Below are 418,594 nucleotides of genomic sequence, written 5' to 3' on the forward strand. Positions count from 1 at the left end.
AGAAGAACACAGCCTTCCATCCACAACACAAAGGTGATACTTTTAATTCATCAATATCAGAGCTGTATGGGTGAATTTCAAGCCTGGAAGCTCCATCTTCCACACTGTCATAAAAACAGAATGTATCTGTATTTTCATGCACTTTAAAAATGATGTTACATACTGATTTGATAACATGGACATGATAAACACCTGAATACTACAATTTATAGCAGTAATTTTCACATTTCATACCTCAAAGATGGTAATGTGACTCAAATTCCAAGTAAGTGGTGGGAGTGGAGAAAAGAACTATTATTAGGTGACATGATACACATTAATGTACTTGCACATTGATAGTTGCTTGTATTCCAACATCATGACCACATGAGAAAGATAATGGAAAATGGCTGTACTATTCCACACTCTGGCTTTTCACAAAATTATTTTAACTGAACTGTGACACCATGGAACAATACTTCACATTTTAAAATAACATTTTTTTCATATCAAAATTATTCTTCTGACAGCAAACACTAATTAGTTGTCACAGTCCAGCCCCCACAAATTTATTATTTGAGTCCAAATACGTTCTGATTTTTCCATGTGATTTGTATAAATAATGAAGTATCCACAAATTGAATGTGAGAAGATCTATTTGAAGAAAGGAAAACAGCATGAAGGAGTAACTGCCAGGAAACACACACACACACACACACACACACACACACACACACACACACACTTTTTTATGAAAAAAAGAATACTGGTCTACGTAATTAATACTCATCTGGAAATCATTGATTCACTGCATTATTATAAGTAAACACAAACTGTCTTGTGTACTGCAGGTCTTTTATAATAATTCAGTTCGCAGATAGGCTATCCAATCAAGTTGTTAACTCTCAGCACAGCCAACAGAACACACACAATATATATTGGTGCTTCCCACTATGTGTAACACATAACCTACTTTCACACATTCCCATGTCTTCCATTTATTATCTCTTTTCTGCCCTGAAGAACGAATTTATGAAATGGGATGACTGTCATTTTCTATTTCTGTGTGTCTGTTGGCTGTATTGGGAGTTGCACTTCCTGACGGTAAACTGTGCACATGTGAAATTTCTCCACAGAATTTTTCCTTTTCTATTATTTTGAACTCCTTTTGTTTTGCAGCAGTAATTCGATATTCACATTTGTAAAACTGCCACAAACTCTTCTTAATGTAGGTGATTATTTAAATGGATGACAAATAACACACAATTATACATTGATACAGTGTGAATTGTACACTGAAAAGTTCTAGGAGAGAGAGAGAGAGAGAGAGAGAGAGATGCCCAACATCTGTGTGTCTGTTTCTGACAAAGATTCGGAAATACGTTAACAGTTTTATTGCAATAAATAATTTAAAACTTACCAAACACAAGTAATGAACACACTTTATAGTTTGGAATCTACTTGCCAACAGTTCCATATATTAAAACTGTATGTACATAATGTATACATATGTAGTAAAAATTTGCTAACTCTAGAAACACATCTGCATTAATCTTTCTTCTTTTCTTCTTTTTCTTTTGGTTTACTTGGATAAATCACAAAGAGTGACAGCTGAATGGCACTCAATACGAGAGCAACTGCATTCTGCAACTAAACGGAACATAAAAATTAACAAATGGCACTTCAACTGAACAACAAATTACAAAATATCTCTGTTACACAAGGAGAACCAACTTACTGGCGGGAGGGTGGGGGAAATGAACACACAAGGCAGTCTCTTTTAGCCATGGAGCAGGAGGGTGGTGATTCAGATAAGAACTACTTGTTAAGAAATAACAATTTGCAAATAGAAACTAAACATTACATTACATTACAAGCAGGAAAGTAAAATACACCTGGGCAGCTGTGGTGAAATGTATGATAATATATTTTAAGAAAATTAATAATAATAATAATAATAATAACTGCTAGCCAACTGGAAAATGATTTAAATCCAAATAGAGGTGTTTTGCAGGATATGCTTCCTGCAACCACCCTAGAAGGAAAACAAAGACAGAGGATGAGATGGTCAGATAAAGTTAATAGACACCTCATGTTCTGTTATTACCAAGCAACAAACCTAGGAACCAACACAACTGGATACAGATCACAAGTATACACAACATTTATTACCAGATACCCGGAATTAAAATTTTTAACAGAACAACGACTAGCTGATCAGATCCGTAACAGGATACCCCAGTCAGAATTAGAAAACATCAAACAACAAGTACAACAAATACTGGAACAAAATAATGTGCAATTAGAAGAAGAAGAAAATACAGTAATGGACTCAAACATCTCAGAGAAAACAAACAAAGAACAACACGCATCAATTAAACAATCAGAGGAAAACGAAATCTTAAGACAGCCACCAGCACAAGCACAAATAGAACATGAAGTGACGCACATGTTAGATATAGAAGAAAAATTTCAGTTGACATATATAGAATACAAAGACACAAATACAGACATTAGACCATTCTTGCATAGACCACCAAATAACCCACAAGTCGAAACAACAATAAAAACTATCAACACAATCATACACAACAAAATAAATGAATACACAACTATGGAAGAGTTACAACTACTGGTTTATGTAGGAGCACTCACTACACTAAATATACACACTAGGCAGAGATCAGAACCAACCAACACACAGAAGAAACCCACAAAACCAGCATGGCAACACAGGCTACAGATCAGAATAGAAAAACTGAGAAAAGACATCGGACAGCTAACACAATTTATAAGAAATGAAATATCAGACAAAAAACGAAAAAGGTTAGGTAAAATCTCACAACAAGTAGCAATAGAGCAATTAGATTAAAAGAAGCAGAAATTACAAGCATTGGCCAAACGACTTAGAAGATACAAAAAAAGTGAAAATAGAAGGAAACAAAACCAAACATTCAACGCAAACCAAAAGAAATTTTACCAAACAATAGATAACACACACACACAAATAGACAATCCACCAGACATGGAACACTTCTGGAGCAACATATGGTCAAACCCGGTACAACATAACAGGCATGCACGGTGGATACAAGCAGAAACAGACTCATACAAGATGATACCACAAATGCCTGAAGTGATAATTTTGCAACATGAAGTCACCCGAGTAATTAATTCTACGCACAATTGGAAAGCCCCTGGAAATGATAAAATAGCAAATTTCTGGCTCAAGAAGTTCACCTCAACACATTCACATCTAACTAAATTATTTAACAGTTACATTGCAGACCCATACATATTCCCTGATACACTTACACATGGAATAACTTATCTGAAACCTAAAGATCAAGCAGACACAGCAAACCCAGCTAAATATCGCCCCATAACACGCCTACCAACAATCTACAAAATATTAACTTCAGTCATTACACAGAAATTAATGACACATACAACACAGAACAAAATTATAAATGAAGAACAAAAAGGCTGCTGCAAAGGAGCACGAGGATGTAAAGAGCAACTGATAATAGATGCAGAGGTGACATATCAAGCTAAAACTAAACAAAGGTCGCTACACTACGCATACATTGATTACCAAAAAGCTTTTGATAGTGTACCCCACTCATGGTTACTACAGATATTGGAAATATACAAAGTAGATCCTAAATTGATACAGTTTCTAAACATAGTAATGAAAAACTGGAAAACCACACTTAATATCCAAACAAATTCAGATAATATCACATCACAGCCAATACAGATTAAGCGTGGAATATACCAAGGAGACTCATTAAGTCCTTTCTGGTTCTGCCTTGCTCTGAACCCACTATCCAACATGCTAAATAATACACATTATGGATATAATATTACTGGAACATACCCACACAAAATCACACATTTGCTATACATGGATGATCTAAAACTACTGGCAGCAACCAGTCAACAACTCAACCAATCATTAAAGATAACAGAAGTATTCAGCAATGATATAAATATGGCTTTTGGAACAGACAAATGTAAGAAAAATAGCATAGTCAAGGGAAAACACACTAAACAAGAAGATTACATATTGAATAACCACAGTGACTCCATAGAAGCGATGGAAAAAACAGATGCCTATAAATATCTAGGATACAGACAAAAAATAGGAATAGATAATACAAATATTAAAGAAGAACTAAAAGAAAAATATAGACAAAGACTAACAAAAATACTGAAAACAGAATTGACAGCAAGAAACAAGACAAAAGCTATAAATACTTATGCTATACCAATATTGACCTACTCATTTGGAGTAGTGAAATGGAGTAACACAGACCTAGAAGCACTAAATACACTTACACGTTCCCAATGCCACAAATATAGAATACATCACATACATTCAGCAACAGAAAGATTCACATTAAGCAGAAAGGAAGGAGGAAGGGGATTTATCGACATAAAAAACCTACATTATGGACAGGTAGACAATTTAAGAAAATTCTTTCTAGAACGAGCAGAAACTAGCAAAATACACAAAGCAATCACTCATATAAATACATCGGCTACACCACTGCAATTTCATAACCACTTCTACAACCCTTTAGATCACATAACATCAACAGATACGAAGAAAGTAAATTGGAAGGGGAAGACACTACATGGCAAGCACCCGTATCACCTAACACAGCCACACATCGATCAAGACGCATCCAACACATGGCAAAGAAAAGGCAATACATACAGTGAGATGGAAGGATTCATGATTGCAATACAGGATCAAACAATAAATACCAGATATTACAGCAAGCATATTATTAAAGATCCCAATACCACAACAGATAAATGCAGACTTTGCAAACAACAAATAGTAACAGTAGATCACATCACAAGCGGATGTACAATACTAGCAAATACAGAATACCCCAGAAGACATGACAATGTAGCAAAAATAATACATCAACAGCTTGCCTTACAACATAAACTTATGAAACAACACGTTCCCACATACAAGTATGCACCACAAAATGTACTGGAGAATGATGAATACAAATTATACTGGAACAGAACCATTATAACAGATAAAACACCACCACATAACAAACCTGACATCATACTCACCAATAAAAAGAAGAAATTAACACAACTAATCGAAATATCCATACCCAATACAACAAATATACAAAAGAAAACAGGAGAAAAAATTGAAAAATACATCCAACTGGCTGAGGAAGTCAAGGACATGTGGCATCAGGATAAAGTTGACATTATACCAATTATTCTATGAACTACAGGAGTCATACCACACAATATCCACCAGTACATCAATGCAATACAGCTACATCCAAACTTATATATACAACTACAGAAATCTGTGATTATTGATACATGTTCAATTACCCGAAAGTTCCTAAATGCAATATAACATATACCGTACAGTTAAAAGGAAGTCACGCTTGATCAAGGTCCGCGTCACTTTCCATTTTTGACCAGACATAACGTCTGAGAAAAGAAAGAAAGGTAATAATAATAAATACTAGCAGCAGCAGTAGTAACAATAATGATAATATACATCAATAAAACAAAAAATAATGAAAAATACCAATACAGGAAATAGGTTCTCTTAAGAGAGAAGGAGAAGAGACACTGTTAAATAATGGTGAAACTGTGGAAAGACAGTAGTGTGTAAACCCCAAACAAGTGTCTGGTGAGAACGAGGCTCCTTTTTGATATTGCATTGCCAAATCCGAAAGTGTCATGAATATTAGTGCTAGAGAACCAAAATGGTTTAAGTACCCATATTCCTGCAATTATTTTCTGTATCACATCTTCTGATCAAGATACCTTTCGGCAACTCAGAGAGGGTGAATGGTTTGTGGCCATGCTAGTATGAAATGCTGGACAGAACTTTTCATTCTGTTGATAAATCACACTAGTCTTCTTATTAATTTCTATCTCCCTGATTATGTACATTATGTGTTGGAGTATTTCACACTGGCAGAATGCGTGGGGCTTATCTTTCAAAAGGCCATCTCACTTGTTTAAGACTTACTAACAAGGGAACCTCCAAATCGCACCCCCCTCAGATTTAGTTGTAAGTTGTCACAGTGGATAGGCCTTGAAAAACTGAACACAGATCATTCGAGGAAACAGGAAGAAGTTGTGTGGAACTATGAAAAAAATAAGCAAAATATACTAACTGAGTAGTCCATGTGGAAGATAGGCAACATCAACAATGATGTGAGCTTAGGAGCGCCGTGGTCCCGTGGTTAGTGTGAGCAACTGCGGAGCGAGAGGTCCTTGGTTCAAGTCTTCCCTCATGTGAAAATTTTTCTTCCTTTATTTGCGTGAAGTTATGATCTGTCCATTCGTTCATTGATGTCTCTGTTCACTGTAATAAGTTTAGTGTCTATGTTTTGCGACCGCACCGCAAACTTACAGTTCGGAAAATATTCATTGACCTTGTTATTGAAGTCGCGAGCTATATTTGCCGGATTCATATTGGCCACGGAATACATCTCACGTATTTAGTGCACTCCCGTCCAAAGTAGCGAACAGTCAACTGCCAGCCAGGGAGCCTCGTTAGTAGGAATACTCTCTCTTCCGTGCGCTGTCGTCAACCGACGTCGTGTGTTTCGATGTTTGTTTAGGTTTAGCATCCTCATGCTACGGCGCAGTTACCTCGCATCGGACGGACGGACAGATAATTGTCTGAAAATTAAAAAAATAAACTCTCCACTCGAGGGAAGACTTGAACCAAGGACCTCTTGTTCCGCAGCTGCTCACGCTAACCACGGGACCACGACGCTACCGAGTTCACGTTATCCTTGATGTTGCCTATCTTGCACATGGACTACGCAGTTTGTATATTTTGCTATTTTTTTCATAGTTCCACACAACTTCTTCCTGTTTTCTCGATTGATCTGTGTTCAGTTTTTCAAGGCCTATCCACTGTGCCAACTTATAACTAAATCTGAGGGGGGTGCGATGGGGAGGTTCCCTTGTAAGTGTATGACATGATTATTTTTGAAAGGTGTAGAAAGGATTTTTGGCAATGTTTATCTCATTTCCGTGCATCACTCATGGACACCCCATCTTGGATCTACATTTGTACTCTGCAACCTACTATGAAGTGCATGGCAAAGAGTCTTTCCCATGTACCACTTATAGATCGCACACTATAACTTTGCCACTCTCCAGTTGGAGCAAGTCGGCTGGTTTCATGTCACTCCAGAATGTATGTCCATTGCCTACCTTAGCTACATGAAGGTAGTGTGCACAATAGCAATACACAGTCACTAAGAATGTAGTGTTTATTTGTGTGCAGTGTTGTGCATAGCAATTTTTAGTATTATTTACAAAAATAAGCAAAGAAGGTGTACCTGGTCCTAGCAACCAGTCAACATTTGTGTCATTTCTATTACACATTAATCCATTACAAATTTGTTTCTTTTATAAGATATAATATGGCTGCTCTAGGAGGAGGTGTGGCTTGTCCCGGCAGCCAATGTGCAACAAGCCACTCACAAGATTTTGCTCTCAGCATCCTCTGCTCAGGGGCCAACTTAAAGTGTGTGTTATCTGTTTAATGACTTCTTCTCATTCCATTCTCATATAGAGGGCAAGAAGAGTGACTGCCTAAATAAATCTGTATGTGTTATAATTAGTCTAATCTTGTCCTGCAGTCCCTAAGTGTGTAATACATAGAGTGTTGTAGTACAATATTGGAAAATTACAAAATCCCTTGACACAAGTGACTAAGATATGCCATACTTGCAAAGGACTCAACAAGAGAGGGCAGTTAATGCAATGATCAGATGCACACCAAACCAGGAACCTCGTTATCAGCCGCAAATGGTGCACGTTTCACAGCAGCTTTCCACCTAAAGAGCCAGCAGCAGCTGGTTTTCCATATCGTAAAGAGCTCTGTCTGTGTCTGCAACACGGTTATCACACTGCGACTGCGCAGATGTGATATGTTTGTGCAATTGACAGCGTTTGAGCGAGGGTGTTTAGCAGGTCTGTGGGAGGCTGGGTAGTCATATTGTAGAAATGTGATACATGTGGAGCAAGAGGTCTCCACAGTGCATCAAGGTTGTTGCCAGATGTCAGCAGAAGGTGCACATGCCCGTCAGCCTGGGTCCGGACAGTGGCAATGCACAGATGCGTGCCACAAGGCTGTCGCATTTTACAAAGTGCTGTATCGTACTGCACTACAACTTCACAACAAATTAGGAACACTGTTGCTCCAGGAGTATCAGTGAGGACCCTTTGCAACCATCTCCATCAAGCAGAGCTATGATCCTGTGTCTCATTAGAGCATCTTCTGCTCACACGCCAACATCGTGTAGCAACAGGCACTTATGGGCGATCAAATGGGAACTTGTCTTCAGTGATGACAGTTGCTTCTGCTTAGGTGCCACAAGTGGTCACAGGTGTATTTGGCATCGTGTAGGTGAGCACCATCATCTGGAGTGTACACAACAGAGGCACATAGGGCCAAAACGCGGAATCGCGGTGTGGTGAGCCATATCTGACAATGGCTTTTCTCTTCCAGTGATCACGGAGAGAACATTGAACAGTGGAGAGAACTCCAAAACATTCAACCCTTCATGCTACCATTCATGCACCAACAAGGTGATGTGGTTTTACAACATAACAGTGCACATCCACATGTATCCTGTGCCACCCAACTTGCTCTCCAAGGTGTGCATCAACTACCTTGGCCAGCACGATCCCTACATCTTTCCCCCACTGACAAGGGAACCTCCCCATCGCACCCCCCTCAGATTTAGTTATAAGTTGGCACAGTGGATAGGCCTTGAAAAACTGAACACAGATCAATCGAGAAAACAGGAAGAAGTTGTGTGGAACTGAAGAAAATAAGCAAAATATACAAATTGAGTAGTCCACGCGCAAGATAGGCAACATCGAGGACAACGTGAGCCCAGGCGCACCGTGGTCCCGTGGTTAGCGTGCGCAACTACGGAATGAGAGGTCCTTGGTTCAAGTCTCCTCGAGTGTGAAAAGTTAAAATTTTTATTTTCAGACAATTATTATCCGTCCGTGCGATGCGAGATAACTGCGCCGTAGTATGGGGCGCTACACCTTAAACATCGAAACACACGACGTCACTCGACTACAGCGCACGGAAGAGACAGCATTCCTGCTAACGAGGCTCCCTGGCTGGCAGTTGACTGTTCGCTACTTTGGACGAGAGTGCATTAAATACGTGAGATGTATTCCATGGGCAATATGAATCCAGCAAATATAGCTCGCGACTTCAATAATAATCGCACGGTTCTGCGGTGCGGTCGCAAAACACAGACACTAAACTTATTACAGTGAACAGAGACGTCAATGAACAAACGAACAGATCATAACTTTGTGAAAATAAAGACAGTAAAATTTTCGCTCAAGTGAAGACTTGAACCAAGGACCTCTTGTTCCGCAGCTGCTCACGCTAACCACGGGACCATGGCGCTCCTGAGCACACATTCTTCTTGATGTTGCCTATCTTGTGGATGGACTACTCAGTTTGTGTATTTTGCTTATTTTTTTCATAGTTCCACACAACTTCTTCCTGTTTTCTTGATTGATCTGTGTTCAGTTTTTCAAGGCCTATCCACTGTGCCCAGCTATAACTAAATCTGAGCGGAGTGCGATGGGGAGGTTCCCTTGTGAGAACATCTGTGACTGTTTGAAACATTATCTTGCAAGGTCTACGAGACTGTCAGGATATCTGGCCCAATTGAGGCACCAGGTAGTATTTGCAGCGTAGGCCATTCCACAAGATTACATTCATCACCTCTATAATCATCCCCATGGGAAAACTGCAGGCTTCACTTTTGCAAAAGGAGTGTATACAGAGCACTAGCACTGGCATTTGACTATACATGGATGTGTATGGCACTGTCTGTGTGATTGTTGTTGCTGGTTGGTTTAACAATCAAAATGCCCAAACTACAAACCAAAACTGCATACCAAAAAAGGTCAAGTGTGTGAAACACAAGGAAAGAAAACCCCAAGGTCCAACAGAGCCCTTCAAAGGCAGAAAGTGCCACGGGGGATACACCCCTTTCCACTTACAAGAGGCACCCCATCCAACAATAATACACAGAAAAAAACTAGTTACAGGGACAAGGCAAGAGAAGCACAGTAAACATAGGAAGAACACAAAGTAAAAAAGAACATGCAAGAAGGGGGGAGAAGAGTGAAAGAACAAGTTGGGCAGACCACCAAGCCCAGCCAGATAGCTATTGTCTAGTCAAGGCAGAGGAGGTAATAGGCCATTCTGCCAACTCTTCAATGGGCTGACAAGGCTGAGGCACCTTCCATTAGATAGAGTGATGAAAAGCCCCTTCACAAATAAATCATAAAACCAGGTCAGAGTCTACCACAGAATGGTTAGGTTAGGACAGCCCAGCAAAATACGAACCACCATGAAACGGGCACCACAACAACAGTGGGGCATCCTCAGACAGAGGAGATGACCATGAGTCAACCAAGTATGGCCATTGTGGAGTCCTTGTGAGAGGCCTCCATAGGGGACCTTCACAAATTCGTTGTATCCTTTATTGCCTGTAGTTCATTCAGTGAAGTCAGAGTATACAATTCCATATTCCATATCATTAGAATTTGGTAGTATGATACAGAGCAAAGATCTATTTCCAGAATACTGATCTCAAGAGGTGGCTTGCCAGTAGCCAGTTTGTCCAGACTGTCGGCGACTTCATTCCTCAGGATCCCGATGTGACCCAGGGTTCACATAAAGACCACCAACAGCCACACTGAGGGCAAAAAGGTAATCCTGGACAGTCAGGACCAAGGGATGATTAAGCTTATAAACTGCTCAATGAGCCACTACAGTTAAGGAAGGACTCTCCAATGCAGTAACAGATACGCTCAAGAGGACAAGAGATAGCTACCATCTCTGCAGTGAAAACAATGCACCCATTTGGCAAGAACAGGAGTTCATTACATAGTGCATGAACATAAACAGAGCCAGGGTGACCAGAAACCATCAGTACAGACTACTTCTGAACCACGAAATGCGCCAATAATGGAGAAGAATTGGCAGCAGATGGCTTGAGGTGGAGCCAAGTCTTTCGGATCTTGTCATAGGTCAAGAAAGAACTGTGGATGGGGCATGAACCATGGGGTTGTGTGTGAGATGGCCCAGCTGGAGTTCTGAAAAAAGGAACTGGATGCAGATGGAAATTTTAACCCCAGCCTGGGTTATCAATGTTTGGGGGGGGGGGGGGGGGCTGGACCTCTATATCAGAGGAGATGGTAGTTCAGATGCTCTGGGGAGCAGTTGATACATAACACATAAGCAATACACTGTTGTTGGTGCTGAAACTAATGGTGGAACTCCAGCCTCTGCTCCGGATGATCATGGGGCTAGTCCAAAAGGTCTCAGTTGCCAGTCTTCTCACAACAGTGTATCAGGTCCGGCATCTGTAGCATCAAAGGTGATGCTGAGCCATATGTGAGATTCCCATAATCTAGACAGAACTGGAACAATGCTTTGTAGAGCCGGAACAGAATACAGCGGTCGATGCAGCAGTTGGTAGTGCTGAGGCATCGAAGCGTATTGAGTTGCGAACAACATGTCTGCTTTACTGACAAAGTTGGGGAAGCCATGTCAACTGGGAATGAAAGACCAGTTCCAAAAGACCAATGAGAGACCAACACATTCAGGGACTGTGTGTCAAGGTACAAATCTGGATGGACTGCACTCTAACATGACAACAGAAACTTCTAATGCACATCTTGGCACCTGAAAATTGGAAACCATGAGTGAGAGCCCAAGATTGCATTCAGTGTATTGCTCCTTGGAGTGTGTTCAGCCACATCCACTATGGTAAGAAAAAATGCATGCAAAAGTCATCAGCATACAAAGAGGGAGAGATCGTACATCTCACAGCCACCACCAGATCACTGATAGCCATTAACAGTGAGGGACACTTAAACCAGAACCCCATTCTCCTGCAGATGGAAGGTGCTATGGGAGGTGCTAACCTGTACCTCTAAAGAAAAATCACGAGCAGGCACCAGAGGCCCCATTTACGCAATGTGGCAAGGCTGTTTTGGCACCACGTGGCATCATAAGCTCTATGCAGATAGAAGAAGACTGCGACAAGGTGTTTACACCAGGCAAAAGCCATTCGGATTGCAGACTCAAGGTAGACTAAATTATCTGCAGAACAACTTCGGTGAAACCACCAGGATTGGAGCCAAAATGTCCTATGATTCAAGGATCCAATACAACTCACTATACATTCAAGTAACCTGCAAAGGACATTCATTAAATGGATCGAATGATAGCTGTCCAGCTGAAGAGGCAGTTTACCAGATTTCAAAACTGCAACAACAATACTTTCTTGCCACTGGGAAGGGAATCCCCCTTGCTCTCCAACAAGTGTTTAAGCATTTGGCTGTGCACCTAGTCCAGTCAAGAAGCCGTGTTGGGGCAGATAGCACAGGTGCTAGCACATTCCCACTTGCTACAGGGGCATTGGCTCCAAGTGACAAGGTAAAAAAGATAAAGGGAGTCATTCCCGACGGTGTTTGAGAAGATCGAATGCGGGCAGATAGTTGATGGATGCCAAGGCCAAGGTGAAATGCTGAGTAAAATGTTCAGCGATAGAGTCTGTGTAGGTGAGGATAACATCGTTCAGGAAGATTTCCGGGACACCTGCAGGAGGATGGTGGCCAAAAATGCACCTGGTCTTTGCCCATACCTGCTAAGAGAAAGTCGCAGCCCTATGGCAGTGACATATCGTTCCCAACAAACATGTTTCTGGCGTTTAACTAGGTAACAGGACTGGGCATGAAGCCATTTAAAGGCCAAGAGGTGGTCCAGAGATGAATACCATTTGTAGCATTGGAGGGCACAACAGTGGTCTTTAATAACTGCAGCAATTATGGCATCCGCCAAGGGACAGTCTTCTATTGGGGTGAACCTGAGGAAGAGGCAGTCGCTGAAGCAACAGCTGAAAGGATGCCGTCACTCTAACTCTGTAAAGACTCATCAGTGCCACCATGTGGTGGAGCAGGTGGGATGGCAGCCAAGAGAGAGACATCTCAATTCGCATTAGTAGAGATCCACCTGGAAGGGCATTCAAGTGACTGATGCTGAAGGGAAGATACAACACTCAGAAAATGATTGCTGTCACACAAGTCATCATGGACTTCCCTTTGAAGAGAGGAGAGGAATCCAGAGCTACAGATGGAAAGATAAATGGCCGCAGAAGTGCCGCATGTCACATTAAAGTGTTCAAGAGCTCTGGTGTTGAGGAGGCAGGTCTTCAATCCTGCCTCTGTCAGTGCTCACAGTACCATCCCCAAGGAGAAGGAAGGGGGCTGTCAAAGGAGGCCAGAATGTGTAAGAGGCCAGGCTGTGGGGAGACAGACTGCATATTGTTACTACCCAGTCTAAATGGATCTGAACAACCACCATTTCCAGTGCAGTTTGAGGAGGAACCCAGGAGCTAATAATGTCAGTTTAGATCAATTTACAGACACCACCGGAGGCTTTCAAGGCCAACCTGGTTCCAGTAGAAGGCTTGGAAACAACAAAAATTTGCAAATTAGAATCCATAAAACGATATTCCTGCAATACAAAAAAATCTATGAGTTAGAGAGAAGGAGGAGACTGCAATTCCAGAAAATGATGACAAACATTATAATTCTATTGGTCAGATGGACATCAAACAGGCCAGAATTGATAGTTGTGCCGAGTCGGTGTCCATCACAGATAAGGAAGGAGGGACATCCATGAATTTAGATCGGTTGGTGATTGAGACGGAGAGGGCGACACTCCTAAGGATGTCAGAGGGGCCTCGTCCCGAGACCACCTTCCTCCTTTGGATGGCGAGAGGAGGTGTGGTCAGGAAGAGAGCAAGTCACAGCAGAATCCAGATCCAAAAGAGAATGAGCGGCCTTGAGGCCCACAGACTATGGATCCTGCAAATTGAGACACTGGAAACAGTGCACGGGAGGTGGAACATAGGACTTCAAGTCACACTGGGTAAACAGTAACTGACTTTTTACAGAGGGGTATCCCCCCCCTCAAAACCCAGGATGAAAGTGCAGTTATCACCAAGATTGGACTAGCCAGATGAAACGGACGCCATGCTGCGACAGATTAGTCCTGAGTTTCTCATCAAATTGAAGGAGGTGGTCCCGGTGGAAAATAATGTCCTGTGTCATATTTAAGAATTGATGAGGAGTAATGCTCACTGGGATGTCTCCTAAGGCCTCACAAGCACAAAGACAACTCCACTTACTCACTGAAGAGTTTTGTTTATCAGTAGGGAACCAGATCATATCTTACTAAGGGAGTCAACTTCATCAAATTTATTTTCAATGTGTTCTACAAAGAAAGAGCGATTTGGTAATGGCGAGAGGCTCTCCATCTGTCCTGGAAAAAAAAAACCAAGTACCAGGGAAAGTGTTTTGCCCCAAGCCAGTGTCCTGGCCCTCCTCACAGGGAGTGGCAGGCAAAGGAAGCAAAAGTAGAACCAGAGAGAGAACTATTTCTATCTAAAGAGACAGCAACAGAAGAGTGGCCAGAAATATGGAGCTCACCATGCTTCATGTCTGGAGTGTCTGCTCTGGTACCACCCACTGCAATTGGGTTCACCCTGTCGGTGCCACTAAGAAACATCAAGGGCCACCTGGCACGGCGGTCATCGTTGGGAGTTCCGATAAGCAACTTCTCCTAGGCGTACACGAGGTGGTCATAGCTCAGGTGCAAGAAGTGTGATCCCTGTGTTGTCAAGGGGCTCAACCATATGAGTAAATAACAGCCCACCAACAGTACTGGCTTGTGACCTAGCAGGAGAGAGGGGGAGGACACTACAGTGGGGAAATGAGAATGAGGGGGAGAGGAGAGGAACTAATGCCAAAGAAGATAGGAGTTCTTCCCGAAATGGCTCACACTACAGAAACATATTTGAAAGGGAGGCCAAACCCCAAGAGGGGGGGGGGGGGGGAGAAGGAAAGGGGGGAAGTTGAAAAGCAAGACAAGACATAAAGCAATAGTAGAACCAAGGGAACAGCCGAGTTGTAAAGGGAAACACCAAGGGAGAAAGAGGGAGGGCAGGAGGGGAAAGAACGGAATGCAGCCCATGAGGGAAGAGAGACTGCAATAGCCCGGGGCCCTGTGTGCACCACACACACAACCCCAAAAGAGCTGTGGGATCCCTGGGGGGGGGGGGGGGGGCACTGTCTGTTGTAATCATCCTCAAGAGTGGATCAACAAAATTTCTCTCCGAGGGTTTGATTAATTCATGGTGTTTTTTCCATTTACCAGTAATGTAGATTCCTCAAAAAGCTTGTTCCTAAAACTTTTTATGTACACCTCCATTACGGTGTCCACCATTAAGCATATGCCAGTCCAAATTTTTCAGCATTTTGTGACCCTCTCATGGGTCGCACAAACCTGTGACCATTCATGGCTCCCTTCTTTGGAGTATTCAGTATCCAGCAAAAGTCTTATTTGATAGGAGTACCACTCATTTGTGCAATATTACTATTGTAAACAGACAAGGAAAAAAATCCCAGATTTTCCCCACATTTCCCAATTAAAAATACACTTTCCCTTGGCTGAGAAAATATTTTTTTCCATGTTAAGTGACAATATATTTTCCCTCGGAACTATAAAACTTAGCAATCCTTTGAATGCTAAAGATTAAAAGTACTGTCCAACACTATGAAATATAACCTAGAAAAAGAATTTGAAAACTACTTATACTTTCTGCCACCATTATGGCGTAATTCGTAATCTACTAAAGAACTAAAATCAATATGAAAAACAACCTTGAAACTTTTTGTTTTTGTTTAGCGTGTGTTATCCTTTAAGATATAACGCACACAGGTCTGCCTGTAAAATTTTAAATAATGGATGGTATTCTAGGCCCGAAATTTTTGTAAGTGGCTGGTGCTCAAGTATGAGACCCCATCACACATTCAGAAATGGAAATTTATTTGAAAGTAAAGCTTCTCAAACCACCATTCACAATATTTTCCCACAACCTGTTAGAAATGTGAACAGTTGTGATGTCATGCTGATCGTAAACAGTTTATTGTTACAAAGTATTGCATAGTCTTTGTTCTAAAGCCTTTGACACATTTTGCTGTCAGCAGACACTTGTGTGTGCACTGTGCTTTGTTCTTGTAAACGGCACATTTTCTTTGCAATTAAAGTTTTATTTTGCTGTTATTCTCTACAGTATTTAACTGAAAACTGTAATAATGAAAAATCCCTGGAATTTTTTAAAATTTCTGTATTTTTCCCAAATGAAAAAATTCTCACATTTTTCCTGGATTTCCGGATTGCTCCAGGGCATAGACACCTGTAAAACAAGTCTTATGAGTTATGTAAGCGGTCTCCTTTGTAGACCAATTGCATTTTCTCATAATCCTATCAATAAGCAAGTCTGGCACCTGAATATTCCATTTAATAATGCTACGAACTGTTACACCCCCCGCATTTCTACACATTGTGATTCATTGATACTGAAGTGACAGGCTATTATGTTTTTCGTTTTATGAAGTGCAAAATTTTACATTTTTTTAAATATTTAAAGCACATTGCCAATCTTTGAAACATTCTGAAATCTTATAAAGTTCTGTCTGAATATCTGTGCAAAATTTTAAATGTGTGGCAGAATTCCCAATCCTCCAAACTGTTAAGTGCAGTCAGTAATAATGATTTTGTTGGGGGGAAAAGAAACTGACTGAAATTTATTGGCAGCTGTGTGACGTGTATGGAAACAAAATCACTGAAGGTGGAGTGGGCCAATGTTGCATTACATTTAAAGGTGGTAAAACTAATGTTTATGATAAAGAGCAAGGTGGACTGTGACTGGTTAACTGGTTGGGAAAGTCAATGAGAAGATTCCACAAAACTGCCTATTCCAATGATGAAGCTCTTGTTGAGGTTCCCACAAATTTTATGACTCTTGCTGCATTGGAATGTTGCACAGAAGCTAGGCTATCATAACTTTTGTGCAAGACGGGTATCAAAACACTTGACAGAAATCCAAAAGAACAAATGCATGGTTACATCACTGACATTTCTGGATTCTTACAAAACAGGTCATGACTGACTATCAGATCTTAACTGGAGATGAGACTTAGGTTAAACATATGAACTGTGAGACCAAATTGCTGTCTACGGAGTGGTGGCACACAAATTCCCTGGAAAATAAATAAATAAATAAATAAATAAAAATGCTTGCAAACAGTCTGCAAGAAAGATTATGGAAATTGTTTTTTTGGACAGGAACAGTGCGCTTCTTGCTGATTTTTTGAGTGTGACACAACAATAAACTCAGTGGGGCATTGTAAAACTTTCGAAACTTAAGAAGAGCTAGTCAGAATGGCTGCCAGAACAGTCACTTCGGCACATTAAATGTGGTCTCCAGGAAGACATATTGAATGCCCAAGATAATCTTTCTCTCCCTTGTTGCAATTGCCTCAAGTGGTACATTACACACCTACATGTTTGATCTATTGCTGATTAACTGCCCCACGCTTCCTTGACAATGGACACAACTACTTTCACAACAGGCAAGATGCCTCTCACTGGCTCGTGGTCAGTTTCAGCTAAAGAAAGCACCTCCTATTGGGTAGGAGATGGGTGTAGTACCCAGAGTCCTCAATGGCCAATGTCTCTTCCATGGAGCAGCTAGATCTACCACTGATATGCCACTCATTATCAAGGAGATGAGAGGCAAAAGATCCAATATTTCCTGCACAGGAGATGATATCCATTGGAGATCGGTTGGCTGGTTTGGGGGATTCAAGGGACCAGACTGCTACGGTCATCAGTCCCTTTACCCAAATACTAAAAATACCCACAGAGAATAAAAAAAAAAAGTTCAACAGAATAGTAGACAGATGACACAGAACAAGAGAAACGTAGACAAAGACCAGACAAAACGAAATAAAATCACACAAGAGTGTGACGGTGGGTGGCCGACCATAGGAACAAAAAAAGAAGCAGCCAACCACCGAGAGAGACATTAAAAACTCAGTTTAAAATCTTAGCCCAAAGGCCCGAATCAACACAAAAACAAACACTCAAATTAAATGATAAAAAACCCCTGCCCGAATAAAGCATAAAACTAAGCATGCCATGGCAGAGTCATCAGTTAAAAGTGCAAGGAGCGTATCAGGCAGCACAGCTAAAAGGGGACAGGCCAACAAAATGTGGGCCACTGTCAAAGCCGCCCCGCAACGACATAGAGGAGAGTCCTCCCGACGCAGTAAATAACTGTGTGTCAGCTGGGTGTGGCCAATGCGGAGCCGACAAAGAACAACTGAATCTCTGCGAGTGGCTCGCATGGATGACCGCCACACACCCGTCGTCGCCTTGATAGGACAGAGTTTGTTTGGCGTGGGCAGATTGCGCCATTCAGTCTCCCAAAGCGAGAGAACTTCGCGGCATAAGACTGCCCGCAAATCAGTCTCCAGGAGGTCAATCTCCAGAGATGGTTTACTGGTGGCCTCTTTCGCCAGGCGGTCAACATTTTCATTGCCGGGTATCCCAACATGACCGGGGGTCCACATAAAGACCACAGAGCGCCCGCAACGGGCAAGAGTATGCAGGGACACCTGGATAGCCATCACCAGACGAGAACGAGGGAAACACTGGTCGAGAGCTCGTAAACCGCTCTGTTGAACTTTTTTTTATTCTCTGTGGGTATTGAGATAATGAAGGACTCACCTGAGCAGGAGCGGATATACTCTAGGGCTCAAAAGATGGCGACCAGCTCAGCAGTGTAAACGCTGCAGCCAGCCGGCAATGAACGTTGTTCGGAATGGTCCCCTAGAGTTAGCGCATAACCAACACGACCAGCAACCATCGAACCGTCAGTGTGAAACACGCCAGAGCCCTGATACGTGGCTATGATGGAAGAAAGCGGCGGCGGAAGGCCTCCGGAGGGACTGAGTCCTTCGGGCCCTGTGCCAATTCAAGCCGAAGGCAAGGGCGAGGCACACACCACGCGGGTGTATGCAGAGGGGCCCGGAAAGGAGGTGGAACAGGGAAAACCCCTAGCCCGGAGAGAAGATCTTTGACGCGGATGGCGATCACACAACCCAACCGGGGCCGACATTCTGGGAGATGGACGACTGACTGCGGGAACAGGAGACGATAATTTGGATGCCCAGGCAAGCTAAAAACATGGGCAGCATACGCAGCCAGTAATTGTTGGCGCCATAACCACAGTGGAGGGACACCTGCCTCCACAAGTATGCTGTCCACAGGGCTGGTCCGGAAAGCACCAGTGGCAAGGCGTATCCCGCTGTGGAGGATTGGGTCCAGCACCCGCAACGCAGATGGGGATGCTGAGCCATAAGCCAGGCACCCATAATCCAGACGGGACTGGATTAACACCTGGTAGAGCCGTAACAGGGTAGATCGGTCGGCGCCCCAGCGGGTGTGGCTCAAGCATCGCAGAGCATTTAGATGATGCGAACACATCTGTTTAAGCTGCTGAATATGAGGCAGCCAAGTCAACCGGGCATCAAAAACCACCCCCAAAAACCTATGTGACTCCACCACAGCAAGAAGTTCGCTATCAAGATAAAGCCGCGGCTCCAGGTGAACAGTGCATCGCCGGCAGAAATGCATAACGCAGGTCTTGGCTTCCGAAAACTGGAACCCATGAGCTACAGCCCAAGACTGCGCCTTACGGATAACGCCCCGTAGCTGACGTTCAGCAGCTGCAGTGCCAATAGACCTATAGTAAAGGCAGAAGTCGTCAGCATACAGGGAAGTGGAGACAGAATTTCCCACTGCTGCAGCGAGCCCGTTTATTGCAATTAAAAACAGGCAGACACTGAGGGCAGATCCCTGTGGTACCCCGGTCTCCTGGACTCAGGAGGAACTATGGGAGGCCGCGACTTGCACGCGGAAGGTACGATACGACAGAAAATTTTGGATAAAGATCGGCAGAGGGCCCCGAAGACCCCATCCATGAAGCGTAGAAAGGATGTGATGCCGCCATGTCGTACTGTACGCATTCCGCATGTCGAAAAAGACAGCGACCAGGTGCTGACGGCGGGCAAAGGCAGTACGGATGGCCGACTCCAGGCTCACCGGATTGTCGATGGCAGAGCGGCCTTTACGGAACCCACCCTGAAACGGAGCCAGAAGGCCCCGAGACTCCAGTACCCAATGCAAGTGCTGGCTCACCATCCGTTCAAGCAACTTGCAAAGAACGTTGGTGAAGCTAATGGGACGGTAGCTGTCCACCTCCAAAGGGTTCTTGCCAGTTTTCAGAATGGGGATAACAATACTTTCCCGCCATTGCGACAGAAACTCGCCCTCGACCCAAATACGGTTGTAAAGGTCGAGGAGCCGTCGCTGGCAGTCCCCTGAAAGGCGTTTCAGCATCTGACAGTGGATGCGATCTGGCCCAGGAGCGGTATCAGGGCAAGCGGCTAGGGCACTGCGAAATTCACACTCACTGAATGAAACATTGTACGATTCTGGATGGTGGGTGCGAAATGAAAGGCTCCGACATTCCATCCGCTCTTTAATGGAGCGGAAGGCCAGGGGGTAATTCGCAGAAGCGGAACTCAGAGCAAAATGCTCTGCCAAGCAGTTTGCAATGACGTCGGAGTCAGTACAAACTGCTCCATTCAGTGAGAGTGCTGGGATGCTGACAGGGGTTCGATAGCCATAGAGGCGTCAAATCTTGGCCCAGACCTGCGATGGAGAGACATGGAGGCCAATGGTGGAAACATACCGCTCCCAGCACTCCTGCTTGCGTTGGCGGATAAGGTGACAGGCCCACGCACGCAGCCGTTTGAAGGCGATGTGGTGTTCTATGGATGGATGTCACTTGTGATGCTGGAGCGCCCGCCGGCGATCTTTAATCGCTTCCGCGATCTCCGGCGACCACCAAGGCACAGTCCTCTGCCGAGGGGACCCAGAAGAACAGGGAATGGCAGATTCTGCGGCAGTAACGATGCTGGTGGTGACTGAGTGAACCACCGCATCAATGTCGTCATTAGAAAGAGGCTCAATGGCGGCAATGGAGGAGAACAAGTCCCAGTCAGCCTTATTCATAGCCCATCTGCTGGGGCGCCCAGAAGAGTGATGCCGTGGCAGTGACAGAAAGATCGGAAAGTGGTCACTACCACACGGGTCGTCATGCACACTCCATTGGACAGACAGTAAGAGGCTAGGGCTGCAGATCGAAAAGTCAATGGCAGAGTACGTGCCATGTGCCACAGAAGTGTGTGAAGGCACCATCATTTAAAATCGAAAGATCGAGCTGCGCCAGTAAGTGCTCAACGGTGGCGTCTCGACCTGTTGCCACTGACCCACCCCACAGAGCGTTATGGGCGTTGAAGTCGCCCAGTAACAAGAAAGGTGGCGGCAATTGGGCTATCAGCGCAGCCAGGACATGCTGCGCGACATCACCATCCGGTGGAATGTAAAGACTGCTGACGGTAACAGCCTGTGGCGTCCACACCCGAACAGCGACAGCCTCTAAAGCTGTTTGTAGAGGGACAGACTCGCTGTGAAGAGAGTTAAGGACATAGATGCAGACGCCACCAGACACCCTTTCATAAGCTGCCCGGTTCTTATAATAACCCCGATAGCCACGGAGGGCGGGGGTTCGCATTGCGGGAAACCAAGTTTCCTGAAGAGCAATGCAGAAGAAAGTGTGAAGGCTGATAAGTTGTCGGAGCTCAGCTAGATGGTGGAAGAAACTGCTGCAGTTCCACTGGAGGATGATATTGTCCATGGCTGAGAAAGGCGTGAAGGGACCGTGAAGGCAATTTACACCGCTTGTTCACTCGCTGCCACCGATTCAGTACCCGCGCGAGTGACATCCATGGCGTCTGAGGGACCGGCGAGATCCAGGTTGTCAGCGGATGCAGAATCTCCACCTCGTCCTCAGACGCAGAGCTTTTAGGAAGCGGTGGGACGGGTGCCACCGCAATGTCGTTATTCTTGGGGACTTTCTTCTTTTTCTGCTTCTCTCGCTGTGCCTTCGGTGGTTCAGGCTTCATGGGCTTCACTGGGTCAGTCTCAGTGACGGACGACGACCGTGAGGCCCTACGACCAGGGACTGGTGATTGTTTCAGCCACTTGCGGGTGTACACTTTTCCGCTGGTCGGAACTTGCGAATGGAGGTCCCCAAGGGACCCCTTCCTGGCGAGAGTAGCCGAAGAAGTCTTATTCTTCTCCAGCCGGGAAGGGGGAACTGATGTCCCCGATGGTTGGGTAGGTGTTGCTCCTGAAGAAGATGGAGCAGGAGCAACAGGGTGTGAAGTGGCTCCCACAATCAAGGAGGCTGATGGATTCTGACCAATAATAGATCCAACCATACGGGACGACACAGGAGATGGGAGAACCGTCATTGCAGCAGCAGCGTAGGTTGATGAGGAATATCCTACAGTCCGGCGAGCAGGCGGAATGGTGTTCTCCGCAGTTAACACAGATGGGAGGCGCAGCACATGGAGTATTGGGATGCGAAGGACGTCCGCAATCTCGACATGTGATGCCGGAAGTACAGCAGGATGACATGTGCCCGAACTTCCAGCATTTAAAAAACCGCATCGGAGGAGGGATATATGGCTTCACATCACAGCGGTAAACCATCACCTTGAGATTTTCGGGTAAAACATCACCTTCGAAGGCCAAGATGAAGGCACCGGTGGCTACCTGATTATCCCTCGGACCCCGACTGACGCGCCGGACGAAGTGAACACCTCGTCGTTCTAGATTGGCGCATAGTTCATCGTCAGACTGCAGAAGAAGATCCCTGTGGAATATAATACCCTGGACCATGTTTAAACTTTTATGGGTAGTGATGGTGACGGAAACATCTCCCAACTTGTCGAAAGTGAGCAACCTCCGTGACTGGGCAGAGGATGCTGTTTTGATGAGAACTGACCCAGAGCGCATTTTGGACAAGCCCTCCACCTCCCCAAACTTGTCCTCTAAATGCTCCACAAAAAACTGGGGCTTGGTCGACATAAATGATTCCCCATCAACTCGCGTACACACGAAGTACTGGGGTGAATAATCTCCACTGCCTTCTTTAGACATATGTTCCTCCCATGGAGTGGCCAGGGAGGGACATGATCTCTGATCAAATTTCTTTCCATTGAGGTTAGACCTCGATCACTTAGAGAGTGCTGGTGGAGGCCCACCAGCGAGAGATGATGTACCACGCTTCATTGCTGGTCACCCACCCTGATGCCACCCACTCCGACCCGGGGCTCTCCCCACGGGCGCCACCCAGCCACAGCAAAGACCACCTAGCAGGATGGCCTTTTCTGGGAGTCCCGATGCCCCAGAGGGATAGGCATCTACTCCTCGGCATATGTGGGGAGGTAACAGCTCAGGCATCAGCAGTGCGATCCCTGTGTAGTCAGGGGGCTACCACCAAGAGGGTACATGACGACCCCACCAAAACGAACTGGCTACCGTGCTGGATGTCGGGTGTCGAAATATCCATGTACATCGCGAGGGCAAAGATGGAAGTGCACAATGGAGGGAATGTATGCTACCCGGAACACACTGCAGCAGATGGGGCCGGAAGCTCAGTGTCAGTCCAACTCCATGACAAAAACGAATATGCCAGATCTTAGGGCAAGATGGATATAGAATGCACCACGTAAGGCGTCCTTTCCCAAATGGTATGCACTAACTGAAAAATTTGGAAATAGAGTGGTCGAACCCCTTAGGGGACCATCACATTAAAGGCCGAAACAGTTGAGACTCCTTTTAGTGGCCTCTTACGACAGGCAGGAATACCGCGGGCCTATTCTTACCCCCGAACCTGCAGGGGGAGGGGGGGGGGGTATGCATTGGAGAGGATAGCACTCGAGGTACTTTGGTATCTCAGTAGCCTTCCTAACACACCTATTCACAGAAACTTCCAATCTCATGACAGCAGTCATGGCAATTCCAGCTGCTTATGAATAGCAACTGACAAATCTCGTGCCCAAGAACAACATTCACAGTGGGGCTGCACTCTGTCTGGTGCAATGTGTTACAGAATAGTACAAAAACAACTTTAAACTGAGCATGCTGATTCCGCTTTTAATTTATGGATTTGTTATGTTACGAGGATAGCAATTTCCCTTTACAAACTGAAGCAGTTAACACCCAACAAATATTTCTCTCATTACGTGAGAAAAACCTGGAATAAAATTTACTGATCCCCTGGAACTTCGGTGGAAAGTAACTGCAGTGACATGCAAACTTTTTTCACCACACAAGTCATCTGGATGCCCATGGCTGAAGGAGTACTTCTAAACTTCACCACTTGGGACCTGCTTACCAGCACACACATCGATGAGCCAAAACGTTATGACCACTCCTTAATAATGTGCTTGTCCACCTTCAGAATGAAATACAAAAATATTCTACATGGTACAGATTCAACAACTACTTGGTAATTTCCAGAGGTATGTGGCAGTTTATATCTACACACAGTTCCCATTAATTATGGACCGGTGGTTGGAGGATGCTGAGCTGGTCCCATAGCATCTCAGAAGTGTTCCACTGGTTCACGTCAGGTGAATTTGGTGCCCACGATATTAATGAGTTCTCTGTTGCAATCCCCAAAACACATAGTTACCCCCCAGAAAAATGCCACTGCTGTCTGAGAAGATATCAAACAAGAAGAGATTGAAGTGGTCTGCAGTAATGTTCTTACAGTTCGCAGTGCTCATGGTGCCTTTGATAACTAGCATAGGTCCCCCAGAAGTGCAAGTTAATGTCCCTCATAGCATAATGCTGTCCTCAAAAGTCCATGTCTATGGCGGTATGCATGTTTCGAGCAATTGTTTGCCTGGGCAATGGCATACTTGAACATGACCATCAACTTAGTTTAATAAGAAACATGCTTCATTTGGTGAGATGATACATTTCCATTAATCCATGGGCCATCATCTATGATCTTGCACCCACTGCAAATCATAACTGACAACATTCGGCCACCATGGGAACATGCAGGGGTCATCTGCTGTGGAGCCTGATGTTCAACAGTGTGTATTGAACTGTGTGCTCCAGAGCACTTGTGCCTGCACCAGTATTGTACATTCTGTGAAGAGACATCTATGTCCAACACCTTGTTGTCTACTCATGGTTCACCATCTTTCAACAACTTTCCATAGCTGCTCAAAACGAACAATAACATACAAACAGCAAACCATCTTTGCAATTTCTGAGATGCTTGTTCTCAGGCACCAGGCATTTTGTCTAGATACTTTCATCACTGTGTCACGTTTGTGCAATGCCACTTCTAAGCATTCAGTCTCATGGAAGCCAGTGGTCATTGTTTGTCTCATCCATCATGGGGTCTCCATTTAAGTTTGATTTTTCCTTTATTAGTCTTTGCTACTTTCTTCTCAACACTTTCTTCTTCCAACTTGCTTGTGCGCTCTCTCTCTCTCTCTCTCTCTCTCTCTCTCTCTCTGTGTCTGTGTGTGTGTCTGTGTGTGTGTGTGTGTGTGTGTGTGTGTGTGTGTGTGTGTGTCACACACCCCCACCCCGTCCCCTCCCCTCCCACTCTCAAACTCTCATATCTTTCTCTTTCCCCTAACTCCTAATTCATGGTTTGGAGCAATTCTTACTTTCTTCTGCAGCTATATAAATAATCTTTCTTTCACTTCTCATGATAACAGACAATATGAAACTAATTTGTTGCTTACATTTTGACTGTAGACTGAATTTTTGGGTTTTAGTCTCACCTTATTTTTATGCTGAATGGTATTTTGAAGCAATAAAGTTGAGAAAGGCACCCAATACATCTTATCTGCTTGTAGTTTGTATGTGAAAATTCAGTAAGTTTTTACAAATCACACCCCCACCCCCTTTCAAGTGGAGGGGACTGCAGTTGTGAATGTCTTATCTTAACATTATTTAATATGGAAAAATAAATCAGATCTAAAATGCTTTTAATCCTGACAATGGAAGGGTATATTTAGCGAGTGCATTCAGCATACACTGTAATTTTTATATACAAAATAATAATGACATTCCATTGGCAATTCCATTGTCATACCATTACAACAAGCACAGGCTGCTAGGGAAACAACATAGAGATGCATTGAATGTGCATGAACACAAGGCATTCCAACAGCTATGTGGAAATTGATTAGACATTCATAATGATCCCACGGGTGCACAACACAATATTAGTAAAATTGAAAATGTGAGTGCCAATAACTATACTCCAACAGTGTGCTAATATTTATAATACTTACCTGAATGAAATGATTTTTAATTATAATGCCGTATAAAAGCCATTCTGCAGAAACTACTGTCCCCGACAGTATCAACGGAAATGGTAGAGAAGCACTGCTTTTACTTCTTATGATTTCACCCTAATAACAAAAAAGAACCACCACTAGCAAATCATTATATTCAACATAAAATATGGACAAAAATTAAGCTACAAAGAAACGAGTGCACTAGTGCATACAACATTAAGCAAAGTACATTGAGATGGTGATGAGTATGCAAAAAATTTTGATCACTTTCTGCAAATTCTCGTAGTGATTCTTGTAGCACGCCACTAGGCAACAGTAATAACCACAAGACTGTGGTATGCAATGTAATAATGTAATACTGGAATTCTATGCAATAAGAGCAGCTGGGTTTTCTTTTCTGTAAGTCAACTACCTTCTAGCAAGGTAATCTATGAGAAAACATTTTACTTGACTAAAAAGAGTGTTATACAGCACCAAACATCCATAACCCTCAAGTTTTTCCATAACACGAGCAGGCGCGCGGCACACTTTGTACACATGAAAAGAATAGCTTACATTATGTTAGCAAGGTCAGTCAAGTATGATCAAAATCACAGTTTAATCTTAGTTTATTTAAACAAGGAGAAAATAAACTTACATATTATGAGTTAAACTACTGTTTTATTAAACAATAATGAAATAAATTTTCACTATAACTCTCTGTTGCCAAGAACAGGGAGACAGTAATGATGCATTCGAAGCATTAAGTAGTGCAGTTTCATCAGATATCTGTCAGCTGCTTATTCGATCACTAATTATCTTGTAGACAACTGCCTCAATGTGGGATTATGTTGCTAGTTCATGTTTTTGAACTGATCACAAATTTTTTCTCACCTAGCTCGCTTTGTATTTTATATTACTGTTGCTCACCTGGACATACGACAACACAATTTATCGCTGTTTTATCTGAAGCAATACTGAAGGAATAGGTATAGGTTTGCGCTTGTGAAACAAAAATGGATCCGCACAAAATCATTTTATTTTTGGTTGGCGCACTTTATACACAGGTGCGCCCGCTCGAGGGTTAAATGAAACCAGTAACATGCACTTAGGCTTTGGTAAGGCAAGTAGGAGGCACCCTTAACAGTGCAATTAGTGTGAGGCACACTCCAATGCCTTATTTGGTGGAAAGTTACTTATGTGAGACAAAGGTTCAAATACGATTTCAAGTATGGCACATAGCATAATCTGATAGGAAGACTTATTGCAGTGTACATACCACAATTAAGGTGAAAATCTTAATAAGATTTATGGTATCTCTTCTTGGTTACATCACAAAATTAAAGATATGTATTCATTCAGTTTTGTTCCTTAAGCTATTAGTAACCTGACTAGAGAAATCTATGGTCATTTTGTCAACAATTCATCAATCAAGAAGACCTATTAATGCTCTGTTGGTGTGCAAGCACAAAGTAGTGACCTCAATATCTTTCCAGTCGCAAAAACAGCCACTGGCTGGAAGAGCAGTGTGCTGACCACACAACCCTCTGTATGTGCATCCAGTGACACCGTAGGCTGAGGCTGGCACAGCAGTCAGTCAGCACCATTGTGTGTTCTGAGATATATTCGGATGGAGTTTAATTTTTATAATAGATGACTAGAGATTTGGGAGCAGGGTGAGGGGGGGGGGGGGGGAGAAGGCTTAAAGGATTGATCAACCAGGTCATCAGTCCCTACGTCAGATGATTGCCCATGTAGAGTGACATCTGCCAGAAGTTTGACAGAATCGTGACAGTATGTATGAAGGGGGCAAATCAAGGCATACTGATGGCAGAGATGATAAATAATTTAAAGAGAGGTAAAAGTATAATATATGTCCGGCTGGTAAGCAGGTCAGAGAGCAGTCAAGGGCTTCTGCAGGACTCATTTGCAGTGAGAGAGACTTCATTCACTCGCATCACTCACTAGTCAACCCATTGAAGGACTAAGACAGTAATACAATACAAACCATATAGCAGAGATGCTGAGTCTCAGATAGGCACAACAAAATGACTTCACAATTAAAGCTTTCAGCCATTGACTTTTGTCAACAATAGACGCACGCACGCACACACACACGCGCGCCCGTTCTGCAATGATTTACTGGTAAAATAATTCAAAGCTAAAGAAAAAGTGACCCACAAAACTATCCTGTAGTATCCTCAACAACTACTTGTTGCAGAATCTTGGAACATACCCTGATTAGCCAAAACATGTGCGATATGTGATTAATTCATCTCATTACATACAATTTTCAAATCATTTGATTTGACTGGTCACCACAATGTTGCATGCTGCCTGGTGGCACTACAGGCACATGACGCAGTAACAAAAGTATGAAACTGGAGCAGACATGGAGGGGGCATAGCCCTAGTGAAGAAATGGGCTGCAAATGGGGAAATCCAATGAGATAAGTGACTTTGATAAAGGGCAGATTATTATGAAGCAGAGCCTGTGAATGAGTATCTTGAAAATGTAAAAGCTGGTCAAATGTTCATGTGCTACTGTCATTTTTTATTTATTTTATTCACACGTCAAGTTCCGTAGGACCAAATTGAGGAGCAAATCTCCGAGGTCATGGAACGTGTCAGTACATGAAATTACAACATAAAAGTAATAACAGATAAAAATAAATATTTATGAACCTGAAAAGTCACTCCATAAGTTTAAGTAAATGAAATCAACAATACAATAAGAACCAACTTAATTTTTTAAGGAACTCCTCGACAATAGAAGAAGTGACCCATGAGGAAACTCTTCAGTTTGGATTTGAAAGCACGTGAAATACCTGCTAAGATTTTTGAATTCAAGTGGTAGGGTATTGAAAATGGATGCAGCAGTATACTGCACACCTTTTTGCACAAGAGTTAAGGAAGTCCGATCCAAATGTGGGTTTGATTTCTGCAGAGTATTAACTGAGTGAAAGCTGCTTGTTCTTGGGACTAAGCTAATATTGTTAACAAGAAATGACATTAAGGAATTTACACACTGAGAGGCCAATGTTAAAATACCCAGACTCGTGAATAGGGGTCAACAAGAGGTTCGTGAACTTACACCACTTATTGCCTGAACCGCCCATTTATGAGTCAAAAATATTCTTTTAGAATGGGAAGAGTTACGTCAAAATATAATACCATACAACATGAGCAAATGAAAATAAGCAAAGTAAACTAATTTTCGTGTCGAACGATCACTCACTTCTGATACCGTTCGAATAGTAAAAATGGCAGTATTAAGTCTTTGAACAAGATCCTGAATGTGGGCTTTCCATGGCAGCTTACTACCTATCTGAACCCCTAGGAATTTGAACTGTTCAGTTTCACTAATCATATGCCCGTTCTGTGAAATTAAAATGTCAGCTTTTGTTGAATTGTGTGTTAGAAACTGCAAAAACTGTGTCTTACTGTGATTTAGCGTTAGTTTATTTTATACAAGCCATGAACTTAGGTCATATAATGCAAAATTTGAAACTGAGCCAATGTTGCACACAACATCCTTTACTACCAAGCTAGTGTCATCAGCAAAGAGAAATATTTTAGAGTTACCCGTAATACTAGAGGACATAACATTATGCACTATGCTTAAATAAAAGATCTCTATCTCTGTGCCTAGCAACCATTCCAAAACTTTCCTCAACTAAACAGCTGTTTGTGGAGTAGCCAATACAACTATTTTAACCTCTAACTGGGAAGGTAACTGGAAAGGAGCAATGGCTTCACAATAACAATAAATATAAGTGTTGCATCTAGTCTATTCTGTGCAACCCTCTTCACATCTACATAGCTATTGCAACCTACAATCCCCCCTACCCTTCCTCTTCCTCCTCTCCAGCACCATACATGTACTCCCCTCCCCCCAATTACCAGTGCCACAGGATGTGCCTTGTCAACCGAGCCCTTATTTTAGTCAAGTTGTACCATACATTTGTGTTCTCAAAAAATCAATTCACCATCTCAGTATTTATCCAATTGACCAATCTAACCTTCAGCATTCATCTGTAGCACCACATTTTGAACGTCTATTCTCTTGTTTTATGAATTATTAATCATACAGTTTTCAGTTTCTCACTCTAAACAAATACTTTCAGAAAAATGATTCTTAGTGCTGAAACATATATTTGACATTAACAAATTTCTCTTTCTCTCTCTTCCCCAAAAAAGGGGGAGGGGGCAGAGGGAGGGAGGGAATGCACTTCTTGTTATTGTCAATCTACATTCTATGTCCTCTAGTTTGGATATCCTCAGATATTTCGCTGCCCAAATTCAAAGCTATTTTTAGTACCGCATTTCTGACCAAATTCTCTTTACCATTCCTCGATTTAATTCAACTAAATTCCAATTCCCTAGTTTTACTACTTTTGTTAATATTCATCTTAGAATCAAGACACTATGAACTGCATTTAGTTGATCAACCAGATACTTTACCATCTCTAATAGAATTACATTGAAACTGTTGACAGTGATCAGTCAGGTGGGGATGTTAAGCTCGGAGAGAGGACGGGGGGTGGCTCGGTGATATTCAAGAGGAGCTATGTGCTAGCACCACATGTCAGCCTCTCAATTATCTCATCATCACCTTCCACAAGCATGACACTATACTACACACTTACTCTAGAGTCACCTACACTTCTCAGATACACACATCTCCCAGCCAACCATGTCATATGAATACTTTTTACTTTCTGCAATGCTTTTATATTACTTACAAGTGAAAAAAGTGGTGATCCAATAAGAAGAAGCAGTAACACAGTTACAATTATTCCAAATCTATGTTCAATTAAGTCTGGATCTTCCCACCAGGCATATGCCACAAAAACAGCACATATCAAAAAAGCATTCCATATGTGTTTCAGAACAGATTTCTGAAAGAAGACAGTTACACAGTCATTAAACTCAAATTATCCTCAAAATAATGCCAAGAATTTAAATAAAGCCTGCCTCTCTTTGAATTTTGCTTAATTATATATCAATCTGTAAACATTCAAGTAAATGAAATTACCTTATCATGTGTATATAAATAATAACACAACAAGTAACAAACATTGAGCGTTATTCCAGCGACGTTCACCGACACCATTGCTGGATCATTCAAGATTTTTGCATAAACATACATAAGAACAGAACTGCAAAGAAAAAAAAATTGATATTAGTCCATTTCCTCTACATATTTTCAAAAGCAGGCAATATAGAGATGCATACATTCATAATTTACTAGGGTCAGGGTTGTCAGGTGATATTTGGCCTTTAATCACAACTTAAATATTCTGAAAATAACATTTCTCATGTCCAGAATTCTGCAGACAAGGCTTCCAATTTTTGGAGATTTGTCTAAGTAGAAATAAAAGGTTGTGTGAAACAATTCGCAAACTCATTTCATTTGCCATTTAAAGATTATACACGGCAAATTTTTCATTCATTTAATAACAGCAATATACTGTATTTAATTTAATATTTAACACAATCCAAACGAAAACGGAATCGCCCATACTTACACGGCAATACCGCCGATGAATGGTGTGTCTGCCACATTTTCTGTTGATCCCTTTTTTACTATGTCCTTGCAAATAAATCTGTAATAATTACGTTACATTAATGAAACTTTCTAAGATCTTGAACAAGAATTCAATTAAGTTCAAAAGTACATACGTACACTCCTGAAAAAAACTGTCCAATCGTCGTAATGCTAGCGCATGTGCCAACTATATCTTTATAATCTTCAAGGGGCATCGTCGATTTATTTCTCTCCTATAGTTTTTCAATAGATGCAATGCTCGTTGTATTTACGTCAGCTTACACACGTGTTGCCGCGCTGGTTGTAATGCAACTTTCTACTCTCAAAATTGATGCACAGCCGCTGTCCTCACAGGCCAGCGTATCTGCTATGCTATTTAAACTGGTCCATCATGTTGTACATTTATCTAATCAGCTGCAGCCTTGACGATTCGTTTCGACATTATGCAACGTCGGTTCCTCGAACAAGGTCAATTCACCCTCCAAAGCGGCAAGCGACCGCGATTAAGTTTTCCGGCTTTGGTACCCTTTCCCCCACCCCTACCAATCCCAGCAACATTCGATAAAGATTGACAGATGTTTTGCGCCATAACCTCCAGTTGTTTAAAACTACATAGCGATAAATGACTTGTATCTAGTAAAAACTTTATTATATGGTCGAATGATTTACAGGTTTTTTATGTACACTCTAAATGCTCCCACATGACGAACCCGCAGTTGGCAAAAATATAACCCGGTTTCTTATCTGTGATATCAAACTAATTTTGAAGCGACGTGAGTAGTAGATGTAAGTTCAGCGGTATACATCTCTCTTCAAAATGGAGAAATATGGTGCAGCAAAACAGTTGTTCATATTACAGCTTTTTTTGCTAACTGTCAAATTGGTATTAATTCTGCAACTTGTGTGGCAGTAATCGACAGTGGATTGACTATCGACCTTACCAACTCGAGCGAGTTCTCCGAGGCTGAAGGACTTTGGAGTGGACAGTTCATTCTCGAACTACTTACTACTTAGTATGCTCACGCTGTTTAGTGTTTATAGTGTGTTCTGTAATCTATAGTTAATAAAACGTGTTTATATGCAGTAGCGGTATTTCTGTTAAGATCTATTCACAATGGCCGTCGTGATAGTCTCACGTCACGTCACGTGATCTCAACACCCCATCCCCGTTTATTTCGTCGGAATTACAACCTTTGTTTACATGATTTTCAACTGTTTTTAAACGTGAGCCGTGAAGTGCACAGACCTTTGACCATAGATACTAATAGACTGGGCAAGCAGCATGGAGGTAAAAATAAGAGGAGTTGTCATGACGTCACAAACTTGAAGCCAACCCAAGTGAAGATCCGCCATGTTAGCTACCCCAAAACATTCGCTTCTGGTGGTTTGATTTTGTGTAGTTGTGAAGTGTTTTGATAAAAAATGCCGGCTTGCGTCGCTTACGGGTATACTAATCGTTCTGATTGTAGTCTAAAGTTTAAACAAATCACATTTCATTCGTAAGTGGACTTACTTAAGCGCTATTTCCTTTTATACACTTGAAATTCTGATGCACTGTAAAGTTTTACAGTTTGGTTTTATTTATGTGATTTGACTTCAGATTGCGGAAATACAGAAGCGTCCGATCTTACCCGTCGGCTTTGACCCATGACGTCACAAATACCGCGGAAACGACGATAAACAATTCCAATATGGCGGATATAAAAACATCGAATACGTATTGTAAACACTGAAATACACAAGTTTCACAAAAAGCCTAATGACTGTAACGGGACAAGCGTGGGAAATTGGGGGTTTTTGGGTGGGGAGAAACTAAATATGTCGTTATGCGCTGGGGGGAGTCTGCAGTGCCCCCCCATCCCCCCACAGGCTTCATTAGTGTCAAATCAATATTTTCGAATCATAGGCGGCCGCTGCCGCGGCCGCATTCCAAAAAAAAAACTCCCAACCTAACCTCAAGTGGGCTACGCTACAGATCAATATGTTCATCAAATTGCTTCATATTACGTATACATGTTCTTTAAACAAGAGTACATCAAACCATGTATTAGGTTTTCCCCGCCGTAATGACGTCACACACGACACACGCTTACGTCACGGGTCAAAGCCGACGAGTAAGATCGGACCTTTCTGTTGACCCCAGATTGCCTATCAATCTAACACGAAGAGCTATCTGGAGGTGAGCAGTACACTTGATTTTCAGTGTTTGGTTATTCCCAAGTAACTGAAAAGTTCTGGCAAGGAATATCCTGGAAATGGGGACTAATGTTTTAAAATGCGTAATTTTATATAAAAGTAATGTAATTACATGTAGTTAGTTAAATATTCAGTAAAATGTGTGGAACACCTGTTACAGTCGATAAATTATAAGTACTTAAAGGGTTACATATTTGTTAAAGCAAAGTTCCCTATCTGGGATAAGTCCAGGATATTTGGATCATTACATTAATAACTGTGTTGTCCTGTTACTCTGTAAGTTGCTGTTATTTGCCACACTGAATGTCACTTGGTAGGTACAATTTATGAACAAAGCAGATGTGTAAACTACAATGGGAGACAATCTTAAATAACGTTCTTTTCCTTCGTAATTTAACGAATCTTTCACTTTGTTGCCATGACAGCTGGCTTGTTTATATCATCCCTCCATACATCTATGAGACTCCAAAGGAAATATGGTAAGTTTCTTGCAAATTTCAACATTTAAAATTTGCATTTTACTTGAAAATGCAACGAATACAAATCGGTGCCTCTAAACTATCAATCATTGCTTTTGGAGTTCTGCTTTATCAATTACCGACACAAACACAATGAAAGTGAATAGAAATGGATTAAGAAAGCACGCTTTTCATAGCACATTTTTATTATCTCGGTTCTTCGAAGTGTATAAACAAAAAGGAATTACAGCACTAAGGCCAGAAGCGTCATATTTTCGTGTCGTACGCATTTAAGACCAGAAAAATGTTTGAAGTTGCGTTCCTTATGCTTTGTTGTTCACCAAAACAGTGTAACATTTACTATATAAAATAAATATCGCGTGCACAAGACAGAAATAACGAACAAGAAGCAATTATAAACACTCGTTCGCTAATGTTTTGGGGGATCCAAGATGGCGGCAGGCCCCGCCCACTGGCTTCAAAACAGGAGGATGCCAAGTTCAGGTGCGTCTCGCGGGCCCCGAGGAATCGCTTCATGACGTCATCAACAAGGCTGAAAGCGTGACAGCGCTGCCTGGTGACTAGACCTGTAAACAACTCTGTTGACGTAAGTGACGTCACACGTTAGCTACAGTGTTTATACAGACTTGCCTTCAGCTGTTGTTTTGGAATGTCAAATTAATCCAGATTGTTTGAATGAAGCTTCCGTTAACAGAATAAAATATAGAAAGAAGGTTTAAATGCGAATAATCTGTATTATGGTGACATGATAAATCCGCAGCGTAGTCAAGGTTACATATTAGAGCCGTACGTGATTTATTGAAACCAACTCATTACAAATTATTGGTCAAAAGGCAGAGTGATTTATAGCATAACACATATTACGCATTACGGACAATGAGTCTAAATGTTTTTAACGCATTAACTGCTGCTTACTAATGTAGGCTAACTACCACTGAGACATTTGCAGCACGAATTTGTCTTTGAACCCATACCAGCGGAAAAACGAATCAAATATGGTAAAGGATGCGTAGTGGAACGCCCATTGCATTTTTCCAGTTTGTGTACGATATCTGTATCAAAACACATCGGATGCTTGTTCATTTTCTAATATATGTTTTTAGGGGATGACCAAGTAGTTTTATTTTTTTTTTATTATGAGAAATGCGTTAAATGTGGGAAAGTGCATTTAAATATGCCACAAACAAATATTAGGCAAAGAGACACGTCTGTCTGTTACCACAACCTTTATTTCTCATTCGCTGAGTTCCACAACTGTCAACGAAATTATCGCTTTTCAACCTAATGTAGACCTCAGACTATGCTACAAATTATTACTCCAGTCAAGGTTTCTAGGGAAAAGGGGGCGAAATCCAGTATAGTGCTTTTGTCCAGATATGTGCTCTTCCCCTGTGTGCGTTACCGATATGCTTACATTTTGATCGTTGTTTTTCTGTAAACAAACAGCTATATGCCAATCACATCTTCCTGTACGTAGTTTCTCAAAAATCCAGTTTATGTGATCTTAAAATAAAAAGAGCTCAATGAGGGAATATTAATAGATCGAAGCAATACTGACATCTCCAAATTGTAAGACTGCTATAAATGGAAGTCACTGATTGTCAGAGTGTGTCAGTGGGACAAAACATTTGAAGTAAATCACGAAGCTTTAGGTTAGTTCAACTATTACTTCTTAATGTAGTAGGCAGTCACAATTTTCTTCCGTATTTTTATGTCTATACATACTACACAAGCAACCAAATGGTACCGTTCCACTCGCAAATAGAGAGAGGGAAGAAAGGCTGTCTATCATCCGAGCCCTGATTTCTCATGCCTTCTAAATTTTCTCAATAGTGTTATACAAAATAATACTCGCACATAGTTTGAAACTACTGGTAACCTATCTAGCATCAAGCCTCTGAGTTGCTTCAATGTGTTGCTTAAATCTGACATGGATCTCAAACTTTGGAGCAGTACTCATGAATGTGTCACATAAGTGTTCGATACGGGTGGTCTAAGTGATCTTCCCCTCATTTCCAGTCACAAAACATATTCATCTTCCCAGAGGAAGGAAGTAAGGACCCTGAAAGCTAGAAATGGTTTTTTTTTATTCGGTGCTGTTTCTCTCATACTTTGTACAAAGCATTTCAGAATTTTACAATGAGTACTGGCAGCCCTACATATAATGGTAACATTAAAACCCTGTTAATTTGAACCTTAGTGTTAACTATCATATGCATCCTTGAGTAAGAACATTACGTTTAATTATAATTATAGAAGGAGAGGCTAGTAAATTAATTTTTTTACTTTGTATTTTATTAATATCTTAAGATTTTCAGTTTGCTGCCTGATGTGTTGCAGCAACCTCTTAAAGACTTTCAATCAGAATGTGAAATTCCATTTCCTTCCAGTATTTTGCAAGTTCATTTCACTGAACAGAGTAAAATTACCACTATTATGGACAACAAATACTATTAGGGAGTAAATATGTTGACATGTAAGTGAAAGACTCCGAAGGCCCTGAAGAGACTTCTGTAAGAAGCTGCACTATCGATTTTACACAATAATTTTACTCACATGGATCAAAAGTTCTGTTAACTTGCCATATCAGATTTGAATAATATCGCAAGCTTTTCATAACAGCCTCCATCACCGTCACCAGTAATGGTACTGGTATGTAATGGTATGGTGTACTGTAGCAGCACATTAAAAGTGTTTCAATTGAACTGATTCTGCATTATCTCTCTTCCCCATGTCCTTGACATTAATGCTACCAAGTTATGTTCTTGTACGGTAATTAGTTTCCATGTTATTTTATTTATTTATCGTGTCAGAAGCAAACTAAAAAAAACAATATTAGATACATTACTACATACATACATACATTATGGTTTATAAATTAAACTAGTCAAGAATGAAATAAATGATTAGACACAGATTGTGTTGTCAAACATAAGGTAATTTTAATCTATACAGTGGATGCCCAAAAATTTGCAACGTCCAGTGCACTTTGTGTAGCATTTACGAGGTCCTCCATGGTGCACACAGTTGGAGGTAATGTGCATTGTAGTAGATGTGTTGATGTCTGCATGGCAGCTCTGCAGTCACACTGGAGAGAGTCCACCTGGAAGCCCCACCCCTCCAGATTACTCTTGGATCTTGTGACAGAAGAACGCAGGTGGTTGAGTGATTTCCAAGTGGACCATTTCTCTGTGTGGCGTGGGGGAACCACTTCTTGCGGGATCAGCCACTCCTGCAGATGCTGGCATCTGACCTGCCATCTCTTCTCCCGGTGTTGATGTGGAGTTTCAGTGAGTAGTTCTGTACTGTGAAGGAAGCTCTTTGTAGACACAAGTCTTTGCTGTGCCAGTTGGTGGCCATGTAGTGGGTGGGCTTCGGATGTTAATGCCTTCTTCATTTCACTCCGTGCTGCTGTATCTCTTCGGATGTCCGGGGGGGCTATGCCGGATAAGCACTACAGTTTTTCCACAGGTGTGGCTCTTAGACAACCCGCAGTGATACGACATGTCTCATTCAGAGCAAAATCAACTTTCTTTGTATGTGTAGATCTGCACCATACTGGGCAAGCGTACTCAGCTGCAGAGGGCTAATGCAGATGTGCGCACTGTGTCTGGCTGTGCTCCCTATGTTGTTCCAGTCAGCTTCCTAACCACATTGTTCCTGGCAGCCACTTTTTGCTTTGTTTTTAAGCAGTGTTCCTTATATGTAAGAGCATGGTCCAGAGTGACTCCGAGATATTTTGGAGTCTTGCAGTGTTCTAAAGAGGTTCCTTCCCAATCTATCTGCAAGGTTCTACTAGCCTGTCTGTTTCGGAGGTGGAAAGCACAGGTCTGGGTCTTACAAGGATTTGGTTTCAATTGATTGTCCCTGTAATAGGCAGTTAATACTTTCAGAGCATCAGTTAGCTTCCGCTCCACCCTCTCAAAGCTGTGATCTTGTGCTGAGATTGCTCGGTCATCTGCATATATGAAGCTTTGTGTTCCTTCTGGTAACGGCTGATCATTAGTGTATATATTGAAGAGGGTGGGTGCCAGTACACTGCCCTGTGGCAACCCATTTTTCTGCTGCCTCCATCTGCTTCTTTGTCCTTGATATTCCACAAAATATCTTCGGTTCTGCAGAAGATTTCTAATTAGACAGGTTAGTTTATAGTCCTTGGTGAGGTTGTATAGCTTCAACAACAAGAGTCTGTGGTTGACAGTGTCGTAGGCGGCTGAAAGATCTATAAACACTGCTCCTGTTATCTGCCACCTTTGGAAGCCGTCCTCTATATGCTGTGTCAAATTCAACACCTGTGCTGTACAGCTCTTCCCTTGTCTGAATCCTGCCTGTTCTATCATATCTGTAATTCTTTGGAGGATCAACCTTTCCAATACCTTATACAGGTGGCATAGGAGGGAGATTGGCTTATAGCTTTTGGGGTCATCCCGGTCTTTCCCTGGTTTATGTATAGCTATAATTTTTGCTTTCCGCCAAGATTTTGGTATCTTGCCGCTCTTGACACAATTATTCATTAGCTCGAGTAGCCAGCACTTTGCGCCTGGACCAAAGTTCTTGATCTGTTCACTTCTTATGTCATCTACCCCTGCTGCTTTTCCGACTTTGCACTTATTTAGAGCTGAGTCGAGCTCATTCAAACTGAATGGTCGAGACAGAGTGTTTCCCTCTTGTTCGGGCTCCCTTTCCAGGGTTCGTCTCCCGATTTTACTGGTATGATCAGGTTTACCATTTTTCAAAAGCTGGTATGCGATCTGGTCTGCCTTCACATTTGTATGTGTATTGGGTTGGGAGGGATCATTGTTAAGGTGTCGTAACAATCTCCAGGCCTTTTGACTTCTTCTACTCATCTCACATTCTGTCATCAGTTTAATCCACTGGTCTCTCTTCGCCTCAGAGATTGAGGAGAGAGTATTTTGTGTAGCCAGATAAGTCTCCTCGCTATAAGGGTTTTCTTCATATAGTCGATAGTATCCGTGCAGCAGAGCAGCTGTTTCAGGTGTCATACCCTGCAGATACATTGTCCTGCACCCTCTTTGAATTGATGCCCGGGAGCAATGTTTGACAGTTTGAACAAAGCTGTCGTACCCTTCAGGAATAGGTCGCACAGACTTAATCTCCTTGTCCAGAATCTTAGCAAATTTTTTCCAATCAGCTTTCTTGAACTTGTATCTCCGTTTGAAATTCACCTCCTGTGGCCTTATTGCTGGAAGAACTTGACACAGTAGTGGCCTGTGTTGCGTCTTTGGTATGGGCGAGCACACTGATTTGGAGCAAAGCTGTGTGATGTCTTCACTCACAAAGAGGAGGTCAGGGTTAAATCCACGTTGCCACCTGCCACTGTTGAAGGAAGGGGGGTAGCTTGCTGTCATGTATAAGAGACAACTGGCAGGATTCAGCCCAGGAGAGGACTGCCTCCCCATTTTCGTCATCTTCAGAGTATCCCCACAAATGACTATGGCTGTTAAAGTCACCGATTACTACAGACGTCTTGCTGTTATGGAAGTTCCTGGGTGGTGTGAAGGAAAATGCAGCCGAAGGGGGCTTATACACAGAGGTAGCCACGCAGTTACTCAGCTCCACTGAAATGACTTGGATGTTATTTTCTACGGTGCAGTGAGCACTGATTATCTGAAGCCCTGGTCTTACAAATATAGCACTTCCATACTGAGAGTGCGGTGTTTCTGCAGCTAGTTTCATGCCCGGTATTTTTGGTCGTCTCTGTCGCTCATCTCTATGCGTCTCTTGTATACACAGGACGTTGCATTTTTTGTCACGGCATAGGTTGGATAACAGATGTTCTTTGGCTGATGATATGCCTTCAATATTTATAGATATGATAGTTAAAGTTGGCTCGGATAAGGACCGTTTATTTCCATGTTATAACATGTTAAATATAGAAAGTTTAACTGTAACCAAGCAGTAGTTTTCTTTGGTGACAATATCAGTTCCAGTGCACAACTGAATTTAAAAATCTGTCTTGTGGGGTGAAAATCCGTTACTGCTGCTATCTTGTGCTGACAATGAGATGACTTTCATAGAAATACTGAGTTATTTCATTTGTAATACAGTTTCATAGTTTAGTTGCCCACGATCTTTACACTTGCATGCAATGGGTGTAGCATCAGCATACAGAACTATCCTTGAATTTGAGGAGCAGTATTTTGTCATTTACACAAATCAACAAAAGAAAGTATCCCAGTACAAAGTCCTGGGTACCCTGTATTACCTATCAGTAATGTTAGATCTGTGTGTGCCACTCGCCATCCTTATGAGTGAAAACTGATTTGTGTTAGATAAAGTTTTATTAAACTGTGAACAATTATCAGCATAATTACCAGCCGTTTTCCCTTAGTATTTACTATCTCTCTCTACAAGCAACTGATAGAGATTAGCTAAAACAAATCTGTAATTTCAGATGGAGGTCTGTCTATATCTAAAATGATGTTTCCTTTCCCATCTATAGCTTATCACAGAAAGTTGAGTAACACCTTCAACACGTAGGAATTACATCTTTGAGCACCAATTATTGCCACTTTTTGCAACATCACCATAAGGTTTGATATCCCTACTGAAAGATGAGCAGAAATTCTTTGTTAATGGGTGCATAATAAGATTCTTTTTTGGTATACCAATGCTCAGTAATAACTGAAACATCTGGTTTATTAAAACATGCTACTATGTCCAAATCATTGTGCTTATTTCCTAGGCTCGTAAAGTTTTGGAGGATGATCTTGGTTTGCAGGTTGCATTGTATCCAAATATTTATTTATTTATTTTTTGTAACCATAAATATCCCCATTAAGCAAATCAGATGTGCTTGTCAAACTGGTAAGAGGAAACAAAAAGGCCACACATGTACAAAATAATAATAAAAGGAAAAATTCCAAAAGAGTTCCTGACAGCAAAATGTAAAACTTAATTGTTTTTGGATATATTACTTCTTATATCCTTCATTCAGAAACTTAAGAAGGCTGTTAGTTTAGTGTCTTCAAGGCATAATGCTGTTTCATTGAGCATCGCAACAATCAAGTCTGAGATAGTAGTGTACTATGATACTACCTATGAAGAAATTGATGCACTGGATGTGAAGTGCACAGTTTAGTCTACCCAGCAGAAGATGGCCCTGCACTGTTCTATACCATCATGAATATACCTATACATTAGTGATATATTCATCACTGACAGAAAATTGAATAATCACATTTTTGCTTCAAGTTTCTGAAATGGCAGTTGATGAGATCATATCTGAAGAGACAGCTATCAACCCACACTTTCAGCATGAGGTAGGACTAGCAATTACCAGAATTCTGAAATGTGGATCTTGTAAACCTAGAGTTGCTCTAGGAAAACAAGTAAGATGTGACACGTGTTCCAGATCAAAGATGAGAAAATAAAAGGTTGCTGTATTAGTTATAGCATACAAATATGCAATGAATAAGAAGTGTGAAATGACTGTGTTCGCCGGCCGTGGTGGCCGAGAGGTTCTAGGCGCTACAGTCTGGAACCGCGCAACCACTACGGTTGCAGGTTCTAATCCCGCCTTGGGCATGGATGTGTGTGATGTCCTTAGGTTAGTTAGGTTTACGTAGTTCTAAGTTCTAGGGGACTGATGACCTCAGAAGTTAAATCCCATAGTGCTCAGAGCCATTTGAACCAACCATTTTTTGGCTGTGTTGAAAGCTATGTAGACTTGTTTAATTCCTGGTTTAAGTAATTCACATTATTTCATTGCTGTTTCCTGCTGTCATCCATTAATGTCTCAATGTCAACAACTACTTTGTTACTTTAAAACCTTCAACATGTTCACTGTGGCTGACACAAAGGTCAATAAGAGCTACTAACACCATGTTTTTAAGTGTCATCCACAGTGAAAGTGCAAAACAAGAACATTTTTGCAATTTAATTGAAAGTCCTAATTCAGCTTCCTTTTTCAGGCATGTTTATTTTTAAATATTAAAACTGATGAGAGTTTCATTACTAGACCACTAATTTTGAAATCTGGATGACATCATCCCAGCACTGTAACAAAATGTGCACCATATCCAACAGGTTAAATGCAATCTCTCCTCTCCACAAATTTGCGCCTCAGATGTGTTGTATGTCATATAATACTACAGTTAATTTTCCATATATCTGAGCAAACCCAGTTCTTGCGTGTCCAAGTTTATTCATCTAGGCATTGCACCTTTCCCTTAACTTTAGTGTGCTTAACAATAAAATTTGTATGAAAAGTTTTCTGTGTAAATTACCTATTCTACACCTACAGCTAATGCTTGTATAACCCAGTGTGCCATTCAGGTGGTTTACTTGTGTGTCAATATAATTGTCAGGTTTGGTATGAAAGGGTTTCTTGAAATATATTCCCAAATAAATTTTTTAGTATCCATTCTCAGTTGCAAAATATATTACGCACTGTCAGTGCCATTTCAATGCAAAAATTTTAAATCATGCTGGGGAATATACCAATAACACAGTTCCAGCACACCTCAGAAATTTGATTTTAGTTGCTTCAACCAATGAGAATTACGGACCAAGTCTTGCACTGCCCTGTTTTGTGTATTAACCCGTTGGCTGGCATGAATGTGGGGGTGGTCACAGCAGACTGCTCTGCTGGGGCCAGCAGTGATATGGTAACAACCAGGTATCAGCAATTTTACACTTTTATCTTAATGAGGAAAAATATTTACTTATATTTGATATTCCTTGCCATTTCCAGACTATTTTTGGGTGTGCAGTATTTTTATTTAAATGTCTTACAAAACCAAACGATTAAATGACTACAAAGTTATTCATGAATTCATTTTTAGATACATATTTAACTGTCTAAAGGATAATTCCTGAAACAGTAATTACCATTCTAGCTGTTCTTTTATCCACAACTGTACAGATGCATATACTTCACATTCAAAGTTCCTAAATGCCTGCTTAACACATTGACTACCATGCTGCTCACAGCAGAGCAGGACACTTAATGCTGTATGCCTAACATGGTGGTGAAACATCCATTACTAGTCATGTAATGTCATGTCATGTCATGCAGAAGATAATCTCTCAGGGAGTACTATAATCTAAAAACGTAAAATTATAACTAAAATGGTCATTTCCAATTATGTCTACCAAGCAAATTTCTTTTGCCATAAATGACTAGCGAACACACATGCCAGAGGATGGTAAATATTCGTACTTTGCCTCTGACAAGCAGCAAAGCCATTAGAAACAGCTATGCACATAGTCCAATTTATGTTGAAATTATCACCTGGGTATTTTAATTAAATTTGGTCTACTATAAGCAACATGATAAAGGAATCAAAAGAAACACACACACACACACACACTGAATTAATTTCTTTATTAACAACGCTCGGATTTCCACATCACCATAGAGGTACCAAGCTTGATGCGTTACTCGTTTTTTTACATGGCGAGTTTCCCCAGTAGGCCTATAAACCATGAAACAGACAAAAAGCTACTTCTCTCGCTGTCTTCTCTTCTTTGGATTTTCACTTCAGAAACTGAAACATCCATTACAAAAACAGATTACATCACTCACAAATCTGGATTCAGTCATTGCAATTCATACCTATTTTATTGTAAAAAAAATACTGACTATGATGAATGATGTAATTTTGAACATTCAAAAGTTTTCAAATGTGCAGGTTACTGACGTTAGAATACAGTTACTACACACTTTTTGATCAGGAAAAAGTTACGATGATTGCAACTTAAATACCGAAGCCATTTGTTATGAGAATACGCCATTACCACAAATAATCCACATAGATGCATTGAAAGAAACTTTACTGGGTAACATAATGCATCAGAATACTATAGGCACAAAGAATGAAATTTCTGTAGATTTACCATACACTTTACTTTTCTTGAGCATTATAAGATTACTAACGGAAGTTACTGACCGTCCATTATCTGGAATATAAACTATCCTTTCTCCTCTGCAAACATCTGCTTTTGCAGCAAGTATTATCAATTTTTTTTCCGTGATTGAAAAGCTTTAACGCACACAAATCACAAAACCCGCCATTACACACACACACACACACACACACCACACACACACAATGCATTAGCATGTCATGTTCAAAGAATATCCGCGTTTCGAAAACTACCAGCGATATTGGCTAGCGTGAGATACGACGTCATGTCATGATGTGACGTCATGATTCCTCGGGGCCCGCGAGACGCTTCTGCTAAGTTCACCCAACCTGGATATAATGTGACGTTATTATGACGTATATACGCTTTAGTCGATTAACACACCTATCGACTTTTACGAACGTTCGGGATTCTAAACTGTCGTCAGCTAGTGGTTTGTTTTGACACGTGCGATTCTGATAACAGCTCAGTGTGGCAGCGTATATGTATTTCGCCAAAATAAAAGTAAAAGAGCTGGATATTAATAGAAATATTCCTGACCGTGGACTTGAAAACACCACGGACAACACGTTTCGTTAAAAAGTGAAGTCTTCTTATGTCCCGACCAGATTAGAGTGTGTGATTGTTGTATTGAATGCTTACGCCGAAAATAATATTTATTTATTATCAATATTTTAGTATGGTTTCATACAATTGGTCTTGTCAGTACATATTAGATTGTACCAGCATACTCTTGCTGACTTTTTTTTCTTAATTTATATAGCTGAAAGAGAACTTGTGCAAGTTTGTTAGCTAAGTAATTTATATGTCCATCCCAAGATAGTCTTTTATCATGGCTGTTGATATACTTTCCGGGATGTGAGGTCGGCAAGACTCAGCGGAGCAGCGCCTCTGAGGAAGTCCAGCGCAGTCCTGGACGAAACGTAAGGAGCAGAAAAGTTCTTGGACCACGACCTCACATCCCGGAAAGTATATCAACAGCCATGTCACCCGGTCGTGAAAGCCTTCATTCTACAGTCTTTTATCAACCATAATTCCAAGTAATTTTACACTCGGACCGCAGAGACAGCTACCTTAGTGTCCAATAATGACTGGTGTGTAGAATGATTGACTTTCGAACTTAAAAAGAAAAATATGAGTCATTGTCGAAAAAAAATCGTCGACCGGAGATGAAATACGAGGGGCAATGGATTTTTCAATGTAATCTTAACCAAAGGTTAGTGTCTTGACGCATCTGAAGATTTTGGCTGCTGAGTGCTTCTTCTCACCGAGTAGGAATAACCGACGCACTTCAGCTGGGTCAGAAGTACATCAATTTCTGCTTGAGATTCACAATAACCACGCAATTGCCCGTCGTCATCGATGCTGAACTCTTTCAGCTTTTCTCTCATTAGTCTCTCGAATACTGAACACATAATTAGAGACGAGCAAACGAAAAGCAACGCACAGGACGCAAACACAGGACAATACACGATTTAAACGCAAGGAGCGCAAAACACATTTAAACGAATGGTGCAGAGCACAGCGCTACCCTGTCACAACCTCTCGAAAGTTCACAAAAGTCGAATAGTCGATATACGGTTTCTATCGTTTTCGATGTAGCGTGTATACGTCATAACGACGTCACATCGTATCCAAGTCCGGTGAACTTAGCATCCTCCTTCAAAACAACTTACAGCGTAAGTCTGTAGCGCCATCTCCCCTTATTCTATCTCCATGGCAAGCAGTGAAGCGGCTATACATCTGGCGTGGCTGCAACATAGAATCACGTGACTGTTGGCAGAACGTCGGCGGGTCAAGGCAGCATTCTGATTTCACTTCCAGTATTTCTCAGTGGATTTCCTGCTAACCTCACCACATTAAATGTAGCTTATGTAAACACAGCTAGAAGTGATAAATTATTGCGGTAACCACAGTACAAATTTAGTTTTACAGCCATTACTTCACAATGAACTTTGTGAACTGCTGAAAGACTTTCGATGTTCGGCAATATATTCGCCGTGAATATTTCAGTGTTATCAATTATGAGATGCATTCTCTACTAACAATACGCTTTATGCACTGCATAAAATGTAAATATTGCATGCGTGTGTTTTAGTGCCTTGGTTGGAGAAAGTGTTATAGACTTCATAAATCGGCATAAACAATGAAACCTGTAACGTAAACACACGTGTTCACATCGAATGTAACGAACTCCATTGTGTCGTTCACCCACAAAACGTAAAGGAGTTTCATTTGAAAGCTCTTTTTGGTTTAAACAGTTTGTTTCGTAGATGTATCAAATAAGATAGAATTTATATCTACAAAATCAGTACCTACTTACATAAATACTTGTTCCATAGATCATGAATACGATACTTCGCAATGATGTGTCAGTTTAATGAAATGTAGACCTATCATTACTTGACAATTCTTTCAATCACTTATTTATATCGAAAAAATCGTCTACTGAGCAGGAGCTGGCATTCATAGATTCTTTTAGTTTGATTTTAAGTGTTGGTTTTCTATCTGTCAGGCTTTTAATGCTTTTTGGTAAGTGACCAAAGATTTTTGTAGCAGCATATTATTAACCCCATACATTACAGCTTATTATCTGGAAACTAACATAGGCGATACAATTACCTTTTTGCAAATGGTATTCAGTAACTGTTTTTGTTTTTCATATATTTTGGTTCGATTCCCGGGTTCGATTCCTGGCGGGGTCAGGGATTTTCTCTGCCTCGTGATGGCTGGGTGTTGTGTGATGTCCTTAGGTTAGTTAGGTTTAAGTAGTTCTAAGTTCTAGGGGACTGATGACCATAGATGTTAAGTCCCATAGTGCTCAGAGCCATTTGAACCATTTTTTTCATATGTTTTGTAACTAGGAAGTACAAAATAAAACTAAACCCTGAGGAGAAAGGAAACCCCTAACTTGTTTTTGCAAATTATTCTTTATTATTTAAAATAATGGCAACATAATTCACCCCTTTTTGTACCTAAGTCAGGTTTAATCCAGGATAGTAAAAATAATCCTTTCTTCTTATGTAGTAGCAATGGACATTGCCATTGCTTTTGGAGTGGGAAGGGTTATTGGTAACAAATCTCTCTCTCTCTCACACACACACTATATATATGTAAAAAAAGATGATATAACTTACACACACACAAAATTCAAGCTTTCGCAACCAAAGATTGCTTCATCAGGAAAGAAGAAAGGAGAGGGAAAGACGAAAGAATGTGTGTTTTAAGGGAGAGGGTAAGGAGTCATTCCAATCCAGGGTCCGGAAAGACTTACCTTAGAGGGAAAAAGGGACAGGTATACACTCGCACACACACACACACACACACATATATCCATCCGCACATAACAGACACAAGCAGGCAAAGAGTTTGGGTAGAGATGTCAGTTGAGGCGGAAGTACAGAGGCAAAGATGTTGGTGAATGACAGGTGAGGTATGAGCAGCGGCAAAATGAAATTAGCGGAGGTTGAGCCCTGGTGGGTAATGGGAAGAGAGGATATATTGAAGGGCAAGTTCCCATCTCCGGAGTACTGATAGGTTGGTGTTAGTGGGAAGTATCCAGAAAACCCGGACAGTGTAACACTGTGCCAAGATGTGCTGGCCGTGTACCAAGGCATGTTTAGCCACAGGGTGATCCTCATTACCAACAAACACTGTCTGACTGTGTCTGTTCATGCGAATGGACAGTTTGTTGCTGGTCATTCCCACATAGAAAGCTTCACAGTATAGGCAGATCAGTTGGGAAATCACGTGGGTGCTTTCACACGTGGCTCTGCCTTTGCTCATATCTCACCGGTCATTGAACAGCATCTTTGCCTCTGTACTTCCGCCACGACTGACATCTCTGCCCAAACTCTTTGCCTTTACTTATGTCTGCTTGTGTCTGTATATGTGCGGATGGATATGTGTGTGTATACCTGTCCCTTTTTCCCTCTAAGGTAAGTCTTTCCGCTCCCGGGATTGGAATGACTCCTTACCCTCTCCCTTAAAACCAACATCCTTTCGTCTTTCCCTCTCCTTTCCTCTTTCCTGATGAAGCAAACTTTGGATGTGAAAGCTTGAATTTTGTGTGTGTGTTTGCGTTTGTTAGTGTCTCTACCAACACTTTCGTTTGGTAAGTTACATCATCTTTGTTTTTAGATATATTTTTCCCACGTCGAATGTTTCCCTCTATATATATATATATATATATATATATATATATATATATATATATATATATATATATATATATATATATATAGTGGTACTGTGAATATCCTTAGCTCCTTGCAATTCGAGACACTAATATGAAATTCCAACTATCTGTTACTTAACATTTAACTGGCACAGCCCAAATAGCAAACATTTAAGTTATTCTTTCTCCTGCAAAGCATGTTAAGAGTTTTATTCTTAACTGTCTATGGCAATCTGTTACTAGACTAGGAATATCACATCTTCAATGACAAAGGCATGAGCATAATATAATTCACATAAATTTTTCATAAAACATTTATTTTGCAACACAATACAGTATTTACAACAAACTCAGCACTGAACAAATTTCTATTTTTTTAAAAAGTAGACCAACACTACGCACAAACCATTTAGTGTTCCTTAAATAAAATTGTTTTTGTAAGCAAGCTCCTTACACATCCTTTCTGAAAGGTTTCTGTTACAGTCTTCTCCAAATGGTGATTTCTGATCTTGAAATACTCAAATAAAATGGATTTTATAAATGTTGAACGATGGTTTTCTGTGGGGTGAATGTTCGTTATATGTTCATTGATAGATGTAAATACATTGCTGTCAATTTCTGTCATAGCAGATGACAAGAGCACAAGCATTACATTTTTTTTTTGTCAGCATACCCTTTGCCTGCTGCAAATGATAGGCTTGTTCTGCTACTTTACAGATTTGAATAACATCCCTGGAAGTTGTTACTAAACCTCCCATATTCTTTCTCGTGAGTAGTTCATTATCGCTGTCTAATAAGCCATATAAAGAATTTGCACATTCAGTACAATATATGGTTTTCTTCAACTTACGTACTATAAATCCTGCAATGTACACAACAACATTTGTCACATACTTTGACAGTTGTTTAAAACAAATAGAAGGGATACTGTAACAGTGATCATGAGACACTTTGTCAACATTAGGAATTTCAGCTCGGTAATTTGTGTATGAAACAAATGGGTTTGTTTGTACTTTACCCAGTGCTGAAGATACATTCAGAATAGAACACTCTTCAGTGTCTAAACGAGTTCCAAACTATAAACCCCTTACTTGCTGATGTATAAGTTACCTTTTGTAAGCAGGTTTGAACTGAGTGGCTGTAGGGATGTTGTTATCACCACCATACCTCCTGATTGAACTAAAAAATGTCTCAATGGGATATTGTAACAACTTGTGTGTCAGTAAGAATTTGAGTTGTGGATTAGGACTGCTTATTAGAGAATTGTATAACCTTTTGAGACTTTGAATTGACACAATAAAACCAAGGAAACCAGTCTTTCTGTTTGTAAACAAAACAGAGGGGCAATTTGCATCCAGTCTTAAATTCTTTATATATTGTTCAGCTTCATCCAGTAAAGACAAAATGTGGCTAGCAGTCTGCAATGACAGAGGTGTTTTATAACCTTTTGCAAACAGATTTCTACTGTTGAAGCAATCAAAAAATTGTTCATAATCCTTATGAACCTAACTCTTGGTTCACAGTCTTTAAAATCGTCTAGCTGCAAATCTTTGCCAATAAATTCAAAGGCATTAGCTACACTATTACTCAATGTCTGTGCAGCTATTATGACATTCATTTTATGGCGATACCACTCAACATGCTTCATTCTTACTTTTGTAGCAAGATGAAGTGTCTCCCCACATTGCAAATCATGTAACTTGAGTACATAATCCCATTTAATAGGATTTCTATTGCCATCAAAAATTGTGCCCTTACCAGCTAAGGTATTATGTACTAACATTAGCATGTGACAAGAGTCAAGGAAAACATATATTTCATCATTACACAATGGGTGCTTAAAGAAAGATTTTATGTTAGATAAAGAAAAATAAGCTCCTAGCTTTTCTATCATTGCAGTATTTACATGTGTTCCATCAAAAGTTACTGATATCACATCAACACCAGCATCAAAAGTAAACTTTCGAGCCTCATTCAATAGGTTAGATTTTTCTAGTGCAGTTAGTCCATTGACTAGAAAGTAACCAATTGGCAGTTTTCAAGAACTGTTAACAGCAGTTACCATAAATGTTAGTGCCTCATTTGCAACAGGAAGGTTATCATCATCAAGCTCTGCCCCATAATCTACATATCCAACAAATTTATTTTGACAAAATTCAATGTGTTTCCTTATGGCAATTTCGTCAAATGACATAGCACACAGCAATTTCTTGCCCTTGTTCATGAGCTCTTGACTCTTTATTCTGAGAGCAACTGCTGCTTCTTTGCTGAAACCTTTGGCACAGAAAGGGGTGAATTATACTGGCACTAAAGTCTTTGGTCACTTACCAAATAGTATCAAAAGTCTGACAGATAACCAACAAGTATTTAAGAAGAAATTAAAAGAATTTCTGAATGACAACTCCTTCTACTCCATAGAGGAATTTTTAGATATAAATTAAGAAAAAAAGAAAAAAAAACAAAAAATATAAAAAATAAAAAGTAAAAAATAAAAAAATAAAAAAACACAAAAAATAAAAAAGTTGTTATATTAACTTAAGTATATTGTTAAATTAACTTAATTATGTCATATATTGGAAAATTTGACTCGTTCCACATCATTACGAAATATCGTATTCATGATCCATGGAACTAGTATTAATCTAATCTAATCTAATCTAAAAGTACAAAGAGTAGAGATAACACATACTTCAAATAGATCTAAACATTTAGTAAAACACTTATCAGAACCAAAATACATTAATATAGGGGTTCTGCAAGGTAGCATATTAGGACCAATACTGTCCCTGATATACATAAATGACTTTCCCAGTAGTGTTACTCATGGTGAAAAAATCATCTTCGCTGATGACAGCAATATTATAGTCACTGAGAAAACAAGGGAACCCCTTGCTGAGAAAGCAAATGAAACTCTCAAGGAAGTTTATGATTGGTCAGTAAGTAATAAAGGGATAGTGAACATATAGATAAATAATGCCATGAATTTCAGTTTGAAGAGGAAAAATGACAATGTTAAATTAAATGTAGATGGCACCTCTATAGACTGTGTAACAAATGCAAAATTTCTAGGAATGAATATTCATTCTCAGTTAAAGTGGTGTGAACACAGAATGTCGTCAACATGTTATGGCCTTAGAATCCTATCATCAGTGAGTAATATGCAGCGTCTTTTAGTTACATATTATTCATATGTACACTCAATTCTTAGCTATGGAATTCTTTTTTGGGAAACAAATGCACTAAATATGAACACAACTTTAAACCCCAGAAAAGAGCCACAAGAATAATAACCAAAAATACTAGTCGAACTCATTGTAAAGATCTGTTCAGAACACTGGGGATTTTAACTGCTCCATGTGAATACATTTACCAGTCAGTTGTACATATCAAAAATAACATTGGTAATTACTGCACATACAGCTCTGTCCATGGTCATGCAACAAGAGATAGACTCAATTTACATTTACCAAGAAAAAATAAATACAAAACTCAAAACAGCATTTTCTACCAAGGAATAAAACTCTACAATAAATTACTAAAAGAGATTAAAGAAATTGCCAAATTACACTTATTTAAAAAAGCAGGTAAAAAGTACCTGTTATGCAATATATTCTGTACAATGAAGGATAAATTAGCTAAAACAGAGTAGGGGTTTGATAAACAATGTTATACAAATAAAAAAATAATAATATTATGAAATATCCAACATTCCACAAAACACCTTCACTTTATGTTTTTGTCCTTCTTTTTTTCCCTTTCTAGAAATACCTACACCCAAGCTATGCATAGCACAATACTAACATGTCTTCCTCTTTCTAGGCTCAACATCTCACTCATTATGGAAGGATGCTGACTCGGTTTTTCAGGATAGCAAATGGGAAGCTACAGTACAGAAAATGGCCCAGAGATCACCTGTGTGTGTGTGTGTGTGTGTGTGTGTGTGTGTGTGTGGTGTGTGTGTGTGTGTGTGTGTGTGTGTGTGTGTGTGTGTGTGTGTGTGTGTGTAGTGCGTGAAGGATTATGAAACAATGTGTGTATAGTGTGTGCAGTGACTGATAGTGAGATATGAGTGAACAATGTGGCATTACACTATTTAATAAGTTATTTGTAAAAAAGTATTGTATATCAAGAGTAAATCTAATGGTTGTCTCCAACTAGAAGTCTGTAAATATATGTGTATACGAATTAGCTTATTTTAAATTGTTCTAAATTTCTAAATACTTTGACATGTCCTATACCCTTGTAAAAAGAGATCTATGGATGAATAAAGCTACTACTACTACTACTATTACATATGTGGATGCTGTAGTGCACATATGTACGAAAATGACATTTATTGAAATGAAATGGTTTGCAGCTTGCAGCGATAACTTGCACATTAGATAAGGAAGGACTAAATCGAAAACAAAACAAAAAGGGTGTAGATACGAAAAATGTTATTATATGGTACAGAAGGGAAATTTCAAGGTTTACCGGATTCTTTACATCTTCTAATAGTTCAAGGGCCTTATTTGTGCTTGGGCTACCTAGTGAAATTACGTAAATATGACCACTGAGATTTGCAAAACTATTTCACACACAATCCACACAGCTATGTAACAATAAATAAGCTTGCCACAAATGCTTACTTAAACCATTAGCACTATATGTTGCCACATGGCAACATTTGTCACACTTTTTTTTAAAATCGCCGTTTCCATAATATCAATGAAGCGAGAGTGTTGGCATTACTTGTAAGACTGTAAAGATCACTACATTTCAATAGTTTCAACAATATAATTAAAATTTATGACCTATGCAGTGCTGGAATTCATCATTTGCAGAATGAAGAAGGAAAATTGAGTATAACTTCAAGTAAGCATGTTCTACACAGTTATACATGAAATATGATTTTTTAATATAGTTATGCTTTATATAGTCAACTATATATTCTTTGAAAATTATTGCTTGTTGTGATACGAGTTACACTGAGTTATGCCGTTGGAACTTTGGTGTTGCCGTATGGCAACGCCAGGCCCCTTTATTCGCTAAAATGATGAATTTTTGCTTTTTTGTTTTAGAAGAGGTTTTTAGCTTGCTGAGGCCCTGGAAATTCCTTATAATGATCATATTGTAAGTGATGTGTTTGTTGAGCTGCCAGATCCAGAAGTAGACATGGATGAATAGTCAGGAAATGAAGATATTGGTGGGTAAGTAGGCCTACCACTGGTTTGTTTTGAATTGTCTGTTTACTGCTACTGACTACTTTATGATTTTTTTATTCGATTCTGTATTGTTACAGATTAGTAGACAACTTGTCCTCTTGACAGTTACGAGCTAATGCTGAAATAAGGCTGTCAACTAACGAAAGGATCGGAGTTGATCACGAAGACCATGACTCACTGACTCAATCAATGAACGCTGCACAAGATCCAATTGGACCTGAACTAGCTGCACCACATCCAAGTGTACCATAGCCATGTGTATCTGAAGTAAGACTACCTTATTCTTGGACAATATTGTGAACTGGTCTTCTGATAGAGATACATGTGGGTGGTAGTGCGAGAAGGGAGCTGACTTTGAGATTCAAAATCTCTCTACATTTCCAAGGCCTGGTACTCGAGTCACGAAAGCATGTCGATCATTGATACATTTGAACTTTTTATTGAGCAGGCAGTTATTGAACATTTGGTGAAACAAACAAAGCATAATGCATTATGTCTCAGTTGTCAAGAACCAAAAATTGCAGCAGACGATATGCAGTGTTTATCTCTATTTTGTGTGTTAGTGGCTAAAAGGAACTGTTAGGACTCAGAAGATAACATTAAAAACTTGTCTGTGTCTCAATCTATGAGAAGAGACAGATTTCTACAAATATGTAGGTTTCTACACTGTGCACATAATATTAAGATCGATCAAAATGAGAACACATGGATAATTCATCCAGTTATGGAGATGTTGAAGAAGCATTGCATTGAGAATTTCATACCTAAGAATACCTTTCATATGATGGATATATGGTGAAGTACTATGTTGAAGCTGCCACATATGCAAATAATTAATCCATGGTAATCCTATTAGGTTCAGCTATAAAATTTGGAGCCTCAACACCAAAGATGGATATTTGATCAATTTTGAACTGTATGAGCGGAAAGGTCATAAAGCAAATGCAGTTTATAAGTTTTTTTGGCAAGGTGGCATGTCTCTCACTTGTTTTGTTAGATGAAATTCCTGAAGTGTAGAGAGACCTTTGCTACAGATTCTACATGGACAATCTCTTTTCAGGCCCATCTTTTTTTCATTTCTCAAGCACTGTGGATACTCTGCAATCGATAAAATCAGAGAAAACATAACTCAAAAGAACGTCCATTGGAAAACAAAAAATGATTTTCCAAGAAAGATCGTAGACATCCTGAGGCAGCAATAGCGAAGAATGGTGGATTATTGTATGTGTGATGGGTGGACAACTCAGCTGTCACAGTGAGGTTTACTCCATGTGGTGCTTGAGAAGTTGAACAAGTTAAGAGATTTTCACAATTAAAAAAGCGACAATTAATGATTCCTAGGCCAAAACTGGTAGCCAAATATAATGCATATATGGGATGTACTGACAAGATGAATCAGAATCTAGCGTGCTAACATACAGGAATGAAGAGCGAAAAGTGGTATTGGTCTATCTGTACATTGATGTTAGATGTCACCATACAAAACAATTGGATTTTGCATAGTAAAGGAAGAAAGCAAAATGTATCTCAGCTGGCATTCAAGACGGAAGTAACAGCTTGGTACTTGCGGAGATACCATGCTTTAACGAAAGGAGCTGGAAGATCTGCATCAAGGGCATCTTCTGATAGTCGCATATCAGATTCAATTAGATTTTATAAAACTGGCCACCTCGTCCAACATACGGAAGAAAAGAAGAAGAAGTGGTGTACTCACAAGGACTGTAAATCTATTTTGAGAACATTGTGTTCCGAGCGTAATGTGGGGCTGTGTATAGATTGTTTCATTCCATTTTATGTACTGTAATGATGAGTGGAAGTATTTGATTCCTTTATCCATTTATCTTGGTCAATTGTATTCTGTTATAAAATATCAATTATAAGGGGGTAGTTTGAATTGTACCCTGGATGATAATTAGGCGAAATATTTGTCAGGATTTGTAAGCAGTAGGTCCTTGATGTAGGGCAATATACGAACACGAGAAGTAAGGTTAAACAGTGTCATTAACAAAGGTGGATCATAAAACACGTATGTTACGCGCACGCACCTATCATCTCTGTGTCTGGCTGTCGAGCGCGTGTTATGTACCGTACGGCTGTGTGCAACCCGTAGACCCTTACACAATTCTATGACAAAGAATTTATAATAAATTTACACAAAAAACTTAAATCTAATAAGAACTTTCAATTACTGAATATTTTGTTGCAGAAGTAATCCACATAAATTTACCTAGGGAATGCATCTAACATTGTCATACAGCAACATCAAATACGTCGCTTAAAGATGGTGATTTCCTTTGTAAAAACAATTATGTGTAACTTAAAAAATTACAAAAAAATTCAAGTGAAAATAAATTCAGGCACTAATGGGTTAAACAAACAACTCTAATACATCACTTGATATATATTTCATAAAAAATTATTTTATCTCTGTCACAGTGCCTGAAGGTTTCAGTCCATTTCTTTATGAAGCATTACAAATGCCTGACAACATAGAAATAAATTGCACTTACTAATCTGTCAGATTACATTCACAGTACTTTTTTCACTTCAGATTGTGGCTATATTTCAATCCTTGTAAAATATTAAATATGGCACCCATATGTATAGAAACCTATTTTATAAATGGAGTAGATGGCAAATAATTTAGTACACTCATGTCTTACAGTTCAGATTGCTATCTCATTCCTTCAATTGATCTTTCATCATTTATTATAAAATTATAAATTTTAACAAAAGAAATATCGAAAAATAACAATTTACAAAAAAATGACAAACAACAAAAACCTGATATCAGTATGAAAACCATGACAAAGTGAAATATGGAGACGTGCACATAGCTGTGTATCACGAGGAAATGAGCTCGAGGCTTCAAGTAATCAACAATGGATAAATGACGTCCACCATCCGAACCTTCTTTCTGACGAACCTTGACAGTGATGTGACAGGACGACCAGTGTGTATGTCGCAATTTGAAATGCATTCCAGAATGTTTAGATGTGATGTGATGACCCATGTGAATTGGCCTTTATACCTCGGTCGTGTGTCAAACAGGAATACCCACAGTTGTTTGAAATAATTTACTAGGCAAGAATGATTATTTTAAACGTTTTTTTCTAAAAACTGTATTATAATATGTAGATACACAAAAATTGGACGAAGGCCAATTCACTCTAGGGATCCATGGAACATCACCTTACATTGTCAACAAATCAGGGTGTATTACACTGGATGTCGTCACAGTATGTCATGTCAATTCGATTAACAGTTCAATCTAAAGGTACAAGTGAGGTTATCAGAAACCATTTGTGACACAGAAAGTTGGAGTACAGTCTCAGAATTGAAGAGGTAACAGCGATAAGATATATTAATGGCGAAGGCAAACTTCGTAACATATGTTGTTGGTCAATTCCGTGTGGTAAAGTGCTGAGAAGTGAAACAAGGTTTTGAAATATTTTTATTTATTTGCTAGCGAAAATAGATACCAAAAAACGCATAAACTTATGTTTGTAAAGCGGCAAGTAGAGTTTGTTTATCTTTTCCATCATGATTTCTTACATCCGTAAAGGCCTGTCCATACAACAATCCGTACACAACGATCTGTCAGCGCAGATATCTGCGTAAATGTCTGTATAAGCGATAGATCGATCCAAATGTGATGTGTTCACAGGCCCCAAGGTCCATTCTATTCATCGCCGCCATCTGTCGATGTAGTAAAGAAGTTTCAGTGGCAAGTGACACCTGTCCTACACTCTTATACAGTAACCTCAAACTTTCTTTAATTTATTGAAAAATGGAGGAAATTCTGTGTTCACAACTTTTCTTCACAAACAAATGCAAACAAAATGGGAGAATCAGAAAGACAGATCAAATGGTCTTATCAGTGGCTCCTTAAGTGAGGATGTTTTCGAACGTAAATTTATTTCACAAGTTGCAGAGTGAGCTCGGTGACTGCTGTAATTATTTGAGGATGGATTTAGAGATGTGTAATTGTATTTTAACACTCATAACTCCTACTATATAAAACTTGTATGACAAGAACAAATCCGCCAAATGATAGGCTGACAGTGACGTTAAGATTCGTGGCGTAGGAGCTACAAGAATCTACGACTTCCTACCGAAGTTTTGAAACAAGCACAGAGTGTAATCATACCCACCACACATGAAGGTATATACGCATCCTGAAGGATGATCTCATGAAAGCAAGCAAAATAAAGTACTGTAATTCTGCCAAGTTACAGATAGGATTTTTTATACTTTTGCAGGTGTTTGAGTCACAGTAGATTCTTAGAAGTTGTATAAGCAAGTCGAGATTTCCAAGTTCCTGCTGGAAGTCTACCAGCAACTTTTGCAACAGAAATAAAATTCCATTCTCTATATCTGGAAAGTTTCACAACTTTTATTGTGCTAGTGAATTATACAGTTCATCACGATGAACCACATCTCATATTAAGAAGTGAAAGAAGTGTAATAATAACCATGTCCTGAAGGGGGTAACCAAGGTCTTCCATCATCAGCATAACACAATATTCTTACTCCACTCTTCTTCAGAAAAAAAAACAGGACGTACTTTCTTCTTCCTACACTATCACAACTCACATTAAATTACGGCATCGAACAGGACAGGACTCAGTGGAAATGTGCTAGCAATCTGCCCCCCCCCCTCCCCCCGCGCATCTCCGCTGGCACCAGACCGAAAAGTTGCTTAGCCGTAAACAGTCTGCATCGAATATTTTTTTTGTACTTTTGACCTGTTTGCCTTTAGGTCAACTTCTCGTAATTTCTCTGTTAAAGAATTATTAGCAGCTCCATCGTATACCTATAGTTGTATTAGCTGCTTTTAATTTTACACAAACATGTCTTCTACCAGAAGACTGATGTGTATCTGCCATTTTAAAATTTACTATACATGCACAGACGAGAAACACCTGATTGAACAAATGACTGACTCAAACACGTTTTCGGCGACCTCCTGTCCACACCCTTCAACGTATCTGCACAGATGTGATTTGAACACAGAGATTTGAGTAATTGTCCTAAAACCTCCAATTCCAACTTTTATGCTTGCATACATCTCATATCTACGCTAATCTCTTGTTCACAAGCAACATTGTCCACACAGAACGATCGTTGTATTTGGATGGGCCTTGACTAATAAAATCATAAACAACAGTATTTTTCCTGAAACTTCCTGGTAGATTAAAACTGTGTGCCGGACTGAGACTCGAACTCGGGACCTTTGCCTTTCGCGGGCAAGTGCTCTACCATCTGAGCTACCCAAGCACGACTAATGCCCCGTCCTCACAGGTTTACTTCTGCCAGTATCTCGTCTCCTACCTTCAAAATCTTGAAGAACTAGCACTCCTGAGAGAAAGGGTATTGCGGAGACATGGCTTAGCCACAGCCTATGGGATGTTTCCAGAATGAGATTTTCACTGTGCAGCGGAGTGTGCGCTGATATGAAACTTCCTGGCAGATTAAAACTATGTGCCAGACCGAGACTCGAACTCGGGACCTTTGCCAAGTTCAGTCTCGGTCCAGCACACAGTTTTAATCTTCCAGGAAGTTTCATATCAGCGCACACTCCGCTGCAGAGTGAAAATCTCACTCTAGTATGATTCCCCTTCAACAGAGCTGACTTTACCACATAAAAACGTTATTTAATGAACATTGGTTAATCAGCTTTTATGTTCTTATGATTACATACTGTAGGGGTCAGCTCTGTTCTGTTACTGTGAAACATAAACCATATTTCGCTTTAAAATAACTGAACTCACTTGTGGAAGAACCCACACTGACATGGAACATTTGCAATTTACCACGAAAACAAAGACAAATAATAAAATAAAGATTAAAAACCAATTCATACTCGCCATCACGTCAAGTCATTTTACATCAAAACATCTGGCAAAGCGCTTCAAAAGGCGGCATCCACACAGGCCATTGTCCGCAGCTCGTGGTCTAGTGGTTAGCATTGCTGCCTCTGGATCACGAGGTCCTGGGTTTGATTCCTAACAGGGTTGGGGGTTTTCTCTGCCCGGGGACTTGGTATTTGTGTTGTCCTCATCATTTCATCATCATCATCATCATCATCATCATCATCATCATTCGTGACACTGGCTAGATTGGACTGTGTAAAAATTGGGACTTCATATGGGTGCTAATGACCGCGCAGTTGAGCGCCCCACAAATCAAACATCATTTCACAGGCTGAGAACAGCCCATCACGTCAAGTTACGTCAAAACTTTCCACAATGCGTTTCAAATAGCAGCTTCAGATAGAAAGTCAAAGGACTCTCACATCACGTCACGTCAAGGTTTTCGGAAAAAAAGTTCTGACGGAGTCGTCCTCTGCTAACATCAGAAGTTAACATATTTTCGCGGCACTCACTCATGTTGTAGTTGTGGGTTTTAACTTTTGTATCTTCTTAAACTTAATTTTATTTATTTTTTTATTGTTGCGCTTTGTTTTCTTGGATATAATGTCAAATGATTATTCTTTCACAAGCGAGGTGAGACATCTAAAAATGAAAAAACAGGGTGTCTCTCCGAAGTGTTGTCAGGCATATTTTCTCTGGTGTTTATGCAGATGGTTGAAATTTCTTTCTTGCAGTATGTAGCTGGAGTTGGCCCAAAAAAAATATTGCTCATCATATCTTTCATGCGACGCCCAGTGTCGATTGAAAGTGTCGGTTTGTCTCCCATTACGAACAAAATGAATTTTACAGCAGAATTTTATTTGCCCATTCGATACATCGGTCCGAAATTAGTCTAGTGCGAGATTCCTCTTATCAGTGTATAATAACAGGGACAGTAAAACGTGAAGAACGTTTCAGCAGTGACGGCAATGACTTCGCCTGTACTGATTTCTGCCAACATGTAGTAGCACTCCGTTCAGTCATTGCTGGAGTACTGGTTATACTTCCTGTTCTGCTATCCCTCTTAATTCATATCGACAAATTGGCGCACTAGACTAATTTTGGGCCACTTTATCGAGTATATATGTAAAATTCTGCTTTCAAAACCATTTTTCAGATAACAGGAAACTAATGGACGCTTTCTATCGACACTCGGGATCCACGAAAGACATGATGAGCAGCATTTGTTTGAGCGGACTGCAGCTACACATTAAAAAAAAGAACAGGGTGAACATCAATAAATCCGACAAACTGCATGGACGGATTCCTGATGAAAATTGAGGAAAAAAAGGTCCTGCAAACATGTGCATGGAAATGCATCATTGCCGCAGTAGATGGCGCTGACGTATGAAAGTTCCCCTGAACATGTGCCTTGTGTTCCTTGTGGGTTGCAGTTGTGTGATTGGCGCAGCGTACTGTAGGCAGCAGAATGGTCCGGTATTTATGTCAAGAACAGGCCGAGATGGTGTTTGTGTGTGGCTAAGCAGATGGAAACAGTCAAGAGACTGCGAGTCTGCATCAAAACAAATACTTTCATAGACACTACTGCATCACACATTTCAAGCCCTTTTAGGGCGTTTGTGTGATCATGCGTCCTTTCAAGGAGATCAACGGGTAGGGAGGCAGCACACTGTGTATAACCAGACCTGGAGGACCAGGTTCTGTATCTCAAGCATTTCCATCTGCTTTGCCACACATAAATACCGTGTTGGCTTGTTACTGACATGAATACTGGACCATTCTGCTGCTTATAGTACACTCCATCAGTCACACAACCTACAACAAATGGCACTTGGTCAGAGGAATTGTCATTCATCAGCGTCACCTACCGTTGCAATGACGCATTTCCAGGCACATGCTCATAGGAAATTTTTTCCTTCGTTTCCTGTTAGGAATATTTCCCGCCCTGTAGTTAGACGTTTTCACTAATATATATATATAGTTCCTTAAAACCCACATCCTTTCGTTTTTCCCTCTCCTTCCCTCTTTCCTGATGAGGCAACAGTTTGTTGCGAAAGCTTGAATTTTGTGTGTATGTTTGTGTTTGTTTGTGTGTCTGTCGACCTGCCAGCACTTTCATTTGGTAAGTCACATCATGTTTATATATATATATATATATATATATATATATATATATATATATATATATATATATATGACGAACTACATGGTGGGAAGGTTTACTGACAGGAAATGGTGGAAAAAAGTTCCTATGACCATGTGCCTGGAAATGCATCATTGGCAAGGTAGATAGTGCATATGAATGACAGTTCCGTTGACCAAGTGCCAGTGTGCCTGTGTGATAGAGAGAATGTAATGTAAGCAGCAGAATGGTCCAGTATTCATATCGGTAACAAGCCAACACGGTATATGTGTATGGCGAAGCAGATGGAAATGGTGGAGAGGAAGAACATGGTCTTCCATGAAACAATAGGTCCTAGATGAAACAATAGTGTCAGTAATTAGGATCTGTTCACTTTTGTAATACTGTAAATGAATAAACAAGTAATATTCTTGTATAAAACACTTTTTAATTTCACACTTCATCTATTTAACCACAGCCAAAATAGTAAGCTCTTCAGTGTAAACATTTTCCCTAAATCGTTGGATTTTTACAAATACATATTATACAGCTGTAATGGAGACATGTCCCAGCCTTGTCTCCTCATGTCTGTCCACCAACAAAATTTTATACTGACCCTAACACATGTGCCTTTATTTGCAAATCGGTAATGAGAGGTACTGTGGCTGCACTTCTTTCAAAGATGTACTTTGGTTGAAGCATCTGTGTGAGGACATATTGGCTTTTGTCAAGTTCATAATTGGTTTGTCTTATATTGTAGCTACATTATAACTTAATAATGTCTTTACTTTTCTGTCGATCGTCATGTTATTTAAATATTTCACCCTTTTCATGCATTCAGTCCCTTCGTCTCCAATGTTTTTAAGATGATCGGTATAACAGTTGTAGATTACTTGGCCTAATTTCTCAGCATGATCTGAAGTCTCACTTGAGTCACACTGTGAAATCTTCTAAGTATTCAAAACATTGAGAACTGACATAGCCAAAATTGTACAAGATTGGGTACTGGCGAATTTGGTAGCTTTGCACACGAAATCACTTACAGTGTTCAGAGTGCACGTAGAATAACGTGGCCGATAGATGTACAATCGTCAGGGCATGTATGGGGAGAGCTGGTGGCCATTCAGAAAGACATATCACATCTGTTGTAGTTAGTACCTAAAAAGAACTCTGCTGAAAATGCAACAACAACAGCGTTTTATTTTCGCCTGGTTTGTTAATCATTTGTGGCGAATTCTGAGTACAGCCTTCGCATTCGTCTCATTGTCATGGTAAAATTTGCTTCTTTTGCCAAAACACAGCAGAGTTTACGAGTATCACCTCACTAATATATTGTGCAGACGCAAGTGCGAGAGAATTCTGAAACAGCAACTTATTAACTTTATTAAGTGAGGAAATGGAGAAACTTAAGGGCAGCAGCTTGTGAAAAAGCACATCCTCGGTACAAAAATAAGCGTGTAATGTCTTTACTGGTGTGGTTCGAAAATCCATAGCATTTGTTGTTTCACCAACTATCGATGAGCCTTGAGAATTATATTCGTTCATTGAAAAAGCCTGTATTTAATGGAATAACACACCAGATAATTGGAGTTTTGCATAATAACTGTGTGGAAAAATACTCTACTCTTTGCATGTTATCATTTCCAAAATCTCTTTTTGATATATTAAACCATATCAGAAATATGAGAAATGTTGTGGAGATTGTAGTCTGGCTTTATTGCTGGCATGCACAATCACAGATGAGTGTGCAACATAAGATCACCCCCCAAGTCTACAGAAAAACTGGATATGTTAGTTCAATTTCATATGCAGCAACATACTATATAATGTGCACCAAACGAAAAATCATAGCGACCTCCATTTTTCATTGTAAACTTTTTCGAATTTTGCGCAGTGTCTTACTTACATACAAACATAATAATATGTGTTACCATTAACGAAATGATGGGCACATCATTACGTAGCTGATATATAAAGCTATAACTAACGCAAAAATTATTTTTTTGCCGAATAGTTTCTTTAAAATTGGTCGAGAAAGAGTGCAATGTGTGCACCTCGATTCTGTCATCGAAGACCAGACGAAAGGGGGCAAACACAGTCGGCCTCCCCTTCCAACAAACAAATGTACTCACCCAGCACTTTGGACGAAAAGTGATCACTGCACATTGGCCTCCTTATTCTGCACGAAATCTACCATACACACCAAAAATTCTGAGGGATAGGAGAAAACATTACACTCAGCTTGTTTAAAAAAAATCTCCATTAATGAAGAATTACATTTTTCTTCTTGACTTAGACTATGACATGATTCGCAAGTAACTCCTTTTCTAACCTCCTACACAGTAAAAACACAGAGAAAAGCAAGTGATGCAAGTTTAACACATGTAACAGAATAAAGACATTAGATTTATTTTTTAATGACAATATTGTTATAAATAACACCATCATCAAACAACTATCACTAATGAAATTTTTTGAAGAGACTATGTGTACCTTGGGGCTCATTACGTTTCTGCAGGATTTTTGTCACTGTTTCTGGTATCTTAGGTATCACTTCCGATGAAACTGGCTCAGATGACTTGTCGCAGCTAATAACATTCATCTCTCAGAGCACAACGATTTCGTTGTTGAAAAGGAATTACTATCTTCAAGATTCTATTAAGGGCAAGGAATGTAGCTCTTGCGTCCAGCATGTCGTTGTTGTCAGAAGTTCTCCTGCGAAAGAACATTTCTATAGAATGTTAGCATGAAATGAAAGTTCAGTGGCAATAAGCATTGAACACAGGGTACTTAGAAAACTACAGTCAACCGAAATGCTCTGTAAGTCTTGTTGCTAAGGAGAAACACTCCTTGTACATGGTATGCCTTTTTGTATTCTCAAAATGCATAAGGACCTCATTTTCCAGGCAATGAAGCCTGTCATCATCAGTGTTCTCAAAATGGATCTTGGAAGGACAAAACGTAGCGAATTTGTATGCCCATCCTTTTGACTGGAGGCCTTCTGGACCACAGTCGTTCCCCACTGTAAGAAAATGAAACGCCTACAGCCGTCCTTATCATCTTATTTATTGTGCAGCTACCAGTTTCGGTGCTTCAGTGCGCCATCTTCAATCCATAGTTGATGCTGAAGCGGTTAACACGATCCATATACACACCACATCAGTGGCCAACATAACAGTGGCCAAACGTGGTTGGAGTGCTGACACCAATGTTTACAGATAGTCTGCATAACCATTTATGTTGGCCACAGATTGGGTGTATATATGGATCGTGTTAACCCCTTCAGCACCAACTATGGCCCCAACATAGCACACTGAAACGCTGAAACTGGTAGCTATACAATAAATAAGATCATAAGGAGGGCTGTAGGCGTTTCATTTTCTTACAAAACTTAGCATTGTCATAACTGCTAACATCGTGGGTGTTGAGCTATGTCTGTATCATTTTCATGAAATATATTGTTACTGTGCGGTCTTGGATGTCCAGAATATGTTTGGAGATATTCCAGAGATATTAGTGATGTAGGAAAAATATCCCCCAATCCCTTCACATCATTTGTTGTTATGGCTTATGTGTTTTTGAGTCAAAAAGTGGACAGATTTTACGACTTGATTTGTCTTCAGTTCATAGAGGGTTTTCACGCGACAATCACTTACTTCGTCTTCTCTGTCAAATATGATCTCCAAAAATACGTGTCTTGTATTTTTAAAAATATGGCACTGATCAAACGCAAGAAATAGTGGTCGCTTTGGATCATTTGGGTGAATAATTTGTGGCTTCAAAATTTTATCGTTGCAAAGGCGCCTAATCATTGTACATTGGTCTATAATTCTCAGTAGCTAGACATACTGTAAGTAATTTACACTCCTTGATCTCTCTGTTAATGGACGGTGTCAAATTGTGTAGTTCCTTGCCTGAGATTCGTTTGGCGAAGAACAACACAGTAGATATCGAAATAGACGACAGAGGGATAGAGAAACAATTAAAATCGCTAAAAAGAGGAAAGGCCGCTGGACCTGATGGGATACCAGTTCTATTTTACACAGAGTACGCGAAGGAACTTGCCCCCCTTCTTGCAGCGGTGTGCCGTAGGTCTCTAGAAGAGCGTAGCGTTCCAAAGGATTGGGAAAGGGCACAGGTCATCCCCGTTTTCAAGAAGGGACGTCGGACAGATGTGCAGAACTATAGACCTATATCTCTAACGTCGATCAGTTGTAGAATTTTGGAACACGTATTATGTTCGAGTATAATGACTTTCCTGGAGACTAGAAATCTACTCTGTAGGAATCAGCATGGGTTTGGAAAAAGACGGTCGTGTGGAACCCAGCTCGCGCTATTCGTCCACGAGACTCAGAGGGCCATAGGCACGGGTTCCCAGGTAGATGCTGTGTTTCTTGACTTCCGCAAGGCGTTCGATACAGTTCCCCACAGTCGTTTAATGAACAAAGTAAGAGCATATGGACTATCAGACCAATTGTGTGATTGGATTGAGGAGTTCCTAGATAACAGAACGCAGCATGTCATTCTCAATGGAGAGAAGTCTTCCGAAGTAAGAGTGATTTCAGGTGTGCCGCAGGGGAATGTCATAGGACCGTTGCTATTCACAATACACATAAATGACCTTGTGGATGACATCGGAAGTTCACTGAGGCTTTTTGCAGATGATGCTGTGGTGTATCGAGAGGTTGTAACAATGGAAAATTGTACTGAAATGCAGGAGGATCTGCAGCGAATTGACGCATGGTGCAGGGAATGGCAATTGAATCTCAATGTAGACAAGTGTAATGTGCTGCGAATACCTAGAAAGATAGATCCCTTGTCATTTAGCTACAAAATAGCAGATCAGCAACTGGAAGCAGTTAATTCCATAAATTATCTGGGAGTACACATTAGGAGTGATTTAAAATGGAATGATCATATAAAGTTGATCGTCAGTAAAGCAGATGCCAGACTGAGATTCATTGGAAGAATCGTAATGAAATGCAATCTGAAAACAAAGGAAGTAGGTTACAGTATGCTTGTTCGCCCACTGCTTGAATACTGCTTAGCGGTGTGGGATCCGTACCAGATAGAGTTGATAGAAGAGATAGAGAAGATCCAACGGAGAGCAGCGCGCTTCGTTACAGGATCATTTAGTAATCACGAAAGTGTTACGGAGATGATAGATAAACTCCAGTGGAAGACTCTGCAGGAGAGACACTCAGTAGCTCGGTACGGGCTTTTGTTAAAGTTTCGAGAACATACCTTCACTGAAGAGTCCAGCAGTATATTGCTCCCTCCTACGTATATCTCGTGAAGAGACCATGAGGATAAAATCAGAGAGATTAGAGCCCACACAGAAGCATACCGACAATCCTTCTTTCCACGAACAATACGAGACTGGAATGGAAGGGAGAACCGATAGAGGTACTCAGGGTACCCTCCGCCACACACCGTCAGGTGGCTTGCGGAGTATGGATGTAGATGTAGAGGTAGAGAGTAGGTAGCCTGTACTTCGTACATAAACTCGCTATCATGAAAATAGTAAAATTTGATGAAAAACTTGAGCAAATGTACTGATAAGGTGGCAAATATGGGAGGGCATGCGAAACACAAAACGTACATCGGATTTATGCAAGCTCTGTAATGGTTTCTTAAAACAAATTACTACAGTTACATATCACCTTATAACGAAATAAGTCCACCATCATCCCTTAATCACACCTCAATAGCGTACTCTCGCAAATCTAGACAGGGAAACGACAAAGCTTAATTTTTACTGCGTTTGCACTGTTGGTGCAGACATTTTCCAGCGCACTTCACATTACTAGCGCCACAGCGGCGAAGGTGGTAACTCCGAGATGTTTGCTGAATTGTATCCATGCCGAGCGAAGTATCTAGGCTGGGAGAAGCCTTGACAACAGAGGTGGGTGGGTGTTTCCGTCAGAGCGTGCAAAAATTTAATAGGCATAGAGGATGCTCCACTGAACCATTTGAGGTAGGGAACCTAGGGGTGGTGAAGCCAGCTTAAGGAGATAATAGGTATAAAACCACAGTACTGTGAACTTTTTTATTTACATTAATTACAGTTAACTGCAGATTCCATCATTGACACAATAAAAGTACCATTTGTACTGTATCTTACAAAATGTACTGAAACTGATAGCCATCAGCCTCAATGCAAGCATGACATCGGCGAACAAGATTCTGACGCACTCTGACAAATATTGCTGGCGCGTTTCGAATCAGATCACAGGCAGGTACAATTCTGGCAACTAATTCCGTCGTCGTATCCACTGGGGTCTCATACACAAGTGACTTTAGATACCCCCACAGGAAATAATCAAGGGGAGTCAGGTCAGGTAACTTTGCAGGCCATAGAACAGGACCTCTCCTACCAACTCAGTGATCAGGAAATGCTTCTTAGTAACCTCCTCGTTTCCATGCAGGAGATAAATAATGTACATGTAAATAAACAGCACATTGCATGTTAAGTTGTACGCATGTTAGTTGTAAATAAGGTGGAAAACAGTAAAACTAGACAAAGCGGTAGACAAGTTTACTTCGATATTCCCTTAATCTGTCTTCTTCGACCCCAGGTTCCCTATCGCAATTTGATCAGTGGAGCGTTCTCTATGCCCTGCTACATTTTTGTACGCTCTTACGGAAACATCCTGTATTCAATTTCGTCATATGATGACATGGTTGGAGACCATGGCTGTTATTTGAAGACAAAAGTTGATGGTGTTGAGACAGCAACCAGCCACAAATTTATTTTCAGTTCCTTTATTCAAAAGGTACCTTTACCGGTTTCGAATCATTACGATTCATCTTCAGATGGTTTTCACACTTTCATTACAACATGTAGAGCGTTTTTTTACAGATTAATTGTCCTAAAATATAAATAATACATAATACTCCAAACCGACATTTCATGTAAGTCACATTCAATGCAAATATGTAACGCAACCATCTGTGTGGCGTGCTTATAATTATGTATTATTTATATTTTAGGACAATTAATCTTTAAAAAAACGCACCACATGTTGTAATAAAAGCCTGAAAACCGTCTGAAGATGAATTGTAATGATTCGAAACCGGTAAAGGTACCTTTTGAATAAAGGAACTGAAAATAAATTTGTGGCTGGTTGCTGTCTCAACACCATCAACATAGTGTGTATTGAGACCTTCGAGACAGCTTAAGTATGTCTTTCACCCTGTTTGTATGTGGCTGCCAAACCCAGATTTCGTAAACCGATTTCTCAATACCGCTTGTGGGTGGTCATCTAAACACTTTGAAATACAATTAAAATTTCCCTGAGACATTTAAGCCTCAAATTTATCTCCGATAACGTTGGGAGCTGAAGAAGTTATTTTTTAATTTGTGCTGCAGCCAGAGCTCAAATCCAGGTCTTATTACTTACTGGGCAGATATGCTGACCATTACACCAACACAGCATTACAATCAACATAGCTACACAAATCACCCAAGTCAAATACCCTTCCCAACACAAACTCCAATTCACATCTCCTCTTCTACAGTCACTATTACCAGTGCTCTCAGACATTGGAATAGCACTCCAGCATTGGACATAAAGGGGAAGTGCTGTACTATATGTGATCATATAGATCTTAAATTAAATTTCCTGAGACATTTATGTCTCTTATCTATGATAACGTTGGGAGCTGACGAAATGAATAAAAATTTGTGCTGTGGCCAGGACTTTTTTTTTTTTGTTTTAAACAATACGCAAAACTTTATTCGATTCACAGGTATATAGTAGATATAAGGTAAGTTTTAAAATTCATTACATTTCGTTTTCAGTTTTCCATTTTCGTAGTTATTGTTTTTATTGCATTGCTGTGTTGAGTTCGTTTATTTAATTTCTAAAACCTTTTCCGTTTGTATTTAAATTTTTTGTCGAATTTGAGTCTTTCTGGGTCACGATAATGGACTTGACCGTTCTTAATTATAAGTTCTTGGCAGCGATAAATGTGAACAATATTTTTCTAATGTATTAGAAAACACAAAAACATATAATTGGCAATTGATTATGTGCTTATTATTGATTTGGTGTAAGAAGGGTGATTTGTTGCTTTTGCTTTCACTTTAACTATTCCCAGCGAGGGCATTGGTGTAGCACTGAACACAAACAAACACTGCACTAGACACTGAAAGAGAGCTTCACAGAAGCACTTTGACGGTTTTTTTGGAATGGCTGGAAGGTGTGGCGCTGGCTGCAGCGGCGGGCTGGAGCGGCGGTGGGCGTTGCCGTGGGCCGCTGCCCTCCCTCAGCTGGGCTCCGTCCTCGGCGGTCGGGCTGACAGTGACATCAGGGGGCTGGTATGGCTCTCTTGAAGGCTGCTTCTATGGTGATTCTGAGGAAGTTCGAGAATTCTTTTTTGTACCCTTTGGATCTCATGGCTTTATTGTTTTCCTCCCATAAGTATGAGAGGCATTCCATGACATCTTTTTGGTTTTGTTCTACTACTGCATACAGTGTTTGACCTAAAATCCAAGTGGTGGCTTGTTTCTTTGGTCTGGGGAATGGTTTAATGTCCAGGGCGATTAACAATTCGATGTTTATCCTTCCAGTTGTACTTCTGTTTATCAGTGCCAGCATAGTTTTGCATATCTCCCACATTTGTTTCATTTCTACGCATTGGAAACGATGTTCCAAGGTATCGTTTTCATTACAGGTCTGACACTTTCCTGATGGCCTGAGGTGAATTGCTGATAACCTTTCATTTGTGGTTACAGTGTTGATTATTGCTTTGTACCACGTCGCTCTGACATTCGTACTGAGTGTGCTTTCGTGCAGGTTGCGCCACACTTGTCTCCAACTGTGCGCGGGTTTCTTTGCTTCAACCTTGTTCCGTTTCATTTCTCCTCTCAGTTCCGTATACAGCATTTTGGTCGTCCTCGTTCTTGTGTCTACTGCTGTGTCTAGTACGTAACCTTTTTGGATGGAGTATTCCCTGAGGTATTTTAATTTGTAGGGTACTGCTGATACGTTTACTGGTGCTTCTTCTGAGGCTGGTCGATACGTATTTATCAGGGCAGCTGTGAGGCAGTTTGGGTTCTTCTCTGCTATAGTGTTCAGGCGGTGTATCAGCAGTGCGGCGCGTTTTCTCTGGACGTCGATCAGGTCTACTCCTCCTTCGTGGATGCCTAGCATGCACGTGGAGCGCTGCACTTTGAAAATTTCTTGGCGCCAGAGGAGGTAATGTATTGCACCTTCAATGGACCTTGCTATTTCCTTTGGCGGGTAGGACACTTGTGCTAGGAACCATACTTTGGACAGGAGTTGCTCGTTAATGAGCCTCGCCTTCTGGAACAGGTCCAGCTCTCTATTGCTATTCGTTCTGGCGAGTCCTCTTATCGTGTGCAACACTTCCCTCCAATTTTGTGCCACCATTTTCATCGGGCACGAGTGTCGGACCCGGGTCTTCTTGCTTACTAGGCAGATATGCTTACCATTACACTACCGGAGCATTATGGTCAACATAGCTGCACGAATTTTAATTCACTCCTTCAGCTTCCGACGTTATCGTAAATTAGAGACTTAAATGTCTCAGGGAAAATTTAATTTAATTTATTTAATTAATTTAATTTAAGATCTATACGATCACATGTAGTACAGCACTTCCCCTTTAAGTCAAATGCTGGGGTGCTATCCCTGGTAATAGTTCGTGCAGCTCTATTGACATTAATGCTGCGGTGGTGTAATGGTCAGCATATCTGCCTAGTAAGCAAGAAGACTCGGATTCGAGTCCCGGCCACAGCACTAAATTCACTTCCTCAGCTTCCAGCTTTAAAATACATTCTGGAAAATTCGCTTCTAGTTGCCGGTTTTCCAATTCCACAATTGTTTTTCGCTCCCATGAAAACACAACCGGTTTGAAACGTGCTTAGGTTGTCCAGTTACGTCTTGTTTTCAGAATATTCGGTTAATATTGATTTACTGTGCAGTGAAGGAAAAGCAGAAACATTAGACTGAACACGAAGCTGTCTACCTGTAATATTTAAGTGAAGAGAAATAACAATTGTGTTTACTGAATCATTAACTGGATCAGCTGTTTTCCAGAGGCCATATTTAACTAGGCTCGCAAATCCGCTTCAGAACTTAACATGTAAAAACGACATCGAAAAACGGTTTCCAAAACCCGGTTTTCGCCGTTCGAAAGATGTGTTACATGTAAACGTAGTGTTTGAGAGGAGTGCTGCCACAGTACCTCTCGTAATGTAGATAGAAATAGGACACCCTTTCGAGGTACATCATCTGTTGACGTCACATTTTCAACATTTGTAATTCACTTTAGGGGCATTTCCTGACATCTGCGTCATGTTTCATGTAGTAATTACTTGTCAGAGCTCTGTCTATGTGGCTTCAGGTGTTTTTAAACGTTAAGAAAAATCATCATGTATAGAAACAAAGGCACATCTACAGAATGGCACACAGTAAAGAGGGGTTTACACATGCTACAAAGGCGTCGCCACAGCTAACAGCATACTGCAGTTGCATGTGCAACTCCCAGTTTTCAATGGCTCAGCTTCAGAGGTGCAACTTCTGTCATGCCACAAAAAGTTCAATTTGGTTTTACTTTTTTATTTCACTTGCCAAATTGTGAAACAAAACAACTACATTAAATTAAAGAAAATCCGGGAAGTCCACAGCAAGTTTATCACCCGCATATTACAAACTTCAAAACAAAACAACTGCATTAAATTACATAAAATCCAGGAATCCACGGCAAGTTTGTCATCTGCAGATGACAAGCTGTAAAACAAAAAAACTGCATTGAATTACACAAAATCCAGGAAATCCACAGCGTGTGGTAACAAGGTATACATACAAAATGTTGTCTGCTTTTCAAACACGTAAATACTGTTTTTAAAAACTCAAATTTATTTGTGCACCAGTAGTAAAAAGCTTTTTTCTTGTTTTTTAAGGTAACAAAAAAATCATTGATGACGCTGAAACTACAGCGAAATATGTATGGGGAATAAAAATAAAAAAACTATGTTTTGTTCAAGGCACAACCTCTCCAAAAACAAATCTATTTGCACATTATATGCGGGAAATAGCCCTGAGTGTGATATGGCATCTGTTAAACTAAAAAATAGTTTTTCGAAATGATTAAATCAACGAATAGCTTACAATGAGAGTCTAAATCTTGGAAGACTGAACTGTCTGCAGATGGTATTTACATAGCAGTAAGTTGATGGTTAGTTCGCCATAGCAGGGAGAATTTTCGTCTTCGAATGTTATTTCTTTTATAAATATATTTGTGGCCCCTAATTTATCCCTGCACGAAGTCTCTCTTCAGATCTAGCATTTGGGTTTCATCTTCTTCAATTATTTGATGGATGTATGACAATCTCTGTTTGATGAATTAAAGTCACCCAACCCAGTTGACATAATCTGCCTCTCTGAACACCATGTGACCACTGGTATAGGAACTAGGCCTAAGCACAATGAGAAACTCAGACAGGATAGTACTGCAAGTGTTAGAATAAGTAAAGGTTATCATAAAAGTATAATTAAAAATAATGTAAGTATATTTCATCAAAATATTGGGAGTTTAAAGAATAAAGTAGATGAGCTTCTGGTTTGTTTAGAAGATTTAGAAGCTGAGAATGAAATAGATATACTATGCCTGTCTGAGCATCACATTGTTACTGATATGGATAAGGTAAATGTAAGTGGATATAAGCTCTCTGCACATGTAATGAGAGAAAATATGGAGAAAGGAGGAGTTGCCATATATGTCAAAAGTTATCATTGTGCAAAAAGTATAGAAACAAAAAAAGTTTTGTATAGAGAAACATATAGAAGCATGTGAGTGAGCTTAAATTAAATAAAGGCACATTTATAATTGTAACTGTATATAGGTCCCCATCAGGAAATTTTCATCTATTTCTGAAAAATTTGGACTCCTTGTTGTGCTATCTATCAGACAGAGGAAAGCAAATTATTATTTGTGGGGACTTCAATGTAGATTCTCTTAAAGAGGTTTATAGGAAAAATGACCTTGAAGTATTACTTGGTTCTTTCAATTTGACACCCGTTATTGATTTTCCTACTCGGGTGGTAAAGGATAGCAGCTCACTGATAGATAACTTCTTTATAGACCAAGATAAGTTTAACCAGATAAATGCTCAGCCTGTTGAGAATGGTCTTTCTGATCATGGTGCACAGCTAGTTACAATATATGACATAGCTCCATTCAGCAATACTAAACAGTCCTCCAAAGTAGTACGTTCAGTCAACGATTTAACAATTGCAAATTTCAGGGAAAGCCTACAGCAGTTAGACTGGGATGAGGTGTACCGTGAACCTGATGCCAATTTAAAATATAATTTATTTCATGACATTTTTGTAAATGCATTTGAAAACTGCTTCCCCAAGAAAATAGTTAAATATACTCGTAAGAAGCCTTGTAACAAACCATGGCTTACTAAGGGTATAAAAATATCTTGTAACCGGAAAAGGGAAATGTATCTGACAGCAAGAAAGAGTAGTGACCCAGAAACTATCAAACATTATAAAAACTACTGTTTTATATTAAGAAAAGTTATTAAAAAATCCAGGAGTATGTGTATCATGTCTGAAATCAGCAACTCTGATAATAAAATTAAAACAATTTGGAATATTATTAAACGAGAAACAGGTCAACCAAGAGCAGAGGAAGACAGTATTACCATCAAATTGAATGAAAACTTTACGAACAAAAAGTCAGAAGTTGAAAATATTTTTAATAATCATTTTCTAAATGTTGTGGATATAGTAGGATCCAGGTGTTCATTAGAAGATGCTAGGCTGTTAATGGAAGAGGCCATACCTATGCAATTTGATACAATTGAAATCTCACCCACTTCTCCCTCTGAAATTAGGAAAATAATAAACTTGCTTAAAAGCAAAAACTCACATGGAATTGATGGCATTTCCAGCAAAATACTAAAAGCTTGTTCTCAACACATAAGTAAGATTCTCAGCCACCTGTGTAATAGCTCTCTGGAACAGGGCATTTTCCCTGATAGACTGAAATATGCTATTGTTATACCTTTGCATAAAAAGGGGGATAGATCTGATGTCAACAATTACCGTCCAATCTCCCTTCTAACAGCTTTATCCAAAATTTTTGAGAAAGTAATGTATTCAAGAGTAGCTTCACATATCTGTAAAAATGAAGTACTAACAAAATGTCAGTTTGGTTTCCAGAAAGGTTTTTCAACAGAAAATGTCATATATGCTTTCACCAGTCAAATTTTGAATGATCTGAATAACCGAACACCACCCATTGGGATTTTTTGTGATCTCTCAAAGGCTTTTGATTGTGTAAATCATGAAATTCTGCTATACAAGCTCAAGTATTGTGGCATGAGTGGTACAGTGCACAAATGGTTTAATTCGTACCTAACTGGAAGAGTGCAGAAAGTTGAAATAAGTAGTTCTCATAACATGCAAAGATCAGCACATTCCTCAAACTGGGGAACTATCAAGAATGGGGTTCCACAAGGGTCAGTCTTGGGCCCTTTGTTGTTCTTATTATATATTAATGACTTGCCATTCTATATTCATGAAGAGGCAAAGTTAGTTCTCTTTGCTGATGATACAAGTATAGTAATCACACCTGACAAACAAGAATTAACTGATGAAATTGTCAATACTGTCTTTCAGAAAATTACTAAGTGGTTCCTTGTAAACAGACTCTCACTGAATTTTGATAAGACACAGTACATACAGTTCCGTACAGTGAATGGTATGACGCCATTAATAAATATAGACCTTAATCAGAAGCATATAGCTAAGGTAGAATATTCCAAATTTTTAGGTGTGTCCATTGATGAGAGATTAAATTGGAAGAAACACATTGATGACCTGCTGAAACGTTTGAGTTCAGCTACTTATGCAATAAGGGTCATTGCAAATTTTGGTGATAAACATCTTAGTAAATTAGCTTACTACGCCTATTTTCACTCATTGCTTTCATATGGCATCATATTTTGGGGTAATTCATCACTGAGGAATAAAGTATTTATTGCACAAAAGCGTGTAATCAGAATAATAGCTGGAGTCCACCCAAGATCATCCTGCAGACATTTATTTAAGGATCTAGGGATATTCACAGTAGCTTCTCAGTATATATACTCTCTCATGAAATTTGTTATTAACAACCAAACCCAATTCAAAAGTAATAGCAGTGTGCATAACTACAATACTAGGAGAAAGGATGATCTTCACTATTCAAGATTAAATCTAACTTTGGCACAGAAAGGGGTGAATTATACTGGCACTAAAGTCTTTGGTCACTTACCAAATAGTATCAAAAGTCTGACAGATAACCAACAAGTATTTAAGAAGAAATTAAAAGAATTTCTGAATGACAACTCCTTCTACTCCATAGAGGAATTTTTAGATATAAATTAAGAAAAAAATATTTAAAAAAATAAAAATAAAAAAATAAAGAAAAACAAAAAACACAAAAAAATAAAGTTGTTATATTAACTTAAGTATGTTGTTAAATTAATCTAATTATGTCATGTATTGGAAAATTCGACTCGTTCCACATCATTACGAAATATCGTATTCATGATCCGTGGAACTTGTATTAATCTAATCTAAACCTCTACATTTTTTGCCCTATCTTCCTGTTCCTTTCCTCTCCGATTCTGCACAGAACCACCTCATTCTTTACCTTATCAATGCACCTAATTTTCAACATTCATCTGTAGCACCAGACTTCAAATACTTCAATTCTGTTGTTTTACAGTTTTCCCACAGGCCATGTTTCACTATCATACAATGCTGTACTCCAAATGTACAGTCTCGGAAATTTCTTTCTCAAATTAAGGACTATGTTTGATACTAGTAGACTTCACTAGGCCACAAATATCCTTTCTGCCAGTTCTAATCTGCTTTAGATGTCCTCTATGCTCTGTCCATCATTGGTTATTTTGCTGCCTAGTTAGTAGAATTCCTTAACTTCATATACTTTGTGTCCATCAGTCCTGATGCTAAGTTTATCGCTATTCTCATTTCTGCTACTTCTCATGAGCTTTGTCTTTCTTTGGTTTACTCTCAGTCTATATTCTGCACTCATTAGATTGTTCATTCCGTTCAGGAGATCATGTAATTCTTCTTCACTTTCAATCAGGATTGCAATGCCAGCATCAGTGAATCGTATCATTGATATCTGTTCGCACTGAATTTTAATTTCACTCCTGAAATTTTTTTTAATTTCCATCATTCAATAGATTTATTAATTCTCAAAATCTCATCACAAAGTTAGGTACATGTGTTGTTTTTAATAAGAGTAACACAATGACTCATGAAAGAGTAAAAATCACTAGCTGCTCTGATGTTCTAAGAATAAATGTGGCCTGTCGCTGCAGGCGTATTAACGCACTCCACGCGGTAAAAATGCTCAGCATCTAGACGATGTTCTTCTGTCTTCGCACACACTTGAGATTGGTGTGAGTGACTATCGCACGTGCCGCACATAGTATCAGCGCAGTCTGGTATCAGTGTGTACTAGCAGTCACATAAAACAAAGTTATTACACTTTGATAGTTTACAGAGTTTGACTGATATTGGTACAATCCAACTGTGATGACTTTTATGTAGAAGATATTACTCACATGATAAGTACATTTTGTAAAATGTTAACTATCATTTATTTTTTAAATGTCTCTTTTCTAACAGATTTTCAGAACTTGTATTGGGCAATAATAAGCTTATTTACTGATGGCTGGTATAGAGAGCAAGACTGATAACAGTGGATACTTAATGTTTTCAGAAAATACGCGAAAATAAGAAGAAACATTTCAAACTGTCAAGAAAAAAAATAATGTGAGGAATGGAATTTCAAAAAATAATTACCACACATTGTAATCGATTCAGAAACACACAGAGAAATTCATTTAGAAAATGCCAAGAAATATCATCAGAATCAGAATGGTATTGAGAGGCTCATTTTACACAGTTGTATCATTACCCGCTACTGTACACATATCAGAAAAGTATATGTTTGTTACAGTGCGACCATCAGCAGCAAATAACTAGAGATCTCTGCTCTTAGTTCGCATTTGTTGCTGCAGAGACTGGCAGGGGCCACTCCACTATGCTTTGGACATGCGTGTGTTTGTCTCCTGCATCCTTTGACCCACAATGGACACTCCAGCCACCCTGTCATTTACACCATTCCCTCCTCTGTTTGTACTATCACTACATGGAGCAGCCCACCACACTATGTCCACTCTTCCCTTCCAACAGTACGGTCACCATTTGCAGTTACTTCCTTACCTACACTGCCTTTCCCATGGCCTCTTCTACATCTTCTACCACATTCTTTGCCTATCCCCCACTTCCAACTTTTCCCACACCACCCACCTCCTCAGCAACACCAGATAAATAACAGCTCATTGAGCTACCATTGCAAAGCCTGAAACCACATTGCAATTAACACGTGTTCGAACCTACTTGAGCCTGCAGCAAGGACCAGCACTACACCACATCCTGCCTCCTCCAGTTCCCTAACCCCCATACTATACCAAAGTCAATAAAAAACGACAAAAGTGCCCTAAACACAGACTCCACTACTAGCAACATAACCAAAAAGTCACAAACAACTCCTGACCCTACGGAGTGCATGAACACTGCTGTTTCCCCTGCACCTTCTCCCCTGGCTGTTTCTACTTTCCTTACCTCCAGCCCTGATCCAAATTCCTACATCCCAAATCCCTCATTTTAAAAATATGAAAATACATCCGTCACACCCTCATCACTCAAATCATCCAACCCCCTGCAAAGATTCTATCCTCATCAAACCCACTAATGTCAACTCCGACTCCGACTTCCTCTTCAAAATCCCACATGTTACCTTTGGCCCTCATGCCTCCCTCACTCCCTTCAGCATCATTTCACATCCGAACAACCACAGCCGCCTCACTGTCCCTCAACTTCACTGCTGTAATAACAAAGATTGGCCCTAAGATCACAGCAGAAGATATGGTTTCTGAACTCTATTTGAGTCTTGCTTTAGATATCCATAAAACCTGCTGTATCTACAATGCCCTGTGTCCCACCTATCTCATGTGAGTCTTCATAGAGTCTGCCCCCTACACCGATCACCACCTCACAGAGGGAGCCCTGATTTACAACCACTGGCCTAAAGTCGAAATCCCCTCGCTAGTCTACCATGTCAAAAATTCCTCATTTATAATGACCACCTGGCTCCTGACTAAAAATTCCAGCCTCCTCACCTGTTCTCACTGTAAAGATTCCAACTTTTACAAAAACTGTCCCAACCTTATTTCCCCTCCCACCAGCAACACTTGTAATGACCTACTTCGTCCAGTGCTAGGCTAAACCCCCACCCGTCAATCCAGAATTAACAGTACCCATCCATCCTACTGATCATGCTATCCATCCAAATGATTCACTCTGCCCAACTCCCATTGCCGAAGACATCATCAGATTCCTCACCACTGCCCTCCAAAATATCCACCCCTTCCAATGACTGCATACCGTACAACAAATTTCTAAACTGCCTGCTCTGTTTTCCACCTCAGCACTCAGGCCACATACTCCCAAAACCCCTGGCCAGAGGTAGAGTTGAATTGGCCACAACACTACTCAATACTCCCACTGAATGCCTTATCCTTAGCCTCTTCTCCAAAAACTTGTGCTAATATCTACATCTAACCTAATAATCCTATTCCCTACGATTTCCTCACCCACATTGATCGTACCTTTTCTCCCATATTATTGCCGCTAACCTCAACATCCATAGTAGATCCCAGAATTCCAGTGATTGTGTCAGCTTACCAACTTCTTCCTAAGTGACATTGTCCTGATCTCACAGCACACCTATCCCGAAAGCAACACCACCCCATATGTAGTCCTTGCATTTCCCGGCCTCCTTGGATACCTCACTGCAGAAGTCCTTGATCCAATCTGAAGTGACCATCTACCTGTTCTCCTCACCAACTCCTACACACATAATCATTTCCATGCTCCCCATCCCAAACTCCATCCAAATGTCAACCAAGGCTACTCCTGTATCAATCTGAAAGCGTATGGGGCATCTGTAGATATCTAGATTGGAAGCCACCCCCTATTCTTCCAGCAACCTGATGATATCTCGCATGTCAGGGTCTTCCCGCAGCACACTTTGTCGGATGCAACATCTGCCCCCATAGCTACTAAGGACATATATTCTCATCACCCCACTCTTCCTCCAAAAGCTACTCATTCTCTGAGAATTGCATTGCCAATAATGCTTCTTCTTATAGACTCATGACTGGGATACACACATCCGCCACTGGCAAATACAGAGACACACCAGGAACTCACTTAATGCTGAAAGACACCAGGACTACTGCCAGACATGCACCAAACTCAATGCTACATTCCTTGTTAACTCTTCCAAGTACTGGAAAGCTTTCCATCGACTCACTGCCAATAACCCAATACCTCATTACCTGATCCTTCTCAACAACCTTCCATTACTTGACAACCAGAGCAAAGCTGATACTTTGCGTCCTATCTCTGCAACTTATTTTCCACCCCTGATGACCCTCAGTTTGATTACTCCCTCTTCCGTACCATCTACGAATGTACTAACACTGCTCTCCCACCCTGGCATCCAGCTTCCAATACTTGGATAAAATACCACAAGCACAATTAAAGACACCAGTCACAGCAAGACATAAACAAATACTTCATAGCAAATGCAGCACATCTCCCTGGTCACAACTGCATCACCTATCAACACCTTAAAAGAATGTCCCCTCTCCTTTCTCATCACCTTTGCAACCCTTTATGCCACTGTCCACTCCACAGGTTACTATTTTGAGCTGTGGAATGCCCCCAAAATCCTAATATTCATTGAATAACAGAAACCTCCTACTGACACCTCTTCATACCACCCCATCTGCCTCATCTCAGTGTTCAGCAAAGTCTTCAAATCCTTCCTCTCCCAACGTAATCTTCAATACCTGTACCAACACCAACACCTTCCCATTAACCAGTGTGGCTTCTGTCCCAGCTTCTCTTCTGATGACCAGCTCCAGCTCCTGCGCCTCACCTGTCTCCATTCCCACCCATTCAACACCCTTAAATCCACTATTTTTGTCTCCCTATACCTAGAGAAAGCTGATGACTGTCTAAGGCATTCCCATATCATTTACAGACTCCAAACTTACACACTTGCAATTAATTACGTCCACCTTATTGCATCCTTCCTCTCTAATTGCCCATTCTTTGTCACCATTAACAACACCATTCCTCACACATACCACCCCACTGCAAGTGTGCCCCAAGTCTCTGTCCTCTCTTCTCTCCTCTATTTCCTCTATAAAACCGATGTGCCCAAACCATTCCCACCACTCCAACTCCTTCAATGTGCTGATGACACCACTTTCCTCATTCTCTATCCTACACTCCAGAATTCCCAATGATTCCTGCAAATCCACCTCATTCAGTTTACTTCCTAGTGTAACCAATTGTTCCTCAAGATCACCCCTTCAAAAACCCAGACAATTATCACAGGACACACCATCTGCACCTTCCATCTCCTTAAGTTCTATCTTACCATTTATGACCGTCCTATTTAGATAGCTAATACACTAAAATTTGTCTGACTAACAATCGACCAGCAAGTATCATGAAAACCTCACCTGCTAACCATCCACCAGAAAGCCCACAATTGACTGAAATTACTAACTGTCCAAACTTGGGGATTGCACCCCATCACTCTCTTCCACACCTATAAATCCTTGATCAGTCCCATCCTTTGTTATGTGAATGTTGGACGGATCTCTGCCCCACCTAAGTTCTATCAGCCCCTGCAGATCCTGGAATGCCATGCACTCCGCCTTGCTTTCTGTAACTGTTTACCCTCCCTAACAAGAATCCTTTACCAACTCCTCACATTCCCACCTCTCCTCACTCACACTTAACACCACTGAAGAATCTACATGATCCACAAATCTGAGCCCAATACTCCTATCACTTCCTCTCTACTTTCCAGTCCTTGTATCCTGCCTTGCCTTTACCAATACATCCCTCCACCTACACACCATCCACATGCTCTCCCAAAGAAATTTCTAACATCTTCCCCTCCTAGATCATGAACTCTGCCCTGACATTTACCCATCCTACCAGCTACAGGTCCACCCCACCCAATCAACTTTATCAGGGCTTCCTCTCCCTCCCCTCCCCTCCCCAAATTTCCTCAACCCCCTGTTTCCCCAACTGGCTTTCTTTCTACACCACCTTTTCCCCAAAAGTGTCACCACTTCCCCTTTCGGCTCCACCCCCTCTTCTGTCCCAACAGCTGCCCCTATTCTATTGCTGCAGTGACATAGTACTCCATCCTTACACCAACACATTCCTACTCTCCTCACCGACCAACCTTTTCCCCTCCAACAGCTGACTCCTTATCCCATGATAGGTCCTTCCAGTTTCTAGTGTCAGGAAAAGGGCTTATTTTAAATATCTGTGTTTTAGCCAAATGTTTTAACTGTTTTAAATGTATGTTTATTGCATTTCATTATGTCTTTTATTATTGCTGTTTTTTAACTACCAATGCAAAAATTCATCTATCTTATCTCTAAAAGTGTCCATTTTATTTTTCACCTTTACATTCAATGTAAATATATTCACTATCTGTTTCTTGTTTATCATCTTCAATTTTTTACTGTCAATTGCCTGTACTGCTGACAGACCCCCCCCCCCCCCCCTCCCACCATAATGGGCGTGGGGGGATGAAATAATAATAAGAAGAAAAATTAACACAGCATCTGGATTTGCGATATTCCAGCTACAAGTAGCAGCATCAGAGGAGTTGCACCTGTGTCCTGTCTGCAAGTGACGAACTCCTGCTACAAGATACTACTAGAGATGGCCAGCTGCTTCTATAAAATGGTGCCCATAAAACGTAGAATATTGTAACTTAAGAGTATGGCAGCAAAAATAGCTTTATTTAAGAAAAAATCGTGATAAGGTGCGCCGTGCATGAAATATACGGAGGGAAAGATCTTAATATAGAATCTCATAATTTACATCATCAACTACCAAGGTAATCTGACAATTCCTTTGAATGTACGCAGATCAGGAGAAATACATTTGACATCTCATCAATGTATTAAAGACAGGTGTTCGTTATGTGAACACAAACTTTCATCACCTGATAAGTGTATAAGAATGATTGACTAATGTAAGTATGGGAAAATGAGTTACTTTCCCTTGAGGTATCCATGGTGTAATGGTAGCATCCTTGGCTACTAATCTGGATCCGCATGGGTACTGGGATCTTGTCACCTGTTCTGTGTACTAAGTTTTGTCTATACTCTTTACACTGCATATCAACATAAATTTTTAAGGTCTTCCCAAAGTACTTGATTTTTAATTGTATACACACTTATCCCAGTATTTCAAAATTTTAAATTCCTAGCTCACGGAACAACAATGCACCTTTAGTGATATTTTTATCGATTTCTTTTTAATTTTTTTTATGTTTAAGTTTTATTCAGAAAGCATGGTCTTACTGATACCTCATTTGCCTTCCTAGTGTCTTATGCTCTCAAGATGTCCTAATTTAGTACTTGATTCAAAGGAAGACTTTCCGACAGTTAAATGTCACACATATGTGTCTTTGTAATGTGCAGAATAGCTAAACATGGAGGAGATGGGCTTTTTGACATTTCATTTACATAGCTGGCACCAGCTGTTTAAAAAATATTTCTATTTACCCTCAACTAACAATTTTTTTCATAATTACCTCCATTACTTTCACATAATTAAATATTTGTCTGCAAAATTAGACATCAGGCTGGTCCATTTAATAGCCCGTTGTCCATTTCTCATTCTTAATTTGGCTATGAAATATAAAAACCCATTGCATAATTTATAGGGAGTCTTGTTTTCACTCCGCTCAAACATTTGACCAAAATGTTTCAAGCGTTAATGAAACAGCAAAATATGTCCTCTTTGCATGCTGCCGTTTGCAAGAACCCTTGTATTGATATCTTGCACCATTCATGAAAAATGACAATTTTTTACGACCACATGATTCTGAATGCGCAGGAAAGGGACTCACTTCACCTGTTTTGTCCAGTGTCTGGAGAAGGCAAACACAACAGGGTAGGGGTCTATTAATCATTGGCAGTACAAACATATGGTGAATGATGATACCCCTTAAAGAAATGGCAGCAAGGGACAGGAAACGACACCAGGTGCACTCAGTGTGTATGCCTGGGGGTCTCATTCATCATGTTGAAGAGGCTGTTCTGGCAGCCATTGACAGAACAGGTTGGAACCAACGGCAGATTGTGGTGCATGTTGGAACAAATGATGCCTGTTGTCTGGGCTCCCGCGTCATGCATGGATCATTCCAGCGACTGGCAGAGAAGGTTGAGAAGACCAGCCTCGTGCGTGGAGTATCAACGAAGCCCACAATTTGCAGCATTGTTCCCAGAACTGATTGTGACCCTTTGGTTCTGAATCGAATGGAAGGACTGAACCAGAGTCTCTGAAGGTTCTTTGACAAGCTAGGCTGTGACTTCATGAACTTGTGCCATAGGGTTGAGAACTGTAGAGTTCCTCTAAATAGGTCAGGTATGCACTTCACAACAGAGGCTGATACTCAGGTAGCTGACTGTGTGCGGGTACACACTAGGATTTCTTAGATTAGGCAACTCTCCACCCAATCCAGATGATAATAGCTGTAGGAAACCCAAAAGTATCAGTGTAAGATGGAAAGAAATGTCTCCCACAGGTTAAAGTATTAAAATTCGAATGGTAAAATGCTGAAGCATTTGCACCAAAGTGCCCGAGTTTGAAGCACTCATGAAAAGCAGTGAAGCTCACATAATACTAGGTACAGAAAGCTGATTGGAACCTGAAATTAATAGCAGTGATATTTTTGGGGAAAATTTATGTGTATATTGAAAGGATAGGCAAATGGGAAATAGAGGTGGTGTATTTGTCACAGTAGACAAGAAACTCAAATTCACCGAGGTAGAAATTGAAGCTGCATGTGAGACTGTTTGGGCAAGACTCAGTATCAGGGGTGGACGTAACACGATAATTGGATCCTTCTGTCATCCACCAGATTCATCTTCTGATGCAACCAAAAACTTTAGAGAAAACCTCACTTTAATTGTACATAAATTCTCCCGTCATACTGTAAACATTGGCGGAGACTTTACCATCCAACAATTAACTGAGAAAATTAGTTTGTTAGTAGTGGACATGATAAGACATCCCGTGAAACTTTACTAAATGCCTTCTCTGAAAACTACATAGAACAGATAGTTAGGTACCCAACTTATGACAGAAATGTATTGGGTCTAAAGGCTACAAATAGACCTGATCTCTTGGCAGCAGTCCACATTGAAACTGGTATTACTTGTGGCCGCAATGGGCAACTAAAACAAGCAGAAAGATATATATGTTCAGTAGTGTCATATCTCAATGAGGAACTTGAAACTTCCAGCACAGGGCAGGAGCATGTAGAGGAACTCTGGCTCAAGTCTAATAGAGTCCTTGACCATGCACTGGATAGATATGTGTCCAGTAGCGCATTCCATAATGGTATGGAACCTCCATGGTATAAGCCACTGTAAAGAAATGTCTAAATAAACAGAGATTACTGCATAATTGGTGTAAAACAAAACATGGGGCTACAGATAGAGATATGCAGAATGAAACATGTTTGGCTGTCAAGAGAGCAATGCGTGAAGCCTTCAATGACTACAGCAGCAGAATATTGTCAAGTGACCTTTCACAGAACTCAAAGAAATTCTGGTCATATGTAAAGGCTTTTAGTGGCACCAAAGTCAGTGTCCACTCCTTAGTGAATGAGGTGAATGAGACAGGAACTAAAATTAAGGCAGCAAAGCAGAAGCTGAAATGCTTAAGTCAGCTTTCAACTGTTCCTTTACAAAGGAAAACGAGGGTGAATTGCCCAAATTTAATCCCCAGACCCCTTGAAAGATTAATGAAATAAGTGTTAGTGTCAGCAGCGTTGAGGAACAGTTGAAATTGTTAAAATTGAACAATACTCCAGGCACCTATGGTATCCCTTTCAAATTCTACACTGAACTTGTGGCTGAGTTAGCCCCTCTACTAAATATATCATAGATCCCTAGAATAAAAAGCTGTGCCTAGTTCTTGGGAAAAGGCACAGGTCACACCCATCTACAAGAAGGGCAGTAGAAGTGATCCACAAAATTACCAGCCAATATCCTTGGTGTTGATCTGTTGTAGTATCTTAGAAGATATTCTGAGCTCAAACATAATGAGGTATCTTGAACAGAATGACTTTCTCAATGCCAAACTCCATGGATTTCGGAAACATCGATCAGCTGAAACCTAACTCGGGTTCAAGGCAACCAGGTAGATGCAGTATTTCTTGATCTCGGAAAAGCATTTGACTCAGTACCGCACCTATGATTATTGTCAAAAGTATGATCATAAGAGGTATCAAGTGAAATTTGTGACTTGATTGAGGACTTTCTGGAAGAGAGGACACAGCATGTTATCTTGGATGGAGAGTCATCGTCAGATGTAGAAGTAAATTCAGATGTGCCCCACGGGAGTGTGTTGGGACCCTTGCTGCTCATGTTGTACATTAATCACCTTGCAGACAAGATTAATAGTAAAATCAAGCTTTTTGCAGATGTTGAAGTTATCTATAATGAAGTACTACCTGAATGAAGCTGCGTTAATATTCAGTCAGATCTTGATAAGCTTTCAATGTGGTGCAGAGATTGGCAACTTGCTCTAAATGTTCAAAAATGCAGAATTTTGCGCTTCACAAAATGAAAAAGTATTATCCTATGACTATAATATCAATGAGTCACTGTTGGAATTGGCCGACTCTTGCAAATACCTGTGTGTAACACGTTGTAGGTATAGGGAATGGAATGATCACATAGGTTCACTTGTGTGTAAAGCAGGTGACTTTGGTTTATTGGTAGAATACTGGGGAAGTGCAATCAGTCTACAAAAGAGATTGCTTACAAATCACTTGTGTGACTGGTTCTAGAATATTGCTCAAGTGTGTGGGATCTTTATCAGATAAGACTAACAGGGGATATTGAACATGTACAGAGAAGGCCAGCATGAATGGTCACAGGTTTGTTTAATCTGTGGGAGGATGTCACAGAGATACTGAAGGAAATGAACTGGAAGACTCTGAAAATAGACATAAAATATCATGAGAAAGTTTATTAACAAAGTTTCAAGAACTGGCCTTAAATGATTACTTTAGGAATCTACTACAACCCTCTACATATCACTCAGGTACAGTGGGACATACCCTCTGCCATGCACCTCACGTTGGTTTGCAGAGTATAGATGTAGATGTATATGTAGTCTGGAGCTTTCCCTATCGGTATGTCACTGGGCCTGGTCCTCAGACAGAAACACCGTGCACTTATCTTCTATACTCTACAGCTGAGTGTTTGGGTGTTTTATTTTGAGTTTCCTTTCGAGTTTCCATTCGGTATTGTATACACAAAGGATCAACGAGTGTTGCTTGTGTTGAACTATGCAAAAACAGAATTTTATGTGGAATATTGGCTTGAACTCATATGAAAATTTCCTGGTGTGCATGTTCCCAACAATTCGACAATATGCACATTAGTGAAGAAATTTCAAGAGACTAGATCGGTGTTACAGAACCTATAGAACCAAGTGTTTTAACTGAAAATAAAGCAGATGAAGTAGGGGAGGCCCTGGAAAGGAGTTCGAAAAAATCTCTGCGTCATTTGGCACTTTTAGAGCATCTACTCACAGAGCTGTGCACAAACTGAAATTGAAACCATACAAAATAATGGTGCTGCATCATCTGAGGAACTCGGGGTACTGTTGCTCGACGTTGTTATTGCAACTGGCTGTTACAGTCTGTGCATGATGGGAAAGTTGATCCTGAGGCTGTTTTTTTCTGATGAAGCATGGCTGCATTTGTCAGGGTACGTAAATTCTCAGAACAATCAACATTGGAGCTCCAAAAAGCCTCATGAATGACAACAACCTCTGCATGATGTGAAAACAGGAGTGTGGTGTGCAGTAGGTGCAAGATGAAATACTGGACCAATCTTTTTCCATGAAACAATACATTCTGACAGGTATGTGAGCAATATATTGAATCCTTTATTTTGAGAACTGACACTGAACAAAAATATTTACGGTATTTCAAGCAGGACAATGCAAAACCCCACATCGCCAATGCTTCTGTGACAGCAATATGAAGTGTTTTTGATGATAGGATAGTTGAGTGGCCTCCTTGTTCTGCAGATGTAAATTTGTGTTATTTTTATCTTTAAAAAATGTTAAAAGATAATTTGTATGCAGCCAATCCCCACATGGTTGAAGAGATGGAAGACAGGGTTTGGCTAGTCATTTCCCAGAGTCTGGCAGCCGAGCAGCTGAAATTCGTCAAGTGTCTGCTAATATGTTCAGGAGATGTCAGGCTGCTCTTACCACAGAGGGACATCATTTTGAGAACCTACTGTAAATAAAGGTAATCTGAAGTTGATCAGATGGCAATGTTGTTTATGCTTAACTTGGGAAAAGTGCACATGCAGCCGACTACCAGCAGATTAGTGTCCAAAAGTTGGAGGTTGCAGTGGCTGCCAGATGCGGTGGCAGCGGGCAATGGCTGCGCCGCATGATCTGTGGATCCCTCCTAGTCATATATCGTGATACACCCTGTATACATATAGTCTATGCAGTTTGATGCTACCTATGCAAATTCTTCAAAATTTCATGCAGTCATTTACTTAGTTGCGTGCACCACAGTAACTATGATGAATAATGAAAAGATATTCAGTCATTTGCACAGAGAAGATATTAAGCAGCAAGACACAAAAGAATCAAATTTTTTCATCTAATAGTTTTCTTAAAATTGGATGATTAGTATTTCATAGAAGCTGCTGCATCCATTCCAGTGCTTTGTCGAGAAGACTCATAGCTGTTGCTGTCTGTATTGCATATGCTGCAAGGGCAAAATTACAAAAACGTTTGAATTCAAACATAGCCAGCTGTAGTGGACGGTCAGCAGTCGCACAGACTTTGCCAACGTACGACACTTTCGTATCTATAAAAGAAAGTAAGCTACCTTGAGAATAGGAAAGTGGTCAATGGATAGAAAAAATACTTCATGGTGCAGGGGATAATGCATCTTGATATGAAATGTTTAGGTACCCCCTAGCAAGGGAGGACCTGGGCCATAAAGGAAGTAAGAAAAGATAAGGGGAGAATATCACCACATTTCTGCAATAAGCGGTATGTCCAACAGTCTGACAATGGTACGATGTCGTTGTTATTCGAAGGCTTACACCAGTATAGCAAGGTAGAAGAATTTACCTGCAAAGTGTAGCTCCTTGAAGCTACATGATATTTGATATTTGGCTAAATGAATAAATGACGACGTTTTTGGTTGAGCTTCCCTGTCTACATAAGGCACAGGGAACAGGAGTATTAGGTAAGGAGCAACAATGAGTTGCATGTTGCTTTTGGCCTGTAACTCGTTAAGAGAATGATTCATTGTTATGTAAGTAATGTCATGCATGTACAACTTGGTCACTTACAACCTTAGTGTAATATGAGTAGTAGTTGGATTCTATAAAAAAAAAATGGAAATGATCGTATGGCATTGTTGGCCTGGAGGCCCCATTTGGGGGAGTTCGGCCGCCGTATTGCAAATACTTTTTAGTTGACGCCACTTCGGCGACTTGTGAGTCAATGATGATGAAAATGATGCTGAAGGACACATAACACCCAGTCCCCTGCTGGGAATCGAACCTGGGCTCCCTGCGTGGTAGGTAGTAACACTACCACTGCGCTACGGAGGCGGACGGATTCTATAAAGTATCAAATTAAGCCACAAATTTATGAATATGTAATTACTCCTTTTCGTATTTTCTGTGGGCTAGTGTATTTAAACAACCTGGGTAACAGGACTAATTTTCTATACTGAAGGACCATTTACCTGTTTCATGAGGAACCAAGGTGAACAACTAATAGCTGAACCTAGAATGTACTTGATGGATAATCTTATGTGAGTACAGCACACATATTCCTGATAGTAAACATAAACAGGAATCATGGTATGAGGAACAGTAGACTGGAAATAGAAAATTTGTTACTGGATTTGCAAGTTAAATCCATGGACTGATGTAAGCACATGTAAGGGTTAGAAACCATGCTAAGATGATTCAAGGTAATTTAAAACTTAAGAGAGTAATTCACTATTAAGTAAGGTGTTATAAAGTATAATTTCTAGTTTGGGACGGAACACACAAAAAAATAAAACAACAGCAACAACAACAACAATAATAATAATAATAATAGTATTGTCACTGTTACTTAATGAAGATGTGAGTTGAAAAGTAGTTAACACTGATTTAGTTTACCTGTAGGATAAGATCATTGCAACATCACCCATCTAAGCAGTAGACCATGGGGTGTAAGAGATTACTTTGGCTTAAATCTATGTGTTACACCTTGCTCTTTCAATACAACAAATGATGTCCATGTGTTTTAACAATAATTTTCTTTTTTAGTTTAATAAATGTTTACCATCCACCTTCTGTGCATAGAATTTTTGTTTTCTTTGTACATGTACCATGTGCTGGGGTGAATGCAGCGTATCAGTGAAATGGGGCAGTGATACAACAGTGCATTGCAGCACTTGCCGCAGCGAGCGATTATTCCAAGCTGCTTGTATTCCACATACGAGATATGCTCCAGTCCATGGAAGCCCCAGGAGTTGGAGAGGAAAATCAGTTGCTGGTTACAGCCCTGACGTACTATAGATGCTGTAAAAAGCTAATGTTGCATAACTGTAAAAATGCAGTATACCCGTAACAGGAAATGAATTTGTGTACTGACAAGAAGAAGAGTCTGAAATCATTCAGCAGTCATTGGTCTTTTAAGCAACCTCCCAGGCTGAAACAAGCATCCCAGCAGAGAAAAAGGAGTATCAAGCCCGGTCCACTGTATTTCTGTAACTGATTCTAAGTGTAAGAAGGTAAAGGTTGTAATTTACAGCGACCATACAATATACACACAAATAGACCATGATACATGCAAAGCGGAGCTCTATTTGATTATATTCATTTGATCCAAACGGTCCTTTTCTACACAGGTCATCAGAGGTAAACAAACAAAGCCCATTTCTGTTATATGTGCGGATATTTGGTAACAGAAGATAAATTAAACTTTCATTTATTTCAAAATCTGTATGCAGTTCTGAAAGTTATTTCAATATATTTCTCTTACTTTGGAATTTGATGATTTGTCGCTCCCCTGAATACACAGTCGCTCTCACAATTGAGTGTACTCCATGTTCAGTACGGTACTAGTATAAAAAATAAGCTTATTTACCCAGCTTTCACAATGTGTTGACTAGTTTCAGGGACAAATAAATATATCACAAGCATTTTTTGTAACTAAACAATTTTTTGTTCAAATAATGGAAAAATTTTGAGACTGCTCATGAATATTGCTGTTGCCACACTAGTGAACAACACATTTTGACCTTACATAACTGCATTATGTCCCAGTATCACTGTACAGTCATTTATTAGAAAACTAAATTTACTTGTATCTATTGTCTACAATTTTTGGTGATTTGTCACTGTTATACCTGGTATTTAAATTTAGTGATGCTTTCTGAGAATGCACTGAGGATATCTTATGGTAAATTATGCCAATCCTTTACTTCTCCACCAACATACGAGTATATACTTGAATTATTGTTTCACGATTTCACACTTGTTTGTATTGATGGTCTCTTTTTCCCTCGTATACATCCACTGGTCTACGTCCTACGTCAAGCAGTTCCACCTCTGCCCTATGGGACAGGGGCAACTATCAGCTCATTTGTGGGCAAGTGCAGGTAGCATAGGCTATCTGCAAGATGGCCAGACTGCATGCGTTGTGTGCACCCATGTCATACTCGGCCACCCCCAGCCACCTGGCTTGCATATCCCGCAGCCCAGCTGTAGGCCTGCCTGCATGTCAGCCATTTGGTTTGCTCATCCCTCCTTACCTGCCTGCCCCCCCCCCCCCCCCCCAATGCTGGCCCCTTCTCCCAGTCGAGCATGTGAGCTGCAGCAGCCTAGCTTTTCTTGGTCTCTGTGTGAGACTACCACATTTCAAGTTCTTATTTATTTCTGTGACATTATTTGTCCTCCTATAGTCTCCTAATATATAAAGGGCTGGCCTCTGCTGCAGTATTTCTGTCTGTTCTGAAAGGCATTCATGCTAGTTGTCCCCAATCCCTGCAGCACAATCCATCTAGGATCTCACAAGGAGCAAGTAGGCTTCTCCTTGTACCCTTGCTTGCACCCTTCGAAACCCTCAATAACATGTGCAGGGACTTATTTGCTTTGTTTGCTGTCTAATCTATGTGTACTTTCCCAGAAATTTGAAACATGCAGCAATAATGACGTTACACAATAAAGATTTCTTGAAACAATGTAGGAATTGCTCTAAATTCAGCTACAAAATCTAAAATAGACTTAAATTTTCTGAGTATACAGTATGGAATTTTGTGATTATTTACCATTAAATAGAAAGAAAAACACTCAAATTGAACAATATTTTATTTACAGTTTTATCAATGATTCAATAAGTTAAAAGAAGCTCTTTCCTCTTATCTATATCCATTCCCCTAGTCCACTGTGAATCACACTGCGGAGAGCGTTTCCCATTAAGTATTTCTTCCTGTACCATACAAGGGTGGAGTGCAGGAAGAATGTCTACTTCAATGCCTCTACGTGTTCTTTCACTAGCTTAAAACTGTCTTCTACATCCACATCTGTGTGATTACTCTGCTATTCACAATAAAGTGCCTGGCAGAGGATTAGTGAACCAACTTCAAGCTGTCTCTCTACCGTTCCACTCTCGAATGGCACGTGGGAAAAATGAGCACTTAAATTTTTCTGTGCGAGCCCTGATTTCTCTTATTTTATCGTGATGACCATTTCTCTCTAGTTAGGTGGGTGCCAACAGAATGTTTTCGCAATCGGAGGAGAAAACTGGTGATTGAAATTTCATGAGAAGATCCCGTCCCAACGAAAAACGCCTTTTTTTTTAAATGACTGCCACTCCAATTCACGTATCATGTCTGTGACACTATCTCCACTATTTCGCGATAATACAAAACGAGCTGCCCTTCTTTGTACTTTTTCGATGTAATCCATCAGTCCCATCTGATGCGGATCCCACACTGCACAGCACTACTCCAGAAGAGGGCAGACAAGCTTGGTGTAAGCAGTCTCTTTAGTAGACCTGTTTCATCTTCTAAATGTTCTGCCAATGAATCGCAGTCTTTGGATGGCTCTACCCACAACATTATCTATGTGATCGTTCCAATTTAGGGTATTTGTAACTGTAATCCTTAAGTATTTAGTTGAATTTACAGCCTTCAGATTTGTGTGACTTATCACGTAATCGAAACTTAGTGGATTTCTTTTAGTACTCGTGTGAATAACTGCACACTTTTCTTTATGCAGAGTCAATTGCCACTTTTTGCACCATACAGATATCTTATCTAAATAATTTTGCAATTCATTTTGATCATCTGATGACTTTACAGGGCAGTAAATGACACCATCATCTGCAAACAATCTAAGACGGCTACTGAGATTGTCTCCTATGTCGTTAATGTAGATCAGGAACAATAAAGGGACTACAAAACTTCCTTGGGGAACGCCGGATATTATTTGTTTTACTCGATGACTTTCAGCTTATTACTACGAACTGTGACCTTCCTACAGGAAATCATGAATCCAGTCGCACAACTGAGGCGATACTCCATAGGCAAGCAGTTTGGTTGGAAGACGCTCGTGAGGAACAGTATTGAAAGCCTTCTGGAAATCTAAAAATATGGAATCAATTTGACATCCCCTGTCAATAGCACTCATTACTTCACGAGTATAAAGAGCTAATTGTGTTTCACAAGAATGATATTTTCTGAATCCGTGCTGACTGTGTGTCACTAAATCGTTTTCTTCGAGGTACTTCATAATGTTCGAACAGAGTATATGTTCCAAAACCCTACTGCAAATTGATGTTAGTGATATGGGCCTGTAATTCAATAGATTAATCCTACTTCCTTTTGTGGGTATTGGTGTGACCTGAGCAATTTTCCAGTCTTTAGATACGGATCTTTCTGTGAGCGAGCAGCTGTATATAATTGATAAATATGGAGCTATTGTATCAGCATAGTCTGAGAGGAACCTGAGTGGTATACAATCTGGACTGGAAACCTTGTTTTTATTAAGTGATTTAAGCTGCTTTGCGACACCAAGGATATCTGTTCCTATGTTTCTCATCTTGGCAGTTGTTCTTGATTGGAATTCAGGAGTATTTACTTCGTCTTCTTTGGTGAAGGAGTTTCGGAAAATTGCGTGTAATAACTCTGCTTTAGTGGCACTGTCATCAGTGACTTCACCATTGTTATCGCGCAGTGAAAGTACTAATTGCGTCTTGCCACTGTTGTGCTTTATGTATGACCAGAATCTCTTTGGGTTTTCTGTCAGATTTTGAAACAGAGTTTCTGTTGTGGAAATTATTGAAAGCATCTCACATTGAAGTACGTGCTATATTTCGAACTTCTACAAAGCTGCTCTATAAGAGTGATAAATTGGAAACTGTAACATATTCCTATATCCCTCAATAACGATTCCTGAAACTTGGCAAGTAAGCTTTTGTGGTACAGTTGGCACCTATTTACATGTGTCTGTCACTTCAGGATTTTCGATATCTCTGAGGCACTCTCTCATTAGTCAAACAAAATTGCATCCAACTGTGTTGCTCTCCTTTTGCATATACTGAATATCCCCCTGTGAGACCTAGAAGCATCAAGGGATCAACAATTTAGTATTGGAGGGCAGCGTGGAGTGTAAATATCATAGAGGGAGACCAAGAGATGAATAAACTAAGCAGATTCAGAAGGATGTAGGTTGCAGTAGATACTGGGAGATGAAGAAGCTTGCACAGTATAGAGTAGCAAGTGGAGCTGCATCAAACCAGTCTCAGGACTGAAGACCACAACAACAACAGACTTAGTTAGTATAGACCCTACAAATCACAGCAAAATTGGAAGAGAGCACACAACAGGTTTCTGTAAGCAATCTTCTTTGTAGATTAATTGCATTTCCCCATTATCCAACCAATGTATCATGGCTCTGTCACCTACTTTACCTACGACTGAGCCTAAACGATGATTCCATTTCCTACACCCATGAATTGTTATACTCATATATTTATGGGAGTTGACTGATTACAAATGTGACTCACTGATATTGTTAAGTCATATGTTTGTGTGTTTTTTTAAATGCACAATTTGGCATTTCTGAATATTTAAAGCAAGATGTGAACCTTTACACTACTTAGAAATGTTATGAGGGCCTGGCTGAATATTCATATGCCTTTTTCAACTATCAGTTGATTTTAGATAATTGTATCATTTGCAAAAAGTCTGAAGTTATTAAATTGTCTGCCACATCATTAACATACAACAAGAGTCCCACACACTTTCCCAAGCAATGTCCAAGGTTACTCTACAATGTTCAATGGCTCTCGATCCAAGAAACTCTGCCAACTTTGCTAGGCTTACCGTTACTGATGCCTGGGACCATTCTATGCCACGTCGGTCACTGTGTGCAACCTTAAACATATGACAAGTCATCACTGAAAAATGCCTGAACTGAAATCATTTTAATGTAAAATTGATAGGCTTTGATAACAAATAACCACTGTTTACTCAAAGCATAATGCTGTATGAAATTAGTCTTTTAAAAAATCAATGCTGACAGACCAAAAAATGTGTGTGTTACAATGCTTTCAACATTATTAGAGAATTAATTAAAAAGAAACACCTTTGGGCGAACAAGATCACAGCTCCATTAGAAATTCTAACATACTTGTTGACTCACAATTAAGCAACCTAAAACAACCGCCCATAAAATCAAGGGCAATAGCAAAGTATCTCAAGATTAGTGACAGTACTGGAGGTTTCACCTACCAAGCAACAAACACAACTCCATGCTCTATGCCAGTTACCTCTACAGGGTCACTTCAGAAGCAGCAGTTCTTCAAAGCAAAATCACAGAGTGATTTGTATTAAAAGGAGTCAAGTATCTGCTTCAGTAACATATGACATTCCCAGCTTTTTGTAGTAGAATTAGTTTCTCTCAAAATTATAGCGAAATTACTACCATGATATCAGAATGTTACCAACACAAAAAATATAAGCATTTATTCAACAGCAATGAGAAACACTCAAAACTGAGACGTAAGAACTATTCGAAGGTACCTAATAAACTTTAGGAATCACAAGCAAAAAAAATTTAAAGATGATTAAAAAATTTAATTGTAGACAAAAATACAATGAACAATTAAAAAATATATAATTGTTGCCGGAACTATTTCACTAAATAAATAATTATAGTTTAAATAATGAGGATTTTTTCATTTTCGTCTTGACTTCTTGTTTCATCTCTTGCGAAAGCCAATCAGGAACACGTTTTTTGGTGCCCTGCACTGTGCTTTCACTGTTATGAAGTTCCTGATGTTCACTTGACTTCTGGTTACTTTGACTGCTGTTAGGAGGATTGTCACTTGTTACAGATGACTGTTCTATTCCACTTATTTCACTTTCCTTTGGACACTCATTTTCGTCTACAGTAATAATCCTGTCTTTGTTATAGCTGTCATTTTCATTTTCACACATTTCTTCATGCCTTGCACCCTTATGTTTTATGCTACCATCATTGAAGCTACCATTATCTGCAGCAGAAGAAATTTCATGTTGAGGAGAATAACCTTTAAATGTCGCTTCAAATGCACTTCCTGATTTGCATGATAGTTTTTCAACTTTTTCTAAATGTTCTAAATCATCAACATCAAAAAGTAGTTCATCACCATCTTCCCATCCACTGGAATCCTGCGATGCTGATGGCTTTGCACAAATCCATTTGCCATCATCCTCATCATGTGGAGGCGAAACCTGAAACTTTTTAACCTGATGCTCATACTGTATGTCTGTGGTCCGTTTAAATTCCTCCAACATCATAAGAAAGCTGCCACCTTTTGTAGTTCCATATTTCTGGGTCAAAACAGCAACAGCTATTTTAAGGTGTTCCCAAGAAATTTCAGTTGGACAATTTTCTTTGATTGGACGGAGTCTTGATATATCTGCAGGGCAGAGTAAACATATTAATACAATCTTAAACAAAAAATACTGAGGTAAATATTCAAAACATGGAAAGTCCAGGATAAAATAACAATGATATAGAAAGGTCGAATAGATGCTTACCATATAGACGAGGCACTTACTCGGAGATAGGCTCAATGAAATGACTAAAATAAATAAGGTTTCGGACAAACTCCTTCCTCCAAGATAGAAAACACATTCTCACTCACACACACACACACACACACACACACACACACACACACACACACACACACACACTATTTCAGGATGCTGGAGCCCAACTCTGACTGTATCTGACATGAGCAGCCATCTTCTGGTGTGTGTGTGTGTGTGTGTGTGTGTGTGTGTGTGTGTGTGTAGGTGGGTGGATGGATGGGGGGGAGGGGGTAAGGAGGTGGCATGGGGTGGGGAAGGGGATGTGGCTGCTAGGTGCAGTGTTCAGAAAGCTGTGCTGAGGGACGAGGCTGAGATGTGCTGAAGAGAAAAATGAGAGGAGAGGAGAGGAGAGGAGAGGAGAGAAATATAAAAACAGGAAAGACTGATAGGTGCATTGATGGGATAGAAGGTGTATGTAATGCAACAGTGGGAGAAGGGAAGCAGATATTTAGGTGAAGGACAGGGCTAGTGAAGGTTGAGGCCAGGGAGCTCATGGGAATGGAGAGTATGTTGTAGGGAGAGGTCACACCTGTGTACTTCAGAAAAGCTGGTGTTGGTGGAAAGAATCCAGATTGTGCAGGTTGTGAAGCAGTAATTAAAGTGAAGCAAATTGTGCTGGGCAGCATGTTCAGCAACTGGATAGTCCAACTGTCTCTTGGCCACAGGTTGTTGGTGGCTATTCATGTGGACAGACAACTTGTTAGTCATCATGCCCATGTAGAAAGTGGACAGTGGCTTCACCTTAATTTGTAGATCACATGACTGCTTACACATGTAGCCCTGCATTTGATGAGGTATTAGATACCTGGGACAGTACCAGAGGAGGAGGTAGTGGGAGGATTTATGAACATATCTTGCATCTAGGTGTATTGCAGGGATATGAGTCATGAGCCAAGAGGTTGGAAGCAGGGATGGGATAGAAATGGATAACGATATTGCTAAGGTTCTGTGGGCAATGAAATACGACTGTGGGAGAGGCGATGTGGTTAGTGGGAAGGATATTCCTCACTTTAGGGCAAGATAAACGATAGCTGAAATCCTGGTGGTGAATGCGATTCTGTTGCTCCTGTCCTGTGTGGTTGGTTGGTTTAAAAGAGGAGGGAAGGGACCAAACTACAAGGTCATCGGTCCCTTGTTCCAAAGGAAACAATGCCACAAGGGTTAGAATAAGACAATGAGACTTACAACACAAAACAGAATGAAAGGAAAAACTACAACAACGACTGAAGGGCAACAAACACTTACATGGACAAAAGGGGAGAAGAAAACCACAAAGACACAACAAACAGGTAGAAGAGGTTAAAACAAGAAGGAAGGTTACCATGGCTGGCTGACCAAGAGGATAAAAAGGAAAAGCCAGCCACTCTGCAACACATTAAAACCTCCACCCTGAAAGCACTAGAGTGAGAAAGTTAAAAGTCCTCCACTGCAGAATGGCTAAAAGTGGGCAGTCCAGCAAGAGATAGACGACCGTCAATCGTCAGCCACAGCGACACTGAGGTGGGTCCTCGCAACGGGGGAGGTAACCCTGTGTCAGCCACGTATGGCCAATGCGGAGCCGACAGAGGACCACAGAGTCCCTATGAGAGGCACGCACGGAGGTCTTCCACAAAATCGTAGTTTCCTTAATGGCACGCAGCTTGTTGTGCGTACTGAGGTTATGCCATTCCATCTCCTAAAGCCGCAAAACCTGGCGGCATAATACTGAACACAGGTCAGTTTCAGAGAAGCCGATCTCCATAAGTGATTTCCATGTAGCCTGTTTGGCCAGCCTGTCGGCAAGTCCGTTGCCTGGGATTCTGACGTGACCTGTGGTCCAGACAAACACCACTGAGCAACTGGACTGTTCCAGGGCATAGATGGACTCCTGGATGGTCACTACCAAAGGATGATGAGGGTAGCACTGGTCTATGGCTTGTGGGCTGCTCAAGGAGTCAGTACACAGGAGAAATGCCTTGCCTGGGTATGAGCAGATTTGCTCAAGAGCAGGAGATATGGCCGCCAACTCTGCAGTGAAAACACTGCAGCCATCTGGCAAGGAGTGCCGTTCTATATGTCCTCCATGAACATAGGTGAAGCCAACCTGACAATTGGCCATCGAGCCATCGGTGTAAACCACTTCATGGCCCTGGTACATGTCGAGAATAAAGAGGAAGTGATAGTGGAGAGTCGCAGGTTAACCGAGTCCTTAGGGCCATGTGAAAGGTTCAGGCGAAGCCGCGGCCTAGGTGTATACCATGGAGGTGTTCGTGAATGAACTTCAAGTATAGGTGGTAAAGGCAAGGACTCCAGTTCGGAGAGAAGGGATTGCACACGAACTGCAATTGTACGCCCTGACCTGGGCCACTGATGAGGGAGATGAACCTCCGTGGGCAGAAAAAGAAGACGGTAATTCAGATGTGCAGGAGAACCACAAACATTTGCGATGTAACTGTAGAGCAATTGTACACTCGTAACCTGAAATAGAGGGACTCCGGCCTCCACCAGGACGCTGGTCACTAGACTCGTCCTAAAAGCTCCTATCGCTAGGTGAATGCCAGTGGTGCACTGGGTCGAGTACACGCAACGCTGAGGGTACCGCTGAACCATAAACCACACTCCCATAGTCAAGGTAGGATTGAACAAGGGCTCTGTAGAGCTGCAGCACCATAGAGTGATCTGCACCCCAGTTGGTGTTGGCCAGGCAGCAGAGGGCATTGAGGTGCTGCCAGCAATTCTGCTTAAGCTGGCGGAGGTGAGGAAGTCAAGTCAATTGGATGCTGAAAACCAGTCCTAAGAATCATATGTCTCCACTACAGTGATGGATAGTCATTAAGGTAAAATTCTAGTTCCGGATGAATGGTACAACGCCGACAGAAGTCCATAACACACGACTTTGTCGTCTAAAACTGGAAACAATGGGCTAGAGCCCATGACTGCGCCTTGTGAATGGTTCCCTGTAGGTGCCACTCAGCAACACCAGTACTGGTGGAGCAGTACGAAATGCAGAAGTCGTCTGCTTACAGAGAAGGTGAGACGGATGGCCCTACAGCTGCTGCTAGACGATTAATGGCCACTAAAAACAGAGATACACTCAATACGGAGCCCTGTAGGACCCCCATTCTCTTGGATATGGGGGGAACTATAAGCGGCACCAACTTGGACGTGGAAAGTACGAAGCAACAAGAAATTGTGGATAAAAATCGGGAGTGGGCCTCAGAGACTCCTCTCGTATTATGTGGAAAGGATATGATGTCACCAGGTGGTGTCATATGCTTTTCGTAAATCATAAAAGACAGCAACAAGATGTTGGCGTCTGGAAAAGGCTATTCAGATGGCAGGCTCGAGGGACGCAAGATTATCAGTGGTAGGGCGACCCTGGCAGAAGCCGCCCTGACATGGAGCCAGTAGGCCACATGACTCCAGGACCCAACTCAACTGCCGACACACCATACATTCCAGCAGCTTACAAGGAACGTTGGTGAGGCTGATGGCCCGATAGCTATCCACATCAAGCGGGTTTTTACCAGGTTTAAGCACCAGAATGATGGTACTCTCCCACCATTGCGATGGAAAGACGCCATCGCACCAGATCTGGTTGGAGATGATGAAGAGATGTTGCTTGTAGTCAGATGAGAGATGTCTAATCATCTGACTGTGGAGATCCAATCTGGCCCAGGAGGTGTGTTGAGGCAATGTGCAAGAGCACTGAGGAGCTTCCTCTCTGTAAATGGGGCGTTATAGGGTTAGTTCTCCGATGCAGAGGCTCGAGCATAATGTTCGAGCCAAGTGTTCAGAAATCGTGTTTGTGACGGTAGATAACACACCACTGATGTTAATGCCAGGGACTCCTGTTGGCGTATGGTGCCCAAAAAGGTGTCTGGTCTTCGTCCAGACTTGGGAAGGTGTCAGCCGATTAACTACCATGAGCCACACTGAAATGTGTGGCGGCCCCAGTATTTAAGAGGCAGAGGTCGAACTGAGACAGTAAAGTTTTGACATCTCTACCTCAGCCAGTAAGCATGGTGCCACACCACAAGTGGTTATGGGCGTTAAAATCTCCCACAAGTAGGAAAGGTTTAGGGAGTTGATCAATCAGTGCAGCTAATACATTTAGGGGTACTGCACCATCTGGAGGAAGATATACATTGCAGACAGTTATATCCTGTGTCGTCCTTACTCTGACAGCCACAGCTTCAAGAGGGGTTTGAAGGTGCACTGTTTCACTACAGACTGAGTTTAGGACATAAACGCAAACTCCACCTGACACTCAATTATAGTCACTACGGTTCCTGTAATATCACTTACAGCCACGGAGGGCAGGGGTCCGCATAGCCAGGAACCAAGTTTCCTGGAGGGCAATGCAGAAAGCAGGTGTGAAGCTTAAAAGTTGCCATAGCTCAGCCAGGTGGTGGAAAGCCGCAATTCCACTGGAGGATGACATCATCGTGAGACTGGGAAGGCATGGAACATTCAAAGAGGCAGTTTACGCCTCAGGGTCACCTGCTGCCACCGACTTATTGCCCGAGCAGTCTATATCCATTGTGTCTGAGGGTCCGGCAAGATCTAGGTCCTCAGTGGACGCCTGAATCTCCACCTTATCCCCAGACGCAGACCCTGCAGGTAGCAATGGTGTGGGTGCCACCGCAATTTCCTATATCTTAGGGGTCTTCTTTTTGGACTTTTCTTGCTGCTCCTTGGCTCTTTCTGGCTGTGAGGGTTTCACCGATTCAGTCTCCGGAACTGGGGATGATCATGAAGCCCTACGATCAGCTGCTTTTAGGCACTTCAGCCACTGGCGGATGTCATCTTTCCCATTAGCAGAAACCTGGAAAGGGAGTGACCCAAGGGACCGCTTCTTGCCGAGAGGAGCTGAAGAAGACTTATGTTTCTCCAGCTGAGAAGTGGGGACTGTTGTCCCCGATGGTTGGGGGTGGGGCAGTGCTCCCAAGGTAGGTGGTGCGGGAGCAGGGGGGTGGGGGGTGGGGGTGGGGGGTGGGGGGGAAGAGCCCCCCCGCCATCATGGGGGCAGGTGTAGCCTTCTGGCTCTGAGAGCCGACTGGAATTCGCGGAACTGATGGGCTACAACTGTTCTCATAGCAGTGGCATATGAGGAAGTCAAAGCCACAGGATGTAGGTGCTCATATTTTCTCTTAGCCTCAGTGTAGGTCAGTCGGTCCAGGGTCTTGTATTCCATGATTTTCCTCTCTTTCTGTAAAATCCTGCAGTCTGGCGAGCCAGGTGAATTATTCTCTCCGCAGTTGACACAGATGGGAGGCGGGGCACATGGATTATTGGGATGTGATGGATGTCCACAATCTCGACATTTGATGCTGGAAGTACAGCGGGAAGACATATGGCCGAACTTCCAGCACTTAAAGCACCACATCACAGCGGCAGACCATCACCTTGATCTTCTCGGGTAAGGTGTCACACTCGAAGGCCAAGATGAAGGCACCGGTGGCAACCTAATTATCCCTCGGACTGCGATGGACGCACTACATGAAATGAACACATCACTGCTCTAAATTGGCGGGATGGTAACAGAAACATCCCCCAACTTGTTAGAAGCGACTGAAGTCCGTGACTGGGCAGAGGATGCTGTTTTTATCAAGACTGACCCAGATCGCATTTTGGACAAGCCCTCCACCTCCAAAACTTGTCCTCTAAATGCTCAACTGTGGCTTCATCGAAACAATGGAGCCCCATCAGTTCTCATACACATGAGGTACAAGGGTGAACAAGGTTTGCTGCCATCCTTAGCCTGGCGTTCCCTCCCATGGTGTGGCCAGGGAGGGGAATGATTTAGGGGCATACTTTCTTGCATTGTACTGAGACTTCGAACGCTTATAAACTGTTGGTGTTTGATCACCAACAAGTGTTGACGTACTACGCTTCATTGTGTGTCATCCGCGCTGATGCCACCCACTCTGATCATGGGCCCTCCCACGGACGCCACCCAGCCGCAGCAAAGGCCACCTGGCAGGATGGCAATTGCCGGGAGTCCCAACGCCCCACGATGATGGGCATCTACTCCTTGGCATACATGGGGAGTTAACGGTGCAGGCATCAGCAGAGTGATCCCTGTGTTGTCAGGAGGCTATAACCAACAGGGTACTTGGCGGCCCCACCACAACGGACTGGCTACCGTGCTGGATACGAGTTGTTAAGAATTCCGTGGTCCTTGTCGGCACAGAAAACGGCACTGCATAGTGGGTGGAGGAAAATGCACCCAGGAAGGTGTCCTCACTCACTAGATGGAGGATGAGCGGGACTGCAGTGCCACAACAAGAAAGTGGGCTAAAGATCTCAATGCACGATGGACATGATTCACCATGTAAGGTGCCCTTACCCAATTGGCTCGCTCTTTGGGAAAATTTAGAAAGGTGGAGGTCAAACCCTACAGGGGACCATCATATAAAGGCCGAAAGGTGAGAGACTCCTTTTAGTCGCCTCTTACGATAGGCAGGAATACCTTGGGCCTATTCAGGCCCGCAGGGTACTGACTGGTACTGAGTTACAAGGGAAGTGCTCCTTTATGGCCAGGTGGTGGGAATGTGCGAGATAGTAGGTGACTGGAGAGATAAGGCACAGAAGATCTATTTCTGTGCAAGTTTGGGAGGGCAGTTTCGATGAAGCCCTTAGCATATTTGGACAGCAACTGCTCATCACTACAGATGCAATGACCACAGGTGGCTAGGCTCTATGGAACAGATTTCTTGTTATGGAATGGGTGGCAGCTGTCAAAGTGGTGGTATTGATAATAGTTGGTAGGTTTGATGTGGATGGAGATACTGATTTAGTCATCCTCGAGATGGCGGTCAAAGTAGGTGACTTGTTGGGTTCAGAAGGTGATGAGGTCCTGCAGGAACGCAGATTGGGCATCCTCATTCTTGGTGTAGATCATGAAAATGTCATAAATGAATCTGGACCAGATGAGGGGTTTTGGATTCTGGGTGGTTAACGAGGGTTCCTCTAGATGGAGCATGAATAGATTTGCATAGGGTGGTGCCACGCCGGGTGCCCACTGCTATATCACGGACGTGTTTGTATGTGAAGCCTGCAAAGGAGAAGTAATTGTGGGTGAGGATAGTTGGTCACAGTGACCAGGAAGGAGGTTGGGTCTGGAGTCAGTGGGGCATGGGGAAGGTAGTGTTCAACAGCAGTATGGCCACAGGTTCTGGTAGTGTTAGTATCAGGGAGGTGGCACTGACAATGATGAGTAGGCTGCCAGGGGGTACAGGAATGGAAACTGTGGAGAGCTGGTGCACAAATGGTTTGTGTCTTTTCATGTAAGTGGGTAGGTTGCAGGAGCACATTAACTGGCCTCAATGGGGCATCATGGGTGATTGGGTTTACAGACTTTAGGAAGCATGTAGAAGATAGGACCTAAACCTCAACACTTTCTGCTCCAGTCACTTCACTTGGTCCTCCTCAACTAAACAAGCTACCTTTCTCGACGTTGACCTTCACCTGAAGGTGGCTACATCAGTATCTCTGTCCACATCAAACCTACCAGTTACCAACAAGACCTCGACTTCAGCTGCTGCCACCCATTCCCTACCAAGAAGTCCTTTCATATAGCCTAGCCACTGGTGGTCGTCACATCTGTAGTGACAAGCAGTACCTCTCAAAATATGCCAAGGGTCTCACTGAGGCCTTCACAGACTGAAATTACCATTCCAACCTCGTTCAGACACAGATCTCCCTTACCTTGTTATTTCAGTCACCTACTACCTCCAACAGACCCACTATCCAGTCAGAATAGAAAACCTCTCACATGACTCATGGAGCAACTAAATCATATTCTTTGCCAGTGTTCTGATTACCTCTTGTCATGCTCTGGAATGAGGAATATCCTCCCTATCCCACACTTGAACTCCACTGCCCACTGAACCTAAGCAATAACCTTGTCCATCCCTGCTTCCAACCCTCTTGCCTCAAGGCTCATATCCCTGCAACAGATCAGATGCAAGACCTGTCCCATACATCCTCCCACTACCACCTACTACAGTTGTCATGCTTCACCTGTTACATCAATGGCAGGCCACCTCTGAAAGCTATCATGTGATCTACAAACGAATCTGTAACCACTGTGGACAAGAGACATAACAAGATGTATGTCCACCTGAATGGCTACCACCAAACTGTGACCATCAGACAGCTGGACCTTCTAGTTGCAGAAGATACTGCCCAACACAATTAACTTCTCTTTAATGACTGCTTCACAGCCTGCACCACCTGGATTCTTATATTAACACAAGCTTTTATGAATTGCGCGGGTGGGAACTCTCCCTAAAACATGTCCTTTGTTCCCATAGCCTCACTGACCTCAACCTTTGCCAAACCCTGTCCTTGAGCCACCTATACCCTTCCCTGCAACTACTTTGGCACTAAACAAGCCTTCTATCCCACAAATGCAGTTGCTTGAATTTTCCCCCTTTTTATTTCTCCCCTCTCCATTTCCCAAATCCTCCTAGCACAGCCTCCTGACATTCCACCTAGCAGCCCTATTCTGTCCTAACCATATCCCTGCATGCTCTCCCATGTAGCACAACATCTTCCCCCAGCCAAACGTTGTTATCTGTCCTCTTCTCTTTCCAATGCCTCCTCCTTATCCCCAACACCCACGTCAGCAGATTGCTGCATACATCATAAACAATTTTAGTCAGGCTCCAGTGCATGAAGACAGTTGCTATATGTGTACAAGTTGCGAATGTGTGTGTTTTTATTTCAGAAGAAGGATTTTGTTTGAATACTTAATTTAAAGAGACTTTTCAATGTGCCTGTCTGCGACTCAAAGCCTCCTCTAGGAGGTGAGGTGAAATATTCCATTTCTAATGAGTGAGGCTCTAATAACTGTTCCACCAATGCAAAAGAAATTATGTTTACTTACAAGTAAATTATTTTAGAATCTATGGTGCTGCTGCTTTTAGTTGTGATGTAAGTTTTATTTTAGATTAATAACATGCAAAATTTTTAGCAGTAATATATTTTCCCACCTACAGGCCATGGACCTTATCATGGTGGTGTACCTTGCATTCCTTAATGATAGAGGTAGCCATACTGTAGATACCACCACATTGGGGGAGGGGCAGGGGTGTTTCTGTGGCGATGCAATACTAACAGATGGTCCTCAAGATGAAGCAGCCGCCTTTTCAGTAATTGTAGGTGCAATAGACTCTGGGTGACTAGACTGATCTAACCTTGCAATATTAACAACTAGGGTCTTGCTGTGTTGGTACTGTAGAATGACTAAAGTCAAGTGGGAAATAGAATGACAGTCGTTTCTACGGACAAACAACTCTATCATTGGCTGTATGATGGTATATTCTTGAGTAAAACATTCTGGAGGTGAAACAGTCCCTTATTTCGGATCTCCAAGTGGAGACCACTATGGAGGCTGTTGTAATTAGGAAAAACAAATCTGGCATTGTACAGGCTGGAGCATGAAATGGAAAGACCCTTTTATGTCTTGGGAGGTTTGAGAACTTGAAGAGAGAAATGGATAGGCTGAATTTGAGGATACTGGGAATTAGTCAGATGAGGAGGCAGGAAGAATGGGATTGTGGTCAGGTGAGTAAAAGGTTTTCAACTCAAAACTTAACAAGGCTATCACAGGAATATCTCTAATAATCAACAAGAAAATAAGAATGTGAATGAACTACTATGAACAGCATAGTGAATCTATTGTCATAACCACAGAAGTCAACATTCACCATAGCAGTAAGAATTTGATGGTAAGAAAAGGAAGAAAAATGCTACTAGAACATGGAAAGGGGGGGCGGGGGGGGGGGGGGGGGGGGGGGAGCGATTGAAACCAGAAGCCACCTGGTAGAATTTTGCACAGATTATTATTTAATCATTGTTAAAACAAGCTTCAAATGTCATGAGATGGGTTAGCCATTCTATCACTTTCCTTTCTTCCTGTTTTATCTTGAACATAAAGGAATTTATCCCATCATTACAATTGTCTTGGATAGAAATGAGTGACCATGTTTAGGTTATGATAAGTAAGATATGGTGCCGCTGATTTGTGTGGTTTTCACTTTAAAAAAGTTGTGCAGAACCTTTACACCATTTTTATTTATATCTTACTTTTTATCTTTGCTTACTGAATGCAAACACAGTGTGTTTGTTACTTGGTCATACATGAGTGAATGTTTTTGTTCATAATGTAAAGTAGTTAATACCTTTTGCTTTATAAATATGTGGAAGATGGTAAGAAAAGCACTTCCATCAACTATCAGTTGGGAACAACATGTTATTATGGCTGTACTAGAAAGGTCACAGCAGGTCATGTAACTATGAAGTTGCAAGATAATTCCTAGTAACCAACTTTTCCTTTCACCTATCACTCCAACAAAACAGCAATTGTGAATATCTTTTAAGGGTAGCTATTAGTAAATCTGTGCTATTTCTATTGTACTAAAGATATGAAATTTCGGTTTTATACAGATGTTACAGGTGTAAATAAAAAAGGTTAAAACCCCAACTAGTGCAACAATTCTAAAATTAAACAATGGAAACTTCAGGTAGAAATATCAACAATGTAGGAAAAAACATATTGCTACTTACCATAAAGAAGACATGTCAAGTTGCAGAAAGGAACAATTAAAAGATGCTTATATAAGCACACACAACCACCAACTCCAACATCTCGTGCCGGAATGCAACTGTCACGTGGGATGCAAGCAGCAATCTGGAGGGGACAGGGAAGGGAAATGGATAGTAGTGTATGGGTGGGGAGAGAGACAAATGCTGTCTGGCAGGGTGTGCAGGGACTAGATTGCCAAAAGGCGCAGTGACAGGAGGTTGTGGGGCAGGAAGGTCAGGAAAAAGGGAGAGGAGGGGGGAGAGACAGGCTGATGCATTGGCAGAGGGCTGCAAATAAACAGGGTGGGTGATGAGAATGGGGAGGAGACAATAGGATAGAGGGTATGGAAATTGTTGGGTGGAGTGTGTGGGGACAGTATGTTACCATTTGTTGAGACCAGAATAGTTACGGGAACAGTGAATGTGTTGTAAGCATAACTCCCATCTTCGCAGTTCAGAAAAGCTGGGTGGATGGAAGGATCCAGATGCCTTGGGTAGTGATGCATGCAATGAAATCAAATGTGTTATCTTCAGCTGCATATTGTGCCACAGGGTGGTCTATTTTGCTGTTGGACATGGTTTGGCGGTAGCTGCTCATCCTGGTGGACAGCTGGTTGGTAGTCATACCAATATAAAATGCTGTCAAATGATTGCAGCAGAGCTGGTAATGACCTGGTAGTTTTCACAGGTGGCCCAACCCCTGATGGGATAGGATAAATCTGTGACAGGACTGGAATCGGAAGTGCTGGGTAAGTAGATTGGGCAGGTTTTGCACCTGGGTCTTCCACAGGGATATGAGCCTTGTGGCAAGGAATTGGGATTGGGAGTGGCATAGGGATGGATTAGGGTGTTGTGGAGGTTGCACAGGTGATGGAACACCACTTTAGGAGTGGTGGGTAGTATGTCCCTCATTTCAGGGGATAATGATAGGTAATCAAAGCCCTGGCATAGGATGTGGTTCAGTTGTTCCAGTCTGGAGTGATACTGGGTGATGAAGGGGACACTCCTTTGTGGCTGGTTCTTGGAGGTAGTGGATGGATTGGTGGTGTGAGGGGAAATGGCATGAGAGATCTGTTTGTGGACTAGATCTGGGGGATAGTGCCTGTCTGGGAAGGCCTTGGTGAGAACCTCAACATACTAAGCAAGGGAGTTTTTGTCACTGCAGATACGCCATCCCTGGGCGGCCAGGCCACATGGGAGGGATTTTTAGGTGTGAATAGGATGACAGCTGTCAAAATGCAGATACTGTTGGTGGCTGGTGGGTTTAATGCTGACAGGGGTGTGGATGGAGTCATCAGGTAGGAGGAGGTAAACATCTAGAAAGGTGGCACACTGGGTTGAGGAGGACTTCTTGAAGTGGATGGGAGAGAATATGTTGATGTTGTGAGAAGGAATGAAGATAGGGTGTCTTGGCCTTGGGTCCAGATCATGAAGATATCATCAATGAAACTAAAACAGACTAGGGGTTTGGGGTGGCTAGGAAGGTCTCCTCTAGATGGCCCATAAAAAGGTTGGTATAGGAGGATGCCATGTGGGTGCCCATGGCTGTGCAGTGGATTTGTTTATATATCTTCCCTTCAAATGAAAAGAGGTTCGGGGGTTAGGATCAAATTAATAGATGTATGAGGAATAAGGTAGAGGGTTTGGAGTCTGAAGGACACTGGGAAAGGTAGTGTTCAATAGCAGTAAGAACATGGGCCTGAGGGATGTTGGTGTATAGGGAGGTGGTGTCAACAGTGATGAGTAGGGATTCAGGAGGTAAAGGGATGGGGATGGCTGAGAGTTGGTGAAGGAAGTGGTTCATGTCTTTGACATGCAAGGCTAAGTTATGGGTAAGTGTTTGGAGAACTGAAATTCTTTCAATGGGGGCACAATAACCAACCACAATCGGACATCCAGGGTTGTTGGGTTCATGGATTTTGGGGAGCATGTAGAAGGTAGGTATGTGGGGTACCATAGGGGTCATGAGGGAAATGGATTCAGGGGAGATATTCTGGTAAAGGCCTAAGGCTAAAAGCAAGGGTTGGAGTTTTTATTGAACTTCTGGGATTGGATCACTTGACAGAGTTTATAGGTGGAGGTGTCAGATAATTGGCAGAGGCCTTCTGCCAGGTAGTCACTATGGTTCATAACAACAGTGGTGGAACCTTTGTCTGCAGTTAGGATGATTAGGTCAGGATTTGTTTTGAAGTTGTGTATGGTTGTTCTTTCTTCTACTCAAAGGCTGGAGTTCTGAGGAAGGGATGTGGGAAAGGATGGTGAGGCTAAGTTGGAGGTAAGGCATTCCTGGAAGGTGATCAGCAGATGGTTGCGTGGGAGGGGGAGTGGGAGGATCATGAGTGGATGGTGGTACCAACTGGAAGAGACAGTGTTCAATGTTGGAATTAGGGTGGTTTTGGTTGGAAGGACTGGTGGCAAACAAGTGCTTCCATTGCAGGGATCAGGAGAAGAGGAGTAGGATTTTGAAAAGTTCAGCATGGTTAAATTTGGGTGTAAGTGTGGTTTGATTGTGCCTGTCTGCAATCTGATGTGTCTTCTTTATGGTAAGTAGCAATTCTAAAATTAAAATATTTATCGAAGTGCAGACTGTATTATTGACCATGTGTACAACACATGTATGGAATATTGATTACAATGACAGGATTTGTAGAGAAATCACTGACAGCTAGTATCTATAAGTCAAACAGTCACAGTTGCTGGTATCTATAAGTCAAAAAGTCACAGTTAATGTCTTGTCAAAGGGCAGTCTATCAGAGAAAATTTCCAAAAATGTATCTGCTGGAAGAGCCATTCTGATTAACTGGTCCACTCCAAACTCACTAATGAGTCAAAATCTTAGTTCACCTAATTTCTCTGACAAAGAACAACACAAACAACTCTTTAACTGGATTAGTTAATGTAGAATCATACTGGCAGTGCCTAAGGGAATACCTGCCAAAACTTATTTCACTATCCCCATCTGGTTTCCAAACACAAATACATCATTTTTCACTACAGACTGACAATTCTCTTTAGTAACATGACAACATAAAATCAAAATAAAAAGCATAGCTATATTAGCAGAAATTCAAGGGTTCAAAAATGCCACAAAGTAAATATCAGAAAGAATTATTTTTGAGTTTCAAGTTAATTTGTTGAGGGTTTATTATTTCAAAGTTAATGAGTGAAGATACAAAAACAACAACATGAAGGGCACTTAAAAGTACACTGAGACTGATTAGTTATTTAACTTACTGCATCACGAATGCTCAGAATGGAAATCGAGCTGCATATTTCATTATTAAGCTCTACACTTCTATGAAATTAATTCAGCGCAACAAAAGAGGTTAATTAATATGTCAACTGTGAGGCATGAATGTGGATGACAGGGCTGCAAGAGAGAACAGATCACTTTCTCCTTTCACTGCAGCATTGCTCTCAGCAGACACTAACTGAATTGAGAAAGAAGATATTTAATTAACTTACTTTCTCATCAACTACTAAAGAAGGAAGGTATTCTGCAGTGACTTGTACTGTAAAACATCTGTTGTTTATTGTGCTCCTGTATCACTGTATTTCATTAACCATGTGATTTATTTTCAAAAATGACTACAACATGCCCTTAAGCTTAGTTATAATATCAGATAACTTATTATTATGAAACAGGGAGAGGGAAAGGGAGAGGGGGAGAGGGAATGGGAGAGGAAAAGGGAAAGGGAGAGGGGGAGCGGGAGAGGGTGGGGGATCCTTAATACATCACTTGTCTTTAGAGCAACTGCTCACCTGAACCTAATGCAGGAGACCGAACAACATTAAGCACCATTTCTAGCATGTCGTCATTAACACCAAGTTGTTTATGGTCCACAGGCAAGCCTGAGCGAATTGCCTCTGCAAGATGACTGATTACTGTTGATAGCTGGATTTGCCTGTTCAAACAAATGTAAATTAAAGCATAGAAACAGAAAACAGAATGCTGTATACTTGCTAGTAATGATTCTGATAATGCAAAATATATGCTCTAGACACATGAACACCTATTGTATATCAGCATGCACAGTTACACTTAAATGACAACATAAAATTTTAAATGTTGTTCAATAACTATGTACATATGTAACTGGAGGTAGCAACGCATGGTGTAGGTGAGATGTCAAATCATCAACAAGCACACACAAACAAGACAGACTACTGGTAAGCTTTCGAATGAAACCTTCTTCAGAGCAAATAGAAAATGAAAATAAACACACACACACACACACACACACACACACACACACACACACACACACTAGAACAACATGGCCTCAACTAATGAATTAATGTGCCTGGAAATGAGGAACATCTTACCACAATCCTTTCCACTCCTTTAAAAGTCATATTACATCACACACACAATCTAGATGATACCCTCGTCTTTGCAACATATCCTTCAACCCTGTAATCCTGCTGGCTTAAGCCTCTCCTAGCCCCTGCTTCACGACCCTGGCTTCGCTCATCCGGCACCCACACTGTCCTCTCCACAGTCTCCCACTTCCTCTGTTCCATCTTCCCCTCCCAATCCTCTCCTCCACGCCACTGAGTGACGCACAAAGCCCCCAACACTTGCACCAGAGTGAGCTCAATGGTTCTACATCCCTATCCTAGGTGGTCACTGCCCCCTCTCCTAACTGACAGCCACCCTTTCCACCAATCCTCCCCACATCCTTTATCCCCCCCGTCCAGTGCACCTGATACAACCACTCACCCCAGTTCCAGATTAAATGCAATGTCAGTAAAATATAGCTGTGTGCATATGTAGTTGTTGCACTAGTTATCTCTCAAGAATGATTATGTCCAAAGCTTAGTAACTTTTTCCTTGTAGTTTGTGTGTCCATTGATCACTTGAAACTTCAGCTATACAGTGAGTTGTTACCTTTACTTGTTCCATTATTTTTAATTTCAGACACAACATCTGGTGGCACAATTAAGTTTCACATCTTTTCAGGTATGGGGAGAGGTGTCTTGCCATTATGTAGGCAATATATTGAATAAATGTTTACAATCAAAACTTTTGTCCTATCTTTTTCCTGTGCAAAGACAAAACATTTTCATTGGTAGAATACTGGAAAAAGGGATCTGTTTACAAGGAGACTGCTTATGAAACATTCACCCATGGAATATATCCAAGAACACTGCTCAAATGTGTGGTACATATACCAAATAGCACTAACAGGAGATACTTAATGTTATGAAAAAGGGTGGCACAAGTTGTCTGACCAAGGAGACAGTGTCTTGGAAAGGCTGGAATATACCTGAACTGGCAGATGCTTGAAGATAAGACGTCAACTATCGTGTGAAACCCTACTTACAAAGTTTTGAGAAATAGTACTCGGTGAGGAAAATAGGTATATATGAGATCTCTCTAGGTACTCTTCCATACGGAGTGTGAAGAGAATACTCGGCTTATTGTACTGCATACAAAAGTATTTAAGCTATTGTTCTTCTTCCTTCATTTCATAAGCAAATGAAACAGGGAGAAATGCTAATATGCAGTGCAAAGGTAAGCACCCTCTGCCATGCACTTCACAGTGGTTTCCAGAGGGTAGATGTAGTTCTAGACAAAAGATGTTACAGCCCAAGAGATGGTGGTACACAGCAAAATTATGACAGTCAGAGAAAGTGTAAAAAATGGTAATAAATTGCAGGACAAATACAGGAAAACTCCGTGCATTAGTCTCTGAAGGATCAAGAATGAAATCAGGAATAGCCTTTTCAGAATAAACCAGTTGCCTTGAGTAATTTATGGAAAATGCGGGAAATCTAAACCTTAGCTTTTGGAAGGTGATTTAGATCCTATTGCTCCCAAATTTAATTACTAATCACAGCCAAGTTGTGGAAAGCATGCCAGGACATGTTGCAACATATAGACGGCTACTGTAGAACATTTGTGCTCCTTAGTGTAACTTGCCTGATAACTGCATGTCACCATCAGTTTCCATGTGGAGATACATAAAGTTACAGCCTCGATGAAAACATGTCTTTTGTTAATCAGTACTTACAAAATAATATAGGAGTAAAGGCGACCACTCACCAAATAACAGAAACATTAAGTTGTCGAGAGGCACACACAAAAGAGAATGAAAACTTTGCTAGCTTTCAGAATAATTCTTTTGATGAGATGGTGTACTCACAGACACAAGTGTAACTACATTTTGGTGTCTGAACATACAGTTCAGCAGGTGGACTGGGATGAGAGTTGTATCAGATGGGCTGGGTTGAGGGAGAAAGAGGCAGGAAGCAGGAGAAGAGGTTTGTGACACGTAGCGAAAGGCTCAGCAGGAAGCAGATGGTATGCAGGCTAACAATGAGGGAAGGAGAAGTGGCAGGTGACAGGCTAAGCATGTCACACTTACGTATCAGAGCTGGTGAGATGCAATGCATCAGGAAGATGACAGGACAGAAGAAGGGGAAATGGTTGGCTGGTGGGTTTGGGGGCAATGAGTTAGCAGAGATTGAGGTCAGAAGAATTACAGGAGCAAAGGATGTGTTGCAAGACTAACTCTCACCTAAGTAGTCCAGGTTGTGAAGCAGCCATTGAGCTTGAACATGTTGTGATCAGCAGCATATTGTGCCGCCAGGTGGTCAACTTGTGTTCTTGGGCCCAGTTTGGCAGTGGCCATTAATTTTGGTAGACTCTTTGGTGTGTGCCTCATATACAATCTGAGCATGTGCTCTGTCTCTATAGGCCTCATCACTGACAGGACACTAAAATTTAATTCTCCTCCACAAAACTTCTGAGACTAATTCATAGAGTGTATTCATAATGAAATGTCTTTCTTCCATTTTCCACATGTTTTCTCAACTTCTCCATCTTGCTGTGTCTGCCAGGTACCACTAACACCATCTGCCGTGCTGTGATATCTTTTGTCTACAAATACATCTAGAAACCATTCTGAAGGGCACGACAGAGGGTACCACATATTTGTGTTTTTTCCTGTTGGGTTTGTATATGCAGTGCTGGAAGAAGAATGTTTGCTTAAATGATTTTGTTTGCGTTACAATAAGCAGTGTGTGTGTGTGTGTGGGGGGGGGGGGGGGACGCGCTCTTCCAAAAGCTCACAAACTTTTCATTCTCTTTGGTGTGTGCCTCTCGATGACTTGGCCCCTCTGCTATTTGGTAAGTGGTCTCCTTCACACCTAAATTATTTAATCAGCGTTTGATGGCTGTGGAGCCAGTTTTGAAGAAGACGACTTAATATGATATTGTAATAGCACAGATTTAAATGAGTATGTGTAACAGCATTTCCAACAGGGTCTAAACTAACACTGAATGAGAAACATTGAGAAATATGCAATGATGTCACGAACTGTCTGGACATTTGACAGGTCAGCCATCATCATCATTTCAACAAGAGGAGTAAATTGAGAATGCAAGCAAAGTCTCCTACACTGCAGAACCGGCAAACTGATAACTACAAGATGGTCAGTTCCATCAACCTCTGAGTTCCCTTCTTTCATAGCCACCAATGACAAGCTTCTCCCTCAACACATGACAGTAAGTGCACACTGTTATCTTAGTGGCATTTTAGCTACCACTCACTCTGCATGATAACAAAATGTTACCAAGCATACAACCACTGCTGACACACTTTACATAGTGACACAGATACCGACAATATAGCTTGCCGATGTTCAACAATACATTATAGCTGCTAAAGTACTGATGGATCAAAAAACTGGTGGGTGGCTGTTGAAGCAAATGTACTATTTACATGAAGACTTCATATTTTTGTCAACAGAGAGCTATAGCAAGTGCACGACAATAGGGGAGCATGTCAAAAGAAGGGGGTGGAAATGACTACTTCTGCACTGGTCTGATGCTACCTGACAGTGTGCACAATGCTGTGTAATAAAGTAATGTGTGTACAGTGATCGGCAATGACAAATGAACAGTGTAGCACTATGTTTCATGTTAGTAAACAACTTCTTTGCAAAACAGTATAGCACACTAGAGATACACTGAATGAGGTTGTGCTATTTAGATGGACTTGCCTTATATTCAACAGGATAGAGACTCGAATTCCATCTGGTCATTCTTACTTGGAACCAGAATGGTTCCTGCTATATTGCCATGGCCAACTACCTGTGCCATTCTTGTTTAAGCAGATTTGTGCAAATGCCCATATATGTCAATTAAGATTTCTTTTGTTTGTTTTTTATCAAACAATAATACTATGAAATGTCCAATACCCTTTAAAAGTGTCTGCAGATGAATAAAACTACTACTACTACTACTACTACTACTACTACTACTACTACTACTACAACAACAACAACAACCACGCCCCTCCAGTCATCACTTTTGTTACTTCTTAAGTATAGTGCTATAATTTCATTGAGACAATGTGTAATGGCAATGGCAGTAACTTTACATGAAAAGATTTCTCCTGATAACATCACATCATTGAAATACTAAATTACTTGAAAGTATTGATGTTATTAACAAATAAGCTGCAACACAAACCTCTCTGATGCTATACGATCAGGACTTTTTCCCTGACGAAACAGACTGTACGTTACATTTGCAGTCTGTGAAATTTTTTCAATAAGATCTTGAGTTGTCACAATATCTTGAGGGACACCATGCTGTTGGCAAAATTTTGTTACCTTCAGAACAATAGCTGGACCAAATTTCTCTACTTTAGCTCCTGTGAAACCTTCCACTGAAAAGGAAAATCTGTTATTAAAATAAAATATAACAAGGCCTGGATCCTAAAACCACGGCAATTATCAGAGACACGCTAACTGGTACAAAATCAAAAGTAAAGTTCAGAGGAGAAATTTCAGAATCCATTGAAATAAAAACAGGCGTGAGGCAAGGTGATGGACTCTCTCCGTTGCTATTTAACTGTGTTCTAGAAAAAGTAATACAAGAGTGGCGCGAACGAAAATTGGAGTTCAAAATTGACCAACCAGTGAAATTAGGACGAACAAATATTCGAATAGACTGTTTGGCCTTGGTTATTCTAACGCAGGACATCCAAATTGCTCAGAAACAAATAGAAATCCTTAAAGAAACAGCAGAAAGAGTAGGTCTCCAAATCTCATTTGAAAAAACACAGTATATGACTAGCAACAAACTGGCACCCAAACTTTTGGAAACTAAGTATGGAAAAATCAAAAGAGTTTCGCAATTCAAATATTTAGGTGAAACAATCTCAGAGACTGGTCTAGAAAAAATTGGAAATGAAATTCGTTGTCAAAAGATGGAGACAGCTTTTAGACTTACAAAAGACATCTACAACAAAAAATGTCTCTCGAGGTACTCTAAATTGAGACATTACAACACGGTCATAAAACCAGAGTGCCTTTATGGGGCTGAAACGCTAATTTTAAACAGAAAAAAGGACATTCAAGAAATCCAAAAAAGAGAAAGAAAAGTAATCAGAAAAATTCTAGGTCCAAAATATACTGAAGAAGGAACATACAGGCTAAGAGCAAATAGTGAAATTCAACAATACACCAGCATATATTCAGATATGAAAAAACGCAGATTAAAATTTTATGGGCATATTAAAAGAATGGATGCTACCAGACTAACTAAACAAGTAGTGGAATTCTACGAAAATCGAAGTAAAGCTAAATTTGAGACAATAAAATGGATTGCTGCTATAAAAGAGGACATGAAAGAGGCAGATATAAAACAAGATGAAATTCAAGACAGAAAATTATTTAGGCAAAAAATCCATGACTGGGTAGTTGGTCAAGCTGAAAACCCAAAGAAAACTGGAACCACATGGTCTGATGAAAGGAAAAGAGCTCATTCCGAGAGAATGAAAACAATTTGGGCAGAGAGAAAGTCTAAAAGAAAATAACTGAATGCCCCGTGATTGTACTTCGCGTGGTCCAGTAGGGCCCAAACGTGAATAATAATAATAAAATATCTTCTCACAGATTCCTAACAGAAAAACAACTAAAATTCATTTACTCATTCATTCATTCATTCATTCACGGAAAGTCAAATAATTTCTGTGGCTAGTTATTTAGATGCCTGGATAATTTTACTATTTTGCATAGTTTCACTGAGAGATTTAAATACGAGGTATGTCCACAAAGTAAGTTCCTCTGGTTATATAAAACAAACATGTACAGATACAGGAAAATATTTATTGTACAAAAATCTACAACTGTTAAACTACTTTTCTACATAGCTTCCGAAATTTTGTAGACACTTGCCATAGCGTAGCACAAGTTTTTGTATGCCTTCTTCATAGACGATTGCTGCCTGTGTATTCAACCATGTGGTAACATGTTCTTTCAGCTCATCATCATCGTTGAAGTGTTGACCACCAAGGTCTGATTTTAGGTCTAAGAAAAGATGAAAGTTACTAGGAGCGAGGTCTGGGCTGTACGGAGGATGATTAAACGTGTCCCAGTGAATTTCAAATAAGAGTTGTTTGATCACATTCGCTATGTGAGGTTGGGCATTATCATGGAGAAAAACAAAACCTTTTGATTGTAATCCTTGGTGCTTGTTCTGTGCTGCATGGCGCAATTTCTTAATGGGCTCGCAGTAACCATGTGCATTGATTGTTTGGCCATGTGGTAAGAAATCAATCAGCAAAATGCCTTTTTTGTCCCAAAAACAGGTGCACATGACTTTTCGAGGTGTCAAGATTTGCTGAGGCTTAACCTTCATTGGGGATGAAGTGTGCCTACATTCCACTGATTGCAGTTTCATCCCTCGTGACTATCTGAGGAAGGAAACCATCGCCTCCTTCATTGTAGCGTGTCAAAGACTGAAGTGCATTGCCCATCCATTGTTTTTAATGTTGTTCAGTAAGAATTTTGGGTACCCAACGTGAGGAAAGTTTTCGAAATTTGAGTTTTTCAGTGATAATTTCATGAATTAGTGATCGTGAGATCTGCAGAACTTCCGTAGCAAGGGCACTAGGTGTAAACTTATGGTTGTCCTTAATCTTCTCTTCAATTGTGTGAACCAGTTCATCAGTAACCCCAGACGGGCGTCCACTTCATTCTTCACTGTGCACTTGATCATGTCTTTCACTGATCAGTCTGACCTGTCTTCTAACCATTGAATCACTCATTGCATTTTGTCTGTAAACCTTGCAGATTTGCCAATGAATTTCCTTTGGTTTAACTTTCTTTGCATTTAGAAAACGAATCGCAGATCTGATTTCACATGCAGCGACATTTTCAACTATGGCTGACATCATAAAGAAGCACTACAAAGCACACGTTGGCAGCAGCGATCTGAAAATGGCATACATGTCTTCTCCTTGAGTCAGAGTAACTGCTGCAAATGCCCAGAACTGTGATTGTAGCACTGCCATGGATAGAAAAAGAAACGGAACTTACTTTGTGGACGACCCCCATATTTACAGTGTGCACCACAAGAGCAACATGCATCGAATGAGAAAGTTTTGGTATTGCTAGCTTTTGATAACTTGAAGGGTGCTAAAAACATTATAAATAGTATTTAGCATTAGTACTACACACACACACACACACACACACACACACACACACACACACACACACACACACACACACCTTAAAGCAAGACACAGTCCTGCACTCTTTTCTGTGCCAACACAATAAAACAACTCACACTTTTTGATTGCTTACCCCGTGATAACTGAGCTGTAGAGCTAGGTCGGACTCTGGCAACATTGAGCAGCATCAGGTTACTTGCAATCATGTAAGGTGCACAACCATTTTCGTAAGCCAGATAATTTCGTAGTGACAGCAGCTCACGATGCAAAAGACCCTGTTCAAAACACAATAGTTACAATGATGAAATGAATTCAATGAAGGTGCAATGATATAGGTGGGAATATCAGTGACCGGCTTGAATACAGGATCAAATAGCTGACAGGTTAAGACAGCTGCTCAAAATAAGCAGAAAAATGGTGTTTGAGTCCCATTCTGGAAAAAGGTTTCAACTATATATTCATTACAATAAATGCATATAAACGATATTAAGGTGACATACAATTTAAAAAATTAACACAAACAAATGAAAATATTTAAAATAATTAATAACAACAATCGTTCAAGCATTCAAAATTAACATAAATATATAGATAAATAACATAATTTCCACTTCCCACATTTACACCAATAATCACTCTTGCCTGGATGAGCAATCAAACAATTTTTTTCAACAGAATAGCCTTGAAACACAATGAAATTGTATTTAAAAGTAAAAGATCATATACCAACAGATAACTGAAGAGCCACTTTGAGAATAAAATTTGAGTAAATAGTGCAAATCATATAAAAAGTAAGATGGCTGTAAGCATCTCGTCTGGTACAAGTTAGTGTCACATTACTAAAGGCGTACTAATAAGGAAAGAGGGAGTGGCTTTATGTGCAGGTCACTGATCTCAAGCAATACTAAAGTGACAGTTCATTGAATGCAGTATTTCTGTAATAGACTTTGAAACATAAACATAGTGTATTGCTGACCAAAAGTAACTGATGTCCAACTTTGATTTGATACCCACAGCAACATTCCAAACAAGAGTAGAAGCACGTAGCACAATAGTACTTCATTATTTCAAACTCCATTTGTCTTCCATCAATCAGAAGTGAGCCCTGTTGTAAACGGTTTTGCTGACCATGATGGTCAAATGGCAGCAATAAAGCATCTCCAGCAATCAGATTTAATTAAAAAGGGAAAATTACCCACAATGAATTTTCACTGTGTTGCAATGTGTGTGCTGATTTGAAACTTCTTTGTATATTAAAACTGTGTGTCAGACCAAGAACTGAACCTGAGACCACTGCCATTAGCAGGCAGGTGCTCTACTGACTGAGCTATCGAAGCATGACTCTCAGCTCAGCCTCACACCTTAACGTCTGCCAATACCTCTTCTGCTGCCCTTTAGATTTCACACATGTTCCCCCACATACTTTGTGGAACTAGCAATCCTGGATGAAATTATACTGTGGAGAAAAGGTTTAGCCACAGCCTAGGGGATTGTTCCCAGAATGAATTTTTACTCTGCAGTGAAGTGTTCCAGCATTATGATATACTTCACAGAAACTAGCTACAATTTTCTCACAAGTGCTGTGAGACAAAGTGGCCACTGAGTGCACTTAAACACTTTGGGAGGTCTTAACCACAATGTTATTATTTCAAAATGCCTTAAGCTTTTTAATTTACTTCATTATCAAAGGCTATGAAAAATACAGTGACAAAACTGTTATCAACATAAGTTCAAAACATGTTACTTTTCACCACGAACTCCTCTCCTGTGCCAAATCTTCACTTCATAGTAGCACTTGCAGCCTCTTCAATTTACTCTCAATCCATATACTGTACTCATTATACTGTTCATTCCATTCAGCAGATCCTGTAATTCTTCTTCACTTCCACTGAGGATAGCTATGTAATCAACGAATCACTCTTGAACCTCTCTTTTATTTCCAGCATTGCTTCTTTGATGTATAGGTTGAACAAAAGGGGTGAAAGACTACGTTCCTGTCCTACACCCTTTTTAATCCAAGCACTTTGTTCTGGATTTTACACTCTTATTGTTCCCTCTTGGCTCTTGTACATATTGTATATTACCTATCTTTCCCTAGAGTTTACTGCTATTTTTCTCGGGACTTTGGACATCTTGCACCATTTGACATCATTGAGCACTATTTTCTGGTCAACAAATCCTATGAACGTGTCTTGATTTTTCTCTATCCTTGTTTCCATTATCAACCACAACATCATAATTGCCTCTCCTGCACCTTTACCTTTCCTAAAGCCAAACTGATTATCACCTAACAGATCTTCAATGTTCTTTTCCATTCTCCTGTGTATTATTCTTGTCAGCAACATGGATGCATGAGCTGTCAAGTGCATGATTGTGAAATAATACTTGCACTTGTTGGCTCTTGTAATCTTCAGAATTGTGTGGATGATGTTTTTTTTGGAAAGTCAGATGGTATATTGCCAGACTCATACATTCTACACACCACTGTGAATAGTCATTTTGTAGCCACTTTCCCCAATGATTTTAGAAATTCTGATACAATGTTATTTATCCCTTCTGCCTTATTCAAACTTACATCTTCCAAACCTCTTTTAAATTCTGGTTCTAATACAGGATCCCCCATCTTTTCTATAGTGACTATTCTTTCCTTCTTCTATCATGTCATTCAGACAAATCTTTCCCCTCACAGAGGCTTCAATGTACTCTTTCCATGTATCTGCTCTCCCCTCTGCATTTAACATTGGAATTCCCATTGCATTCTTAATGTTACCACCACTGCTTTTATTTTCATCGAAATTTGTTTTGACTTCCCTATATGCCGAGTCAGTCCTTCCGACAATCATTTCTTTTTCCATTTCTTCACCTTTTCCATGCAGCCATTTTGTCTTTGCTTCCCTGCACTTCCTATTTATTTCATTTCTCAGTGACTTGTACTTCTGTATTCCTGAATTTCCTTTAACATTTTTGTATCACCTACTTTCATCGATCAATTGAAGTTTTTCTTCTGTTACCCACAGTTTCTTCAGAGTTACCTTCTTTGTACCTACATTTTTCTTTCCAAGTTCTGTAATTGCCCTTTTTAGAGATTTCAATTTCTCTTCAGCTGAACTGCCTACTGAACTATTCCTTTTTGCAGTATCTATAGTAGCCTCAGAAAGCTTTTAGTGTATCTCTTCGTTCCTTAGTACTTTTTTATCTCACTTCTTGGCGCATTCATTCTCCCTGACTAGTCTCTTAAACTTCAGCCTGCACTTCACCACTACAGTTGGAGTCATGAACAATGGTGGCGGAGTTTAGGCTTTTTCTGCACACCTACATCGCACATTCTCCGACAGCCAATGAGTGTTCAGAAGTGTTTTGAGCACTCTGCACTGAGTGGCGTAGCTAATGCGAGAATTACATTTTATCATAATGACTTGTTTGGAGAATTTTTGCTCCATTTGTTGTGAGCTGTCATCGCTCATGTTGGTGATAAGTGATACATCCCACATAAGGAAGTGAGAGACTTAATTTGCAGGATATACGCTTTCTTGAAGTGGAAGGCACATGCATGTGCATGTGCATACCGCAACTGTTGTTTGGAATCATCAACGCAATCCTCATCCATGCCTCAGCATGCACCAACTGCCATTGTTCGTGGATTCCACTACAGTAACTTGTGATCTGAGTGTATATTTGCTCCAAGGTACACCTCACAAACCAGTATTTGATTTTGGAATCTTTGCCAGACCATGATGTAATCTACCTGAAATCTTCCCATACATCCTGGCCTTTTCCAAGTATGACATCTCCTCTTGTGATTCTGGAACAGAGTATTTGCTATTACTCTCTAAAATTTATCGCAGAACTCAGTTACCCTATACTTTTCTCACCAGAAATCCTTGTCTTCTTTCCACTCCACTTCACTGACTGCCACTATATCTAGAGACTGAGTCTTAGCACTTCCCTTTTCAGATTTTCTTGCTTTCCTTACATGTTCAAACTTCTGACTTCCTCACCTTGACTTGTAGAACATTGTCCTTTCATTGATTATTCAATTTTTTCTCATGGTCACTTCCCCTTGGCAGTCCCCTCCCAGAGATCTGAATGGGAGACTAGCCTGGAAACTTTTGCCAATGGAGAGATCTTAACACTTCTTCAATTACAGGCCACATGTCCTGTGGAACCATGATATGGAAAATAATGTATGGGTTAAAGGTTGCCAAATACTTCATGCAATTATTACGAATGAATGGAAACTTGTCCAAATGGATACATGGTATCTAGTCAACATTGCTTAACAAGAGGCAAGTGAAAACTGCCTTCAAAGATCAAGAATGCTACAAGTAGAATAAACTGCTAGGTGGCACTTAGCACATGTTATAACAACTGTTTGTTAAAAAACAGTAAGTGATTTAACCAATTGTATCGCATAAATAATTGCATTTATGTCCTCTCCACTGGTGCAAATATTACCAAGCAGCAAGTCAACTGACATTCTGTAGCCATGAATGTGCACAAAATTTAGGCAATATGACGTCAGCACCACTTCTAACATGAGGAGCACGAGTGTCGCATGGCTTTTTGTGTCAGCCGTGGTTCCAGTCTCAATGTTGAGTTTGGCAGTAAATAGTGCTGCAAAGAGATTTTTATGAGGCTTATATCTGTGCAAAATATGAAAGACTTTAAATTTCATGCTTTGTGTTGAGATGTATTTTACATCAATCATCATTCACAAGTGACAGCTGTTCGGAGACAACAACACTATGGTGAATTGAAACAACATGCTTTTCAGTGCGTCGTGATGTGTTACCATGAACCAAAGGCTGTTTAAATTAATTTCTTGTGAACTAGCAGAGCTAACGAGAAACTAAACCAGATATTACTGAACAGTTTTCTCACAAATTTTCAATGATTACACAATGATTTAATGAATTTCAGTTTCTGATCTTCATGAAGTTAGGGAGCTTTGAGATTTTGAAATTAAATTTCCACCTGTGACGGTTGCTCAGTGCAGGAGTTTGCTGTGTTCTGATCTAAGGTGCTGCTAGCAACAAATAACAAGATGTCTATTTGCATAAATGGCCACTGCAAAACTGTGCAAAAGAGACAGCTGGACCACCCAGCTACTGAACATGCCATCCCAACATGATGTGCTTCATTTTAATGACTGCTTCACAGCCCATGCCATCTGGATTCTCCCTACCAACACCAGGTTTTCTGAATTGTGCAGCTGGGAACTCTCCTAACAATATATACTTTGTTCCCGTACTCCCTTTCTCAAAACTACCTATTCACTTCCCTGCCCCCACCCCCCACTCCAGTACTACAACACACGTCATCTGTCCCACATTTACAAGTCCTTTCCCCATCTCTGCTTATCTCCTCTTTACTCTCTCTTTCCCCCCTCCTGCACAACCTCTCAATGTTGCACCTAAAAACCTTACCTGCGTACTCTCCCAGGCAGTAATAGCAAAACTTTTCCCTCTCTGTCTCAAGCCTTCTCTTTACCCTCCCCTCCATACCCAATTGCTCCCCCATCAGATGCAGTCGCACTTGGGCTCTAGTGCCCTGACACAGTGGCGAGTGTGTGCGCATGTGCATGCGCACGTGTGTGTGTGTGTGTATGTGTGTGTGTGTTTTCTACTGTTAAAGTTTCAATATTTTAGAAGTCTTTTTCATTTTGCCTGTCTGAGACTCAATACTTCCACTATTTTGCATGTTGCCATCTGCCCTTTCCATATTGTCATTAATAAAATATTAAGTTTGTTTTTCAAGCATATGATATTTTGGTGTGTGATACTAATTTATTTATTCTCCCAGCATTTTAAATTTCAGTTATTTTCATCCCTTTTAGTGTACGATTTTCTCAGTTTACAAACCTTCCCCTTCCTATTAAGGTATAGGCCACACCATTCCATTTTTTTCTCCTGATAGCATCAACCTGGTCAGCTACAGCGTGAACTCTCTCTGAAGTCCTGCAAGCTCTCAGTTTCCTGATAGCTCATTGCCCAATTTTTTAAAGCTAAGTCTGCGGTTGACACCAAAGAGACATACATTTGTGAACATGGTTGTTGTTCCTGTCATGTCCAGGTCACTCCTGAAGCTGCACCTCACATTCCTGGCCAGATTGTTACCTGCTTCCCCAACTAACAGTACCCGATCTTTCTCTTTGAAATCCCTAGTTAATGTCTCAAAGTTCTTTATGAACTGGCAAAGGTTCATACTCAGTTTCACAATACTTGTGACGTGGAACCATGACCCCTTCTTTTCCTTCAACTGCTGCCCTACAGCCCTCGCATGACAGCTACTTAGCAGTAAGATTTTTATTTTCCTGTCTGATTTAATTTTCACCCTAACTGAAATCTTGTTCCTGCTGAACCCTGTTTTCATCTGCAGCTTGAAGAGACTCTTCCTCTCCTATCTCAGGTAACAGTTCATATTTATTATTCAATTTGAGCCCGAATGAGCTATGAATGCTAACCCCCGCCTTTGCCTATTTCCTGTTACCTTTTCACATGTTCCAGTTTATTTTCCCTCCATTAAAATTTTCAGCCTTAAGTTCTGCCCAAAGGGCACACATTCTAGCCTCTGCTACAGTGCCTTTTCTGTCTCTGCTACAAATGCTACATAACCATTGACATAGTATTCCATTTTCTATCCCACTGCATATAAAATCAGGATTTACAGGACACACAGAACACTCTGACTAATCTATGGTTGCATCCACATTTATCACCAATGACAGTAGAACAATTAGATGACACTAGTGGTACATAGTTACCAATGACAGTACAGCTGTTAGATGATACTAGCGGTACTTAAGTTACCCACACAGTTTCCACCAAAAAATGTGGATAGAATCTTCATAAGATTTTTTCAACCTTATTAACACAAGAATTTGCATCTGTACACAATATGTCACTGATATAGTTGTAATAGTATTCGTGCAATATTTAGAAACAGACACTAGAGTGATCCAGATATCTCACAGAGTAACACGTTACACTAATAGCTTAATCAAACAATGGAAAATCCAGGATGGAATATAATGATATTATGAAAAGGATAGCAACTATCCTTTTGAGAATATTGTTACATTAACAGCTTACACAACCATGTTTTCATGACGAAGTTTCACACTGCAGTGGAGAGTGTGCTGTTATGAACTTTCCTAATAAGAGTATATATTTACAATTGAATAGGGTTGAAGGCTCGCAATCTCCATTTGGAACGGTATTTAATTACCATCCATTCATCCACCCCTTCCTCCCTACCACTGCAAGGTCTCCCTGTTTCACTGTTCCTGCAAATACAGTTCACATATCATCCAATGAAATGTAACATAAAGGGTATAAACAAGCACTTACTATTGTTTCTTGCTCCAAGTCATTCTGAGTAACATTTGGCAGCTGGCTGCTTCCTTCAACTGTTTGGTCTTCAGTATCATGCCAACCAGCTGATGACCTGTGAACATAATTGAATCATGCTAATGAGCATTACAAGCTGATATCATGTTTTGTGACCGTATACAATATGTGGTTCACACTTCTGCAAATACATCTGTAAATGTCAATAATATATTTATGTTGCTGCTCAAATCATTTATGCCTTTTCTGCAAATACTTGCCTGGACAAAAGTTCTTGTCAGTGGTTTAAAGTATACTGAATTATTTAAGCTGTCAAAAAATTTGTACTGACAAATAAAATCTGTATTATATGTAACCGACTCAGTAACAAGTAAATATCTTAATTCTGGGTCAAAAACTTTCTTCTTTAGGATTAAGGAGGAAAAAATCAGGTAGAAATGACTGCAGCGTGGCGGCACAGTTGATGAAAAAAATTCTATTCTGATATCACAGATCAAAAAGTAAATAGTACATGAGAACAGAACAAAAAAATGGTGCAACAGGTAATGTAATTTTCCTTTTGGAACAGTTTTAGATAAAGCAACCATACCTAGAAAAGAAATTAATGTCAAGCCAAGATTAGTAGGACTTTCATGTAGAAGAAAAAAGGCAAGAAGAAAGGGGAGGGGGAGGAATGATGTAAGAAAGTAAGTTACTGAGTAAATAAACAGAACATCAAATCCAACAACTGATCTAAAAATCAATCTATCAGTTTTAGAAAACTTTTTTTCACTTATTTAACTAATACAAGCTCTCCTGAAATTTGTGTTACACAATACCTAAGTGACAGTCGGTAATGAGGTCATTAGAGATGAGGCACAATGTAGGTTTGTGGATTGATAGGGAAGGAAGTTTGCTGTGTCCTTTTAATCAAACCATCTCATCAATGACCCCAAGTCATTTATGGAAATCCTTGAAAACCTAAATGTAAATCGACAGACAGGTAATGATGAATGAGCAGTACTTCATTTTGTAATGTTAGTAGTTAAATGCTGCTAGTCTCCACTCCCCTCCCCCAACACATGTACATATTCCATTGTATTACTCACACCAATGCCCCAAACCCCAAACCAAGGACATGTAGGTGCAACCGTAATGGAGGAGTATCTGTTGAGAGGCCAGACAAACGTGTAGTTCCTGAAGAGGGGCAACTGCCTTTTCAATAGCAGCAGAGGCAACCGTCTGGATGATTGATCTGGGGTTGCAGTATTAATCAACATGGTCTTGCCTGTGCTGATACTGCAAATGGTTGGAAGCAACTACAGCCATTATTTCTTCTAAGGGCATGCAACTCTACTGTGTGGTTAAATGATTATGGCATCCTCTTGGGTGAAATATTTCAGAAGTAAAATAGCCCCCTTTCAGATCTCCAGGTGGGGACTACTCAGGAAGACATTTCCATCAGAAAAAAAAAAAAAAAACTGGCACTCTATGTGTAGGAATGTGAATGCAGATCCTATAATTGAGCAGGTAGGTTAGAAAATTTAAGAAGAGGAATGGATACATTGAAGTTTGATATAGCGGGAATTAGTGAAGTTCAGTGACAGAAGGAACAGGACTTCTGGTCAGGTCAATAAAAGGTTGTAAATACAAAATTTAAGAGTGGTAATGAAGGATCAGGTTTAATAATGAATAAAAAATTAGAAATGTGGGTAAGCTACAATGGACAGCACAGTGAACACATTATCATAGCCAAGATACATACCAAGCTCGCACTAGTACAAGTTTATATGCCAATTAGCAGATATTGAAGAAATGTATTATGAGATAAAAGAAATTATTCAGATAGTTAAGAGACAGAAAAATTTAATTGTGATGAGGGACTGGAAATCCACAGTAGGAAAAGGAAGAGATAAGGAAGCAGTAGGTGAATATGGACTGGGTGAAAGAAATTAAAGAGGAAGCTGTTTGCTAGAATTTTGCACAGAGCATAATTTAATCAACACTAACAAATGGTTTAAGAAACATGGAAGAAGATGTGGAAGAGACCTGGAGACAATGGAAGGTTCCCAATTGATTATATAATGGTTATACAGAAATTTCAGAACCAATTTTTAAATAGAACACATTTTCAGGGGCCAATGTGGACTCTGACCACAATTTATTGGTTATGAACTGTAAATTAAAACTAAAGAAACTGCAAAAAGGTACAACATTAAGGAGATGCGACCTGGATAAGCTGAAAGAACCAGAGTTGTTCAGAGTTTCAGTGGGTGCATTAGGCAACAATTGACTAGAACAGGGGAAAGGAAGTGAAAGATGAATGGGTAGCCTTGAAAGATGAAATAGCAAAGGCTGCAGAGGATCAAACAGGTAAAAAGAAAAGGCCAAGTAGAAATCCTTGGATTTGTTACTGATAGGTTCAAACAATATGCAAGTATTACAGAGATGGCTTGGGAACCTAAATGGGACTCCCTGGAAGGAAGGCAAGGGTCTTTTAGAGGAACTCTTTTGAGCAAACCGGCATCTGAAGCTGACTGCAAAATGATTTTAATGACGCCAACATACATTTTGTGAAAGATTAGAGAAATTAGAGCTCTTACAGAGGCATATAGACTTGTTTTTTCCTCACTCTACTTGCAAATGGAACAGGAAAGGAAGTGACAAGTAGTGGTACAGGGTACCTGACACCACACATTGTACGTTGCTTGCAGTGAATGTATGGTATGTATCTATGTATGTATGAATGTAGATGTATACGTGCAATATGACTGAGGAGGAATGACTAGAAGGTAAATTTAAGGATTGTGAAGCATGTTTCACTAGGAGAAAAACAGATACTGCCTACTGGAAAATTAAAGAGGCCTTTGGAGAAAAGAGAAGCAGCTGTACGAGTATCAAGAGCTCATATGGAAAACCAGTACTAAGCAAAGAAGGGAAAGCTGAGAGGAAGGAGTATAAAGAGGTTCTATACAGGGTAGATGAACTTTAAGAATTTGACAGAGCACTGAAAGACCTAAGCCGAAGCAAGGCCCCTCGAGTAGACAACATTTCATCAGGACTACTGATAGCCATTACAAAACTATTACACCTGGTGTGCAAAATGTACGAGATAAGTGAAATACATTCACACTTCAGGAAGAATGTAATAACTCCAAATAAATAAATAAATAAATAAATAAATAAAAAACAGGTGTCTGTAGGTGTGAATATTACCAAATTATCAGTTTAATAACTCATGGTTGAAAAATACTGACACAAACTATTTACAGAGGAATGGAAAAACTGGTAGAAGCTGACCTTGGAGATGATGAGTTTGGATTCTGGAGAAATGTAGGAACACAAGGCAAAAATGACCATATGAGTTCTCTTAAACGATAGGTTAAGGAAAGGCAAACCTATGTTTATAACTTTTCTGGACAGAGAGAAAGTTTTTGACAATATCAACTGGAACACAATCTTTGAAATTCTGAATATAGCAGGAGCAAAATACAGAGAGTGAAAGGTTATATACAGCTTGTTCAGAAACAGACAGGAGTTATAAGAGTCAAGGGCATGAAAGGAAAGCAGCAGTTGTGAAAGGAGTAAGACAAGGTTGTAGCTTACCATTGATGGTATTCAATCTGTACATCAAGCAAGAAGAAAAGGAAGCCAAAGAATAATCCAGAGATGGAATTAAAAAGTAGTAGTAGATTTAAGAATGAGATTTTCACTCTACAGCAGAGTGTGTGCTGGTATGAAACTTCCCGGCAGATTAAAACTGTGTGCCGGACCGACACTCGAACTCAGGACCTTTGCCTTTCACGGGCATTTGTTCTACCATCTGAGCTACCCAAGCACAACTCACGCTCTGTCCTCACAGCTTTACTTCCACCAGTACCTCATCTCCTACCTTCCAAACTTCACAGAAGCTCTCCTGCGAACCTTGCAAAACTAGCACTCCTGGAAGAAAGGATATTGCGGAGACATGGCTTAGCTACAGCCTGGGGAATGTTTCCAGAATGAGATTTCTCACTCTGCAGTGGAGTGTGCACTGTTATGAAACTTCCTGGCAGATTAAAACTGTGTGCCTGACTGAGACTCGAACTCGGGACCTTTGATTTTCGTAGACAAGTGCTCTACCATCTGAGCTACCAAAGCACGACTCCCGCCCCATCCTGACAGCTTTACTTCCACCAGTACCTCGTCTCCTACCTTCCAAACTTCATCGTCAATGAAGATGAATGCCTCGCCAATATACTGTCGATATGGTTGCACTATTTGTCTGAGGATGGCATTCGTGTATCGTACAGCCGTTACGGAGCCTTCCATAGTCACCAGTGGCATATGTCAGCCCCACATAATGCCACTCCAAAACAGAAGGGAACCTCCACCTTGCTGTCTAAGGCATGCAGCCTGACCGGGCTGCCTCCAAACACGTCTCCGATGGTTGTCTGGTTGAAGGCATATGTGACACTCATCGGTGAAGAGAATGTGATGCCAATCCCGAGTGGTCCATTCAGCATATTGTTGGGCCCATCTGTACCGTACTGCATGGTGTCATGGTTGCAAAGATGGACCTCGCCTTGGACATCAGGAGTGAAGTTGCGCGTCATGCAGCCTACTGCATGCAGTTTGAGTCTTAACACAATGTCCTGTGGCTGCACAGAAAGCATTATTCAACATGGTGGCATTGCTGTCAGGGTTCCTCCAAGCCATAATCCATAGGTAGCGGTGATCCATTGCAGTAGTAGACCTTGGGTGGCCTGAGTGAGGCATGTCATTGACAGTTCCTGTCTCTCTGTATCTCCTCCATGTCCGAACAACATCACTTTGGTTCACTCTGAGATGCCTGGACACTTCCCTTGCTGAGAGCCCTTCCTGGCACAAAGCAATAACAGGGATGCGAGCGAACCGCGGTATTGACTGTCTAGGCATGGTTGAACTACAGACAACACGAGCCGTGTACCTCCTTCCTGGTGGAATGACCGGAACTGATTGGCTGTTGGACCCTCTCCATCTAATAAGTGCTGCTCATGCATAACTGTTTACATCTTTGAGTGAGTTTAGTGACATCTCTGAACATTCAAAGGGACTGTGTCTGTGATACAATATCCACAGTCAATATCTATCTTCAGGAGTTGTGGGAACCAGGGTGATGCAAAACTTTTTTTGATGTGTGTAGGATGTAGCCAAATTAAATCAGGTGATTCTGAGCGAATTAGATTAGGAAATGTGACACTAAACATAGTGGAAGAGCTTGTTATTTGGGTAACAAAATATCTGATGAGAGCTGAAGTAGAGAAGATATAAAATGTGGACTTCAAGAAATTTGTCTGGAGTGTAGCCGCACGTATGGAAGTGAGACATGGATGATAAATAGTTTAGACAAACAGTGAATAGAAGCTTTTTAATTGGGGTGTTTCAGAAAAATGCTGAAAATTAGTAAGGTAGGTCGCATAACTAATGAGGTGGTGAGACAAGAAATTTGAGGCACAACTTGACGAAAAGAAGGGATAGGTTAATAAGTCTCACTCTGAGATGCTGCTGTTGTAATTTAGCATTGGATGGAAGTTATGGGGGAGGGGGCAAAAATCATAGCTGGGGTCCAAGAGATGAGTACGGTAAGCAGAAGTTTTCGGACTGAAGACCACAATAACAGTATCACATTAGTGAAATGAAATGTGCGTGTGGCGAGGGCCTCTCGACAGGTAGACCAGTCACCTGGTGCAAGGCTTAACAGACTTCCAAGTCTGATGGTTACTGTTTAACAGTACCTAAGTGTCATTCATGATACTGTAACTGCTTTTTCTAAATTATATTTATTTCGTCAATAGTTTTCTTAAGAAATTTTAATTTGAAAATTTTTGCTCTATTTGCTTTTTGTTATGCATTGATTTGGCAGATTACAATTAACAGGCATAGAAAATTGATAAAATTAACTACTTATGGCTGCATCTTAGAGGAAATGTCCATAACTGAAGTGCATTGATAAACAAAGACAATTTACAAATGCTGATTTGGGCATCAGAACAAAGACACAAAAATTATTTCAATACTTCAGAATTAAATCTACTGGCAGTATGGCTTCACATGTAAACAATAATTATTATGTTACAATTATGATGGAAATGATTAAATTCAACTTACAGAACTATCTGTGGTTTCTTCTTCATTAACGCAAGAATTTCTTGGGATGCTGTTAATCGTAGTGTTGTAGCATCAGGAGCCGCAGCAAACCTGGGGGGCAAAAATATGCTCACTGAGCCACACAAATAAATTTCTGCATGAGATTTTGTATTACAATACATCAGTAAATTAAGTATTCATCTGACTCTGTGTCCAGAAGAGCGGATACGTGCAGCCATTGAAATATCAGTCACATGTGACAGACAACACTTTCCTTATTTGCCTCCCCCCCCTTCCTATCTCATTATCCAGTTAACAGATACACTGTGCAATATGATTCTGTAAAGTTCTGAGGGCAATACAAACAATGGAAGGAGTAAAGATAACAATTTACCATATAGTTAAGCCACTGGGCCTCTCCGGGGGACACCACCTTGACGAAGAACTGTCCTTGCAGGTGGAGAGGCTTGTGTATCTGCGTGAAGCTGAGGTCTATGCCGAAGGTAGAGGACCTACTGCCGGAAAGGCTTCAGCCGAATGATCAGAGTAAGTGTGTCCCACAACTTCCCATCTTCCTTATCCACTCCTAGTCCTTACCCAATTTCCTTTCGCAACCCAAGGTGTGATGCGATCCATGCCGAAGGGTACATGGCATGTAGGAAGATGTGTTGCAAATGGAGCCTCAGGGATATTGGGCAACCTCACTGAGTAAATAGCCTTACATCGCGCGGGGTATTCGTGGTGTGGACTGTGTAGATCCCCGAATCTCGTGGGACCAATATGGACATGACTAAAGAAAATAAATTAAAACAAGCTGAGGGGCAAACTGAGACCTCAGACACCCAAACATCGGGGTCAGGACCGATGGAAGGCATTCCCACTACTGAATCAGGGTCTAGACCTAAGCCAGAAGTGGGAAATGTAACTGAGAAGTTGGACCAGATCAAGATTAAAGCCTTGTCTGGGGCCCAGAGGAGGAAACTATTCAGGGAAAAGAGAAAAAGGGAAGGGAAAGAATGGCTTCCTAAAGACAAGTGGAGGGAATTAAAGGGGCTTGAACCTAAGAAAAAACTGTCTCATGTTGAAGGGGATTCGCAGACCCCTACAATGTTGAAGACAGGCAGCAAGAGGAAAAGAGAGGAATCTAAGACTCCCTCCTCCCTGGATAAGCGAGCCCAGAAAAAAAAAACGAGGCAAGAAATAGGGAAACAGACCTATAGTACTGCAGTCTCGGTTTTTAAGATAGCAGTAATCCAGGAAGGCTATCCACTGGTAGCCATCACCTCGCAGCAGGAGGAACTTGTACAGATGGTCCTCTCTGAAAAGATTGGGGGGGGGGGGGGGATGGATGCTAGTCCAGGGCCCAACTTCAGGGAGGGTTTATCTAGATCGTGGTGCTCTCATTTTTGTCGGTGAGGGAGTGCACATGGCGGAATGGTTTAAAGACAAGGTGCCCATGATATCCCCGTGGGAAGATGCGTAGCTGCTGGTCAAGATGGCAGCAGAGCTCCTTAAGACTGCAAAGGTATCAATATGGGTACCATAGATCCTTAAGGATGTCTCTCCTAAGACTCTGTTCGAGAAAATAGGGGTCCAGAACCCAAAAGTCTCAACAGAAGACTGGAGAGTGATCAACCAGAAGGTTATACCAGAGGGACAAAGCCTGGTCGTTGAGGTCGGAGAGAAGATCCTGAAGGTGATGCGAGAGCAAGACGTGAAATTGACTTTAGGGTTTTTGCAGGTCACCGTCAGGGTTATCAAAGACCTCAAAGGCAATGATGGCAGCAAGACTGAGACTGGAGGTGCTGCAGATTAATCTGCAGCACAGTAAAGGGGCCTCTGCTGCTGCCTGGGGAGGCAGGAAGTGGACGTGGCCCTGATACAAGAACCCTTCTTATATAAAGGAGGCGTATCGGACCTCGGTTGCACTGGAGGTAAGCTGATTTATGCTAGAAATCTAAGAAACTCCAGAATATGCATCTATGTAAGAAATGGAATTTCTTTCATGCCAATGATGGATGCTTCAGGGTCCTAGTGACCATTAGAATGCAGCAATGCAAGGAAGGTATCACGAGGGAAATTGTTTTGGCCTCAGCATACCTTCCTTACAAAGACAACTCTCCTCCTCCTTTGGAGGTGAGGAGACTGGTAGAAGCTTGCTATTGGCAAGGTCACCAACTGTTGGTGGGATGTGATGCGAATGCCCACAACGTAGTGTGTGGTAGCTAGGATACCAACAGTAGAGTTGAGTACCTTCTTGAATTTCTTTTCGCTAACAACTTGGAGGTCCTGAATAGGACAATGAACCTACATTCAGGGATAGCAGAAGGGCAGATATAATTGACATAACCTTTGGTTCCATGATGAAGGGCTGCTATGTCAAACAATGGCTTGTGGCTTTAGAGCCATCCTCATCAGACAACATGAACATTAAATTCAAGGTTGAAATTGGAAGACATCCCATGACCTATAGGAATTTCAGGAAAACAGACTGGGTGACATATAGGAGGGACCTTGACTTAGGATTATCGGAAATTAAAACCTCGATAAGGAATCCAGTAGAGTTTGAGGAAGTAGCAGAGGCTGTTACCTCTACCATAGTGACCTCGCATCAGGTAACTGCACAATCACCAATAAGGGCACAAATAGGAGTGTGCCTTGGTGGAATAACAACTTGGAAACGCAAAGAAAACAGGTATGAAGACTGTTTAACTGTGTGAGACGTAAAGGACAAAATATCGTGAGGCCCTTGTCAACTACAACCTTGCAATCAGACAAGCAAGGGAGGCATCCTAGAAGGTGTTCTGTGAGGAAGTGGACAGCATGGCTGCTCAAGCCAGACTTCACAGAATCCTCTCTAGAGTACCAGCCAATCCAGGAGGTACATTGATGAAGGAGGATGGAGAATATACAAAGACAGCAGATGAGACTTTCCTCAATATGCTCTGCCAGACAACACAGACCAGAATGTGATTCCAGAGGGACAATGGTTCTCAGGTACTCGAAGAGAGGCCTGGGAATTGGCCAAGGAGTGTGTGGACTTCAATAAAATCCAACGGGCAGTGGGAACGTTCCAACCATTCAAGTCACCTGGCCCAGGTGGAATCTTTCCAGCTCTCCTGCAACAGGCAGGAGAGTATCTCATAAGAGTCCTAAGCAGGTTATTCAGGGTTAGCCTAGCAGTAGGAATCATTCCCAATGCTTGGAGGGCGGTGAGGTTGTCTTCATTCCAAAGCCAGGGAGAATTGATCATACCAAGGTCAAGGATATGAGATCAATCAGTCTGTCCTCCTCCATTCTCAAAACACTGGAAAAACTGGTTAATGTATATATTTGGGAGAGGAGGCTAATTAGGGCCCCTCTACATTCAAACCAACATGCACATCAACCAGGTAAATCATGTGAGACAGCTCTCCATCAACTCGTTGGGAGAGTGGAGAAAGCACTTCACTTCCAAGAAATAGCCCTCTGCATCTTCCTGGATATCAAGGGGGGCCTTCAGTAATAAGACCCTCAATTCCATGGTAAGGTTCATGACCCAGGGACCACTATATGTAGGTGGACCACGGCAATGCTTAGTGGAAGGAAGGTAGAGGCTACCATGATGAATGAAAAGATGGCACTAGAGGTTGCCCACAGGGAGGAGTTCTGTCCCCTTTACTGTGGAATCTAGTGGTGAACGAACTCCTTGAGGAATTAAATTCCATACAATGCTTCTGCCCAAGGATACGCAGATGACCTTGCCATAGTAACACTTGGCAAATTTATTGACACAGTTAGAAATATGGCACAAGGAGGATTGGACATTGTGCAAGACTAGTGCATTAAACAAGATCTAAGGGTTAATCCTAAGAAGACTGTTGTGGTGCCATTCACGAAGAGGCATATCCAATGCTCAAGTTGGAATCTAAAGCTCTTTGATGAAACTCAACCTCTGAAGGGGATAGTGAAATGTCTAGGGGTAGCCTTAGATGAGAAACTAACATGAACCCCTCACATTAAGAACATCTGCTCCAATGCGAAAAGTACTCCAGTGAGAACCAGAAGGGCTTGTGGTAAAAACTGGGGCCTAAGCCACTGAGGTATGCACTGGATATACACCACACTGGCTAGACCTAGGGTTTCCTAGGGGCAGTAGTGTGGTGGAAGAAGGTAGAACAGTAGGTTGTAGCTAAGGAGCTTACTAAGGTGCAGAGACTGGCCTGCTTAGCCATAACAGGCAGAATTAGCAGCACACCAGCTGCTGGGATGGAAGCCATGCTGGACATGCCTCCACTACAACTTCAGATCAAGATGGAGGCAGCAGCTGGGGCATACAGAGTTAAAACTGGTAAAAACTGGATGTCATCAGGATATTCAGAAACACACACTAAAATAGTGAGTGAGGTAAATATAGGAATGGCTGGGGAAATGCCGGCCGACTATATAACAACTCCAAACTGCTTCAACAACCCTTACAATATAGTACTTGGAAGCTGGGAGCAGTGGTAAAATACAGTTCAACATCGTGCCGGGGACATTGTTTGGTTCACCAATGGGTCAAAATCAGACCAAGGCGTTGGGGCAAGGGGTGTACAGGGTTCAGCCAAGATGGAGGGCATTATCTCTTTAGGAAAACTGGCCTCAGTATTCCAAGCTGAAATTACTGCAATCAGGGCATGTGTGGAGGAGAATATGCGTAGATGCTACTAGGACCATAGCATCTACATCTATTCAAACAGCCAGGCAGCCCTGAAATCACTGGCAGCTCCTGCAATGAGATCTAAGATTATTGTAGAATGCCACAGGGCTCTGGTGGAGCTAGGGGGAGGCAAAAGGGTAAACCTAGTGTGGGTCCCTGGCCACTCAGGGATCTGTGGCAATGAACAAGCCGACAGATTGTCCAGGATGGGGGCAACGACTCCATTTATTGGACCAGAACCTGTCCTGACAATCACCAAGGCTATGATCACACTAGAACTATGGAACTCGCTTAGGAAACAGCACGCAGAATATTGGACCCAGGTCCATAAACAAAAACATGGTAAGGTAATGATGTCCAAGCCATGTTTTGGCTTCAAATGGCTCTGAGCACTATGGGACTCAACTGCTGAGGTCATTAGTCCCCTAGAACTTAGAACTAGTTAAACCTAACTAACCTAAGGACATCACAAACAACCATGCCCGAGGCAGGATTTGAACCTGCGACCGTAGCGGTCTTGCGGTTCCAGACTGCAGCGCCTTTAACCGCAAGGCCACTTCGGCCGGCAAGCCATGCTTTAAAAGAAGCTCTATAATCTTGGGATTGAACAGAAGAGAGATCAAACTCATGACTGGACTGATGATCGGCCATGGGAATTTCAAAAAACACCTACACACAATGAGTTTAACAGAAGAGGACCCTAAATGTAGGATCCGTGATGGGGGCGAAGAAACTGCATCACACCTAATCTTCGAATGCATGGCATTGGAGAGTAAAAGATAGAGAATCTTCTGGACAATTAGACATGAAGATATTGTGTCTAGCAAAAAACTGGTAGAGGGACTCTTTGCACTATTTAAGGGCATTGGTTGGCTTTACTAGACATACAGGGAGCAATACTGCACAATAAACTCGGTTTTGGAGTGGGCAGTGAAGGGTTAGACCTAAGCTGTTTTAGCTTCCTTGTCAAAATCAAAAAATCAAATTAAATCAAATGGCACTGGGCTACACACACTTACATATACAGTTCCTCCATTTTGATAGCTGCCATAACTTCAAGTCTCTGTTACAGAGTCCGATCATTCATGGATAGTGCATCTGCCGTGATGAACAATCCTCAGCCCAATACGTTGAAGGCTTTATTACTGCCTTCACTGACAGGCACTACCCACCAAACCGAATCTGCAAACATCTCCAATGCTGTAACCATACCTGCCCCCAATTCTCCAACAATTCATCACTGAATAGCACTATGGAGTAGAACAACTTAAGAACATCCTTAACCAGGAAGAGGACTACTTATCATAATCAGCGCATGTCCTGCGCCCTGGGAAACTGAGAACACACAGGGAATTATTTTGTTTGGAGACTCTGGGAATTTTTGCATTTTTCTCAAAAAATCTGGAACAAGCATGGACCAAATTTGCTTTTGGGCAGAGGCATTTGGTTACCTACCACTTGGTTTGATGCAGCACTGTGCTTATTGTTCACTCCTGATCAGTGTTGTGTGGACTCCCAGTGTCAGTGTTTTGGCATTCTACATCCAGTCTCTTCCCTCAGTCCAAAACAATGGGGGATGTTATTTGCATGCTGAGAAAGTCAAGCGTGACATCTTTAGGATGTGTACACACTGTACTGAAGGTGGTAGAAGGTGTGTTCAAAATGCTAAACTGCACTCGTCATTTTAGCAGATCAATTAAAGGTGCATCTGATTATATCTTGCCGGCCGCGGTGGTCTCGCGGTTCTAGGCGCGCAGTCCGGAACCGCGCGACTGCTACGGTCGCAGGTTCGAATCCTGCCTCGGGCATGGATGTGTGTGATGTCCTTAGGTTAGTTAGGTTTAAGTAGTTCTAAGTTCTAGGGGACTGATGACCACAGCTGTTAAGTCCCATAGTGCTCAGAGCCATTTGAACCATTTTTGATTATATCTTAAAAGAGTATATTCATTGCAATTTTTAAAAAGCTATTGCTCTCTCTTCTTTATCTGACTGTGAGGACCTGCCAACTTTACAAAAAGGAACAGGGAATATGGGTTGTGAATGGTAATTTAGCAACTTTAGATATTATGTCATCATGGATCAGTCAGTTATGTTGGAGCCACAGAGCAAGAGGGACATGCAGAAAGAGTAATTGTGTCTGGCTCAGTGGGACTTAAGCACATGGAGTGTGCTGTAAGCAACTGTGATACATAGTAACACTAATGGATCAACATTTCAGAACATACTCTTTGTTTTGGATATCAATCAGATGAGAGAACTAAAGTTTACAAAATTCAATTAAGCATCCAACAATTTTAACTGCAAACATGGCCAATACAAGGAGCTGCAAAACAAAATGATGAATATTCACATAAGTAGTTTGGAGTTTAAAAAAATAATGGAGCACAAAAAGAAAAAAACATTTTATTTTCATAATTAATAGTTCATATCATTTTATATTCATTCAATGTTGAAAATAATGTGCTCAAGATGGCATCAATTATCAGCAACACACTTCTGGAGATGGTCTCTAAAGTTCTGAACAGCTCGTTTACACACAGTGCTGAGGTATGGCATTCACTTCATCAATAATCCACTTTCTTAGCTCTGGTAGGATGTGAATGTGATGTTTAAACAACTTTCCCTTCAGATATAACCAAAGAAATAAGTCACAAATTCTCAAATCTGGTGACCTTGCAAGCCACACCACATCATCCCTCAAAGAAACCAGAAATACTAGTAACATTTCTCTCCAAACATTAATTTAATTTCAATCTATATGAGCTGCAGCCCCACCTTGGAGAAGTGCAAAGACTGTGGGTTTGTTGGTGGAAAAGAGGGCTGTGTAGTGCTGGAGCAGGAACAGGGAAGGGGATAGGTGGGTAAGGACAATGACTAACAAAGGTTGAGGCCATGAGGGATATACGAACATAGAATACTTTGTAGGGAGAGTTCCTATCTGCACTAGTCAGAAAAGTTGGTGTTGGTGGGAAGAATCCAGATGGCACAGACTGTCAACCACACATTGAAATGAAGACTGTCGTGATAGGCAGCATGCTCAGCAACTGGGTGGTCCAGCTGTTTCTTGGCAACAGTTTGTAGGTGGCCATTCATGCTGACAGACAGCCTGTTGGTCGTCATGCCTACGTAGAATGCAGAACAGTGGTTGCAGCTTAGCTTGTAGATCACATGGAACAGGCAATGCCTGTCACTGAAATGGAGTAGGTGGTAGTGGGAGGATGATGTATGGGACAAGTCTGGCATCTAGGTCTATTACAGGGATGTGAGCCATGAGGCAAAGGGTTGGGAGCAGGGGTTGTGTTGAGATAGGCAAGGATATTGTGTAGGTTCTTTGGGCGATGGAATACCACTGTGGGAGAGGTGGAAAGGATAGTGGGTAGGACAGTCCTCATTTCAGGATACAAGGAGAGGTCGAAACCCTGGAGGTGAATGTGAATCAGTTACTCCAGTTGTGGGTGATACTGAGTCAGGATGGGATTGCTCCTCTGCAGCCAGATGGTGGGGCTTTGGGAGGTGGTGGGTAACTGCATTATGTCTCCATATGGTACAGCTTGTGCCATCTGTATTATCTTTCCAGTCACCCACCATCTTTTAAAGTTTCATCATCCAGCCAAACAGGACCATTCCCCTACTCTGTTCCTGTTCCAGCACTACACAGCGCTCTTTTCCACCAACAAACCCACAGTCTTTGTACTTCTCTCCTTTTCCGCTGTCCCCCCTCCCCTCCCCTGCCCCCCCCCCCCCTTGCCATCCATCTAACATCCTGATTGCACTTAGTTGCCCTGATCTCTTCCCACCTTATCCCTGCAGTATTTTATACTGTCCCCTACCCTGCTATCCCTCCCCTCCCCACTCCAGCCTCCTCCTTACCCCCCACCATTCAGTTGCTTCTCCCATCATGCATTGCTGTTCACAGTCTGGCCTTGCCTAGCAGAGACTATGGTCAGTGTGTGTGTGTGTGTGTGTGTGTGTGTGTGTGTGTGTGTGTGTGTGTGTGTGTGTGTGTGGTGGGGGGTATATTTCGATTTCTATGAAGGCCTATTTGGCCGAAAGCTTTGTTTGACAGTCTTTTTTATGCCTACCTGTGACTCAACATCTCCACTATACCGTAACAACTATCCTTTTCATTATATTGTTATTATTCCAGCCTGGATTTTCCATTATTGTTTGAAATTGAATATGAACTTATTATGCAGGCCCTTGCACCATACAGTACAATTTATATTATCTATGATGAGAAGTGGAAGTGACTGAAGCATTTCAGTAAAAAATGTGAAATCAGAATTGAAGAAACACATTCTGTCCTATATTAACATACTGGGTTCAAAGCAATAGTTGTATATGTCGGGCAACCTAGGACATGCACTATTTTTGTGTCACCTGATAATATAAAATCTGGACATGCACATGTGAGGCCTTCACATAGGGATATTACGAGTTCCTGTAGTGCAGAAAAAGCAACTGCAACAATGGAGGTGAAGTATGCCAAAATGGTCACTGTTGCCCTGGGGCAGAGTCCATGGCAGCCACTGGAGACAGTTGTCCTGCTTTCTGAGATGACCAAGCATGTCAACCAGCCAGCAGAATGCCAGCAACAAATTGGCCCAGGAAATGTAGAGGAAAAGGAGCATGATTATACCAATTCATGTGATAGCCAATACACCAAGCCATTTTCCGAACTGGTGAGACTTGCAAGCAAGTGACAAAAGAGAAAAGATCATGTGGTAGTTCTCATATTTCACTTAACATGATTCATGACAAACCCAGCGTGCAGACTATGGAATCCATGACTTCAATTTTCAACAACAAAGAAACAGCCTCTCAACATGCAACCACTGGCCCTTGCACCAGTCACCCTAGTAAAAAAACACACCATAAGGTCATGAAGAATGAGTGAGTGGCAAGGAAGCAGACTCTGATAAGACAATGAAGAAAGCTGGTGAAGATGATGTCAGTATGGATAGTGCAGACCAAGGTGACAACCCTAGGAAGAATAATTACTCCATCCACCCTGTTATGGATACAGACTGGGCTGCTGACACAGAGCATTAATCATGTCATCCATAAAATAACACCAACATGTAAGATAGTCATGATTAATGTGAACCAAATAGAATTTGATGTCAAAATTCAATGTTTAAAGGCTGTAGATACTGACATAGCACTGATGCAAGAAGTTGTCATGAACAAGGTAAGCAAGACTACTGGATATGATGCTATTATCAACAGCAGGAAAGAGGGTGGTACAGCATTCCTGTACAAAGAAGGCATGCAGTGCAAGGTGCAAGCTGTCATAGAAAGTGGAAGAGGGATTACGGCACAGCTATATGACTCACTTGTTGTCGACATTTATGCTCTGATCAGAACAACTGGCAAATACAAATGATTCTCACTTTCCTGCAAAGACATCGTCAAACCATTGACAGATATTCATCCTAACAACATTTCAGAAGGTAACTTTAACTGGGTTTTGCCACCTGAAGACCAAACTCAAAATTACAACTTCTGTGAGGTGCTGCAAATATTTACATACCGTATGGGCTTAATAGACTGTGGGCCAATATTTTAATGTATACATAAGTCAACACCTGAGCTTCAAATCACTGTGATAGGATGTATAGCAGCACAGCATTTTTGGATGATGTTAAAAACTAAAATTCAGTTGTCAATTTTAGTGACAACTGCAATATCAAATAAGAGTAACATTTGACAAACTAAAAGGCATTTTGGCAAGAGAGGATTGACAATTAAATGTATATCACCTCCAAGATGAGGATATAATAGAAGTTGTGGTCACCATGTGGAATAAGCATCCTGCATGGCTGTAGAAAAACCCCACATAAGGAAATGTATAATCACATTAGTGTGAAGGTAACCTTGTTCATACAACAATCAATGGGTGGAAATCAAGTGAGGGCAAGGAATGATAGCTGTATTATCAAATAACAAGTTGCTATTCCACATCATTACGAAAACAAAAAGGTGCAGGCAGGAATTCTGAACACTGTAAGAGCATTTGCAATGATGATGGGAACAAATATTCAAAACAGAGAAACATGAAGAAACTATCACACAGCTTCATAGAAGACTTTACTCTCATATTCTCGTGCAAAAAATTGCCAGTCTAGACAAATCTAATTACCAATAGAATTCTATCAGTCTTTTGGTGCTATAATCAGCAATGAAGTCATCAAAATGTACAAAGAATTTCTGTCAACCAATTCAATTCCTCCTCCATTCACTGAAGGAATGATTGTTTTCATCCCAAAATAATCTCAAGAGAGGACGATTAAAGATTTCACACCAATTACTCTTCTGAATTCTGATTTAAAATTATAACATGGATGATCAATAACAGGATGAAACCAATGCTGAAGAAGATACTAGGGCCTTATCAGGCAAGTGTGGCATTGGGACAGTCGTTCATGAATGCACTATGTGAATATCAAGACACTGCCTCCCTCAGTTGGATCTGCAAGAGCAAATGGGCATTAGTATTCTTCGATTTCGATAAAGCCTTTGATATGTTGAACCATTAGTTCCTTATTAATACAGTCAAGAAGATGGAAGTTAGGGACCACTTCATAAATGTAATACAAGCTGCTTAATACGGTATCAAAGTCGACTGACAGTTTACGTCACCTTTGCCTATAAATAGTCCATCTAGCAAGGATGCTCCCGGTCGATGACACTGTTTGGCTTTACAGTTGAGCTGCTTCTGTTGAAAATGTATAGGTTGTTAAACGGACTACAAATCTTCAACACCAAACTTGTTCATCAGACACATATGAATGATATAGGTCCCACAGTGAACACTAATGAGTAACTGGATATGTCTAAACACATCATTTTGGAATATTCTAGCTCGTCTAGTGCTAGGTTTAATGAAAAAAATGTAAGATATTGCTGTTAATAGCAATGGAATGGTGTGATTGGAAAAACCAATAAAACGAGACACTTAGGAACAATCATTGCACGAAATCTAACTGAAATGTTATGATTACATTGGAAAGGGAAACTCAGAAGTATAAGAACAGTACTTAAAGAGCATAACATAAGGAATATCAAAGGACTAGAAAGTGCACATTTTGTATATAGCTTTGCTTTAAATAAGCTTTATCATGTTGCTGCTGTTTCACCCATTCCAACATTTGCAAAAATTGTTGGTGACAATTAGTGAAGGCACATGGCTTGTTGGCTGTCATACCCAGGTAGAAAGCAGCAGATTAATTACAGCTTAATTTGTAGATCAAATGACTGCTTTCACAGGTAGCCCTGCTTTTGTTGGTGTAAGTGTTGGCTGTGACTGGACTGGAATAGGAGTGGTGGGAGGATGTATGGGACAACAAATGTCTGTCTGCATGAATGGCCATCGACAAAATATGGCCATGAAAGACCTGGACCACCCAGTTGCTGAAGATGCTGCCCAACATCACATACTTCACTTCAATGGCTGCCGAACAGGTGAGAACTCTCCCTGCAATATATTCTACATTCCCATAACTTCCCTGACCGTAAGTTTCACTAGTCCCTGTCTTTCACCCACCTACCCCTTTCCTGCTATCTCTCCAACTTTACACAGCCTCTTGTTCCACCAATGCACCCACTAGGCTTTTTCCTCTCTTCTACTTTTCTCCTTTTTCACTCCCTTTCCCTCCCCTTCCCCCACCCCTCAAAACCTATGAATACTCCTAGCAGCCCTATCCTGTCCCCACCAGATCCCTGCATGCTCCCACAAGCAGCACTATACCCTTCCCCACCCCCACCCTGCTATACCTCCCCCTCCAACCTCCTCTTCATCCCCACCACCCGCAAATTGCTTCTCCCATCAAGCACATTTGTTGTACACAGTCCGGTTTCAGTGACCAGAGATAGTGATCATGTGTGTTTGTGAGTTGGGATTGTGTGAATATTTGTTTTTGCTTATGTGTGTGTGTGTGTGTGTGTGTGTGTGTGTGTGTGTGTTATACTTCAGGAGAAGGGCTCTCAGCTGAAACCTCAAAAGTTTAGCAGTATTTTTGCTATGTTTGCCTGCGACTCAGTGTCTCCTCTATATGGTGAGTAGCAATCTGTCCTTTTCAAAATACTGTCATTATTCCATTTTGGATTTTCCATTGTATAATAACACTTACAAATTTACTTACATCATACATTTGCTTGGTGAACTTTGTAAGGAAAATGTGGAAGATGTTCAAATACATAATGATGGGTCTTCCAACATATAAAGAGAAAGTACTTATGTGAGTGACATGGGTGCATATATGTGTAGATTAGATTAGATTAGATTAGATTAATACTAGTTCCATGGATCATGAATACGATATTTCGTAATGATGTGGAACGAGTCAAATTTTCCAATACATGACATAATTAAGTTAATTTAACAACTTTTTTTTTTTGTTTTTCTTAATTTATATCTAAAAATTCCTCTCTGGAGTAGGAGGAGTTGTCATTCAGAAATTCTTTTAATTTCTTCTTAAATACTTGTTGGTTATCTGTCAGACTTTTGATACTATTTGGCAAGTGACCAAAGACTTTAGTTACAGTATAATTCACCCCTTTCTGTGCCAAAGTTTGATTTAATCTTGAATAGTGAAGATCATCCTTTCTCCTAGTATTGTTGTTATGCACACTGCTATTACTTTTGAATTGGGTTTGGTTGTTAATAAAAAATTTCATAAGAGAGTATATATACTGAGAAGCTACTGTGAATATCCCTAGATCCTTAAATAAATGTCTGCAGGATGATCTTGGGTGGACTCCAGCTATTATTCCGATTACACACTTTTGTGCAATAAATACTTTATTCCTCAGTGATGAATTACCCCAAAATATGATGCCATATGCAAGCAATGAGTGAAAATAGGTGTAGTAAGCTAATTTACTAACAAGGGAACATCCCCATCGCACCCCCCTCAGATTTAGTTATAAGTTGGCACAGTGGATAGGCCTTGAAAAACTGAACACAGATCAGTCGAGAAAACAGGAAGAAGTTGTGTGGAACTATGAAAAAATAAGCAAAATATACAAACTGGGTCGTCTATGCGTAAGATAGGCAATATTAAGGGCAATGTGAGGCGAGGAGCGCCGTGGTCCCGTGGTTAGCGTGAACAGCTGCGGAACGAGAGGTCCTTGGTTCAAATCTGCCCTCGACTGAAAATTTTGCTTTCTTTATTTTCGCAAAGTTATGATCTGTCCGTTCGTTCATTGACGTCTCTGTTCACTGTAATAAGTTTAGTGTCTGTGTTTTGCGACCGCACCGCAAAACCGTGTGATTAGTTGACGAAAGGACGTGCCTCTCCAATGGGAACCGAAAACATTTGATCGCAAGGTCATAGGTCAACCGATTCCTCCACAGGAAAACACGTCTGATATTTTGTATACGACACTGGTGACAGCATGTGCGTCACATGACAGGAATCTGTTGTCGACCCACCTAACTAGTACACTTGGCGAATGGGTGAAAAGATTCTTCTACCTTGCCCGATTTAGGTTTTCTTGTGGATGTAATAATCACTCCAAAAAAAGGGATGAAAACATAAGAGTTTTTCACATAAACTGAAAATAAAAAGTTAAAATTTTCGGTCGAGGGAAGATTTGAACTGAAGACCTCTCGTTCTGCAGCTGTTCACACTAACCACGGGACCACGGCGCACCTCGTCTCATACTGCCCTTAATATTGCATATATTACACATGGACGACCCAGTTTGTATATTTTGCTTATTTTTTCATAGTTCCACACAACTTCTTCCTGTTTTCTCGATTGATCTGTGTTCAGTTTTTCAAGGCCTATCCACTGTGCCAACTTATAATTAAATCTGAGGGGGGTGCGATGGGGATGTTCCCTTGTAAGATGTTTATCACCAAAATTTGCAATGACCCTTATTGCATAAGTAGCTGAACTCAAACGTTTCAGCAGATCACCAATGTGTTTCTTCCAATTTAATCTCTTATCAATGGACACACCTAAAAATTTTGAATATTCTACCTTAGCTATATGCTTCTGATTAAGGTCTATATTTATTAATGGCGTCATACCATTTACTGTACGGAACTGTATGTACTGTGTCTTATCAAAATTCAGTGAGAGTCCGTTTACAAGGAACCACTTAGTAATTTTCTGAAAGACGTTATTGACAATTTCATCAGTTAATTCTTGTCTGTCAGGTGTGATTACTATACTTGTATCATCAGCAAAGAGAATTAATTTTGCCTCTTCATGAATATAGAATGGCAAGTCATTAATATATATTAAGAACAACAAAGGACCCAAGACCGACCCTTGTGGAACCCCATTCTTGATAGTTCCCCAGTTTGAGGAATGAGCTGATCTATGCATATTATGAGAACTGGTTATTTCAACTTTCTGCACTCTTCCAGTTATGTAAGAATTGTCTAGCAGAATTTCATGATTTACACAATCAAAAGCCTTTGAGAGATCACAGAAAATCCCAATGGGTGGTGTTCGGTTATTCAGATCATTCAAAATTTGATTGGTGAAAGCATATATGGCATTTTCTGTTGAAAAACCTTTCTGGAAACCAAACTGACATTTTGTTAGTCCTTCATTTTTACAGATATGTGAAGCTACTCTTGAATACATTACTTTCTCAAAAATTTTGGATAAAGCTGTTAGAAGGGAGATTGGATGGTAATTGTTGACATCAGATCTATCCCCTTTTTTATGCAAAGGTATAACAATAGCATATTTCAGTCTATCAGGGAAAATGCCCTGTTCCAGAGAGCTATTACACAGGTGGCTGAGAATCTGTTGAGAACAAGCTTTTAGTATTTTGCTGGAAATACCATCAATTGCATGTGAGTTTTTGCTTTTAATCAAGTTTATTATTTTCCTAATTTCAGAGGGAGAAGTGGGTGAGATTTCAATTGTATCAAATTGCATAGGTATGGCCTCTTCCATTAACAGCCTAGCATCTTCTAATGAACACCTGAATCCTACTATATCCACAACATTTAGAAAATGATTATTAAAAATATTTTCAACTTCTGACTTTTTGTTCGTAAAGTTTTCATTCCATTTGATGGTAATACTGTCTTCCTGTGCTCTTGGTTGACCTGTTTCTCTTTTAATAATATTCCAAATTGTTTTAATTTTATTATCAGAGTTGCTGATTTCAGACATGATACACATACTTCTGGATTTTTTAATAACTGTTCTTAATATAGCTATTTTACAATGACAGTGAACTTAACAGTGTAATATGTATGAATAAACATTTTCTGAATAATGTTTAGATAACTATACATAAGAAGATTTGCCGTGTCTTTAACTAAAAGGTAAGTCCTATGAATATTATTCAAAGTGATTTAAAGTAAAGACGGAACTTTGGGTGAGGCAGAAGATGTCACAGAGGCCACCCACAATGGGCTACAGGTGCCTGCTTGGGAAGCTTAACAGAGACAAGCAACAGGCCTGGGCTACAGAAGCACAGAATGGTGACTCAGGAGGCCTAGAGACTTAAAGGATAAGCTGTTTGACAGAATTAATGAGGCAAAGGCTTTAGACAGTGAAGGTAAAATATGTGACAGAATTAATGAAGTGAGGTCCTTAGGCAATAATTGTGAGACAGAGAACACAAGCTATCAGAGAGAAAGAGACAGGGTCTTGTGGTGTGGAGACCACAATACATCATGAGAAGTCAATGAAAGGCTAATGACGAATTTGTTGCCCATATAGGGAAGGACTTCCTAACCCCTCCACACAGCCTCTGAATGACAGCTGAAAAATAATGAATCAATATAGCCGATGTGAAGCCTTAGATGCCACATCATGTCAGGGACTGGCAGGATCTAAGGGATAAGGTGAACAAAATGCTGGGACCAGGAGCCCAGTGAGAGACAGAAACAGACAAATTCAATGGAGATTCGGTGACAGTATGGAATAGGTGTGATAAGTACTATAGGTGCAGTGTTCTGTTGATCTTAGATTCAGACAATGTCAGCTGGCAGACAGAACAGTGATAGGCAGTCCTGTCTCTGTGCAAGGACTTGACTTTAGTGAAGTGGCACCTTAACTAGGAAGGTCAATTTATACTAAAGATTCGGTATAAATTTCAAGGTTAATTATAACTTTTGAATGTTTATTTTCTTCAACTTCCTCCCATCTTCTACATCCGCATAAGGGAATTTATGTCAGACAATCAAGTTTCCTTCAGTTTGGTGACCCAACTGCAATCCCTGTAGCATAATCCCGCACAAAACCCATGCTTTGGATTCGTAGGATTTCATTTACAACCGAGGGATTATTCATTATTCATAGATGTCCTTGTAATTAAATCATAAAGTAAACAGTTGACACAATGCTTATATTTAAAATAAACCTTCGAACAGAAGATTCGTGGGATTCTCTTGTAGGAGTTTCCTGTCACTGTGTAGACAAACAAAACATAATAAAATGCAATGAAGGCAGGTCTTACATATCATGGGATACTCAGGAACAGCCACCCAGTTTCTTCCTACACTAAACATGCTGCCCTATGCAGAGCCCCTCTTTTTGATTTGCCAAACACGTCACATTTACAGGGTAGAAAAACTTTGTCTATCTAGTCACAATATTTTCATTCATTAGGGTACCCGCCTTTTTCCCATGGCTTCTTCACCTGTGTACACATTCACTATATACCTCACACATCTTCTCCTCTTTATCTGTGTTGAGCCCTTTCTCCCCACCTCTGTTTACCTTTTCCGCCCACATCTATCTGTCCATCTCCTCCATTCCGCTCTCTCCATCCCTTTATCTCCTCTTCACCCTTCTCTTGGTCCATCTCCCCTGCACCCTCTCTCTGACCATACCTTCACCCCCCTCCCTCTGTTCATCTCCTCCTCCCCCCCCTCTCTGTTCATCTCCTTCTAACACTCGTAACTTCTCTCTCCTGCTCATCCACCCCCTCTTTCTGTCTATCTCATCTTCCTCTTCTTCCCTCCCTCTCTCGGGGCATCTCCTATTCCCTCCCTCTCTCCGTCCATCGCCCCTTCCCTTCTGCCTCCGTCTATCTACTGCTCCTCCCGTAGCTCTCCCTGTCCATCTTGTCCTCTCCATCTGTCTGTCCATCTCCTCTTACCCTCCCCCCTCTCTCTCTTTGTCCACCTCCCCAACCCCTTCTTCGTTCGTTCCATCCTGCACGCCATTCCCTACCCATCTCCTCCTGACCCCTCTTCCCATCCATTTCCACCTGCCCCACTCTCCCTATCCATCTCCTTCTGCCACATTTTCCCTATCCACCTGCTTCTCCCTCCCTATCTGTCCATCCCGTAATGGCTCCCTCTTTCCATATCCATTCCTTCCTGCCTCCTATCTCTGTCTATCCCAACCGCCCCCAATCCATGCCTGTCCAAATGTGTAGCCCGTACACGACAGGTCAATGAAGCATGCTGATACTACTCTAACACAATACGACTGTCATGCAGGGCAGCCTATATGTGGAGGAAGGAGGGAGGGAGAGAGAGAGAGAGAGAGAGAGAGAGAGAGAGAGAGAGAGAGAGAGAGAGACCACCATATTTGCCATATTTCTGCTCATTTTTGAGGTAGGAAGTTATAAATCCCACAGTGTTGACACTCATGAAGCATGATGTTTGTGTGGCAAATCTGGCTGAAATCGATCCAGGGGTTTGGTAGGAGATCCCAGGTGCGCGCGCGCCCCCTCACACACACACACACACACACATATACACACACACACACACACACACACACACACACACACACACAAAATAAGGGTGTATATTGACAATACACACAAATGTAATGTATATAAGGTTTTATAAAATACACTTATTTAGTATACCCGGCCAGTGGACATCGAAATGGATGCAGAGGAGGTGTTGTGGGTAGTGCAGCTGACTAACGCCCTTGGAGACATACGCAACGTGTTTTATGGGAAGGCCCACTGACAGGAGTGTTTACCTGTGGGTGACAGTGAACCAAGAAGGGCAGTTCTAACACTGAACTCAGCCACTGTGGACCTCGCCTTACATTTCGTGCCTTGTGCCGTTAATGTGTCCTCAGTCATTGATCACCCACATCTGCCATGTTGTGTTTATCGCCGTGCACATCTTTAAGCTGTTTCGGACTTTATGTTCCCTTGCAGACTGATTCTCATGGTGAGTTTTCATTTCCTATTCTGGGATTCCGTTCCCCCAACTTGTTGTAGAGCCACCATCAGCCCGTACAGTACCTTGTGCTGACAGTGTTGTTTAGAGCCATTGTCATGCCTGTGCAGATACTAAAGTGGCAAAGAAGAACCTTCTTATGGGTGTGATGATTGTAATTGTTTCTCCACTTCTTCACGGTGTTAATTTGGGTCACCATGGACCCGGCATTTCTGCAATGCTTACATAAGAAGAAGAAGAAGAAGAAGAAGCAACTATTAAACCAGAATGCAGAACTGTTTCATGCCCCTGCCACAATGGTGGCAAGCCAGAGCCTGCTGTGCGTTTTCCTTCCCACCCCCACTATCAGTTGCTGGTTTCAATGAGTCTACAGAAGGGAGGAAAAATTATTTGTGCCAGTGCCTGCTGCACTGCCTAGTAAGGCATATCGTTGATACAGTTGATGAAGCAACCTTGTTATTGTCCAGTAGTGCTGGGTTGTATGAAGTTGTGCACCATTTGAAGTCCTTGCACATCTCTACATGGTTTCAGATTTTCTGGTTCCCCATGGATTGACTTGCATGGTAAGTTTTCATTTACTCTTGTGGGGTTATGTTCCCTCACTTGTTTGTGAGCAACAGTTGATCCACACCTCGTATCTTATGCCAACAGTGTCATTTAGCAGCATTATCGCATGTGGGCATATACTAAAACATACATTTAAAGAAACCTGACAAACCAAGGAGATTACAAAATAAACCTATAGGAGATTGGGATTACTACAAAGCCCCCTCCCCCCAAGAACATCATCGTGTTGAAGAGAGGAAGAAAAGGGAAGGGTGAAAGTACTTGTATAAATGCTAACATCCCAACAAGATACCAATGATATCTACATAGTGAAATTCTGAACCAAAGCAGTGCAATTTATCTGCAGTAAACAAACATTATGATTTGGCCACATCAAGTGGAATGCAGAGGAGTATACGTAAAAGACACAGCACTTGGGAAACTCAGTAATCTGGTAAGGATCTTAGATAAATTAGCAGTAAACTACCTCAAAATATAAGAGAAGAGAGGCGACAAGACATTTATAATAATAAACGGGATGCCAGCCAACAGCCTTGCCACAGTGATAACACTGGTTCCCATCAGATCACCAGGTTAAACACATTATATGTATTCGCAGTTGCGAATAATGACAACCATCGCTGTAGAATGGAATGACAACAATGAAAATTTGTGCCGGACTTGGACTCGAGCCCGGATTTCCCGCTTATCGCAAGTGGTCGCCTCAACATTGGGCTACCTGTGCATGACTCACGGCCAGACCCAAACTTCCATATGTCGTCAACCATGTGTCTACGACCTGAACTAATACATCCATTATATATATTCCTGTACAGGTCAGATGTTGCACTTGAGAGTCACTTGCCTGGTATTTTCAGAGACATACAATATTGCAGGGCCTGTGTTATTCTGATAACAATGGAAATTTTCATTGTTGTCATTCCATTCTACAGCTGATGGTTGTCATTACTGTCAATTGCAAACACATATAATGTATTTCATAGTGGCTGTAGTTGCTGCAGTGCCTGTTTCTTTGGACATGCATGCATGTCCAAAGGAACTTTGCATCATTTGCAGTAGAGACCAGATTACATGCATCATAAAAACCTTAAAGTATGCACGCAAATATGCATGAAAAATGCTTAAAAATGCATGAAAAGTGTCGAAATATGCAAGATCAAATAAATAAAAAAACATGGTAGTTACTGCTTGCATTACATATCAATGTCGAACCTGTGCATACCAATTACAATGAAGAGTGCCTGCCACATGAAAAATCAGTACATTTAGAACGCTGATATCATTTTCTGAATACTTTCTGGCAGAGGTTAGGAGGGGGCCTTTCTGGAATTATTTTCTAAAAATTTGCAAAATAGGGAGAATTGTTCCTTCTTTGCTGTTGTTGTCAGTAACAAGCGGATGCGATGCGAGTTAACCGTGTGTACAGGAACAACTTTGAGATGTATCGCACGCAGAGGGGCACTGTCAAAAACTCCGTTAATTTTATTTAAAAAACAACACACAATCATGAATTTTTTTTTAACAGCATTAACATTTAATTAATACTACTGGACCAAAGCATCATTTACAATTTATTTTACATTTTTCTACTATTGTAAACAAACAACCAAGTACTGTTCCAAATATTCAAATATTCAGTATAAAATTGTGTCTTCCATCACTCAAAACATTTTTATGAGAAGAAAAGGACCATTCTACATCAAGTGAGCTAACTAGGCAGTATTTGAATTTGGGTGCTATGTTGGCACTTATTGTTTCTGGTAAAAGTTCACCGGCCCCTTTAATAAAACTATCAATTTCACACAAGGGTTCAAAGCCTGGGTTATTGTTTAAAATGTTTTCAAACTTTTCTTTAAGTTTTCTTGGGAATACCTCTGACACTGAGGAGTTCACTAGAATAATTTTATTCATTAACTGAACAGATTCATTCAACGCCAAACCCCGAGTTTCAAGCTTTTTAATTCTTGCACGTATATGAGAAAAATGAGTGCTAATCACAGCAATGTCTTTTTTTAATGCCGGAATCATTAAAAGCTTCCTTGCACTGGCAAACTGCCAAAGCCTCTGCACTATCTAAGTCATTTACTACCCCTCCAATAGCCTCGAAATGTTCATTGTAAAACAACTCAGCTTTACCCACGTACCCCAAAGAACTACCACTGGTTCGGGAGGTAGAGGCACATTTCGAAGTTTTTCTCTGTAGGCCTTGATGTGAGCAGGAGCCTTTAGAAACACTTTCTTTGTGGATGAAATCAGTTTGTTTTCATTCACAAATGGGGAACATACTTCTTCACTACTCAGAGGGCTTTTCCTGCTTTGGTCATTTAGGGAGCAGCATCTGAAATAAACACAAACATCCTTTCATCTGCAGAAGGTTCTGGAAATATTTTTCTAATATCCTCATTCACAAATCTGGCGATCATAGAATGATTTACTTTTTCAAGTTCTTTGCAGGCCTCTAAATAGGAAGGTGAAGGTTCTTCTTTTAAAGCACCAACAATTAAATTTGCAACGTAACAGCCACAAGTGTCTGTAGTTTCCTCAACAGAAATCCAGATAATACTGTCCTCGAGTTCATTGTGAATTTCTTCCAGAACATTTACGTAATTGATTTGTCTGGTATATTTTGATTTAAGCAATATTTGCGCAAGAATGCTTCACATAGATGCCCATTACACCGATTGTTTTGGTTGTCTTTGGACTAACCCTTGCTACTGCAACTTGCTGTTGTCAGAGGTTATTGTCATGGTCCTTTTTTCTGCATTCCTGCAATATGAAGACTTGTCTTGGCGTTCTGGTCTATTGGAAACTTTTTTTTGCTCTAAACATTTTTCTTACAAACTCGACAATATAAAACAATTCCATGGATTCTAGGATGGTCAGCTATCCACGAAACGATGTTCCTTTTTTTCGGATGGCACGGCACACAGCACGTTACACACTACACATCACAAACATGTTCAACTGTGTACAAGTAAATAGAAAGCTTAACTGAAACAATGGACATGTAATTAAAAGCTTGCACAGTTTAAATTAACTGTTGCTGATGCGTATGGTATGACAGTGAAGGGGATTAACCGGGGGCGTGGGCACATGAGCATTGACTCTGTCTGCCTGTTCCTCTTCTGTAATGATTTTGCTATGCATTGGCCTCTTGGTTAGTGACTGCACACAGTTCTAGGTCACAGTCAATCTGTGAGATATCAAAACTAGATCGAGCAAGAGAGCGCCCGTTTAAATTTTTAAACTATTGTACACTCAGAGGGAAAATATGCATCGTCACTAGTTTTTAGTTAAAATAAGTAACAACCAGTGAAAAGGAGCCAAATATGCAAATGCGTATGCAACATGCAAATGCATATATCCGGTCTCTAGGTATCAGAATAACACAGGCATGGCAATATTGAAGTTGAGCGCTGTCTGGCTGGGCTAGCACTTGGATGAGTACCATCTGGTCTGCCAAGTGCTGTTGGCAAGCAGGGTGCACTCAGCTCTTGTGAGGTAAATTGGGGAGCTACTTGACTGAGAATAGCGGCTCCAGTCTTGTAAACTGACACAGAGCCGGGAAAGCAATCTGATGAGCACATGCCCCTCCATTTCCACATCCAGTGATGCCTGTGGACTGAAGATGACACAGCGGCTGGTCAATACCGTTGAGTATTCATGGTGTGTTCAGGAGGAGTTTTTTTAAATGCATAGGATAGGTGTAAAAAAGAAGGGAGAACCTATAATTCAATGAAAGAGAATGGAGATGTATTTAAGGACACTACTTCTGTAGAAATTTGATGGGAGTTAGGACATGGCCTTCTGAGGAATGAGGTGTCATTAAGAGGTGGAATACTCTTGGTTTTGAGTCTTACTCAAAAGTTGTAGTGCACATGAAATTGCCTGACTTGCAGTGGTAAAAATTTTTTTCAACAGGCAAACACGAAAGAGAAAGAAAACTTGCTAGTTTTCGAAATCAATCCTTCGGCACACGCATGCGTACGCAGTTGCACCCTACATAGTGTCAGCTTGACAGGTATACTAATCGTTCGTCCAGACAACACTGTGTAGGAGCACAGGAGTGTTGTTTGTGTTGCGTGTGAATGTGCATGTGTGTATTTGTACTCTACCTCGAAAAAGAATTGTTTCTGAAAGCTAGCATGTTTTCGTCTGTGTGTGTCTGGTGATGAATCAATGCCTCTGGTATTCAGTCAGTAGTCTCCTTTACTTCTACTACTTTTACATTTTTCCAGAACTGACCTGTAGCAGTCTAATTCATAGTATAACATATTATAACTTTAATGTATGTTTCATGGTTGGGTTTAACGGATTTCTTAGGGAAGGATAGCTTTAACTAGTACGAATATGTTAGCTTATTTTTTACCCTCACTAAACCAAGCAATTTAAGTTAAGAAAGGGGATTTAAGAATGGGCTACAGGTGTAAATGAATGAAAGCAATAAGCATTTAACTTATGGTTAAGATATTGTGATTTTTTGTATGTACAGAATTCAAAGTACAGGAAAATTGCATTTTTGGTACAGTGATATGTTAACCAATATCTACCTGTTGATGAATACTTGCTAAAGTGGCAATATCTTTTGTTAGCTAATTAATTAAGAACCACAAACTGTTTGGAAGTTTGTTATTGTTTGAGCACGTATACTGGCCCTGATGGATGCCACACGTCTTCAAGGTGGGACGACAATGGCAATTTGGTACACTTTGCAGTAGCTGTTGGCTTGGCAGTTTTTTTGTTCTGTGATGTCCTGACCTGGAGGAGTGGGGCGCACCACTGAATAAAGAAGGTGCCTTGAAAATAGTGCTGATGTCATGGAGGACATTCGATGATTCATTCTGTCATATATTGGTGCAGAACTGTCAGTAGCACTAACACACTGAGTTTATGCAACATAAGATCAAATACATAAACATTCATTATAGATTTGGTGTTGCCTTCTATCATCAACTGTAGCAGAAGATGTAATATAACTGCTGTCGAAAGAAATACTTTCTATTATTTAGCGGGAAGTGAGAATTGATTAAAGCTTCCAGATTCCAGTTCGAGAACATCTGCAGCAGTGGAGAGATCCATACTGAGAATACCTAGACAATTTGTCTGAACAGTATTTCAAGAAGCAGCAATTCAGAATTGGAGAGCCATGGAATTTGCAATCTGAACATATACACACTATTTCACGCATAGGGAACACTACACTTTACACTCTTTTTCACTTCACTTCACTTCAGGTTTTTGGTTTCTTTGGCAAGGGGATATTTTTAACATTTCCTTTCAAACACCAACTTTATCACGATTTTGAAAAGCATTAAATGTCAGTAAAAATGTACAACATCAATGCATGCCTGTCTTTTTTTAAACATAATTAAAAAATAATAAGATACAATGTGAGTACTTTAAAAAAACAGGTCAATTAATGTTCTAGAATTAGGGGATTGGACAGTAACAATTAATGTAAGCCACATAAATAAAGACCTAGACTGTGTAAGCAGATATTATCTACATCTACATCCTTTCTCTGCAAACCACTGTGAAGTGCATAGCAGAGGGTACATCCTATGGACCCAGTCATTAGGTTTCTTCCCATTTCATTCATGCATGGAGTGCAGGAAGAATGATTGTTTGAATGTCTCTGTGTGTGTTTCAATTATTCTAATCTTATCCTTCTGAGCCCTATGTGAGTGATACCTAGGGGCTCATCATTTAAAACTCATTGCAGAACTTAGCTATATTCGTGATGATCTCCTAATTTTTATCTGTAGCACAATACAGATTGCTAACACAAAAGCACAGGAATAACCAACCTGAGTTCAAGTATGAAGGCACAAAACGGAAATAAGTGTGGAAAATGTTAAGAACCACATCATTAAAACCCACTCACGTTCAGCCTGGAGCGATGAGGTAAATGAAACAATAAAGACAGGGAAGAAACTTTATAAGGTACAATAAACTCCCACATCATACTGTGAGTGTTTTTGACTGACAGACACCATAGCCTACAGGCTAATATGCTGTGAGAAAATATATGTATGGAAATGGAAAAGGAAAAAAACTGGCCAATATCAATAGGACATCTGGGAATGCAATACATTTAAAAGATATAATCCAACCAGGCTGGAATGCCTGCACAGAAGCAAAGAACAACAATATGATACTGCTGATAGGCCAATACATATTCTTTGTCCTCACTGTGTAAGACAATATCAATGGAAGAATACCTACGGTGTATTGTAGAAGAGCACTTTTGTAGGAAAGAAACATCCAAACTACAAGAAATGGTTCCCAACCTTTCTCTATGTGACCTGTCCTAGCTGAAAGACATTGTGGTGTAACAGGCTGTCCCACCTCTTCCTCGCAATCAGATGAAAGATGTTCATGTAAAAATGTTGTTTAGGTAACTAGCATGCGCACTTTGATTTTGGCTTGTGCAGAGACAATGCGAGAAGAGTGAGCAGAGGAAATCGGCAAGGTAAGATGCTGTCAAGAGTCTCTATCTCCTCTGGAAGTGGCACTTAACCATAGATATCGTGGCTTGGTGGTCTTTTACAGGCTACAGAGAAAGCACTTCTGCTGACAATGCAAACACTCAGAAACAGTTGAAAAATCTGTACAGAAATGTCATTCTCTTATGTAATGTTGTGAAATTCACTTCAGATATGTTGTTCTGAGTTATAAGATATTTGTTAGCAAACACTGTAAATACTGAACACAAGAACAACCAAATATAGAAGAGTTATCTAAAAAGAAAAATGGTTCAAATGGCTCTGAGCACTATGGGACTTAACATCTGAGGTCATCAGTCCCCTAGAACTTAGAACTACTTAAATCTAACTAACCTAAGGACATCATACACATCCATACCCAAGGCAGGATTCGAACCTGCGACTGGAGTGGTTGTGCGGTTCCAGACTGAAGTGCCTAGAACCACTCGGCCACACCGGCCGGCCATCTAAAAAGACATTTACATCATTTTGTAATGAGTTGGTGTAGAGGTGAACACTCTTACAGCCCTTGATCCTCTCCAAATGGAAATGAAGTCTCATGGCACAATTAGTGGCACTGTATCAAGAAAACATCAACAACATCAAGATGGCAGATCGCTAGTGAAGTAATTTGTTCAGTTTCAACCCACAACAAGAGCCCTTTAACACTTCAACATGAAGTGTACACACAAACTTAACATAATAGTTTATGGTCCCAGTGCGCCCTCTGAGCAGTTTGGCAGTGTTTGTATTGTTTTATATCCTCTAAGTATATTCATTTTATGATTGACACCTTTCCAAGAGAACTCTCAGTTTAAATGCAAGAGGTACAAAATGCTTTCACTAAACCTAAATCAAAAATGCTCTTGTGTAAACCCATGGCAACTTTCGCTTCCTCACCAGTAGCACTAAAGAATTACAATCTATCAGGCTGACCTTGAAGGTACTGTTAGAAATTGTTGAGAATGTCAAGTAAAAGTTGACTGACATTACAGATGATATTGGACAGAGGTAGGAAATACGTTTTTAAGCTGTTTTGGCGGGAAATACAGGTTACTGGACTTTTGCTATTGTCTGCAATATCCTCAGTGAAGGAGAAGAAAATGCTTCAGCTAACATCTCTCCAGGAATACTTCATCTCCTAAAATTTGGACCTTCATATGGAGAAGTACCTGGTTGGCCACTGGCCTTCAAAAATACGAAGCAAGATTGGGTTTTTTAATAAGTCAACACAAACATTTTAGTAAACAGAAGTGACCAAAAATAATTCTCTTTTAGTAGTGCAGGCAAATTACTTCAGGCCAAAGGGTTCTTCAGAAAGGAAACGCACACATTCACACAAGCAAGTATACCTCATGTACACGACTTCTATCCAGAATGCAACTGCATCGAACAGAAGCAGCAATCCACATTAAGTGGGGAAGTGGGAGGGATAGCAGGGTACAGGTGAGGGGAGAGATGTGAGTGCTGCCTTGTGGAGCTAACAGGGACTAAATGGTGGCAGGAGAGAGATTCCAGGTGCAGGGTCAGGAGGCTGTGGGGGAGGAAAGGGACGTGGAAAAGGGAGCAGATAATGGGAAAAGATCAGTGAGGGTGTTGGCAGAGAGCAGTACAGAATGAGGGTGAGGGGACATGAGTTGGTAGGAGGTGACAGGGAAGGGGATTGGTTGCGGGGAACTGTTGGGTGGAGTGTATGGGGACAGCAGGATACCATATGTTGAGGCCGGGATAATTTTGGGAGTGGAGAATGTATTGTACGAATAATTATTATCTTCACAGTTCAGAAAATCTGATGGTTGAGGGGAGGACCCATATGGCCCAGGTTGTGAAGCAGCCACTGAAATCAAGCATTTTATATCCACCTTCCCCATCCCTCCAAAAGTGGTGTTTCGTCATCCATCCTACGTCCACAACATCCTAGTCATTGCTATAACACACCCAATCTCACTCCCTTACCACAAGGTTCATAACTCTGTGGAAGACCCAGGTCAAGACCTGCCCACCGAGCGAGGTGGCGCAGTGGTTAGCACACTGGACTTGCATTCGGGAGGACGATGGTACAAAACCGTCTCAGGCCATCCTGATTTAGGTTTTCCATGATTTCCCTAAATCATTTCAGGCAAATGCCAGGGTGGTTCCTTTGAAAGGGCATGCCCAGTTTCCTTCCCCATTCTTACCTAATCTGAGCTTGTGCTCCGTTTCTAATGACCTCTCGATGGGACGTTAAACACTAATCTCCTCTTCCAAGACCTGCCCAATCCAGTCACTTGGCAATTCTCATTCCAGTCCTGTCACAGACGTATCCTACCCCATCAGAAGCTGGACCATCCATGAAAGCAGCCATATCATGTACCAGCTGTCCACCAGGATGAATGGCCACTGCCAGGAGCAAAGTGCATCACTTTGTGGCACAACATGCAGCTGAACATAAACTACTTGATTTCAATGGCTGCTTTACAACTTGGGCTATTTGGATCCTCCCCTCCACCACCAGCTTTTCTGAAGATGGGATTTATCCTTACACAACATTCTCTGCTCCCAAAATCATCCTGGCCTAAACCTACACTAACCTACTGTCCCCATATCCTCCTCCCAACAGTTTCCATTCCTCTATCCTGTCACCTCTTCCCAATAAGGTATGCTTGATTGTGTGAATGTCTTTGTGTGTTTCCTTTCTGAAGAAGGCTTTGGCCAAAAGCTCAATATGTACCACTCTTTTTGTTGTGTCTGTCTGCAATTCAAAGTGTCATCTTTATGGTGAATATCAACCTATCCTTTTCATAATATTGTTAATATTCCAACATGGACTTTCCTTTGTTTAACTGTGTTTTCTTGGTACTGTGAGAGAACAGTTAGCTTCAACACTGGATATGAGTGTTAATGACATCTAAAATATGGTGTTGTGTAAATCTATGAACAAATGCCATCCCACCTTAGTTAACCTTTCAGCTTCGGTGTGATCAAGATTGGTGCTATTGAGGATGTTACTGTGAAATCCAGATAAGTGCAGTCACAATATTAACATTATATCATAGGCTATGGTGTAATTCAGAAGCTGATTTCAGTTGAAATTATTTTTTATGTTAAATATTTAATTAAATATTTTTTGATATTGCATATTTTCTTAAATATGTTTACTCATTTTCACTACATAAATAAGTATATATTTTGCATATTGATATCACATAAAAATCCACACCCCATTGATAAGACAGTAGCTCAATGTTGTTTCTCCTGGTTTCATTAATCCTTTAGGCAACATGTGTAAACAGTTTCTGAATGCCAGATATTACACGATTCTCTGATCACTCGACCACATTATAGAAGAAATGTTTCTGGTTAACCCACGATTTGCAATGAACGCTGAAGTCCAACTTTATCCAAGTTATGGACAGCAGGTTACAATTTAATTTCCAGTATTCTCTGCCAATTATATTGGGGCAAGGTAGATCTTTCGATTTAACAATTACAGCGCGATGGTCAGAAAAGCTGATGTGAATTAGTTATAATCTTGCACAGTTACTCCCAGTGTGATCTAGATTCCATCAGATCTTGATGCTGCTACTGATGAGACTTGTCTAGTGAGTATGCCTAATGCCAAGTTGCTCAGGTACATCTGTCATGTTCAGACTTCCAATTGTGTTTTGCAAGGTACCACAACAGAGTGTTATGCCTCTGGAATCAATCACCCTTTAAATCAAAATAAAATCTCCTGTGATGATGATGTTGCCTTTAGTCTTTTCCCTGTCTCAAAATGGTTCAAATGGCTCTGAGCACTATGGGACTTAACTGCTGAAGTTATGAGCCCCCTAGAACGTAGAACTACTTAAACCTAACTAGCCTAAGGACATCACACACAGCCATGCCCGAGGCAGGATTCGAACCTGTGACCGTAGCGGTTGCACGGTTCCAGACTGTAGCGCCTAGAACCGCTCAGCCACTCCGCCCGGCTTTCCCTGTCTCATTTGGGACTTCATTGCTGAAAAGCTTTTCCTTTGCAAGCTCTGTTTTTGATCTGGAGGGAGCACAGAGGTTTAAAAAGGATACCCCATCCAGAATGCTTTTTACAATGCATCCCACCAGCTCTTTTTCTGTATCATGCAATTTTAATCGATTCCTGGTTAAAATACAGTAACACCTTCCACCATAGCCAATGCTGTTATATATATTATATGCCTGAAAGAAATCTCTTTCTTCACAAATGACATATAGATATTATTTGTTCTAAGAAATTTCCCCAAAATGTTCATCTCTTTCTTTAATTTCTAATCACAAACAACAGCCTTCCTGTGAAGTAGGAAGTTCCTCATTTGTCACAAAAGAGAGAGAGGGAGAATCACAATGAATACACTCATTGAAGACATAATGAACTGCTTCCTCAATACATCCACTAAAATGGCTACTGCAGCTTAGCATCTTGAATGATCACAAAAATAGATACAAGGTTTACATCATCTTCAATACAGAGCATACTCGTCGTAATGATGTCACACCCAAGTATTTCAGCATGCAAGAAATGTGCTACCAAAGCAACCGCCAGTCAGCCCAGTGTGACCTGGCCGAGGCTGGCACAGCTCGGCCAAGCAGAGGAATTACTACTGCAGCCTGGCCATAATTCTTATACAGTTGTGCCATTGTTTTGTACATTTGTGATGCAATGTGACTGGCAAGGAGTTGTGAAGAGTATTTGATGTGGTTTTCATTTATATATGTTCAGATGAAAGTATAATGCAGGTACTTTAGTGTGACAGTTTTAGTTTTAGTTGGTGAGTGTTCTGAACTCTGGTTGCGTCAAATACAGGTAGAGATCGGGGCTGAACTACATTGTTTACAACACTGCCAACGTCAGCAAGCAAATGTACCATAGCCATTACTGAACGATTTGTGTTGGACACAGCCTTTTTTTTTTTTTTTTTTTTGAAATGAGCGAAGAGATTAATCCTCGTCTACCACAGAGTTTGATTATGATCCTGACAGCACCAGAAAGGATCAGCGATCCCTATGACCATGTGTCAGTTCTTTTGCAGAAACATAGAACACAGCTACAGGCTGGCTGCCCTGTGAGAGGTTGGTGAATTTCCGAACAATGTAAAACTTGGATTTGATTTTGCAGTGTGAGCATGCAGCCCATAAAAACCAGCACTAAGTGGAGGCATAGTGAAAATGTGCCTCTAACCTGCTGGAACTCAAATTAAATCTGACACCTTTTACTATGTTCATATTTATCAACAAAATTTGTAGATTGTGTCATAAAACTGATCCAAGTAGTTTAGGGGTTAAGCACAATATGACTCCAGAAAAACTGGTCTGGAAAAAGAGGGAAATTTGTTTTTGAGATGTGCTGCATGCATTAAATCTTGCCCAGAAATAGAGGGAGAGGGGGAATGACATTACATAAATAGAGCAATGCATCCAGATGGTGAAGCTGAATGAGAGCAGTCATTAGCTGTCAATTGTTATCTACGTGGCTTGGTCATGCTTCCCTTCAAATGGGTAACACTGCAACCCAACAGGCATGTGTCCCCTTCCATAAATCTATGGAAATGTGGTGGTTAGTTATGTCACAACACAGGACGAGATGTAGTGGTGAGTAAAGAAAGCATATCAAGTCTGTGCACACTGCAACTTTGGATCCTATGCTCAAGAGAGTGAGAGTTACTTGGCTAAAAGCCACACAGGCAGCTGTGTCATTCGATATGGTACTACTGGTCATGTACAGCAAGTACCATCAAGCTTTGCGAAGTGTATTCAATCCATCTTTTGCACACCACAGCTGCGTCAAGATCACTTGCGTGGCCACACACTCCTTCAGTCCCGTATTCCACAAGTGGTTACTTGATACCCACTCAATCTGAAGTGCTGAAACTTTTGCATCACCTAAATAACCTGTGAATGGATGATGAGTATGGACTTAGATTGAAGTGGAGCAGAAATGAAAGTGTAAGCCTCATGGAAATGGGGGAGTGGGGGGAAAAAGAAAACATTACTGGGAAATAACACCAAAATTCTAATCAAAATACAGGCAATCTGTTCAAAAGCACATACTGAGGTGACAAAAGTCATGGGATACCTCCTAATATTGTGTCAGACCTTGTTTTGCCCAATGTAGAGCAGCAACTCAATGTAGCAAGGATTCAACAAACAGTTGGACGTCCTATGCAAAAATACTGAGCCATCCTGCCTCTACCCATAATTGTGAAAGTATTGCCAACACAGGATTTTATGCATGAACTGACCTCTTAATTATGTCCCATAAATGTTTGATGGAATTCACGTAGGGTGATCTGTGTGGCCAGATCATTTGCTTGTGTTCTTCAAATCAATTGCAAACAATTATGACGTGGTGAGATGGTGAATTGTCATCCATAAAAATTCCATCATAGTTTGGCTGCAAATAGTCTTCCAGTAGCTGTACATAACCATTTCCAGTCAGTGATCAGTTCATTTAGAGCAGAGGACCCATTCCATTCCACGTAAACACAGCCCGCACCATTATGGAGCCATCACTAGCTTGCACAGTGTCTTGTTGACAACTTGGGTCCATGGTTTTATGGGGTCTACACCACACTCACACTCAAATCCTTCCATCAGCTCTTACCAACTGAAGTCAGGACTCGTGTGACCAGGCTACAATTTCCGAGTTGTCTAGCATCCAACTGATGTGGTCACAAGCCCAGGAGGAGTGCTGCAATTGATGTGCTGTTAGTGAAGGCACTCGCATAGGTTGTCAGCTGCCACAGCCCATTAACAGTAAATTTCGCCACACTATCCTACTGGATACATTAGTCATTTGTCCCACATTGATTTCTGTGGTTGCAGTGTTGCTTGTCTGTTAGCACTGACAATTCTATGCAAATGCCACTGCTCCTGGTTGTTAAGTGAAGACTGTCGGCCACTGCAATGTCCGTAATGAGAGGAAATGCTTGAAATTTGGTATTCTCGGCACACTCTTGACACTACGGATGTCTGAATATTGAATGCCCTAACAATTTCCAAAATGGAATGTCCCATGCACCTAGCTCCAACTACCACTCTGCATGCAAAGTCTGTTAATTCCTCTTGTGTGGCCACAATCACATTGGAAAGCTTTTAACATGAATCACCTGAATACAAATGACAGCTTTGCTACTGCACAGCCATTTTATACCTTTTTCACATGATATTACCACCATCTGTGTATGTGCATATCGCTATCTCAGGACTTTTGTCACCTCAGTGTAGATCTTTGCACACCTTAGAATGTTACTGATGTACAAATCTCATTTAAAGTCCTCTTTCAACGTGTTCCACTAATACAGTAAATGATGCGGTTTTACATAACCCAGTATTCGTTAAAATAAAGGGGGTCCTATTTATTTTGACCACCCAAAATAACTTTTTGTTCAGAGGCAAAATAAAAAAGTATCAAGCAAATGATTTTTAACTACCAGGAGCACTTTAACCAGCATAACTTCCTTTCTTGTAAATTTATTTGCTACGAGGATATGAATGGCAGTGCGTTGTTTTTAAATAGTGTCCTGTATTTTCTAATTGGTAACCCACACCCTCTCATTAAGACCTGCTCAAAAACATATCACACTGTACCATTCATATAAAGATGACATAATTAAGAACATAAAACAAAACTGACTTTGACTCTACTGTACTTTCACATAGTGCAGGCACACAGTGCTGGAGTTGACCTTAAAACAAATGGAGAGACAAGGAATATTTACACCGGTCATTCCGTCAGCCATCTTTAATTGAAGGGTTGTGAGAGTACACAAATAGGGAGTGGCATCTACTACACTTTTTGATATGCTGAAGATATTGAGAATCTATTTTCACTTTGACAATTAGTCACTATGGCCTTATAAACACTGTCCAAGCTTATTAACCATTGAAATATATGTATCAAATTAATTTTTTCAAACAAAACGAACTGTTTTACTGATATGCTGCTCGTTATGCATTCTTTGTAAGCCTGTTCACATACACAACTAAACGAATTAAACAGTCACCTGTCCCAATTACAGGTTGCCTATCTAATGGCTTCCAGGGGCAACAGACCAGTATATATATATATATATATATATATATATATATATATATATATATATATATATATATATATATATATATATATATATATATATGTGTGTGTGCGCGCGCGCTCGAGTGTATACCTGTCCCTTTTTCCCCCTAAGGTAAGTCTTTCCGCTCCCGGGATTGGAATGACTCCTTATCCTCTCCCTTAAAACCCACATCCTTTCATCTTTCCCTCTCCTTTCCTCTTTCCTGATGTAGCAACCGTGGGTTGCGAAAGCTTGAATTTTGTGTGTGTGTTTGTTTGTCAGTGTCTCTATCAACATACCAACGCTTTCGTTTGGTAAGTTACATCATCTTTGGTTTTAGATATATTTTTCCCACGTGGAATGTTTCCCTCTATTATATTCATATCATTATGTTATATTTACACAGACTTGTGTAGTTCGGAGAAGGGGTACTACGTACGAATAGGACATAGGCAATAATTTACATCATCCTGGATACTTTTAAAATAATTTTGAACTAGCATCTAGATATTTGGTGTGAAATTACTGGTCATTAGGCCCACTGCACCAGTCAGATGAACATCAGTAAGACTATTCCTAAGCTTAAATTTTGTCAGTTTCGTTATGGAGAAAACAATTTCGCACAAGTATGTTGTTCCAAAAAAAACTATACATACAAGCAGCTATTTTAAATAACAATGGAAACTGTTCACGTGGAAAATATTTGTAGAAGCTTTCCAAGGTTTCTGCATTGTGAAACTACTTCTTCAGCACATGATTGCATTGAAAGTCAATGAGTTCCAACTGAATTTCAGAAGGCACTTTTTCAACGTTAACTGCAAAAGGAGTCGCAAAAAGGTTGACATTGCATTCCAGTCGATTTAAGTCCCAAATCTACTATCAAAAATGCCTTCGAGAGACTATAGCACTGTTACAAACCCATCAAAATGTTCTTTGAGCCTCTTCTGTTCCAATTTTTTTTTCACCAACAACTAGTGCAACACTCACGAAGTGTACACACGACATTTCTGACAGCTGTTTTGTCCACAAAAGCAGTTTTCTCTTGAATGCCAAAATAGTGTCAAACACTTCAATAATTACCTCTTTCTACCTTGCAAAGCTACATTCAAGCTATTTAGATGCTTGGTTACGTCAGTTAAAAACGCATGGTCTAAAATCCACTGTGGGTCGTCCAATTCTTTCATCGGTTTTCCTTTCACATGCATAAATAGTGCTATATCTTTAGGTAAATTAAAAAAATCGTTATAAAATAACACCTCAACTCACCCAGCGTACTTCACAAAAATATGCCCATTGCCGTATTCACACTCGAAATCTTCCAGGAACGATTTGAATTGACTGTGTCCCAAACCGTGAGATCTGAGAATGTTAACTGTTTTTATAACCATGTCCATGATGTCAACTAGTTTGGCACATTTTGCTAGCAAATTAACACGATGAAGAATGCAACATATTGCTAGTAGTTCCTGCTGGACACCGACGGCTTTCAGCTTTTTTCGTATCACAGCAACGACACCAGACTTATGACCAATTGTTGCAGGAATCCAGTCAGTTGCAATCGATGAAAGTTTTTCCCAACATAGCTCTTATTTCTCTTTTATATGTTCTACGCACAAAAATACAAGGTGTCCACAATGAGACTCCAACATTTTAATATCCTATATCTTTCTCATTTCAGATGGTGGACCTGTGAATACTGAAGGGGCAGACAGAGCAACTCAACAAGTTTGTGGTGTGCAAATTTGATACGCCAAGTGGCTGTAGTGCAGCTGCAATCAATTGTTTTAGCAAAATGGAGGATATGAAGGAGCGTGCACAAGTGGTCTGGTGGTATGCAGAGACAAAATCGGCGAGCCAAGTGCAAAGAAACTTTCATCGAGTTTACAAAAAAGCGTGGTGTGATCAGTTTTTGGCTACTGGGAGTGTTGCGGAAGGGCATGGTGGTGGTAAGCCTGGGATCATCGAACATCATGTGGAACAAGTGCAGTGGTCATTCAAACAAAGTCAACGGAAGTCAGTGCGACAGGCAGCACAAGAACTTCGTGTGAAACGTTCAACAGTGCACAAAGTGCTTCATCAGCGATTACGTTTGTAAGCATATAAAGTGCAGGTTGTGCAAGAAATCAAGCCTGATGATCAACCAAAGCGAGAAGAATTTGCATGTGTCATGTTAGATCGCATTGCCGTGGATGAGACATTTTTATCATGCGTGATGTTTACTGACGAGGCAACCTTTCACGTGTCAGAGGCTGTCAATCGTCACAATGTGTGCATCTGGGGGTCCGAAAATCCACATGCACCTAGGGAACACATGCGTGACAGTCCGAAAGTTAATGTGTATGTGGTTTGATGATAAATCGCATTGTTGGGCCGTTTTTTATTTCAGGAGCCGACTGTGGATGGAGCCATCTACCAGGACAAGTTGGAACAATTTGCCATGCCACACCACCCCATTGGAGCCTTGATGTCTGAAAATTTTTTAATGACACATTCCCGCAACGATGGATTGGCCGTGGAGGTCCAATTCCTTGGCCGCCACGTTCGCCTGACATAACCCCCCCTCGAGTTTTTCTTGTGGGGTTATGTAAAAGACCGGGTATATGCTACACCAGTAAAGGACCTGCAAGACTTGAAACAGCGCATAAGAATTGTCATCAACTCTGTCACAGAACAGATGCTCTGCAATACATGGCACGAAATCGATTATAGACTTGATATTCTTTGCGCTACCCCTGGCACCCATGTTCAAGTGTACTGAACCGTCCATCTGTGTATAAAAACTTTATGAGCTGCTATACAATTTCCCCGTATTTGTAAGTCAATAAATTGTGTTTCCTCTCAGATTTAACGAGTTCAAATGTTGGAGTCTCACTGTGGACAGCCTGTATATTGTCAGCCGTTGTTGTGTAATGCAGTGGCACTAAATCGAGGAGTTCCTCAATCACATTAAACTGAGCATTAACTCCTTGCAAAAAGACTGCAAGTTGAGCAACATCACATCCATCAGTGCTTTCGTCCAACGCTAATGAAAAGAAAATCAAATCTTTGATCCTGTTTCTCAACTGAGCTTCCACATTGTTTGCCGTTTCTTCAATGCGCCTGCAAACCGTTCTCCGTGAAAGAGGAACGGTTTCAAAAACAGGAAGACATGCTGGTCACAAAATTGTTGTGGCACCAACAAAACATTCTTTCACAAATTCACAATCACCGAAGAGCCGTGCTGTTTTAGCTATTTTAAAAGCTACATGGTAGCTTACTGTCTTCGCTGCATCGTTGTGGATGATGTTTTTGTCCTGTAAATACGCACAGGAGAAGATAAAAGTGCCAGAAAATGCAAATAACATATTATTAATAACAGTAATAATGTGAATCAATGTCATAATTATCTACATGTATCTGTACATCTTTCTCCTTCTTCTGCCTCAGTTCGATAAGTTTGGCTGTTCGTTCTTCATTATTGAAACCGACTATATCATTCTTGTGAAGCAATTGGTAATGTTGCTTCACATTGTACTACTTCCGTGAAGACAATGTTGGATTGCAAATCAAACACTGAGTTTGGGTTAAAAGAACTTTCGTTTCAATTATTTTAACTTCTCCTCAGCCATTTTCCACCCACTAGTTCTGTTTTATCACAAACACCGAACGCAATGTCTACACAGACAATAGAAATGATGAGAAGTAAATGGACCAAGTGGCTCGGCATGATGCAGTGATGTGCGTGGCTAGGCATGTAGATGGTGTTGGTACTGCTGGCTGGCAGAGAGGGGGAGAGCCGCGGGTAGGCCTTGGGGGCATTTGCGAGCACCCGCACTTGTGAAACGGTATTTGCCCAGCCCTGATGTATAATCTAGTATTAAAGGTTTACCATAACAACTCAACTATTAAAGTTAGAAACAAATTATATGTCTTGAGGCAGCATAATTCACAGTGCACAAATTACCCACACTATATTCATCCCGTATTTGAGAAGGAGAGCACTTAGTGACTTCCAACTATCTTTAAACGTAATTTCAAAAGTCCGATTCTTTAAGGATCCGGTATTTGGGGGGGGGGGGGGGGGGTAGTTACTGGTTGTCACCTAATTCTTCGTTAATGAAGATCATTGTAGACCACAGCCTAAAAAATTGTACCACTGTCGTGATGAATCACAATGTCCACCTGACAGAAGGCTTCCGCCAGCTGCCTGACTCTTTCACTTACAAGCTCTGCCATAGTGATCCCACCCAGTGAACCCAGCCCAGTGACCCCAGCCCAAACATAATCTCTACTGAAACCCTTAGGCCCTTCCCAGAATCCCTCCCCCAAGTCCATATCCCTCCTCACTCCAACAACAACCCCATACATCCACCATCTACATGCTCTCCACAACCATAAACCCAATAATGGTGGATGCCCCATTGTAGCTGCTTATTGTGCTCCAGCCCACTGCCTAAAACCTAGCCTCACACTTTCTTCACCAACTCCCTGGACCCCTTCACATTACTGCTGATGTCACTTCCCTATACAACTACATTCCTCATGCCCACTGCCTTACCACTATCAAACACTACACCTCCTAATGTCCTCCAGACTCTAAAGCCACTACATAATCCTCATATACTTTTCAACTGTATCCTCACACACAACTACTTCTCCTTTGAGGGGAAGGTATATAAAAAAATCCGTGGCACCTGCAACGCACCCTCTAAGTCAACCTTTTCATGGACCATCTAGAGGAAACCTTCGAAGTCTCTCAAAATCCCAAACCCCTCATCTGATTTGGGTTCATTAATGACATCTTCATGATCCGGACTGAGAGCCGAAACACCCATCCTCATTCCTTTCAATGTCAACACCACCTCTCCCATCCATTTCACCTGTTGTCCACCACCTGACATGCAACATATCTGGACACTGATGCCCATGTCTCAGATGGCTCCATCCACTTCTCTATCCATATCAAACCCACCAACCATCAACATTACCTGCATTTTGACACCTGTCGTCCCTTCCACAGCAAAAAGTCACTTTCATACAACCTGGCTGTTCTTACTGCATGTCTGCAGTGATACAAACCCCTTGCACAATATGCTGAAGGACTCATGAGCAACTTCATAGATGGTCACTACCCTTCAACCCTACTTCACAAATAGATTTCCTGTGCCATGCCCCACACATTCTAATCCCTCCATCACCCACAAGAATAAGTAACAAAGGAGTAGCGCACCCCCCTGCCAAATTATCATGCCTGAAAATGAAGGATATCCTACCAAAGATTCTTTCCACCCCTGGTTAAATGGTATTCTGTTGCACAACCGACCTACACTAGAGCACTAAATGTTTTGCAAACAGCACAAATTAAATAAACTTCTTATGTCCCAGTATGGCTGAGCTATGGAGACCTTGATTCCACAATAGTTCATTGATCCACTGACCAGTTCTATTTCTTGTGCTTAAAAAGTGGTTGAAGTGTAAGCCAGTAATGATCCTTCAAGCCATGTTGACAAACTGAATAGTGTACAAAAGCTGAGACTGGAGACAGAGATGCCCTGTCAAACTGGGCTGAGAATGTAGATTCATTCTTACCTCAGTCAGGCAGTTGGTAGTATGCAGTGATTTCCCATGGACAAAAGACGATTTAGAAACAAATTAGAAACAAGGCCAAACTATACAATTCTTGAGAGTGATGAAAAAACCTTTTTCAATTACCCTTACAACACATCCTTGGAATCTGCAAACCACCCAGTTTCAACCTTCACTAGTCCTTGTCTCTCAATTTCCTTCACTCCTGCCTTTATGACCCCAGTTCAACTCCTCAAACTACACTCACACTTTCTACATGCAGTCTCCCTCTCTCTTGTTACCTCCCAGTCCACTCCTCCACTTCATTGAGTACCACACACAAATCTAGTGCTTGCACAAGAGCAAGACCTCTGGTGCCACATTCTTATCTTACTCCCTTGCTGCATCTCCCTCTTGATTGTCACACACCCCTCCTCCTTCCACCTTACCCACTCCACCAAACAGAAACTCTCACCCCTTTTTGTATAACATCTATTACTTTCCAGTATCATATTAATATCGCCGAAGCTATAATATTCCTCAAAAACTGCAGAAATTATCAATGCATAAGTGTCCGACTCTGCATTATACAGACCAGTGACTGCCAAACCATCAATCATGAGATACTTCTGGGCTGCAGGAAAATTTTCGGTAGATCGCAATAACACTCAGGCTGGCTAGTGGATTGCTTCACTGAGTTCCAATTTCAGTCACAAGAATTGCTTGTTTCTTTTGCACAACTGTCAATGTTGACTACATTGTCACCCTCACAGTTGATTGTACACACAATGAGGTTGTGCCCATCAGGTCTTTTGTTTGTATATCAGATATCTGCCAATGTGGGAAGTTTGATCTACACGTTGATATGAAGGTAAGTTTGTTATAATGATGGTATGTTCACGCAAAAGACTTATCACTTTTATTCAAAATGGGAAACTACTACTTTACACAAGTACAGGGCAAATGGACCTGTTTACTGTGCTATGCAAGTCTATCAGTTGAGAAGAATGGGAATTTCTTATGTCTCTTCAAAACCATTCATCCAGGGATTGAAAAGGATTTCCCACTGGATTCTGCTCTAAGGAAAGAAAAGGTATGGCAGCTAAAATTCGAACTTAATGCTCAGCATACAACTTCTTTAAAACCATTAGAAAAGACGCATCATTCTGAATTCCAAGAAATTATTTCACAGAATAAAAAACCATATGATGACAGTGAATTAATCAAAACTGCAGATTCATTACATGATAGCTGCAAAAATAAAACTGAGATAATGTTTACTATTACATCTGTACAGTTTTGTGCAAGTACAATGTGTGATCAAAAAGTAACTAGAATTATTCAACAGGCTTTATACATCTGTTTTTTTTTTTTTTATCCTACCTTGTTGGTACACGTTACTGACGCATGTTTGCATTTTCAGGTGTTCTGCATATTTAGTCTATTGTTGACAGCTGATAAGGTTATACATGTTTTTAAGTACTCAGTGAATTTTTACTCTAAAAAAAGATATATCAAAGAATTTGCATAAAAATTTTGGTTGAAAAATGGGATAAAGTGCACCACTGCATATGAAAAGTTGACAGTGGCTTTTGGTGAATCTACTATGAGTACGACAAGCGTTTACAAGTGTTATAAATGTTTCAAAGAGGATCATGAAGACGCTGAAGATGATGACTGCCCTGGGTGTCCTAGCACATCAATTACTGATGACAATGTGGAAGAAGTAAAGAAAATGGTTCTGGGATTGGTGCTGATGTCAGCATATCCTTTGGCTCATGCCAAGCCTTTTTTTTTTAGTGTGTGTGTGTGGGGGGGGGGGGGGCATGAAATGTGTAGCATCAAAGTCGGTTCTGAAAATGTTGAATTTCAATCAAAAACGATGATGCACCAAGGAATTGCTGAATGAAGTCAAAATGATCCAGAAGTTCTGTTGTTACTTCACAACTTAAAATGGACTGACTCATATTTAAGATAAGGAGTTTGATAGCTCCAAGTAGGATTTTAAAGTGGTACGGTAGCCCAGAAGCTTCATAAGTTTGGTGACCACTGATGAATTTACATCAAAAATCTTCCGAAATGCAATGATAAAATTAAACTCTATTTGCACTGGCTTTACTCTACAAAATTTAAACATTCCAGTTAAAAATATACACTTTCAATTACACTACTATGGTTCAGGTTGCTCCGACTGCTGTGGGATTTGAAAAGTCTTAATGTTTATTACGTGGTATAACTGAGGGAAAACTTAAAAACAATGACTTGTAAAATAACAACACTGAAAAATATTTGTTCAATAAAATATATCAAAGAATATTTAAGAACATGTACTTACTTTCTGAGGAAAGACTCCCCAAGTTTTGAAAGCCTAACAGTTGTCATTGGAAACCCAACATGTTTCATTCCATGACGCATGAAGGAACTTCCATCCTCAACAAGATATCCTTCCTGGATGAGTGTTCGGCCTTGTGAAAACAGAAACTTTTATTCATTACTTAAAAACTATGGTAAAATTGAGGGACAGTGTTTGATCTAGTTGGCAACAGTGATATTTACAAATCATTTTGGAGAGTGTACAAAATTTATCTGCTGTAAACAAAATATTTTTCTCTTTCGGTGAGTGTGTACAAACAGATCGAAAATTTTTACATTTCATTTTCAAAAAAAGTTTCTCAAAAGACTCATTTTTATAATTTTACGTGTTAGATACCATTGCTGAGTTATGGGTTTCTTCCATGGTTTGCCTGTTTGGTCTGCTCAACACCCATCAAAATGATCTGAAAATGTACACTTTTGTCAAAAGATGTTATCTTTTTCTGCGGCTTCTGATGTTTTTTACTAAAACAACATGCCATGGGCTTTAAATTTACCATTCAACCTACATTTAGAGCACTGCAAAGATGTACACATCAATACTACAGCATTGGTCGTGTTTTTAGCCAATTTACTGCCATTTAACCTTGAGAAACCTCTGTGTGCAGTTCAGAACCTGCAAGAGGGTTCCACCCAATATAAGCAAGAGGACTTGCAGACAGAAGTTGACAATGTTGAATTATTTGGACTAGAGCTTGATAATAACTTCACTTGGGAGGTGCATGCAGTGGAACTGCTGAAATATCCACAATTCTTTGCTAGCAATATGAAGTTATCATGTAGGAAAAAAAAAAAAAAAAAAAAAAAACACTGACATACTTTGTTTACTTTCATTTCTTAACACCAAATAGTATCACATAACTGGGGAATCCATCAAGCATCCTAAGGTTTTCTGGGTTCACAACTGTGTAACATGAATTATTTGTAGTGAACATTCAACAATTCTTGTAGGAACCGACTCAAAGAACTGAGTCCCCCCAATTATTGTTTCCCAGTATGTCTCTCTCCCAATTTAAATAATTTAGGAGTAAAAGATGATGATAATAATTTGATGTGAGGGGCACTCAACATCACGGACATCAGTGCCCTGACAAAAAGTCAGCATGCTAATCTCATGGGTGTCCCCACATGTGGAGCAGTTTATCATTTATTAAAATCTGCCTCCCTTCCTCAAAAATTTAGGGATGTGCTACAAAATTTCACCACCCTTGTAACATTGGGATCAGTATATGTTAGGATGGTGGGCAGAACTCCATTGAGATTGAGTGCTGCCCTAATATCAACATACAGGACACATGTTGCCACAATATGCTGCACTGGAAGTGGCATACCACAAACTTTACATAGTGGTGGATCTTCTGCCCCCCCCCCCCTCCACCCCCACCACCACCCCCAAACCTCTGAGGAGGAAGCCATGTGTTAAAGGGCTATGTCCAATGCACAGACTGGTATGCAGAACCTCTTTCCAGCAGTAAAGCTGACATGAAGTCTGCCATGCCTTTGTGGTTGATTTGAATGACCGCAGTTTGTTTTCTGTCACCTGCAACCATTCAGTCACCCACTGACTCATGATGCATCTGTCAGAAAATGAGATGATGTCGTGCAATGGGATGGGACATTGATGAACAGCACCATCCCGACATGCTTCCTTCGCGGCTTTGTCATTGCCCTCAATACAGATGTGGCCAGGGTAGATCACCTTGAGCCATTGTGTAAGGAGTCATGGATGAGCTGAGTCAGCTGGTCTACTACTGGGTACATTTGGCGAAATACTTGCAGTGCACTAAGTGAGTCTGAACAGAGAAGAAACCTTGAATGGTGATGTCTGTGAACCCTCCCCAGTACAATCAGGATGCCATATAACTCCGTAACGTAATTTGTAAAGTGTTCCAGAAGACACACTTTAAAAACCCTACCAGTGGAAACATCTGAACAATGGAGGACATTCTCTTGCAGGGATCCATCTGTATAAACAACAATAAAACTGTGGTACATACTTAAAATGGATGAAAACAAAGTTGTAAAAACATAATCTGGAGTACAAGTTTTCTTGTATTGTGTCAAGCTCAAAAATCACTTTGGGCCTCTGATGACACCAAGGCGGCAATGTGTTCCATCCCTGGCTGTGTATTTTTATGTCTGATAGATACAAATCCTTTTGACAATCTGTAGCATGTATCCCAAAAGGCTTGGTTGCCTGGGGCCAATTCCTGAACAGCCATTCAAGGTGGGTTGGACCACTAAACTAAATGTCAATGACTGAGGTGACGCTGAGATTTTCAGCGCCTGTCGAGCCAAAAAGATACGTTGCCGAATCCCGAGTGGTGGTTCACCAACCTCTGCACACAGATTCTGACCTGGGCTGGTCTGAAAGGCTCCAGTCGATATCTGAATGCCCTTGTGGTGGACAGCATCTAACATCTTGAGGTAGGAAGGATGGGCTGATCCATAGACCACAATGCCATAATCTAAATGTGATCAAGCAAATGCCCTATAAAACTGCAGGAGGCAGAACCTGTCAGCTCCCCATGTTTTTCTGCTAAGGCATTTCAAAATATTCAATAACTGGAAGCCCTTTGTTCGTAGGTCTTTCAGCTGTGGGAGCCAAGTTAATTTCAAGTCAAATAATAAACCCAAAAAGCACAGAGTTTCTCAAAAATGTAAAACATTGTCCCCCATTGTGAGCACTGGTTGGTTAAAACTTCAGCGAGCACAGTTAAAATTGACATTGTAGTCTGCTCAGACAAGAACCGAAAACCAATTGTCCTGGCTCAGGTTTCCAGCCTCCTAATGGGCAGGTGTAGCTGCCTCATCATTGTTATAAGATCAGAGGGAGCGTAGAAGATGGCAAAGTTATCCACAAACAAAGAGCATTTGACAGGGCTCCTGACTGCGGAGGAAATGCCACTGATAGCGATGGCAAACAATGTGACACTGAGGACACTGCCTTGTGGGACCCTTTCCTCTTGAACATAACAGGCAGACAAGGCATTGCCAATGTGATATCGAAAACACCGATCCTCATGAAAGAATTGGATAAGAAGTGGCAGGCATCCACATAGTCCCCATTCATGAAGTTGACGAAGGATGTTGTACCTCCATGTTGTGTCATATGCTTTTGCGAGGTCAAAAAACACACAAACCAAATGGTTCCAGTGTAAGAAGGACTCCTATGTCACCGTCTCCAGTAGAATTAAGTTGTCAAGGGTGGAAAGGTAGTGTCTGAAACTGCACTGGGAATGGCTCAGGTGACCTCGGATTCGAGCAGCCACACGAGGCAGCAGTTGACCATGCATTCCAGAGTCTTACTCATACAACTGGTAAGGGCTACACTCTTGTAACAGTTAGTGGCGCTACAGTCCTTGTCTGATTTCCAGAATGGAATTAATATTGCCTCCTTCCAAGTCATGGGGTACTGTCCATCAAACCAGATCTGACAAACGAGAGGAGCTGTGGATTCTGGGCACAGGTGATGAAGCATGGCATAATGGATCTCATCAGGTCCTGGAGCAAAGTATCTGGCTTCAGACAAAGCTGATTCCAGTTCCCACATGGAGAAGAAATTGAGCTTCCTCATGTCTGGAGCCCTACAGAACCCTGAAAAGCAGGAGCTTGTCTGGGTGACATAGTAACAGTAAAGGAGCATTCAGTTAAAACATGGCATGTCCACCAACACCCCATTACTTAAAAAGGCCCTAAGGGGATGTGTACTGCCCTTGCCTGAAATCTGTCTTATTGATTCCCAAACTTGCGCAGCAGAAGTGGAATGATTAATGGAAGTCATGAATTCCCTCCAGGAAGCCCTCTTCCATTCTTTTATCACTTGCCTCGCATGTGCTTTTGCAGATCTGAAGGCATGAAGGTTTCCTGTAGTTGGATAGTGTTTGAAGTTCTGCAGAGCTGTTCATCTGGCCTTGATCGCCAATCAACAGTCATCATTCCACCAAGGTAAAGGCCATTGTCTGAGGTGATTACTGGACTGGTGGATGAACTCTGCAGCGGCCCATTGGATCTCACAAGTGATATGGGCCACCATCTCCTGTGAACAATCCTTTTGTTCAAAAATAGCCTGTCAACTGTACTGCAATCAATTTGCCCCATGTATCATCCATCTTTGTGGTCTCCTGTCAGCCACCGTCATAATCAGCAGACAGACCCACATTGGGAAGTAGTCACTAGAATGTACATCTGGAGTCACTTCCCAGTAGACTGAGTCTGCAATAACTCGGGGACAAAAACAAATGCCAATGGCTGAAAGAGACCCTGTAGCCATGAAAAAGTGTGTCATCTGACCTGCGTTCAGAAGACAGATATTCTCAGAATGGATGAGTCACTTGATCATCTGACCCCTGGAGCAAGTGGTAGCCAAGCCCAATAGCACATTGTGTGCATTGAAGTCTCCCACAAGGAGGAATGGGCGTGAGAGTGCCCAGAAGAGTTCTGCCAGTGCGTCTACATCCAAACCATCATTAGGCAGTACATACAAAGAAGACACTGTGATATTAAAGGGTGAGAGAACTATCAAAGCAACTGCTTGCACGGCCTTGGTAAGAGGGCAGTAAGAGGAGTGGCATCTGTCATGAATGAAAGCAGCTATTCCACCTTTAGCCCTGTCTCCAGTAGTATCGTCCTTTCTATATGGGTGGTAATCCTGTAATGCAGGTGTGCCAGTAACTTTAAGATGTGTTTCTTGTAAGCAGATGTAGAACAGTTTCTCCTGGACCAGGAGCTGTATTTCTTCCAAAAGTGAGTGATGTGCATTTAAATTTCACTGGGTTACAGAAGTCCCTGCGGAAGCCACTGTTTAGCGATGGTTGTTTTTTTCTTTCTCCCTCAGAGGTGGTGATTTACTGGGGAGGTCAGGGAGAATGTTAGCCGGTTTCCGGCACTCTGGTTCCTTCGATGGGAAGTTTGTATCCTGCAAAGCATAGGCCCCATCAGAGAGGCAGAGAGCTTGGCGATCTGAAGGTTTAACTACTGCTTTCTTGGACTTGAAACTACTTTTCGAAGGACATTTCTCTTTACTGATGGGAGGAGGTGGTTGCCTTGGTTACAGGAACGGCTTAGTTGGCTTGTGATGGTGGGTACTGGTATGCAGCTTAGGTGGTAAGCCCATTGCTGACAGCTTCCAAATGACTTCAGTTTCAAGTGGGGTGTTTCCTTAGCTGGTACAGTGACAAGCGCATGTGCTTGTACTCTAATCTGTGGTCTGAGTTTGCGTGCAGGCATCACACTTGGTGATTGGTGGCTTAAGGGTTGATGGAAAAGAAGGACCGGAAACTGGAGGTTACATAGCTTTGAAAGCTTTTGTAGCTTCACCATAGGGTATGCGTCTCTTGACTTTCAACTCTAGAATTTTCCTTTCCTGGTTGTAAATCTCACACTTCCTGCTCCACACTGGATGAGCCACAGAGCAGTTGAAACATTTCGGAGGAAGTATACAAGAATTGCCTGATTTGTGAGCTGAGCCTCCACAACTGCCACACGCAGCCCTCCCATGACATCCTATAGTAGCATTGCCAAATCTATGACATTTGTAGCATCACACTGGGTTAAGAACAAACAGGCGAACCTTAAGACGGATATAGCCTGCAAGGATATGTTCAGGTAATTCTGGAGTACTAAACATTAGAATAAATTTTGCCGATTTTTCCAATTTGCCATTGACTCTCCTCATACAGTTTTGCACTTCCATGGCACCCATATTTTTTCCATTCTTCAAGTAGCTCCACAGGGTCCACCTCCATTATATCACAGCAGGTAACCACCTATATTTAAGGGTGTTATGCAACTCAGACTCGACTGGGTAGTCACCTAAGGCCTTACATCCCATGAGCTAAGATATTTGGGTTGAATAACAGCAGTTTCGACTAGAAGTGTTACATTATGAAGTCATTTGACACTTTTAGAGACCCTTCCAATGCCTTGTGAATATAGAAAGGGGAGACCTTCTCAAAGGTTCCCACTGTTCACTTGATTACAATTATAATGTTATGGCACACTAATGCCCTGTTACTACGATTCTGAGACTTCTTTTCAGGAGGACTGACCAACCGAGCTCTCTCTGATGAGTGGGTGTAGGTACTACCTGACAGTACACCCGTCCCGTCAGGAGTAATAGTTTGATGAGACCGTTCCACAGGGATCCCAAGAGATGCTAGGGAAATAACTGTCGAACCAGGCAGAGCCCTGCATGCCTGAGCAACCCTTATACAAGTGGTAGGTGCCCCATAGGTTGCCCGTTAGAGACTGTTTTACTTCAACAGCCATTATCCTCTTCAGCATGTAGCACTCCTTGAGGTTGAAGACCCCCGTTCTCCAAAACACACAACATTCCACCGCTGTGCCGCACATTGGTCGCTGAAGCATGACCAGAGATTACGGTGGACAAACGGCTGGCGGCACTTACCAGTCCCCAGCTCTAGGAACCCCGGGGTTGCCAAGCCCGTACTCAGCAAATGAATACTGAGCCCCCAAGGGGATGAGTACAGGAGACCATTCATCTAATAGTAGAAGTTTGGAGTCTTCAACAGGCACAAACACAAATTCTTTGTGAGCTAGAGTATGTACAGCACACACACACACACACACACACACACACACACACACACACGTGGCCACTCATTGTGGTGGACAGCTGGCTGGTTGTCTTGACGACATAAAAAGCTGTGCAGTAATTGCAGCAGAGTTGGTATATGACATGGCTGCTTTCACAAGTGCTCTGCCTCTGATGAGACACAGTGAGCCTATGAAAAGAATAGAATAGGAAGTGCTGGGAGGGTGGATTGGATAGATCTTGCACCTGGGTCTTCCACAGAGATTTAGCCTGTATGGCTAGGGACTGGGAGTGGCTTGTGAGTGTACCAGAATGTTGTGTAGGTTGGTTGTGCAACAGAATACCACTTTAGCAGAGGTGGAAAGGATTTTGGGTAGGATGTCTCTAATTTTTGGGCATGATGACAGATAGCCAAAGCTTTGTTGTAGGATATGATTCAGTTGTTCCAGTTAGGGGTGACACTGGGTGACAAAAGGGACACTCATTTGTAGCTGATTATTTGGGGTGGTGGGAGGATTAGGGGCTGTGAAGAAATGGCATGGAAAATCTGTTTGCAGACTAGGTTTGAGAGGTAAGGCCTGTCTGTGAAGCTGCCATGACAGCTTCTGTAAACTGGGCAAGGAAATTCCTGTCACTGTAGGTACACCATCCACAGGTGACCAGATGTATGGGAGCAATCTTTTGGTTTGGAAAGGGCAACAGCTATCAAAATCTAAGTACTATTGGTGGTTGGTGGCTTTAATATGGATAGAGAAGTGGATGGTGCCATCTTAGAGGTGGAGGTCAATATCTAGGAAGGTGGCAAGTTGGGTTGAGGAGACCAGGTAAATGGATGGGAGAGGTGGTGGTGTTATCTGAAGGAACGAGGATGGGTGTCTTGGCACTCAGTCCAGACGATGAAGATATCAATGAACCTGAATCACACAAGGGTTTTGGGGAGGGGGTGGGGCTAAGAAGCTTACCTTTAGATGGCCTATAAAGAGGTTGACATAGGAGGGTGCCATGCAGGTGCCCATGACTGTGCCACAGATTTGTTTTCATACCTTTCCGTGAAAGGAGAAGTAGTAGTGCATGGAGATATACTGAGTTTGGTAAGATGTATGAAGAATGAGGTAGGGCTTAGGAGTCTGGAGGACAATGGGAGAGGTATTGTGTGTAAAGCCAGCACAATGCAGGAGCATTCCTTACTACACATATTCACTCATGAAGTTTGTCATAAGTGTTGAGTGGTACTTAAGTAAATAAATTAGTGAAATCAAAGTGAACTAGAAATTAGGATATAAATGAAAAACTTGGTTTAGTTTAGAGAGTTACATACTCGCAAACAGCGGGCCGAACGGCGGAACAGAGGACACAATGACCATGAAGTCAGCAACTTCCACATAAGCGGGCGCTGTCGATTCAGCCGTCAGGGCATCGCCCGACCGGCTCACGTGTTTCTCAGTTGTCGTATGTGAGCAAAGGCCCTCGCCTACATCCCAAGAGCCAATGACCGACGTTAAGAAGATTCTTCGAGAAGCTTTTCAACGTGACAGACGAGGCAATGACCGTGAAGTCGTTCACCTCCAGTAAACTGAAGTGAATAAATACGCGAGACGCAGTGGGCCAGACAGATGAAGTCAGAGGAAGTCAGACGAAGTCAGATGAAGACGGAGACGGAGGCGGAGACGAAGACGAAGACGAGAGACGAAGGAAGAAAAGAAGAGTAGCAGTAGTTTTCAGTCAGTTTCGGGGCTGAAGACCGTCATGCAAGAAGAGACTGCATCATGCACAGACGCACCAAGTCCGCCGCTGTAATGGAATAGCAAACAGCAGCCGCAGAGCCAGAAGACAGAAGTTAAAAGGTATTTGAAGTCTGGTTTTTACATACCCGGGTGACTCGTGAGGACGGGAAGGAGACGGCCTCACATCAGTAGTCACCTGTGAGCTGGGATGAAGACCTGACAGCCGAAGACTGGCAAGCGGGAGTCCGTGGTTCGAGTCCGGGACACTGGCCTTCCCCCGCCGCGCCGCTCCGCTGGTCGACGCACAACACACGCGGCCGCATAGAGAAGAGAAACACTGGGACGCGACACCCAAGGTATCATCCGATGCACGATTTCGCTCGCAATAATTAAACGGGCCACCTCGCGCTGCGCTTCTCCAGTCAACTGAGCGAGACAGCGACACGAGATACACACACGCTACGCGTAATCAGACGCCGCCGCCGCCGCCGCCGCCGCCGCTGCCGCCACAGAAGACTTCACAAACGACACAGCTGCCGCTCTCCGAATCAGAATATCCCGTAAGATACAGTTGTACAAATCTTCAATAAAAGTTATCTTATGTAAAAATGATGTTTCATTCGACCTCATACCCGAGCCAAGGAAGAACCCACCCTGCCCACATGTTGTTAAGAGAGAAAAGTTAATTTATTTATTAGTTTCACCCTGACAGAATGCTTTATAATGCTCATCCTGACAATTGATAGCATCAAAAGAGAAAACCCAGTTACATTTAGTAGCAGAAGTGCTACATTTAGTAACACAACTGTTACATTTGGTATCAGAAGCCGTTATAGTTGTTACAATTGGTGTCAGAGAAAAAACCCTTGGCTCAATATGAGGTGTGAATGACAGTCACTGAAGGTCCACAGTTAGTATCATTTAATGTGTGAAAGAATAGGGGTTTGCATAGCAGTCGTAATATTTTCTTTATTTAGATGTGTATTCTCTCTCATAATTTTAAGAGTTTGTCGAAAATATTTAAACATCTTTTGAATTCAGTGTGGTAATATTGTGTAACTAATAGTTTGTAAAATGATGACACGAAATCGTACAAAGTCAGAGTCAGCACCACAAGCGGTTTCTACTGAGGAAGCTATTCAGAGCTTAGTTAATCAGATAGCACAGCTTAAAAATGATAACAACGCATTATTTAAACAGTTGAGTGAGGTTAGGCAAACCAGTTCAATCCCTCCCACCCTAGATTCCTCAGCAGCAGCCTTAGTAACTCCCTTTTCAGGTAAACCTGGCGAGGACATAACAGCCTTTTTTGATGATTCAGTAGCAGCTGCAAAGTTAGGATCATGGTCAGATGAACAGCTCTTACAAATGACAAAGTTAAGATTGACAGGAGAGGCTAAAGCACACGTCTTATACCATGAAGAATTACGGAATGCTCCAACATTTGAGGAATTGAAGAAAGGATTGCTTAAACGTTTTCAAAAACAGAACAGCTGTAGATTTTATAGGGAACAGTTAAACACTATCACTCAGAGGCAAAACGAGTCGCTAGAAAGTTTTGTAGATAGGATTAGAAAAGTTAATATTAACACCTATCAGTTGACAACTAGTGATGAAGCAAATAAAGTTATTTTACAAGAGGCAGAAAATAGAGCTCTGGATACATTTTTACGTGGGTTACCTCCTGAAACGTCCCGTCGTGTCAGGGCAGAGTTTCCTAAAAATTTACCGGAAGCTGTATCTGTGGCGACAGCTTTCGAAGAAATAGACATTGCCACCAGATACAAGGAGAAGCGAAATGTATTTTCAGCAGGAGTACGATGTTTTAGGTGCGATCGACAGGGCCATATAGCAAAAAACTGCAGACAACCTCAATGCACTAATTGTCAAAGAATTGGTCACACATTCAAGGAATGCAGGTCTAAGAAAGTTTTTGGAAATAGAAATCAGTTAAACTCAAACGGGAATGTCGGAGCCGCCGCCAGGCGTTCCCAATAAAATTTCATGCCATTAAGGCGAATGTGAAGGCGGAATGCTGGTTATCTGCTACCATACAGGATAAAGAGGCAAGGATACTAGTGGATACAGGTGCAAACGTATCAATAGTAAGTAATGAATGTATTGGAGAAAAGAAATATGACCCTCCAAGGTATAGATTGAGTGGAGTAGGAGGAGGTACAGTGAAGTCATTAGGATGTACATCACTGATTTTCTATATTCACGGTGTACAATTTCAAGAAGATGTAGAAGTGGTAACAAACGTAACTGACGGGTACGACGCGATCTTAGGACTGGATTTCCTGAATAAACATCACGCTAAAATCGACCTCAGACAGCAAACTGTCGAACTTAGCGGAATAGTGTTTCAGCTAGGTGACGCCGCTGCAAAGGGCCCTCTGCCGCAAGATTTCCCTAACCGGAAGGCGAAATCAACTGCACTGCGTGCAACGTCCTTGAAGGTTGATTCGCGGGATCAGATACCGTCTGGCTCAGGAAAACTTTTCTGGATGACCGTTGACCCCGAGGTACCTACAGATACAGTGTGTCTAATAGAGCCTTTAGAGGAAAATGAGGAATTAGATGTATCACATTGTTTTGTACGTAGGAGTGTTGTACGGGTTCAAGACGTTGAGGGAGAAAGAAAAGTACCGGTACATATTGACAATTTCGGAGTGGAGGACAAAGAGTTGCATAAGGGAATATTAGTAGCTACAGTCAGTACTTTTGAAGAAGAAGATTTCATTTGGTCAGATATTAATGATGGTCAGAAACCAGACGCCTATAAAACCGCATTACGCCAGAAGATTGAGCATTTGCAAGGAAATGATAGAGACACGATAGAAGCAGTTTTAGTTGAGTTTCAAGATTTATTTAATGCAGAAGGTCCACTGCCAGCAACAGATATCACACAGCATAGGATCCCAACAGGAAATAGCCCCCCAGTTTATAGGAAGCCTTATAGAGTTGCGCATCACTTACAGCCAGTACTGGATGAATTTATAGAACAGCATCTAAAAGATGGAATTATAGAATATTCTGATTCGCCTTATAATTCAAATATCGTAATTATTCCAAAGAAGTCTCCCGACGGAACGAAACGATATAGATTTTGTTGTGACTACAGACACCTTAACAAACAAACTATCTCAGATGTTTATCCTCTTCCAAACATTACAGATATCATTGACAGTTTGGGTAACAGTAAATACTTTTCAACAATCGATCTACGTAGCGGATATCATCAATTGGAAGTTGCACCTGAAGATAGGCATAAAACAGCATTTTCTACCCCTGGAGGCCATTGGCAATTTAAAAGAATGCCTTTCGGTTTGAAAAATGCACCAGCAACTTTTCAAAGACTGCTCGATGGAGTATTGCGGGGACTCAAAACTCAGCAATGTTGTGTATATCTAGACGATATTATTGTATTCTCCAAAGACATTAATGAACATGCTGTGCGTCTGCGTAATGTTTTTCAGAGACTTAGAAAAGCTAAATTAACATTAAATATGGAAAAATGTACTTTTGCATTGACAGAGGTTACATACCTAGGGCATGTCATTAGTGAAAAAGGAATTAAAACAGATCCTCGATTAATTTCGGCAGTTAAGGACTTCCCAACTCCACAACGCGTTAAGGAAGTGCAAAGTTTCATTGGTCTCGCATCGTACTACCGGAAATATGTTCAAAATTTTGCTGAAATTGCCCGACCCTTAACCCAATTATTGAAAAAGGGTGCAAAATTTCATTGGTCTGAAGATTGTGAATCAGCATTTCAAACCCTTAAAGATAAGTTAACACACAGTCCAGTATTAGCCTACCCAGATTATAATAAAGAATTTATTTTATCTTGTGACGCAAGTGGTCATTCAGTAGGAGTTGTTTTGAGTCAGAATATTAATGGCGCGGAACACCCCATAGCCTACGCTTCGAGACAACTAACAACGGCAGAAAGAAATTATTCCACAACGGAGAAAGAATTGTTAAGCGTTATTTATGGTATCAAATACTTTAAATGCTACTTGTATGGTAGGAAATTCAAGGTCATTACAGACCACGCAGCTTTAAAATGGTTGCTTGGATTAAAGGATCCATCTAGTCGTCTCACGCGTTGGGCCCTATGTCTTTCCGAAATGGATTTCGAAGTTATCCATAAACCAGGCAAAAAACACACAAATGCAGATTGCCTAAGTCGGAAAATAGCACTTTTGGAAGCAACAGGCCGAGATACTGAGGACTGGAGAAGGGCACAAGATGAGGATACAGAATGTAAAAAATACGCAACTCAAAAACAATTTTGCTTTGAAGATGGTGTATTATGCCGTAAAACAAAACTTGGACCGCGAATTGTTGTTCCCCAACACCTTAGACAAGAAATAATGGCAGAGGCCCACGATCATATCCTTGCAGGACACGGTGGACAGCGGACAACCGAAAGACGTGTAGCAGAGCGATTTTGGTGGCAAACCAGAAAGCAGGATGTTGCGCAGTACGTTCGTAATTGCATTGCGTGCGCACAACGAGCTGAACTTTCTCGTTCAAAAATGCCCTTACAGAGGCTCCCTGAGGCTTCATGTCCATATCAAATCTGTGGAATCGATCTCTACGGGCCATTTCATAAAACACCTGCTGGTAATAAGTATGTCCTTACAATTATAGATCATTTTTCACGCTATCTAGCTATGGTGAGTCTCCCAGATCAGCAAGCAAATACAGTTGCCCAAGCTTTAGTTAACAACTGGATACTTAAATTTGGCGTACCTGAAGTTATTATCACAGATCAGGGATCTAATTTTATGTCTGAACTAATGAAACAGCTATGCCACTTACTAAAAATACGTAAATTACGCACAACTCCGTTACACCCTCAGTGCAACGGGCGCACAGAAAGAGTTCATCGGACAATTGGCAAGATGCTTAGTTATTATATTAACGAACAACATTCCAATTGGGATACGTATTTACCAATAATCGTGTCGGTATACAACGCCAAAACGCATGAAGCAACTGGCATGTCACCTTATGAAGTGGTCTATGGGAGAAAAATGCCGTCCCCTTTTGATGTAATCAGGCAGAAAAACGGAAAAGTCGGAGAAACAGTAAGAGATTTCAGCCGAATGATGAAGGATGTATGGAAAAAGGTTCAAAAATCTAATACAAAGGCTTTGGAACGACAGGAAAGATTAGGTAATACCCACGCTAAATATCCAAATTACAAAATCGGTCAGTGGGTTATGCTTTCAACTCCTTACGTTGCTAAAGGAAAAACGAAGAAATTTGTAACAAACTACAGAGGTCCTTATCAAATTATTGAGATCACGTCACCAGTCAACGTTAAATTGCAACTGCCCACCCGAACTACCATTGTCCATGCAAGTCGTTTAAAACCTTTTAAGGGCGCTCCAGATGTAATTCCTTCCACAATAGTGTCTGCTTTTCCGAAGGGTGGAGGAAGTTCCCGTAAAGGAAAAAGAGTGGCCACGCCAGCACAACATACAGACATGGCACCATACAATCTTCGACCAAGAGTGCGAATGTCCTAGTTGAATCTTAGTAGAGTGTAGTATACATATGTAAATAATTAATAAATTATAATGGTTTATTTTTTAAGAAAGAAAAGTTGAACGTAGAGACATGTAGATCTTGTAGTTAACAATGTATTCCTTCTTTTCTTTGTTTTAGTTTTTACGAGGCTGGTAGGTCCATTACCATGTTGTTTGCTTTTTCAGAAAACGCCATGCAAGCATTTCCTACACAAAACCTGTCCTACCTCAATGACTCCCTTGACAGTTACCTTCTGAAGTCATTAGATATGTTCATAAACTCACAGCAAGGCAAAATTGATGCCAATGTTATGATGCAACATGTGTTAAAATTAAAAGGTGAACACAAAACTAAAATTATAATGCTAGGAACGGGTTTAACTGGAACCTTTGTGTTGATGTTTCTACTTTGTACAGTTTTCTTTTATCTAAGACGAAAAAAGAAGCCAAATAATAATATACCACTTCATCAAATCCCTGTTACCTGGATACCACACTCTTAACTGGTGTACTTCAGTAGTTACTTTTCAGCATTAGTGTATTAATTTTGTTTATTGTACTTCATTCTTTATTAAACAGTTTCATGTTAAAATAAACAATACTGTAGAATAGATATTCTTGCATTAGTATAGGGTACATTAAACAGGTGTTGCTATGTTACTTTCTAAGTGAATAATCTATTTTTGTTCATTCCTTGTCATAAAGATTTGTTACACTTATTACAACCATTTATGTGTGAACTATGTGATTTATGAGCGTACAGTGCTCTAGTAAAGTGATAAAGTATTTTCAACATACTTAATGTGAAGCGTGTGTAATTTTCTAAGTCGAGAGTTTTCAATGCTAGTGCTTTTGCCGTGTGAAGAGTGGAGGAATGTTGAGTGGTAAATTCGAGGGCGAATTTCTCCGAAGGGTGGAGGAATGTTGAGTGGTACTTAAGTAAATAAATTAGTGAAATCAAAGTGAACTAGAAATTAGGATATAAATGAAAAACTTGGTTTAGTTTAGAGAGTTACATACTCGCAAACAGCGGGCCGAACGGCGGAACAGAGGACACAATGACCATGAAGTCAGCAACTTCCACATAAGCGGGCGCTGTCGATTCAGCCGTCAGGGCATCGCCCGACCGGCTCACGTGTTTCTCAGTTGTCGTATGTGAGCAAAGGCCCTCGCCTACATCCCAAGAGCCAATGACCGACGTTAAGAAGATTCTTCGAGAAGCTTTTCAACGTGACAGACGAGGCAATGACCGTGAAGTCGTTCACCTCCAGTAAACTGAAGTGAATAAATACGCGAGACGCAGTGGGCCAGACAGATGAAGTCAGAGGAAGTCAGACGAAGTCAGATGAAGACGGAGACGGAGGCGGAGACGAAGACGAAGACGAGAGACGAAGGAAGAAAAGAAGAGTAGCAGTAGTTTTCAGTCAGTTTCGGGGCTGAAGACCGTCATGCAAGAAGAGACTGCATCATGCACAGACGCACCAAGTCCGCCGCTGTAATGGAATAGCAAACAGCAGCCGCAGAGCCAGAAGACAGAAGTTAAAAGGTATTTGAAGTCTGGTTTTTACATACCCGGGTGACTCGTGAGGACGGGAAGGAGACGGCCTCACATCAGTAGTCACCTGTGAGCTGGGATGAAGACCTGACAGCCGAAGACTGGCAAGCGGGAGTCCGTGGTTCGAGTCCGGGACACTGGCCTTCCCCCGCCGCGCCGCTCCGCTGGTCGACGCACAACACACGCGGCCGCATAGAGAAGAGAAACACTGGGACGCGACACCCAAGGTATCATCCGATGCACGATTTCGCTCGCAATAATTAAACGGGCCACCTCGCGCTGCGCTTCTCCAGTCAACTGAGCGAGACAGCGACACGAGATACACACACGCTACGCGTAATCAGACGCCGCCGCCGCCGCCGCCGCCGCCGCTGCCGCCACAGAAGACTTCACAAACGACACAGCTGCCGCTCTCCGAATCAGAATATCCCGTAAGATACAGTTGTACAAATCTTCAATAAAAGTTATCTTATGTAAAAATGATGTTTCATTCGACCTCATACCCGAGCCAAGGAAGAACCCACCCTGCCCACATGTTGTTAAGAGAGAAAAGTTAATTTATTTATTAGTTTCACCCTGACAGAATGCTTTATAATGCTCATCCTGACAATTGATAGCATCAAAAGAGAAAACCCAGTTACATTTAGTAGCAGAAGTGCTACATTTAGTAACACAACTGTTACATTTGGTATCAGAAGCCGTTATAGTGATATAAATACATTTCAAACTAACAGCTCAGTTCAAAGAATCAATACTCAGGCATAATAACAATCTTCTTGAAGTCACTCACTTCAGTGAAGAAAGGTGTACATTATTGAAATACCCACGTTTCAAATGTAATCTAATTGAATAGATGAATAAAAAATTTACTCACCAATTTGCAGCAGGAGAAAAAGCACATAAAAAAAGGTTTTACTTATGCAAGTTTTCGGAGGCAGTGGCTCTGTCTTCCACCATATGGGTTGAAGGGAAAGGAAGAGGGGTGAAAGGAAAGGAAATGGAGAGGTTTAGAAAAAGTGATAAAGTTCAGAAAAGTCACCCAGTACCCCAGGTCAGGGGAGACTTACTGGACAGAATGAGAAGGAAAGACTGACTGTTGGGGACTGCACTGGATGAGATTTGAAAACCCAAGAGCTTTAAGGTGGGAGACAGGGTAATATGCAAGACAGATATTACTGCTAAAACACTGTGCACATGTTAATAACAGTGAAAAACTAAGTGCATTGTATGTAATAGAGATGGGAGGAGGGACAGTGAAAATAGACAGGTCAGAAAATGAAAGATACAGAAAACTAAAATGGAGTGGAGAAAGCAGTAATTACTGTGAAGAAAGGCTGACACAGAAGGTATTAGCATAAATTTAGGACAGACAGGTGACACGAACCAAAGACATGTTGTAGTGCTAGTGCCCATTCTGCAGAGTTCTGAGACGCTGGTGTCTGTGGGTAAAATCCAGATAGTGTGTGTGGTGAAACAGGCACTGGGGTCATGACTGTCATGTTGAAGAGTATGCTCTGAAACAGGATATTGTGCATTGCCAGTATACAACCTCTGCCTATGTCCATTCATCCTAACTGATAACTTGGCAGTAGTTCTGTCAATGCAAAAGGCTCAACAGTGTTTACATAACAGTTGGTATATGATATGTGCCGTTTCAAAGGTGGCTCTCCCTTTGGTAGTATACGTTTTGCCACTTACAGGTCTGATATAGGTGGAGGCAGGAGGGCACATAGGGCAAGTCTTGTAGTGGGGACAGTCACAGGGGTAGGAGCCATATGTAGGAAGACGGGCACAGTAGGAGCATAGGGTCTGACGACAGTGTGGAGACTGGGAAGGTGACAAAAAGCTATTCTGGGTATTGTGAGCAAAATCTCGGACAGAATGGATCTCATTTCAGGGCACGATTTTAGGAAGTCATGGCCTTATCGAAGTAGCTGATTAATACAGTCAAGACCAGGATAATACTGAGTGATAAGTGGTGTGCTCCGAAGTTGTTTTTTGGAGGGATCAGCTGTAATAGGATTCAATGTGATGGCCTGGAAAATCTGCTTTTTGAACTAGGCTGTTGGGGTAATTATGTCCAATAAAGGCTGAGATGAGAATGGTGGTGTATTGCTGTAAAGAGTCTGCATCCAAACAAATACGTTTGCTCAATTGCCAATGCTGTATGGGAGGGAATGTTTGACATGGAAAGGATGACAGCTGTCAAAATGTAAGTACTGTTGTTTGTTAGTAGGTTTAATGTGGACAGAATTGTGTAGCTGGCCTTCAGTGAGGATGAGATCAACATCAAGGAAAGTGGCATGGGATTCAGAATAGGATCATGTGAAATTTAATTGGGAGAAGATATTTAGAGATTCCAGGAATTTTAACAGATCAGCCTCACCATGTGTCTATATGGCAAAGATGTCATTAATGTATCTAAACCAAACCAGGGGCTGAAGGGTTATGGATCCCAGGGAAGCCCCCTCCAAGTGACCCATGAAAAGGTTGGCATAGGAGGGAGCCATCCTAGTTCCCACGGTCACACCCCTCAAAGGTGAAGTAGTTGTTGGTAAGTATAAAGTTGATCAAGATGAGCAAGAAAAATGTCATAGGTTTGGAATCAAGTGGGCACTGACTGAGGAAATGGTCAGTAGCAGACAAACCATGTATGTGGGTGGTGATGGTATAGAGGGAAGTGGCATCAATGGTGACAAGCAAGGTGTGTAGTGGGAGTAGCATAGGCATGGATTTCTGACAATCTAAGAAATTGTTGAGGTCTTTAATACAGGAGGGAAGTCTTTGTACTATGGGTTGCAGATGGTGAACAACTAAGGTGGATGAATGTTTAGTGGGTGCTTTGAAGCCAGGAATTATAGGAAGGCCAGGATTATTGCATGTGGATCTTAGGAAGAAGGTAAAAGGTGGAGGTGCACGATTTGGGTGGGATAATAAGTTTTATGTATAGAAGTGTCACCCCTTGTGAGAGGCCTAAGGTTTTACTGTAGTTCATTTTGAATCACAGAGATGGGATCTTGATGGCTGATGCTGCATGTAGAGGTGTCATACAGCTGACGTAGATCTTCGCTTACATACTCCCACAAATAAGTACCACACTGGTAGATCCCTTGCCCGCTAGAAGGATAATGATGGAGTCATCAGCTTTTAGGGAACCAAGAGCCTGGAGTTCTGCAGAGAACAGGTTAGGGTCATGTTGCAGTGATCTGAGGAAGGGCTGTGAAGCAATGCTGAATGTGAGGAATTCTTGGAAGGCTTGTCAGGAATGATTTTGTGATAGTGGTGGTGGATCAAGTTGGGATTGTGGTTGGAACTGTTCAAGGCAGTGTCCAATGTCAGGTTTGCTGTTGGAAAGGTTTTGGGATTGGGTTGCAAAGTGATATTTACAGTTGGCCTTATGTGTGAAGGAAAGTAGGTCCTTCACCACAGCAGCATGATTGAACGCAGATTTAGAGCTGAAAGTGAGACCCTTGGATAATACAGACAATTCAGGAGGGGAGAGTGCTATAAACAAGAGATTGAGAACACTGTGTGGTGAAACATGTGCTGTATCGTTTGAGAGATACAGAGTCGAGTGAGTGTGCCAGGACTTCCCCAGTTCACTGCTAGTAGCACCATGTCACCATAATGCGTCTGTGCGCAGCACACCAGTGTTACACCATAATTAAGAATGAAATTAAAAGTTAAGGTTGCTTTTTCAAACTTTGTCAACATATGCTTTAGTGTAATAACATTTAAACTGTTAAGTATCTGATTGATTAGGTCAATATTTTACCCAAGTACATCGTTTTAAGAAAAAAATAAGTGGCACTAAGTAATAAAGCTAGGAAGCCAGAAATGGGTCATAATGTGTGGATGTATGTCAAAATTAACTGGTACAAGTCTCAATGTGATTAAACCAATATTTTGGTCAGAATCAACGTTTTTAAGAAAAATTGAAGGTGCTAAATACTAGACTTATAAATGTGAAAATGTGTATGACACTTCAGTTCAACATAAAAATAATAACTACATGACCCCATTAAGCTACCTCTAATAGTTTTTGAGTAATTTACTGAAAACTAAATTTGGAACAAAAACTTCCTTATTTGTAGTAAGATTAAGTATCTGTTATATTAATGATAGAGAGTTTTGGTTAGAGCATGTGATGAAACCTATTAAATAATACAGCTATAACACGTTTTAGGACCTTGATGTTAATAAATACCAATACCATGTCTCTTAAAGTTGTAGTTCAGAGGTCATGTTCTACTGTCAGTTCCGTTATAAAAATTCTAGAAGGCAAAGTTTTAATGGAGATGAGCTAAAACTTTTTCTGTAATTTTAACCAACTTATCTACATGTATACAAAAATTACAATGACTCTAAACTGAATCATGACATTGTTATAAAATATTGTGTGACTGAGAAAGCGGTTGTTTAGAGACTGCTACCGTGGGCATAGGGCGGATGACGGCAGGTGTTCCCTTGGCTGTCCACTGCGCCACATATATAAATACAGCTCAAGAGGCAAGACTAAGTTTCACTTCACACCCAGTCACCATCAGATCCACGTCAGCCAAATGCTGGAGCACGTGCTGCCTCGGATGACGTCAGAGACAGGCTGTTACACAACTCTTATTTTCAGTAATAATAAATAGTGAATTCACGAGGACTGTACACCATCCTGGATCGCTTACATTTTGCAAAAGTAATTGTTAGTGTGTCACCCGTAATGTTAACAAATCCACGTGGCAAGTGATGACCATTATTTTCCACTTTTGTGGCAAGCATTTATTTGGTTATCAGTAGTCAGGGTGAAAGACAATTTAGTACGAACTTACCATAGAGGTCACCTCTGAACTGCTCATAGTGCTGTTTAGGATAGAGAGATTTACTGTCAGTATGAGCATAAGGAATATTAAAATGCGGTGCACGTGAAACTTTACCAAATATATGCATCAATTAGAACTCAAAACCTTCATTTATAATCATACTCCTGATCCTACTGAGAAAATAGAGAATAGAAACGTTTCTTTCAGCGGTGTGGACAAGAATGTGTACTTGCAGACTGGGAACTATAGTCAGTATGTTCTCTATCACTTTCTGGCTGACCACAGAAATAGTTGCCAGGATCTCGTAAAAGACGGTGAACAATAGTTACAACAATTCCAATTTCCTACTGTGACTAATGATTATTAATATGACAATCAACCTGGCACCCCACAGCTGTACTTTTGTGACTGGTTCTTGTGATTATGAGTTGTTACAGGTCTGGGACACACTGGTGAAGGCTGTGGGATGTTAAGGAGGTTAGCCAACCTCGGTCTGTAGGTGAGGAGTGGAACAGAAATTAGCAGATGACGCATATACACTCCTGGAAATGGAAAAAAGAACACATTGACACCGGTGTGTCAGACCCACCATACTTGCTCCGGACACTGCGAGAGGGCTGCACAAGCAATGATCACACGCACGGCACAGCAGACACACCAGGAACCGCGGTGTTGGCCGTCGAATGGCGCTAGCTGCGCAGCATTTGTGCACCGCCGCCGTCAGTGTCAGCCAGTTTGCTGTGGCATACGGAGCTCCATCGCAGTCTTTAACACTGGTAGCATGCTGCGACAGCGTGGACGTGAACCGTATGTGCAGTTGACGGACTTTGAGCGAGGGCATATAGTGGGCATGCGGGAGGCCGGGTGGACGTACCGCCGAATTGCTCAACACGTGGGGCGTGAGGTCTCCACAGTACATCGATGTTGTCGCCAGTGGTCGGCGGAAGGTGCACGTGCCCGTCGACCTGGGACCGGACCACAGCGACGCACGGATGCACGCCAAGACCGTAGGATCCTACGCAGTGCCGTAGGGGACCGCACCGCCACTTCCCAGCAAATTAGGGACACTGTTGCTCCTGGGGTATCGGCGAGGACCATTCGCAACCGTCTCCATGAAGCTGGGCTATGGTCCCGCACACCGTTAGGCCGTCTTCCGCTCACGCCCCAACATCGTGCAGCCCGCCTCCAGTGGTGTCGCGACAGGCGTGAATGGAGGGACGAATGGAGACGTGTCGTCTTCAGCGATGAGAGTCGCTTCTGCCTTGGTGCCAATGATGGTCGTATGCGTGTTTGGCGCCGTGCAGGTGAGCGCCACAATCAGGACTGCATACGACCGAGGCACACAGGGCCAACACCCGGCATCATGGTGTGGGGAGCGATCTCCTACACTGGCCGTACACCACTGGTGATCATCGAGGGGACACTGAATAGTGCACGGTACATCCAAACCGTCATCGAACCCATCGTTCCAACAGGACAATGCACGTCCGCATGTATCCCGTGCCACCCAACGTGCTCTAGAAGGTGTAAGTCAACTACCCTGGCCAGCAAGATCTCCGGATCTGTCCCCCATTGAGCATGTTTGGGACTGGATGAAGCGTCGTCTCACGCGGTCTGCACGTCCAGCACGAACGCTGGTCCAACTGAGGCGCCAGGTGGAAATGGCATGGCAAGCCGTTCCACAGGACTACATCCAGCATCTCTACGATCGTCTCCATGGGAGAATAGCAGCCTGCATTGCTGCGAAAGGTGGATATACACTGTACTAGTGCCGACATTGTGCATGCTCTGTTGCCTGTGTCTATGTGCCTGTGGTTCTGTCAGTGTGATCATGTGATGTATCTGACCCCAGGAATGTGTCAATAAAGTTTCCCCTTCCTGGGACAATGAATTCACGGTGTTCTTATTTCAATTTCCAGGAGTGTATGTTACACATTAGCCTGGTAAGTGCAAGAGATTACTGTATTTGAAACTGTAAAAGCGTCTGGTGTAGAGTAGGATTACATCCAGAAACAGGGACTTTCAATGTTAGGCCTGTGGGATTAACTCCAAGCAGGTTTTAAGAAACAGAATCTGGGACCCTAATTTTGATAGTGCAAAAGCATGTTTTCAAAAAGAATGGATGTAACACGTGAGGGGATTCATCATGGCAAGAGAGACAGTTTGGAATGTTAGAAATAGTGGGAGTGGCAAAAAAGGGAAGCAGAGGTGGAAAAAGATAGAAAAATGGAAGAAAAGCAAGGAAAAAATTCAGAGAACAGACAATGGTTGAAAAGGTGAAATGAGTGGACAAAAATGTCTCGCCAGAGAAGTGATTTATATGACATGAAAAAACCGCTTGGAAAAGAAAAATATCGATAGGGAAAGTTGTGAAAAGAGGCAAAATTTTAAAAACTGGGAAAACAGGAAGAGAAAGTCATATATGCCAACCTTTACACAGGTCACTTGGAGGAGGGGGGGGGGGGGCTTTCCTGGGATCCATAACCCCTTCAGCCCCTGGTTTGGTTTAGACACATTAATGACATCTTTGCCATGTGGACTCACCAAAGGCCAGCTACACTCTTCTGCCCACATTAAACCTACTAACAAGCAACAGTACTTACATTTTGACAGCTGTCATCCTTTCCACATCAAACATTCCCTCCCAAACAGCCTTGACAATTGACGCAAATGTGTTAATTTGGATGCAGACTCTTTACAGCAATACACCACCATTCTCACCTCAGCCTTCGCTAGACAAAATTACCCCACCAGCCTAATTCAAGAGCAGATTTCTTGGGCAACTGCACTGAATCATTGTACAGCTGATCCCCCCAAGAAACAACTTCGGAGAACACCACTTCTCACTCAGTATTGTTCTGGTCTTGAGTATATTAATCAGCTACAACTAGGACATGACTTCTTAAAAGCACGCCCTGAAACGAGATACATTCTGTCTGAGATTTTGCCCACCTCACCTAGAATAGCTTTTCAAACCCCCCCCCCCCCCCCCCCGCCCCCAATCTCTGCAATATCCTTGTCACACCCAGACCCTATGTTCCTTCTGCACCGACCTGTAAGAACCAAAATATATATACTACCAAAGGGGGAGCCACCTGTGAAATGGCACATCATATACCAGCTGTTATCTAAACACTGTTTGGCATTTTACATCAACTGATAACTATTTACATCAAGTTATCAGTTAGGGCGAATGGGCATAGGAAGAGGATGTTTACTGGCAACACACAATATCCTGCTGCAGAGCATACTCTACAACATGACAGTCATGACCTTGGTGCCTGTTTCACCACACACACTATCTGGATTTTACCCACAGACACCAGCTTCTCAGAACTCTGCAGATGGGCACTAGCACTACAACATGTCCTTGGTTCGTGTCACCTATCTGTCCTCAATTTATGTTAATTCCTCCTGTCTCAGCATTTCTTCATAGTAACTACTGCTTTGTTCACTCCATTTTAGTTTTATGTATCTATCATTTTCTTACCTGTCTATTTTCACTGTCCCTCCTCCCACCTCTATTACATACAATAAACTTAGCTTTTCACTGTTATTAACCTGTGCACAATGTTTTAGCAGTAATCGTTGTCTTGTATATTACCCTGTCTTCCACCTTTAAGCTCTCGGGTTTTCAAATCTCATCCGGCGCAGTCCCCAATAGTCAATCTTTCCTTCTCATTCTATCCAGTAAGTCTTCCCTGATCCGGGGTACTGGGTGATTTTTCTGAACTCTGTCACTTTTTCTAAACCTCTCCAGTTCCTTTCCCTTCACCCCTCTTCCTTCCCCTTCAACCCTTCTGTTGGTAGAAGGAGCCACTGGCTCTGAAAGCTTGCATAGATAAAACCTTTTTTTCATATGAGGATTCTCCTGCTGCCAGTTGGTGAGTAGATTTTTTATTTATCTGTCCAATTACATTATATTGTCAGAAGTTGATTATTTTTGTTGTTACACATTTCAAATAGCTTCTCAGCAGCCAGAAAAAGTTTAAATACTAATAAAGTACAATTGAAGAGGAACATAAGGAATTTAATGGTATGTAATTACTACCCCATTGATGAATTTCTTACTGGAATGAACTGCTGTACTTATTGTTAATTACATTACATAAATTGAAACTGTGTAGTATCTGAATGTTACAGCTGCAGTGCAGTACTGCAATCTGTGAAAGTATTGCACACCAATTTTCTTTTTTTCTTTTTTGTTTTTTTTTTTTACTATGATTAATTGAAAAAGCCTCAAAATTGTTTTATGCGTGTGGTAAACTTATTAATGAACAATGTAAATGAAAACATATGAATTATTTTTTCTTTTTTTTCTTTTTTTTTTTTACTTTTTCCGCATCTCTTAGGACCATTCCTGTCAGCAACAGTGGAAAGGGCACTATGTGCTAGGTCAGTAGTTTGTGGATAAGTTGAGGATTTGGGTCTGATGTGAGGCGTGCAGTAGTAGTAGTAGCCCATGTAGTCGCGATGACCACTGTGTTCGGATGGCGAAGGGGTCAGAGCGTCTGCCTAGATTACATTAGATTCAGTTTTTGTTCCATAGACCCAAAAATGAGATGATTGTCATGGGTGTGGAATAAGTCAGAAAGTATAACGTACAACATTCGAATAGCATACTCACTGCTCTGATCATTTGCAGGACATTAACAAGCTATGTCAATATATTACAATAAACTGGATCTGCAAATATTTACAGAAATAATACACTGTCGGAATGAAACACAGTTATACACTTTTAATAAATTTATCATACACAAAATACTTAATCCTGACGGCTGTCACAACTGAACTGACATTTTTACTTAAGCTGGTCTAACAGTCCCCGTTAAGATAGTCATCTATAGAGTAGGAGTTGCCTACCAAAAATTCTTTCAAACTCTGTTTAACCTGTCAAACAATGGAAAATCCAGGATGGAATGTAACAATATTGTGAAAAGGAAAGTTGCTACTCACCATATAGTGGAGATGCTTATTCACAGATAGGCACAACAAAAAGACTGTCACAAATAATAGCTTTTGGACAGTAAGGCCTTCATCAGAATTAGACAACAAATACACACAAACGAGTTGCTTTAGCCTCAGTGTGTATGGATGTGTTCACCGCCTAATTGTGACAAAGGTCTTATTGGCCGAAAGCTATTATTTGTTACAGTCTTTTCGTTGTGCCTACCTGTAGCTCAGCATCTCCGCTATATGGTGAGTAGCAACTTTCCTTTTCACAATATTGTTACAATCTGTTTCCCCTGCACTTTATTTGCAACCAAGTTTTTAATGGTTGCTGGCAGTTTATTGAAAATGTGTCTTCCTGAATATTGGATACCTTTTTGGACCAAGGTAAGTGATTTTAGGTCTTTTATATACTGGTCTTATTCCTAGCATTGATACTATGAACTGAGCTATTGGTTGGAAATAGAGGCATATCACTTGCAACAAATTTCATTAAGGAATACACATACTGAGAAGCAGTGGTTAGAATACCAAGTTCCTTGAACAGGTTTCTATATGATGTTCTTGAGTTTACACCACAAATGAGTCTCACTACACACTTTTGCATGCTAAAAACATTTACTCGGTTTGATGAGTTACTCCAGAATATGATACCATATGACATAACAGAATGAAAGCAAGCAAAGTATGCAAGTTTTTTCATTTTTATACCTCCTACATCTGACATCATCCTCACTGAAAATACAGACTCGTTTGGGCGCTTCAGCAATTCTGTGGTATGCTTTCTCAACTGAATTTTTTATCGAGTTTCAATCCCAGAAGTTTAACACTGTTGATCTCTTCGATCAGCATGTCTTCATATGTTATACACATGCTGGAAGGAATCTCTTACAAGTTCTGAACTGCATATGCTGGGTCCTTTCAAAGTTTAATGACAGTAAATTAGCTTTAAACCATTTATCAATGTCAATGAAAATTTTATTTGCAACCATTTCTAAATCTGTACTTGACTTTCCATTTATTGCAATGTTTGTATCATCTGGGGGGAAAAAAACATCTGGCAATGTAACAGATGAGAGGTCTTTAATGTTCACAAGAAAAAACAACAGACACAAAATGGAACCCTGAGGAACACCACATGTAATTAATTCCCAATCATATGAAGACCGACTGCTTACTCCAAAGGTATTTTACAATGACATCCTTTGTTTCCTGTTAGTTAGATAAGACTCAAACCGTTTCGCAGCACTGCTGGTGACACCATAATATTGTAATTTACTTAAGAGAATGCTGTGATTCACAGAGTCAAAGGCTTTTGGCAGGTCACAGAAAATGCCAGTAGCCTCTAATTTGTTGTCTAATGAATTAAGTACATTCTCACTGTATCTGTAAATAGCCTTCTCTAGATTGGAGCCCTTAAAGAACCCAAACTGTGACTTGGACAATATATTATTTGCAGGAAATGCTTAAGAAGACGCTTGAACACAACCTTCAGAAATATTTTTGCAAAAGCCGGCAAAAGTGAAACTGGTTGATAGTATCTCTTTCTCTCCCTTCCAGTAAAGAGGCTTAACTTCAGCATATTTTAGTCTGTGTGGAATTGTTCCTCTGATAAGAGACTGATTACATAAATACCTTAAAACAGAATTCAAACTCACTTGATCACTCATGGCTTAACTTTGTTGATGTGTTATCATAACCACTAGAATACTTTGATTTTAAGGATTTTATGATGGATGCTACTTCTCTTGGAGACGTGAGTGTCATTTCCATTTTACTGAAGTTATTTGTGAAGAATGGTCTCAGATATTCCATTGCACTATTTACTGAACCTTTTAAGCCCAACCTGTCAGTAACAGAAACAAAGTACTTGTTTAAGAGGTTTGCAACACTACATGCACTAGTTACCACACACTCATTTATTTTTTTTACAGCTATCTGTTCCTCCTTCTTTTTGGTCCATTTCTCTCTGTCTTCACTATATCCCATGCAGTTTTTATTTTGTTGCCTGATGTAATTATCTTTTTCTCTTAATAAAGCTGCTTAGATTTCTGGATTATTTGCTTCAACATTTTGCAGTGTTCTTCATAATGCATTACAATCAGAGCAGTTCCTAGATAGCAGAAACAGTTTCATTTTTGTCCCATATGATATCTTTATTCCTTGTGTAATCCATTGTTTGTTTTTAGACTTCTGTTTGATTTGAGTTACCTTTAGGGGAAAACAATTTTCAAAAGAGGAAGTAAATTTATTAATGAAAGCTTTGTATTTTGAGTCTGAAGTATTGTGTCTTTGAGCAATCTCCATTTTTGACTGATTTATTACCCTCCTATACTCAGATTTAATTTTTTTTATCCTGACAAGTTTCACCATTTAACACAAGATGCTGCACATTACGATCAAATAACCCATTTGCTATTGGTTTTGTGTCAGACTTTTTTCCCTACATTTGTCCACAAAGATATTATCAATATCAGTCTCAGAGTTGCAAAGTTCACAGTATGAATTAAATTGAATGACAGTGTTACTGACTGCAATAATTGTTCACTGGCAGAGATTTTCAATAAATCCACATTAAAATCACCAGCAATCACTATTTCCTTGTTTATTACTGTGAGATGGGACAACAGAGCTTCCAGACTTTTTTTATGATTGAATACGAGGGTGGTTAATTCGTAATGCCCTACATTTTTTTTAAAAAAGCCATTAATATACACAGACAAATGCCCTTGTTCGTGCTTCACATTTGATGTTTGTTCTGTGCACCGGTGAAGTTTCAAACCTTTCTGGCAGACGGCAGAGCTGTAGTAGTGTCAAAATAGCATCTACATATGACTCAAGTTACAAGCAGTGTGCTGTTATTGAATTCCTGTGTGCAGGAAAAGAAACTGTGGTGAACATCCATAAATGTGTGCAATGTATGGGAATGCTGCAGTTGATAGGAGTATAGTTGGGCAACGGGTAAAGAAAGTTACAGCTTCAGGAAATGCAGAAACAGAGCTCCATGATCAGCCACACTCCGGACGTCTTGTCACAGCCGCTGTTCCAGACATGCTGAATTGTGTGGATGCCATTATTCATGCCGATTGGCATATCACAACTCGCCAATTGGCTCTACAGTTGTCAGTCAGCATTAGAAGTGCGTCTGCAATGATTGAGGCTCTCGGATATTCAAAGAGGTGCTCACAATGGGTTCCATGAATGCTCACAGCAAACCACAAGATTCACAGAAAGGCAATTTCATCTGAATTGTTGGAGTATTTTGAGACTGACAGAGAGGCCTTTTTGAAGATGACAAGAGCGTCAGTCATGCAGTGAAAACATGGCTATGACTACATGACAAGAGCTTTTACCAGCAAGGAATACATACTCTTCCACTCTTAAGGCCATAGAATGTGATGGAGACTATGTAGAAAAACAGGACATGGACGAGACATGTTGATGTATATTGTTGCCAAATTCTGACTCTTTACAACAAATACGTTCTGAGAAAAAAATGTGAGGCATTACTTATTGAATGACCCACGTACTACTACTGTTGCACAAGCTTCTAAGTGCTGCTCTGAGCAAAACTTATTAATATCAATATTCTTGAAACTAAAACAGTTTTTGACAAATGTGGCAACTCCTCCTTTCTCCATATTTTCTCTACAGAAGCGAGAAGCTAACTTGAATCCTGTAACATTTAGTCAGCAGGAGAACCGGTTTCGAATCCAAGTCCAGCACAAATTTTCAACAATTTCTATTGATGTAAATCAATGCTCCCTAGCAGCCAAATGTCATTAATGTCTTTGTATCTTGATTCATAATGGCTGCAGGATCAAAATGGTGTGTCTTCTCTCGGACATGTCCGATAAAACAGACACCACATATACAGACTAATATATATGTTTACAAAACCTATATATCAGACAGAATGCAAAACAACTGCATTCCTCTGTTGTATTTCTGCTTAATGAATGTACAGAGAGGATGGGAGGGGCTAGGACCTTTAAATAGTCTTATGCAGAACACATTTTCTTCCCTCAATTTGCAAGGCAAACAAGATTAAAATGATGTGAAGTATTTTTCATGTCTACTGTACAGCAGCATGCAGATTAGATGTACGTAGATTTAGTAATAATTTTTTAATATGTAGTTATACTTCATGTGGTGGATTATCTTAATATCAGTTATAATTATTCGCCTAAATTTAAGTTAGGAATTTGTGAGTAATTAATGGGCTGCAATGCATGAACATTTCCCACCCACTGCACTCTCTCTGATACATGGATTCGATGATGACTACGTAAGACTATAAGAAGATGAAAATATAAACTGAGAAAGCTGAGCAAAAGACAAACAAACACCAAAGAAATGAGGAAAAGTATTAAACACCCGCTCACAATCAGCCCATCTAAAAATGCTCTGATATAATCAGCACATAGCAACACGTGATGAAACATCTGCATATTTTCTTGCCCTTGAAAAACTGTAGCAGTACTAAAGACGTTATGCCACTGTTACACAGTTGCAGTTTTTTTTCCAATTTTGTGTACCTAATGCTCTCCACCAAGCATCAGGTTTGTGTTTTCCACAGCCATTTAACTTATGTTTCACAGCAGCAGGAGGGAGTTTGGAAGATGTTGATCCACGTAACATCAGTATGTATTTTGCAAGGCCAAATCTGCCTGACATGGCCTCCACTGCTCCCATTAACAAATGTGCCTCTTTGGCCACTTCTATAGTGCCATCTGTCTCAAGGCCATCGTACTGATCATTGTTCCCTGGTATTTTCCTGGGAAAAATATAGTGGAACAATGTTAACAAAATGAGACATAACACTAAAATTGTATGGTCACAATTAGAGGAAGAGTCAACCTACCTGCGAATGCAGTTATCACAGCACACACTAGAGTCAATTCTTAATGCTTCAGATGAGTCATCCTGGAAATGTGAAAGGAGCAGCTTTCGTCTACAGTCTGTAGAGTACAAGTACCTCTCCATTTCCTGTGCCATGTGGAGTCGATGTTTCTGGTTCTCCCCACTGATGCCCATTAAGAGAGATCTGTTTAGAAAAACAAACTTCATTAAACCAAAAGACATAACAAACATCTTATTCTGATTTCAGTATATTCATCTAACCTTACAATTGCAAATCGCTCAATACAGTACTGATCTGTGATTGTGAAAGCAATAAAATTCGGTGGCATATATGTGGGATTACCTTTTACATGCAGTGTATCAAAAGCAAAATCCTTGAGAAAAGTTAAAACTATAGAGTAGCAGAATGGCTACGTAGTGGTTTCCTTCAGGCAGTGAAATAGTGAGTACTGGAAGAAGATACATTTAAAAGTAGAAAACGTAACACCCAGCTTAAGAAACTTAGATCTTTCCCCAGAAAAGAAAAAAGGATAGGTTGGAGAAAGTTGGAAAGAAAGGACAAGTTACACATAAAAAAGTTTAGACGGACGATGTGTACAGAATAAGGAGAGAAAAAGATGAAAGGCACACAGTAGAAGGTCAAAGATAGTACAATGGCAGGCACTGTGCCCTATGACTGAGGGGTGGATGCAGCGCGAGGGAGGCAGAGACAGCATGAGGCCGGGGACAGCGCGAGGGCGGCAGGGGGGCGCAGGCAACAGGAGGGCGGCAGGGGGGCGCAGGCAACAGGAGGGCGGCAGGGGGGCGCAGGCAACAGGAGGGCGGCAGGGGGGGCGCAGGCAACAGGAGGGCGGCAGGGGGGGCGCAGGCAACAGGAGGGCGGCAGGGGGGCGCAGGCAACAGGAGGGCGGCAGGGGGGCGCAGGCAACAGGAGGGCGGCAGGGGGGGCGCAGGCAACAGGAGGGCGGCAGGGGGGCGCAGGCAACAGGAGGGCGGCAGGGGGGCGCAGGCAACAGGAGGGCGGCAGGGGGCGCAGGCAACAGGAGGGCGGCAGGGGGGCGCAGGCAACAGGAGGGCGACAGAGGGGCAGAGGCTGTGGTAGGGTGATGGGGATCGGAAGTGGGGAGGCAGTGAGTGAGGTTTGGAGGCAGTAGAAGAACAGACAAACATATTTGGAGGGAAAGAGAAAGGGGCAAGGTCTATAAGCAGGTTGAGGGTGAGGGAGGGAGGGAGGGGACTGGGAGATGAATAGTAGAGTGATTCTACCAATGAAGATAAAACAGGTGGACTTGTTAACAGACCTAAACGCAGTAGAGTGGCATGTTCAAGCATAGGCCAAGTTCAACAAAACTAGTAATGGATGGGAATGGTTTAAGTGAAATGCATTCTGTAGTCACCCCTGAGGTTCCTAGAGCCATATCGTACAGCATGCTCAGGATCTGTATTGTATGGTTAAAAATAAGGGAGATAAAATATATGATAATTTTTTGGAGAGCGACACACACAACCTTATTTGACAAAATCATTATATTGCATTTTTTTTTTTTGATGGGCACCTAAACTGACACTGGTTTTGTATCATCCTTTTACCAAAGAAAAAAGTTTCATTCATTTCTGTTTAAATTGGAAGTAAAAGAGGATGCCTGTGTGTGCCACAGAGCAACATGTAATGTGGATGTATGGAACTTTGCAACTGCCATTCTCCTAAGTGTCATGTGGTAAGATTATGCTCAATACCTTGGAAGTAGGAGCCTGGGAAGCAGAAGGTTCCTCTGCATCCATTTATTTGCTTATCCAGTTTAGTACGGGTCATTCCTACATAAAAATCCTTGAAGTGAATACATGTTAGTTGTCAAACAACATCTGTTTCACATGTTGATCCACCTTTGAAGTACAATTTACTAATGTTGGAACTGAAATATGTAGTAGTGGGTTGACAGGGAAGGAAGTTCTCATAATGATAGTGATTGTAGGGGTAGGATCTTACAGTAAGGATGTTCTAGGAACATTATATGGTTTGGCAAGGATGAGTTGGAAGTTAGGAGGGCAATGAAAGGAGACAGTGGACCACAAGGGCAATGACAGGAGACAATGGTCCTTATGGGAGGAATCTTGGGGAATGAGGATGAGGGCACTGCAAGTGCATGCCTTTTTTATATGGAGTCCACTCAGCTGTGTCGTGTGAGAGAAAGGGTGAATACACATCACACAGCTTGGCGAAAGTTGGGGAGGATGATCAGCACTACCTTGCCTAATGACACAGTCATTTGCACGGCTTTCATAGTAGGTAGCACAGGGATATGCAAAGAACGCAAAGCTCCAGTGTGTGCAGGCTTTATGCTCTTCCATAGGGCACACGCTATATTGTGGCATAGCAAACAGCCATGCTTCCTCAGCCACTGGAACTGGACACATTCCTATTGGCCACATTTCACGAGAGCTCGCCTAGTGAAAGCAACTGATGCTGTGCCACATGGACAGTGAGTGATGGGGAAAGAGTGCCGCACACTTGGCTTCACCACACAGATGCACTGCTCAAGTGAGGAGGTCCTCGCAGGGCTTTTAGTTGAGAGTGATGTATTGAGACATTTAGGGCTTTCCCGCTACTCGGTCACAAGAGGAGTAACATAAACAGAGTGGCTTTGGATTTAGAAATGAATGACGTGAAGAAGTGAATTTGAGTAGGGAAAAGGAGTGAAGGTCTTGCAGAAAGTGGAGCAGTTCTCCTTCAAAATGAGTACAGTCCACAAAGATGTCATCAAGATTCAACTCACTGAGAATGCAACAGCAGTGATGCAGAGCCTGTGACATACCTACAGTTGTTCTTGTTACATTTCTTAGAGCTTCAGTCAAATGTATCTGTTCTGCAGGTTCTTTTATGATCACCATCTCTTACAAATCAGTAACAGCATACCCCTCCTTCAGCAGAAGGTGCAAGATTGTCATTCTTTCACCAGTATGACTCAAGGCCTTAGACAATTTGCAATGAGAGATATCCACAAAAATAATGATCTGCCAGTGCTGTTTCTGAACCTCATCTCAGAGCAACACCAACAGAACACGTAATGATATCCTGCACACTTGTGGTTCACTGTAGTGGAAGCTCAGTAATATGTCCCACAATTCATGCAGGTGTCGTCTGTGACTGCAGAAGGGGTTAATTAGAAGAATTACGTACACCAAGCAATGGTCTCTGATAACAGACACCACTTCATGTGTTCCACTTCACCTCCTCCTATAACCTCAACAACAGTCATTATTTTCGTCACTTCCAGTTCATCAGTCACCTTACAGCTCAAAAGTCAAGGTGTGTATGGAAAAGGACAGTGATGTGGTAGTCACAACCTCTGATAGTATCTTTAATGAAACACCAGTAAATGAGAAGAACCTGGATAAATTTTATGCAATTGCCAGTTGAGACTGGCACTCTACTTATAGGACCAGGAGATGCCCTATGCACTGCAGCATGCATTCTTACTGAAGGACCCGCCTCTTGCCTGCAGCTATGGCCACTACTCCAAATACATAATCAGCACCGTCCTACTTGTAAGGTCCCAGTTTCGTTTGTGTGCTTTATATGCCTAGATTCAGCTATTTTTGTTTTTCTGTATACCTCCACAAATACTTTTGTGCAGCATTTCTAATTTTAACTGATGTTAAGAAGAGTACATTTTTTCCCAATTTAAGAGATACGATTAGAGTATAAACTTACAGAATGTTTGTTTTCTTTCACAGTCATAGTAATATGAACACAAGGGCACTTTTTCATTCAGCAGAGTGGTAGGAAATATAAGCACTGTATGTAATGTTCACCTGGGGAAGTGATAGACAGGTTGAAACAAAGACAATGAGTAATACACAAATATATAACTCTAACTTTGAGAACCCATTCTGAGTATTGGCCCTGTTTCATTTACCACTTTCTGTATTATTCTGCATTTTATTTCACATGTTTTGCTCTGCATAGAAAAGTAACAGTATTGAGGCTACGGAAACATTAACAGTTTCTTAAGATTTCAGAATACAGCTGCTTTCAATTCATGTGTATGTTTAATGTTCCGAGATCATCATGACAGACTATAACAAGTTGTATAGCTAACCGGTTAAGCTGGAAGTCTGAGTTCTGAAAAAAGCAGTGGCATTTCGATGGTTCTCCGTCTCTCCCAGCACGTCCCACTTCCTGGTAAAATGACTCTATGTCCTTAGGAGCACCATAATGAATTACATTTCTGACATCTGTTGAAAAAATTATAAACAAATAAATTACATTTATAGTTAAATGTAACAATACATAAAACATAAAATGTAAATCACACAGATAGACAGAGATGGAAAAGAGAATGGCGGAAAAGAGAGAGAGAGAGAGAGAGAGAGAGAGAGAGAGAGAGAGAGAAATACTACTCACCAGGTTTGTTGATTCCCATTCCAAATGCCACAGTAGCTATAACAGCTTGCAACTGATCATTAATGAAATCTGTGTGAATCCGTTTCCTTGTCTCCAATGATAAGCCTGCATGGTACACTCCACAACTTAGACCTTCAGCTAAAAGATTGAGGCAAAGATATTATTTGTATTGGTACACTTTTACACAGGTTTTGTAGGTGAATTAAAATACGTTAAATTATTATTATTATCATCATCATCAAGCAATATAGTTGATGTTGACTGTATTTACAATGTGATTCTGAAAAGACTTTAGAAATTTACTTACACACAGAATTTTATCGAGAAGGCTTATAAACATGGCAGAGGTGTCAACTGGTACCAAAATACTGAAGGTCTCATTCCATACATTCACTTTCATTTAGGCTAAATGTAACTGCCATTGGCCATACACCAAAGTCCATCTGAAGTTAATTTCTTACCATATTTAATTCAGTATATCTGGTGACACTTCTGCAATGTTAGTCTGTATGGGTTCATGTGCGATCTTTTTTGTAACAATCTCCAGACAATTGATTGAGGAACTCCAACCTTTCACAATGCACAGTGTGTTGATTTCCTGGGACTGCGAACAAAACTCTCTCTCTCTCTCTCTCTCTCTCTCTCTCTCTCTCTCTCTCTCTCTCTCTCTCTCTCGACGACAGCCTGAGAAACTTGTAGGTGGCCTGGAGATTTGTTATGTCGAATGTTACAACCAGTTAGAATGAAATTCTGCTGCCAGGAGTAAATTGTAGACCAACTAGGAGCTTGCTTATTGTAATTGGTATGGAATTTAAATTTCCCTTTGTTTCTTTCATCCAAAACATGTAACAATCTTATTCAGATCCTGTGAAGTCTGCCACTTTGATTTTCAATTTTATGTCTTTACTAGTGGCAGGACTCAGTGCTACAACAATAAGTCAATGAAAATTTTGTTACAAGATGACACCTTAACTACATGTCAAAGTTGTATCAATAAAATTCTGTATGTAAGTGAAGTTATAAAGTCCTTTTAGAATCATCCTATATTCACTGCTCAAAACAATGTAGAGTGACAAGAATCTGACTGAGTGTACCATGTACATAGTCTATGATTAAGATAATTACTGCTGATCTTAAGTCTTCCGACATGTTTTAATAATGAAAACAATCTTCCACAACACGTTTGAAACCCACGGCTTAGTGGCAGTATTCAAAATTATCATGCCATGCCTAAGAGTGAAATAGACGAGCAATGTCTCACTCTGTTATCTAGTGAGTGTACGCAATAAGGTTGTCTCTATACTATTTATGCATGCTTAATCAGTTAACATGAGGCATCTGGCTCAGGCAGAATGTGTTTGGGCAGTGACATTACTGCAGAAAGTTTGGACTATTCGTGCAGTGTGTACAGAGCTTAATGTGGCTTCATCTATTGTTTGGAGGGTTTGGAAACGATTTTGTGAAATTGTTACATACATAAGAAAGCCATGGGAAATATAAAACATTGGCCAGAGATGACCAATATGTGGTTAAATGTTCTCTCCACCAGCACACTACGACTCCCCAGCAACTACAAAATGATATAAGAGCAGCAACTGGTTGCAGTGTTAGTGACCAAACAACACTCAACAGACTCCGAGAGGTTGATTTAAAATCAACAAGACCTCATCACACCCCTTGGTTAACTATTCAGCCCATGAGAGATTGACTTCAATTTGCTGAGGAACATATGCAAGGGCAGCTGCGTCACTGGTGCAATGTACTGTTTATGGACAAGTTCTGCTTTCATTTAAAACAGGATGTATATGTGTATATCCTCACAGTGAATGTTATAATGAAGCAGCAGTCCAGGAAAGGAAATATTTGGCTGCAGCTCATTCATGAGTGGGATGGCATCACAAGTGATGGCCAATTGGACCTTCAGACACTCAGAGACCAACTTGATGCTCAGAGGTACTTCAACAAGATTGTACTGGGTCATGCTATACCCACTGCAATTATAATGGATCCCCAGTTTCTCTTGCAATAAGACAACGTGAGGGCACATTCAGCAGTAGTCATCACAGAAATGTTACAGGAGCTTGTGATTCAAACATTAGACTGGCCTGCTCTCAGTCCTGACCTCAGTCCTATTGAACATTTAGGCGAAATGCTGGACAGTCCACTTTGAGCAAGTTCTGTCTCTTTAACACCTTGCAGAGGTCCTTATTAAGGAGTGGGAAAAAAAATTCCACAAGAAAATGTTCGCAGATTTATCAGGAGCATGCCCTGAAGTTGCGAGGGAGTAATATGGGCAAATGGAGGGCCTACCAGATATTGAAATGTTCCTTTTTGGGTAGTGTCTGACTGTACTTTTTGCTTCAGCTTCGGCTTCGGACAAAATCTGCCAAAGTTTTGGCTGAAGCTGAAGGTTTCTAGCAAGTGCCGAAATTTAACCAACTGTTAGAACTGTGGGATGGGCTCCCAATTGTGAAATTGCAAACACCCCCCCACCCCCCCCCCCACCCCACATACTTGGCCCATAGTGTGCTGTGTCAGTTGGCCGCCACCGCTAGTACATACCAGTTCATATACGAATTAGATTATCAACTTTGATATTTTGTCATATGGTTGTGAAAATTTTTATCTGACCGAAAGAAAGAGCAGAATGAGTATGTGAATAGCACTATACTCTGGGAAGTTTTTCTGGTTCCCTCAGTTCTTCTCGGAGCTCACTGGTAGAATCTGGAATGTTCCATATCTCTAAGCACTGCTGCCAATGAAAGCAATTTGCAGTGCGCAACACTATAATGAAGAGAGTTCAACGCACAGTTTTGCTATACCTGGCCTCGTATCCCCCTCAGCTCAGGGAACTAGAAAAGCTTTACAAGGTATATTTGTTAGGTTTATATGCATGCGATCTTGAAGTTGGACATGTTCATTTGGATTGTTTCAACACGCACCATATTTGCTTGTTACCAGCAACAATGACAAAGAAGGAATAATATTTGAAAGACTGTGTGTGTGTGTGTGTGTGTGTGCGTGTGTGTGTCTTCCTTTTGGAATTTTTTTAAAAACAAATGTCAAAAAGTACCCTGTTTAACCTTTATCAGAAAAAGAAACATTAGTATTTATACTGTTCCAATTTTTCACAAGGCTAATGTGAGGAACAAGCAATGGGATAAGGTTAGATTATGGAGAAGCATTTTGCATGAGGGTTGTTTTTTTATTAATTTTCACCGAAACTGATCTCAAAAAGGACTCTGCTTAATCTCTACTAGAAAATATACAGACAGATATTCTACATGTTACGACTTTTCATGTGGCTGGCACTTGTTGTTGGCACTAGACATTCACAGGTCTTCGAGATATATAGCATGCACAGAGGCATACACTGGCGCACAAGAACTACACAATTACACATTTTTATTTACACTTTAAGGTCAAAGATATTTGTATCTTGCTGTTCACCCTGACACTAAAGAAACAATGATTTGTGCTACTTTTTGGAATCACAATTTTCCATGTATTTCATCATATGTTCATCACTATTCTGCAATTGTCAGCAGGCTCTATATTCTATTTAATTACTGAAAATAAATGCATTTGTATGTACAAGCTGTTCAAAATATTCTTCTTGTGTCCCTTTACATTTATGTATTGAAAAGTTAGGATCTTACGTCATTGTTGTCTTCAGGAATGAAGAGTTTTAAGTCGTAATACGACAAGTCATCTGCAAACTAATGAAAAAATTATTAATTTTAAACCAAAGAGCATTTATTTGGTTAGAAGAGGGCTTTTATCTGACAAATACTTGTTATGTTGCATGTTCCACTGCTCTGTATAATTCTAGAACCAAAATATGAAGTTCTGTTTTTCCTCGTCTTTACATATTTATGCGTCAAACACTGTAGATGCTCAAGTCTTACAACTTTTTATTTAGTCAGATTGTTTGAGCAGTAGGTAAAATGGCTTATTTGTTCGCCTCACTTTTTTTTTTTTTTTTTTTTTTTTTTGGGGGGGGGGGGGTTCAACAGTGCTGGCTGCTGTTTGTGAGACTTTTAGAACAAACAATAAATCTGCAAGACATATAGGCACCTCCTGCCACAACAGACAGTCCAGAAAAGTAATAACAAAAAATGATATAAGTAATGAAAATAAATTTGTAATTTTAGAGATGTTGACACGGCACACAAGATTTTCCACTTTTTGTTCTAGTAAGAATAACTTAGCCATTGTGAATTACCTTGTCTTTATTAATCTGTATTTTACTGTAAAATGTGCTAAGAAAATTAGTGAAATATCCATTTCGTAGACCACATTCACTGATGTGAAACGAAAATAGGGAAACCCATGTAATCGACCAATACGGTTGGAAGCACTGTGACCACCTAATCGGCTGACAATAGCGATTGACGTAATCTGAAGACCAATGTCGGTTGCACTGTGAACATACTCTTATACATGCAAGGATTAATTTCTTAATTAGTAAACAGTTCATATTCGTTGCCTCTCATATCTAGTGGTTCACGTTCCAAACACCTATGCCAAGCGGTTGTGGGTTCGAATCCCAGGGGTAAATATGGTGTGATGAGCACAAGCATTTATACCAGTAGCATAGATTTTTCTATGTATTTAAGTATGTTTATTATGCTGTCTAGTCACCACAGTACAAGCTTCAGCTTAGTTTCGGGCCAGCGATGGTTGGTGCAATTGTTGAAAGATTTATTTGTTTATTGTCTTCTCTTTCAGGTACATAATCGCTTCTGCGAGACTAAATCCCATCTGGGAACATTTTTGGAAAAAACAATTCGAAAGCACTTTGTAAAGTATGTAGTAGATCACTATCTCTTACTAGTGACTTACAAAAAAAAAAAAAAAAACCATTTAGCCAGAGACATTTAACTTTTCGCAAGACAAAAAGGTAGTCAAACAATCTACTTTACCGGATATAATTGAGAAAAAAGTAGCTCCGCTTTGGCCTGATAAACATCCAATACTGTTGCAAATCGATAAAGGTATTATGGAACTCACTATCGATGACATTCTGCCATACGATGTTGTTGAGGGAGATGCATTTCATAGGCTCAATTTGATTGACCCTGACACTACATCCAGATACAGAAAAAAGTCTGAGAAATACTTGAGAAAGACTTTAATGCCATCAATGTACGAAAACATAAAAGGGAAAACTGTACAGTTTTTAGAAAAGGCTGAATGGGTATGCTTTATCACTGACATAAGGAGCAATCCAGCAAAGACATGCTCATTGTTGGGTTGCACAGCCCATTTCATTTAAGGCCCCAAATGAAAAAGTTATACTGACAGACAGCGTCTTGGAACAAGGTTTCAGAGAAACTTAACCAAATTATTGTTGAATTTAATTCAACAAATAAAATTGCATGGATATCTGCGACAAGACTTTTAATTTGCAAGCAGCCATGTGTTAAGGAAACTTTGCTTATATTGGATGTATAGCTCACACACTGCAGCTAGTTTTTCATTATGTTATATTCAAAGAAGCTGCTGTAATTGATATAGTAAAAAAATTGTCACAAAATTGTAGGACATTTTAGAAGAAGTGAACAAGCTTCCCGATATTTAAACAAGTTTCAAGAAACATGCGACTTATCTGAACACATTTTGATTCTTGATGCCAAAAACCACTGGAACAGCACTTATTTAATGTTGGAAAGACTCATTGAACAAAAAACTGCTATCAGCCTTTACATGGCAGAATGTGGTAGGATAATAGTTGCAACTGCAGAAGTATGGGAACAAATAATCTACTGTATGATAATACTTAAGTGCTTTCATCAAGCAACACTTCAAATTTCAAGCAGCTCTTCATCAGTATCTTCAAAACTCTAATAGATCCCCATTTTAAAATGAAGTATTTGACTAAAGATGAAACTGAAAACACGAAGACTGAAATATTATCATTTCTATGACAGAATGAGTCTCTGTCATGTCGAACAGCCCCTATGGACGTAGATATTGATGAGCTTAGATGTTCCTGTTCAATGTCAGATGCATCCTCAAAAAACTGATGATGATTTATGAGATTCACACAATAAACTTATGTTGCCTGTCACAAGTGGTAATGAGTTGTATTTGAAAAGGCACTATCCTCCTTTTGAAGAACATTTAACACTTTTTTTTAAAAAGAACCTTTGCTTCTGGGGAATGCTGATATTTATGAATATTGAGCTTGTAGTCCATATACTTATCTATGCCCATTGCACTGAAATATTTATCTTCTCCTCTTACTAGTGTTCCTAGTGAACAATTGTTCAGTGCAGCAGGACAGACATATGTGGACAGGCAATCTAACTTCATTGGTGAAAATGTGGATAATTACTATTCTTAGCTTACAACATGAGATTGTTTAACTTTGATTATTAGTTCTTTTTCATTGATCGGTATCAAATAGAAATTTAACATTCATTTGGCTATTAACATGTATTTTCCCAGTTGTAATTTTTCAAGTACTTTTTTAAGTAAATAAATATTATAAGTGACTTTATTTCAAAGTGTTGTTATTTCTGACAGGCTACAAGATAATATTAACAAACTCATTAAATTGTTTATATTATATTTTAAAAAAGACATTATCTTAGTCACATTTTGCCGATCTTTAACGGAATTTCTTGGGGCTATTAAAGCTTCGGCTTCGACTGAAGATTAGGGTGATAGCCAATTAATTGGCCAATTAATTGGTTGGTCACTACTTCAGGGCATTATGTGACTTCAGTGAAGGAGTTTCCAAAGAGGATATGTACATTTCTGTTAAAAAAGGTTCCATTTTCCAGAACAAAAGTGTGTTTCATTGCAAATATTCCTAAAAAATAATACATGTGTTTACCTTGCGTCTGACTTGTAACAAGCGGCACTGTGGTTGGCGTCTGTTCACCAGAGGTGCGGCCGTAATACAAATTCTGGAACTAACCACTCCAGTCTTAACCACTGAGCTTTTCTGAGCTCAACCCTTTGATTCTAAGTACTATTATGGAGCGTTTGAGTAATTACAAAATTACCCCAGGTGGTAACAAATCCTCCGCCATCAGTGGCGCAACTAGTCTATCGGATTCTGGGGAGACTAGGCTGAAACGCTATATCCCAAACCAGAGGAAATCGAAGTCTTTTGACCGACTCATGCCCAAGGTCGAAACATTTTTTGGCACTATCAATATTAACTCTCTCTTGACACCAGGAAAACTCTATAAATTAGGAGACACACTAAAAGAACAAAATATCAAAATTTTAGCCCTGCAAGAAACAAGGTTGCCTGATGAGAATACCATGGATTTTGGAAACTACCGATTGTTTAAAAGTAAAACAGACAAAAGAATTCTTAAAAACACTCCGCATCTGGGTGTTGCATTCGCAATTTTGCAAGACATTCTTGGCTCCGTAATCGAAGTAAATCCAGTAAACAACAGACTAATGACAATTTCCATGAAATGTGCAAATAAAATGTACTGTTTAATTAACGCACACATGCCTATCAACCAGGAGAATAAAACAAATCCAGAAAAAGTAAATAAGTCATGGGAAGTGTTAGAGAATACAGTCTCCAAAATTCCTCAAAATTAGGTAAAGATTTTAATGGGTGATTTTAATGCGCAGTTAGGGAAAGAGAGAAAATTTAGAAAAATGGTCGGTGAATTCCCTGCACATAAATGGACCAATCAAAATGGAAAGAGGCTGCTAGAATTTTGCAGAAATTTCAATCTCAAAATTATGTCAAGTCATTTTAAGAAAAAACCTTCAAAACAAAAGACATGGCGATCACCTAACAAAGACATAGGTGAATTCCAAATTGACCATATTGCAATCTCGTATCCATGTCACAAAGAAATTTTAAATGTTCAAGTTCGTAAAGGCGCCAATATTGACTCAGACCATTACTTAACCCGTGTGAAACTAAAGCTAAAACCCCAAAATTTCAACAAAAGGACACCATTAATCCCCAAATTTGACACCAGTAAAATCCAACCATCATTATGAGCAGACGAATTTGACAAAACAAGTGCACAAAATTGGGAACAACTCAAACACAAGATTATCAAAACAGCTCAAGATCAAATTCCGTTACGAAAACACAAGAAACATGCTTGGTGGAATGAAAACTGTGATCATGCAATTAAAGCCAGACAAGAGGCATTTAAAGCATGGAATAGCAACAAGACAGAAGACACATATGATACATTCATGGCAACTAGAAAAGACACTTCAAAACTAATTAGACAAACAAAAAGACAATATGAGAATAGTCAACTCTTAGAAATTGAAGAAGATTTTCAAAAATACAATACCAGAAATTTTTATAAAACTTTTAAAACCAAAATAAAGGGGTACCAACCCCAGAATCTTTGCTTCAAGAAGGAAAATGGACAGTTGGCTCTTAACAACCAAGAAAATTGCAAAGAACTTTCTAAATATTTTAAGAATCTTCTAAATTGCCCCGAGCCCACAGAAAGATTTCCACCAAAAATTCCCCAACAATGCAATCCAGTTCCACTTGCACCAAATGAAGAGGAAATCATTAAAGAAATTCATAGGTTGAAAAACAACAAAGCATCTGGTGAAGATGGAATTGTTGCAGAACTTTTAAAGGCAGCTGGTCCAAAAACCGTTAAAGAAATTACTTCAATCATGCAAAACATTTGGCAAACTGAAAAAATTCCTGATGAATGGAAAACCGCCTTGATTCACCCACTTCATAAGAAGGGAGACAAAACTGATGTTAATAATTACAGAGGAATTTCTCTTCTTCCAATCACATACAAAATCCTCTCTCAATGTCTTCTGAACCGAGCACAACAGCAACTTGAATGGAAAATTGGCGAATATCAAGCAGGTTTCAGGCCAAATAGATCTTGCCCAGAACAGATTTTAGTCCTCAAACTAATTCTCAGACATCAAAAAATTTACAATAAAAAACTAGTTTGTACCTTTGTAGATTTTAGAAAGGCTTATGACTCAGTGGATCGTGAATCTCTTTTCCAAATTGTGAAAGAACAAGGCCTGGATCCTAAAACCACGGCAATTATCAGAGACACGCTAACTGGTACAAAATCAAAAGTAAAGTTCAGAGGAGAAATTTCAGAATCCTTTGAAATAAAAACAGGCGTGAGGCAAGGTGATGGACTCTCTCCGTTGCTATTTAACTGCGTTCTAGAAAAAGTAATACAAGAGTGGCGCGAACGAAAATTGGAGTTCAAAATTGACCAACCAGTGAAATTAGGACGAACAAATATTCGAATAGACTGTTTGGCCTTTGCAGACGACTTGGTTATTCTAACGCAGGACATCCAAATTGCTCAGAAACAAATAGAAATCCTTAAAGAAACAGCAGAAAGAGTAGGTCTCCAAATCTCATTTGAAAAAACACAGTATATGACTAGCAACAAACTGGCACCCAAACTTTTGGAAACTAAGTATGGAAAAATCAAAAGAGTTTCGCAATTCAAATATTTAGGTGAAACAATCTCAGAGACTGGTCTAGAAAAAATTGGAAATGAAATTCGTTGTCAAAAGATGGAGACAGCTTTTAGACTTACAAAAGACATCTACAACAAAAAATGTCTCTCGAGGTACTCTAAATTGAGACATTACAACACGGTCATAAAACCAGAGTGCCTTTATGGGGCTGAAACGCTAATTTTAAACAGAAAAAAGGACATTCAAGAAATCCAAAAAAGAGAAAGAAAAGTAATCAGAAAAATTCTAGGTCCAAAATATACTGAAGAAGGAACATACAGGCTAAGAGCAAATAGTGAAATTCAACAATACACCAGCATATATTCAGATATGAAAAAACGCAGATTAAAATTTTATGGGCATATTAAAAGAATGGATGCTACAAGACTAACTAAACAAGTAGTGGAATTCCACGAAAATCGAAGTAAAGCTAAATTTGAGACAATAAAATGGATTGCTGCTATAAAAGAGGACATGAAAGAGGCAGATATAAAACAAGATGAAATTCAAGACAGAAAATTATTTAGGCAAAAAATTCATGACTGGGTAGTTGGTCAAGCTGAAAAACCAAAGAAAACTGGAACCACATGGTCTGATGAAAGGAAAAGAGCTAATTCCGAGAGAATGAAAACAATTTGGGCAGAGAGAAAGTCTAAAAGAAAATAACTGAATGCCCCGTGATTGTACTTCGCGTGGTCCAGTAGGGCCCAAACGTGAATAATAATAATAATAACATGTGTTTAAAATGTGCCTCTAATTTTTTTTTAGCAGTGTATAGATATACCTCTGGTAGTAATAATTTGGGCATGTTATCAACTAGGAAATTGTTGTGCATGTTCAAATGAAGATGCACAGAACACAAATGAACTACTGGGCTCTAACTACTGCATTAGGCTACAAGACACTAAATTAATTAACATAAAACAAAAATGCTATGCAACTCATTCATACCACAATTCACAATGTTTTGATTTGCTACTATTTTGAAGACTTACACAGAGAGCACATATACAGAGAAATCTACATTACACGTGTCATAACTTCTGCAGTAGCACTGTGAATCTTTCACAGTTGTTACAAATTCATTCCCATTATATATCATTTGGTACTATCCACTGCTTAAATCATGACATCATACATTGTGTATTATTTTCATTTGATAGTTAGTGTCTAATTGGAGCAATAGCAATTTGCACCTCCTCAGGGAGGCCATCTTAGATGAGACTGGTATTCTGATACCAAATCAACTGACATTGTCATTATTAGAATATCAGTGTTATATCTTAATTAATAATTTCAGGATTAAAGGTGTTAATGAACAACTTAGGTGCTGAGTTATCAATAGGCGTGTAAACAACAGTTATAATGCTACTAGCTTTTGGATGAATCCTTCTTCACAGCTACAGAATATACATACAAGATGCACCTGAAAAGTTTGTGAATAGTCACGCAAAATAAACGAAATGAGTTACAAACAAAATACATTTACTGATCTTCAAAGTAATCACCATTAGCTACAGCACACTTCTAATATTAGTTGAAAGGCTATTGGAAACTGCGGAACTGCCAGCAAACACTTGTTGTGGAGCCACCTTGGCCACAAATTTTTGGATATTATTGTTGTCTCTAAATGTTCACGTATAACAGTGCTTACACCTTCTTTGTTTATTTTAAACTATTCTGCTACCATTCTCAAAGACAGCTCCCAAGTATTCATTGCACTTGTTTGATGTTGTCTGGGATTGTGAGTGACTGTCCACATAAAATTCAGTGCAGAAATTACAGCAGGGCTGGTATATGATATGACTGTCTTCAAAGGTGGCCTTGCCTTAATTAGGATATATATGTGTCATGACTGCGATAGGATGTGCTGGGTGAGTCCATCGGATTGGTCTTGCTCCTGAGCCTTCTGCAAGGGTATAATGAATAAGGCAATGGGTTGAGAGTATGTATGGCCAGAGGACTAGAATGTTTTGTAGATTGAGTTGGTGTTCAGTACAGACTTGGGAGTGATGGGATGTAATGTGGGTAGGATGTTCCTTATTTATAAGCACAATGATAAGTACTCAAACTCATAGTGGGGGTATGGAAAAGTTGATCCATTTCAAAATGATACAGGCTGATGAGAAGGAGCTCTGTTGAAGAGTAGTCAGAGGGTTAGGGGTGTGTATGGATATGGCACGGGAAATCTGTTTGCAGACTAAGTTTGGGGGAGGGGGGGGGGTGATGTGAAGAACTTTATAAGACATCCAGCATACTGGGTAAGGGGTTGTTCATTACTGCAGATCTGTTGCCCATGGGTGGTCAGACAGCATGGGAGAGACTTTTTAGTATGAAAGGGACAACCGCTGTCAAAATAGATGGTGGACTCGACACAGACAAGAGGTTTGGATGGAACCATCAGTGGAGTGGAGGTCAACTTTCAGAAAGATAGGATGCTGGGCTGAGGACGAGGGGAAGTGCATGGAAGGGACGGTTGTTAAGTCCATGGAGAACTGAAGATCAGGTATCTTAGCCCTGGGTCCAAATCATGAAGACATATCCTATGTACCCAAACCAGAGAAGGGCTTGGGGATTTTGAGCAGCTCGGAGGACTTCTAGATTATCCATGAACATATTGGCATAGGAAGGTGCCAAGCAAGTGTCCGTTGCTGTGCTGTGGATGTGTTTGTATGTATATCATCTCGTCAAAGGAGTATTAGTTCTCTGTAAGGATGCTGTTTTTTTAGGTGTAGTGGGTGTAGTTGTGTGTAAGTACGCAGTTTATTAATAGTGTAAGGTACGAGGCACTTTGTTTGGAGTTGATAGGACACAGGGAGAGGTAGTACTTCATGACAGCAAGACCATGAGCATGGAGTATGTAGATGTATAAGAAGATGATGTAAACAGTGACAAGTAGGGACCCAAGATGTGATGGGATGGGTACAGTTCACAGTTGGTGAAGGAAGTGGTTTATGTCTTTGATATGGGAAACTAGGCTTCGGTGTTGGTCAAGAAGAAGCCAGAGTCTTTTGGTAGAAGCTCAGTAATCAGCAATAGTGAGGCATTCACCATTGTTCGATTTATGGCTTTTGGAAAGCATGTAGAAGGTGGATGTGCAAGAGATGGTTGGGGTGGGGAAGGAGATGGATTAAGGGCATGGGTTCTAAGATGGACCTAATGATTTGAGAAGAGATTGGAGGTTATGCTGGACTACTGGGATGGGATAACTGTGGCAGAGCTTGTAGGCGGAGGAGTCAGACAGTTAGTTGTCGGATGCCTTCTGGCAGATAATCACTTTAGTTGAACACAACAGTGGTGGTACCTACGTCTGCAAGAAGAATGATAAAAGCAGATTCCTCTTCTTTCTTCTATAGTGAGGTTCATGTTCATGGGAAGGGACCTAGGAAAGCAGAGTAAAGCAAAGTTGTAGGTAACTCAAACAATAGATAATTCAGGATGAATAACAATAATATGAAAAGATTGCTGGTCACCACAAACAAAAGGAGTTCACTAGCAGACAGGCACATTGAATAAATACGGCTAGATATTATTAGCTAATAATTCATACATACATGACCACCGACTGCTGTCTCCGGGTGCTAAGGCCCAACTGCAACTTCATCTGAGGTGAGCAGTAGTCACACTAGTCACACCTAGGGTTGATAATGGGGGTACAGAAGAGGTATGGAATGGAAAGGGGGAGGGATAGCAGCATAGCAGTGGGAGAATATCCTGCTATCACTGCCTGTGAGTGTGTGCAGGGATAGGATAGTGGGCTGCTAGGGGCAGAATCAAGAGGTTGGGAAGGAAAGGGATGGGTATAAATGGGAGAAAAGTAGAGAAGGGGAAGAGCTGAAGCAATTCAGAAAAGCTGGTGCTGGCAGGAAGAATCCAGATGGAACAGGTTGTGAAGCAGTCACTTAAGCCAAACAAATCATGTTGGGTGGGATGTTCAGCAACAAGGTGGTGCAACTGTTTCTTGGGCACAGAACTTTGATGTACGGAAGGGACTTCTTTAGAGTGCAAAGGGCAGTATCTGACCAAGTGAAGGTATTGTTAATGGTTGATAGGGCTTGATGTGGCTGTACCTGCCTTCAGGTGGAGATTGACATCTAGGAAGGTGGCCTGTTGGGATGAGGAGGACCATATGAAGTGAATGGGGGAAATGGCTTCAACGTTCTGGAGGAATGTAGATAGGTTATCCTCACCATCAGCTTAGAAAAGATGAGGTCGTCAACGAATCTGAACCGTGAGATGGGTATGGCATTCTGCTTGGCTAGATGGCAGGCTGAGACAGGATAGTGTCATTCAGCTGCCAATTATTGTACCACAGATTTGGAAGAAGAAGTAACTGTGGTTGAAGATATAGTTGGTCATGGTGACCAGGTTGTAAGTGTGAACCAGTCGGGCATTGGAAAAGGTAGTGTTCAATTGCGGCAAGACCATGGGCATTGTGGAAGTTAGCGCAGATGATAATGTTTTGGTTTTCTAGGGTGCTCAACTGCACGGTTATCAGTGGAATGCTCAGTCCCATCTCGCCACTTTCATGAATGATGATGAAATGATGAGGACAACACAAACACCCAGTTATCTCAAGGCAGGTAAAAATCCCAGACCTCGCCGGGAATCGAACCCGGGACCCCGTGCTTGGGAAGCGAGAATGCGACCGCAACACCACAAGCTGTGGACAGTTAGCACAGAGGAAGGTGGCACCGACGGTGATGAGCAGCATGCCAGGTGCCTCAGTACCACCAACAATTGGACAAATTGGATCATGCTCTTTGACAGGGTTACAAGCACCTCTTGCCTTGTCCTGAAATGAGAACTATCCTCCCCACAAACCTCCCTAACCCTCACACAGCAGTATTCCACTGCCCACCTAATCTACTATATTCCTGCCCATCCCTATTACAATTAGCTCCCAACCCCTTGTCCCATGGGTCATATCGTTGCAAGAGACCTACAAGGAGTGATCTAAAAGTAATGGGAATTTTTGTTTTTCTGAAAGAATGTCTATTTATTCATCAACATAAACTTTGTCTCCTTCAAAGTAATTCCTCTCCAATATAAAACACTTGTGCCAATGCTTTTTCCAATCTTGGAAGCAATTCTGGAACCTACTTTTCATTACAATGTTCAGCCTCCCTCAGTGATTATGTTTTTATCTCATAAATGGTGATAAAACTACATTCTCTTCAGCCTTGGGAATAGAAACAAGTCACTGTGGGGGTGGGGGTCTTGTCTAGCAAATACAGTGGCTCAGGCAACATAATGGATTTGTTTGAGATGGGAATGAAAGCATTACTGTGGTGGAATTTCCACGAGTGGTTTCACCACAATTATGTTCTCTTTCTTTGGACTGCTTCACACAAATGGCACACAGCTTCTAGTTAGTATTCCTTACTGACTGTACAGCGATATGAAAAGAACTGATATGCACTATCCCATTGTAATCAAAGCAAACTGTGAAAAGAATCTTCATGTGAGATTGAGCTCAGCAATTATTTTTTGGTTTGGCTCTTCAGACAGTTTCCATTGGGATGACTGGGCCTTTGTTTCAACAGTTTCGTCACCTGTTATAACCTTCTTTAGAAGTTATGGATTTTTGTCGACTCCATTCAGCAATTCCTGATCAACATAGTTTTTGGCTGAAATTCAAAAATTTCAGGAAAAACTTTGCTGCTCTATGTTTCATGCCCAAAACATCCAAAAACATTGCTTGGAATGAGCCAAAGGATATGTCGCCATCATCACCAATCTCTCTGAAGGTGATTTGGCAATATTCCAGACTCATTTTCTTTACTTCTTCAATACTGTCATCATAACTGATGTGCTAGGGCCCATAGGACAGTCATCGTCTTCAACATCTCTTCAACTTTCCCTGAAACATTTATACCACTCAAACTCTCGTTGTACTCATGGCATATTCGTCAAAAGCCACAGTCAACATTTCGAATGGGGTGCTGCACTTTTTTTGACTGCAAAATTTAATGAAAATCCTTTGCTCCATCTTTTTTGAATGTAAAAATTTGCAGAGCATTCAAAAATGTGTATAACCTTCCTGAATGGCAACAAAAAACTAAATATTCAAAACAGTTGAAAAAGCAAACATACATTGATAATGTATGTACCAACAATATAAAAAAAATTGAAAATCAGATGTGTAAAGCCTGCAAAATTTACCAACTCCAGTCCTGTCACAGGCATCTCCTATTCCATCCAAAGCCTATGAAAGCCTGTGAAAGCAGCCATGTAATCTGGCAATCTAGCTGCAACCACTATGCAGCATTCGATATGGGCAAGACCACTTATGAGCTGCCTGTCTGCATAATGTGCACACGAGATAGCTGGACCATTCAGGTGCTGAGCATGTCACCGAACACGATATATTCAACTTCAATGCTCACTTCACAAACTGTGCCGTCTGGCTTTTTACAAACAACTCCACCTTTCCTGAATTGTGCACATGGGAACTCTTCTTGGAACATGTCCTTCATTCCTATAACCCACTGACATCGACCTTCATCTCCCCCTCCAGCACCACGTGTGCCTTCATCCCACTAGTGAACATGCATAGTACTCCCCCGCCCCCCCCCTCTCTCTCTCTCTCTCTCTCTCTCTCTCTCTCTGTGTGTGTGTGTGTGTGTGTGTGTGTGTGTGTGTGTGTGTGTGTGTGTGTGTGTGAGAGAGAGAGAGAGAGAGAGAGAGAGAGAGAGAGAGAGAGAGAGAGAGAAGGAGGGAGGGTGTGTTTTGTCCACATATGGTGAAGTGTCCACATATGGTGAAAGTTCCTTGTATGGTGACAATGAAAATGTTTTGAAAATTCAGGATTACCTATCATTTTGAAGTTCTGACAACTATACATTATTGTCTATATAAGCCCATACATGCATGTTATCCCTAGGAGGAATATCACTGAAGGCACAACCACTTTGCTGGCATCTGCAGTTTTCTGCTTGTGATTCCATGATTAGTGTCCAGCACTAATCGGCTAACACTGATCCAATCCACTTTCCCTGGTATCTCATTTTCATGCCTGAAATTTGCTGGTGGAAGCATTCTCCATGCTTATTTGTTGCAGTATCACAGTTGTCAGTAAAGAAGTCCAAGTGGAAATCCAGGAAATGTTACTTTTAAGGACGGGTTACATTCCAGTTTATTGTAACAGTGCAGAAAATCCAGCACATGATCCTTATAGTTTTCTGCCCTTTTATTTCCTTGAAAGTTTGTTGCCACTTTAACAAAGGCATTGAAAGCTAACTTTTCACCACCTATCAGTATAGTGTTGAAATACTCATCTTTGTACAGTTTGCATATTAGGAGGATGAAAATCCTCTCTTTTATTTTCACCTCACTGTTGTTGTTGTTGTGGTCTTCAGTCCTGAGACTGGTTTGATGCAGCTCTCCATGCTACTCTATCCTGTGCAAGTTTCTTCATCTCCCAGTACCTACTGAAACCTACATCCTTCTGAATCTGCTTGGTGTATTCATTTCTTGGTCTCCCTCTGCGATTTTTACCCTCCACGCTGCCCTCCAATACTAAATTGGTGATCCCTTGATGCCTCAGAACATGTCCTACCAATCGATCCCTTCTTCTAGTCAAGTTGTGCCACAAACTCCTCTTCTCCCCAATCCTATTCAATACCTCCTCATTAGTTATGTGATCTACCCATCTAATCTTCAGCATTCTTCTGTAGCATCTTAATTTAAAAGTCATGGGTGACTGGAATTCAGTAGTAGGAAAAGGGAGAGAAGGAAATGTAGTAGGTGAATATGGATTGGGGGTAAGAAATGAAAGAGGAAGCCGCCTGGTAGAATTTTGCACAGAGCACAACTTAATCATAGCTAACACTTGGTTCAAGAATCATAAAAGAAGGTTGTATAAATGGAAGAACCCTGGAATACTAAAAGATTTCAGATAGATTATATAATGGTAAGACAGAGATTTAGGAACCAGGTTTTAAATTGTAAGACATTTCCAGGGGCAGATGTGGACTCTGACCACAATCTATTGGTTATGAACTGTAGATTAAAACTGAAGAAACTGCAAAAAGGTGGGAATTTAAGGAGATGGGACCTGGAAAACTGAAAGAACCAGAGGTTTTACGGAGTTTCAAGGAGAGCATAAGGGAACAATTATCAGGGATTCTTCAAGAAGAATATAATAATTCCAATCCCAAAGAAAGCAGGTGTTGACAGATGTGAAAATTACCAAACTATCAGTTTAATAAGACACGGCTGCAAAATACTAACGCGAATTCTTTACAGACGAATGGCAAAACTAGTAGAAGCCGACCTCGGGGAAGATTAGTTTAGATTCCGTACAAATATTGGAACACGTGAGGCAATACTGATCCTACGACTTATCTTAGAAGCTAGATTAAGGAAAGGCAAACCTACGTTTCTAGCATTTGTAGACTTAGAGAAAGCTTTTGACAATGTTGACTGGAATACTCTCTTTCAAATTCTGAGGGTGGCAGGAGTAAAATACAGGGAGTGAAAGGCTATTTACAATTTGTATAGAAACCACATGGCAGTTATAAGAGTCGAGGGACATGAAAGGGAAGCAGTGGTTGGGAAGGGTGTGAGACAGGGTTGAAGCCTCTCCCCGATGTTATTCAATCTGTATATTAAGCAAGCAATGAAGGAAACAAAAGAAAAATTCGGAGTAGGTATTAAGATCCATGGAGAAGAAATAAAAACTTTGAGGTTCGCCGATGACATTGTAATTCTGTCAGAGACAGCAAAGGACTTGGAAGAGCAGTTGAACGGAATGGACTGTGTCTTGAAAGGAGGATATACGATGAACATTAACAAAAGCAAAACTAGGATAATGGAATGTAGTCGAATTAAGTCGGGTGATGCTGAGGGTATTAGATTACGAAATGAGACTCTTAAAGTAGTAAAGGAGTTTTGCTATTTGGGGAGCAAAATAACTGATGATGGTTGAAGTAGAGAGGACATAAAATGTAGACTGGCAATGGCAAGGAAAGTGTTTCTGAAGAAGAGAAATTTGTTAACATCGAGTATAGATTTAAGTGTCAGGAAGTCGTTTCTGAAAGTATTTGTATGGAGTGTAGCCATGTATGGAAGTGAAACATGGACCATAAATAGTTTAGACAAGAAGAGAATAGAAACTTTTGAAATGTGGAAATTTCTTGCACAAACAGAGAAATGCTTCCCCAAATTTTGTTCATGGCCTTAATGAAGTTTTTCAATAGTCTAAATTTTATATGAGAAGCAGGGAGAATTACATTCTTGGATTCGACAAGCGCTTCGTGCATAATACTGTGAAATCCTGGTTCAAGTGATTGATGCTTAGGCCAGTCTTTCTTTTACAACGACGTGCTTTGGTGTGACTATCCCAGAGGCAGGAATCAACAGAATTTGTGTAGCCATGTTGTTGCCCAAGTAATATGCCTATGAAATCTGCCATTTAAACTCATCATAGTTCAATCGCAAAAACAACTGTTTCACATTATCTTATGTTTTTTCATGTAAGGTGCATATCCAATCAGAATCAATGGTAACACATTGCCATTATGCAGTAGCACACACCTGAGACTGACTTTGGAGGGTTGATCAACAACCTCCACAACTTTTATAGACAATGATCACAGCTGCCATCAGTCCCTGAGCATAACTAAAAAATACCAAGTTCTTTTCACTTTTGAAGAACAGAAGGAATGGCATATGGCAGTTACGGAATGCAATCACATTTACCATCTTATCAAGACAATTTCACTGTTGTAGTCCTGATGCCAACAACTCAGCTTTACCTTTTGGCAATTCCAGATATCTCACTATATCATTTTAAGTCCACACTGTTTTATTTCGTAAATCTCTGTACACTCACTGTTACACACAATCTCAGGATCTTTCAAAGATCTGGATTTTGAAGATGTTGGCACAGCACTAGTTTAACTACTGCCCTCGTCACTATCACAATCAGGTAGGACAGGAACAAGCAGTCCATCTCCACGAGACATCTGTCAAGGGAGAGTTTTTCTTCTTGTAAATACCATGTGTTAATGGAGTAATCATACAAAAGTAATGATCATTCACATGGTTTGATGGTTCTCACTAGGTTGTGGGTATAGCAAAATCCATGGAATATTTTACAATTCAACCATGAATTAATACTCGAGATACAAGATATGCAACATATGTGAGGAGCCCAGCACTCCTCCTCTGTCTGCAAATGTAGCAAACATTGTCAGCACTGTTTATGCATTTGCAAGGCATATTAAATCACAGGAATTACAATGACCGCATGCACTAACTACACTTTAGTAACATGTTCTCCAGCACACAAACAGAAGACAGTTTTTAGCATACTGAAATTACACTTAAATGAAGCATGCTCCTCTCCTTCTTTCTCTTCCCCTTCCCCTTTTTGCTATGAGCCTGCACTAAAAATAGCAACAAAATATACAGTTACTGTTGCCTGGAACTTCATCACACTTTCTACCATCATTAGGATTTTGAAAACCTATATGGGAAGACACTGACAATGAATACTAATAAAAATTATTTTAATTAAATGCACCCATCTTTAACTTGGAAACGACAGCTAATTTGAGTTCTTCATTTATGTTTTTGTTATCAGCACGATTGATACAGTTAACAAACATTTATTTTACCCCAGTTACATTTTCACTGTTGACCAGTGTAATATCTAGCAATCTTTATTCAACATAATACGTCTACCACTTAATGCCTGCTCTATGTAGCGAGTAGCAATCTACCCTGTTCAAAATTGGGAGGTAAGAAGTTCCTGGACAACAAAGAGGGGATGACTAGTGGGAAGTGTCAGAATTGGACAGAAGTATGAAGTGAGAGGGGCAAGGTTCAAAGTGGATAGAGGTCAGCTTAAGTTGGGGTGATTGATGTAAAAAAGAAAGTGTTTTTGCAGTAGGCAGTAAACCGACCAGTACACAGAGCACACTCTGTGTGAAAAAATCGACAGTATTTGAAGACTGATTTACTGTGTCACTGCATTTTACTGTTGACTGTGCAATGCATTTTATTACTGACATCAATGATACAGAATGACCTTTTTTAGCATGTAGTAGTAAACAATTTTATGATACTGCAAGATGATTAGATGACCCAAAGCAGTAGTTAATAAAAAATTGTTCCTCCTATTCATGGTAGTTCTGAAACATGACCTTTTTCGAATTCTTATTTTTATTGTGTACATGAAGATTCAAAATTACAAATACACAATGTGATCCAAGATTGGAATGATAATAAAGCAAATCTTTTCCTTGATCACTGAACACTTTTATGTGACTATATCACAACTTGTAATTTTTAACTGTTTTACAAACATTCTGCGTGGTCTATTGATGCCATATTCAAGACAATGAGCAAATTTCTTCCCATGAAAAGTATATTAGTTATTGTTATTGTTAATATGATTTGCCAAAGGCAAAAGCACTTTTAAGTCTTGTTTGATGACTTTCTCTCTCTTAATAACTGTCATCACTATAACAAAATTTTAACTGCGAATTCCATTCCTGTTTGTTTCCTATGAGAAAGAAACTGAGTATTTGTTACTAGGAAATGTAAAGTACTTCCTTGGCATGTGAAAAGTCCGATGAGTTGTGCCACATGTTTATCAATAAAAGCCAACAGTACTATTTAACAAGACTTACTTTACTACCAGTGTAGTATGCTTAATTCCCCCAGCTGACACCTGTCACATTAAAGACAACTTTCACTAACATTAAATGTCTGGGGACATTCTTTGAATAATTCTTTATTTGTCATAAATTATTTTGGCAACTAGTACCATCCATAGTCTCTTTCTAGGTTGGCCCTATGTTGTTGCTCACATAAGTTGGTAATTGTATTTGTCACTTGTGGGGCACTGACCTGGTTAATTTAATTATGATGATGAAAAATAAGAGATCAACATGGCTAAAAACAATACAAATTTTCATTTAAGTTAATTTAAATAAAAATTATTACACAATCCACAACAAACTCAAACTTAAATGTTTAGGCTGGAGTCTAGAAGGTATACAAAATTTAAAAATTTGTACCACGATCAACCTGTTGTCAACTAAAACAGTTTCCAGCTCCCCAAACTGTTTCCTGCTACCCCCACATCAAAAAAAGATGCAACATACCCTGTCGAAATGTGGATGCCACATGTACAGCAAACAGGTAGCCCCTCTCACCAGAGTAAGAGAGAGTCAGATACTCATTAGTCAAAGGACAGTGCCCTGTGTGTCAGTGTCACGAGGTAAGCCAAGGCTCAATGGTTTGTTGTAATGACCACAGCTTATTGTCTATCACTTTCAGCTAATTTTCCTCCCAATGGCTTCTGATACTTTGACTCAACAAAGACATAATATCTCACATGGGGCACCACACTGCAAATGTCTCTCTGATGACCTCCTTTGGATGCTACATCTGCATGCTCATTTTTCTGGATTTCAACACATCCTGATACCAAGGGAATGCTACAACCTTACCTGGTGTTTGCAGCAAGGGGAATAAGTCGAGTACTTTTTAACCATTTTGGTTTCTTTCTGGTGGGCAGATCTGTTTGACTGCTTAGTGGGCACTGAGGGAATCAAAGCAGACTAAAATTTATTGTGCTTTATCTGCTCCTGATGTTTAGAGATAATTCTGCGCTGAGAATATTTCTGACAGGCGAATTCTCAGGGTAAAACAATAGAACAGGTCCAAGTTGTTCTCCTGCATGGATGCATCTGTGTGTACTGAAATGAAACTGTTGTGTATTTGTAAAATTTCTTGAAAATATGATTCAGTAATGACATCTGGTGAGCCACTTAAAATTCCGCCTCACTGGCTGCCATTATGTGAATTACAATACTCCTTTATTTTGCATTTGTTACTATGCAGTTTCAGCTATGATGCAATTTTTAAATGATTGTATTTCAAAATCCCATCAAAATGGACATATTTGGGTTACAGTACAAGAATCCATCAAGTCACACAATGGTAAAAACATAGGAGGAAGAATGAACACATAGCACCAAGTGTCTCTTTAACAGCAGTGATGCAGAATAACAAGCTGTGAAACAGGCTACATACAGTGACACTGTGCATCAGCTGGTGTGAGGTAAACAGGATGGTGAGGTAATTTAGTTTGTTGATTCATTATTTCTTGTTTTTGCTTTTCACTAAGAACTCTTAAAACTTTATTTAAAAAATCAGTTAAATTTGAGAATGTTTTAATCCTGTTTCACATTAAGACATACAAAGTTGAAGGCATGCACATGAGAAAAATAAGAGTTTAAAAGTTTATCATCCAAAAATGGAATTAGAAGTCACGATAAAACAACACAAAATCATTTCTGGCAACCAATATGAGGGTCTGGTTTTCTTTGTGTGTGTGTGTGTGTGTGTGTGTGTGTGTGTGTGTGTCTAATTTATGAGTGGCTTACCAATTAGAGTTTCTCCCACTTTCTCTGTCATTTTCTTAGTCGGACAGTAAATGATTGTTGGACCATTAAAAGAAACTTCCTTTCCTTTACGTTCAATGAAGCAAGAAAAGTCATCCATTATGTTAACAGACTTCTGTGAAGCTGAAAACATTAAATTTGGTCTGTCAAAGCTAGATTTTACACAATGTGGCTTCCTGGAAAGAGAAAAATGTGTTGTTACATACATTGCTCTTAAACAGCATTTAACATAATGACTAGAAATTAGTTTAGCATGAATGTTATGTCAAATCTAAATAATAACACATGCCACAATCAATAAATCCAAAACAGTTACGCACATTTAAAAATAAATTGTTATCTGCAATAAATTTACAGTCGCCAGTAATCATCTTTAGGATTCTATGCTTGGGGACAAAAGCATTTTATTACTATGGAGTGTGAAAAAAATAAAATATCCATTGGTTATTGAATTGGCTATAATAGTTTTTTATTTCTAACCATGCATTCCAATTTATGTAGAAAGAAAGACAAGAAACAGTAATAGTATACTTATCTCCATTTTTTAGGTGTGTGTGTGAAAAAGAGAGAGAGAGAGAGAGAGAGAGAGAGAGAGAGAGAGAGAGAGAGAGAGAGAGAGATAGTATTATTCTGGTAATGTATTCAGTGAATGTGTAGTGCACTTTTGACCATAAAATATTTACTTTTGACTACTGTTTGTTGCTTACCAAGACTGACAAGAGGGCAGAGCAGTGACAGTGCTGTTACTGTCAAGTAGCACGACTTCTCTGAGTGGTAAGTGGACAGAATTTCAAGAGCCAATGTTTCTTGCATAAGAGACATCTCCCCTCACAATCTTTTATTTTACAATCAAACAGATATCAAAGAATGTGTTGTTAATGTCTGCATTTTGGGGCCTAAGTCCCAGGGGTATGCACTGGATATAAACCACAGTGGTTAGACCTAAGATTTCCTATGGGGCCGTAGTGTTGTGGAAGAAGGTAGAACAGCGGGTTGCTGCTAAAGAGCTTGCTAAGGTGCAAAGATTGGCCTGCTTAGCCATAACTGGCAGAATTAGCAGCACACCAACTGCTGGAATGGAAGCCATGCTGGACATGCCTCCACTTCACCTTTGGGTTAAGATGGAGGCAGCAGCTGGGGCATACAGACTTAAAACTGGCCAAAACTGGGTCTCATTTGGATATCCAGAATCACACACTAACATAGTGAGTGAGGTAAATATAGGTATGGCTGGGGAAATGCCTGCTGACTATATAATAACTCCTAACTGCTTCGACAAGCCTTACAATATAATAACTGGAAGTAGGGAGCAGTGGGAGAAAACAGTTCGACACCGTACGGGGGACATCATTTGGTTCACCGATGGGTCGAAAACAGATCAAGGCATTGGGGCAGGGTTGTATGGGGTTCAGCCAAGACTGGAGAGCATCATCTCTCTAGGGAAACTGGCCTCTGTATTCCAAGCCGAAATTACTGCAATCAGGGCATGTGGGGAGGAAAATATGTGTAGGTGCTACAATGATCGTAGCATCTATATCTATTCAGACAGCCAGGCAGCCCTGAAATCATTGGCAGCTCCTGCAACAAGATCTAAGATTGTTGCAGATTGCCACAGGGCTCTGGTGGAGCTAGGGGGAAGCAACAGGGTGTACCTAGTGTGGTTCCCTGGCCACTCGGGGATCTGTGGCAATGAACAAGCTGATAGATTGGCTAGGATGGGGGCAACAACTCCATTTATTGGACCGGATCCTGTCTTGACAATCACCAAGGCTATGATCAAATTAGAACTACGGAACTGGCTTAGGAAACAGCACGTAGGACATTGGACCAAGGTCCATAAATAAAAACATGGTAAGGTAATGATGTCCAAGCCATGTTTTAAAAGAAGCTCTGTAATCCTGGGATTGAACAGGAAAGAGATCAAACTCATGACTGGACTAATGACCGGCCATGGGAACTTCAAAAAACACCTGCACACAATGGGTATAATGGAAGAGGACCCAAAATGTAGGATCTGTGATGAGGGTGAAGAATCTGCATCACACCTAATCTTTGAATGCATAGCATTGGAGAGTAAAAGATACAGAATCTTTGGGACAACTAGACCTGAAGAAATTGTGTCTAACAAAAAACTGGTAGAGGGACTCCTTGCACTATTTAAGGGCACTGGTTGGCTTTATTAGATATACAGGGAGCGATACCGCACAATAAACCTAGTTTCAGTACAGGCAGTGGTGGGTTAGACCTAAGCTGTTTTAGCTCTCCTGTTAAAATCAATCAATCAATCAATCAATGTCTGCGTTTTGAATTAACTGTTCCTACCATGTACTTGTTGGCTCTATTCTAGTTCCTCCCAAGAGTGTGCGCTGCTAAGTGATGAAACTGAAGACATTAAACTTCAGTTAATGGGAGAGATTAGTTCTGCTCATGTATGGTGGAAAAGATGGAGTAGAAATCACCACAGAAGAAATAATCTGGACTTTGTTGCAGTGGTTCCTATTTTATATAAAAATGTATAACAGCAAGGCAGTTTGTAAATTTATCATTACAGACAGTTCAGGTCACTCCCTGTCCAGCAGTGCTTAACTAAGCAGTATATGTGTATTCAAGTGAATTGCAAACTGTGGAAAAACTGAAAAATAATAGAACTGAAGTGTCTGAGAAGGGGTGTCACAAAAGGATGCTGAAAATAGAAGAATGAGAACAACAAATGAGGTTCTCAACAGACTCAGACATTTATGGAATAAACGGTGCTTAGGTAATAGCTCTGGGGGGGGGGGGGGGGGGGATGTAAGCACAATAGATGGTTTCCACCTGAGGTATTTTGAAGGGAACAAACACTATGGAACAGGATTGTAGAAAGATGCTGATTAGATATATTATGACACTGTAAAATTTGAGAGGATTCTTGTTTGGTGCAGATAAAACAATTTTTTTTCCTATTCTGAACAAGATTTGAAGAACTAAAAAGCTGAAATACCGTTACCTAGCAGTCAAAGAGTACAATAACAATTTCTTCCTTGACACATGTAAGCACAAACTATGTATTGTAACAACAATGTAAAGTGTGAGAAACAACTTACCTGAGTTTCAGCGATCTACAAATGTCATCAAATACTGTTGGAGTTGCAGTCGCTGTTACTGCAAGAAATGGAACCTTTGATAACAGCTCCCGGATTTTTCCTAAGCATCTAGGGGAAAAAAGGGAAACGATATGAATTCTCTTACGCTTTAGTGCAATAATTACATTTTTGTTGAGTGGAAACTGTGTGCTGTACTACAAATCATATCCCGATACATGCTGCTTGAGGGCTACGAGCTTCCAACAAGATTATTGTGCTTGTCTTACAGACTGAGATTTGGTCTGGACTATAGTCTCTCATACAGTTTTAACTTGTCATAATGTAGAATCTGAAAAATGAACTGACAGATTTGTGAATGAAAATACAGTTCAACTTAAATTTTACAGTACAACACACTGTAATCATTAGCACAATTTTTAAAATAACAGTAGCTACTAGACAAAAAGTATAAAACTGGACTACGAAATATGTTGAAACCCTGTGCAGGAAAAAGTGGTATTATTAAATGAGAAGTTTACACTCTGCTAGGGATCACAGCTTATCAAGCATTCTTAATGCAAACAGACTTTTCCTGTTAGTCACATTGCAAATGACACTTATACTACAGTCGCACACGCGTGCGCACACACACACACACACACACACACACACACACACACACACACACACACACACACACACACACACACACACACACACACACAGAGAGAGAGAGAGAGAGAGAGAGAGAGAATTATGTCTGGTGAGCATGCAACCCATTTTGTGTGTTTCCCGTACACTGATCCAATGATCTCAAAATGTTCTGGTAAGGAGGTCTGTAATTATCTGTGTGGAATGGACTGGGTACCCATTATGTAGAACCACACGGATTGACTTATGTCCAATGACTGTGGCAGAATAGATGTTAGGAACCAATATTTGTGAATATTTTGAATCCCATGAATAAAGCAATGGCCAACAAGTCTACTCTTGAAAATTTTACATCACATGTTGACAGATCAAGGTCACTTGTTTAGCCAATTCTGTCTTGTATCACTCTGTAGTTTCGTAGACACCATTTGGAGAGCTGTACCCAATTTTGAAATGCATCGTCATGCAGCTTTTGTTTGAACAAAGTGTGGAAATGAAGAAATAGTTGGTATGTAATATTTGCAAAACACTCCTCTGGCTGACCAAATTCACAAATTCAAGCTATCTAGTAGCGACACGTGAATTGTGTGTTACAGCTGCTAAAACGTTAGTTGCAGTTTACTTATCAGATGATGTTCTTTTTTACTGTGTGTTTTATTCTTCACACTTCTGCTTTGTTGGAATTTTTTTTCATAATGTTTGTGATGATAGACTGAGTGCTTGGCATGATCAGGATATCTTTCAGCATACAAGCCACACTTCTGCTTTAAAAAGCTGGCAACATTCACCATAAATGAAAACCATATTCACTTTTTTGACTGTCATTTACATTCTGAAAGTCTGAGTAGATTCACAAGCAAGTTGTCTGATTGCTACAACAGCAAAGCATAAACTGCTGCATTTCCAGTGCACAAATGAACACACAATCAGTACCTGAGTGGCATGTTGTCAGTACACAATATGTTTGTGGGACCTCTTTTCCTGATACCTAGAGAGTGGTTTGCAGCAATGTTATCTTTTTACCATGTGATAAAGTTCCACTCATGTTTCATCTTGGAGTCCTCTTATACGGCTTTTCCAAAGTACTAAAAAGTAACATACAGAGTTATCCTAAACGATTCATGATTGTTTACTGAAAAGTATATGACAGAGAAAGATGAGGGATAAATGAAAAGATGGATATAATCCACAACTTAAAAAAATCTCCATGGCTCGAGTGCATGCTAGATGGCAGGCCTGTTATGGCACTCTACAGGATGGCGATGACGCACGAGAAGAGTTTTTGTGTGTTGGAATACGTGAAGTATTCATCAGTTATGAGCATTTATCATGCATTCATACATAAATAAGGGAAAGCTGCACCTGGTTACCCAAGCATTTTGCACTGGTTTCGCCAATTTCGCGATATTGGTTGTCTGTGTAAAGGGAAAAGCATGGCGTGATCATGTGTCTCAGAGAAAACTGTGGAGTGCGTGAAAAATATGTGCAAGCTGTGAACTGGGCATTCTGCAGAAAACATTTTGGGATGTTTTGTGACAGTGTTTGCATTTCAAACTCTGCTGTTTGCAATTGTTGTAACACCCACTGGTGTTTTGTACCCAAATGTAGCAATCTACGGGAGATGATGAATTTGCAGGGACACTGATAGTCGGCAGATTTCCCATCTGTCAAGAAGGGTGAAGTGGAACAATATGAGAGTGTGGGGTACTGAAATGCTCCATGTCCATGTGGAACTGGAAACAAGTTTGCCAAAAATATGCCTCCCAAGCCATATCCAAAACAGAGGTATTTTTCTTCATCAAGCAGATGGTGACAGGCTCTGGCACCTGGATATGTTGCAGTTGGGGTTGGTGCCAAAACTGACTTCCACCTTTCAATAAGAGGAGCTCGAGTTCAATGGAGCACAACTGTCTGCTCCTTTTTCAACAACAGTCTGCTAAAGAGAACTACCACATCACTGGATAGGGCATGCTGGTATGAGTGATGTTCCTCTGTTGTCAAGGACCCCTAGGTCACCAGATCTCACACAATTTGATTTCTTCCTTTGGAGACATGTTAAGGACAAAGTTTATATGCTAACAATGCTGGAAGCTCTGCAGGAACCCATCACTGCTGCTATGATGGACACTGACGGAAATGTGCAAGTGCGATTATGGATCGAACTGGATTACCATTTGGATGTGTGCCTGGTGACCAAGGCCAAACATGTTGACCATTTGTAGAATGTACCAGAAACTTGCTGTGTGTGTATCCTTTCATGCATCATCCATCTCTCTATGTCATATATTTGTTAATAAACAGTGCTTTGAAACCCAATGAATCATTTAGTCCAACTCTGTACATTTCCACAAAAAAGTTAGTGAAATAAATGAGTAGCTATAAATGTTAAAAATTACTTGCTTCAGTGAAATTTCATCAAATTGTCCACCCTTACTCAGCAAAATCTGCACCTCGATGTATTTACTCATTCTGGATATATCTGAGGTGGCCTTTGATGCCTTGCCCTGTAGTGTGCTCATTACACAAATACATACAGATACAATGACCACCACCACCACCACCACCACCACCACAACAACAACAACAACAACAATCAGGTGGCAATATAAAACTTTAATTTGTGATTTGCTCTCTTGAATATTGTTGTTCTCTCTAATATTTTCTCAGTCTGTAATAGGTATTTTAATTCTTTATACATTTAATATATATAAGAATATAACTGTATCTGTAACATTAATACCTGTAACTGCTACGGAAGTCATGTCCCCAGTGACTTATACAATGAGCTTCATCGACTGCAACAAGTGTCAACATGCCAGACTCAGATAGGTCCTTCAGAACTTGCTGTCCAAGGTCGCCTGAACAAAATTCAGGTGTTAAATAAACAACTCTATACTTCCCTGCCAACATTGCTGATATAACTTGCCCTGATTGTTTCTGAGCAGATCCTAAGAATGTTGCTGGGATATTTAGCACCTGAAAAGCCAAAACACATCTCTTGAGTCTGAAAACAGTATTACCTGAGACTGCATAAAATAACACAGAAAATCTCCCATCAGCTGTCCAACATTGCGCTACATGCTTGCAAGACCTGCCACACTCCTAGTGCCTCCCTTACTGACCTGCAGAACCCAGGACAGACGGACATCTGACTCAATCAACCTGTCCTCAAAAAATATCAGTTCTAGAGATTTTCCATTACTCTGCAGTAGCAATGCCTTCATCATCAAATCCACATTCAGTCATGCGAGGCTTAATAACCACCTATTTATGCATTGGAAATATTTCCATGCAACCTCACCTAGTGGTACGAATCAGCCCACAGCCAGAAATGTATTGGGTTGGTGCACAAGTCTGTAGAATTTTTTCCAGAGTTTTAATAAACACTAGATACCCATATTTTCCTTCACCACTTACAACAGTCTGTCAATTCTGGGGCAATGTTTCAATTCCTCAATTGTAGAAATCATGTGGTTCTGAAGTGAAGAACTCGTCAAGCCATGTTCGAAGCATACTTTCACTTGGAAAGGGAGTTCCTTGAAGGCTGTACAACAGAAAACAGAAAAGGTGAAAATCTGAGTGCGTAAGATCAGGTGAATAAGGTGGGTATGGGCGTTATTGTGGTACAGCATCATTTCACGCAGTTTTCCCGGTAGTTGTTCTTGGACTGCACGTGCAAGACATCTCTGTTGTTAACAATAAATGTCAACAGTGATGGTTACACCTTGGGGAAGCAACTCATAGTACATCATACTGCCATTGTTCCATCATATATTTGACATTATCTTTTGTGGATGCAACACAGGTCTTTGTATGGGGAGTTGCTGCTTTGTTTGGGTTCAATCAGTTATTTTTTTCCTTAGTTTGGTGTAAAGACATCATTTATTGTCACCAGTAATGAACACGATAGGAATGGTCATTCTTGTTCATGAGCCAACTGATGATGCACAAACACAAATGTACATACAGCCACCCACTGATTTATGTAATTTTGGCTTAGTGCATATCGCACCCATAAATCTGATTTTTGAACCCTTCCCATTGTGTGCAAATGTTGCACAAAGGTGGAATGATAAAAGTTCATCACATGTACCTATTCTTGAGTACACAGTAGTTATTTGTGTAATCAGTGTCTTATCAGCGGAACATTTACAGACTGGCTAAAATATGCTGAAGTTGAGCATCTTTACAAGAAGGGGGATAAAGAGATACCATCAAACTATGACCAATTTCACTTTTGCCAGCTTACACATCTGACTGGAAATAATATATTGTCCAAGTCACAGTTTGGATTTATTAAGGGTTCTGATATAGAGAAAGCTATTTACACTTACAGCAAGAATATCCTTAATTCATTAGATAATAAATTAGAGGCTGCTGGCATTTTCTTTGACCTGTCAAAAGCCTTGGACTGTGTGAACCACAGCATTCTCTTAAGTAAATTAGAATATTATGGTGTCACTGGCAGTGCTGCGAAATGGTTTGAGTCTTATCAATCTAACAGGAAACAAAGGGTGTTGTTGCGAAATACCTGTGCAGTAAGCAGTCAGTCTCCATTGACTGGGAATTAGTTACATGTGGTGTTTCTCAAGGTTCCATCTTGAGGTCCACTGCTTTTTCTTGTGTACATTAATGACCTCTCATCTGTTACATTGCCAGATGCTAAGTTTGTTTTGCTTGCAGAGGATACAAATGTCGACGGAACGTTAAACACTAATCTCCCCCCCCCCCCCCCTCCAGGATACAAATATTGCAATAAGTGGCAAATCAAGTACAGATTTAGAAATAGCTGCTAATCAAATTTTCACTGAATTAATAAGTGGTTTAAAGCTAATTCACTGTTATTAAACTTTGAGAAGACCCACTACATGTAGTTCAGAACCTGTAAGAGATTTGCTTCCAACATGTGTACAACATATGAAGACATGCAGATCAAAGAGGTTGACAGTGTTAAATTTCTAGGATTACAACTCGACGTAAATTCAGTTGGGAAGGGCATACCACAGAATTGCTGAAGTGCCCAAACAAGTCTGTATTTGCAGTGAGAATGATGTCAGGTGTAGGAGATATAAATTTAAAAAATCTTGCGTACTTTGCTTACTTTCATTCTATTATGTCATATGGGGTCATATTCTGGGGCAACTCATCAAACTGAGCAAAAGTTTTTAGCGTGGAAAAGTGTGTGATAAGAATCATTTGTGGTGTGCATTCAAGAACATCATGTAGAAACCTGTTCAAGGAACTTTGTATTCTAACCACTGCTTCTCAGTATACTTATTCCTTAATGCAATTTGTTGCAAGTAATACATCTCCATTTCCAACCAATAGCCCAATATGTAGTATCAATATCAGGAACAAAAACAATCTACATAAAGACCTAAAATCGTTTACCTTGGTCCAAAAAGGGCTCCAATGTTCAGAAACACACATTTTCAATAAATTGCCAACAGCTATTAAAAACTTGGTTTCAGATAAAACACTGTTTAAACAGAGTTTGAAAGACTTTTTGATAGGCAACTCCTTCTACTCCGTAGATGAATATCTTAACAGAGACTGTCAAGCCAGCTTAAGTAAAAATATCTGTTAGATTTCAGTTCTGACAACGCTTGGTCACAACAGTCAAGATTAGGAATTTTCTGTATGATGAAGTTATTAATAGTGTATAACAGTGTTTCATTCAGACAGAATGTTAATTCTGTAAATATTAGCTGTTCAATTTTACCGCATTGTATTCATATATTTCGACAATCTCCTGAAAAATGATCAGAGTAGTAAGTATTATATTCAAATATTTTATGTTATATTTTCTGACTGTTCCACACCCACGAGAATCATCTCATTTTTTGGGTCTATGGAACGAGAACTTTAATCTAATCTAATCTAATCTGATATGTATCATTGTGGATTGATGTGTTTAAATGATCTTCATCAAACCCTGAAGGTCTTCCTGGATGTGGAGAGTCTCTAACTTCAAAACGCCTCTCCTTAATATGAGAAAACCATTTTATTGACATGCTCTGTCCAATGGCATTATCCCCATGCATGACACAAATGTTTCTGGCTGCCTCAGCTGCTGTCACCCCTCTATTGAACTAGCAAAGAAGAATATCTCAGAAATGTTAAGATTTCTCCACTTGGCAATCCATTTTCTAATGTCCACAGCACCACTCACTACATCCAAATGACAAAATGACAATATGTAAAATCAGATAGCAACAGTGAATTACAAATAAAAAATGGCAGTCGATAAATAAAGCCATAGCAACATGCAAAACAAAAATGCTACGAGCTTATGTACCAACCTAATAACTGCTTCACCAAGTCTGTACCTCTTTCTAACTGTGATCGTTCCCCACTACCACGTAAGCTTGCTTCGATTACCTTCCAGAAATTACAAATCTCCTTCTGCACCACCCTCTCCTACACCTCTCTACATTAAGACCAAGAAAACAACTTCAAAAGAAAGAACATTCCTCCAGCACCTCAAAAATATCTTGACCAGATCATCATCCCCAAAGACAAAGACTTCACTACTGTCATTATGAACCACAATGATTAGCTGATGGAAAAGGTTGTAAAGAAGATTACAGTTTAGCATCTCGTCAACAGCGTGGTCATTAGAGATGAGACCCATCACAGTATTTGCCTGGAATGATTTAGGGAAATCACAGAAAACCTAAAACTGGACGGCTGGACGGGGATTTGAAACATCACCCTCCCAAATGCAAGTCCAGTGTGCTAACCATTGCTTCAGCCTGCTTGGTAGCTGACAGAGATGGTGCACTTGTTGACAGGCATCTCCATCACCTTGTCTTATGGCTGTGATTTCATGTCCAAACTAAGGCATGAGCTCCACCAACTCCTCAAATATCTAAACTTTTCTCAAACACTCTGCCTCCTGACTGTCTCCCTTTTCACACTATTTCCTGGGCTCCTATAATTACGTATGTTGCAAGATTGATCAAGTCCAAGCACATAGGATGCTCCATAATGTCTTGGCACTGCATATCCACTAAAAAGACAGACCAACACTTTCAATTCATTTACCATCTGGCACTCTGTTCCATCACTGCCAATGACACGTATATCACACAAACATCCCAAGGCCAGTAATCAATCTTTCTATAGCTTAATGGCACAATAATTATTATATAAATTATAATTTTTGTCTAGTTTGAATAGATCCTACTTTTCTGCACAAGTCAGAAATCGAATTGTCAGTAAGCTACAAATATTTTCTTTTGACAAAGGATGTAGCTTTAACTGGAAAGTATACTAAATTAAAAAAAAAAAAAAAACCAACACCATTTTTCCCCCTTACTTACTGACACTCTTTAAATTTCTATTTTTAAGATATTAAAAATATGGAATGATCCACTGAAACTCACTCTAGCCTTTTCCACAATCAAATAATGATATGGTTTTTGTAGCTATCATTACTCATTATGGTATTCTTTGGGCAATGAATTGTACTGCCGGCCGAAGTGGCCGTGCGGTTAAAGGCGCTGCAGTCTGGAACCGCAAGACCGCTACGGTCGCAGGTTCGAATCCTGCCTCGGGCATGGATGTTTGTGATGTCCTTAGGTTAGTTAGGTTTAACTAGTTCTAAGTTCTAGGGGACTAATGACCGCAGCAGTTGAGTCCCATAGTGCTCAGAGCCATTTGAACCATTTTGAATTGTACTAAAACAAAATATTTTTCATGGACATTATTGGGATGGAAATGTACAGATGATGGTGCCACTAAACCGGAGTTACTAAATACAGTTTTCCATAATTCCTTCACGAAAGAAGATGAAGTAAATATTCTAGAATTCTAAGCCAGAACAGCTGTTAGCATGAGTGACATAAAAGTAGATATCTTAGGTGTTGTGAAACAACTCAAATCACTTAAGAAAGGCAAGTCTTCCGGTCCAGATGGTATACCAATCAGGTTCCTTTCAGAGTATGCAGACACCTTTCTAAGCAATCATATACAACCGCGCACTTAATGAAAGGTCTGTTCCCAAAGACTGGAAAGTAGCACAGGTCACACCAATATTCAAGAAAGGAAATAGGAATAACCCATTGAATTACAGACCCATATCACTGACCTCAATTTGCAGTAGGAGTTTGGAGCATATACTGTACTCGAACATTACGAATCACCTTGAAGAAAATGACTTACTGATACATAATCAAACAATGGAAAATCCAGGATGGAATGCAACACACTGCCAAACATGATACCCCTCATCTCAATGACTGCTTCACATCCTGTGCCATATGGATCCTTCCCACCAACACCAGCTTTTCTGAATTGCGCAGGTGGGAACTTTCCCTGCAATACATCCTACGTTCCCATAACCCTCCTGGCCTCAACCTTCGTTTGTGACTAAACAGCTGTCATTACACCGCCACACCCAGTCTTTTAATTTCTTTTTATTTTTATTTCTCTCCTTTCTGCTACTTACCCCCTCCGCATCTTCTCTCCTACCCTCCGTCTAAACTACAACACTTCACTGTCCGCCACTCCCACCATACTATCTCTCCCCCTCCCCACCCCAGCCTCCTCCTTACCCCCACCCAGTCGCCACTCCCATCATGCATTGGTGCTGCGGCTCACAGTGTAGTTTCAGCTCTCTGAGACTGCAGACATGTGTGCAAGTTGCGCTTGCGTGAGTGTGTGTGAGCGCGTGTGTGTACGTGTGTCTACTGCTGACAAAGGCCTTAATGGCCGAAAGCTATGATTGTGTGAATCTTTTTATTGTGCCTGTTGCGACTCAGCATCTCCGCTATATGGTGAGTAGCAACTTTCCTTCTCTTATATTGTTATTGATACATAACCAACACAGATTCAGAAAATATCATTCTTGTGCAACACAGCTAGCTCTTTATTCCCATGAAGTAATGAGTGCTGTCGACAAGGAATCTCAGATCGATTCCATATTCTTAGATTTCCAGAAGGCTTTTGATACCATTCCTCACAAGCAACTATTAATCAAATTGCGTGCATATGGAGTATCGTCTCAGTCGTGTGACTGGATTCGTGATTTCCTCTCAGAGAGGTCACAGTGCGTAGTGATAGACAGTAAATTATCAAGCAGAACAGAAGTGATATCTGGCATTCCACAAGGTAGTGTCATAGGCCCTCTGCTGTCCCCGATTTATGTAAACGATCTAGGTGATAATCTGAGCAGCTCCCTGAATCTGTTTGCAGATGATGCTGTAATTCACCATCTAGCAAAATCATCAGACGATCAATTCCAATTACAAAATGATCTAGAGAGAATTTCTGTACGGTGCAAAAAGTGGCAATTAGCACTAAACAAAGATAAGTGCGAGGTCATCCACATGTGTACTGAAAGAAATCCGATAAATTTTGAGTATATGGCAAATTGCACAAATCTAAGGGCTGTCAATTCGAATAAATACCTTAGGAATTACAATTATGAGCAACTCAAATTGGAAAGACCACATAGATAATATTGTGGGGAAGGCAAAACAAAGACTGTGCTTTGTTGACAGAACACTTAGAAGATGTGAGAAACCCACTAAAGAGACAGCCTACATTACACTTGTCCATCCTCTGCTGGAATATTGCTGCGTGGTATAGGATCCTTACCAGGTAGGATTGACAGAGGGCATCGAAAAAGTGCAAAGAAGGGCAGCTCATTTCGTGTTACTGGGCAATAGGGGTGAGAGAGTCGCTGATATGATACGCGAGTTGGGGTGGCAGTCACTGAAACAAAGGTGGTTTGCTTTGCAGCGAGATCTATTTACGAAATTTCAATCACCAACTTTCTCTTCCGAATGTGAAAATATTTTGTTGACATCCCCCTATGTAAGGATAAATGATCATCATAATAAATTAGAAATCAAAGCCTGAACGGAAAGACTTAGGTGTTCCTTTTTTCCATGCACCATTCGAGAGTGGAATGGTAGAGAAGTAGTATGAAAATGGTTTGATGAACCCTCTGCCAGGCACTTAAGTGTGAATTGCAGAGTAAGCATGTAGATGTAGATGTTGCTACTGAAGCCTACGTTCTGCCTGCATTTGTCTTGGTGTTCTGTCAAGACAAAATTCCAAGTTCCTGTAACTTGGTGACACAGTAACATTCTGAAGAAATTAATTCAAGCTCTAGTTGTCTCTGCACATTTATGCACTCATGACACAAATGCCTTGCCCGTACCCATTTGTGAGCATTTACAGAGTTAAGAGAAAACTCGATTCATCACCTACTTGGTGTTCAAACCTCCTGCTTTCATTCTCTTGATTTTCTCGCTACCCCACATGTCAGGTTGCATTGTGTTTTAGCAAGTAGCGCAGATAAAATGATATTATGTGGATTGTCTTAGAATGAGCTACTAAATTTAAGAGAGATAAAATTAGAACAAATGCATTGCAGCTGTTTGTCTGATAGTAACAAGAAATTTATAGGCATGTTGAGACTGAGAATTTACACATTCTAAAAAATTATTACACCCATCACCTTGTTATGACTTTTTCTCTAGTTTCAACCTGTCCTTCAATTAAAAAGTAGTGGCAAATCCAGTCTGGTATCTACTGTTCACACAGCAAATTATGTAATGTTTGAATAAATAACTTTGTGATTGACAGATTGTAGTGGCAGGGGACAGTGTTGCCATTTCGCAGCCTCTGCCAGTACCTATTAAACAGGCAACAAAGCGAGCATGTGGTGATGGAGAAAGAACTGCAATTGGCCAGTAGCTGGCCCTTACCGCTTGACACCCTGGTTCTTACCACTCGACACACTCACACATCAATCACAGTTATTTTAATCAAACTATAATAAGCTGCTAGGAGAGTTAGCAGCAGAACAAATACAGGTATTTTAAGTGACATGCCTGTTCTGAAGACACAATTTTCTCACTGAAAGTGTCAGCAATGTTGTAGGTGGCTTACACCTTGAAATGACACTGATGAATTTGTGAATGTGTAAATTTCTCAGGTAAAGTGGTATAGCCCAAAGCGAATGATGCCCCCCCAAAATTACAAAATAAAATGTTTTCCTTATCACAGTGTACCATCTCAAAATGAAGAGGATATCGACAGTAACAAAAATCCTTCTGGTACTCCCTGGAATAACCTCTTATTATGCACCCAGTCGTAATGAGACCCTCATCATGCCTTAGTCATGGTTATTATAAACTGTAAAATGTACCTGTACACCCAAAAAATACTATTTTATCAACCCCATCAATTAGCAAAGATAATCTGCAATTAGTCCTTAGTCATTTATTTTATGTCTTCAGATGAAAGATAAGTGTTAATTTTTATATTTTATATACTGCCTTGAGAGTTCTCGATACTATGACTGAGACAGTGGGACAACATTGCGATTTTTCAAGGCCAGACTTAAAAAAGAAAGTTAAGATCAGTGAAAAAACACAGGGAATTGCCTTGAATCTCTGTCATGACCTATTTGATGTGTTAAAATAGCAGTTTACATCAGTCAATATCAAAATCTGGTCATCTGCCATGTAACATGATTTCGTGTTACCTATGTGGCATGATATTTACAACCAACCCTCAAAATGTGCCACCAACTTGCCAATAAGGTGTAAGTATCCTTTACTAAGTTCTATTATTATTGTCAGAATAAATTCTGTGAACTTATTCTCCATATGTTCGTTCCCATAATTGAAATTAAAGTACATAAGGATATGAAAAATGCTGCTACCCAGGATATTAATGGCATGTGAATCACCCATTTCTATGCCCATTATGAATATTAGTATTAGCATCAGTAGTAGTGTAGCAGCAGCAGCAGCATCACAGCATTGCTTCACGCTAAATTTGTGTACAGCCAGCCAATCCTGCAGCAGCAAGCACCCCTCATATATATCCATTATTCTCGCACCTGCTTTCGTCTGAACCTCCACGAGCTGCCATCCTCGACTCCCAGCCTCCTCTCCAGTAACTTTTTGCTGTTCCCCTCCCTCATCTTTTCCTCTCATACCTTTATCCACTGCAGTCCTCTTCTTCCCCCAAGAAGCAATCTCCCTCCTCTTCATCTCTTTCACGCACACCGTTTTGTATTGTTAACATTATTAATTCACATTTTGAAACTGGCTCTAATGGGCCATATGTTCCCCCTCTCTTTCCTCCCGGCATTTCTGTAGCCCCTCCTTGGTCTACATATCCTGTTCTCCCTCTTTCTATTTCTGTACACAAAAATCAGTTGTTATGGCCCTCCTCCCAAGCAGCTACATCTTTTTCAAATTGCTCAACCTAGAATGAAGGTAATAAGGAAGCACAAGTAACTGGCCCACAGGGATAACTAGGACATAGTGTCTTTCCCCAAGAACCAAGTGGCTATTTAATTCTTTATATCACCACCAGAAGAGAATTAAGTATTTTAACTTTGAAAAACGATACACTGAAACTTACTGTAAAGACGACCCATTAAGTTGCAGACAGGCACAATTAAAAGGCATTCACATAGCTTTCAGCCACAGTCTTCATCAGCAAAAGAGTAACAAACACCATTCATACACACTAGCAAGCACACCACATGCACACATGACCGCCGGCTCCAGCAACTCGGGCCAGAATGCTACTGTCATGTAGGATGCAGGCAGAAATTTTGATTATGCCTGTCTGCAACCTAATGTGTCTTCTTTATGATAAGTACCAATCTGTCTTTTCCTACATTGCTGATATTCATACCTGGAGTTTCCATTGTTTAATACCGTGAATATCATTCATGAACATCTGTCAGGCATAGCTAGGCTGTAAAGTTTTCAACTGTTTTCTCCACAACATGGTGTAATGGGAGATTCGATGGATTCTCACACCAACCCAGTAAGTGTTCATTTCCTATTGACTGTTTTGACAAGTGCTTGTTTCTGATTCTTGAGTAAGCATTTAAATTCTAGTATGGGTGGCCCAGATAACCCCAACAGATTTATGAAACAAGGCTACTGAGCCAAATGCGCCATGTGGATCCAGTTGTCCCTTAAAGGAACCATTTACCCCATTTTTAAAGTAACTTTTACAGCCCTACTGCAATAATTAAATGTAGATTAAAAATAAATTTGAAGGTAATCTTCATAATGAAATTAATGCAACTTTTAATTAGCATAGATCATGGTGCAGACATACAGGAGAAAAACACAAAAAGGTGCTAAAGTTAGTTACTTAGCTGAAGACCTGAAATAAGCCCTTGATAACATGAAAAATGAAAATAAGATTAATTGTGATGTGCCTGTTTTCTGCAGCATCCCTCACTGCACAGTAAAACATTATGTTAATGGCACATGAGAGAAGGCGTACACATCATGAGAAGTCAGAGGCGGTGGTGGTGTCATTTTATTTATTTCCAAAAGATGAACAATGGAAAAAATGGGTTTTTGGGCTGTCATCAGGACATTCTGGATATTGTGAAGTGTCACATCAAACAGAACACACTACAATCATTATTCAAAAATCAACAATCACGCATGGAATGGCTTTTCTTATTTTTTCATTCATGGAAACCCATTCACTTTTTTTAAAAAAAAGAAACCTGAAAGTATTTAACATTCTCATTGTATTCAGATCAACCCATGTGTAATTTATTGACAAAATTATTTAAATGGATAGATAAAACATCTACTCACCAAGCAGCAGCAGAACAAACACATAAAAGATTGTTGTAATTGGCAAGCTTTCAGAGACATTGGCTTCTTCAGGAAGAAAGGTTGAAGGGGAAGGAAGAAGGGTGAAGGAAAAGGGCTGGAGATGTCTAGGAAAAGGGATATATTTTGGGAAAGTCACCCAGAACCGGGTGTCAGGGGAGACTGACCGTACAGGATGGGAAAGAAAGATTGATTGTTGGGGACAGCATCGGATGAGATTTGAAAACCTGAGAGCTTAAAGGCGGAAGACAGGCTAATATGCAAGACAGAGATTACTACTAACACATTGGTGGTGAAAAATAGATGTGAAAGACAATGAAAGATGTAGAAAACTAAAATGAAGTAAAGCAAAGATTAGTTACAGTGGATAAATGCTGAGACGGAAAAAATTAACGTATATTAAGGCCAGGTGGGTTGCAAGAACCAAGGACATGTTGTAATGCTAGTTCCCACCTGCGGAGTTCTGAGAAACTGGTGTGTGGGGGAAGAATCCAGATGGCGCATGTGGTGAAACAGGTGCCGAGTTCATGGCGTCATGGAGTCATGCTGTAGAACATGCTCTGCAACAGGATATTGCGAGTTGCCAGTATACACCCTATGCCCCTGTTCATTCATCATAATTGATAATTTGGTGGTAGTCCTGTCAATGTAGAAGGCCGAACAGTGTTTACATTGATAAGACAGGTTAACATGTTTTGTGTAGAAGTCAGTGAGGGAGGTCAAATGAATATCTGACCATTCAGTAACATAATAAATCACATTTATGAAAAACACAGTTTTACACAGCAATTTCATTTTGTTTATATGATGATTTCTGTCAAATAATATGTATTTCATTTGTTTTGTTGTGTGAGTGAATGAAGGAATAAATGTGGCATACATGTGAAATATGAATTATTGAAATAGTAAATGACAAAGTGAGCATGAGCATGGAAATCTGACTGTGCAATTCTGATGTGAGTCACATACATGGGTGAAGATGTTAACTGTAAAGCAGCCAGTTCTTAATACTTTGGGATTATAAAACTCATTTCAGTCGTACCAATTAAAGGTGAGGCTAATTTGTTTGAATTCTTTGGTAATTTCATTGAAAGATTTCAGAACAGGATTGGTCTAAGGTAAAAATGTACTGGATTGTGCAGATTATAATCAAAAGCCGATTGGCTACTTTGGGATTAAGTCAGTCAGAGAGATATTTCATGAACAGTTGTGTGGAGTTGGTGGCAGCTTGTGGTGACTGGCTGTGTTGCATTGAGCTCTATAAAATTCTATTAGGTTTGTGTAATGGTGAAATTGAGAATTTTGTGTGAAGTATCAGAACATTTTTCAGGAAAAATGTATATGATTTATATGGAAATTTCAGATTATTTCTTTTGTGCAAAGGGAAACTTTCTATCGAAGGACAAAATATTCCATGTAATATAATGTGCAACTGTAACTGATAACTTTATACTGTGTCTTTTCACTATCAGTTCTAGGTAAAACCTTAAATGGGCTACTAGACAGAAAAAATGTGTTGTGCGTGTGGAAACTGTATTACAAACTGTATTAAATATTGGCCCTTTAGTTTCTGAACTCAGTAGCAAACAACTGTTCATAAAAGTGACAGTATAATGGAATTTAAATTCCACACCTTTCATTCATTTGGTAATTTAGTCAGTCTTGGAAAAATTAAATCATTTCCATCCTGTTGACGTATGTAGTACAGCTAGGTTTATATACATAGCTTTCTCAGCTGAAGAACATTCAGGGCAGATAAGATTATGAAGAAATCACCAAATGTGAGTGACTTACTATGTTAGCAGGAACTGGACAGCAAACTAGTCCATTGCGCACCTCATAAGATTCACATTTTACAATTAATCGAAGTATTACTACTACAAACACCTGCCAGTAATACATCACTTTCGACACTGGTAATAATGGAACTATTTAATTGAGCGAATTTTTCTGTGTAACTTTACTGTTCAACAACAGGTACAGATGCCCTGAATCAGAATAATACAGCTTCTATGGAGTATAGACTGGCTGGGTCCAGTTACCCCAAAACCTTGAGGTAACTGGACCCATGTAGGGAGAATGTTTTGTTTTGTTTTAATTTTTCTTTAACACAAACATTCATCCTACTCCATCAGAGCTGAGCCACCTGTGAAAGGAGCCACATCATAGCAGCTCTGCTGCAAACACTGCACAGCTTTTTATTCTGGTATGACTATCAACCAGCTGTCCACCAGGATGAATGGCCAGTGACAAATTGTTGTCAAGAATGAAGTGGACCAACCACGGTCACATAAACATGCTCAATTTCAAATGCTGCATCACAACCCAGGCCATCTGGATCCTTCACTTCATCACTGGTTTCGAACTATGCGGGACGGACTTTTATTCCTGCAACACATACTTCACTGCCGAAATCATCCTGCACTCTATCTCCATAAACCCACTGTTCCCATACCCTCCGTCCAACAGTTTCCCTTCCTCCATCCTATATCATCTTCTCCCAATTCACATCCCCACATCATCTTCAGTGTATGCTGCTCCCACTGGCTCTAACAACTGTGTATCATAAGCCAGCCCATACACCTACCACCCTGCATTCATATCTGGAAATCCGGCTGCCTGCCTATGACGCTTTAGCCATGAAAGCTAGCAAGTTTTCTTTCTCTTTGTATGTGCCTATTGAGAACTCAATGTTTCCACTTTTTAGTCAATGGTGTCCTTTAATCCACAAGTATACATTCTAACAGAACTTTCCTACAACAAACATTTAAAGAGTGTTTCAAATAGAGTATTTTAACAAGAAAGTTTCATTCTATAACAAAAGAGTACCTTAAAGATTATCTTGAATAAAACATTGGAAAACCTTGCTTTAAAGAAAAAAGGATTAAATTCATGTAGTAAAATTATGGCCCAGTTAGCCCATTCTTCTTTACCCTTAACTGGGAGATGTTAGCATTGATTCTATACATGAGTTCCAGCATTTTATTGCAGTTCTAAAACTATACTTTTGGTTTCTTGTAATATATAGTCAAACTGACAAGAGTTATTACACAGCTGTAGGTGTTCTTCACTATCTCAGCAACATGGTATTTACTAAGTATGATAGTTAAATGTAACTAACAAAAACAGAAACAGGCATTTTATTAAAATTGATGTGTTGTCCTTCAGCAGACAAGGTGACAAAACACAACAGAGAAATCACAAATAGATTTAAAATTCTCTACAGTTTTGTATTTAAATTACCTGCAATGCACATGTTTGATCTTCCATAAGTGATATGAGCGGTGTAATAACAAGTGAAAGTCCTTGGCTGTACACTGGAGGATACTGGTAAAGTAAACTTTTACCATATCCTGTAGCCATCACAGCACAGCAATCTCTCTTTTTCTGGAAACACAATGACACTAATATATAAAGTATCTTATTTATCATCAATTTCTACCATTAGACAAACTTACAAATTATCAGCAGTTGGTACAAAGGCTAGTAGCCAACATATCAAACAAACGTAATGTAATGTGAACAGACAAAAGAATCATTAATTGATTCACTCCCTGTTGTCTTATCGAATTGTATCCTGGGGTAGCGCACTTAAAGCAAATAAAATGTTTATTCAACAGATGTGAGAAGTAAGAATATAGTGGAAAGTAGATAACTGTACACACTGAGAAGCCTTTTTAAGGATCTTGACATTATTACACTCACTCCCCAATACATTTACTCCTTAATGGCATTTACTCCTTAATGGTTTCAGTTGAACAGTGACTTACACAGTCACAAGGCAAGACACGAAAATAATAGTCATGTAGACTCTGTCTCCTTGTCTCGTATTTGGAGTGTGTACTCTGGTAGAAAATATACATCAAAATCCTTTTCAACATAAAGAAAGAACTTGGAAATCCTATCAAAAAAAAAAAATGAACCTTATTCGCTACTCTTTCTACAAGTAATCTAGATTCAGAAACGGATAACTCTGTTAGGTACATGGCAGGTAAAGCTATATGAAAAGTAGTAATGTACTATAAACAGGAGAAATCTTCTTTGAAAAATACCACTGTCATCACCAGGGGCACCAACTTATAAAAAATTGCTGGGGGGGGGGGGGTCTTGTCTCGAGAAATTTTCTAAATTTTAGATGAAAAATAGCGAGTTTGAAAGTTTTTTTAAGCATTTTAGAGTCATGTAATCAACATTAGAACCCCAAAAACTGGACTCTTGATAACTCGACACTCTGGGAAACTCAAAAAGCCTGACACATTTTTTGGCTTTGTAAAAAGAAACAAAACATAAACATGCATGGTATTTTCGTAAAAAGCTAATTTAATTTACAGTAATAATCATGCTTATAGACTATTACAGAGCAGTGAATATAAAGACTGAAATTGTATTCAAATAAATCCTAAACTATCATTAAAAGAATAAAATAGAAAATATTCCTGTCACACAGTAATAGCACTTTGATTAATAAGTGAAATAGCTAATTTAAGCTTACTTTGAATAAGGATCAGGGTTCATTAAATAAAAACAATATCTCAAAGTTAATACTTTAATACAGTTAATAAAGTTAATACAGTATGTCTAATACTTTCAGTGAAAAAGTATGTAAATAGCGGGTTTTAGTTGGGTCTTACACCTTAAAAATATTTAAGTATTTGAAAATAACTAATACAGTATTATAGTATTATATTAATACAGTACTAAACTAGTACTAATATTTTGAAACTGAAGATTTAACATTATGTATGTATTTAATTCTCTGTTTTATAAAGATTTTTAATATTGCTCTAAATGCCATTATTAGTGCTAGAGGGTCTTTAGAAAGGTGAAAATGTCGACTGTCTGACTGGATTACTGAATATGAAGTCGTTGATGACTGGTCGGATATCCAATTCATCCAAAACATCTCGGTGGGCATGAAGAACAGCCAAGTTGTTCAATCGCTTCTGTCCCATTGTTGATCGGAGATACGACTTCAGACATCTAAAAAAGGTGCTAAATGACTGTTCTGCTGTTGCTGCCATCATTGGAACTACTTGGAGAAGCTTAACCATCATGCATGTTTTTTTAAGACCAGTTGGTTTTTATTAGCGATATCGGCTAACATATTCAAGTGTAAGTGCAGTCTCTCAATGTCTAGGTCATTTTTGAAATACTCAGTTGATTTTTCCAAATTTGTTTCACCTCTGTTTACTAAAAGCAAGCACTCTTGTTCAACTGCAATGACCTGTGAGAGTCCAGTTGAAGCAAACCACTCAGTAATGCAAGATTGCACCATTTAACAAACTTCAATGTAAATAGCTTTGTAGTATTCCTTTGGGGGTTTTGAAAGTGTGTGGAGAGCTGGCTTCATTGTTTTCATACTTCTTTAGTATACTTCGATTCCCAGGAAGTGAAGGACCATCAACTTGTGAAGGTTTTTCTTTTAAACACAATTCCCAAAAGTGTTCAAAACTATCACGCCTTCCATTCAATATACAAATCAAGCCATCATATATTTTTTCCAGATCAGCAGCACTTAGATGAGGGCATTGAATTTTTTCATTGACATCCTCTAATGGGTTCATTGTGTAAAAAGAAATAAGTCTTGAATTGTAACATTGACACAAGGTAGCCTCCACATTTGTAACCTGCCTCTGTTTTGTCCTCTGCAGAAAATATTTCAAAAAACTCTAGAAGTTCTTCCAAGTTTTTCAATATTCTCAAGATACTAGAAGCTCGCATAGTCCATCGAGTCAGGCAAAGGGGTCGTAGACCAGATTGGTCGTTGGCCTTTTGTTAGATTCCCTTACGGTGTTTATCAAGTCTTTGGCTAAAGCCTTAATATCCCTCATAGACGTAAGACGGCGGAGACTAACTGCCAAGTCTAAATGGTGAGCAGCACAGTGCACATAATGTGCTTTTGGTTGTATATCCAAAACTAACTTTTTTAGTACTTTGAACTTACCTTTCATATTCGAGGCACCGTCACAGCACTGTCCACTTAAGTTATCCATTGACAAATCAAGACGAGCAAAAACATCTTTTAAAATACTAAACCGAGTTTTTGATTCAGTGTTGGGGGTCTTGTATAAGCCAATAAAATCTTTGTTGATGATTAAGGCGTCATTGACAATACGAATACAAAATGACACTTGTTCGTGAATCGAAGAATCACTTGTTTCGTCAACCATAATAGAAAAATGTTCAGTCTTCTTGATTGAAACCAATACCTTTCTCAACACAGACTTTCCTAGTAGATCAATGATCTTGTTTTGAATATTGTGGGACGTCCACTTATACCATGAATGCCCTAACCAATCTTTAAACTAAGGTATGTCATTCCTTCGGAGTTGCAACAAGTGAAAAAATCTGAGTTTACATCTTCGTGCCCTCTAATTGCTAGTCCTTGTCAGTATAGAAATTGCACCGTAATAAAATTTGTCTCAAGAGCTAAATGGCCTTTCTTCATATCACTATCTAACTGTTCATTCAAACGGGAGACCACACTTCAGTTGGTGATAGACTAGTTTCCAAACACCTTTCTTATGCGTAAACGTATTTTCACAAAGACGGAATTTTTCCAAAGCCTTTTACAGTTAGAAAACCCTACGGAAGTAAATGAATCTTTTTTTTTTTTAAAAATTGTAATAGATTTTTAGCATCTGCCTCTTTGCAGATTTTTTGGTAGATGCTTCATATTCTAGCCATATATATTTGATCGACAAAGACTTCTGAAATGATCTTCCCTTACCGGATTGTCCAGGTTTCCGCTGTGAACAGTTCTTGCCTGAAGATGACGAAGTAATTGACAACACAATAATTGCTGGATGTTGACCTGTGGTATCATCAACATCCAAGTGCACCTTTTTGGTAACAAATTTATCCATTGCAAACTTAATTCACAATACACTAAGAGACTAAAGTAAATGAATAAAATATAGTCATATAAAATAGTCCACTAGACACTAAAGTCGGAACACTAAACACGTCTGCAGCATGCACTGAACAAAACTATCCACACTGAATGACTGCGACAGCAGGGTGGGCTTTATATAGCCGCGGCGTCGGATTGTCTCGAAACATCTGCCTTGTTTAAAGTATATCTGGGTACACATCCTGGGGAATGACGCTGGTGGAGTGACAGAAAGATGGGGAAATGGTCCCTACCACACAAGTCATCATGTGCACTCCAATGGATAGATGGGAGAAGTCCTGGGCAGCAAATTGTTAAAAATGTTAAAATCTTCCAAAAGTAGGAAAGGTCTGGGGAGTCGATTAATTACTGCAGCCAATATCTTTAGGGGTACTTCACCATCTGGAGGAAGATATACATTGCAGATGGTTATTTCCCGTGTCCACTTTATCCTGACAGCCACACCTTCAAGTTGAGTTTGATGGGGCACAGGTTTGCTACATATTGAGTTCAGGATATAGACACATACTCCACCTGATACTTTATTATCCAGGGTTTTATATTCCATGATTTTCCTTTCTTTCTGGAGAACACTGCAGTCCAGTGAGCAAGGGGAATGATGCTCTCCATAGTTGACACAGATGAGAGGTGGGGCACTTGGTATGTGATGGACATCCACAAACTTGACATGTGATGCTGGAATTACAGTGGAAAGACACATGCCTGAACTTCCAACACTTAAAGCACCCCATCAGGGGAGGGATGTATGGCTTTACATTGCATCAGTATACTATCACCTCCACCTTCTTGGGTATTGTGTCACCCTCAAAGGCCAAGATAAAGGCACTGGTGGCAACCTGATTATCCTTTGGATCCCTATTGACACACTGGACGAAATGAACACCTCATCACTCTAAATGGTTCAAATGGCTCTGAGCACTATGCGACTTAACTTCTGAGGTCATCAGTCACCTAGAACTTAGAAATAATTAAACCTAACTAACGTAAGGACATCACACACATCCATGCCCGAGGCAGGATTCGAACCTGCGACCGTAGCGGTCGCTCGACTCCAGACTGTAGCGCCTAGAACCGCACTGCCACTCCGGCCGGCCATCACTCTAAGTTGGCACATAACTTGACATTGTACCGCAAAAGAACAACCCTGTGTAATACAATAGCCTGGACCATATTTAATCTCTAAAGAGTGTGATGGAAAAAGAAACATCCCCCAGCTTGTCACAGGTGTGACTGGGCAGTGGATGCTGTTTTTATTAGGACTGACCCAGATCGCATTTTGGACAATCCCTCCACCTCCCAAAACTTGTCCCCTAAATGGTCCACAAAAAAACTGACACTTCATTGACAGGAAAGATTCCCCATCAGCTTTTGTACATACTAGGTACTGGGGTGAATAAGGTTTGCTTCTATATTTAGCCTGGTGTTCCTCCCACGGTGTTGCCAGGGAGGGGAATGAGTTGGGGGTCATACCTCCTTGCATTGAACTGAGACCTTGAATGCTTAGAGACTGCTGGTGTTTGACCACATTGAGGGTCATCCGCCCTGATGCCACACACTCCAACCAGAGCCTCTCCCCATGAGCGCCACCCAGCCTCAGCAAAGGCCAGCTGGCAGGATGGCCATTGCCGGGATTATCCATGTCACAGGTAGACAGGCATCTACTCTTTGGCATATGTGGGAAATTAATGGTGCTGGCATCAGCAGGGCGATCTCTGTGTTGGTTGATTGCTTCGTTTAAAGGTGGGAGAAGGGACCAAGCTATGAGGTCATCTGTCCATTGTTCCTAATAAAACAATGCCACAAGTGTGAGAATAAAACAGACAAAACATATAACACAAAACGGACAGAAAGGAAAAGCCACAAGAACGAAGGGAAGACAACAAACACTAAAAGGAACAAAAGAGGCCAAGAGAACAACAGAGAGATGCTGGAAACAGAATAGGGTAAAACATGGAAGCAGATTACAGTGGCTGGCCAACCACGAGAATAAAAAGGGAAAGCCAGCCAAAAGCACAGAGGGCACAGAGGACACAGAGGGACAAAGGACATGCACTAAAACCTACATAGAATTATAAAACCCACTCTCAAAGATAAAACGTAAAACTAAAGCGGCTGTGGAGGCATTGTCGCCCAACACGGATGGCAGGGTGCTGGGAAAGTTAAAAGACTGCTGCAGAGCAGCTAAAAGTGGCAAGTCCAGCAAGAGGTGGATGACTGTCATTTGAGAGCCACAGCAACACTGAGGTGGATCCTCGTGAGGGAGTAGGTAACCATGCGTTAGCTACATGGGAGCTGGCAGAGGACAACTGATTCCCTGTGAGAGGCCTCCTTAATGACACACAGTTTGTTGTGCATGCTGTTATGCCATTCCATCTCTCAAAGCTGGAAAACCCTGTGGTGTAAGACAGAATGCAGGTCAGCTTCGGAGATGCCTGTCTCCAAAAGCGGCTTCCGTGTCATCTGTTTGGCCAGACCATCAGCAAGTTCGTTGCTAGGGATTCCGACGTGTCCCGGGGTCCACACAAACACCACGGAACGGCGGGACTGTTCCAGGGCATAGATGGACTCCTGAATGGACACTACCAGAGGGTGGCGAGGGTAGCATTGGTCGATAGCTTGCAGGTTGCTCAGTGGGTCAGTACACAGGAGAAATGACTCGCCAGGGCATAAGCGGATGTACTCAAGAGTACGAGATATGGCTGCCAGCTCTACAGTGAAAACGCTGCAGCCAACTGGCAAAGAGAGCTGCTCAATATGTCCTCCATGAACATATGTGAAACCTAAGTGACCATCAGCCATTGAGCCGTCAATGTAAACCGCTTCAGAGCCCCGGAACATGTCAAGAATCGAGAGGAAGTGACAGCAGAGAGCGGCGGGATTAATGGAGTCCTTAGGGCCATGCAAAAGGTCCAGATGAAGTTGTGGCTGAGGTGTACACCATGGAGGCGTACGGGAACGGACCAGCAAGTAGAGGTGGTAAAGTGAAGGATTCCAGTTCGGAGACAAGGGTTCGCACGTGAACCGCAATCGTTAGCCCCAATCTCGGCCGCCGATGCGGGAGATGGACTGCTGTAGGTGGGAAAAGGAGATGGTAATTCAGATGCTCAGGGGAACTATGAATTTGTGCTGCGTAGTTGACGAGCAGTTGCGCATGTCTCATCTGCAGTGGAGTGACTCCAGCCTCCACCAGTACGCTGGTCACTGGACTCGTCTTTAAAGCTCCTGTCACTAATCGAACCCCCCAGTGGCTGCCGAACCATAAACCACACTCCCATAGTCAATTCAGGATTGGACAAGGGCTCTGTAGAGCTGCAGCAGCATACAGTGATCTGCGCCCCAATTGGTGTTGCTCAGGCAACGGGGGGCTTGAGGTGCTGCCAGCACTTCTGCTTAAGCTGACGAAGATGAGGGAGCCAAGTCAATCAAACGTCGAAAACCATTCCTACGAACTGATATGTCTCCACTACAGTGGAGGTAAAGTGAGGGTTCTGGATGAACGGTACGATGCTGACAAAGTGCATGACACACGACTTTCCAGCTGAAAACTGGAAGCCGTGGGCTAGAGCCCATTACTGCACCTTGTGGATGGCTCCCCGGAGGTGCCGCTCAGCAACAACAGTACTAGAGCAGCAGTACAAAATGCAGAAGTCGTCTGCATAGAAAGAAGGCGAGACGGAGGGCCCAATAGCTGCCGCTATACCATTAATGGCCACTAAAAATAGAGAGACACTCAATACAGAGACCTGCGGGACTCCAATCTCCTGGATATGGATGGAGTTATGGGAGTCACCAACTTGGACACGGAAAGTAGAGAGCGACAGGAAGTTTTGGATAAAAATCGGGAGTGGTCCCCAAAGACCCCACTCATAAAATGTGGCAAGGATATGATGTCGCCAAGTCGTGTTGTATGCTTTACGTATGTCAAAAAAGACAGCAATCAGATGTTGCCATGTGGAAAAGGCTGTTCGGATCGCAGACTTGATGGACACAAGATTATCAGTGGTAGAGTGACTCTAGCGGAAGCTGCCCTGACATGGAGGCAGCAAGCCACGTGACTCCAGGACCCAACCCAACCGCCGACATACCGTACATTCCAGCAGCTTACAAAGAACGTTGGTGAGGCTGATGGGCTGATAGCTGTCCACATCAAGCGGGTTTTTAACGGGTTTGAACACCGGAACGAAGGTGCTCTCCCGCCATTGCGATGGAAAGACACCATCGCACCAGAGCTGGTTGAAGATGAGAAGACGTCGCTTTTAGTCAGATCATCTGGCTGTGGAAGCGATCAGGCCCATTACCTGTGTTGGGGCAATTTGCAAGGGCACTAAGGAGCCCCCACTCTGTAAAAGGGGCGTTATAGGATTCACTGCAACGTGCAGTGAAGAGAGGATGTTCCCTTCCAGCCGCCGTTTGAGTGTGCGAAAAGCTTGGGGGTAACTCTCCGACGAGCTCGTCGACGCTTCTTAATTGCTTCAGTGACTTCCTTCGACCACCAAGGGACTGCCTTATTCTCGGGCGCCCTAAAGAGCGAGGGATCGCGTTATCTGCCGCAGAAACAATTGTGCTAGTCACCTGCTCAACCATCACATTGATGTTACCGTGTGGGGGAGATTCATCGGTGACAGCAGAAGTGAAAGTTCCCCAGTCCACCTTGTTCAAAGCCCATCTGGGCAGGCGTCCATGTGCCTGATGCCGGGGCAGTGACAGGAAGATGGGGAAATGGTCAGTACCACACAGGTCATCATGTGCTCTCCAATGGATAGATGGGAGAAGTCATGGGCTGCAAATTGATAAATCAATGGCTGAGCAACTACAATGAGCCACAATGAAAAGTATGGTGGCCCCAGTAGAGCCAGAGGTCGAATTGCGACAGTAAAGTTTCGACATCTCTGCCTCGGCCAGTAAGCATGGTACCACCCCACAAGGGGTTATGGGCATTACAATCTCCCAGAAGTAGGAAAGGTTTAGGGAGTTGATCAATCAGTGCAGCTAATACATTTAGGGGTACTGCACCATCTGGAGGAAGATATACATTGCAGACAGTTATTTCCTGCGTTGTCCTTATTCTGACAGCCACAGCTTCAAGAGGGGTTTGAAGGCGTACATGTTCACTACAGACTGAGTTTAGGACATAAACGCAAACTCCACCTGACACTCAATTATAGTTGCTACAGTTCCTGTAATATCCCTTATAACCACGGAGGGCAGGGGTCCACATTGCTGGGAACCAGTTTTCCTGGAGGGCAATGCAGATAGCAGGTGTAAAGTTTAACAGTTGCCGTAGCTCAGTCAGGTGGTGGAAAAAACTGCCGCAATTCCACTGGAGGATGACATCATGAGACTGGGAAGGCATGGAACTTTCAATGAGGCAGTTTAGCCAAAATCTCCACCCCATCCTCAGCCGCAGAGCTTGTAGGTGGTGGTGGTGTGCGTGCCACCATAATTTCCTTGGTCTTAGGGGTTTTCTTTTTGGATTTCTCTTGCTGCTCCTTGGGTTTCCCTGGCAGGGAGGAACAGGCAGTGAAAAACTATGGGGTCAACTGAATCTTTCAGTCCAAAGGATAAATCGAGAGAGATCTGAGGTCCGGGTACACACCATGGGGTGTATAAGATTGCTTCCTGACAGTGGGGGAAGTTGAGGTTTCAAGCAAAGGCATTGTGACCCCAGTTCTGGGTCTCTGTTATGTGAGGTTAATCTCTCTACTAGGAAAAAGGACATTGTAGTTCGGATGCTTAGGGGAGCCGTAAACATGTGTGGCATAATTGAGTACCTGTTGTTGGCACTTGGTCTGGAGTGGAGGGGCCCCAGTCTCCACAAGTTGGTTGTTCACAAGGCTAGTTTGAAAGGCTCCTGTTGAAAGTCTGACCCCACAATGGTGTGTTGGGTCCAGAGACCGTAATACCGAACCATATTCCAGACTCCCACAATCAAGACAGGGCTTTGTAGAGCTGCAGAAGGGCATTGCAGTCTGCACCTCAGCTGGTATTACTGAGGCAGCACTTTTGCTTAAGTTGGTGAAGATGGGGACGCCACGCCAATCGCGCATCGAAGACCAGTCCCAGAAAGAGTCAAGTCTCCACCACATTGAGCAACTGGTTGTTGAGGTAAAGTTCTGGTTGTCAATTAACAGTACAATATCAGCAGAAGTGCACAGTGTGACTCTTGGCAGCTGAAAACTGAAAGCAATGGGTGATGACTCATGACTGCACCTTTCAAATGGCACCCTGCAGTCGGCATTCAGGAACACTCACACTAGAGAAGCAATAGTGAAAAATCGTTGGCACACTATAACGTTATATTGAAGACCCCACAGCTGTGCTAGACCATTTACGGCCACTAGAAAGAGAGGAACATTCAATACAGAGCCTTGTGGGTCTTTGGGAAGCATCAACTTGGAGCCGGAAAGTACAGCGTGACAAGAAGTACTGGACAAAAATCTGAAGTGGACCCTGGAGACACCACACATGTCAGATAGTGAAGATGTGATGTCATCATGCGATGATGTAAGCCTTTTGTAGATCAAAGAAAATAGCAATAAGGTGTTGATGTAGGTCGAAAGTTGTCCAGACGGCACACTTTGGGTGAACCAAATTTTCACCAAAAACCTTGACAAAAATTGTCCTGGGACAGAGCCAGAAGGCCAAACCACATTGTACTCAATAGCAATTTGTGTAATAATCATATGGGAAAGGGTGAATGTCAATATAGTGTCAAAGATTTTGTGGATAAAACAAAATTTTATAAATGCTAAACAGCAGGAGTAAGTGGAGAAGTTTGTTTACGAGTGATCTATTAAAAATTAATAACCCTAAAGTACATAATGTTGCCTTTAAGAAAGTTTTTGAGGATGACAAAAATGTAGAGCCTGTGTGTTATGTGAATGTTAATATTATGCAGAGTGAATGTGTGACAGGTGTGTAGGATGATTTGCTGGTTGAAACTGAATCAGTGAGTAAAGGAGTAGAGAAACTAAATGTAAATCGGAATAATGTGTGTGTTGAAGTTTTAGTTGACAGTGGAAGCAATATTTGTGGGCTGAAGAAAAGTTCTGTGACCAGGTTAAGGAATTATATGCTAAGAAACTAGTAGTGTGTCCTGTGACAAGTGTAAACATTAAGAATGCTACAGATCAGCTCCGTAAGCCAGACAAAAGAGATGCTTTGCTTGAATTTGTTATAGATGGGGAATAATTTGAGGGCAATTTCCTAGTGATATCAGGTTTAGCAATAAATTTAATGCTTGGTGTGGGCTTCCTGACCAACAAAATGTGACTTAATTGCATGGAAAAATAAATTGAGTTTGACTGTGAGGTGAACAGAAAGAGGGTTAGATTTAAATGTAATGTAATGTCAAATCTGTCTGCAACAAAGATGACAAATGGTGCTGAGAACATAAGCAAACAAATTACAAAATTAAATTAGTAGTGTTAATAGTATCTCTGAACAGCAGAAACATTGAACAATATTATGATAAGGAAAGTTGGTACTCACAGAGAGTGTGTGTGTGTGTGTGTGTGTGTGTGTGTGTGTGTGTGTGTGTGTGTGTGTGTGTGGCCTCAATGGCCGAAAGCTTTACTTGTGACAGTCTTTCTGTTGTGCCTATCTGCGGCTCAGCAAGTGACAACTTTCCGTTTCATAATATGGTTACATTCCATCCTGGATTTTCCACTGTTTGAAACAAGAACTGTATAATTTATGGGATAAAAACAGTGATGTCTCTCTGAAAAACCCAGTCAATAAGGGTTTTTTGAATTCTCTCACATGAACTTTTCAGGGTAAAACAATTTGTCATAGTTTTAAATGACAAGGAGGCTGTGAAAGAAAAATTGCAACAGATGATGGAATGGTGTGCAACTGAGCTTCACAGAAGAAATACAACTACCATTAGTAACAGTTGAGAAGAAGAATAGGTCTGTGAAGACAGTTCTGAATGCTAGTAAACTAAATAAGATAATGGTACAGCATGCAGACTGTTCAGGAAATATGAATAAATTGTTCCAGAATTTTAAAGTTATTGAAATAATATCGAGCAAGGATTTGACATCATGGTTTTGTAAGTCTAAGCAGTGCAGAGTAGCACAGAATACACTCTTTTTGTATGTGACGTGTGTGCCTATCAATTTAAAGCTGTGCCCTTTGGATTACAGATACTGGTAGCTGTATTTGTGCAAGCATTGCACCACATCCTCGCCACAGAAATGATGTGAAGGTTAATCGTACAAGTTGACCATATCATGCTGATTATGAAAACACTGCAGGAGCACATCATGTTATTAAGGCAGGTATTTACAACTACATGCAAGGGAGCCATGACTATTGAGTTAGAAAAGTGAGATTTCATCAAGACCGAGACTAGTTTCCTAGTTCACATACAGACAGGCAAGGGATTGGTGCCACATGAGAACATATTAAAAGCAATTTCAGAATGTGTGCAATTTCAGAATGTGTCACGCCTAAATGTAAGAAACAGCTGAAATTGCTCCTCAGCATGTGCAACTTCTATCATAAATATATTAACAACCAGTGTCTAAGTTCACCTCATTTAAGTACACTGTTAAAAAAGAATAAGGATTTGGACATGCAAATGCGAAAGATATTTCAATGAAATTACAAAGAGTATGTGTAGCAGTAAGATCCTGTATTTACATGACCTGTCCTTACTGTTCTATCTGGAAATGGATAACTCAGATTTTGGGGTTGGTGCAAATTTCGTCCTGGAAAGGGAAGTAAGTGGTCAAACTGTAAATATATGTATAGCCTTTTCATGCTGAATTTTAACAAAACATGTGCTGGATGTGGAATATCTGAGAAGGAACTGCTGGAGACATAATATGGTTTTACAAAGTTTAGATTCTACCTCAAAGGGCACAAAACAATGGTATTTATGGACCACAAGGCACTCAAGCAAGTGGGAATTTAAGTTGCTCAATGGACGATTAACAAGATGGGCAATGTTCCTGCAACAGGTTAACTGTGACATCAGAGACATAGATGGGTCAGAGAACAAAATGGCGATACGCTGTCATAAGAAGGTGCAAAGTACACTGGTGTCCAAAATTAAAGCAACAAACCACTATTTCCCCACATTCACAAAATAATCATACAAACTGTCAACATGCGTCAGCACGATCATATTCTGCACAGATAGCATTCCGGCCAATGGACAACCACGCTAATGGTGATGTCACGGCACCTATCAAACTGGGTAGTGTTTGCTGGGTAGTCTCACATCCACCATTGCTGTGTACACAGTCACAGATGGTGCAGTATGGCACAGAGAAGATGCCTACCAGGCTTTCTGTGGTGGAGGGCCATGGGAAGAATGGAAGCAGGACAGTTGCAAACTGATGTGGCCTAATCTGAATCTTTCTGTTGTTTCTTGGATGTAGGGACAGTTTACAGAGATGGAAACTGTATCCCAAAGACCAAGGCAGGACCGACCCCGTGTGACATCAGAAAGAGAGGACTTATTTGGCGGTAAGGGCATGACGGTATCGCCTTAGTACGGCAGAGCAACTGGTACCTGACCTCACAGTATCCACTGGACGTGTTGCTTCGAGGCAGAAGCCTTTGGGACAGTGGCCTTTACTGTGGGAGACCTGCTGCATGAGTATCTCTGATGTGTCTTCACAGAAGAGAACATCTACAGTGGAGTCGTCAATATGCCACCTGGATAGTTGAAAAGTGGGCTGATGTTCAGATGAGTCTCAATTTCGTCTGGAGAGTGATTCTTGATGGATCTGCATCTGAAAGAAATCTGGAACATGATTTTGAGACCAATATCGAGGAGGATCCCTAATGGTGTAGGCAGGAATTACATTGACCACTCGAACACTGGTACCTCATGTGCGGTTACTGCAAGGTGCTGTGGGCCCAGACTTCGTGCTGATGGACAATAATGCTCAATTTGTAGAGCGTGGGTGGTTTACGTTTTCTTGGAAATGGGAGATACTGTGGATGCAGCATGGCCTGCTTACTCTCCCAATTTGAATCCCATAGAGCATGTCTGGGATGCACTAGGGAGAAGGGTTGCACCCATCAATCACTCTTCAACACCTCCGAGTAGCTCTGAAAGAAGAATGGGCGTTATTACCTCAATATGAGCTTGATGACATTGTTCACAGCCTGCCCCATCATTATCAGGCCTGTATTGCTGCCAGGGGTAGTCACACCCCACACTGACCGCATTAATAAGTTATCACAAAGTGTGTGCAAATTCATTACATTGGAGAAAATGAATAACATTTTTGTTTACAGTTATGAATTCTGCAGTTGTTTACGTTTTGTATTCTTTACTATTTTTTTCTATCACCTGTTTAATTTGTTCTGTGGCAGAATAAATGCAGTAACATGTGTGTGTTGCTTTAATTTTGGACACCAGTGTATATGCAAGGATATTAGATGAATGCAGAATGTGGATCCCAAATTAAAAAAGATAAAGGCAAATTTTGGCTCCAAGGAAAATGTGAAAAATTGCTAAGATTTTATAAAATATATAAGAGGAGTGGTGAAGACAGCTCTTTCAGGGGTGCTGAGAGATAACAGGAGAAACACACAAGTGTGCTTTGCACTATGTATGAGTAGGGCAGTAGGACAGTGGGCTGCACACTCAATGAGGTGTATTGTCAGTGTTCCCGAGATCACTGAGGGTAGCCATGGCTAACTGCGGCAATAGAGGATTGTGTTTGTCACACACCATGAGACTGAATGTACTGGTGGCATGCCTGCATAGAAAATAGTGATGTCACTGACCCACCTATTACATGAAACCGAAGGTGGCTTACGTGCCAGCATGTAGTGTGTCTTAAAATACACCACAAAGAGAATAGTGTTTCTTTTCTTGTGAGCAAGTAGGTTGCAAGCTTTAGGAGAGCCCGAAGTTAAACAGATTGTCTCATTACTCACTTCATACATTCTGAAGGCTGCTCTGACACCAGTGGAATGCATGTCTTAAAACACAGCATAAAAGGACATCGTCTCTGGACACTGGTACAAGATGGTCACAGACTTTCAAGTACAAGGGAGTGGAATGACAGGACTCTATAAATCAACAGTTGCATTGCATTATGACCAAAGCTGGTAACATTTATTAAGCACTGCAGGTTACCCAGGCACCCTCACGGCACGTGTCTTACAACAATCTTCAAAGGGATATTGTCTCCTTCAAACACATGATATGATCACACATTTTTGGCACCCAAGGGATTGAATCTGACACTGTATACTATCCAGCGGGTTCATTGTTTGTATATTTGTTAAATGCTGTAAAAGGAAAAGACACCAGTGAGGTGGCCTGTTTTACAGCACTTCATAAAGAGGTATTGTTACCTCTACTTGAGACAGACCTTCACCTAAGTTTAAGTAATGTAGGCACACACAGCATTAGATTGACTATCTCTTTTTGTAATCAAATGTCTCATTAAATTGAAGGAAAAAAAGTGGTAGTGTCTATCGGCAAAATGTGTAGAACACTTAGGTGCTTAATTCAATGTCTAAATTAAAATGTGTTAGTGAAATAATTCAATGTAACCTAATCTTTTTATGAGAGATTAGAAATAGTAAATACATAATGTTTGGTATCATTATAATCAGCCTTTAAGTGCATTTTAGGATACAACTTTTATTTAATTATAGTTGCTAAGGTTAGCCAATTTGTTCAGCAGTTGTACACATTTGTACTTATTGTGCAGTAACACGGTGGTAGTGCCATGGAGGTAACAACCAATAGCAGACAAACTCTATAGTGTGGTGGGGCATGGTGTAATATAGCTGGGAACTGATGTTCAGAGGATTCGGGACTTCCATCATGAGCTGAAACATGTCAAAATGTTTCTGTTTTAGCAGGACTCGATAGGATCTTTCTGAGACACATCACTATTGTTATGCCATAAATTATACAGCTCTTGTTTCTGCTATTCAGAGATATTACTAATGCCACTAATTTTATTTCTAATTTTTTCACTGCAGATAAATTTGACATTATCTGAAACACCAGACAAGACACTTTCAAATCTAACTCTCTTCCTATTAGGTTCAAGGGAGGAAGGATTTCTGTATCCATGACAGCAGTAGAGTTACTGATTGGCTTTCAGTGGCAAATACCTATGCTATAACAGTTTCTGGACTTTGATTTGTTCAAGTGTTCCTCGTTTTTTTATAAAATTTCCGTGTTGTGAAGCTATAGGGAACTATGATCATTTAGTGGGTTTTCTGCCATTGATAGTGCACGCAAGCAGTAAAGTTGTATTGAGAAGGGTATTCAGACATAGGAACTATTCAAATTGTTTCTCATAAATTGTGATGAAGATCTTGAGTTTACTTTGTAAATTGGCTTCTGCTAAACAGACTGAAATAATCGGTACCAAACACAAACTAATGTTTGTAAATAAATAAGAAGCATATTCATAGTGTTACATAGCTTATTTGTTACAAAACAAATCCAGCTACATACTTTTAATTAAAATGGGACTCAGAAGTCTGCAAGGACATTATAAATTTGTGATCTTCTTAAAAGTGGGTTATTTTGCTGTGCTCTACAATTGCCACTAAACAAAACTGATGAGCCAAAATCCATGTAAAATCTGATTGTACATTTACATTTCTGCAGCCCCCACCCCCAAGGAAGTGTTTTAATCCCCAACAGGGAGACACAGCTCACAAAACAGTGTAGCTCAAGTACAAGCACCCACACTATATTCATCCACTATTTGAGAGTAAGAGTACTAAGTGACTTGAAATGAACTTCACATATAATTTCAGATCTTTACAAAATGTATTCTCACCGCACCGACACTCCCCCCTCCACAAAACACACACACACACACACACACACACACACACACACACACACACACACTAAATTTTCACTGCTATCACGTCAGGCATGGTGTTTTAATTTAGTACTTCTTTAGTACTAGCTTTATTCACAACACATCAACACATTTTGCAGACAGTATCCACTTACGGCACTGCTCGTATCTGCCAAATTGTATCATTGTACAACACAGTTCAGGAGGTACAACGTCATAAACACTACTTAAAATGGAGCACAAATTGCTATGACTATACTCATCCTGTGTTTGACTGTGAGAGCACTTAGCAACTTACAACCAACTTAAAACATAATTTCAAACCTTTTCTAAACTACTTCTTGTGTACATGCTTAACGTCAAACATTTGACACATTAACCCATTTGTAAAATAATCATAAGTTTGAAACTGTTTTATACATGGGAGTTTGATTCTTTTAAGAACCAGATGTTCCTGGTATAGTACAGGGCATCCATGATGAAAGTTCCAGTTTCAAAATGCTTAGGATAATCATTGCTCCAATGAAGTAGACTGGGGGGAAAAAAACCACAAAAATTTTACCAATAGATGGTGCCATAAAAGTCTTAACATAAATTGGAATGGCTACAAATGACAGATGAATCACAAAACGATGGCTATGGTTTGAATTGTGTATTACACCATTCATACTGTTCAATGTGTACAACAGCAGAAGTTCAGCAGTCAACAGCTGTGGCACTGTTAGTTAGCTAAGCCCACCCACAATGACAATATTTGATCAATTGGATGCTAAAAATCATTTTTTAATTGTCCCGGGGCAAAAACTACATAAAAAGCAAAATGACCTTGGCATTTAATTGTTGTGGGGCACAGATCACATAAAGAGTAAAATGACATTGGTTTTTAATTGTCCTGCATAAAAAGAAAAATGAAATCTGTTTCTAATTATCATGAGATTCGCGTATGCCTTATTCAATATTTCAATATGCTGTCACTGTCTTCTGCCACAATTTGAAATCAAGAAATAGCATGTTCCACAACAGACTGGAGTGTCCCGGGAGTCACATTTAGAATGTGATCGACAATGCATGCCTTCAATTCAGCTACATTTGTAATTGGAGGACTGAACACATCTTTCATGTAACTCCACAGCCAGAAGTCACACAGATAAAGATCAGGTGATCTGGATGGCTATGATGTAGGCAAATTATGGTTGATAATTCTAGCATTTGCAAAACACCTCTGCAGCATATATTTCACTGGCTGTGCAAAGTGTGGATTACTGCCAAATTGCATAAAAGTGATCCTACCCACACATTTTCTGCTGTTGAAGGGTTGGAATGATGATGGTGCACAAAAGACACTCATGGTGTTTACCAGTGATGATACAGGTAATAACAGGATTTGCAGGACTCATCTCCTTGAAAAAATACAGCTCTACGAAAAATGATAATCCCAATCCGCACCATAGAGTCACCATTTCAGAACGAAGTGGCATCAACTGATGTGCATGCAGATTTTCCATTGTCCATATTCTGCAAGTCTATGTATTGACATGTCATGTCCTGGGTGATGGAAATAGGCTTCATCTGTCCACGGAAAGTTCCATGGCAATTCACACTGTCTATTTTCATGGGAGCAATAAATTCCAAGGTGAACGTTTCTCTTTCTTGCAGGTCAGCAAGAAACAACTTCTGAACATGGAAGATTTTGTACAGATAGCAATGCAGGATGTTTTAAAGGATATTGTACAGCGTGCTTGCAGGTGTGTCCAACTTTTGGGCAATTCCCCATGCACAGCATGTCTGCACACCATCCCTCAACTGCTCCTGCAATGGTGTGGCTACATCTTCGACAGAAGTTGGATCAACTGCTTTCCTCCCTCTGCCACACTGCACTTCAAAAGAACCTGTCTCTTAAAATTTTGGAATCATTTTCTCCAGAACCTTAGCAGACATTTTTCTTATCTGTGGGTGCCCACACCATCTGCAGGGCTACTGGCACAGAGTCACTGTTCTTGTGAAAGAGCTCTACCAACAATGTGTGATCCTTCATGGAAACAGTCATGTCGAGTGTCTCGGATGCAAACTGAGGAACAGCCATGTGCAGTGTTTCTGCTGGTGTGCATATTCTGATGATTACAGCACCATCTATGGTCAAAATTTCATTAATCCCCCCCCCCCCCCAATGACATTCCCCCGTGTTAGTAATATGCTGTTCAAATCTGACGTTATTCCAAGCAGTGGTTCTCTTTCTACAGTGTTTTGAAACTGGAGCTTTAATTATGGACACCCCATGGTTCAAATGGCTCTGAGCACTATGCGACTTAACTTCTGAGGTCATCAGTCGCCTAGAACTTAGAACTAATTAAACCTAACTAACCTAAGGACATCACACACAGCCATGCCCGAGGCAGGATTCGAACCTGCGACCGTAGCGGTCGCTCGGCTCCAGACTGCAGCGCCTAGAACCGCACGGCCACTCCGGCCGGCGGACACCCCATATAACAAAGGAGACAGAAGACTTGCACCCCCTCACCCCCCTCCCCGAGTAGCAGCTTTCTTTCTATTTTACTTGATTAAATTTAGATGCTAAAAGCATGACAAGCATAGTGATAGTTTATTGTACAGATTAAGTTGCTATGATTTTCTTGCCTTTTGTTAATGCTTAACTTAACACATCTCTGATGGTTCTCAGTCTCGAGTGGATCTACAGAACATGATGAATGACTGAATGGATGAATGAATGAATGCATGAATGTGAGCATGCATTTATTTAACATCACTAAATAGATATTCTCTGAATGTAGAGTTACTGTGTCCTTTGGCCCTTTAAGTTTCATTCCCCTGCAGGGGCTGTCCAATACTGGTAACTGGAACAAAGGGTACTGAACTGACAGCTCACACAGCCTTGGTTAGAAAAAAGAAAATCCCTCTTATTTGGCTTCTGCCAAGCAGATTTGGTGGAAATTCACTTGTTTCTGAAGGGGAATTTGTCTTATTCTTTTGTATATAATGATCTGTCATAGCAAAAATCAATGGTAAAGAATGTGGTTTCGACAGTGAGATTACATTTAAATATAGGGGGCAAAGGAGATGAAAAGTTATTCGCAGTAAGTCTGTGATAGTACGCTCACCCTGGGCAAAGAACTGCATAGCTCAGAAAAAGTGTAGAAATGCAAATTGGCAAAGAGAGAACTCTGGTAATATGTTAGTTCAAAAGAAAAAGATTAAGGGAACCTGGTCTAATGGCTTCACACCTACACCTCTTGCACTTTAGACCCTACATTTGTTGAATATTCCTCCCGGAGTCAATACGTCATGCAGTTGGACCGAATTAAAGCAAAGTGCTCTAACAAATCTACTAGGACTGAATGGTCAAAATTAATTGTATAATGATAAGCTGTTAATATATTTGTAATTTTTAAAAATTATGTCTGCATAACAAGAGTTCAGCACTTTTCATGGGATATTATTATTTTTGGGGTAGTTTCGCTTTTGCGAAATCTAACAACACAAAATCCAGGACGGAATAATGGCAAAATTATGAAAAGGAAAGACTGCTTCTCACCATATAGAGGAGATGTTGAGTTGTAGACAGACACAACGAAAAGACTGCTATACATGTTGAACTTTTGGCAAAAAGGCCTTTTTATAAGGTAGACACACAGATACATATTCACACAAGTGCAACTCTCTCTCTCTCTCTCTCTCTCTCTCTCTCTCTCTCTCTCTCTCTCTCTGTGTGTGTGTGTGTGTGTGTGTGTGTGACACACACACACACACACACACACACACACACACACACACACACACACACAGATATATGAACACTGAGGTCAGACTGCGAGCAACTGCACCTGATGGGAGAAGCAAGCTGAGTGGTGGAGGAAATAGGCGTGTAGTGCTGCTTTTGGGATCATACAGGGACATGGTTCGGACAGGCTAGGGCAGCTAGGTGCAATAGAAACCCGCATGGCACCATCATATGCCAGCCTATTCATGGACTGCCTTAAGGAATGCTTCCTAAACACCCAAAGTCCTAAGATCCTCAACTTGTTGATTCACTGATGAGATCTTTGTGATCTAGATTTAGGGTGAGGACACACTATCCATATTCCTCTAGAACCTCAACACTTTCTCCCCCATTCACTTCACCTGGTCCCCTCAAACCAACACCCTCCTCAATGTTGACCTCCACCTCAAAGATGGCTATATCAGTAACTCCGTCCACATCAAACCCACCAGCCACCAGCAGAACCTCCAATTTGACAGCTGCCACCCATTCCATACAAAGAAGTCCCTTCATACAGCCTTCCATACAGCCATGGCTGTCGCATATGCAGTGATGAGCAGTTCCTCTCCAAATATACCAAGTGTCTTGCGGAGGCCTTCACAGATCGTAATTGCTCTCCCAACCTTGCACAGAAACAGATTTCTTGTGCCTTGTCTCTCCAGTCAACTACCACCTTCCACAGACCCACCACCTGACCACAAAGGAGCACTCCCCTCCCAGGACTGAAGCAACTGAATCATATTTCCACCACGATTTCGACTACCTCTTGTTGTGCCCTGAAATGGGAAATATCACACCCACTGTCCTTCCCCACCCCTCCCACTGTGATATTCCACCACATACCAAGCCTACACAACATCCTCATCCATACCTACTCTACTCCTTGTTCCATCCCCTTGCCTCTTGGCTCATATCCCTACAACAGACCTGGATGCAAGACCTGTCCCACACATCCTCCCACCACCATCTACTCCAGTCCAGTCACAAGCATCACCTACCCCATCAAAGGCAATGCTTCCTGTGAAAACAGTCATGTGATCTCTAAACTAGCTGCAACCGTTTTTCTGCATTCTATGTAGCTCCAGTACCAATCTGATGTCTGTCTGCATGAACAGCCACCGACAAACTGTAGCCAAAGAGACATCTGCACCATGCAGCTGCTGAGCATGCTGCCCAGCACAACATTCTTAATCACTGCTTCACAGCCCACACCATATGGATCCTTCCTACCAACACCAGTTTTTTTGAAATGCACAGGTGTGAACTCTCCCTGCAATATATAATAAATTCCTGTAACCTGGCTTCAACCTTTGTTAGTCCCTGCCCTTCATCTACCTATCTCCTTCCCTGCTCCCACTCCAGCACCACAAAACTTTCTACTACTTTGCCAACACACCCACCAGCCTTCCTTCCTCTCCTCTATTTCTCTCCTTTTCGCCTCCCCCCCCCGCCCCCCCCCCCCGCCCTCCACCCAACCACCAAACGTCCTGACTGCACCCCTAGCTGCCCTGCCCCGTTCCCAACACATCGCTGCACACTCCCACAAGCAGCACTACACCCCTACCCTGCTATCCCTCCACCTCCCTGCCCCAGTCTCCTTTTTATCCCCAACACAGATTGCTTCTCCCATCAGGTGTAGATGCTTGAAGACCACCCTCAGTGGCCAGAGACAGTGGCCATGTGTGTATGAGTTGTACTTGTGTGAAGGTCTGCGTGTTTTCTCCTTTAGGAGAAGTCCTTTTGGCCGAAAACTCAACATTTATAGCAGTCTTTTTGTTACGTCTGTCTGCAACTCATCTCGTCTACAAGGTGAGTAGAAATCTTTCCTTTTCATAAAACTGTCATCTACAAACGCTAGATTAGATTTTAAATTTGGATAATGAGGTAATTTTCCACAAAAACTTGTAAAACAGCAAAATAGGGATGATTTTACACTAAATTTAGTAAAATTTCCACTGACGGAGGAGATGAGGAATGTATCTTAGTAATACTAATGTAGCAGTAGTAGAAGTAGAAGTAGCAGATGGAAAAGAATTTACTCAGAATTAGTACTGTAGAGTAAATTTCTGCCTAAATTTCTGCACACAGCTGTTAGAATATAATAAATAAACTGAGTGGTTGTAAGTCATGAAAAGCATTGTTCCATTTAAAGATATACCTTGTATGATGCCTTAACCGACTTGGAAGTCAGATGACAATCAGAGCAAGATGCATGGGTGATACCAAATTCGCGATTACACAAGAAGTTTTGTTTCTGTGATCTTTATTATTCTTCACAGAGAAGACTGCCATTTCATTGGAGATAATGTGGCACTGCTCGACAACTGTTCTGCACATTCTAACATTCTAAACATACAACGTCAAGGGAGCAGAACCACTAGTGACTTACAGTTTGGGCAGGATGTTACCAACACTGACCTATGGGGCAAGAGTGCAGATAATATAGGCTACCCACAAGGTAATCCTACAGCAAGCATTCTGTGTGTGCACAAGCCATTTGGCTGCTCCTACCCACAGACGCTTGGCCAGTGCTGGGGAGGTGAGAGGTGGGGGCAGTCAGCATGTACTTAAATTATGTTTAATTGTAGACTACTTACAGGTACATGCTGAGCAGGGAATTTTTTGCACTTACCTCTAAAACTGTATAAATTATCTCCCATTGCAATGGTCTGAATTTTGGATGGCCAAAATATTTTTTCAGAACCCGTATATGATTCTCAGATGGGCACTGACCGTCAAACTAAAAAGAAGAAGAATTTTAAAAAATGATGAAAAAAAGAATGACCATTTAATAAAACAATTAAAGTTTTTGAAAATTATTTCATTTTAACAATATGCAGCACAAAAGATAAACATGGGTATCTTTTATTTGAAATGAAATAGTTTTAATGTCTGGAATGCAGCATAAGAATAAAGAAAAATTCACAATTACTATACTGCTAACACTCTTCATCAACTGTCATGTTTCCGTGTTACTTTCTTTTACATTATTTTATTAATACTTGCGATATATTAAGACTTTTCTGTGGAATGTTGGTCATATTATTGCTTCTCACAGTCATGACATAAATATATTCATCATTAGTCTTAAATCAGCATATTAATTTTCCTTGACATTTTCCTCATTTAGTATATGCTAAGTCAATAGATTGGGGTTTCTGGATAATGAGTTTACTTTCTTATAACTTATTCTCTCATTTTATTTTATATTTCATGATTTATTTGTATGTAAAGTGCAACCAGCCACTTTTTTGGTCTACGATATGATTTATTTTCTGTACCATCAAGCAATTTTCAAACCACTGCAGTCTTATCATCAGATGGGGGTTACAGGAACATTGTCTGGACCAAGCACAGCTGGACATTACAGTCATAGTGCTGACAGAAACAGAAATTTAGTTACTGGTAACAAAAAGACTATGAACCTTAACGATCTATCTTTTCATAAACTTCTTGGTACGAATAAACAGATTCCTGTTATTTTTGCCACTACAATCACCATAGCATCCAGCTGCACTTGGTCCAAATAATATTCCCGTAACACCTCCATCTGATGAAGATCCTCCAGGGGCTTCAAAACTAGTAATGCTACAGAAAATAAATTGTACCAAAATTCAAGAACGTGACTGGTTGCTTTTTACATACATAAATCCCCAATTTAAATCACAGTTGCAGTTCATAATACACAATGGATACAATGAATTTATTTATACTTACCTCACAAAAAAGGATTACAATAACGATTATAAATCACAGACAACTAATAAATAACAGAAAAATAATATGTGGTACATTCATTGATTCACATAATGGGCGATCAAAAAGTTTCTTTTGGAGGGTATTGCTGCAGTGTATACCCTATGCAGCGTAACTCCAATGTGGGTATGTGAGCACCAAAATGTAGGTAATGGATTAGTGTGGCATTTGTGACTTTCTGAAGCCTGTGTGGTAAATGCAGAAACATGAACTATGGCAACATTGTTACCAACTGCATCCAAACAGGATCAATGTGCTGCTACTCTTTTCGTGGCTGCCAAAGGACAAATAGCACTACATGTCCATCTGACAATGAAGAATCTGTTTGGAGCAACATGTCTGTCGAGAACCACTATTGCGGAATGGTGCATCAAATTCCGAAATTCCGAGCTGATCGTGATTCAACACAAGATGCACAGGACTATCTGGAAGGCCAGCCTCATCCGTTACGGATAACAAGTGGGCAGCTAATGATACGATTAGGGCAGACAGGCACCTCACCACTTGTGTGCTAGCAAAGGATTTTGACTACAGCTTCAGTACTGTACAATACATTATCAGGCAGCAGTTTGGCTACCTTAGGCAGTGAATGCCAGACAGACAGCACATCAGATGGATCTTTGCCTGAAGCATCAGATGCTTTCCAATGTTGAAGGCAACATGTTCCTCAAATGCATTGTTGCAGGTGATGAAAGCTGGTGTGACCACTGTGAACCGGAGTTTAAAGTGTCAATGATGCAATGGTGTCATTCATCGTCCCTTGTCCCAAGAAGTTTAAGAGCCAGCCATCTGCTGGAAAAGTGATGCACACCCTGTTTTTTGATTACCAGTTCCCACTGCTTGTTGATTTGAAGGAACCTGTGTCTCCACTGTGGAGTGGTACTTCGCAAAGCTGGAGAAATTATGGCACACAATTGGCAAAATGTCTGTGAAAACTGTGACAAGGAGTGCAGCTGCTTCATGATGATTCATGTCCCCATGTCATGAATGTAATTCAGATGTTATGCCAACTCAAGTGAGAGATACTTGAGCACCTGCCCAATAATCATGATCTCTCCCCATGCAATTATCACAACTTTGGTCCATTAAAAAGGTCTTGGAGGGGTGACAATTTCTGTTGGGTGAAAATGTGCACCAGCCAGTTACGGACTTCTTCATGCAGCAGAACACAGAGTTTTACCAAATGCGTATCTTCAATATAGTGCATCAGAGGGATGATTGCCTCAATGATCATGGTGATATTGCCTAATTGGCATGTCAATTATGGACTGGACAACCTTTGAACAGAAACTTTTTATCACCCCTTAGATGGAAAATTCTGAAGTTTCTTCCACAATGAAACACAGGGAAACAGGAAAGTATTAGTTATGATCTGGGCAGCAATACAATGGAATCTACTATGGTATTATTTCCAGAGAAGAAATTATAGACAACAATCATACAATGACATGAGCACCACATAAAAAACACACTAGCCATTAGCAATGTATGTCTGCAGTCATGTTCAATACTTTGGTCTTATCACAGTGCTGGATAATAAATTCCTTTAAAGAGTTCAAGAAACCTCCAAGTACCCTGTATGAAAATAGTTAACACCAAACCTAATAATGGCTTATCCAAACTTTGTTCTTGGAAAAGTTGATTGTCTGGAGTAAAATAAATATCTTCTGGCTTTAGAGTTATCAGACATAATCAAGGAAGCAGAAACTATTTTATAGCGGGCATTGACAATATAAGTGTTCTGAAGAGTGGTTATGCACTGTGCTAGGACAAGATTACATTTACTATTAAATTCCAAGAAATCATCTGGGCTATATAAAACTGCAGATGGACAATTTGTGGACATAAAACAAATGTCCTTTGCATATGAAAACAGAATGGATTGTTCCAAACAAAAACCAAGTAAGAATCAAATACATGCTGAATCATGATGAAACTGCTTCCATGACCTTATGAAGTACCCAAAAGTATTATTAGACAAAAAATTCAATGATGGTATAAAAATTTTAATTGGCAACCAGGTATGCAATCTATTGATTGTAAAAACTGAATGAAAACAATCAATTCAAGTGGCTGTTAGAAAACAATTGACTCACTGCTGAAATTTTACATATGGGTTGCATTATTCATTCCATTTTTGAGTGAAATTAGTCTACGGCGCAACCGAATGATGACGACTGATTCAGTTGGTTGGACTATTCATTTTTTCTTTCAAGCAAAACCTTTCACTTGCTTTCTTCCAAGAGCAACTGGATGAAAACAGTCAATACAGCTCGTTGTGGTTCTGCATATTGACTGAATTATTCATTCGTTCTTTACAAGTGAAAGCAATTTGTAGTTTTTCTGCCAGTTGAACTATGTGTTTGTTCTTTAAACTGAGGAGGAGGAGGAGATTAGTGTTTAACGTCCCGTCGACAACGAGGTCATTAGAGACGGAGCACAAGCTCGGATTATGGAAGGATGGGGAAGGAAATCGGCCGTGCCCTTTCAAAGGAACCATCCCAGCATTTGCCTGAAGTGAGCTAGGGAAATCACGGAAAACCTAAATCAGGATGGCCGGACGCGGGATTGAACCGTCGTCCTCCCGAATGCTTTAAACTGAAACCACTCTATAATGTTATAGCTGACTGAGGTAGCCATCCATTCCTCTGAGTGACCAGACTGTAGTACTTTCATTAGTTAAACTAAAGCAGTGCTATACGACAGTGGTACACATACTCCTGGAGGGAGCCCTATCTTGGGAGGTATGTGAAGATATCTCATGGGGCATGTCAAAGTTAAAAAAAATAAACGTTATATAATGGGCAGGCAGACGAAAATGAGACAGATCGAAAAAAGTAAGTTGATTGTTTATTATTCAAAAGTAATCACCATACTCATTAATACATTTATTCTACTGAGATACAAGATGGTCAGTGCCTTAATGGAAAAATGTTTACAGTTGCCTATAGAACCAAGATTGTAATGAGGCAAGCACCTCTTTGTCCAAAGCAAACTGACAGCCATGAATGTCTTTTCTCAGAGTTTCAAAAATATGGAAGTCACATAGGGAGTGATTGGGTCTGTGTGTAGGATCTGTAAGGGCTTCCCAGCAAAACCTACAAGCGTGCTCGAAATAACCTCGGCAACACGTTGGCCCAGGATGATAAATGTATTAACATTTATGGTGATCATTTTGAAATAATAATGGTTTACTTACTTTTTTCCATCTGTCTCATTTTCACTTGACTGCACCTTATACATAAGAAATTAATTATGAATTTTCATGAGGACTAGGACCACAGCCTTCGAGAAATTTTTGAATGAAGTCACTTCGCTTGAGGCTGTTGGAATAATATTTATTGCAATTGCAATTTTGACACATGGTCTCTGTCAAGTGCTGTGAGCTACAACATCCCACAGTGCTTGACAATGACCATGTGCTGAAACTGTAGTCACAATAAATAATATTTCAACAGCCTAAAGTTGACTGACTTTGTTCAAAAAAAGCATTTAATTATGCACTGAACAGATCAAGTCTTCTTTTTGTTATTCAAAACTGATTAATATATTGCTGTGAATTGATTCCACATGCAATTAACATGTAACTAATTAAGCTGATGTATCACTGAAAGAAACATTTATGCTCAACTTTTTGTTGAGCATAAATGTTTCTTTCAGAGTACGAGACAAACAAAACAACATAACATTGCCATGTTTTATTGAATGTTTGCATTCCATTTTACTGAAAATGTGTGATCACATCAATTAATTAAAAACCATTTGAATTTACATCTACATCTATACTTGGCAAACCACTGTGAAGTGCTCAGCATAGGGTGCATCCCATTTTACCAGTTATTAGGATTTCTTCCCATTTCATTCACTTACGGAGTGCAGGAAGAATGATTGTTGGAATACTTCTTGGGCATGATGTAATTAATCTTATCCTCATAATCCCTATGTGAACAATACATAACACGTTGTAGTACATTCCCACAGTCATAGTTTAAAGCTAGTTCTTGAAACTTTGTTAACAGACTTTCTAAGGATAGTTATGTCTATCTTCAAGAGTCTGCCAGTTCAAGTTCTTCAGTATCACTGTGACACTCTCCCAGGGATCAAACAAACCTATGACCATATGTGCTGCCCTTCTCTGTATACATTCAATATCCTCTGTCAGCCCCATTTGGTACGGGTCCCACACACTTGAGCAATATTCTAGAACTGGTTGCACAAGTGATTTGTAAGCAGTCTCCTTTGTAGACTGACTGCATTTGCCCAGTGATCTACCAATAAACTTAAGTCAGCCACCTGATTTACTCATGAGTGAGCCTATGTGAGCATTTCATTTCATATCTCCACAAAGTGTTACACCCAGGTACCTGTACGAGTTGGCCTATTCCAACAATGACTCATAGATATTATAGTCATAGGATACTATGTCTTTTGTTTTGTGAAGCATGGTTTCACATACCTGAACATCTAAAGCAAGCTGCCAACCTTTGTACCACTTTGAAATCTTATCAAGATCTGACTGAATATTTGTGCAGCTTCTTTCAGACAGTAGATCATTAAAGATAAATGCATCATCTGCAAAAAGTCTGAAGTTACTATTAACATTGTCTGCAAAGTCATTACTATACGACACAGACAGCAAGGGTCTGAACACACTCACCTGGAGCGCACCCAAAATTACTTCTACATCTGACAATTACTCTCCATTCAAGATAACATGATGTGTTTTTCCTACAAAAAAGTCCTCAAACCAGTCGCAAATTTCACTTGATCCCCCATATGATAGTACTTCTGATCTAATCATGCCCACCACTAACAAAACTGTAATTTTCCCAGTTGATTGTTGGATGATTAAAATCTCCAGCAATAATTACAGTAGGACAGCGGAACTTACTACAAGGGAACTGAGGTTTTCTCTAATGTTTTCAGTTACATCGGAAGATGAATCTGGTGGGTGGCAGGAGAATATAATTATCATTTTATGCCCACCCCTAATGCCGAGTCTTGTTCAAACTATCTCACATGCCAGCTTCAATTTCTATCTCAGAGGATTTGAGTTTCTTGTCTATTGCGACAAATACACCACCTCCATTTCCCATTTGCCTATCTATTTTGATATACATTTAAATTCTCCCCAAAAATCTAATTTCTATCAACTTCAGTCTTCAAGCAGCTTTCCGTACCTAATATCATGCGAACTTCACTACTTTTAGGAGAACTTCAAACTCTGGTGCTTTGTTGTGAATGCATCAGCAGTTAATTACTAGGATGTTGATACACTCACCTGTGGGAGGGACTTCTTTCAATATTACACTGATACTCAGTACCCTACAACTTTCATTTTCTGGACTGTATGGAGAGTTACCTAATCTAAAATATCCTTGTGTGCACCCCCCACACAGTCAGCTACCTGAGTGGCAGCATGTGATGTGGAGTGCACACCTGTCTCATTTAGGGGGACCCTACAGTTCTCAACCCTATGGCTCAAGTCACAGATCCTTCGAAGTCTCTGGTTCAGTCCTTCCACTCGACTCAGAACCAAAGGGTTACAATCAGCTCTGGGGACAACGATGCAAATTGTGAGCTTCGTTGAAACTCAATGTGCAAGGATGGTCTTCTCAACCTTCTCTGCCAGTCACTGGAATACCCCAAATATGACCTTGGAGACCAGATGACAGGCCCTCAACGGCTGCCGGAACAGCCTCTTCAACACGACGAATGAGGCCCCCAGGCATAAACACTGGATGCACATGGTGTCCTTCTGGTCTCTTGCTGTCATTGCCCTAAGAGGCACTATCATTTAACATACACTTTAACTACCAACGATTAATAGACCCCCTACCCTTTTGCATTTGACTCATGCTGACACCAGACAAACCAGGTTTCCCCAAAACAGGTGAAGTGAGTCCCATGGGCTCAGTTTCAGTTTCAGTGAGACACAGCACCTTAAACTTGTTAGTTAGAGGGATTGGTACAATCAATGCCCTGAGTCCTCCCTGCTCCCCATCCATCATCATATATAGGATGCCTGGAATGCCATTCGCAGTCAAATTGACAAGTAATGACAGATGGTGGTACCACTGGTACATGACTCTCGAGAGCTCTTCCAACACGATGACTCTCAGCAACTGGCAATCAACTCATTCTGTATAAGAGAACAGCATTCACGGTAGGGCTGCATTTTAGCTGGTGCACTGTGTTACAGGACAGTGAACAACTGATTTTAAATTAAGTCCACTGATTATCTTTTAATCTATTGAGCTAAAAAGTTACTAATTCCCTATAATAATTGAAGCAAATACACAAAATGAGTTTTCTATTAAAGCAGCAGAAAAAACCTGCGGTAAAAATTACTCGTTTCCTATAACTTTTGAGGTTGATTATAGTTGTTAGCAAGCTCAAAAACAGAGTTAATTTACGATAATTATAGATAATATAAATGACTACTCCTTTTTAAGGGAAACTAGCTGTAACACAAAATGCTGGTTAGAATATCTGCTACAGCAATTAAATGCCAATTTACTACAAATTAGATTATGCATAAGAAAATGGGAGCTCCCAAAAATTCTCAAAATGCACATTTATCTGCATTGATATAAAATGAAATTCTGAGGTGATGTATTCTTTTGGCAGTAACTGTGAAACACAAATGCTGATTTGCTACAAAATAAGTTACATATTAAAAACACTCATACCAGTAACTTATGAAAATACAGCTTTGTAAGTGTTCGAAAATTCTCAGAAATGACCTATTTCTCATATAATTATGCAGTAAAATTAGACAAGATTGTTTTGAACAAGCATAGGCTTACTGTTCTCAAAAATTTAAAAGAGTACAGATAAGTTTAAGCCAACAAATGAAAATAACAATACGTGTTTACTGTGGCACTCACAAACGTTCAAAATATCAAAATATATCGCAACACCAATGGGTATTGATACAATCAATGAAAGATTATGTAGAATCTAGCAAACAGTAAAATATACCAATCTATATTTTCAAACTGGCACATGAATCTTGTACATGCAATCTCACACAAAGGAAAATTCCAATGTCAGCTGTTATGTATAAAAAAATATGCGAATTGCACAGATTTTTCACTTAGCTGGTTCTGTGCCAACATGTACACTGCTGTACTGATAAAGAACTGCTCTTAAGCACTTATTCAGCCATTTACTAGCGTACTGTGCAGAAAACCACGATACCAATTATGTTCATACATGTCATACAACTGCACACAAAGCCGTTTACATTCTACAACCTTCAAGATGTAGCAAGTATGAGAGTGAAGAAGTATATTCACATTCATATATTGGTACTTCAGTTTCACAGTTAAGCCTATGTTTAGCCATACTGTAAATGGTCTGACAGTATCCAGGATCACACCCCTCTGGATCACTGGGAGGGAAGTGTCTGTATTACTGCTTAGGGCAGCAGATTCAGTGGAGAGGTGGCATTTGTTGTCCACTGGCTGCAGCTGCCCTTTACCAGCAGGCACTTGTCACCTTCTGTATTAAGCTGCTCTCCTGATGAACCAGAAGGCAGGCTACACTCCATTCTGCACGATACACACACAAATTGCCGGAGAAGGCGTAGGATGAGGAAAGGGAGGGGAGGGAAGATTAATGTAAGTAGTAAACTTCTGCTCATATAAAGCAGCTCTCAACACATCTGTTGGCATTCACAGCTCGTGCAGTATCCAACAATAGTCTACATCTACATCTACATCTACATGACTACTCTGCAATCCACATTTAAGTGCTTGACAGAGGGTTCATCAAACCACAATCATACTATATCTCTACCATTCCACTCCCGAACAGCACGCGGGAAAAACAAACACCTAAACCTTTCTGTTTGAGCTCTGATTTCTCTTATTTTATTTTGATGATCATTCCTACCTATGTAGGTTGGGCTCAACAAAATATTTTCGCATTCGGAAGAGAAAGTTGGTGACTGAAATTTTGTAAATAGATCTCGCCGCGAAGAAAAATGTCTTTCCTTTAATGACTTCCATCCCAACTCGCTTATCATATCTGCCACACTCTCTCCCCTATTACGTGATAATACAAAACGAGCTGCCCTTTTTTGTACCCTTTCGATGTCCTCCGTCAATCCCACCTGGTAAGGATCCCACACTGCGCAGCAATATTCTAACAGAGGACGAACGAGTGTAGTGTAAGCTGTCTCTTTAGTGGACTTGTTGCATCTTCTAAGTGTCCTGCCAATGAAACGCAACCTTTGGCTAGCCTTCCCCATAATATTATCTACGTGGTCTTTCCAACTGAAGTTGTTCGTAATTTTAAAACCCAGGTACTTAGTTGAATTGACAGCCTTGAGAATTGTACTATTTATCGAGTAATCAAATTCCAACGAATTTCTTTTGGAACTCATGTGGATCATCTCACACTTTTCGTTATTTAGCGTCAACTGCCACCTGCCACACCATACAGCAATCTTTTCTAAATCGCTTTGCAACTGATACTGGTCTTCGGATGACCTTACTAGACAGTAAATTACAGCATCATCTGCGAACAACCTAAGAGAACTGCTCAGATTGTCACCCAGGTCATTTATATAGATCAGGAACAGCAGAGGTCCCAGGATGCTTCCCTGGGGAACACCTGATATCACTTCAGTTTTACTCGATGATTTGCCGTCTATTACTACGAACTGCGACCTTCCTGACAGGAAATCACGAATCCAGTCGCACAACTGAGACGATACCCCATAGGCCCGCAGCTTGATTAGAAGTCTCTTGTGAGGAACGGTGTCAAAAGCCTTCCAGAAATCTAGAAATATGGAATCAACTTGAGATCCCCTGTCGATAGTGGCCATTACTTCGTGCGAATAAAGAGCTAGCTGCTTTGCACAAGAACGATGTTTTCTGAAACAATGCTGATTACGTATCAATAGATCGTTCCCTTCGAGGTGATTCATAATGTTTGAATACAGTATATGCTCCAAAACCCTACTGCAAACCGACGTCAATGAAATAGGTCTGTAGTTAGATGGATTACTCCTACTACCCTTCTTAAACACTGGGGCGACCTGTGCAATTTTCCAATCTGTAGGTACAGATCTATCGGTGAGCGAGCGGTTGTATATGATTGCTAAGTAGGGAGCTATTGTATTAGTGTAATCTGAAAGGAACCTAATCGGTATACAATCTGGACCTGAAGACTTGCCCGTATCAAGCGATTTGAGCTGCTTCGCAACCCCTAAGGTATCTACTTCTAAGAAACTCATGCTAGAAGCTGTTCGTGTTTCAAATTCTGGAATATTCCATTCGTCTTCCCTGGTGAAGGAATTTCGGAAAACTGTGTTCAATAACTCCGCTTTAGCGGCACAGTCATCGGTAACAGTACCATCGGCACTGTGCAGCGAAGGTATTGACTGCTTCTTGCCGCTTGTGTACTTTACATACGACCAGAATTTCTTCGGATTTTCTACCAAATTTCGAGACAATGTTTCATTGTGGAACCTATTAAAGGCATCTCGCATTGAAGACCATGCCAAATTTCGCGTGTCTGTAAATTTTAGCCAATCATCGGGATTTTGCTGAGAGTTCCTTAATGTGAAACACATAAAATGACATTTCCATCCCAATACACTTACATTTTCAAGAAAATACTTTTTATTCACCTCACCTTGCAATAAGATACATTATTTGTCTCTAAAAAAAGTTGGCAACCCTAGTCAGGGTTCATCTATAAATGTGAAGACTGAAACAATATTTAAGTGAAATCACTCAATCCCAGACTGAGTGAAAGTGGTCATATAACAGACATAACCATCAGGGACCTGTGTCAGTCATTTGTTCCACAGTAGGTGTACAACTCAAAACTCAGTGAGTATGTCAGAAACATCCATACAGCTGATGTGGCTGCAAAGACTAATTTCGTTTGACTAAAAATACCAGCTAAATGAGATAACAATCGACTGGCCAATCAGTTGTTAAAATCAGTTGACTGTCCCATCACCAATGGGATCTGGCTTCCATTAAGGCAATGGTTGATGTTTTTGTGCACCTGGAAACAAGCACACTATGAAGCCCCAAGAGTAATTCGTAACTTCTTAAGGAGTACCTAGACATCAAAAAAGAATATGACAATGGGTTTTTAGTGTTCCTGAGAACAAAATGCATTTACACAAAGTCTCTCAGAACTTTTGTGCCATGCTCATGAAATAATGTCTGAAAGGTCACTAACTTATATGTGGACCACAAATTACAAGTAAAAGTGAATACTCACTAGATGAACAAAGGCTAACAAGTGACAGGCAATGGATTTAGCTGAATGTTTGGTCGCCAACACATTGGTGTTCGGTCTGTCATGCACACTAAACTTTGGGGTTGTGAGCAAGGAATTCAGTCATGTGGAATCGCAGTTAACTCTGATACCATGTTGAGGTTGCTCCCATTTTTTTTGTTGTTATAAACTAACATTTTAATTACAATTTCACCAGCTGATATTATGGAGGACCATGAGGATTTAGCAGCCATTACAGGGCATGTGCAGCACTTATTTTACTGCAAGATGCTGACAATTTAGCAGCCATTACAGGGCATGTGCAGCACTTATTTTACTGCAAGATGCTGACAATAAAAAAAGAAGAAGAAGAATTGATGCTGGTGGACAATCTCTCTTTTAGAAAGTAGAAAGTGTAATGTGAAAATAAATTAATATCCAGCCTTAACTTCTTCACTGACAGTGATAAAACAAGTGATTCATTTTATTGTTGTTACACACCGTTACATTCTAAATTCCACTGTTTTAATTTTTATTTTTTATATTTTATAAAGTATGTAAGGTACACCTAAGTGAATTTATGGTCTTAACCAGTAGAAGAAAAAATATTTTATAACTAATATGAAGATTTTTGTTTGTGTTAATTCTCTGAAGAGAAGACTTCATTAGATAATCAGCCAAATTCAATCTAAACTTGATTGAGGACAGTCTTTTACATTCTGGTACTCCTTCCTTTGCTTAAGATCTTTTCTACATAATCAAAAAATTAACAATAACTAAATCAGTAGCATGGTTAAACAGTGTAAGCGGCCACTTCTTTGTTATGGTGTTTGACCTGTAATACAGTAAGCCACGAACCTGTCACACAGATCAAAGCCAGCAGTGTTACAACTGGAGCTTTTTACAATAGCTGGTTTTGGACTATCAATATTTTTCTGACAAAATTATGAAACAGATAGATTGCTATTCACCATATAGAGGAGATGTTAGTCACAGATAGGCACAACAAAAAGACTCCCTGTCTGTGACTCGACATCTACACTATATTGTGAGTAGCAATCTATCCTTTTCATAATATTGTCATTATTCCAACATGGATTTTCCATTTTAACATTTCTTCTGAGCACTTGAAAATCACTTACAAGAACCCTGCGGCTCACTTCCAACATAGGGAGTGAACAGAATAACTGACTTAATATCTTCTCATTTAAAGACACACAGCATTTTGTACTGTCTCACATACTGATCCCATTCCCCTCTATTTAGGCCATGAACAACTTTAAATTTTGAAGCCACCTCATCAGTCCTATTCTTCATGATGGTCCCTCTTTGTTATAAACTGTTATCTAACAGACAGCTCAGTTGACTTATTCCCTGTATACAAAATAAATAAAATAAAATAAGTCTATCAATGTGTATTAAATGCTGTCCATTTTTTGGAACTGTCACAGTCAATAACTTACCTGAACCTGCACCTAAATCTATTTTTTTCAGTTCAGATTCAGTCACTGTTCCTTTCCCAGTATAAATAGTGAAACCAAGAGCTAGACAATCTGAAAAATACAATTTTTTAGCCCAAGGCTTAGGTGAAATGTATGTTCTCAAGCCCCATCTCCCAGAGAATGTGATCATCTGCTGGTCATTTGAGAAATGTTTAGAGTGTGACCATGTGAGAGATTTGTTTCTCTAAAGAATTATCTATTTCATTTCAAAGAATATCAACGAACATTGTAAGTTGTGCAAAATTATAAAGATATATTCAGTTATAAATTTTTTCAAATATTCATTTAATTTGTGGTTTGCAGTTGGAGTTCCAAATGTTCGTACAACAATGACGGACAAGCATAGTGTAGGCTGCCTGTTTAGTAGGTCTGTTACATTTTCTAAGTGTCCTGCCAATAAAATGCAGTCTTTAGGTAGCCTTCCACACAACGTTTTCTATGTGTTCCTTCCAATTTACGTTGTTTGTAATTGTAATTCCTAGGTATTTAGTTAAATTTACGGCCTTTAGATTTGTCTGATTTATCGTGTAACTGAAGTTTAACGGATTCATTTGAGCACATACGTGTATGACCTCACACTTTTCATTATTTAGGGCCAATTGCCAATTTTCAGACCATCCAGATATCTTTCCTAAATCATTTTGCAATTTGTTTTGATCTTCTGATGACTTTCTTAGTCGATAAATGATAGCATCATCTGCAAACAATCTAAGACAATTGCTCAGATTGTCTCCCAAATCATTTATATAGATAATAAACAGCAAAGGGCTTATAACAATACCTTGGGGAACGCCAGAAATCACTTCTGTTTTACTCATTGATTTTCTGTCAGTTACTATGAATTGTGACCTCTCTGACAGGAAATCGTGAATGCAGTCACATTACTGAGATGATACTCCATAAGCACGCAATTTCACTACAAGCTGCTTGTGTGGTACAGTGTCAAAAGCCTTCCGCTGTTCAGAAATATAGAATCAATCTGAAATCCCTTGCCAGTAGCACTCAACACTTCATGTGAATAAAGAGCTAGTTGTGTTTCACAAGAACAATGTTTTCTAAACCCATGTTGACTGTGTGTCAATACACCATTTTCTTCGAGGTAATTCATAATGTTTGAACGCAATATATGTTCTAAAATCCTGCTGCATATTGACGTTAATGATATGTGTCTGTAATTTAGTGGATTACTCCTACTACCTTTATGGAATATTGGTGCGACCTGAGCAACTTTCCAGTCTTTGGATAAGGAGCTTTTGTCAAGTGAACAGTTGCAGGTGATTGCTAAGTATGGAGCTATTCCATCAGCATACTCTGAAAGGAACCTAATTGTTATACAGTCTGGACCAGAAGACCTGCTTTTATTAAGTGATTTAAGTTGCTTCACTATTCCGAGGATATTTACTTCTACGTTACTCATATTGGCAGCAGTTCTTGATTTGAAATCTGGAATATTTATTTTGTCTTCTTTTGTAAAGGCATTTCAGAAGGCTGTGTTTAGTAACTCTGCTTTGGCAGCACTGTCTTCGATAGTATCTCCATTGCTATTGTGCAGAGAAGACATTGTGTCTTGCCACTAACTTATTTCACATTCGATCAGAATCTCTTTGGATTTTCTGTCAGGTTTCGAGACAAAGTTTCATTGTGGAAACTATTATAAGCATCTCACATTGAAGTCCGCCCTAAATTTCGAGCTTCTGTAAAAGACTGGCAATCTTGGGGATTTTACATCTGTTTAAATTTGGCATGTTTGTTTCATTGTGTCTGCAACAGTGTTGTGACCTGTTTGTGTACAAAGGAGGATCAGCTCCATTGTTTGTTAATTTATTTGGTATAAATCTCTCAATTGCTGCCAGTACTATTTCTTTGAATTCAAGCCACATCTAGTTTACACTTATATTGTTAATTTGGAAAGAGTGGAGATTGTCTCTCAGGAAGGCTTCAAGTGTATTTTTATCTGCTTTTTTGAATAGGTATATTTTTCATTTATGTTTGGATGATTTGGGGCTTACAATATTCAATCTCACTATGACAACCCTGCAGTCACTAAGCCCTTTTGATGCTCGTTATTAACTCAGGATTATTTGTTGCTAAGAGGTCAAGTGTGTTTTCACAGCCATTTACTATTCACATGGGCTCATGAACTAACTGCTCGAATTTATTTTCAGATGAGCTTTCCTCCGGCTTTAACCAGCTTTCAGTGCCTGTAACGATTTGAGCATCAGTGCTTTCTATTAGTGCTTGGAGCTCAGGTACTTTCCCAACACAGCTACGACAATTTACAACTGTTATACCGATGGTTCCTGTATCTAAGTTCTTCCTGTTTTCCCGAGATCCTCTAACCTAAAAAAACGCCCAGTCCACGCCACACTGCCCCTGCTACCTGTGTAGCCACCTCATGTGTATAGTGGACTCCTCACCTATTCAGTGGAACCCAACCACCCTTTGGCACAAGTCAAGGAATCTGTAGCCTACGCAGTCAGAGAACTGTCTGAGCCTCTGATTCAGACCCTCCTCTTGGCTCTGTACCAGAGGTCCTCGATCGGTCCTGTTGACTATGCTGCAAATGGTCAGCTCTGCTTTCATCTCAGAAGCAAGGCTGACAGCCTTACCACTTCTGTTAGCCGCTCGAAACCAGAGGCAATCTCTTCTGGTCCAAAGCAACATACATTTTGGTACCGATGTGAGCCACCAACTGCAGTTGGTTGCACTCTGTGCTCTTCATGTCATCTGGGAGGACCCATTCCACATCTGGAATGGCTCCACCCAGAATGCACATGGAGTGCACAATGGTTTTCTTCCCCTTCTTGGCAGCCATGTCCCTAAGGAGCCCCATAACGTGCATAACGTTGGAGCTCCAAAATATCAATAATCCCACCCTCTGTGATTGTCCAGATCTTGCAGGCTGAGAGGTTTCCTCTGAAACAGGACAGGCAACGGCATCTGGCGAGTGACAGTGTCAGCCACAGACAGCACGTGGCACCTGTTTGTCAGACTAACCGGGGAGGCCTTACGTGCGGTCGCCAGGGAAGTCTTTCGCCGTGTGCTACACCCTGGGCGACCTCCCACTCTACCAAAGGTGAGGGATCAACCACAGTGCGAGCAGTAACTGGGCTGGCCACCAGTGAGGACTGATCGGAGGCCTCGGACGTGCTGGACGTCTGTTGGATCCCCACGGCCGGCCCACAAGAGTGGTGCCCATCCACTGCAGCCTTGAGCTGTGTAACTGAAGACATCACAGCCTGGAGCTGAGAGCGAAGTGTCATCAATTTTGCTCACATTCGCACATAACATTCACAGTCCCTATCCATACTAAAGACCATGGAAAACTTAACTATCCAGATAAACACACTATCGGCACATGCTGCAGAACTCTACTATAGACACTGACGAAAACACAGGAACTGTGTCTAATAAATTAGATTAATACACAGAGATTCAAAAACCTAACTACCAAAGCACTCGGGTGAAACTAAGTGATTCACCCCTGATTAATAACTTGCAATATGTCACAAAATCAGTATACTTTCCACCTCAAATGAAAACGCAAGAACTGTGGCTATTAGATATTAACCTGCAGAAACTCAAGTAACTAAACTATTAACGCACACAGATGATATTATAAAATTTGCTCCTGGTTAGGAACTCGTAAAAGTCACAAAATCGGTTACCTCCCTGTTGCTGTGCGTGTCTCGGCCGGCTGCTGCTGCTGCCTGTTTACAAAAATGTTCTCAATAATCTGACATGCTTTGCTCAGCCTGTAGTTAAAAATTTGTTTATTGGTCCCCTTTTTTAATCTTTCAATAAATTATTATGTAGAACAAAAGCATTGTCGTCCACAAAGAAGCATGGAATCTTCGTTTGGCTATTTTGTAGTGGCTTTTCACTAGGCAAGTTCAGCTCATTATTTTGTAATTATTTCATTATTTTGTAATTTTCTATTTTGTATTTTGTAATTTTTGTAATTATTTCCATAGGTACAAATAGAAAAAAAAAACTTAAACAGCTTTATGCTTTTCATTTTTGGTTGGTTAAATGAGTAGACAGTTTGTGCAGCCTCGGCAATAAATTTGTCTCAATAGTCTAACAAGGAGGAACAAGACTTTTGGTCAGGTGATTACAGGGTTATAAATACAAAATCAAATAGGGGTAATGCAGGAGTAGGTTTAATAATGAATAAAAAAATAGGAGTGCGGGTTAGCTACTACAAACAGCATAGTGAACGCATTATTGTGGCCAAGATAGACACAAAGCCCATGCCTATTACAGTAGTACAAGTTTGTATGCCAACTAGCTCTGCAGATGATGAAGAAATTGATGAAATGTATGACGAGATAAAAGAAATTATTCAGGTAGTGAAGGGAGACGAAAATTTAATAGTCATGGGTGACTGGAATTCGTCAGTAGGAAAAGGGAGAGAAGGAAACATAGTAGGTGAATATGGATTGGGGGGAAGGAATGAAAGAGGAAGCCGTCTGGTAGAATTTTGCACAGAGCATAACTTAATCATAGCTAACACTTGGTTCAAGAATCATAAAAGAAGGTTGTATACCTGGAAGAATCCTAGAGATACGAAAAGGTATCAGATAGATTATATAATGGTAAGACAGAGATTTAGGAACCAGGTTTTAAATTGTAAGACATTTCCAGGGGCAGATGTGGATTCTGACCACAATCTATTGGTTATGAACTGCAGATTGAAACTGAAGAAACTGCAAAAAGGTGGGAATTTAAGGAGATGGGACCTGGATAAACTGAAAGAACCAGAGGTTGTAGAGAGTTTCAGGGAGAGCATAAGGGAACAATTGACAGGAATGGGGGAAAGAAATACAGCAGAAGAAGAATGGGTAGCTTTGAGGGATGAAGTAGTGAAGGCAGCAGAGGATCAATTAGGTAAAAAGACGAGGGCTAATAGAAATCCTTGGGTAACAGAGGAAATATTGAATTTAATTGATGAAAGAAGAAAATATAAAAATGCAGTAAATGAAGCAGGCAAAAAGGAATACAAACGTCTCAAAAATGAGATCGACAGGAAGTGCAAAATGGCTAAGCAGGCATGGCTAGAGGACAAATGTAAGGATGTAGAGGCTTGTCTCACTAGGGGTAAGATAGATACTGCCTACAGGAAAATTAAAGAGACCTTTGGAGAGAAGAGAACCACTTGTATGAATATCAGGAGCTCAGATGGCAACCCAGTTCTAAGCAAAGAAGGGAAGGCAGAAAGGTGGAAGGAGTATATAGAGGGTTTATACAAGGGCGATGTACTTGAGGACAATATTATGAAAATGGAGGAGGAGGTAGATGAAGATGAAATGGGAGATAAGATACTGCGTGAAGAGTTTGACAGAGCACTGAAAGACCTGAGTCGAAACAAGTCCCCGGGAATAGACAACATTCCATTAGAACTATTGACAGCCTTGGGAGAGCCAGTCCTGACAAAACTCTACCAACTGGTGAGCAAGATGTATCAGACAGGCGAAATACCCTCAGACTTCAAGAAGAATATAATAATTCCAATCCCAAAGAAAGCACGTGTTGACAGATGTGAAAATTACCGGACTATCAGTTTAATAAGTCACAGCTGCAAAATACTAACGCAAATTCTTTACAGATGAATGGAAAAACTGGTAGAAGCGGACCTCGGGGAAATCAGTTTGGATTCCGTAGAAATGTTGGAACATGTGAGGCAATACTAACCTTACGACTTATCTTAGAAGAAAGATTAAGAAAAGGCCAAACTACGTTTCTAGCATTTGTAGACTTAGAGAAAGCTTTTGACAACGTTAACTGGAATACTCTCTTTCAAATTCTGAAGGTGGCAGGGGTAAAATACAGGGAGCGAAAGGCTATTTAAAATTTGTAGAGAAACCAGATGGCAGTTATAAGCGTCGAGGGGCATGAAAAGGAAGCAGTGGTTGGAAAAGGAGTGAGACAGGGTTGCAGCCTCTCCCCGATGTTATTCAATCTGTATATTGAGCAAGCAGTAAAGGAAACAAAAGAAAAATTCGGAGTAGGTATTAAAATTCATGGAGAAGAAATAAAAACTTTGAGGCTCGCTGATGACATTGTAATTCTGTCAGAGACAGCAAAGGACTTGGAAGAGCAGTTGAACGGAATGGACAGTGTCTTGAAAGGAGGATATAAGATGAACATCAACAAAAGCAAAACGAGGATAATGGAATGTAGTCAAATTAAATCGGGTGATGCTGAGGGGATTAGATTAGGAAATGAGACACTTAAAGTAGTAAAGGAGTTTTGCTATTTAGGGAGTAAAATAACTGATGATGGTCGAACTAGAGAGGATATAAAATGTAGACTGGCAATGGCAAGGAAATCGTTTCTGAAGAAGAGAAATTTGTTAACATCGAGTATAGATTTAAGTGTCAGGAAGTCGTTTCTGAAAGTATTTGTATGGAGTGTAGCCATGCATGGAAGTGAAACATGGACGATAACCAGTTTGGACAAGAAGAGAATAGAAGCTTTCGAAATGTGGTGCTATAGAAGAATGCTGAAGATTAGATGGGTAGATCACGTAACTAATGAGGAGGTATTGAATAGGATTGGGGAGAAGAGAAGTTTGTGGCACAACTTGACTAGAAGAAGGGATCGGTTGGTAGGACATGTTTTGAGGCATCAAGGGATCACAAATTTAGCATTGGAGGGCAGCGTGGAGGGTAAAAATCGTAGAGGGAGACCAAGAGATCAATACACTAAGCAGATTCAGGAGGATGTAGGTTGCAGTAGGTACTGGGAGATGAAGAAGCTTGCACAGGATAGAGTAGCATGGAGAGCTGCATCAAACCAGTCTCAGGACTGAAGACCACAACAACAACAACAACAGTCTAACTTACTCATGAACAGACTCGGTTCTCCTTTATCTTAGGTACTTTCAGTTTGTGTATAACATCAATGTGCTCTGTTGTTGAGATGAGATCCAGTTTGCTTAATATATGTGTGGTATCCAGACCAACCAACTTTGAAATCCTGCTGGAGACCATGGAATTGATCTCACAAGGGGACCCTCCATACTGTAAATTACGGATTTTGATGCGCTTCAAATATATTGTACAGGCACTTACCCTGAGTACCTGGCTATCCGGTTTTTTAGTGGTGGGCCTTGGTTTTTGAGAAAATCGATTTTGAAGTTCATGGCATGCTTTGTATACCTGTAACATTACATATATCCCGAGAAAGTCAGTGTAGCAGTAAAGGTTCATGGCTACCACACTGGAGGTACTGTGTTCGAATCCTGCTCGTGTACACTCTTTTTTTTCCTTTTCTTTTTTCCAAAATAGACAGATTTTTTTTTACCAGATGTGTTTCACTTTATTGAGGTAAAGCATCATCATTGGTGGTGAGTTTTGTTTGATTTCTCACTTACATCGGGAAATGCCGTCTGCTAGCACATCATTGTTTTTCTGCATTAGACACTGATAATTTTGGTTTAATTTCTAGTTATGTCTGCAGCACTATGGATTTCTTACATTTTTCACAGCACAATTTTTACACACACCACTGTTTTATGTTTGTTTTTGTATTTCTGAGTATGTATTGTGGTTTGTGTTTTGTAGTGTTGCCACCATTTCTGTTGTGACATTGATAATCACCTATTTTCAACTCACCATGACCATTGACTTCACCAGTGATTATTATGCTACCTTACTGTGGCAGATCCAGGATCTTTTCATGAAGCATCTCAACAAAAACCATCTTTTTAACTTCTTTGAGCAAGCATTTTGCAGAGCATAGAACAAGAAAATGTGAATCTCTGGGCACCTATAACTAGAACTATCTTTAAGAGTCTGTCATCAAATCGTATTACTTTAGCAACTGAACGTGGTAACTTCTCAGTAACAATGATTCCATTTTAGAGCATCATCTGTGATGAAAGGGAATTTTTGCATTACTAAAATCTGCATTTTTCCCCTTAAAAGACAAAAGTACAAAGTTTTATGTACCCTCATCATCTTATATAAATGAGTAACCATGTTGGTTATTAATGTTAGGCAAAAGAGTATGTTTAAAGAAATACATAGGTCTGCATTTTTGTATAGGATATTCTGTGTTAGTGCAGACACTTGTTTGTATTTTGTTGTTATCTTTTTGAGGTACTCATTGGCTGGAGTGTGACATTTGAAGTTTGTCAAGAGATGTCATATATGTCACAGCAAGTAAGGGACAGAGGTTGGAGTGCTGCCAGGGAATAAGAGATGTGGGAGACTGTCAGTGAAAATTCATGCAAGAATGTACATGTGAAAACTTGTACAGAAAATTTTACACTGCTTTTTTTTAATCCTGTGGTTAATTATTTCCAATATAAGGAAGAGGCTAATAATAATAATAATAATAATAATAATAATAATAATAACAAAGGTAGTCACGCTTGATCAGCGTCCATGTCACTTTCCATTTTTGACCGGACATAACGTCTGAGAAAAGAAAGAAATAATAATAATAAACCACGTGGAGGCCCGGGAAAAGAATAGGCCTCCGGTATGTTCTGCCAGTCGTAAAAGGCGACGAAAAGAACAAACCACTAATAGGGCTAACTCCCCTTTTAGTGTGATTAGTTGGTTCAGGACAGAACTAAAGAAGCCTCGGACAAGTGCCGTCATGGTCGGGGACGACGCTTGAACCCTATGCCCGCCCAAAATGGTAACGACACTGCTAGCCAACTGGAAAATGATTTAAATCCAAACAGAGGTGTTTTGCAGGATATTCTTCCTGCAACCACCCTCGAAGGAAAACAAAGACAGAGGATGAGATGGTCAGATAAAGTTAATCGACTCCTCATGTTCTGTTATTACCAAGCAACAAACCTAGGAACCAACACAACTGGATACAGATCACAAGTATACACAACATTTATTACCAGATACCCAGAATTAAAATTTTTAGCAGAACAACGACTAGCTGATCAGATCCGTGTAATAATAAAAAATAACAGGATACCCCAGTCAGAATTAGAAAACATCAAACAACAAGTACAACAAATACTGGAACAAAATAATGTGCAATCAGAAGAAGAAAAAAATACAGTACTGGACTCAAACATCTCAGAGAAAACAAACAAAGAACCACACGCATCAATTAAACAATCTGAGGGAAACGAAATCTTAAGACAGCCACCAGAACAAGCACAAATAGAACACGAAGTGACACACATGTTAGATATAGAAGAAAAATTTCAGCTGACATATATAGAATACAAAGACACAAATACAGACGTTAGACCATTCTTGCATAGACCGCCAAATAACCCACAAGTCGAAACAACAATAAAAACTATCAACACAATCATTCACAACAAAATAAATGAAAACACAACTATGGAAGAGTTAAAACTACTGGTTTATATAGGAGCACTCACTAAACCAAATATACACACTAGGCAGAGATCAGAACCAACCAACACACAGAAGAAACCCACAAAACCAGCATGGCAACACAGGCTACAGATCAGAATAGAAAAACTGAGAAAAGACATCGGACAGCTAACACAATTTATAAGAAATGAAATGTCAGAAAAAAAAACGAGAAAGGTTAGGTAAAATCTCACAACAAGAAGCAATAGAGCAATTAGATCAAAAGAAGCAGAAATTACAAGCATTGGCCAAACGACTTAGAAGATACAAAAAAAGTGAAAATAGAAGGAAACAAAACCAAACATTCAACACAAACCAAAAGAAATTTTACCAGGCAATAGATAACACACACATTAAAATAGACAATCCACCAAACATAACAGACATGGAACACTTCTGGAGCAACATATGGCCAAACCCGGTACAACATAACAGGCATGCACGGTGGATACAAGCAGAAACAGACACATACAAGATGATACCACAAATGCCTGAAGTGATAATTTTGCAACATGAAGTCACCCAAGCAATTAATTCTACTCACAATTTGAAAGCCCCTGGAAAAGATAAAATAGCAAATTTCTGGCTAAAGAAGTTCACCTCAACACATTCACATCTAACTAAATTATTTAACATATTTAAAAACAAAGATGATGTGACTTACCATACGAAGGCGCTGGCAGGTCGATAGATACACAAACAAACACATACATACACACAAATTTCAAGCTTTCGTAAACAATGGTTGCTTCGTAGGGAAAGAGGGAAGGAGAGGGAAAGATGAAAGGATGTGGGTTTTAAGGGAGAGGGTAAGGAGTCATTCCAATCCCGGGAGCGGAAAGACACCTTAGGGGGAAAAAAGGACAGGTATACACTCGCACACACACACATATCCATCCGCACATACACAGACTCAAGCAGACATTTGTAAAGGCAAAGAATTTGGGCAGAGATGTCAGTCGAGGCGGAAATACAGAGGCAAAGATGTTGTTGAAAGACTGGTGAGGTATGAGCGGCGGCAAATTGAAATTAGCGGAGGTTGAGGCCTGGCGGATAATGAGAGGAGAGGATATACTGAAGGGCAAGTTCCCATCTCCGGAGTTCTGACAGGTTGGTGTTAGTGGGAAGAATCCAGATAACCCGGACGGTGTAACACTGTGCCAAGATGTGCTGGCCGTGCACCAAGGCATGTTTAGCCACAGGGTGATCCTCATTACCAACAAACACTGTCTGCCTGTGTCCATTCATGCGAATGGACAGTTTGTTGCTGGTCATTCCCACATAGAAAGCTTCACAGTGTAGGCAGGTCAGTTGGTAAATCACGTGGGTGCTTTCACCTGTGGCTCTGCCTTTGATCGTGTACACCTTCCGGGTTACAGGACTGGAGTAGGTGGTGGTGGGAGGGTGCATTGGACAGGTTTTACACTGGGGGCAGTTACAAGGGTAGGAGCCAGAGGGTAAGGAAAGTGGTTTGGGGATTTCATAACCTTTGTAACCTCTTAGTTCATCCCTATGAAATCCCCAAACCACCTTCCCTACCCTCTGGCTCCTACCCTTGTAACCGACCCCGGTGTAAAACCTGTCCCATGCACCCTCCCACCACCACCTACTCCAGTCCTGTAACCCGGAAGGTGTACACGATCAAAGGCAGAGCCACAGGTGAAAGCACCCACGTGATTTACCAACTGACCTGCCTACACTGTGAAGCTTTCTATGTGGGAATGACCAGCAACAAACTGTCCATTCGCATGAATGGACACAGGCAGACAGTGTTTGTTGGTAAGGAGGATCACCCTGTGGCTAAACATGCCTTGGTGCACGGCCAGCACATCTTGGCACAGTGTTACACCGTCCGGGTTATCTGGATACTTCCCACTAACACCAACCTGTCAGAACTCCGGAGATGGGAACTTCCCCTTCAGTATATGCTCTCCTCTCGTTATCCGCCAGGCCTCAACCTCCGCTAATTTCAAGTCGCCGCCGCTCATACCTCACCTGCCATTCAACAACATCTTGGCCTCTGTACTTCCGCCTCGACTGACATCTCTGCCCAAACTCTTTGCCTTTACAAATGTCTGCTTGTGTCTGTGTATGTGCGGATGGATATGTGTGTGTGTGTGCAAGTGTATACCTGTCCTTTTTTCCCCGTAAGGTAAGTCTTTCCACTCCCGGGATTGGAATGACTCCTTACCCTCTCCCTTAAAACCCACATCCTTTCATCTTTCCCTCTCCTTCCCTCTTTCCCGACGAAGCAACCATTGTTTGCGAAAGCTTGAATTTTGTGGAGCCCCGTCAGCAACTGTGATAATTAAACATATAACATGTAAGCCTCAGTTGCAAATAGAAACCAATCTTTACCTAGGTTTCAGCAAAAATAATTTGGCCTTCTTCAGAAGCTATTGACACTAAACTATTACACGCCAAAGTTTGGCCATGTCAAGTATAAAACTATAGCACCGTAGTACCCAGTCATAAATCTACATTACTTAGCTGACGAGCTACAGCAGGCCCCAAAATTGCATTACTGCTGACAGATACATTTGAAAGAAAAGAAACTAAGAAATGGTCATGTTTTGAACTCTGCAATTAGAATTCACAGTTTTGGACAAATTTTATTTCATTTGAAAAAGATAGCACTTTTCAGCTTGACACAGAGGATGCATATCTGTTAATCCAATTGATTAAAAATATACATAATAAATAATTGGTGAAAGTTACAAATCTTGACATTGATGGCACTGGTGGGAGATGTCATGATAGTTCCTAAAAGAGCAAATATTTAGCAACAGTAAATAAATGTCAGAAAGCAAAGTTGTTGTTGTTGTTGTTGTTGTTGTTGTTGTTGTGGTCTTCAGTCCAGAGACTGGTTTGATGCAGCTCTCCATGCTACTCTATCCTGTGCCAGCTTCTTCATCTCCCAGTACCTACTGCAACCTACATCCTTCTGAATCTGTTTAGTGTATTAAATTTTCTAACCTACCTGCCCAATTAAGGGATTTGACATTCCACGCTCCGATCCATAGAACGCCAGTTTTCTTTCTCCTGATAACAACGTCCTCCTGAATAGTCCCCGCCCAGAGGTCCGAATGGGGGACTATTTTACTTCCGGAATATTTTAACCAAGAGGACGCCATCATCACTTATCCATACAGTAAAGCTGCATGCCCTCGCGAAAAATTACGGCCATAGTTTCCCCTTGCTTTCAGCCGTTTGCAGTACCAGCACAGCAAGGCCGTTTTGGATAGTGTTACAAGGCCAGATCAGTCAATCATCCAGACTGTTGCCCCTGCAACTACTGAAAAGGCTGCTGACCCTCTTCAGGAACCACACATTTGTCTGGCCTTTCAACAGATACCCCTCCGTTGTGGTTGCACCTATGGTACGGCTATCTGTATCGCTGAAGCACCCAAGCCTCCCCACCAACGGCAAGGTCCATGGTTCAGGGGGGGGAAAGCAAAGTTATCGTCGCTGTTAGTAGTAGTTTATCCTGTAGTGAAGTAGAAGTGGATAGTTCCTGTGAATTATTATGGGTGGAGGTTACACTCAACAACTGAGCTAGGTTAATAATTGGCTCCTTTTACCGACCTCCCGACTCAGCAGCATTAGTGGCAGAACAACTGAGAGAAAATTTGGAATACATTTCACATAAATTTTCTCAGCATATTATAGTCTTAGGTGGAGATTTCAATTTACCAGAAATAGACTGGGACACTCAGATGTTTAGGACGGGTGGTAGGGACAGAGCATCGAGTGACATTATACTGAGTGCACTATCCGAAAATTACCTCGAGCAATTAAACAGAGAACTGACTCGTGAAGATAACATCTTGGACCTACCGATAACAAACAGACCCGAACTTTTCGACTGTATGTGCAGAACAGGGAATCAGTGATCATAAGGCTGTTGCAGCATCCCTGAATATGGAAGTTAATAGGAATATAAAAAAAAAGGGAGGAAGGTTTATCTGTTTAGCAAGAGTAATAGAAGGCAGATTTCAGACTACCTAACAGATCAAAACGAAAATTTCTGTTCCGACACTGACAATGTTGAGTGTTTATGGAAAAAGTTCAAGGCAATCATAAAATGCGTTTTAGACAGTACGTGCCGAGTAAAACTGTGAGAGACGGGAAAAACCCACCGTGGTACAACAACAAAGTTAGGAAACTACTGGGAAAGCAAAGAGAGCTTCACTCCAAGTTTAAACGCAGCCAAATTCACATCATCTTTGTTTTTAGATATATATATAAAAACAAAGATGATGTGACTTACCGAACGAAATTGCTGGCAGGTCGAGAGAGAGACACACACACACACACACACACACACACACACACACACACACACACACACACACACACAATGTTGTTGAAAGACTGGTGAGGTATGAGCGGCGGCAAATTGAAATTAGCGGAGAAAGACTGGTGAGGTATGAGCAGCGGCAAATTGAAATTAGCGGAGATTGAGGCCTGGCGGATAACGAGAGGAGAGGATATACTGAAGGGGAAGTTCCCATCTCCGGAGTTCTGACAGGTTGGTGTTAGTGGGAAGTATCCAGATAACCCGGATGGTGTAACACTGTGCCAAGATGTGCTGGCCGTGCACCAAGGCATGTTTAGCCACAGGGTGATCCTCATTACCAACAAACACTGTCTGCCTGAGTCCATTCATGCGAATGGACAGTTTGTTGCTGGTCATTCCCACATAGAAAGCTTCACAGTGTAGGCAGGTCAGTTGGTAAATCACGTGGGTGCTTCCACACGTGGCTCTGCCTTTGATTGTGTACACCTTCCGGGTTACAGGACTGGAGTAGGTGGTGGTGGGAGGGTGCATGGGACAGGTTTTACACCGAGGGCGGTTACAAGGGTAGGAGCCAGAGGGTAAGGAAGGTGGTTTGGGGATTTCATAGGGATGAACTAAGAGGTTACAAAGGTTAAGTGGACGGCGGAAAGACACTCTTGGTGGAGTGGGGAGGATTTCATGAAGGATGGATCTCATTTCAGGGCAGGATTTGAGGAAGTCGTATCCCAGCTGCCTTTGATTGTGTACACCTTCCCTATATATATATAACCCGGAAGGTGTACACAATCAAAGGCAGCTGGGATAACAAAGATGATGTGACTTACCGAACGAAAGCACTGGCAGGTCGATAGACACACAAACAAACACAAACACACACACAAAATTCAAGCTTTCGCAACAAACTGTTGTTGCGAAAGCTTGAATTTTGTGTGTGTGTTTGTCTGTCTATCGACCTGCCAGTGCTTTCGTTCGGTAAGTCACATCATCTTTATATATATATATATATATATAAAATAGAGGGAAACATTCCACTCTTTGTCTTTAAATATGTCTGCTTGTGTCTGTATATGTGTGGATGGATATGTGTGTGTGTGCGCGCGCGCGTGTGTATACCTGTCCTTTTTTCCCCCTAAGGTAAGTCTTTCCACTCCCGGAATTGGAATGACTCCTTACCCTCTCCCTTAAAACCCACATCCTTTCGTCTTTCCCTCTTTCCTGATGAGGCAACAGTTTGTTGCGAAAGCTTGAATTTTGTGTGTATGTTTGTGTGTCTATCGACCCGCACGCACTTTGGTTCGGTAAGTCACATCATCTATATATATATAAAAACAAGGAAGTCAACATGAAGTGTTCTGGACAAATCCGATAAGTGACGAAAGCAAACGACGGACCCATCGGACACCTTTTATTCTGCCACTTACATGCAGTTACCATTGTCAGCAAACTGGTTATCTCCAAGCATGAATGTGCATCATTTTCCTTTCAATTCTTGCTCTAAGGGGGATAAGCAGGTTGCTAGTTTGGTGATGTACAGACTATCTAATAATAAACCAATACTTAAATATACAGTTCTAAAACCGCAGTATATTTACAATGTGAAGTCTATATTTTTATTGGCCAATATGTCAATATTCCCCCCATGAACCATGGACTTTGCCGTTGGTGGGGAGGCTTGCGTGCCTCAGCGATACAGATGGCCGTACCGTAGGTGCAACCACAACGGAGGGGTATCTGTTGAGAGGCCAGACAAACATGTGGTTCCTGAAGAGGGGCAGCAGCCTTTTCAGTAGTTGCAGGGGCAACAGTCTGGATGATTGACTGATCTGGCCTTGTAACATTAACCAAAACGGCCTTGCTGTGCTGGTACTGCGAACGGCTGAAAGCAAGGGGAAACTACAGCCGTAATTTTTCCCGAGGACATGCAGCTTTACTGTATGATTAAATGATGATGGCGTCCTCTTGGGAAAATATTCCGGAGGTAAAACAGTCCCCCATTCGGTTCTCCGGGCGGGGACTACTCAAGAGGACGTCGTTATCAGGAGAAAGAAAACTGGCGTTCTACGGATCGGAGCATGGAATGTCAGATCCCTTAATCGGGCAGGTAGGTTAGAAAATTTAAAAAGGGAAATGGATAGGTTAAAGTTAGATATAGTGGGAATTAGTGAAGTTCAGTGGCAGGAGGAACAAGACTTTTGGTCAGGTGATTACAGGGTTATGAATACAAAATCAAATAGGGTTAATGCAGGAGTAGGTTTAATAATGAATAAAAAAAAAAAAATAAAAAAAAATAGGAGTACGAGTAAGCTACTACAAGCAGCATAGTGAACGCATTATTGTGGCCAAGATAGACACAAAGCCCATGCCTACTACAGCAGTACAAGTTTATATGCCAACTAGCTCTGCAGATGAAGAAATTGATGAAATGTATGACGAGATAAAAGAAATTATTCAGGTAGTGAAGGGAGACAAAAATTTAATAGTCATGGGTGACTGGAATTTGTCAGTAGGAAAAGGGAGAGAAGGAAACATAGTAGGTGAATATGGATTGGGGGGAAGAAATGAAAGAGGAAGCCGCCTTGTAGAATTTTGCACAGAGCATAACTCAATCATAGCTAACACTTGGTTCAAGAATCATAAAAGAAGGATGTATACCTGGAAGAATCCTGGAGATACTAAAAGGTATCAGATAGATTGTATAATGGTAAGACAGAGATTTACGAACCAGGTATTAAAGTGTAAGACATTTCCAGGGGCAGATGTGGATTCTGACCACAATCTATTGGTTATGAACTGCAGATTGAAACTGAAGAAACTGCAAAAAGGTGGGAATTTAAGGAGATGGAACCTGGATAAACTGAAAGAACCAAAGGTTGTAGAGAGTTTCAGGGAGAGCATAAGGGAACAATTGACAGGAATGGGGGAAAGAAATACAGTAGAAGAAGAATGGGTAGCTCTGAGGGATGAAGTAGTGAAGGTAGCAGAGGATCAAGTAAGTAAAAAGACGAGGGCTAATAGAAACCCTTGGGTAACAGAGGAAATATTGAATTTAATTGATGAAAGGAGAAAATATAAAAATGCAGTAAATGAAGCAGGCAAAAAGGAATACAAACATCTCAAAAATGAAATCGACAGGAAGTGCAAAATGGCTAAGCAGGAATGGCTAGAGGACAAATGTAAGGATGTAGAAGCTTGTCTCACTAGGGGTAAGAGAGATACTACCTACAGGAAAATTAAAGAGACCTTTGGAGAGAAGAGAACCACTTGTATGAATATCAAGAGCTCAGATGGCAACCCAGTTCTAAGCAAAGAAGGGAAGGCAGAAAGGTGGAAGGAGTATATAGAGGGTTTATACAAGGGCGAAGTACTTGAGGACAATATTATGGAAATGTAAGAGGATGTAGATGAAGATGAAATGGGAGATAAGATACTGCGTGAAGTGTTTGACAGAGCACTGAAAGACCTGAGTCGAAACAAGGCCCCGGGAGTAGACAACATTCCATTAGAACTACTGATGGCCTTGGGAGAGCCAGTCATGACAAAACTCTACCATCTGGTGAGCAAGATGTATCAGACAGGCGAAATACCCTCAGACTTCAAGACGAATATAATAATTCCAATCCCAAAGAAAGCAGGTGTTGACAGATGTGAAAATTACCGAACTATCAGTTTAATAAGTCACAGCTGCAAAATACTAATGCAAATTCTTTACAGACGAATGGAAAAACTGGTAGAAGCGGACCTCGGGGACGATCTGTTTGGATTCCGTAGAAATGTTGGAACACGTGAGGCAATACTAACCTTACGACTTATCTTAGAAGAAAGATTAAGAAAAGGCCAAACTACGTTTCTAGCATTTGTAGACTTAGAGAAAGCTTTTGACAACGTTAACTGGAATACTCTCTTTCAAATTCTGAAGGTGGCAGGGGTAAAATACAGGGAGCGAAAGGCTATTTACAATTTGTACAGAAACCAGATGGCAGTTGTAAGAGTCGAGGGGCATGAAATGGAAGCAGTGGTTGGGAAAGGAGTGAGACAGGGTTGTAGCCTCTCCCCGATGTTATTCAATCCGTATATTGAGCAAGCAGTAAAGGAAACAAAAGAAAAATTCGGAGTAGGTATTAAAATTCATGGAGATGAAGTAAAAACTTTGAGGTTCGCCGATGACATTGTAATTCTGTCAGAGACAGCAAAGGACTTGGAAGAGCAGTTGAACGGAATGGACAGTGTCTTGAAAGGAGGATATAAGATGAACATCAACAAAAGCAAAACGAGGATAATGGAATGTAATCGAATTAAATCAGGTGATGCTGAGGGAATTAGATTAGGAAATGAGACACTTAAAGTAGTAAAGGAGTTTTGCTATTTAGGGAGTAAAATAACTGATGATGGTCGAACTAGAGAGGATATAAAATGTAGACTGGCAATGGCAAGGAAATCGTTTCTGAAGAAGAGAAATTTGTTAACATCGAGTATAGATTTAAGTGTCAGGAAGTCGTTTCTGAAAGTATTTGTATGGAGTGTAGCCATGTATGGAAGTGAAACATGGACGATAACTAGTGTGGACAAGAAGAGAATAGAAGCTTTCGAAATGTGGTGCTACAGAAGAATGCTGAAGATAAGGTGGGTAGAACACGTAACTAATGAGGAGGTATTGAATAGGATTGGGGAGAAGAGAAGTTTGTGGCACAACTTGACAAGAAGAAGGGCTCGGTTGGTAGGACATGTTTTGAGGCATCAAGGGATCACAAATTTAGCATTGGAGGGCAGCGTGGAGGGTAAAAATTGTAGAGGGAGACCAAGAGATGAATACACTAAGCAGATTCAGAAGGATGTAGGTTGCCGTAGGTACTGGGAGATGAAGAAGCTTGCACAGGATAGAGTAGCATGTAGAGCTGCATCAAACCAGTCTCAGGTCTGAAGACCACAACAACAACGTCAATATTTTTTTCCCATTGATATACTGATACTTTTTCTCGATACATCAAGACCCTATGATATTTTTTTAAATATCGATATATCAGATTCTCGATATTTTTGAAAATACCAACAGTCCTAGCTCAAATATAATGAGATATCTCAAACAGAATGACCTCCACACAAACCAGCATGGATACTGAAAACACCGATCATGTAAAATCCAACTCAAACTTTTCTCACATGACATTCCAAAAGCTTTGTATCAAGGCAGTCAGATAGAAGCAGTATTTCTCGATTTCCAAAAAGTGTGTGACTCAGTATCACATCCATGCTTAATTTCAAAAGTACGATCATACAGGGTACCATGAGAAATTTGTGACTGGAATGAGGACTATTTTAGTAGGAAGGACGTAGCATGTTATCTTACATGAAGAGTCATCATCTGATGTAGAAGTGATTTCGGGTGTGCTCCAGGGAAGTGTATTGTGGCCTTTGCTCCTCATGTTGTATATTAATGACCTTGCAGACTACATTACTATTAATGTCAGACTTTTTGCAGATTATGCAGCTGTCCTTAGTACAGTGCTTCGTGAAAGAAGCTGTGTAAACATTCAGCCAGTTCTTCATTAGAATTCAAACTGATGCAGAGATTGGCAACTTGCTTTCAATGCTCAGAAATGTAAAACTAAGCTCTTCACAAAAGAAAAAACACAGTATTCTATGACTATCATATCAATGAGTCACAGGTGAAATTGGCCAACTCCTACAAATACCTGGGTGCAATACTTTGTAGGGACATGAAATCAAATGATCACATAATCTCAGCAATGGGAAACCAGACTGTAAGACTTTGGTTTATTGATAGAATACTGGGAAAATGTTATCAGTCTACAAAGGAGATTGCTTACAAATCACTCCTGCAACCCATTCTGGAACAATGCTTAAGTGTGTGGGACCCATACCAAATACTACCACCCAGTGGTATTGAAGTTTTACTTCTGAAGAAGGACTTTGCCTAAAAGTTGAAAATAGTTCTGATGTATTTCATTGTGCCTGTCTGCTGCTCTACGCCTCCACTATGTTGTTAGAAGCTATCTATACTTTCCATGCTGCTGTTATTCCATCCTTGGCTTCCCACTGTTTAACAATCACACAGTCACAGGTAATTCAGGACATAGGATTCAGTTATTGACAGGGTACTGTAATAATAAGGTTAGGCCATAAAGGAGACTCCATACAAAACTTTTGTAAGCCCCTTTTTCGAATACTGGTGAAGAGTCTGGAACTCGTGCCAAAGAGAACCAACAGGGGATGTTGCACATATTCAAAGACAAGCAGCACACATTGTCAAAGTTTTGTTTTAGTCACAGGAGAGTATAAATAAAATGCTGAAAAACCTGAGCTAATAAAAACTTGAAGAACAGAACGTGAAGACTTATAACTATGCTTCACACTCTACGTACCACTCCCATAGGGGCCACAAAGACATTGGATAATTACAGGATGTACATGGTCATTTATGCAGGCATTCTGTCCCCATTCCATATGTGATTAAAATGCGAAGAAATGTGGTGCCAATGCAGGCTTTTGGTCACTTCTGTGACACTCTCCCAAGCGTTAATGAAACCTCTGGCCATTTGTACTGCCCCTCTTTGTATACATTCAACATCCTCCTTTAGTCATATTTGTTGTGTGTCCCAAACACTTGAGCCATATCCTAGAATGGGTCACACAAGTGTTTTGTAAGCAATATCCTTTGTACACTGAGAGTATTTTCCCACTATCCCACCAATGAATCCAAATCTGCCACCTGACTTACGTATGACAGAGTCAAGAAATCATTCCATTTCAAATACCTACAAACTGTTAGAACCAGATATTTTTATGAGCCGACTCATTTCAATTTAGACTGACTGAAGGTCAAGTCAATGAGGGGTAGCATGTCTGAAACAGATTGCGTTTGCAGAGGGCATGTTGGAGTAAGCAGTTGCACATTCAAGTGTGGGATGTTAATGTATCTAAATTGTTTGTGCGTAATGTTGGTGCAGGACTGGACTTTGTGTGTTATTTTATGATGTGGAAGTTTGTTTTTGTTGCCTTGACAGTGTGTTATTTCAGTGTCATTAGTTATTGGCTACCGATTTGTTTCGAGTTTTGAAATTTTCAGTTTCTTGTGTTGTTAATGGTTCAAAAGTTATTTTTTGGTGTTTAATTTGGTACTATGTATGGATGTTGGAATGGGATTTACTAGTGGTTTATCAGTGGCTGCTATGGATGACCTTATGGTATGTACAGTTTAATTTCTCCGGCTGCAAGACCTCTTGGCAGAATTTTTTTTAAGTATCTCTGTTATGCTGTGTAAGTATAACTGTTTTCCTGTGAGTTAATGTCGAATGAAATAAATTTTCGATTCCACTTGTGGGTCAATCCATGTGAAGTGATCCAATGGTGCTTGTTTGACCATTTTTTAATATTTTGATTTTTTTATATGTGATTACCCTATAATTGAGAATTTCAAAACAGGTTTTTAAAAAATTTTACCTTGCATGTTACTGAATGGTAGCTATTTTTATTAGAAAGCACAGTACGGTTTTTCAATTAGGAGACATTAGCATTAATTTGAATATCTCTGCACTGGGGTAAGTTATAACATTGACATAATTATTTCTAGAAAAGTCTCCTCTACAACATTGCTTATACCCTAAATTCAAAACTACCCAGTCAACATGACCTCCAAAGTTTGATACTGAAAATTTAGAAAATCCACTTTCTAGGCCCAAAAATAAAAATCAAGGAGTTATTTATCACAGTCTACTTTTTTCCCCTCTAACTAGATGTCAAACTAATTGCCTTATTTTTAGAGCAAATGTTTCCTTAATTTTTTACAAATTCCTCGAAATTTGAAAATCTTTATTTTTTGTTAAGTTTGGAGCTAGTTATCTCTCGTGGGTATACAAATTTGATTTTCGCACATTTTGTACACCTATATGATAGTAAAGTAGGCTACTGTAAAAATTTCAGCATTGATATTTGAGTGAAAAAAAGATATGAATTTTTGAAAATGAGAAAATAATTCACGTTATGCTACAATTGATTTTATGGTTGTTACCTAGTTAAATGGCCTGTTTCCTTTGAAGTGGAACATCTGAAAATGGTGTTCAGCATCTACAGCCCCCTGCTTTGTTTCACACTTATTCTCCAATTAATCTATGAAGTATAAACTTTTAAGCAGCAGTGGTCAGCACACTGGACTCTCATCCCGGAAGACAAGGGTTCAAATCCGCGTCCGGCCAAACTGATTTATGTTTTCCGTGATTTCACTAAATCGCTTCAGGCAAATGCTGGGATGATTCCTTTGAAAGCGCATCGCCGACTTCCTTCCCTAATCCGATGGGACCGATTTTCTCGCTGTTTGGTCACCTCCCTTGAATCAACCAAGTAACATTAACCAGCATCAATTAAAATCTAAACACGATATGAAGGATTAAAGCAAAATTAACCCAAAAATAGCTGTAATTGGTGATTTCTTTATTGTCACAACCAGTTTCGGAGCATTAAACTAGCATTCTCAGGTGAAAACTGTCATATTACCCCACCATAACGGCCCTATCGTTCTTAGTCAAGCACCAAAGTGCTATTCAATGCAATGAAACTGGTTGTGACAAACAAATCACCAATTACAGATGCCTGACAATTCATATTACTTTTATTCATTATAAATTGCTTTCATATGGCATCATATTTTGGGGTAATTCATCACTGAGGAATAAAGTATTTACTGCACAAAAGCGTGTAGTCAGAATAATAGCTGGAGTCCACCCAAGATCATCCTGCAGACATTTATTTAAGGATCTAGGGATATTCACAGTAGCTTCTCAGTATATATACTCTCTTATGAAATTTGTTATTAACAACCAAACCCAATTCAAAAGTAATAGCAGTGTGCATAACTACAATAATAGGAGAAAGGATGATCTTCACTATTCAGGATTAAATCTAACTTTGGCACAGAAAGGGGTGAATTATACTGCCACTAAAGTCTTTGGTCACTTACCAAATAGTATCAAAAGTCTGACAGATAACCAACAAGTATTTAAGAAGAAATTAAAAGAATTTCTGAATGACAACTCCTTCTACTCCATAGAGGAATTTTTAGATATAAATTAAGAAAAAAAGAAAAAAACACAAAAAATTATAAAAAATAAAAAACCCAAAAAATAAAAAAGTTGTTATATTAACTTAAGTATGTTGTTAAATTAACTTAATTATGTCATGTATTGGAAAATTTGACTCGTTCCAGATCATTACGAAATATCGTATTCATGATCCATGGAACTAGTATTAATCTAATCTAATCTAATCTCTAATCAAAGTTTAACGGCTGTGGCTACCCGCATTGCAAAGTTCTATCTAAACACGGTAAATAATTACCATACAAACAATCTCAAAGTACTGGTACTCTAGACAAGTGGGCACACTTCAAAATATGTTGGTAAAATTGCCGTTCTATGTAGAATAACATCTTCACAATTATGATTTTAATGATGTCACTTCACATACCTCGAGCGCTGAGCTTCCACAAGATTTCTGACTGTTTTCAAGATCGCCATCAAGTGATATCCCAGTCAAATCAGCTTGTTTGTCAACAGAAGGTGAACGAAACATATTTACAATCTCTCTCTCCTGCGGCACCCACCTATTTGAAGCGCCTCTCAAATATCATCAAAACAAAACATGACAAAGATCATCAGGATTATTGTGTAGATATCATGTTCGTACAGTTGCTATCGATGTCTAGATACCCATTTTAACTAATTTACTCACACACGACATATTTCTTACAATTAAATGCTGGAACAATATAATCCTATGACGTAAACTGTAACAATTGATAAATTTAGATTGCACTGACATCCAGCTTATGGTGTAACTGGTTTTCGATTGTACAGTCCAAGAAATTTCATCTCGAAAATACCACCATTTTTAGAATGTTTCTTTGTTTCAGTGGTGTGCTGCGGACAGTGTAAGGCAAATTTATTTGCTATCGCTAGATTGCAAGCACGATTCGTTTTTTTGCTTTTAAAAGCCCTATTATTTGATTGTGACAAGTACTGAAGTGTCTGCCGTTTGCGACCTGCGACTATTCAGAAGCTCCAAGGAATTGTGCGTGTGTGTGTATTTTTTCTTTTATTTGCTCCGTTTTAAATTACATCGTCTGTATAATCTTTTTTACTTTGTTTTTCATTTCATTTCTTCAGGCACTTAAAATGTGAGACAAATTTACAGAAGTTCCATCGCAGTCCGTAGATAAATATGTGAGTGTATCTGGGATGTAAGACCATTGACTTGTGATTATCGGGTTAACTTTGCAGTTGCAACCACAAGATGTCCACGCCTGTGCTGTCTGAAGACGAATTAGGAAAGAAATGGGATAAGTGTCTTACAGATTCTGTGCTGAAACTGGGTAAGTCGTAGCAAAATCTGAACATTTTTTTTATCGTTAACAATTGTACTTACTTCCGGTCGATGTTTTAGGTAGTCCTAGGTACTTGGCTTGGTAGCCGGTCTTTAGTATTTATATTTGTTGGTAAGATTTAGTAGAACACATCAGCTAATTTCAGGGGTATGATTTGGATTCGGTGTATTTATAAGACGAGACAAACGGACAGTCATCCCATTTTTAGATTGTTAACATATAGTATAAGAAGGGAATTTAATGGCAGGCATGAGGTCAAAGCGGAGGTTAATTTGGGAAGTGACTGTTAGTGGATAGGATAACGGGAAGATGACACTGGCACTACGTTTTCACGGACGCTGATGGTGTGGTGATTGTAATGGTTCGTCAGTGCTGTAGACAGAGCTTCAGCCCGAAGTGATAAATAGGCAATGCGTTTGTAATACTGCTGCACCTAGTAAGCCTGTAATCTTAGCTGGTCATTGTTTGATTACGTGAGGGCTCTACTATGCAGCATTTCTCATTAGTCTATGTTTACATTTTCTGTGTAAGAAACAAAAAAATTGCCGAAGTTGGTTACTATAAGTCTTCAGGTGGTTGAGTTTGTGAGAAAAAGAGCACCAACTGTAATTTTATGTTTGATAACCCCATTGATAAATTTCATTCATATGTCCCCATTTGTATTTCGGTAGGCCGAAATGAGAGGATCGAGATAAAAAAAAGTAAGACTTGTCAAGTGGCGCTGATGTCACAAAGTTTCACACAGTGTTGTAATAAAAGGACACATTTGTAAAGTTATGTCAATTTATAAATGGGACAGTGAACTTAATTGGAGCGTCAACATACCGTGATGGTATTAGTCATATCCTTGAAAATATTTAACAGCAAACCTCCATCTGACTTCATTTTTACACTCATTTCTCAAATTACATGTATAAGACAATGTTCTGCATACTACTGACAGTCAACTGCAAAGTATTATCATTCTTCCTTGAATACAAATTCTTATTACTCTCTGTAGATATTGTTTTGCTGTGTCTAAAACGTGAGGTCCAATGCCTTAATCCCTCTTCATTGAAAAGATCCAACTGTAAACTGCAAACTTTTATGGTGAGAAATGTCACCTTATTAGAATATTCTAGGTTATTGTGCTGTGGTCACATGAATTTCTTATTCAAACCGTGTTAACGCCCCATCAGTTATGAGCCAGGTAGTGCACCACACCTTCGAAAGAGCTGCACCCCCCTTGAATGACCTCTCTGTAGAAGGGGGTGAAACATTGAGTTCCATTAAAAAATTCGTCTGTGGCATAACAGCCAAGAATGTTTTAATAAGTGTGAAAAGATTCCACTAGCTTGGATAATACTGTACAGTATTTGAATAATTATTATTCCCTCCTATGGTGGGTTACAGCTTGCTATTAATATTTATGGAACCAGCCTGTCATTTGCCTCAGTTAGTACAAGACTGAATATGTAATGACTTCCTTGTTTCACCTCATCACATCATTGTCACCAATGGCAATTAGGTTATTACTGTAGAAGCAATAAATTTTTCATCAGAAACTTCTGTTTTTACACTTTCAGTTGTTTTACATCAGATCACATTTAGGACTCTTTCCTGTTTTTAAATAGGCTACCTCGGAATAGCAAAAATGTGTGTATCACTCAAAATTCACAAAAAAAAATGTTCACAGCAGTAAACAACCATGACAGTTTCTGACTGGCAGTGATTCCAAGTGTCTCATGAGCACTTAAAGTAACTGTGCTATGACATGCCTCATTTTGTCTGTCTGCCAATGGAGCCTTGAATAAGTTACCCTCTCCCCAAGCCCACCCTGCCCCCACCCCACCCTACCACACATCCATCTCATGAAATGTTTTGGTAGATCCATAACCTGGTTCTAGCACCCGCACCTCCAGGTTTTGTTAATCAACTAAATTTCATGAAGTGCTGTGTGATGTCACATATGTGTGAACAGAACACTGAAACTGTTTATTTTGTCTCTGAGTTAGTTCTTGGAACGTGGGCTGTGGTGACACTTATCTTTTGTTTAGCCTGAGTCTAGGTTAGGTTGGAAGTTAACAGTTTGACCGTGAATCAGCAAAGTGATATGAAAGGTTTCAGAAATAATTTTCTGTAAATGTTAAATGTTACTCCAGTGTTTTTCACTAATTGTTAGATAATTATTTGGTATGTAAGTTCTTTTAAGAGTCTTATAAACATGTAATGTTTCTTGTGTACTTTGTGCCTTTGAATTGTTTCTGAAATTGGTGTTGCCCGTTTCTGCTTGATGTATATTAAAAATTGAGTGCCTCTCATTTTTGGAGGTGGCTTATAGTGTTTGGTAGTATTCTTGAGTGTAATGTATCAACTGTTCCTAGGAAAGTGTTAATACATAAAATAGTAAAATAATATGTTCAGTTTTAATGGTAATTCTGTTGAGCCATGGAGTGATAAAAACTACTTCGTTGATCTGGAATAATGTGTCTTAGTGACAATATTCATGTAGTCCAAGTTGACACACAACGAGGTGGCTGATGGAAGTGGCTGTAAAAGGTTCTACCATTTACGGTCAGTTGTAATAGCCAGCGTACCAAGTGTCAGCTTGGACTGTGCAAATAATACATAGACTGTGAGGTAATAAATTATAATGCTCCATATCTCACATTGATGCAATAAGTGACAATTCTTTCTTCAGGTGGAGGCCTGCTGATAGGTGCCACATTCTCAGTCCTGTTTTTCAGAAGTAAGTTACAGATGAAATGTAAAAAGTATATGTTTAAAATAAGATTATTGTATATACTACCAAGCCTGTTACATCTAAAATTACATTGTAGTTTATGAGAATTATAATAAAAATAAGAGAAGTCCAACAAAGGTAGCAGAAAAATCGTTTTATTACGGATGGCAGCACTGCTTCCTGTTATCTGCACAAGATGACATACTGCTGTAGTCAGCTGTAAGTCACTTAAAAGTACAGCCCTTAGGGTGTTAGTGCCATTCAGTGCCACAACAAAGTTATAACTTTCTATACTGCATTGTGATCATCGTGAAACCGGTAAGAGTCAACGAACACTTCAGAATATGTGAAAGTCAATGGATTGCTTTTCCTCACCTGCACTACCAAAGAAAAAATTCTAACTTGGCTGCACATTGCAGAATGAGTGCAAACCGGTGTGCAAGAGCAGAAAAGGACCTCCTCTCAGTGTATTTTTGTTTGGAGGGTGCTGTCATTGTTGATGTCTGCTTTGACAGCTGAAAGTATAGTTATGTATCCAGTAGAAACAGGAAGTAAGACTATTATGAAGATTTTGTTTACTGCATAGTTACATGCATCTGTATCTGCGCATGATTGGGGAAACTGATGGAATCCTTACAGGGAAGCTTTTGTGAATCCATTGTAGAGTCCAAATGTTTATATAAGTGACTTTAATTCCTTTCCGAAATTGAATGAATATATATGCAGTCAGGCTTATAAACAGTATTGTGGCTCATGATGGATGAGAGGGCATATTCCCCTTTCCTACAATTCTTAAATAAAAAAGGTTGAAGCAGGGCTGATAAGATATATGGAATTTATTTGTGATGTGCAAAAGTAACTATAACATTCATAAAATAACTGTCTTTTACTCTTTCCTTTAACACCAATGTTCCTTTATAGTGAGGAACGAAAACAGATTTTCTGTGGATATTTCACAAATAAATAACAACCAAAAAAATAAAAAGAGAAGGGGGAGGGAGCATGATTATTGACAGATAATCAGTAAGCAAGACTTTGTCATCAGGTGTAACAATTCAAATTGTAGTAGTACTCCCCTCCCCCTGTTTCTTACTTAGCCCTTTTCAGTATATTTAATTATCAGTTTAGAAAAAAATTAAGTTTTATTGATGTGGTAACCATTGTTGGAGTAGATTTTTCTAGGTCTTTCTGCTTATTGATGTGTGCTGAAAGGAATTTTAAAACATGTTGCAGATGTACAGCTATTGTACTAATTCTAATGACTTATTGGTCTCAATGTCCGCCCCGGTAGCTGAGTGGTCAGCGTGACACTGTCAATCCTAAGGGCCCGGGTTCGATTCCCGGCTGGGTCGGAAATTTTCTCCACTCAGGGACTGGGTGTTGTGTTGTCCTAATCATCATCATTTCATCCCCATCGACGTGCAGGTCGCCGAAGTGGCGTCAAATCGAAAGACCTGCACCAGGCGAACGGTCTACCCGACGGGAGGCCCTAGCCACACGACATTGGTCTCAATACAAGTATCTACAAAGATAAAGTTTTAGCAGATGTTACCACATAATGCTGTGTTGGTGCAGCATTAGGGTGTTTAAAATGTTTGCAGTTATCCTATATCCCCAATAGTTTTCTTTCAGACATTCAACTGTAGCATATAGAATTCCTTGGCAATTACTGATTTGTTGAATCTATAAAGAAAGTAAATTTAGAAAATTAAGATTGGAAAGCATGAAGCCATTATTGGGCAAGTGCAAGAACCAAACAGTTCATCCTTTAAAGAAAAATTGAATCTTGAATGACTCAGATGATGCTTTTGTCGCCAGTAATAATAATAATAATAATAATAATCCCCGTGGAGGCCCGGGAAAAGAATAGGCCTCCGGTATGTTCTGCCAGTCGTAAAAGGCGACGAAAAGAACAAACCACTAATAGGGCTAACCCCCCTTTTAGTGTGATGAGTTGGTTCAGGACAGAACTAAAGAAGCCTCGGACAAGCGCCGTCATGGTCGGGGACGACACTTGAACCCTATGCCCGCCCACAATGGTAACGACACTGCTAGCCAACTGGAAAATGATTTAAATCCAAATAGAGGTGTTTTGCAGGATATGCTTCCTGCAACCACCCTAGAAGGAAAACAAAGGCAGAGGACGAGATGGTCAGATGAAGTTAATCGACTCCTCATGTTCTGTTATTACCAAGCAACAAACCTAGGAACCAACACAACTGGATACAGATCACAAGTATACACAACATTTATTACCAGATACCCAGAATTAAAATTTTTAGCAGAACAACGACTAGCTGATCAGATCCGTGTAATAATAAAAAATAACAGGATACCCCAGTCAGAATTAGAAAACATCAAACAACAAGTACAACAAATACTGGAACAAAATAATGTGCAATCAGAAGAAGAAAAAAATACAGTACTGGACTCAAACATCTCAGAGAAAACAAACAAAGAACCACACGCATCAATTAAACAATCTGAGGGAAACGAAATCTTAAGACAGCCACCAGAACAAGCACAAATAGAACACGAAGCGACACACATGTTAGATATAGAAGAAAAATTTCAGCTGACATATATAGAATACAAAGACACAAATACAGACATTAGACCATTCTTGCATAGACCGCCAAATAACCCACAAGTCGAAACAACAATAAAAACTATCAACACAATCATACACAACAAAATAAATGAAAACACAACTATGGAAGAGTTACAACTACTGGTTTATATAGGAGCACTCACTACACTAAATATACACATTAGGCAGAGATCAGAACCAACCAACACACAGAAGAAACCCACAAAACCAGCATGGCAACACAGGCTACAGATCAATATAGAAAAACTCAGAAAGGACATCGGACAGCTAACACAATTTATAAGAAATGAAATGTCAGAAAAAAAAAAAAAAAAAAAAAAAAAAACGAGAAAGGTTAGGTAAAATCTCACAACAAGAAGCAATAGAGCAATTAGATCAAAAGAAGCAGAAATTACAAGCATTGGCCAAACGACTTAGAAGATACAAAAAAAGTGAAAATAGAAGGAAACAAAACTAAACATTCAACACAAACCAAAAGAAATTTTACCAGGCAATAGATAACACACACATCAAAATAGACAATCCACCAAACATAACAGACATGGAACACTTCTGGAGCAACATATGGTCAAACCCGGTACAACATAACAGGCATGCACGGTGGATACAAGCAGAAACAGACACATACAAGATGATACCACATATGCCTGAAGTGATAATTTTGCAACATGAAGTCACCCAAGCAATTTATTCTACTCACAATTTGAAAGCCCCTGGAAAAGATAAAATAGCAAATTTCTGGCTAAAGAAGTACACCTCAACATATTCACATCTAACTAAATTATTTAACAGTTACATTTCAGACCCATACACATTCCCTGATACACAAGGAATAACTTATCTGAAACCTAAAGATCAAACATCCACAGCAAACCCAGATAAATATCGCCCCATAAAATGCCTACCAACAATATACAAAATATTAACTTCAGTCATTATACAGAATTAATGACACATACAACACAGAACAAAATTATAAATGAAGAACAAAATGCCTGTTGCAAAGGAGCACGAGGATGTAAAGAGCAACTGATAATAGATGCAGAGGTGACATATCAAGCTAAAACTAAACAAAGGTCGCTACACTACGCATACATTGATTACCAAAAAGCTTTTGATAGTGTCCTCACTCATGGTTACTACAAATATTGGAAATATACAAAGTAGATCCTAAATTGATACAGTTCCTAAACATAGTAATGAAAAATTGGAAAACCACACTTAATATCCAAACAAATTCAAATAATATCACATCACAGCCAATACAGATTAAGCGTGGAATATATCAAGGAGACTCATTAAGTCCTTTCTGGTTCTGCCTTGCTCTGAACCCACTATCCAACATGCTAAATAATACAAATTATGGATACAATATTACTGGAACATACCCACACAAAATCACACATTTGCTAGATTAGATTAGATTTACTTTCATTCCAATTGATCCGTAGTGAGGAGGTCCTCCAGGATGTGGAACATGTCAGAAAAACAACAACACATGACAAATATTTGCAACTAAAACAAATAAGCTAATGTACCATTCCACAGGTCCCAAGTGGAATGATAGTCATTTTTTAATGAACAGTAATAGTCATTTTACAAATACTATGAATTTAAAATAAAAAAGTTTTTTTATTTATTTATGAGGTAATAAACATGTAATTCAACTATTGTAATACTTATTTACAATGAACACATTACTGCACTGAAATGGTGCAGAAGTTAGATTATACTCACACACACACACACACACACACACAAATTTTCAATGAACACATTACTGCACTGAAATTGTGCAGAAATTATGTTGTACTTATATACAAATCAGTTGGTTTTACTAAGAAATTCATCAATGGAGTAGAAAGAGTTGGCCACCAATAAATCCTTTAGGCTTCTCTTAAACTGAATTTCATTGGTTGTTAAGCTTTTTATGGCTGCTGGCAAGTTATTGAAAATGTGTGTTCCTGAATAATGCACACCTTTTTGTACAAGACTAAGTGACTTTAAATCCTTGTGAAGATTATTCTTATTTCTAGTATTGATTCCATGAATTGAGCTGTTGGTTTGAAAAAGTGATATATTTTTAATGACAAATTTCATTAAGGAATAAATATATTGGGAAGCAGTAGTTAGTATCCCTAGTTCCCTAAACAGGCTTCTGCAGGATGTTCTTGAGTTCACACCACATATAACTCTCACTGCACGTTTTTGTGCCCGGAAAACTTTAGCTTGGCTTGATGAATTACCCCATAAAATAATCCCATATGACATTATGGAATGAAAGTAAGCATAGTATGCCAGCTTTTTCATTTTTATATCCCCTATGTCTGACAAAATTCGCATTGCAAACAGAGATTTGTTAAGACGCTTCAGCAGTTCTGTGGTGTGCTCCTCCCAGTTGAATTTATTATCAAGCTGTAATCCCAAGAATTTAACACTGTCCACATCTTCTATCTTCTTGTCATCGTATGTTAGACATATACTCTTGGGACACCCCTTACAAGTTCTGAACTGCATGTAGTGTGTTTTATCAAAGTTTAGTGACAAAGAATTGGCTAGGAACCAGTGATTAATGTTCACAAATATTTTATTGGTTGATCTTTCTAAGACTACACTTGATTTGCTATTTATTGCAATGTTTGTATCATCGGCAAACAAAACAAACTTGGCATCTGGTAATGTTATTGATGAAAGGTCATTGATATACACAAGAAAAAGTAAGGGCCCCAAAATGGAACCTTGTGGGACCCCACATGTAATTAGTTCCCAGTTGAATGATGCCTGATAGCTTGATACATGTCTCTTTCCTAATAACACCATTTGTTTCCTGCCAGAGATATAAGATTTGAACCATTTTGCAGCATTTCCTGTTATACTATAATATTCTAGTTTACTTAAAAGGATATTGTGATTTACACAGTCAAATGCCTTTGACAGATCACAAAATATACCAGTTGCCTGCAATTTTTTGTCTAATGAATTAAGCACATTTTCACTGTAAGTGTAGATAGCCTTCTCAATATCAGAACCTTTTAGAAATCCAAACTGTGACTTTGACAGTATGTTATTTGAGATAAGATGGTTATAAAGACGACTGTACATTACTTATTCGAAAATTTTTGAGAATGCTGGCAACAGTGAAATTGGACGGAAATTTGATGCTATTTCTTTATCTCCCTTCTTAAACAGTGGCCTAACTTCAGCATATTTTAACCATTCAGGAAATATTCCACTGATGAACGACTGGTTACACAGATAGCTTAATATCTTACTTAGCTCAGAATCACATTCTTTAATTAACTTTGTTGATATTTCATCATACCCACTAGATGTTTTTGATTTTAAAGATTTTATGATGGACATTATTTGTGTTGGGGTATTGAGGGTCAAATTCATATTATGGAAGTTACTTGAAATGTCTGGTCTAAGGTAATCCATAGCAGCATCTACCGAACCTGACAACCCCATCTTTTCAGTAACAGTTATAAAATGTTTGTTAAAAAGTGCAACACTATACACATCTGTCACCAATGTATCATTTACTCTTAATGCTATTTGTTCCTCTTCATGTCTGGTTCTACCGGTCTCCTCCTTCACTATATCCCATATTGTCTTTATTTTGTTATCTGATATGACTATCTTTTCCTTGTAATATATTTGCTTTGACATCCGTATTACAGTCTTTAATATTTTGCAGTATTTCTTATAATGTGCTATAGCATCAACATTGGAAATGTTTCGGATTGACAGATACAGTTTTCTTTTTGTTTTACAAGATACCCCTATTCCTCGAGTCTACAGAAAGAAAGCAAATTTTAAGAGAGGTTAGAACTGAGACAAACCTTCAGTTTGAGAAAGAAATCAAAAAACATAATTCCAGCTTATTACATCAGCATAAACAGCTATTGGTTAAGAATTTTCAACTGTCAGCAGATATTTTTCTTCTTTGTAGACTTTGCTCTAACCTTGGTAAGTTTTGGGGGAAAGCAGTGTTCGAATAAGGTAAGCACTTTATTACCAAAAATGTTATATTTTTCATTCATGCCATGAGCACTGTAAACATCAGTCCAGTGGATGTCTCTGAGGAGTGTCCTAAAATAATCAATTTTTGGCTTACTGATTACCCTCTTGCGCTCAGATTTCACAGATTTTATATCCTGTTCAGTATTAACATTTAACAGAAGGAACTGCATGTCATGGTCTGAGAGGCCATTGACTATTGGTTTTGTAATATAATTTTGTTCATTGGACTTTTCTATAAAGATATTATCAGTGGCTGTTTGTGAGCAAGTGGCTATCCTAGTGGGGAACTTTACAGTGGGAATTAAGTTGAATGATAGTGTTACTAACTCAAATAAGTTCTTATTGGGAGAGTCTTTAAGGAAATCTACATTGAAATCACCAGCAACCACTATCTTTTTTGTTTTTGGTTGTTAAATGGGCCAGTACAGCTTCAAGGTGGTTGACAAACTGATTAAAGTTACCTACAGGTGCTCGATACACACTTAATATTATGAAGGATTTTTTGTGAAATTCTAATTCTGTTGCACATGCTTCCATATGCTGTTCTAGGCAAAATTTATGAATGTCTATGTTCTTAAATTTGACAGTTCCTGATGAATGTAGCAACTCCTCCTTTCTCCATTTCTGATCTACAAAAGTGAGATGCTAACCTAAACCCTGGAACACTTAAAAGTTCTATACCAGTGGTCACATGATGTTCAGAGAGGCAGATCATGTCAGCTGGGTTTGAAGACTAATTCATCTATGCAGATAGTTAATTCATTAATTTTATTTCTCAGTCCTCGAATATTTTGATGCAATAAAGATAGCTGACATTTCTCATTGACTGAGTTAAAATTGGGTGGAGTTAAAATATCTGCTGACAGTTGAAAATTCTTAACCAATGGCTGTTTATGCTGATGTAATAAGCTGGAATTATGTTTTTTGGTTTCTTTCTCAAACTGAAGGTTTGTCTCAGTTCTAACCTCACTTAAAATTTGCTTTCTTTCTGTCCTCCCTACCCTAAAAAAGGGTCTTTTCTGAATCCTATAACCACTGGTATTTTACCACTCATGACAGTGCCTCCCCCCTTTAACTTTCCTGCTATTTCCCCAGCCAATTTACCCTTCCCCTTCCTGTTGAGGTGAAGGCCATGCCTAGTATAATCCCACCTACTGAGAGAATCAACATGAACCACACCAATGTGTGACCCCGCACCTGACGTGAGCAGCCGTTCCAGCTCCAAATTAACTCTCTTGACAGAAGAGTTCAAATGAGGTCGGTCATGGCGCCCAAGAACAGATACAAACTCAACACCAGTATGCTTCGATGCTGATGCAATCTTCGCCAGGTCACACTCTATACTGTACCCAGGATCTCTGTCAATACTGTTACCTGCCCCACCCACTATAACCACGGTGTCTTCCTTAGTGAAATCTTTGCAAAGTGATCCTAAATTCTCTGTCACCTGCTCCAGACCAGCACTAGGTTTAAAAAAATTGTTGACCTGGTATTCTGATCCTAGTTCATCCTGCAAAAGTTGGCCAACACCTCTTCCATGGGAACTACCTAACAACAACACTTTCTTTCTCTTTACTGATTTCCCTACATTCTTACTTTTCAATTTGCTGCTGAAAGTTTGTTGTGCCCTGTCTACACCTGCAACTGCTTGAGGCTCACCAGCTTCTAACTGAAGCAACAGGTCAAATCTATTTTCCACATTCACCATAAACCTGTCGGACAAAGTTGTAGGCCTGTTCCTCCTGTTGCCTGTTGCCACTTCCCACCTCTCTTTACCCTTCTCCCTCCTTAACCTGTCAAGATCTCCCCTGGCCTTGTCTAACTCAGCCTGAAGGGTGGCAATTTTCCCCTCCTGTTATAGTATCTTCCTATCTCTACTACAAATCCTACAAAACCACTGATGAGTCTCATTTACTTCCCCTATTCCCACGCCACTACAGTCACCCACATGGAAAAAACTACAGCACTCGTCACACCAAAGCCCCGACCTAACAATTCTACGGCAAGTCAAGCACTTTTCACTCTTGATAAACGTAATAGTTTATTAAGAATAAGTCAGTTAAATTACAGATAAACACAATACATGGATGATCTGAAAACTACTGGCAGCAACAAATCAACAACTCAACCAATTACTAAAGATAACAGAAGTATTCAGCAATGATATAAATATGGCTTTTGGAACAGACAAATGTAAGAAAAATAGCATAGTCAAGGGAAACACCCTAAACAAGAAGATTACATATTGGATAACCACAGCAACTGCATAGAAGCGATGGAAAAAACAGATGCCTATAAATATCTAGGATACAGACAAAAAATAGGAATAGATAATACAAATATTAAAGAAGAACTAAAAGAAAAATATAGACAAAGACTAACAAAAATACTGAAAACAGAATTGACAGCAAGAAACAAGACAAAAGCCATAAATACTTACGCTATACCAATATTGACCTACTCATTTGGAGTAGTGAAATGGAGTAACACAGACCTAGAAGCTCTCAACACACTTACACGATCACAATGCCACAAATATAGAATACATCACATACATTCAGCAACAGAAAGATTCACATTAAGTAGAAAGGAAGGAGGAAGGGGATTTATCGACATAAAAAACCTACATTATGGACAGGTAGACAATTTAAGAAAATCCTTTATAGCGGGAGCAGAAACTAGCAAAATACACAAAGCAATCACTCATATAAATACATCGGCTACACCACTGCAATTTCATAACCACCTCTTCAACCCTTTAGATCACATAACATAAACAGATACGAAGAAAGTAAATTTGAAAAAGAAAACACTACATGGCAAGCACCCGTATCATCTAACACAGCCACACATAGATCAAGACACATCCAACACATGGCTAAGAAAAGGCAATATGTACAGTGAGACGGAAGGATTCATGATTGCAATACAGGATCAAACAATAAACACCAGATATTACAGCAAGCATATTATTAAAGATCCCAATACCACAACAGATAAATGCAGACTTTGCAAACAACAAATAGAAACAGTAATCGCATTTGGAGCGAAGGCGTGTTCCCGTCACAATGGCGAGAGGGCGTTATTGTCCCCATCTTGAAGCCCGGTGCGGACCCACTGGCGGTGGACAGCTATCGTCCCATTACCCTCACCAACGTTTTGTGCAAATTGCTCGAACGTATGGTGGGGCGGCGTTTGTGTTGGGTCCTTGAGTTGCGCGGTCTCCTCGCTCCATCCCAGGGTGGCTTCCGTCGGGGCCGGTCTGCCACGGACAATTTGGTGCGGCTGGAATCTGCTATCTGTACGGCCTTTGCCCGACGTCAGCATCTCGTTGCTGTATTTTTCGATCTGCGGAAGGCGTATGACACCACATGGAGGCATCACATCCTCGCCACGTTGTATGAGTGGGGTCTTCGTGGTCGGCTCCCGGCTTTTCTTCAAACCTTTTTATTGCGCCGCTCTTTCCGGGTGCAAGTCGGTGCCGCCTCTAGTTCATCTTATATACAGGAAAATGGGGTCCCGCAGGGCTCGGTGTTGAGCGTCTCCTTATTTCTAGTGGCCATTAATGGTCTGGCTGCAGCTGTGGGGTCGTCGGTGTCTCCTTCTTTGTATGCCGACGACTTCTGCATCTCCTTTAGCTCCACGACTACGGGAGTCGCCGAACGCAGGCTGCAAGTAGCCGTTCGCAAGGCAGGATCATGGGCTCTGACTCACGGTTTTCAGTTCTATGCAGCCAAGACTCGAGTTATGCACTTCTGCAGGCGTCGGACGGTCCACCCTCATCCTGAACTTTACCTCGACGGCCACCTGCTTGAAGTGGTGGACACTTGCCGCTTCTTAGGTCTCGTGTTTGATGCCCGGCTCACATGGGTTCCTCATATTACTCAGCTGAAGCAAAAGTGCTGGCGGCACCTCAATGCCCTCCGCTGCCTCAGCCACACATCTTGGGGTGCGGATCGCTGCACGCTGTTGCGATTGTACAGGGCCAGGGCCCTTGTGCAGTCCAGGCTTGATTATGGGAGCCTGGCCTATGGGTCTGCATCTCCCTCAGTGTTGAAGTTGTTAGACCCCATCCATCACTGTGGGGTTCGGCTTGCAACTGGCGCATTTCGTACGAGCCCCGTGGATAGTCTACTGGTCGAGGCCGGGGTTCCCCCGCTGCGGATTCACCGCCGTCGACTGCTCGCCGACTATGCTGTCCACGTTCATTGCTCGCCAGGCCATCCCAATCGTCGCCTGCTTTTCCCTGTCACGGTCCTCCATCTGCCCGAACGGCGACCTCGGTCTGGGCTTTCCATAGCTGTCCGCGTCCAGTCCCTGCTGTCCGAACTGGGGTCATTCCCTCTTCTGCCTCCCTTCCGGGTCTGTGCACCTACGCCTCCCTGGTGTTTGCCCCGGCCGTCCGTCCGTCTGGACTTGGCACAGGGACCCAAGGACTCGGTTCCGCCTGTGGCCCTCCGTCGTCGTTTTCTTGCGCTCCTCGCCTCATTTCCGGGCTGTGAGCCTGTCTACACCGATGGTTCCCTGGTTGATGGTCGCACTGCCTACGCTTTTGCTCACGCTGCCCATGTTGAACAGCGCTCCTTGCCAGCTGGCTGTAGTGTTTTTACTGCAGAGCTGGTGGCCATCTTGCGCGCTCTTGAGCATATGCGTTCCTGCTCAGGTACGTCCATCGTCATCTGCAGTGACTCCCTGAGCAGCCTCCAGGCCATCGACCGCTGCTATCCCTCTTCTCCTCTGGTGTCCTCTATTTGGGAGTCTGTTTCCACCATTACCCGCTCTGGTCGTTCGGTGGTTTTTGTTTGGACGCCAGGTCACGTTGGCATCCCGGGGAACGAACGTGTTGACAGGCTGGCCAAAGGGGCGATAGACACCCCCGCTTTGGCGATCGGCCTTACGGCTCGCGACCAGCAGCTGGTGTTGCGCCGTAAGGTGCTTGGGATGTGGGCTGCTGAGTGGCGTGGCATGACAGCCCCGAATAAACTGCGGGCTGTCAAGGAGACGACCGATGTGTGGCGTTCCTCCCTGCGGGCTTCTCGCAGGGACTCGGTGGTCCTGTGTCGGCTGCGCATCGGCCATACATACCTGACGCACGGCCATCTGTTGCGTCAGGAGGATCCCCCTCTGTGTCGGTGTGGGTCCTGGCTGACGGTCGGCCCCATTTTGCTGGAGTGTCCTCGACTGCGCACACTCCGGCAATCTTTTAATCTCCCGGGCACTTTGGCTTTGGTTTTATCCGACGATGCGTCCATGGCTGACAGTGTTTTACATTTTATCCATGGTAGTCCTTTTTATGGTTCGATTTAGGGAGGTCCTGCACCTTTCCCTTTCTGTGTCTTCTGTCCTCGTGTCTCTCAATATTTGTTGCTGTTTTGTTGTGTCGTCGGATGGTTGACTCTTTTCCTTTTTTTTGTTCTTGTGGTCAGTCAACCAGTCTCCGGCCATTTTCTTTTCTTCTGTTTCTTTCTGTTTGGTGTTCATCTGTACTCTTCTTTTCTGTAGTGTTCGTTGACTAATTTGTGTTCTTTAGTGCCTGGGGGGGGGGGGGGGGGAGTCTCCTTCCCCTTGGGGTTTTATCAGCTTCGCGCCTTTGTCTCGCCTGTTTTTGGAATGGGGGACTGATGACCTTAGCTGTTTAGTCCCCCTTCAACATCCCAACAACCACCAACTACCAGAAACAGTAGATCACATCACAAGCGAATGTACAATACTAGCAAATACAGAATACCCCAGAAGACATGACAATGTAGCAGAAATAATACATCAACAACTTGCCATACAACATAAACTAATAAAACAACACGTTCCCACATACTTATGCACCACAAAATGTAGAGGAGAATGATGAATACAAATTATACTGGAACAGAACCATTATAACAGATAAAACACCACCACATAACAAACCTGACATCATACTCACCAATAAAAAGAAGAAATTAACACAACTAATCGAAATATCCATACCCAATACAACAAATATACAAAAGAAAACAGGAGAAAAAATTGAAAAATACATCCAACTGGCTGAGGAAGTCAAGGACATGTGGCATCAGGATAAAGTTGACATTATACCAATTATACTATCAACTACAGGAGTCATACCACACAATATCCGCCAGTACATCAATGCAATACAGCTACATCCAAACTTATATATACAACTGCAGAAATCTGTAATTATTGATACTTGTTCAATTACCCGAAAGTTCCTAAATGCAATATAACATATACCTTACAGTTAAAAGGAAGTCACGCTTGATGAAGGTCCGCGTCACTTTCCATTTTTAACCAGACATAACGTCTGAGAAAGGAAAGAAATAATAATAATATAAATTTCGGGTACAATGAAGATAGAATTTGATCCTATTGTACTTAAAATGTGGTTAAACATTTGTTGCAGAGTTTCACAGTTAGTTCAACTGTCATGTAGCTTAATGGTTCATACCATATTTTTCTACAGGACTATTGTTTTACTTGCTTTGTGGTCAGGAATATTTATCAGCCTTGGTCGGATTCTAAACACTTGTCATTGTCAGTATGTGAGAAGCATTCTACTTTCTTAATTTTTATGACTAAACACCTGAGTGCCTTTTGCCATAAACTAGCGCTAGCCTAAACCGTGGGAAAACATGTACTGCATCACACTACCTTCACTAAATTTTAATTCCATCATGACGTTCTCAAGTAAATTTTCGCCCAGTCTGAGTACTACTCATTTGCCAGGACACACAGGGCCATGTAACTTTCTTCTTTTGTTCCACAGATAGATGTTTAGTTTCATTTTCTGTGTGGCAGCATACCAATTAATTTCATAGTGAGATTAAAATAATGACTTTATTTCAAAGTTGTACTTCTCAAAAGTCTCGTAACTGATAATGTCATTTATAATAGTCAAACAGAATACATACAACTTCTATGAAATCTTACTGTTAAGATGACAGAACTTCTCGTGTTCCATACAGTTTTGCTTCATTTCAATTCACTTCTTTGTGTTGACTCATTTTGACACAGTTATCATATCTATGACTTGAATAAATTATGTCTGTTCTGATTTAACATATACTACTTATCTCACAAAAAACAGGCTCAATGGAGTGCTCAGAGGCTCTTTGCTGCGAATTGAAAGTTGATAAACTGCACCATTTAGTGTTGTTTGATATCATAATTTTGTTAAAAGTTCTTGTGCATTATAGTGTTTCTGCTTGTAAATGTAGCACTATGTACTTAGAAAAGAATTTAAAAAGGTTCTTGAAATTAAATTGTAACTACTCGTCCACTAATAGCTATAGCTACAATTGAAGTTTTAGACTATTATTCAGGAAAGTCAGTCCTTGCCGTAATTGCTCCTACTCGGGTGGCAGATGAGTAACAGATGTATGTGTAATTTGCCTAACAGACAAAACAAATTGTTGAAAATGACTTGCTTAACGAGTGATGATGAGATGACGATTTAGTGTGGCGTCACCAACCATTCGCATGCAGCAGGGGAAACGTTCAACAATGTCAACCTATTCATTGTCGACAGCAGCATATGAACAATGTCTGTAGTATGCACTGCAGTCTGAGTTTAGCGCTCATTTTCTGCCATCTTAATACAGCTTGCGATCACACATTTTTCTGAACTTATATTCACATAGTGTTTTTTCTGTTTGTAAATTTTAATAAGATTCGTAGAAATGTCACCGAAGATAAAGTCGAAAGAAGACAACCATAAGACAAAGAAAATGACCTTCCTAAATGTGGTGTGAGCGTTCCTGATTTAGCACACACATACAATTGACCTACATAAACTATTTGCACTATCGTCAACAACAAGGACAGGAGTAAGGAGATAGATGCCGCGAAGGGAGTGACAAGAATACCATAAACAACGGTTTCATATTCTGGACAGTGTGGAAAGGTTGCTCCTTACAAGGGTAAATGAAAAACAATTGCAAGGCAACATTTAACGAGAACATAATTACTGCGGTGGTAAGAATGATTTTGGCCAACCTCGTTAAGAAAACGCCAGGATCATCAGTGGCAAAATAAGTGTTTAAGGGAAGCAGTGGGTGGTTCGCATTCTGAGGCATGGCAAAGCAGCCAGCTCCAACACAAAGGCAGCAAAGAATTCCATCAGCAACTTCAATGTGCTCTTAGATTCTGAAGATTATCTGTTGCAACAGGTTTTTTAATTGTGACAAGGCGGATCTATTCTGGAAAAAGATGCTGAAGCATATCTTCAGAACAGCAGAGGAGAATGCATTGCACAGTCTCAAGCCAATGAAAGACCATCTTGCGCTGCTATTCTGTGCCAATGCAAGTGGCGATTCGAAAATTAATTTGCTGCTTGTTTACCATTAAGAAATTCCACGAGCCTTCAAGAAATGTAAAGTCCAGAAGAGCAGGTTAAATGTGATGTCGAGGTCCAACAACAAGTCTTGGGTGATGTGTAATCTTTTTTGTCATTGGACCAATGAAATGTTTGGTCCTGGTGAAAAAATATTTGCTCGAGATGTATCTGTCACTCCATGTCTTGCATGTTATGGGCAATGTTCTCGCCCATTCTCCAGGCTTACAAGACCACCTCCTTCAAGAATTTCAGTTCATCAAGATCCAATTTCTGCCTCCTAACACCACTCTGTTACTCCAGCCTATGCACCAGCAGATTGTTTCTAACTTTAAGAAGCTCTACACTAAAGCACTCTTTGAGTATTGCTATGAGTTGACTGAAGCTACCAATCTCACTCTGAGAGTTTTGGAAATATCACTTCAGCATCATTGTCTGTGTCAAGATGATTTAAAAGGCGTGAGAAGTGGTTACCAAGAGGGCTCTCACTTCTGTTTGGAAGAAGCTTTGGCCAGAGTTCATTGTTGTATGTGACTCACAAGCATTTGGGTCAGTACCTGTGGTGCCTGTAACCAACAAGATTGCAGCTTGGGCCAAGAGCATGGGGCTAGAAGATGATAACAATGATATTGATGAGCTTGTAGAGGAAATTATCACCATAGTGCTTGTGAAGTTGCAGTGTGTTTCACAGCAGGAAGTTGTGTTCTTCGGTGGTGGAGGTGGCGGTGGCAACGTTGTAACAGCAAATTGACAATCTTCTGGAGCAATAAGAGAATTGCTGAAAGCATGGGAATCAGTTGCATCGTACATTGAAAATCATCACCTCAATGCAGTGGCTACAATTGCTACAGAACAAAGATGACAATAATGAACATCTGATAAGAAGCGTAGGACACCTTTATTTGAATAAATAACATAATCTTAAACGACATATGTTGACAACATCATTGCAAGGCTTTATTTTTTAGAACTCTTGGTATTAATATATATAACATTTTTTGTTCACTCTTATTTTGGCATTCACATTTCCACAATGTTAATAATGCCCTTTTGTGCTACTTATTGTAAAATAAAAGTTTCATCCTCTGAAAGTGTACAGTACACTGCTATAGTTCAATCTATAAATAAAAAAACCAGACACGGAGAAGGACAACGGTCTTTTAAAACATACTTCTACATTATAAATGTCGACTTTTTATATTCTTACAGGCAATTATACTGGTCAAAACTAGCAACATAAAAATAGTTGCATAAAAATATGTCCAGAAACATGCTTGTTGAGATGTGGGTCATTTTGCTTTTTGAGAACTGTTCATGTAAAGTGGCTTCCTATTGACATTAATGGCTCAATTGTTATAGTTTGTGGTTGTCTCTATACTCTGTAGCTCACGTCACACAGATCACTTAGACTGTCTCCTATCTCAACCATTCAATGCACATTGTTGTGAGGTTGTGTTGATGTCAGACTAATATTGCTGATTTTGTGGTTTGTTAACAACTTTACAGTGAAATGAAGTCTTAGTATTCCATGCGAGAAGTGGAAGAGTTGATATTCTTCTGTGGTGTAGCAAACAGGCAGATAGCATTTATTGACACACATCATTTACACAGATCAATTTTCTCACCATTAATTACATCTTAAAACATGTTTATCTGGTTGTTCCTGTGACTTCGAGACGTGGTATCATTGTCATAAAGGTCGAGATCATAGTTGACTGTACACAGATTGCATATTAAATGTGAGTGAGTGAGTGCTGCGACAAGTACACAGATCTGCCAATGGATTTTAAGGTGATCCCGTAGTTCACCACTTGCATTTTGCATGGGGAATGGTGTTTAAGAGTGGGATAAGGGACAATAAATTGCCCCAATAACCATTGTGGGCAAGTATTAATCATCAAATCATCAGGAAAGCAGGGCATCAGATTCGTTTTAGCATGAATATGCAGGCTGAAATTGTGGGTGGCAGACTCATAGGACCAGCAGTAAGCCATACAAATTAACAGGCTGTTTATCACCAATTTCTGTGTGCCAAATAACCATTGCTATTAGAGAATGCTGCCCTTGAAGACAGTAGATTCAGTTTATACATGACGGGACAGCACCTCATGTCCTACACCATGTATAGCAGTACCTGATGCAAACATTTGGGTCATGGATTGGTCATTGAGATGTAGTAGCATGATCTCATTCAGCTGACCTTAGTATCTTTGTTTTCCAGCAGTGAGCATATGTATTCTACACCCAACAGCACTATTCATGCCCCCCCCCCTCTCTCTCTCTCTCTCTCTCTCTCTCTCTCTCTCTCTCTCTCTCTCTCTCTCTCTCTCTCTCCCCCCCCTCCAACACCCCACCCCCCTCCCCCTCCTGGTATTCCTCTTCTGCCCATATCTCAACAAGTATTAGTTCACAGATAGATGGTTATAGGATCTCTTACCTATATTTGACCAGACTTGCCTCATGTAAGAATATAGAACACTGTTTTTAACATTAAAATGGATGGCGGGAGGGGGCCAAGGCTGGATCTGACAGACCCAACATTTTATTTATGTTCCAGAGTAAGACATAAATTTTAAATAGCAGTGCCAAAATACTCCTCTATTTCTTTAAAAATGAGGTGTTATTCCAGTGAAAATCGGGGCATTAATAGCATTTAAAAACATTCTTGAACATTTAAAGCCATTTTTTGGAATGTTAAGTGTACGTCCTTGCAAGTTATGAATTTAGGATTGTTGTTGTTTGTCTTCAGTCAAAAGACTGGTCTGATGCAAGTATCCATGCTGCTTTATCCTATGCGAGCCTCTTCATCTCCGAGTAACTACTGCAAGCTGTAGCCCTCTGAATCTGCTTACTGTATTCATCTCTTGGTCTCCCTGTGCAATTTTTATCCCCCACACCTCTCTCAAGCTCTAAACTGGTTGATCCCTTGATGTCTCAGAATGTGTCCTACCATCTTCTAGTCAGGTTGTGTCCCAACTTTCTTTTCTCCCCAATTCTATTCAGTGCCTACTCATTATTTAAGTGATCTCCCCATCTAATTTTTAGCATTCTTCTGTAGCACCACATTTCTAAAGCTTCTTTTCTCTTCTTGTCTAAACTGTTTATCATCCATGTTTCACTTCCACACATAGCTACACTCCTCTCACATACTTTCAGAAAAGATTTCCTGACAAATCTGTACTCAATGTTGACAAATTTCTCTTCTACAGAAACACTTTTCTTGGCACTTCCAGTCTGCATTTTATATCCTCTTTACTTCAACCATCGTTAGTTATTTTCCTGCCCAAATAGCAAGTCTCATTTACTACTTTAAGTGTCTTATTTTGTAACCTAATTCCATTAGCATTCCATGATTTAAGTTAACTAGATTCCATTGTCGTTGTTTTGCTTTTGTTGATCTTATATCCTCCTTTCAAGACACTGACCATTCCATTCAACTGCTCGTCCAAGTTCTTCGCTGTCTCTGACAGAATTAAAATATCATCAGCAAGCCTAAAAGTTTTTATTTCTTCTCCCTGGACCTTAATTCCTATTCCAGATTTTCCTTTTGTTTCCTTTACTGCTTGCTCAGTGGAGATTGAATAACATCGGGGATGGTCTACAACCCTGTCTCTGTGTTGCACATTTCAGTGCGTGGTGCAATTTAAAACAACTCTTACTCTTTATAATTCGCATTTTACTGATCTGTATTTTCTGCACAATCTTCATATAATGTTGCAGAATGGCACAGATGCAGCCACTTTCGACAAATTTTGGAATTTTTTGCAACAATGACCTAGTTTGACTTCTGGACCCACTTTGTTAGTTTTAATCCCAGAGAGCATGCTGCAGCTGGTGAATGTTCCTCGGGAGATTCTTGTGGGTAGCTCTCTATGCCATGTGTGGTTTTATTAATTTCAAACCTAGTTGCTTGAGAAAATAAGGTTCTTGAAATATTCAGTCATATTTGCTTTGTGTTCTACAATTTTATTCATACCAGCAATGTTATAAATGGCATAAAACATCACAATAACCAGTGTCATGTTTGCTTTCCAACATTATATTCTGAACACACAGCATCAACCACACCAACTCCACTCTTTGTTGAGTTATATGAGGGGCAGTCACATGAAAACCAAATACCCGGCATAACAGGCTCTTGGAATGGTTCCATTCAGAAGTAATCATCACATGCAGTAAGACATTTATCCCACTGGGAGACAAGATGATCAATTCCTGTTTCACAGAATGTGGTTTGCTGCAGACTGATCCACAACTACACCCACTCTTGTATGTCTGTGTTTGACTGAAACTGAAGGCAACATGGTGGGGATATGTGAACAAACATTTTCCAGCATGCATAGTGGCACACAAGATATGATGTGCAGAGTGCATTAGACTCTGTGGAATATACATGTTCCGTGTTTGTTGATGGGTAACTTAATATATTTGTGTAGCCAAATGTATTAATATGTGTTGTGCGAATAAAGCAAAAGTTTATTTGTCCTTTAAATAGTTGTTACTTGGCATTTAGCTGCATTAATCTGCATAAACTGTGGCAGGTTATGGGCCTAGCTACTGAGTTAAAGCGAAATTATAAGCTTTAAGGTGATGTGTATTTGCACAAAAGGTGTGCAGAAGTTCATATAAAGTGGGATTGTGTGTGCTATAAGAAGAAGAAAAATAACTGTAAAATTAGTAACAACACAGATACCGCAAATATAGAGCGGCTTGTAGGGTGCAAAAATTACGCAACCTAGAAATTTGCTTTTGAGGCATATTTGCAGTTGGATGACTTGTGGGACGTCGTAAATGGTAAATTGGAACCTACGGAATCAAGTTTTGCTACTAAGGATCGGAAGGCGAAATCAAAACTAATCCTTTTGATTGATCTGGTGAATTACGTTCACATAGAAATGGCTACGTCAGCAAAGGAGGTATGGGACAAACTGAAAAACGCATTTGAAGATGAAGATGGTGGTTTAACCAGAAAAGTAGGATTACTTCATGAGCTGATAACCACAAGATTGAATAAGTGTAAAAGCGTGGATGAATATGTGAATAAAATAATTTCAATCTCCAATCGTCTGAGGAATATTAGTTTTGAAAATGCGGGTGAATAGATTGGAGCTTTATTGTTAGCTGGACTACCAGATAAATATTCGCCAATGATTATGGATTTTGGAAAATTGAGGAATACCCATTACAGCGGATAGTGTTAAAGTAAAGATTCTACAGGACATGAAGAGTGAACCAGATTCTGATGCTTCAGAAAAGGAAACAGTGTCGACTTTGTACTCTTTAAGTACAAGAAGAAGAAGCCAGTAAGATGTTTCAGATGCCAGAAAATTGGACATATTGCTTCACACTGTAAGGAAAAGTTAAGTATAAAAGAAAAGAAGCATGTTAATTCTAGTAGTCCTGAGAGAAAGACTACCCATAAAGGTAAGGCATTTTCTGTTTTTTCACTCTTTTATTGAAGCGGGTGACGATCATGCAGAATGGTTCACAGATTCAGGAGCATCTGTGCACATTACTAAAGCTCAGTCAGGTTTGTATGATGTTCAGTCAAGGACTGACATAGGAATTTCCACAGTTGACGGATGTAAGTTAAGGTGTGAATTAGCAGGAAAAGTGGATATTAATTTGCTTGTGAATGGGAGAAAGGAAATTGTTACTGCTCAGATGTACATTATGTAAAGAATATTGCAACTAATTTGTTGTCAGTAAGCGAAATAGTAAAGAAGGGTAATAAAGTTATCTTCGATATAGAGGGAGCCAAAGTGATAAACTCTTGTGGTGATATTGTAGCTACTGCAAGTAGTGTAAGAGGTATTTACAAAGTGAATACAGTTCAAAATACTGCTGAAACAGGAAATCACTCTGTTTATGCTGCAAAAGGCTTCTTGTGGCCTAGGAGACTTGGACCTTTGAATAGGAAAAGTATGACTTCACTGAAGAATATGGCAACTGGGATGAAAAATTGTGGAATGAAAATATCCAATGGGAGGTGTGTTTGCAGGGGAAGCATGCTAGATTGCCATTTAAATCGAGTCAGAGCAGATCTACCAAAGTCTTGCAACTCATACACTCAGATCTCTGTGGACCTATGGAGAAAAAATCCTTAGGAGGTAGCTTCTATTTCCTGACATAAGTAGCAATGATCAGGTGAATGATGTGTTTGTTGTTTATTGGAAAATGGTCGAAAGACAGACTAGGAAGAAAATTAAAATTGTTAGATCAGGCAATGGATCAGAATATGTAAAAAAAATGGTTTAAGTAACAGTTGAATGGAATGGGTATTAGGCATCAGACTACCATTCACTAAAGTCCTTCTCAGAATGGAGTTGCAGATCAAGCCAACAGAAGTATGTTAAGCGATGCTGAGCTACCTAAGTGTTTCTGGGCAGAGGCTGTGTCAACAGCAGTGTATTTAATTAACAGATCACCTACCAAAGCTGTGAGACATAAGACACCTTATGAAGTATGGACTGGGAAGAAACCGTATCTAAAGCACTTAAAAGTCTTTGTATGTGAAGCCATGGTTCAGATTCCAAAACCATTAAGAGGAAAATGGGATGCAAAATCTCAAAAATATATTTTTGTTGGCTACTGTGAGGATTCAAAAGGCTACAGACGTTATAATACAGTGAATAAGAAGATAATAAGTAGTAGAGTTGTAGTATTTTTAGAGGTTTATAGACCTAAAATAAAGGAAAGTAGTCAAAATGATACAGTAATGTAACCAATAATAATTTGTGATAGTGCTGAAACAGAGATGGAAACTGAAACAGAGGAAGACGAGAGTAAAGAGGAAGCTGAGGTGCTACCCGAGAATCAAATTGAGGAAGAAGATTCAACATAGGTCAGTTTAAGGCAGTCTTCACATATAGCAAAACGAAATGAATATCCAGAGTATGAAATGTGTGCTGCCCAAACAATCAACAATGAACCAATCGCAGTTGATCAAGCTTTAGCAAGTTCAAATGCTCAGATTGGAAAAAAGCTACTGAAAAGGAGCTGCAATCTTTTGTGGATAATGATACATATTAATGGGTTGACATGCCTGTAAATAAAAAGCCACTAAGAACAAGATGGGTGTTTAATATTAAAAATCCAGAGAGTGAAATACCAAAATTCAAAGCCAGATTGGTAGTTAAAGGATATTCCCAGAAAGAAGGAATACATTACTATGAAACATTCTCACTGGTGGTGAAATGTTCATCATTAAGATACCCTTTAACTCTTGCAGTAAGGGAAGACTTATTAATTCATCAAATGGATGTGAAAACGGGCTACCTGAATGGAAGGCTGGAAAAGCAAATACATTTGTGATCCACCTGATGAAGTTAAGCGACCTTATCAAGGGAAAAGGAGAATTTGGCGTTTGAAGAAAGGCATATATGGATTAAAGCAAAAAGGCCATTGCTGAAATAAATGTTTGCATAAAACTTTGACAAAACTAGGTATGTTACTGTCAAAGGCAGACCCAAAGGTATATCATAAAGGGAGCAATGAAGAAATTTCAATCGTGGCCATATGGGTTGATGAGGTTTTTATTTTAACCAATAGTGAGAGCCAGATAGAATTTAATATGCATGATTTAGGGGAAATTAATCAATAGGGTCAATCCATACCAAGTGCTCCAAGAAAAAAATAATTGGTTGCTTGACCTCAGAAAAATTTTATATTTGCTGATACAAACAAACAAAAACATTATATGTGCCAGATGCACCTGCAACAGTACACCATTTTGGTCTCGACTCACAAAACTTTGATTTTCCAATTTTAATGTCGGGATTTCTTTTTTTAAATTCAGTGAATAGTTCATTTAAATTACCCATTATTAACCTTTTTTGTCTCTGAATCTTAGAACCATTTTCTTTCACAGAAACACAGTCTTTTTTTGCCAGACATCAAATGGCTGTAATTGTCATCGTCATAATACTTAATAACTTTATTGATTGGGTTTCCATCAACCAAATCAGATGACTTTACTTTTGTAATGCTGGTAAAATTCCCTGTTCTTTTACTAATTGCCTTGTTAACTTAACAAGACGTTCTGACACATTAAATTCATCACTAACTTTTGCTAGACTCCAAGAATTCGGCAGTAAATTGATAATCTTAATTTTATCCTCTTTGTTTGAAGAACTGCATTTAGTTTTTAGTTTTTCTATCAAATCATCATATTCGGTTGGTGAAGTTTTAGAACTTCCTTCTGTTTTAGTACAAATTGTATTTTGAAATGAAACTTCCAAATTCTTTTTGACTGTAGCTGCCACTTTCTCAACTCTTGTATTCAAGGCACTTGGTCTTTTATCATGACTTAGTTTTCTAATTTTACTAGCAGGTGATATACCCAGGATTTCACAAGCTGTATCTGCTTTTTTTAATGGTTGCTGATAAAAGTCACAAAATTCTGTATCTGAGGTTTCATTATCCTTTCTCTTGTGAATTACAAATATCTTAGAATAACATGTTGGACACACTGATTTTCCTGGTAAGAGATTGACAAAAGGGCTTTTATTTTTAGAATAATGATAAAGTGTTATTTCTCACTGACCTTTTGTTATAGGTTTCTTATGTTTCTCAAAATGGTCCATGCAAGACTGACCAAAAAGTTGATGAAATTTTTTTAAGTATTTCATTTCATGGTACTTGCATGTTAATTTGACATCTGGGCCAACTCTTAAGTAAAACAACACTTCTTCTTCACTGCAATCTTCGATTAAAGTAATGTCTTTAGGGTACACTCCATAAACACTTTTAAGACATGCCTCATTAATAATAAAACCAACAGAACACTGAGACACCATTTTTCAACTGCACACTTCAAGAACTTCTAGCTAAATAAGTGTAAGGGGGAAGACAACAATCAGACTTGTATAGGGTTGCAGATGCAATTGTTAGCCTGCTGAAACAATTACCACAGCATTGTTTCGACAAATAATCATTAGCTAGCGTTATGTGGTGTGTTACATTTGCAATTGGTATACTTTATTTGTTTAGCCTACCAGATATCACAGATGTTAAAAAAATGTATTTTTGACTCTTGTTTGTAATCTTTTTTTCCCTTAACTTCAAATTGAATCTCAGACTTGAAATTTATACTGAAGTTTGATATCATAAAGGTCTATTAACTGTGAAATTTTCAGATTTTTATCTGGTCCCCCAACAAAGATAAATGGAAATTTTTTTAAAAATCCATTTTTTAAAATAGTGTATTTTTGAAGGTAAGCTGCTCACCATTGATACTTTATAAAAAGTTACTATACTATACAGTGTAATAACAGAACAAACATGAAAGCTGAGAAATTAATCTTTCTTTTGAAAACTACTGTTCAAAAATTGAGTTTTTTTTTAAGATTTGTAACTGATAACTTTGAACTATTAAAAACATATTAAAGAATACATTCAGCTAAGTGATAATGATGTTAACTTGTAGCCCAGAGCGTGTTGAACTAAATGCATTTTATCTGAAAGCCGTAGGACAATCCACTAATGAATAATTGTAAAAAATTTAGGTGCTTGCAAATACGAAAAACGCATGTGGCCTGGAACAAATATGGCCACCATTTCAAAATAATAAACAAATTTCTTCAAAAAATATTTTTGTTACTACTAAACGTTGGGAAATTCACCCAGCAAATACAAAAATTTTCTGAGATGGTCAAGCAACCAGTGCTGGACCACTTGGTATGGATTGACCCAATACTTACTTACACACGAAGATTCTAAGAAGTGCCAACAGAGAAGAATTATGGATTGATCAATCTCTGTACACAAGGAAAATCTTAGTAAAGTTCAGTATGGAAAATTGTAAACCTATTTCTACTCCTATGGAAAATAATGCAAAACTGCTAATAACTGATGATATGAAATGTAAGGAAAGTGCACCTTATTTGGAAGTTGTAGGAAGTCTACTGACTTCCAGACCAGACATTACATTTGCCACAAATGCAGTAAGCAAGTTTTGCAGTGATCCAAGAGAAAAGCACTGGATTGCAGTCAAGAGAATATTCAGATATTTAAATTGAACTGCTGATTAAAGTTAAAATGTTCTAAAACTGGAAATGTAAATTTGGAAGGATACAGTGATAGAGACTGGGGAAATGAGCTGGAAAGCAGACACTCCATCACTCCAAGTTGTTTTAGACAAATGGGAGGATTGATGTCATGGTCATGTAAGATACAAAAAACTGTTGCTTTGAGTGCTGTAAAGCTGAATATATGGTCTTGTCCTCCACTGTCCAAGAAGCTCTTTGGATCCGTACACTGATGATGAAATAGAATCTCATCCAACGCTAAAGCCAACTGTGGTATTTTGTGACAGTATGGGAGCTATTAAACTCGCAAAAAAGTGACCAATGTAAGATCCAAACATATTGACATAAGGCATCACTTTATAAGACATCATGTGGAACAGGGAAATATAATCCTCAGTTATCTATGCACAGAAGAAATGTTATCTGATCTCCTAACCAATCCTGTCAGTAAGGACAAATTTCAGAAGCTGGTGAAACATTATGGTTTAACCTGGGGTGTATAGTGTTCAGTATCTGAAAAATATTTGTTGAAGAACGAGTGTTCGGGATATGTGAACATTTTCCAGCGCGCATAGTGGCGTTCAAGATATGATGTGCAGAGTGCATTAGAATCTGTGGAATTTACATGTTCCATGTTTGTTGATGGCAACATAATATATTTGTGTAGCATAAGTTTATTTTGTCCTTTAAATAGCTGTTACTTGTCATTTAGCTGCATTAATCTGCATGAACTACAGCACTACCACAAATGTCCTTCCTCAGGTCACCAAAGATTTTAAAACTACATGGTGAACGATCGGGGCTCTATGGAGGACATTGCAGTGTTTCCCAACCAAACTGCTGAAGCATAGCCTTCATCCTATTGGCACTGTGAGGGTGGGCATTATCACGCAACAAGATGATACTGTCAGGTAGCTTTCATGGACATCACAGTTTCTGCAAAGTCTCTACATAGTGCTGTGCATTGATTGTGTTTCCACGCTCAAAGAACTGATAAGCAGGGATTCCCTGCAGTTGATGTGGTCATGACAATACTGGAACTAGTGCGAGCAGCTTTGGATTTGTTTGGCAGGGAAGGTGTGGGACGTATCCACTGTTGGCCTTTCTGTTTGCCCTTGGGCTTAAAATGGTGGCACTGTGTTTTGTCACATGTAACAATACAGGACAGAAACACATGCTATTCCTCTTGGTACTGCATTAGATGACTCAACTTTTAGTGCACTTATGACTTGGCACTATGGTGTTTCCCTGCCACAGCAGTGACATTATTGAAACGTTACAAGAATGGGGTCACCTACCACACGAGTTGTGTGTAATGGTTGGTGTCTGCTTTTAATTTGATGCCCCGTATAGACTGTAATAATCTCTGGCTCTTTCTATTGTTTGTATGCATTGAAGATAGCAACATTATGCATTTATTCTTCTTCGGTGCATAGGGCACCAGTGTGAAATTGTCACAAAAATCAAATATGGATTAAATTATGGCTTCCCTTTTTTTCCGCAGTGTTCCCTGTAAAGTATTCTAGCAAGATTGTAGTGTGTCAACCAATTTTCAAGGGAAATATTCCATCCTGTTACCTAAACTTGCTCTAAAAGTCTGAGCACAAACTTGTCAGCTGTGTTACTCACTTGGGGGGAGAAAAACTGTCCCTTCAAAAATTCTTTGCGTAGTGTGTTTTTGCATCCTCCAAGATAAATATTTTGATCGCATACTTTCCAAACTTTGAAGGAACATACACTGTGAAAGATGACCACAAAAAGATATTAACATTCATCCACTGTTAGGTATTCACTGGTGCTGACTTCTGCAGATGCTTGTGAATCCCTCCGTAACATCTCACATACCGGGAGCAACTTACCACTTATTTTTACATTCCTCTATTGTATGAATATTTTCTAAACTAATACAGCTCAGAAGAAAATGAAATATTCACTGTTACGTATTTGGAGGAAAGATATGTGTCCCTGGGTCCCAAGTGTTCTAAAATTCTTCCATATTCATTTTGCGTTGGTGAAGAATGCTGTAAATGCCTTGAAGTAAAGTTTCTTGCAGTATTGGGGTTTTCAGTGATCTATGTAAGTATTTATACTCACTAATATCAAATTGAGCAAAGCATCACCAGTGAACAGTTCTCATTACTTGATAGTGATTTAGCCTTTCTGGCTTCGCAACTGACATGAGGCAAATTGTAATTATATTGTGAGATCTGAAGTGGACATTTTGGTTAGTAACCTTTTTCAGACACTTAGTTTGTCCATCGCTTGACAAATATTAAGGTGGCAATTCACCGGAAGAGGGATCACAACCAATTACACTAGTTGATAGACAATTTCGATTAGTCTACTCATATTTCTGACTGGTATGAAGACGTTACCTTCACTGTCCAACTGTTGGTAACCCACTTTCTGTGTAAAGATCAATTTTGGTGACAAAATTAGGATCTATAAGCAATGACTTTCCAATAAAAGTTTCTCGATTTCATCCTGACTTAGTGGACGCTGCCGAGCCATTTTCAAGCAGTTTTATTGTACGCATCAGTATAACGAGAGAAGTGCAAAAGCAGAAAAATCTAATGTAAACAGATGGGCTGGTTTGTGGATATTCTTAAAACAAAATCTGCCAGATTCTGAGAGACTAAGTCTGCCCATTCTAGGGTTAAACTCCCTATATAGACACAGTGGGACTAAATGAACATTCAAGAATATGTTGTTGTTGTTGTTGTTCCCCTCCCTCGTTTGGGTGTGATGGTATAAAATGTATCCAGCAATTCAAGAATTCTGCTCATAGAGGATGGTAATGAGCCCACGTTTGTGTATTGATGCCTTAATATGTTTCTGTAAGCTGTGTAGTCACCCCCCCCCCCCCCCCCCCCCTCACCTGCATAATCCTTTGTCTTGGAATCTGTACACAATAGGTAAAACTTCTGATGGAAAAAGTTGAACTGCCCACTTCCATGTAGATACAGTATTATGTAAATAAACCTTTAAAGCTGTGCGTGTGTGTGTGTTTTCTTTCAATTTTGGGGAGGTTACAAAAATATGTTTGTCATTAGCATTTTAACAGTTTACACATTACTGTTGTTATGAACTAATGAATAATCTTGTGCTCTACAGGGAGGCCATGGCCACTTATACTTGGTACAGGATTTGGTCTTGGAATGGCGTATGCGAATTGTGAGACGGACCTCAATGCTACATTCCAGTCAAAGGTAGCTATGTGTTAATTGAAAATAATTAAGTCACTCTTCTAGTTTTCCTTCTTTAGTAAATAAAGTTTTCTATTTTCAGCCAAAGCAATGACGGTGGACATATGGCCATAGACTGCCACAGTTCCTCCTCTGCCTCTGTACTTTACATGCAGACAGAAGAGTTGCCAGCCTTCATAGTGAAAGAATTGTTGAAAATAGTGTAAAATATTTAAATTAAATTGTATTTGCTTTCTTACATGTGTATCATTTAACTGTGACTATTTATTTTTCCTGAAATTCATACATCTTTTTTTTAGGAGAAAAGGAGAGGGGGGGGGGGAGGTTATGGAGCATAAATTGAAGAAATGAATTTTCAAGGAAGCAGGTAGATATTTCTATTAGATGTATTTTTAAAAGTGTAATTTTACTTCATAAACTAAAGGTTTGCTACAAAATAATGGAGAGAAGGAATTAGTTTTATCTCTTCCTTGAATAATTTGGGTGTTTTCTATTCCAAACCTACCTACCCAAGTTGCATGTATTATTCTACATGTTACCGCAGTCATTATATTTCACAATGACTTGCAGCTGTGCTGTATCGATTAATGCTGATGGAATCATTGTGGGCAAAATATTTCAGAAGTATAATCTCCGGGTAGAGCTACACAGGAAAATATTGCCATCAGAAAAACAAATCTGGTGTTCTTTAGGCCACAGCACAGAATGTAGTATCCTTTTATTGTGAAGGCAGGTTAGAGAACTTCATAAGATAACTCTAGGGGCTAAAGTTTATAATGGGAATTTGTGAAATGCAATGCAGAAGGGAACATAATTTCTGATCAGGTGAGTACACAATTTTTAATATCATGACATAGTGATAGTGCTAGAGTGGGTCTTAACAATGAACAAGGCCATAGGAATGAGGGTAAACCACTATGAGAGGTGTAGTGTTCGCATTTTTGTAGCCAAGATTAGACACAAAACTCAAACAAATCATAGTGATAAAAGTGTATATTCCTACTAGCTCTGCAGATGAAGAAGAGATTAAAAGACTGTATGATGAGATAAAATAAATTTGAATTTTTTGAAGCAAGACAAACATTTCTATAGTAGAAAACTGACAAGGGGAAAGGAATGAAGACGAAGCCACTTCGTAAAATTTCAAAAAAAAAAAAAAAAAAGAAAGAAAAGAAAAGAAAAAGAAAAGAAAAAACATGGTTTAATCATTGCAGGTGCTTTTGTTGAAGAATTGTGAAAGAAGATTGTATATGGGGAAGATATCTAGGGACATCAGAAGGTTTCAGATATACAGGGCAGAGAAAAATTGAGTCACACAATTTTAACCCGGGATAGCTGATGCAGGAAGAACCAAAATTACTAATGTTTTGTAGGTCGACAAAGCACAATTTTTAAACTATGGAAGCTTGGCGCCATGTGCTCCGATTTGTTTCGGGATTGCCCTGTTGCCAGATGTTCTCGATAATGCATGACTGCGAATTTTTTGCCTGCCACAGAATGTAATGTAGCAAAGGCGGCCCGCATGCTCGGTGGTAGAATGCCAGCCTTCCACTCTGGGGCCTGGGGGCGAATCCACTGGGATACTGACACATCCATTGTAGTTTCGTGATAATACGTACCTGGAACAAACCCGTCAACAGCTGTTAGTTCATGTACAGAAAGTCTTTTTACTAATTTTGTCATCCCTGAAAAGTGCCTTTTTTGTAGCTAGGACATTGTTTACTTAAAGCAGGTGCTCGAATTGGCGACCCTCTGATGCGACACAAGCTTGGTAACGTCGTTGTTTTGCTGAACTCATTCAAAGATACCTGGCATTGCCTTGATGTGATTGTGGCATGTTAAATGTGATCCATTAATTCCTCTTTGTTTCTATGTCTACGTGATTACTCTGCTATTCACTATAAAGTGCCTGGCTGAGGGTTCAATGAACCACCTTCAAGCTGTCTCTCTTCCGCTCCACTCTCGAAATGAGCACTTAAATTTTTCTGTGTGAGCCCTAATTTCTCTTATTTTACCATGATGATCATTTCTCCCTATGTAGGTGGTTGCCAACAGAATGTTTTTGCAATCGGAGGAAAAAACTGGTGATTAATATTTTATGAGAAGATCCTGTCGCAACAAAAACTGCCTTTGTTTTAATGATTGCCACTCCAATTCACATATCATATCTGTGAGACAATCTCCCCTATTTCGCAATAATACAAAACGAGCTACCCTTCTTTGTACTTTTTTGATGTCGTCCGTCAGTCCCACCTGATGCAGATCCCACACCACACTGCACAGCAGTACTCCAGAATACTGGACAAGCATGGTATAAGCAGTCTCTTTAGTAGACCTGTTGCACCTTCTAAGTGTTCTGCCAATGAAACACAGTCTTTGGTTTACTCTACCCACAATATTATCTATGTGATCGTTCCAGTTTAGGTTATTGGTAATTGTAATCCCTAAGTATTTATTTGAATTTACAGTCTCCAGATTTGAGTGACTTATCGCGTAATCGAAATTCAGCTGATCTCTTTTAGTACTCATGTGAATAACTTCACACTTTCCTTATTCAGGGTCAATTGCCACTTTTTGCACCATACAGATATCTTATCTGTGGTGTCACCGCCAGACACCACACTTGCTAGGTGGTAGCTTAAATCGGCCGCGGTCCATTAGTACATGTCGGACCCGCGTGTCGCCACTGTCAGGATCGCAGACCGAGCGCCACCACAAGGCAGGTCTCGAGAGACGTACTAGCACTCGCCCCAGTTGTACGGACGACATTGCTAGCGACTACACGTACGAAGCCTTTCTCTCATTTGCCGAGAGACAGTTAGAATAGCCTTCAGCTAAGTTAATGGCTACGACCTAGCAAGGCGCCATTAACCATTTGTACCATTGCATGTATCTCAAGATAGTCTCACTTGTATCATCAAGAATGCTGTATACCAAAGGACGATATAAAAGTTAAGTGTTCTAGTAGCTACGTTCTTTTCTTTATCACATTCATTACGAATCCTGTTCCAGACTTCGCGCCAGTCGGCGTGTGTGTACGTGTGCCCTTTCGGCTACCCGTCACTGTGGACTGGCTGCCTTGTCAGTCCACTACATTATCTAAATAATTTTGCAATTTGTTTTGGTCATCTGATGACTTATAAGACGGCAAATGACAGCATCATCTGCAAACAATGTAAGACGGCTACTCAGATTGTCTCCTATGTTGTTAATATAGATCAGGAACAATAGAGGGCCTATAACATTTGCTTGGGGAACGCCGGATATTAATTCTGTTTTACTCTATGACTTTCCGTCTATTACTAAGAACTGTGACCTTTCTGACAAGAAATCACGAATCCAGTCGCACAACTGAGGTGATACTCCGTAGGCTCGCAGTTTGGTTAGAAGACGCTTGGGAGGAATGGTGTCGAAAGCCTTATGAAAATCTAAAAATATGGACTCAATTTGACATCCCGTATCAATAGCACTTATTACTTCATGAGTATAAAGAGCCAGTTGTGTTTCACGGAACGATATTTTCTGAAACCATGCTGACTATGTGTCAATAAATAGTTTTCTTCGAGGTACTTCATAATGTTCGAATACAGTATATGTTCCAAAACCCTACTGCAAATTGATGTTAGTGATATAGACCTGTAATTCGGCGTATTACTCTTACTTCCCTTTTGGGTATTGGTGTGACTTGAGCAATTTAGGTACGGATCTTTCTGTGAGCGAATGGATGTATATAATTGCTAAATATGCATCTATTTTATGAGCATTCTCTGAGAGGAACCTGACCGGTATACAATCTTGACTGGAGGCCTTGCCTTTACCAAGTGATTTAAGCTGCTCCATTACTCTGAGGATATCTACTTCTATGTTTCTCATCTTTGCAGTTGTTTTTGATTGGAATTTAGGAATATTTACTTTTGTGTGAAGGAGTTTCGGATAACCGTGTTTAATAACTCTGCTTTAGTGGCACTGTCATCAGTGACTTCACCATTGTTATCGTGCAGTGAAGGTATTGATCGCGTCTTGCCACTGGTGTGCTTTACGTATGACCAGAATCTCTTTGGGTTTTCTGCCAGATTTCGAGACAGAATTTCGCTGTGGAAATTATTTGCGTTCTTTTAAATTTGGCATGCTTTTTTTCATTACTTCTGCAACAACGATCTGATCCGTTTTGTGTACCATGGGGGATCAGTACCATCAGTTATTAATTTATGTGTTATATATCTCTCAATTGCTGTCGATACTATCTCTTTGAAAACATTCCACAACTTTTCTACACTTACCTGATCAGATCGGAAGGAGTGAAGACTGTCTCTTAAAAAGGCATTTTTAAATAGATATACTTTGCATTTCATTTTGATGGTTGTAGGTGTTACGGTATTCAGGCTAGCAGCAACTGCCTTACGGTCGCTAATCCCTGTATTCATCATGATACTCACTATTTGGCCAGGATTATTTGTTGCTAAAAGGTCAAGTATGCTTTCACAACCATTTACGCTTAGAGTTGGCTCATGAACTAATTGTTCAAAATAATTTTCTGAGAAAGCATTCAGCACAATTTCGGAAGACATTTTATGCCTGCCGCCGGCTTTAAACGTATATTTTTCCAGCATATCGAGGGTACATTAAACTCGCCACCGACTATAATTGTATGACCAGGGTACGTATTTCAAATGAGACTCAAGTTTTCTTTGAACTGAACTGTTCAGCAAGTATATCTTCTGAGCCGGGGTGGTCAGTAAAACGATCCAGTTAATAGTTTAGTCCGATTGTCAGGTATAACCTCTACCCATACTTTTTCACACAAACTATCTACTTCAATTTCGGTACAAGGCAAACTACCTCTAACAGCAATAAATACTCCTCCACCAACTGTATTTAATCTATCCTTTCTGAACACTGTTAGAGCGTTTGAAAAAATTTTGGCTGAACTTATTTCCAGCATTAGCCAGCTCTCTGTACCTACAACTATTTGAGCTTCAGTGCTTTCTATTAGGGCTTGGAGCTCTAGGTGGTTTGCGTCCCGATGGTTGAGCTAGAACCTTGAAGAATCCCCAAAGGAAAAAGTGCGGTGGCATAAGGTCTGGTGATCACAGCGGTCACGTCCTACTAGCACCTCTGCCAATTACCTGGCCATTAAAGAATTCATTTAAATATCCACACACAGCACGACTATTACATGCAGGCGCCCCATCAAGCTGCAATGACATGTGTAACCATGTGTCCAGGGGAAAAATCTTCCAGCAGGCCGGGTAGAGTTTCTTGCAAAAAGTGAAGGTAATTTGCCCCAGTAAGCCGAGGAGGTAGACAGACCAGCCCAATCAGATACCCAAATGTTGAGTACCTGCCCATATGTTGAGCGAAAATCATTCCTGGTGTCCGTGGACATACAATAATGTGAGGATTTCCCCTTCCCCAGTAATGAACGTTTCGAGTGTTGTAAAGGCCATCCTGATGGAAGGTGCACACGCCGGTAAACAACACAATGGTGGGGAAGTCAGGATTTCTTGCAACATGTAGCAGAAATAACCAGCAAAACGCTAGCCTGTGTTCATAGTCCGCTACAGGATGTAGGTCTTGGACAGGGTGGGAACTAAATGGATGCTGGCTTTCATCCCTCAAAACCTCCCAGATTAACTGATGAGTGAGTGATCCCCATGTCCTGCCCGACCGCTCAAGTACTTGTCATAGGTGCTTCCTCAAAGTGCTCAAGAACAGTCTCTTCAAATGCAACATCCCGTCATGTTTGAGGTCTTCCAGCATCACTATGATATCCCGTTAATGAGCCTGTTTTGCCAAGTCGAAGGCAAATTGCTGTAAACGCGCGACAGAGCAATCCCACGGCCAATCTGAGCGCGCGGCACTAAGTTCCCATAGTTTAAAAATAGTGCATTGTCGACCTACACAACATTGGTAATTTTGGTTCCTACTGGCATCAGCTATCCTGGGTTTAAACTTCGTGGCACAATTTTCTCCACACTGTATAATTGTAAAACAGAGGTTCAGAAGCCGGCTTTTAAATTGCAAAGCATTTCTGGGAATAGGTGTTGATTCTAACCATAGTCTCACATGAAATGCAAGCGAAGCAGTTGCAGAAAGGTAAAAAATGAAGGAAGTGGGTGTTGGATTAATGTAAAAATAATGATAATAAATATAAAAATAATAAAAATAAAAATTTGAGGTTCCCATGAGTTTCTAAGGGAGTATTAGGCAACAGTTGAGTAAACTAGGGAAATTATTTTATTAGTCCTGTGAACCGTGACTGGTCAGTGTCCAAAATGTATTAGACCAGCCCATAATGACTATACACATTTTGAGAAAATTTTTTACATGCATTTTAGCAGAAAGTTAAATTGAAGTGCCAAAGTAACTGGTACAGGCATGCATATTCAAATACAGAGATTTGTAAATAGGCAGAATGCGACGCTGCAGTCAGCAACACCTATATAAGAAAAGTTACTGCTGTTAAAATGACAAGTTATTAAAATTTAAGTGAGTTTGAACGTGGTGTTATAGTCGGTGCATGAGCGATGGGACACAGCATATCTGAGGTAGCGATGAAGTGTTGATTTTCCTGTATGGCTGTTTCATGAGTGTACCGTGAATATCAGGAATAGGGTAAAACATCAAATCTCAGACATCGCTGCAGCCAGAAAAAGATCCTGCAAAAACGGAACCAACGATGGCTGAAGAGAATTGTTCAACGTACCAAATGTGCAGTCCTTCCACAAATTGCTGCAGATTTCAATGCTGGGCCATCAACAAGAGTCAGCGTGTGAACCATTGAACGAAACATCATCGATATGGGCTTTCGGAGCCGAAGGCCCAATTGTATACCCTTGATGACTGCACAACATAAAACTTTATGCCTCACCTGCGTCCGTCAACACCGACATTGGACTGTTGATGAGTGGGAGCATGTTGCCTGGTCGGACAAGTCTTGTTTCAAATTATATTGAGCAGATGGACATGTATGGATATGGAGATCTCCTCATGAATCCGTGGACGCTGCATAACAGCGGGGGACTGTTCAAGCTGGTGGAGGCTCTGTAATGGTGGGGTGTGTGTGCAGTTGTAGTGATATGGGTCACCCCAATATGTCGAGATACGACTCTTGACAGGTGACACGTATGAAAGCATCCTGTCTGATCACCTACATCCATTCATGTCCATTGTACTGACTAGGGCATTTCCAGAAGGACAATGCAACACCCAGTATGTCCAGAATTGCTGCAGAGTGGCTCCACGAACACTCTTCAGAGTTTAAACACTGCTGCAGACCGCCAAACTCCTCAGACATGAGCATTATTGAGCATATCTGGGATGCCTTGCAAAATGCTTTTCAGAGGAGATGTCCACCCTCTCGTACTCGGATGGATTTATGGAAGGCCCTGCAGGATTTTTTGTCAGTTCCCTCCAGCACTACTTCAGACATTAGTAAAGTCCATGGCATGTGTTGCGGCACTTCTGTGTGCTCGTGGGGCCCTACAGGGTATTAGGAAGGTGTACCAGTTTCTTTCACTCTTCAGTGTGTATTATAGAGTATTTTGTAAACTTTTCAAATACATTTTTAATCAATGCTACTGCTCCCCCCCCCCCTCCCCCCTAGATACCCCATTATTGTATAAAAGCAGTGCTTGACCAGGTAATACTTCACATTTGGTTTGAAATTTTCTATTTTTGCGGATTTGGATAGTGATTATACAGTTTGTTGCTGAGGTGGAGTGTACCTTTCTGTAAAACTGTTGTATTTGTCTGTTATACACATACATAATGTAAAATAAGGAAAAGGCAACCACTCACAGTGCATGGAGCACAGAAACACGCAACAGGAAACACCATTCACATTAGCTTTCGAGTATTAGCTTTTTTTCTAACAGTAGTACATAAATGCACACACACAGCCACCTAGAATCACACTCTTGGGGCCATAGAAAGACAAATTATTGACAATCAATAATTGAAAGCAGTTGCCTGAGCTGATCAAGGTGGGGATGGGGTAATGGGAAAGAGGCAGGTCTTTGGACAGATGACTTAGTGGTCACACAACAAGACAAAATGAGTGCAGTAGGAACAAGGAAAAGATGTAGCTCAAGTTATGGGTTGGAACTGAGTCAGCAACTTTACTACCCTGTCACCCTGATGCTTTTTGTGATAACTTTTTACCTCAACTATTTTCTTATGCTCACCACCTTGTAGCTTCTTTGTGCTCTGGACTTGCTATTCAGACACACTAATTGCACCATGTAACTTATTCCTCATCTGCAAAAGGTCTAGGGCTGTAAAGAGTTCACATCTATGCCAACGAACTATAAAATCATGTAACCATTCTTGATAGGTTCTTCTGTATTTTGCTTTTCTCATAAAACAATTAAGTGTTGGGACACAGATTGCTATTAGACTACTTTTCATACCCATGCATATGACAGAAGCTCCGAGTATTATGACAGAAGTAAGTGACAGACTACAGAGCATTCTTAGTTCGTTTCCGGTGGCCATTGTCACCTGACTCTCTTGTTTTGTGAATTCCACAACACCTACAAGCTGCAGTGGTGAAGTATAAGCGAGTCCTCGGAGGGGGATATGCTCTCTCGTCGTCATCATCACTGGTTGATGTACTGCACTCACATTTCTCTCCTCACATCTGAACGTAGAGTAAACACATCCATGCCCAGTGGGAAATTCTTTTGACACACTACCTATTCAAGTTTTCTCCATTACCATCTTTCATCAGTTTAATAGGAAGAAGTGAAACATGTGGTTACATAATATGCTCCACTACTAGGAAAAGGAGAGAAAGGTAAAGATGAAGTGGGAGACAGGGAGGATAGTGAGATGGGAGTGGGGTTTAAAGGAGGAGGGGGGGGGGGAGAGAGAGAGAGTGCATGAGGCGAGGGGGAGGGAAGAGTGGTGGGATAAGGCAGTGCAGGATCTGGAGAGGAGGAGTGGTGGGAACAGAATAGAGAAGTGAAAAGACATGGTAAGGCAGCAGGAACGTGTTAATCGAGGTTTAGGCTAGGATGTGTTGAAGAGGCACCCTCTAGACTGGACCTCTTTCCCTTCAATATCTTTCCTCCCCCCACCCCCTACCCCTGCGCCACACCTTCTGACAGCACCTAGCAGTTCTACCTTCCCTCTCCCACTCCTCTTGCAGCCCCATGCCTCCTCCTCCTTACCCTCCACCCCTTCTGTATTGTTGCTCCCATCAGACACAGTTATGACTCAGTCCAGCCAGTGGTCATTTGTTTGTGAGTTGTGCTTGTATGAATGTGTGTATTTTCTACTGCAGGAGGAGGCCTCTATGCTGACAAGGGAACCTCCCCATCGCACCCCCCTCAGATTAAGTTTTAAGTTGGCACAGTGGACAGGCCTTGATAAACTGAACACAGATCAACTGAGAAAACAGGAAGAAGTTGTGTGGAACTGTGAAAAAATAAGCAAAATATACAAACTGAGTAGTCCATGGGCTACATAGGCAACATCATGGACAATGTGAGCAGAGGAGCGCCGTGGTAGCGTGAGCAGTTGCAGAACGATAGGTCCTTGGTTCAAGTCTTCCCTCGAGTGAAAATTTTACCTTCTTTGTTTTTGCATAGTTATTATCTGTCCGTTCGTTCATTGACGTCTCTGTTCACTGTAATAAGTTTAGTGTCTGTGTTTTGCGACCGCATCGCAAAACCGTGCGATTAGTAGACGAAAGGACGTGCCTCTCCAATGGGAACCGAAAACATTTGATCGCAAGGTCATAGGTCAACCGATTCCTCCACAGGAAAACACGTCTGATATATTCTATACGACACTGGTGACGGCATATGCGTCACATGACAGGAATATGTTGTCGACCCACCTAACTTGTACACTTGGCGAATGGGTAAAAAGATTCTTCTACCTTGCCCGATTTAGGTTTTCTTGTGGATGTGATAATCACTCCCAAAAAAGTGATGAAAACATAAGTTTGTCACATAAACTGAAAATAAAAAATTAAACTTTTCACTCGATGGAAGATTTGAACCAAGGACCTTTCGTTCCGGAGCTGCTCACGAGACCACGGCGCTCCTGCGTTCCCAGTGTCCTTGATGTTGCCTATCTGTCCCATGAACTACTCAGTTTGTATATTTTGCTTATTTTTTCACAGTTTCACATAACTTCTTCCTGTTTTCTCAATTGATCTGTGTTCAGTTTTTCAAGGCCTATCCACTGTGCCAACTTATAACTAAATCTGAGGGGGGGGGGGGGTTCCCTTGTGAGAGGTAAAATATCTAGTAGTCTTTCCATTGTGGTTGCATGCGACTCAAGTGTGTCCTTTATACAGGGTGTATACGACCCGGGAGATCCAGGAAAAACCCGGGAATTTTTTCATCCGGGAGTTAACCGGGAAAACCCCGGGAATTTTTTAGAATTCCGGGAAGTTTTCATTGTTTTTGTTTTCAGTTAAATTTTTGTAATTTTGACTGACAAGAACAGATACTCTAACAAAGGATATTACTGTATACCGCTTTTTCAGAATAATAAAAACATGAACGAGAGAAAAAACGAAAATAAAACTTAAACAGCAGAGGAAATGCGCCATATACAGCAACAAAACAGTGCGCTCATACAAGCGTCTGCCAACAGCAAATTGTGTCAAAGGATTTACGAAGACTATGCAATGTTTCGTAACAACAAATTGCCTCCGATGAGCGTGACGTCACAACTGTTTACATTAGATTCGTTTTAGCAGTTACAAGCGGGATCATGCGCATGCGCAGTTGAGTAGTACCTTCTCCCGCTTCTGGCTGTTTGCTGTGTAAGCAGTCGCCGCAAGCACCTATATGCTACCAGGAACAATTTTACTGGAGAGCCCAAGCTGCCAGATTCTTGCATGCGCAGCAGGCCCAGTTCTCGGACGGGGGGTGGGGGCAAATTCATACTACTGAGGAAAGAAAAACCTTGTTTCTCAAAGCGACTAGCATCCAGCGCACTTTGGTCTATCGATTATTCATATGACTTTGAAACGCATCCCTGTCGATTTTTGAACACATTCTAAGTTGATTTCTGAATGAATCGTAAGTTGATTTGTAAATGCGTGCATAGTGTACATGATGTCTCTGTCAGGGGAATCCTCGTCGCATGTAGAAACGAACTTTCCTACAAACAAAAGGGAATGCCAACCGTTGTGGTTGATTGAGTTTGTGAATGATGAGCGTTGTTGTAATTACTAGCTGAATCCATAGATTCAGACTACAGGAGTGGAAATAAACGAATAACAGGTAAGAAATATTACGTATTAACTTTCCGGTGTGTCTAAGAAAATGAAATTTTGACAGAAAATTTTTGGCCAGATCGCTATAGTAGTAAGGGCCAGTTGTACAGTCCCCGGCTAGCAGCCACTTTAAATTCTATTCTGGAAGAAGCGCGGAAAAAGCGTTGTACGAACATGTAGCAACGCCTAACCGGAGAATAATCGCGGGATAACTAAACCGGCGATTCTGGCAGAGTTAGTGGAGTTAACCTGCGAATTAGCTTTGACATTGGCAGGAATAGTTACAGAATTAGTGATAACAAGACTGTTTGTATAAAAATTTCGTACTACTACTTTTCGATCTCATACTTGAGAAACTGGAACGTATGAATGAAGTGTGAAACTATTTCCTAACGTAAGGCTTTTTGCTTGTAGTAGGTCTAATAGGCATTTGATATTGGTACTTTATTAATTATATTCTGTCGTTACAAAAAAGACCGTTTGTGCCAAAACAGTCTCGTTTATTTGGTGTGTATTACAATTGTGGCAATATTAGAAAGGCCTATTTTGTTTTATCTAGCAGTGTGTGACAAAATAGACGTAATCAGATCGGGAAACCACACCAGTCTTGGGTCCTATTTGCATTAACAGCTTTTTCAGTACTAGACAACGACATTTCGACTTTTCACGTAGCAAAACATTTGACGAACTCAGATGAGGTAATAGATTCTTTCGCAGAAAGGAAAGCACGCCATGTAAAGGTGTAGCAAGATTAGAGAGAGAAAAATTCTAGGAGCTAAGGATTGAAGAAATGTGTATTGTCTTGCTTGCCTCATGTCTTTACTGGGTTTATGTATCCTATATTTAATTTTATGTCACACAAAGCAGCAAGTTGTTAGCTGATAGGGAATAAAGAGTGCAAATTGTAAGCAGGAGAGGCACCACAGGACATTTTAATTTCCACTGTCCTGAATATGGTTTGATGGCATCCATTACAAAATATACACGTTTCATTTCCACAGAGCGAAGTAAAGTGTCGTGCGATGGACGAATGCTGTGTGAGGAGGCGAGGCACTACCCTTTGACACACTTACGACCAAATAACATGTCTTACATTTCCTCGAACACACGTCTTATGCATCAGACTCTTCAGAAAGATGTGCACTACGAAATGAACATACTTTTGAAAATTCGTTTTTAATTTGACGTCCTATGGCGGGGTATTGCACCGGTTCGGAAATATCGTAGATGCGGGGCTGATGCGCAGAGCAGTCTTGAGTTACAGTGGGGTAGTGGGTAGTCTCCACGTGACCCTGTTTCATTTAGTGATTTTGCTGTTTCCTCTTCGTTTACTGCTCTCACGTCAAATGAAAACAAAACAGATTTCTGATTTCCACCTTTCTGACAGTCAAGCATTAATTGCCTTGCAGAACAATGAAGTTATTTTTGTCGGTTCGCTAAAGAAATTTTCTTTTTAATTCCACACACTGTTCGCTGCATTTCAGGTGCACGTTTTCAACTTCTAGCACGTATGGCATTATACCATAATAAAGAACCAAACATGAGAACACAGTACTGGTACTCCAAGAAAATTTACATCCAGAAAACCACATTGAAAAGCTTAATATCAGGTCGTGGCCTACTTAAATGGGAATATGGTCATACAAATGTGCACATTTTAGTGTGGGTCTAGAAATTCCGATGCTCTTGGAGTATTCTCTGATGTCTTGTTTCTTCTATGACATAATGTATGCTCTTTTAATGTTTTACACGTACGAACATACGGGCTCCCTGTGACATCGTAGATGCGCAAGTGCGGTGACGCCTGTCATCTGGCGCTCTCTGGCAACTGCGGAAACGAACGTATTTCTAACAGGTCACGGGAAAATATTCCGAATGGTGGTTTGAAAAGCGTTACCATCAAAGTACCATTCTGGCAGTGACAGCGGCGCTATGTGCGATAATGTACGATGAATTTCTTAAATCACAGAGCGTTTGACTCTCATTTAAAAATCCACTCTTTGATGATGAGTCATTTAGATGAATTTTGAGCCCAGAAGATCAGACATTTAAGTCGTTATTAAAAATTTTACGATCACTTTTGTGTGATGTATCGTAAATTGTAATACGCGCATACCGTATTTACTCGAATCTAAGCCGCACTTTTTTTTCTGGTTTTTGTAATCCAAAAAACCGCCTGCGGCTTAGAATCGAGTGCAAAGCAAGCGGAAGTTCTGAAAAATGTTGGTAGGTGCCGCCACAACTAACTTCTGCCGTCGAATATATGTAGCGCTACACAGGCATGCTTTGTAGGCACAAGGACAAATATTAGCGCCAAAACCTCAGCGTCAGTAAATAAATTTAAAAAAAAGGTGGAAGACGAGTTTTTTTTTCCTCCGCCCTGAGTTTCGACCACTGCATTTTCATACATTATCCAACGAAGTAAATACAAATTCCGTATTTTTCATGTTCGAATGTAGCAGAATTTCAATGTACTACGAAAATCCGACTGGCAAGACTGTTTGGGATGTTTGTCAATATGGCCAAATCTACATTCTGAATTTTTTCCCACCTGTGAGAAGAGATGGTTGCTAATAGGAATCTGACGAAATTTGAATCACATGCAGTATTCTCTTCACCATAAGAAAGAATACGAATATAAACATTTTGCCATGCATTCTTTCGTGTTTGCTGCTATCTCATTTAAATCCTGTCTGCCTAATAAACTACGAAACTAGAGTGAGACAACAACAAAAGCGGAAGAATATACATATCGTGTCATGTTTATATTCGTATTATTTTTATACGTAATAGTGATACAGTCAGAAATGAAGCACGGCAACTGAATAGATTTTAAAATCTAGGATGACTCTAATTTCTGTGCACAATTTGCAGTACTAAAGAAGCGTCTGCAAAGATTTTCAAACGGAGAAAAATTTTCGCCTAACTCTCGTTCAGAACATCTTCTATCATACGCAGTCTATTATTTGGTTCTTGTTGATCATTATCAAAGAAAGCAGCAGTCTCTTGCCATTTTTTCACTAATGAGACGAGTCCTCTTTTTTTGCTAAGCTTATGACTCGAACACAACTACTGTAGCTGTATCGTCATTCATTCGACCTAAATTGTGTCTCGTATTACAATGGACCAACTTTGTTTCGATTTGGAGGTGCGGCCTAAAATTTTTCTCTCCCCTTGAATTTTGAGTCTCAAATTTCGCGTGCGGCTTAGATTCGGGAATTTTTTTTTTTTCCTTTATTTCGAGTCTCACTTTTCAGGTGCGTCTTAGATTCGACTAAATACGGTAAAAGACCAACATTGTATGTGAAACCTTAGCTTATCTTGCAGCGTATTCATCTGACAGACCAATATTATATGTGACAGCTTTGCGTTTTGTGTAGCAACACTGTGTATATTAATTTAAACCATTCACTTTTTCTGTTTGTGCGTTCGCGCTACTTAACAGTGATGTTGCTATTGGCTGACTACATCTGAATACCCGCTGTCATCAGCTGGCGAGATCACGTGACATGAGCTATGACTGGCTTATAAAAGCGCATCGCAATCTCTATTTCAATCCTTCGGAAAGTAATGTGCGGTGTTTGGTGGAATTCGATTTTATACTTTCGTAATACGAAAATATGCAGTGTACATGTTGCTGCACATCAGACATCTTTCCAAAACGTGTTTTTTCCCCTGAGTTTCGTTTTATAATGCGCCGGGAAATTCTACTCCCGTGTATAAAACCATAATCATTCACAGGACTTACACAGTTCCGAGAGAAAATATACTGTCAGTTAACAGGGGAAAAGTATTTTTAACCGGGAAATCTGGGAATTTTTTTCCCTGTCCACGTATACACCCTATTTATAGTGAGTAGCAATTTATCTTTTCAATATTGTAGATACTGAATATGCTCGAGGAAAAGAGTAAATGCAAAAATGAAGCAGGCAAAAGAGAATGCATATGTCTGATTTTTACAGAATGCATAATGCCAACACAAGAATGACTAGAGGAGAAATGCAAAGCTATTAACCTATTGCCATACAATTTTTTATTGACTGTGACACTTGCACTTATTTTCAACAGTTTTCCAAATTCTTACAACATACCATAAGCTGTATTAGAAAAGCCTGTTTACTGTATTTGTCTATTACACTGTTAAATATAATCATGCGTAGTTTGTCCAAGTGTGGTAAAGCTTAAAACGCTTACCGATGTGTAGGCAAATCTTGCACTGAAACTTCCTGGCAGATTAAAACTGTGTGCCGGATTGAGACTCGAACTCGGGACCTTTTGCAAAGGATCTGCCAGGAAGTTTCATATCAGCACACACTCGGCTGTAGAATGAAAATTTCATTCTAAAATCTTGCACTCTTCGAACTTAAGTAGGGTTCTCCACGCTGACCTATGTCGTATCAATTCATAAGAGGAAATGTTGGTCATGTGCGTCAGCACTGCCCATTCCTTTATTATAATCACTGATGCAGTTACGTTTCACCTTAATCTTCCCTTTTTTTCATAATTAGGTCGATCATGAATGATTGACAGAATGTGTGGTGGTATTTTTAACTATCCACATCACAGCGAGAATTTTATTTGCTGATCCTAAAGAAAGTCCACTTCTCCCCCCCCCTTTTTTTTGTCAGCACTGAGGAAATAACTGTGGGGCCATGTTCTTCTTATTTGGTCTTACAGTTCCAATTGTGTAAGAACTATATGACATCCATGTATATTGTTCTCCTCTCATTCAGTAAAGTCCCCTACAAATTCAAAATTTAATTTCTCAGTTGCTGGGGTGCTGAATACTTCTTCTGTGTCAAGACCTGTATAAATTTTACAACTGTAACAGTACCAATTGTCAGGTGAGCATACAGTATAAGTTTTCAAATCAAATCTTGCTCTCTTTGAAGGGCTGTATTGTATTTACAATACTCTGCCCCTGAACATCACTCTCATTGAAACAGAATTTTAAAAAAAATCATGTTTGTAAACCGTCTGAAATCTGTTGAGAAGAAAAGTAATAACTGGTCTCACCTTTCACAGTTTGTTGTGCTGCATATCTGCAGAATCAGCAGCAAAATGAAGATATCTTTGAATCTCCTAGGAATCACAGTTTTACCAAAAATAAGAATCTGTCGTATTTTTTGTCTTCAATGAAATATCTTGTCCAGAAGATTTCTTTATTCGGAACACAAGCATGCAAAGTGCAAAGTAGGCCTTCACCTCACGGAGGCTTTCAGACAGTCGTTCTTCCCGCGAACCATATGCAACTGGAACAGAAAAGGGAGGTAATGACAGTGGCACGTAAAGTGCCCTCCGCCACACACCGTTGCGTGGCTTGCGGAGTATAAATGTAGATGTAGATGTAGATGTAGACCTACTCTATCAGGAAATCAGTGTACTTCGTCAACCATTCTTCTCTGCTCAGCATGTACAGTTGTTTCTGCACATGTTCTAGGTGCAAATAAATTTATTTCCTTGACCACCGTCTCACAGAACTGGGGCATCAAGAACTGATCAGTTACTTGCCTAGGGATCTGCAAACAGTAACGTCTATCTCGCCTTCAGCGCTGCTGTTGGTAATTTAAGGAGTATTGCAAACATTATGCCAATTCCAATTGTCAGCAATTGTCGAGATACCTGTTGCTGGCTCCGCTATGGCATCTTGATTGTAAGGGAAAAAATCTGCTTTGTCAACACAACCACTGTTGTTCACTCACTTCTGATTCTGTGCTTTCACTGTTCTCAGAATATATTTCACCATCAGTCATTCAAATCAGTTTATTCAAAAACTCAATTTATTCTTTCACCTTGGATTTCGTATGGATCAGCCATGTTGCGCTACTGAATCTACGTAAACATGCCAACTTTGCACCATAATACTTAGCTGCAGTTGATGTTTCCACATGATTTAAAGGCGGACACAGCTGATGCCATCTATTAACAAGGCAACTGCACGGTGACAGCTGTGCTCGTAATTGTACGTAATTGTATGCAAGGGTGTTGACGGGTATACCCGTCATGCTATACCAGTGGGTTAATGTGTCCATGACTATAGGAAACATAGATACTGCATCTACAAATATTAGAGAGACTTGAGAAGATAGAAGCTATCAAGTATTCAGATGGTAAGTCAGTCTTAAGTAAAGAAAGGAAGGGTAAAAAGTTGAAAGTAAGTATAGAAGTGTTTTAATAATGAAAGAAACATAATGACAATATTGCGGGAAGGGACGATGAAGATGAGATACGAGCTGCTATATTGCTAGAAAGAGGTGATAGTGTTAAAGGACCTAAGTCCAAACAAGGAATTTGATGCACACAGCATTCCCTCAGAAGTACTGAGATCCTTGGTTGAGTCAGCCATGACAAAACTCTTCCACCTGGTACATAGTATATGCAGGGTGTATACGACCCGGGAGATTCGGGAAAAACCCGGGAATTTTTCATTGTCTTAGTTTTTAGTTACATTTTTGTAACTTTGACTAGTAAGAACCAATACTCTAACAAAGAATATTACTGTATCTCGCTGCTGCAGAAAAATACTGCATCAATAAAACACGAACGAGAGAAAGAAACGAAAATAAAACTTAAGTTGCAAAGGAAATGCACCATATACAAGAACAAAACACAGTGCTCATACAAGTGTCTGCCAACAGCAAAATGAGTCAAAGACTTTATTCAGTGTTTCGTAACAACAAATCGTCTCCGATCAGCGTGACGTCACAACTGTTTACAATAGATTCGTTCGAGCGGTTGCGAGCGAGCTTATGCGCATGTGCAGTTGAGTCGCGTATGAGTAGTACCTTCTGTTTCTGGCTACAGAAGTGTGGCAGTTAGCCGTACAAGCAATTGCAGCAAGCAGCCAGATGCTATCCGGAAATATTTTGCTGGTGCACCTAAGTTGGCAGATTCACGTATGCGCAACAGGCCCGGAACTAGGGGGCGGGGGCAAATCAAGGTATCTGCCCCCGGTGGCAGTTTCAGGAGAGGGGGGGGGAGCGCCAAATTCATATTATTGACGAAAAAGACCTTGTTTCACAAAGCGCCCAGCATCTGTTGCATCTAGAAATGAACTTTCCTGTACACAAAATGGGACGGGTCTATATGAGCTGATCGAATAAAGCCAAAAGGGTGAGTGACAATCGCTGTTTATGTGGTTGACTGGGTTTGCAATCGCTGTTTATGTGGTTGACTGGGTTTGCAAATGATCAGCGTTGTTATAATTACTAGCGAATTCCATAGATTCAGACTACCTGAGTGGAAATAAACGACTAGCAGGAATAATAGGCAACTAAGATTACGTATTGTCTTCTCCGTGTATCCAAGAAAATGAAATTTTGACAAAACATTTTTAGCCAGACTGCTACACTACTAAGGGCCAGTTATACAGTCCCTGGCTAGCAGCGGCTCAAGTTCTATTCTGGGAGTAGCACAGGAAACGTGTTGTACGAACATGTATTAACGCCTAACCGGAGAACAAATACGGGATAACTAAACCGGTGATTGTGGCAGGGTTAGTGAAATTAATCAGAGAATAAATTTTGACACTGGCAGGAATAGTTACAGAATTAGTGATGAAAAGATTGTTTGTTAGAACAAGGAAGGAGAAGAAACAGTGACTGTCACTAATTATGGAAAAATATGACGAGTCCAAATTTATGTGAAAATTTCGTACTACTACTACTACTTTTCGATCTCATGCTTCAGAAGCTAGAGAGTATGAATGAAATGTGAAACTATTTCCTAACATAAAACTTTTTGCTTGTAGTAGGCCTAATAGGCATGTGATATTGGTACTTTGTGAATTATATTCTGCCGTGTTATAAAAATGACCATTTGTGCCAAAACAGTCTCGTTTATTTGGTGTATGTAACAATTGTTGCGATATTAGCCAGGCCTATTTCGTTTTATCTAGCACACAGTGACAAAATACATGTAATCAGATCGAGAAACCACACCAGTCTTGGGTACTATTTGTATTAACAGCTTTTCTGGTAGTAGACAACGACATTTCGATTTTTCATGTAGCAAAACGTTGACGAACTTTGAGATAAAAGATTCTTTCCCAGAAAGGAAAGTATGCCATATAAAACCGTGGCAAGATAGAGAGAAAAAATGCTATGACTTAAGGACTGAGGAAATGTATACTGTCTTGATTGTCTCTTGTTTTTACTCGTTTTATGTATCCCATATTTAATTTTGTGTCACTCGAAACAGCAAGTTATTAGCTAATAAGCAGTAAAGACTGCAAATTTTCTGAAGAATGTTTAATTTCCACTGGCCTGAATATAGTTTGATGGCACCCATTACAAAATATTACACGTTTGAATTTCACAGAGCGAAATACAGACGTGCTATGGGAGAATGCTGTGTGAAGAGGCGTGGCACTGCACTTCGGCACACTGAAGACGAAATAAACATGTCTTACGTTCCATCGCTCATATATGTTTTATGTATCAGACTCATCAGAAAGATGTGCGCTACAAAAGAAGATATTTTTGAAAAGTCAAACTGATTTCTGTGGCCGGGAGCTGTCAAGTGAATTAAAATACATTCACATAATAATGGAAGGCTAAACTATGTTATTAGTTTCATATTTTGTTTTGTTTCTACCTTGCTGACAGTCAAGCGTTCATTGCCTTCCAGAACAATGAAGTTATTTTTGTCAGTTTGTTAAAGAAATTTGACTTTTATTAATCTTTTCTGCTGAGACAGTCAATTTATTTGAAACGAAGTGTTTAATTCCACATTATTGGCTGGTTACGACTGTTCGCTACATTTCAAGTTCACTTTTTCATCTTCTAGCGGATATGGCATTATGCCATAATAAAGAACCATACATGAGATAATGCGGTACTGGTACTCCAAGAAAATTTAGATCTGAATCTGGACGTACGAATGTGCACTTTAAGCCGAATTATTCATTTTAGTATGGTGCACAAAATTCCCATGCTCTTGGAGTATAATCTATTGTCTTGTTTCTTTTATGATTTAATGTAAGATCTTTTTAATGTTTTACACATACGAACGCAAGTGCGGCGACGCCTGTCATCTGGCGCAACTGTTGAAACGAATCTATTTCTAACAGGTCGCGGGAAAATATTCCGAATGGTTGTTTGAAAAGCGTTACTTTCAAGTAAATTAAATTTCCTTTTACACAAGATGAACTCTGTGCGCGAATGTCCGATGAATTTCTTAAATCACAGAGCGTTTGACTCTAATTCAAAATTAATATCTTTGAGGACGACCATTTAGAATATTTTCGAGCCCAGAAGATCAGACATTTATGTCGTTGTTAAAAAGTTTACTGGTGTGTACGCAAAAAAGATCAACATTGTGTGTCAAAGCTTAGCTTCTCTTGCAGCTTATTAATCCCAGAGTCCAATATTATACGTGAAAGCTTTTCTTTTCTTGTAGCAACACTATGTACATTAATTTAAACCATTAGCTTTTCCTGTTTGTGTGTTCGCACTACTTAACAGTGATGTTGCTATTGGCTGACTACATCATATGTCGTATGCTCTGAATATCCGCTGACATCGGCTGGCGAGATCGCTTGACATGAGCTACGACTTTCTTACAAAAGCGCATCGCAATCTCTATTTCAATCCTTCGGAAAGTAACGTGCGGTGTTTGGTGGAATTCGATTTTATACTTTCGTAATACGAAAATATCCAGTGTACATGTTGCTGCACATCAGACATCTTTCAAAAACGTGTTTTTTCCCCTGAGTTTCGTTTTCTAAAGTGCCGGGAAATTCTACGCCGGTGTATAAAACCATAATCATTCAAAGGACTTATGCAGTTCCGAGAGAAAATATACTGTCAGTTAACGGGGAAAAAGTATTTTTAAGCGGGAAATCTGGGAATTTTTTTTCCTTGTCCACGTATACACCCTATTTATAGTGAGTAGCAATTTATCTTTTCAATATTGTAGATACTGAATATGATCGAGGAAAAGAGTAAATGTAAAAATGAAGCAGGCAAAAGAGAATGCATATGCCTGATTTTTACAGAATGCATAATGCCAACACAAGAATGACTAGAGGAGAAATGCAAAGCTATTAACCTATTGCCATACAATTTTTTATTGACTTGCACTTATTTTCAACAGTTTTCCAAATTTTTACAACATACCATAAGCTGTATTAGAAAAGCCTGTTTACTGTATTTGTCTATTACACTGTTAAATATAATCATGAGTAGCTTGTCCGAGTGTGGTAAAGCTTAAAACGCTTACCGATGTGTAGGCAAATCTTGCACTGAAACTTCCTGGCAGATTAAAACTGTGTGCCGGACTGAGACTCGAACTCGGGACCTTTTGCAAAGGTCCCGAGTTCGAGTCTCGGTCTGGCATGCAGTTTTAATCTGCCAGGAAGTTTCATATCAGCACACACTTGGCTGTAGAATGAAAATTTCATTCTAAAATCTTGCACTCTTCGAACTTAAGTAGGGTTCTCCACGCTGACGTATGTCGTATCAATTCATAAGAGGAAATGTTGGTCATGTGCGTCAGCACTGCCCATTCCTTTATTATAATCACTGATGCAGTTACGTTTCACCTTAATCTTCCCTTTTTTTCATAATTAGGTCGATCATGAATGGTTGACAGAATGTGTGGTGGTATTTTTAACTATCCACATCACAGTGAGAATTTTATTTGCTGATCCTAAAGAAAGTCCACTTCCCCCCCCCCCTTTTTTGTCAGCACTGAGGAAATAACTGTAGGGTCATGTTCTTCTTATTTGGTCTTACAGTTCCAATTGTGTGAGAACTATATGACATCCATGTATATTGTTCTCCTCTCATTCAGTAAAGTCCCCTACAAATTCAAAATTTAATTTCTCAGTTGCTGGGGTGCTGAATACTTCTTCTGTGTCAAGACCTGTATAAATTTTACAACTGTAACAGTACCAATTGTCAGGTGAGCATACAGTATGAGTTTTCAAACCAAATCTTGCTCTCTTTGAAGGGCTGTATTGTATTTACAATACTCTGCCCCTGAACATCACTCTCATTGAAACAGAATTTAAAAAAAATCATGTTTGTAAACCATCTGAAATATGTTGAGAAGAAAAGTAATAACTGGTCTCACCTTTCACAGTTTGTTGTGCTGCATATCTGCAGAATCAGCAGCAAAATGAAGATATCTTTGAATCTCCTAGGAATCACAGTTTTACCAAAAATAAGAATCTGTCTTATTTTTGTCTTCAATGAAATATCTTGTCCAGAAGATTTCTTTATTCGGAACACAAGCATGCAAAGTGCAAAGTAGGCCTTCACCTCACCTTCTGTAACAGGAAATCAGTGTACTTCGTCAACCATTCTTCTCTGCTCAGCATGTACAGTTGTTTTTGCACATGTTCTAGGTGCAAATAAATTTATTTCCTTGACCACCGTCTCACAGAACTGTGGCATCAAGAACTGATCAGTTACTTGCCTAGGGATCTGCAAACAGTAACGTGTATCTCGCCTTCAGCGCTGCTGTTGATAATTTAAGGAGTATTGCAAACATTATGCCAATTCCAATTGTCAGCAATTGTCGAGATACCTGTTGCTGGCTCTGCTATGGCATCTTGATTGTAAGGGAAAAAATCTGCTTTGTCAACACAACCACTGTTGTTCACTCGCTTCTGATTCTGTGCTTTCACTGTTCTCAGAATATATTTCACCATCAGTCATTCAAATCAGTTTATTCAAAAACTCAATTTATTCTTTCACCTTGGATTTCGTATGGATCAGCCATGTTGCGCTACCGAATCTACGTAAACATGCCAACTTTGCACCATAATACTTATCTGCAGTTGATGTTTCCACATGATTTAAAGGTGGACACAGCTGCTGCCATCTATTAACATGCTGCCTGAACCATTGGTAGCACTGGTCAACAAGGCAACTGCACGGTGACAGCTGTGCTCGTAATTGTACGTAATTGTATGCAAGGGTGTTGACGGGTATACCCGTCATGCTATACCAGTGGGTTAATGTGTCCATGACTATAGGAAACATAGATACTGCATCTACAAATATTAGAGAGACTTGAGAAGATAGAAGCTATCAAGAATTCAGATGGTAAGTCAGTCTTAAGTAAAGAAAGGAAGGGTAAAAAGTTGAAAGTAAGTATAGAAGTGTTTTAATAATGAAAGAAACATAAAGACAATATTGCGGGAAGGGACGATGAAGATGAGATACGAGCTGCTATATTGCTGCGGTGTTTGGTGGAATTCGATTTTATACTTTCGTAATACGAAAATATGCAGTGTACATGTTGCTGCACATCAGACATCTTTCCAATACGTGTTTTTTCCCCTGAGTTTCGTTTTGTAAAGTGCCGGGAAATTCTATGCCGGTGTATAAAACCACAAGCATTTAAAGGATTGATAAGTTTTACAGTTCCAAGGAAAAGTATACTGTTACTTAACATGGAAAATTGTATTTTCATCTGGGAGAAAGTGTATTTTTAACTGGGAAATCCGGGAATTTTTTTTCCTCGTTCACGTATACACCATGATATGAGACAGTCAAAGTATCCACAGGCTTAAGGAAGAATGTTATAATCCCAGTACCAAAGAATCCTGGGAGTGTGCAAGGTGGCGCTGTAGTTAGCTCACAGGATTTACATTCAGGACGACGACAATGGTTCAAACCTATGTCCGGCCATCCTGATTCAGGTTTCCCGTGATTTCCCTAAATCTCTTCAGGCAATGCTGGGATGGTACCTTTGAAAGGGCATGGTCGGCTTCCTTCCCCATCCTTCCCTAAACCTTGCTGTTTGGTCCCCTTCCCCAAATCAGGTGCTGACAAGTGTGAATAATATAGAAACATCAGCTTAATAAATCATGGGAGCAAAATGCATAGTTATTAACAGAAGAATGAAACAACTGGGAAAGACACATTTGGGCTCTAGAGAAATGAATATGCAAGACATTACTGATCCTTATGACTAGTTAGAAGATAAACTGAAGAAAGACAAGCTCTTGTTTATACCATTGTAGATTTAGAAAATGGCTTTGACTGTTGAGACTGGACTACACACTTTTAAAACTAAGAAGGCAAGACTAACATAGAGGAAGCAAAAGCTGATCTGCAACTTTTACAGAAACCACAGAGTTCAGCCAAGACATGAGCAGGAAGCAGTAGTTGAGAAGACAGTGAGGCAGGGTTCTAACCTATCCCCAATGTTACTCAATCTTTATATTGATCATCGGGGGAGGAGAAATTTTGAAAGCACATTGAGATCAGAAAGAATAAATAAGAACTTTGAAGTTTGCCAGTAACTGTAATTGTCGGTTGTGGCGAAGGGCTTGGAAGACCATATGAACAGAATGGTTAGTCATGAAAAGTGGTTATAAGATTAGCATTGACAAAAAAAAAACCTGCGGTAATAGAGTGCAGCCAAATAAAATTGGACAGTACTGAGACAGAAATTTCCATTATTACTAAGTGTTAGCAAAGTCTGTACCGAAAGTATTTGTCTGGAGGGTAGCCTTTTATTGAAGTGAAATGTGGATGATAAGCAGCACAGAAAAGAAGCTTTTGTAAAGTGATGTTACAGAAGAATGTTGATGAGTAGATTGTTAGGTTAACTAATGAATAGTTGTTAAACCAAATAGGATGAAAAATGCACAACTTAACTAAAAGTTGGGATAGGTTGATATTAGATTCCAAGGAATCATTAACTTGGTAAGGGAGAAAATTTATTGCATAAAAATGTGGGTGAAGCGTAGGTGTGACCACAGTAAGCAGGTTCACGTGGGTGTAGGTTGCAACAGTAATGCAAAGACTTTCACAGGACAGATGTAATGTACAGAGCTGCAGGAGTCCAATCTTTGGACCAAAAATCACAACAAAAGTTTGTTGTTTCTGATCAGAGGAAATATTACCTGTTTATATGCTCTGTTTATAGCAATAAAACTGCAGCAATAAAACTGGAAGAACCTCTGATGAATGCCTGCATTTTGCTAATATTGTAATCTGGATGTGTATTTTATATTTTAACGTTTTTGAGAAATAAAATTGTTTTTAATGAAATCGTCTACCAAATTCTATAATTAAATATTTCAGTTACCTCCAAATTTTTGGATTAAGTTTGATTAGAGTGGTCATAGATTCTCCTCCCTTCCTTAGTAGTAGACATGACTTTTCACAACAAATGTCTTATACAATAAATAAAAGCATTTTGGTAACATAAGACACCCAGTCGAACAGTACTTATGTGCAAAGGAAACTCGTGGAGGTAAAAGCCGAAGAACGTGTGATTAGGGCCTCCTGTCGGGTAGACCGCTCACCCAGTGCAGTCTTTCGATTTGATGCCACTTCAGCGACTTGCGTGTCGATGGGGATGAAATGATAATGCTTAGGACAACACAACACCCACTCACTGAGTGGAGAAAAATATCCAACCCAGCGAGGAATCGAACCCGGGCCCTTAGGATTGACATTCTGTCATGCTGAGCACTCAATTTGGCGCGGGGGGGGGGGGGGGGTGCGGCAGACGAGGTAAAAGCTAATATTGTGTTAGTAAAAGCCAGTCGAAAGCAGAAAAGTACAACAAAATGACAGTAATATGTAACAACTGTAAGTGATACACCAACAAGAAAACTGTTAGATGCTCAAAGTGTGAAGTCCTCAGAAAATGATAAATAAATTTTCTCAGAAACTGTTGTATAAACTATTAAAATTTTAACTCAAATATTCGCAATATTTTTGAATTGTATTAAAGTTTTCTTCAGAAGTTATGTAACTACTTTTACTACTGTTCAAGATAATATGACTGTGGAAACACTGAACAATAACATTGCTGATGGAAGATGTGTACATTCTCTTCTGGAGCCGTAGTTAGTAAGCTCTATGCTTTTGTATCAAATGGATGCTATGTAGTGTGTACAGAATGCAGCATAGTTGATAATAATTCATCACCTAGACTATGAAAACCCACCACATTGGTGATCCTGAGTTGTGAACATGTGATTCCCATTCATGATTGTGTTCAGTGATGTCCACGTCGAGCTTAAAACTGCGTTGTCTCATTGAACATTCAATGTACACCAGTGCAAGTGCGAGTGTTGTGGATGTGTGAAGTGACGACATAGTGAACAGGGTGAAAATTTTGATCAACCTAAACTACTAGTGTATCTTGCATGTTGAGAACAACAACTTGAAACAATAGTACTCCATAGGTCCAACAATAGGAACACTACATCTGTGCCCTCACTTTATACATAATTTAATGTGACAAACTGAACCTCGACTTACCACCACATCACCAATGCAGGCCAACATCAACAACAACAGCAACAATAACAACAACGAGCTTCTGCCCCCACATTGTCAACTGTCCTCCTTCCGACACACACTACGACATGCGCCAACCTCAACTGTGGTGATTGGTTCCATCATCACCACAGTCACCATACAGTGGACATTGCAGCATCTCTGTGCCACAACACACAACTTGCATATTTGCTAGAGCTGAATGTTCTTTTGCGCACCCAGACTTTACGGACGATTCAGAAAAACTTGTCGCTCTAATATGTCACTTAGACGAGTACACCAAACTAGCAAGTGATGTCATCGTGTCACCACTATCCCCCCAATAAATATGAGACAGCAAAAGTAGTGGTTGTGAGAAGATTTGCACACCCACCAGAACAACTGCATCCAGTGCTATGCGAAGCATTCCTTGACGACAGCATTCCGTCACAGCTGTGGAGCCACCTCCAGACTTGACTGACATAGAGGTTGCATATTGTGGGCAATCTGGCTCAAAATGCTGTCGGCTGTGGTGCAGACAGCACTGATAGCCCATGAGTAGCAACTGATGAAAGACAGACTCACACTGGCAGACAGAATGTATAGCCCCGCATGTTGAGACAACTGCTGCCAGGACGGAAAGCCCCACAACCCACTACAGCGTGACATCTGAGCCACCCCAGCACTATCGACATGCAGCCGTCATGATGAACAATCACACCCATATCAGCCAACACTGAGGCTGTGTGCTGATACCACCAACCATTCAGTGAAAAGGCCCAAAAATGTTGATCTCCGTACCGGCACCCAAATGCCACCAGTGGGCAGGAATGTGTGCATTTGCCCGCATTGCTACAAGTCGCCTTCTGGCCACGATCACCCTGACAGGAGGTGCACGCACTTTCGTTGCAGACGTCGTAGACAACACCCACTTCCTGACTGACATAGGGTCTGATGTCAGTATACTACCACAGCATCTTGCATCGGTATGATCCACCTCGGGAACTGCACGTCTTGGCCGACAGTGACATTCCTGTAAGGGTATGTGGCACAATGACCAGAACAGTGGAATACAATGCACATGAACTTTCTATGTAGCTGATGTCACGCAACCAGTTCTCGGGTTGGAATTCTTGCAACACTTCAAACTTTCCTCTGACTTGTAACAGTTTGCATTGTACCACCATGTCACACACACCATCATAGAGGCCGTACCTACTGAGACTACATCAAGATGTACCGCCAATGGTCCACTGGTCCATCCCTCGACATCAATGCCACCTAATGAAACAGACCTTCACTGGACAAACTGACTTCATACTACTTACAGCTCCTGGATTCGTATGAAGAAAACCAGTCATTGCACCTACGACTTCAGTCACTTATACAGGAGCTCAACATGAGCCATGCTACAATTGATGCATTACAGCAGCAGTATACATGCCGATCTATGGGACCCACAGCCTCCTCAATGGCTGCGCCAGAACCACACCATAGCCAACCTTGGTGGACAAGTCAAGTCAAGTACAGGCTTAGTGCTCCCCCTCCCTGGCTTATGCCAGTGTCCCCTCAATGGTGTATTTGTGTGCCACACGGAATGGAACAGTCCATAAGATTATCATTGCACTGGGACTGGGACCTGCGGTATGACACAAGGCGTGTAAACTAGATCCTCAAATACTCAATGCTGCAAAAGAAGAACCTGATCAAATGACGTCATGTGGTGTGCTTTCACAATCTGACAGCCCATGGGCCTCGCAAATAAAAGTGGTTCTGAAGAAAGACAGATCAGTCCATTTGTGCGGTGATTATCATATGTTGGAACTGTGCATGATTCGTGCCCATTACCAAACATTCAAGACTTTACCCACAAACTAGCAGGGTCTACTGTGTTTTCCATCTTTGATTGCAAGAAAGCATACTACCAGATTCCCATGCATCAGGCCGATATTCAAAAGACTGCCATCATCACACCTTTCAGTTCGTTCAAGTTCTTAGTAATGCCACACGGAGTCAAAAATGCCACGTAAACATGGCAGTGTTTCATCGATGGTGTGCTTTTTAATGTCCCAAATTGCTACTCCTACATTGGTGATGTATTAGTGTTCACCGAAGGTAATGAAGGGTATGGCAGACACCTGAAACAAGTTCTCGGTGCCTTAGATCAAAGTGGGAATTGAAATCAACGAGGACAAACTACATTTTCATCAGAAACAAGTCGCACGTCTAGGCTACACCATCTCTGCGTCAGGAATATGTCCGATGGATGATCAGTTGGCGCTTGTACGAAATCTTCCACAACCACAAACAATCCACAACCTCCAGCAGTATCTCAGCATCTTATCGCAGCTCCCCTCATTGATCCATTAAAAGGATCCAAGTACCCATGGACATCGCCAGCTCACATGGACCAAAGACATGCAAGTGGCTTTCTCATGTGCAATCAACAGTTGGGTTTCAGCAGTGGTTTTAGCCCACATGGTGACAGCTGCGCCTCTTACAATCACTACCAGCACCAGTGAGGTAGAAAAAGGGGCAGTAGTCCAACAAATCAGTGAATAGCAAGTGCAACCACTCTGATTTTTCTTCAAGAAGCTCTCAAAATCTCTAATGCAGTTTTCCGTATTTGACCGAGAACTTTTAGCAATGTACGAAAACATCTGCTATGTAGGTATTGACGGTTGAGCAGTTGTGATTTATACAGACCATAAACTGGTCACGGATGCAATTTGACATCCGCAGACACGAGTTACTCAGAGGCAGTTTAGATACTTGGACTATACTTCTCAATTTACTACGGACATCTGCTACTTACTGGGAGTGGAAAACATTGTGGCAGACTACCTTTCGCGGGTCAGTACCGTATCGCTTCAACTAGACTACCTCCAAATGGCATGAGAACAGACATCAGTTCCATTGATTGAAGCGCTTGTTTCTGACTTGGTGACCAGATTGAAGATTGAACAATGTCAGCTACCAGAGACAGACACAATTCTACTCTGTGATATTTCACTTGAAAAACGACGTGGCCACTGGTTCCAGAATCCTTTTGTGACGCTATGTTTTGGTCATTACACAGAGTCTCCCATCCAGGAATACGGCCCACAATGAAGCTTGTAACTGACCACTTTGTATGGGCAAATGTTAAAAGGTATTGCGAAGTATGGATATGCGTGTGCACTGCCTGTCAACGAAGCCGGTCGTCACGCACTGCCACCACTCTGTCATTTCACAGTTCTGCAGAGACGATTTCGTCACATTCATTTGGACCTCGTCGGCCTTTTACTGGAATCATCAGCACAAAAATACATCCTCTCCATGATTGATCTTGTGACATGATGGGTTACGGCAACAACGATGATCGACGCCACGGCTATGGCGTCTGTGCATACATGGATCACCCAGTTCGGCTGCTTGCTCACAATGGCAATGGATCAAGGATGACAGTTTGAGGCCTCACTGTTTGAAGTACACTCCTGGAAATGGAAAAAAGAACACATTGACACCGGTGTGTCAGACCCACCATACTTGCTCCGGACACTGCGAGAGGGCTGTACAAGCAATGATCACACGCACGGCACAGCGGACACACCAGGACCCGCGGTGTTGGCCGTCGAATGGCGCTAGCTGCGCAGCATTTGTGCACCGCCGCCGTCAGTGTCAGCCAGTTTGCCGTGGCATACGGAGCTCCATCGCAGTCTTTAACACTGGTAGCATGCCGCGACAGCGTGGACGTGAACCGTATGTGCAGTTGACGGACTTTGAGCGAGGGCGTATAGTGGGCATGCGGGAGGCCGGGTGGACGTACCGCCGAATTGCTCAACACGTGGGGCGTGAGGTCTCCACAGTACATCGATGTTGTCGCCAGTGGTCGGCGGAAGGTGCACATGCCCGTTGACCTGGGACCGGACCGCAGCGACGCACAGATGCACGCCAAGACCGTAGGATCCTACGCAGTGCCGTAGGGGACCGCACCGCCACTTCCCAGCAAATTAGGGACACTGTTGCTCCTGGGGTATCGGCGAGGACCATTCGCAACCGTCTCCATGAAGCTGGGCTACGGTCCCGCACACCGTTAGGCCGTCTTCCGCTCACGCCCCAACATCGTGCAGCCCGCCTCCAGTGGTGTCGCGACAGGCGTGAATGGAGGGACGAATGGAGACATGTCGTCTTCAGCGATGAGAGTCGCTTCTGCCTTGGTGCCAATGATGGTCGTATGCGTGTTTGGCACCGTGCAGGTGAGCGCCACAATCAGGACTGCATACGACCGAGGCACACAGGGCCAACACCCGGCATCATGGTGTGGGGAGCGATCTCCTACACTGGCCGTACACCACTGGTGATCGTCGAGGGGACACTGAATAGTGCACGGTACATCCAAACCGTCATCGAACCCATCGTTCTACCATTCCTAGACCGGCAAGGGAACTTGCTGTTCCAACAGGACAATGCACGTCCGCATGTATCCCGTGCCACCCAGCGTGCTCTAGAAGGTGTAAGTCAACTACCCTGGCCAGCAAGATCTCCGGATCTGTCCCCCATTGAGCATGTTTGGGACTGGATGAAGCGTCGTCTCATGCGGTCTGCACGTCCAGCACGAACGCTGGTCCAACTGAGGCGCCAGGTGGAAATGGCATGGCAAGCCGTTCCACAGGACTACATCCAGCATCTCTACGATCGTCTCCATGGGAGAATAGCAGCCTGCATTGCTGCGAAAGGTGGATATACACTGTACTAGTGCCGACATTGTGCATGCTCTGTTGCCTGTGTCTATGTGCCTGTGGTTCTGTCAGTGTGATCATGTGATGTATCTGACCCCAGGAATGTGTCAATAAAGTTTCCCCTTCCTGGGACAATGAATTCACGGTGTTCTTATTTCAATTTCCAGGAGTGTATTATGCAACATGTGCAGCATCGACCGCTGGCATATGACATCCTTACCACCTGCAGAGTAATGGTCTTGTCAAGAGGTGGCGCAGAACAATGAAAGCAGCAGCGCTCGTGTCACAGCGGTGAATGGGCAGAAGCAATCCATTGGGTATTGCAAGAGGTGCTATAATATAATAAAATAATGGAATAGATGATAATAAAATGTTAAAATGCGTGGCTTTTTAAATTGTATTTAATTAATGAGATTAATTTTTCGGCATGAATGACAAGCACAATAAGCTGAGCTATGCCTGGAAATAAGTTCGTATTAGTTCATATTATTTTGCAGAGCGAAGTAGTTTCTTTCTCCGCTGTAGATTTGTGCTTACCATTCTTTATAATGCTACGTTTGGTCGCCGTGTTCACCTTTGAAGTCTTGACCGTGTTCCCATTAAGCTTATCGGATCTTCGTAATTTTCCAAAGTACACAGGTGGGCTTCAGTTCTTGTAATTATCGTACTATTTGAAATAACAACTCACACGACCTTTCTGTTAATAAAACAATACTGTATTTTTCTAAACGATGCACATATGAAACACATACTCCTCACTTATTCATAGCGACCCCAAAATGGCGGTCTACAATTACTCGCTAAAAATGGCGTGCTTCTCCCTCGTTCACTACCTGAGCGCGAATCCTTCCTTCCTCCTACTGGTACCAGAAAAAATCCTCTGTTTTTTAACAACTGAAAGTCAAAAAATACATGACGGTAGGCATAGGCTCTATGATGGGCTACCGCTTCACCTTCTCTCTTTGCCTTTAAAGAAGACGAAAACATAAAGAAAATGCAAAAGGTTTATCACAAATGCCCCCCGACTGTATACTGTCGGAAATGTTGTTGTTGTTGTGGTCTTCAGTCCTGAGACTGGTTTGATGCAGCTCTCCATGCTACTCTATCCTGTGCAAGCTTCTTCATCTCCCAGTACCTACTGTCGGAAATAAGTCTCTTTATTTAGGGAGACAGTATACAGTAGCCTTATTAATCTTGTGGCTCATAGTTCAGTCACTTGGTGCACGTCAATGGAGTTTTAATACCCTTATGCTACTACAAGTATATCTACAAAGCTCATTTTCTCGGCCATTACAAATTCATACATATAAATACATTCACTTATACTTATATCACGTAATTACATTCACATATATTCATATTACAAATCGCACGTCCATGGCGTGCTAACGTTGTAGTCTCTTATTTCTCCTTACATTTGTTAAGCAGTATTACCAGGGGGAAAATATTACATTTCTTAGATTGTCCTTTCACTATATTTTCATAATTGTTTTTCTCCTTGGCTTTTGGTTCATTAGCCATTCTGAGAAACTGTCCTTTCGGCACACGTTGTCTCATTGTTCGCTGCACTTAACGGCCAGCAGCAGCTCATTGTTTAACGCGCCTGACGCAGTGACGCAAGCGCCACGTGAGCAGCAGCACTGCCCGCTCACACACTGTAATGTCGCTCCAGGCTCATGAAGTCGGTGTTGTATATGCCCTCCAGTCCGGAGACTGGATACGACGGATTCAGCTCCAACGCTCAACCCGAAGAACACCAATACCTCATCTCGCACCTGGGCGAGGTTTTCGGCCAGTGACATTGAAGGTTAAGGGCCGCACTGCAGGATACGGCATTATCTTCCGTCGTGCATTATAGTTCAGCGGTTCTCACAGCTCAACTCGTTGTTATACGGATTTCCTCTGATATCTCCGTCGCACACGCATCACACTCTCTGTATTCACTTTGCTAGACTGTAGCGTTTACTCATATTACGGCTGAGCCGTTAATTTCAATATTATTAGGCCTTAATATTTTTGAATCACTTCACACGAGTATTTTACTCGTCCGTCGCGTTGCACTTCACATACATACATACATACATAAGTTGTTCTTCTTCAAGTATAAAATCTCACATAAAATTGATAATAGTGCATACATAGACATAAACATTGACAATAATAGAGTTGACACATAAATTTATAATTCGCATTCACATTTCAAACACGGACTCCATGACATGCACCCTCTTGCACACTAATATGTAAATCAGGAGGTATCTTTCATTTATTCTGAATATTGGCATTTTCTATTCTTGTCTTGCAGGACCGACCTCCTGCGCGTTTTTACGTCCATAACTACACATAGAAAAGAGTACATACATACATTTTACATAGACATCGACATTAACAAGAATACAGTTGGCAAATAAATGTCCAATTCACATTTCGTATATGGACTCTATGTTAAGCAGCATCTGACACAGCAATAAGTAAATTAGAAGGAATCTTGCACTTGTTCTGAATGTTTGCTCTTTCTTGTTATTGTCTTGCAGGACCGACCTCCTGAGCGTTTTTACATCCACAACTACAATAGAAAATACTACATACATATTTTCATAGACATCGACATTGGCAATAGTAAAGTTGACACATAAATGTACAAGTCACATTCACATTTCCTATATGGGTTCCATGTTAGGCATCATCCATCTTACACACTAATAAGTAAATTAGAAGGAATCTCTCATTTGTTCCGAATTTTTGCTTTTCTCTTGACTTGCAGGCCCAACCTCCTGCACGTTTTTACCATCACAAATACACATAGAAAATACGTTCCAGCACTACTCACTACATGGAAAACAGGATTCGCTAAGGTCAGCTTCAGAGATCAAGCTACTTCTAGGATTGCTATTTGTAGTGCGTCGTTAGTGTACTTATTCTATCCTTGGCATTTGATAAATCTTCATACTATGTATAATATTTACAAGTGCTCGTTTGTGAGCGAGTGTGGGGGATGCTTTATCCATTGACAATCCTGACTTCATCACTGCTTGTTAATCGTCGTAATACTCCACATTCGTGAACACATATTTCAAGCCATATTTCTGCCTTATTGATGCGACGACATGTACATGTTTACCTTTGTGACGTGTGACCGATAATTTTACCGTATTTTTGTCATGTGTAGCTCCACTCATAATTCATTATCGCTAAATAAGAACGCGCATGTGCTAAAATAATGCTTTCGCTCCTGCGTGTGTCAAGAACTCAGTGTAGAAAATATTGTTTCACTGCATTTTGTGTTCATTCCTCATACGAATCGTGTATCATATTTTCATTTACATTAACCTTATAGTTTCTCGAGCTGTAATAGTTAGTCGCTAAGGAAATATTTTTCATACTAGGATGTATTACGTTCTGATGTCTGTGTAGCAAATCGCTGTGCTGTGGTGTGTTTTAAATGTATCATGTACCTTTGTTGCTATCGACTTCACTGTTTCTTCTATACTCTTCACTGCTTCTTCGAGATGTTCGCTTTCATAATTACTTACCGTGCATGCATCATCATACTTTGCTTTCCACACTCATACAACCATTCATTCCAAGACTTAAAACTATATAGTGTATTCTTTCTTACGTCGGCTTCGTGGCCCTTTCCTAGTTACCCTTGTAATATTAATCTTCATATTCATCGCCGTATACCCATATAATTATTCATTAAAAATATTCCACATAAATCGCCATTTATACTCATGTACTACCTACAGGGTTCTCACACTAGAACCACCGCGCTATTTATTTCTTCCCACAAATATAAATAAACTCGTATTACTCTAATACACATTCATTCTCTTCCTAGATTCACTCCATGCACGGTACGTCACCACAGACGTAGATTAACTAATTAATACCTTCAATCGAATCTAATAAAACCTTTCACTCTCTCTACTTCAAAATATTATCCAGCAGTGAAATTTCATTTATTTCTCCATATCGCTTTTGTAAACATACAGTACTTACCTCAGTTCTTTTGTTTTAAGTTCATGCAATTACGTTGTGTGCGTATTGGTTGGTGTTTGTATTTACGTAGCTTATCTCCCGCGTGTTGTTCAATTCATGTTTACAGCTTTATTTTGCTGCTTATACTATAAGGTATCGTGTAATTAATAGCAACTAACATAGGTGAGTTCTGTAATAACAAATTTGTGGATATGTATTCTCCCTGTACATTAAGCTCATTACCTCTAATGTTGTCTGTAAAGAAGTGTAGTTCTATAAGTGTACAACTGCTCCTCTCGCTAAATCTTGTACGATATGTTATTTTATAGTTTACGTCTCAGTCACACGCATTTTTCTATGTTTATATATCATTCTACCTTTCACATCGTCGCTCACTTATGTGTTGTATGTAAGTCGCTTAGTTCTTAAGTTATGTGCTAATCGCATTCTTTCAAGTGTACATGTTGTTACTTCCCTTTTCAACTTGTCTTAATCCTGTTGTATATAGTCGGATAGGTCATTTCCTGTTTATTCTCTTCTACGTTGAATACTGAGAAATAAGTATAACTATGTACGTTCAATGGATTGTGTTAAGTTCACAAATTTAGCGTATTCTACTCTCCTTATAGTTTACTTGTGTCAATGCGCTCATTTTCTTAAAGCTGCATATGCTTAACTTAATGATATACTCTTAAAATTAGTACTCTTTACAATATAGTCGCCGACTTAGGAATAAATGTCTCTATTCGTTTAGTTTGTGTTGCTCACCTACGTCGGAGTAACTAGTAGTGGTGGGCAGAAAATCGCGTATGTTAGAAATCACAGTGACTGAGAAGTCGCAGATATCACAATAACAACTTTACAGGATCTAACTGCGATTTCAGTCACAGTTAGCAGTCGCAAGTAGTATTTCACATTCAAAGACGTGAGCCATCTATTGGTCGAATTTAGCACTGCTTTCTGCGATTTCAGTGACAAGTCGCAACTAAGAGTCGCAAGTAGCAACTAAAAAGCGCGCTTAACAGTGGCATCTGTTGGCCAAAGTTTGTACTACGCTCGTCTCTGCGATTCGCAGTCGAGTCCAACTGCGATTTCCGTGACATGTCGCAACTAAGAGTCGCAAGTAGCAACTAAAAAGCGCAGTTAGCAGTGCCATCTGTTGAGCAAAGTTCATACTACGCTATTCGCTACCGAGAAACTGCGATTTCTGTGACAAATCGCAACTAAGAGTCGCAAGTAGCAACTAAAAAGCGCAGTTAACATTCTTTTCCTAGTGCCATCTGTTGACCGACGTACGTACTTCGTTATGAGAGCCTTGTGCCTCACGAGATCGGTGTGCTGTGTGTGCATATGAAGGACTTATTTCATTAGTGGTACAAGTCCATTTTTGTTCATTTTGAGATACAGAGTCGTAAAGTAAAATGAGCGCTGAAAAATCTGCAGTTGAGATACCAGAAATATTCAAGCATATGGCTTCTTGCTAGAGATGAACCTTTATTTATGTTTGTTTGGATCATTAATTTCAGAAGCATTATAGACAGAAAAGTGGAGGTAATGGACTATTACCACTATTGAAATAAGACCTTCACATTATATGACGACATGTACATTCAGCATCAGTTATGGTTGGTCAAACACAGCTGTGACTCTGAAAGTATTATATTAATAAGAAGCAACATTGCCATTTTCTCCTGAAAATATCAAGTAACGTAACAAATGTGTTTGATTCTGCTTCCAAAATGACAGTTTTGCTTAATACTCCACATGCCTACAGGACTTTGCAATGTTAACACAAAGGAACTCAGACATCTGTATAAGTGTAGTGAAATGAAAACAGTATTATTGGGTCATATGAATGCCTCACTTTTGTTCCGACACAGTTCAAGACTCGGGATAAAAGCTTTACACCTGGAGTTCTACATGGCAACTTCACACACAAGCACTTTTTGCCAACACTACTACCACCTACATAAGTAAGCTTTTCCTGTGTTACTTTCAAGTAATGCACTTAAGCTATTCCTGATTTAAATGAAGATCTGTACTTCCCACTTTCATATAAACAGCCTCAAAATGCATATTGTAGACTTTGGGATATGTTACAGGTCAGTGTCACACCAAGATTGTGGAGAAAGGTAGGGGGGGGGGGGGCATGTCACTCTCCAACTAGTGTTTACCAGTAAATAAGTGGCGGAAAATTACGGGTATAGGACGGCTTAAACATGTGGAAAATGAGATTTTCATTATTCACTCACTGTATTTAACATTTATTATTCTTTTAAAATCGCACAACAACTTCAATAAAACACGGTTTAATCACTCATCTGCACACTTATTTCACAATTATGTCACTTTTAAACTGCAAAATCTTCTAAGAGCTGTCTTGAATCTTCACGAGTCTCTCTCAACAGCCTTGATGTGGATAGATACGTACAGCAACCAGTAATCAGAGTCAGAACTGTGTCTGCAAAACCACAAGGATTATTAAACAATTTTTGCTGTCACTAATTACAAGCAATATAATTGACAGAGTAGATTGCTACAATTTGCTCTAACGAAAGCCACTCAGTGAGGTATATTTCACATTTGCAAGAACGATCTCACTGAAGTAATTAAGTCCATCGAAACACTTAGAAACTAACTTCTCGTCTGACGAAAACCGCCTAAAGACGCAGTGGCAATTTCTCCAGATCTGTTGACAATGATATTTTGAGTTATCACTTTACTGAGTGACTGAAATGTAGCTCGCATACCTGTGAACATAACAATATGTTAGAATTCATTTTATAAACACGAACTATTACGCTACTGTATGGCTACTTGCATATTAATTACACTATTAATATTTTCACAGTTGTTTCTTTAATACAAAATTAAAGCCAACGGAAGAACAAACGTAAAACATACTTACCAATGACAGGTTTGTTGAGATGCAATTTTCTGTGTGGACAGATGTAACTTTTTCATACGGTGGTAAGTCGCAGAAATCGCAGGAGTCACAGAAATCGCAGAAGTAGCAGAAATCGCAGAAGTAGCAGAAATCACAGAAGTCGCAGAAATCGCGGAAGTAGCAGAAATAGCAGTGGCGGAGGGATACACGACCTATGTTCCTTAACTGCGACAAATCACAGTTAAGAATAACAGATACTGAAAAGTAGCATTCATAGAAATCACTGATATCGGAAAATCGCAGTTTAGCCCATCACTAGTAACTAGCTGATAGGTACCCCATTTCGTGTCGCTTCCGTTTTGTCCAGCTGGTTGCGCGGTGTGGATGCCGATTCGCTTAAATTCTAGAATGGTTCCCGTCGCGGTGCGCAGTGTGTCTTTGCGCATCGTACAGGGGACACTGAACTCAACTTTGCTTTTTGCCTACTTGGCCCCTACGATCAGCTGTTGGCCGCTTCGTATATAAGTGTTGAAGTACGCTCTGCTTTAAGCGCGGCAGCACAGCTCAGTATACCTCTATACCTCATCGCTCATGCCTCTCGCTTAAAGCTCGCGCGCTGTGAATTAAATCTTAAGAAAGTACAATATCAAAATACAAGGAAAATTTATTTTCACTAGGCTGCATCTCACTCTCTGCATGTTAGATAGTAAAAGAAAATTGAACATTCCTTATTGATTAAGCAGGGTAGTAGAAGAGGGAGAGGACACCGGAAATATAAATATTGTATCCCCTAGCTGGAGAGGAACCGAGCGCCAGTCGGTTTATTCGTCAAAGAGCGACAGATCTCCTACCTTCTTGACACCTTCATACCAAGTGTGCAGTAAAATAATAATGAACGGTTCACTATAAGTTTATCTACCAACAAGAAAGTACACTGCAAAATGACACCACATGTGCTAATGGGTACGCTGGCCTGTAATTTTATAACTTTAGATTTACTTCCCATCGCCGTTACGATCTTACAGTTCTCTACAGGTAGTGTGGGAACATTTACTTCCTTCGCTATCTCTTTGAACAAGCTAGTAGACATTAGGCTTGTCGACGCGCCAGTATCCAAAACAACTAGTACATCTATGATTCCCACCTTTACCTTTATTGTGGCTTGAATAATTTCACTTACCTTGCGTGTTGTTTCTTTCTCTTCGATAAACAAGTCTTCTTTCATTTCTGCGTCCTTATCATACCTTAAAAATAGATTCCGGATATGCTGTATGTGTAGGTTTGTCTCAGTGTCTGCTTCCTCCTTTCCGTTCCTGTTCGTTTTAGTGTTTAAGTCGCTCATATTAGTACTGTGGCACACTGACAGTTCATTACCTTCTTCCTCTAGTCACGCTCGATTATTATTTCCTGGGGTCGGAAGGTATTGTTTCATTTTCTGCCGTCACTTCTACTATGTTTACCGTATGTTCGCGTGCTCGCCAGTTCGTGTCCCGGTTGTTTCGATTTGACTGTACGGGCTGCCTGTTACCTCTCGGATCCCTGTGTTGCATATTCCGTTCCTGGTAATTTGCATTTCCTTGTCGCCTATTGTTGAAGTTGTCCCTCGAATTTCTATTATTTCGGCCATTACCGTACCTATGGGGCTGATATTTAGTTTCGTACCCTCGGTCACCCTGTGGCTGATGGGTAGACCGATCGTACGAATTTCCGTTGTGGCGCGGCGGCGCATACGGATGCCATTCATTTATGCGCACACGACCGTTATAATTTCCAAAGCCATTGCCGTTACCGTAGTTCTTCCCGTTTGGGTTGTGCCCATTACCGTTACGATAACTAGGCGTGGCTTGCCCATCCTCATGAATCAGATCTATTGAGTCGAGCACTGAAAGAAAATACTCGAGATCATATTCGGGAACAGTTATTAATTTTTCCCTAACATTTGCAGGTAACTTGTTCTTTAAGATTTTCAGTACATCTACATGAGATATCGGATTATTCCAGTAACGGGTCTTGTTTATGTATTTTTCAAAATAGCTTCTTAGCCCCCCGAATTTTGAATGATATGGTACTGGGTTAAATACCCCTTTCTTAACCTCTCCTGGATAGCTGTTGACCAGTATTTATCTAAAAATGCATTCTCAAACTGATCATATGTCTCGCAAAGTTCTGACATCTCCGTAGCCCACAAAAGGGCATCACCCTCGGTGTGTCCTACTACATATTTAATCTTTTGAGCTTCTGTCCAAGTCCTGGGCAGTACATTTCTAAAGGCTCGGACAAACACTACCGGGTGCGTTCGCTTTTTCTCATTTGAGAATACGGGAAACTGTCGATGTCTTATTAAGCTCTCATCCATTAACAACGCTGTCCAGCACGGCGGAACAGCATTTCCCTGCGGTGATGGTATATTTGTTTCAGCAAAGTTTCTCCCACTGGCGGATGGCTGTTTATCGCTCCGCTTACCGCCCCAGGCGATGATATTACATTACTTCGTTTGTTAACTATTTTGTCTCTTAACCGTTGTTATAACTGTCTGATATCATGTCCTACGCGTTTTAAGATTTCTTCTTTCTTGTCCCCCATTACTTCCTTTACCGCTTCCACATAGGTACGCTGTTCACGTACGCATTTTTCCGCGAACGTTGTATTTTCGTCCTTTGCATTGCTCTTTACCGATTCATAAAGCTGCACAATGTCTAAGTTGATCCTCTTGTGTTCTAACTTGAGTAATCCTACCTCCAATGTGATTTTTTCTACATTTTCTGGCAGGTCGTCACAGAAAGAATGTAGTTTCGCTACTTCTGATTGTACATTGTCTAAGTTGACCTGCGTATTCTTTTGCATTGCCTTTAAATTCTCTTGGGTTTCTCTAATTCCGGATAGCTCCTGTCGATACGTGTGTGTTAGTGTTTCAAATTTTTCGCCCATTATGCCTTTTAATTTCTCACCCATATCGTGAACCGAAATTTGTACTTGTTCATTAATTTTCCTATCCACCACCGTGGAGATTTGTGAAATCTGCTGTGTGAACTTCGTGTCCAGACTACTGAGTTCTGTGCGCAAATTTTTTACCTCGTCTGAAATGTGTGTCATGTTTGTATTAACCTTCTCGATCTCGGACTTTACTGTGGTCATGTCTGCTTTCATATTAGTCATGTCTGCTTGTACCGTTTGTAAACTTGACATTTTAGTCTCTAAGCCCGACATTTTTGAATTTATGTCTGCTTTCATTGCATTCATGCTTGTTTGTATGGATTCTGTTAAGGCTCGAAATAAGGCTTGCATATCTTCCGTATTCACTTCCGGCCTACGCCTGTCAGCATCTGCGTCCGTGCTACGCGTACTGTTCTCATTTAAAATATTCTCTTGCCTCGAGGTGCCATTAGTTACGTCTACTGTAATTAACGTATTGCTTGTAATTAAATGTTCTGTATTCACGGGCGTCGAATGCAACAATGGCATGTCGCGCCCAGCATCCAAATAATCACCGCTAAACTGTTCCAAACAACTCATTGTTGCATTTTGCAAATGAACATCCACTACATTGGCATTCTGATTTCCGAATGACATTTCCTTATTGTTTTCACCCTCCATTATAGAAATCCTTATACCACTGCAGTTATCAAAATAAAAATTTTCTTTTTTAAGATTTTACTTCCGCGCTACTTCTCACGCGAAAAAATGCATATACAGTTGAATGTAATTGTAGTTTCAACTGTTCTTCAATCAATATATTTTCCGTACTAATAAAGAAACGTCATTATCTCTACTTGACTACAATAGCGTTAATCTCTGAAGCTTTAGGTTCTGGGTTTTAGGAAATAGGTGGATGGATTTTCTAATAGGTCTACTGGGAACGCATTCTCTATATGCATTGCGCGGACCTACCTGATTGTTGTCTTGTAAATGGTACTTCCTCTATTGTGCTATGTTGTGTGCTCTTGGTATTGTCGCCTTCTTCCTTCTAATTTATTTATTATTTCCTTTTGATAGTATTTCTTCAGTATCACATCACCGTCTCCGTCACATCATCGGCGTACATGGAACATAAATAAATTGTTAACATACATGTATATTCATTTTCCTAACAATACTAGAACTCACAGTTTTGCCCACTACGTATCGTGCCTGTCACCTGTCGCCACTTTATAATAAAATAATGGAATAGATGATAATAAAATGTTAAAATGCGTGGCTTTTTAAATTGTATTGAATTAATGAGATTAATTTTCGGCATGAATGACAAGCACAATAAGCTGAGCTATGCATGGAAATAAGTTCGTATTAGTTCATATTATTTTGCAGGGCGAAGTAGTTTCTTTCTCCGCTGTAGATTTGTGCTTACCATTCTTTATAATGCTACGTTTGGTCGCCGTGTTCACCTTTGAAGTCTTGACCGTGTTCCCATTAAGCTTATCGGATCTTCGTAATTTTCCAAAGTACACAGGTGGGCTTCAGTTCTTGTAATTATCGTACTATTTGAAATAACAACTCACACGACCTTTCTGTTAATAAAACAATACTGTATTTTTCTAAACGATGCACATATGAAACACATACTCCTCACTTATTCATAGCGACCCCAAAATGGCGGTCTACAATTACTCGCTAAAAATGGCGTGCTTCTCCCTCGTTCACTACCTGAGCGCGAATCCTTCCTTCCTCCTACTGGTACCAGAAAAAATCCTCCGTTTTTTAACAACTGAAAGTCAAAAAATACATGACGGTAGGCATAGGCTCTATGATGGGCTACCGCTTCATCTTCTCTCCTTGCCTTTAAAGAAGACGAAGTCCGCAGCTCGTGGTCTTGCGGTAGCGTTCTCGTTTCCCGCGCCCGGGTTCGATTCCCGGCGGAGTCAGGGATTTTCTCTGCCTTGTGATGACTGGGTGTTGTGTGTGTCCTTAGGTTAGTTAGGTTTAAGTAGTTCTAAGTTCTAGGGGACTGATGACCATAGATGTTAAGTCCCATAGTGCTCAGAGCCATTTGAACCATTTTTTGAAAGAAGACGAAAACATAAAGAAAATGCAAAAGGTTTATCACAGTGCGCAACGCTGCAAAAGAGGATCTACGGGCGGCGTTTTCCGAATTGCTATACGGAGAGACATTGTGACTACTGGCAGAACTTCGCATGCCTCCCACGGACAACAACCTACAACCATCACCAGAACTACTATTGCCTGCGTCACGCAAGACGGCATTTCCGCGCATAGGGGCGGAGCAATTAGGAAGCGCAGTGGGATGAGAACTGCACATGCGCGGCAATAGAGTGTGGGCGAAGTCAACGTTGCCGAACTGAGTTACTATACCCAACAGTCAAGTTCATTTTCCTACGGTACATCATGCTATACATTCAAACCTATGAGTGGAATAGTAAATATTACAACCAACGTCATGAGAGAAATATTAATTCACGTCTTGACAACGTTGCGTCCCCTGCTCCACAGATTTGTTGTGTGTGACGTCAGGAGGCGAGAACAGCTGACACAGCTTTGTGAAGTACAATTTTTCTCAATATGGCAATTGTATAACGACAGATCATTGAAGCTGCTTGCAATAATTACTATTTATTGCGATTTGAACTTATTTTAAGTAAAATTTTAATACACAGCAAAATTAACTTGAAGCACAAACCGAAATCAATTGTTTGCTTGACAAGTGCTTCTACTCAATAGAATTTTTAAAAATGTGTATAAGGTGTGTGTGTGTAAAAAAAGAATTAGTGGTAGAAAAGATTAATGTAAAAGACCATCGTAAAAATGGTCAGTAAGTCGTCATATTTTTCACTTTTAATGGGAATTAGGAGTGTAAACTAACTCGTTCGACATTACAGTTAGAGACCGCATTTATAATCCATTGAACAAACAAACAATTAACCATCATCTGCGAATAACTGCAGGGAATGCTGACCGATAACATCGAAAACCAGCGATATCTTCACAAGTAACAGTTATTGTCATTTTAGGGCCTCATCCAGTTTGTGTACTGAAAATGACAGGGGTTTGCATGTGGAAATATCGGACTTTTAACGAATGTGTGCAGCTGCTTTCTCGCGTCTTATTAGAGGAAACAACATGGAGGGAGAAGCTTAACTTCTCATTAGGCAATATGTTGAACATTATAATCTGCATAACCCAGAGGATAGAAAGTCCTAATCAAAAAGGCTAGGAAGTTCTCATTATTATGCATGAAACTGATATTATGATAAACACATTTTTTTAAACCACAAATCTTTAATACTAAGAAATATTATTACTTTGTTCCCAAGTCTACATCGTAATACCATAGTCACTTCTATTTCAGTCGGTTTCCGAGCAAACTGATTTTAAATTTATGATGATAGGTTCAAGGCATCCATCATCACTTCCCTGTCAAATTCTTCTTTATGAAGTTTTTCAGCGTGTCACACAGACTGTGCCCATGCTATAGGTAGGATGTTGTCTGTTGCCTCATTGTCTATTGCCTCATGCACAAGTGATTCACTGTATGGTATCTTGAATGTTTTGTTTTTCTTTTTCACCCACATAGCCTTAAAACCCTTTGCCCAAATTAATTCCATGAGGCTACAATGACAGTGACACGTGTGTAAACGCAAAACTGTGTGATCCCATTCACTAGCAAGGAAGTCAACGTTGTACGTTCTGTCAGGTGACCTGTATAAATTAACGATCTGCAGGAGATCGGCAGAAGTCTGGTTTATGGGGTGCTTAATATTTTTATTTTTCATTCGGGGAAAAATATACGCTTTTCTGGTGCTTGTACTTGACGTTTTCTCTATAACGGTTGAATTATAACCGGAAATGACCAACTTCGAAGCAAGGTGTGACAAGAATTGTGAATCACGTCACGAAACTGACAGCGTTCATTGCCGAATGGTAATCACTGATGTTTTTCTTGCACGTAAATACAAGTTTATTCTCAGAAATAAAACCAGAAGAAGAGTCACCATTCAGAATATTTACCCAAGAGCCTATCCCTATGAGAACTTAAAAACCGCCAGTACCATCACCCATTTTTCAGCAGATCTCCTTGGAATGATTCTAATTGACCCATGTTTCATCAAGGTAATACACTGTTGAACTACCTCCTTCTCTTGAATCTTGAATCTCTATATAGGATATAGTTCATGCTGCACCTGTGTCACTTCTTTGTACTAAAACTGCCTTCTTAACATATCTGGAACCAACGTCTTTTAAAATTCTTTACCTTGACGAAGTGCTTACCAACCTTGACGAAGTGCTTACCATTGAAGCCTGCAACACGTTTTCGTTGTGTCGGGCATTCATCATTCACATGGATCACTATATAACATCGTTGTTAAAACCATCCATTTGTGTTACAGTTTCCTTGCGATTTCGATGCTTTCCAGGCAACACGAAACCAACTCTTTCTACGGTTCCTATAACTCTGACACTTTCCTTTACAATTCTCTTGCTGACACCACATGGTTCTGGAGTCCGTTCTTGTGTTTTCCAATGTCAACAGTAGGAGACCTGCTTTTAAATTAACATTTGAAAAAGTGATAAATGCGGTAAATAATCCCCCTCGCCTGCTTGTGAAGTACTTCACATTTATTGCCGTTACCTGACCTTTTTAATCGCACTTAGACATTTGGATACATAGTTGAATGAATAATTTGGTTGTCGTGAAGTGTGGCAACAGTGCAGCATGTAGGAGCGAGATTCTCGCTCTCTAGCTGTAACTCTCTGCTAGCAGCTCGGAAAGAATGAATATTATTGGCCGCCAGTTGCTAATGGAGGGGGATGCACAGAAGAGCTGAAAACTGGGCTGCCTTCGTACATGACGCGAACTTTACAAGCGGTACGCAGAAGCATTTAGTGAATCGCCATTGCACCACCCATACAGTACCACCTACCTTCGTACATAAAGCACTGGACATGACACAGTTCGCCATATACCATGACGACACACTCTAACCCGTGCTCCTACCCCCCTGCAAGGGCCCATACTGAGTCATCAGCCACAGCAACACCACCTTTCGAATCGAGGTCAACAGCAAACTGATAACAGTGGCCATCAACCACTTGAAGATGGGGTGGACTCTGGACGATCCCTCCACTGACTGCACACCACCTTTGTCATCGCTACACACGCCAATGGAACGTAAATGACCAGTATGACCCACACAATAGCCGACGACAGTGGATGATAAAGTGCCACCTCCCATCTCTGTGTTCAGCCAACCACAACTTCTCCCAAGACACCTCACACATCAGCAATGGCAGTATGTGAATAAAACTCAATAAAAATTATAAAACTGGGTGTGTTTTTGTGTGTGCTGGTCATAAAGTAATCCCTCTCCACCCTTAATTGGTAATATATGTTATTGAAAATGTGTTCGTATTGCTGGGGTTTAACTGGAGTAGACAAAACTCATCGAGAGACTGATGTACAGAAACAACCAACCTTTAGCCACAATGAAAACACAAGTAATATGTCCATTCATAATAAAATTGGATCCACTTCACAGAAGGAGTGATAAAAATCATCTGAAAAATTGTCACATGCCATCAACCAGCAAAACTTCAATGACATTTTGTTGCAGTGAATGAAAATTAACGCAGATAGATGCAAAGGACTTTTAGAAAATCTTGTGTGTCTGTCAACAATTACAGGCCCTGTACCTACTTCTGATAAGATAACACCAACCTCATCGCAGAAAATGCTACTGTACAGATATTGACATTACTTATCAAAATCTGATGATTAATCAGTGTTGCACTGCAAAATAATGTACTTGATGTAGCTGGGTGAAAATTAAGAATTATTCCCCAGTATAGCAAGATGTCACGGAAAGGAAGTGTTGGGCAGCGCCCTTGTCGAGGAACCACCGGGTGCTGGTGCAGTGAAATGAGGTCTTAGGAGGAAAGGTGTTGTCATTGTGGTGACAAAATACTATGAAGTGAAGAATACTGATTCAGAGTACAAGAATGCTTATTCAGGAAGCTCATAACGTGCAAGAAACTAGCAAGTTGGGCAATATTACAGCTTTGTATAGGTTCCGTCAGGAGCTGACTAAACAAGAAGAGTAGAATGAATGAAGTCTTTGCCGGCCAGTGGTGATACCTGACAACTGCAACTTGTTGCCTTTGCCGGTGTCAGGGTACTGCTGTTGGAGGGTTAACGGTCAGCAGTTCCTCATAAATATCCCCCATATTGGATCCTCATTCTCAGATGTTCCCAGTCTGCCATCGCCCAGCTAGGAGGAGGGGCCTAGGTCAGTCTGCTGTCTACTTGTCTAGCAGTTTACAAGCTTCTACGGAAGTGCAAGTTGCACCCTCTGTGCCTAGTCACTGTTAGACACAGCGCCACTGTTTGATGCAGTGAAGTACAGTAAGAGCCTGGAGATGTGCAGCTGCTATTCCACCACTGAAAAGGTGAACAGACTCACCGCTCATGTGGACAGACTCCACTGCTGCTGGTTGCCTCTTGTGCTTTGAAAGCCACAGTGTGATCCAGAGTGGCGCATGCAGACATGTTCAGTTGCTACTAGTCAGTGCAGCAAACGTTTTGGGCAGCCATGCTCCACCTATGACATCCACTGCTGCAACAGCACTGGCCAGGCACTGATGACAACATCCCCTGGCTGTGTACTTGCTATCTAGAAGCACTGCTTGCCTGGTGTGACACCCTGACTATTACTATAGTGTGAACAACAAATGTTTATGACATAAATACTGTTTCTCTGACATCCAACGAGGTGTCTGGCAAATATTCACTCATCTCATCATTGCTCACTCTCGCCTTGGGTGGTGGTAAAATCTTAAGACACAAAACCTGGCTGCCAACCACCACAGAGACTAAGTCCAAATCATCTACTTGAGGTGCCAAAACAACTGGCCACCCCTCAGAATTCTAAGGCTCCTTAGGCACTGGCAATATGATTGTACAACTTACCCGGGTGGCATAGTCACATTATTCGTGTAACACACAGTCCCCACGGCCCAGTAAATGAAGACCAAAAGACGTTGACTGTGCGGGAATAATTTTTGTACAGGGATGGAGGGGGAGTGTCATGTACAACACATTAAAAATCCTGACCAGTGGGAGTGGGCATGGGGGGGGGGGGGAGGGATGAAGGGTCTCTTTTCTAGGTTTTTCTTGAATATCTCAAAAATTGCAGTATCTAGCAAAAATGTTTCTCATTACAAAATTACACTATATTAAATTTCCTGTAAAAAAGACCCTATTCATTTTTTTCTCCATTACTAATAATTTCCATTTGGAGGGAATGTAAAAAGTTGGCGATTATTAAAAATAGTTTTTTAATTGTATAAAACTGATGTTTATTGTTAATGGAGTGGGATTAGGAACAAATATTAAGTGCATGCACCTAAGTGCAGTTGAGCCGAATTAAGGGTTAAATTGTGTTCTGGGGAGGGGAGATGGGTGTAACAGGGTGCAAAGGGAGGGATGGAGATTAGAAGGTAGATTGTAGGTAGCCGGGTCGTGCACTTCCTCTCCTTCACAGGTGTGCAGAAAGAAGATTGAGCAGGCAATTCCTCATTCTCTCTACCACACTGTCACAAAAAGCAGTTGCAGGATTCTTCACCAAGTTATGTCGTCCCTCCTGCAGCTTGTCTTATTAATCATTGGTGTGCAGTGCACGGACACTCCTGGGGAGAGGGCTGGGGGGAGGGGAGGGGGAGCTGTTATTTTTCACTTTTTCACAAAATGTGCTAACATTACATGGAATACAGGTATGAATTAATAATACAAATTCAAGAAAAGCATATGGACATGTTCCATGTAAAGCTTTGCACATTGCTAGAAGGGAAATTGATTCTTAGTCATTGGTATGGCAGTTGTAGCATTCTTCCAGGGAAGGCAACTTCCTCCACTACGAACACTGATTGCCTTTCAGTTTAGGGACTGTATATTGCCTCAGCATTTCCTGCCCAGTTCTCTTATGTAAGCAGACCAAATAACTTCACTGGGCTTCTCTTTATGTAATGGAGTTACTTTCAGTTCATTAAGTGGGTACTTTCTTGCAGTTGTTAAGTGAGCTTTTATAAAAGTACTTTCATAGAAACAATGGTTGAGAAGTCCTCGGTTTGAAAGTGTTGTGGGAAAGGGATTGGATTGAGAAATGTGGTATGTTGCCACCGCCTGTCATTGAATGCACATTACGAAGCTGTGTAACTGTGTTGTAGTCACCTACTTTAAATTGTCCTACTGGTCGACTGCATCAATCTCTTCCATTCAGGAGTTTCTGGCACTTGTAGAGTGGCCTGCACTGAATGGAACCACTTACCAAACATCCACAGCATGTCTTGCAAGGTGTGTGTAAGTATCTTTGATGGAACAGGACTGATTGTGTTTAAATCTAGAATGGTAATTTGCTGTAATGGATTTCTTGACTAGTGTTGAAATATCTGAAGTTCCGTAACACCAACTGGCCTACTTCTGTTACAGAGGAAGCCAATTTAGCCTCTGGGCTTCTTCAGATGTTAGAAGAGTAGAGGCTGGGGTGATGCATTTGATACTCTCAAGCTGCGAAAAGTTTTCTAGCCATTAATAATGGTGACAATGAAATAGACATTGTCAAATACATTTTAACAGAAAGTTACCATTGGGGCAGACTCTTTAGTGTGGTAGACAGCTGACAACCCAAATGTTAAGCTTCTTTACATAATAGGTGTTTAACAACTAAAAATAAATACTCATTCAATAAACAGAAAATAAGTCAACTACACTACTGGCTATTAAAATTGCTCCACCAAGAAGAAATGCAGCTGATAAACTGGTATTCATTGGATAAATATATTATACTAGAACTGACATGTCATTACATTTTCACGCAGTTTGGGTGCACAGATCCTGAGAAATCAGTACCCAGAATAACCACCTCTGGCCGTAATAACGGCCTTGATACGCCGGGGCATTGAGTCAAACAGAGCTTGGATGGCGTGTACAGGTACAGCTGCCCATGCAGCTTCAACACAATACCACAGTTCATCAAGAGTAGTGACTGGCGTATTGTGACGAGCCAGTTGCTCGGCCACCATTGATCAGACGTTTTCAATTGGTGAGAGATCTGGAGAATGTGCTGGCCAGGGCAGCAGTCGAACATTTTCTGTATCCAGAAAGGCCCATATAGGACCTGCAACATGCGGTTGTGCATTATCCTGCTGAAATGTAGGGTTTCACAGGGATCGAATGAAGGGTAGAGACACAGGTCGTAACACATCTGAAATGTAACGTCCACTGTTCAAAGTGCCGTCAATGCGAACAAGAGGTGACCGAGACGTGTAACCAGCGGCACCCCATACCATCACACCGGGTAATACGCCAGTATGACGATGACGAATACACGTTCCCAATGTGCGTTCACTGTGATGTCGCCAAACACGGATGCGACCATCATGACGCTGTAAACAGAACCTGGATTCATCCGAAAAAATGACGTTTTGCCATTTGTGTGCCCAGGTTCAGTGTTGAGTACACCATCGCAGGCGCTCCTGTCTGTGATGCAGCATCAAGGGTAACCGCAGCCATGGTCTCCGAACTGATAGTCCATGCTGCTGCAAACGTTGTCGAACTGTTCGTGCAGATGGTTGTTGTCTTGCAAATGTCCCCATCTGTTGACTCAGGGATCGAGACGTGGCTGCACGATCCATTACAGCCATGCGGATAAGATGCCTGTCATCTTGACTGCTAGTGATACAAGGCCGTTGGCATCCAGCACGGCATTCCGTATTACCCTCCTGAACCCACTGATTCCATATTCTGCTAACAGTCATTGGATCGCGACCAATGCGAGCAGCAATGTCACGATACGATAAACCGCAATTGCGATAGGCTACAATCCAACCTTTATCAAAGTCGGAAACGTGATGGTATGCATTTCTCCTCCTTACACGAGGCATCACAACAACGTTTCACCAGGCAATGCCGGTCAACTGCTGTTTGTGTATGAGAAATCGGTTGGAAACTTTCCTCATGTCAAGTAGTTGTAGGTGTCGCCACTGGCACCAACCTGGTGTGAATGCTCTGAAAAGCTAATCATTTGCGTATCACAGCATCTTCTTCCTGTCGGTTAAATTTTGCATCTGTAGCACATCATCTTCATGGTGTAGCAATTTTAATGGCCATTAGTGTATATAGACACGACCTCAATGAAGTTATTTTGGCTACTCACATGAGAGAAGTGGACAGTAAACGCAGGGGAGGCATAGCTTGCCTGTAAATTAAAAACTGAGCACCACTCGTGGTGGGAGAATTTGCCTTTCCCCATGGAATGCTACTGCCGCTGTACCGTAGGACTAAGAATCAATTTTCCTCTAGCATTGTAGAACAGTGTGAGGAGATTGACGTAAATACTGTTTGAATGAGTTTCTTGCAAAAGTATTTTTAGTAGTTAATATTGGTTTCCATGTAGTGTTAATGCTCTTTGTGCAAAATAATCATCCCTGAGGATGTCTGCATACTGCATCGCTAATGATTCTTAAGGCAAACTGCAGGAGGGTGCTGAAACTGTGAACCACCCTGTAGTTGCTTTTTGTTTTACACATTGTGGTTGAGAGAATAAGGAATTGCTCACACGCTCTTCTTTTTGCAGGCCTGCATAGGAGGGGAATGTATGACCACAATCTCGCAACCTATGTTCTGTCATGTTTCTAACCTCCACCCTCGCATTTCCATCCTGTCACACCATCGGCACACAATTTATCTTTTAGTATGGCACTACTGCACTTAGAAATGGTACAAAATTTTAATATTTGTTCTTAACCCACGTCAATTAACAGTAAATAATAATTTTATACCATTAAAACACTACTTTCAATAATCTGCTTAGGACCTTCTTTGTAGGAAATTTAATGTGGTTTAATTTTGTACTGGGAAACAGTTTCTGCTAGAAACTGCCGTTTTTGATACAGCCAAGAAAAACCTAAAGAAGTTGCCTTTAAACGCCCTCCCATCCCCAGGCTCATACCCCACCTGTCAGGATTTGTAGTGTGCTATTCATTACACTCCCACCTTCCGCTGCACTAATCTTTTCCCATAATTTTCCTTCACTGGGTGCCTTATTGGCTTTAAACACTGGCAATTTGACTGAATTACCCAGTGTGCAGCTGCCACTTATCCTTGCCAGATTACGATGCATTTGCCAATTGTAGTGCTTTGTTATTGTTGCTGCAAAAATGATTTTCATCTTGAATCTTTTATCACTGAAGTAGAATGTCATCCTGTAATTTGGGATTCAGGACATAAGGATTACAGCAATAAGATCAAAAAATGTAGTACTAGAGATGTGTGAAACATTTGTTCTGGACTTCGAAAATAAAACTGTATAGGAGAAAAAGGAATGTGGTATGCATTATTTTGTTTATTATTTATTAGAATACATTTTATCTCTTTTTCATTTTCTAAGGAACAGCACCTTAAATGCTAAAAAAGTAATCTGTGAACTAGTCTTGCACACTAAGTCATAGAGGCTGTTTATAGGCCTGGAGCTCCATACATCTTTTAAACCAATTACTTATAAAACATCATCAAATTTGTAAACAAAGTTTTGCAAAACATAACATGCTCTAATCATTACTGCACAGAAGCAATCCTCCACATTTACAGGGTGATGAAATATGTGCCATTTGTTGAGCAGGGTCCCAAAAGTGTGCTCTATGTAACATTGCACCCTCAGTTGCCTGAAATCATAAACCTTTTCTTTTTTCTGTCAAATTCTTTTAACTGTATGGATGTTGTGAGTCTTAAAGAGTAAATGCTTCATCTCTGACAAAGCAGAGTGGAAAAGGCTCACCTGATCAGACAAACGTTGAGGCCTTGGCAAATTTAAATTATTACGTTTCATTCTTTTACAAAGGTCATTGTTTTTATAGTTATGTAGATAAGAGAGTCTCAACTTTTTGCATATGAAACTATGTCTATGAATGTAAAGTAATACTCAAAACAAAGATGATGTGACTTACCAAATGAAAGTGCTGGCAGGTCGACAGACACACAAACAAACACAAACATACACACAAAATTCTAGCTTTCGCAACCAACGGTTGCTTCGTCAGGAAAGAGGGAAGGAGAGGGAAAGATGAAAGGATGTGGGTTTTAAGGGAGAGGGTAAGGAGTCATTCCAATCTCGGGAGCGGAAAGACTTACCTTGGGGGAAAAAAGGACAGGTATACACTCGCACACACACACATATCCATCCGCACATACACAGACACGAGCAGACATTTGTAAAGGCAATGAGTTCGGGCAGAGATGTCAGTCGAGGCGGAAGTACAGAGACAAAGATGTTGAAAGACAGGTGAGGTATGAGCGGCGGCAACTTGAAATTAGCAAGTTGCCGCCGCTCATACCTCACCTGTCTTTCAACATTTTTGCCTCTGTACTTCCGCCTCGACTGACATCTCTGCCCGAACTCTTTGCCTTTACAAATGTCTGCTCGTGTCTGTGTATGTGCGGATGGATATGTGTGTGTGTGCGAGTGTATACCTGTCCTTTTTTCCCCCAAGGTAAGTCTTTCCGCTCCCGGGATTGGAATGACTCCTTACCCTCTCCCTTAAAATCCACATCCTTTCATCTTTCCCTCTCCTTCCCTCTTTCCTGATGAAGCAACCATTGGTTGCGAAAGCTAGAATTTTGTGTGTATGTTTGTGTGTCTGTCGACCTGCCAGCACTTTCATTTGGTAAGTCACATCATCTTTGTTTTTAGATATATTTTTCCTACATGGAATGTTTCCCTCTATTATAATCATAAAATAAAGTAATACCCAGTGTCACAAACTGCTAGTAAAAACCACTGGAAAAAAAAAAGATTTTTGTAGCTACAGCATAAAGAGCCACTGTGTCCAGGTTTAACAATTCTAACATGCTACCTGCCATTTGCTCCAAGATAGTATGGTGAAGCATCGTGTTTTTAATTTTTTCTGCTATATTAATCTAGCCTTCTTGCAATGCATGTGGCATGAATATGCTTTGCAGATTATCCCATATTTACTGAGAACAGTCTCCAAAGATTTTGGATACTGTGGAAACATCACTTTTGAAGGAATAATGCAACTCTGTAAATGTACAGCCCATAGTGAGATACCTGAAATAAGAAACTTTTGTTTTATTAAAGCCTCACGGTTATGGAAGGAGTGGAAGAACATTCATGATTGTTGCATAAGACAACTTAACAAGAGGAATGACTCAAAAAGAGGCCCTTCTGCAGAACAACACAAAAAAATGTATATTTTAATATGCTAACTTTCCTATCACATGTAACTGCCACTAAACCAGCAGAGTTGGAAGAAGCTGTTGCTCATATTGATGAGGCGATGATTATGGTATTGAAGATGGAGTTGCCTACAGTTCTCACACGAGGCAAAGGAAGACAGGGAAGAGAAATTATTTCAGGTATTTGCAGCAAACACCGAGAAACAAAATTAATTAATGCCTGAAGCAGCTGATCCTCACAAGCATTTTCTGCTGTCATTGTTAGACAATTTGAAATCTGTGCCACAGCATTTGAAGATAGATGCTAAATTTGAAATAATGCCAGTTTTGAGGAAATATGGTAACCTTACAGTTCACTAGAAAACTGTCTTTTTCTGTTCGCTTCACATGCACTGGCTGATATATTCATATCCACCTGTAACTGTTCTTCCATCCAACCCAAGCCCAAGTACTACAAATTGCAATGCTACAATTTCATCTGTATCACTCAATATGTCAGTGGTTACTAATTTATTCTCTGTGTAGCTTAAATACTAAACAGTTGGTTCATTGTATTCTAGCCCATTAGGGACGATTGCCCTCAATTGAGGACTGCCCATTTTTCTGTCATTATTCCAATGTGTGCTACTCCAAACCAACAATCGTCTCTTGTTATAAAGTAAGCTTTCTATCAACACTTGGTACCATTGACATCTCTCTGCTACAGTTATTCATTTGAAGACTGTTAACAGAAGTGGAGTGTTTTTGCATTGTCAGCTGGTCATTTATGTTTTTATTTTTGTGGCTGCATCTGAGGTAAGGATCATTGTCATTTTGTGGCTGCTGCGTATTTTAATACTATGGTATTGTTTGGTACTGATGAAGGCAAACATTGTTTGTAACATTTTGTGTCCCAGTGCATGAAAACTCGCTGTCCTCATTTGAAAATGTTATGTTTTTCTGTCTTTTTAGATTTCTTTTCCATGGCTCACAATGTGTTTTCAAACTGTTGGAAAAGCAGTAGGATACTTATTTTATGAAGAAATAGAAGCAGACTTAGTAGCTTTACCTCCTGATGTAGATGAGCAGAATATTGAAGATGACTTGTTAGGAAATACATATGTAAGCGATATTGCACGTACCACTGAAACTTTACATGAGAGAGACAATAAATACATTCCTCCTGTCTCTTTTAAAAGAGCCCATAAAAAGAAAGTTAAATGGTGTGACCAGGTTCCGAAATATTAATTCCCTGACTGAGGGAAGAAAGCTTCTTGTCTGCTGGACGAACTGAAAGAAAAGTTGTATGGTCTCACACCCATGCAGGTTTTTGAAGAACTCTTTTAAGAATAAGTAGTAAGCCTCGCTGTAGGGGAAACTGAAAAATATTTGAGGGAGTGTAAAAATAAAATAAACTTTTCCATTTTACCTGATGAAATTCGTGTATTTGTTGGGTTCTTGATCTTTACTGGTGATCATAAATAATTGTCCACTGAAAGAGAACATTGGTCTGAAGATGATGATCTCGGTGTTCAAATAGTGAAAGATGTGATGAGTGATAACAGCTACCTTGAACTGAAATCTGTCATACATTTCAATGATAATAAAAAGGCCAATGAAAAGAAGAGTGACAAACCTTTCAAAATAAAATCATTAGCAGAGGCTCTGGTAAAAAATTATAAAAAAATGGGGAGTCTTTCAGAAAAATGTGGCAGTTGTTGAAATGTTTGTGAAATGCTATGGACGTCACCCTATAAAGCAGTTTATCAGACTGAAGTCCATATGCTTTGGATATAAACTTTGGGCCTTTGTGGGACTGATGGCTACTATTACCCTTTTTTATTGTATTTCAGTAACGACCAGAATGATGAAAATGCAAATGTACCACTGGATTCCAAAGTACTGTTGAAAATGTTGTCCATTATTGATCAGCCAAACAGTTACAAAGTATGTTTTGACAATTACTTTACCAGTTATGACTGCTCCTCCAACTGATGGAACAGGGATTACACGTAAATGGAACTATAAGAGAAAGCAAAACAAGAAAGTACCCCCTACCAGCAGATAATGTTATGGAACAGAAAGAAAGAGGCTATATTGAGTTCAGATTGACAGAGAGAAGGAAGTTTTGTTCATAAAATGGGATGACAACAAGTGTATTACACTAGCAATTAATTTAGACACTGCTTCCTACCATCAAAGTCCAGTGTGGAATTCATCCAGAAAAGAAAAGGTCAGTGTTCCACAACCACATCATTGAATACATACAAGACATTCGTGAAAGGTGTCGATCTTCATGACTGGCTAATTGCATTGTAGGTAAAAAGTCCTACTGGTGCCTTTTTACGAGGTTGGTAAGTATGACTGTTGTGAATGCATATTTGGGTTTCAAGACAAGGAATGAAGGAACTTCTTTTTCGGTGAAAGAGTTCAGAAGACAGATCGCGAGAACATACCTAAAGAAAGGTCTTGAAATGAGGTCAACTAAGGGAGGACTAACAAAAGTCACCTCAGCTTCCAGTAGTAATGTAGCAGACATATGGTAAGACCAGAAGCTGCATGTCATCCAGAAGCATGAAAAGCAAAGATGATACCAGTATGAGAACTGCAAAGGAAAGCCCCTTACATATTCTGGGAAGTGGATGTAACCCAGAACTTTGAAAAGCAAAGATGATACCAGTATGAGAACTGCAAAGGAAAGCCACGAATGTATTCTGGGAAGTGTAATGTTATGCTTTGTATGGAATGCTTTCCCTAATATCATATCGGATGGGGTCTTAACAAAATTTCAGGTTTGGAGAATGTTTAGGTTAAAAATGTTGTAGTGACATCTCAGTAAATTTATAACAAAATTTTATTCCTGCCCTTATTTACTATGCTACTGCACAACATTCATGCTGAATTTTCACACCTTCATAGTAGTCTACTTGTCACTGACACAATTTTCATGGAATATCCCTGTTATAAAAGCCAAAGCCAATCTCACAAATCTTAATCTCCTTCAAATATTTGACTTTTTCACAATCAGTTCTTTACTCCTACTTCCTAGTGCTTGGACCGATGATTCACTCTTGGTATTCTGCAGTATTTCCTGTCATATCGCCAAATGAAGCAATAGGTAACTCATGCACAGGTAATTCTGGGTGTTGCATAGTTTTTCTCTTGCAGTGAATGTAAATTACACAAAAACAACCAGAATCACTACAGCACTTGAAGCTGAAATGCGTATGTTTATAACCTGATTACAATGGTTCTCGCAATACTGTTGGATATGTTGTAACATCTGTTCTGTGGAAAACTGCCCTTTCTGTGGTGCTGTAAGTTGGTCTACTGAGCGAAAGAGATCTGGATACAAGGCATCATTTAAAAGTGTTAGGTTTTGGACTGGCAGTACCTGTAATGGCTTCTCTGGCCAAAAACAAAAAAAATCAAATGGTGTGTGTCACCTCAATTACTGTTGTACCTGTAACTGTTGCTGGTAAGCAAAAATTTGTTCCGTCTATTTCATAGACTGTTATGTTTATTAAGATGCTACTATTTTTAACTATTTTGGACATACCCCAGGGCTTTCCTTTTTTATACTAATTCAAAATTATGATCTCTGGTGTGTATAATGAATATGTCCAATGCGCACTCTTCTGTAGAAATGCAGATAAGGGGTCAATACTTCCTTCCGACACTATGTTGCTTTGGATTTCCCCAGGAATAATTGTACCTCACACCCATGTGTGTCAATCCAGATCATTTTGGCTGGACAGGTTGTAGTACTATCGGAAAATGTATTGACATGTGTAATCGTGCTCTGTCTGTTCTCAGTTCAACTACTCATATGTGATAAAATAATACTAAGTTGCCCTCAGTGATTCCACTATATACCCCTATTCCCCTATGTACGAGGTACAGGAGCAGCAGAATTACCATGTTTTTCCCAGCTGCCCATGCTGTCACCCATAATGACATATTAGTATTTTTGTCTTTTTTTTCCTGTTTTAGTAAAAATATCTTTTTTTTTCCTAAGAGCAAATATAACAGTCTGACTATGAAGTATAACATAAAGTCATAATGCTTAAAGTTTGGAGAAATAAGTTTAGTAACTAGGTTATCTTTGTAAATCAATATATATCTTTTGTTTGACATACTTCAATTGTGACTTACTTCTTTACCTTTCCTCCTCATAGCAACAATATGTTAAGACACAGGAATTAATGTAAGTTTCTTTAAGTGAGAATAATCACTAATTTTGTTCAAACGTTGTGTCGTGTCCCTTTGTTTTGTACCACTAACACCCTTGGTATGATTTTGACAGGTTTTACAGTGGAAGTGCGGGTGTTAGTTGTTACTATATGAACAGAAATAACCAGCTTGGGCAATATCTGCTAAGTTGTCGTTGTGACCCTGTCACCTACATAACTACAAGTTGCTGTAATAACTTAGAACCTGGTTGTCATTAAATTCATGAAGTCCGATTGCCCAGTGTGAGCAATATTCATGTGCTTAAGATATTCCAAACTTCTGCAGCTGTGAAAATAAGAAAACAAAGCCAGTTACTTCCAAAGTGTGAAATATTGTGTCTCATAGGAATTCTATCTGTAGCCTTTTTGTCAGCTCAACTCGCCCTCTGTAAACAGAGAGTTAAAATGGTGACCATGACAGAACCATGAAATTAGATTATCGTATATATGTAATTTTATTTCAAAATATGTCTATTTCATAACTCTGTTTCTTTCCTACGTAATCCAGAAATATGGACACACATGGGTCAAACAACTAATCTATGAGTTTTTGAAAGACTGAAAACATTGTGTACAAATGAATGGAATTTATTCAAAATTGGCAAAATCAAATTCAACTGTACAAAACTACAAGAAGTCAAAATTGGTAAATTCTCAGAAATACATCATTGTTAATGACTACCACAACACAAACTGAGGCAATATATCACTCATTCCATAGTAATTCATAGTCCCACCTTCTGTACCAGTAAAATCAGATTATTTTAGGCTTATGGCTTGAAAAAAATTAGGCATCTGCAAAATTTGTAATTATTATGCAATTACTGTACATTTTGTAAAAAGGCTGCAAGTGGCACATGTACGTAGTTCAGTGCATGCAGCTTGCAGTAGTGATCTGCAATTGTTTTCAAGGAAGTGTTTTTCATCTCTTGTGATGTGCTGTGCATATACACCATCTGTGAGCTGTTTGTATATTCACTGCATTATGATCAGCAGTAGATTTGGTAAACTGTATTGCACTTTAATGTGATAATAAGCAGAAGACAATTCAGTACGATGATTTCTTCAAATCCAGAAACTGAGCCTGAACAGATACCAGAGGATGAATCCACCTCTACAAATTCAAATAACAAGTGAAGCTACATCCTGGCTACAAACAAAACTATTGTTGAACCTGTTAATGTGGCATCAGATCCCATTACACTAATATTACAGAAATTTGTTGCTATGGATAATAATATCAGTAAGTCAACTAATGATATGGCCATTATGAATCGAAGACAAGAAAGTATGTCTAATGACTTTACCTCTATGAAGCAACAATAAGATAGTTTATCTAATCAGTTTGTGCAAATGACTGACCAGGTAAGGAATCAAACAGAGCAATTAAAAACTGAGATTGCCAGTCACATGACTGAAGTGTTGCAAACCCCATAACTAACAAAATTTTAGGCTTAAAAGGCACCTTTAGGGGTAACATTTTGAACTATTCGATTTTCTGCTGGTTATTTATGTTTTATTGCATGATATTTCAACTTCGTGACTTGCAGTCTTTGACAATTGCTGTCTGATACTGATTCCAATGTGGAACGAGTCCGGTATTTATGCCTATGTTCTGTTAACACTCCATCTGTGGACCACGCTGCAACAGGCGTACTGTCCACGGTATGTGCTGACCAATAGCAGCAACTGTAGTGTCTTCCAGCCACAGATGTTCTGAACACTGTGCACATACTTCGTGGTTATTATCCGTCATCAATCTTGCTCTATGAAGTTCTGAATTATGTCCCCATCAGGCTAGACCTTGTATCTACCTCAGACAACAGACCAATATCTGAGGATGTTTTACCGAGGCTCAAGTGGCAATCTGAACACCAGTGGCCTGAAAACAACACTGGAACTGCTCCTGGTGGATACGGACCTCGGATGGAATGCCCGACACTGCACGCCATGGTAACAGAATGTCCTAGATCAAAGGATAGCTTGAATGACAAGCATAAATACGGAACTATTTCCACACTGGAATCAGTACCAGACAGCAGAAAAATGTGAATAGCCAGCAGAAACCTGATTGTTCACCATAACAATGCCTCACTGAGAAAGAATGAAGAATCATTAGAGATATTTCAGAATCTGTAGAGAAGTTGACAGTAAATCTTAGTACTTTGCAACTAGAACATGATACTTTGAAATCCACCCTTCAACAGGTAGTAATGTGACTAGAAGATCTCTCCACTGATCACAAAAAGAAAACAGAAGAATTTTTAAAGGAAAAGGATGATCAAATTACAGAAAGATTAGAAACAGAAGTAGAAAAAGCAGCACAGAAAACTATTACTGCTAGTTCAGCAGCCCACATGCAGTGAACATATTTTTGACTTTATACCCACAAACAGGCTGGACTTTAACAACGGCATCAGTACAGAGAAGGGGACTAGTGATCATGATATCATCATAGCAATAATAGGTACAAAAGTTGATGAATAGGTCGAGAAAGCTAGAAGAGCAGATAACCAGTTGTTAGCATCTTACTTGATCAATGAATTGACATCATTTAGTTCCAGTATGACAGACAGAGAGGAACTATGGGCCAAGTTTAAACAGACTGTAAATTGTGCTCTGGAGAAGTATGTCCCAAGCAAGTGGGTTACAGATAGAAAAGACCCATCATGGTTTAACAACAAAATTTGGGAAATGCTGAGGAAGCAAATGCTGTTGCATTCTCAGTTCAAAAGATAACATGGAAACAAAGACAGGCAAAGGTTATAAAGATCTGTTAAAAGACCTAAGCGTGAAGTATACAACATCTACAACCATCATACCTCAGCAAAAGATATGGCTGAGAACCCAGGAAAATTCTGGTCCTATGTAAAATTGCGAAGCATGTGTAAGGCTTTCATCCAGTCACTCATTGACCAGTCTGATGTGGCAGAAGAAGGTAGCTAATGAAATTAATGATTAAGAAAATGTTCACACAGGAAAATTGTACAAACACACCATCATTTGACATCGCACAGAGTTCCATATAAATGACATAGTAATAAGTATCCCTGGTGTAGAGAAACAGCTAAAAGAGTTGGAAACAAATAAGTCACCAGGTCCAGATGAAATCCCACTTCAGTTTAACAAAGACTACTGTATGGCATTGGCTCATTGCTTAGCTTGTACCCATTGCAATTCTCTCAACTACTGCAAAGTTCCAAGTGACTGGAAAAAAGCACAGATGGCTTCTGTATTAAAATAATAATAGTAATAATAATAATAATAAAATGGACCCACAAAATTACAGAACAATATCATTAACATAATTTTGCAGCAGAATTCTGACATATTCTGAGTGTGAATATAAGAAATTTCCTTGAGACCAAAAAGCTTATGTCCACAAAGCAACATGTTTTAGGAAGCATCTGTCATGCAAAACTCAGATTGCCCTTTTTTCACATGATGTACTACAAATTATGGATAAAGGGTAACAGGCAGATTCCATACTTCCAGATTTCCAAAAAGCATATGACACGGTGCCCCACTGCACACTGTTGACGAAAGTATGAGCATATGAAATAAGTTAGATATGTTAGTGGCTCAAAGACTTCTTAACTAATAGAACCCACTATATTGTCCTCGAAGGCGAGTGTTCATAAGACACAAGGGGATCGTCAGGAGTGCCCCAAGGAATTGTGATAGGACTGCTGTTATTTGCTATATACACAAACGATCTGGCAGACAGGGTGAGCAGCAATCTGCAGCTGTTTACTGATGATGCTGTGGTGTAGGGAAGGTGAGTGACAGTAGGAGGATACAAACTGACTTCAGCAACATTTCCAGTTGGTGTGATCAATAACAGCTAGCTCTCAATGTAGAAAACTATTAAGTTAATGTGGATGAGTTGGAAAAACAAAGCATGTAATGATCAGATACAGCATTACCAGTGTCCTGCTAAACACAATCATATCATTTAAATATCTGGGTGTAACACTGCAAAGCAACATGAAATGGACTGAGCATGGAAGATTGTGATAGGTACGGTGAATGATCGAGTTCGATTTATTTGGGAGTATTTGGGAAAGTGTGGTTTATCTATAAAGGAGACTGCAATAGGATGCTAGTGCAACCTATTCTTCAGTACTGCTCAAGTGTTAGGAATCAACACCATGTCAGATTATAGGAAGTTATCGAAGCAAATCGAAGGTGTTCTGCTAGATTTGTTGCTAGTAGTTTCAACCAACATGCAACTATTACAGATATACTTCAGGAACTCAAATGGCAATCCCTGGAGGGAAGCCAACGTTCTTTTCGAGGAACACTTTTGTGGCATTTGAATCTGACTCCAGAATGATTCTACTGTCACTCACATACATTTCGCATAAGGGCCATGGAGATACAAGACAATAAATTAGGACTCATTTGGAGGCGTGTAGACACTAATTTCTCCCTTGTTCTATTCATGAGTGGGTCAGGAAAAGAAATGGCTCGTACTGGTACAGGGGGTAACCTCCGGCATTCACCGTACTGAGTATATATGTAGATGTATAATCTGGACACAGCTCTTCAGTACAAGCTGTTAAAGATGGATTAGGGCTCATACAAAAAACTTTGACACAAGATTTGCTTCCATGGCAAGAGAATTTTCAAACTCACCTTGATCATCAGATGGATAACAAAGAAAAAGAATTAAATGCAGTAAAGAAAGGTTAGTAATAAAACATCCCAGGCATCTCTTGTAGCTGAGACTCATGATGTTTGTCCTAGTCCAGTGTCCAAAGAAAACATATTGAGGTGGCAAATGTTGTGGGATTGTGATATGCACGTATACAGTGAGATGTTTACATTTTCCCACCTCCGCGTTGCAAATGTTTTGAGTGAAATGCCAAGTTGATGCGCTGTTGCTTTCACGCCAATTCTACCAACATTGAGGGTTGTTTAGTTCTCGGGGTTTTGTAAAATTCCAGGATTCATGTCTCGTCACTGTGCAGCCTATGAAAAGGATTGCAGAAGACTCCCAAATAAATTCCAAAGTACAGTGCAGTTTTAATACCAATATATTTCGAGGACTCTGGTGCCCGAGCCTGGTGAACTGTACCGGTTACATCACATGTACCCAAAGTTGACATCAAACGATACAGAATTTCCAACAACCAACAAAAGAGTCAGCCTACAATACATATGCTCGCAACAGTAGCCAAAAAACGAGTGCCCCAAGGTGCCTGCACGACCTCTATTTATACTTTTGTTAACAATTACATACAATGAAAATTACAATTTTATGTAAAATCACAATTAAAAGTTAAACTGAATGAGATACACATTGCTAAAAATTTACAATCTCAGTGCTGAACAAGGTGAACCTATTTTCAACTTAGTTACGAGTTAATATAACATTTTCTGACCAATTATGATACAGGTAACAATTACATTTCTAAATTTGTTTATAACAAATCAACTAGTGCCTGAATTTTAGTGCTATCATATATCAGAGATTCAATTAACGTGCTTTATTTATATGTTCTATTTAATTTGTTGTAGTAATTTTATAATGATAATTTTACTGGTACATCCTGACCATGTGCTCTATTTCTTTCGATTAGTTACAGTATTAATTTTACATTTATATTGTGTTTCTCACATAAGAACAATGTTAGATGCTTTTGGCACATTCAAAATGCACACGGTGGCTTTTACACATATGGTTTCAGCAAAGCATCGTTTTCGAATTATATGTATACTGAAATAGTGGTTATTTTTGTATGTAATGGACAATTTGGACTGGTGTTCATCTTTAATGCTCTCTGAGGGGTTCTGATAGGTAACAATGAGATACAGTAATATTTCAACAGATGGCGGTAGTATCGTATATGCAAGGTATAAAAGGGCAATGCATTGATGGAGATGTCATTTGCAGTCAGGTGATTTTTGTGAAAAGATTTTCAACATGATTATGGCCACACGACAGGAATTAACAGATTTTGAAAGCACAATGGTAGTTGGAGCTAGATACACAAGACATTCGATTCTGAAAATTGTTAAGGAATTCAATATTCTGGAAGCCTCAGCACCAAGAGTGTGCCGAGAATAAAAAATTTCAGGCATTACCTTTCAACACAGACAACGCAGTGGCTGATGGCCTTCACGTAACAACCGAGAGCAGCAGAGTTTGCATAGAGCTGTCATTGCTAATGGACAAGCACACGGCGTGAAATAACCACATAAATCAATCTGGACATATGATGAATGTACCCATTAGAGCAGTGTGGTGAAATCTGTCATTAATGGGCTGTAGCAGCACACAACCAACATGAGTGCCTCTGTTAACAGTGCGACATCACCTGCAACTCCTCTCCTGGACTCATGACAATTTCGGTTGGACCCTAGATGACTAGAAAATGGTGGGCTGGTCAGATGAGTCCTGATTTCAGTTGGTAAGAGCTGACAATATGATTCGAGTATGGCACAGACCCCACAAAGCCATGGTTGTCAACAAGGCACTGTCCAAGTAGGTGGTGGCTCCATAAAAGTGTGGGCTGTGTACATGAAATGGACTGGGTCCTCTGGTCCAGCTGAACAGTCACTGACTTGAAATAGTTGTGTTGGGCTACTTGTTCCCAAACAGCAATGGAATTTTTGTGGATCACAGTGCATTATGTCACTGGGCCACAGTTGTTCACAATTGGTTTTAAGAACATTCTGGACAGTTATGGCCAATGATTTGGTCACCTAGATTGGCTGACAAGAATACTACAGAGGAGCCGAGCATATGCCTCTGCACAATGTCTCAGGAATCGTTTGGAATTGCTCATGGTGCTAAGAAAACATGATTATTCAGTGAATTGTTTATTTTGACACTTTTACAAAGAGTGGTGCACTGTTGGCCGTAGGTGCCACCTGCCCTGGTCATGTACAGACTCTTGGTGTTGGACACTGTGCCAGTCCCTGTGCCTGCATCCTAGTGAGACGTCATTCCTCTTGCGTCAACATGGATGCTTAAACCAGCCTGGTAGAGCATGGATGACTGCTACCAGCTGAGGGAATGTACTCGATCCCACTCCATACCTCTTCTTCCCTGGGCCACACCATCTGTGGTATGGCGCAGGCGGCAGGCATTGAACCCAGTACTGCCTGCCTTGTAGGCCCCGCACCTGGAGGCACTTAGGCGTACTGGACGGTGCTCCGTCAGGGACGCTGGTCGTCGTCTTCTGTCCCACATTCAGAGAGTACAGCAACTTTTTTTTTTGGGTGCACAAAACTGCTATGGTCATTAGTGCCCAGTCTGTGACTTAGGAAATGGTAAAAAACGAAAATGGAAACCAGCAGCAATGGGAAAGAAACTCATAAAATTGGAGAAACTAAAAGCAGAAGGAAAGCTTAAAAATCCACTATAGAAAGGGGTTGGTTGTCCCCAAAAAGGGCTTCAAATGACTGACGTCATCTCACTGGCACTAATAAACTCGAGAACGCGATGGGCCGAGCGCGTATCATGTGCTAAAATGGACGATATATCAGGGACAGCTGTAGACGGGCGCGTAACGGAGTAAAATAGGGGCACTCAATTAAAAGGTGTCTTACCGTCCACAGCTGAGAGCAGTGGGGACAGAGTGGGGGAGGATCGCCGCTTAAAAAATGTCGATGGCTAAGAAGACAGTGCCCTATCCGGAGTCTAGTTAAAATCACCTCCTCCCGACGACGCGTTCGGGAGGAAGAGGTCCAAGCACAGGGAAGAGCTTTCACGTCCAGCAATTTATTATGGGGAAGTGTCGTCTAATGTGCGTGCCATAAAAGAACAACACGACGACATAAAACGCTCCGTAGATCGGCAAAGGGAATCGATCGAATAGCTGGCCGAAGAAGAGAGACTGCAGCCTTGGCCGCTATATCGGCCGCCTCATTTCCACAGATACCAAAGTGTCCTGGGAGCCAGAGGAACACCACCGAGACGCCCCACAAGTGGAGCAAGCGCAGGCAGTCCTGAATCCGGTGGACCAGAGGGTGGACAGGGTAGAGAGCTTGGAGACTGAGGAGAGAGCTGAGAGAATCTGAACAGATAACATACTGTATCTGCTGATGGCGGCGGATGTATTGGACAGCCTGGAGAACAGCGTAAAGCTCCGCAGTATAAACCGAACACTGGTCGGGAAGCCGAAATCGATTTGGGGTGTCGCCAACAATATAGGCACTCCCTACACCTAACGATGTTTTCGAGCCATCAGTGTAAATAAATGTGGCTTCCTTCATTTGTGCACATAGAGCAGCAAATGCCCGACGATAAACAAGTGAAGGGGTACCATCCTTGGGAAATTGACAAAGGTCACGGAGCAGGCAGATCCGGGGACAGAGCCAAGGCGGTGCTGTACCCCAAGTTGACAAGAAGGTTTTAGGAAAGCGGAATGAAAGAGAATGGAGCAGTTGACGGAAGCGGACTCCCAGTGGTAGTAGGGAGGAAGGGCGGCCTGCATACCCTACATCCAAGGAGACGTTGAAAAAAATGTCATGTGCCAGATTAGCAGGCATGGAAGACAGATGGCTAGCATAACGACTCAGAAGGACTGCTCGCCGATTGGACAGCGGAGGTTCAGCAGTCTCAGCATAAAGGCTTTCCACAGGGCTCGTGTAAAAAGCTCCAGACACTAAACATAATCCACGGTGGTGGATAGAGTCGAGACGCCGAAGAATAGACAGCCGAGCAGAGGAGTAAACTATGCTTCCATAGTCCAATTTCGAGCGCACTAAGGCGCGATAGAGGCGGAGAAGGCCACTCGGTCCGCTCCCCAGAAGGTACCATTCAGGACACAGAGGGTGTTGAGGGATCGCAGACAGCGAGCCGAAAGATAGGAAACGTGGGAGGACCAGCACAGTTTTCTGTCAAACATAAGACCCAAGAATTTAGCGACGTCCGAAAATGGAAGGTTGACAGGTCCTAGATGTAAGGAGGGTGGAAGAAACTCCTGACGATGCCAAAAATTAACACAAACGGTCTTACTGGGAGAGAAGCAGAAGCTGGTTTCGATGCTCCAAGAGTGGAGGCGATTGAGACATCCTTGAAGACGTCGTTCAAGAAGGCTGTAGTAGATCGCAAAATCGTCCACAAAGAGGGAGCCCGAGACATCGGGAAGGAGACAGTCCATAATTGGATTTATGGCAATGGCAAACAGTGCAACACTTAGCACGGAGCCCTGGGGTACCCCGTTTTCTTGGGAGAAAGTACGGGAGAGAGTAGTGTTCACCCACACTCTAAATGTGCGCTCTGCCATAAATTCGCGAAGAAAAAGTGGCAGCCGACCTCGAAAGCCCCAAGAGAACAGTGTGCGGAGGATGCCTGTCCTCCAACAGGTATCGTATGCTCTCTCCAGATCAAAAAATATTGCTACTGTTTGGCGTTTCTGGAGAAAATTGTTCATGATATAAGTGGAGAGAGCAACAAGATGGTCAACTGCAGAACGATGCTTTCGGAAACCGCATTGGGCAGGTGTTGAAAGACTGCAGGACTCCAGCCACCAAGCTAAACGGCAATTCACCATACGCTCCAAAACCTTACATACACTACTCGTGAGAGAAATGGGGCGATAGCTAGAGGGGAGATGTTTGTCCTTTCCAGGTTTCGGAACAGGAACGACGATAGCTTCCCGCCATCGTCTGGGAAAAGTACTGTCGGTCCAAATTCGATTATAAAGGCGAAGGACGTAACGCAGACTATGGTTTGATAAATGTAGCAACATTTGGATGTGGATACCATCCGGTCCTGGGGCGGAGGAGCGAGAAGAAGAGAGTGCATGTTGGAGTTCCCGCATGGAGAAAACAGTATTATAGCTTTCGCGATTTTGAGAGGAGAAAGCAAGAGGTTGCACTTCCGCTGCACGTTTCTTCGGGAGAAACGCTGGCGGGTAATTTGAAGAGCTCGAAATCTCAGCAAAGTGTTGACCCAATGAGTTAGAAATTGCGACGGGGTCCACTAACGTATCATGCGCGACAGTGAGCCCAGAGACCGGGGAGAAACTTGGCGTGCCAAATAACCGTCGAATCCGACTCCAAACTTCCAAGGAGGGAGTGAAGGTGTTAAATGAGCTAGTAAAGAATTTCCAGCTTGCCTTCTTGCTATCGCGGATGACGTGACGGCATCGCGCACGGGACTGCTTATAGCGGATACAGTTGGCCAAAGTAGGATGGTGTCTGAAAACGTGAAGAGCACGTCGCCGCTCACATATTGCGTCACGGCATGCCTCGTTCCACCAACGAACTGGGGGGCGCCGGGGCAATTCGAAGGTGTGTGGTATTGAAAGTTCCGCAGCTGTAAGAATAACGTCTGTAATATGAGTGATTTCATCGTCGACGTTAGGAAAGTGATGGTCATCGAATGTTGCTAGAGACGAAAAAAGTGTCCAATCGGCTTGGGCAAACTTCCAGCGTCTCGGGCACATATATGGCAGTTGTGACTGCAATCGAAGGACACATGGAAAGTGGTCACTCGAGTGTGTATCAGGAAGGGCGAACCATTCGAAGCGCCGAGCTAGCAGAACAGTACCGACCGAAAGGTCCAAATGAGAGAAATTTGTCGTGGAGGCAGACAAAAATGTAGGGTCATCAGTGTTGAGGCAAACAAGATCTGCTTGGTGGAAGACGTCTAGCAATAGTGAGCCACGCGGACATGGATGTGGAGATCCCCAAAGCGGGTGGTGGGCACTGAAGTCCCCAACCAGCAAATAGGGGGGTGGAAGCTGACCAAGAAGATGAAGGAGATCAGTTCGTGCCATTGATATGGACGATGGAATGTATACAGTACAAAGAGAGAAGGTGTATCCAGAAAGGGAAAGAGGACAGCGACTGCTTGGAATGGAGTGTTTAAGGGGATTGGGTGATAATGGAGAGTATTATGGAGAAGAATCATGAGTCCTCCATGTGCTGGAGTGCCTTCAACAGAGGGGAGATCAAATCAGACTGACTGAAAATGGGAGAAGACAAAGCGGTCGTGGGGACACTGCTTTGTTTCCTGAAGACAGAAGATGACCGGCGAGTAGGATCGTCAATTCATCCCGATTGGCTCGAATGCCACGGATATTCCAATGGATAATGGACATAGGGTGGACAGAAAATGGTAGAATGTGACCAAGGTTGCCGTCAACTCAATGACTGCTCAGAGCTTGCGACCGACAGCGTGGAACGGCACTCAGCCGAAGGCAAAAGATCCTGATCCATAGCTTGTTCAGGAGCAGCTCCTGCCACCAGCAATCGGCCGGTTGATTGGCCGCCAGCAGTGCGCCTCGGCGACACAGAAGACGGCCGAGGGCGGTTACCACCAGGTGGTGCTGTAGATGAGACACGCCGTGGCGGAGAAGGAGAGGAACTGGGTTTCTTATTAGCTTTCTTGGAAACATGATGTTTAGATGAAGGAGGAGCCGATGGTTGTGAAGTTGGGGTATGTAAAAAATCTTCACGAGTATGCTCTTTTTTGGAAGTCCGGGTGTCTGACTTTTGGGATCGAGATTTAGCAGAACCCGATGAAGGGTGAGCCATAGATTGAGCAGGCGAAAGTGGGGAGGTTGAACGTGCGATCTTTGCGCTGGCCGATCTGACGACCGTGGCACTAAAGGTGAGATCACAAGTCTGCGTGGCCGCCTCCTTTGTTGGCCGAGGAGAGGCAAGGACAGTGCTGTATTTTCCTGTCTGAGGCACAATGGGCTTTCGACCTGGGAATAATTTTTGAGCAGCAAAGGTCGACACCTTTTCCTTCACTCTGATTTCCTGAATGAGCTTTTCGTCTTTAAAAATGGGGCAATCTCGAGAGGAAGCAGCGTGGTCACCCATACAGTTGATGCAACGAGGGGATGGAAGTGGACAAGCACCCTCATGGGCATCCTTGCCACACGTAACACATATGGCCGGGTTGGAACAGGATTCGCTGGTGTGATTGAACCGCTGGCACTGATAGCAACGCGTAGGGTTTGGGACATAGGGGCGAACGGAAATTATCTCATAGCCCGCTTTTATTTTGGATGGGAGTTGAACTCTGTCAAATGTCAAGAAGACAGTACGGGTTGGAACGATGTTCATGTCAACCCTTTTCATAACTCTATGAACAGTCGTTACGCCCTGGTCAGACAGGTAGTGCTGAATTTCTTTGTCAGACAATCCATCGAGGGAGCGTGTATAAACAACTCCACATGAGGAATTTAAAGTGCGGTGCGCTTCAACCCGGACAGGGAAGGTGTGGAGCAGTGAAGTACACAGCAATTTTTGTGCCTGGAGGGCACTGACTGTTTCTAACAACAAGGTGCCATTCCATAATCTGGAACAAGACTTTACAGGACCTGCAATTGCGTAGACACCTTTCTGAATAATGAAAGGGTTGACCGTGGAGAAGTCGTGACCTTCGTCAGACCGAGAAACAAGAAGGAACTGTGGCAACGATGGAAGAACTGTCTGTGGCTGAGACTCATTGAACTTACGCTTGTGAGCAGACATAGTGGAAGATGAGGAAACCATTGCGGAAAAATCCCCCATGATTACCGGAGTCTCCGATGGTGCGCTCCTCCCTTGTGGGGGGCCCTCTCTGAGGGCACTCCCGACAAACAGACGGAGGGACCATTCGGCACTTTCGGAAGGTATCAGCTCGGGTAATCACCCCTCCCTGGGCCTGGCCGTTACCAGGGGGTATGTACATGTCCTACCTGTCTACCCGGGGTGGGGAATTACACGTTACCCCGTCACCGGCTACGCACGAAAATGCGTGGGTCGGCCTTCAGACACGCACAGGGAGGAGGAAAGAGAAAGGGAAAGAGAAAAACAAAGAAAGGGAAAGGAAAGAAGAGAGGTCTCAAACGCCGCAGCGGAGAGAAGGGTAAAGAGAAGAGGTAAGGGAAAGAGAAGGACAAAGGAAGGATGAAGACATACAAGCAGAGAAGGCGAAGAATGCGTTACATTTACGAGCGTCCGTCTCCGGATGTAGGCACAAACCATACTCCCAGAGGGGGAGAAAGGGAAGGAAAGAGCCAGAGGTGAGGGGAGGGGGGCGAAGATGGGGGATAGGGAAGGATGCGGAAAAGGAAGGTATGCAGCCCGGAAAGGAAGGAGGGCCACATTAGCTCGTGGTCCCGTGCTCGCTACGCACGTATCCACAAAAGAGTTGTGGACCCCCTGGGGGGTACCGCTCTGCTGCTGGTAATTCGCAGCTCTCCCGCAAGTAATGTTTGGTGTGACATAGCATGAAGTTCGCCAGTGGAGTTCAGCTCTGCGGCACTCCATGGCTGACTGGTACTCCGCTGGTTGATCTGAGACAAGACTTACTAAAACAACATGGTCATGGAACGGAATGTCGTCAACATGGACTCCATCATTCCCATTGACCTGAACCTTTCTCCTTTACTTGGAGCTGGGGCTCGGGCATTTAAAGAGCTCTCCATAGTTCTGTGACATGCAGCTTACTGGTGCTGACCGCATGTGACCTCATTCTGCTACCCTTGCTTTAATCCTCTCTTAGCAGCTAGTTAAATTGATCTATGAGGGTTTTCCCTAGCCGTGTCTATTGCTTCTTGCGGCACTGCGCGAACGAATGAGTGTGTGTATTATTTTGCTTAGTCACTGTCCTTTTCTGTTGCTCTCTCTCACTCAGCTACTGCAGAGTTGCAGATTGTGCTGCCCGTCTGTCTTGCATCACGTGCTTCCTGGTCCGCTGCTAATTGTAGCATAACCAGCCTATCTTACAACAATGTGATTGAACTCTGCTGAAAATTTTATGACTTGGAACCCTTATTATTCTGTACCGTTTCACATCCCTTCCCTCTGCTAAAATTCGTCCCAAATTTTCAGCTTTACTTGTTCTTAGTTAGCCTATACATTCTTAGTTGATTTTGCTATGCTTACCTAACTACAGCATTGTTTTTTCTGCTTCCATCTTATGACTAAGTTGTATCTATTTTACTGCATTTGGTGGTTTGCTATTTCACTTGAGTGTACCATCTTACATCTCAGACAAAGTAGATTGCACAAATAAATATCAGAACCAACATTATGCTCATGATTGACGAACTGTAAATAATTGTCTTCTGCCTATGCTTTTCATGATACTGTTTCTGTTGGTTTTTGGGATTTATCAAGTTGTTTATTGGCTGTAATAAAGTTTAATCCAACGAGTTGTTGATAAAAGTTAGGTTTTGGTGGGATAGAATGTGTGGGGGTTTCTCTGGCCAATACAACATTGGTCTGGACATGTTAATTAGTGTTGTACCCGTAATGGTAGCTGGAAGGTGAAACTGTCTCCCTGCTATCTCCCATCAAGTCACTTTTATTAGCAATCCGTTACCTTGTAATAATAATCGCATAATTCCTGTAGGTTTTCCATTTTTGTAACAATTAGTGATTACTGTTTCTGACGTAAACATAGAATAAAGCCAGTGGTCTGTGGTTCTCTGGAATTCCGACTGTGGCACAAAACTTTTTTCTCACACACTGCCGCTTCTAGCTTCCGTAAAAACAATTGCATTTCACATGACTTTTGGTTGGTTTCTATCGCCCTTGATGGACAAATAATAATTCTTTCCTGAATGCAGTCACTGAAATTTTCTATGGAAATGGCAACATGAGCATCTCTTTTCTTAGAATCTAATGATATTTCTCGTGTTTGTAACTGTACCCATTTCTGAACTGTACTCCATTTTATTGGATATGGATGTACCGTGTAACATTGGTATTGTGCATTCATTCCTACTACTGGAAATTTAATTCTAACATGCATCCTAGCTTGATCAGTGGTTACTTCTACAATAAATGTATGATGAAATAAAACAATTGAAAATCCAGGATTGAATGTAACAATATTATGAAAAGGAAAGTTGCTACTCACCATATCACTAGTGCACTGACTATAACACCATGTTCAAACTCACTTAGATCTTGATAACCTGCCATTGTAACAGCAGAACCGATCTAACAACTGTGCCATACACTTCTTGTCTTATATAGGCGCTGCAGACCACAGTGCTGTCTTCTGTCTGTCTACATATCTCTGTATTTGAATACACATGCCTATACCAGTTTCTTTTGCACTTCTGTGTATATTTATCCATGCCAAGATGAATGGAAATTGTTTTGAATGCCAACAGTTTTTTTACACCATATCAGGCATGTGCTTTTCACTTATGACTGATAGCTCATAAATTCAGAGAAAAATGTAGTTCAGCAGAACTGATTACACTAGTCTGCTGACATGAGATGATTGGAAACTGACTTCAACTTTTAATGTTGATTCCAAATCTGTTTTCAGGTTTTTTCCTATCACATGCAGTTTTGCCACAATTTGGCCTCAAAGATATGTTGCTGTGTCAGCGTTTATACATACTGTTGGAGGGAAATTTCTCAATATGCCACTGTATACCTTTAGGTTGTTAAACCTGTTGATGCTAGTTGCTATTGTGTGACCTTGAAAGTGTTGTTCATCTCACAGACTGGCATTACTAGTCTTACATTGTGATTACTCTTATATTTAAGACAGTATTAATAAAACAGTTTGCCTATTGTTTGTAGTAACTACAATGTCAACACGCAAGAGTTTGAACACTCCATATGTTTTCTGTTAGATTTGTGGAAATTATACAGTGCCAAGTAGAGAATGGTCATAACAGACTTTGAGAAATAAGCTTACCATGTTTATTTTAAAATGAAACTTGGTGACCAGGACAAGGGAAGGGCACCAAAGACAAATTGCCGCTACTGTGTTAAGAGGTTAAGTCTGTGGACAAAAGAAAAAAAGCATTCGTGCCATTTGTGATTCCAGTGGTGTGGAGGGTCCCTAAAAATCACTTTAATGAATGTTAATTCTGTTTTGTTAATGTTCAGGGGTGCAATTCTAAAATTAAGACACATGTTGTGTATACAAGCATTGTTTCAGCCACTACACCAGCTGCACATGGAGAAAATCTGATTGCTCCTCGTCCTCCAGCAGTTTTGGATAATGTGGCAGAAGAAGAAGAAGAAGAAGAAGAAGAAGAAGAAGAAGATGATGATGATGATAATGAAGTTGATACAATTCCAAAGACAATAGTGATGTCTACCAGCCTGAATGTGACTTTACTCCACAACTCGGCTCTCAGAGCGAACTTAATGATCTCGTATGAGATTCGAATTTGCCTAAGGAATCTGCTGAACAACTTGGCTCCCAGTTAAAAAGTAAGAATCTTCTGAAACCAAGAACACATTACTCACAGTGCAGACAAAGAGGGAAAGAACTAGTTCCTTTATTCTCACTGAATGATTCCTTGGTTTACTGCCATAACGTAAGTGAGTTAATGTACTTGTATGGCACTGAACAAGATCCTCCTCAGAGGACACTACTTCTAGACTCATCAACAAGGAGTCTAAAAGGTGTGTTACTGCGTAATGGGAACGTTTATGGATCCAATTCCTGTGGCCTATTCTGTTAAAATGAAAGAGACTATCAGAACATGAAGATACTTTTAACAAGTATCCAGGTATGAGAAACAAAAACGGCTTATCCACAGTGACTGCAAAGTCATCAGAATACTATTACGACAAAAAACTGGGTTGACAGAAATGCCTTGCTTTCTATATGAATGGAACAGTCAGAGAAGGCAAAGACACTGGAGTGTGAAAATTTGGTCAGAGCAGATAAATGTTGTGCCTGGAACTAAAAAAAATCCTGCATGAACTGCTTGTAAAAAAATCTTGCTTCTGCCAATGCACATAGAACTGGGCTTGATGAATTAATTTGTAAAATCTCTACAACAGGATGAAGCCTGCTTGAAGTACCTTTCCAAGAAATTTCCTCTTCATCGCACAAAACTGATTAAATGCTGAAATTTTTGTTGGTTCTCAAATAAAGAAATTGATGAAGGATGAAGATTTTGATAACACAATGAGGAGGAAAGAAAAAGACACATGGACTGCCTTCTGATAAGTTCTGATAAATTTGGAACTTTATTGGTAATAACAAAGATACTAATAACAAAGCCATTGTTGAAAAAATTGAAGAAGATAGGTCTGAAAGTCAACTTTCTACACTCATACATTGACAACATTCCAGAAAATTTGGAACATTATAATAAGGATCAGGGTGAACATTTTCACCGAGATATTAAGGAGATGGAGAGGAAGTACCAGGGGGA

General features: G+C 40.6%; 3 protein-coding genes and 1 long non-coding RNA gene across 9 annotated transcripts; 2 read left to right on the forward strand and 2 right to left on the reverse strand.

Annotated features, from left to right (window-relative positions):
* Positions 1–928: 928 nt before the first annotated feature.
* On the reverse strand, positions 929–32,298 carry LOC126253208 (sugar transporter SWEET1-like). Its single transcript, XM_049954386.1, has 6 exons — positions 31,891–32,298; positions 31,733–31,810; positions 31,240–31,363; positions 30,947–31,102; positions 26,218–26,337; positions 929–1,629 (listed from the first exon to the last, which is right to left on the reverse strand). The coding sequence occupies exons 1-6, from the start codon at positions 31,965–31,967 to the stop codon at positions 1,528–1,530; spliced, it is 657 nt and encodes a 218-aa protein (XP_049810343.1). The 5' UTR covers positions 31,968–32,298; the 3' UTR covers positions 929–1,527.
* Positions 32,299–33,052: 754 nt separating this feature from the next.
* LOC126253209 (uncharacterized) lies at positions 33,053–55,961 on the forward strand. Of its 2 annotated transcripts, XR_007545920.1 has the most exons (4): positions 33,053–33,251; positions 33,896–33,931; positions 53,556–53,684; positions 53,777–55,961. It is a non-coding gene; the product is annotated as an uncharacterized LOC126253209 (long non-coding RNA). The 2 variants fall into 2 exon arrangements; XR_007545921.1 differs by lacking the exon at positions 33,896–33,931 and having other exon boundaries at positions 33,053–33,197.
* Positions 55,962–96,059: 40,098 nt separating this feature from the next.
* LOC126253215 (Werner syndrome ATP-dependent helicase-like) lies at positions 96,060–311,568 on the reverse strand. Of its 3 annotated transcripts, XM_049954397.1 has the most exons (18): positions 311,185–311,278; positions 309,734–310,048; positions 275,172–275,279; positions 252,286–252,429; positions 238,161–238,396; positions 234,791–234,898; positions 231,690–231,883; positions 208,819–208,956; positions 208,514–208,649; positions 204,415–204,597; positions 204,089–204,327; positions 174,368–174,497; positions 132,592–132,681; positions 126,484–126,580; positions 119,268–119,409; positions 116,143–116,341; positions 111,423–111,565; positions 96,060–96,907 (listed from the first exon to the last, which is right to left on the reverse strand). In XM_049954397.1, exons 4-18 carry the CDS (start codon positions 252,403–252,405, stop codon positions 96,156–96,158), a joined length of 2,907 nt encoding a protein of 968 aa, XP_049810354.1. In that variant the 5' UTR covers positions 252,406–252,429; positions 275,172–275,279; positions 309,734–310,048; positions 311,185–311,278; the 3' UTR covers positions 96,060–96,155. The 3 variants fall into 3 exon arrangements, with proteins under 3 accessions (XP_049810354.1, XP_049810353.1, XP_049810355.1); XM_049954396.1 differs by lacking the exon at positions 309,734–310,048 and having other exon boundaries at positions 311,185–311,568; XM_049954398.1 differs by lacking the exon at positions 238,161–238,396 and having other exon boundaries at positions 311,185–311,277.
* A 78-nt stretch (positions 311,569–311,646) lies between these two features.
* On the forward strand, positions 311,647–343,260 carry LOC126253217 (MICOS complex subunit MIC10-like). 3 transcript variants are annotated; one of them, XM_049954399.1, is made up of 5 exons: positions 311,647–311,795; positions 311,883–312,088; positions 314,781–314,828; positions 342,931–343,025; positions 343,105–343,260. In XM_049954399.1, exons 2-5 carry the CDS (start codon positions 312,010–312,012, stop codon positions 343,114–343,116), a joined length of 234 nt encoding a protein of 77 aa, XP_049810356.1. In that variant the 5' UTR covers positions 311,647–311,795; positions 311,883–312,009; the 3' UTR covers positions 343,117–343,260. The 3 variants fall into 3 exon arrangements, with proteins under 3 accessions (XP_049810356.1, XP_049810357.1, XP_049810359.1); XM_049954400.1 differs by having other exon boundaries at positions 311,648–311,787; XM_049954402.1 differs by lacking the exon at positions 311,647–311,795 and having other exon boundaries at positions 311,828–311,893; positions 311,997–312,088.
* The last annotated feature ends 75,334 nt before the right edge of the window (positions 343,261–418,594 follow it).

Source organism: Schistocerca nitens, chromosome 4, assembly GCF_023898315.1.
Source record: "Schistocerca nitens isolate TAMUIC-IGC-003100 chromosome 4, iqSchNite1.1, whole genome shotgun sequence".
In the NCBI taxonomy this organism is placed as follows: domain Eukaryota; kingdom Metazoa; phylum Arthropoda; class Insecta; order Orthoptera; family Acrididae; genus Schistocerca; species Schistocerca nitens.

Excerpts from the sequence above, each read along its gene's own strand:
- LOC126253208 (XM_049954386.1), bottom strand. The coding sequence starts at position 31,967 with ATGCCCCTTGAAGATTATAAAGATATAGTTGGCACATGCGCTAGCATT. Across the intron at positions 31,103-31,239 it reads ATTTATATACACATGATAAG|AAATCTGTTCTGAAACACAT; the intron begins GTAATTTCATTT and ends GTCTTCTTTCAG. Across the intron at positions 1,630-26,217 it reads TTAAAAATCATTTCATTCAG|TTGCAGAATGCAGTTGCTCT; the intron begins GTAAGTATTATA and ends TGTTCCGTTTAG.
- LOC126253215 (XM_049954396.1), bottom strand. The coding sequence starts at position 311,289 with ATGTTTCGTTCACCTTCTGTTGACAAACAAGCTGATTTGACTGGGATA. Across the intron at positions 126,581-132,591 it reads AAGAAACCACAGATAGTTCT|GTCATCAGCTGGTTGGCATG; the intron begins GTAAGTTGAATT and ends TTATGTTCACAG. Across the intron at positions 119,410-126,483 it reads ACTTGGAGCAAGAAACAATA|GGTCTTTTGCATCGTGAGCT; the intron begins GTAAGTGCTTGT and ends TGTTTTGAACAG.
- LOC126253217 (XM_049954399.1), top strand. The coding sequence starts at position 312,010 with ATGTCCACGCCTGTGCTGTCTGAAGACGAATTAGGAAAGAAATGGGAT. Across the intron at positions 312,089-314,780 it reads AGATTCTGTGCTGAAACTGG|GTGGAGGCCTGCTGATAGGT; the intron begins GTAAGTCGTAGC and ends TTCTTTCTTCAG. Across the intron at positions 314,829-342,930 it reads CTCAGTCCTGTTTTTCAGAA|GGAGGCCATGGCCACTTATA; the intron begins GTAAGTTACAGA and ends TGTGCTCTACAG.